This window comes from Mobula hypostoma, chromosome 16 (assembly GCF_963921235.1).
Source record: "Mobula hypostoma chromosome 16, sMobHyp1.1, whole genome shotgun sequence".
NCBI classification, from domain to species: domain Eukaryota; kingdom Metazoa; phylum Chordata; class Chondrichthyes; order Myliobatiformes; family Myliobatidae; genus Mobula; species Mobula hypostoma.
Genome location: NC_086112.1, coordinates 31,751,431 through 32,328,146, shown reverse-complemented (window position 1 = coordinate 32,328,146; position 576,716 = coordinate 31,751,431). Strand labels below are relative to the sequence as shown.

The 576,716-nt window shown below is 40.7% G+C and overlaps 2 protein-coding genes across 7 annotated transcripts; one reads left to right on the top strand and one right to left on the bottom strand.

Moving 5' to 3' along the window:
- Positions 1-143,206: 143,206 nt before the first annotated feature.
- On the bottom strand, positions 143,207-394,395 carry LOC134357319 (casein kinase I). Of its 4 annotated transcripts, XM_063068720.1 has the most exons (14): positions 394,236-394,395; positions 387,317-387,729; positions 335,495-335,535; positions 324,520-324,589; positions 233,257-233,405; positions 227,613-227,847; positions 198,711-198,796; positions 198,525-198,609; positions 194,468-194,616; positions 188,061-188,156; positions 166,765-166,860; positions 155,167-155,273; positions 152,010-152,033; positions 143,207-145,474 (listed from the first exon to the last, which is right to left on the bottom strand). In XM_063068720.1, exons 2-14 carry the CDS (start codon positions 387,471-387,473, stop codon positions 145,420-145,422), a joined length of 1,350 nt encoding a protein of 449 aa, XP_062924790.1. In that variant the 5' UTR covers positions 387,474-387,729; positions 394,236-394,395; the 3' UTR covers positions 143,207-145,419. The 4 variants fall into 4 exon arrangements, with proteins under 4 accessions (XP_062924790.1, XP_062924791.1, XP_062924792.1 ...); XM_063068721.1 differs by lacking the exon at positions 152,010-152,033; XM_063068722.1 differs by lacking the exon at positions 166,765-166,860 and having other exon boundaries at positions 143,208-145,474.
- A 67,836-nt stretch (positions 394,396-462,231) lies between these two features.
- cep120 (centrosomal protein 120) lies at positions 462,232-557,877 on the top strand. Of its 3 annotated transcripts, XR_010020593.1 has the most exons (22): positions 462,232-462,437; positions 466,661-466,817; positions 467,272-467,386; positions 467,713-467,854; positions 472,486-472,646; positions 477,390-477,587; positions 486,625-486,849; positions 493,844-494,090; positions 494,371-494,451; positions 498,182-498,353; positions 500,217-500,366; positions 502,799-502,981; positions 510,952-511,048; positions 512,720-512,881; positions 515,692-515,781; positions 516,315-516,407; positions 521,247-521,408; positions 525,112-525,234; positions 527,854-527,952; positions 544,507-544,652; positions 555,203-556,162; positions 556,248-557,877. XR_010020593.1 is itself a non-coding variant. In XM_063068718.1 (21 exons), the coding sequence occupies exons 1-21, from the start codon at positions 462,389-462,391 to the stop codon at positions 555,438-555,440; spliced, it is 3,087 nt and encodes a 1,028-aa protein (XP_062924788.1). In that variant the 5' UTR covers positions 462,232-462,388; the 3' UTR covers positions 555,441-557,877. The 3 variants fall into 3 exon arrangements, 2 of the variants coding, with proteins under 2 accessions (XP_062924788.1, XP_062924787.1); XM_063068718.1 differs by having other exon boundaries at positions 498,185-498,353; positions 555,203-557,877; XM_063068717.1 differs by having other exon boundaries at positions 555,203-557,877.
- Positions 557,878-576,716: the final 18,839 nt, after the last annotated feature.

The window sequence follows — 576,716 nt, the reverse complement described above, 5'->3', positions numbered from 1 at the left end:
TTGACAAAATTTAGCTGACAGCAGAAGAGCTTAAGATTAGTAAATAGAGGTGCTCAAAAGCCTGGAAGCTCAATGCTCTATTGGCAAGCTATAGGGCTCATGACAGATATACACCAGAAAAAGTTTTAAAAAATAAAAAGAACAAGATAAAGAAAATTCTATCAAAGTCAGAGTGAATGATGAGTTCTGCTAATGTTTTATCTGACGTTAGGAAAGTATAATTATGAACATAGGATGTACTTAATTCTTTAATTATTGCTAATGTTATTGCTAAGAGAATATATGTTGCTTTCTTTTTTAAGTTATATGACTCATGTCACCTAGTAACACTGTGACAGCTTTTGATAGCTCACCACTGTCAAAGAGATTCTCAATTTTTTTAATGTCTCCAATATTTAAAAGCACCAGTTTAAATGAAAATAAAAGAAATAATTTAAAATTAAAATATAGTTAGCCAAAAATGCCTTAAACCACTATTAATAAAAATATTAAAATAAAGTGAAATGAAGAATAATAATCAAAACGCTTAACTTGAAGTTAACTTTCCAATTAAATTCTGAACCTTATTCAAATCGGTTGTGCACAAAACTGCAGGTGAAGAACAATTGGAAACCCCCACTGCACAACAGCACCTTCCCTTCAGAGCACCAGCAGCCCTCAATATCAGTTGGCAAAAGAGCAGTTCTACCTTCAGAACTGCTGTCCACATCAGGGCTCAATCCAGCCCAATATTCAATAGGAACAGATTTTTCTTCTTGGTTGAAACAGCATTAAAAAAAGGAAAATCCACCTTGAAACTCTGACAAATCCACGCTTGAAATATCTCATTTAATGGAATGATCGAGGACTCCTTAAAGAACACCTGAAGGAAATCTCCTTAAGCAATATTCAATAGCTTAAGAAATAGTAGGGTGATCGTAAACTTCAAGCATGCAAAGGAACTGGTCAGAAGTATTATCACTGCAGGTTATTTCTCCTGTGAGTTTGTTGATTCATATTTTTCAAGGCTCAATAAAGTACAAATATGCAACATCATTTAGCAACACGTCCAAGATATTTTAAAATGTAGCTGGATTGAATATATTTAGATAACACACACTTTGGTTGGTATGTATATGCAGAGCAAGACTGAAAATGGGATAGTATAATTAAACACATATACGTGTTGGCAAGCGAACCCAGTGAGTCAAAAACACACGCACACTAGAAAGCATGTGTGAAAAGAGAGAGCAGTCTATGAGTAGGAGGTCCAGTTGATTCACCGTGCTATCAGACAGCCAAAAGCGCACCTGTCACATCCTGACAATCAATCTGATACAGTACATCGGTGATCAAGTTAAAACATACTAAATAATAATTTCCTCCCTTATTCACTTTAACAATGAGCTGTTTCTGATCTTCACACTACTCTTCCCCCACTTTGCTCCACCTGCCTCTCAATATTTTGTTTTCTCTCTTTTTGCCTCCATCTTTCACCTGCCACTGTCTCCCCAAATCTATCTGTACTCCCCTTCCCTACCTGACACAACCTGCTTGTCATCTTACACCCTTCCATAGTCCACTAACCACCCTGGGCTCCAGTCTCACCACACCCCTTCCCCACTTTATAGCGGCCATCTTAACTCTCCACTTACAGTTCTCTACACAAGATTTTGACCCAAAACATTCAAAAATTCATTTCCCCCCACAAATGCTGCTCAACCCACTGAATTCCTCCAGCAAATTGTTTGTTGCTGCAGACTATTTTGTCTCTTTTATTGAAGTGATTTGGTTTTGTTTTTCAAAGGAAAACTGAATAGTCTTTTGCTTATTTCTCAGCAGCTCCGCAGTAATAAGGCCATGGATCCTATCCCAGTTCTAACTTGGCCCAGTATATAAAATCATAAGAAATGGGAGCAAGCCCTGATCCATATTCAATAAAATTGTGGCTAAACTTGTGCCTCAAAATCTTATTTTCTGCCCTGCTGCCATAATTCCAATTCCTCTAATCGAAATGTATCAATCCCAGTTTTGAGGTATTGATCGTGTGGATGAGGCATTGCTCATGTGGATAGTCAGAGGCTTTTTCCCAGGGCTGAAATGGCTAACATGAGAGGGCACAGTTTTAAGGTGCGTGGAAGTAGGTACAGAGGAGATATGAGGGGTAAGTTTTTACGCAGAGAGTGGTGAGTGCGGGGAATGGGTTGCCAGCAACGGTGGTGGAGGTGGATACAATAGGGTCTTTTAAGAGACTTTTGGATAGGTACATGGAGCTTAGAAAAATAGAGAGCAATGGGTAACCTTAGGTAATTTCTAAGGTAAGGACGTATTCAGCACAACATTGTGGGCTGAAGGGCCTGTATTGTGCTGAAGGTTTTCTATGTTCTATGTTCTATGTTCTATGTTCTATGTTCTAAAATAAATGATTGAGCCTCCATGGGCTTTCAGCTAAAGAATTCCAAAGATTCATCACCCTTTTATTCAAGAAATGCTATCTTACTTCAGTCCTAAATTTTTTGGGCTTCATTTTGGGGCTGTAGTATTTTGTGCTAGACTCCTCAGCTTGGGGGAAAAAAAACATCCTCCCAGCATCTAACCTGTTGAGCCTTCCAAAAATTTTGTTAGGTTCATTAAGGTCATCTTTCACTCTTATGAACTTTCGAGAAATAGAGGCCTAGTGTAGTCAATCTCTTCTTAGGCAACAGATGAAAAGAGGTTCATACCTGATTGAAGGACTTCAGTAGAGATTTAGCAGATTAGATCCTGGGAGAATTGCATAGGGTTTTTTTTCTGTCTTCACTCTTAGGCAAGGAGACCAAAATGTACACAATACTCCTGGATTATCTGGAAGTTGTTTCCATGGTGTAACTGCTGGGAAATCTCAACAACATTGGCCTCCATTGCTGGCTTTGCGAAGTCCTCAACATTTAGCCATCATAAAAGCCAAATGCATGGGGTTTCATTCAGAACAATTAAAACTTCCTGGTAAACTTCAGGTCAATTTCTTCTACTTCTGAAGGTCTGCCTGTTAAATGATATTGAGGCACTTTAATTAATTCCATCCCTTTGGTGACACTGTGGTCATGGTCATTTTATGCCAGATCCTATTTAATTCCAATATGTTAGGAGTGTACTGACAGCAAAATAGCTTGGAAATTGAAGGATGCTTTTACCTGGATACTACTAAAGTAACAATTTTTACATCTGTAGCGATGGGCAGACAGTGCAGAGAGGTACGTGATAACATCATAATGAGATATATTCTGAGGCCAAGAGTCCATCTTATCATACAGGAGCCCCATTCAAGAATCTGATAACAGTGAGATAGGCGCTACCTTTGAGCTTTGTGGTACATGTTGTCAGGCTCTTCTATCTTCTGCCCAATGGGAGAAGATAGAATATCTGGGGTGGGTGAAGTCATTGATAAACTAGGCTGCTTCAAAGAGACAGCAAGAAGTATAGACGCAGTACATGGAGGGGAGGTCAGCTCCTGGGATGTGCTAAGCTGTGTCTACAACTCTCTGCAGTTTCTTGTGGTCACATGCAGAGCCACTGCCATACAAGCTGTGATGCATCCAAACAGAATACTTGCTATGGTGCATTGATGAAATTTGGCAAGAGCCAGTGGAGACATGCCACACACACAAAATGCTGGAGGGACTCAGCAGGCCAAGCATCAGCTAAGGAAAAAAAGTACGGTCAACATTTTGAGCCGACATCTTTCGAAGGGCCTCGGCCAGAAACGTCAACTGTACTTTTTTCCGTAGATACAGCCTGGCCTGCTGAGTTCCTCCAGCATTTTGTGTGTGTTGCTTGGATTACCAGTGTCTGCAGATTTTCTCTTGTTTGAGAACATGCCAAACTTTTTTAGCCTCCTGAAGAAGTAAAGATGTTGGTGTGCTGTCTTGGCCGTGACACCATCGTGATTGGTGCGCTTTTCACAGCTAGAAGCTTTAAGCCCTCAACCATGTCACTAAGTTCCCTATCTCCTTCCTGTTCTCTGGCTCATCATTATTTGAGATCATGGACTACAACAGCAGTATCATCTGCAAACTTGAAGGTGGAGTTAAAGCAGAATCCGACCACACAAGCACGAATGTACAGGGAGGATGCTACCTTGTGGAGCAACTGTGTTGAGAATAAGCATGGCAGAGCTTGTGCAGTCCATCCTTACTGATTGGCATCTGTTGGTCAGAAAGTCAAGGATCCAGTTAGAGTTGACTTCCAGGGTCTGGAGTTTGGTGAGGAGTTTACTTGGAATTATGGTATTAAAGGCAGAACTGTATTTAATAAATAACAGTCTGATGTAGGTGAGTTTGCTGTCCAGATGATCCAGGGATGAGTATAGAGCCAGGGAGAATGCATCTGCCGTAGGTTTGCTTTGATGGTAGGCAAAGTGCTGTGGGCCAATGTAGACTGGAAAGCTGGAGTTGTTACATACCATGACCAGCCACTCAAAGCATTTCATGGCAGTAGATGTTAGAGCTAGTGGGCAAAGGTTATTAAAAAATGTTACCTTGATTTTCTTGGGTACCAGTGTGATAGTGGTCTCCTTAAAGCAGAAGGGAACCACAACCTGAAGCAGGGAGAGGTTGAAAATGTCAGCAAGTACCCCTATCAGCTGATCCATACAGGATCTGACACAGCCAGGCACAACATCTAAGCCCAACGCTTTCCAAGGTTCACCTTCCAGAAATCTTACATCCGTGGTAGTGACGGTGGGTTCCAGTGCACTGAAGACTGTCAGGGTGGGTGGTGACATACTTGTTCCCTTTGGTTCAAAACGTGCATAGAATGTATTAAGCTCATCGGGTAGGAATGTGCTTTTGTTGGCATTGTTGCCTGACTTCATTTTGCAACTATAGAGCATGTAAGCCCTGCAACATCTGACAGCTGGACTAGGATTCCATTTTGGACTGGTACTGTCTCGTAGCATCTGGGATAGCATTATTGTGGTCATATCTTGATTACTTGTAAAGGTCAGGGTTGTGTGTTTTGAATGCTGCAGGCCTAGACCAGAAAAGAGTGAACCTTCCAGTTCATTCATCGTTTCTGGTTTGGAAACACCCAGGTCGTCCATTTTGAGACACAATCCTAAGCCTACTTGCTGGTAAAGGCCGTGATGGTAATGATATGCACACCTAGGTTATCAGCTAGGTCTTTGAACATGGACCAGTCTACCAACTGAGAACAGTTATGTAGAAGCTCATTTGTTTCCTCAGATCTGCACTATACATATTTCTGTACTGGATGCTCCCGTTTCAGCTTCTGGTTGTTTACAGGGAGTATGGCCTGGTGGTCTGAATCACCAAGGTGTGGACAGGGTATGGCTCAGTAGGCATCTGTGATGGTTGGATGGACAGTGAGGTTGGGCCCCTGGTGGGATAAAAGATGTATACTGTGATAACACTTTCTTGAAGCTGGCCTGGTTGAAGTCACCTGCAATAATGATAAGGGTCTCTGGGTATCTAGTTCTAGGTTGTTAACTGCTGGGCAGTTTGTTGAGGGCAAGTTTCACGTTCGTCTGAGGTGGAAGGTACTCTGCTGGCAGAATAGCTGAAGTTAACTCCTGTGACAGGTGGCATGGGCAACACCTCATTGTTAGAAATTCCAGCTGGATGAGCAAGAGCTTGACAAAACCATCATGCCCAAACACCACGAGAGTTGATTAAGAAGCAGACTCTTCCATCTTTAACTTCGCCCAAGGATGTCATACAGTCCATCTAGTGAATTGAGAGCCCTTGGGTTGAATAACATAGTCAGGTGAAGCAGGTTTAAGCCATGTTTCCGTCAGACATTGCACACAGCAGTCCCTCAGTTCTCTTTGGAAGGTCAGTTTTGTCCTTAGTTCATCAGATTTGTTCTCAGTGACCTGATGTAGCTAATAGTATGCTTGGGGGGGCGGGGTGCTCTTGAACCCATGCTGTTGCAGCCCAGTGCTCTTGCCTCACTTCCGAGGGAACTGCTGACTCCGAGAGTTGGGCCTAACATTGGCTTGGGCCTTGGGCTTATGCACTTCATTTGAAAACAAAATAAGGCAAACTATTTCATAAATGTTGGTGAATTGAAAAGCTGGGTGTTCAGAGTTACCTGGGTATTTTTATGCATGATTCATTGAAAGTTAGCAAGTACTATGAGCAAATTACGAAGGCAAATAAAATCCTGGCCCTTATTGCAGGAAGATTTGAATGCAGGAGCTGAGACATTGTACTAAAATTATATGGAATTTGCTGCAACCACACGTACAATACTGTGAATGGTCTGGTCTCTTGCTTAAGAAAAAAGATTTTTGGAATGGTAGAAGTACAGTGAAGTAAGCCAGTCTAATTCATAGCCTGGATTGTATGAGGAGAGATTAAGCAGACTAAGTCTGTACTCTTGAGTTGAAAACATAGCATCAAGGAAATGGTGAGCTGGAATTGCAGCACTGCACAGAAGTCTTTGGTACATATATATAACTAGAGTGCCTAAGACTTTTGAACAGTATTGTATTTGTCAACATGAAGCGGAGAACGAGCTTGTAAATCTGGCTGGAGCAAAGGATGTTCGGAATGATGAGGATGGAGCACCATAGGACAGGTATGGGACAGGAGGCAGAGAAGAAATGGCAGGGTTGGGGGTGACGCAGGTGCAGACGCACCCTACCCTGAGACACCAGGGAATGTCATTTGATTCCAAACCATTGGTTTATTGATCATTTCAGCATGTCTCTCTGGTGCTTTCCACTCCCTCCCCTCTCCCTTCCCTTTTCCTAACCATGATTCCCCTCTTCCTGTCCCCTTCCCACTCTCAGTCCACAATAGAGACCCACATCAGAATCGGGTTTATCATCACTCACGTACGTTCTGAAATTTGTTTTTTTTTGCAGCAGCAGCAGCACAGAGCAATACATAAAACTACTACAGTACTATGCAAAAGCCTTAGGCACCATAACTAGATATATGAGCCGAAGACTTTTACACGGTATTGTATTTTGAAGGTAGGTAGGTATGGCATATGCCCTGGGCGCCATTGAGCAGTTTCTATTGAAGTCAGACCACCCATCCTCGGATACTGAAAAAAGAATTTTCTTCAGATGTATGATCTGTCTTTGATTATCATGGGTGAAAAGTACTAGGATGGCCTTATTTCAGAGCATTGTGTAAGAAGACCACAAAACATTTCTTTACGAATGTAGCCTGGGGAAAAGTACACGCTCAGGACAACAAAGACTTTTTCGGGTTTTAATTCTTTTATCGGTTTTTGATGTTTAAGTGCCAGAAGAAGGTCGCGAAACAAAACAAACCAATTGACAACCAGTTCTTGCCATTACAATCTCAGTTTAACTTTCAATCCACACCCTTGTGTATGAACAGAATTGCGTATGCAGTATAAAAATACCAGAACTAATACGGTACAAATACGGTACAAATACGGTAGTGGCAATCCTGAAGGAACACAATACAAACAACATTCGAATCCCACCCACCCAGCATCTTAAACATAACAGCGAAAAATGTAAGCGAATACATCTCATCTAAAACGTACACACGTGCTGAACTTCCGAACAGAGACTAAACATTCATGCTACACGGTTACATGCACAATCACTCCTGATACCATAAAGTTAGACAAAAGGTACACTTTGGCACAACTTTTACAAGATATTGCCTGGTAGTTAAATTACAGGAAGACTGACCTACTTGGCTGGTGAGGAACTTTGCCCAAGCCACGCGATCCAGCATTGAGTCACTTACTCAAGAAAATCTAAAGCATCCACATGTAAAACATATCAAATTACCGATATTCTCGATCCGCCAACAAGCATAAATGAATTCACATGGATATCGTCAATTAATGCTCACCTTTCCTCACCAAGCCCAGCACACACTGGGAGAAACCAATTCCAATGCCTTACCACATCTTCCGCAGAAGGCAAAATGATCTGCCCACTATCCCGCGCGTGCGTAATGACATCACCGTCTCCCTTAAAGGTACAGACAACTATTCTAGCATTACCCAAATGGCTGCCTAAGTACACTTTTAACCATACTGAATAAGATCCAATGGTCACCCGGTTACATTCTCCCCTGCATTCAAGTAATCGTCCTCGATTACTCGCTCACTACAAGGGTTCTTTTAACTTCCTTAATGGCTTCTCTAAAGAGAACTGAACTGAGACTAGCCAGTCATGTTTCCGGTCCACCATCGGTTCTTGACCCAACAGAGCATCCACAGGCAAGCGGGGATCCACCCCAAACAACAGACAGTAAGGCGAATACCCGGTGGTTGCGTGAGGTGTCGCATTATATGCATGCACCAACTCGGGTAGATGTTCTGGCCATCTGCACTTCTTTTCTGGAGGCCACGTACGCAACAACTCATGCATCGTCCTGTTGAAACGCTCACACTGCGCGTTTCCAGTAGGATGATGAGGGTGTGATACAGCTTTCCTTTACCCCGTATAGCTTGCAAAGCTCGGCTATAGTCATAGTCATAGTCATACTTTATTGATCCGGAGGGAAACTGGGTTTCGTTACAGTTACACCAACCAAGAATAGAGTATAAATATAGCAAAATAAAACCATAAATAATTAAATAATAATATATAAATTATGCCAGGAGGTAAGTCCAGGACCAGCCTATTGGCTCAGGGTGTCTGATCCTTCAAGGGAGGAGTTGTAAAATTTGATGGCCGCAGGCAGGAATGACTTCCTATGACGCTCAGTGTTGCATCTCGGTGGAATGAGTCTCTGGCTGAATGTACTCCTGTGCCCAACCAGTACATCATGTAGTGGATGGGAGACATTGGCCAAGATGGCATGCAACTTGGACAGCATCCTCTTTTCAGACACCACCGTCAGAGAGTCCAGTTCCATCCCCACAACATCACTGGCCTTACGAATGAGTTTGTTGATTCTGTTGGCATCTGCTACCCTCAGCCTGCTGCCCCAGCACACAACAGCATACATGATAGCACTGGCCACCACAGACTCGTAGAACATCCTCAGCATCATCCGACAGATGTTAAAGGACCTCAGTCTCCTCAGGAAATAGAGATGGCTCTGACCCTTCTTGTAGACAGCCTCAGTGTTCTTTGACCAGTCCGGTTTATTGACAATTCGTATCCCCAGGTATTTGTAATCCTCCACCATGTCCACACTGACCCCCCTGGATGGAAACAGGGGTCACCGGTGCCTTAGCTCTCCTCAGGTCTACCACCAGCTCCTTACTCTTTTTCACATTAAGCTGCAGATAATTCTGCTCACACCATGTGACAAAGTTTCCTACCGTAGCCCTGTACTCAGCCTCATCTCCCCTGTTGATGCATCCAACTGTGGCTTCACTTTCGAAGTTACGGCCCTGGTCAGAATGCAACCTCTCAGGGACACCGTACTTCATGAACCATTCCTTCAAGAGCACCCTGGCTGTAGTATCCACCTTTTGATCCCGAGTCGGAAATGCTTGGGTAAATTTAGTGAAAACGTCCGTGACCACTAAGACATTCTCACGCCCATCACTTGCCGGCTCCAACACAGTGAAATCTACAGCTACAACTTCAAGCAGCCTAGTAGCCAGAAATGACTTTATGGGGGGGGGGTGGGGGCGGACCCTAGGCTGCGGCATCTTAGTTAGTACACAACGCGGACAATTTTTGACCCACCGTGCCACACCCTCGTGTATGCCCACCCAAAAACATCAGCTTCTCAACAACTGCAGAGTACGTTCTTTGCCTTGATGGCCCATAAAATCATGTAAATGCTCTAACACTTTGCTCCTCAAGCTGTTAGGTACCAGAAGCTGGTAACACTCCCCAAGCTTTTCATCCTCAACTACCCTATACAGTAACCCTTTACGCTCCCTGATACTGTCCCAGTGCCTTAACAGAGGCAAAAAAGGCTTTGGCAGAGTTTTACGCTCCTGGCCACTCAGCTTCCTCTTCTGATCCCATAAGTCTCTTAGGACACCTAACACAGGGTCTTGCTGCTGAAAAGTCCGCAAGTCCCCATTAGAATAACCTGGGAGGGTTGAAGTGTTCCCTTGCGTCGGACCACTTACATTGCTAGTACCAGCTTCCCAGGCTCGAATTTGCTTAACCCTACAGCTGTTAAGACCAGCAGTAACCAGTGTCGCGATTGATCGAACTACAAATCGCCACAGACCCCCCAGACTTCGCATCCTCTGAGACAGGCTCAGGCTCCCCTGCAAATGGCTGCCTAGAGGGTGCATCAGCCACGGTATCGCTCCTACCCCAACGATACGGGATATTGAAGTCAAACACTGCGTAGACAAGTTGCTTACACTGGCTGATAATGTTCATGCCTACAATACATGGGATAGGTGGTTTGGTGTTAACAGGATCCCTGACCACTAGAAAGCCACAGTTGGGTATCTTCATGCCCATTGCTTGAACTTCTAGCCCTAGATAGCCAAGGTAAGAGATATCAAGACCGTTTGCAGCTGCTAGCCTAAGCCAGCCAGCAGTGGACAACAAGCTCTCGTCCTCTCCATTCAAGTGTTCTCAAAAGAACTGTTCAGTCAGGGTGCTTACCTGACTACCTGAGTCCAACAGACAACGGACAGCGACACCTAATACTTCAAGCTCCACAACTGGGCATGTCCCTATAGCGCGTTGCAGCAACTGGTCACAGGATAGCTGTATATTATCTGTATCTATGAGGTTCTGCCGAATTGCCCGACTCCCAAGCTCTTGAGGACAGGAGGATGCAGACTCCACTTCCCTTGCACACTGCTTCTGTGGGCAATTCCTGGCCAAATGCCCTCCCACCTGACACTTGAAACATACTGGTTTCCCATCTTCTGAGAACCTAGGCTGTAAATTACATCTGCCACTAGTAGCACAGTGAGATCTTTCACTGCTTGAGTGAATTCACAAAGGGCCTTGCCCTGCTCTGCGACCACTTCAAGGACGTCATCTAGTGTGACAGACTCAGATTCCCAAGCTTTAACAATTGAGCACTGTGCCTGGCCACTGCTACACTTTGACTTCCCAGACCTTGTATTTCCCAGGGGCTTTTCTATGAGCCACAGACGAGCCTCCTCTCTCACTTCTATCATTGAGGACTCAGGGTGGCCCCATACAAATCTGTGGAGCTCCCTTCTGAGGATCCCTGATCCCCTCTATAAATTGATCTCTTAGCACCACCCTCTTATTGGTCATGGCATCAGGGGAGTGCTTCAGTATCAAGCTAAGAGCTTGGGCTAAGGCATGTGAAGACTCTCTTGCATCTTCACCCTCATGCTGTCTGCGACTGTGGAAGCCATGCCACAGCTGGGGTGCACTACGCTTGTCTCTGAAAGCTTCCCTGAGATAGGTGAACAAGTCATCAGCGTGGTCTTCCCCAGCATCACTGCGCATACATGCTTCCTCTAAGGCTGCACCCTGAGCAGGGACATAACAAAGTCGTACTGATCCTGGTCAGACTGATTTCTAGTATGAAGTGGACGTTGTACTTCTTCAATAAAGTCATCAACAGACCTCCCATCTTTCTCAACGTCCCCCGTAAATGGAACAATGTGTCTTTCCCCTGGGACATATGCATAGGACCTTCTGCTTAAATTATCTATGTTTGCCATGGCTTCATCATACCTACTACGCAATCCCCTCATTTGTTCGTTCAAATCAAGTTCAACTGGTATGTCCTCTGAGCGTGACATAGTAAAACCTTAAGTCTTTAAAGTTCACACAACAAGCCTGCAAAAGGAGCTGCTGCTGTCCTTTGCTGCAAATGCACTGGTTTCATGGCCCGCAGTTCTCTGGGTCCACGTCACCGCTCTGCGTCCTGACGTCAGTCGCTGACGTCCCGGCCCGTTCCCGAGGCCCCAGTGTGCTCTCCACGAGGCTCTACCACGCTCTCTCCTTCCTCCCAACGGGAACACGGTCCTGTCTTCACCACTGCTGTAGTAGGTACTGTATATTATACTGCATACGATTTTTACGATTTTTTGATTTTGCTAGGATTTTGGAACAAGGTGCTCATTCGCATTGACCGTATTCAAAAGAGGCTGCAGGATCCTAGCATGAACTTCCACGATGCTGCCCTGGATTTGAAAGCCCTCCGAGATCATTTTTATGATGAAAGAGAAGTGTTGGTCAGTGAGTCACTCGAAGAAGGAGTCGGTCTCTGTCAGGAATGGAATATTGAAGTTGAAAGACGTCAGAGACAAAAGAAATGAATGGCTGATGAGAACTCGAGAGACGCTGGGTTAACAGCTAAGGAGGAAATGGAAAGAGTCATGAAGGGAACACTCGACCGTCTTCACAGAGAAATGGATGAAAGGTTTGCTCGTTTGCACGACACTGATGCCAAGTTGTGTTCCTTCTTGATGTCGAGGGACTGTGTTACGGCACCGACAGTAATGTTCTAAAGAAGAAGTGCGAAAATTGGGCGAATTGTACAGCTCTGATGTTGATGGACAGCAGCTATATGAAGAAATTTTGGATTGCAGAATGTTGCTATCAAAGCGGGTCAACATGAAAATATCAAGACCTGAAGAGCTTCTTGAATTTATTGTTCAGTATGGAGATGAGCGCATCTTCCCCAATCTTCGCATTGCTATTCAGATAATGCTAACCTATCTCAGTTTCCATCACCAGCTGTGAGAGATCATTCAGCAAGTTAAAACTAATACTTTCGTATTTGAGAGCCTCCATGGGTCAAGGCAGACTCTGTGATCTTGCTCTGCTGAGTGTAGAAAGAGAAGAAACTGAAAAAACTGAGTTTGATCACATCATAGACCAATTTGCATCAGTGAAAGCAAGGAAGGTGCAGTTATAATTTTCATGTAGTGCCATATTTTGTTAATTAAAAGATTAATGAGCTTGATTTGTATTTTTGAGCTGATATTATAGTAAAGTTATCTAAAAGATGGGTGTCAGATGTTTGGACAGGGGCACAATTTCAGTGCTTGCCATAGGCGCTATTTTCCGTAGATATGCCCCTATTTGAATATGAACTGTAAATCAAAAAGTAAAATTCATTTAAAAATATATATTACAAAGCAACTTACAGTACTTTTAAGACCATGTATTACTTAAATCCTTTGCACGATTTTGTAATTATGCAACAATTTTAGGCCACGGTGTGTGAAAGAGTTTGCATGGAATAAATTTCAATTGATTTTCTGACTTTAGAACACATTTATGATTGCACTAAAAATAGCAAGTGGTAAACGTTCCCACTATGTTTGTGATATTAATAACACATGCAATCCAAGGGAAATCATTTCCCTCTAAGCAGCAAACATTTGAAAATATGAGAGGACTCCAGGGAGTACAAAATGGGAAACGAACTAGAAAATAAATCATTATTTGTTAGTCATTTTGAAGTAAGTACATTGATGTAACAAGACGAATTGCAATATCTGAATGAGTAATTGGCTGAGGCCAATAAAAAATGTTTCATTTAAAAAATACTTATCATGAGTGGAGCAAGAAACCATTCAGCTAAAGATAACTGAAATAAGATGAATTAGAAGAAAACTGTAAAAAACATGGAAATAAATATTAATAAATATATAATATTTAAATATAAGAAAATAAATAAGCTGTAAAATTAATTTTTACCGATTGATATTTGCAAGTGTTACAGGGACAAATCAAGATCTAGAATTTTTGTTCTATAAATTAATCCACGCACCTCTTGAGAGGTATATCCTGGACAGGTTTGTCTTCAATATGCGCTATCTACCATATTAGCAACTGAAAACAAGTTTACTACTCATACCTGGTGCAGAATGATTCTCACTGTACTCGAAGTCACCTAGAAGCCTCTCACATTTATTGACCTATTGGTGCAGTCTGCAAAAAAAAGAAATTATTTTCTCTAAAGCCCTTCTCATGGTAACTTATCACTTCCCCTAACCTACGTACATACCTCCAACTTGATTAGCATCTCTCCAGAACTGAGCCCTTCTCTTGACCTTTGACCTTATTGTTAGCTTCAGTACTTAGCCTTTATCCAAGTTCCATCTGCAGTCAACATTGCCAGCTTGAAGAGCTGCTGCAACACAACATCTTCATCAGATGATTAACGAACTAAGAAATAAATCATTGTTTGGAAGTCATTTGGAACCACATTTTGATGTAACAAGAAGAAGAACTGCAATATCTAAAAGATAATTGATTGAGGACAAGGAAAAGTACGAAGTGTTTTATATAAGAAATGCTTATTAAGAATGATGCAGAAAACATTCAGCTAAAGGTAAATAGAATATGAAGAACTGAGAAAATAACCAAAAGTATTTGGATAATACAGAAAGAAATATAAACAAATGTGTAAGTATTAGAAGTTGAATGATAACAAAGAAGGACTGTAAAGGAAATATGATGGTATTACATTTTAAGCTTTTAGTGTGCCAGGCTAGATTCCAAGCTAACTTCCCTCAAAGACTGAAAACCATTTTATTGTAAACTTTCCATGATTACAATGCTCTGCAAAAGTATTAGGCATATATACTGTATATAGCTAGGGTGCCTAAGACTTTTGCACAGTACTGTATATTATGTTTTCCCAAATAACTCTTAATACTATTGAGCTAATACAAACTAAGTACTCTTATTTCTGTTTCCCAAACGCCTTCCTATTTTAGCCAATATACTGTACAGTACTGTGCAAAATTCTTAGGCATCCTAGCTATATATATGTTCCAAAGACTTTTGCATGAATTTGTACCAACTACTGAAGTAAGTCTAACTGTCCCTAATTCAGTGGCTGCCACTTTTCTTTTGCTTAATGAATATCTGGCAATTTTTGGCATTGTTCTCATTTCTGTAACATTATGGGTTGGGCCTCTCCCTCCTTTACCCACCCTTCAATACATTTGCAATGTACACTCACCAATTACAGTGCACCAGCAAGTGAAGTTGAAGAAGTTGAGATTCATTTCTCTAGAAAGCAAAGTATTGAGATTTATTTGTTTATTAATTGATATAGTGTGAGTAAGGTCCTTCTGGCCCTCTGGGCCGTCCCACCCAGAAATCCCCTGATTTAACCCTAGCCTAATCACGGGACAATTTACAATGACCAATTAAACTACCAACTGGTACGTCTTTGGACTGTGGGAGGAAACTGGAGCATCTGGAGCAAACCCACGCGGTCATGGGGAGAACGTACAATCTCCTTACAGGCAGCAGTGGGAATTGAACCCAGGTCCCCTGTACAGTAAAATGTTGTGCTACCCACCACACCACCATGCAAGTTTGATGAATATAGAGGAGGGCCTAGAAATTTCCTTGCATGGTTCCAAAAACAGGACTCAACAGGCAGCTTTAACCTAAAGTATAGCAATACAGTGGTCATGTCTGGGCAGCTTGGCATTCATGGGGAAATTCCATCCCCGACATATCACCAGATTTCATTTATGGTGGATCCTTTTTCCTACATAAATTATCAATGGTGCAACATTTACAGTCCATCTAAATATTACTTTCAATCTTAAATATCTGAAGAACAACATTTCTTATTTACTCATAAAATAATCATTTTTTTTATCAAACCTGGTTCCTGGAAGATAAAAATACACCATTTAAAGGTCACTCAAATTGTATATTTATTCTACTTTGTATACTTGCAAACAGATACTATTTTTACTGAGATTGGTGACCTTCTGCAACTTCCAATGCTATCTCACACAAATGACTGGACTGCTTTGCCTGCACGTATCTTACAGTGAGCTGCTCACCGATTTGAAAAGTCACCCACATTTTACATGAGAGGGCTTTCTCCTGAGCCTAGAGCTGAAGTCAGAGGGGGCTGGAGGATGTACTGATACTGCAGGCTTCCCCGATATATGGGCATTCATACACTGCAATCTTGTAGCGTCAGTCCTCAAAGAGATTGCCTTGGTAATCTCAAGACAAGGCAGTCTTGCTGTAGTACTATGGCTCCGTGATATAAGGTACACACCTTCTGTCTTCAGTTTCATCGGAGCCTAATCAGCAGGGAGCAGCCGTGCTTTAAAGCAACATCATTCACCAGTAAAGAGATTAAAGATTAGCTTTATGTATCTCTTGTACATCAAAACATTGAAACATACAGTAAAATCCGTTGTTTGTGTTAACAGCCAGCACATTCCGAGGATGTGCCGGGGGCAGCTTGAGGGTGTCGCCATGCTTTTGGCACCAACGTAGCATGCCCACAACTTACTAATGCCAACCGACACGATGTTGGAATGTGAGAGGGAACTGCAGCACAGGAGGAAATCCACATTGTCAAAGGGAGAAAATACAAACTTTTTGCACAGAGCAGTGGGAATTGAACCCCTATCTTACAGCCAGCGCTCTAAGCATTACACTTGCCACTACACTCCCTTGTTGCCCTGCACTGTACCATACCATGACTAGAAAAATACTGCCGTGTCACTCTCCAATACAGACTGATTCCCCGAGTCACAATGGATAAATAAGATCGCACGCTTTGAAGATGACACAACTGGGCGAGAGACAGGGAAACCTGACATCCCCAGTCTGTGAAGGTTGTGATGCTTATGAGTCTCCTTAAAATTAGGATACGGAAGCCATGCAACAGTCATTTAAAGCACCAACGTACACAACAGTGGTTTCTTGGCTGATGTACCAACTTCTCGGCAAGGCTAGAATTAGACAGGAGATGGTTGCAAATAAATCCAGTGAGTAGGGGAAACTTCTTCATGAACGGATAATGTGGAAGGTAGAATCTGCTGCCACCCAAAGTAGCAATGATGAAAAGCAGATGCAAAGCAAAGCTAAATAAATGCATAAGGCAGAAAGGAATAGCAAGATATGAAGATGCACAAAGTGCCAAAGATATTGTGATACAGAAGTGAAACGATATATGCTGGAAATCTGTTTTTTTTTATTTTAGTTTTGCAACCATCTCTGAGTGGGTCTATTCATCATTTCACAAACCTAAGCTCTTGTAATTTTCCTTTATGTTGACTGTCAATCATTCAGGTTTCCTAATTATTGCTCTTCTATACTTTGAATATTTCTGTATTTATCTATTTATACCTTGCTATATGGTTGTTCAATGTTACATGTCAATTTCCGAAGTGATTCCAAATTGATTTGAACAAATCGTCATAGCTTAATCTTAATATGAGGGATTTTTGATTATTTATGCTTGCACCTGCTAATGTAGATTCTAAACTAGAATCAGAATCAGGTTTATTATGACTATCGGGTGTCATGAAATCTTGTTGTTTGCGGCAGCAGTATAGTGCAAGACTAATAGTATTATAACCCACAGAAAAATATACAGTAAGGTAATATTGATAGATGGTTCAGAAAACTGATGGTTCTCTCACAATGCAGACTCTCTGACAAAGAGGGTTGCTGGCTCACAGCACCAGAGACACAGGTTCAGTCCTCTCCTCAGTTGCTGCACTTTCTCCCCGTCACTGCAAGGATTTTATCTGTGTGCTCTTGCTTCCTCCCGCATCCAACGATGAGCAGGTGGAGAGGTTGGCCACTGTCTATTGTCCCTGGTGTGCAGCTGAATGGTGGAAACTGAGGACAGTTGAGGAAATATGGGGAGAATTGAGGACAGAATTAATGTTAGTTCAAATGGCCTCCAAGAGGACCACAACCTCGTAGTGTTTGGAGACTTGCATGTCTCAATGACCCAGAGAGCTATGTTGGTTGGAGTCGGGGCTTTAAGCCTTGGCTCTTGGTAGGGTCATCCATGTCAAACAGGTCAGTGAAGAGGCCACACTAAATGTGGTCCACCGGTCCTCCAGGTTAAGGGGTTCAGCTCAGGGCTAACAACCCTTACTGATAAAACAAAACTGTTACTGAAACAGCAAAGAACAACCCTTCTACATCTGAGTGCGATGGTATTCATGAGTCATGGGTAGTAACTAGTACAAATGGGTGGTTGATGATAGGAACTGATTCAATAGGCTGAAGAGCTGCATCTGAACTGGATGTTTCTATGACTAGAGTATCCTTCTATTCCCTTGTATGTGCAAGAGTGGTGTATAACATCCCAATCCAAAGGATTCAGCATGACTTTTGGTGAGGGTTCCTCATTTATTTAAAATAAACATTGGAATGTTGACTTAACTCAGTGGTGGCATTTTTGCTTCTGAGTTAGAAGACAGTGGATTCAATTAATTCACCACAGTCAAGCATATAAATAGACTTATGCCTTAACAAAAATAGTAAAACTCCAATAATCTGCTGACTGACTGTTTGGAAAGCCCAGAAGTATGGTATCTGGTTCATTCAGTGTCATTTCCTGCTTTCCCTTTAAATACTCTCAGGGCCCCAGTTCCAAGCTCCTATAAAGTCATCTAGGCCTGTTTCCACACTCCCTCCAAACACACCAGACCTTAGTTTTCTCGATCCTTATAAACTTGTTTGGGCCCTGTTCCTGCATTCCCTTCAGACACACTAGGGTTCCTGTTTCCCATGCACCCTCTAACTAGGCCAGTATCCTGTTTCTATATTTTTATAAATTGACTCTACCCATATTTCAGCATTCTTTATAAATGTATCAGGGTCTGATCCCACATCCCTTTGAAATTCATTGTTTTCCATTCTCACACTCCTTTTCAACTAACAAGGACACCGTTTCCTGCAATTGTTTCAAACTCTTCCAGATGACTGATATTTTATTATACTCTTGTGTAATAGCTAAAATCAAGAGAATTAGAAACGGTTTGGAGTAACATCCAATAGTCAGGAAAATCTGTCTGTCCGGCAGCACCAAATCACGAAGTACACTGCTCACCCAATTTTTATTGTATTGAGACAAGCCTTGCTCCATTGCGATAGGACTGCATTCCCAAATAGCCCTGTCTGCACTTTTAGATAAGGAAATGAAAGAGGCAACAAAATTCACTAGCTATCATTCCTTATTTTGCAAATACCATTATAAAGCCATTAACTGGTCATTTATTTCACTACTGCTGTTGGATATTACTATTTACAACATATTATATCTATAAAACAACAGAGACTGCATCAAAAGTAATTCATTGTCTGAGAAGAACATGTTAAAAATACATTCTTTACTTCAAAACCCTTTCATTGGCTACAAAACAATCCGGAACAAATACAGAAGTTGAAAGGCAATAAATAAATGCAAGCAGTTTCTTCCCAATAAACATAAAATGATTTGGCTAATTGTAAGTTGCAGAGTTCACATTATACATATCTCTTCACCCCAATAAATGATAAGTAAGATCATTTGGCTACCAGCCAATCAATGACTGAGGATTATTTTGAGCACTCTTTTGGCTCAGCGCACCTGTTACCACAGAACAGTTGTAAAAGTTATTTCTATTAGTCTCTTATGTCTAGTCACGCTATCAGTCCCAATAAGCTCTTTGCACACATTGTCCATAAGATCTGAGTTATCAGGTTCTGCGTGTTTTGTCACATTTGAAATGATAGAGATGGGTAATAAAATCAACACGAAACTTAATAAAGAATGAAACCATTGAGTAATGTAATTGCAATCTGAACTCTGAACTTTGGCTCAAACACAAGCAAATTGCTCTTGATAATCAGTGCAAAGTGAAAAGGTTTGGAAGTAGATCTGCTTAGTGCTTGATTATCTGCCCAATGCTTATCAGAACTATCAATAAACTGGGTAATGCAGTATGTGTGAGATGGATTTGACAATGTACCTGCTAGATACTGATATGGAGGAATAGGACAGCCAGCTGAGAATAATTGACCTAGAACTGTTAAGGATCCATATGTATCACAGGCTAGGATTGGCAGCTTGAAAGTGAAGCTCTCAAGATCAGTTCCCATGTGCTGAATTTCTTTAGCTGCCTGAGAAAGTAGACGTGTTGGCGAGCTTTCTTAGCCATAACATCAATATGATTGGACGATTGGTGATGATGCATGATACTGGATGGTACGGGCAGGGTAATAGGAAGGGGTCAGTGACAATGGGTGGTATGGCAGGTTGGGGGGTGGGGACATTGTCAGAGATAGTGGAGAGTATGGGAAGAGTGGGTGTAAATGTCCTACCAGGTGAAGCTATAGTGATTGTGTCTCTGGCACAGAGTGTGGCTCTGTGGCTCAGAAGGCAAGGAAGGAGAAGAGGAGTGCAGTATTGACAGGAGATTCTATAGTTAAAGGACCATACAGGAGATTCTGTGGAGATAAAAAAGAAACCTGGATAGTGTGTTGCCTCCCAGGTGTCAGGGTCAGGGCCGTCTCAGATCAGGTCCACAGCATTCTAAAGGGGGAGGGGGAGCAGCTATAAGTCACGGTACATATTGGTACTGACGTAATCTTAATAGGCATCCGTTAGTCTCATGAGACCATCGATTTGCGCCTTGGAACAGGCCTGGGCAAGGTTGTATGGAAGACCTGTAGTTGCCCTTGCTGCAAGTCTCCCCTCTCCACGCCACTGATGTTGTCCAAGGGAAGGGCACTAAGACCGATACAGCTTGGCTCCGGTGTCATCGCAGAGCAATGTGTAGTTAAGTGCCTTGCTCAAGGGAAAAAACATGCTGCCTCAGCTGAGGCTCGAACTAGCGACCATCAGATCACTAGACCGACGCCTTAACCACTTGGCCACATGCCAATGACATAGGTAGGGAAAGGAAAGGGGTCCTGAATGAAGAATATAGGGTGCTAGGTAGAAAGCTGAAAAGCAGGACCTCCAGGATCATAACCTCTGGATTGCTGCATGTGCCACGCACCAGTGAGGGTAAGAGTAGGATGATTTAGCAGATGAATGCATGGCTGAGGAACTGGTGCAGGAGGCAGTATTTCAGATTTCTGGACCATTGGCATCTCTTCCGGGGAAGGTATGACCTGCACAAAAAGGTCAGGTTACACCTGAATCCGTGAGGGACCAATATCCCTGTGGGTAGGCTTACTAGAGCTGTTGGGGAGGGTTTAAACTAATTTGGCAGGGTAATGAGAACTGAAGTGATAAGGCTAAGATTGGGATAGTTGGTATACACGTTGATGCAATGTGTTGTCAGACAGTGAGAAAGAACAGGCAGATAATAGGGAAAAATTGTAGTCAATGGGATGAATTGAAGTATAACATGGGGGCAAAATCAAAAAGGGTGATGAACATAGGGCTGAAGGTGTCATATCTGAATGCATGCAGTACTGTATAAGGAAAAGGTAGATGATCTTGTAGCACAGTTAGAGATTGGCAGGTATGATGTTGTGGGCGTAGATGAAAGAAGATTATAGATGGGAGCTTAACATCCTAGGATACATGCTGCATCAAAGGGACAGGCAAATAGGGAGATGGAGTGGGTGGCACTGTTGGTAAAAAATGAAATCAAGTCCTTAGAACGAGGTGACATAGGATCATAAAATGTAGAAAATTTGTGGGTAGAGTTAAGAAACTGCAAGGGTAAAAAGACCCTGACAGGAGTTATATAGAGGCATCTGAATAGTAAGCCAGGATCTGGAATACTAATTGCAACAGGAAATAGAGAAGGCATGTAAAAATGGCAATGTTACAATAGTCATGTGGGATGTCAATTGCAGGTAGATTGGGAAAATCATATTGGTGCTGGATTGTAAGAGGGGGATTCTGTAGAATGCCTAAGAGATGGCATTTTAAAGTAACTCGTGGCTGACTACAGTAGAGGAAAGGAAATTCTGGATTGGTTATTTTGTAATGAACTAGATTTGAATAGGGAGCTTAAGGTAAAGGAACCCTTAGGAGAAATTATCATAATATGATAGAAGTCACTCTGTAGTTTGAGAAGGAGAAGACGAAGTCAGATATATCAGTATTCCAGTGTACGGGAGATTACAGAGGTATGAGAGAGGAGCTGGCCAAAGTTGATTGGAAGGGAACACTAGCAAGGATGATGGCAGAACAGCAAGAGCTTAAGTTTCTGGAGGCAATTTCGAAGGTGCAGGATGGATACATCACAAAGATGATGAAGTATTCTAAAGGGCTGATAAGTCAACTGTGGCTTACAAGAGCAGTCAAAGACAGCATAAACACAAAAGAGAGGGCATGTAAGATAGCAAAGGTTAGTGAGAAGGTATAAGATTAGGAAGCTTTAAAAAACCAACAGAAGCAACTAAAAAAAGCTATAAGGAGAGAAAAGTTGAAATATGAAGGTGGGCTAGCTAATAATATAAAAGAGGATACCAAAAGTATTTTCAGATATATAGAGAGTAAATCAGAGACAAGAGTGCATATCAGACTGCTGAAAAATAATGCCAGAGGTAGTACTGAAGGATAAAGAAATGGTGGATGAAATTAAGAAGTATTTTGTATCAGTATTCATTGTGGAAGAACCTTGTAGTATACCAGAAATCTGAGTGTTGTGCCCAACAGTATCCAAAGCGGTATACTTAGTATTGAAGGGAATGGCCATAGCGGTACTCTACAATGGCTGCCTATTTCCTTTCCCTCTCCTTACAGTCATCCAGGTACCTGCCTCCTTTAGCTTAGGGATGACTACCTCCCTGCAGGTCTGATTTATCACCTTCTCATGAGCCTTCTCATGAGCCGAAGGACATCGAGCTGCAGCTCTGGTTCCTTAATATCGTCTCCAAGGAGCTGCAGCTCGATGCACTTCATGCAGATGGAGTTATCAAGGAGACATGAGATCCCCCTGAGTTGCCACATCTCACACAAAGAATATACCACTAACTCTGGACCCAGTCTCAGCACATAAGCCATGTACAAATAGAAAAAGGAAGGTAAAATGGGCAGGGTGGGGAACAGAGATAGTGAACAGTACGGGCAGGGGTGGGGAGGCAGTGACAGTGGATGGCACGAGCAGGCTGGGGGTGCATTCAATGCACAAGGAGATGAGAAGACTGTAGCAACCAGCTACCCTGTGACTTCGCATTTACTGGTTAAGGAACTCACAAAGTTGATAGAGACTTTCATTCCAAATCATTTGTATTAACATGATGCAAATGGAGTCAACAAAACTGCCAGCAACATAATTATAAGGGGCTGCAACATAATATTAATGTATCCCTTTCCCAAACTTTTCAATATCTTCAGCTGAACCCAAGCAAGCTTTGTTTCTCTAAACTCTATTCATATCTTCAGAGCTTAACCTCAGCATATTGAACTTGTAGCATTCAGACATGTGCAACCTTTAATACAGTATGTGCTGAGAAAGTTCAGGTTCTCTGACAGCTGATGAATTGTGGAACGCAAAGTGCAAAGTAGCTAGGCTTCTTAAAATACCAAATCCAATTTGAAGGAAAGAGGGTTAGGGGTGGGAGTGAAGGCAGCTTTGTGCTATTCAAATACTAGTTCAAACATGGGAATTATGTCGCTTTCAGAAAAATGTTGAAGTTGTGAACAATGCCTCAGTTTGACCAATAAAGGGAGAGAGAAAATAGCTCTTTCATGAATTAAACAATTGGCTGGCGCACAGATGATTCATATGTAAGCCTCCTCAAACAGAATCAAACCAAACCACTTAAGAGCAGCACGATTTCCATAGTGATAAGGAGCTTCGTAAGGAAAACTCAAAGCCAGTTCACCTGCAGGATGGCAAGATTTTTCACTTAATAGATCAGCTGTGGGGTTTGGGAGATAGCAAAACAGAGAAAAGGAAAGAAGGAAATTCATTAAAAAACATGCGTTGGCAAATATACAAAAAAATTAAAAGAAATCTGTTACAGAGTCTTGCCATCTCTGACAGGTGTATATTCCTTCTTGTTTTGATACAAAGCCAAAAATCACAATTGAATAAACAAGCCATTGCACAAAGAGGAAAGAAAAACAGCTGCTGTTCTTGGCTAAAGATATGAAGAAATTTGAACAACACAACTTACTCTCTCATATTTTACATTTGCATGACTTTGCTTGATATACCACATGCGTATGCGATTTTGGAAAGTATGTCACAGGCTGTATTTTTTGGTGTATTTTCATACAATGTATCTCTAAATCATTGGATTAAAAATACAAAAATCAAATTGAAAATAGTCGTCTTCAAGGCAAGTACATTGCTACCATGAAAGCACAGGAATCGCATTAAGCAGGACATGTGGTATCCATTTTCAATTTGCCAGTGCAGAAAGTGGAACATTAATCCTTCACTCCTTGTAATGTATAGAGATGTTTTTGATTAATAAAAATTCTTTGAATGCAAATTGCTTCCTCATTTAGAATGACAAAGTGAGCTTTCCTGTTATACATAGCAAGTTGATCTTTCTTAAGCCACAGTCACCCATAGTGAACAAACACTCACTCTCTCTCTCCCTCTCACTCTCTCTCTCTCTCTCTCTCTCTCTCTCTCTCTCTAAAACATATCAGATGCAATGAGGGCACCCGCTGAATTTCAAAGCTTCAAATATAATACCATTGACATGTAACAAGTTTGTCAGCAGTGGTGCATTTCTGTTGGGTATTCTTTAAAGAAGATAAAAATTATTTGAACGTATTCACCTTCATGTCACAGCCCAGGATTAGTAATCTAACTCCAGACCAAACATAACTGAAAATGCTTAGTCGATATGTTTTGTTTTAAGTTGTGCTTAGGTATTTAAAATCTACTCTTTTACTCCAAATTGGACAATATTCATCTTTTAAACAAAAAAATTACTTTAATTCTTCAAAATGATATCTTTACTTAAAGATTTCCAAATCTTAAGGCATGTTTGGAGTTGCATTTTCATACAAAAGAAATTAGAAAAGAGTTTGAAACATCTGATTTTAATCTTTGATCATGAGAAGTGTTAGCTGAACTTTATCATCAAATCCTGGTATTAATAAGTAGGATTTCCTATTGTCCTTTCCACAGAATGCTTTAACTGAAAAAAGATGTTCCAGACACTTAATATGATATACAATAACAAGCTTTTGTCATGTTAAACTGCCTGTTTACAACAATGAGACGAGGTCTTTGTTCCTCTCCAAATACAACAATGCCTTTCAACAAAACAATCAATGCCAGAATTGGCTTGTAAGTGGTAAATTGTTAGTAGAAAATGCACTTAATATACTTTCCCATAACCTTTTATTCTGATCTCTAAATTGAGTGTGCCCAAGGGAAGGTGTGGATAAGGGGCTGGTATTGTCTTATGATGAAGGGAGAAAATAATTGTGATTTCCAAACATAAAGTTCTCTTGTACAGTGTCATTCCTAGCAACAATCAGGAGAAGCTAATGGTATGAAAAGTATGTATTTTTTATACGTCAAAAAAGATCCACAGAGACATAGGAAGTAAATTAAATAAATGACACCTAGAGGATCCTGTGTTTAACTAGGAAAGAAAGGGAGAATAGAACAAAAATATGGAGGGTTATTGTGAGGTGCCAGCTAGGTGGGGGCTACCTTGGAGAAGACAAAGTGAATAAACTCTTCTTGGGCTTCCAGCCGGGTACAGGTATCAATTTCAACCAACACTTTGGTGATAAACTCTGCCATCTTCATCAGGGTAAGTACTAAATCCGTTTTTCAGAAGGCAAAGTGCTTGTCAGCTCAGTGGTTTCTCCTTTCCTTCTTTCTGCCTCTCATGTTGCGGATTAGTATTCCACTGTCAAAGTTCAAAGTTCAAAGTACACTTATGATCAAAGCATGTATAACCAGATATAACCTTGAGTTTCATCTTGCAGATGTCAAAAACATGTACAACAAAGACCAAAAAAAATCCAAAATGTGAAAAAAGAACAAATCGTGCAGAGAAATTTTTTAAAAAATAAATAATACACGGAACATTAACTACAGAGCCCCTAAAAGTGGGACCACAGGCTTCAGACTCAGTCAGCACCGAGGCAAGTGAATCTGGCTAAGGAGCCCAATGATTGCAGGCCAGTAACTGTTCCTGAATCCGGCAGTGTGAGACCCGACTCCTGGACCTTATGCCCAATGGTAGTAGCAAGAAGAGCAGGAGGCAGGTCAGATGCAGGTTGATGGGATGGACTGACATGGGGAATCTTATCTTACTTGGAGAGAAACACCAGTTTATTTTCCGCTTTCATCTGGTTCATCACTTTAATTTGCACTTTGTATTAAGGCTAAACATCAATTTCTTTTCTGCTCTCAGGCCTCAGTGACTGAACCTGACCTGACATCCATCCCTGCGATGGCTGCATGGCTGCCTTGATATTGGCCATACCTGCATTCTCTAGAGTCAAGTTCATGGAATCTTTCAAGCCATCACAGTGTTGATTTTCTATGAAGAAGTGCAATATATTTTAAGGATTACATATACATAACTGGCTGTCTATGTGAACATAATATTCTTCTGGCCACACAAAAGCTACACAAGAACAATAGGATGAAATTCATTCAAAGCTTCACAAAAATATGAACTCCAGTTTGCCCAGCAGTTGAGAGTTTGACTTTCATAATTCATGCTGTTGGTTTTGTTTTGTGAGTGGAACATGTCAATCTAAACCGGGATTTTACAGTAAATAATACTTTATTAGATTTGATCAAATGCATTTCTTGTCCTGAATGCTGAAGCCAGATCAAATCAAATTCTGAACCAGACAGTATTTGTTAAGACTACACTACTTCTGCATCACTGAACCCAAAGAATGCATTATACACTCAGTGGGAAATACTAATTTTGTTCAAACTCCAGAAGCAGCAAGTCAAAATAACGATTTCTGAACTGTTAAAATATTGAAGGAGGAAGAATGCCATGATTATTAATGGAGACAATATTGTCCTTTTGAATGTCATACTGCTCTGGCTGTGTAGAAGATGATTGGAAAAAACCATTACAGGAGGCTCACAGAACTCAACATACACCGTTCTATTTTAGTCTTGAAAACATGGTTCATAGTTTAGAAATTGTTTCTTTTGGATTGGAATACCTAAAGGAGACATAAGGCATGCAGGGGATGATTTCTGTGAAAAGCATTTCCACATTCCCTTGGGAGCTCCTTTTATCCATACGTGTGTAGACATGTGACATAATTGTTAACATAGCTGGCTACCAGATGAGGAGAATTTCTCTAAATTGCTAAGGCCTCTTGTTTTACAGACCAACTAAGTACTCATTTAACACGGAAGCTGCTAGTGACCTGTGAATCACAGTCCAGAGATCTTGTGTAATCATATTCAGATGGATAAGGAGGATAAGTACACAAGAAAAGCCTGTCCCTCTAATTAAATCAAACAGGCTGCAGTACCCCTAGACACTACAAATTAAGATCAGGAAACAAAAATAGACATGTTCAAACAAAGCAGAATATTTTGCAACTAGAGTAGAGTACTGCACACAAGAAAATTAAAGGGGAAATGTTAACACAAAAGTAGACAGCCATTACTCTCTGCTTTTCATTTCTGTTCACTATAGGTTTGTCCACATAAAATGGTACAATGTTATGACTGAACAACAAATGTGAATTGCTTTCAGAAATGGCACTGAAAAGATATTGAAGAATTAAAAGTCTTTGCAGGAACTACCCACTAGTGCATTCGGTTTTTGAACAGTCACTCTTCTTCTCCTCAATTTTTTTATTCGCATAAGCCCAACTTGAGTTAAGGTCAAACTGTCCTCAATATGCTGGGGTTGGAGATAATAGGTGGATATTGATCCAAAATACCTCAAGGGAGGAATTGCACAATATTAACCTCTGCATTCAAATCCTTCAGTTGTGACAGACTAAACACACACAAAAACAAATCTGTTGTTACCAAAGAGATGAGGGAAAGGGGATGTTGGAAGTGTTTTATTGGTCAAATGATTTGAACTCTTGTCCTGGCAATGATCTTCTTACAAGCCTTGTGTAGAAATTAACTTGGTAGCTAATATCCGAGATACTTCAAGGTACAAAAGGCTGTGCAGAAAGAAGAGAAGGCTCTTGCGTTCTATATAGTACCTAGACAAAATTTTGGCCCAAGATATTTGCTCCAAATCTATATTCTATTTCTAGCATTGCAACAACTGAAGAGTACCTATACACAGGGTGATGGAGAAAGTGAACAGCATACTTGCATCCATTGGCCAAAACACTGAATAACAAGATTCAGAACATCATGTAACAGGTGTACAAGATGTTGTTGAGACCAGACTTAGAGTATTGAGGGCTGTAGAGACTGAGCAGAAAAGATTCTTAAGGATGTTGCCATAAATGGTCAGCTTGAGCAAAATAGAGAGATTGGATAGGCTGGATCTATTTGGCCCGGGAGCATGGGCTAAGGGTTGACCTTATGTAGGTATATGAAGTTGTGGGGGACATAGATAAGGCGAATGGTCAGCCTTTATTCCAGGATTGGGAAACCTAAGGCCAAAGGGTATAGGTCTTTATATATATATATATATATATATATATATATATATGGAAAAGATTTATAAGGAGCATGTCCATGCCAACCAAGGTGCCTACCTGAGTTAGTTCCACCTGCACGTGGCTAGCCAATATCCCTCTAATACGCATCTATGGGAAGAGGTACAGTCTACGACGTCCCATCCCCATTCTGATATGTCCATCCATGGCCTCCTCTACTGTCAAGATGAAGCCACATTCAGGTTGGAGGACCAACACCTTATATTCCGTCTGGGTAGCCTCCAACCTGATGGCATGAACATCGACTTCTCTAACTTCTGTTAATGGCCCTCCTCCCCTTCTTATCCCATCTCTTATTTATTTATTTCTTTGTTTGTTTGTTAGTTTGTTTCTTTATTTCCCCTTTCTTTCTCTTTTTTCTCCCTCTGTCCCTCTCACTATATCTTCCTCTGGTGCTCCCCTCTCCCTTTCTTTCTCCCTAGGCCATGATCCTCTCCCTTCTCCAGCCTTGTATCCCTTTTGTCTATCAACTTTCCAGCTCTTAGCTCCATCCCTCCCCCTCCTGTCTTCTCCTATCATTTCAGATCTCTCCCTCCCCCTCCCACTTTCAAATCTCTGACTATCTCTTCTTTCAGTTAGTCCTGACAAAGGGTCTCGGCCCGAAACGTCAACTGTACCGCTTCCTATAGATGCTGCCTGGCCTGCTGCATTCCACCAGCATTTTGTGTGTGTTGCTTGAATATCCAGCATCTGCAGATTTCCTCATGTTTCCCTCTAATACGTCTATTTTCATAGAGAGGGTGGTAGGTATATGGAAAGAGCTGTTAAATGAAACAGAATTACAACATTTAAAAGACAGCCAGGTACACGCATAGGAAAGTTTTACCGGGATATCAGCCAAACACATGCAAATGGAACTAGCTCAGGTTGTCATCATAGTTAGCATGGAGAATTTGAGCAAAAAAGGCCTGCTTCTTTTCTGTAAGATTCTGGACATTTCCAGCATTTTCCCTTCTTATCACAGGGAGTGGAATACTGTTGAAGGATTTGAGACATGGACAATAATTTTAAAATGTAGACAATGTTGAAGCAGGAGATGGCCTAGCAAGTAAATGAAACTTGGACTGCATTAAGACACACACATAAAAGTTGCTGGTGAACGCAGCAGGCCAGGCAGCATCTCTAGGAAGAGGCGCAGTCGACGTTTCAGGCCGAGACCCTTCGTCAGGACTAACTGAAGTAAAGAGTGAGTAAGGGATTTGAAAGTTGGAGGGGGAGGGGGAGATCCAAAATGATAGGAGAAGACAGGAGGGGGAGGGATGGAGCCAAGAGCTGGACAGGTGATTGGCAAAAGGGATACGAGGGGATCATGGGACAGGAGGTCCGGGAAGAAAGACGGGGGGGGGGGACCCAGAGGATGGGCAAGGGGTATATTCAGAGGGACAGAGGGAGAAAAAGGAGAGTGAGAGAAAGAATGTGTGTATAAAAATAAGTAACAGATGGGGTACGAGGGGGAGGTGGGGCATTAGCGGAAGTTAGAGAAGTCGATCTTCATGCCATCAGGTTACTCACTCTTCCTTCAGTTAGTCCTGACGAAGGGTCTCGGCCTGAAACGTCGACTGCACCTCTTCCTAGAGATGCTGCCTGGCCTGCTGCGTTCACCAGCAACTTTGATGTGTGTTGCTTGAATTTCCAGCATCTGCAGAATTCCTGTTGTCTGCATTAAGACGCAGTTGGCTCAGTTTTTCATGAGAAGTTTACATTTGGTAGAAAATAGAAAGCAATTGAAAAGGGCACTAGCATAATCAAATATAGGAGGTAATATGAGTGTTTCAGCAACCATTGGTCTAAGGCAGGGTCAGCTGTGGCAATATTACAGAGTAGATATGTAATCAGCATCTCATATTAGGCTAAAATTAAACAGCAATTTTGCAAACTGAAGACACAAGAGAATGGAGGCACAAGTGTGCAAACCGACTTGCTCAAATATAAATTATTACGAAAGAAATGAGATAGCTGCGGAATGGAGTTTTGGATGAGGATCAAAGAAAATGACTTGACTTCCCATATTTAGTTATGGTATTAAAATATTTTGCACATTTCTTTAAGTTTTGACAACGCAGAAACACATTAATGTAAACTACAAAACAAATGTCAAATTGATTAAATTTTATATTCCTACATACACTCAGTGGCTACTTTATTAGGTACAGGAGTGGAACCTGGTGTTGTCTTCTGCTGCTGTAGTCCATCCACTTCAAGGTTTGACATGTTGTGCATTCATTGATGCTCTTCTGCACACCACTGTTGTGATAACCACATTAGTGTGGCTATCTGAGTTACTGTCACCTTCCTGTCAGCTTGTACGTCTGGCCATTCTCCTCTAACCTCTCTCACTAAAAGGCATTTTTCCCTTTCGAACTGCTATTCACTGGATTTTTCTTTTGTTTTTGTTTTTTGTACCATTCTCTGTAATCTCTAGAGACTGCTGTGTGAAAATCCCAGGAGATCAGCAGTTTCTGAGAGACTCAAACCATACCGTCTGGCACCAACAAATATTCCACAGTCAAAGTCACTTAGATCACATTTCTTCCTGATTCTGACATTTACTCTGAACAACAATTGAACCTCTTAAACATGTATGCATTCTTTTACGCATTGAGTTGCTGCCACACAATTACTGATTAGGTATTGGTATTAACAATCAGGTATACTGGAACACCTAATAAAGCAGACACTGAGGGTATATTACATATGCCAAATAATTTTCAAGTTTTCAGTGGCATTAAGTGTCTTTCCCATGCAACTGATTATTTTGGTAGTATTTCAAGACTAGGAGCATCGCCTCCGTTTATTTTCCCACAGCTGCAGCCTAACCTGCTGAATGCTTCCTGTATTTTCCAGTCTGTTTCCAGAATTTGCAGTTGTAGATTTTCAAATGTTATTGCATCTCCTTCATCTTTGGCATGCCACGGCAGTGTAGCAGTTAGTACAATGCTATTTCAGCTTGGGCGTTGGAGTACAAGGTTCAATTCAGGTGTTTTCTGTAGCCTGTTTGGACATTCTCCGTGTGACCCCATGGGTTTCCTGGGGATGCTCCAGTTTCCACCCACAATCCAAAGATGTACAGGTTAGTAGGGTAACTGGTCATTGTAAATTGTCCTGGGATTAGTCTGGTGTTAAATAAATAGGTCACTGGGTGGCACTGCTCATTGGACCAGAAGAGTTTGTTACATACCTCATGGATATCTTGTGACTGTCTTATGAGAATGATGTAATGGTCTTTTGGAGGTCACCTGATGTAATTTTCCCACCGATGTGAGGTCACATGATGACCTGTTCTCACCAGGTATATAAGTGTAGACCCCTGGTGACGCATTTATTTTTCCAGTTAGAACGTTAGCCAGAGACTCCGCTCCACTGCGTATTTGCTTTATGACGCAGTTTCGATTTAAAATGGAGTTTTACGTTCTATTGTAAGATACAAAAGTGCTGGACCAACAATTTAACCAACTTCTGCCAGGTTTGTTGATGTATCTTTTCATATGGAGAGTGAAGACAGGAACCTGAAGGTGTCGTTGGACGGTTGAAAGGATCGACCATTATTGAACTCATTCGAGAAAGAGTGATCTGCATGAGATAGCCTCTGCTAAAAGTAGCAGAAAAGGCTGTGCAGGATCTAGTATCTAGAAGGAAAGGTCAGTGCCTTTAAACCGTTTTACTTCTGTCGTCGTGAATCCTGCGGACAAGGCAGGATCCGGCTGGGATTGGCGTGACGTCGTGTCTTCGAGGAATTCTTTACTTCAGGAAAGTCTGTCCTAATTGACTGTACAAACCTTTTGGACTTTTGAATTTACCATTCTAAGAACTGTGCTTGAATTTACCGCTTGAAGAACTGTTTTCGCATTTACCACTTTAAGAACTAGTACTGAGTGGCAGTTTGTTAAGTGGCCGCATAGCAGTTTACTTCCAGTTAAGATTTTTGTTTGTTTTTTTTATATATTGAGCAGAGTTTAATAAATGTTTGATTGTTTTTATAAAACCTGACTCAATTCAGTTCTATATTCATTGTTGCCGGTCATGTGACAGGCTTGATCCACACTGTATTGCTAAGTAAATGAAATCGTCATCTTTTCTAAACCTTCTAACCTTCAAGATTTAAAGTACATTTATTATCAAAGAATATATAAATTATACAACTTTGAGATTTGCCTGCTCACAAACAAATCATCGTACGGCATTAAGTAGAGGTAACATATTTTCCCATGACGTTTTCTGCTGCTTGTTGTTGGGTGAGACCTTATGACTTCATCGTGGCTCAGGTGGAAACCCTCCAACTCTTATTTTCCTGGAATGATCTCCATGTAGGACCATGCTCCTTCAAATTCATCAGGTGTTCTGACTACTTTATTTGTTGTTTCTCAATATGATGTAGGATTGGCTAGATCCTTCTTACCTATCTGATCATGTGCAGCTATATGTACCAAATGTTCTCTTTGGATGACTAACATTTGTTCCTCACTAGTTTCGTTTTGCATTCTCATTTAGAAAAATGAGAGAGGATCTCATTGAAACCTATCAAAAATTGAAAGGACTAGATAAAGAGGATGTGGAGACAATGTTTCCCATAGTGGGAGAGTCTAGGACTAGAGGGCACCGCTTCAGAATACAAGGACACTCCTTTAGAACAGAGAAAAGAAGGAATTTCTTTAGCCTGAGGGTACAGATTTTGTGAAATTCATTGCTATAAATGGCTGTGGAGACCAAGTCATTGGGTGTAATTAAAAAGGAGATGATAGGTTCTTAGCAAGGGCATCAAAAGAGAAGACAGGAGAATGGGATTGAGTGGGATAATCAGTTATGATGGAATGGTGGTGCAGACTGGATGGCCTAATTCTGCTCTTATGTCTTATGACCTTATTACGATGGCAAGGTAAAGACAAAGTTTTGGAGGTAAGTTCTCTTGTATAAGTTTTCTTCAATTCTTCCAAAGGCAATCCACACAACCTCTCAGGCCATTAAATAGGATGCAAGTGCTTTGCCCTAATAAAGTAGTTTTAGAGTGTTCTAAATGCAGCTCCCATAAAGGACACCACATTTAGTTTGCAGCTGAAGAGTTAATATTGCCTTCTGGAAGTAATTCTCTATCTTCCAAGCAACTGTCAACATCCAAATGAGAGATTTAACTCTCATTAAACCAGATTTAACTTTGTATCATGCCTCATCCCAATGATGGTGCCTTTGATTGTGCAATTCTCTCTCAGGCATGCTTGCGCTCAAGTCTCTGGATCGAGAAGCAAGTTCAGAATCTTCTGACATTTAAGAAGGATTATTACCGACTGATTCATGAGAGATGATGACAAACCTAAAGTGTTTTATTGCACAGTATATTTACATTGAAAACTTCAGTAATTTCTGGATGTACACATTTTTCTCACAATTGCTTTTTTACAACAATGCTAAATAATGAAGATTGCTATTCTCATATTTGTGGGTTCAATAATTTTTGTTTACCATCTGAACCAATTCCCCACAGAGCCCTCGTCTGGCTTCCTCCCAGATTTCCACTTTAAAGCTTAAGCAAGAGCCTTTTGGTATCATTGCACTGCTCCTGGCCAAACTGGAAGGCCAAATCGGCCAGGTCTTATGATAAATATATGACTATTTTGTGTCGGTCTTCACAGTGGAGGACACGTCTAATATGCCAAAGGAGGATGTTATGGACGAAATGGGAGGTGAGGACCTCGATAAAATCACTGTCACTAAAGAGATAGTGATGAGTAAACTAGAGGGCCTGAAGGTAGGTAAGTCCCCTGGTTCTGATGGGATGCATCCCAGGGTGCTGAAGAAATTGGCGGAGGTTATAGTAGAAATGTTGGTAATCATTTATCAAAACTCTCTAGACTCTGGGCAGGTCCCGGTGGATTGGAAGACAGAAAATGTCAGGCCACTTTTTAAAAAAGGATGTAGGTAAAAGATGGGCCACTATAGGCCAGTTAGCTTAACATCTATAGTTGGGAAAATGCTTGAAGTTGTCATTAAGGAAGAAATAGCGAATCATTTAGAAAGGAGTGGTTCCATTAGACAGATGCAGCATGGATTCAGAAACAGCAAGTCCTGTTTGACTAACTTACTGGAGTTCTTTGAGGACATAATGAGTGCAGTGAATAGAGGGGAACAGGCGGATGTCGTATACTTGGATTTCCAGAAGGCGCTTGATAAGGTGCCGCACAAGAGATTTATAAATATGATACGGATGCATGGAGTCTGAGGAAGTGTATTGGCATGGATAGTGGATTGGTTAACCAATAAAAGGCAGAGAGTTGGTATAAATAGGTATTTCTCCAGTTGGCAGTCAGTGGTGAGTGGGGTGCAGCAGGGGTCGGTGCTGGGCCCGCAGCTGTTTACCATTTACATTGATGATTTGGAAGAGGGGACCAAGTGTAGCGTAGAAAAATTTGCTGATGACACTAAACTGTGTGGAAAAGCAAATTGTACAGAGGATGTGGAGAGTCTGCAGAGGGATATAGATAGGTTAAGTGAGTGGGCCAAGGCCTGGCAGATGGAGTACAACGTTGGTAAATGCGAGATCATCCACTTTGGAAGGAATAATAGAAGAGCAGATTATTATTTAAATAGTGAAAGGTTGCAGCATGCTGTTCTTCAGAGGGACTTGGGAGTGTTTGTCCGTGAATCGCAAAAGGTTGGCTTGCAGGTACAACAGGTTATTAAGAAGACAAACGGAATGTTGGCCTTCAATGCCTAAGGGATTGAATTCAAGAGCAGGGAGGTCACGCTGCAACTATACAGGGTATTGGTGAGGCTGCATCTGGAGTACTGTGTGAAGTTCTGGTCTCCATACTTGGGGAAGGATATACTGGCTTTGGAGGCAATGCAAAGGAGGTTCACCAGGTTGATTCCAGGGATGAAGGGGTCAACCTATGAGGAAAGATTGAGTTGCATGGGACTATACTCTCTGGAGTTCAGAATTATGAGAGGGGATCTTATAGAAACTTACAAGATTTTGAAAGGGATAGATAAGATAGAAGTAGGAAAGTTGTTTCCATTGGTAGGTGAAACTAGAACTAGGGGATGTTGCCTCAAGTTTCAGGGGAGAAAATTTAGGACAGAGATGAGGAGAAACTGTTTTTCCCAGAGAGTAGTGAATCTGTGGAATTCTCTGCCCAGGGAAGTAGTTGAGGCTTCCCTCACTAAATATATTTAAGAAACAGTTAGATAGGTTTTTACATAGTAAGGGAATTAAGGGTTACGGGGAAAAGGCAGGTAGATGGAGCTGAGTTTATGGACAGATCAGCAATGATCTTATTGAATGGTGGGGCAGGCTCGATGGGCTGGATGGCCTACTCCTGCTCCTATTTCTTATGTTCTTATGTTTATGTAAATGAATATACTTATGGGCATTTAAGAGGTAGACTTACATGTAATTGATAAGTTTGTGGCCTAAGGTAGAAGGAGTCAATTTTAGAAAACCTAGCACATTTATTTTTCAACATAGTCCCCTCCTACATTTACACACTTACTCCAGTGGTCATGGAGCATACGGATCCCTTCTTTGTAGAAGTGGTCTACAGCAGGGGCCATTGATAAGTTCGTGGCCTAAGGTAGAAGGAGATGAGTTATACCACTCTCGTTATATGCATGTGCAGTTCAACTCTTTGAGGGAAAATGCAGAAAGTTTGAAGTTAATAACTCATCTCCTTCTACCTTAGGCCACAAACTTGTCAATCACCCCTGCAGTGGACCACTTTCTGGAGGACCAAGACGCCGACTTCTACAAAGAAGGGATCCGTCTGCTCTATGACTGCTGGACTAAGTGTGTAAATGTAGGAAAAATAAATGTGCTAGGTTTTCTAAAATTGACTCCTTCTACCTTAGGCCACAAACTTATCGATCACCCCTCGTATTATTAGCTACCTTTCACTCCAGTGAATTAGTTTAACACATATCTGTAGCACCATGGTAGCACAGTGGTTAGCGCAATGCTGTTACAGTTCGGGGTGTTCAGGAGTTCAATCCCAGCATCCTCTTCAAGGTGTTTCTGTACGTCCTCTACGTGGTATCCATGGGTTTTCTCCAGTTCCCTTCCACAGTCCAAAGACGTAGGAGATAGTTTAATTGGTCACTGTTAATTATCCCGTGATTAGGTTAGGGCAAGGGTTCCCAACTTTTTTTATGCCACGGACTACTATCTTTAACCAAGGGGTCCACAAACCCTAGGTTGGGAACCCCTGAGTTAGAGTTAATGGAGTTTGTCAGGGATTGTGGGGGCAGCATGGGTCAAAGAGCCAGAAGGCCTACACTCTTCTATAAAATAGGAGAGATAGCAGAGGTTGTTAATGAGGACTTTGCTTCAGTATTCACTATGGATAAGGATCTTGGCAATTGTAGGGATGACTTACAGCAAACTGAAAATTTTGAGCGTGTAGATATTAAGATAGAGGATGTGCTGGAGCTTTTGGAAAGCATCAAGTTGGATAAGTCACCAGGACCAGATGAGATGTACCCCAGGCTACTGTGGGAGGCGAGGGAGGAGATTGCTGAGCTTCTGACAATGATCTTTGCATCATCAGTGGGGACGGGAGAGGTTCCGGAGGATTGGAGGGTTGTGGATGTTTTTCCATTATTCAAGAAAGGGTGTAGAGATAGCCCAGGAAATTATAGAGCAGTGAGTCTTACTCAGTGGTCAATAAGTTGATGGAGGAGATCCTGAGAGGCAGGTTTTATGAACATTTGGAGAGGCATAATATAATTAGGAATAGTCAGCATGGCTTTGTCAAAGGTAGGTCGTACCTTACAAGCCTGATTGAATTTTTTGAGGATGTGACCAAATACATTGATGAAGGTAGAGCAGTAGATGTTGTGTGTGTGGATTTCAGCAAGGCATTGGACAAGGTACCCCATACTAGGCTTATTGAAAAAGTGAGGAGGCATAGGATCAAAGGGGACATTGCTTTGTGGATCCAGAACTGGTTTGCCCACAGAAGGCAAAGAGTGGTTGTAGACGGGTCATATTCTGCATGCAGGTTGATCACCAGTGGTATGCCTCAGGGATCTGTTCCGGGACCCCTACGCTTTGTGATTTTATAAATGACCTGGATGAGGAAGTGGAGGGATGGGTTAGTAAATTTGTTGATGACACAAAGGTTGGAGGTGTTGTGGATAATGTGGAGGGCTGTCAAAGGTTACAGAGGGACATTGATAAGATGCAGAACTGGGCTGAGAAGTGGCAGATGGAGTTCAACTCAGATAAGTGTGAGGTGGTTCATTTTGGTAGGTCAAATACGATGACAGAATATAATATTAATGATGAGACTATTGGCAGTGTGGAGGATCAGAGGGATCTTGGGATCCAAGTCCATAGGACACACAAAGCTGCTGCGCAGGTTGACATGTGGTTAAGAAAGCATACAGTGCATTGGCCTTCATCAATCGTGGGCTTGAGTTTAGGAGCCAAGAGGTAATGTTGCAGCCATATAGAACCCTGGTCAGACCCCACTTGGAGTACTGTGCTTAGTTCTGGTCACCTCACTACAGGAAGGATGTGGAAACCATAAAAAGGGTGCAGACGAGATTTACAAGGATGTTGCCTAGATTGGGGAGCATGCCTTGTGAGAATAGGTTGAGTGAACTCGGCCTTTTTCCTTGGAGCGACGGAGGATGAGAGGTGACCTAATAGAGGTGTATAAGATGATGAGAGGCATTGATCGTGTAAATAGTCAGAGGCTTTTCTCCAGGGCTGAAATGGCTAGCATGAGAGAGAGCACAGTTTTAACGTGCTTGGAAGTAGGAACAGAGGAGATGTCAGGAGTAAGGTTTTTACATAGAGAGTGGTGAGTGCTTGGAACAGGCTGCTGGCGATGGTTGTGAAGGTGGAAACAATAGGGTCTTTTAAGAGACTCCTGGACAGGTACCTGGAGCTCAGAAAAATAGAGGGCTGGGGGTAAGGCTAAGTAATTTCTAAGGTAAGGACATGTTCAGCACAACTTTGTGGGCTGAAGGCCTGCATTGTGCTGTAGCTTTTCTATGTTCTATGTTCTGAAATAGCTGATGTTTAGGATTACAGTCAAATTACACTAGCATCTACACAATCGTCGCTCATGAATTAAGGATAGTTTGATTATCACCACAAAAGGAACTTAAATAAAAGACACAAAATCCTGCACTTAATAGAAATTACTATATACTGGCCTTACTCTGAGCGGGCTAAAGTAGAACCAGAGGTGATTTAAGCCTATGCAGCCAGTTGAAATCATGCAGTCAGACAGATAAAATAATCCGATGAGCTCTGACACCAGCACCAATAATTTTATGGCCTTCGAGTTTTGCCTACAATTCTAACCGGGGTCTGACTGAGAGAAGAAATGGAGTCCAAATGAAGGGCTGCAACCCAAAACATCAGCTGTCCATTTCCCTCCATAGATTCTTTCTAACCAGCTGAGTTCTCCCACTCCCGGGGTTCCTAACTTTTTTTATGTCATGGAGCCTTAACATTAACCGAGATGTCCATGGACCGCAGGTTGGGAATCCTTGCTCTAGTGCTTTCTGTGTTGTTTCACATTCCAGCATCTGCAGTCTCCAATGTCTCCAATATTTATCGCACGCTCACTAGGTAAAGGTTGTAAAAAAGGGGCCAGAAGCAGAGGATGCCAAAGATGCCAGGCATTTTAACTTCTCTTTACATTGTAAGGTTCCAACTCTGTATTTTACTATGGGTCAATGACATTAAGCATATAGGGCATGGACCCCATGGTTGGGAACCCATGCCTTACACCTTGGCAGCTGAAGTGGAAAATTACATTACTTGCTGAAGCTTAGTTTCTATTTTTATATCAGTCTGATATCAAGGAACAGACTTAATTAATGGATAAATTATTTTGGAGTGAGAAGCCACATCATCTTTGCCCCTACAAATGTTCTGCTGGTTTTTAAAACACATTTGTTATATATACACGCACAGACATCCCACCCTGCAAAAACTCATTTCAGGGAGGTAGCACCATCAATTTGCGGGAGACTCCCGGAACTTCCAGGAGAGGTGGGATGTCTGCAATAGAGTAGCTCCTTAGCAGCTAGCCAGCTAGTTTAAATAACGTTAGCTATGCTAATGAACGAATGACACCTGTTAAACTCACCTCAACATGTCTTTTACTGTCTTAACCCACCATGGGCAATAGAAAAGTCACTGTTACAAACAGTGCAGCGAGCATTATTTTTGACCCCTATTAGGTAGGGGTACACTTTAGTGTAGTCTGGGGTGATGCATGTTTTATATTTTATTTTTTTGGAACACTCTCCCACGGCACACATGCTCGCGCTCTCTCTGTCTCTCTCTCTCTCTCACTTTCGTGGTCGGTCTTGTGCGCGCTCTCTCACTGTCTCTTGCACTCTCTCTCTCTCTCTCGCTCTCTCTCACACTATCTCTCAAAAAAAATTGATTTCCCAGATATTGTATATAATTTGCGGGTGTACAGGGTTTCTTCTTTGTTATGTTAAATTTAAAATGGCTTCTTTGTTATGTTAATCTTTTAAACTGCTGCGTATGTGGATTAAAAGGGCTTCTTTGTTATGTTAAATGCTGAGAAAGTCTCCAGCTGGAAATTTGCTTGGGTTAATACAGATAGCAGAGGTACTATTAGCCAATGGGTGTCCATGTTACTCTTTCTTGGGGTGATATGCTGTCTCATATGGCTGGGAACCAGGGGGTTTTGGTGGGGAGTCGGAGGAGAGACCGTGAGGACGACGGACGTGCGGGAAAGCTCAGGTTGATCACTCCGGGTGGACCCGAGCTGCGAGTCGAAGGGGTCAGAGTGGTCCCAAAGAGGTCCCCGAGCCCCAACATGTGCACGAAGAACTTGAAGTTTGATAAGTCTGGCGCATTTTCCATTCCCTTTTTCTGTATTGAACTTATATTAATTTCATAGACTTAGTAATATTTATAAAGTGTCCTGGGTAAAACGTACTGTGTGTGCTGGCTGATGATTGATGTTTGAAACTGATTTTGGTGGCAGGGGTACAGCAACTAACACAACCGGGAGACCAGGCGGGCGGCGGATGGTGTTTCCCCTAGATATATACGAGACAATATAGCTGAGCGTTACATTGATGGGGCTCGTCCGGGATTTGGATTTTCGGTAAAAGCTGTAATAGTCACCACGTTAAGTAGTGCGAAGATGGATCGAGATAAGATTGTAAGCTGTTGTGAGTTAAAGGACGTACCGGTGAATCATGTGTGCATGTTAAGTGGGGTGGATTTCCGCATTTCGGGAGATGTACTAGTGCGAGACTTGAGTTTGATTAAAGGTATAGAGCAGTTAGAACTGGTAGCTAGAAGGTGTGGGAAAGAAGTGGAATCTAGCTGGATGTTGGTTCGGACGAGTGCTGACGTCATGACATTGGAACTGTCAGCGACAGTCAGCGTCCAGGGGAGGCAGGGCCGTGGGGTCTCCACACCCTCCCAGAGGAAGAAAGTGAGGAGATGCCAGAGGAGGAGCTAGATGAGACCCCAGGGGAGGTACCAGAAGCCAGTGGTGGAGAGTTAGAGTGGGAAGGCTTGGCCAGGCCCCGTCCCCCAGCTAGGGGTGAGACCTCCGAGTTAGCAGCCGCCATTACCTCACTGGCGAGACGGGTCAAGGGGCCCCGTCCGAAGCTCAGAATTTTCTCTGGAGCCATGCCCACCCCAGAAGGGCAGGACGACTACGAGGTATGGATTCAGAATACGTCCCAGTTGTTAGAGGCGTGGTCAGGTTCGGATGAGGAAAAGAGACAGCGATTGGTGGAAAGTTTGAGGGGACTGGCAGCAGCAGCATGTGTAGTCCGCGAGCTGAGGGCAAAACGGCCCTCGGTTTCCCTGGTGGAGTACAGGCGTCCCCCTCTTTTCGAACGTTCGCTTTACGAAACCTCACTGTTACGAAAGACCTACATTAGTACCCTGTTTTCACTTTCAGAAGGTGTTTTCACTGTTACGAAGAAAGGCAGCGTGCGATAAAAACTCAGCGCGCAAAAAAATCAGCACGTGATAAAAGGCAGCGCGCGCCCCGAGCAGCCGCTCTGCCCCGGATTCGGAACGGCATTGCTTAAACATGTTGCATTGAGCAGCCATTAGCAAGATGAGTTCTAAGGTGTCGGAAAAGCCTGAAAGAGTAAGGGTGTTACACTTAGCGTAAAATTAGACATAATTAAGCATTTCGATCGTGGTGAACGAAGCAAGGACAAAGTGAGTTTGGCTTGTGGAAGTGGATGAAGATGATTTTGAAGAGGTTTTGGCATCCCATGACCAAGAACTAATAGATGAAGAGCTGACGCAATTGGAAGAGGAAAGGATAACAATCGAAACCGAATGCAACCGAATGCAGAAAGTGAAGCAACTGCGTGAGATTTTCACTGCAACGATAAAGTACGACTTTAATTTTGAAAGGGTACGTAGGTTTAGGGGATATTTGCAGGATGGTTTGAGTGCTTACAAACGACTGTGTGGTAGAAAAATGCGCGAGGCTCAGCAGTCAAGCAAGCCTTCCACATCAGCCACAGCAGATGACGAACCTTGACCTTTGACATCGAGGCGGGCAGTCATAGGAGAAAATGAGCTGCCTGCCCTGATCGACGATGAGATGACACCCCCGTATCCCACCACCCCAACACCTGGACAGATACTGTACCGATTCGCGAAGAACGCGGTGGTAGCTGGGAGGCAAACAGCACATCTTTAAGAAAGAGGCCAAAATAAATGCTAATTAATTAGGTGCCGCCTAGCACGTAATTAATTAACATGTTTATTTCGGCTTTTTTCTTAAAGATGTGCTGTGTGATGACTACCGCTGCGTTCTTCGCGGAAATGTATCGGGTCGGTGGCCCGGAGGGTGTGGGCCACTGCACCACACCAACCTGTGACGACTCAGTCTAACACACCATCATCAGTGTGCTCTGCGCTGTCCCGATTCCGGTAAGTGATACACTGTACATACATTATTTCTACTTTATATAGGCTATGTATTTTTACGTGTTATTTGGTAGATTTGGCAGCCTCATAGTTTAAAGGTTACTGGAGAGCGCGTTTATGCCAACAGCACTTGCGTGAGATTTTCTGCCGGGAGCGCTTGCGTGAGATTTTCGCTACGGAGATCTGTGCAGGCAATCATTGCAGAGAAGTATTTCTACTTTATATAGGCTGTGTATTTGTCATATCATTCCTGCTTTTACTATATGTTACTGTTATTTTAGGTTTTATGTGTTATTTGGCATGAGTTGGTAGGTTATTTTTGGGTCTGCGAACACTCACAAAATTTTCCCGTATTAATAAATGGTAATTGCTTCTTCACTTTACGACATTTCAGCTTACGAACCATTTCATAGGAACGCTCTACTTTCGGATGGTAGAGGAAACCTGTATCTGGAAGTTTTGGAGGGAGCGCTTGGAATGTCAGGAGATCCCTGGGAACTTTTAGCGGAGTTTCACCACGTGGGGCAGGGAAGAGGGGAAAAGCTCTTAGAATACATTTTTCGGCTGGAAAGAGTACTTACTGGGTTGCGGCGCTGAGGGGTAGTGAAGGTGGGCGAAAGGGCGAGATTGAGGATAAGTCAGATATTTATTGGTTCCTTGGAGGAGGACAAGGAGGCTTGGAGTATGTGGCAGTCCTGTAAAAGGCCGCCCCCCCCCCCATCATTCAGGCAGCTGATTAGAGACGTGGGGGAGGAGGAGAGCACTTTAGGCCGGAAAAGGGGCTCAGGCCACCGGGGGATGGTCCTCAGCGGTTCAGGAGGTGGTAGCTGGGTTGAAAACCGAGCATCCCAAGGGGTCCTGGGGGAAGGGACCCCCCCCCGCTTGAGGGGATGGACAGGGAGACTACCCCCTTTGGGGGACAGCCCGCACCGTGGGTTGGGAGTGGGGGGCGTCCCGGGAGGAGAGGTGCAGTGGGTAGCAGGTGCTATAACTGTGGGAAAGAGGGGCATTTCTGGCGGGAATGTGAGTGGCCGGGGGTGTGCAATTGGAAGAGGGTTTGGAAAAACGGGTCACTTTCAGAGGGATTGTGAGAGACAAGATGCCCCACGGAGGGAAAGCCCCTGGGCCACTAGGAAGGGAGAGGTGTCGGGAAACTTGGGAGAGACTCAGTGAGGGAACAGACTGGAGTCTCAGGAGGAACACGTTCCCAGAAATCAGCCATGGAACCCCCGAAAGCACAAGCCCTTATTCTGGATGGACTGGTGGGACCCCATTCCAGCGTGTCCCTACGGATAGAGGGAATCTTTGCAAGAGCCATCCTTGACACCGGGTCGCAGGTTACCTTATTGTACCAGTCGTTCTACAACAAATATCTGAAGCATTTGCCAGTAACCCCGTTTAATGCAGTGGAGATTTGGGGCATAAGTGATGGTGATTACCCGTACGATGGGGACCTGTCAGTGAGATTGGAATTCTCGGAGGGCGATGTGGGAGTGTCAGAAGCCCTTGAGACATTGGTGTTGGTTTGTCCGGACCCGATGGAAACAGGTGGCACTGCCCTGCTGGTGGGGACTAACTCCCCTCTTGTGCAACGGCTGCTGGGAGCCTGTAAGGAGAAGGCGGGGGAAAACTTTCTGGAGATCCTCTCGGTACATCCAGTTTCGAGCAGCGTTCGAAGAAGTGGGTGACCCTAGGGGCTGGATCCTGAGTGCAAACGAGGGACGGTGTGATGTACTCAGGCAAGGCCTAAGGTGATACAGCCAGGAGAGGTGGTACTACTGATGGGGACCCCCAGATTCCCCGGAGTACTGGCGGGCGAGGCCCTGCTAGTAGACGCCCCAGAAGACCTTGGAGGGGAGTCCCGGCTCCCAGCTGGGGCGCTGATGAAACCGAATTGCAAAGGCTCTCAGTTGTACAGACACGCCGGATGGGGGTGATTGTAAGGAACACAACGGAGAGGGAGATCACCTTTAAGCGCGGGATGCCCCTCGCGCACTTGTTCCCGGTGACGGTGATGTCTAGCACTCCCGTGAGACCCACTGGAGGAAAACTACTGGAGAACCGAGGGCGGCTGACCAAGGAGGCCTTTAATTTTGAAAACTCCCCTGTACCGCTGGAGTATAAGAACAGGCTGGTGGAGAAGATGCTGAAGTTAGGGGATGTCTTTTCCCAGGGCGAGTTTGATGTGGGATGTTCCAAGAGCACTCGTCACACTATCCAGGTGACAAATGACACCCCATTTAGAGAAAGGTCGCGGTGGCTGGCCCCAGCAGATGTGGAAGATGTGCGGCAGCACTTGCGGCAGTTGAAAGACGCAGGGATTATTGTGGAGTCCCGAAGCCCCTATGCGTCCCCCATAGTGGTGGCAAGGAAGAAAAATGGGAAGGTACGCATGTGCGTGGACTATAGGACCCTGAACCGCCGCACTGTTCCCGACCAATATACGGTCCCGAGGGTGGAAGATGCATTGGCCTGTTTAAGTGGTGTGCAGTGGTTTAGTGTATTGGATTTGCAGAGTGGGTATTACCAGATTCAGATGAGTGAGGCCAATAAAGAGAAGACGGCCTTTATCTGCCCCCTGGGATTTTTTCAGTTCGAACGAATGCCCCAAGGCATATCGGGGGCCCCAGCCACCTTCCAGAGGACAGTGGGGGACATGAACCTGCTGGAGGTATTGGTGTGCCTGGATGACCTGATAGTGTTTGGATCTACGTTGGAGGAACATGAGGAGCGGCTGCTGAAGGTGCTGAGTCGGCTGAAGGAGGAAGGGTTGAAACTTTCCCTGGATAAATGCCAGTTCTGTAAGACGTCTGTCGGCTATGTCGGACACATAATCTCGTGCAATGGAGTGGCCACTGATCCGGCTAAGATAGCTGCGGTGACCACCTGGCCGAGACCTCAGGAGGTGAGTGCCTTACGCTCGTTTTTGGGGTTCTGTGGGTATTATCTGCGATTCGTGAAAGGATACGCGAAAATGAGTCACCCATTGAACCATCTGTTGTGTGGCTATCCACCTGTGGGGAAGAAAAGGAAGAGAGACCGAGGGCCGGAGGTAGGAGCATACTTGAACCCGGGGGAGCCTTTTGGATTGAGGTGGGATGCTGAATGTGAGGAGGCTTTCCAATCTCTAAAAAGGGCGCTGACACAGGCCCCGGTGTTGGCTTTTGCCAATCCCCAGAAGCCGTATGTGCTACACATTGATGCCAGTCAGGAGGGTCTGGGGGCTGTCCTCTACCAGAAACAGGGCAACGGATTGAGGCCGGTGGTGTTTGTCAGTCAAAGTTTGTCGCCATCTGAGAGAAACTATCCCACTCACAAGTTGGAGTTCCTGGCGTTGAAATAGGGTGGTGGTGGACAAGTTGAGTGACTATCTATACAGGGCCAAGTTTGAGGTGAGAACTGACAACAACCCTCTCACTTATATCCTGACCTCGGCGAAGCTGGACGCTACTGGGCACCGGTGGTTAGCAGCCTTGTCTGTCTATGAGTTCAGCCTGAAGTACTGGCCGGGGAGTCGGAACATCGATGCAGATGTTTTATCTCGTCGGGCGCATGACGGGTCAGGCACGGCTGAGGAGTGGGAGAGTGCCCTGCCCCGGGAGTGAATGCCATGTGTCAATTTGTGAGTGACGTGGAAGCAGGAGCCCCGATGGGGCCGGATCAGGCAGTGGATCAATTGGGGGCTGATGATGACGTGCTACCCACTGTTTACTGTAATTTGACTGCTCTGAGGAACAGGCAGCTGCCAGAGTTGAGCCCCCAGGAAATGGGGGCGGCTCAGCATGATGACCCGAGCATTGGCACTATCTGGTATGCAGTTAGACAGGGTGATATGGGCCAGGTGGAGAAGGCAGAGCATGCCTCTGTGCCCCTACTACTGAAAGAGTGGCCTTGGTTGAAGCTGAAGAACCACGTCCTGTACCGGGTCACGTCGCCTCCGGATCACCCCCGGCACTGGCAGCTGGTCATGCCTGAGAAGCATCGGAAGACCGTGCTCCAGGCACTACATGATGATTCCAGGCACTTGGGGGTGGAAAAGACCTACGGATTACTCAAGGACCGGTTTTACTGGCCCGGGATGAGGGGGGAGGTGGAAGAATACTGTAAGACCTGTAGCCGTTGCGTCAGGAGGAAGACCCTGTCTGCGCAGGCGGCCCCGTTATCCCACTTGCAGAGTGTGGGACCCCTGGACCTGGTGTGTATGGATTTCCTGTCTATTGAGCCAGACACCAGCAACACATCAAGTGTCTTAGTCATCATGGATCAGAACACTAGATTTGCGCAAGCATTTCCCACTAAGGACCAGAAAGCGACTACAGTGGCGAAGGTGTTATGGGAGAAGTACTTTGTTCATTATGGCCTCCCCCAGCGGATCCACAGTGATCAGGGACGGGACTTCAAGAGCAGGCTTATACATGAATTGCTGGATATGCTTGGGGTTGAGAAATCCAGAACCACCCCCATCACCCACAGGGTGATCCTCAGCCCGAGAGGTTTAACCGGACCCTGCTGGACATGCTCGGCACCTTGGAGATTGGACAGAAGAGTAAGTGGAGTCAGCACATCGCCCATTTGGTTCAATTGTTACAATTGTACTCGCAATGACGCTACGGGGTACTCGCCTTACTATCTGATGTTCGGATGGGAAGCGAGGTTACCCATTGATCTGTGTTTTGGGACTGAAGTGGGTGAAATACCTTCGAAGCCATGTCTGAAGTACATGTGCGATATGAGGAGAGAGTTGAAAAGGGCGTACGAGTTGGCTGAGGCAGCAGCCACCAAGCAGAATCAGAGGAATAAGAAGGGTATGATCAGAGAGTAAAGTTCGCCCAACTATTGCCAGGAGACCGAGTCCTTATCCGGAATTTAGGACTACCTGGTAAGCACAAGTTGGCGGATCGCTGGGCGGCCACCCCCACGTGGTGGAGAGCCAGGTGCCGAACCTACCTGTTAACTGGGTGAGATCAGAGGATGGGAAGGGATCTGTCAAGGTACTCCATCGGAACCACCTGTTGCCTCTGGGTCGAGAGGTGCAGGTAGACCAAGAGCCCGAATGGGAGTTTACACCTAGTACGAAGACTCTGCGAGGGCGCGGGGCGAGGGAAGAGCCTGCCGTGAAAGAGACGGGGCCGGTCCCCACCCCGAAAAGGGATACGTCATCGGAAGACGATGATTCAGACGTGTGGCACCTGTTTCCGTTCGCTAATTCCCCGGTGCCAGAAGAAGAGGCTCCTGGCCCTTCCCCCACTGAGTTAGGGGAGAGGAGGGAGGGTGTTGAGGAGCCTCCTGAAATACAGCCGGGATTGGAGGAGGAGAGGGTGGAGCCAGAACCTGAGGCAGAGGGCTCACAGGTGCCGAGGGGTCCCCGTGAGGGTGAGGGTGAGGGTCCAACAGGTAGGCCCTGGGTGTCACCTGTGGTGTCTGAACCAGAAGAGTCAGCAGAGGAAGTACAGAGATCTCAGAGAAGTAGGCACCCCCCAGGGAGGTTGATCTATACAGCGCCGGGAGAACATGGTGTGATTTCTACTGCCCTGGGAAGTTATGTCACTGCTCTCTGCACCTGGGTTGGGTTTTGTGTTTTGCAAGGAGCAATGGTGAACTCTGCTAATGTCATGAGGGCATGACTTTTATTTGGTTGGAGGAGAGTGTACGAGGTTTCTTCTTTGTGTAACGTTCCGTTATATTGGCTCGTGTATGTCTAGGGGAAATCCCGCCCAGCACCTGCTTCAACACTCCCCTCAGGGTCAGTCGCCGCCCGAATCAATCACAAACATCAATCATCAGCCAGCACACGCAGTAAATTTTAACAAATACACTTTATAGATATTACTAATTCTATGACATTAATATGCATTTGATAGAGAGAGGAAAGTAATGGAAAAAAAAGCGCCAACACTTATCAAAGTCCAAGTTCTTTGCGCGCTACATTGGAGCTCAATTCGACTTCAGACGACCACCCGAATTCCGTCGACTCACGGCTCGGGACCACCCTGAGTGATCGACCGGAGCCTCTCCGCACGTCCACCATCCTCCTCGTCTCTCCTCTGACTCCCCGCCAAAACTCAGTCCACAGTCATATCATACAGCATGGGATCCGAAAACAAAACGATACATAACCACCCATTGGCTAATAGAACCTTGTTATCTCATTTTAAAGTAAAACAAACTGTTAGCGCAAACTCTCTGCAGCGTTAAAACACAACAAAGCCGCATTCCCCAGATTAACATAACAAAATCGCCATTTTAAATGTAACAAAAGAAAGACCCCGTACATTTGTTATGTTAAATTTAAAATGGCTTCTTTGTTATGTTAATCTTTTAAACTGCTGGGTATGTGGATTAAAATGGCTTCTATGTTATGTTAAATGCTGAGATAGTCTCCGGCTAGAAATTTGCTTGGGTTAATACAGATAGCAGAGGTACTACTAGACAATGGGTGTCCATGTTACTCTTTCTTGGGGTGATATGCTGTCTCATATGGCTGGGAACCAGAGGGTTTTTGGCGGGGAGTCGGAGGAGAGACCGTGAGGACGACGGACGTGCGGGAAAACTCAGGTTGATCACTCCGGGTGATCCCGAGCCGTGAGTCGACGGGGTCAGAGAGGTCCCGAAGAAATTCCTGAGTTCCAACGTGGGCACAAAGAACTTGAACTTCGATAAGTCTGGCGCCTTTTCCATTCCCTTTTTCTGCATTGAACTTATATTAATTTCATAGACATAGTAATATCTATAAAGTGTACTTGGTAAAATGTACTGTGTGTGCTGGCTGATGATTGATGTTTGGGATTGATTTGGGTGGCAGGGGTACAGCAACCGACACAACCGGGAGCATCCAGGCGGGCACCAGACAGGACTTCCCCTAGATATATACGAGCCAATATAGCTGGGCGATACACGGGCATCAGGGAGCCACTATGAATATGCGGGAGACTCCCCGAACTTCTGGGAGAGGTGGGATGTCTGTATATGAATTCATGTACCTCTGTGTACATGTGATCACTTTATCAATCATATTAAAAGTTTGGAGAGAATTTCAGATAAATTTACTCTGGATGCACACTATTCATAGTGTGGAGTAATCATAGCAGAGGTTCTGCATTAATAACTTCCCGCATTAAAACATTATCTACATGATCAATTCATTTTTATTTCTTGTTTTTATTCAGAATTTGCAATGAGACCTGAACCTGACACAATCTCTATTTAAATTATCCCAAAGAAACATACCCTTGGCACTTGATATTTACAGCGTGTTCAGTATATTTCTTTCTTTTCTTTTTAAATCTTTTTATTGAGTAAGTATACAAAAAAGGTAAGCCATATAAACATTAATACAATGTTAAAGTATAATAAAATTCCAAAAGATAACAATACCAAAAAGAAAATACTACAAACAATGTAATTTAAGCATAAGAAACCAAGATAACATAATAGTATACTAGATTTTATATATATCAATGGAAAAAAAAAGAAAAAAAAACCCCAAAAAAAAAACCCACCGTGCAACTAACTAAAAGCAAAGCAAAGCAATGGGCTAACTTGAAACCAAACAGAGTTAAACTTAAAATCACGTCCTCAATCCCGACCTCCATTAAAACAGTGAAGAAAAAACAAGAAGGGTAAATATTACATTAAATGAAAATATCGAATAAAAGGTCCCCAAATCTGTTCAAATTTAAATGAAGAATCATAAAGGTTACTTCTAATTTTCTCCAGATTCAAACATAAAATCGTCTGAGAAAACCAAAAAAAGGTAGTTGGAGCATTAAGCTCTTTCCAATGTTGTAAAATACATCTTTTCGCCATTAAAGTAAGAAACAGTATATTTAGATCAGACCTTGGGATTTAAGAGTAGAGTGTAAAATTGAGGTGATTATATCAGCAATTCTGGGAGCATTTCTGAGGAGAGATACTTGACTGACTTTGGCATATGAGCAGGTTACATCCACTGCAATATCATTACCAGCCCGGTGTGATTTTGAGAATCCCTGAAGAGTTCTCAGGTTTTCCTCTCCTCTCCTCTCTTCCTGGCCTACAAAAATTTAAAAGTATGTACTATAGGATTCTTCAGTACTTGGCAGAGATGTAGTTAAGTTCATATGAAGTTTACTACCTACTCAGTCCAGCCCAACCAGACAACAGTAAGCTCTAGAAATCATCTCCAATTGCACTGATGATGTGGTTATACATTGTTGCTTCTAGATCTGTGGAGCTTTTACCCAACTTTCTCATAACAGAAGGGCAGAAAGCTTACATTACTACTTAAAATGGAGTTACCTGCATTCAAAAGACTGCAGTCTCATGGGATCATGGGTTTGTTCAGAACCACTATAATTAATCTTATATAGGCTTTTTCTGAAAGGCAATTTCATGTTTATAGATTACAATGAGACCCTTGAGTAGAAGTAGCTCCTTCAGTCAAAAAGCAATCTTTCTTGGCAAAGAAGCAGATGGCAGATTTCCTTGAAAACATAATTGAGTATCGGAATTTTAAACAGTGGCATATTTTGTTTAAAGTTATTGTTGGAGACAAACATCCTTTTTAAAATGTTATCTCAAATTTCGAAGGAGACTTACTTGGTTACTGCACTTCTTGTTGTGGGACTGGCCATTAGAGAAAAATTTCAACTCCAAGTTCCAGTTTTGCTCTGTTAGTTGATCTAAGTGAGTTAACAGCAATCCAGTTACATTGGACCAATTCTTCCCCACCCCCCACAATTAGTGAGGAGGTAGGAAATAATTTGGACTTCCATTCTGATAGATAAACACATGTGAAAAAATGTCATGCAGATTCAAGATCAGTTTCAGCTGATGGACACTATTTAAGGAAATGGTCAATACTTGCTGCCTATACTTGCATTTAGAGAGCAACTACTTGGCTGCATTTGTGTAAAAACAAAGTGGACTTTCAGCTAAGGGAAAAACAAATTAAACTTCCCATGAACCATGTATTGAACACTTATCTGCAGAAAGCATTCTATGATAGACTAAGTGTGGTTTATTGCTGTTATAATCTTTAAAGATGTCAAATGTATGACAATACATGGAAGAAGCTATGAAGTCATTAGAAATGTGGTAATGTATGGAATTGTCTTCTCTGCTCACTAAAAGGTAGCATTTTGTATAACTGTGCTCTAGACAGAAAGGGTATTAGTAGTTATTGGGAGACGTAAGATATAGAAAGGTCATCAGTAGTTCAGATTACTTCATGAAATGAGGCCTCTCCCCTTCTCCCATTTGCTGATTCCACAGAATAAGTGACATAAGATGCCTCTCTGTTCAAAACTTTAGCTAGACTGCATATGTTATTAATTTCCTCATCTTCAGCAGCTATTCACACAGAGTTCATGTCGTCTGAACAGTTCTTGTGCGAAACATTGAATGGATAGCATCAGTCATAAAATACAAAATCAAATTTAACCAATGCATACCATATTGTATATATCAACATTGTCCAACTTTAGTTAATCAATCAAACCCTTCAACATTATAACTTGTAATTGTAGACTTAACGTGGGAATAAAATACAGCTGGAAACCCTATTTTGCCAGGTATCAACAGTGGATCAAATTAGTAAGGCTACATACTAATATCTTTGAAAATAGATTGTTCCCAGCACTATTCTGTATGTTAGAGTTAAGCCAGGACTTAACAACATAAGACTTCTTTCAAAAGAGAGATGTGAATTGCACTGACACATAACAACAAAAAGTATCTGCAACTTAATTCAAGTATTTAAACCCATAAAAATTATATTTGCATATTTTATATTACAAGCTAAGGGCATTTGTCAAGAGGATGATAACAAGTGATAAATCCACAGTATAAGTATCACCATCTGTGACAAGCATTTTCTTTAACTACGCAAACAAAAATCTTTAACTTTTCAAATTAAAAGCTGTCAGAGTTGAAAATTATATTGGATGCACGTCCAATGTAAACTGCCAGTAAAATAAGTAGGCACAAATGTATACAATACAAGTCTTTCATGTACTTCAAAATATATCCTTACTTGGTAAAACAAAATCTACATTTGTTCATATTGTGAATTATTCTACTGGCCTTGTCTGCTGACAACATCTTAAAATATAATCAAAATAACAGAAACAAAATTGAATAATGCTCTCTTTTTCTGTTAGGGAGCATTCTGGAGTTATGTGATATTGGCAGAAATTTATTCAAGCAAGAACCATTCTTCAGTTCTTATGTAAATTACAAGTCATAAATTGAAGTTAACCTGAACCTCAGACAAAAAGATTACATATGTATGTCAAACTTTAAGACAACGGAGTTGTGTTAATTGGCTTGCATCAAACTAGGCAACATAGCTAAGTTACTTGCAGCATCGTGACTACATTCAAGCTGGTAGACCAGAGGGATGTTGTCATTTGGCATATCAAACATGGTCATGGGTATAGGCAATCAATAGTTTTCATGTGCTCAGGATATTTGTGAACTCAGAGACAGCCCTGACAACATTAGTTTTGGGTGTCTGGCTCTCTGTCTTCAGAGGTTTTGAGAATATCTGTATCAACAGGGATTTTTGAACATTCAGAGGTGCCTGCCACTGTATATATATGTAATTCAAAGGGAGCATTGTCGACTCAAAGTATTGAAGTGAACAATGTTATTGTAGCTATTGAGATTGTATTGAATCACCTACTGTTAATTTTGATTTTTAGGGTATAAAAATGTGATGTATTTTTGAATTTGGAATCCTCTTCCGAGAGTGTCTCCATAAGAATGCCTGCTTATTGTGATGAATAAAGATTTCTATATTAACAGCTCCAGTCTCTCTCTGGTAACTTTGACCATAGTCACAACAATATTCAATAACTTTTTATTACGGTACTTAGTGGACCTTAGTATAAAAAGAATAAGGGCCCATTATGTTCAAGGTTTTCCTCAGAATCTTGGCTGAAAGAAAGCTAGTCATTGCCTTCTACAACCTTTCCAAGATGATTCTTCAGCAGAACTGGGAACTCTGAAGGCCATCCTCTAGACCAGGGGTTCCCAACCTCAGATCCACACACTCCTTGCTTAATGGTATTGGTCCATGGCATAATAAAGGTTGGGAATCCCTGTTCTAGACCCAAAAACTACCTTACCACAACTTATAAATTAGCTGAAGCAACCAACAAGTATCAGTGTATGGTATCAACTCCAGACGTGTTGAAATGTCAGCTAAATAAATTGATAAGCCGTCAGATAAACATCAAAAAATACAAGACTGATGCTTGAAACAGGAGCAGTTTTAAGGAAGAACTGATCATTTGCAGTATTGACAGAAACTGGCAGGGTATATAATGATCGAATCTTTCCTCTCATTAGCACCTCCCCATTCCGCCCCCCCTTGTTCTGGACTGGCATGTATTAGGATTTTAGCTGAGCCACTTAAATGTAAACCTAGAAAAAACTCTGCAGAAGGTTGTCAGAATGTGAAACACTCTGTCTCAGGAGAGAGCAGATGTAGAGTGGTTTCAAGGCAAATGGAAAGCAGGGCTATTAAGGGATAAAGGGAAAAGACAGTAAATTGGAATTTTAAAAGATAGTACTAACAAAAATAGCTCAGCAGGATTAATGGCATATTCATGTTTGAACATTACTTAACACCTTAAGGTTCAATGTCCTTGCAATACACTTCATCTATTTTTAAATATACACTCTATCAGATAAGTAGGATTAGCAGTTCTAAGCAGTCACATATTGATTGGGATATGGATTAAGTGGTTGAAAAAAAACAAAAGGAATTCCTAAAATATATAAAAAGCTTTCTTTGAAGGACTGTATTAGAAAGGCTTAAAAGGGCAATTCTAACTCTGGCTGTAAGCCATAGCCTTAAGTATGTGATCAGTAGTGATGTTAAAATGCTGTCAAAGAAATTAATCTTGTACTCTGTGGCAGTAATTTCACCCTTCACAATTTCAGTGTTGAGAGGTAGTAGATCTGGAAGATCTCTGGTATCCAGTTGCCATGATGTCATCCAGCAGGTAGACAATTCATTAAAGAATTCCCACAGACTGCAAAAAAAAGTGTAAATAATCAGTTTTAATTAATGAACTGCTGGATGAAGTCAATAGGTCAAACAGCATCTGTTGAGGCAAAGGGACAGTGAAGCTTCAGGTCAAGAGTGTTGTGTGTGTTTATGTACAGGGAAGATAACCAGTACTAAGAAGTGTGAGGGAGAGTTGAGACAGACACTGGTAGGTAACAGTGGAATTAACTGAGTGAGGGATAATGGGCAGATGGAATTAGATGTGGAAGAATAATAGGTCCTGGTGATGAGAGGAGATGAAATGGAAAAGGTAAACGAAAGGAGAAACTACAGTGACATACACAGAATGCTGGAAGAACTCAGCAGGTCAGGCAACATCTATGGAAAAGAGTAAACAGTCAATATTTCAAGCCAAGTCCCTTTTTCAGGATTGAGAAGGAAAAGGGAAGATGCCAGAATAAAAAGGTGGGACGAGGGGAAAGCACATGGTCAAAGAGTCAGAGGGCAGCAGAGATTGCACAGGAGGAGCGGTGAGAAAGGGTTTAACTGAACTCCCTCAAAGAGATGATTTAAACCTCTTCAGGGGAGGCATCCCTCGAAGAGACTTTTCAGAGGAGTAGTAAATCTCAAACGTGAGAAACTAGAGTGGACTGGCAGGAGTGGAAAATGGACATGGACCATGGGTCAACTGAAAATTTTCCAGTTTCTATCCCCTGTTGGGAATGTCTTAGGACCATCAGCTTCTTTTTGGAACAAAACCCACCCAATTCTCCTCTAATAACACACATCACAAATCAGAATTGTACATACTTATGTGCACTCACATGGGACCCAGATACACCTGCCCTTTTGTTGGCTACTTGGAATAGTCCTTCTTTCAAACATTACACTATATTTTTCTCCATTACATCACTGACTGCATCGGTGCTACTTTCTGCACCTCATGCAGTGTTCATCAATTTTACCACCTTTGCTACCAACTTCCACCCTGACCTCAACTTTACCTGGACGCTCCATGACAATTAGTTTCCTATTCTGTATCACTCTTTCCCAGCAGAAGCTCTAACTACCTACAGCTACTATAAACCCATGGATTCCCAGAGCTACATCAACTCGATCTTCTCCCTCCTGTAGCTTCTCCAATGATGATATCCCTTTCTCTCACTTCCCCTGTCTCTGCGGCGTTTGTTCTCAGGATGACACTTCCTTTTACTAGACCTCTGCTTCATGAAATGTGGCTTCCCTTCTTACATAGTTGGTGGAGCGCTCAGATACATTTCCTCCATTTCCTGTACATTTTGCTCATACCTCCTCCCTCTGGACACAATAGAGACATGGCTCCCTTGGTACTTTCAATCCACTAGCCTCTCATCCGGCATACTATACCCTTCATAATTTCTGCCAGTTCCAATAGGATCTCACCCCAAGTAACATCTTCCTGTCTCCTACCTCATCCCTAACTCATTTGCATTCCACATGACTCCAAGGTCCACTCATCTCTTTCCACCAACAATTCCACCCCACCAGTCCACCTTCTTGTCTCTGTTCACCTTTTCCATTCCACTCCTCTTCTTTACCAAGCCATTACTCTCTCCAACTGATTCCACCTGCATACCCATCCAACCTTGCAATATATTCACTCTTACATTATCTTTCTTATCCTCATCCTTTCACACCTCTTACCTGGTTCCACCTGCCCATTATCCGTCCCTTATTTGTTTTCACCTATCACCTACCAGCTTGTCTCAGCACTTCTCCTTTTCCTTCATCTGTTTAGCTACATCTGCCATCAATACCATCCTTTCCCACCTCCAATTCCACCTAGCAGCTACTAGCCTCTGCTCACTTCTATATGATGGCTATCTTCCCTCTACACCCTTAGTCCTGTGCAGGGTCTTGCCCCGAAACATCGACCACGTCTTTCCCTCAACAGAGGCTGCTTGACTTTCTAGGACTTTTTGCGTCAGATTCCAGGATCTACAGTTTCTTGTCGCTAAGTAATTTTAAATTTATACATTGTAGAACATAAAATAAAGATTGGAAAATCTATGTAAGAACATTGTAAAAGCTGACAAATCAAAAGCAAAGTATTTTATAACATATGTTGGACTAATTATCTGAAGAAATACATGCATTAACATTAGCATTTATCAGGAGAGATAAATTTCCTCACCAACCCAAAGTACAAGCATCAGGCCAAGTACAGCTTGCACAATTTTTTATTTAGTATGCGATCAGAAACTCAGTCATACTCCATGCAACTGTGTGGCATATTTTCAAGCTGTTTTTCAACAATTTTATTTATAACTCCTTGAAGTTCTCAAGATTGTGCTGAAAAATGCTGCAAAACTGTGGATTTGTAAACAACAAGGTCCACAGTTAACCTTCTATATCAGAATGCAAAAGTCGCAGTTGGTTCCATGTGCTTTGATGGTTATTATGGATTGTTTACAGTTGCTACCACTGAAAAATCTAGATCACTCAAATGGATTAGGTAAATGAGTTAAGAGTGCTACAATGCCCGGAATCAGTGAAAAGGTTGACAGGAAAAGCCAATATTTCACCTAAATTGCCTTTTTATCGCTGGTGAGATCTCTCTGCAATGGAAAGGGAGAAGGTTGCCTAAGTTTTCTGTGCTTTGGATGTGGACTTGGACTGTGGATTATATTTCAAAGGTTCAATTTAATGTCAGAGAAATGTATACAATATACATCTTGAAATGCTTTTCCTTCGCAAAACATCCATGAAAACAGAGAAGAGCCCCAAGAATGAACGACAGTTAAACGCGAGAACCCCAATGTATCCCTACCAGCTCCCCCTCCCATGTGGAAGTGGCGGCAAGCAGCAATCGCCCCTACCCCCAGCGGCAAAACAAAAAGTGCACCCGCTACCGAGCACAAGTGTGAGCTAAGCGATAGCAAAGACACAGACCTTGCAGTTACCCCAAAGACTGTCGCAATTCATCTGGCATTTGGCAACCCACAGGTTCTCTCTCTCCCTAATAAGGGAGAGGGAGGTGTCCCCCCATTTTCACAGCGAGCGGGAGACTTAACAACAACCCGTTGGGTTACAATGTTAAAAAGTCCATTTCGTCACTTTTTACGAGCTCTGTGCCTGAAGATCACAAAGATCTCGGGTCTTCGGGCCCACAGTGAAAGATTTTCTGGCCTCCCCAACGACACACAAGTCTCCTACCGTGACACCAACCCTCAATCCACCCATCTCCGGAGCCCCAAGATCTTAGGCTTCCACCAGCCTCCAGGTCCAACATATTATTCTCCGTAACTTCCGCCACCTCCAACGGGATCCCACCACTAAGCACATCTTTCCCTCCCCCCCCCTGCATTCCGCAGGGATCGCTCCCTACGCAACTCCCTTGTCCATTCGTCCCCCCCATCCCTCCCCACTGATCTCCCTCCTGGCACTTATCCGTGTAAGCGGAACAAGTGCTACACATGCCCTTACACTTCCTCCCTTACCACCATTCAGGGCCCCAAACAGTCCTTCCAGGTGAGGCAACACTTCACCTGTGAGTCGGCTGGGGTGATATACTGCGTCCGGTGCTCCCGATGTGGCCTTTTATATATTGGTGAGACCCGACGCAGACTGGGATACCGCTTTGCTGAACATCTACGCTCTGTCCGCCAGAGAAAGCAGGATCTCCCAGTGGCCACACATTTTAATTCCACATCCCATTCCCATTCTGACATGTCTGTCCACGGCCTCCTCTACTCTAAAGATGAAGCCACACTCAGGTTGGAGGAACAACACCTTATATTCCGTCTGGGTAGCCTCCAACCTGATGGCATGAACATCGACTTCTCTAACTTCCGCTAAGGCCCCACCTCCCCCTCGTACCCCATCTGTTACTTATTTTTATGCACACATTCTTTCTCTCACTCTCCTTTTTCTCTCTCTGTCCCTCTGAATATACCTCTTGCCCATGACCCCCCCCTTTGTCTTTCTTCCCGGACCTCCTGTCCCATGATCCTCTCGTATCCCCCTTTTGCCTATCACCTGTCCAGCTCTCGGCTCTATCCCTCCCCCTCCTGTCTTCTCCTATCATTTTGGATCTCCCCTTCCCCCTCCAACTTTCAAATCCCTTACTCACTCTTCCTTCAGTTAGTCCTGACGAAGGGTCTCAGCTTGAAACGTCGACTGCACCTCTTCCTACAGATGCTGCCTGGCCTGCTGCGTTCACCAGCAACTTTGATGTGTGTTGCTTGAATTTCCAGCATCTGCCAGAATTCCTGTTGTTTAAAATACTTGATAGTTTTCTTAAATAATAAAGCTTCCTATATGCTATGAAAATTCTTTTATCTGATGTCTTCCTACCACCTAAACCACTTACATGTACAAAAATATGACACACCATCCCTTCCAACATCTTTGCCACTGGATGCTGCCAAAAACCAACATCAAGGAAATGGAGGAAGGGACGTGAGATTCAAGCTTGGCTGTTATTATAACATGGAAAAGGATGGTCTTCAGCAGACAGCACTGAATAGTGGTTCAATCACATCTAAGGTCTGGCACAGGCAAGTGATTTTAATTGCAGATGTACAAATACCAACATGAGTGCAAGTTTGCTGTTGTGAAGAGGGAAGCATTATGGTGACCTTTTTTGTTTGTTACCCCAATCTAATGCCGGAAATTTTAAAAGGAACCTCAATGAACAGGGAGTTGTCAATAAATGCCACATCTCCCTGAAAGATAGATCGATTGGTGATACATTTACATGCCTGGCCTGGAAGATCCACTTTGATCCAGCAAAGGCAAATGTGGAGAAAATACTTCAAGAAAGTTGGTTTTATCTTTAAAGAAGGCAATGAATGTATCCACGCCACTGCTTTACTATGTTCAAATTGACTTAGTGGTTGTGCACCTACATAAAAGATCATCACCTTAGAATAAGAATTCAAATTTAGGAGAGCCTTTTCTATCTACATGTTAAGAAATAAAATATACGTGAGTTCAATATTGCATTGCTATATTCATATTTTTTCTTTACAATGTTCTCCATGTATTGTAATATGTACAACCAGTAGTCTAGATGGAAACACAGAGCTGAATTTTAACTTTCCAACACATTAGATATGGGAGTTGAAGGGAAGGAAAAGAAGACAAAGATCCAGAATTTTTGATCATACTTTTGTCAGGACCATTTACTGCAGCCATCGTATGGGTTCTCCAAAGGTTAGATGCTGTTAGTGTAACAATAATGGGAATGACACCATCTCAGCACCATCTAAAGGCACATTGCTGGTCTGGCATTTGATAGTTTAGTAAGTTATCCACATAATGCAAGGTAAACAGATATTTAGCTGCAGCTGGAGTTCACAGTTCAGAATTTCTGAGCTGGATGCCACATTGGAGGTGTTGAGACTCTTTTGTAACATCATATTTTCTGTTGATGGAAGGAACTAAACTGCTAGTGACACGAAGGTGCTGTAGCTGTTATTATGGAAAAAAGTATCTGTAGCATGATTTCCCCATCCCTTTTTTCAATTGCTTTATTGACTTTGATTAGGAAAGGTATGCATAATTGCATATTAACCTATGTCACAATGAGTACGTTGTTCTAACCACTTCACTTCACATTCATTTTGTTTGCTGCCCATGTCCTCACTTACAATAACGTCCATTCATTCATCACCCTGCACATTAGTCCTCGTTTAAGCAGAGCCTCTACGTTAAAATTCTTACCTTTCCTTTTCGCTTTAATCTCCTCCAGCTCTGCATTCTGACATGATATCTACACTACTCCAGTTTTTGCCAGGTAATCTTTCACACCCTCAGAGTAAACTGTCAAAGCTCATCACTCTGTAATTCCCTCTCTAAACTCTCTTTTCTCTTTCCTCTCCTTTTTGAACTATCAAAATTTCAGGCATGTTTAGGCTGCAAATACCCCCTACATTTCCTTTCTTTGTTTATTCACCACTTTATCCTCTCTGCAGGGTCATTCAACACATCTGTAAGGCAAACATCCACCTACATTGTTTGTACTTCAAACATAACACTAACAACGTGATACAATCGGACCTTCAGCACAAATGCTTATTTGATCCTTTGAACCTGGCAAAGAAAAATGAACCAGAGAGCATTTTAGGACACAAGAGTTACAGCGGAAAAGAAGTCTAAAAAATCATTGCTGCTGAGAAAACACCTTGCATTTATTAAAACACCTTTTAAGATTTAGGACATCCCAAAGCACTTTACAAGTGGTGAAATGCTTTTGACTTGGATCAACCAGCTAGATATAGCTTCTTGACAATAAAACGTGTGAATAGCAAAGGATTGACAAAGGTGCTCATGGAAGTGATTAGTGTAAAGTAATTTCTTGAGCCCTATAATCAAGTGCACAACTGGCTGTGCCACAGCCATGTATCTCGATTGACTGCGGTCGGATCTTGATCTCAAGGGTTCTGGTTTCCTTTCACATCCTGGCAGGGTAAATGTCGGAGAATAAATGGGTGGTAGGAAAACAGGATGGAATTCATTGGCTTTTGAGAGAAAATAGGTTACAAGGGAGTAAGTGGGAGAATTGTGTTGATGGGATTGCACCAAGAACCAGCATAGCTGGGCTCTTAATGTGCTATCTGGCTTTCTTCTATATTACATGAAACTAAAACAAAGTATAAATAATAACGTTAAATTGAAATATGAAATATTGACAAGTAGATATGGTCCCAGGTGCCCTTTGCCTACTTGAAATTACATCAGCTCTACCTTTTAATGCACCCACAACCTATCCTACAAATTGAACAATGATCTATTGAGGTCATTGACCTCAATAACTATAACTTTGAGGTAACAAAGAAATATAATTATATTCCCACTAAAGGATCAGTACTAAGAAGTGCAATAATAAAATAGCACAGCTCCACTCTCTCAAACAAGATTAAGAATAAAAATTAACCATCAAAGAAATCTGATAATAATGGTGAAATAAGATAGTTCCATTCTTTTACCTCTCTTTTTCTTTCTAAACGACGTTGGAATTCAGAATATTACTCATGGATGTATTACTTTTCTTATGTTTTTCAGCAAATAATTAAATGTAGTAGGAAATTGCTGAATGGGAGAAACTTGCAGAAAATTTACTCAGTAATGTCAAAACCTAAAATTCCAAGTATCCAAAACAACTGCCAGTCATGGATTATTAATAAAGATAGGTATGCAGAACCTGAGAATTTACTCAAATGCACTGAGGTAATATTTCACCCATTGCAAATAAACTCATATTAACTGAGCAATATGATTCCAGTCAATATAAGCAACTAAACTTGTCTTCCAATGTCCATTTACCTCGACCCAGCATTCCTCTCATGAATGATGTGAGATTGCAGCACAAGCTTTCCACAGGGACCTGGGAAACAGTCATTTCCTCTCGACTCAGGAATATTCCAACCTCTAGTTGACGTTTAGAGCACATCTCGTAGTTTGTTATGCCACTGACGCTTGCTGTTCCACAAGAGCAGAAACGTCATGAACTTGTCCGTTGGTTCACTGGAGCAGGAAGATTCATCCTGGGTATTCATTGATGTTACAGGCTGCACCAAAGTAGCTGGTAGTTTTCCTTCCCAGTTGACCCTGGAAGTAGGTCTGGAGGATCTCATCAGGATGGTGAACAGTTCCCAATTAGAAGGCACTTCTTCAATGGAAAGTCATCTTCACTTACACTAAACCATCATATTCATCCCAGAGATACTTTATGGGCAATGCATACTAGACTCATTTCCTTTTCAAAGTGATGACATCCCTAATGCAGCTTCTCTTGACAAACATCAGGAATCACGATATCATCAACAGGCTTCACCTGTAGTTGAAAAATTGCTGTTGTTGTGCACTTTGTCTTCCAGCGACAGGCTGTCAAGCTCCCAGCCTTGTAGCAAAGTGCTGAAAGCAGCAGGATATTCAACTTAACATTCCTTAGTGGCATTACACAAAGAGCTTAACAATGATGTTTCTTCATTCAGTATTAACAAATTCCACAATCTATTAGGAAGTTTTAGACCACAAGACCAAGGAGTGGAATTAGGCCATTTGTCCCACCAAGTCTTCTCCACCAATCCCTCTCAACCCCATTCTCCTCCTCGCAATCTTTGGCGCCCTTTAAAAATCAAGTACCTTTCAACCTCTGCTTTAAATATACCCTATGACTTGGCCTTCACAGCCAACTGTGGCAAATTCCACGGATTCATCACCATCCGGCAAAAGAAATTCCTCCTCATCTCTGTTCTAAAGGCTGTGCCCTCTGGTCCTAGACTACCCCACTATCAGAAGCATCCTCTCCACATCCACTCTATCTAGGCCTTTCAATATTTGATAAGTTTCAATGAGATCCTCTTTCTAAGTTCCAGCAAATACAGACCTAGGACCATCAAATGCTTTTCATATAGTGACCCTTCCATTCTCAACATCAGTTTTGTAAGCCTCCGCTAAACCTTCATCTTCACCCTTTCTTAGGTAAGTGGCCCAAACACAGTACCAAGCGGCTATATAATACCATTTCAAAACTTATTAAAAAAAAGCACAGATGAATTTTTAGGCCTCAGCGTCATTTAGGATGGTTGAACTTACAAGGATCAAGGATCAATTTTGTTTGCTATATACAAATACATGAATTTACTGTGGTGTATTGATCAGGGTGGGACATGCACCAAAAATAACACCATTTAACAATTATAAAGAATTATTTTTTAAAAATATATCATATAAAAAAGCTAATAAAGATTAAGGTTAATGGACAGATATGAAATAAAATGTGCATAACAAACAATCACTAGGATATATTTACAATGTAAACAGCATTATAAAAAGTGGTTTAAAATTTCTACAAAGTACAGAGTAGTGACAGGGGTAATAGAGGAGATGGAGGGGAGCTCTAGGTAGAATGGCTGATCACTTTAATTGCTTGTGGGCATGAAGTTTTTGTTTTAATAGCCCTATAACACTTTCCAGAAGGAAGTTTTTGGAAAAGGAAGTTTGCTGGGTGGATAGCATCCGCAACATTTTTTTTCTGACCACCTCTTTTCTCCTGCGTGCATACAAATCCTGCAATGATGGTAGACTGCAGCCAATGGCCTTTTCTTTTTGCCGACCAGACAGAAAGATAAAGGGAATAATGAAAACACAAAGGGATTTAAATCTGAGAATATGAAATTGAAAGGGAGACTTTGTGGAACTGGTGTCAATTCAGGTTAGAGGCCTTCATCAACAGGTAAATGGGATTTGGTGAGAATAAAAAATATCAAGGTTTTGTAAGGGTTTACAGTTTATGGAACAGTCCAGCTGTCAAGTTACCTGCCTTAATGTCAACTGCATCTGGACAATTCTGTTGCCTTAGCTTTAATACCTTACCTGAATAAATTATTCTGTTTATCACACTTTGAAAGAGAAAAAAAAAGTAACATTTACTTGAAATTTATTTCTAAATTATTTAAATTTATTCCTTCTATTCTACACAACTTTTTATATCCCTTCGTGAGTTCACTCGTAAAAGGTCTGTCCCAGACTGAAATAATTAAATTCCTCTGATCTCCCATGCTTCAATCCTTTTACATTTTGGACCAATCTTCTCTATCGGTGCATGTGTATCCTTCTTGAAAGCTGATGATCACAATATGCTTTACAAGTGTTTTAGAAACCTTCAGCACATACTGATATTTACTTGCTCTGGTTTGAATATATAATCCTAATTTTCTTTTCAATTGTTTCTACTGTGTTCATAACTTATTTATCTACCTTATTATGCGATTGCCTCTGCAAACTATTAAGGTGAAGAAAAAGTCAACCTCCATCTTGGTTTGTTCAGAGTAGTAGGCATACCGTGCTTCGAACTGAATAACTCACAACAAGGACAACTAGTGTCAAGCCTGGCAGTATCATTGTCTGATACTTTTCTCAATCTCTCATCAGAAGTTTCCACTTGAGAGGAACCAGAGTCTATATTTCAAGTCAAACACTTTCTGTTTTTATTTCAAATTTCTACCATCAGTAGTTTTTTTAAATATTGTCATCTTTTTTATTTTGATTTTAATTTGATTTACATAGCTAATGGAAAATTATTCAACCTATAGCACAGCACTCTGGAACCAAGGTCACTCTAAACTTTGTAGTCAAACTGTAACGTACACAAGGTGCTTGCATTGGCACGTGTTTTGAGACCGAGTACACTTTGCATCTCGCTCCACTTAAAACACCGGTCTTTGATCTTTTTTTTTCTTTATTACCTATCAGATCCAGCGCAGAGAAACTCAATCGTTCCAGCACTGAAAATCTTCTGTCAATCATCGTTAAATCAAAGGAAGTCTCAGAATTGTTGCCTTCTCAAGAAGGCAGCTCACCACCACCTCCTCAAGATCAATTACTTGTGGGCAATTAAATGCTGGCTCAGCCTGCATAGCTCTTATCCTATGGATGATTGTGTACAAAAATAGCTCATTAAACTTTGTGTGACAGCTAAAAGATCATCAGTGACATAACTTTATTACTGACCATAAAATCTGTTTCAATATCTCCAAAGGGGAAATATTCAGTCACAGATTATTTTGCAGATCATTACTGAGATCATTGCTGCATTTAATGGAAATCAACACTACAATTTCAATTTAGTTTTACAGTTTAGACTCTCTAATTCGGGAATCTTGAAGTTAAGTTGGACTCCATTTTAAAATTCCATTTTTGAATAGTGCTCCTACTCTGCATTGGCTAGAGAAGCAACACTGAACAGCTCCAGTTGTGTTTCCACTGAGCAATGAATCAATGAAATGTCTAGGCATCCCTTTTCATAATAGATGGGAGTCAAAAAAAAGTTGCAGATGCTTTGCTGCACGCTTGAGTGCTCGGTGCGGGGTGCTGATGCTTTTTTTACTGGTGAGGGAGGGAGGGGTCTTTGCTTTTCTGCTGCTTATGTGTGGGAGGGGGAGGGGGAGTTGGGGGGCTTTGGAATTCTAACATTTAACAGTCATTCATTCTTTGGGACACTCCTCTGTTTTTGTGGATGTTCGTGAAGAAAAAGAATTTCAGGATGTATATTGTATACATTTCTCTGAAATCAAATGTACCCATTGAAACCTACTGAAAACAGAAATAAAAGCATAAATTGCTAGAAATACACACCAGGTCAGGCAACGTCTATGCAGGGAAAACCAATTCTTTCATCAAAGTACTTTGATAGCTCTGCTTTTCTCCACACATACTGCTTGTTCTGCTGAGCTTTTCCCACATTTTCTGTTATTTTCTCTTTTCAGAGCTCCGCTTCGTGCTTTGCCAACAACCCTTGTGCATTTTGCCTTCTAATCTTTTCGATGAGAGACTGAGTGCCACTTTGATGGTTGCCAGGTAACACTGTATGGAAACAACAACAATAGGGTACAGAAGTTTTTTTAAACACAAAATAATCTGCAGATGCTGGGGTCAAGGGTTCCGGCCCGAAACGTCGACCGATCTTTTCCACGGATGCTGCCCGACCTGCTGAGTTCCTCCCGCATGTTGTGAGAAGTTTTTTTTGAGTGTTTTCCTTCTCCCCACTTGCATCAGTCTAATGCCAGACAGAAGGAATAAAGTCTTCTGAACTTCTGTGACATTAGCCTGAGGAATATTAGTCTGCTGTTTTGCTCCATCTCACAGCTTCCTTGATCATAAGGGTTCTTGGCTTGGGAAGCAGGAAACAGATGTGTACTGGGCCGTTTAATACAGTTAATTGACAAAGACTTATTAGGTTGAAGAGTCTGACTGTATTCTGTATGAGTCTATGACTTCTGGGATCAAGCAAACATTTGAGTAAATGTACAACACATACAAAATGCTGGAAGAACTCAGCAAGTCAGGTAGCATCTGCAGAGGGGAAGAAACAGTTGACGTTTCGAGCCAAGGTGCCTCATCAGGACTGGAAAAGAAAGGTAAGAAGATGGAGGGCAGTAAAGGAGTACAAGCAGATGGGTGATAGGTGATACCAGGTGAGGGGGGAGGTGGGTGGATGGGAAAGGGGGACTGAAGTAAAAGCTGGGAGGAGATAGGTGGAAGAGGTAAAGGGCTGTGGACAATGAATGAAAGGGAGAGAGGAGGGGAACCAGAGGGAGGTGATGGATAAGAGGGAGAAATTACTGGATGTTAGAGAAATCGATGTCATGATATCAAGCTGGAGGCTACCCAGACAGAATATGGGATGTTGCTGCTCCAGCCTGAGTTTGGCCTCATTATGGTAGTAGAGGCGGCCATGGATAGGCATGTCAGAATGGGAAGTCGAATTGAAATGGGTAGGCACTGGGAGATCCTGTCTTTTGCACCAGATAGAGCAGTGCCTTTCTCCCATGCTCTACTGTCCTCTCCTCTTAGATTCCACTTATCACCTCCCACCTTCTTACTTCATCTTCCCTCCCCTATCCCCCTCAGCTGGCCTCACCCAACACCTGCTAGCTTCCACTCCACTCACCTTTTTTTATTTAGTGACACAGCATGGAGTAGGCCTTCCAGCCCTTCAAGCAATGCCACCTCAACAACCCCCGACAACCACAATTAACCATAACCTAACCATGGGACAATTTACGATGACCAATTAACCTACCCGGTAGGTCTTTGGACTATGGGAGGAAATCAGAGCATCGGGGGAAATTCATGCATTCCATGGTGAGGACGTACAGACAGCAGCTAAACCGAACTCTGATGCCCCAAGCTGCAAAGCATTGTGATAACTGCTACTCCATTGTGACAGTTCTGTCCCCTTCCCTTCCAGTTTTGACAGTTTATTCTTCTCCATAGATGCTGCCAGACCTGCTGAGCTCCTCTAGCATTTTGTGTGCGATGGTTAAGATTTCTAGCATCTATAGAATCTCTTGTTTTTGAGTAAAATAAACTTCTCTCTTAGTTGTAAATATTTCAGATATCTTAGCAAATTTTTATGCAGACATTCAACAACAGAAATGGAAGAGGTGTCTGTCCAATCATCATCACTTACAATCTACACCTTAATGAGTACAGTATTTGCTTCCCCATTCCATTGCCTCTGAAGCTAACTCCCACTCAAAAAAAACAGACTTTGAACTTTTCACTCAAAGATCCCCTCTTGAGGAAGCATTGAGAATTTTAGGGATTGAAGTGACATTTCACAACTTTCAGATGATGTGATACTTCACTGCCAGCTAATACTAATACTGAAAATGACTACAACAAATTATAGTGGGGTAGTATATACTAACAGATAAATAGAGGTAGTGCATTTTGGTTGGAAGAACACAGAGGTCAAAATGAATAAGGGAATTCAAACACACCAATCATTAGAAGTTAGATCATAGGTTCAGAATCAGAATCAAGTTTATTATCACTGGCATGTGGCGTGAAATATGATAACTTAGCAGCAGTTCAATGCAATACATAATATAGAAGAAGAAGAAAAAAAATAATAAATAAGTAAATCAATTACAGTATACATATATTGAATAGTTTTAAAATTGTGCAAATAACAGAAATACTGTATATTAAAAAAGTGAGGCAGTGTCCAAGCATTCAATGAAGTATAGTTACTGTTTTGCCTTCTTTATAACTGCAACAATATGTTGGGACCAGGTTAGATCCTCAGAGATCTTGACACCCAGGAACTTGAAACTGCTCACTTTCCCCACTTCTAATCCCTCTATGAGGATTGGTATGTGTTCCTTTGTCTTACCCTTCCTGAAGTCCATAATCAGCTCTTTCATCTTACTGACATTGAGTGCCAGGTTGTTGCTGCAGCACCACTCCACTAGTTGGCATATCTCACTCCTGTACACCCTCTCGTCACCACCTGAGATTCTACCAACAATGGTGTATCATCAGCAAATTTATAGATGGTATTTGAGCTATGCTTAGCCACACAGTCATGTGTATATAGGGAGTAGAGCAGTGGGCTAAGCACACACCCCTGAGGGTGCACCAGTGCTGATCGCCAGCAAGGAGGGTATGTTATCACCAATTCGCAGAGATTGTGGTCTTCCAGTTAGGAAGTCAAGGTCATTAAAAAAAATCAAATCAAGCACAAGAGTTTATTTCTAAAGAGATGTACATGAAAACAGGAAAATTATGGCAAACCTATTTTGAAGCACTGGTATCACATAACATCGGGTGTGATACTGAAAATGGGTCTTTGCACTGAAACGTTAACTGTTTCTTTTCCCACAAATGTGGCCTGATCGGTTGAGTATTTCCAGCACTTTACGGTTTTATGTGTATAATTATTCCTCTATATCCTTCCATTATATAAAAGGGAGAAGTATAGGTACTGAAAAACTTGCAGAGAGGATCCAGAAACACAAGGGTATACATAGCAGGAATGGATGGAAACACTCTGCCCTCATTTTGCTTCTCTTTATCTTGAGAGAAGAAGCCTGAAGGGTTCTTCAAAGTGGCCAGAAGCTTTCTTGATTGGATGCAGAATATTTCCACTTTTAGAGACGAGCACAACAAGAGGCGATCAATGTACAACAGTCACCAAGAAATCCAAACAGGAACTTAGGATAATCATCTTTACCCACAACGTGATGAGAATGTGAAGCCTGCTACCACTGGTAGTGATTCAGGCAAATAGAATTGACATTTTTAAGAAGAACTTGACAAAATACATCAGGGAGAAAGGGATGGAGTTTTATGCTGGTAGACGTAACTGAGAAAGACTGCAGGCAGCTCGACTGGAGCACTAACACCAATATAGATTGGTCCAAATTGTGAGTTTCTAAGGCATTTACACTGAAATAAAATACCATACATCATGAGTAAGAACTACAACAACCTGAAGGGGACCCAATTGTCAAGCTCCATAACGAATACTTCTATTAAAAAAAAAGACAAGACTGTCATCAGAATCTATCTGCATATATCCAAACACGAAACATTTCACAATAATGTGAAGGGACCATTATCTTCTCAAAGGTTATTTCCCGGCTGATTTCTTGGTGCTACCATGAATCAGCACATACTTGGTGCATCCCAGCGTTGGGTTAAATTGGTTCAAGATCTACAGCAGGGGTTGCCAACCAGGGATCCATTGATCCCTCGGTTAACAGTAGGGTTCCATGGCATAAAAAAGGTTGGGAACCCCGGGTCTGCAGCAAAACACACTCAATGATATTTAGAAGTGGAACCCAGTATGGTCTTCTGCTGCTGTAGCCTTTCGATTTCAATGTTCAGCATGTTGCGTATTCAATCATGCTCTTCCACGCACCACTATTGTAACATCTGGTTATTTGAGTTACTGTCCCCTTCCTGTCAGCTTGAACCAGTCTGGACATTTTCCTCTAACCTCTCTCATTAACAAGGTGGTTTTGTCCACAGAACTGCAGTTCACTGGATTTTTTTTTTTTGCTTTTTGCCCTATTCTCTGTAAACGCTAGAGACTGTTGTTTGTGAACATCGCAGGAGATCAGCAGTTTCGGAGAAACTCAAACCACCCCATCTGGCACCAACAATTATTCCACAGTCAATCACTTAGATCACATTTCTTCCCAATTCTAATGTTTGGTCTGAACAATAATTGAACTTCTTGACCGTGTCTGCATGGTTTTATGCACCGAGTTGCTGCTATATTATTGGTTGATTAGATATTCGCATTAATGAGCTGGGGTGTAGGTGTACCTAATAAAATGACTACTGAGTGCACTTGGCAGCTGTTGGAAGACTTGAGACTTAACTGAGGTTTCTGGTCAACCAACTGCTCATGTTGACTTTGGTTGGCAGGCTGACATATAAGAAATCACTCGGACAAATGAATCCAAACCTGGGACCACTACAACACAAAAGGGAGATCTACAGGAATATGGATACACCATCACTTCATCCAAATCCTGCAGCAATCCACTCAGGAGCACTGCTGGGCTACTTTCTCCAGAATGACTGTAATTTCACAACCATGAACAATTTCTCATAAGCAATTATGAATGGTCTTTGCCAGCAATGGCCAGATCCTAAAGATGAATAGATAGTTTATTTTTTAATATCTGTTTGGAATAAAGCATCTCCGGGAAAATGAGCTGAATACATGTACAACTCAACAAGCTACTTGATCATAGAACTGACGAAGGGTCTCGGCCTGAAACGTCGACTGCACCTCTTCCTGGAGATGCTGCCTGGCCTGCTGCGTTCACCAGCAACTTTTATGTGTGTTGCCTGAATTTCCAGCATCTGCAGAATTCCTGTTGTTTGATCATAGAACTACCAGGATTGTTTCAATAGACACATCAACTGCATGTGGTGGGGAAATACTGTTCTATCTAAGGGCTCTCCATGGCAAAATTCAACCATGCCCATGCACAGGTTTCTGGATGTCAGCGATCAGTGGAGTGAGCAGTCAGGTCTCATTCAGTGTAAGAGTGGGTGGGAATCAGCACCTACAGGATTAGGATGGAGCATAGGAAAGGTGTCATGATTGGCAGATGGAATTTTTAGAACAAAGGATTTTGAATCTAACATAATGATAGATGTGTCTCTGGCCACGTAAAAACAGGAAGTCCTATACCTGGTGCATGCTGAACTGAATGGAAAAAGTTGCCTGAAACAGAGACATGAATTTAAATAATATATACAGGTTTATTTCCTTCCTTTGCTCATTCGGGAGAATGGTTTCCATGATGTGAATATACTACGGCAATCAGAGTGGCCACAGGCAGCCATTCTGCAATTTAAGGATGTATATTGTATACATTTCTCTGACATTAAATTTTTATTAACTGAATTGTTTTTTTCTTCAAATTTTCTATCATCATTGACACTTGAAACAGCAGCTTTCCAGAATTTTGCCCAACTTTTATACTGTACTTGAACTTTGATAACCAATTTGACATAATAAGTTTCAATCAAAATTAATTCTAGATCCTCACAATCCGAGCGCTTTCAATTGATGGCAACTTGATAGAACTTTGGAGTTCTGTTTCCTTACTTATCTGTTCCACTCAGGCCAAATGTTGGGGTGTACCAGATGAGATTATCTGGATCTGCAGCCTAACTGTTTCACTAGTCTAGTCCATTTGTTTCTGAATTTTCTTCCCACTTGTTCTTTTTCAATAATGAATCAGTGATTAATTATCAATATTGATCACTGGCAGTTCTTCAAGTTCCTGTCACCCACATCTCACTGTGACCTTCCTGTACAGTATTGAGAGCTATAGAGCAATATTCTATTTATTTGGACATCATGCTAATAGATTTCCTGGAATCTGGCATGTATTCATTATTACAACATTTTAAAAAAATGGTATTTCATTCCTTCCGCAGATGTGAACAAGAATACAAGCCCGGGTGTTTGTGTACAATCTAATTATCTCATAGAATGCTGTTTTGTTTGATATTTACCTGCAGGGTTTTGTTTTATGAGTTGTGAATAGATAATTCACTTTTAACTGCATGAAATAAACCTAGGAAAGAATGAATATATAACGGGCAGGTCAAGCTGTGATTTGAAAGTTAATCTTTGACAAGGAAAACCAGATGAAACAGCATCTTTACCCGACTGGTCAGGTCAAACCTTGCAGTTAAAAATGAAAATTTACCCCATCTTAGAAAAGTGAGAAGGTAGCGCATAACATATACATGCAGGCCACAGATTAACCATTGCACCAGTTTACTCAGAAGTAGGAATGTGAAATCAATGATAAACACAGAGTAGATTAATTCACGAAGAAAATCCCCAAAGGTAAGATCTTTATTAAAAAAACAACGGAGTAGAACAATTTGGAATATTAAAGACTACAGGCAGCAATCAAAACACCAGTTGCTTAATAATGCTACAAGCTTATTCACCACTTAATCCAGGAAAAGCTGGACTCACACACAAATAGCTGGGAAAGAAAGAAAGAAAGAAAGAAAGACACATCTTAATTCATTTGAAAATACAAGGACCAAATTTTCTGTTCAACCCCAAGCCATTCCATTCATTTGTAGATTAAATAATCAGGCAATTAGTTAGTAGTTGTTAATTAAGTCACTCTTACAACATCATTAAAATCTTGCCTACATATATCAAGCACTATACAGGATACATAATACCTCTGTATCCTAAGAAAGCAACTAATTTCTAAATGCTTGCAATCTCCACCTGAGCAATGTATCAAGATAAAATCACATAAGGTTTCTCATGGCTTGCAGTACTTGGGACTTATTTGTTCCATTCATTTATTACTAATATTGCCAATTGCAAACAGGGGTGCAATGTACTTTCCCTCCAATTTCAAGTAGTACAAAAAACAATATTCCATTTTTCCATTAAAGGCAATAAACTGTCAATACTAAAATCTGAAATAAACAGAAAATACTGGAAACACTCAGTGATGAGAAATGTTGACATTTTTCTCTATCCTCATGTTTCTCTCTCTGCAGATGCTGCCTGACCTGCTGATTATTCCCAACCTTAACTTTAATTGCACTGATGCACTGCCTAGCTTTACTGAAGTTTTACTGAAGTTATCTACATCTTTGTTTTAGAGAATATCCAGACCAGAAAATAAAAGGGTCTCAACTGGGTTATAGGCTGAGTGCAGGTAGATGGGACTAGGTGAGAGCAAGCGTTCGGCATGGACTAGAAGGGCCGAGGTGGCCTGTTTCCGTGCTGTAATTGTTATATGGTTATATGGTTAATTGAAAGTTTATATACTATGTTTCAGGAATCAATCTTTGTCACCAATTATTGGTTGATTCATGGCAATTAGCTAAACTCCATGTCTCACAGCTTCCATTTCTCCTTTAGACAATTCAAAAAGCTTAACAAATTGTGTTATGCCTTAGCCTTTGGTTAAGTATATTTTTACAGCTTATTATTTAATTTTCATGATTAAAATTGACCAAAGATTATCACATAAACCGGGTACAAAACTAATTAACATCTTTATCACAATAATCAGTATTAAACACTACAAATAAATAGATGAGTCTACCTGAACGATATTGTCCATTTCAAAAAGTCTTTCTTCCAGAACATTTTGTAATATTACAGCTCGGAAACAACAAACTAAAATCTACATTAAGACAGAAAATCTCCCAGCTTTCAAAATAGAACAAGTTTTTCAATATCTTACTTCAAACTATTCCTAATTAAATGTTTGATGAACTTCATTTGAGAAAGCGAAAGCATAATGCTTCAGGAAGTGTTTCTGGTGTTGCAGAGTTCACAGTTTTAAATAAGTATTAGCTTTTTCTCCCGCAAAATAAGAATTTGTCTTCATAGGCATTGAGGGATTTAGTCCAGCATGTGGATTGGATTACCGATGAAGTAATTGATCTAATATGCTTTATCCTAACGCAGAATTTGTCTAATTTTTCTGCTTCTATTAGCTAATGGAATGCCCAGCAGCCATGTATTCATTAACAGTCAAAAGTGCTAAAGTAGATTTTATCTGGCTGCAGTCTGAGACAAACTATTAACTACCTTGCCTAAGTCTACTGGTAATACGTCAACAAATTTTAATGCTAGACTAATAGTTTTGGGAAATTTCGAAGGCATCTAGAGAAAAAAATGGACAGGATAAAATGGACAGGATAAAGTTCAGAGCTGAATGCAAAGTGCACCTTGCACCTCAGCTCAGCACGGAGTTTAAACTCTAACTCAGTGCCCCATTTGATAGTGGCATTGAAAGTTAAATGTACTAACATCGGTTTCTTCATGCACCACCCCCCCCCCACCATGGTTCTGAATGCAGGGTTACATTGTGCTGGTGTGGAAGTCAGGAACAGGCTGACCCATGCACTGCTGGTGATCTACTGTTCCATAAGGAACAATCAGCTATCTAGCAGCAGGATGCAGCCCATTAATAATGGCTTGGCTGTACATGAGTCCAGTTACTGGTGCTTCAAATTAAGGCACACCCATAGCAATTTTAAAAACAGCTATAAGAACCAGTGTTTGATGCAGGAACACAAGGGCACACCAAGTCATCTCTGAGAAAGGTAGGGTTAAAAAGGGAAATTAATATCTGACAAATTGGTTTAAATTTTTTGAGGAGATAATCAAGTAGAGTCAATGAGGGATGTGTATTTGAAGCAATCTACATCAATTTTAAGTTTCTACATTTGTAGAATAGTCAAAAAAATTAAACACCATGAGATACAAGGGAGGATGGCAAACTGGATCCAAAGTTAGCTCAAGAAGTAAAGGGTAAAGGTTTAGATTTGAGGTTAGATTAGATTATGAGGACATGCAGTCCTCTTTTATTGTCATTTAGTAATGCATGCATTAAGAAATGATACAATGTTCCTCCAGTGTGATATCACAGAAACACAAGACAGACCAAGACTGAAAAACTGACAAAAACCACATAATTACAACAATGCAAGCAATACTGTAATTTGATGAAGAACAGACCATGAGCACGGTAAAAAAAAAGTCTCAATGTCTCTCAAAAGTCCCATCATCTCACTCAGACGGTAGAAGGAAGAAAACTCTCCCTGCCATGAGCTTCCAGCACTGCAAACTTGCCGATGCAGCATCCTGGAAGCACCCGAACACAGTCCGACTCCGAGTCCGTCTGAAAACTTCAAGCCTCCAACCAGCCCTCCGACACCAAGCACCATCTCTGCCGAGCGCTTCGACCCCAGCCCCGGCCGCCAGCAACAGGCAAAGCCGAGGATTTGGGGCCTTCCCCTCCAGAGATTCTCGATCGCACAGTAGCAGCGGCAGCAAACCGGGCATTTCAGAAGTTTCCCCAGATGTTCCTTTGTGCTTCTTACGTCTGCCTCCATCAAATCAGAATTGTGCATGGCATCCTACTTACAAATACGATATCATTCACTGGAGAGGCCGCGTGCACTGCGTCGCGCCGCCATCTTCTCCTCCCTGCTTCATGGTCTTTTTGTAAATTTAAAGCTTCTCTTGATCAGAATTCAAGAACTTGTTCTTAAACCTTAATGAAGAGTATCATAAATATCACAGGGCAGCAAAGTGTGCAGCTAGCAGAGCCTCTACCCCACAGCTCCAGCAGTCTGGGGTTGATCCTGACCTCCAGTGCTGTCTGTGTGGAGTTAGTATGTTCTCGTGTGACTGCATGGATCACTTCTGCGTATTCCAGTTACCTTCCACATACCAGAGGTCCTGTATGTGGGCTGATAGGTTATTTGGCTATTGTAAATTATCCTTTGTGTGTAGGAAATTGAGTGTGTGTGTGTGCGTGCGAGCACGCATGATGATGCTGAAGGGAATGGTGGAGGAGAAAGTCGGATAGGGTAATGTTTAGAATAACAATGGGAGTTTACTGGCTTAATGGACTGAAAGACTGGTTTCTTGCTTATGTCCATGATGCAAGAACTGACTAAGCAGTTGATTAGTGGGGAGAACTACTTTGGATCACAGGAAGGTGCAGACGATTTGTTCAATTGGACAGAAAATTGACAAATGAAATTTAATATGGTGAATTGTGAGAAAATGAAATTGGGGATAATACTGAATGGTGTGGAGAAACTGAGAGATCTTGATGTGCACATTTCCAAATCCTTTAAAGTAACAAGGCAAGTCAATAAGGTGATTAAAACAGCATAGGCTTCATTTTCCAGCTGAGGCATAGAGTATAATATCAGGGAGGTTATCCTGGATCAAGATTCAACACTATATAGCCACAGTTTAAGTACTGCACACAGCTCCCATAACTAATTTATGGGGAAAATATGAATGCACTGGAAAAGGGTTCAGAGAGATTTTCATGGAGTGAACTTTGGGTAACGATTTAGAGAGGGTAACAATCAGAAGGGAGCTGAGGAAAAGCAGCTGGCTGGCATCTGATAAGATGGTAGAGTTTTAAAAAAAAACAGCATCCTCATATTTTAAACGGTCCAAAGAGTCATGACCAACATGGAAAGAGACCTGGAGGATGGAGATTAGGCTGGAGAGTGGTCATTTTGAACAGCAGAGACAATAATAAACCAAAGTCCTCTTTCTCTAGGATCCCATTCAATTAAACCTCTTTAATCAGACTTTCCCTTCGTTGCACTGGAACATGTTTGCATCCAAGTTATTTATTAATAGTCCTGTGTAACATCATGAAACGTTTTGCTACTTTAAAGGGCTCATGTAAATATGCTGTCATTGTTGGTAAAGGGAGGGGATCCCAATCTTAATTGATGGCATGGTATTGACACTAACAATCTGCTTCAACTCTGCAGTGCAGGTGCTGTTGCTTTCTAGGGATTACGATTCTGAGAACCCTTTAATTATTCTGTATATCAGATTACTCTCAAATATGCTTCAAAAATAAAAAAAAGAAAACAAGTGACATCCATAATAGTTTGTCAACATTTTTATAAACTAATTGTTGACAATGTACATACATAAGTGCTTGCAAGGGAATATGAAGAGAGAAAATTCCATAGCAATCAACTTGTCTGAAGCTGTACAACACAACTCAAGTTACAAATTACAATCGCACTATCTCAAATGAATGATGACTTTTCCAGTTCTGTAACCTGTGTTCATGAAAGGAATTAGTGAGATGCATTGTGATCGTGCTGGTTCTCAAACACGTGTTTCCTGTGCCCACAAAATGTAGCTTCATCATGTTTGCGTTTTTACCCCTACAGCTGCCAATTAAATTCCCATTTGTCATCTGAGGTGTTTGCCTTGCAGATAGTGGGCAAGAGCTGCACTAGGCATCACATTGTGAAGGGAAGTGGCGTATGCAATGCAATGTGAAGGGGTAAGCAGACTGAGAATAACATTGACTTGATTCAACAATGCCAAATTGGGGATAACTTTCAACACACCAAGGCTGCAGTACCAGGAAGGTACCCCACCAGGACTCTTCAAAGCGTTTAATTATTTGCATGTTGCCTTCAGATCAATTACAGAGTGCTAGCTTCCATACTGTTCAGAGCTTGTTCAGACTTAATTGCAATTTTTGAAGAAAGGATTGTGTAACTTCTTTGCTAGTGTATAGCCAAATCCAGTTGCTCCCAGATGTTGGTGGTTTATTTAGTGTTCCCTTAGAGTGCAGCATGAAAGGGAGAACGCGGAAAGGAGATGCAGACAGCACAGAAGTTGACAGAACAGACAGAAAGAGGAGACTTTCATCAGACATGCCTTTTTACCAAAGATACACAGGGAGCTGTTTTATCATGTGTCCCTCACTGAGCAGCAAGACTCCACTTCAGAAGGAAGTTCCTTACAGAAATATGCTACCTGCTGTAGCCATGACAGCAGAGGCAAAGAGAGTTCAGAGTCACCTCATCTGCAGTTGCTGAGATCACAATGGTCAGAGATGTCTTTGCTTGACTTCTCTCTCTTTCCAGCCTGGAGCAAGGGATATATGCAACATTTCACAATTTACAGCGTACTATTGCCTTAAGGAGATCACAGATACTCCCTGTGTTCCAAAGAGCAAGATTCATCTCCTTTTCCCCTGGTACAAAGAAGCAGACAGTGCAGGTACAGAGATTCACAAGGATGGAAGACTCGCTCAAAAAATGCTGGTGAATGCAGCAGGCCAGGCAGCACCTCTAGGAAGAGGTACAGTTGACGTTTCGGGCCGAGACCCTTCGTCAGGACTAACTGAAAGAAGAGATAGTAAGAGATTTGAAAGTGGGAGCGGGAGGTGGAGATCCGAAATGATAGGAGAAGACGGGAAGGGGAGGGATGGATCTTAGCTCGGTTAACCAGTTTCCATACACCACTGCAGTATTGCATGAGCACTACCCCTAGGCCTGTTATACGGGGGGCGTTGATGGTGGACCCAAATGCAAGACACAGACACTGAAGTATTAGGAACAGGACAAGGCTTATCAAGAATGCAAGGGGAGTCAGGAAGAAACAACACTGGACAGGAACACAGGCCCTGGACGAGACAAGGACACTGAGCCTGGGCTAGGACTAAGACTAGGAAAGCGGGACCAGGACAAGGAACTTGGAGCTAGGAGCCTGGGCTAGGACTCCAAACCAGAGACTGGACAGGGACCAGGAACCTGGGTCTTGACTCAGGCTCAGACCCCAGATCTAGGCGAGGACAAGAAGTGGCTACAGGACTGGACGTGGAACTCCTGCACAGGACGAGAACACAAAGCCTTGACTTGGACAGGACGAGGTTCTTGGACTAGGCTTAGACAAAATGAGGTTCTAGGACTTGGCTTGGACTAGACGAGGTACTTGGATGTGACTTGGACTAGACAAGGTTCTTGGACATGGCTTGGACTAGATGAGGTTCTTGGACATGACTTGGACTAGACAAGGTTCTTGGATGTGGCTTGGATTAGACGAGGTTCTTGGACTGGACGAGAGACTCTTGGACTGGACGAGAGATTCCTGGACAGGTCGAGGGAGCTCCAGCACAGGCCGGAGGAACTCCAGCAGAGGCCAAGGGAACTCCAGCACAGGACGAGGAATCTCCAGCACAGGACGAGGAATCTCCAGCACAGAACGAAGAATCTCCAGCACAGGACGAGGAATCTCCAGCACAGGACGAGGAATCTCCAGCACTGGGCTGGGCGAAGTACTCCTAGGCTGGACGAGGTACTCCTGAGCAGGCCTAGGACCCTCCTAGGACGCAGGGCCGGGACGCTTTCTAGGATGCAGGGCCGGGACCCTTTCTTGGACGCAGGGCCGGGACCCTTTCTTGGACGCAGGGCCGGGATGACTGCCGAGGATACTTGCCGATGGAAACTGCCAAGGTAACTGTTGGGGATTTGGATGGGGAGAGGAAGGGAACAGTCCAGCAAAAAAAGCTGAATCCTGAAGCTATTTATGTAGCCAGCCTGAAACTAGAATCAGGTGCCTCGATTAAGGAGTCCAACAGAACCGGGGAAAACAGGGAAAACCCGGAATACGGATCGATGGACCAGACCGTGAACCAGGATGCAGACTTTCGGGACCAGACCACGACAAGGCCAAAGGAAGAGGCATCTGCTGAGACCTTGGTTGCTTTGTTCAGATCAAAGAATACCAAAGTTAGTGGAGAGATAAAGTCTGCTTTAAGTGATGAGAATGACTTCTCCTGTGGTGTGTCTCAGGTTCAAATGCTTCTCTGACAGAGGAGGTCACATATTGACTTTGTTTTCTCTGCCAAATCAGGAATGAACTTTCCCAATTGGTTTACCATGCCAAGGAAACTATAGATCTCTGATATATTCGTAGGTTGTCCCTTGTTCTGAACTCCTGCTTGTTTGTCTGAATATGGTTGCACTCCCTCTACGGACAGTTGGCGGCCTAAGAACTTTACCTCCAACTTTGCAAACTCGCATTTCTTTTTGATCAGAGTGATTCCAGCCTGTTTCAGTTTCTCCAAGGCAGTTTCCACTCTTTTGTCATGTTCCTCACTTGAGCCTCCAAAGATGAGTACATCATTCATGTGGCAGGCTATTCCTTCCAGTCCCTCCAAAAGTTGGTTCATCCTCATCTGAAAGAGCTCAGGGGCTGATGAGATGCCAAAAGCAAATCTCTTGAAGGCGTGATGTCCATATGGTGTGATAAAATTTGTGAGCTTCTGTAATTCAGGAGCTAAATGAATCTGTCAGAACCCTGAGCTTGCATCTAGTTTGGTGAAGAACTTTCCTTTACCCACTATACCCAATGTGTAGTCAACAGAGGGCAGAATAAACTTCTCCCACCTCACCGCATTATTCAATTTTGTTAGATCCTCGCTATGCCATCTAGCTTGGGAACAGGAACAATGCCTGCATGCCAGTCAGTAGGTCCATTTGCTCTAGTTATGATGACAAGCACCTTCATTCTCTCAAGTTCAGCTTTGACTTTGTTCATCAATGGCATTGGTATATGCCTCACTGTGGTCAGAGATTAGGGCATCTCTCCTGGCCTCAATTGGATAAGGTTCTCTTCTTTCCGTACCCCCAAGCCTGTGAACAACTCCCAGTACTTCTTCTGCCACAGAACATTTTTTTCTTTTTTTTTTAGCAAATTTAACCTTGCAATGAAGTTCAGCTTCTCGATGACATGTCATCCTAGTAGTGGTGAGAAAAAATTCTGAACAACATAGACGTTCTTTTTTTAACAGTTTCTCATTTTTATAGATAGAAGTAGTAAACATTCTTTTCACACACAGCTTATGTCTCGCTGGCCAAATAAGCACTTTCTTTGCTGACTTCAGTTTGCAACTAAACCATAGTACACCAGCCTTGTCTCTTTGAATCTAGGGCCCCAAGGAAGCTCTCTCTTCATCTGAATCATCATCTACTTCGACCGCTTGAAGAACTGTTCTTGAGTGACACTGGCTTTTATAATGGCCAACTCTGTTGTATTGATGGCATTTCACCTCTTTTGCTGGACAGAGGTTTTTGACATGGAATGGAGATTTGTCACATCTCCTGAAGTTGGTCATTTTCCTTGCTCTGTTTCGCTTGTCTGTTTTGTTTGAGCTGAGCGCTACAGTTACCTCTTTCTGCAGTCTTTCTGACTGCACCTTGTTTGTACCCTTACTTTTGTACAGCTTCTAGCTTTACCTCAGCATAATTTTCGTGCCTGAGTTCTGCCTGTTGCTGATGAATATTCTCATTCTGACCAACCAAAGTAATAGCCTTCTCTAGTGTGAGATTTCCCTGCAACTGAAGTCTCACAGACAATTTAGTGTCCAGTAACCTGACTCCTGACACTAGCCCTGTCTCTAATGAGCTCATCTCTCAGATTTCCATGTGCACAGTTGTCTGACAGGACATAGACTGCTATGATGAAGTCATTTACACTTTCATCTGGCTCCTGTTTTCTGGAGTTGAACTTTGCCCTCTCATATCATATTTTGCTTTCATGTGAAATATTCTTTGAATTTGTCCTGAACTATTTTGTACTCCTTTTTCTGAGCATCTGTCAGTTCTAATCTACCCATGCAGTATATCAGTGTACTTACTTGATGCTCTTCTGGAGATTGCTTGCAACCCTAAATCTCTCAAAGCATCTGAACCATCTCTCAAAAGTCCCCTGGTTTAGAGAAATCAAATTTCTCAGAGGGTTTTACCAAGTAAATAGATGCAGGTATTTGCTCCATTTTCTTGTTTGTTAGTTTGTATATTTATTATTTTATTTATTTAGACTACAAAAGTCTTCTTTTCTCTCCCTGAGAGTTTGACTGAATTCTCGGGCTCTATCTGTGTCTCTGCACTTCCCCAGAGTAGTGGCCTACAGATTATTACAATGTATCCACTTTGGGTGTGGCTTGCAGGCATTGCCTAGCTATTCTGGCCCTTTCTCAGCTCATGCCTCATGGTGCATAAATTGAGCAAACTAGCAAAACCAGTTTAGGATGATATGTCTCTGGCTATTAATTTTATAGATATATGTAAACAAGAACAGTCTTAAGGTAACTTTTTTCTTGTTGGAGATCTCACTTGATCTGTAGCACCAATTCAATGATGAAAAACCACTTCTGCCACTATGTTGTGTTTGCTACTGAGGGATGGTTCAGAGCACACCAGGACGACAGCATGCACTTTATTTGATACTTCAATTGAACTTTATTTGATAACTCTGCTTGTACAGTATGAGAACTCCTCCCATGTGGGACTGTCCAATTGAGCGTCATAAGAATTAACTAATACTACAGACAGCATTCAGGTCTGGGTTGACAAGTGGCAATTTTCATACCATAAAAGTAACAGACAATGACCATGTCCAAAAAGAGAACATCTAACTTCTGACTGTGGACATTCAAAGGCATCACCATCCCCATGTGCTGAGCCTGCAATATCCTCACAATTGTAACCAGAAATTCAAATGGAGCAACCACTTTTGGTTCAAATTACAAGGAAGGGCCTGGTATCCAGTCGTGTGATTCACCTCTTATAATACCCCAAAGCCTTTCCACCAACTTCATGGCACGTCAGGAATGTCATGAAATAGGTTTGCAAAGAGAGCTTTGGCACATTAGCCTTCATACATCAAAGTATGAAGTACAAGAGGTGGAATGACATGTTGAAGTAAGATATTAGTGAGGGCTAACTTGAAGAACTGTGTGCAGTTCTGACCACCTACCCACAGTAAAAAATTTCAATAAGATTAAAAGAATGCAGAGAAAATTTACAAGGATGTTGCCGGGACTTGAGGACCTGAGTTATAGGGAGAGCTTGAATAGGTTAGAACTTCATTCCCTGGAGCATAGGAGAACGGGGGTTGATTTGATAGAAGTATACAAAATTATGAGGGGTATAGCTACGGCTTTTTCCACTGAGCTTGGGTGAGCCTAGAGCTGAAGATCATTGGTTAAGTGTGAAAGGTGAAATATTTAAGGGGAACATGAGGAGGAACATCTTCACTCAGAGAGTAGTGAGAACAAGGAACAAGCTGCCAGCAGAAGTGGTGGATGTGGGTTTGATTTCAACACTTAAGAGAATTTTGGATATGTACATGGATGGGAGAGGTATAGAGGGTTATGGTCCAGGTGCAAGTTGATGGGACTAGGCATGGACGAGATGGGCATAGGGCCTATTTCTGTGCTGTAGTGTTCTATGACTCTATTCTCTACCTGCCTGGATGAGTGCCACACCAAGAAATTGAACCATCCAGGACAAAAGAGCTCCATAGATAGACATCCCAAAACCCACCATAAATGGCCATTCCTTCCACCTTGGATACACAGCAGCTTCATTGCATACCGTCCACAAACTGCACTGCTGTTCCTCACATAGCCTACACTGACAACATTTCCCAAACCCACAACCATCACTGAAAAGTAGAATAAGAGGAGCATGGGGACTCCACCATCCAAACTCACGCACAGTTAACCTGCCTGATTGACACCCCATTCACTGGCTTAAACATTTATTTCCGCCACCATCTACAAGCTTGGTTTCATTCTCTTGTTCTGGAACTCTGACTCCACCGATGAGAATCTGACTGAGAGCATCCTGGCCCGAAAATAAATCATTGAACCTCCCATCAGCATGGTGTGAATATACAGGTATTCACCAGGATGATTGCACTGGCTCTCAAATGGGCAACTCAGATAACTGCTGTCCTGATTAGCAGTGCCCAGCTCCAGAAGATTAATTAAATGTAGAGAAATAAGAGGAGGAAGGAAGGAATTGAGGTATCAAGCTCCTATTGGCTGACCGTTCAAGAGTCAATCGATGTGACTACATTTTCAATGAATACAATCCTTACCCACAGTAGTTTATACTCCTTAGCTGCTTGCCCATTATGACAAACTGTAATACACCAGAAGGATGCAGACTTTTGCATCTTTCTGGAGATAGAAAAGTCAAGTCAAGTTTGTTGTCATTTCGACCATAAGCTGCTGGTACAGTACACAGTAAAAACAAAACAACGTTACTCCAGGACCCCGGTGCTACATGAAACAACACAAAACTACACTAGACTATGTGAGACAGCACAAGGCTACATTAGATTACGTAAAACAACATAAAAATGCACTAGACTACAGACCTGCACAGGACTACATAAAGTGCACAAAACAATGCAGGGCAGTACAATAATTAATAAACTAGACAATAGGCACAGTAGAGGAGAAATTACAACATAATAATAAATGATGTAGATGTCAGTCTAGAATCTGGGTATTGAGGAGTCTGATGGCTTGGAGGAGGAAACTGTTGCACAGTCTGGTCGTGAGAGCCTGAATGCTTCGGTACCTTTTGCCAGATGGCAAGAGGGAGAAAAGTTTGTGTGAGGGGTGTGTGGGGTCCTTCACAATACTGTTAGCTTTGCGGGTGCAGCATGTGGTGAAAATGGCTGTAATAAATGGAGGAGAAGATGGCGGCACGACGCAGTGCATGTGGCCTTTCCGGTGAATGATATCGTATTTGTAAGTAGGATGCCGCGCACAATTCTGATTTGATGGAGACAGATGTGAGAAGCACGGAGGAACATCTAGAGAAACTTCTGAAATGCCCACTTCGCTGCCACTATGTAATCGGGAATCTCCGGAGGGGAAGGCCCCAAATCCTCAGCTTTGCCTTTTGCTGGTGGCCGGGGCTGGGGTCGAAGCACTCGGCAGAGATGGTGCTCAGTGTCGGAGGGCTGGTTGGAGGCTCGAAGTTTTCGGATGGACTCAGAGTTGGACTGTGGTCGGGTGCTTCCAGAATTCTGCATCAGCAAGCTTGCAGCGCTGGAAGCTCATGGCAGGGAGAGTTTTCTTCCTTCTACCATCTGCGCGAGATGATGGGACTTTCGAGAGACTTTGAGACTTTTTTTTAACCGTGACCATGGTCTGATCTTCATCAAATTACGGCATTGCTTGCACTGCTGTAATTATATGTTATAATTATGTTGTTTTTGTCAGTTTTTCAGTCTTGGTCTGTCTTGTGTTTCTGTAATATCATATGGAGGAATGTTGTATCATTTCTTAATGCGTGCATTACTAAATGACAATAAAAGAGGACTGCGTGTCCTCATAATCTAATCTAATAGCGGGAAGAGAGACCCCAATGATCTTCTCAGCTGACATCACTATCTGCTGCAGGGTCTTGTGATCCGAGATGGTGCAATTTCTGAACCAGGCAGTGATGCAGCTGCTCAGGATGCTCTCGATACATCCTCTGTAGAATGTGGTGAGGATGGCGGGGGGGGCAGCGGTGGGAGATGGACTTTTCTCAGCCTTCACAGAAAGTAGAGACACTGCTGGGCTTTCTTGGCTATGGAGCTGGTGTTGAGGGACCAGGTGAGATTCTCCACCAGGTGAACACCAAAAGAAATGTCAGAAGGGCAATGTCATGATAATGGTTGAGGATTTCAACATGAAAGTGGATTGGGGAAAACCAGGCCAGTACTGGACCTCAAGAGAGAGAATGTGTACAATGTCTAAGGGATGGCTTTTTAGAACAGCTTGTTGTTGAGCCCACTAGGGGGTTGGCTGAGCTGGATTGGGTGTTGTGCAACGATCCGGAGGTGATAAGAGAGCTTAAGGTTAAGGAACCCCTAGGAACAGTGATCACAATATGATCGAGTTCACATTGAAATTTGAAAGGGAAAAAATAAAATCCAATGTGTTGGATTTCAGTGGATTAAAGGAAATTACAATGGCATGAGAGGGGAACTGGCCGATGCTGACTGGAAAGGGACACTTGCAGGAAAAGATAGCAGAGTAGCAATGACTGGAGTTTCTGCGAAAAATGAGGGAAGTGCAAGACAGATATACTCCAAATAAAAAAAAATTTTCAAAGGGAAAAAGGACACTGCCGTGGCTGACAAGTGAAGTCAGAACCAAAGTAAAGGCAAAAGAGAGGGCATACAAGGAAGCCAGAGCTAGTGGGAAGATAAAGGATTGGGGAGCTTTTAAAAGCTTGCAGAAGGAAACTAAGAAGGTCATTCGGAAGGACAGGATGAATGATGACAGGAAGCTGACAACTAATATCAAAGAAGATACTAAAAGCTTTTTTAAGTATATAAAGGGTAAAAGAGAGTTGAGGGTAGATATAGGACCAATAGAAAATAACGCTGGAGATATTGTAATGAGAGATGCAGAGATGGCAGTGGAACTGAATGCATATTTTGCATCAGTCTTCACAGTGGAAGACATCTGCAGTATACTGGACATTCAAGAGTGTCAGGGAAGTGAAGAAGGTGCAGTGATAATTACAACTGAGAAGGTGCTCAGGAAACTTAATGGTCTGAGGGTGGATAAATCTCCTGGACCTGATGGAATGCACTTTCGGGTTCTGAAGGAAGTAGCTGGTGAAACTGTGGAGGCATTAACAATGATCTTTCAAGAGTCCATAGATTCTGGCATTGTACCAGATGACTGGAAAATTGCAAATGTTACTCCGCCATTCAAGAAGGGTGGGAGACAGCAGAAAGGAAACTACAGACCTGTTAGCCTGACATCAGTGGTTGGGAAGTTGTTGGAATTGATTGTTAGGAATGAAATTACAGAACACCTGAAGGCACATGACAAGATAGGCCAAAGCCAGCATGGGCTCCTGAAAGGAAAATCCTGTCTACTGCAATTCTTTGGAGGAATTACAAGCAGGGGAGACAAAGGAGATGCAGTAGACGTGGCGTACTTGGATTTTCAGAAGGCCTTTGACAGGTGCTGCACATGAGGCTGCTTGTCAAGATAAGAGCCCATGGAATTACAGGGGAGTTACTAGCATGGGTGGAGCATTGGCTGATTGGCAGAAAACAGAGAGCGGGAATAAAGAGATCCTATTCTGGCTGGCTGCCAGTTACCAGTGGCGTTCCACAGGGGTCGGTGTTGGGTCAGTTTTCCGATGTACATCAATGATTTGGACTATGAGATTAATGGATTTGTGGATAAATTTGCTAACGATACAAAGATAGGTGGAGGAGCTGGTGGTGTTGAGGAAACAGAGAGCCTGCAGAGAGACTTAGATAGTTTAGGGGAATGGGCAAAGAAGTGGAAAATGAAATACAATGTTTGAAAGTGTATGGTCAAGCATTTTGGTGGAAGAAATAAACGGGCAGACTATTATCTAGATGGGGAGAGAATTCAAAATGCAGAGATGCAAAGGGACTTGGGAGTCCTTGTGCAGGATACCCGAAAGGTTAATCTCCAGGTTGAGTCGGTGGTGAAGAAGGTGAATGCAATGTTGGCATTCATTTCTACAGGTATAGAATATAAGAGCAGGGATGTGATGTTGAGGCTCTATAAGGTACTTGCGAGACCACACTTGGAGTATTGTGTGCAGCTTTGAGCTACTTATTTTAAAAAGGATGTACTGATATTGGAGAGGGTTCAGAAAAGATTCACAAGAATGATGCCAGGAATGAAAGGGTTACTGTATGAGGAACATTTGGCTGGTCTTGGGCTGTATTCCCTGGAGTTCAGGAGAATGGTGGGGGGGGGGGCGGGGGCAGGATCTCATAGAAACATCCCAAATGTTGAAAGGCCTGAACAGATTAGATATGGTAAAGTTATGATGTGGAGAAATTGCTTTACTCAGAGGGTGGTAAATCTGTGGAATTTGTTGCCACGAGCGGCTGTGGAGGCCAAGTCATTGGGTGCATTTATGGCAGAGGTAGATAGCTTCTTGATTAACCAGGGCATCAAAGGGTATGGGGAGAAGGCAGGGGAGTGGGGATGACTGGAAGAATTGGATCAACCCATGATTGAATGGTGGAGCAGACTCGATGGGCCAAATGGCAGCCTTCTGCTCCTATATCTTATGGTCTTATTCGCTTTTTTCCCCTCACTTCATCAACCATGGCATCCACTATTGAGTCAGAAAATCTGTTCTCCCTCTTGCCCTGCTCTTTCTGGCGGCTCTACTGCTTGTTCCAGCAACAATGCACTGTCTCTTTAAAATACAAATAAACTTGAACAGGTGTGAGACGCGAGCAAGTTTGCTCCTGGTGGTGATGCATGAGGCAATTTGTAGCCCAGTCAATATTGACTGAATGCAAAATTCATGATAAGAGTGAAACTCTGATAATCCACTGCCCAACCAGTTGTAAATCTCAATGGTTCAGCATCCAGTTTACCAACAGATGATTGCCACACACCCTGTCCACTGACCAGGGCCATGGCTCCTGCGGTCTGCTCCGCTCAGCAGCATCCTATCACTGCTGTCCTTAAACTCACCTGGTTCTGTCTGTCAGCAATGTTCCCCTGAAAAATGCCTCCGATTTCCTGGTCTCTCTTCAACTTTAGCAAATTCACTGAAATGATACTGTGTACTGTCTTTTTAAAAAGTGAATTAAAAGTGCCTTTTAAAATTATATCCCACAACCAGGTAAGTCTGCAGGTCCAGCTCAAGCAAAGTTCCAAGCAGGCGAGTTGAACAGGGTAACAAGGCAGCAACATAAATTGTGTGCGAGGCTAATGAAATGACGAGAGTTAATCACAATTGGAACTCCAGAACCTATTTTCCAAAGCTACACAGTTTAGCCTTTTATTGCTGATTCTCTCGTGATTCACACCTTAAAGAGGAGGAACAACAGTGGAGTGTGGGTTAGCACAAGAGCAATTTATTCACATTCGAAACAACTGAAAGGACCTGTCTTGATCTTGTACCATTTCAATTCTGCAACCTGCAGCGACGTGATACAGCAGTAATATGAAGTGAAACTACAAATAAAATACAAATCATATAATTAAAAGTATTTAAATATTAAAGTGGTGCATAGCTGAGCAACTTTAATAGTCCACAGGTGTGTTGCATTCCTTCGCTGCAGAGAGTAAACAGTAATTGGCTTAACTATTTGTACCTATTCCGTAAGTTACTTTGCCACATAAAGATTTGCATCAGTCATTGTCAGTATTATGACAAGATGCTGTACTTCAAATTTATTTATGGTTGTTATTTGGGTTTGTTTGTTTTTTCATGTGAATTAGAAATGTTCAGTTATATTTGTTTGTTGATTGCTAATTAAAGAACTCCAGATGGGGATATACATGAAAAGCAATGAAACATAAATACGGACCTGTTACTAGCCATGACCTGGGAATGTAGAGCTTCACCACAATTAATTTGGTAGTTTGGATTCAGAATTCAGTCAACGAAAGACAGAGAATGGCAATAGAAGGGTGTTATTCTGGCTGGAGGTCTGTGATCAATGCTAGGATCTATGATTTTTGATGCATATATATGACTTGGATAAAATTGTAGATGGATGGATTAGTGAGTTTGCAAGACACAAAGACTGGTGGAGCTTGACAAGCTTCTTCACTGTCCAGAAGGATATAGCAGAATATAGATCAGTTACAGTCATGGGCAGAGAAATGGCAGATGGAGTTGAATTCAGGCAAATATGAGGTGTTTTACTTTGGAGGCAAAATTAGATTAGATTAGATTATGAGGACACACAGTCCTCTTTTGTCATTTAGTAATGCATGCATTAAGAAATGATACAATATTCCTCCGGTGTGATATCACAGAAACACAGGACAGACCAAGACTGAAAAACTAACAAAAAACACATAATTATAACATATAGTTACAACAGTGCAACAATACCATAATTTCATGAAGAACAGGCCATGGAACAGTAAAAAAGATCAAAGTCTCTCGAATGTCCCACATCTCACGCAGACGGGAGAAGGAAGAAAACTCTCCCTGCCATGCCCGACCACAGACCGACCCTGAGTCGTCCGAAAACTTCGAGCTCTGATCAACCCTCCGACACCGAGCACCGAGCACCATCTCTATCCAAACGCTTCAACCTCAGCCTTGGTCACCAGCAGCAGGCAAAACCGGGGATTTAGGGGCCTTCCCTCCAGAAGATTCTCGATCGCACAGTAACAGTGGCTGTTAACCGGCATTTCAGAAATTTCTCCAGATGTTCCTCTGTGCTTTCACGTCTGTCTCCATCAAATCAGAATTGTCCACGGCCCCTATTTAACAGGTATGATATCATTTCACCGGAGAGCTGCGCGCGCTGCGTCGCGCTACCATCTTCTCCTCCCGCCGAACGTAAAATGTAAGGGGAAAGTACATGGTTAAATGCAGGACTCTTAACAACATTGATGTACAGAGGAATCTTAGGGCCCAAGTCCACAGCTCCCTGAGAACACACAATTACATGGTGAAGGCAGTATAGGGCATGCTTGCCTTCATTGATTGGGACATTGAATAGTAAGAAAGTCATCCTGCAGCTTCATATAACTGTACTTGGAGCAGTGCATGCAATTCTAGTCATCGTATCACAGAAATGATGTGGAAGCTTTGGTCAAGGTACAGAAGAGGTTTACGAGGATGCTGTCTAGGTTCAAGGATATGAGCTATAAGAAGTTGGACAGACTTGAATCGTTTACTCTGATGTGTTGGAGGCTGAAGGGGGACTTGGTGGAAGCTTATAAAATTATGAGAGGCATAGATAAGATTGACCAACAGTATCTTTTTCTTTGGGTAGAAATTGAAATACTAACATTTAAGGTAAGAGGGAGAAAATGTTTAAGAGAAATGCATGGGGCAAGTTTTTTTTTAAAGATCTTTTGGAATTGGCTGCTTGGGGTAATGGTGGAAAGAGCTACAGCATTTAAGAGGTTTTAAGACACATGAATATGCTGGAAATTGAGTGTTATGGATCATTGCAGAATATGTCAAAGGAGATTGAATTTAATTTGGAATCCAGATTCATTAGATTAGATTAGATTCAACTTTATTGTCATTGTGCTGAGTACAGATACAAAGTCAATGAAATGCAGTTAGCATCTGACCAGAAATGCAAAGAATAGTGTTATTTACAAAATAACTGCGAATAAAAAGTAAGTGCTACAGCACACAAATATAAAAGTACTGAGACAGTACAATATGGGTGCAATACTGCTTAGTGCTGTGATGTGAGGTTCAGCAGGGTCACAGCCTCAGGGAAGAAGCTGGGCTGAAGGGTTTATCCCAGTGTTGTAATGTTGTGTTCTATATTCCGAGCTCACCTTAGTTCAGAAAGCATGGGATGCATGGAAACTTGGCAGTATGGATTTAGAATAGACTTGCACACACAGAAGTCAAATGGTGGTAGTAGATGGAGCATACTCTACCAGGAGGATGGTGACCAGTGGGGTTCTGCAGAGGTTTGTTGTAAGAACCCTAGCACACCGTAATATTTTTAATAACTGATTTGATTGAGGAAGTGAGGGGTGATTATTAAGTCTGCAAATGCCATGAAGGTTGAGGATAGTGTAGATGGTCCAAAGTCAATTTTATTATCACTGACATGTGCTGTGAAATTTGTTGTTTTATGGCAGCAGTACAGTACAAGATGTAAAAAATTGCTATCAGTTACAAAAAGTAAATAGAACAAAGAGGAATAATGAGGTGGTGTTCATAAATCTGTGGCAGAGGGAAGAAGCTGTTTCTAAAATGCTAAGTGTGGGTCTTCAAGCTCCTATGCTTCCTCCGAGATGGTGGTGATGAGAGGAGGGCAGGTCTCAGATGGTGAGAGCCTTTAATGATGGATGCCACCTTTGAAAGATGACCTCAACGTGGGGAAGTGTTTTGTCCTGATGGAGCCTACATCCCTCTGCAGATTTGTTCAATCCTGTACATCGCAGCCTTCATACCAGCCAGTGATGCAACCAGTCAGAATGCTCTCCACCTTAAATCTGTAGAAATTTGCTAGCCTCTGGTGACATGCCAGATTTCCTCAAACTCTTAATGTAGTATAGTCACTGACATGCCTTCTTCATGATTGTCTCAATATGTTGGGCCATCAAACCACTCCTGTACACCACCTCATTGCCATCTGAGATTCTGCCCTGAACAGTGGTGTCATCAGTGAATTTACATATTTATAGATGAGACACCGACAGGATGCAGACTTGAACAGAGAAGGCAAAGTACGAGATTTGTGGCAGTAGTGCGGAACAAGGGGATCTTGGGGTTCAAGTCCATAGATTTCTCAATGCTGCCATGCTAGTTGATAAGATAGTTAAGAAGAAATATGGTACGCTGGCCTTTAGTCAGGAGAGTGAGTTCAAGAACTGTGACATAATGTTGCAGCTCTATAAAAGCTCTGCTTACAGCATACTTGCAGTATTATGTTCAGTTCTGGTTGCCCCATTATAGGAAGGATGTAGCAGCTTTAGAGAGGGTGCAGAAGAGACTTACCAGGATGCTCTTCAGATTAGAGAGCATGAGGAAAGGTTGTGAGAGGCCTAGATAGGGGTGGACAGCCGGTGCTTTTACCCCAGGGTAGCAATGGCCAATTCGAGAGGACATCCACTTAAGAAGAATGGAGGAAAGTTAGGAGTGATGTCAGAGGTAGGTTTATTTCTACACAGAGTGGTGAGTGCCTGGAGTGAACTGTCAGGGGCGGTAGTAGAGTCTGATATACTAGGGACATTTAAATGACTCTTTGACAGGCACACTGATGTAGGAAGAAGGGAGGGTTATGGCTGAGTAGGACGAAAAAGTTAGATTGATTGTGGAGTCGCTTTATGTAGGTCAGCACAACTGTAGGCTTATACAGATGGGCTGAAGGGCCTGTGCTGCATTCTACAGTTTGATGTTCATTTTTAATGCTTTGTAAACAGAATGACTGCCATTTCTAAAAAAAAAGGAATGAAATGCAAGCTTGTGATTAAAAGTTTATACCATTACATGGATGTCATCCACTTTGGAACAGAATTCCGAATTTCTGGATGACTGCATTGCCAATAACAAACGTGAATGCTGATGGGTTATTCTTTGTCAGCTGTGTTTATCCAGCTGTAGTATTGTTCAAGTTTTCCTGTGTCACGGTAACTTCGCAAGAAGTTATTATTCTTAGTACTCCTGCCTTTCACAAAATTGTGAACCAGGGGGGATTTCATTTCACTAAGCAAGCAGGCAACAGAATGAATTGCCAAATTACAACTACCAGGGTTCCACCAACCACTGCACAAGCCCTCAAGTGATTTTATCTCAACCAACTCAGACTCCACTGGTTGCACGCATTAAATCAGGATCATTAATGCCATCATGACTACGAGTGTGAAACTGTCATTATCTATACTGGAAAAACTATCAGGAGTGCTAAAACAATAAAGTCTTATAATCCTTCCAAATATATTATATCAGATATTTCTCCTTCACCCAACCAAGCTTTCCTTATCTTTCTTTTCCTTCTTCAGGCAAGTTTACCTAACCTAATTGCAATGTAAATTTGTTAACAGATTCAAAGATTCAAGATACATTTAATACCCAAAATTACGTATGCGGTATACAATGCTGAGATTCCCCACAAACAGCCATGAAACAATGAAAACCATGGAACCCATTCAAGAATAAACATCAAAGCATCCACACCAATGTGCAAAAAACAACAAATTGTGCAAATTAAACCAAATAAAATAGCGATAAACACTGAATATAAAACAAAAACTCTAAAGAGTCTGGGCATATTCAGTTTAGCTCAGTGTTTGTTATCTGTAGTCCACCCTGATTCAAAATCACCCAAATTAGCAACAAAAAAAGGAGGGGGAGGGGGACCATCACACGCAGCCATCTTCCTCCGACAGCAGCAAGCAAGAGGCTGGTAGATGACGCTGAACGCCCACTCACTCAATCATTTCAATTTTCCTTAGCGTTTTAATCTGCAAGATTGGTGGGAAATAGAGGCAATCATGAGTTTGCACCCAGTCTTCAGCCTTCTTAGCCTTGAGGCCACAAGCTTCACTCAGAACACCCTCAGAGACAGCAAAGTGCCAGATTGCCCAATTGGCCCAAAGAACACACCACCAAAATGTAGATCATAGGCTCCAACAGTAGCGGAACCACACTTGAATGAAAAAGACACAAAAGAAGTAGTTTCTGTCAAAGCACATAATCTCAATAGGTGCAAGTTCAACTGGACGATATTCGTTGAGGCAGCTCACACTGCTCTTTTTGGATTGACTCTGGCCAGTGTCTTCCTCACCTCAGGTTCAGCTAGACAGAGTGTCTGCTCCCTTGGGGGGGGGGCGCGGGAGGAGGTGCTTTCCTCGCCAGCACTTTGTTCTGTGCATCAAACCAGATGTAAGGACATTCAGCCTGTGGGGGAGTGAGGAATCCTGGTCGCTTACGCACGGGGTAGACTTGTAGTCTGTAATCCTCTGAATTCCATGCCACATGTGGCTCGTGTTTCTGGTATCGCAGAAGTGGCTGTATATTCTCTGAGGATGCTCACGTTTCACCTTGTTTCCCTGAGTGCTGTCAGGTACCCCGATCTAAAGGCAGCATCACAAGGCCTCAGCCATGCACAGACCTCTACAGTAGGCCATGGTTTCCGATTTGCCGTCACCTGGATGCATTTCGTGATGGTAACATCCTCAGTACACTTCCCTATGTAGTTGGTCACAGAATCCACACATTCCTCAAAGGTCATCACGGGTAGCAGTCCCCCCGAACGTATTCCAGTTTGTTTTTCAAAGCGCTCCTGCAATGCTGAAATTGCTCCCCACCCCCAGGCCAGGTCCTCACCACCTGTAGAACTGGTTTGGCCCATGATTGATCAGTGGTTTGTATGCTACAATTAGCATAACAGACAAGTGATCTGAGAGCCCAATGTGGGGCCAGGGAACTGATTTGTATGCACCTGTTGTGTTAGTATTAACCAGCTCTCGTGTATTTTCATCTCTGGTAGCAAAACCAACATGCAGCTGGGATTTAGGCAGGCCCTGTTCTAAGTTTCGCATGGGTAAAATCAGCAGTGACAATGAAGATACCATCAGGCTGTTTGGTTTGAAAGTTACTGATGGTGCTTATAGAGCTCACGCAGTGCCTCATCAGCATTGAGTGGGTAGGGTATATACAGCTACTAACACAAATGTAGCGAACTCCCTTAGCATATAAAAGTGTTTTGGCTCATCTGGTTCCACAGCTGATATGTTGGTAGTTGTTGTTCAGAGACTTCAAGTTGGCCAGGTTGAAATCCCCCACAATTACAGGGAAGGCATCTGGGTGCACCGTTTCGTACCTGCTGATCATAGTGCTCAACTCCTCTGGTGCACGCCTGACATTAGTCTGGGTGGAAAGACTGAGCTATCCTGTCATATGGAGAATGGTGAAGCCAGCTGCAATGCATCTGAAATAGTGGCGATGAGCCATGTTTCTGTGAAGCAAAGTATATAGCAGTCCCTGATGTTACCTTGGCACAGCAAATTTTGGTCTGAGATCTTCAATTTTATTTTCCACAGACTGTACATTCACCAGCAGGATAGATGGAAGAAGGGCTAGGGGTCTAAGGCCTTTGCTTTTCAACTGTACTTGTAGTCCAGTGCACCTTTCTCAATTCTGTTTTCTTTAAGGGGAACTGCACTTGTGACCCGAGTCTGCATTCCAGGATCCACCAATTTTGATTATTGATAGATTTTTTTAAAAATGTCTAAAAACGACATTACTTACTGAAGTACCCTAGGCGATTGACTTTGGATTTTAGCTGTATTAATCCTAAATGGGAATATTTGATAATTCCCATTAAAGCAACACGTAAAGAATCACTACTTATTGGGGTCATCTTGAGGCGATCAAATCAGCCAATCATGTGGCAGCAACTCAATGTATAAAAGCATGCAGATCTGTTCAAGAGGTTCAGTTGTTGTCCAGACAAAACATCAGTAAGAGGAAGAAAAGTGATCTAAGTGACTTTGACCATGGAATGACCACTGGTGGTGGTTTGAGTATCTTGGATGTTGCTGATCTCCTGAGACTTTCATGCAATACAGCATCCAGAGTTTACAGAGAATTGTGTAAAAAACAAAGCAAAAATAAAAATCCAGTGAGCAGCAGTTCTGTGGGTGATAATGCCTTGTTAATGAGAGAGGTCAGAGGAGAATGGTCAGACTAGTTCAATCTGAGAGAAAGGTGGCAGTAACTCAGATAACCACACACTACAACAGTGGCATGCAGAAGAGCATCTCTGAATACACAAGACATCGAAACTTGAAGTGAATAGACAACAGCAGCAGAAGACCACACTGGATTCCACTCCTAAACCTAATAAAGTGGCCACTGAGTGTATTTTCTTTAAATCAGTAGCTAATTATGATCAAAGTGTTATTGCCATAACCACCACCACCACCACTGCCCACAGACCAAAAAAAGCTAAGGGTTGAAAGGTTATTTGAGCTCACGGCTACATTCCTTCACATGTGCACTTGCCAAGGCATGAAACGACACAAAACAAACAGCCTTGAAAGGTAAACAGCAAATGATTATTTTATGCTCTCTCAGAGCACTGAGTCCAGTTGACTACCTTTGCCACAACACTTACTCAGAGCAGATCGTGTTTCAAGGGCAGTATCATCTTGATTGGCATGACCCTGCTTTAAAACAAGTGGTTAGCTTAGCCAGTGAAGGAATGGGGGAAAAATATATGCCTGTTTTCTCAGGGGAGATCTGCACATCTTTCCTGCTACATCATTACAAATATGTGAATTAGGAAATGAATTAATCCACTTGCCCCACCAATCCTGCTTCACCATTCAACAAAAATCAGAATCAGGATCAGGTCTATTGCCATTGATACACATCATGAAATCTGTTGTTTTACAGCAGCAGTACATTGTAATACATAAAAATTTAATATGAGCTACAATAAGAAACATTAATAAATAACTAATGCAAAAAGTGAGCAAAATAGTAAGATAACATTCATGGATCTTTTAGAAATTTGATGGTGGTGGGGAAGAAGCTATTGCTAAAACGTAGGTGTACATCTTCCAGCTCCTGTACTTCCTCTCTGATGATAGTATTGAGAAGAGGGTGTGTCCTGGACGGTGAGGGTCCACATTCTTGAGTCACCGCCTTCTGAAGATGTCCTTGATAGTGGGCAGGCTAGTGCCATGATGGAGATGGTTGTGTCTACAACCCTTGACGGCAGGGGTTCTGACCTTTTTTACACCATGGACCAATACCATTAGAGCAAATGATCCACGGACCCCAGGTTGGGACCCCTACTTTTCAATATTGTGCATTGGGTGCTCCATACCAGGTGATGATGCAACTAGTCAGAATGCTCTCCACAGTACATTGTAGAAATTTGTTTGAGTCTTCTGTAATGTTCCAAATTTTCTCAAACTCCCAAAGTAGTATAGCCACTGGCCTGCCTTCCTCATGATTGTATCAATAATGGTGGACTCAGGACAGATTCTCTGAGATGTTGATCCCTAGGACTTTAAAGCTGGTCACCCTTTCTACTGCTGACCCCTCGATAAGGGCTGTTGTGTGTTTTCCTGACTTTCACTTCCTGAAGTCCACAATCAATTCATAGTCATAGTCATAGTCATACTTTATTGATCCCAGGGGAAATTGGTTTTCATTACAGTTGCACCATAAATAATTAAATAGTAATAAAACCATAAATAATTAAATAGTAATATGTAAATTATGCCAGGAAATAAGTCCAGGACCAGCCTATTGGCTCAGTGTGTCTGACCCTCCAAGGGAGGAGATGTAAAATTTGATGGCCACAGGCAGGAATGACCTCCTATGACGCTCTGTGTTGCATTTCGGTGGAATGAGTCTCTGGCTGAATGTACTCCTGTGCCCAACCAGTACATTATGTAGTGGATGAGAAACATTGTCCAAGATGGCATGCAACTTGGACAGCATCCTCTTTTCAGACACCACCGTCAGAGAGTCCAGTTCCATCCCCACAACATCACTGGCCTTACGAATGAGTTTGTTGATTCTGTTGGTGTCTGCTACCCTCAGCCTGCTGCCCCAGCACACAACAGCAAACATGATCGCACTGGCCACCACAGACTCGTAGAACATCCTCAGCATCGTCCAGCAGATGTTAAAGGACCTCGGTCTCCTCAGGAAATAGAGACGGCTCTGACCCTTCTTATAGACAGCCTCAGTGTTCTTTGACCAGTCCAGTTTATTGTCAATTCGTATCCCCAGGTATCTTTAATCCTCCACCATGTCCACACTGACCCCCTGGATGGAAACAGGGGTCGCCGTGGTCTTACTAACACTGAGAGCAAGGTTGCTGGTCGTGGTGAACTGACTGTATCCTCCACATTCCTTCTTAACCTTAGTAACCTTCAAGCTCAACAAGAATCTCCTTTGCCTTGTATTAAAATATTCTGGCATAGCTCTTACTCTGTTTCCAATGCCATTTGAAGAAGAGTTCCTAACACTCAAAGCTTGGGGAAAATAATTCATATCTACCTTAAATGGGCAGCTTATTGTTTTAAATTGGGTGACCTTAAGTTCCAGATTTTCCACACAATCCTCTCCACATCCACCCTGTCTAGACAACTCAGTATCTCATGTTTCAAACATTTATAGTTAGTCCCGTGCAGCTGTTTCCCAATTCTAAATATTTTAAATAACTTTTGCTCCTCTTGGATATGTTTTAGTTTCAGTATTTATCTTGCATCAAGCTGTTCTGGGCTGTAATTCCCATCAGCAATGCTTACAATCATCTATTGAAACGGGAATATATAGTGGACTTACAAGCATGTGTTGTGAAATAAGACTTAGAAGCAGAATTAGGTCATTCAGTTCATCATGTTTGCTCTTCCATTCAATCATGGCTGATTTATTTTCCATCTGAACACCATTCTATTAGACCACAAGATATAGAAGAACTAGGCCATTTAGCCCATCGAGTCTGCTCCACCATTTCATCATGGCTGATGCAATTTTCCTCTCAGTCCCAATCTCCTGCCTTCTCCCCTTATCCCTTCATGCCCTGACCGATCAAGAATCTCTCAACCTCCGTCTTAAATATACCTAAAGACTTGTCTTCCACAGCTGCCTGTGGCAAAGAATTCCACAGATTCACCACTCTGGCTAAAGAAATTCCTCCTCATCTCCATTCTAAAGGGGACAATTTCAATTCTCTGTTCCAATTCTCCTACCTTCTCCCTGTAGCTTTTAACACCCTTGCTACTCTGCAACTATACTTACAAGTGACCTCATGGAAAATGCATCAGGTCACAATTGGTGCAGGATCTAAGACTTATTGATTTCAATGTTGCTTGGAAGCCAAAGATTTTGGAGATGAAGACAAAGGAAAATATATTATCATCAATTTACTTGATTAATATCTTTTTCAGTTTTTGTTGACTTTATTTTTAAATTGATGAACTTTTATTATGCATTTTACTTCGATTTTAATGTTATTGATTTTCAGATAGAATTCAAAACTATTAAGGTAACTTTACAGCCAATGTAACATTGTCCTCACCTTTTTCAGCTATTAAAGTCTATCAAGAGAATTTCAAGTACAGGGCCCGCTTGCTATGATACCTGAGGCTTAGCTATCAGACAGACCATTAGAGTCCTGGCTGCACGCAGTCAAGGTAAGTGCAGGAGTCAGCAGACTGCTGATGGAAACCAGAAACTTCAAGACATTCCTCCTTCTTTTCCTTTCCTGTGCATGAGTAATAAACTTACTAAGTGCTAGGTGGCAACAAATTCACCACTTCTCTTCTGATAGGGTTATTAGGCAGACACGGAGATAAATTGTTGCAGAGGGTGTGGTGCTCAATAGAGGTTGCTTCACAGCCCATCCATCCATCAACCACCACCCAAAGTGACGTGCAGCATGCACCAGCTACAAAAATGCACTGCTACTGTTCATCCCGCCACTCCTGCAGCATCTCCTGAATCCATGACCTCTTCTTCCAAGGAGGACCGGGACACATTTCGAGTATTGTGTGCAGTTCTGGTTGCCTGCCTACAGGAAACATATCAATCAAGATTGAAGTAGTACAGAGAAAAGTTACAAGTATGTTGCTGAGAATTGAGGACCTGACCTAGCGGGAAAAGTTAAATAGATTAGGAATTTTTAACCCCAGAGTGTAAGATAATGAGGGGAGATTTGACAGAAGTATACTAAGTTATGAGGGATATAGAAATGGTAAATGCAAGCTGGCTTTTTCCACTGAGGCTAGGTGAGACTAGAACTAAAGGTCCTGGATTAAGGGTGGAAGATGAAATTTTTAAGGGGAACACGAGAAGGAACTTCTTCACTCTGAGAATGTGGAACGAGTTGCCAGCAGAAGTGGTGGATGTGGGTTCTATTTCACTGTTTAAAAGAAGATTGGATGAGTAAATGGATAGGAGGGGTATGGAGGGCTATGATCCAGGTGCAAATCAATGGGACTAGGCAGAATAATAGCTTGGCATGGACTAAATCAGGAGTTCCCAATCTGGGTCCACGGACTCCTAGTTAAAAGTAGGGGTCCTTGGCAATAAAAAAGTAGAGAACGCCTGGACGAGATGGATCAAAGGGTTGATGCTGTGCTCTTGAGTCGATGAGAAGGTACATGTGGACACCAACTCCTACATTTTCCCTTCCAGGTCGCATTCCATCTTGATTCGACATTGTAGCTGGAACTAAATCCAGTGGAATTAACTTCACTCAAAGGATTTTGGTAATTCAAGAAGGCATTTCACTGTCAATTTCTCGAGCACAATTAATGCCAACCTTGTCAATAATGCCCACATCCCAGAGAAATGAATAATTAAGAAAGCACCACCTTTATAGACGTGACGTCTAGAATAAAGCCCATGTAGAAACTAATCATGTTCAATCTTTGTCCAGGTGCAACCTTGTACTTTGCGTGTCCAGGCTGAAACCACAAAGTTTTCATCAAGCAACAATCCAGGAAGTCTTCTTTATATGAAACAGTAACAACCTGCATTTATATAGCGGCAATAACAAACACATTCTATTGAGCTTCACAACAGTTTTACCAAACAAATGTGTACGCTACTTACCGTGTTTTTAAAAGTTTAAAGCTCAGAGGGACTGAAGTATCTAAATGTAGTTTCAGATGGATTGCAAACTGCAGCGTAGCCAGTACCCCAGGGACTGACTACAATCAGTCTGGAGTGTAAAAATACCAAATTGTACATGATATGACATGAATGTCAATAATTAGGCATATTATCTACATAGAGAATCTTGAAGCTTGAATAGTAATTTACTCATGTTGCTCAACATTTTGTAAGGATGTGATTCAGGCCTGCGAAAGGTGGATTGTCCCCTGAGGACTGCGTTTTAATTAATATTTAAATTTATGATAATAGCACATCAACTTACCTACAGCATCAAACAGATGCTGCCATTGCAATATTACTTCCATTACCTAATTTTCTTGTCAACAGCATCCGACATAGTACATTTTGTTTAAAAAGAATTGGCTGTGGGAGTCAAATTTTGATTTTCTCCGCCCAATATTTCATATACTGGATTAAGCAAGCATTCAGTGCATAAAACTATTTCTCCAGTGAAATATGACTTATGAAACCACACACATGGCATCTGAAATCATTAAATTTGCAGGCTCTAACGGCAAATTAGATGAAAGAAAATTTCCACACCATCAGGAAAAAAAACTGACAATTGCTGTACAAAAGGCAACAATTTATCGGTAAATTATACAAATACCATGGGGAAAATGTCTCTATTCCTCAACAATAGAGCCAAATTGCGTGCTTGGCTTAATGACTATTAACTTCTCAACAAATTTGAATGAGCAAAATATTAAATTAAACATTTTAGGTGGGTACGCAGTATTTTTAAATTCATGTTTCATTTCTAGCTTAAAACCACATGATTAGAGCATACTTTGGTTTGATAAATGGCAAATGTATCACATAGGATGCTGTTATGGGAATAGCCTATATACAAGATACATTTGAAATGATCAGAAAAATCATTATTATAAAAGTACCAAATCATGCTCCGTTCATTCTATTTAAATGCTTCACAACAATCCTGTTTGACAAAATGGGGTAGCACGGTAGTGTAGTGGTTAGCACAAAGCTCTACAATGCAGGCACCCTGGGTTCAATACCCACCGCTGCCTGTAAGGACTTTATGCTCCCATGTCTAGTGGATTTCCTCCATGTGTTACCGTTTCCTCCCACAGTCCAAAGATGTACCAGTCGGTAGGTTAATTGTTCATTATAAAGTGTTCTGTGATTAGGCTAGCATCAAATCAGGGGGGGCGGGGGGGTTGCTCAGCGGCAGGACCTGTTTTGCACTGGATCGCTAAAAAAAATTAAGTTTCTTCTTCCAACAAATTATCACAGTAAAAGATATCAAATGTCACAACACAATATGACCTTTCTAGACAAAAAAAATTAAATAAAAGAGAATTAGTCATGGAAAAAAAAGAATAATTAGTTATTCAAAATGCAATGAGTAACTTAAGAGATCTTTGGATTTTGAGGTTAATAAAATTATTTTGACTATTGGCGTCAATTGAAATAAGGAAGAAACTGAAGCCGTGGACAATCTGTTACAAATCATCATACTTTGGGGCAGCCTCTCTTATTACGAAAAGTGATAGCAGGAGCATATTCAAACTTTGCATGGCCAATAGGTAGTCCTTCCCACTTGCATGAACAAACATCAGCCAACACTGCATATGATTTCTATACATGTGATACTTGGCGGTCAAGGCTATCCTCCGGAGGCACATATTTTTCCCCCTCAAAATGGCACACTATGCCTGAAATTCTCCTCAGATGTCAGGAATTTAATGATAAATTTGTTGAGGTTTCTGAGAAGCACTAAATGTGTATGCTGTGTGCTCCTGCTTACAGACTGTGGGCTCTGTCTCCACACAAACTGCAGAAACACACTGCAGCCACAAATAAATTATTTCAGCCAAGTCTCTAGAAAGGTTTGATTTATGGTCCCGCACTCCAAAATATCTGAGTGTTTACTTAATTATTGAAGTGGTTTGAAATATCTTACACACTTCATTCATGAGGTTGACATTTTATGGTTGCGATTGGTTTCAGAGTTAATGATGGATTGACCATTGAATATTTTCTTTCAGACTTTGCATAGAAAATCTTTCGAATAAAAAAGGACATCTACTGTGTAAGTGCATTAGTACAAGTCTTAAATGGTGCAGAATGTTTTGCTATGGAGAAGCAGATTTCTAAATTCACTGCTTGTTCCCCTGAACACTCAGCACCATGCTATACCTTCCTATTCCCACTCATTTTCTCCACAGTTATCCTGATTCAATGACCTGAGTAAAAGAAATAATAAATTAAATAGCTATAAAACAGGAGTTTCTGCAGATCCAGAGTAACACACAAAATGCTGGAGGATCTCAGCAGGTCAGGCATCATCGATGGAAAGGAATAAAGAGTCGAGACAATGAGGTTCTGATGACAAGTAAAACAAGGTGTGAAGAGTGGAGCCGATTGCTGCAATTCAACACAGGAGTGTCTCAGGAAAGTACCTTGCTCCATCCATTCTCAGAATCATCATTTCCACATCAGTAAGTGGACTCTTTGCTGATAATCCAGCAATTCAACTCAATTCGCAAATCCTCGCATAACAAAGCAGGTCCTGAATAACATTCACCCTTGGTCTCAGTGCATACTAGATTTGGATAGCAAATTCAGAACCGTATCAAAGAGGATAAAGTCTAACCATCTCCCACACTCGTCAATGGCATCAGAATCTCTACATCCTCAAAAGCAAAATTTCTGGTGATTAGTGCTAGTCAGATGTTAATAGACCACACAGCATTATCACTAATAGAGCAGAGGAGCAACCTTGAAGTGAATACTACTACTAACCTGTCAACTCTTCAAAGATTCCTCAGTATTTAAATTGGCTCATCGTAAGTTTAACTGGATATTTCTCACTTATCACATGCATCGGCTTTGTTAATAAACTGTTGCAATGAAGGTTTCAATATTAACCCACTCCATCACTGCACCATTATGGAAGTAATACATACCAGCCTGCAGGATGAGTTGCAGCAATTCACCAAAACTAATTTGACACTTTCTCCCTCTCTTATATGTTCTAAAATTAAGCAGACCAAGAACAACAGAAAATATGGCCTTTCCTGGATTTCTTACTTCAAAGCAAACATCAGGAAATAGATTCCAGTACATAAGTACTGAAACTGCACAGAAAACACACAAAAAAAACCCTGACTTCACAGACAACTAGAATCTGTAGATAGAGAGAATTAGTGCTTAAGGTTTATGAGAGGCTTTTCTGAAATCACAAGTTCCAAACCTATCCATAACATTTCTTGAAAACATCTTATGGGGATATTCATGCCCACAGTGTTTCCAGATAGATTGAATGCACACTGCAATTTGAGGGCAGCTAATTGTCCACTAGTGGCAGGCAGTTTACAAGAACCCTGGTGGTGACTTGCTCTGTGCTTGATTCTGCAGTCACATTTGTCTTCTTTGAAAATTATTGCATCTCTGCTGTCCATCTTTTGGGAAGAGAATAATATGCCAGGAGACAAAGAGGTCATGGATTTATGACTGAAGCTCCTCACTAGCAAACATTAGCACTTCAGCAGGGAGACCTTCAGCCTCTGGATCTTTGTTTTGAATTGGTAAATGGTCTTTTCAGTCGGCGTGGCAACGAGGTTGGAGAGGATACACTGCCGCAGGACGTTGAAAAGAACAGAGCAGCAATTGAAGTCTTCTTCAAAGTGTTCACTCCAGTTTTCATTGTCAGCAAGCTTTCCATCTGCAGCACAGAGGGATGGCAGAGAACACAGTAGATTGTTAAGAGACATTGAAAGGTTTAGGACAGTGAAAGGGTGAAGTTTTTATTGATTTTATTTAGAAGTATAGCACAGTAACAGGGCGTTCTGGTTCAACGAGCCCACTCCACCCAATTAGACCCATGTGATCAATTAACCCACTCACCCATACATCTTTAGGATGTGGGAAGAAACCGGAGCACCAGGAGGAAACCTACATGGTCACAGGGAGACCGTACAAATTCCTTAAAGAGAGCGGCAGAATTGAACCCAGGTCACTGATGATGTAGTAACATTGCACTTATCACTACACTACCATGCCATTTGGAAAAGGGGTACACAGTGGCAAGAATGCCCTGAAGCATCTTATAACCAAGGAGATACTTCTGAAGGGGAAGCATTTCAAATAAATCCACCATTAATCACAAATTATAAGATGATGCTGGCGAACCACGGCGACTTCTGAGGGTTATGTACAATACTTCTAAATGTACCTCTTCTGAATTGCTCTCACTGCAATCTGAGCATGTAATTTCCCTGTAGGCATTGTACTTGTAAACCAACTTAATGATCTACAGATTTCACGATCTTCTAAAGAACTTGGCGGACCAAGCACCTTTAAGCAGACGAAGGTTCGTCGCCATGACTGGAAGCAAGGCAAGACATGGGGTGAACTCCACACCAGGCCAAAACGCAGAGGGAGGAGGGCCCCTCTACCCAGCATCTTGTCTCAAATGTGTAAGTGCTGAAGAACAAACTTGAGGACCTGGATGGGGGAATTCAAGCCAGGCTGAAACTCAGATGGATGAGGCCTCCTCCACCCAGCATCTTGTGGCAAATGTACAGTCGCTGGAGAATAAAACTGGAGACCTGAGGGCAATATTGCTGTATCTGAGGGAAATGAGAGATTGTTTTGTTCTATGTCTGAGTGAGACGTGGCTCTGTTCCAGCAAGCTAGACACAGTTCTGCAGAAATAGGTACTATGTGGCATACGGTCAAGCTGCAATGCTGGATGCAATTATATATAGATAGCAGTCAGGTCACCCTGAGTTCTTAGTAAACACCCTGGAGATCTAGAGGATGTCAAGGACCAAGCAGTAGTTTGTGGGGTATCTGGAATTGATAAGAATGTAAGGAGCATAAAAACAGAACGAATGAAAAATTAGTATACATAGAACATAGTATAGTATAACACTGTTCAGACTCTTTGGTCCATGATGTTGAGTCAACATTTTCACCTACTCCAGAATTAACCTAACCCTTCCCTCCCACATAGCTTTCCATTTCCTTTTCAGCCATGTGCCTCCCTAAGACTCTTTTAGATGTCCCTAACTAATTGGCCTCTCCCAGCACCACCACTGGCAGTGCATTCACCAGACAAACATTTTGTGTAAAAATGAAACATACTTCTCACATACCCCCTGTATTTTCCTTCAATTTACATTAAAACTATGCCCTCTCACATTAGCCATTTCTACTCTGGGGAAAATAAAAGCACTGGCTGTCCACTCTATCAATGCCTCTTATGCCTCTTCTCTTAAACACCTCTAACAAGTCACCTCTCATTAATGGGTGGTTGATGGTAAATGCAGACTGAAGGGCTTGTTGTCAACCTATATTGCTCTGTGATTCAAATTCAGGGATGTTTCCCCCAGTAATTAGAAGATCTTTTTTTAAAAAAAACATGACACCAATTAGGAGGTAAATTTTGACCAGGGCAAGAGGAAAACAGTCACTCTTTCTTTTGTCCTACCACAACTGGATATTTCGTACCTATGACAGAGGGAAGACAGGAATGTAACAAGAATGTCTCTTGATGGGTCAATTTGATTCGCAACCTTCTGACTCAGAGGTGAGAGCAGTAAACTGGGTGTTGAGCCCAGAATCAGCGAGGATTTATTTAATTACAGAACTGACTTGCAGTGCTCATACCCTGCTTCTTTTTCTCATACACCGAGCGCTAACTGACTCAAAATTGCTATCAAAATTACAGGAAGCAGTGTCCCCTAATAATTGGCCAATATTTACCGCCAGTGATAAGCAATTGGACCCGCATTGTAAATACAAACTTACCACCTATGGAACTGCTCTTGTTGGTTTGCAATTCTAACCTGACCCAATCCTCAATGGTGAAGCTTTGTGTGGCAGAACCTTACACATGTGTGGGGGGCGAGGGGGGGGGTGTTAAAACGAGCCCTGATCATCAAAGAACTATGCTCTCTAATTCAGCCAGCTGTCTCAGCCTGCAAAAAAAAATGAATGCTTCTCAATGTTTCTGACTTTCAAAAGTACACAGCAAAAAAATGTAAAAAGCTAGAATTATTAATAAATCCAAAAATGCAAAAAAATTAATTTATTCACGTATAAATGTGTTATTGGCAGATATTTACATTGTTCACTCATAAGCATTTCTCTCCATGCAAAATAATGGTGACAATATTCCACTGCTAGATATAATCTGACACTGGGTTTATGAAAATTTCCCGTGTGTACGTGACAGGGATCCAACTCAACTTCATGTTTTAACCATGGACTCCGATGTCAAAGTGCAATCCAGCGGCCAGCAGTTCCCGGAGAATTCAGCACTAAATATCGCATATTACATTGCACAAAACAACAGATTTTGATTCATTGCCATGAGATCTGCTAACTTCTTAAAAACCTGGAAAGCTCATCCAGTTAAATGAATGTTTTGTTATTTTTTGAATGCAACAAAAAAAAACTGAATTGAACATTTTAGATTTCCTGGAAGAGTGAAATTATCACATAAAAGTGCCTGATATTTTCTATGAAGAGATTTCTATGTAGAATCTAATACTAACTTCATTAGTTTAAAATTATCGTTGTAACTTTACAGATGACTGACAATCAGAACTGAGAACTTAAGTTAATTGGATATGGACCATTTGTGTTTGCTGGAGAGCACCTAAATTTAGCTTGACACAGCCAAATGTTCTGCATGTGCACACCAGCAGTTTCTGTATTTGCTGCAAATTGACTGGTGACAGAGCGGTGATGAAGCAATTGTAACAATGCTAGTTTATGTAGGGTGGAAATGTGATTGTTTTTTTATTCTTTCAGGTTGAAAGACACCCATTTCCTTGCCGTGCAGGGAAAGCATTCTTGATTTTTGGCCATGTTATTTGAGTTCATGATTGTCTTCACAATACTTCAACTTGTAACCAAATTAAACAATGCTATGCTATATTCAGAAAAAAATACCCAAGATGATTTTGTTTTGCACATCACCATCATTTTGGTGGGGTGGGGGGGGTGGATCTTCACAGTTGATGTTTAATCAATTCCATACTAAGACAATAAGCATTTGTAACAGAGTGGTCTGGCTTTCAAAATTGCTCTTGTGATGAGAAAATTCTTCACAACAATTTGCTTTCAGAAGATGTGAATTTCTGCAATTTACAATCCAGTTTAATCTTACCTACCAGGAGAAATGCAAACTAAAACTAAACTAAAACAACAAATGTTGGCGATATCACAATGCCAAATTAAAAGAATATTATATCTGAAAAATCACAGACAAGTGTAAAGTGGTTCACTTTAGAAGGTCAAATTTGAAAGTAGAATACAGCGTTACTGGGAGGATTCTTAGCCATGTGGAGAAACAGACATCTTAGGATCCACGTGTATAGATCCCTCAGAGTTGCCACACAGGTTGACAGGGTTGTGAAGAAGGCAAATGGTATGTTGGCCTTCACTAGTCAGGGGATTGAGTTCAAAAGCCATGAGGTAATATCACAGGTCATTAGATCCCTGGTTAGACCACACTTGGAATATTGTGCTCAGTTCTGGTCACCTCGTTATAGGAAGGAACGTGGAGCCTTTAGAGTAGGGATTCCCAACTTTTTGTTTTATGCCATGGAGCCTTACCATTAACCGAAGGGTCCGTGGATCCCAGGTTGGGAACCCTTGCTTTAGAGAGAATGCAGAGAAGTTACACCAGAATGCTGCCTGGATTAGTGAGCATGCCGTGTGAAGAAAAGTTGAGTAGGCAACGCTCTTCTCTTTGGGGCTAAGGAAGATAAGCAGTGACTAGAGGTGTACAAGATGATAAGAGCCATAGTTGAGTGGACTGCTAGACACTTCTTCCCAGGGTAGAAATAGCTAATATGAGGGGATACAATTTAATGTGATTGGAGGAAAGTGTAGGGGGATGTCAGAGATAAGTCTGGCATATTGATGTCAATAAAATTGAGAGAGTACAGAGGAGATTTACTAAAATGTTGCCTGGGTTTCATCTCCTAAGTTACAGAGAAAGGTTGAACAAGTTAGGTCTTTATTCTTTGGAGCGTAGAAGGTTGAGGGGGGACTTGTTTAAAATTATGGGGGGGATTGCTGGAGTTGACATGGAGAGACTTTTTCCATTGAGAATGGGGGAGACTCAAACAAGAGGACATGAGTTGAGAGGTAAAGGGCAAAAGTTTAGGGGTAACATGAGGGGGAACTTCTTTGCTCAGAGAGTGGTAGCTGTGTGGAATGAGCTTCCAGCAGAAGTAGTTGAGGCAGGTTCAATGTTGTCATCTAAAGTTAAATTGGATAGATATATGGACAGGAAAGGAATGGAGGGTTATGGGCTGAGTGCGGGTCAGTGGGACTAGGTGAGAGTACGAGTTCGGCACGGACTAGAAGGGCTGAGATGGCCTGTTTCTATGCTGTAATTGTTATATGGTTATGGTTATAAGGTTATAAGTGTTTCTAGACAGAAAGTGTAGATGTCTGAAGTGCCCTGCCAGGGGTGGTGGTAGAGGCAGATACATTAGGGACATTTTAGAAACTCGAAAACAGGCACATAGATAGGAAAATGGGCATGGGGGGGCTCTGTAGGAGGGAAGGGTTAGATTGAAAGTAGGTCTTAGATCTTAAAAGTAGGTTTATGGTAGGCACAACATTGTGGGCCAAAGGGTTTGTGCTATACTGTGCTGTGTTTTATGAAAAATCTAATGGTAAGTTTTATATAAATATCCTTACTACAACAAATGGATAATTTCATCAATGACCTGTTGAACTGGAAATATTCAGCAGGTCAGAGAGTAGCTCAGAAGAAACTAATTGTTTCAGGACTAAAATTTTTCTTCAGAACACTTAAAAATACTGGGGAAGCCGAGAATCACTCTGAGTTACAAAACAACATTAACATCCTTTCATTTTTCCATAAGCCAACTTGAGCAGCTGGTTAGATCCAGTTATTTTTATCATAGAAACACAAAGTATATCCACTCACTTGCCTGTCACCTCCCTCTGGGGGCCATTCTCCTTCCCTTTCTCGCTTGGTCCACACTCTTCTCCAATCAGACACCTTCTTCTTCAATCTAACATCTATCCCACCTATCACCTCCCAGCTTCTTATTTCAGCTCCCCTCCCCTTTCACCTGGATTCACCTATCACCTTCTTGCATGTAGTCCTTCCCCTCTCTCCACCCTGGCTTCTTGCCCCTTCCTTTCCGGTCCTGATGAAGAGTCTTGGCCGAAACACCAACTGTTTCCATTTCCATAGATGCTGCAAGTCCTGCTGAGTTCCTCCCGTGTTTTGTATGTGTTACCTTTTAATACTTGTGTTTGCAGAATTTCAGCCTCTGACGTATTCTTTTGTTTCATTTCTGTGGTATAGCTGTCAGTTGCAACTAAAATGGGTTGAAAATTACCTTAGGAAAACAGCCACGTCAGTTTTGTTGGTGCTGTATGTTAATGTGAAAGCTCTTTTTTGAAAAAAAGTTTTTTTAAAATCTGCAGCATAAATAGTATTGCCACTTTAAGGAATACAACCTCACTCTACATTATTCCCATAAGGTACATTAAATACCCTTCTATTGACACTTAAACATATAATATATTTTTGTGGCTGATTATATTTTGCATTGTCATGAATACACATAAATTAAATGGTTTGGCAATTACTGATAACAAAGGAATTAGATTTGCTAATGAAATTCAAAGAGGTCATGACACCACCTGAGGAGAGAACAATAACAATCAGCACGGCTGTAAAGGCACTGAACCTTAACAGCCGCTAAATAATCTGACAGATGCAACGGAAGACACGTTTATCAGAAATCACTCTTATAGAATGCATCAAATTATGATTTCAAATTAGAAGATATGAGTTATTGCGAAATATCAAGCAATGCTGCAGTTGCATAACCAAATGATAAAGGACCAGTGCCTACATTTCACTGAACTGTTTAAACAGATCAGCAATCTAATAGCATTTGGTAGACAGCAGCTCCAGGCCATGATGGTGTCACATTGATTAAAGGTCATGATCTTTTACTATTATGAGATCAAAGTCATTCTGGAAATAAATGTAGTTACAAAATTAGAACAAATTGTTCCAACGTTATTCAGAGGTGAGTGATAACATTCAACTTGTGTACGCCAGTAATGACTCAGTGAAACGTTATTAAAAATTGACCGCCACCTTTTAAAACATTACGTGAATGCTAATAGCGATGGAGACCTATTATTTAGTTGTTTTTTCAAAATATTCCCTTTTTAATGTCTGCACTATCATTAGTTTATTAAAATTCTGTGCTATTTTTTTCTATTATGGAAGAATTTTTAACTGTGCAAAATTTGACATTTTGTTCTGAATATTCTTGAAATTCTCAGTTGAATAACATTTCCTGTCTTAGTACAAAATAACGCTATAATTCTCAAGTTATAATTCTTTCCTCATGTATTACAGTAGCTGCTGTCAGCTCAAGCAAGCTCATTTTCAGCCAGAGATTGCTCATCTTCTGATCAATACTGAGGCTAATTGGGGTGATAGGTGGCCATATTCAGCAGTTATAAGCAGATTTTGCACGCTATCAATCTCTTGCATTAACAGAGCCATAATGAAGTCAATAAAAGCAGGTGGAAATGGCCTCAACCACATACTACATTCAAGATACTTAATGTGATGTTAGCCAAAAGACAGTCGACAGCACCCCCCAGAGGTATTTTTTTAAAATCATTTAATCTTGCCTCAAATGACTAAAACATTTATGGTTTTGCAACAGGATTAACAAGGTTTTGTGTGCCATAAGATGTTACAGTATTTTGTTGGAGCCCTGTCAGCCCTGGGTGACAGCCAGCACACAGCCCTCGTCATCTGAAGGTTCAGTAAATATTCAATGCTGAGGGATTTTCAATGCGTACTGGAAAATAAGTAATTTTGAGAGCAGAAGTTTGGAATTGGCAGGATTGCACGACTGGAAGCTGACCTAGACTCAATGAGCCGAATAATACTTTTGTGCCATAACAGCTCTATGATTCCACTCCAAAACTACACAGCCTTTCACATAACATTTACACTTAGATTCTTTAATTGATGATGCACTGATAAATGCAGTACTTAAAAAAAACAAGAATTATGCACATGAAGGTGCCTCAATACAGAAACCACAATAGTCCAGAATTTTCTGAACCACATATATACTAAAGCATGTTTACAGATGGAACATGTAACAAAGTTTGTAAGATCTAATTTTCCTCATTCTTCAGCTTGACAAATTTAGAGTCAAAGTTACCTGGGAATTCAAGCTGATGAACTACAGCTTGGGCCTAAGGGCTAAAGAAATACTGGGAGGGAAATTGAGCCAGTGGTCCATCCCCTCAACCAAAGAGGCTTCAGAATAATGAAAAAGTATGATTAAATCAATTTTCATCATGCACAGAGAAACAACAGAGGAAAGTTAGTTTAGTTAGAATACAAAAGAGAGAAGATGAAGGAAATGAGCAAAATAATTTTTTGTTTGAAAATTAAAAAAATTACTTCTTAAACATAGAACAGCACAATTTATTTCCTTTCTGGGTTGGATAAGTTGAATAGTTTTGCAGGAATATAAATCACAAAGTATTCTTATATTATTAATAAATTGTAAAGCTCTTTTGTATGCAAATTGTTGTTTTACTTTAACGTTAATAATGATATGCACATTAAACTCATGCTTATTTCATCAGTAGGTTCTGCACCATTACAGTAAATACACAGAGCCTGACAAATAATGAGGTGGAACTCAAACTGTTCAGATTAAGGTCATGGGCAAGGGGAAACACATTATTTGTTTTGTATTAAACATACAATATTGAGATTTTACCACTAGGTTTTGTTTGAAGTGAGGATCATTAGCTTTCAATTACAGAAATATTGTAAATGTACAACAGCAGCTGAGGTATAATGATATCCATCACTCCAGAGAACTCCAGGCACTCAGAGTAGAATAACGGACAGTAGCCTCATAAATAGTACTTCTCTCCTGTATATATCTCCTCTGTATTGAACTGAATGTAACACAGATTACCACAGAGATCTATGTACTTCTTACTTTCTGCAAGCCCACTCTGTATAGTCACACAAACCTTCAGAGACTTACACCGCTAGTAAAAACCGTGCGAATGACTTAAACTTTGATGAAGTTCAGCCAGACAGATCCTCTTGAAAGTGCTTGCAAGTAAAAAGAAATAATTCTCGCAGATTTGCAGATGAACCAAATTTCTTGATCCCAAATTATTTCTATTAAAACAAATAATGGATCATAGGAGCATAGTGATAAGCATAATGCTATTACAAGCGACCTGGATTCAACTTTTCTGCTATCTGTAAGGACTTCATATGTCCTCCCCATGACTACATAGGTTTCTTCGAGGTGGCCTGGTTTCCTCCCACATTCTAAAAATGTATGGGTCGGTAGGATAATTTGTCTTTTGGGTATAACTGTGGTGTGTTTGATCTAGAGAGGCCTATTACCATGCTGTATAAAATATATATAGATTACTTACACTGTGGGGTCATTGGTCGAATATATCTCGATCTTAGGTGAGAACTTTCTTCGAGAGATTCATCTTCCCATGCATCCAATTATCACAAGAAACTAAAGCAGCATTGGAACCCAAGCAGGTGGAGACTCATGAGAGTTGGTGGTAATATCCTCTTCTTCATCTAAAGCCATTATAAATGGAATCTGAACTGTAATAAAGATAGTTAAGAGAACAAGATGTAAAATAAATTACAGACCAAATTTACTAAGCAGTATTTTGTGAAATGAACACATAGAAACATGATCCAGCCTCAGGTCAGTCTAGAAAGCTTAGGTTTAGCTCATGCCTGCTAGGTAAACTAAACATACAGTCTCTTTTTCTTTGGAAGAGTCCAGCAAATAGGGTGCAGAAAAGCTTTATAAATAAAGTACCACCGTGATCCAAACTATGCAGATTGTTCACTTATTTATCAGCCGGACTGATCTTCAATTCAAAGTACACTCCAATAGGCAACTGGTCTGACATACAGAAATTCAGAGACCCCACACAAGAACAGAGGTACTTTCAGCATGCACTGTATCTAAGCTTTGTTGCACAGTAATTCTGGGCACCACAAATAATCAGGGGACTCTGGCTTCTACTGCAGAGAGAAACAACAATAACTACACAAAAAAAAATGCTTTTGAGAATGCTTAAATACAACAACAGGCATGTAAACTAAACTGTTATTATTTTTCAATACGGGAATTAATTATATATTTTTGAATTTTTTAAAAAATCGTTAATTATTAATCACATATTTTCATTATTTGCCTCTGTGAGATAACCGGTTGCAACTGAAGTCACAATTAGTACTTTCCAAAGCAGAGTAGCCTGGGGCTTATTGATTATGTATTTATTTAATGCTGTTCCTATGTGGGAATAAATGTCTAAATATAGTTATCCATTCTATGACGAGTGGCTATGGTAATTAATTTTAATTGTAGACCAGAGGCAGCTCTGTGTTGTGGTTACAATTCAATACATTGAGCTCTAGTGCTGGGACTGGGCACTCCTGTTGCCCCTGCTACATGATTTCACCACGGGCCCAAACTTCATCATATCAACCACATTATGTACACTTGCCAGTGTTGAACGATGACCGATCCAACAGACTGCGGAAACGGCAGAGTGGAACATCAACCTTATTTTAATTTTGAATCTAGTTCGAATAAAGACCAACTTTTAACCACAACATTATACTTACAGGTTGATACTTAACGCACCAATTTTTGTTTATTAACATAATGTGCAATTATTATGTAATGTTGCTGTACTTGCTGTGTTATTCTCTTTTAAGGATGGATTTGATCTTGAAAGGTTCTTAATGGTCCTCAAGAAAATTACATTTATCATGCAAAATCACATTTATCTTACATTTTATCATTTACATTTATCTTGATAAATGTAATTTTGCTGGAGAGATTTTTAGCAATCTCTTCAGCAGTAAATGCTGTAATAGCGCCATCTACAGGCAAAAGCATTGAACAGTATGAAAGGAATTGTGGCAGGGTAGCCAGAGTGGTGGGGTGGGCGGGTGGGAGAGTCAAAAATAAATCGATGCAAATATCAATTCTTTGCAATATCACTTCAAAGGTCCCTATCCCCATGGCCCATTGGTCACCATTTCTTAAAGCATTTTCAAAGCATATTGTATGTAACTATGGCAACTTTAAGCTTCAAGATTGTTTAAATGTAATTTCCAGTACACAAATGTAAAGGAGAATGAAATAATTGTTACTCTGGATCGGATGCAGGACAAAAAAAAGCACAATAGATAAACAACACAATAATAATAATAATAATAATAATAATAAGACACGAAACCACCACGGTGGGCTTCACAGCTCTACAGGTGAGAAGACAGCTGAAACGTCTCAACCCAAGCAAGGCTGCAGGACTGGATGGTGTCAGTACCAGGGTGCTCAAAGCCTGTGCCCCCCAGCTATGTGGAGTACTTCGCCATGTATTCAACCTGAGCCTGAGACTCCGGAGGGTTCCTGTACTGTGGAAGACATCCTGCCTCATCCCTGTGCCGAAGACGCCGCGCCCCAGCGGCCTCAATGACTACAGACCAGTGGCATTGACCTCCCACATCATGAAGACCCTGGAGAGACTTGTCCCCTCGAGTTCGCCTACCAGCCCCGACTAGGAGTTGAGGATGCCATCGTCTTCCTGCTGAACCGTGTCTATGCCCACCTGGACAAGCCAGCAAGCGCTGTGAGGGTCATGTTTTTTTACTTCTCCAGTGCGTTCAACACCATCCGCCCTGCTCTGCTGGGGGAGAAGCTGACAGCGATGCAGGTGGATGCTTCCCTGGTATCATGGATTCTTGATTACCTGACTGGCAGACCACAGTACATGTGCTTGCAACACTGTGTGTCCGACAGAGTGATCAGCAGCACTGGGGCTCCACAGGGGACTGTCTTGTCTCCCTTTCTCTTCACCATTTACACCTCGGACTTCAACTACTGCACAGAGTCTTGTCATCTCCAGAAGTTTTCAGATGACTCTGCCATAGTTGGATGCATCAGCAAGGGAGATGAGGCTGAGTACAGGGCTACGGTAGGAAACTTTGTCACATAGTGTGAGCAGAATTATCTGCAGCTTAATGTGAAAAAGACTAAGGAGCTGGTGGTAGACCTGAGGAGAGCTAAGGAACTGGTGACCCCTGTTTCCATCCAGGGGGTCAGTGTGGACATGGTGGAGGATTACAAATACCTGGGGATACGAATTGACAATAAACTGGACTGGTCAAAGAACACTGAAGCTGTCTACAAGAAGGGTCAGAGCCGTCTCTATTTCCTGAGGAGACTGAGGTCCTTTAACATCTGCCGGACGATGCTGAGGATGTTCTACGAGTCTGTGGTAGCCAGTGCTATCATGTTTGCTGTTGTGTGCTGGGGCAGCAGGCTGAGGGTGGCAGACACCAACCGAATCAACAAACTCATTCATAAAGCCAGTGATGTTGTGGGGATGGAACTGGACTCTCTGACGGTGTGTCTGAAAAGAGGATGCTGTCTAAGTTGCATGCCATCTTGGACAATGTCTCCCATCCACTACATACTGTACTGGGCACAGGAGTACATTCAGTCAGAGACTCATTCCACCGAGATGCAGCACAGAGTGTCATAGGAAGTCACTCCTGCTTGTGGCCATCAAACTTTACAACTCCTCCCTTGGAGGGTCAGACACTCTGAGCCAATAGGCTGGTCCTGGACATTTCATAATTTACTGGCATAATTTACATATTACTATTTAACCATTTATTACTATTTTCTATTACTATTCTATTACTATTTATTATTTCTATGACTATTACTATTTACTATTTACTAATAGCAATATTACTATTACTATTTCTATGACTATTTATTATTTATGGTGCAACTGTAACGAAAACCAATTTCCCCCGGGATCAATAAAGTATGACTATGACTATGACTATGCAGACTTTCTCATGTTTATAAAGTTGTGGTGGATGGGGGTGTGACACACTCATCAGATATACAAAATAGTATATGGGGAGGGGTTAAGATTAAGAAGAGTCTTGTCATTATTCTGAGGTTCCTCCGTTACCGTCGTGCAGAGAGGTTCCTGGTAGATTGTGCTGGGGCCAAATTAGCACATGAGATCAAACAAAATCGAGCACAAACTTGTTCCACACAGTCTGAATTTGCACCATCCTTTGTGTTAGTCTTAAAATTGTTGCATAAGAAGCTTCCCTGTCCAGAAAACTGGATATGCCCTCCAGAAAGAAATGACTCAAGTTTCCTCCAGTTGCAACTATTCAAGGAGGTTCTAAGAATTTTTTTTGAGAACTACAGACGTTAAATATGATTTTTAATCCACAAGTAGCAGACTACTGTTTCCCATCATATTCAGCAAATGGTTTTGTATGGGTTTTCTTGAAGTTATTTTGAATTATTGAGGAACTTGTTACTCACAGATGGTGAACTCAATAGACTGAATTAACAATTTTCTAGATAAAAAAAACCTTAAACTAATCTCCAGCTGTATTAATAAACTATGCCAGCTTAATTATATCAAGGAATATCTTTTGGTGCAAAACATCTTTTGAGAACTTATCTTCTGGAATGCTTGCTGTTTGCAATCATATTAGACATTACAGCCTCAAAATTAGATTGATTACTGTACATGTTTTTTAATCTACAAATATCACCTAAAAGTAATTTAAAATGCATGACATCATGCTAGCAATCACCCTCAGCCATGAAGTTGCATTTATGAAATTGGCCTGGCCTCTTTCTTGTGATGAAGTCAAGCCAGTACAGGCCAGCTCAGGATATCAGTAGAAAAATGGCCGAGAAGTTTAAATGGGTAAAAGTCAGTATCAAATGGTGCAGCAAGAAGTGCTGTTGTTCACATCTCCAACAATCAGAACCTCCTCTGTCTTTCTGTGTAGAGTGTAAAGGCTGATTTATGCTTGTGCGTACGGGCTACTCCATAGCCTACGCCGTAGGCCTGATTTATACTTTTGCGTAGCCCTACGCCGTAGTGAGCATGCATAGTTGTGTCTGCGTCACTCTGCAGTTGGCGGTGGGGTTTCTATGCCAATATGTTGAGTTTCTTCATGAGAGACATGGAGGAGGAAATGCATTTCAAATATTTTCGGATGTCGGCAGGTAGATTTGACGATTTGGTTCATCGTCTCCAACCATTTATTTCACATCAGTGTACAGACATGGTGGAGAAAAGCAACCGGAAATGCGTAGGAGGAAATGCAATGCTACCAAGCGGACCAATCACAGTTGTTACGGTCTGCGTCTCTGCGACGCATGAGTTACATTTTTGGGGAGGTGCGTGTCACCCTACGGCATAGGGTAGGCGGTACCTACGGCGTACATTTGACACAGAAGTATAAATCAGCCTTAAATGTCTTCCCACAACTAAAAATATAATTGTTCTCACAATACCAGTTTCCAACCTTACTGCCTTTAGGGTGGAAATGACAACCATTGTTGAACCACCTCATAATGAAGGAACAGATCAAACAACTTCGTGGCTTGTAAACACAAAATAATCTGCAGATGCAGTCCTGACGAAGGGTTCCGGCCCAAAACGTCGACCGATCTTTTCCACGGTTGCTGCCCGACCTGCTGAGTTCCTCCAGCATGTTGTGAGTGTAACTTTGCAGCTTTACTTATTATTTTAGAGAGCACTCTCTATTGCCACTGGGGGCTTGACTGGGTGACTTCAGAACTCAATTCTGACTGCATTGTGCTCAGAAACTATTAAAAAGCAAAAAGAAAATCAGAGTCAGGTTTGTTATCTGTGGCACATTGTCATGAAATTTGTTTTGTGGCACCAATACAGTGAAGTAAAAAATAAAATAAAGATTAGTGCATTGGAGGAATAGGGAGCTTGTGCTCAGGGGACTTTCAGAAATCTGATGGCAGAGGGGAAGAAGCTGTTCCTAAAATGTTGAGTGTAGGGCTTCAGGCTCCTGTACCTCCTCCCTGATGGTGTCAATGAGAAGTGGGTATGTCCTGGATGGTGAGAGTCCTTCATAATGGGTGCCACCTTCTTGAAGCATTGCCCTCTGAAGATGCCCACATTTGTGGGTAGTCTTTCTTTCAATCCTGTGCTTTGGAGCCCTCATACCAGTCAGAATACTCTCCATGGTACATCTGTAGAAATTTGCTAGAGTCTTTGGTGATGTACCAAATCTCCTCAAACACCTGATGAGGTCTAGCCACAGTACATAAACCACTGGTCACTCAGAAGGTAAAAGCATGCCACCACCTGTGGAAGCTTCACATCTGACCTGGACCTCTCTGTTGAACAATACATTTGTGGGCTCAGGTTTTCCAAGGGTGCCAGCTCGGAGCTGTCTGAAATGTTGCAGCAAATCCTCTGACCATGCTTGCGGTTGGACCATTATCTCCATGCAGAGCATCCACCCTCCCCTTCCCCCACTTGCTCCAGCAAAGGCAACATGCCCCCCCACTCCCCCCAGCATGCAAGTAATAATAAAGCCCCCAAAGAGCCCTGGATCTAGAATCCATCAAAAAAACCTACTGTGCATCCGAACACTTCAGTATCTCCAATTAAATCCTACTAAAGTGGCATTTTGACAAAAATACATATTCAAGGATTTGATATCTGCAAATGGGAATTAGTGCCAGGATTATAATATACTAGTGATAGACCAGCATCTAAATGAACCCTCACAACATTGCCTATTGAGGGGCAAAGCAGGCTAATGATTATTGTAACCTGTCAGGCAGGAAACCGATAGAATAGGAACAGTCAAATTAACCCCAGTCTTCCAGCCACAAGGGCGGCATGGTTTGAAGCTGACAGACAAGTGGACGAGGTATTCAAAGGGAGATTAGCTTTATTTGCCACATGTACACCAAAACGTTGAAATATATGGTGAAATGCATCACGTGTGTCAAAATTGAATTGAATTGACTTTATTTCTTACATCCTTCATATACATGAGGAGTAAAAATCTTTATGTCATATCTCCGTCTAAATGTGCAGTGTGCAATTTATAGTAATTTGTAATAAATAGTCACAGTCAAAACATACGCTGGAGTAGCCCGTAAGTGTCACCATGCTTCTGGCCAACATAACGTGCTCACAACTTACTAACGCTTACGAGTCGTACATTGTTGGAATGTGGGAGGAAACCTCATTAAAAGAGAATGCACAAACTCCTTGCAGACAGCAGGGTGAATTGAACCTGATCACTGATCGCTAGCACTGTAATAGCATTATGCTAACTGCTACGGTTCTGTGCTGCACCCAATTTAAGGCCATCTATCTTAATTTATAGATTTCTCCAACTATATTTATAATAGAAATACGTATTCAAACTTAAACCTCCATTAAAACATCAGTTGCACTAATGCTGGTTTTTGACATTGGGCCCATGGAGGTGGTGATAACTCAACATTCCTTGTCACTTTTTCATCAAGATGATCTTTAAAACCCAGACTTTTGCATTTCTGCTGCTTATTGTTCTCTACTGTAGTATAAGACATTGTTATAGGTAGAATGGATTTAGCCTTTCTTAAAGAAATGTATTATCACTAAAGGGAGGTCTACAGAAGTCTGTCTCACATTACACCTAGAAAGCAGGCAAGCTTCCAAGCCCTGATGCAATCACATAGGAAGATTGCCAATCAAATTGAAATGACACTCATAATTAAATTGCACCAAGTCTTAAATCTTAGCCAGCAAGTTTCTCCCTCACCCTGGCCTTTTCCAAATGAAGCTCGCTCCAGGTTAAAATTATGCTTCAAATTGGAATTTCATCAGCTATTGATATATTCCAAGCCAAGCTTCTGGGATTACAGTTGCCAAAGGAATTATAAATAATTTAACACTTATTTCTGATGCCATGATTAGTAACTCACATATTAGTTTGTTAGGAACATTCGTAACATGAACATGAAATAACTTCTGTTTTCCACCCATAAGGGCAGTAAAGTTCGAAGCTGAGAAAGCATTTAAAGAATGATAGGGTCAATCAGTGGATCTGCAGAGAAACATTAATTAGGGGCAACAAGCTGTTAACTCGAGTCCTATTATGCAAAACAAAAGGAGCATCTGAAGTCTAAACAATAAGTTTAATCTTACCGAGTGATCTAATAATTACTTTTGAGTTGTGAATTGCCAGAAAGCCAACATTTTATTACTTGCCTGTTGTCAATTAAGATGCAATGGGAAAGGTGAAGTGGAAACTATTTACCCATAAAACCAGGAGGAAAAGCAGTTCTGAAAGTCACAAGTCATGCTATATATTCTTTCTCATACATTTTCCAATGCCTGAGAACTGAAGCATAGAGTCCCAGAGGGAAAACAAAAAAGAAAAATCCTGCCAGCTTGTCAGTGAATCAGTGCAAGTATCAGAGCAATACATATATTAGTTGTGGAAAAATGAAATAACGCACATCACAAATGGTACAGATCCACAAGGTTAATGTTTTCCTTCCTGGTGGTGCATCTTTCTGTTAGAATGTAAGCATGCACCTGCATTCCACTCAAGCATCATTCTACTTAAGTGGAAAAACAGTTATAAAGTCTGCATTACATATATATTTTCACGTCCACTAAGTAAGAGAAGATGAAACATTTAATTCTTCTGGTCTGAGCGTTACCCACTAAATAATAAAATTAGTATTTCTCATGTTAATAATATTCATTAATCAAAAGGAAGCTATCCTAAAAAAAGATAATCTTCGAGCCACGATTCAAGTTGTTTTCATCAAGTCGTCTGGGTGATGCAAGTTACAAGGAGGATTAATTTTTCTGCAGGTTTGCCATGATCAAAAACCCGTAACTTCCTTGATGAATTTTTCAGTTTTCAATGATGAAGGTTGCAGCCTTTCTCGAGTACATACCAAGACATTAATATATTAGACAAAACATTTAGTGAAAGATGTATAGTTGTGTAAAATTCTTCAACTCATTTTTCTTCAGGGAAAAGTAGTAATTGCACGGGAAGTGGTAGTTTGAAAGGAGAAGACACCTAATGCAAAGTACAGCTTACTTTTAACATTTTCTTTCCTAATCTTTTTATAGAACTTTTCTTGAAAAAGGAAAATTTTATTCCCAACAATTGTGAGCAACAAACTCCCAATTTCCTTTTAATTTCCTACTGGTAATCTCCAGGAAACATAACACAGAACATAGAAACATAGAACAGAGCACAATACAGGCCCTTCGGCCCACAATGCTGTGTTGAACATGTACTTACTTTAGAAATCACCTAGGGTTACCCACAACCCTCTATTTTTCTAAGCTCCATGTACCCATCCAAGAGTCTCTTAAAAGACCCTATTGTATCCGCCTCCATCACCATCACTGGCAGCCCATACCACACACTCACCACTCACTGCGCAAAAAACTTATCCTTAACATCTCATCTGTGCCAACTTCCAAGCACCTTAAAGGCTGTGCCCTCTCATGTTAGCCATTTCAACCCTGGGAAAATGCCTCTGACTATCCACACGATCCATGCCTCAAACATACAGTGAAATGCACCTTTGTGTTTTGCATCGAGAATGTGCCGGGGGGCAGCCTGTAAGTGTTGGCACACTTCTGGGGTGCCCACAAGTTACCAACCCTAACTTGTACAACTTTGGAATGTGGGAGGAAACCCACATGGTCACGGGGAACACAAGCTCCTTACAGGCAGGGATGGAAATTGAACCCCAATCAGTGATTGCTGGCATTGTAAAGGGATTGGGCTAACATTGTAAAGGGAGTGAGAGAGTAGAGGCTACACTACAGCGCCCCCCTACTCTCACACTCTCCCCTTCCTTGCAGTGCAGTGGATGACCTTCACTCTGTTCTTCCATTGGGAGAATGAAAAGAAAGAACACATTGTATTAGGGACACATGAAATCCCCCAAGCAGAATTTTGTGTTCCATTTCTAGAACATAAAATAGTACAGAACAAGACAACCCTTTTGTACCACAATGTTCTTAACTAATGCTTAACTAAATTAATTCATTCTGCTTACACAATGACAATATTCCTCCATTTTCTACATATTCATGTGCTTATCTAAGCGCTTCCTAAACAATTCTATCATATTTACCTCATCACTATCGCTGGCAGTACATTCCAGACACCCATCATTTTGTCCGTGTTTAAAAAAAACTTGCTTTGCATATCCCCTTTGAACTTACTCCCCCTCAGCTTAAATGCTTGCCTTCTAATATCAGACATTTAAACTATGGGGGAAAAGATAAGCGTTATCTATTCTGTGCTTCTCAGTCTTATAAAGCTCCATCAAGTTTTTCCCTCAGTCTCCTCTGCTCCAGCGAAAACGACACAAGTTTGTCTAACCCGTAGCACATGCCCTCTAATGCTGGTAAACCTCTTCTGCACCCTCTCCGAAGCCTTACATCCTTCTTACAATGGGGTGACCACAACTGAACACAATACGACAGTTATGACTGAGTTAGAGCTTTATAAAGCTGCAACGTAACCTCCTCAGTCTTGAATTCAGTGCTTCAACCAGTAAAGGCAGGCATGCCATACGACTTCATTACTATCCTATCAACTGTGCAGGCACTTTCAGGAGGCTATAGACTTGGACCCACAAGGTCCCTGTCTACATCAACATTATTAAGGATGTTGCCATTAGTGTTGTAAGTTACCTTTCTGCCAAACTCTATCAATCAAACCATTCTGAAATTTTCTGCAACCTTATTGAATTCCCTGGGTCAATGGTAAGACTCAGGAAATTAACTGAAAGTGAAAGAGCCTTTCAATGAAGATAAACACACGATAAATCCATAACACTAGGTCCTTGTGAAATACGTCATGTGAAAGGCAGTAGAAAAATGCCATCTACTGCTAAACATGCAGTTTACATGATTGTCAGTAAATAGCAAAACAAATGTATTTCACAGGAACTGATAGTAATCCATCATGCACTTGAAAATCTCTTGTAATCTTCTGATTTATCCTAGCAAAAAATTACAAGCTTAGTTCTCCTAACACTTCTCTGAAAAGTCACATTCTGCTATTGTACGACAAGTATTTTGCGCCCATCAGAAACCATTCTTGTAAACTACTTTCATTGCTTGGATGCAGAATGGTGAAACTCTGCCAAGAGCCTTAAACTGAAATCTTCGTCAAAAACAAGAGTTTAGTCAAGGAGATACAAAACCACTGTTTGTGCTCCCACAGCTGAAAAAATCCTTCAAAAATCATTGTACTCTGGCATGGTGCCAGAGGACTGGAAAATTGCAAGTGTTCCTCCACCCTTCAAGAAAGGAGGAAGACAGCAGAAAGGAAATTATAGACCAGTTAGCCTGACTTCAGTGGCTGGGAAGATGTTACAGTCAATTGTTAAGGATGGAGTACTTGGTGACACAGGACAAGGTAGTACAAAGTCAGCATGATCTCCTTCAGGGAAAATCCTGCCTGATAAACCTGTTGGAATTCTTTGAGGAGATTGCAAGTAGGATAGATAAAGGGGGTGTAGTGGATGTTGTATATTTGGACTTAGAGAAGGCCTTTGACACGAGGCTGCTTACCAAGTTAACAGCCCATGGTATTACAGGAAAATTACTAACATGGTTAGAGCATTGGTTAATTGGTAGGAGGCAGCGAGTGGGAATAAAAGGATTCTTTTCTGGTTGGCTGCCAGTGACTAGTGATGTTCCGCAGGGGTCGGTGTTGGGACCACTTCTTTTTGTGCTGTATATAAATGACATAGATGATGGAATAGATGGCTTTGTTGCCAAGTTTGCAGATGATACGAAGGTTGTTGGAGGGGCAGGTAGTGTTGAGGAAACAGGTAGGATGCAGAAGGACTTGGATTAGGAGAATGGGTAAGAAAGTGGCAAATGAAATACAACGTTGGAAAATGCATGGTCATGCACGCTGGTAGTAGAAATAATTGTATGGACTATTATCTAAACGGGGAGAAAATCCAGGAATCTGAGATGTAGAGGGACTTGGGAGTCCTTGTGCAGAACATCCTGAAGGTTAACTTGCAGGATGAATCAGTGCTGAGGAAGGCAAATGCCATGTTAGCATTCATTTCAAGAGGTCTAGAATGCAAGAGCAGGGAGGCACTGGTGAGGCCTCACTTTGAGTATTGTGAACAGTTTTGGCCCCTCATCTTAGTAAAGATGTGCTATCATTGGAGAGGGTCCAGAGGAGGCTATCATATGAGGAGTGTTTGATGGCTCTGGGGCTGTACTCGCTGGAATTCAGAAGGATTGGTGGGGGGGGGGGATCTCATTGAAACCTTTTAAATGTTGAAAGGCCTAGACAGAGTAGATGTGGAAAGGAGGGAGACTCTCCTGTGGTGGGAGAGTCTAGGACAAGAGGGCACAGCCTCAGGATAGAGGGGCACCCTTTCAAAACAGAGTGTGGAGAAATTTCTTTAGCCAAAGGGTGGTGAATTTGTGGAATTTGTTGCCACATGCAGCTGTGGAGGCCTGGTTGTTGAGTATATTTAAGGCAGAGATTGATAGGCTGTTGATTGGACATGGCACCAAAGGTTATGGGGAGAAGGGCAGGAACTGGGGTTGAAGAGGAGATGGAAAAAAAGGATCAGCCGTGACTGAATGGTAGACCAGACTTGATGAGCCAGATGGCCTAATTCTGCTCCTATGTCTCATGGCTGAAGAACATCAGGGGCACAAAAGAAAAATCAAAATGCTAGAGAAACTCAGTGGGCCAAACACCTGTAGAGATACAGGAATTGTTGAATTATCATGGGTGCAAATGAGTTCTTCCAGCAGAGTGTTTCTCGCTCAACAATGATAGGATCTGTGCTCTTTTGAAGATATCAAGTTGCTGGACCTCCACCTGTCCACAGGGATTTCACTGTTGGAACCATCATCTAGTTGCTGGGGTGCTCCACAGAGTCATAAAAACATGCAGCATTAAAGCAGGCCTTCAGCCCACCACAGCCATGCCAACCATCTATACCTGTCCCACTTGGCTGCATTTATTCTATATCGCTCTATCATTAGCTCATTCTAATACCTGTCCAGATGCCTCTTCAATGCTGTTACTCTTCCTGCCTCCACCACCTCCTCTGGCAGCTCATTCTAGATACAACTACAGCATGTTGTGAAAATTGTTCCCCTCAAAATCCATTTTAATATCCTTCATCTTAACTTAAACCTATGTTTCGACATCCCTACCATGAGAAAGAACATGGCTATCTACCCTGGCTATGCTTTTCATCATTTTAAAACCTTTAATGTTCAGCTCTCATTCTCCTTTGCTCAAGGGAAACCTGAACCAGCCTATTGAGTCTCTCTTTAAACTCAAACCCTCCAGTCCAAAAAGGGTGGACAGATAAGGATATCCTCTCGCAGATCATTGCCAGACGTGCATCCAGACTGGGTTAGGAACGTTAAAGAAATTCCAAAGCTGTGAAGTGGATCCAGAAATCCAATACTCAGTTATATTTCACCTTCATTACTCCTGGCATTGCCAGAGATCAAGGGTGGCACAGTGGCACAGCGGTTAACATTAACACTGTAACAAGGCCAACAGCCCTGGTTCAGTTCCACCACTGTCTGTAAGGAGTTCTCCCCATCACCTCTGGGTACTCGTTTCCTCCTACGTTCCAAAGCTCTATGGGTTAGTAGGTTAACTGGTCACATGAGTGTAATTGGACAGCATGGGCTCATTGGATTGGAGGGCCGTGGTGCATGCCACATCTATAAACAAAAACAAAAGCATAATGTCTATCTACAATGTGTTCTTAAGGCTGTGAAACTAGGAATTAGGAAAACATTTAAGGCTATTGGAACAAGTAGAAAAATAATTGAAAAGGCTAGTCTTTATCTCATGAGGGCTTGAATACAATGGGATGGGATTTCTGTTCACCTGTATAGAGCTCTGGTTGAATTGTGTCTTGAGTACTGCATTTATTTCAGTCACAATCACTAGTGGGGAGTACAACTCATCAGTGAGATACTAAATCATAAGAGGTTGAACTCTGAGAAGAGCTTACATGGACCAACCATGCAATCCCTTGAGTACATTAATTCAGGTGCAAATAATTGGAGTAGTTAAGATTAAGGTTTCATTTGGTGGTGAAAAGATTTAGTTCCTTTTCCAGAATAATTAGGAGAATGGTGGAGGGGGATTGAAGGGGCAATACCATAAAAGGCGTGAGGTCCTTAAAGTTAATATTTGTCCATTCATGAGCGACTGCAGGATGAATTTGACCACAGAAAAGGTGCTGAAAATTTGGAACTCTTGCCCAGATAGTGAACCAGAGATAATAACTTTGTTAGGTAAAAGCAAAAAGAATTAGGAACCACGATGAGTGAAGGTAGTGGAAACACAAACGAGACACGACTGATGTACAGGCTCTTGGGATCACAGTCTACACCAATGTCACTCGAGAAATTCAAACATTTATTCTCACCAATTTACAAGTTCTCAGCCTCTCAATAATGCTATGGACTATCAGAATGGAAGAATCTGAGAGCACAGTGGTAACAACTCTACTGAAAGTGCATGATGTTTAACAGGTAAGTGTTTAAGCTGTGCTTGGGGTCTTCAGGTGTGATCAGCTCTCAGGACCAGAAAGAAAGGTGGGATGCTCCCTGCTACTAAGCAGTCAGACAGTCTCAGCAAGAAACAATCTGTTGGATGGACAGCAACTGTGAGGGGAAAGGAACTGTTGACATTTCAGATTGAAACCTTGCATCAGCGCTCCCACAGGCAGTCTCAGGCCTAGTGAGTAGTTGTATGTCAAGACTAATTAGAGTGGGCTTGCTAGTTGGGCAGATAGAGGCTCCAAGTAAGTTGCTAGTAAGATTTTATTTTCTCTGTTTGTATTGCGCTAGTGTGCTGAGAATGGCTCCTGATTTAGTGGTTTGTTCCTTGTGTGAGATGTGGGAACTTTGGGAGAACTCCAGTCTCCCTGATAACTACAACTGCACAAATTTCTCTGAGCTGCTGCTCCTTAGAGACCATGTTAAAGAACTGGAGCTGCAAGTGGACGACCCTTGGTTCATACAGGAAAAATGGGGAGGTTACAGAGGGGAGCTACAGGGAGGTAGTCACTCCTAAGTTGCAGGAGGCAGGTACCTGGGTGACTGTCAGGAGAGGGAAAGGGAGCAGGCAGCCAGTGCAGAGTAACCCTGGGGACGTTCCCCTCGATAATAAGTATACCGCTTTGGATACTGTTGGGGGGGGGGGGGGAGAGACAACCTGCTAGGGAGAAGACATAGCAATATGATCTCTGGCACTGAGTCTGTCTCTGTGGCTCAAAAGGGAAGAGGGGAGAACAGGAGTGCAGTAATGACAGGAGATTTCATAATCAGAGGAGCAGATGGGAGATTCTGTGGATGTGAAAGAGACACCCAGAAGGTATGCTTTCCCCCAGGTGCCAGGGCTGTCTCAGATCGGGTCCTCAGCATTCTAAAGGGGAGGGTGAACTGCTGAAAGTTGTGGTACATATTGGTATCAATGACATAGCTAGGAAAAGGGAGGAGGTCATGAAGAGAGAATATAGTAAGTTAGGCGGGACCCCCAGGGTGGTAATCTCTGGATTGCTGCATGTGCCTCTAGCAAGTGAGAGTAAGAATAGGATGATTTGGTAGATGAATGTGTGGCTGACAAGCGGTGCAGGGGGCAGGGTTTTAGATTTCCGGGTCATTGGCATCACTTCTGGGGAGGTATGACCTGTACAAAAAGGGTTTGTTACAGAAAAGGTTACACCTGAACCTGAGAGGGAGCCTTGCAGGCAGGTTTGCTAGAGCTGTTGGGGAGGGTTTTAAATAATTTGGCAGGGGGTCGGGAACCAGAATGATAGGGTTGAGGATGGGGCAGTTGGTATACAACTAGATGCAGTGTGTAGTGAGACTGTGAGGAAGGACAGGTAGATGGTAAGGCAGAATTTCAATCAATGGGATGATTTAAAGTGTAATAGCAGGCAGCATGGTAGCATAGTGGTTAGCACAATGATTTACGGTACCAATGACCTGGGTTCAATTCCCGCCACTGCCTTTAAGGAGTTTGTACATTCTCCCTGTGATGGCATGGGTTTCCTCTGGGTACGCCAGTTTCCTCCCACAGTCCAACAAGGTACCAGTTGGTAGGTTAATTGGTCTTTGTAAATTGTCCCATGATGAGGCTAGGATTAAATTGGGGGTTACTGGGCTGCCAGGTTCATGGGTTAGTGTAAGTTACCCCTAGGGTACGTGAGTGGTGGGAAAATCAGAGCAGAGATGATGGGCATAAGGAAGAAAGGGCTATTGATAAATAGTAAGGAGTATGATTGATGTGATGGCTCCAAGAATCAGCCTTGACTCAATAGGTCAAATGTCCTATGCTTTATCAAGAAAAATGAGAGATTCAAGAGAATTGGACTTAAAACTTGGAGGGGGATTGGGAACATTTAAGGGAGAGGGGAAAAGGAGTGTATGTACCGGGGAGAAGAGTGTGCTGAGGGCAGGAGGGAGCACATGGAGAGGAAAAAGTGGTAGATCATGAGTCAGGGAGAATGCAGAGTTTGGGAGAAAGCATAGTGGAGATGACGAACTCTGTTCAACACTGGTGCTGGAAGCCATGATGAATTCCCACAAAAACACCCAGAGGCTGGAAGACATCTACTTTTGTGGTAACAGAGGCTGAAAGACCCAGCATGAAGTTTGGACTGCCCAGTGTTGAACAGGAGCAGAATGGAAAGAATTAGCTACTGATCTAAGCACAGTGCAAATTTCCCTATGATTCTTACGTTCATGGTTTCTGGGCCAGGCAATAGCGCTGACACCTTGTTTCACATGCTCTTAAACCTCCTTAGTCCACAGGAGAATCTACCAGTTCACAACCTGTGAGAAATCTCTCTCCTCTGTGAAGTTAGTACCAGGGTTACCCTTTTCCTCCACCACAGTTGCAGCCAATCTCTGACAAGTGGTGCGGTACCAGGAGACACTGCCTCTGATTGAGCATCATCATCATGCCTTGAACTGATGGATTTGTGTCTGAGAAATGACAGGACGGACTTGGCCTGGCTCAGCTCGGTCCTGTTAGGGAACACGCATGGTACCAAAATGAGAGAAGGTGACTCTGATTACAGCAATGCATCTTGTAGGTCAAGAGGTTAGAGGCTGAGGGGCAGTTGGACGTGATAAGGAGCAATCAGCCATAATTACTCTGTCTCTTGTGATTTCTGCATCTCCTGTGCCCATGACTTCTGCCATGACAATTCTAATGATGGACAGGATCGTTTCTTCTGAGGTACTGAGCAGTTGGAGCCACCCACCTGTACAGGGAATGTTATGATTGTGTATATACCCTCCTACAAGAGAGTGGGATTGTATTGGTGAATTATTGTGCAATTAACCTCGGAATGAGATTGCCTCACAGAATAGCTGGTAGCTTGTAGAAGCTCTGAGAGGTAAGCGATAACATCGGAATTCTGTTTACATGTGAAACAGTATTGGGACAATCAGGTAATAGAAAAAATTCTTGATAGAAATCATATTTAAATAAGTTGAGATGTATTAAATACCAATGTGTGTGATTAGTGGTGCAGATCAATGTGTGGGAGATGAAGATGCATTCACTGTTTGAAAGATCACGTTTGAACATCATCTTGCATTGGATCAAGTCTTTGTGATATAATTCCAGCTCTGACTTTAGCCAACAGGTGGTGAATCTGTGGAATTCATTGTACATTTGAACGTGAAAGCCATGTCATGGGGTATATTTAATGCAGAAATTGACAGGTTGTTGATTAGTAAGGATGTCAAAATTTATGGCAAGCAGGTGAGAGTATGGGGTTAAAAGGGAATATAGATTGGCCATGGTCTAATGTTGAAGTAAACCTAACCCAATTCTGCTCCTACAGACTTCACTGTACTTTATGATGGCTCATACTTCCTACCACCCCAGTTACGATTCTACAGCACTGTCTGTAAGGCAGGGACTTGCTCCCCACCAAAGTCTGCCATCTTTTGCTGCTGTATTCCCCCAGCTGTGGGAAAGTGTTCACTACATGCTTTTCCTTTGAGGTTCAGGCCTAGATCTGATTACTACTGCCTTGCTGCAGCTGCCTTTGGTATGACTTTTCATGACGATTAAAGTCAATGAAATCTTGAGCACAAACTACCCGTGTAATTCTTTCGTGTAATGCTTGCAACACTGTGTCAGATAGAGTGATCAGCAGCACTGGGGCTCCACAGAGGACTGTCTTGTCTCCCCTTCTCTTCACCATTTACACCTCGGACTTCAACTACTGCACAGAGTCTTGCCATCTTCAGAAGTTTTCTGATGACTCTGCCATAGTTGGATGCATCAGCAAGGGAGATGAGGCTGAGTACAGGGCTACGGTAGGAAACTTTGTCACATGGTGTGAGCAGAATTATCTGCAGCTTAATGTGAAAAAGACTAAGGAGCTGGTGGTGGACCTGAGGAGGGCTAAGGCACTGGTGTCCCCTGTTTCCATCCAGGGGGTCAGTGTGGACATGGTGGAGGATTACAAATACCTGGGGATACGAATTGACAATAAACTGGACTGGTCAAAGAACACTGAAGCTGTCTACAAGAAGGGTCAGAGCCGTCTCTATTTCCTGAGGAGACTGAGGTCCTTTATCGTCTGTCGGACGATGCTGAGGATATTCTACGAGTCTGTGGTGGCCAGTGCTATCATGTTTGCTGTTGTGTGCTGGGGCAGCAGGCTGAGGGTAGCAGACACCAACAGAATCAACAAACTCATTCGTAAGGCCAGTGATGTTGTGGGGATGGAAATGGACTCTCTGACGGTGGTGTCTGAAAAGAGGATGCTGTCCAAGTTGCATGCCATCTTGGACAATGTCTCCCATCCACTACATAATGTACTGGGTGGGCACAGGAGTACATTCAGCCAGAGACTCATTCCACTGAGATACAGCACAGAGCATCATAGGAAGTCATTCCTGCCTGTGGCCATCAAACTTTACAACTCCTCCCTTGGAAGGTCAGACACCCTGAGCCAATAGGCTGGTCCTGGACTTATTTCCTGGCATAATTTACATATTATTATTTAATTATTTATGGTTTTATATTGCTATATTTATACTCTGTTCTTGGTGCAACTGTAACGAAATCAAATTTCCCTCAGGATCAATAAAGTAGGACTATGACTATGAACCTTCAGGCCAAACACACTCTGCAAGTTTCACACAAGTCGAGTGAGGGACTATCAGACACAAAGTATAGTCTGAGGGTGTCAGCCCTGGATCTGATATGAGCATGCTCACATCTGAGTAACTAGTTTATCTTTAAATTCCAGTCGAAAGTCTTGAATGTAAAAATCCGGTCTGGCATTCATTATCAATAAATATACACAGAATACAAAATGCTGGAGGAACTCAGCAGGTCAGGCATATCTATGGAAAAGAGTAAACAGTTGACACGTCAGACTGAGACCCTTCATGATTCTGCCTGATCTGTGGAGTTCCTCCAGCATTTTGTATGTGTTGCTCTGGATTTCCAACATCTATAGAAGCTCATGTCAATTAATAGATGAGATAGACATATTTAAAAAAAAAAATAAGATGGTGCCTGAGAAACACTCAGGTTGGAGGAGCAACACCTTATATTCTGTCTGGGTAGCCTCTAATCTGATGGCATGAACATCTATTTCTTCAATTTCCGGTAATGGCCTCCCTTCACCATTCTCCATCCCATTTTCCCTCTCTCACCTTATGTCCTTGCCTGCCCATCGCCTCCCTCTGGTGCTCCTCCCCCCTTTTCTTTCTTCCATGGGCTTCTGTCCTCTATGAGATTGCCCACTCTCCAGCACCATCTTTCACCAACCAACTTCCCAGTTCTGAACTTCACTCCTCTCCCTCCCAGTTTCACCTAACACCTTGTGTGTCTCCTTCCCCTCCCCTCCTTTTAAACTCTACTTGTCTTTTTTCCTCTCTCCAGTTCTGCTGAAGGATCTCGGCCTATAACGTCAACTGTACTTTGTTCCATAGATGTTGCTTGGCCTGCTGAATTCCTCTAGCCTTTTGTGTGTGTTCCAACCACAAGCCCTGTGTGTTTTAATGCACATTAGCTTCTGATAAAGCATTGCCTTGATTTTAAAATTCAAAGTCCACTTTGACATCATCTGTCCCCACCTATAATTTCCTCTAGCTTTAACGCACTCACTCAGATACCAGAAATCGAAGCTCCTTTAATTCTGGCTGCTGATTATCACTTATAGTAAGGTCCAGAACTTGCTCATTAAAACTGTCTCCTTCCTTTTCCACCATGAAGATCAATTTTTTAATCACTTGGTCAGAATCTCTTTTTGCTGCTTGACGTCAGATTTTATTTGATGTTGCCTCTGAAATATGTTTGCACTGATTACTAGGTTCAAGTTTCTAAGTAAACAGGTGGCTGTCATTATGAATGAGTGATGAATGCTATTAACAAGGTTAATATGAGTAAAGAGGTGAGTTGAGGGGACTGAGTGAATGCAAATTAAAATTATTAGTTGCAAGTGAGAGAATTGAGTGAATATTAGTTAGGGCAATAATGTTAGTGAATACTAATAAGAGTTGGAAACTGGGAGCTGCACAGCAACACAACAAGTCCTCTTGCCTTAACACCGTCTTTCACATCTACCCCGAGAATTCTCCAAATCCCAGGGATGGCGTACGGGACAATGACATTCAGTTCCTACATATTATTAATATTATGTGACTATAGCTATGGTGAATAGAACCATTAGGTTCCCAGATACAGAATGCCTATTGACTGATTAAAAATATCTTGGAAAAACTCTTGATGTTTTGTTATGTGTTGCTTGAATTCTATCACTTTGTTCAGCCACGTATTTTTAGGTAGCATGTTCCAAATAAGCCATTTCAAACAGATTGACACCACATTACGAATTGATGCTTGGTATGATTAGAAATATTTTAAACTACAATTTATCATTCATCTTCAAATATCCCGTGCTATTATACACATTTTAAAATTCAAATTACTGGATAATTTTTAAAGCAAAAATCAACTTTGAATCGAAAGGTTACATTCTCTAACGATTCCAATGAAGTGTCAGCTATTACAATAATATAGTAAGTAAATGTCACAGCTACAGCTGCTTACAAAAAGTTTTGCCTTGCAAAAGCGTATAGCTGGTTTGAAGTATAAAAATACAAGTTACAGGTTTAATTATTTAGATAAGAAACATGATGAGTCATGCAACTTAATACTTACAGAGTGCTTTCCCTACAGTGACAATAAAGAGAAAGTTACAAACTTGCTATGCGACCACGTTCACAGGCACAGTTGAAGGTGATTGCAAGTAGTAAGCAAGCCAGACTGTGCAAAGAACAGAACAGATTCGAAGTGCTCCAGTACACACACACTTTTGGGACTTGATAAACACTCCATCTCAGTTAACATAATTTCATCTTCCACATTTGGAAGATGTAAATATGTAATTTTAAAGCTAAAACCAATGTGCAAATCCAATGCAGTTAAATGCTCATTCATTGCATTTGTTCACCGATTATCATTTAATGATGTACACATATTGATTGATGATAGCATGATATATTAAAGGTGTGCTATCAACAAGAAGAGAGCCAGTGTAACTTAAATAGTACAATAGTATTTGTTGTGGTAGTCCTCACAGAACACAAAGGGGAAACGAATACTTGAAAAAACAAACTCCATTACATTCTAATTACTGTACAAAAAACTATGACATTTTATGAAACCATGACTGTTGACTCTCTACATTGGGCTGTTTACAAATTTCTTGCTTAAAACAGTACTTCTTTGTAGCTGAAGGAAACAGAACTAAGAGTTTTATTTTGTCAAATTAGGTGCTTGAGTCATCAAGGAACAGTTGCAACACAATGCATCTTGCTAAACATCTCCAGCACTGAAACAAATTGTAATGTATATTCGTTGTGACAAAGTATTCATACAGAAGAAAATAGAAAACATTATTACTGATTAGATCTGTTTCACATTTATTTCCAAAATAGTGCTGGTGACTCAATTTGTGGCTAAGTATGTACACCAGGTCTAAGTAGTTCTACTATTTCACTGGAACATGTCATTTCTTCAAACATACCACTACTGATGTGCAGCTGAACTCAATTTGACGACCATTAATATTTAACCCTTGATACCCTTATAAAGGTTGTGATTGATTTTTGTACTGATTGCTTCGAGCACAGTCTTTATTGGGAGAGTTTAAGATTTACAATTTTTTGGTAAAGAAGTGCATCTCAATTCCGTGCCCAAAAAGTCTAGTTAGTTTTATGATTATTTGTTCTGGCTCTAAATAGCTTCTTTCTTTTTATTCCTTTTAATTTCTTTGTCATTTCAAGCACCATGATTAAATCACACCTCAAGGTTGTCATAGCTTGGGGGGTAGTGGGGATAAGCTCCTATTATCCATTAATTGCTCCCAATGGTGTGAATCTCAAGTAGCCTCTGACAACCAAGTCCAACTCCTGGCCTTCACGGGCAGCTTAGCTACTAAGTTCGGCTGAGCCATTTCTATTGACAAGAGAATGGGCAAACGAGGGTTACTGCTCTTAAAACCAGTCGCTTTGGGCAGATGTGGCTCGTCAGCTGCGGTTGCCAGCTCATCGAGAAAACTGATCTCAAACCTCCGCTGCCTTGTGGCTACACCCACTCATTGGAAAGGCTATGGGAGGAAACCCTGAGGAAACTATCCGGAGCTGGAGTCCCAAAGGAGCCCAACATCGAATTCAATGCTGACCGGCAACTCCTGTATCGCCACTGGTACAGAACTGTAGCAGTCTCTGCTGTTCCTTTGGATTCATCAGCTGCGTGGAGAGGGGAAACCCGTTGCTTGGGCAAAAGCTTGTTCTCCATATCATACTGCCCTGGCTTGCATATCATGTAGACAGCTGGGACACATCATCCATGGACCACCCCAACTAATGGAGGGCCTCAAGATGGTTTCAAGCCAGACACATTAAACCTGTCTTCATAATTAAACCACACAAGTCCTGCATTGTACCTCCTCCAACACCATAACATCTGCCCTGAAAATTAATGCCCTATTACTCAAGATATCATCCAGATATTTTCAATTAGATCTCAGTTCCTCAGTTACAAATTCCAATGCCACTGAAACACTTTTTGTACATCAGTACAATCTTTCAACAATTTGAGAAGACTGACACACAATGCCCAGTCTCCTGCTTTTCAAAAATAAACTTCCATTTATTTGACGCCAATCAAAATCTTCAAAAATGTGCCTCACGATGTAGTGATAGTTGAAAACTTGAACATTGAACACCCCCACCCCCACTCTTTCATTCAGATTTTGCCGAAAAATCTGTGCAAGGCCAGTACCCAGAAAGTATACAGCAAGCAGAAAGCACAAAATTATTAAGAACTGGAAGATGGTACTCACAAAGTAGGGTAGGGTCAACCAAAAGGCAGATAGGATCGGTAACTGAAGTAGGTTTTAGGCCCCTTCCCTCCCTCCTATGGTCCACTCATCCTCTCCCATTGGAGACCTTCCTCTCCAGTCCTTTACCTTTCCTATCCACCTGGCTTCACCTATTCTATCTATCCTCCTTCACCTGCCCCACCTTTGTTTTTTATTCTGACATCTTTCCCCTTCCTTTCCAGTCCTGAAGAAGGTTTTCAGCCCGAAACATCAACTGCTTATTCATTTCCATAGATGTTGCCTGACCTGCTGAGTTCCTCCAGTAGTTTGTGTGTGTCGATCTAATATATTAACTATTTTCCTTGGATAAACAGCCCAGAGCTCTGGTATCCAGTTGTAGTAATTTTATGTATTGCACTGTACTGCTGCCACAAAAATAAAACAGATTTCATGTCATATGTGAGTTAAGATAAACCTGATTCTGATACGGGTCTCTATTGCAGACTGAGAGTGGGAAGGGGGCTGGGAGTGAGGTATCATGTTTGGGAAAAGGTGTAGGGAGAGGGGAGTGCGGGGGAGAGCGAGGGAAGAGCGAGGGGAATGCGGGGAGAGAGGGGAGAGGGGAGAAGGGAGGTAGGAGGGAGAGGGGGAGAAGGAAGCACCAGAGAGACATTCTGTAAAGATCAACAAAATAGTTCTTTGGAATCAAATGACCTTGCAAGTCCCCCCCCCCCCCACCGCCCATCCTCTGCCATCGGTCCCACATCTCTCCCACGGTGCTCCACCCTCGATATTCCCAACATCCTTTGTTCCCACCAGATTAACAAACTCACTTTCCGATCTTTGTCAACAAGTACAGCACTGTGCAAAATGATGATTTATTATGTGTACACACGAGAGCCATGCAAAATATAGAAGTCCAAAGATCAGGAGCAGGCGTATGTCATATTGCCCCTTGAGCTTGTTTTACCCTTCAATCATATGATGGCTGATCCAAATGTAACCTCAGCTCCACAATCCTGCCTCTCCCAGTATAATCATTTATGTCCTTGCTCATCAAGAAGTTAACTCTGCCTTAACAATATTCATAGGCTCAACTTCTGCCTTCCTTTGAGGAAGACAGATTCAACCACTCCGGAAGAAAAGGTTTTGCTTCAGGTGCCTTGAAAAGTAACCACTTAATTTTAACCAGTGACCCTTTCTAGTTTTCTCACCAACATTCTCTCCACATTGATGTTGTGAAAAAGAACATTTCCATTTCATTAGGTATAACATCAATGAAATGGTTCATTTTTCCGAAGTTATTCCACCACCTCTGGTGGAAATCTAAAGGTTAACTTTCGGACTTAAACTTGTTTAAAGGTTGATACATTTCTTCGCAGGTAAGATTTTTCATTAAACTTTTCTTCAGTATTTTTAACGGTAGTTATTAAACAAGAATCATTCATATTTTTGTCACCTCTCTTTAATCAGTTTGTATACCACCATTACTGAGGAAACATTAACGGAAGATTGGCAATCCTGAAGTGTATTTTGCCAGACCTTTATGGTAAAATGGGATATTTGGCAGATAGTAGAAGAGAAGAATCAGTATAATATTAAGAACAGAATGGTAGGGAAAAATATTTTGTGTACAGATGCTTTAGTTATTTCTGATGCTTGTTTTAAAACAAGACTGCTGTGTTTCACGTTCGCATCATTGTTATAGTTTGAGCAAATTTTAAAAAGGTTTCAATGGCTAGAATGAGCCACTATAAACAGTGGTTGTGAGTGAAATTCAACCTCCAGTATGTCACACTCACAGAAAATAGGAGCAACCCCACAATAGAGCTATAATCATTCAAAATAATTATGTCATTATTAGAAGTCAAATTATGCTTTTTGTTACAGAGCTGCAGAGAACACAGCTGTTATTATGAATACGCATAAAGTGAGTCCTTTATTTCCAAAGTGAAAATGTACTGAAATTTTTAACTAACTCAAAATATAACACAATCCTTGTGCCAACTCACATGTAAACAGAGAAAATCAACTGTGTGAACTTCACACTTAAGAGAGACACTTTCATTCTTCTCACTACATGTGCTAAAGAAGCATTATACAAGCATGGGAGTTTAAATTTTCTGCTGCATTCTCCTTCACTGGATATGCAGGGCTCAATGCCACTGATGCCTGCTGCCTTGCAGAAATCCACTCAAATAATCCTCTATCGTGGCAGAAACAGCAGTCCAACAGAATCCTCACCAGACCTCACCTAGCCTTGGATTGTAATTAAAAGCGGGATCCATTTCTCCTCCATTGCAGCACAAGCAAGACAAAATAACCAGAAATCATCCTAACCCTCATCCATTAGTACGGTCTACAATAAACAACATTTTTAAACTCTGATCTATAAAATTTGAACTTTTCATGAATAATACGAGTTTCTCTCAACACCAGATATGTATTTTGTAACATTCAGTCTGCAATTCATTCACATGGAATAGTGATTATTTTTCTAAATACTTCCCAGTTATTTTCTTTGCACCTTGAAAATAATTCAACAATTTCATAATACAATCTACATTTCATTTCCATCTCATGTCTATTTACTGCTTTACTTCTGACATTAGCAAAGAGAATGAGATACACTAGTCATTGCTATGTGAGTCTGGTCTTACAATATCTAAGTTATTTTCAAAGTTATTGCAAGCTTCAAAAGGACCCAACTCATAAATCTTTCATTTCTACAAGACGAATCACTGAATACTGATCAAAAATAGAATTAATGTACTTTCTATGTTGTTGAAATGAGAAGCAAAGAAAATAAGACTGACTGAAGATAAGCTAATATGAAACATTTGATCAAAACCATTTTTAGAAAACTATTTATTGGGATTATCTCATCAGTAATAAATGAAAAAAATTATTTCTGCAATATGACAGTTTCATCCATTTTAAAACTGAGATTTTCCATAACATGGCTGAGTTTCAGATTGGCATTCAAGTTGACCTTTTACAAGGTCCTTCGACAGTCAGAAAATAGGAACAGGAATAGGTGAGGCCGACTCCTGTGAACCTCAGGCCCTTCTCTGATATTCAATAATGATCACTGTTGAGCTGCAGCAGATCCAGTCTCCCAGAGCTCCAAATTCCCCATGTACAAAACTTTACCTCTTTAGTATCCCAATAAACTAGCCTCCACAAACCTCTGGGCTAGAGAATTCCAGAGATTCTCTATTCTGTGTGTGGAAGTTCCTACATACTTCAGTTTTCAACATCACTCCTTCATTTTGAAACCATATTGTCTCATTCAAGGTTCTCTTACTAGTGGAACTATCTCAACATCCACCCTGACATGCCCTCTTAGGATTTACATATTTCCAAAAGATTAACTTCATTCTTCTGGACTTCAAATAACATGGATCTAATATCTTTAGCCACTGGAGAATGGACAAACTTCGCATCCCAGGAATTACCTGAGTAAATCTCTTTTGTACTATTTCTAAGGTCAGTACATCCTTTAAATAAGGGGATCAAAGTGGTTCATTATATCATCTCTCAGTAATAAAGATGCACCTCCTCAGTATCCTTACTATGCATTGTGTATTTGTAGTTATCATAATATTTATAATCGAACAATTGTAAACTCAATAGATTCAACATGAACCATTAATTTAACACAAGCCTTACTGTTCTGAAATTTGGTGAACAAATTTTATGAACACCTACAAATTTTCACTCTCTAATCAGGGAACTAACACCACCAATGCAACCCTACCTGCTGTACTCAACACCAGGTAAATAATATCATATGGAAGATTATCTGAGTCCCATGGACCAGTAAGTAGTGAGAATGTCTGACAAAAAGTTAGAATATTTCAATGCAATTTTTTTTAAATGCCTTTTAAAAATAAAAAATTCATTTTATCAGACTCTTTAAAAAATACATTCTTCCTTGGACTTCTGTTTTCATCTTATAACATTTTCTTTGTAGGTCTCCATACATTTTGATTTAAAATCTCTAGCTTAAAGGCATCAATTAACACTCCTGAAATGTATTGTAGTATGTAATTTATGCTTTACTATGCTTGATAAATGTTAAATTCCACATACTGGTCAGACAAATGAAAATAATCAATATCTGGAATGAGTGGATTGTTTTAAACGGGAGGATGGACAGGTTAGGCATGTGATTATGGTCTAAAAATGCACTGCCAGGAGTAGAAGCAGAGGGAGATTTATTTTTAGCATTCAAAAGGGAGCTATCTATGCAAGTGTCTGGAGAAAGAATTCATAGAGCTACACAGAGAGGGCAGCAATGAAATGGAGCCTGTAAAGACTGGATGGGCTGAATGCCCCCCTCTATGCTATAACTATTCTGTCATTCTATGATAAGGACTCTGGACATTTAACATTTAAATCATCCTCAGTGACAGGTGAGGAGCCAGAGGATTTGAGGATAGCCAATGTTGTTCTGCTGTTTAAGAAAGGCTCTAGAAATAAACCAGGAAATCATCGGCTGGTGAATCCAACATCAGTAGTGGGAAAGTAATTTATTGGAAGGTGTTCTAAGGGACTGGACATATGAGTATTTAGATAGGCAGGAACTGATTAAGGCTAGTCAGCTTAGCTTCATGCATGGTAAGTTGTGTCTAACCAATGTCTAACCAATCTTGTAGAGTTTTTTGTGGAAGTTACCAGGAAAGTGGATGAAGGCAGTGGTTGTTGTCTATGTGGACTTTAGCAAAGCTTCTGACAAGATCTCACATGGGAGGCTGGTCAAGAAGATTCAGTCACTTGGCATTCAAAATGAGGTAAATTGGATTACATATTGGCTCTGTGGGAGAAACCAGACAATGGTAGTAGATGGTTGCCTCTGACTGCAGACCGGTGATGAGTGGAGTGCTACAGGGTCTAGGTCTGTTGAGGTTTGTCATCTATATCAATGATCTTGATGATAATATGGTTTAACTGGATCAGCAAATTTGTGGATGACACCAAGATTTGGTGGGGGGGGGGGGTAGTGGACAGCAAAGAAGGTCATCATGGCTTGAAGTGGGATCTGGACCAGCTGGAAAAATGGACTGAAAATGACAGATAGAATTTAACGCAGACAAATGCGAGGTGTTGCACTTTGGTAGGGCCAACCAGTGTAGGTCTTACACAGTGAATGGTAAGGTACTGAGAAATGCGGTAGAACAAAGGGATCATGGAACACAGGTCCATAATTTATTGAAAGCGGTGTCACAGGTTGATAGGGTAGTAAAGAGAGTTTTTGGCACATTGGCCTTCATAAATCATAGTATTGAGTACAGGAGATGGAATGTTACGTTGAAGTTGAATAAGATGTTGGTGAAGCCTAACTTGGAGTATTCTGTACAATTTTGATCAACAAAGGTTGAAAGAGTGCAGAGAAAATTTACAAGGATGTCCCCGGGTCTGGAAGAACCAGGTTACATGGAAAGATTGAATAGATTAGGCCTTTATTCATTGGAATGTAGAAGATTGAAAGGAGATTTGATAGAGGCGTACAAAATTATGAGGGGTGTACATAGCATAAATGCAAGCAGGCTTTTTCCACTGAGGTTGGGTGGGACTGCAACCCGAGGTCATGGGTTAGTGGTGAAAAGCAATGTTCCCTCTAACTGGTAATGACCAGTGTATGCAAAAATATTGTGCTCTACAATTTTCTGTCCAGTGACAACAACAAAATGTGCGCATTGAATTTTGTACATAGAGGTATTCATTTTAACATCTAGCAAAGCACTGTCAATAAGAACTTTGATTTCCTCTGGATTTGATCGTTTTCACTCTCGTTCACCTGCACACTCGTTCACCTAGCAGGCCTGTAGTGGGTAATGAAGGATTTTCTTGCTGGAGCCTTTGCACACTGTCCATATATGGTTTACTTGCTAAATGATGCTTTAAAAAGTCAAGTTTCCAAATATCACTCCACTTCCTCCCACTTGCAAATTCTCCAGCAACTTTTGCACCCCGATAACACATTCAGGTAACACCAGTTTCTGTATTGTACATAAATATTTCTCATAGCTGCACGTTCCTGACCTCATGAGCTTTCGGTGCAACAGTTGCTCCTGTTTCATTAAACCATTCCACTTTAAGTAAAATTCTTTTGCATTTCACGCTCTTTGCTTCACTGGAAATCAACACAGTGAATCAATAATTTCCTCAATAAAAACAGTATAAATAAGCCATTTCTAAAATCTGCAGACAAATCATTGCAAACTCCACACTGTCAACACCATCCACATCAGAAACTGGAAAAGGAAATGTGATTGTGTACAATTGTGAAATATACTTAACGTGCCAATGAGGTAGAGGGCGACAACCTTTTGTACGCAGTTTAAATTCTTTTGTGCGCTAGCAGCAAAAGGTATGTGCATGTGCACACAAACACACCTTTGGGGGAACGATGGTGAAAGGTGAGGAGTTCAAGCTTTTTCACTCTAAGGTTCGTGAGAGTGTAGAATGAGCTGCCAGTGCAAGTGGTGCATGTGAGCTCAGTTTCAACTTGGAGAAGTTCAGATAGGTACATGAATGGTAGGAGTATGGAGGGCTATGGTCCCGGTGCAGGTTGATGGGAGTCAGCAGTTCAAATGACTCGGCATGGATTAGACGTGCTGAAGAGCCTGTTTCTGTGCTGTACTCTTCTATGACTATTGCCTTAGCAATTTATTGTGTCAGCATGTTATGCTGACATGATAAATTGCTAAAGCAATTTGGAACTGAGCTTTACAAAAAAAATTGGGTCATGTTGGTGGGGGCAGTACTTGCTACAACTGGAAGTGTACATAAATTGCAAAATTTAATTGACTGACTTTACCTCCTATGGGCAGTTATATTCACATGGGATGACAAAGGCAAAAGAGTCACTTTTACAAGTGCATTTCCTTCAAAGGGCATGTTCAATTATCTGTGTAGCTTCTAAAGACAGCAATGTCATCAAGTCTGCAATGCTGTTTTGACACAGCCAGCAGTAAAGCAAAGCAAAAACTGGACTTAACATAACGTCTTCAGCGTCCTAAGAAAAATGACCAATAGCCTGGATTTGCTCATTAGCAATGAAATAAATTGATACCACAAAGGATAACAGCTCTGAAATTTACATTTGTTTTCTTACATACAAGCTGAAGTCTTCAACAAAGACTTAATTTTCTTGGTCTCAAATGGGCTCATTTTAAATTTACTTTTAAACAAGGCCAATAGTTCTAAATTCTTCCATTAGGGGGATCATGCTGTCTACAACCATCATGTAAGGACCTATCTTTTAATTATACCATGTTTTATTCTTCTAAACTCCAAGAGATTCAGGACCAACCTTTCCTCAGAAGACAACTCACCCCTACCAGATACAACCTCGAACATTGAGTGCATGAGCACCCTTGATTAAATCAGACTAATACTGTACATGTGAATTATAACACTAAGACCTCAGCATTGATCCCAAGGCACACACTCATTGTACCTTGCCAACCTGGGAAAAATTTTTATGTCTGTTTTCTGTTACCTACCTTTCTTCGACCTATGTCAATACTTTACTTGCAGCACCATAAACTTTTATATTCCCTAACATGGTTTAATGTGGCACCTTATCAAATACCTTCCTTTCAAAAGGATTCTGCTTTTCACTTTTACTAAACATTCACCATAATACACCACCATAATTCAAATAATTCTAAACACGAGAGCCAACATGCATTTTTGAGCTTCTCGCACACATGCTCAAATCGAAGAGTTAAATATTGAGATAAATAACAGTGAGAGACTAATTAAAAAAAAAACTACTTTTATTTTTATCTGTTACATATTGGGAAATAGGGATGTATTACATCACTTGTACAGTCAGGCGGAGTTCACTTTATTAGTATTGACAGAAAAGCAATGACTGCATAAAATTATTGGCCTAAACTGAACACAGCTGCATTTTCCAATCATGACCAGACTGCGTTATCAGAAGGAAACTACTTCCCAGCATAAAATGCAGCACTTGAAATCTGGCCAATAAGCCTGTGTTGATGTACTGGTCTTCATTTCAGCAAACCGGAAATGGTTGGTTTTGTTTTGTAAAGATTACAGTCCATAATTACATTAATATACAACACACTTTCCTTGCTATTTGTGACAACATCATGTTGTGCACACTGTACAGGCAAAAAAAACCTACCAATGAAAGTAAATTGAAAGAGATGCTCAAATTTATGGAGGTACAGAAATAATACTGTACTTATTTACACATATTAAGTAATTCAAGGAAAAAAGATTTGGTCAAATACTGCAGACAGAAAAGTGGTTCCCTGTCCATTATGACTTGCAGTTTCATGTTAAAATATTTTAACTTTTCTTCCAGTCTTCCTACTCAAATGCAAAGAAGTTTGCATACGATGTATTACTTGAATTTAATACATCGCATCAGACATAATCCAGAACTCGACGTTGTCAAGAATATCCAGCGCAAGATTTGAACTAAAAACCTGTATAAAACAGCTGATAAACACTGCACAACATTGGAAGTCCCAGTGATGTATTTAAACGTCTGTGGAAGCGAACTGTTGAGCAGAGCACGGAAAACAGAATGAGATGTTTTGTAGAACAGCTGATCTGTTCCTAATGCAGGCACTTTAAGGATTTCTACAGAAAGTACCTGACCTACCTCCAGCACAAAGTCTTTGAACAGCTGTATTTACGATAAGAAAGGAATGCTTCACATACAACTGCACAGTTTGGGTACCACAGCTATTAAATGCAATAGGCAATATTATCTGACCCATTTGTTTCACATTCTTTAGCTTTTCCTCAAAGAACTATTTTATGGATTCGACGTAGTGCATTCCAGTTACCTGGCAATCCAAAATGTTAGGCAGGCCTTGCCTAAAATCCATTTAGGCCAAAGCATTTGGTGTGTTAATTAGTTCATCACTCTCACTATCCATCATCACAGGTTTTGTCCGCGTTCTACCCCACAGCATACTTCAAGGCATGATCACAACATTCTTTTACCTCCTTCATTCGATGAGCTCTCAGAACATTCAGCTTCTATCAGTCCAAACAATACATCAGGAAGCACAGTTTACATTTTACAAACATATCATAATATCATACAATAAAGCACATGCTGCCCTTTCTACTGCATTTCTTCTCCGTTTGGAGGTAAATAAAGCAGGTATTGTTTGTACACACGAATGTCCAGAGCCATCTCATGTTGTATATACTGCAATAGTGCAACAGCCACGAATCAACACCTGCTGAATCAACCCAATGTTTTCCACAGTACCTTTGGACAGTGGCTTCTTAAAAAAAAAAGACGTGCACACAGCATAAAATGTAATACTGAAATTTCTGTGCAGAGGTCTTCAACAAAGATAAATAAAAGGTAATTGCAGAATTCAGAATTTTCTTTGATTTTGTTTTTGCCCTAGTTTCTTCAGTTGTTAAGATAATAATAATCATGTCTTGGGTCTTCAGCGTGGCAGACCAAATACCTGGCTACACAATTACTACAGATAAATTCAAAGGAGCTCCGAAGGGACAAAATTAATTCTCAATCTGTAAACATTCTGAGGTTTTTGCCATGAAGCACTTCACAATTTTCTTGCATTTCGTGTGCTGGGACAAATCAGCCCAGTGTTTCTTTAAACAAACTGCAGCCTGATTTGGTTGAAGTCACATGAATTTTGTTTTTCATACATTACCTGACAAAAGGTCCCTCCTTCAACCTCAAATATGAACACACGAATATACGATGCCACAGAGTTTCAAGATGATTAAATAAAACAGAATACCCACATAAGACAACCACCCAAATTACTGGGCAAAAACATAAGGAAAGGTCCTTCGATAAAGTCTGTTGTCACTGCAGAGATGATTGTTTTTTTTTTCCATTTATGAAGAGACAGCAGATGAACAAGTAAGTAATTCTCCATGATCAGACGGCTTCCAGAGTCATTTGTGTCGTTGAATAGTTTTCCTTTTTCTCCGCTTAAAGAAACAGCAGCACCTGTGCACGTTTGAGAGGAAAACAAAATCACTTCTGGAAACAAAATCAGCTGTAATTATACCTCAGTCAAAACCCATGTAACAGATGGTATATTTAGCCATTCATAGATTCATGTGTATGACTTAAATTTTATTTTGTAATAAAGTATATTTCAGAGTCAGAACAGGAAGCAACTGGAATATATTCATGGATTTGAGCAAAAGAAAAAAGAGCACAAAGTCTAGCGGGTCACAGAGAGAAGCAAAACCAACCCTATGACAAGAGATAGAATGGGAAAGATCAGGAGGTGCAAACATGACAAGGATGAGAGAGACGAAGACAATGACGGCAAAACATTCAGCCTAAAAACGGAGAAATGTGGGAAGTAATAGAAGATAGGGAGCAGACTAAAGGGCAGAAACAAGAGAAGAATGGCAGCCTTAGTAAGTAATGGTCACCAACAGACCAGGGACAAAGGAAAAAAGCAGCGTGACACCTTCTTTAAAAGAAAACCACGTCAAAAGGGGAGAAGTCAGATAAACTAAAGCTCAATGCTTGGACTGCAACTGTTTCTAACTGGCATCAGACCTTACTTAAAATATTTAAATCAGCATTTGCAGATAACACAAGAAGCAGCATGGGTGGCAGTTAACTAATTATATACATATAAAATTACACAGGTAATAACATATTAACAATTATCTTGCCAACAAATGCAAGTTTATCAAAACTTAACTATATTTTGATCCACAAAATTACAAAAGTACAATATACACCACATCTGATAATGATAAACCCAATAAAGACTCATAGACTCTGTGCCCTTTTCCCAAGAGCTGTGTAGTTTCTTCCACTACACCAGCACTACCTGATGAGTGAAGTGAGCTCAGACTGGGCTTCTCACCTTCCACTTTTCCAATGGATTGTAGCAACAACAGCTAATATCATCCTATAACCATTATATATAGGAGCAGAATTAGGCTATGCCCATTAAGTCTGCTCCACCATTTCATCATGGCAATCCAATTGTCCTCTCAGCCCCAGTCTCCTGCCTTCTCCCCACATCCCTTCATGCCCGGACCAATCAAAAATCTATCAACCTCTACCTTAAGTATACATGAATACTTGGCCTCCACAGCTGCCTATGGCAAAGAATTCCACAGATTCACCACTCTCTGGCGAAAGAACATCTTCCTCATCCGTTCTGAAAGTATGCCCCTTTATTCTGAGGCTATATCCTCTGGTATTAGACTCTGCCACCATAGGAAACATCCTCTCTACATCCACTTTATCAATGCCTTTCACCATTCGACAAGTTTCAATGATGTCACCCTTCATTCTTCTGAATTCTAGTGAATACAGGCCTAGAGGCATCAAATGCTCTTCATATGACAAGATATTCAATCCTGGAATCATTTTCGCGAACCTCCTTTGATCTTGCTCAAGTTTCAGCATAACCATTCTAAGATAAGGGGCCCAAAACTGCTCATGAAGCCTCAGCAGTGCCTTTATATTCCAGACCTCTTGAAATGAATGCTGACATCGTATTTGTCTTCCTTACCACAGATTCAACCTGCAAATTAACCTTTAGGGAATCCTGCAGAAGGACCCCCAAATCCCTTGGCACCTCATTTTTTTTTGTATTTTTTTCTCCTTTTAGAAAATAGTCCAGCCTTCCACTTCTACAAAAGTGCATGACCATACACTTAACAGCACTGTATTCCATCTGCCACTTTTTTTCCATTCTCCTAGTCTTTCTAAATCCTTCTTAGCCTCTCTATTTCCTCAAAACTACTGAGGTCAGACTAACTGGCCTATAGTTTTCTTTCTTCTGCCTCTCTCCCTTCTTTTAGAGTGGAGTGACGTTTGCAATTTTCCAGTCTTCTAGAACCATTCCAGAATCTATGACTCCAAGATATAAACTGTCTTGTACCAGCTAAACATACCACTGAGACTAGATCCCAACAGGCTACTGCTGAAGACTGCATTTGCCCCAATAGAACAAAAAAGAAGATAGATCCCCCTTTCCAACATACCTTCGACTCAAACAACTCACCAACATCATTCCAAGATACACTCCCTTATCTGCATTTCTTGTACTCTTGTAATATGTTCCTTAACTTCTCCACACCTTCTCGTGGCTATTGCAAGGGCATCTACCCAAGCAACTTGTTGCAATTAACATAGAACACAGAAAAGTACAGCACAGTACAGGCCCTTCAGCCCACAATGTAATGCCAATCTTTTAAATAAATCTAACTGCCACAATAGCATAGTGTTTAGTGTGATGCTATCACAGCTCAGGGCATCGGAGTTTGAAGTTCAATTCCAACATCCTCTGTAAGGAGTCTCTGTATGTTGACAATAAACTGGACTGGTCAAAGAACACTGAGGCTGTCTACAAGAAGGGTCAGAGCCGTCTCTATTTCCTGAGGAGACTGAGGTCCTTTAACATCTGCCAGACGATGCTGAAGATGTTCTACGAGTCTGTGGTGGCCAGTGCTATCATGTTTGCTGTTGTGTGCTGGGGCAGCAGGCTGAGGGTAGCAGACACCAACAGAATCAACAAACTCATTCGTAAGGCCAGTGATGTTGTGGGGATGGAAATGGACTCTCTGACGGTGGTGTCTGAAAAGAGGATGCTGTCCAAGTTGCATGCCATCTTGGACAATGTCTCCCACCCACTACATAATGTACTGGATGGGCACAGGAGTACATTCAGCCAGAGACTCATTCCACCGAGATGCAACACAGAGCGTCATAGGAAGTCATTCCTGCCTGTGGCCATCAAACTTTACAGCTCCTCCCTTGGAGAGTTAGATACCCTGAGCTAATAGACTGGTCCTGGACTTACTTCATAATTTACTGGCATAATTTACATATTACTATTTAACTTTTTATGGTTCTATTACTATTTATTATTTATGGTGCAACTGTAACGAAAACCAATTTCCTCCGGGATCAATAATGTATGACTATGACTATGACTATGTTCTCCCCGTAAAATGCGTGGGTTTTCCCATTGTACTCCAGTTCCTTCCTGCAGACCAAAGGTGTACCAGGCAGATTGACTGGTCATTGAAAATTGTCCCACGAATATGTTAGTGTTTTAATCGGGGTTGTCAGGGGTTGCTGCGGTGGTACAGCACGAGAGGGCAGAAGGGCTTATTCAACGAGTCTTTAAATAAACAAACAAACAGACAAACCTTCCCTCTAACATTGCCCTCCATTTTTCTTTCACCCATGTGCCTAGATAACGTCTCGTGAATGTCCTTAATGCACCCGCATCTATTACCAACTCTGGCAGTGGGTCTCGCGTACCTACCACTCTGTGTTAAAAATCGTAGCTCTAACATAACCCTATACTTTACTCCATTCACTTTAAAATGCCTTCTTGTATTAACTACTTCTGTCCTAGGAAAACGTCGCTGGCTGTCCACTCGACCTACGCCTCTCACCTCTCATCCTCCTTTGCTCCAAAGAGTAAAGTCCTAGCTTGCTCAACCACTCCTCATAAAGAATCCTGACAGCATCCAGGTAAACCTCCTCTGCACCCTCTCTAAATCTTCAACATCCTTTCTATAATGAGGCAACCAGAAATGAACGCATACTCCAAGTGTGGTCCAATCAGCTTTACAGAGCTGCACCCTTACCTCATGGCTCTTGAACTCAGTCCCCTGACTAATGAAGACATTCAACATTATACAACTTCTTAACTACCCTATTAACCTGCACAAATTTGAGGGATCTATGGATGTTGACTCGAGGATCCCTCTGTTACTCCCACAATTCACATATTACCACAAGAGGTTTGCTTTTCAGCTTCCTAACTAGCTCCATATATTCTCATTCAGGACCTCATCCCTTTTGCTGTCTATGCTATTGGCACTTATAGGTAGCACAACATCTGGCTGCTCATCCCCTGCTTTAAGAATGCTGTAGACCCAATCTGAAATGTCCCTGACCCTGGCACCTGTGAGGCGGCATACCATCCAGGAGTCTCTGTCAAGTCCACAGAGTCTCCTGTCTGTTACCTTAATTATTGAATCCCCCATCATTGCCACTCTCCTCTTCTCCCTTCCCATTTGAGCCACAGAGCCAGACTCATGAGACCTGGCCGCTGCAGCTTTCGCCTGGGAGGTTGTCCCCCTCCCAACAGTATCCAAAGTGGTATACTGGTTTTGAGAACAGCCACTGAAGTATTCTTGCACTTCCATTTCCCTCTCGTGACAGTCGTCCAGCTGCCTGCCTGCCTCCTGCAAATAACATATGACTACCTCCCTGTGGTTCCTAATTATCACTTCTTCGTTCTCCCGAAAGAGGCAAATGTCAGCCAGCTGCAGTTCCAGTTTCCTAACATGGTCTGTAAGGGACTGCACACAGATGCAGCAATCAGGGAGACCAAAAGTCTCCTACAGCTCCCACATCTTGCATGAGAAGCACAATTTACTGTCCTGGGATCCATTCTTACTAATAGACTAAGAAAGGGAAACCTGAGAGACAGGCAAACCTACACTGCATCTCTTCTCACTGAAGCCTCTTGAGTCAAAGCCTTGTTTCCCACAGTCCTACTCACACTACAGCCACTCCGCTTAAACCCAACTTCTTTTTATTGGCCCTTACTAAGTACCTACCAATCCAAATGATATCAGGCTCCACAAAAAAATCCCAACAAGCCCCACTCATTTTTAAAACCAGGTGCTAAACTCCACAAGCAATGGCTTCCACCATTTTCAAGCTCAGCAGAAAATCCTGACAGGCCCCGGTTGCTTTTTAAAATCTAGTGCTGCTGGGAAATGAGAGGCCCAAAACATCAACTGTTTACTCATTTCCATAGATTTTGCCTGGCCTGCTGAGTTCCTCCAGCGTTTTGTGTTGCTTTGGATTTCCAGCAGAATTTCTCATGTAAATGACAGACCAGTTTATTCTAATTGAGAGCTAAACTTGGCTCAATTGGTTGAACTTCTATGTTTTAGCAATTCTATTTTCTCATCTCATACAAGAAGATTCTTTTACATGCTTTCCTCACCTACCAAATAATTCATCCTACAATTTTTTAGAATCTTCCTTCCAAAGGTTGTCATTTTGGTAGATGCATATTCGTATAAACCTACTGAAATGATACACCATTTCAGAAGGAAGGTTCTGTAATATTTCTATCTTGGTTCAAACAAAATCATTTGAAGTAGGTTAAGTTTACAAGAAATTTATGGCTATCTTGTTATCAACTAACTTACAGGTACAAGTGAAAAGGCTGAAGTTGCATATTACTGTATTTTCATTACACTTCTGTATGTACTAAATAGCCACATTCAGACTGAAAGGGTATTTATAAACTAGCTGCTAAACCGACTGCAAGTACCAACCAGAACCAAAAATCCAACCTGTTCTTTGGAAAAAAAACATGCAATGCAGTTACACATCCACTCTTCCTGATAGAAAAAAAACAAAAGTGTTTTTTGGAGGCAGGAGGCAGGCAGCTGGACGACGGTCAGAAGAGGGAAATGGAAATGCAAGAATACTTCTGTGGTTGTTCTCAAGAGCTAAAATCTAGAAAGCAGACAGAGAAAAACAGTATGGAGAATGCAATCAAAAGTCTCCCCCATCAGGATGGGGTTTAAGGACAGCCTTCAAGGAGGACGTTGAAATAAGTTTATGCTGAGAAATTGCAAGTGGGGAGGAATGGAAATAAAAGGTGAGGGCAGTGGTGATGGGTTGCAAAGCCCAAGTTATAAAGAAACAGAAGTAAGCGTATGGATATCACAGAACTTGGTATTTTCAGATATTTGATAATAGATAATAGAGATCTATGAATTCTATGACTTCATTATAACTATCAATTAATTGAACTGACCTATTAACCAAACTGTTGCATTTTTAAAGTGCAAAATCAAACAATACGAAGTTTAGAAAAACAGACACGAAGGATTAAATTTAATGGAAGATGCCATGCTTTCCCCATTCTTTGATGTGTAAAGGAAACAGAATATTAATCGCTATTCATTAAAAATAAGCTCACAATAGACAACATTGAAGAATGCAGGGAAGCAAAACTAGTAAGTGCTAGGAAAGCAGTGTAGACATTTTCAGTTCAAGATCTCCCAACTCTTCACACTTCTGTTAAAGTTTTTCAAGTTTTTAGCCAAAGTAATTAGTATCTTCTTAGTGCATTAAAAAGTTGGGGATTCAAGGTCAGTACAATGAAAAACAAAAGTTAACAGAAAGCACAACATCACAACTATTCTTGAGACTATATTAAAGGCAAAATCGAAACTAAAGGCAGAAGTTTGTAAAGCAAGCAGAATAGTTCAACTACAAGCAGTCACAGGCCATCATGCTCCAAATTTGCAGCGTTCAACACTATGCCACAAATAAAAAAAGTCTTAAGTATTAATGTGCTCAGAAGTTATTCGGACAACAGTGCATAGATTTCTTTTGTGTACAAGCACTATAACTGCCATGCAACTTAGTGTTTTAAATGTGACTACGGAGCAGACTGAGCAACTCTTGTTAAGCTGAATCCATTCCTGTCTGGCTGCAGACTTAAACCACTCACCACATGTTCAACACTTTCTGGCAGCTATACAAAAAGGGAAGAAACAAACAAAAATAAAAAAACAAAAAGAATCAAAACCAGACCCCACACGTGTAAAAATTGCTCTCAAAAAAGCAAACCTTTTAGCTTTCTTCTGCAAGCTTTAGAACTACAGAAGCAACACATAACAGACATGGGCCAAGAAATTTTCCTGTGCAATACTGCAAAAATAATGGTGTGATTGATAAATGTATTAACATGGATTAAGACAATTTTTTATGAATACTTCCAGATGTCAGTGGCATCAATGTATGCTTGTTTTTGGGAAAGATTGTCATAACTGTAAACTGTTTTTCTATTGTTAGTAGTGCAACAGCCAAAGACTGCCAACAGCAAAATTTTCAGTCATATTCCCTACGCGCTCATGGAAGAGCCAGATCTCAGAAATCCCAAATCAGTCAGAAAATTTAGTCAGAAACTAAGAGCTGATCTCACTAAATGGACATTCATTGCAGTTATGTTTCACATAACTATTTACTCTTCATACTGTTTACACTGAAGACTGATACTTCCCTGTATTCAATTTTAAAAAATCACACACAATGCAGGCATCCAGAGGCTATTTTCCAGTCCCAACACTCCACATTATGAGTAACATGAGATTGCGAAAGATAGTCCCAGGAACCACTGGCAGACTGATGCCATACTGCTAGCCCAGTGACCACTGCCTCGTCTGCCTCTGCGCACCATCCACAGCCTCATCCAGCCAAGCTTTAAAGGAGTCACACTTTTATCTATGCCACTTGTCTAGCTAGATCCACTTCCAAGTGATATTCTTCACTCACATCTGTGAGCTCATGAAATATCACCTTTAAGCTCACAGAAGCCGGTTTCACCTACTTCTTCATTAGCCCCTGACAGCGAGCAGACTGCAGTGGCTACCACTAGAGGCTGCAGCGGTGTAGCACGACACACATCTTTACAGCAATCTCCCAACAAATTTTTTAGAAGCTCCCTGCTATGACCTGCAACACACATCAAAGTTGCTGGTGAACGCAGCAGGCCAGGCAGCATCTCTAGGAAGAGGTACAGTCGACGTTTCAGGCCGAGACCCTTCGTCAGGTCTCGGCCTGAAACGTCGACTGTACCTCTTCCTAGAGATGCTGCCTGGCCTGCTGCGTTCACCAGCAACTTTGATGTGTGTTGCTTAAATTTCCAGCATCTGCAGAATTCCTGTTGTCTGCTATGACCTGGATGGTCTTTGTGGCTCCCTGAAGAGAAATATTCTTCCTACAGGTGATGTGATTCACTAGCCTCTTGTGGCTCTGTCAGTAACCAGGGAGCATTCCCTTCGACCCCACTTTGGGCTCATGGATCAATGGGTTAGGCACCCATCTTCAATGATCAGAAAGGCTTTGCAGGTATCGTGTGCTTGTGTCTTCAAGGGCTTCTGATGGGATATTGTATGAGGACTGGAAGCTGGGAGAGCTTTTCAGTAACCCCAACCATTTCTGAAATTGAGTGGAGGACAGATGGCAACAATATTTACATGCAGAACACCGTTATTAAAATAGCATTGCTGAAGATTTTAAAATGGATTTCAGGAATTATGCAATTATGTGAGGACATTGGCTAAACTGCACAGATAAATTTCTAGGCCACAGAAGCAATTTGCTTTTAAAAAGAACCAAAATTACAGTTAAGCAAAAATGAATCTTAGCACCCACTTTAATAGGTTTTTAAAGGTTTTACAACTTGTTAAACAAAGGAAAATCTGACATGTTTGTAATCATAAAGTACTGGAATTATTTTGTAACTATCAAATTTACTTTCACTGACAGATTAAATCATAGATTCAAACTATTTAAATTCAAATCCATGCACAATTATACTTGTTGAATCAGCATCTGCTTTCATGCTTTGTTCCATAAGTTGGAAAATGCTTAAAAAATTGTATACAAACCTGGACAAACTCACTTACAAGACATTTTTATGCAATAGCTTTTCAGAGATTAATCAACATTAACCAACTAATTAAACATACTGTAGTTTTGAGCAGCAGGTATTGTCATGTACAGTTCTTCTAGACTAACCTTTTGTTTCCTCATTTTCCTCATTATCAGTTCGACTACATGCCATCATCCTTTCATAGATTCATAGAAAATCACAGCACAGAAAAAGGCCCTTTGGCCCATCTAGTCCATGCTGAACCATTTAAACTGCCTGGTCCCATCGACCTGCACCTGGACCACAGCCCTGCATACCCCTCCCATCCATGTACCAATCCAGACTTCTCTTAAACACTGAAACCAAACTCACATCCCACTTGTGCTGGCAGCTCATTCCACACTCTCACCACTCTCTGAGTGAAGAGGTTTCCCCTGATGTCCCCTTAAACCTTTCACCCTAAACCCCTGACCTCTAGTTGTAGTCTCACCCAACCTCAGCAGAAAAAGCCTGTTTGCATTTATCTTGTATATACCTCTCAATTTTGTATACGACGATTAAATTTCCCCTCAATCGTTTACATTTTAGGGAATAAATCTTTCTTTCTAATTTAGCTTCTCCAGTCCCAGCAACATCCTTGTAATTTTTCTCCGTACTCTTTCAATCTTATTTACATCTTTCCTGTAGGTAGGTGAACAAAACTAAACACAACACTCTAAATTAGGCCTCACCAACATCTTACACATCCTAACTGCTACACTCAATACTTTGGTCTATGAAGGCCAATGAGCTAAAACCTTTTTCATTTTCCTTTTGCGCTCACAATAGCCCTTCTGGTTTTCTCTCTCCCTCATCTTTCCTGCCTCTGTACTGGCTTAAAAGCTGTACTTCTCTAATTTATTTCCATCCCAATGAAAGGTCATGAATCTGAAAAGTGATGTGTTTCTCCCCACTAAGCTTGCTGAAAGTTCCAGATATTTATGGATTTATTCCAGAATTACAGTATATTAGTTTGCCATAATACAACTGCCCAGAAGTTGTTTGAAAAATAGTCTTTGTCTTCGTTTTAAGCTTTATAACCATGGATTGTTTCAATGGGGAATTAGAGGACTCATTACAGAGCTTTAGGTCTATCTTTTATATCTTCCAATTTATGCTAACACTGCTTTATGCTTATCTTGTAATTATGACAACATACACTCACTCAGAATGAAATAAAACATGTACATACTTGGTTTCATCCATAACTTCTACTTCAGCTGGGGCTGTGATAGGTGCATTGGAGTGTCCTGCTGTAGGATCATCTGTATTCAGTTCCCCATTTGTTGAACTAACCACCTGAAAAGCAATCAAAGCCAGAAGGAATGATCAAATCTGCAGCTAATAACCATATTTCTAAAATTTATAATTATATAACAATGGTCCTAATTTTAAGCAACCATCTTAATTAATGTTTAATATTCACTTTACATCTAATAGCTTTAAAACACAACCACTAGCTCTTAATTTACTATCAATTCCTGTTACCTTTTTTTTGTGTGCCATACTCTGCCAGAGCCTCAGCAACCACTTTTTCAAGTGATTGTCTTGGAGGAAAGATTCTGTGAGTGGCCCCCACGTCCTTCTCACAACGGTGTCTTTTTTTTTACGAGGCCGAGTTGCAAGCTCGACACTCAACCCGTCACGGATAGAAAGCGTGCCCGGGAGCAGCTCGACTGGGTTCGAACTCGGGAACCTTCACTCCGGAGTCCGGCGCTGATGTCACTGTGCCACCAGCTGGCCCCCTGTTACCATACTATTTCCTTTTATTAATTTGTTCCGTTGATAAGGCAAACAACAGGTTATGTCCTTTAACAATAAAATACTAATTAACCATTAATCATCCGCCAATATGTTTTTCTTTTCGATAACCCCGACGAACATGAACAGCATGTGCTTCTTGTCTGGTCTTGCAACATGGACTGGCCCACCTGCATTACGTCTAGGAAAAATATCTGAATGGCTACAAACCCTTTAACTGAGTAATTGCTTAATATTCCAAAATTATGAGCGGAAGCAGCTGGAACAAAACAGAAACAGGGTTTGAAATTTATCAACTTCCACCCCGTAAATTGACAATCTAGAGTTTTAATTTGCTTTTCCACTTATTTCAGGATCCTGAACATATACTATTGAACCACTATTGAAACTGAAACAATGTTTTGGATGTGTTATTAATAAAAGCTGCATTACTGGGATTGGAATTGATTTATTACTGTCACAGGTACTGAGATTCAGTGAAAAGCTGGTCTTGCGTACTGTGTTCATGTAGATCAAATCATTACCCGGTGCACTGAAGCAGAAAAGGGTAAACCAAAAACAGAATGTAGAATAAAGTGCAGCAGTTAGAGAGAAAGTGCAGTGCAGGTAAACAATAAGGTGCAAGGTCATAACAAGGTAGATTGCAATGACGTGTGTCCATTTTATCCATCTAGAGGACCATTTTGTAATAATAGCTCCTTTAGATCTAAATATTTCTGAGGGTATTCCAACCTACATGCAACTGTCCAGGAAAGACAGCAAGTACAGTAGACAAGAAATCTTGTTGCAGTGTATGATAAAGCTATGCATTACACAATAGAGTAAGCTGTAAAGTGATTAGTGTAGGAAGAATCAGACAGCACAGCAGTGTAGTAGTTAGCAAAATACTTTACAGTACAGACGACCTGGGTTCAATTCTTGCTGCTGCCTGTAACAAGTCTGTGCATTTCGTTTTATCCGGGTGCTCCAGTTTTCTCCCACAGTCCAAAGACGGACCAGTTGGTAGGTTAATTGGTCACTGTAAGTTGCCCCATAGTTAGGGTCAGGTTACATCGGGGGATTGTTGGGCTGCGTGGCTCGAAGAGCCTGAAGGGCCTATTCCACGCTGTATCTCAATAAATTATTAAATAAATCTAACAACTCTTCTGTGTTCATACATAGAAACTGCAGGCCACATGTAATGACACCAAACAGAATGCATCATGAATAGGCATTTCAGAAAAAAAACAGGGACCGTGGACAGTGCGCCAGATTTGTTCCATCTTTGGAATATTCCTACACATGTCAAAAGGCCCCATTCTACTTTGCAAGCAAATCCTGGAATCTTTATTTACCACTCTGGTCATCTGTATGGTAACTCCTGAAAGCTAGTGCTTGCTGGGCCTGAGTCCAGCTCCAAATAGGACAGCATCCCATTAGCTTCACAGTTGTGAGGTGACTACAGCCTTCAACCACTGCCACTGAAACAGAAAGATATCCCAAAGCTGCCTCATTATCTAGTTGGATCTAGTTGTAGAAGAACCAAGATGCATGATATTTACAGACACAATACACTGCAAGGTGAATGCTAGAAAATTGCTCCCACCTAACCCCGGCAAGCCCAAATAAAATTCACAGTGCCACTTTAGCACCTGTCTTCAAGAACACTGAGAGTAAGAGAAATATACTGTATCCCAAAGTCCCCAAACACAATTATTTACTTAGCAAGTAAGAAAATCCTGAACATTTCCTCACTAATAAATGAATGAATCTGCTTTTGTGGGTAATGGTGCAAATTCTACTCTCTTTCCTTGTCCCTTCTCAAACCTCTTTAGGATGTTACTTTTAAAAAAAGTCACTAAACATTAGCTTATATGCTGAAATATATTCCAATTATTTCAAATTCATTAATAAATCGATCATGAGCAACCCTTTAAACTGCACTAAGCAGCATTAGGATATTGTATTGATAGGTTTTAATCATTTTATTCTTGAAATTATAGCAGAATTAAAGTGAAAAGTAAACTTATGAATGTTCTAAGCATATTCATTTGTTATATTTTTACAGCTGATTATATGAAGTTCATATTTTAAGGCTGCTAGTGAAAATTCAAATTTATGCAAATGAAAAAGCCTATAAAACTCAATGGTATCTGTCAAAATTTATTTTAAAATATCAAAATCTACAAACCACAGTATTTGTTGAGATCATTATCAGATGAGTCAATGTAAAATCAAGTTCCTTCTAAATCTGGTGTATATACTGATTTTATTTTATTAATGAGATTAAACTAATGTAGAAAGCACCTTCAGGAAAATCATATCAGTCAATCAAGTCAGTTCAGCTGAGTTGTGGAGGTGCTTTCACATCAAATAAAGCTTAGATTATGCTTCGGTTCCCCAAGACCAGTGAGCTGCTGGAAGAAATACAGTGCAGATTTTTCTGTGTTTTACTGCAAATGTGAAACCATAGAACCATAGAAACTACAGCACAGAAACAGGCCCTTTGGCCCTTCTTGGCTGTGCCGAACCATTTTCTGCCTAGTGCCACTGACCTGCACACGGACCATATCCCTCCATACACCTCCCATCCATGTATCTGTCCAATTTATTCTTAAATGTTAAAAAAGAACCCGCATTTACCACCTCATCTGGCAGCTCATTCCACACTCCCACCACTCTCTGTGTGAAGAAGCCCCCCTTAATGTTCCCTTTAAACTTTTCCCTCCTCACCCTTAACCCATGTCCTCTGGTTTTTTTCTCCCCTTGCCTCAGTGGAAAAAGCCTGCTTGCATTCACTCTGTCTATACCCATCATAATTTTATATACCTCTATCAAATCTCCCCTCATTCTTCTACGCTCCGGGGAATAAAGTCCTAACCTATTCAACCTTTCTCTGTATCTGAGTTTCTCAAGTCCCGGCAACATCCTTGTAAACCTTCTCTGCACTCTTTCAACCTTATTTATATCCTTCCTGTAATTTGGTGACCAAAACTGAACACAATACTCCAGATTCGGCCTCACCAATGCCTTATACAACCTCATCATAACATTCCAGCTCTTATACTCAATACTTCGATTAATAAAGGCCAATGTACCAAAAGCTCTCTTTATGACCCTATCTACCTGTGACGACACTTTTAGGGAATTTTGTATCTGTATTCCCAGATCCCTTTGTTCCACTGCACTCCTCAGTGCCTTACCATTAACCCTGTATGTTCTATGTTGGTTTGTCCTTCCAACGTGCAATACCTCACACTTGTCAGTATTAAACTCCATCTGCCATTTTTCAGCCCATTTTTCCAGCTGGTCCAAGTCCCTCTGCAGGCTCTGAAAACCTTCCTCACTGTCTACTACACCTCCAATCTTTGTATCATCAGCAAACTTGCTGATCCAATTTACCACATTATCATCCAGATCATTGATATAGATGACAAATAACAATGGACCCAGCACTGATCCCTGTGGCACACCACTAGTCACAGGCCTCCACTCAGAGAAGCAATTCTCTACCACCACTCTCTGGCTTCTTCCATCGAGCCAATGTCTAATCCAATTTACCACCTCTCCATGTATACCTAGCGACTGAATTTTCCTAGCTAACCTCCCATGCGGGACCTTGTCAAAAGCCTTACTGAAGTCCATGTAGACAATATCCACTGCCTTCCCTTCATCCACTTTCCTGGTAACCTCCTCGAAAAACTCCAACAGATTGGTCAAACATGACCTACCACGCACAAAGCCATGTTGACTCTCCCTAATAAACCCCTGTCTATCCAAATGCTTGTAGATTCTGTCTCTTAGTACTCCCTCCAATAACTTACCTACTACTGACGTTAAACTCACCGGCCTATAATTTCCAGGATTACTTTTCGATCCTTTTTTAAACAACGGAACAACATGAGCCACTCTCCAATCCTCCGGCACTTCACCCATAGACAGCGACATTTTAAATATTTCTGCTAGGGCCCCCGCAATTTCAACACTAGTCTCCTTCAAGGTCCGAGGGAACACTCTGTCAGGTCCCGGGGATTTATCCACTTTAATTTTCCTCAAGACAGCAAGCACCTCCTCCTTTTCAATCTGTACAGTTGCCATGGTCTCACTACTTGATTCCCTCAATTCCATAGATTTCATGCCAGCTTCCTTAGTAAATACCAAAAACATGCACCAAAAATGTAGTTCATAAAGATCAATCCTTAGCTGGTACTTATAACGGGAATAAAAGTACTCTGGAGCCAAAGGAAGACTTAATGAAAACAGCAATGCTGGAAGTAATTTTTGTATCTTTGCAGCTCATAGGTCAATGTTATGTGGGTTGAAATCAGAGAAAGTAAAGGAGAAGAAATACAAAATAAAAAATATGGTAATTAGCAGACAAGTGCTATCACTTTTTTATAGTAACATAAATAAGCAGATCAGTCAAATGAATTTGGGAATAAAAATTGCTGGTGGCTTATAGCTAATTACTTGTATTACTGGCTTCATAGAAGGAGCCAGCTATAGTGTAGGTAGTTATCACATAAAAAATCCGAGTTGTCTGGGAAGATAACATTGATCCACACTTTAATCAAACAGTTAAGAAGAGATGTACCTTGTCAGTTTCCAAAGCAACTCTCTTAAGTGGCCTTCCACTGTGAATTGGCAACAGTGTTCTTAATGTCAGTGGTACATTGTGGAGACATTACATGTAAAAACCTTCCTTTTGAATACTGGTGGTGTTTTAAATTAACTAGCTGCTCCCCCTATTCCACAGCTCCAGAGCTAACTAACTTCTCAGTCTTAAAAAACAGTTTGAAAATGCATGGGAGAACTTGCGCAAAGCTGAATTTCTGCAAGTCATGTCTTCTGGAACCCAGAAAGCTTTGTTTTGCATATATCCAGGAAGATACCAGCTGACGCTGAATGGAAATTCATGTTTTGATGAATTAAGAAGTCGTGTGTTCACGTCACTTTCCCAAGACATATGCAGACTGCAACTTGGCAGGAAGCCAAGTGCAGTGCTGTTCTGCTACAGCTGTATGTCACTGCAGGTACTGGTCTTCAGTTGAGATTTTAGATCAAAACCCAGCCTGCCACAGCGGGACTTTTTCCAGAAGGAATGGGAGAAGTGTTTCAATGTATTCTCATTTCGACCACGATGGCATTTTTATTCTTACTATTCTGACACCTTTATATTCATTTCCTTCAATTCACAGAAAATTAGCATAAAAGGAAAGTTTGGGAAAAAAAACAATTTTAATGTTTTGCAATAACCATGAGCAGAATGGATCCCATCTGAAAAGCAATGAATTGTGAACACATCGCTCTAACATTTAACCATTCAACTGAAAATGCTGATCACTGGGCAGCTGACTCACCAAGAGATGTTTTTTGCACTCCTTATAACTCACCAGGGCCCCATTCCTTTCACATCCCCAAAACTCAGGAAAACCCTGATCCCTTTGCTCATAACTCCACGACTGAACATGGCCACAAGCGTTGCACTCCCCTTTAAAACTTGCAAGTCATGGGAGAATTTATTATAATTGGGCAGTGCAGTGGCTCACCTAGTAAATCTGCTGCCTCACAGAACGACAGACCCAAATTGAATGCTGACCTCCAGCACATCCTCTCTACAACTCTCCTCTGGGCACTCCAGTTTCCACCCAGATTTGAAAGATGTGTGAATAGGCTGGCTACCTGGACACTGTAAATTACCCTTACAATGTAGAATTAGGCGAATAGATGGCAATATGGCAAGAATAAAATGGGATTAAGGGCCTGCTTGCACATTGTATAACACTTGACTGTTCCAAGAACTAAAAAAGCTAATTGAAGTGGTTGGGGCATTAACAGCAAATAACATCCAATAGTCCAAAAGATCTGCCAGTCAGATGCCACCAAATTCCTGTGCATGCCAGATAATCACCATGTCCAGATCACGAATAACAATGGCAGTGTCATGCCCTTGAGACATAGTGATTCAATCTAACCACAAGTTTGGCAAATTTCAACACTTTCTGGGTCGCTCTGCATTCTTAAATTTGAACAGAAAACAGGAAAGCCATAATCCAAAGTGAAGGATTCCATAATTGAGGGGTTAAACCAAGGCAGGATAAACAAATGATTTAAAGAAGATGATTAAATTCTACTGACTTCAAAGTAATAAACTGCTTCCAATAACAACACACGTGCTGAGAGGCACAAAATGAGCATACCACTGTCTATCACTTTGATAGATCTGTTGGGGAAATTGGAGTGAGGGCTTTACAGTTCAACCAGCAACAGGGCTCACAAATCACATAAATTCAAAGGTACAATCAATACCCGACTGATTCTTAATTCCATGGAGAGGAAGAGGAAAGGGGGATTATATAATCTCCTCAGTGATGTCAATAAGATTTATTGCCTTTTAAGGTTAAAAATAAAATGAACACCTGGCAAACTTCAAAAGCTGCAAAGAAAACTGATGCTTCAATTGATTAAGAGGATTCTAAGAGCTCCAAATCTCAGACACCGTCTCTTACTTACCCCCTGAACAGGACCCCACTGAGTAACACCAGGCCATTGTCTCCCACACCATCACCAACCTTATTGAATCTGGGGATCTCCCACCCACCACCACCAATCTCATAGTTCCCACACTCCACACCTCCCGTTTCTACCTCTTACCCAAGATCCACAAACCCGCTTGTCCAGGTAGACCCATTGTTTCAGCTTGTTCCTGGCCCCACTGAACTCACATCTGCATACATTGGCTCTGTTTTACCCCCACCCCCCAGTTCAGTCCCTTCCGACCTACATCTCTGACACTTCACATGCTCTGGATCTTTTCAATGATTTCAGGTTCCCTGGCCCCCATCATCTCATTTTCACTACAGATGTCCAGTCTCTATACACCTCTATTCTCCACCAAGAAGGTCTCAAAGCTCTTCATTTCTTTCTGGACCACAGACTCAACCAGTTCACCTCCACCATCAATCTCCACCTTGCAGAACTTGTCCTCACTCCAAATAATTTCTCCTTTGGCTCCTCCCACTTCCTTCAAACAAAAGGTGTAGCCATGGACACTCGCATGGGTCCCAGACACGACTGTCTGTTTGTCTATGTTCTAAACCTGCACTACTGACCGCTCCGCACTTTTCCTATGCTGCATCAACAACTGCATTGGTGCTGCTTCCTGCACCCATGCTGAAATTGTCAATTTCATGCACCTTACCTCCAACTTCCACCTTGTCCTCAAATTTACCTGGTCCATTTCCGACACCTCCCTCTCTTTTCTCAATCTCTCTGTCTCTATGTCTGGCAACACCTTATCTACTGATGTCTATTAAAAACCCACAGACTCTCACAGCTATCTGGACTATATCTCCTCCCACCCTTTTACTTGTAAAAGTACCATCCCCTTCTCTAAACTCCCCCATCTCCGCCGCACCTGCTCTCAGGTTGAGGCTTTTCATTCCAGAACAAAGGAGATGCCTTCCTTCTTCAAGGAAAGGGGCTTCCTTTCCTCCACCATCAATGCTGCTCTCAACTGTATCTTTTCCATTTCATGCATGTCCCATCTTTCCGCCACCAGGGATAAGGTTCATCTTGTCCTCACCGACCACCCCACTAGCCTCCGCATCTAGCACATATTTCTCCAAAACTTCTGCATCTCCAATGGGATCCCACCACCAAGCACATCTTTCCCTCCCCTCCACTCCACTTTCTGCAGGGATTGCTCCTACTTAACTCTCTTGTCCATTCATCCTTCCCCACTGATCTCCCTTCTTGGCACGTATCCTTGCAAGCGGAACAAGTGCTACACCTGCCTCTACACCTTCTCCCTCACTACCATTCAGGGCCCCAAACAGTGTTTCCAGGTGAGGTGACAGAGACTCACTTCTGAGAGTCTGTGGGGTCATATACTATGTCCAGTGCTCCCGGTGTAGCCTCCTGTATATTGGTGAGACCCAATGTAGATTAGGAGACCACTTCGCTGAGCACCGATGCTCAGTCTGCCAGAAAAAGCAGCCACCTATTTGAATTCCACTTCCCATTCCAGTATGTCTATCCATGGCCTCCACCACTGCTGTGATGAAGCCACACTTAGTATGGAGGTACGACGCCTTTTATTCCGTCTGGGTAGCCTCCAACTTGATAGGATGAACATCGATTTCTTGAACTTCCAGTAATACCACCCCCCCAACCTCCTTCACCATTCCCCATCTCCTTTTCCCTCTCTCACCTTATTTCCTTGCTCACCCATCGCCTCCCTCTAGTGATCCTCTCCCCTTTTCTTTCTTCCATGGCTTTCTGTCCTCCTCTATCAGACTCCCCCTTCTTCAGCCCTGTATCTCCTTCACCAATCAACTTCACAATTCTTTACTTCATCCCTTCCCCTTCAGGCTTCACCAATCACCCTGTGTTTCTCTCTCCCCTCCCCCTATCTTTTAAATTTACTCCTCAGATTTCTTTTTCCAGTCCTGCCTGAAACGTCGACTGTACTCTTTTCCATCGATGCTGCCAGGCCTGCTGAGTTCCTCTAGCACTTTGTCTGTGTTGCTCGGATTTCCAGCATGTGCAGATTTTCTTGTGTTTGCTTCTATTGATAGGATTTTAATATCTTTGTGCTAGTGAATTTACCCAAACACTCATCTATATTTTTGTGTACAATGTAAAGTGTAGACAGTAATTGATAAAATATCCTGGTACTGCCAAAGATAATGATATACCATAACTACAGGAACAGACTAGCGGCAGGTAAACACTTTCATACTGTTACTGTTGGTTCTGCACACCACACAAAACAAAAACATACATTGAATACAAAGGACATGCATATATCCACTAACATCCCAGAGATGCCCATGCAATCATCCAATACAAAGTTAAGAGAAAACATCCAGTAACATCTCATGCAGTTGATAGAAAATTCAGTGGGCTAGAACAGGAAATGTTACACTAGAAAAAAAAATTCTACTTCTATTTGCTGCTGATGCATTTAGAAAAGTGTGACAATGCTTCTTACACAGATTACTTCATATTGAGTATGGGCATACTTTAAATGCACTCCTCTCAAACACATACACACACCAACACAGCCAAACTTGTTGCATTGAAAAGAAGTTTGTAAAGCCCTCCTCGCTATTGAGCACATCTGCATGGAGCACTGTCGCAGAAAGCAGCATCCATCATCAAAGGCCCCCCCCACCCCCCATCAGCCAGGCCATGCTCTCTTCTCGTTGCTTCCATCAGGAAGGTGGTACAGGAGCCTCAGGGCCCACACCACAAGTTTCAAGAACAGTTATTACCCCTCAACCACCAGGTTCTTGACCCAGAGGGAATGACTTCACTCACTCCATCATTGAACTGTTCCCACAATGGACTCACTTTCAAGGAATCTTCATCTTATTTTCTTGATATTTATTGTTTGTTTTTTTTTATTTGTGTATCTGTTTACTTGTCTATTTATTTTCTTTCTTTTTGTATTTGTATAGTTTGTTGTCGTTTGCACATAGGTGTTTGTCCATCCTGTCCATCAAAGATCTACAGTGTATGCCCATAAAAAAAAAGAAAATTGGAGTTGTATATGGTGACGTATATGTTCTTTGATTAATAAATTTACTTTGAACTTTGATATTTCCCTCAACTTCACATTGGTTCTTTTGTCAATTATACTATTTCCCTGCCCCTGAATGATAGTCATAATTGTTTTCCCTCCTGCCTCCCTGAACAGTCTAGGTAATTTTGATAACTAAAACCCCAGATTACCTTGCCTCAACCTCACTTCTGGCGAACAGTGCACCGTCTGAAATGAACTAACGGGGAACTACTTGGACTCCTTCCCTGCCACATACGCTCATGTGCAGGACAGTTGTGTTAATAACTTCACAATTTTATATCAGAGATTTTATTCGAAATGTGGTCATCAAGATTTATAATCTCTGAGGGATGCCATGGTCTAGTGTAGCAGTTAGCTTGATGCCATTACAGTTTGGGACATTGGAGTTTAATTCCAATGCTGTCTGTAAGGAGTTGTACATTCTCTCAGTGACTGCATGGGTTTCCTCTGGGTGCTCCGGTGTCCTCCCACAGTCCAAAGATGAACCAGTGAGAAGGTTAATGGTCACTAAGCACTGTCCTGTGATTAGACTAGGGTTAAATCAGTGGGTTGCTGCACTGTGTAGGCTGTGCTGTATCCCTAAATAAATAATAGGATGATGTTGTTCTTTATTTCTATCTCTGAAATCATATTTTTCTCTATGAAAGCATTGACTGAAATCCTGTTCTGCTGTTGCAGTGTTGCATGCTGGCCTCCATTAAGTCTTATGGACCGGCACCTCATAATATTAAACTCAAACAGGGATCCATGCACTGATATGGCATGCCATTTCCCTTCATATCTTTAATTTTGACAACTAAAGTTCCGCTTTACAGAACACAAAATGAAATGACATCTATCAATGGATACTACCTTTAATCCAAACAATGATATCAACTTTCATTCAAAATATCATGATGTTCAATTCAATAAATCTGATTCTGATTATTGGAATAATCACACAGATCCAGTTAAAACAAAATTATATGCTTGATATGTGCGAGTAAAAATCATAGTAAGTTTAATGCTGTCCAGACTAGACAGATATTGTGATTTTAATTGTCAGTAAATTCCACAGCAAGGCTTAATCTGTGATTCAGGTACTCATTTATCACAGTTTTTAACATGGATGATCATTCTGAATTTTCAAAGGGGTCCACAGATCAAGATGAAGAACAATGGCCTCAAAAAGTTAGTAAGAGCTCTGTTTAGTAATTGACCCAAACTGCGTGCTTAGACTTCTAATTGTGTCATGTGTATGGGAAGAGGCAGGTAGGGAGAGGGTAACGGTATTGGGAGACCGCTGGTTATGGTTAGTACAAGCTCTTTGTATGTTAATACATCACCATTTGGATATGCACATTTGGAATGAATTTCGGTAGAGGTGTAATAGCCGGTCTAGGAATATAACCGTACTGTGCCCAAAGAACCACACAAGCATGCAGGGAGAAGAGGGAAACATGCAGAAGAAACAGAAAATACCTGTACAGAACCACCATGTCGGTCAGCTGCCAGGTGAGCTCTCAAGTGATGGGGGTTGGCCTGCTGTGTGTCCCAAGCACCCCTGTGCTCTGCTGACTGCCATTTTTTTTATTTTATAAAGCATGCATGGAAAAGGAAGAAAAGAAAACCCAACAACTTATTAAAACCACATGCTGTGGGAAGATTAAAACAAACTTAAAAGCACCTCAAAAATTGCACAAAAAACCCACAAACTAGAAAACAGACAAAATGATTATATGAATCGCATAAAACCAATGTTCATGCATACAGGACTGACAGTTTATATATTTTTGCTGTAATATTCAACTCACAAAGTTCTGATTTTAATGCTCACTGAATTACTGCTCACAGCTGCAAACCCTTCAAGACTGAGACAAAGCAGACGAAGACTAGAGGTTATTTGGTTATGATAACTTCCCATTCCCTCTGATATCATAAACCCAAGACCTGGCCTGCTGCGTTCACCAATTTTTATGTGTGTTGCTAGAAATTCCAGCATCTGCAGATTTCCTCATGTTTTCATTTTCAATATTTGGACAATTTAAACAACACCACATGATTCAATAACGCATATTCAATCTCTGAGATACTAGAGAAACAAAATTAATATCTTGCTATCTCATCAGCAATTGACACTCAATCTACATCTAAACAAAAGGTCAGGTAATTTACTTGTTCTTGCGAAGGAGCCTCAAACAGAATTCAGTGGAAGCTTATCAATGTGGTTGTTTTGCCTCCATATCACTAAAAGTCAGAAAAATAACTAACTGATATGTTAGCAGGAAATGCCATCCGTTTATTTCTGCACTATGGCAATTGAAAGCACCTTTTATCAAAGTGAAATGTAACAATATTCCTTGGATCCATTCACATCCTGCTAGCATGACTTGCACTTTCCCTGTCATACGTGCATCAAATGATATCAGTTCTCATAACATTAGTATCATCTGAAAGACTGGTCTACCTCGACCAGAATGCTTGTGATTGTCTGCTGGGACCAACTGGATTCTGAAGGTGCATCTCTGGACTGAGATCGTTGCTCTCAGATATCTCCACTTACTTGCCCTTGAAAAGGATCCCATTCTTGTCTGTTAGGCCACTGTCTTCACACCATTGTTAATTTCATCAATTCTGGAGTGCCCCAATCCACTGTTATCAAACTCTTAATTCCTTTGCCTTGCCTTGCATTCTTTCTACCTTCTACCCAAAATCCACAAACTTGAGTATCTGGGTAGGCTCATTGTCTTTGCCTGCTCCTAGCCCACTGAACCCATGTCTGAATAGCTCGATTCCATTCTATCCTCCTGGCTCAATCCCTTCCCACCTACATCGGTGATACTTCACATGCTCTTGATCTCAACAACCTTCAACTCCCTGGTCCTCACCACCTCAATTTCACTGTGGATGCCCAGAACCTATACACTATCAAGAAGGCCTTAAGCTCTCCACTTCTTTCTCAACAACCGGCCCAAACAGTTCCCCTCCATCACCATCCTCCTCCATCTGGTAGAACTGGTCCTCACCCTCAACAATTTCCCCTTCGGCTCTCTCACATTCTCCAAGTTCAAGGAGTAGCCAAGGGGGCACCAGATACACCCGCCATTTTGGTGGGTACGTGAAACAGTCCATTTTCAAAGCCTTTCCTGGTAATGCTTCCTAATTCCTCCTTCTTTACACTGATAATTGCATTGGTGCTGCTTCATGCACCTATGCTGCGTTCATCAATTTCATCAACTTCGCCACCAACTTCCTCCTTGCCCTTAAATTAACTTGGTCCATTTCTGACACCTGGCTCCCCTTTTCCGATCTGTCACCATCTTTAGAAACAAACTGTCTATCAACATCTTTTACAAACTTACCAATTCCCGTAGCTAACTACACCTCTTCCCACCTGGTCTTCTGTAAAAATGCTATTCCTTTTTCTCAGTACCTTCATCCCCACCGCATCTGTTCCCAGAAAGAGGTTTCCTTTCCAGGACTTCAGAGATGTTCTCCTCCTTCAGAGAACAGGGTTCCCCTTCCACCATTGATGCTGTCCTCACCATCATCTCCTCCATTTTCCAGACATCACGTTCACCACATTTTTCCAGCCGCCTTAACAGGGATGAAGTCCCTCGTGTCCACACCTACCATCCCATGAGCCTCAGCATCCAACATATCATTCTCCACAACTTCCACCATCTTCCAGCAGGATCCTAGCACCAAACATATCTTTACCTTCCTCCACACTCTGCTTTCCATAGGGATGCTCCCTCTGTGATTCCCGTGTCTATTTGTCCTACCCCTCCTGGCAAATATCTCTTCAAGTGACAGAAATGCTACAGCTGCCCATTCACCTCCTTCCTCATCTCCATTTAAGGCCCTAAACAGTACACCTGCAAATCTTCTGGGGTCACCTATTGTATCCGGTGCTACCGATGCGGCCTCCTTTACATTAGGGAGACACAACATAAACTGTCCAATTCCCGGGTTGCCAACAATTTTAATTCCTGTCTCCACTCCAGTTCCGACATATCGTGGCAAAAGAGGCAGCCATGGACTGATGAGGGCACTCTCAAGGTGGAGGAGCAACATCTCATATTCCATCTGGGTAACCTCCAATGATGGCCGAACATTGATTTCTCCTTCCTTTTCTTTCCCCTTCTTTTCCTTTCCTCCTTCCCTCTTCTTCCATTTCCCACTTCGGCTTCTTACCTCTTCTCCTCACTTGCATATCACCACCCTGATGCCCCTCCTCCTTCTCTTTCTTTCATGGTCTACTCCCCTTTCCTGTCAGATTCCTTCTTCTCTAACTCTTTAACTTCCCCAACCACCTGGATTCTTTCTTTCTTTTTAAATCTTTTTATTGAATAAGTATACAAAAAGGTAAGCCATATAGGCACTAATACACTGTTAGAATATAATAAAATTACAGAAGATATTAATACAAAAAAAATACTACAAACAATGTAATTTAAACATAACGTACCAAGGTAACATAATAGTATACTAATTTATATATATATATCAATAGAGAAAAGGAAAAAAAACCCCCCCAAAAAAACCCACCGTGCAACTAACTAAAAGCAAAGCAATGGGCTAACTTGAAACCAAACAGAGTTAAAAAACTTAACATCACGTCCTCAATCCTGACCTCCATTAAAAACAGTAAAAAAAAACAAGAAGGGTATATATTACATTAAATGAAAATATTGAATAAAAGATCTCCAGGTCTGTTCAAATTTAAATGAGGAGTCATAAAGATTGCTTCTAATTTTCTCCAAATTCAAGCATAATATCATCTGAGAAAACCAAAAAAAGGTAGTTGGAGCATTAAGCTCTTTCCAATGTTGTAAGATACATCTTTTCGCCATTAAAGTAAGAAATGCAATCATTCTACGGGCTGAAGGGGAAAGATTACTGGAAATTTTAGGTAGTCCAAAGATAGCAGTAATAGGGTGAGGAGAGATATCTATATTCAATACCTTGGAGATAATATTAAAAATGTCTCTCCAAAAAGTTTCCAGAGTAGGGCAAGACCAAAACATATGAGTTAAAGAGGCTATCTGCCCCGGACATCTATCACAAAAAGGATTAATATGAGAATAAAAGCATGCTAATTTATCTTTGAACATATGTTCTCTATGAACAACTTTAAATTGAATTAGGGAATGTTTAGTACAGATAGAGGAAGTATTGACTAATTGTAAAATCTGCCCCCAGTCATCCAATTCCTGTTCCCAATCTACCCTAATCTTATCAAATGGAGCTTTCCTAAGTTTCATAATAATATTATAAATCATAGCCGATGCACCGTTCTGACATGGATTAAGATTAATTATAGTATCTAAAATGTATGTAGGAGGAAGCATTGGAAAGGAAGAAAGTATAGTACTTAGGACATTTCTAACTTGTAGATATCTAAAAAAATGTATTCTTGATAAGTTATATTTATTAGATAATTGTTCAAAAGACATAAGGGAACCATCTAAAAATAAATCCAAAAACCGTGAAATACCCTTAGTCTTCCAAGTTTGAAAAGCACGATCCGTAAAAGAGGGAGGAAAAAATGTTACCTAAAATAGGAATCGCTAACCCAAATTGATTAAGATCAAAAAATTTTCTGAATTGAAACCAAATACGTAAGGTATATTTAACTATCGGGTTAGACACCTGTTTAAGGCGTTTCAAATCAAAAGGAAGAGAGGAACCTAAAATAGAGCCAAGTGTATAACCCTGAACAGATTGTAATTCCAATGCTACCCATTTAGGAATGGATAGTATATCCTGGTCAAGTAACCAGAATTCCATATGTCGAATATTAATTGCCCAATAATAAAATCTAAAGTTAGGTAATGCTAAGCCTCCATCTCTCTTAGCTTTCTGTAAATGTATTTTACCCAGTCTCGGGTTTTTATTTTACCAAATAAATGAAGAAATTTTAGAATCGACTTTGTCAAAAAAAGATTTTGGAACAAAGATTGGTAATGCCTGAAATATATATAAAAATTTTGGCAAAAAAAAACATCTTAACTGCATTAATATGACCAATCAAAGTTAAATATAAAGGAAACCATTTAGATGAAAGTTGAATAATATGGTCTATTAATGGTAAAAAGTTAATCTTAAATAAATTTTTGTATTTACAAGTAATTTTAATCCCAAGATATGAAAAATAATTATTAATCAATTTAAATGGAAAGTTATGATATAAGGGAAGTTGTTTATTAATCGGGAAAAGTTCACTCTTACTAAGATTTAATTTATAAGCTGAAAAAAGACCAAATTGTGCTAATAGCTCTAAAACAGCCGGGATGGATTTTTGGGGATTAGAAATATATAAAAGTAAGTCATCAGCATAGAGTGATATTTTATGGGACTTTAAGCCCCGAGTTATCCCAGTAATATTTGGAGATTCTCGAATGGCAATTGCAAGAGGTTCTAATGCAATATCAAATAATAAAGGACTAAGAGGACAACCTTGTCGAGTACCTCGAAAAAGAGGGAAAAAAGGTGAACTTAAAGAGTTAGTACGGACCGAGGCCACAGGAGAATGACATAACAGTTTAATCCAGGATATAAATTTCAAGCTAAAATTAAACATTTCAAGCACCTTAAATAAATAAGGCCATTCTACTCTATCAAAAGCTTTCTCAGCATCTAAAGAGATAACACACTCAGGAACATTTTGTGAGGGAGTATAAACAATATTTAACAGTGTATGAATATTATAAAAAGAGTAACGACCTTTAATAAAACCCGTTTGGTCTTCCAAAATAATAGAAGGAAGTACTTTTTCTAATCTACTTGCTAATAACGTAGAAAAAACTTTAGAATCAACATTTAATAAAGATATTGGTCTATAAGATGCACATTGAGCAGGATCTTTATCCTTCTTTAATATTAGAGAGATTGACGCTCTATTGAAAGATTCAGGAAGTTTACCAAGTTTTAATGAAGCCTCAAAAATCCTACAGAACCAAGGGATTAATGAAGGAGCGAAACATTTATAAAATTCTACGGTAAACCCTCAGGGCCAGGAGCTTTCCCCAAATTCATAGAGAAAATAACATTCTTAATCTCATCCGTGGTAATGGGAGTATCTAACATAGAAGACATATCCTGTGAAATCTCAGGGAAGTCTAGATTATCTAAAAAATCATTCATATATTTAGAATCTCGAGGAGATTCTGATTGATATAAGGAAGAATAAAAATCACAGAAGGTTTGATTAATCCCCACATGATCAAGTATCAGTCGGTCATTTTGGTTATAAATCTGATTAATTTGAGATTTAGCATAATTAGACTTCAGTTGATTCGCCAACAGTTTGCCAATTTTGTCACTGTGTACATAAAATTCACTTCGTTTTCTTTAATTGGTTTACAATCGAGGACGAAAGTAATAAACTGTGTTCCATTTGAAGTTCAGTTCTTTGTTTATATAACTCCTCAGAAGGAGCTATAACATATTTCTTATCAACTTCCTTAATCTTGTCCACAATTACCAACTCCTCCTGCTTCAGCTTCTTCCTCAAAGCAGCAGAATACGAGATAATCTGACCACGAATATAAGCTTTAAAAGTATCCCAAAGAATGTTCACAGAAATATCCTCTGTATAGTTAATTGTAAAAAAAAGATCAATCTGTTCATTCATAAAGTTAACAAAGTCCGAGTCCTGAAGCAACAGCGAATTAAAACGCCATTGTCTATTATTTTGTGTATTGGCCAGAATTTTAATAGAAAGCTTAAGTGGAGCATGATCCGAAATGGTTATAGAGTCATAATCACATTTAATCACTGAAGAAATAAGACGAGTATCAATAAAGAAATAATCAATTCTTGAATAGGAATGGTGAACATGTGAAAAAAAAGAAAAATCTTTTTCCTGAGGATGCAAAAAACGCTAAATGTCCGTCGACTCAGAATCAGAAATGAATGAATTAATCAAAGTTGCAGATTTATTAGGTAAGGTCCGTAGAGGAGCCGAGCGGTCCAAAGCTGGAGACAAACAGGTATTAAGATCTCCGTCCCAGATCAATGAAAACTCATTCAAATTCGGGAACTGATTAAATAATGATTTATAAAATTCCGGGCAGTCCATATTAGGAGCATAGACATTAACCAAAACTACCTTTTTATTAAATAGTAGACCACTAACCAATAGAAATCTACCATTCGGATCAGAAATAATATCATGTTGTATAAAAGTAACTGAAGAGTCTATAAAAATAGAGACGCCTTGAATCTTGGCATTGGAGTTCAAATGAAACTGTTGCCCCTTCCAGAATTTAAAAAAACGTAGTCTGTCCCCCCTCCGCACATGGGTCTCTTGTAAAAATAAAATTTGTGCTTTAAGTCTCCGGAACACTTTAAAAACTTTTTTCCTTTTAATAGGATGATTAAGATCATTAGTATTCCAGGAGACAAAATTAATAATAGACTCCATAAACCCTAAAGTCAACCCGCAACAAGGAGGATTGACGATAGGCTCGACCCACGAGCCCGGAAAGGGAACAGAACATACAAGAGATACCGGGAAGAAGAACGCAACCAATACTTCAATAATGTACATAGCCCAAGAAGAAGGAAACTAAAACGTGAAGCCCCTCCCACCACCCCCCACCCCATGACCCCAGGCTAAATCTAACGCAGACCAGCCCGAAAGAAGCAAGCACTAAAACTACCCACATGACTTCCGGTATACGCTCCCTAAAAAAAGTGTAAATATAAAAAAGATCAGCTAATTATAAAACAGTAAAAGAATAAAAAAAATAACTCAATTAAAATAAACACATAATATAACAGAATAAAAGCCAGAAAATATTAAAAAAACCGCAATAAACCCCAGACCCATGAGTAAACAAAACAAAAAAAAAGAGATTATTAACATAAACTAGTTATAAAAACCTACAAAACAAAATAGATTTAAAAAAAACTACAAAATTTAAGGCCACAAAGGAAATACGTAAAATGACGGTGAGGAAATAACCACCCAGAATCCCCTGGGAAAAAGAAAGAAATGACGCAGTTAAAAAGAAAGTTTAGCAACCATATTAAATAATCAAAAATAAACTTTTCTGCCCATATAGGGCAAAAAAAAATTAAGACCGACAAATTCACAACCTCCGATCAACGGAGATAGTTAAAAAATTACGATTAAGATGTTGAAGGTGAAAATTGATCCAGATAACTCTGGGCATCCGATGGAGAATCAAAAAAACGGAGGGCTCCATCCAATGTACGAATCCTTAAACGTGCAGGGTAAAGCAGCGCTGGTTTTAAATCCATCTTGTAGAGTTCCGACATCACAGATCTGTAACGAACCCGTTGATCCCGGATTGGTTTACTGAAATCCTCCACGAATCGGAACTTAAGATCCAGAAAATCAATGTAACCTTTAGATCGAACGAAACGAAACAGTTTCTCCTTGTCTTGAAAGTAATGAAAATCTAAAATGACATGTCTAGGTTTATCTGACCTAGGCGAGTATGATGGAACTCTGTGAACACGATCCAATAACGGTGGTTGGTCAGGAAATACAGTAGGAAATGCATCTTTTAAAAGTTGAGAAAAATACTTCATAGGGTTATCGGATTCAACAGCTTCATGCACCCCAATCATTCGAAGATTCTGCCGTCGCATTCTGGATTCTAAGTCAGAGTTTTTAAAGGTCAGAAAGTCGAGTTTCTTCTTCATTACATTAATTGTTTCTTCGATTTTCTCCATCTTGAGCTCACTTTGTTGCGTGGATTTTTGAAGATCAGATATAGCCGACCGATGTTCCGTAATAGATATTTGTATCTTCTCGATTGAATCGGCAATTTTCTGGAAACTAGTTGAAACTTCCTCACGAATTAGCTCCGATATAGCTTTCAAAGTCACCGGTGGTTCAGTCGGAGGGAAATCGGTACCTTTCGGTCTAACCGGAGGTTTGCCGTCCTTCCCGTTTTTTTCCATTCTTAGACATAGCAGACCTTAAACGCATCCAATTATCGAAGAGCCCAATTTGTTTCAAAGTATTGTAAAAGTTGATGCCTTAATGGTTAATTAAAATATAGCTGATCATAAGAAGAAAAACTCAGAGGTAATGGAGTGAGTCAAGAACGCGACTTCACTCCATGAGCGCTACCGGAAGTCTCCCACCTGGCTTCAACTATCACATCCTAGCTTGTCTTCCTTCCCTTCCCCACCCCCAGCCTTTTTATTATAGAATCTTGCCCCTTCCTCTCCAGTCCCGATGAAGGGCCTCGGCCCAAAATATTGACTGTTTATTAATTTCCATAGATGCGGCCTAACCTGCTGAGTTCTTCCAGCATTGTGTGATTTCCAGCACCTGCAGAATCTCTCATGTTAGTCATCCTCAGGTGTCTCTTTATTCATCTTCTATTACTGAGACTACTTTGCCATAACACTATTTCCCAACTATTAATCATACCCTTGAACCACAATTAATGTCCCAACTCCATAATTGTCCTGCCAACTCCCAACCTGCCCATCAAAGACCTGCTCACTATCCATCATCCCACAAACAATATGATGCCAACCTCTGGTCAGCAGATGACAACACACCAAAAAAAACCCACCCCGAAAAGGTTATTTTATGTCTGAAACTGTCCACCGTTCATAACCAAGCCTACCCCAATCATTCTGGATAATGCACTGTGGTCCACGTGGTCTACAACACCAGAAAGTGATTCAGCAGAACCTGAACCTTTCTGGTAGTAGGTGGAAGGAAAGCAGTACACACTTGATTGGCATTCTGGATTGGAAAGCATGAACAACTGACTGCTACATGCAAAGTCCTAGATACATTGTTGGACATTCTTGACATGAACAAACAAAACAGTCAAGTTACATAACGTTTTTATGTGATGTGGCAGAAGCAGCTGAGTTCCACAAAATAATGTCTGTTTGAGCTGGGAACTCAATTGTCAAAAGGTGGGAAATTCATTTATAGTTATATGAACACAGAACATTAATACAAAATATGAAAATGTTTGATGACCTAGAACTTTATTAATGTAAATGTTTGGTACTAGGTAGAACATTATTCAGGCACAAAAAGTCCAATAAGGCAAAACAGGAAATAATCAGCAGCAGACTACAAAAATCAAAATGATAGCTTTTCCTTCTAATAAGGTAACTCATCCATTTTAGGGAGGTAATATTAAGTAGATGTTTCATGCCATGACATGACCAGGGATGACCAAGTCTACACATATACAGTGCACTCATGAGCATTCAGCCCAGTTCTAGCCACCACAGTAGATGATAGATGAGGGTTGCCCTTGAGAGAGTGAAGAGGAGATTCATCAAGTCGTTGTTTTGATTGGTGGACTTCAGTTCCGGAGGTAGACTGGATGGGTTGGGCTTGCTTTCCCCAGAGCAGAGGAGGAGGAGGAGGAGAGGTGATTTGAGAGAGGTATATAAAATTATAAAAGAGACATAGACAAATATTCAAAATCTTTTTCACTTGGTGATGGTATCAAAAACAAGACAGAATAGGTTTAATGTGAGAGCAAGGAATTTTAAAATGGATAAAGAGCTGTGACTAATGCAGGCAAATGGAATTACTGCAGATGGCCAAAAAGGTTGGCATGGACAGGGTGGACATATGGGTTCATTTCTTTGCCATCGAACTCCAAGTCAAATTATGGATGCGAACGGAATCAAAATAAGCAGCAGAGAATCAAAAATGACAGGAGCTTTGAAATTTACCCACTATTGCTAGCATCAAAAGCACCAAGTAACAGCTCTTTTCATGTTTCTTGCAAAATATGGTCCCGTTGACCACAATGGGAGCAAGTTCTAGGAACAGAACAGAAACCGCAGTTCCTCTTATACTGCGCACTTGCTGATGGGAGTTTATTTCAAGGACAGAGAAGGAATAGCAAATGTAGAATTTAAACTACACCTATTAACTGAGCTCTGTAAAGATGGAAACTTTTATTGCAACATAGGAGGCACCTGAGACTGCCATTAAGAAACCAAGTATTTAGACTGGTGCCATGATGTTGTGCACCTGTGAACAAGGAGTGGCTGAGAATTAAATCTTGCCACGCAGAATTGGAACAGTAAAAGACCAAAACCATATATCTTTTGCAAAATTTATCAAGTGCAAGAAAGAAGAATACGCTGAAAGAGACAAGGTAGTTAAGTGCCCAGCAAAGTCATTACAAGTTTCAGTGTCAAATTGACTGAAGCAGACAATAGAGAGAAAAAGACAATGGCTATGAGACACTAATCTGAAGTTCCTTCCAAAGAGATTTGTTTTTATATATCATCATATTGAAAGACTTTTGAAATCCAGATGAACACAGCTTTTCCATATTATTCCTGTGAGATTACCTCAAGAAAGAGGGATTGATTTTATCTATACTAGAATGGATTTTATTTCTGATTAAATCACATGACATGATCTTGGACCTTCAGCAGTTAAAATAAGAGAACAAACAAAGAGTTATGTTTGCAGTTTTGCGCATTATTTTAAGAAAGTACAGATGAAACTTAATGCCAAGGAGATAACAGTAAATTGCAAATAACAAACTCTGACAAGAGATAGAATGGATCTTGAATTCACCAGATTTTTATTCTTCGTACAAGAAATGATTGAACAAAAAGTAATTGGAATGTTATAGTTTCAATGCAGTCATGTTAGGAACTGATCAGCATCTGTGTCAAAAAGTACAATAGGCACTGACAGTGGGAAATGCAAAGGTTTCAATAAAAACTAGCATCAGAAAAGGCTGAATTGTTTGCTTCACACCTTTTTCTGCATCGTGACATCCATTCAACCAGCATCAAGAGCACACAAGAGTACACAATAGCAAAAAATTGGACAGATGTGACCAGAAATGTTCCACAAAACATCAGTGCAGCAAAAAAAAAAGGGGGGGAGCCACAAATGTTGGTGCTTACTCTGGTAATGGTGCAACTGGCCAGCAATGAGAAAAAAGCTAAGTGACCCAATGTGTAAATGAAACATGATGAAAGAAATGTGAGCGTCAGCAGCCAAGTGGGTCAGAAATGAGGCGTTTCTGGAAAGGCGTCCAAAACAGATGCTGAACTACTTTAGCAAGGATGTGTGTTAATGGCTCTTGAACAACAGATGTTTCAAAGTGATGAATGGATGTGTGGTTCAGACAGCACAAATACCACCATTAATTGTAACAATCAGGACAGAAGATAGGCCTTTATTGGTTACATTCCAATAATGCTTGACACCACTGCTGAATTAATATAAAAGGCTCAAGGGAAAATGGCTGTTAACCAAAAAAGATTCCAAGCAAAAATAATGAATGCAAATTCAAAGGATCTTTATCCAGAGGAGCTGAGAAGCAAAAACTTCTCAAAAAGAACTGTGTAGCCCCGAATTAACATCAAGCAGTAAGCGCAGGCAGCATGGCAGTGTAGTGGTTAGCCCAACACTTTATAGTAGATGTGGCCCGGGTTCAGTTCCCGCCACTGCCTGTAACGAGTTTTGTATGTTTCGTCTGCGTGCTCCGGTTTCCTCTCTCAGACCAAAGATGTACCGGATGGTAGGTTAATTAGTCATCGTAAATTGGTCATCGTAGGTTAATTAGTCATCCTGTGATTTGGCTAGGATTAAACTGGGGATTGCTGGGTGGCGTGGCTCAGAGGACCCAAAGGGCTTATTCTGCACTGTATCGCAATCAATCAATAAACAAAGTGTTTTGTAATATAAAAGTACATACAGTGGCAAGAAAAAGTTTGTGAACCTTTTGTGATTATCTGCTTTTCTACAGTGTTCATAAAATGTGGTCTAATCTTCACCTAAGTCACAATAATAGATAAACACAGTCTGCCTAAACTAATAACACACATACAATTGTACTACTTCTCATCAATACTGAGTACACCATTTTTAAAAAATCATAGTCTAGGTTCAAAAAAGTATGTCAGCCTCTGGGGGTAATGCCTTCTACAAAAGTGATTTGTAGTCAGGTGTTCCAACCAATAAAGAGATCAGAGGTGTGGGTTGTATAAATACCCTACCCTACAAAAAAGACACACAAGGTCAAGGTTACTAACAGAGCCAGCTCTTCTCAAGAAAGATCTGTTTATGTGCACCAAGCCTCGATCAAAACAACTTTCCGAGGACCTTAGAAGAAGAGTTGTAGAGATGCATGAAACTGGAAAAGTCATTTCTAAAGACCTAAGTGTTCATCAGACCACAGGAAGAGAAATTGTTGACAAGATCACACCAAGGATCACAATCTGCAATGCTAAAGGACATGAAAAAGAACCCAAGGGTAACAGCAAAAGACCTGCAAAAATCTCTAGATCTTGCTGAAGTGTCTGTTCATGTGTCCACTACAGGAAAAACACTGAACAAGAATGGTGTTCATAGAAGGATACCACAGAGGAATCCACTGGTCTCCAAAACAAAACATTGCTGCATGTCTCAAATTTGTAAAAGATGACCTAGATGCTCCACAACACTTCTGGGACGATGTCCTGTTATCAGATGAGACACAAATTGAACCCTTTGGCACTACTATGTTTGGACGAAAAAGGGCGCTACATACCAACACCAAAACCTCATCCCAAATGTGAAGCATGGTGAAAGAAGCATCATGGTTTGGGACTGCTTTGCTGCCTCAGGGCATCATTGTCTAAAATTTCCTCCTCGCCATTATGCAAGTCTGATCAGCAGCTACAGGAAATGTTTGGTGGAGGTTATTGCTGCTAAGTGAAGTTCTACCAGTTATTAAATACAAGTTTACACTTTTTCCAGCTGGGCTGTGAATGATTAAACAATGTATTCAATAAAGATATGAAAAGTACAACTGTTTGTGTGTTATTAGTTTAGGCAGATTGTATTTGTTTATTATTGTGACTTAGATGAAGATCAGACCACATTTTATGAGTAACTAATACAGAAAACCAGGTAACTGCAAAGGGTTCACAAACTTTTTCTTGCAACCGTAATTCCTTAAAAATTTTTTTCAACTTTAACTGAATTTCATAATTGGCATTGATTGCAGCTTTCTTTAATCTGTTCACTAAATTGGAGGCAAAATTAAATATTTTTCACAGAATCATAAGCTTAATTGCATAGTCAATGCATAGAGTTTGTGCATATCAATTCATAAAGTTCAGTTACTGTAAATTTCTACAAGTTTACAATAACGCTGCAAATTGTTAAGTATTTAGAACTCAAAATTCTACAGTCCCTCTGAAAAACAAAATTTAACATGTTCTTTTCAAGCAAAATGTTGCAAAAGCATTGTTTCTGCTCTAGCAAACTGGAAAATATAAAACTGCTGTGTTGCACTATTTTTACTGATCAGAATCTCAATATTACAGAACAATGGGAATCATCTTTTCACTTAATTGTCCTTGAAGCTGCATTTCTTCTTTTCACAGAGGTTCACAACTCCATCCAGACATAAAGGCCCTTCAGCCAAACTGATCCTTGCCAACTAAGATGCACATTTTTGATATTCCCATTTGCCTGCATTTAGCCCATATCCCTCTAAACCTTTTACATAAACCTTTCCAAATGTCTTCTGAACATTTTAATTACACCTACCTCTGCCATTTCTTCCTGCAGCTTGCTCCACATCGCCACCACTCTCAGATCCCCTTGATCGGTGGCATCTCGGTGGAATGAGACTCATTCCACCGAGATGCAACGCAGAGCGTCATAGGAAGTCATTCCTGCCTGTGGCCATCAAACTATACAACTCCTCCCTTGGAGGGTCAGACACCCTGAGTCAATAGGCTGGTCCTGGACTTATTTCCTGGCATAATTTACATATTACTATTTAATTATTTATGGTGCAACTGTAACGAAAACCAATTTCCTCCGGGATCAATAAAGTATGACTATGACTACGACTATATCTTCCCTCTTACCTTAAATCTATGTCCTATGAAGTACCCCATCTATGCCTCTGCTTTATTCTATAAACCTTGATAAAGTCAGCCTCATCTTTCTTTATTTCAGGGAAAACTGGAGGGAATCCAAGCCCTCCAGTACTGGCAGCATTTCTGACAATCTGCACCCTCTCTAGCCTAATCACAACCATCCAAAAATGTGACAAGCAGAACTGCACACAATACTCCAAATGCAACTTAACCAATACCTCTACAACTCTAACATGATGTCACAACTCCTGTCCTAAATGCCTCAACCAATGAATGCAATCATACCACTTATCATCATCACTCTGTCTACCAGTGTCACCACTGTCAAGGGAATGATACATTTCACCCCAAGGTCTTGCTGCTGAATAAGGATTCCCAGAGCCCTGCCATTCACTGTCCATGTCCTGCCTGGCCTGATTTAACTTCTCAAAATGCACCTTATTGACGAATTACTATTAATTTTGGTTAGTCAAAGTTTTTGGCATGGCATTCAATTTCCTTGAAACATGTCCTAACTAAATTTTTCCCCTCTACTCTTTCGGCAATACAGGTGTCCCCTGACTTTTCGAACGTTCGCTTTACTAAACCTCACTGTTACAGAAGACCTACATTAGTACCATTTTCGCTAACAGAAGGCGTTTTCACTGTTACGAAAAAAATCAGCGCGCGCCCAGAGCAGCCGCTCTCCCCCGGATTCGGAACATTATTGCTCTAACATGTGCCTGTGAGCAGCCGTTTGCAAGAGGAGTTCTGAGGTATTGGAAAGCCTGAAAGAGCTTGTAAGGGTGTTACACTTAGCATAAAACTAGACATAATTAAGCATTTCGATCGTGGTGAACGAAGTAAGGACAACGTGAGTTTGGCTTGTGGAAGTTGACGAAGATAATGTTGAAGAGGTTTTGGCATCCCATGACCAAGAACTGATAGATGAAGAGCTGATGCAATTGGAAGAGGAAAGGATAACAATCGAAACCAAATTCATTAGCGAAATGAACGTGAAGCAACTGCGTGAGATTTTCGCTGCAATGATAAAGTACAACTTTAATTTTGAAAGGGTACGTCGGTTTAGGGGATATTTGCAGGATGGTTTGAGTCCTTACAAAGAACTGTGTGATAGAAAAATGCGCGAGGCTCAGCAGTCAAGCAAGCCTTCCACATCAGCCACAGCAGACGACGAACCTCAACCTTCGACATCAAGGCGGGCAGTCACAGGAGAAGATGAGCTGCCCGCTCTAATGGAAACAGACGACGATGAGATGACACCCCAGTGACCCACCACCCGAACCCCTGAGCCATGGATAGATACCGATTCAAGGAGAATGCATTGTAGCCGGGACGCTCCCAGCACATCTTTAAGAAAAAAGCCTAAATAAACAAGCTAATTAATTAGGTGCTGCCCGACACGTAAATGTCGGCCCAGATCAGAGGCGATGCAATCGGCACTGATCTGGGCCGACAATTACTTGTCGGGCGGCACATAATTAATTAGCATGTTTATTTCGGCTTTTTTCTTAAAGATGTGCTGTGTGCCTCCCGTCTACCGCTACATGCTTTGCGGCAATGTATCGGTCGGCGGCCTGGAGGGTGGGGGCCACTGCACCACCCCAGCCTGCGACGACTCAGTCTAACACACCATCATCAGTGTGCTCTGCGCTGTCTTCCCAATTCCGGTAAGTAATACTACACTGTACATACATTATTTCTACTTTATATAGGCTGTGTATTTTTACGTGTTATTTGATATGATTTGGCAGCTTCATAGCTTAAAGGTTACTGGAGAGAGTGTTTTTGCCGAGAGCGCTTGCGTGAGATTTTCGCTTCAGAGAACAGTGCCGACAATGATTGTGGAAAAGTATTTCTACTTTATATAGGCTGTGTATTTATCATATCATTCCTGCTTTTACTATATGTTACTGTTATTTTAGGTTTTATGTGTTATTTGGCATGACTTGGTAGGTTATTTTTGGGTCTGCAAACGCTCACAAAATTTTCCCACATAAATAAATGGTAATTGCTTCTTCGCTTTACGACATTTCAGCTTACAAACAGTTTCATAGGAACACTCTACCTTCGGATGGCGGGGGAAACCTGTACTTATAAGTTTGTGCTACCAGCAGAAGTAGCTTTTCCCTGCTAACCCCTTATGGGGGGGGGGGAAGAGAAGAGAATCTCTGATTTTGATTATACTAAATGCTAGCACTTCCCCTTTCTTAAAAAAGAGCATGTGAGTTAGTCTTGCACCTTATGGCCCTGCTTAAGGAAATTTATGCTTGGATGAGCATCAGCGTTCACACTTCCTACTCAGGACATACAGATATTGAATCCCAGTTCAAGTAATCGCAGGAATGGAAAGAAACTATAATGTACTACTGGTTGGAGTTTCTGATGCCACAATTTCCACATCTGAGAAAGTTAACGGCCCCTCTTAGGGCAGCGAATAAATTGGCTCTCAGCTGTTAAAGGGTTAAGCAAAAATCAGTTTCAGTTCGGTCTGGAAAATTACTCCAAAGTTAAAATCTTTGAGGAAGACTCCTAAACTCCCCTATACCAGAAAGTAAGTAACTCAAGAATCAAAGCATTTTTACACAGATGTATTGGAAGATTTATATACCCAATCTGACTTGTCTAAATACTAAAATTGTTCTCACAATAAATCTTAAAATATGCCAGTACTGATACAGTGAATTCCAGTTAATTGGGCCATTGGTTAATCGGGGCAGTTCTTAAGGAACAAAATCTAATTGAGAAAATAGTCCTGATTCCCTTTGTTTATTTTGGGCATTTTGCTGCTTAACTGCGATAGTAGACTGTTGCCGAATTGTTTGTAATTAATGTCAGTTGCATGCACTCGTGTGGCCGTGCTTAAAGCGAATAGTTTTCAAATAATGTAGGTTGCGTTTATGTTCAAAAAGCAGTGATTTTTGTTACTGATAGTCGTCGAGAAATAAGCAGCAAGACAATTCAAAATTGTTTTTTTCACTGCGGTTTCAAGTACTCAGACTAGGGAGATGCCAGGAACATATTTGCAGCATCGAACCAAAAGCATTGTTCGAAGGCAGACCATTATATGTACCAAGTGTCTGAGCTGATTTTATTCCATTACAGTTAATCAAAACAAGGTAGCATATACTGAATGAATTCCTGTCGATTACTATTAAGAACTCATAGTTTTATAGTACTGTAGTAGTATTGGTAGTGTTCTAGTTTGTTCTATGTTTCATTTGAACACATAATTAATCACCCAGTCAAATGGTAGTTTGTCTTTTTTATAGCTTTTTAACTATTTCCATGAAACTTTGGCTAATCGGGGCAGTTGCTTAATTACGCCAATATATGCTGGTCCCAATGTGTCCAAATTAACTGGAATCCACCTTATTATAACCTCTCACTTTGAATCCCAGCCATACAAAAGAATGGAAAACAAGAATTCGGTAATATCAGTGACTATCTTCCCAATTAAAATAAGACATCTTTACTTATTGTCTTCTATCCTTGAACCAACTTAGTAAGATTTTTATGGCATATTTTATCAAATACCTCTAAAATCCATAGAACAATTATTTTTTTATTTTCTTAAATGTCTATTAAATATTGCAGAACTGACTTGCCTTCTAAACCAGAATTACATGTTCCATCTTCATTAATTTATTATTCTGCTCAGGTTTATACTTTTAAAGGAAATGTGACATTAATTCAGACCAGGTTATGGTGAGAAGGTGGGGGAGTGGGACTAAATGGGAGAATGGATCAGCTCATGATAAAATAGCGGAGCAGACTCGATGGGCCGAATGGCTGACTTCTGCTCCTTTGTCTTATGGTCACATTCATTCTAAAACTTGATAGGTAATCATAAAAGTTATAGCCAAGGTTCCATGATTGCTGCTTTGCTTACTACAGAACTATGCTGTAAAGATTAGGAAAATACTAGTAATGACATTTATTAGAAGTAGCCACGATGGCTTTGGCAAGTCCAACAAATAGTGTTCATTATTTTCATGCAAAATAAATGAATGACATCTTTACACTAAACTGAAAGATAACTGAAGTCTCTATTACAGGATTGTAACCAATTTCTAATTGATCTTTCAAGCATTTTTTGGGACAGCATAAGTGATGTACACAGTAATAAATGAGCTGGCATTTTCATTCTATATTGCAACTGGCACTGCTTACTGGATAGTAGTTGTTTCGAGTAATGACAGTATCTGCTTGTACAAGCAGAGCTATTTCATTGCTGGAAGTAATTTATTGTTGAAAGAACTTGCAGACATTTTATGACAATGCCCTGTTCTTTAATTTGAACAAAATAGGAACTAAAGTGAAAATCTTGAAAAGTTAGATATTCAGTTCTGTTACTGCAATTATTCTTGGTCCTTATTTTGGTGTCACATTTCAAGTTTTCCCCCATATAGCTCCAAACGACAGGGAAAACATTTTCCCAATTATGAGCTTTATAACCTTGCTTAGAGCCTTACAAGCTAGCAGTTAATTTCCTCCATTTGCAGATACTCCAAAAGCAATTAATTCTAAAAAAAAAACTAAAACTCATGCAATGAGTCTGTGAAAAAAATAAATGAGTGGGTGACTTAGGAAAGTAACTATCAAGCTTTTTTTATTTGCCTTAAAAAATTAAGATATTTGTTCACTGAAATGTAAAACGGCAAATTTGTTACAACTGCAAAATCACTTGGAAAAAAATGAAAATTTCAATGTTGCGGTGATGGATTTTTGGCTTCGCTGAATACAAGGACAAATGAACAATATTTTACAGCGTAGCCAACTTATTAACAAGTCACATTTGGGATAGAGAAAAAAAAACACAAATTAAATACTATGTGCTGGTTTACCTATATTGACCTGACCTGTCTCAGGAGTCTGAGTTGTATTCTCAATGTACATGAAGTGATTCAAACAGCACTTGGAAATAATGCAGATGGACAAATCTTTGTATATCATACTGGTAGATTCTTTACATTTGTTGCAATGAACCATCAGTCTGTCAGCTGGATAGGCAACACCGCTGAAAATACAGCTTAGAATTGTTCATCTGCCTTGAATTGAATGCTGTACAATCTTACAAATACACCCTGTGAATGACTTCACTAAGATAAAGACAGTTCCTGATTTTCCGATTGCAGAAGGGCTTTCTTCTACATAATTGGTAAGAGATTCAATTAGGTAGCATTTTGATTTTCAACTATATACATATGAAAATCATTTACTTCAGGAGCAGAATTTCATTACAATGATTTCCACGTTAAATCATGCCATGCTGTAATTTCAGTTCTACATTTCTGGCAGCAAATTGTCCTTCTATTTGTGAAGTTCTCCCATGTCAGAAACCCACCCAGTGCCACCAATAAATGGAAAAAGCTTCTTTGCCAGGGAAACTCTATCAGGAGATTCACGCGGCACCTGTCATTGAGCAGTCCCAGCATATCAATCAACAGGTATCAAACCCCTCTCATTCTGAAAGGTCCTGGTCCACAACTTGTCTCATCCTCCTCGCCCCAATCTGCAATGTCTTCAATCTTCCTTCTATGGCTCTTCTCAATTTCCACACCAAGTTTAATAACCTGACCCCAGTGCTGAGCCTTTCTCCCTTATGACAGCCCTGACATTAATTCCAGACCGGTTTCTATTCCCAAATTTACTTCTGATTTTCCTTCGTGTGCTTTGTGATTATGCAGGACTCCTGCTGGAATATAATTTATCTGCACAAGTTTCAGATCATGTGACATGTGTATTGAGAGAGAGTTCAATTTAACAAATTTTTCTTTTTGGTTTCAAACAGTTCGCTGCTTTTCTGACATAAATGGAGGGTGGAGCTTAATCATGATGGCACTAAACGGCGATTTCTTTGTTTGCATCTTTGGAAACAGCTCCATCTCCATCTTTGATATCTTTTTTTTTCCTTTCAAAGTTCTTTTGAAGACCCTGACCTGTAGTTACACTCTGACTTCAGTTCGTTGCGGGAATGGGACCCGCTCTCAGGGCCTCATGACCGGCTGCTTTTCAATATCCCAAGGACGTGGCCTGGAAGGCTAGCACACCTTCAGGGTTCCGGTTTTTCATGGCTCTGGAGACGGACTGATTCAAGGTCGGTGCCGCTGCCTGATGCGCCACGGGAGAACACAGGAGATCGGAAGCAGCGGCTGGCTGCTGGCTACGTGCCCAGAGACCCAAGTTCTTTGGGCAAAGGGCTCAGAAAAAGCGATGTAAAACACCATAAATCAGTGAGTTATTTGTTATATCTCCCCTCTCGCTGTGAAACGGGGATACCTCTTTTACTCTTATTAGGGACAGAGAGAGAGCCTGTGGTATGTCAAATACCAGGTGAACGAGTAGTCCTTAGGATACTGCAAGCCTGTGTCTTTATTGATGCTTTGCTGCGCTCGCTTACGTGCTCGGTGGAGGGCACTGATGCTCTTTTGCTGGTGGGGGAGGGGGTTGTTGCCTTGCTGCTGTTTCTGCGTGGGGGGTGCTGGGTAGAGGGTTTGGGATTCTAACATTTAACTGCAATTCACTCTTTGGGACACTCCTCTGTTTTCATGGACGTTTGTGAAGAATAAGAATTTCATGTAAACATGTTTCCGACACTAAATGTACCTATTCAAACCTACAAGCTCCTAACATCCAAATCTTGAGCAGTCAATGTAAACACTACCATGATTTTGTTACTCAGGCCAATAGCAGGAAGATACTTCCCTAACCATTACATATTCATCCAACTTACTTGTGTTTTTGGTATTGGTAACTCCAGAGAATTACAATAAAGTAAAACTAAAGCTTATGCCAGACCAACAAAAACATAACTTTATTTTCTGGAAGCAGTTTAAATAAATTCTATTACACCTAGAAATATAGTAACCCACATCAGAATGGCATGGTAAACCCACCTGATTTTTGGCTTGTGTCCTATCCCTGTGTTGATGACTGTCTCTGTTCACTGTTGTGAGAGCGTTATCTGTATGAATTGAGCCAACTGGAGTGGGCTGTAATTAAGAAGAAATGACATTATGTTCTGAAATAAAGGTAGCTGAACTGTATTGAAATATTTAATTAAGCACTGTTCTTCCACTAGCAATACACTATACAGCTATTTGCTCATAAACAGAAATCAACTTCACCCAATAACAACAGCATTAAAACAGTGAAATGTGCCAAGTCCCCTACATCAGTAATTAATTAATAATTTTGGAGGCAAATTAGAGCATGAAGAATAAACAATGTACCTTTCTTTCCTGCAGAACAGTTCTTTCATCGGAGCCTGAAGGTGCTCCACTCCACAGTACAATATCAAAATAGTTCAATGTCACACGTGCCTTCTGCAGGCTAACATACAACACCCTAAGACATTGGAGAAGAATTAGGCCATTCAGCCCTTATAGGGTCTGCTCCGCCATTCCATCAGAGCCGATTTATCATCTCTTTCAGCCCCATTCTCCTGCCATCTCCACTTTAAAAGGGAGCCTTTGCTGTTGGCTGCCAGCAACTGATTGTGCTCCGCAGGGATTGGTGCTGGGACCGCTTCTTTTCACGCTATGTCAATGATCTAGTAACTGAACTGATGTCTTTGTGTCCAAGTTTGTGGACAATAGAAAGATAGATGGAGGGGCAGGTAGTGTTGAGGAAGCAATGAGTCTGCAGAAGGACATGCACAGATTTGGGAAAACAACAAGGAAGCAGCAAAGGGAACATAGTATTGGGAAGTGTATAGTCATGCACTTTGGGAAAAGGAATAAAAGGACGGACTACTTTCTAACAGGGAGAAAATTCAAAAATCAGAATGCAGGATTCCCTAAAGGTTATCTTGTAGGTTGAGTTGATGGTAAGGAAGACACATGCAATGTTCGCATTCATTTCAAGAGGACTATAATACTAGAACAAGGTTGTAATGCTGAGGATTTATATGGCATTGATCAGATTTCACTTGGAGTATTATGAGAAGTTTTGGGCCCTTTATCTAAAAGATGTGCTGGCATTGGACAAAGCCCAGAGGAACCTCACATGAATGATTTCAGGAATGGAAGAGTTAACATACAAGGAGCTTATGATGCTTCTGTGCCTGTATTTGATCGAGATTAGAAGAATGGGGGATGGGGGGATCTCATTGTAAGCTATCAGATATTGAAAGGTCTAGATAAAGTGAATGTGGACAGGATTTTCCTATAGTAGGTGAGTTCAAAAAACAGAGGGTACAGTCTCAGAATAGAGGAGCGCCCATTTAGAACAGAAATGAGGAGGAATTTATTTAGCCAGAAAGTTGTGAATCTGTGGAATGCATTGCCACAGATGGCTGAGGAGGCCAAGTTGGTGAGCATATTTAAAATTAAGGTTGATAGATTCTTGATTAGTCAGGGAATCAAAGGTTACAGGGAGAAGGAAAGAGGATGGGGGGGCAGTGACAGGGATAATAAATTAGTCATAATGGAATGGTAGAGCAGATTCATTGGGCCAAATAGCTTCATTCTGCTCCTGTGTCTATGGTCTAAATATTGCCAATGACTTGACTTCCACAGCCGTATGTGGCAATGATTTCCACAGATTCACCACCCTTTGGCTAAAGAAATTCCTCATCATCTCTGTTCTAAAGGGATGTCCTTCTATTCTGAAGCTCTGCCCTCTGGTCCTTGATTCCCCAAATATAAGAAACGTCCTCTCCACATCCATTCTACCTTGGCCTTTCAAAATTTGATAGGTTTCAATGAGATCCTCCCACCAACCCCCCCCCCCGCCCCACTTTCTTCTAAACTCCAGCAAGTACAAGCCCAGAGCAAGGGCTCCTCATACATTAACCCTTTCATCCCCAGGATAATTCTTGTGAACTTAAACTGAGGCCAATATTAAACTGAGCCTGCTCTCTCAGGCTGTGAAGAAACAACACTGGACCTAGTTAAAGGCAGCCAGGAAGTAATCGCAGTGTGCTGACATCCTGCATGGTACAAAATGACTATCAAGCTTCTGTGCCATGCAACGGTAGCTCTAATTTAAAAGCATACCATTGGCTGTGAAGTGGTATTTAGATATTGTGGAAGACACTGCTTAAAGGCATTCCTTCCTTACAAGACTGAAGGAAATAGAAATAAATAGAAGGGTTCAACCTTGCAGCATATTAACACATACTCAACATTTACTTCTTTAAATGTGGTATTCAACTGAACCTCAACCATCTGTTGGATGGTCTCAAGCTTGGCTGCGAAAGGAGGAGGGTTGGGCATAGGACGAGCAACCTCAACCCATAAAAACCCAGAGCTACAGAAACACCAACAGGAGTTCCAAAGTCCTCATCCCCAAGAGAAGGATCTTTGAAGATGGGACCCAAGGTCTTATTCAGCACCATAAATTCTGTCATTTGTCCCGCCCCTAGTATCAGCTTAGATGTGTCCCCTGCTAAGTGCGAAGAATTTTAAAAATTCTTCATTAGCAAAGTTGAGGACATTAGAATGAACATTACCCCCCCCCCCACCTATGACCTAGCTATCTCACTGGTTTGTTCATCTAAACTGGACTGCTTCCAACCCATCACGCTTCCCTTCCTTGCAAAGATTGTGTCCACCATAAAACTTGCAACCTGCCCCCTTGACATTGTCCCCACTGCCCTCCTGAAGGATGTCTTTGACATAGCCGGTCCCAGCATCCTATTATCAACAGCTCCCTGGCCAATAGTACTGTTCCAACCTGCTTCAAGCGTGCCGTGGTCCAGCCCCTCCTGAAAAAACCCAACTTACACCCTACCTTACCTAGTAACTACAGACCTATTTCTAAACTTCCACTCCTGTCAAAGGTTCTTGAAAAGGTTATTCTCAGTCAATTGCTGCCCTACTTTTTACACCAAAACAACATCTTGGAAAGATTTCAGTCAGGTTTTAAGGTTTTCTGCCCTGCTGAAAGTGTACAATGATCTGCTCCTCTCTACCGACTCAGGTGACTCTGCTATTCTAATTCTTCTTGACCTCAGTGCAGCGTTCAATACTGTGGATCATACCATTTTAATAGACCATCTCCATTACAGGGTTGGTGTTGATGGCACTGCCTTGAATTGGTTTATATCCTACCTCAAAAATAGAAGCTTCTCCGTCAACATAGGCAAATTTTCTTCTCCCCTTAGCTAGTCTCTCCTGCAGGGTCCCACAAGGTTCCATTCTAGGTCCCATTCTTTTCTCTGTATACATGCTTCCCCTTGGCCAATCATTCAAAAACTACAACATTTCTTTCCACTGTTATGCTGATGACACACAGCTTTATCTCCCCCCTAAAACCAAATCTAGTCAGCCTCATGAACTGCCTTGAGGACATAAAGTGTTGGATGGCACAAAACTTCTCACAGCTGAATGAAGGCAAGTCTGAAGCTGTCCTATTTGGCCCCCCGACTCCATCAAAGTGATTACCAACAGTCTTGGTAACCTGTCCACCCTTGTCAAATCTCATGTTAAATCCCTTGGTGTGATATTTGATTCCACCTTTAAGTTTGACAAGTTAATGCAGTAGTAAAAGCCAGTATTTTCCAGCTTCGTACTATTGCCAAAATCAAGCAGCTTCTCTCTTTCAAAGACCTCGAGGAAGTCATCCACGCCCTTATATCCGCCCGCTTGGACTACTCCAATTCCCTGCATACTGGGAATAGTCAGTTGTCCCTGTCCCACCTGCAACTGGACCTAAATGCCGCAGCTAGGCTCCTGACAGGTGCCCGGAAGATGGACCATATTGCTCCTATCCTGGCCTCCCTCCACTGGCTGCCAGTATGGTTCAGAATTGATTTTAAGATTCTCCTGTTTGTTTATAAAGCCCTAAATGGGTTGCCCCCCGCCCTTATACCACAGACCTTCTAACCTCTTATTCTACTTCCAGTTCCCTCAGGTCGGCTGACTTGGGGCTCCTGGCTGTCCTGCGATCGAAACTTAAGCTCAGGGGTGATCGCGCTTTTGCTATTGTAGCCCCTAGACCGTGGAGCAGCATTCTCCTCCCTATCAGATCTGCCTCCTCCATCGACTCTTTTAAATCCAGGCTCAAATCTTACTTTTATTCACTAGTGTTTGAATCCTCCTGCTGTGGCTGATTTTTGGCTTGTGCCTAGGCCCTTGTGTTGTTTCTTTTACGCCTATAAGCTTGTTGGTTATGTCTGTGTTTCTCGTATTTGTAATTTTAGCCGTTCTGCTCTGATCTGTACAGCACTTTGGTCAACGTGGGTTGTTTTTAAATGCACTATATAAATAAATTTGACTTGACTTGACTTGAAAGATTGGCGTAGGATAGTGGACTCTGATAAGCTGCTGTCGGTGGCCCATGCCCCACTGGGAGTAACGGGCTTGAAGTAAATGCAACCAACTATTTCTGATGGACAGTTAAGAATCCAGAGGAATTTCCTTTTTATTTATTTGCTCCAAAGATGTTGATATTGCAGCAAAGGCTGTCATTTATAGTTCATCACTTATTGCCCTCAACAAGATAGTTAAGAATCAACCAGACTAAAGGATCTGCAATATTATAGGACAGACTGGGTAACAATGGTAAATTTCCTTCCCCACAGGATGATAGTAAACTAAATGCGTTTTTAAGAAAACTGACAGTTGAATGGTTATTATTACTGAAACTAGCTTTATTTCCCGATTTATTTACTTACATTAACATAAATTCCCCAACTGCCAATAGCTGAACCAGCATCACTTGAAAAACAAGGAGACAAACTGACACCTTCTATGCAATCAATATTGGGACTTCAGGGACTACCAGACAAGGAACAGATAGTTCTTCAATGACTTTACTCCATCCAAGTGACCATCTAAACAATTAGCTGAACTTTCAATGCACTAATGTTTAAAGAAACCTTCTCAATGCAAATTAGCTGCCAGAATTCTTCAGAAGTAATAAGTACTGTACTTCAAGATATGTGAATCACGTTAAGACATTCCCCAGAGACCAAATAAAAGCGTTATGTAAATGGAAGTCTTCCTTTAATGGTTGCAAGTATTCCAGAGGCTATTTGAAAGTGTAAAAATAAATAATTTATAAGATTAATCTTACTCTACACTGAAAAAAAAATCAAGGATATTTCAGGGTCAGCTTCACTGTTAGGAAGGATTACAAGGAAGAAATTTTAAAATTGGTAGAACATAACAAAAGAGTGTGTGACTGTGCTGGAGTTCATTTTTAAGCAACTAAACCTCAATTTTGTTTACAATTTTTTGATGACTTATTCAGTTTTGAGTTTTCTATCCTGAAGCTTTGGCAAAGACAAAAGCTATTTCCCTGTGGGTGGCAAATAATTCACTGAAATAGCACAGTTAGCGAATATTTGAAATTAATTGAAGATCTATTTTGTTCTTCAGGTGAAAAGTAAATCTCAAAGGACCATGGTAGTTTTATCAAGAATCACTGGAAGGAAAGATCTGAGAGCACAATGAGGGAAATAGTTGGCAGAGAAGGAATTATGGTACCTGGAAGGTGTCAAGTCTTAGATTGAGAATTTCACAGATGGTGGAAGCAAAAAGGAAGTACCACATTTCTCAAAAAGTTGGGTGTATTTAAGGCAGACATTGATAGGTTCTTGATTGGACGTGGCGTCTAAGGTTACGGGGAAAAGGCCGGGAACTGGGGTTGACGAGGACATCAAACATAATGAATTATTTAGTAGAGGGGAAAAAAAATGAGAAGGAATAACATCTCAAGGAGAAAGTGCAAAACATCTAGGGAATAGAGCAATTAAAAATTTTAAATGAAAATTTGAGCTTCTCATAACAAGACATGGTGATACATGACAAGGATTAGGAGCAAAAATTATTGCAGAAAAGATCATTTACATTACACCGATCACAGGCAAACTATGGGTATTCCTAAATTTGTATTCAGATTAATATTTTGAGCAGAAAGTAGAATAAACACCATTAACTATTTACATAAAATTTCAGCAGGTCAACAGGTTCAACAAATAGCACAAATTAAGCACACAAGATCAGCCTTTTTGCACATTGAGATTATTACCAGAGGCCATGATCTTCAATATAGCCCTGAACTCCTACTACTGCCCCTGGCAAAACAGCTTGGCTAATCATTTGTTCCAACACTGGACACAGAAAAAAGGATTTTCCCCTTTTTCCAGATGTCTTTCAAATATTCCCAAGTTGCACCTTATCCTAACAGCTAGTAAGACAGCTCATTTGTATTTTTGGACAGAAGTGAAGAAATATTATATGTTGATTTTAATCTATCCATTGATATTTAGGGTCTTGTAGCATTCTGATTTCATAAAAACTATATTCATTAAACAAAAAGAAATGTGATAAAGTGATGTGATTTTTAATCTTACAAGTTGTTTGCCGATCCAGTCATATTCATAATCGAACATGTAACCTTTCTTATCAAATAAGTCCGTGAAGAGCTTCCTTAGGTAATCATAGTCTGGTTTCTCGAAGAAGTCCAGCCTTCTTACATAGCGCAAATACGTAGCCATCTCTTCTACAAACATAAAATTTTAATTTCAACATTTAAACAGTAATGCTGGAATTAATAAACAGTGTACTTCGAAAATTCTGTGAATGGAGAAAAACTGCTATAGTTTTAATGAATTCAATTTATTCTATTGCTATTTTCACCAGGAAATTTTTGTCTGAAGATTAGTCCTTCACTGGTCAAACATTATATTATTTGTACCAAAATATTGCCACAGAAATTATTTTAAAATTAAATTCACAAGTGGCTATGTAGATGTTAAGAAAATGTTTCAATAGCACTTACCATGAAATAACAGAATTGTATAGAAAATTATAAATTATTTTAAGGCCAGTGCAGATATAAGAGGAAATAGCACCTATGAAAACAACTAGCCAGTACAGAGATTGTTACAGTACAAGTGAAACAAAATCTGTTGGCAGTGAACCAACACAAAAAAAAATCAGTACTAATTTCAAGCCCTCTGCAAACAGTCACTACTTTAAAGCTGAATTAAAAATCTGCATTAAACTGAGTCAACATTAATGTTGAGTCTGTGTACACAAATCCATGAGAGAGCAAATAATATGAAACTCAAATTCTGAACTAATTGTTTCTTTCTTTTTCTGTGAGTGTTTGAACCAGACCTCCAAGAGGACCACAACCTTGCCATGGGGATTGGAGGTTTGATGCCTCAAAGGTCCACAGAGCAATGTTGGCTGGAGTCAGGGCCTTATGCTTTAACTCTTGGTAGGTTCACCTACGGTCAGAGGGTAGAGGCCAGATTTAGAGTGGTCCATCGGGTTCTAGGTTTGGGGGTTCAGCTCAGAGCTAACAACCCTGACAGATCCAAAAAAAATTTGTTACGCAAACAATAGGAATTCTGCAGATGCTGGAAATTCAAACAACACACATCAAAGTTGCTGGTGAACTCAGCAGGCCAAGTAGCATCTGTAGGAAGAGGTGCAGTCGACGTTTCAGGCCGAGACCCTTCGTCAGGACTAACTGAAGGAAGAGTGAGTAAGGGATTTGAAAGTTGGAGGGGAAGGGGGAGATCGAAAATGATAGGAGAAGACAGGAGGGGGAGGGATAGAGCAAAGAGCTGGACAGGTGATAGGCAAAAGGGGATACGAGAGGATCATGGGACAGGAGGTCCGGGAAGAAAGACAGGGGGGGGACCCAGAGGATGGGCAAGAGGTATATTCAGAGGGACAGAGGGAGAAAAAGGAGAGTGAGAGAAAGAATGTGTGTATATAAATAAGTAACAGATGGGGTACGAGGGGGAGGTGGGGCCTAGCGGAAGTTAGAGAAGTCAAAGTTCATGCCATCAGGTTGGAGGCTACCCAGACGGAATATAAGGTGTTGTTCCTCCAACCTGAGTGTGGCTTCATCTTTACAGTAGAGGAGGCCGTGGATAGACATGTCAGAATGGGAATGGGATGTGGAATTAAAATGTGTGGCCACTGGGAGATCCTGCTTTCTCTGGCGGACAGAGCGTAGATGTTCAGCAAAGCGGTCTCCCAGTCTGCGTCAGGTCTCGCCAATATATAAAAGGCCACATCGGGAGCACCGGACGCAGTATATCACCCCAGTCGACTCACAGGTGAAGTATTGCCTCACCTGGAAGGACTGTTTGGGGCCCTGAATGGTGGTAAGGGAGGAAGTGTAAGGGCATGTGTAGCACTTCCTCCAAACTAAAGGTGTAGCTATGGGCACCCTTATGGGTCCTAGCTATGTCTGCCTTTTTGTTGGGTTTGTGGAACAATCTATGTTCCGTGCCTATTCTGGTATCTGTCCCCCACTTTTCCTTCGCTACATCGACGACGGCATTGGCGCTGCTTCCTGCACGCATGCAGAACTCGTTGACTTTATTAACTTTGCCTCCAACTTTCACCCTGCCCTCAAGTTTACCTGGTCCATTTCCGAAACCTCCCTCCCCTTTCTAGATCTTTCTGTCTCTGTCTCTGAAGACAGCTTATCCACTGATGTCTACTATAAGCCTACTGACTCTCACAGCTATCTGGACTATTCCTCTTCTCATCCTGTCTCTTTCAAAAACGCCATCCCATTCTCGCAATTCCTCCGTCCCCGCTGCATTTGCTCTCAGGATGAGGCTTTTCATTCTAGGACGAGGGAGATGTCTTCCTTTTTTAAAGAAAGGGGCTTCCCTTCCTCCACTATCAACTCTGCTCTTAAACGCATCTCCCCCATTTCACGTACATCTGCTCTCACTCCATCCTCCCGCCACCCCACTAGGAATAGGGTTCCCCTGGTCCTCACCTACCACCCCACCAGCCTCCGGGTCCAACATATTATTCTCCGTAACTTCCGCCACCTCCAACGGGATCCCACACTAAGCACATCTTTCCCTCCTCCCCTCTCTCTGCATTCCGCAGGGATCGCTCCCTACGCAACTCCCTTGTCCATTCGTCCCCCCCATCCCTCCCCACTGATCTCCCTCCTGGCACTTATCCGTGTAAGCGGAACAAGTGCTACACATGCCCTTACACTTCCTCCCTTACCACCATTCAGGGCCCCAAACAGTCCTTCCAGGTGAGGCAACACTTCACCTGTGAGTCGACAGGGGTGATAATACTGCGTCCGGTGCTCCCGATGTGGCCTTTTATATATTGGCGAGACCCGACGCAGACTGGGAGACCGCTTTGCTGAACATCTACGCTCTGTCCGCCAGAGAAAGCAGGATCTCCCAGTGGCCACACATTTTAATTCCACATCCCATTCCCATTCTGACATGTCTATCCACGGCCTCCTCTACTGTAAAGATGAAGCCACACTCAGGTTGGAGGAACAACACCTTATATTCCGTCTGGGTAGCCTCCAACCTGATGGCATGAACATCGACTTCTCTAACTTCCGCTAGGCCCCACCTCCCCCTCGTACCCCATCTGTTACTTATTTTTATGCACACATTCTTTCTCTCACTCTCCTTTTTCTCCGTCTGTCCCACTGAATATACCTCTTGCCCATCCTCTGGGTCCCCCCCCCCCCCCGTCTTTCTTCCCGGACCTCCTGTCCCATGATCCTCTCGTATCCCCTTTTGCCTATCACCTGTCCAGCTCTCGGTTCTATCCCGCCCCCTCCTGTCTTCTGCTATCATTTTCGATCTCCCCCTCCCCCTCCAACTTTCAAATCCCTTACTCACTCTTCCTTCAGTTAGTCCTGACGAAGGGTCTCAGCCTGAAACGTCGACTGCACCTCTTCCTACAGATGCTGCTTGGCCTGCTGAGTTCACCAGCAACTTTGATGTGTGTTGCTTGTTACGCAAACAACATTTTTAGAATCCATCTATATCTGTGTTCGACTCAGGACCCTGAACCACACCTGAGGCACAATAAAGATGGTCAAGGACAGACAGAGATGGAGGACCTTCACGGTTACCCTAATGTCAGTGGTGCAATGGGCAGTAAGTTTGACCCAGAGCATTACAGTCTTCTGGTGCTTCAACTTTGCAACCCTGACAGCTTGTCTTTAGTTATTTTTTGGTGGAACACATCTTGCTGTGGTAGTGATACTTGATTGACTGAAAATTTGAACAGTGCTTAAACCTATAGAAGAAACACCATTGCACATTGCTTTCAGATGCTATCAGCATCGTCAGATCCACATACCCAAGATTAAAGGATCACCAGAAAAACAGCAGAACTAAAATTCATCGCAACACCTGAAAAAAAAATCAAGCCTAAAACACACTAATATTTGCTCCATACGAATAGTATGATTAAAATATTATGTATTCATCTTCCCATCTCTTAAAGAACAGGAATGGAATCCCATCATATCAGCAGCATTTGATTAAACAACTTGCAAACTACTACACATTGCAGTGAAAAAAAAATGTTGCAGAAGTAAATCAATCAACTTAAGGGTCTGAAATGGGAGCAAGATGTTTGGAGACTTCAAAGCTCTCTAATTACCTGGAAAATTTTCGCATAACACTTCGACAGGTGTCGCCCGCTTGGTGTCCCCAATCTTCTGATATCTTTCTTTTAATGTGTCCGCCTGTAAAGAGACAGTAAATTCACCAACTGTGTTTCCAAGGCAATTTTTAGCTGCAGTTAGCAATTTTTAGTATAAAAAGAGAAGGGGGAGGAAAAACTTGCCTTAAGGCCTTGCCAAGGAAGACTGCCACGAAGGAAATACATGAACATGTGACCTAATGCTTCTAAGTCGTCTCTTCTGCTTTGTTCTGGAAATTAATTTAAAACTATTTAAAAAATTATTTTTGTTTCAAATTTGCTATAATATCCTTGTTTCAGATACAAAATATAAAACAGTTGGCTTTTAATGAAAGTTCAGTGAAGCCCTAAGAATAAAACTAAAATGTAGAACAGATCTCACTATACTGGTAGAATAAAGTATTATTTTGAAATTAATCTACCACTCAGATTCATTACATTCTGATGCAGAAATTTAATCCCATCACTTAAAAAAGGTTGGGGTCATTAAACTCAGACCCTTGTGGATAAAGCTGATAGACTTCTAAAATGTGTCTTCCCTTTCAATTCCAACATTCAGGTGTTTACTCCATGCCAGGAGAACCCGAGCTTCTGCATGAAAAAGAGGGTAATTTTATGTCATCTCACTGGACACGAACAGGGCTTGTTTGGCCAGTTGTCAAGTTTACACCTTGCCAAATTTTACTTCCCATTTTCAAGTAGATGTTGGTGATGCCACTTTTTAAAAATTTTTCTTCAACCTAGTCAATCAGTTTGAAATCCAATATACTTACATACATTTTGTAGCCTTTAATAATTAATTCCAGCTTTTATACCAAGCTACTCTAGTGTTCAGCTGGCAAAGATATGGCCCACAAAACACTTTTCTATCATTCCTGAGGTCTGTTTTACTTGATTGCTTCAAAGATTCGATGTTTGCCAGAGATTTTCATCTTGCAAAAACAATGACTGCAGATCGTCATTTTGCACATGTTTCCCGTGACTTTACACATCACCAAAATAGTAGTTTTGAGGGGGGAAAATGTAATTGCTCAACTCAGGCCATGAAGAAGACTAACATATTTTAAAATACTAATTTTCACTGTTGACGTCCAGTCTTTATACACTTCTGTCCCCATCAAGACTTCTTTCTAGACAACAGGCTTACCAGTTTCCATCCACTACCACCCTCCTCTATCTGGTGGAAATAGTCCTCACCCTCAACTTTGCTTTTGGCTCATCCCATTTCTCCAAACCCAACCACATTTCTTTTCACATCCACATGTTCAATTGTCCAGGAGATCCATCTTGACTTGTCCCTAGAAACTCATATCTTCCTACCCTGAATCTACTACTTTCTCTTTGAATTGTTTATTCACATCAATAAACCTAGCACTTCAAAAATCCTACCAATTTTCAGTTTCTAGCTATGGCTAACCCATTTTCACCAATGACAGACTTCAAATGTGTTTCTTCCATTTCTCATTCTTCCATCCCTTTTCAGCTTCCAACAGGAACAAGGATAAGTTTCCTTCAACGTAACCTTTCTCATTCAGATTACGTGCTGCAACTTTGGACATTTCCAAAGTGAAGTCACTACTCTCCTCTTTCCCTTCAACTTTCTCCACTCCAAAAGGATTGTTCCATCCAGGACACGATGATCTATTCTCCCATCTCCACCATTATCCCCTTCTCATCACAATTTCCCATGCAACCAATCATAAGAGTCATCCATTTTAATTTCTACCACCCAGGACCACCAACACTATTTTTGGATGCTTCAGCTTCTAATTTAGCATCCTGCATTACTTATTCAAAAAGCTGACACTTCCACATTTGATGAACCAAATGCAAGCTGGTTGAATGGTTTGCAGCTCAAAAAACATTCTGAACCTCCAAGTGCTATTTCACATTTATTTTCCATCCAATACCCATTTTAATACTGGTGTCAACATACATCAAAGTTGCTGGTGAACGCAGCAGGCCAGGCAGCATCTATAGGAAGAAGCGCAGTCGACGTTTCAGGCCGAGACCCTTCGTCAGGGTCCTGACGAAGGGTCTCGGCCTGAAACGTCGACTGCGCTTCTTCCTATAGATGCTGCCTGGCCTGCTGCGTTCACCAGTCCTGACGAAGGGTCTCGGCCTGAAACGTCGACTGCGCTTCTTCCTATAGATGCTGCCTGGCCTGCTGTGTTCACCAGCAACTTTGATGTATGTTGCTTGAATTTCCAGCATCTGAAGAATTCCTGTTGTTTGCGGTTAATACTGGTGTCTTTGAGATCCTAAAATGTTGCAACAAAACCCAAGACAAGCTGTTAGAAGAGAACCTTTCTTCATGTATTACAGCCTCAGTAATGAAATGGGTTTCAGATAATACACCATTCCAGTCTTATACATCACATTCACTGCTCCTCAGTCCTCCAGTATTTCAGATTCCATTTAATTGCTATTTACTCTTTCTCCACACAGACTTTTTCAGTTGTCACACTTTTGAATCCTTACCAGTGACTACTTTACCTTTGAACTCTCCCTTTGTTCTCTCCTCCCTGCTCCGCATTTAGATTCATTTCAATTGATGATGAAAGGTCACTAACACAAAACGCTGATCCTATTTCTTTTCTCATTTGAAAAATAAACTCCTGATTATTTCCTGGCATTTTCTGTTTTCAATTATCGGATTTCCTATCAACAGTTCATCATCTTCCAAGTCAAAAAATTACTCCATATTTCAAGTCCTCAACAGCTTTTCCCTTATTTGCAAACTGTGGCTCCTGTTTGTTCGATCCTCAGCCAGGGGAAACATCTCCTTTCATCCACCTTTTAAGCCCACTAAGGCATCAAGTACCTCCTTTCTACCGTTGTAGACTTGCACCAGAATTTCCTCTTCCCAGTTACTAACTCAGTTTTCATTGTGAATACTAATGGAAAAGAAATCATTTAAGACATCTCCGATCCCTTGTTGTTCCATGCACAGATGACCCTTGTTGTACTTAACAAGAGTGGACGTCGTCATCAGATTTCAATGGATAACCAGAGAAGAGAAGACTTAACAGGTACTAACCTTTTCCCTGGTTCTTCCCTTGTCCTTAGTATAGTTATAAAACACCACTGGATTTGCCTTCACCCGAGTCTACCAATGATATTGCATGCTTCCTAATTTCCTTTTTGGCTTCACCTTACATGTGTTATACTCTTAACAGGCTCCCCTATCCATAGCAAACAACAGGAATTCTGCAGATGCTGGAAATTCAAGCAACACACATCAAAGTTGCTGGTGAACGCAGCAGGCCAGGCAGCATCTGTAGGAAGAGGTGCAGTCGACGTTTCAGGCCGAGACCCTTCGTCAGGACTAACGTTCCCCTATCTATAGTCCTTTATTCAGCTTACCCATCCCTCAATATCCTTTACCATCCTTGGACCTGCTACCTTTGGCTTTCACTTTTACAGGAACACAATGACCCTGAATTCCCACTATTGCTGGTCGTTCGGATCATTCTCACTTTGCCAGGTCCTGTCTTGTATGAGCTTTCCCCCTTTACACCCGATTTATACTCATCTTTCGCCATAACCACTTGGAAATGCATCGAATTATGGTGACCATCTCTAAAATGCTTCTCCACTGACATTCTTTCCACTTGACTTCCTAACTGGAAGACCACAACCTGTGCAGATTGGAAATAACATCTCCACCTCACTGACAATCAACGCTGGTGCACCACAGCCCACTGCTCTACTCTTTCCGCACCTATGACGGTGTGGCTAGGTATAGCTCAAATGTCATCTATAAATTTGCTGATGATACAACCATTGTTGGCAGAATCTCAGGTGGCGATGAGAGGGTGTACGGGAGCGAAATATACCAGATGATGGAATGGTGTCGTAGCAAAATAACCTTGTACCCGACATCAGCAAGACCGAGGAGCTGATTGGGGACTTCAGAAAGGGTAGAATGAGGGAGCACAAACCAATCCTCATAGAGGGATCAGAAGTAGAGAGAGTGAGCAGTTTCAGGTTCCTGGGTGTTAATATCTCTGAGAACCTAACCTGGTTGCAACATATCCATACAGCTATAAAGGCGGCAAGACAGCGGCTATATTTCATTAGGAGTTTGAGCAGATCTGGTTTGTTGCCTAAAACACTCAAAAACTTCTACAGATGTACCACAGACAGTATTCTGACTGGCTGCATCACCAGCAGGAATGGGGGGAGCTACTGCAGAGAGCTGTAAGATTAGTCAGCTCCATCTTGGGTACTAGCCTCCACAGTATCAAAGACATCTTCAAGGAGCAGTGCCTCAGGAAGGCGGCATCCATCATTGAGGACCGCCACCACCAGGGACATGCCCCCTTCTCCTTGTTACCATCAGGAAGGAGGTACAGAAGCCTGAAGACACACACTCAGTGATTCAGGATCAGCTTCTTGCCCTCTGCCATTTGATTCCTAAATGGACATTGAACACATGAATACTACCTCTTATTTAAAAGAAAATTATTTCTGTTTTTGCACTACATATTTTAACTCAACTATTTAATATACATATATACACCCACTGTAATAGTTTTATTTTCTATATTTATCTTGTATTGCATTGTACTGCTGCAAAGTTAACAAATTTCATGACATATGCTGGTGATATTAAATCTAATTCTAATTAGCTATATTCACAAGAAAAGGTCCAGTAATGTTCTTTCCCAATCTGTCCAGCTATATGCAGTGTCAAAAAGATATTCTGGACATATCTCAAAAACTCCACCATCTCAGGTAATTCCAGTTCATATTTTGGAAGTTGAAAGTCTCAGTATCATACATAAAAGTTGCTGGTGAACGCAGCAGGCCATGCTGCCTGGCCTGCTGCGTTCACCAGCAACTTTTATGTGTGTTGCTTGAATTTCCAGCATCTGCAGAATTCCTGTTGTTTGAGTCTCAGTATCATAATTAGTTCATGGCAATCCAGCATTTATAGGCTTTCCTATTAATATCCTCTAGTTGTGTTGTGTATCCAAAGTATCATTTTAATAAATATTGTGATAGTATGTAACTTTACTTTTAAGCATGAACATTCATACACCCTGACAAATTTCTACCCCCTACTTTCTACTTTCCGCAGGGTTTGTTCCCTATGCAACTCCCTTGTCCTTTTGTCCCTTCCCACTGATCTCCCTCATGGCACTCATCCTTACAAGCGGAACAACTGCTACATCCGCACTTCCTCCATCACTACCATTCAGGGCCCCAAATAGCCTTTCCAGGTGAGGCAACACTTCACCTGTGAGTCTGCCAGGGTCATCTACTGTATCCAGTGTTGCCAGTGTGGCCTCCTGTATATCAGTGAGACCCGACATAGAATGATAGACAGCTTCGCTAAACACCTACGCTCCATCCACCAGAAAAAGCAGGATCTTTCAATGGCCACTTATTTTAATTCCACTTCCCATTCTGAAATGTTAGTCTATGGCCTCCTCTACTGCCGCCATGGGGCCACACTCAGGCTGGAGGAGGAGCACCTTATATTCCATCTGGGTAGCTTCCAACCTGATGTTATGAATGTTGATTTCTCGAATTTCCAGTAATGCCCCCCACTTCCCATTTCCCTCCTATCTCCTTACCTGCCCATCACCTCTCTCCGGTGCTCCTCCCCTTCCCTTTATTCTATGGCCTTCTGTCCTCTCCTATCAGATTCAGCCTTCTCCAACCCTTTATCTCTTTCACCAACTGATTTCCCAGCTTTTTACTTCACCCCTCCCCCACTCCCAGTCTCACCTATCACCTACTAACTTGTATTTCTTTCTCTCCTCCCCACCTTCTTACTCTGACTTCTCATTTTTATTTCTCCAGTCCTGATGGAGAGTCTCGGCCCAAAATATCAACTGTATGCTCTTTTCCATAGATGCTGCCTGGCCTGCTGAGTCCCTCCAGCATTTTGTGTGTGTGTTGCTCTCGCTTCTAATTTAATCACAACCTTCACGTTTTTTATGGGCTCCATCTTCCATAGAAGCAGTCACAATAATGCTAGAGCCCTTCACACTGTAACTCTCCTTCAGCCACACATTCATCGGACCAAGCATTCCATTCCTAAACCCACAGGTTCATGACAATCCAGAGTTTACAACCTTTTTCATTGATATCCTGCAGTCCTGCTGTCTACCAAAATATATCCACTTTAATAAATATTGTGACAATAAATCGATTTATTTTGAAGCATGAACATTCAGTCATACACTCCAACAACCCATTTATAGAGTAATTGCAATGATAATTTGAAAACACTTATATTTTGAAGGTCATGCATCTAAATTAACAGTCATTAATGGTAATATAATTTGGTTTTTTGGCTTTAGTCTCTCATATAAATCTCAACTTCATTGGAAAGTTGCCAGTTTTGCTTATAATTAAGTTGTGGCATCATGGGTAATTAACCTGGCTATAAAAAGTAACAGCTGCGTTATAACATAATCTGCATAAAGTAAGCACTCATTTTATAGTGTTGGCTGTCTCCTTTCCTCGTGGATGACACTGCTTTACAGCTTACAATTTCCATTTGTCAACAAGGTAATTGTCCTCGAATTTACCTTGAACATAGATCCGGACAAAGACATTCCAGTTCTTTAATTTATTAGTTCACGGGATGTGGACATTGCTGGTATGGGCAGTAATTTGCTTTCCATCATCAATAGCCTTTAAACCCCTAAGTAATTAAGAATCAAGAACAATGGGTCTACAATCACATGAAGACGACCAGATGGCATATTTCCTTCCCTGAAGGACATCAGTGAACCAGATGGGTTTTTACAACCAATCCAGTAATTTAATCATTACCATTACTGAGCTTAGCTTTAGATTTATTTAATTGAATTTAAATTTCCCAGCTGCCACTGTAGATTTCAAACTCTTGCCTTCAGATCAATGACCTGGTAACTGGTCCAATAATGTCATAACTACTATGATCAGATGTCAGTTCTAGAGGAATTCAACAATCCTGGATTTTTTGACCGAGTATCAAAAAGCTGGCTGAGCAACTAGCAACATTGACTTGTCAGACAGCAAACCAAGGAAGAAAAAAACACTTAATCTTTTCTATTAGCATTTTAAATCTTTAGAGTGTAAAGTAAGAAGTGGACCAGGCACACAAGCTTAAGTCAGAAATTGAAATACTTAAAGATATTTAAAATATAGAAAGAAATTTTTAAAATCCATGCCTGGCATAAAATTTCCCGAGAGAAACAACAAGCTACAAAATGAACATTTTATTCCAACCTAGCAAACAGAAGTAACTCTCACACCAGTTTCACAGAAAAGACCAATTATATTTTTTATCATTGTTCAGACAGAGGAGAGAGTTTCCAAGAGTGAAAAAGTAAATGTAAAAGGGGAAAAAAGGAAATGTTAGAGTGTAATGAGCAGAACCAAGCAAGAGTTTTGAAATGGATTATAAGAGCAAAGAAAGTGGTGACACTGAGATTTCCATAAATATACTGCTCCTATCACATGTGGAACCAGAGACTATTTCAGTACATATCTGGTGTTAAGATCACAAGGAACATGTTACCCAAAAGAAGAATAAGGTGCAATTATAGATAAGTTTGAAATGATCTCATGAGAATTCTCAAGAATGGGAGCTGGGTTCTTGTATACGTGAAATCTTGCTCAATAATAACTGGATAAGTTTGGGGGGCTAAGGGAATTAGTGAGAAGGTGAGAACAGAACTCTGGAGACTAGGAGCAATCCCACTAGGAGCTCTCAGCCATGTTACCCAATTAAAATTTCAGGCACAAGAAGCAGAGCTTCACCGACACTTTGCAAAATGCAAAGATAATCAATGATTATTAAACAGCTACTAATGACTTTAAATTGTTATCAAACACAAACTGTATATTTTCCTCCCCTTCTTTTCCATTATCTTTTATCTCAATCCGTTATCTCAATTATGTACTTTCTTGTATTCTTACCACAGCTCAGAATGAAAACCATTCAGTTCGTCAGGTCCGTGCTGATTCCTGGGAGAATGTCCCCATCAATCCCACTGTCCTGCTCGTTATTCTCCTATATTCATGCAACTTATTATCTTGCACATGGCCAACACTCCCCTTTGTTTCTTTTTGCCATCCATCACACTAACCTACAGCATCAGTAACCAATTAAACAACACTCTACACCATGAACTACATCGAGAAAACTTGCATTTCCAACCTTTGACCTTCATATATTAAAAACTAAGGCAGAAAGTCAATGAAAGGATTGCAAAAATTTTCAAACATTCATGAAAAGTTTGTTGCAGAAGTAATAAGATATTTGTTTCTCAGCTTACTATACTGTTACAGTTTTGGTCTCCCTATCTAAGAAAGGATGCTAATGCATTGGAAACACATTACTGCACTAATACCAGGAAAGAGTAGCTGTCTTATGAAAAAAGGATGGACTGATTCATCTTGTAATTGAAGTCACGGGACCTGGTTGAAGCATGGGTGTGAAAATGCTGGAGATATTCAGGCGGTCAGAACTGAAAGGCTCGCAAACTAGACTGTTTTTACATAAATGCTGCCTGCCTGAATGATCCTAGCACTTTGTTATTTTTATGCCAGATATCCAGCATCTACAGTTTTATTGATTCTTCAAAGTTCCTGAGGGATTTTAACATAATGGAGATAGAAACTACGTTTCCTCTTGTGGGAAAAATGGAAGGGTGGACCAAGATTACCCATCTATAAAACATTTTTTTTCTTTGAGGGTCATGAGCTTTTGAAACTTCCTTCTGCAAAGGACAGTAGAAGCTGCAATGCTGAATATAAAGACAACAAAATCAGAAGTTACAATCACAGCTGTCACCTGGCTCATACCGAAAAAAAGTACAGGTGTTAAATGATCAAAGTAAGTAGTGTCTCTACCATTCATTTTCTTTTAAAGTCTTTTATGGAATGTAAACCGACTTTCACATACTTCATGTTGCACATTAGACATCTATACCATCTCCACAAAATCCTCTAAATTCACTGGAAGGATAGGTGAAGCAATTCACCGTCCTCTCCAACTCCAGTACCCACAGCAGTGAGGTCACATGACAAATGCCAAACTCCAGAAGCACACATTATTCCATACTCCATATTATTGGACAAACAAAGGACAGCATTCAAAATCTCTTTGGGAAAAAAAAGGCAATTTAACCACTGAATTCTGGGAATCACTGGACACGACTACTCAAACTGGAGAAGTGGTATTTGGTATGATATTAAGAAACTTGAAGGCTAACAGCACACAGAAGCACTGCATAAAATGGACGAAGGAGTGCATCAACATACCAACAACCCACCCCATGAGACATAGACACAGAATTAGGCCAATCAGCCCATCAAGTCTGCTCTGCCATTCCATCATGGCTGATCCCTGATCCCGCTCAACCCCATACACCTGCCTTCTCACCATATCCTTTGATGTCCTGATCGATCAGGAAAATATCAACTTCCACCTTAAGTATACCCACGGACTTAGCCTCCACCCCAGTCTGTGGCAAAGCACTCCACAGACTCACTACCTTCTGGCTAAAGAAATTCCTCGTTACCTCTGCTCAATTTTGAGACTGTGCCCTCTAGTTCTGGATACCCCCCACCCCAGAAAACCATCTCTCCACATCCACCCCAGCCCACCAATATGCACCATTTGCTCCAGAATGGTGTCAGTCACCATGGAATCCACAGCACTAGATGTCTTCAATCACTCACTGCCACCTGATTTAAAAGGGCAATAATCATACCAGTGCCCAAGAGCAGGGTGACCATCACCCAGTGGCACTCACATCTACTGTAATCAAATGCCTTGAGAGCTTGGCCATGACTAGAATCAATTCCTGCCTAAGCAAGGACCTGTAATTTGCCTATCACCACAATAGATCTACCGTATATGCAATCTCACTGGCATTCAGCTTTGGATCACCTGGGCAATAGTAATACACGTCAGGCTGCTGTTTATTGACTCCAGATAGGCATTCAACACAATCAAACCCGCAGTTCTAATCAACAAACTCCAAAACCTGGGCCATTGTACCTCCCTCTGCAAGTAGATCTTTGACTTCCTCACTGGGAGACCACAGCCTGTGCAGATTGGAAATAACATCTCCTCCTCACTGACAATCAACTCGAGCTTAGCCCACTGCACTACTCTATACACCCACAATTGTATGGCTAGGCACAGCTTAAAGGCCATCTTTAAATTTGCCAGCAATACAACTCTTGCTGACAGGCTTTCAGATGGTGACAACGAGGCATACTGGAACTAGATAGATCAGCTGATTGAGTGGTGTCACAGAAACGACCTTGCACCCAGTGTCAATAAGACCGAGGAACTAATGATGGACTTCAGGAAGGGTGAGTCGAGGGAACACACACCAGTCCTCTCGGAGAGATCAGAAGTGGAAAGGATGAGCTGCTTCAAGTTTCTGGGTGTCAACATCTCTGAAGAACTATCCTGGGTCCAACATATTGATGCAATTACAAAGACAATGGCTATATTTCATTAGGAGTTTGAAGAGAATTGGTATGTCACCAAAAACACTCACAAGTTCCTACAGATGTACCATGGAGGGCATTCACCATCTGGTATGGAGGGGCCATTGCAAAGGATCAGAAAAAGCCAGCCCCATCACAAACACTAGCCTCCCAGCATCCAGGACACTTCAAAAGGAAATGCCTCAAAAAAGCTGCATCCATCATTCAGGACCACCCCCCATCCCCGCATTACCTAGACATGCCCTCTTCTCATTGCTACCATTGAAGTGGTGGTAAACGAGCCTGAAGACACACACACACTTTAGGAACAGCCTCTTTTCCCTCCGCCATCAGATTTCTGAATGGACAATGAATCATGAACACATCAGTATTTTTCTTTTGCTCTCCTTTTACACTACCTATTTAATATAAATTTTATACACAGTTACTGTAATTTATAGTTTTTATGTACAGCAGCGTACTGCTGCCGCAAAACAACAAATTTCATGGCATAAGCCAGTGATATTAAACGATTGTGATTCATCTTCATTCTGAGGGACTGAACAATGATAATTATACAACACAATTTTTAAAAATTGAACAATAATTGATCCAGTTTCATAACATTCATCAACTGGTTGGTAATCCATCACAGATCCCACCTGATCCACACTTCATTTACATCAAGGGAATTAAAACCTTACTGGTTCTACAAAAAGCATGAAAGAGGAAGCATAAATCTATCCCTCTGGATGTCTTTACATCAGTTAGCTGCCTAGTTTATAGCCTCATTTGCTTCATTCCATGTTTGGAAAGTATGTAATCCTGATACTTGACAATTTTTCACAATCGGTTTGAAAGAGACCAGGGTTTAGCAGGTATTAGTACAGACAATGCTAAACTGTTAAGACTGTATTCTCACTCCCTCGAGTTCAGGCAGATGCAGCAAATGATACAGATCCATTCAAGTAGCACAGAATCAGCCTAAGCCTGCAGCTCATTCAGTAGGGCAAGGTTAAGTGAGGACTTCAGAGAAAGCAGAGCTGTTTAAAGCAGTACATTATGAACTTCAGCTGGAATGCAGGGACACATTATCAAGCACTTAGCACACTATCCATCATCAAACATCAATAGTTTGCACATGTAATCAGATGCCAGGAACCCACCAGAAAGGGACAAGCTAATTAAAATAAATGCTTCATTTTGGTTAAAAGAGGAAGTAACACAACATAACTGCCCAGGCACACGTTCGAAAAAGATTCAATATACTTCTCCATGACAACTGTCTTAACTCAGACTCACCAACTACATATCTCCCTGCAAGATGTTTCTTTGACAAGGCTGACTTTTCTTTTAAGTTTGTTGCATCACTTTGAGCACAAAATTAAAACACAAATACTATCACATGTGAAATATTGAAAGTATGAACATAAAGCAATGGTGCATTTGGGATGTGGCTGACAGTAGTTAAATATCAGCAACTTGGGGGTTTTGAGATTTTAAAAAAATCAGTCATAGTTCAACTGCTCATTTGCTTCTGCCACGTATATTTCATTTAAAAATGTGATACATGAGAATTATTGCTTGTATACATCTCTGCTACATACCACGTCATCAGAGATCGCATAGGGGAGCAGACTCTGTGTGGCTGAAGTTGAGGTGAGGAAGACCCTGGCCAGAGTCGACCCATGCAAAGCTGCAGGGCCCAACAATATACCAGGTTGGGTTCTGAAAGACTGCGCACCCCACTGGTGGTGGTGCTACGGATATATTTAACATCTCCCTGGAACAATCCATTGCCCCTCGATTTTCAAGGTGGCAACCATCATTCCAGTACCAAAGAAGGTGAGAGTAACCTGCCTAAACGATTACTCTCTCTTTAAATCTTTTTATTGAATAAGTATACAAAAAGGTAAACCATATAAACATTAATACAATGTTAAAATATAATAGAATTCCAGAAGGTATCAATACCAAAAAAAATACTACAAACAATGTAATTTAAACATAAAAAACCAAGATAACATAATAGTATACTAAATTTTATATATATATCAATGGAAAAAAAAGAAAAAAAAAACCCCAAAAAAAACCCACCGTGCAACTAACTAAAAGCAAAGCAAAGCAATGGGCTAACTTGAAACCAAACAGAGTTAAACTTAAAATCACGTCCTCAATCCCGACCTCCTTTAAAAACAGTGAAAAAAAACAAGAAGGGTATGTATTACATTAAATGAAAGTATCGAATAAAAGGTCCCCAAATCTGTTCAAATTTAAATGAAGAATCATAAAGGTTGCTTCTAATTTTCTCCAGATTCAAACATAAAATCGTCTGAGAGAACCAAAAAAAGGTAGTTGGAGCATTAAGCTCTTTCCAATGTTGTAAAATACACCTTTTCGCCATTAAAGTAAGAAATGCGATCATTCTACGGGCTGAAGGGGAAAGATTACTAGAAATTTTAGGAAGTCCAAAGATAGCAGTAATAGGGTGAGGAGAGATATCTATATTTAATACCTTAGAAATAATATTAAAAATATCTCTCCAAAAAGTTTCCAAAGTAGGACAAGACCAAAACATATGAGTTAAAGAGGCTATCTGCCCCGAACATCTATCACAAAAAGGATTAATATGCGAGTAAAAACGCGCTAACTTATCTTTGGACATATGTGCTCTATGAACCACTTTAAACTGAATTAGGGAATGTTTAGCACAAATAGAGGAAGTATTAACTAATTGTAAAATCTGCCCCCAATCATCCACAGAAATGGTGAGCCCCAATTCCTGTTCCCAATCTACCCTAATCTTATCAAATGGAGCTTTCCTAAGTTTCATAATAATATTATAAATCATAGCCGATGCACCTTTCTGACATGGATTGAGGTTAATTATCGAATCTAAAATATATGTAGGAGGAAGCATTGGAAAGGAAGAAAGTATAGTACTTAGGAAATTTCTAACTTGTAAATATCTAAAAAAATGTATTCTTGATAAATTATATTTATTAGATAATTGTTCAAAAGACATAAGGGAACCATCTAAAAATAAATCCAAAAACCGTAAAATACCCTTAGTCTTCCAGGTTTGAAAAGCGCGATCCGTAAAAGAGGGAGGAAAAAATATGTTACCTAAAATAGGAATCGCTAACCCGAATTGATTAAGATCAAAAAATTTTCTGAATTGAAACCAAATGTGCAAAGCATATTTAACCATCGGGTTAGAGACCTGCTTAAGGCGTTTCGAATCAAAAGGGAGAGAGGAGCCTAAAATAGAGCCAAGTGTATAACCCTGAACAGATTGTAGTTCCAATGCTACCCATTTAGGAATAGATAGTATATCCTGATCAAGTAACCAAAATCTCATATGTCGAATATTAATAGCCCAATAATAGAATCTAAAGTTAGGTAATGCTAAACCTCCATCTCTCTTAGCTTTCTGTAAATGTATTTTACCCAGTCTCGGATTCTTATTCTGCCAAATAAATGAAGAAATTTTAGAGTCAACTTTATCAAAGAAAGATTTTGGAACAAAAATTGGTAATGCCTGAAACACATAAAAATTTTGGCAAAAAAAACATCTTAACTGCATTAATACGACCAATCAAAGTTAAATATAAGGGAAACCATTTAGATGAAAGTTGAGTAATATGGTCTATTAATGGTAAAAAGTTAATCTTAAATAAATCTTTATATTTACAAGTAATTTTAATCCCAAGATAAGAAAAATAATTATCAATCAATTTAAATGGAAATTTATAATATAAGGGAAGATGTTTATTAATCGGAAAGAGTTCACTCTTACTAAGATTTAATTTATAACCTGAAAAAAAACCAAATTGTGCTAACAACTCTAAAACAGCAGGAATGGATTTCTCAGGATTAGAAATATATAACAGTAAATCATCAGCATAGAGTGATAATAACGATTACTGTCCCATGGCATTAATATCAACCATTATGAAATGCTTTGAGCAGCTGGTCATGGAACACATTAAAGCCTTCTCCCGGCTACAATGGACTGTTTTCAGTTCGCTTATTGCTCAAATTGATCCGCTGACCTCTGCCCTCTACTCTGTACCGTCCCACCTGGGAAATGGGGTCTCCTATGTCTTGACTGCTGTTTGAAGACTTCAGTTCAGCATTGGAGACCATCATACCTAAGAAACTGGTCGGGAAACTGCTCTCGCTAGGTCTCAACACCTCCCTCTGCAGCTGGATACTGCACTTAACAGTAAGGCCCCAGTTAGTCCATGTAGGTAGCAACATCTCTCGTCCCATTATGCTGATCACTGACTGTTTGCTCAGCCCGCTGTTGTTCACACTGCTGACGCATGACAATGTCACAGGATCCAGCTCAAACCGTGTCGTCAACTTTGCAGATGAATGACACAACAGTGATTGGCCTCATCAAGAACAATGACAAGACAGAGTTTAGAGAGGAGGTGGAACAGCTGGTGGATTGGTGTGAGAAGAACGTGGGGAAGACACTGTGGACTTCAGGAAGGTGCAAACAAACTATCCCCCTCTGCAAATAAACAGCTCCTCCGTAGAGTGAATTAAGTGCACCAAATTCCTGGGGAGTTCATATCACAGATGACCTCACCTGTTCCCTTAGTTATCACCTCCTAAACAAAGCACCGCAGTGCCTCCACTTCATATGAAGACGGAGGCAAGCAAGGCTCCCACCATCCATCTTAACTGTGTTTTACAGGAGCACCATTGATAGCATCCTGACCAGTTGCAACTCCATCTGGTATAGGAGCAGCCGAGCATTGGACCTGAAGTCCCTACAAAGGATTGCAAGAACAGCTGAGAGGATCATAGGCGTCTCCCTGCCATCCATCAGCGACATTTATCAGGAGCACTGCATACGCAGGGCCCTTAGTATTATTCCCACACATCCATCCAACATCCTCTTCGACTTTCTACCTTCAGGCAGGAAAATACGATGCATAAAAACAAGAACAGTCAGGATGAGAAACAGTTTCTTCCCCCAGGCCAATAGGTTTCTGGACTCCTGGCTGCATTGTATTTGAAGTGTGACTGGCTAATCTGTTCTGTACCTTACAATATTTAATATTAAAGTACTCTAGTTCGTTATTTATACATGATTCATCTATAGATTTTATCCTTACCTACGTAAGATATCATGTTTTGTGAGTTTTACACTCTGGTTTGAAGAAATGTAGTCTCATTTCTATATACGTTATATACATATATGTAGTTAAATGGCAATAAACTTCATTTGACTTGAGATCTACGATATGGACATATAGCAGATTTTTAAGATTACAATCTGCATTCAGTTTAGTGAATAAATATTACCATTTTACTTTCTCTTGGGTTCCTACTAGATACCTTCCACTAAGGTCATGACTCATTGGGATAAATCTTCCACCAAGATCTACTGAGGTGTGCAGTAGAACTATGGGATCCAGGAATACAAGGTCCATAATTCACTGAAAGTGACATCACAGGTAGGTACAGTCGTAAAGAAAGCTTTTGGCACATTAGCCTTCATAAATTAAAGTATGAGTACGAGAGATGGACTATTATGTTGAAGTTGTACAAGACACTGGTGAGGGCTAATTTGGAGTATTGTGTGCAGTAATGATCACCTACCTACAGGAAAGATGTAAATAAGGTTGAAAGAGTACAGAGAAAATGTACAAGAACGTTGCCCAGACTGGAGGGCCAGAGTTGTACAGGAAACATTGAACAGGTTAGCTCTTTATGTCTTGGAACGTAGAAAATTGGAATGCAGTAGATCCTCCAAAATGGCACAACAAAGCCTTCAGAAATCAACACGAAATTCAGTGACTTCAGATGACCAAACAGCACAAAATGTACAACACAGCGGGAGGGCTTTGCATTCATCAGGCAACCCCCCTTTCAAAAAACTAACCAACCTACCGACCTTACAACAATCCATGTTATGGTTTCATAATTAACACATCTCAGTTAAACCTCCTCTCACCGTCCACTTTTCTAAAGAAAGCAATTCTGGCTGATCCAGCCTTTCCTCACAACTGCCAAGTGTCCAGTCCTGGCAATCAGTAAATCTCCTCAGCGCCTTCTCAAGAGAAATGACATCTTATCTGTTACACGGTGACCCGAACTGTGCAAAATCTACAAGATGCTGCCTCACCAGTACTGTGGACACATCTACCCTCCCGTTTCTTCTATTCTACAGCTTGGCAAGAAAATAAAAGAGCCAGGTATACATTCTTAGCAACATTATTAGTTCATTTTGGTACTTAAGAACATTAAATGAACTAGCCTCAGGATGTTTCCTTCATAAATCCATGTAGATTGATTAACCTGACTCTTTCTATATGAAGGCAATGGATTCCAATAATTGTCCACTACACATGTTAATCTAACTGGTCTGCAATTACTTAATTTATCCGCTTCTCCTTTTTAAATAGCTGTATGGCATAAGCAATCTACCGGCAAACCTATAACCACAGAGCGAAACTTCATTCATCTGTTTCTTTATACACTTTATTGCTTTTGATGTTGGCCACATTCCCTCAGCCAGTACCAGTATCTGAGTCACTCAATCTCTCCCAGCCTCCATGCTAACACAAATGCCCCTCCCCTTTGCTCTCTCCTTTAAAACTCCTTTCTCTTCCTGGCTCAGATAAAAAGTCAACAGCCTGAACCTAAAAAGCAGACAGCAGCATTTGTGGAAACAGAAACAAAATTAATGCCTCAGGTCAAAGTCTATTTTGCTTTAAAAATAGTTCTGAAGATGATTTAATTAAGTCAAAAGTTTTAATTCTTTATAGAGGATGTGTATATGTATTTAATGTATGAGCAAGCAAATGGGGTGTGTGTGTGTGCGCGCGCGCGCACACACGCACTCATTCTTTCTTAAATATTTAAATTCTGTATTCTTATTTTTAATTTTTTCCACAGGTCCTGCATAATATTTAATGGTAGTAAATGTAAAATACTTTTGTATTCACTCAACTTAAGATCTGAGAGATGGCTAGGTGCACACTTTCTATTGCCGCAAGGTAGGGGAGGCCCTCTGTTGCTCTGCTGCAAGTTGAGGCCCCTTGCAGAAAACTGTGCTCTGAAACGCGATGGAAGTAAAAGGGTGGCCTGAGGAAATATGACCTGAAATCTTAGGATAGCAGCAAATCCACTCCATTATTTTTCATCAGGATTTACAGGTCATTCAAACTCAATAAAATCAAGGAACTGTAAAGACGTGTAAAGCACAGCACTGTACTCATAGATGCCAAGTGTGAAAGGAGGAAAAAAAATAAAAATTAAAATACTGACACGCTTTTGTCAAAGTTATATAAATAATTAATTATTGATTGAGAGTGGTGCAAAGTACTAGCAGTACCGTCATCCAAGAGCTATGAGAACTCAGTACCTGAAATTATTTTATGGCAATCCTAATGATTGCTGTCATCCTTCTATATTCAGAAAAAATGCTATTATTCATTCAATTATTTTATCAATTCTTTTCATACACTGATAAGCTATCTACTTCTTTTCATAGTACTGAATTTTATTGTTATCATTCTATAAGGAACTATTCATGGCCAACTGAAAGATATGGCAATTAGATGATAATGAACAAAGGACAACACATTCACTTGACAACGAACAATACCATCTGCTATGTAACAAATGAGTTCTCTTTTTAATGCACTGACTTCATGACTCTGCCACTCACCACATTAAGTCTCCTATAAAATATTCCTGCATGGATACATTTCTACTCCTGCTAAAGGCAGTCATAAAGGCACTCAACCAATGCAACTCCCACACCATCAATGGATATGATTCAAGCAAAAATAAGTCCAAAATCTTAAAATAATTATTCTTCTCTCAAATAACTAGCCATCGTGTAGCTAAGGACAAGGCACTTCCACATTCAAGTGCTGCATTAATGCAGTTATGGCCTGTATCATGAGTATTCGTCTTTTCTTGCCACGAGCCATTCAAGAATTCATCATGAACTCCACTTGACATACTTTCCTCCTCTTCAGAAGCACATTTGGGTTGAATACGACTTGTTCTACCTCCAGTTCAGTCATTTCTAAGTTGGCTCAAGAGGCAAGAAGCATATGTGACGTTGAACTTCTTTTGCCACTTCCACAAGGTTTCTGCATTCTGTCAGGACTTGGGCTCAAGGTTCACCCCTATGTTTCTTCTCCAACTGAGTGGTTATTTTTTTGTATTCATCTTTCAGGACTTGAGCATTGCGAGTAAGCCATCATACATTGCCTATCACTGTTGGCCTTGAACTGAGGAGATTTCTAAGCCATTTGGGGGGGGGGTGCATGTTTAAGAGTCAACCATATGAGTTGGGTCCAGTCATATGTAGACCAATTGAGGACAGTTTTCTATTAATTTTGGCAGTCTTCATTACTAAGGTTGGTTACACTGGACAACAAAGATTTTGCCTCTGAATACTTCTGGGTGTACCTTATGGATTTTGGGCTGCTGATCATGAAAATCACCATGAAATGTCCCAAATAGGCACCCTCTCTTTTGGAATTGCCTATATTTTTTATTTCAATTCATAATTAAGTCAATTAAAACATTACCCACAACAGAAGCTGAGAAGTTTTCTATCTTGTCCAGACATGCCTGAGCATGCTTTGGGTTACCAGTTTGACCCACAACAATGGTGTCTTTTTATTGATTCTTCAGTGTTAAAGCTGAAAGCTTTTCTACTACAAAAAGGCAATGTCCACTCCTCAATAACAATCGGCTATGAAAGAAAACTGCTGAAACTTGGAAGTCTTGTTGAAGTACACACAGTACAACAACCACAACTGTAACATCTCTGGTGATCCAGGAATGCAGCTCAGACCCAACAAAGATATTTTTACCTCCTCTTCATATAAAATTAGGGCTTAGGAAAAATTTTGTGAAAGAACAAAGCAGGTGGAGGATTTTGATATTTGAATCAGCTATTTCCCCAGAATAACTTAAACCAGGACTAAGAAAGGTGTTTTTGTTGCTCCACAAATCAAACAGGTCATCAATGACAAGCAATTTGAAGAATTTCTAATGGGACCCTAGAAAATTGCATGGAAGGTATTCAGGAAGTTGTTGAAAATTTTCTTGGCAACTACAGAGCACCAAACTACGTGCATCTGGTTAACAACATGCTTCAACCATACAAAAACATGATGCAACATTCACTAAAGATTCATTTTCTGCATTCCCATTTAGTCTTCTTCCCTGCAAACATTGCTGTTGTCAGAGATGAGCATGGTGCAAGGTTTCACCAGGACATTGCAGTCATGGAAAAACAGTGTCAGGGCAACTGGAATCCATTAATACTGGCTGATTATTGTTGAATACTTAAGCAAGAAACCTCAGACACTGTGTAAGCAAAAATCATCAAAAAAACATTTTTAGCTTATTTGAACTATCGCAAAGCATCAGCACAGTTATGTAATTAAATGCATTATATTCAACAAAAGTTAATTTCTCATTTCTCCAAATTCCTATGCGATACAAGTAGCTTGAAATTACATTTGTGTTCAGCTTCAAGCATTCTTACATAAATACAAAAAATTTCTGAGGAAGCAACACTTGAGGAAAAAAAATTGCTGTTCGGTGTCATTATGAGGTAGAGATATCCAAAGTCAATGAGAGTTGCTGCTGTTTTTTCAAGAGAGCTGTGAGAGTATCATAGGAACTCAAATTATTTGCCCTGACATCAAGATGAATGCCACATTCACAAGTTTTGACTTACTATCTTCTGAAAATTGATTGGGTTACATTTCATCAATGTTTGATAATGTTATGTCATGTACCACAAAATCTGACTGAAAATCACCAAGCTCAAATGTATAGTATTTGAATTTTTTTAGTCAGACAGCACAGAAACTCATCCTTCAGCCAAGCGTGTCCCCACAAAACTATCAACTACCCACTTACAAACATTTCACTTTTATTCTCCCACATTCCCATCAACTCCCCCAAGATTGAACCACTTACCCACACTAGGACCAATTTACATTGACAAATTTAGCCGGTCAACCGGAAAGTCTTTGAGAATGAAGTCACACAGAGAGATAGTATGCAAACTATACACAAATAAGACTGCGAGGTCAGGACTGAACCCATGGCACTGGAACTGTACTAGCTGTGCCACATGGACTGATTGTCTGTTATTCACATCTGGATAAAAAAGTACAAATAAAAGCAACAGGAGAGGAATGCCATTGGTCCCAGTTGTAATCCCTTATTTCCCCATCACTCTACAACTAATCCCCTCCAACTGCCCACCAAAACCACTGTAATCCTTTTACCAGTTAACCTACACTGCAGAGTAATTAACAGTGAACAATAAGCCTATCAGCATGTCTTTGAGAAACCTCATACACTCGGCAGAAACTCGCACAATCATGGGCTGAACATGGAAATTCTGAAGAGGCCTCAGCTGAGGTCAGGATTGAAACTGAGACATCAGCTCTAACCAACCATTGAACCAGCAGCCTACCAAAAGCATAAAATACCAGGTTTCAGGCCAAGGCTCCCTACAAGCAGTTTGTTCAGACCCTATTATTTGAGTAAAAGTAAATCTTCATCTCTCCAGTAATACTTCCACTAAATACTGTAAATCCATTCTCTGGTTTTTGATCCCTTGGCAATAAAAACGGAGTCTTTCCATTTACCTCCTACTTTTATACATCTCAATTATATCTCCCCTCGGCTCCCACTGTTCCAAAGAAACTCAAGGTTTTTCAATCCTTGTTAAAGTCTTTCACTGCAGATAACACCTTCCTGTTTTACCTCACTTTCATGGTCATTTTTTGTGCTGCTGTGCCATGCTGCTTTGGAGAGTTTACCTCATACAATTAGCCTGGCAATGATGCAGCAGGTTAGAACTCTGCAGGCATCTCCTGATGGAAAATACAAACGTTCATATCAGCTCATGATTCTCTCTGCTGAATGCCATGATACTTTCAAAATCTTTACTCAACTTCATGATTCTTTTTTCAATCAATTCAGGGGGAGCTTAGAGTGATGCAAAGTACACGTTTATGGTACCAAAGGAGGGTGCACTCCAATTTCCTGGCAACCTTCCCTTTATTTGATCACAAAATTCCTGACTTACATCTCCTCATCTTCGCTGGTGATCACTAACCATTGCTTAGAATTCTGCATACCTACGAAATTACCCAAACACTATGACACTTTTATTTGCGGGAGCTTGCAGCATGCAAAATGGTTGCTGTGCTGAGTCAAAGGAACAACGCATGCCCTTTGTCCAACTTATTCATGCTGACCAAAGTACCTTCCTGAACTAATCGAACTCATCCCACTAACCCTGGGGTTCAGGGACCCTTTGGTTAATGGTAGGGGTAGAAGGTTCGCAACCTGGGGTTCAGGGACCCTTCGGTTAATGGTAGGGGTAGAGGGTTCACAACCTGGGGTTCAGGGACTCTTCGGTTAATGGTAGGGGTCTATGGCATCAAAAAGGTTCGGAACATCTGCTGTAACCCTTCTCTCTTCATGAACTTGTCCAAACATTTTTTTTTTGAAGTGTTGTAATTGTACCCACATCTACTGTATCCTCGGGGAGCTTGTTTCATATATTCACCACCCTCTGTGTGAAAGATTTGTCCCCCAGTCCAAACGGTGTTTCCAATTTCTCTGCACTTGAATTCTGTCTGCTCTGTTTAATTTATTTCTTTTTTGACAAGACCATCTCCCAATTTCTCTTTTCTATATCAATGCACACTGGGAGTTGAACCAGCAATTCGGCTTGCAGCACAGCTTATGCCCAAGAACAATTATCCAACTTTGATGAGTTACGTGCTCCGAGCAAACTCAAGTTAAGGGGTTTTGACAGCATCTGATCACTGAGCTTTAACCCTAGATGCTAATTTACTTGACTTTTGCTGGGTTGTTCCCATCTCACTCAGCAAGGTACCACAACCAGAGAGGCTAAACTTGTGGCAGGTAGTTATAAAGCTTCAGTACAACAGGATGTGATTTTGCATTAACTGAGAGAATCACAAACATCATCACAACTGCATGCAAATCAAAGACTCTCACCAGCAAGATTACCAGATAAGTGCTGCCATTTATAAACAAGTAACTGTTCATCTGGACTCACAGAAACTTGTCAATCACCATAAAAGTTCTGTAACGAGAACAGTCATCATCATCTCAATACAAAACAATCTCTCCCAAAAGCAAATCCTGCCAAAAGACCAGAAGACCGTAAGAAATAGGAGCACAATTAGGCCGTTTGGCCTTCAGGTCTGCTCTGCCACTTCATCGTTGCTGATCTAACTTTTCTCTCAGCCCCAATCTCCTCCCTTCTCCCCGTATCCCTTCAAGCCCCAACCAATCAAGAATCAATCAACCTCTGCCTTAAATATACATCAAGACTTGGTCTCCACAGCTACCTGTGGCAAAGAATTCCACAGATTAACCACCCTCTAGGTAAAGAAATCCCTCCTCATCTCCATTCTAAAAGGACATCCCTCTATTCTGAGACTGTGTGCTCTGGTCTTAGACCCTCTCAGCACAGGAAACGTCTTCTCCATATCCACTCTACCAAGGCCTTTCCCCATTCAATAGGTTTTAATGAGGTCACCCCTCATTCTTTTGAATTCAAGTGAAGACAGGTCCAGAATCACCAGATGCTCTTCATATGACAAACCAATCAATCCCAGAATCATTTTTATGAACCTCCTTTGAACGCTCTCCAGTTTCATCAAATCCTTTCTAATATAAGGGGCCAAAACCTGCTCACAATACTCCAAATGAGGCTTCATCAGTGCTTTATAAAGTTTCAACATTACATCCTTGCTTTCATATTCTAGTCCTCTCGAAATGAATGCTAACATTGCATTTGCCTTCCTCATCGCAGACTCAACCTGCAAATTAACCTTAAGGGAATTCTGCACAAGGATTCCCAAGTCCCTTTGTGTCTCAGTTTTTTGAATTTTCTCTCCATTTAGAAAATAGTCAAACCTTTCAATTCTTCTACCAAAGTGCATGACCATACACTTCCTGGCACTGTATTCCATCTGCCACTTCTGTGCCCATTCTCCTAATCCAAGTCCTTCTGTAGCCTCTCCACTTCCTCAAAACTACCTGCCCTTCCACCTATCTTCATATCTGCAAACTTTGCAACAAAGCCATTAATTCCATCATCCAAATAATTGACATATAACGTATAAAGAATCGGTCCCAACACAGACCCCTGTGGAACACCACTAGTCACCAGCAGCCAGTCAGAAAAGGCTCGCTTCATTCTCAATCTTTTCCTCCTGCCAACCAGCCACTGCTTTATCCATGCTAGAATCTTTTTTGTAATACCATGGGCTCATAGCTTGTTAAGCAGCCTCATGTGGCACCTTGTCAAAGGCCTTTTGAAAAACCATTACATAACATCCTCCTTTGTCTAATCTGCTTGTTATTTCTTCAAAGAATTCGAATAGATTTATCAGGCAAGATTTTCCCTTCAGGAAACCATGCTGACTATGGCCTATTCTATCATGTGCCACCAAATACCCTGAGACCTCATCCTTAATAATCGATTCCAATATCTTCCCAACCACTGAGGTCAGACTAACTGGCCTATAGTTTCCTTTCTTCTGCCACTCTCCCTTCTTGAAGAGTGGAGTGATATTTGCAATTTTCCAGTCTACTAGAACCATTCCAAAATCTAGTGATTTTTGAAAGATCATTACTAATGCCTCCACAATCTCTTCAGCTACCTCTTTCAGAAGGTATACACTATCTGGTCTTGGTGACTTATCTACCTTCAGCCCTGACGAAGGGTCTTGGCCCGAAATGTCGACTGTACCTCTTCCTGGAGATGCTGCCTGGCCTGCTGCATTCACCAGCAACTTTTACATGTGTTGCTTGAAATTCCAGCACCTGCAGATTTCCTCGTGTGTTTGTGGCTATCTTCAGCCCTTTCTGTTTCCCAAGAACCTTCTCTCTAGAAATGGTAACTTCAAACACTTCAAGACCCCTGACAACTGGAACTTTTCCACCATACTGCTTTGTGTCTTCCACTGTGAAGACCAACACAAAATACTTATTCAGTTTGTCCGCTGTTTCATTGTTCCCCCACAACCTCTCCAGCATAGTTTTCCAGTGATCTAATATCCACTCTCGTCTCTCATTTACACTTCACGTATCTGAAGAAACTTTTGGTATCTTCTTTAATGTTATTGACTAGCTTAATTTTGTATTCCAACATTACCTTCTTAATGATTTTTTCTTTTAGTTGCCTTCTGCTGTTGATTTTTTTTTAAAAAAGCTTCCCAATCCTCTAACCTCCCACTAATCTTTGCCCTATAATATGCCCACTCTTTGGCTTTTATGTTGGCGTTGAAGTCCTTGTTAGCCATGGTTGTGTCATCTTTCCTTTAGAATACTTCTTCCTCTTTGGGATGTATATATCCTGTGCCTTATGAATTGCTTCCAGAAATTCCAGCCATAGTTGCTCTGCCATCATCCCTGCCGGTGGTCTTTTCCAATCAATTCTGGTCAACTCCTCTTTCAAGTCTCTGTAATTCCCTTTACTCCATTGTAATACTGATCCACCTGACTTTAGCTTCTTCTCAAATTTCAGGGTGAATTCGATCATATTATGATCACTTGCCCTTTAGGGTTCTTTTACCTTCAACTCTCTAATCAATTCTGGTTAATTGCAGAACACACAATCCAGAATAGCTGATTCCCTCAATGGCTCAACCACAAGTTGCTCGAAGAAGCCATCTCGTCGGCACTGTAGAAATCTTTGGCTGACCTCTTCTAAGCTTAGTTATGCCAGTCAGTGTTATGAGTCAGTCATACAGTTTGGTAACAGGCCGTTTGGTCTAGCTGGCCCATGCCAACCAAGAAGCCCACCAAGCTTCAAAAGACTCTTTCCAAGGTCATCCTCCCACTTTGTCCTGATTACTGAAAAGATTCTGAGGAGTGATAACCATGCAGCTGAAGTGCAGAGTACCCAAAAAGTAACAATCCCATCTAAGTATCTGAAGGATGCAGTTTTTTTTAAAAAACTATCGTGTATCGCAGGTGATGAGACATTAAGGAAATTGTCACCTGCACATTCTCAACATATCAATTCTTCCAGTACTCAGGAATTGATGCAATTGTCCAGCAGCCAATCAGTTGAAAAGCTCATTGTGATCCAAGGCAACCAAACTGCTATTTGCAACTTGAGTGCATCAAAGCCCTGGCCAGGCCTTAATAGTTATTGTTACTCCCACCTCTTAAAAGAATTACTCAGAAGCCCATAAGACAATATGAATGTCCAAATCATGCTATTACTGAAATCTCCCTCAAGGAAATATCTCATCTCTCATTTTATCCCAAGACCTAAGTATTTCTAATGCACTAAATGGATGGTACACTTAGCTGTTAAATTCAACCAGGTATCATGAAACAAAATTATTTCATTGGTGTAATTTATCATTTAAACTGTTATTAGGGTAGATTGCATACTTTTTCCTTCATTATAATGCTACCTGGGTGTTTCCTGGTGGCAGCAGTTTGCATGGTTTTCTACTACCTCATCATTGCTGCGTGTACCAACAGAGACAAAGTCAGAGCCTAAGTGTACATTTCACATGACACCCATAGTAAGGGAGCAGTGGGCAGCTTTGTAGGTGAAGAGTAAACGGTTGTGCTGGGGAAAGATAGGACAAAACTTATGGCTATAGTTCAGTTGTTCCCTTAATTAACAACGTCACTCAAGTTCCACACAAGTGAACCCCATTCCACTGAGACACCGCTCAATTTCCTGCAGATGATGATTCCCAAGCTGTGATTGTAGTCATTAGCCACTATGAGGTCCAGGAACAATGACAGAAATGCAGGGAACTAATGATTGACATCCCACTTAAACACCTTAGTTTGTCTCAGCTTGATCTCTCACACACCCATCAACCACCCCTACCCCTTTAGAATAGTGTTGGGTTGTGGGATGAAACCAAAGTACCCAATGGAAACTCTCAGTCATGGTAACAGAAGTGCAAACTTCCCACAGACAGTGCCCGAGGTCAGGATCAGTCCTTGTCCCTGGAACAACAAGGCTGCAGAATTAACTGCTGTGCCACTGTGCCACACCACAATGTCACCAAGACCTCACCATGTCACATTCATGTCACATTTAGCTGCTGCACCAGCAGAAGTTCAAAAGTACTTCTTTGGCTATGAAACCCCTCGAGACATTTCAAGGTGTTTCATAATCAATGAATTATTTTCATTGGCTCTGAGAGAGCTTAAAATGTCTCAAGTCATGATAAAAATCCTACTTCATAGCAAAATTTAAGACAGAATTACATTTACACAGATTTATGAACCAAATCCAAATTTTAAAGTAATTGATAATTACATTCCATTATTCCATCTGCAATTATTATCAATATTAAACTGAGGCCTTTCAAACATAAATTGCATTTATCAAAAATAACAATCATTTACCTTGCAATCACAAAGATGCACATTCCAATAATGCAATTGAATTATTAATTTGAAATAACTGGGATATTGCTAACTTTTGGTTAAATGCCAAGATCCATCCCTAATCTTAAGACATTTTAGGCTAGATGTTCAAATCTTTGCACTGTTAATTCTAGAATGGCCAAGTGTTTGAATGCAAATCTGGCTTAAAAAAAACTAATTTGGATTCCCATCCAAATAGAAATATCCTCCTCTCTTAGATGTCAGTTCTAACTGTGCAATTGTAAAGAAATAGCACACCTGGAATTCACAAACAGAACCATAAAACATCATTACAGGGGTTCAGCTTCTGATTCAAGGGCTGAGAGATCTGCTTGCTGGAAGTGAAACTAATGCAAGTGAAGCATTGCAGAGAGATTTAGGCCAGTTAGAAGAGTGGGCTGAAAGATGGCAGATGGAGTTTAATGTTGAAAAATGTGAGGTGCTACATTTTGGTAGGACTAATCAAAATAGGACATACATGGTAAATGGTAGGGCATTGAAGAATGCTGTAGAACAGAGGGATCTAGGAATAATGGTGCATAGTTCCCTGAAGGAGAAATCTCATGTGGATAGGGTGGTGAAGAAAGTTTTTCGTATGCTGGCCTTTATTAATCAGAGCATTGAGTATAGGAGTTGGGATGTAATGTTGAAATTATATAAGGCATTGGTCAGGCCAAATTTGTAGTGTTGTGTACAGTTCTGGTCAACGAATTATAGGAAAGATGGCAATAAAACTGAGAGAGTACAGAAGAGATTTACTAAAATGTTGCCTGGGTTTCATCTCCTAAGTTACAGAGAAAGGTTGAACAAGTTAGGTCTTTATTCTTAGGAGCGTAGAAGGTTGAGGGGGGACTTGATAGACGTGTTTAAAATTATGAGGGGGATTGATAAAGTTATGTGGATAGACTTTTTCCATTGAGAATGGGGGAGATTCAAACACCAGGACATGAGTTGAGAGTTAAAGGGCAAAAGTTTAGGGGTAACATGAGGGGGAACTTCTTTACTCAGAGTGGTAGCTGCGTGGAACGAGCTTCCAGCAGAAGTAGTTGAGGCAGGTTCGATGTTGTCCTTTAAAGTTAAATTGGATAGATATATGGACAAGAAAGGAATGGAGGGTTATGGGCCGAGTGCAGGTCGGTGGGACGAGATGAGAGTAAGAGTTCGGCACAGACGAGAAGGACCCAGATGGCCTGTTTCCGTGCTGTAATTGTTATATAGTTATATGGTTACAAGCGACTTATTAAACAATCATACACATGGTTAGTAAGCTATGAAAGATACTTGTTTGAGCACTTCATAAATGATGGCCGAACAGAATGATTATCTTTTAAAGGTATAATAAGAATTGCAGCTGCAAGCTGATAAACAGTTGACTGATAAAATAATTTCTTGTAGTTAAAATTAATTGCTCAGACAACACATCTATTTCCTTAACACTCTAAAATGGAACTCTGAATGAGAATCAGGTTTAATATCGCCAGCATATGTCGTGAAATTTGTTAACTTGGCGGCAGCTGTACAATGAAATATATCATCAATATCGAAAAAATAGATAAGCAAATCAATTACAGTAAGTATATATAAAGAAATAAAATAGTTAAATTAAAATCAGTGCAAAAATAGAAATAAAATACATGTGTTCGGTGTTAATTTAGGAATCGGATGTCAGAGGGGAAGAAGACGGAAACCCCCCATTGTAACAATTATATCTGTATTACTACAAAATTATTTAGTGAGAACCAGATCACATTCATCATGTGCATTTTTATTTTAGTTTGTAGTAAATGGTCAGTGAAGTTCTAATTTAGTCCACAGATAGTACAAGAAATATATAAAAATATTACATCTGGAATGTTCACAGTTCAATCTATAGGTGAACATGATCTAAGTTGTGTCTACATTTTGTTCTATGCTCCACTTCCAACATCTTACCAAAACATGCATTTGAACCGTACATCTTAACAAAGTTTAAATCAAGAAAGATGAGTAATAATTCCTCTTCCAATTTAATTTTAAAGTAACATACACAATTTGAATCACAACACGAATAGTGTTATATGAATAATAACTATCATTGATGCTCAGCCATAAACAAAAGCCTGTGGATCAATAAAAGGCACTTACCTTTTCCTAGATGTGTATTTATGCTCATGTATCTTGCCGTCCCAGTAAGGCTTTTATGTTCTCTGTAAGGGATGTGCTTTTTTGTCTCTGGGTCTATGTACTCTTTTGCAAGCCCAAAATCTATTATGTGAATTACATTCTGGTTTTTGCTCCCCGGTCGCCCCACCAAGAAGTTCTCTGGCTTTACATCTCTGTATATCAAGTTCTTTGAGTGGACATACTCCATTCGGGAAATCTTTTGGGGCAAGAAGTGGAAAAAATATTGTTAGTATTGTTTATAGAACATAATAAGTAAAACAAAAAAAAAACAACAGTACCAAGAACAAATTCCTTGCCAAAGACAAGAAGCACAACAGAAGTGAAAATCTTCATTAAACAATTCTAAACAGGGAATTGCAAGAACAGAAATTGTAAAGATTTCTAGGTGAAATTGTCCAGTGGTATAATGCATTGTTCATGCTTTGTTTAAGTTGTGCAAACTCCTTAATCATAAAATTATTCTATCAAAGCACTATGCAAAAATAAGAAAGAAGAGATGCCTATTTTACATTTGAGTGCCAAAAAAAATCTCTGACGATGCTCTAATGAAAGATAATCTAATTGTTAAACTCATCTTCCACTTTATAGTTACTGTACTGCTCAGCTCTTGTTTTTAAGTCAATGAGATTACTGGACTTAAATTACTGGGATTTGTCAATTCACCTGCTAATGATCTCCAAACTAATGTTAAAGAAAAGGCTTTTTAAAAAATAAAATACACAATGAAGAAAAATTTAATAGCATTGAAAACTGTGGTAAGCTGTATTTTCTCACATCTCTATTTCCAGCTTCTGGCTCCAGTCTTGAGGCCACCTCTTCTTATTCCATTCACACTATTATTTGTTTTCCCTTGGTTTTCTTCAGGCCTTCTCTTGTTATCATGTTTCATTTTATTTTGCTCCTTTTTTCAGTATTCCAGCCACTCAATTCCTTACACCTTCTCCATGAATGGTTTTGGATCCTTCCAATACAGGGACTATGACAAAGGTTCACCAGACTGTGGTCTGAGGTAAGTGAGGTTGCCCAATGAGGAATGAAAGAGCAGATCGAGCCTGTACTCTCAAGTGTAGAGCAAGTGGAAGTAACGCAGTTGAAATGATCAAAATTTTTAAAATTCCTAGGAGGTCAGAAGCAAGGATGCTTCCCTTGGCTTCTCTCCCCTTCTCTTTTTGACCTGCCCTCCGACTATCCCAGGGCTTTCCCCCTATGTGCCACCAGTGAGAAACAACGTGAAGGGGGAAGGAAGGAAAGAAGGGGTGAGGGAGGGAGGAAAGAAGGGGGGAGGGAGGAAAGAAGGGGGAGGGAGGAAAGAAGGGGGAGGGAGGAAAGAAGGGGGAGGGAGAAAAGAAGGGGGAGGGAGAAAAGAAGGGGGGAGGGAGAAATGAAGGGGGGAGGGAGGAAAGAAGGGGTGAGGGAGGGAGGAAAGAAGGGGGGAGGGAGGAAAAGAAGGGGGAGGGAGAAAAGAAGGGGGAGGGAGAAATGAAGGGGGAGGGAGGAAAGAAGGGGGGAGGGAGGAAAGAAGGGGGGAGGGAGGAAAGAAGGGGGGAGGAAAGAAGGGGGGAGGAAAGAAGGGGGGAGGGAGGGAGGAAAGAAGGGGGAGGGAGGGAGGAAAGAAGGGGGGAGGGAGAAATGAAGGGGGGAGGGAGAAATGAAGGGGGGAGGGAGGGAGGAAAGAAGGGGGGAGGGAGAAATGAAGGGGGGAGGAAGGAAAGAAGGGGGGAGGAAGGAAAGAAGGGGGGAGGGAGGAAAGAAGGGGGGAGGGAGGAAAGAAGGGGGGAGGGAGGAAAGAGGGGGGAGGGAGAAACGAGGGGGGAGGGAGAAAAGAAGGGGGGAGGGAGAAAAGAAGGGGGGAGGGAGGAAAGAAGGGGGGAGGGAGGAAAGAAGGGGGGAGGGAGGAAAGAAGGGGGGAGGGAGGAAAGAAGGGGGGAGGGAGGAAAGAAGGGGGGAGGGAGGAAAGAAGGAGGGAGGGAGGAAAGAAGGGGGGAGGGAGGGAGGAAAGAAGGGGGGAGGGAGGGAGGAAAGAAGGGGGGAGGGAGGGAGGAAAGAAGGGGGAGGGAGGAAAGAAGGGGGAGGGAGAAAAGAAGGGGGGAGGGAGAAAAGAAGGGGGGAGGGAGAAAAGAAGGGGGGAGGGAGAAAAGAAGGGGGGAGGGAGAAAAGAAGGGGGGAGGGAGAAAAGAAGGGGGAGGGAGAAAAGAAGGGGGAGGGAGAAAAGAAGGGGGGAGGGAGAAAAGAAGGGGGGAGGGAGAAAAGAAGGGGGGAGGGAGAAAAGAAGGGGGGAGGGAGAAAAGAAGGGGGAGGGAGAAAAGAAGGGGGGAGGGAGAAAAGAAAGGGGAGGGAGGAAGGAAAGAAGGGGGGATTGGATGCAATGGCATTTGAATGGTGAGAGATAGAGGAAGGATGGACAGAGGTTTGGGAATTAGAAGAAACACTGAGCTAGGGAAAAATTGAGGATAAAGCACTGAAAGAAACAAGATTCAGAGAACATCATGCTTGAGGAGTTTAAAAGCTAAGATGGCTGACGAGATGTTAGGTGAAGGAGGTGTGAACAAAGAGGAAGATAATTGGGCAACGTGCCTGTTCCCAAGCACTCTTACAGATATGCATACCAAAATGGTCTCCAGTCATCTTAAAAATCCTTACCACTGACACTCATTCTGCCACACTCACACAGTAACAGCAGTGATGTAGCACATGGCTATTCCCCAACAGTGGCTGAAAACCGTTCTGCTATCCCAGACCAGGACTCAGACACCTTGACACTGATGTTGCCTCCCTGAGTGAGATGCAAGAGGCAGGTGACGGCCAAATCTGTGAACATACCAGTGCAAACCAGGAGAGGAATGCCCTGTCCTTGCAATGGGGTGTTCCGTGACAGGAAGTTAGTCTGGCATCTCAGTCACTTCCTCTATTGAATAAGTGAATATTTTGTGAATGTTGAGCTCACTACTTTGCAGAATCAGCCCACCATGCCTGGAAATTATGATTATGGTCAAGGAGGACTTGTACGGGGACTATGAGAAAACTGCTGTGTCCCACAGGGAAACAAACGGACCCAGATCAGAAAGGACGGAAGTCTCTGGTATCACATGAATGGCAACAAAGGAATGGGGGGGGGGGGGGGAGGAACTTCAACAACACTATCGAGAAACAGTTTAATCAACATTGCCTCCAATCCAGAAAGTAAGGTTATTCCAGACTCAGTCACCCAGCTCCAGCACACAGATTCCAAACACTGAGCCAGTGCACAAAGGCACACCAAAATCTGTGTCTTAAGCTAAATATACACAAATCAAAGGTGTTTTTTTAACCAGCATGCATATCTTGTCAATTCATGTCAATTAAGGGAGACACTGGAAGAACATGGTGCCATTTCCCCATCTTGAGAGTCATCTCTCAGCAAAGGCATTGATAAAGGAATTTGGCATCTTCAAAATGGAAGCACAAACTTCATCTCTCAGAAGTGAAAAAGGAAATAAATATCAAGACCTCAAATCCACCACGAACCAAAATACCTATCAGAGAGCAGCATCAGAACATCAAGCACCTCAAGGTACTGGAGAGATACTACTGATGCTATCCTCGCTAAATCAGCAAATCCGCTCACAAAATAAACAAACCACATTAGCATATTCTCCCAAGCCAGAATCAAGACCCTAATTACATTCAGCCAGTGCCCAAGAACAGTCAACATCACTCACAGTTGCAACAGTGAACTAGCAAAAGAACTCATCAGGGCAAAATATTACTAGAGTGTGTAGAGGAAGCAATTCAAGTAGGTCCTCAAATCTTCAGTAGAATCCCTGGGGCATGATCACACTGAAAGGAAAAGAGCTTCCAGGAAAGCATTGAGAACCTTGAATCCATTCACTGGAAGCATAATTCAAAACTCATGGATGGTCGAGAAAAGTGCGCCAAGGTTTAAAAAAAAATCAGCAACAATTTTATTGAATAACAGAGATGATGTGAGGAATCATCAGTGAACAATATTATTTACAGAGAGGACTACTGAAGCACAAGATTCCTTGTTTTAAGGAGTCGAAGCTCAGCATTTGCGTGTGAGCAGTTTTGGGCCTCTTATCTAAGGAAGGAGGTGTTGAAATTGGAGAGGGTCCAGTTAAGGTTTACAAGAATGATCCTGGGAACGATAAGGTTAACATACGAGACCTTTTGATAGTTTTAGGCCTGTACTCACTGGAGTTTAGAAGAACGAAGCAGGATCACATTGGAAAACTATCCAAATTGAAAGGCCCAAATAGAGTGGATGTGCAAAGGATGTTTCCTATATAGCCGGGGAGTCTACAACCAGAGGGCACAGCCTCAGAATACAAAGACATCCCTTTACAACAGAGATGAGGACGACTTTCCTTTGTCAGCAAGTGTGAACCTGTGGAATACATTGCCACAGGTGACTGTGAAGGCCAAATTCTTGAGAATATTTAGCACATATGTTGATAGCTTTGTGATTAGTCAGGGTGTCAAAAGTTACAGGAGAATGGAGTTGAAAGGGATATAAATAAGCTATGATGGAATAGTGGAGCAGACTCGATTGGTTGAATGCATCATTCTGCTCCTATATGTCTTATGGTCTAAGAGGATTAGTGTTTGGGTGAGCATCATTGGAGAAGAAAAAGGGCAGAGAACTGAATTTCCTTTCCTTAAGCAAAAAGAACAGGTCAAACTGGCTACTTTCAAATTTTTTTCTGCACATCTCAGGGTTTTAAAGCTTCTTCTTCTCAGTCACACACAACCAGCCGGATGCATTCTTGTCCCTCTCTTTACAACTTCCTAAAACAAGGTTGAGTGAATTAATTTGAAACCCTGTCTACTCGATACCTTAATATCACTTTAACCAGCACAGAGCTTTCACTCCTGGTGACCCTGTTTAAAAAAAGAGCAATCATGGAAAAAGAAAACCAAGAGCAGGTTAAACTGATCCGAATCTCCAAGTATAAACTCAAACTAGATACAAAGAGGTATAAAACCACAGAGGTGGCAGTAACCGCATCAATAGAAAGCTAAGTGATAGTTAATATTATAAATAATATTAAAAAAGATTATCTATACTATCACCCATGATTCTGTGATTTTACAGAAGACTAGGTAAGATCTGTGTATGATTCACTGTATTGTTGCAATTAGCACCAGTAACGGGCTTGCCCTGCTGGTTTTATTGACTGTGCATTTGTAGCAAGATGACTGATTGATACTTTGTTCCGCGATTCACAGAAATATTCAGATTGAGTTAATAATGAGGTTAACAATAAATTATCAACTTTACATTATTCTTTCCAGATGAGTGTACCCATTTCAAGCAAACCTCTTGATTTGCATCAAAAGCCAAATGTGAATTTGTGGGGGAAAAAAATTATTCTAGAGAACAGGCGTAGAAAAAGATAAAGATCTTTTAGCTTTATTGTCACAGACAGGAAAATAATCTCATCCCAGTGCTTTAAATAATTAAAAATGTGATACTTCTGAGTTATACTGCACTTCAACACAGCAGGATACAGAAGATTTAGAAGCAAATTTACAATTTACTAAGCATAAAGGTCGGTTGATTAATTAACAAGTTACTTTTGAGTAAAATGAGAGCCTGAATACTTACAAGCTGTATAGCTATCATAAGCACGGTCTTAAGGGAAAATGTTCTGTCACAGAGATCAAATAAATCTTCCAAGCTAGGTCCCAGTAATTCAAGCACCATGGCATTGTATTTTCCACATGGACCAAAGTAGTAAACCTGAGGAATTCCATCTGTAAAGGAAGGTGAAAAAAGAGAGGTTGAACATCACTGTATTGAAAAGCTGCAGTCTTCACACTAAACTCTAAAACCAGGGTCCAGGTCACGGCATAACCACGTTATTAAACTGTAATGGAAAATTCTTATTGATTGCATTAATTCATTACCCTGACATAAAAGCAACTGTTTCATGAGTCCAAAGCACAAGTTACAAGAAAACTTTCACATATGTTCAAAGGTAGATATAACATTCAAAGAAACCCTGGCCCTCTAATCGCTACCATGAGCTACTCTTTTGGAATTCAGGTTGCAATCCAGCCTGGGCTAAGAAAATTAAAGCCTTTAAAACTTAAAGTGCCTGTCAAAAATCATTGGAACATACACCATAGAAACAGGCCACTCAGCCAAACTCACCCATGCCAAACAGTGGAAACCTTCTGTATTAACCCCATTGGTCCAAAAATTAGATCTAGGGAAAGGGGGTAGAAATTCAGAGGGGCTCTGAGGGGGACCTTCACCCAGAGAGTGGCGAGTACCAGGTACTGCCTGGGAGAGCGCTCGCCGGGGGGGGGGGGGGGGGGTCACTGACCGTATTTAAAAAGTGACGAGTGCTTTACTCACCCAGGCATAGAGGGTTATGGACCAAGAGATGGACAATGAAAATAGGGTGACAATTTTAACCATTTCACTTTGGGTGAAAATTCACAAAACAGCCTGTAATTCAGCATAATGAAATTAGATCATTCCCAAAAAGAACAATACTAAAAAAAAAATGTACATTTCCTCTTTCGTACCTTGCTTGGCTGATTTACAATACTGTGATGAGCAAAAAGGGATCGTCATTCAATATGTAAACACGCACTTGACAACGATGCCCTTAACAGAAACAGCGAAGAAGTAATAAGTGCCTACCTTGGGTCCCTTGAGCGTAATATTAACCTGCATAAGTTGCTGGAATGACTTATTATTTTCATTACCCCAGTCCAATTAAATATTAGACTTACATAGTAAAAATGATTTGATAGGATTTTATTTCAAAGGAGAAATAAATGTGCCACCATCTCACAATTATCCTGATACAGGTTGAGTATTCCTTATCCAAAATCAGAAAACTTCCAAATTTTTTTTTGAGCGCTGACATGACGTAACAAATTCCAGAAGTTGCTGGGAAGGTTTCCAGGCGATTCACAGGTCTCTGCGCACCATGCACAGTTTTGAAAACTGATCTCACAGGCGGTATGTAATGAACAGAAATTGATGAAAAATAGGAAAATATTCATAAAGCAAAAAATGAAGAGCTGGACCAGTCAGCATCAGTGTGAACATATGCCGCTTAACAGAATGCTGATCATGAAAAAAAAAGCAAGAATCTATCAGGATGAACTGAAAACTGAACATATTTGTGAATATTCAGCAGGCTGGTTGCAGAAATTTAAGGAAAGGCACGGTATTACATTTTTAAAGCGTCTGCTGGTCACGAAAATCTAGCACCAGAACAAGTCTTCAATTCTGATTGTTTTTATATCTTCCATAATGGCATTAAATTTTTTTTAAAGCATCACTGATGAAAATCTAACACCAGAACAAGTTTAAAATGATGAACGTTTTTATATCTTACACAGAAACTAAGTAAAATATAAAGTGTATTATAATCTTTTAATCAAAACATGGCATCACAGGTGGAGACTGAAAGCCTGCTGTTGTCTGTTGTTCAACAGCTGATTCAGATATTCTCCAGATGCTGTTGTGCGGCTTTTGTTACCCTGCACACATTATATTTTCATATTATTGGTACATCATTATTTTTACTGTTAAGTAACGTATATGTGATGAACAACTGTAAGAATGCTTAGTGGTAGCTTATAAACTCAAGCATCAGAAATGATGGCGATCCCAAGCTACCTTGTTACATATTCCAAAATCTGAAAAAATCCTAAATCCAAAGCACTTCCGGCCCCAGGCATTTCAGATAAGGAGTACTCAGCTTGTGCAATCTACAGGTTGTAAATTGCTAAATTGTACAGATTTATGCAAGCTGCATGACAACAATCATTGTTCATCAGAATAAAATCAACTGAGAGTCCTTTACCCGAACTCTAGCAAGGAGGATGAAAAAGCATGAATCAAAAAACAATTCCAGACATTATAATGATGGTTTATGACAACAAGGACAAGAATAGGAAATGCAGAGGCATAAAATGATTTCATTTTAAAACCAGCTATAAAGAACCCATTTCAAAGAAGTGTCCATTACAATGAAGAAAAAGCATAAACCACTCATATCTAAAACAATGAACAAGGTCCTAACTTGCTATCGAAATAATGTCAAAACTATTTGCATGACCTCCCCACGTCCCCTCTAGTTAGTCTTGTGCAAAAGCCACAGAAACCTCAGGCAAGGACAAACATGCAATCAAACATAGAAATCAAGAAGTTTGCCTGTGCAGAAGTGAAACTCTGACAATTCAGAGCTGTGAAAAGTAGAATACCAACGTCTGCTTTCCTCTACAAGTGACCACCGGGTAGGGAGAAGTACTTGCATTTGCACATAAACACATCATAGAGAGCCAAGACAAGTTATTTTGTCTAAATGCTGCTTTTAACTTGACAAAATGTCAACTCAGGTCTTACTTGCCTCATTCAATCTGTTCATCCAATATTCCCTTCCTTCCCATTATTTCACTTTCTCAACCTGACATCTTATTCATTATTTTAAACTTGTACTTCCGACACTGTGCCATTCTTTTCACAAGGTTTAAATACTAACCAGTAGATACTGGTTCTGTGCTCACTTGAGCAATACACAATTTCCTCCTTGCCCTATGGTCATGGGGATTAAAGGAGAAAGAGCATGTTCATCTAATGGTCACTAGCTGGTTAATGGAACTTCTACGGTGTCATCTAAATATGGCGATGGCTGGCCAGACGCAGGAAGATCAAAACTGATTTCAAGTTGTTAACATTCTGGAAAAATCTAGTACCTTTAGACTGATTTTTTTTAATAATATAACTGCATCAAAGGATAAATAACTTTAAAAAACTCACTTACACACAAGGCAATAGCCAGCTGTAACCACCACATCCCTGACCAAGAGAAAATGGCAGCAAGGAGGGCTCCTGAAAGCAGCAGAGAGCCAGTGACAAAGGTGTGCTGCAGACATTACCGCAATTACTCTGTGCTTCAATGTGAGTATGGAGTGGATGGTTTCGTGACTGGGGTTGGTGTGGAAGGAAGGACAAAGCCAAGAAGATACAAGGTGATTTTACAACATGGTAAAATCACTGGTGTCAAAATCTATCATCAACAGTGTTTTTAGGTAGATGATTCATTTACACTTAAATGACTCTGGCCACCAGTCTTCCATTTGACAAAGTATTGTGGATTGAGTTCACAACAATGCATTTCCTAAAAGCTGTGAATATCGGGATACTAGCCAGACTCTGCGGATGGAAGTGTGAAGTTTACAGGTAGTTTCAAAGACAGTATTATCTATATTTTGAACGACGCCCTTCACGTCTGTGTGGAATGGCTGAACTATCCTGAGGAGCCTCGGGGGACAACAATCCTCGCGAGGATTCTGAACAGGCCGTCTCTGCTCACAAGGTCGAAGGCCTTTGTAAGGTCAATGAAAGCGACGTAGAGTAGTTGTCTTTGCTCTCTGCATTTCTCTTGCAGCTGTCGAAGGGAGAAGATCATGTCGATTGTGGAGCATTCCGACCTGAAACCGCACTGAGACTCGGGATATACCTTTTCGGCTATTTTCTGCAGTCTGTTCAGGACCACGCAGGCGAAGACCTTCCCAACGATGCTCAGCAAGGAGTTTCCCTTGTAGCTGTCCCCTTTGTTCTTATATATGGTGACAATGTTGCAGTCTCTCATGTCTTGCGGCACTGCTCCCTCTGTCCAGCACTGGCACAGTAGTTCATGCAACTGCTGGGCTCTTCTTCGGAGGCCTTCAACATCCACAGTGGTGTGAAGCAGGGCTGTGTGCTTGCCCCCACCCTGTTTGGCATCTTCTTCGCAGTCATGCTGAAGCACGCCTTTGGAACATCAACCGATGGTGTCTACCTCACACCAGATCAGACGGGAGGCTGTTCAGTCTGTCCCGGCTGAGGGCAAAAACCAAGGTTCGTGAAGTACTCATCAGGGACATGTTGTTTGCAGATGATGTGGCACTGGCAACACACTCTGAAGAGCAACTGCAACGCCTCATGGGCAGCTTCTCAAGAGGCTACCAGGACTTCAGCTTGACCATCAGCCTGAAGAAGACCAACGTGTTGGGCCAAGTCGTTGAGCACCCCCTGCCATTACCATCAACAACTAAGAGCTGGAGGTAGTTCACAAGTTTACATAACTTGGCTCCACCATCACGGACAGCCTCCTGCTGGACCCCGAGATCAACAGACGGATCGGACGAGCAGCCTCAACATTCGCCAGGCTGACAAAGAGAGTCTGGGAGAACAGAAAGCTGACGACATACACCAAAGTTTCAGTCTATAGGGCCTGCGTCTTCAGCACACTGCTTTACGGCAGCGATACCTGGAGCCTCTACTACAGACAAGAGCGGCATCTCAATGCCTTCCACCTTCACAGCCTGAGGCGCATCCTGGACATCACGTGGATTGACTGAGTCATCAACAATGAGGTCCTGGCCTGCGCCCAGATACCCAGCCTCTTCACCCTGCTCCAACAACGCCGTCTCTGCTGGCTGGGCCACGTACACTGCATGTCAGACGGGAGGATCCCGAAAGACCTGCTGTACGGGGAACTGGCCTCCGGTAAGAGAGCACAAGGGCGGCCCCATCTTCGTTTCAAAGACATTTGCAAGAGAGACATGAAGTCACTGAAAATGAACGTCGAGAGGTGGGAGGACATCGCAAGCGATCGCTCTCACTGGAGGCTGGAACTACGCAGAGGTCTAAAAAGAGGAGAAGAGAAGCTGAGGCTTGCTGCTGAAGAAAAGCGCACTCGTCAGAAAAACAGCACCAAGACAACACTGGAGGACAGCGCCTTCAAGTGCAGTTGCTGCAGCTGAGACTGTCACTCCCGTGTGGGCCTCTACAGCCACAACAGATGCTGCTCTAACACAGACTGAAGCAAGACTTTCCAGGCGCAGATCCATGGTCTCGCGAGACTAGCGGATGCCACTACCACGATATTATCTATACTCTAGAATATTAATTGTCCTCTATGTTAGTACGTAAAATGCCAAATAAATGTATTGTGGATTTAACTTGCATTCCTAAAGGCTGTGGATACCAACCCAGACATGATGGCGTCAGAAGGAAAGGATGAAGTCAGAAGCTGTGAGGTTTTGTATGTAGCTTCAAAAGGAAGCATTGTCTATAACTTTTTAAGTAGTGATTGCCTTTGTGTTTAGCATATAAATATCGAGCTCACACTGGGCTAGCAGACCTTTCTACCAAAAGCGTCTCCATCCGTATGATGCCTGCTGTACCTTGTTGTGACAAATAAAGAAGCTGCTTTGTATCTACCAGTGACTCTGCCTCTCCAGTGATTTCATCCACGCTACAACAGTTTATGGCTGGACTGTTCCTTCACTGCCACCGTTTCCAAACCAAATTTGCAATCCATCAGTTTGGCTAATTTACTTCCTTGTTAATAAAATATGTTTAAAACAGGAAATTCAAATTGAAGAATTCAACAAATGATATCTATTAATAATTGCACATCCATAATAATCAACAATGAGATATTCTTCAGAATACCAGACTGAGCTCAACTGAATATCTGATATGTAAAGTGTTGGCCAGCATTCCAAATCGACCATTCGGGTAAAAGTCTGTCAGGAATCATGAAACTTTTATTACAAAATAAAAATGTAACTCACAAGGACATTTCTTCGGTACTTTTAATGCTGGCATACAGCCAACTACAAACTTTTTTAAATAGGTTCCTGCTGAAGTGCACTTTTATTTCTAACAGAGTCACATCCCCCCGGTCTACCTGGTTCATGACTGCCACTTAATAGAGATAAAAAGACTGAACTCCAAATCTTAAGATCTGAAATAGAAACTCAAAATGGTTAAAGCATAAAAGTCTTTGAGGAAAGATTTATTCATGAAACATGAATACATCTGTCATCTGGCACTAATGAAATTATTGTTGATTTTCAGTATGTTTTACATTATTTTGTTCTTTAAAAGCAACATACGCTGAACGCTGCAGGAACTCAGCAGGTCAAGCAGCATCTATGGAAATGAGTAAGCAGTCAACTTTGGCTGAGAGCCTTCTTTCAGGTCTGGAAAGGAAGGGGTAAGATGCCAGAATAAAAAGGATGGGGTGAGGGGAAAGAGATAGCTAGAAGGTGATAGGTGCAGCCAGGTAGATGGGAAAGGTCAAGGGCTGGACAGGAAGAAATTTGATAGGTGAAGAAAGTGGACCATAGGAGAAGGGGAAGGAGGATAGAAACCGGGGGGGGGGGGGGTGATGAGAGCCAGATGAGAAGTGGTAAGAGGCTAGAGTGGGGAACAGAAGACAGAAAGGGAAAGGAAAGACTTTTTTTTATATAAATCAGAAGGAGAAATCAATATTCATGTCATCAGGTTGAAGGCTACCCAGATGGAAAGATGTTGCTCCTCCACCCCAAGAGTGGCCTCATCTTGGCACAAGAAGAGGCGGTAGGCCAACATGTCAGAACGGGAACGTCAATCAGAATTAAAATGTTTGGACACTGGGAAGTTCCACTTCTGGCAGATACAGTGGAGGTGCTCAACGTAATGGCTCCCCAATTAACGGCGGGCCTCACTAATACAGAAACATATAAAGCCTCATCGGGAGCGCCAGACATAATGGACGAACCCAGCAGATTCGCAGGTGAAGTGTTGCCTCACTTGGTCGGACTGTTAGGGGTCCTGAATGAAGGTGAGGGAGGAGGTGAATGGGCAGGTGTAGCATTTAGGCCGCTTGCCGTGATAGGTGCAGGGACAGAAGTAAGTGGGGAGGGACGAATGAACAAGGGAACTACACAGCGGGAGAGATCCCTGTTGAAAGCAGGTGGGGAGGTAGAGATATGTTTGGTGGCAGTAGCTGCAGAGGATGATGTGCTGGATGCAGAGGTTCATGGGGAGGTAGGCAAGGACAAGAGGAACTCTATCACTGTTAAGGGGTGAATGGGCATGTTCAGGAAATGGAGGAGATGCAAGTGAGGGCAGCATCAACTGTGACAGGGACAAATGTCTGTCATTTTGGAGAACAGATTTTATATTATTCAAATTAAAAGATTCTACAGTTTTCTTCAATCAATAGTCACACCTTGAAATAAACAACATTCCATCAGGGAACAATGTCAAGTACTACCAAAAAGAGTACGCGGTTCACAAAAATGACAGAGTACAGAACAAAATTAATGTTCAAACTGTATTTAATCCTTCGGTAAAGGACTCTGTGCAGCACTGTTTGTGGACAATGTTTCAGAGAAGATCTGATAGGTCGTATGGGGGGTATAAAATGAGTGACAAAAGAAGGTAACATTTTGAACAAAGACATTTCTGACAGATGTTCAAAATCATTAATTGTTTCAAACGGAGTAATGTTGGGTGCTAATGCTTTTGTGATCCAAAGGCTCTTTGAATGTCAAGAATGAGACAGAAATCTTGTTGTTAATGGTGTTTTATTAAGTGCTACATTAGCAAAAAAAAAATGAACAAGAAAGACACGCCGAGAGAATAAAAAGCAAAGGAAAAAGCAGTCACGGTGTTTCATACTCACACAAGAGAAAACAAAATTCCAGTGATAACAATTAGCCTACAAAGTAAGCAGATTCAAGTGGTGTGACAGCTGCTACAGAAATCTAATATAAATTTAATTTATAATCTAAATCTATAGTTGATTCTACAGAAGCAACTATACTGTAATTGCTGGAAAACTCACTGAGCAATTACATGCATTTAAATGATTATGTAAGAATACAAACAAGCACAGTAAAGTTAAATTACAAGAAAATAGAAGGAAAATAACAATTCTACATCTCAATCCAGCACTAAGTAAAGCAAACCCGTCGTTGGTGGAAGAGGAGTTGGTAATCAGAGGACATAGGATATGGTAATGAACAGCGAGGAAAGATAAAAGCAATACGAACTTTACACAGCAAGTGATCACAATCTTGACTACACAGTCAAAGCAGGTGGCAAGTTTAGGCAGCACAACAGTGCAGCTAGCAGAGCTGATGCCTCATCGGTCCAGTGACCAGGGTTCAATTCTGAAGTGCTAAGTGCATGGAGTGTGCACAGTCTCCCTCTGACCTCCTGGATGCTTCCATTTCCTCCAAGGTATGCAGATTGATGGGTGAACTAGCCTTGCTGCTGGTATATTTGGTGGCAGGAGAATCAGGGAGTAGACTGGATTCCGGAGAATTGGTATTCAATAGGAGGCTGATAGTCAGCACACACTTAAAGGTCTGAAGGGCCTGTTTCCATGCGGAATACTCTGTGACTCAAGAACTTCCAAAAAGAAATCAGTAAATATTGGAGGGAAAAGTACTGGATAAACAACAGAAAACGGATTTGACAGTTCTCCATAAAAGCACGAACATAGACAAGTCACTTTCTATCTGTGATTTGGAGATATGAATGAATTGGAAACCTTGACATTAATAGTTTTAATAGAATTTAAAAGTGCTGTACTGTTACTTTACTTCATTTTTATCCCTTTCTCTATTCACTTCTTTGGCCTAATAGAGAATGCTGATGGCTGGCTTTAAAGGATAATATCTGCTGTGATCACCAATACGTCTTAGATCTCAGTTCCAGACAAAACATTGAAGAATTTAAGTGGAGCAAAGAAGGTCAAAGCGACCTCCTTAAACCCAGAACTGGCTTGATTGGCTGAAACTAACCAATTAAAAGCAAGGAGGCCTGCAATTAAACAATTTTCACTTTATGCATCAGAACACAAATGGGTGATTAACAAATTTAATGGCCCAAAAGGAAACATAAGCATGGACAGGTACATTTTCTACAACTCATTAGGAAGTGAAAACCCTTCCAAAGCTTTCTGCTTTGCTCTTAAGTATGTGCTGTGGAAATACATCAGTCAGCACATCACTTGAACCAGCTTTAACCATATTTTAGCTCTAATGGAGAGTGCATGCTAAGTCATTAGAACTCTATTTTTTTTCCATTTGATTAAGCAAAGACTAGTGCTCAAAAACACTTGCAAATGTATCAGCATTCCTCCATTTCTAAGAGGAAATGCTCCACTTGCTTAAGCTCAAAGTTAATTTATTATGAATGTATACATTATACTACCTTGAGATTTGCTTCCTTACAGGCAGCCACAAAACAAGAAACTCAAAAGTACCCACTAAAAAAAATCCAATATAGACTCAATGTGCAAAGAAAGAGGATAAAAAACAAATTGTGCAAACAATAAAAACAAGCAATCAGCATTCAGAACAAAAGTGAGTTCATAGACACGAAGCCCGGAGCAGGCCCCCAGCCTCAGTTCATCACACAGTGGAGCAAAACATCGTGGAGCTTGCAGACAAGAAGCCTGGAGCAGCAAACAGAACCAGCATGGCCTTCGTCTCCAGTCCTGACACTCTGCCTTTTCATCCTATCTGGCCTGGCGTTTAAACCATCCAAACATCAGGTTGTTCCATGCTCAAAGACCCAGGCCCTGACATATTGATACGTTCTGGGCCTGAATCCCACTGCCATGTTTCAATCAATCCGTATCCAACCTTTCCCAATCAGCCCGGTGCTTAGATCAATCAAACATTGCTATCAGTTCAGGTGAACAGGCTCCAAAACTCGTCCGATCCAACTTTCCTTCACTTCACACACCCCAACTCCATCTCGGCCTTGCCCTGACCATTTCTCCCTGAACATGCTTCGACCTGTCTCCAAATCCACCTTGCACCCGCACTCCTCGATCTTCGAGTCGGCCTCAGTGAGAGACCTTGCAAGCTCTGTGAGCCCTGTACGCTAACTCCATCCAAGTAATTGCAGAACCTTCAGAGTTACGAACCAAGGGTGCAACCAAATGATGCATCCAAGCCAAGATCAACTGGAATCAGACCAATTCTTCGCTACCAAAGGCATGACCACCAGGAGAATTTCCTGTTTCTGCAAAATAAACTCAATTACAATCAATGTGAAAAGGAAAATACATATTTCCCTGCTTGGTGGATAGTCATTTCAACAATCACAACATACAGTACTGTGCTCGACAATAAGAAACTTCTACAACTTATCATATTCTGCACAGAGCAAGATACTAGCATCCATCGTTATTACTTCCCCAAGGTCATCGAACAGCAATCAATGTTTGGGCCAAGTCCTGCTCTTTGATTATAGGCTCCCTGCCAATTAGAAAACTAACAAGAGATAGTAAGCTATCCTCCAAATGCAGTAAGTGGGGTTTCATGATGTTTATGGTTAATAAAAAATATTTTTACTGTTTTTCTTTTAAATAAATTTTCTGCATTCACATTTGAACAGGAATTTCAGATTTGATGCAGGGATTTCAGAATGGGAAATGCAATTTAGCTTAGAAATAACTATACATTCTTGGCGAGTTGGATCCAAGTCAGAAAATTTTAGCATTGACAGGAATAGTTCATAAATGATTCATTCTTCTGGATCAGATATCATCACATTGAGCTTCCAGGATTGTTCACTACATTTTCCTGTGGAACAATCTTGGTAAAAGTGCTGCGAGCAGATAGGTTTCAGGAAAAGGCTGGACTTGGCGCCAGAACGTATGGCAATACTTATGTGCTGCCCACAACACATCCCTAGGTGAGGTTGTTTACACAAATGACACATTTCACTGTGTTTCGATGTACGTGCGAAAAATAAGTCTGAATCTGAAATCAGTTTATTCAGTTGTGCACTAAAAATAAATGCAGTTTGTGAAAAAGTATGTTCATAAACACAGAAAAAGACAAATTAACATAATTAGCTAATTATATAAAAACGCAAACATGAGGAAATCTGCAGATGCTGGAAATTCAAGCAACACACACAAAAAATGCTGGCGAATGCAGCATCTATAGGAAGAGGTACAGTCGACGTTTTCAGGCCGAGACCCTTTGTCAGGTAGTCCATTTTTTGTGCGTGTAGTTAATTATACATCTGCCTCAATTAATTTCAAGATTCATTTAAGTAGTAAGTACCCAAGACATCTTTAAGAAGCATGCCTGAGGAAGGCAGCATCTATCATTAAGGACCCCCACCACACAAGGCATGCCCTCTTTTCATTGTTACCATCGGGGAGGAGGTACAAAAGCCTGAGAGTGCACACTCAACAATTCAGGAACAGTTTCTTTCCCTCTGCCGTATGATTCCTAAATGGACACTGAACCCATGAATACTACCTCACTACTTTTTTTTAGTTGTTGTTTTTTGCATTTACTTATTTCAACTTATCTATTTAGAAGAGAATAAAGTTGATACTTATTTTTTTACATACACGTACACACACACTCACACACTGCAATTCAGTTCTTAAAATTTTTTTTTAATCATGTATTACATTGTACTGCTGCCATATAGTTGGTAAATTTCATGAAATATACCGGTGATATTAAACCTGATGCTGATTCTGATAAGGACAGTTTAACATAAAGTTCTAAATATAAAACTGATTTCATTTCCTTTGCTCAAGAACTAAAAGCGTTGTTAAATTTACCCTGCTACACCTACATAACATGAATGTTAACAATGCTGACATTCCATGGGCAAGCATCTGTGCAAACAACATTATTTTGGTCTTAAATTATAGGACTGTATAGAACTCCTGTCTATTTAGAAACCACAAGGGTTATGTAAAGCAAGATACTGAGGCACAGTATGGAAGCACCTTGTATACAGTAAAGGGAAACATCAAATTTTGGCTGTTCCATACAACCACATTTAGCAAATAGTGCAAACCTATCAAAGTAGTTGGATACAGTACTAACATGTAAAAAATTACTGATAAATCTAGGCAGAAATAGGCACTCCCGTCACTACCAAATTAGAACAGACCATGCATGCTTTATAGCATTACTTCTGAAGTGTGGTCTTTGGTGGTTCAGAGAACCTATCTACAGGCAGTTTCACAAATCAAAGTTCAAAGTAATTTTTACCAAAGTACATATATGTCACCACATACTACCCTGAGATTCATTTTCTTGCAGACAGTCACAGTAAATACTAAGAAACACAACAGAAGCAATGAAAAGCTGCACACAAAGGAGGTCAAGCAACCACTGTACAAGTTGTGAAACTACAAAAAAGAGAGAAAAAAATTAACAAAGTAGTCATAATAAATAATGAGAACCTGAACTGCAGAGTCCTTGAAAGTAATTCCATAGGTTGTGGAATCAATTCAGTATTGGAGTGAGTGGAGTTAACCCCTCTGGTTCAGAACCTGTTGGTTGAGCGGTAATAATTGTTCCTGAACCAGGTGGTGTGGGCCCTAATGCTCCTATGACTCTTTCCTGATGACAGCAGCGAGAAGAGACGGTGGGTCTCCTTGATGGTGGATGCTTCTTTCCTGCAATAGCGCTCTTTGTGGATGTGCTCAATGATGAGGAAGGCTTTAGCCAAGATGGACTACGTTGTGTCCACTGCTTTTCATCAGCTTTTCTGTCCAAGGGAATTGGTACTTCCAGCCCAGGCTTGATGCAGTCAGTCAATCTACTCTCCACCACACATCCACAGAAGTTTGTCAAAGTTTTAAATGACATGCCAAATCTTTGAAAATTTTAGAAGGAAGTAGAAGCACTGCCAAGCCTTCTTTGTAATGGCACTATGTGCTGGACCCAGAACAGATCTTCTGAAATGATAACGCCAAAGAGTTTAAAGTTACTGACCCTCTCCATCTCTAATTTCCTGATGAGACCTGGCTCATGGACCTCCGCTTTCCTCCTCCTGTAACCAATAATCAGTTCTTTGGTTTTGCTGACATTGATTAATAGGTTATTGTTGTGACACCATTCAGCTAGATTTTCAATCTCCCTCCTAGATGCTGATTCATCACTGCCTTTCATTCGACCAAAGACAGTGATGTCGTCAACTTAAATACGGCATTGCAGCTGTACTTAGCCTCACAATCATAAGTATAAAGCGAGTAGAGCAGGGGGCCAAGCATACAGCCTTGTGGTGCACGTATGCTGATGGCAATTGTGGAGATGTTGTTCCTAAAGCAAACTGACTAGGGCCTGCAAGTGAGGAAATCAAGGATCCAGTTGCATAAAGAGGTATTGAGGCCTCGGTTTTGGAGCTTATTGATTAGATTTGTCGGGATGATAGTGTTGAATGCAGAGCTGTAGTCAGTGAGAGCATTGTGATATATGCACCTTCGCTGCCCGGATGTTCCAGGGTTGAGTGAAGAGCCAATCTTCAAGCAGCATTTTAGATTTTATTTCCATGTCAGGGCAATACAGAAATACAGAAAGTGTCTTTCCCTTTGTAACCTCTACTGCTGAAGATATCTTGCGTCTTGCACACAGAAGAACATCAAAGACCTGGCTCTGGGTTTCATTAGAAGACTGATAAGTCAAAATCAGCCTATGGCCAAGTTTAGCATCCCTGGTTTAAAATAAGAGTTACGTTGGTGATTTTTGTTTGATTGAACAATACGCTACCAATTATTAAGACACCAACCAGAAATGTTAACTCTCCACGCCTCCCCATAGATGTGCGTGATCTGCTACTTCCAGCATAGTTTTTTTTAAATTTCACACCTGAACCAATAATGTACAGACACTTCATTCCGCTTCTCCCTCCAAACAAGTCAAGCTCTGAAGCTGGCTTCAAGATAGGGATAATAAAAACAAATTCACTCACTCAGAGAGCAGTGATCGCTGGAATGTTCTGCCACGGCTATGCAGACTTGGCGACGGAGAACATTTGAGGCAGAAATCAATATATATTTGTCCATTAAGGTGATTTCTACTTAGCTGTGGCCTTTGCACTATATGTTGTTTATCTGCACTGCTCTTTCTCTGTAGCTGAAACACTACATTCTGCATTTTATTTTCTTTTTATCACTTTTTTATGTAATTATGGTTTTATCTCCCTGGATGGCACACATACAAAAGCTTTCACTGACAACAACAAATTACTACCATCAAAGTATGTGCGATTAGTTCAGGCAAGTGGTAACGAAGTCAACAAGAGAATAGCTATTTGTATATTTAATGGCAGAACAGGTAAGAAGGACTTATAGTATAGTTCTGCTTTTATCTCTGATGTTCCATTGTCGCAATGAAATCCTTCAAAGGCAATTGATAGATTATAAAGTTAGAGTCACAGAGTAAGACAGCAGGGAAAAGGGCCCTTCAGTCCATCTGGTAAATACTGACCAAGATTCCCATCTAAGCTAATCCCATTTGTCCATGTTTCAACAGATTTCAATAGGTACATTTAATGTCAGAGAAATGTGTACAAAATACATCCTGAAATTCTTTTTCTTCACAAACTAAAACAGAAGAATGCCCCCAAAGAATGAATGACAGTTAAACGTTAGAACCCCAGCTCCCCCTCCCACGCACAAGCAGCAGCAAAGCAACGACCTCCCTCACCAGCTAAAAAGCATCAGCACCCTCCACTGAGCACTCAAGCTTGCAGCAAAGCATCAATAAAGACACAGACTTGCAGTACCCCAAAAACTACTCGTTCACCCGGTAATTCGACATACCACAGGCTCTCCCTCTCTCCCCTGAATAAGGGAAAAAGAGGTGCTCCATTTCACAGCGAGAGGGAAGACATAACAAACAACTTGCTGATTTATGATGTTAAAAGTCTGTTGCGTCGCTTTTTCCAAGCTCTGCGCCCAGAGAGTCGGCCACAGAAAGACGCAGCTCTCTGGACACACAACCCCCAGCAGCCAACCCTCTGTTCCCGATGTTCCATGTTCTCCCCCAACGCTTCATTCAGGGGCACCGGCCCAGAATCAGCACGTCTCCACAGCCACAAAAATTCACAACCCTGAAGGCATGTTCGCCTTCCAGGCCGCGCCCTTGGCCCATACATCTCTAAACTTTTCCTATCCATGAACCATCCAAGTAACTTTTAATGCTAAAGCACTTCCTTCAGCCACCTGCTCCGGCAGATCATTTTAAATACCAAACGCCTTCCAGGCTTTCATTAAATCTCTCCCCTCTTACCCTAAACCTGGGAGGATTAAAAAAAAGACTATGCACATTCATCCTTTCTAAGTCCCTCATAATTCTTTACGGCACCATAAGATCACTCATTCTTCTATAGTTCTATGAAAAACTTCCCACCCTACTCAAATAAACCTGTCACTTGAAATCTGGCAACAAACTTGTAAATCAGCTATGCAATCTTTCCAGCTTCAAGGACCGTAGGAATCTTAAGGTCAAAATAAGGTTCCCAGCAAAATTGAGCTGATTTACATTAAAAAAAATACTAAATAAATTCACTTGAATCTTCTAACACTTACAATGAAATTCAAGGAAGGTCTCAAACTTACCTTGCACTTCAAAATTGTTTACCTGCGCTACACTTTGTGAAGCTACATTTCCCCCCTTCCTGTCCCAGAACCAAGAGGTGTCAGATGAACAGTCCATGAGTAGGGTGGGTGTGATCCTTTGTGATGTTACTAGCCCTTTGCCGGCACCTTTCTGTATATACTGTATGTCACTGACTCAGAGGACCCGTCCTGTCCTGGACCCATCATATACAATGCCTATAAAAAGTATTCAACCCTCCCCCCTTGGAAGTTTTCATGTTTTATTGTTTTACAACATTGATTCACAGTGGATTTAATTTGGCTTTTTTTGACACTGATCAACGGAAAAAGACTTTCGTGTCAAAGTGAAAACAGATCTCCACAAAGGGATCTAAATTAATCACAAATATAAAACGCAAAATAATTGATTGCATTACTATTCACCCCCTTTAATATGACACACCAAATCATCACTAGTGCAGCCAATTGGTTCCAGAAGTCACATAATTAGTTAATGGAGATCACCGTGTGCAGTCAAGGTGTTTCAATTTATTGTAGTAAAAATACACCTGTATCTGGAAGGTCCAACCGCTGCTGAGTCAGTATCCTGGCAAAAACTACATCATGAAGACAAAAGAACACTCCAAGCAACTCCACGAAAAGGTTACTGAAAAGTACAAGTCAGGAGATGCACACAAGAATATTTCCAAGTCACTGAGCATCCCTTTGAGTACAGTTAGTCAACTTTCAAGGAATGGAAAGAATATGGCACAACTGTAAATCTGCCTAGAGCAGACTGTCCCCAAAAACTGAGTGACTGTGCAAGAAGGAAACTAGTGAGGAAGGCCACCAAGAGACCCATGACAACTCTGGAGGAGTTATAAGCTGAAATGGGAGAGACTGCACATACAACTCTTGCCCAGATGCATCACCAGTCGCAGCTTTATGGGAGAATGGCAAAGAGAAAGCCACTGTTGAAAAAAAACTCTCATGAAATCTCTCCCAGAGTTTGCCAGACAACGTGTGGGAGATTCTGATGTCAGCTAGAAGGTTCTATGGTCTAATGAGACCAAAATTGAGCTTTTTGGCCAACAGACTAAACGCTACATTTGGCACCACATATCATCAAAAGACACACCATCCCTACCATGAAGCATGGTGGTGGCTGCATCATGCTGTGGGGATACTTCATTGTAGCAGGCCCTGGAAGGCTTGTGAAGGTAGAGGGTAAAATGAAGGGAAATCCTGGAGGAAAATCTGATGCACTCTACAAAACAACTGCGACTTAGAAGAACAATGACAAGCATAAAGCCAAAGCTACACAGGAATAGCTTAAACACAGCAAAATTAATGTCCTGGAGTGGCCAAGTCAGAGTCCAGACCTCAATCCAATTGAGAATTTGTTGCTGGACTTGAAAAGGGCTGTGACACACGATCCTCATGCAATCTGACAGAGCTTGAGCAATTTTGTAAAGAAGAATGGGGAAAAATTGCAGTGTTCAGATGTGCAAAGCTGTTAGAGACCGATCCACACAGACTCAAGGCTGTAATTGTGGCCAAAGGTGCATCTACTAAATACTGACTTGAAGGGAGTGAGTAATTATGCAATCAATGATTTCGTGTTTAATAATTGTAATAAATTTTGACCAATTTGCAGAAATTTGTTTTCACTTTGACCCAAAAGAGTCTTTTCTGTCGATCAGTGTAAAACAAAAGCCAAAGTAAATCCACAGTGACTCAATGTCCTAAAACAATAAAACATGAAAATTTCCAAAGGGGGTGATTACCTTTCATAGGCACTGTAAATATAATTGTAAAGAAAACATCATAGCATCTCTACTTCCTCGTGGAGCCTGTGGAGATTTGGCATCACATCAAAGGCCTTGGCAAACTTCCTTAGATGTGTGGTGGCAAGTGTACCAACTGGCTGCATTGCAGTCTGGTATGGGAACACCAATGCCTTTGAGCAGAAAATCCTACAAATTTAGTGGATTCAACCCAGAACATCATGGGTAAAGTCCGCTGAAACACTGAGCACATTTACATGAAACGTTGCCATAGAAAAGCAGCATGCAAAGATCATCACCACCCAGGCCATGCTCATTTCTTGTTGCTACCATCAGGTAGAAGATACAGGTGCCTCAGGACTCAAACCACCAGGTTCAAGAACAGCTACTACCCCTCAACCATCAGGCTCTTGAACAAAAGAGGATAACTACACTCCTCTATTGAGATGTTCCCACAGCTAATGGTTTCACTTTCAGGACTCTCCACCTTGTTATTTCATGCTCTCATTATTTATTGCTATTTATTTATATTTGCATTTACACATTTGCTGTTCATTGATGCTGCTTACAGTTACTATAAATTTGCTAAGTATGCCACAGGAAAAAGAATCTCAGGGTTGTTTGTGGTGACGTGTATGTACTCTGATAACAAATTTTACTTTGAACTTTAATATGTCCCTAATGGCAGGTAGGCTGGTGCCAGCGACGCATTGGGCAGTTTTGACTTTTTGTTGTAGAGCTTTCCCATTCACCATAGTGCAGTTTCTGTACACCTGTTGGATGACATGAGTATAGATGTGCATAGTCCAGCTCTCTTCAGCCTCCTCAGAAAGTAGAGGCATCGCTAAGCTTTCCTTATTGTGTTCTGGGGTTATGAGAGGTTGTGTTCTGGGATTATGAGAGGTTGTGTTAGATGTGTACTCCCAGAAGTTTGAAACTGCTCACAGTTTCCACTGCTGTGCCAATGATATAGAGTGGTGTAAGTGCTGGGAGTTCTCCTGAATTAGATAACCATCTTGTTGACACTGAGGAAGAGGTTATTTGCCTGGCATCAGGCCTCGAGCTCTTCCACCTCCTCTCAATCAGCCATATCATCATTGTTGATGATGAGTCCACCATTGTCGTGTCATTGGCGAACTTGACAATGTGATTATTCAGGTGTTTGGCCATGCAGTGAAGTGTGAGCTGTGTACAGCAATGGGTTACCCAGGTAGAGGATGATGGGGAGGGAGGAGCAGTTGGGCATCCTGACCATCTCAGGTCTGTTGATTAGGAAGTTCAACACCCAGTTGTACAGTGGTGTATTTAGACCGAGGAGTAGGCGTTTGTCGGAACATTCAAATTTACAGCACATTAAATGCCCTTCGGCCCACAATGCTGTGCTGACCATGTAACCTACACTGGAGACTGCCTAGAATTTCCGTAGCACATAGCCCTCTATTTTTCTAAGCTCCATGTACCTATCTAAGAGGTTCTTTAAAAACTCTATTGTATCCACTTCCACCAGCAGAGCATTCCACGCACCCACCACTCTGTGTGAAAAAACCTCCCCCTGACATCCCCTCAGTACCTATGTCTAAGCACCCTAAAACCATGCCCCCTCGTGTTAGCCATTTCAGCCCTAGGAAAAAGCCTCTGGCTATCCACACGATCAATGTTCAACAAGGTCTGTGGGACAACAGTGTTGAGTGCTGAACTGAAATTCCAGAAACAGCATTCTGACATGAGTGTCCTTGTTTTCCAGCTGTGGCAGGGCCAGGTGCATGACAGATGCTATGGCATCTGTCGTTGAATGGTTCTGTTGGTTAGCATATTAGTGAGTGCCCAGAGTGGAAGGAATGGAGTTTTTGATCTGGGCCATAACCAGCCATTTAGAGCACTGCACAATGATTGGTGTCAGTGCCACCTGGACGGTAGTCATTTGCTTCTGAAGGTGTAGAGTTCTTTGGTACAGGGATGATGGCGGCTGATTTGAAGCAGGTGGGGACTGCAGCCTCGATGAGCGAAGTGTTGAAGATCTCTTTGAAGATATCAGTGAGCTGGTGTGCACACTCCCCGAGTACTCGGCCAGGGATGTTGTCAGGCCCGGCTGCCTTACAGGGGTTGACTCTTTGTGGAGTCCTCCTCGTTTCTGCTGCTGTTACAGCCAATGGCTGCTCACCTGGGAGGGGGTTAGCTTTTGAGGCTGGCGCTGTGTTGCATGCTTTGGAGCATGCATAAACGTTGTTTAGAGCAAGGGAGAGCTGTCTCCGCCAGCTGATTCTGCTTCTCCTGTAGGCAGACTCACTAGCACCTGTGGTTCATCAGCATTGGAGCCGTGTTTAGACATGGTCATGTGTGTACAGGGAACACAGCGAGGACTATCCACGTGACCTACAGGTGATTCTGTGTTGATGGTAAGCAAGGAGGAGGAGATGTTGTTGCCAATCTAAGATTTGTATTCATTTCTGCTTAGCACATAAATAAATTAGCTTATCTTATATTTATTTCCTTTTATGACAATGGACTTAATGCTACAAGAAAAACCTCAGAAAATTTTCACTCACCAACTTAGTTAACCAAACATCACAGACACATCTAACCCGATCAGTGGGAGCATGGAGGTGCTATCTCAAGGAAGCAACATCCATCACAGATCCCCATCAATCTTCTCACAGCTACCAGTGGGCGGGAGGTACAGAGGTCTGAAGTCCCAATACCACTCCAGTCAATTATAGTTACTTCCCTTTATCTATTCAGTTCTTAAACTAACCAGCACAGCCCTAATCACTATAATATAACAATAACCACTTTAATCATTTTGCACTAAAATGTTTTTTTTGTTCCAGTTGCATCCTTTTAAAAATTTGTGCTTAATTTAATTTAGATTTATCTTTCTCTTGTGAGTGCTGCTTATGTAATACACTGTGTTTCTGATGTTGCTGCAAATTTTTCATTGCACCTGTGCATACATGTACTCATGCATAAGGCAATAAACTTTAATTTGATTTTGAAAAAGACATTAGACTTGCACTTTTTCTTTCTCCAACCTCCTTTAATTTATTCCCTAGATATACTGCTTCATTTGAATACAGCTCCTTTCAACGTCATACAGTTATAAAGCTTGTCCTTCGGCCCACCTGCTATAAAGCACTCACTTATACGAATGCTATAATACCACCATTTTATTCTCCCGACTATTCCCATTCTAGGTTCTGCCACCCATCTACACGTGAAATGATCATTTCCAGTGGCCAATAAACTTATGAAACCCAATGTCTTTGAGAAGTGTGAGGAAATCAGAGTGCTGAGTGCTGGATGGTCACAGGAAGGCGGCAGCAGTGAAGATCCAGACTGAACCCGGCTGTGAGGAGCAGCTCCACTTTCTGTGCCAGGCCACTTCATGGGATTCTCCAAGTGTTCTCATGTATAATGAAGCAACACCATGAGAGACTGATTAATGTTTACATGAATGTTTGCCTACAGCTGCTCCAGTGCCATCATAGGCCTAAACATTTCATTACTGAGACACAAATTGCGTCATTTTCTATTATAAACATAGATTTCTGGAATTCAAAATTCCATTGTGAGCAATAGACAACATGCCTGAGCTTAACATGGATACTGAATTATTTGTGCACTGTCATTGGCCTTGATTTTCCATGTAAACACTTTCAGACATAAACATGAGGAAATCTGCAGATGCTGGAAATTCAAGCAACACACATTAAAAAATGCTGGTGAACGCAGCAGGCCAGGCAGCATCTATAGGAAGAGATACAGTCGGCCCGAAACGTCGACTGTACTTTCAGACATAATCAAGTTGATGTAACATACACCCTATTAAAATTATTACTGAGGTGCAAAGTGCCTCTTTAATGGTGTCTGCATGTAGATAGTTTGCAAGTACTTCTCTGGAGGTCCTGTATTTGGTGCTGTTAGGTTAAGAACTCTGTAAACTGTTGGAATAAGAGCAGGTGATTTACTGGGAGTTGTAAAAAATGGTTTCTCACCATGTGTAATGTAGTCAGAAACTATAGTCACTAGGTGTCACTGTAGAGTAGACCAATTCCCAGCCCATTACCAAATGGCCTTACTGATATAATTACAAAGAACATTCACACAACACATACACTTTTTTTTAAATTTACAGGTCACAAACTGCTCAATCTAATACACATTCCCTCCGTAATGATGGATGATAGTGTTGCCAACTCACTTTCCCTTCGCTCTCTGACCTGCCTACTCACTCAACACTCATTTGATTGATATAATCAAATTAAAAACATTTCCCACAACCATCTCCACCTGCACAGCCCTCTACCTTAATATGCCCTCCCTTCAGACAAGTCACATCAAATGCTGTAAAACTGAGCACAATTACCAAACTGACAGGCCCAGGCTTCCTTGAACTGTAGCACCAAGGTTCAAGAAAATACAGTAATCCATAATGGACAGATTCTCATGATGAGGTGGAGGGATTGAGAGGCGAAGGAGGATGGGGGAACCCAGGGGAATGGAATAGAATAATGTAATTAATTCAGCACCTTTAATAGCTCAATGTTCCAAGGAATTTTTCAGCTAATACTTCTGAAGTGCTGCCTTTTGTAATGGGAGAAATGTGGCAGAAGAAAAGTTTCCACAAACAGTAATGTGATAATGTTGGTGAAATGCTGCCAGAAATAACTCCCCGTGTCCTTCAAAATAACGTTGGGGATCTGTTACAATAAAGTAAGAGCAAATGTGGCCTCTGCTTAATCCTACTTATCAGAAAGGCAGCACATCCAAAAGACAGCTCCTCCGACAGTAAAGCACTGCCTCAGACTTGCACTGGATCATCAGCCTAGATTTATGAGCTCGTGCCTATGAAGCTGGACCGAAAGTGCAAACCTTCTGACTCAGCCACAAGAGTACTTCAAAATGAGGTACAGCTGACATCGTATGGGTGATTCAGCATATAAACGAAGCAATCAACCTCCAGGGATTGCCTACAAAAAAGAAATTCCTTACGCATAAATATTTGAGGGAAGAGGGAAAATATCCCTTGCTGTACATAATGGGGAATCATTTTCCTGTTGACAGCTACCCAGAAACATGCCGACACAAGAAGACGACAAAATAATTGTTTTATTGAGCATCCAGGCTTTCTCCAAATGAATTAGGTGCGCTCACTACAGTAATCACTGCAGTGAATTAAAAATACATGTTTATTAATTCAGACGGTTGATTTTTATTTTCGGTCAAATGGAATGAATGCAAGCCAATCAAGTTTCATTCCTCAATTTTCTTTTACTTCTGCATTCTTTCTATAGTACTACACCCTCCACCACACCACATCAACTCCTTGGTCCTACTGACTTCAAGCTATGAAAATGTATCTCAAAATTGAATCTTTTCTTACTCAGCACATAAAATGTGCTCATTCGTAAGGCCAGTGATGTTGTGGGTATGGAACTGGACTCTCACAGTGGTGTCTGAAAAGAGGATGCTGTCTAAGTTGCATGCCATCTTGGTCAATGTCTCCCAACCACTACATAATGTACTGGGTGGGCACAGGAGTACATTCAGCCAGAGACTCATTCCTCCAAGATGCAGCACAGAGCGTCATAGGAAGTCATTCCTGCCTGTGGCCATCAAACTTTACAACTCCTCCCTTGGAGGGTCAGACACCCTGAGCCGATAGGCTGGTCCTGGACTTATTTCATAATTTACTGGCATAATTTACATATTACTATTTAACTATTTATGGTTCTATTACTATTATTTATGGTGCAATTGTAACGAAAACCAATTTCCCCCGGGATCAATAAAGTATGACTAGGACTATGAAATGCAAGTAAATTTGCGCATCAAAATCACTGAAAGCTCAATTCCTACCTACATCCCTTGCAAAATGACAATACTAGACAGTATTTCATTGCTGTTGTAGTTGAGTTTCGTCAAGTCATCATCGAATCATGGGTTTCCCGTAGTTGTCCATAGGGTTTTCGTGGAAGTAGATTGCTAGGTCTTTCTTCCGGGCAGATACTGCTGCTGCCCAGGTTGGGACCTGGCTGGATTCAAACTCAGGACCATACGCCTCGAAGTCCAGTGCTGATGCCTCTGCAGCACTGGCCAGTCCATTACTCAGTATCAAATTAAAATTGCAAGTCGCATTTAGATTTTCATTTCATGTAATGATTTGCGAGCATGTTCCAAAACTGAAGGACAGAAAGATACAGCAGCGAATCTGATCAGAATTTATTTACCAGATTTAAGTTTTAGAAGAGTGTGGAACATGCCATAAGTACAAAAAAAAGTTAACAAGCATGCTTAAATTTCAAACCAAACTCAGAGTACTGTATGTAATTCATATTGAAAGGAATGCAGTGGGGGTGTTAATGGCATGCATATAAAAGTTCTGTAAATGAGCTTTGAACTTACAATATGCCAAGGTTAACTGAAGGAGCTACTTCCATCAGAACTGAACAATACGAAGAAACATGAGAATAAAAGAGTTAAAGAGGAACCAGGAGACCAGAAACAAAAATGCATTCTGTCAAATTTATTGCAGCATTGTAGGGTAATGGAATGGGTGACACATGACACATTGTTCATAATAGATACTGTTCCACATAATTTACAGACACAGTCATCAAGTTGTGTTCACTTTAAGAGATGGTGTCTGATGAAATAATGTCACTGTAAGGCGACGACTTTTGGTTTTGTTGGTAATGGAAGTAAAGGGCAGCAGCTTTTGTTACGCACATAAAATGACTATCACATGTTTTATTCACAAAATCCTATAGTATCAAGGCAAGTGTATGCAAACCTAAAGAACTGTACTGCACAGTTTGCAAATACAAAGGACATATTTTCTTGAACACACCATCAACTGCTGGAGTATTGAGAGCAAATCTGTGATCATTTGAACTTGCAACAAAAGCACACATTTCCATGTTCAAATGGGATTCCAAACCAACATATTGTAACCTCAATTCCACATCCCTGCCGAAACACAATATTTCTTCATCTCTGATCAGAGATTTACTATCTCTGCCTTAAACATATTTAGAAACTGTTCTTTTGGCAAGAAGATTCAGAAATTTGAAACCTCATCTCCATCGTAAATTGATGACCACTGATTATGAACAGTGAACCCCTAATTCTGGAGTCACCTAGAGGAAACATCTACTCTACAAATGCTCTGTCACAACTCCTCAGGATATCATATGTTTCAAATTGTCCAATCTCAAGCTTCTAATTTCTAATTGATACAAGCTTAAAATAACCATAAGGCAACCAGGTATTAGAATAACAGATCTTCTCTGAATTACTTCCAACCTCCTTTCTAAATAAAGAGACCAATACTGTACATACTATGACAAAATGTAATCTCACTACTATCCAAGATAACTGAAGTATAACCTTGTAGCTCTGGAGGTGAGGTGCAACAATGCAGCAAGAAAGATCGAGCAAAGTGTTCCATTACTGAAGCAGCCAACATGTGACAACAGCCTTCACTGAGAATGGCTCTGTTGTTAACCTGCTGGTTAATATTTCAGCCTGCATCCAATTATGGAGTAATGATAAGAAGAGGATGCATTTCTACAGGCTGCTGAACTTCAGGAAGGTTTCTATAGTTGTTCCTTTCTAATGGATTCAAAAGCTTTATTCAGGTCACAAAAGGCCAAGGTTGTTTCCATTCCCTGCATTTTTCTTGGAGTTGCCGTGCAATGAAGATTATACTCCCTGTACCCCTGGACAAACCAAATCCACACTGAGATTTGAGCAGCAGCCCTTCAGCCGCAGAGATGAGGCAGTTAAAAAAAAACACTTGAAATGACTTTCCCTGTGCAGGTAGCAAGGAGACTCCTCTATAGTTATCATAATCTAATGTCTGCATTCTTGAAGATAGTCACAATTGCAGTGTCTTTGTGGTCTCCTCTGTCCAGATGTGGAAGATGATAATGTTGATTCGTGACCGAAGCACTTCAAAGCCCAGATCAAGGATTTTGGTGGGGATACCAACTGCTCCCAAAGCCATGCCATATTTAAGTTGGATTATGATATCCTTTATCAAGAACAGTCAGGATAGGCTGCAGTATGATGGAGGCAAGATCATTTACTAGGTTATGGTTAAGGAGGTTTTCAGTCCTCTGGTGACCATTGAATGGCTTTCTGCCCCCAATGAGTTCATCCCCAGTTCAGATATCACTAACGTGGGGCTTTGGGCGTGGCTGCTGCAGATGGCCTTTTAGTGCTGAGAATCCTGTACACGTTAACCCACCAGTTGCTAAGCCTCCTGACCCACCAGTTTTGTTTTAGATCCCAGATTTTCTGCTGCCCTCTACCATCAGATGCCAACACAACTGCTTCCTCAAGGGAGGTGGAGCCTTCAACCCAGAAGCACCCTACATTTGGGCTAAATTCCCTCCTTACTTTACCAAATCAGCCACAGCTCTTTTCGTTTGAGAAATCAAGAGTGTTTTCCCAGGTGCACATCAGCCACTTCAAAGGAGCCCATAACCCATGAACATTTAGTCACTCATTTAGACTATGAGTCATCAGGTTGTCTAAAGGGCATTATCTAGAGAAGAGCTGCTCTTGTTGGATACATAAGGGCTTTGACTTTGATCTTCTTATGGGAACAACATTGTTGGTACTGATATGTTGTGGTACATTGATCAAGATAACAGAGCAGAATAAGTGGTAGTCTGCCCAGGAGCTCTTAGCACCCATCAGAGTGGGAGTAATGTGAACATGTTTCCTCGCTTGTCCAATGAGGTAATGTTCAGATAAGTAAAACACAAAATGCTGGAAGAGTTCAGGAGGCCAGGCAGCACCTTTGGAGTAAAGAGAACAGTTGCCATTTCGAACCATGACCCTTCAGTGAGTCAAAGGGGCACAAAGCATTTACTAATTCCTCAGGAAACACTAAGTCACTTGACTCACTCATTCTCAATGGAGAAGCTCACTCTCTGGATACACTCTCCTTTCCAGAATAAGTTGCAGCCAGTGCCTTGCACGTGAAGCCAGCCATTCATTGCCTGATATAACTTGCACAATGCAGCATCATCAATGTTAATGAGTCTGATTCCCCAGGTTAAAATAACAGAGGGGTATTCACCCCCATGTGCCAAACTTCACATTGTGAAATGAAAGTTACTCGTAAGCAGAATTTCATCTCACACGTGCTGCCCAGTGTGCTCCCACATTCATTCAGAAAGCACACCAGTAATCAGGGGCATGGGCACCTCATCCATTACCTCTCTCCTGGCTTCTCACTCCTCTCATGTCCACACCCTGGCTCTGCTCTGGTCACCAATTCCATGGATCTGTTCCCAGTCCCTGGTTCTGGTGACACATCTAACCCATATCCCCATTCCCAAATGCAGCTGCACTCCAAACGGTGCCCCTTGTCCAGATGCACGAGTCCCCAATAACCAGTTCAACCCACACAACTGACCGTACCCAATCCACATGAACCCTGGCTCCAACCACCCAGCTAATCAAAGGTGCTCACCACCGCCAGCCACACATCTAACCACACTCAACAAAGGAGCATTCTATCAGCTTTCACAATTATTTGCTGTAGTTGCATACCAGCCTTTGGCAAACCATGAGTCTCTACTTTCTGCGAAGGCTGAGAAAAGTCCATCTCCCACACCGCCCCCCCCTCCATCCTCACTACATTCTACAGAGGTTGTATTGAGATCAGCCTGAGCAGCTGCATCACTGCCTAGTTCGGAAATTGCACCATCTCAGATCGCAAGACCCTGCAGCGGATAGTGAGATCAGCTGAGAAGATCATCGGGGTCTCTCTTCCTGCCATTACAGACATTTACACCACACGCTGCATCAGTAAAGCAAACAGCATTATGAAGGACCCCGCGCACCCCTCATGTAAACTCTTCTCCCTCCTGCCATCTGGCAAAAAGCACCAAAGCATTCGGGCTCTTAGGACCAGACTATGTCACAGTTTCTTCCCCCAAGCCATCAGACTCCTCGATACCCACAGCTTGGACTGACACCAACCTACTGCCCTCTACTGTGCCTATTGTCTTGTTTATTATTTATTGTAATGCCTGCACTGTTTTGTGTGCTTTATGCAGTCCTGGGTAGGTCTGTAGTCTAGTGTAGTTTTGTGTTGATTTACATAGTTCACTGTAGTTTTTGTATTGTCCATGTAGCACCATGGTCCTGAGAAATGCTGTCTCGTTTTTACTGTGTACTGTACCAGCAGTTATGGTCGAAATGACAATAAAAAGTGACTAGACAACACCCAACTCTCTCTGCATCTGTGTTCCTCAATAATGCATGCTTATTGCCAAAAAGTTTCACATTTTTGCCACTTGTCAAATCTTTGTTCACTCACAACATAAATCCCTTCTGAAGCCTCCCATGTTCTTACTACTGACCTTCCCACCTTTGTGACATCAGCAAATTTAGCAACAATCGATTCCGTACATTCAACAATATTTATGTAAAGTGTAATACACTGAGGACCCATAACCAATCCCTGTGGCACACTCCTCATAACAACTTGCCAAAAAGGACTGTTTATGGTTACTCTCTTTATTGTTGATCAAGTTCATCATTTTCAACAGCTTTAGTCCTGTGTTCTCAGAGTGCAAAACGATTTCTCTAGATGGGATTAAAAATTATTCTTTGAAGAAATGTGCATCAACTTATTAACTCATCACATTTCACCACAATATGACTAAAAACTATACAGCAATAAAATACCAAAAACGTACAAAGTGAATAGAATAAAATGCACAACTAATCTGCAATTTTTGCTGAACGAGCTGATTTCATTTAAGATGGCAGCAGAGATACAATTTGCTTCTACAATAATGAAGCCAGACACTGCAAGGATCAGCACTTTCAAGAAATAACAATGGAGGAACAATAATCCCACAGAAAAACTATTTATATGTCATGTCAGTTTGCACTGAGTGGCAGCAGCTTCAACTAGATGGAACGATTTTGAGCTACATTCAAACGCTTGAAATTTAAACCAGTGCTCTTCTTGGGAAGTGCAGCAATTCAGAGGTGCCAGGGGAGGTGGTGAACTAAGGAGGTAAACTCCTTCACATGGAAGCCCCAGAAGATCCCTCAACATACAAATTACAATTTATCCTTGAATCCATCCATGGCACAATAACAAGGAGTTACAGTATTCCTCTGGTACTGGTGAGTTAAATTAGCTGCCATGGTGATTTATCAAATACCAACCTAGGAATTATTATGGTTTCCAAGGCTACTTTAGTCATTTTCATCCAGTGCAGACTTCAACCATATGCAAAGTTCAAGGCCTCAAAAGCAACTGGATCAACAGTTTCACATTTTCGGGAACAAAAAATTTATCCTCAGGGCCAAGACCGTGATCGACCATAATAGGTAGGGTCCAACCATACCAAAACCTTGGGCTGGCAGGAGGAGAAGACTGACCAAAAACAGTGCCTTTGCCAGATGGGTGAGCAACTTCCCTTGAATGGAGAGTGAAGTGAAAGGCGGAGAATAATGACAGCCAGTCATGTGGATGGTGGTGGAAAGAGATAGAGGTGAGAATGAGAGGGGACCATATTGTGGTAAAATGTACTGAGATTTGCAGAAATCTCATTTAAGAGTCAGACCACATAATCCAACCTAGAGCTCACATGACCTGATCGCTCCAGGAATGACAAGCAAAGTTACTCCGAAAGCTGCAAGGTCTTAAATTTGCTCTCCTCATATGTTCCACCACATTGCCTATGTGCCCTCCAAAGGTAATTGTGTAAAGGCAGCAAGTGCTCTTCTCCTCAACAAACAACCTGTCAGCTTTGAAGAGGATTTTAAATGACATAGAATTGAGCATTTACGGTTTGTGTGGGGGAGGGGAATACCATTTTCCCTACAGGCATAAAGCTGAAGGAAATATTGTTACTTGTTGAATTTCTCAGCAAATGGCTGCAGTAATAATTGACTACAGTATTATTAAGCCATGCAAGAATAGGAAAAAAATGGAAAACTTTCGAAAATTCTTGCTTCAAGTTCAAACCAACAGATTCTACCAATAAATACATAAGTTTCAAAATCATTGTGAACTACAAATTCAAACCATTCACACCAGTTTCAACAACCTGCTTTGAGGAGAGCTAACAGTGCAGCTCTGCATAGTAGCATAGTCTTTTCATGACAATAAACTACAGGTCAAAGTAACTAATGTTCAGTACACTTGTTGAGTATTGTCAGGTTCCTGTTGCCAAGTCAAGTCAGCGAGACATGCAAACAGAGGACGCAAGATAAAACCCTTCCAGATACCTTCCACTGGAACAAATTTTGAAAATTTTAAATGATATCAAGAACAAGGACAAAATACAATGTTGCCAGAAAATGAAATAGTAGGTCCTGAAAATAGACAAGTCATCTACATCCAAGGATTGAAAAAAAAGATAATGTTTCAGACCTTTCAAAATATTTATGACTTTTCAAAATTCCTCACAAAGAATGATTAACACTTGATTCAGGACAAATTGATGGAGATTTTAAAAAAGACACTGAAGTCAACTAAAAATAATTAAAAACAATATGGTGAACATGGGCAGATTGTGGAGCATGAAACAAGATGGGGCTTGCATTTCCAATTACCTTTTTAGGCATTTCTACCTCCCACTGCATCTAGATCTTTGACTTCCTCAATGGGAAGCCACAATGAGTGCAGATCAGTACAAAGCAACACACACAAAATGCTGGAGGATCTCAGTAAGCCAGGCAGCATCTATGGAAAGGAGTAAACAGTCGACGTTTCAGGCCGAGACCCTTCATCAGGACCCTACCTGGCCTGCAGAGTTCCTCCAGCATTTTGTGTGTTGATTTCCAGCATTTGCAGATTTTCTCTTGTTACAGATCAGGACAATATCTCATCGCTGTGACAATCAACATAGCTGCACCTCAAGGGTGCATGCTCATTAGCCCACTGTTCTAATTTCTTTACACTCAAAAATGTGAAGCTAAGCACAGCTCAAATACCATCAAATAAAAACTATACACAAAGATGGACAAACAACCAATGTGATAAGTCATACTGTCTAATTACAAAACAAGTAACATTAATTAAATAAATAATATCCAGAACAATAAATAATATTAAGACTAAGTTTAAGTTAAATAAATGGAATTTTCCTGACTCTTCTAGAATTTAAGTGGGTATATTCCACAAGTGAAACATAACTCCCTTGAGTTCTAGAAGAGGCTAGAAAGCTCCATTTAAGTCAAACAACGTCTTTTCTATCCTCATTCACTACAATGGACCCATATCTCAATTTAGTCAACAAACGTCACATTCTCCAGTTAACCAACCATCTGAACATTATGAAATTCACAACATTTGAGGAAATTATCTCAGCACACAATTTAAAAAAAAATCATTGTCAGAGTCGGACAAAGAAGGTCGACTGTGGAATCCTGTTTTTCTCCAACATATCCCACATCCTGAATTTTATGGCTGTCAATGAGGTTGAAGATACAGAGAGACAATAAAATTCAGTCTGGAGAAAATGAGAAAGAGAACAGGAACAAGGTTATGATCCAAATACAATTTACGGGGTAATAGTCATAAGTTTAAAATCAATCAGGGTGAAGTCTCAACTTCGAGCAATACTATGTCTTTTCAAAAGCAAATGAAACAGGTGAGCTGAAATTCATGACAATAGAACTTTTACTTCACATGATAGGCAGAAGCATCAGAACTGAATGACGGTTCACTTTCACTCCTTACATTTATACGTAATCCAGAGTTATTCAGCGCCATCATCATTGTAAACAACCTGTGCACTCCACAGTTACCACAGCTAATGCACATTTTTATCAATAAACATACATACAGAGATGACTGTGAACTTCAGGAAGGTGCAGGTTGACCACTCTCCATTGCACATCAGGCTCTGCCATGGAGAGAGTGAAGAGCACAAAGTTCCTTGGTATGCACATCATCGGACTATTCAGCCTGGACCCAAAACAACACCTCACTGGTCAAGAAGGTGCAGCAGCGTCTACACTTTCTGCAGAGATTAAGTTGTGCTCCCTGCCCCCATTCTAACAACTTTCCACAGCAGCACTATCCAGAGTGTCCTGCCTGTGTATCAGTGTGTAGCACTGAATTTCCAAGGCATTGGACCGCAAGACCCTGCAAGAGAAGAGTAAAAACTGAGATGATGACTGACATTCACCAGGAGTGTTAGAAAAGAAAGGCCTGAAGCATTGTTGAGGAACCTTACCACCAATCTCACGATCTTTGACCCACTACCATCAGGAAGGAGGAAGCATCGGGACTAGGACTACCAGACTGGGTAACAGCTTCTTCCCTCAGACTGTGAGACTAATGAACACCCTGCCACCACCACGGACTCATCACTAGGACAGCAAGCTGCTAACTCTACTGTTTACTGTCTACCTGTGCTGCACATTACATGCACTTTGAATTATATTTTATTAACTTATTTGTAGTAATATTCTGTTTACTGCACCATGTGCAATATATATTTTGGGGGAGCACTGGGGTCTGGAGAAAACTATTTCATTTGGTTGTACACATGTACAATCAGATAACAATAACTGCACCCACAGTAGGGGAGTCTTTAAGGTCTGAGAACAAAGGTTTAAAAGGGATTTGAGTTGTTAACAAGAGGATAATAGGTATACAGAGCCAGCCAGTGGTGTCGTGGTATCCACACCGGACTTCAAGGCAAGTGGTCCCAGGTTCAAATCCAGCTGGCTCCTTGCACACTATCCATCCCTGCTGGGTTGAGCATCGAGCTGGCAACTTGGCCTCGTAAAAGAAACAGACAAATGCTAAAGAAACAGCAAGGTTGCACCACAAGGAATTGAAAAGTACAAACAATAGGTATACAGAGAAAACTACCACAAGAGGTTGTAGAGGCAAGCACAATTACAATGTTTAAAAAAGCATTTGGACAGGTACATAAAGAGGAAAGTGTCGGAGAGCTATGGGCCAATGCAAATAGCATTAACTTAGATAGTCATCTTGGATGACCAAAGGAACTGTTTCCATGCTGAATAAAACTCCACGTATCTGCAAACTACTATAATACAATTTTTGTACTGATTGTGACAAAATATAAAATTGCTAAATGTATTTCGGTTCACCTCATCAGCTTACAGATACTTTACAGCACAACTTACTAATCAGAATCAGATTTATTATCACTAACAAAGCAAAACTCTGCAAGTTCAAATCGATCAATAGATCAATAGTGTGAAAGAGAAAGAGCAACGATATGTTCATGGACTGTTCAGCAAACCATCCGAAGAAGTGAAGAAGCTGTTCCTAAAGCATTGAGTGTACGACTGCATGCTCCTGTGCCCCTTTCTGATGGTAGCTCTCCGAAGAGGGCAGGAGATGGTGAGGCTCCTTAACGATGGATGTAATCTTCAGGAGGCACTGCTTTTTGAAGAATCCTCAAATGGTATAGAGACTTGTGCTCATGTTTGAGCTGGCTAAGTCTACACACCTCTGCAGATTTTTTCAATCTCATGCAATGAAATCCCCATACCAAGCAGTGATGCAACCAGTCAGAATGCTCTCCACAGCCCATCTGTAGAAACTGGCTCGAGTCTTTGGTGGTATACCAAATCATGAAGCAAGTGCCGCCACCTCTGCTTTTACCTAATGCCGCTGTCCAGTCCATGCGGAGGATGGTGAAGCCGTCGGAATAGAGTGCTATATCAGTGGAATGCTAAGCATGAGACATATCTGTGAAACACCGTACATAACAGTCCCTGATGTCCCTCTGGTACTACAGTCTTACTCTGAGATCTTCAGTCTGATTTTCCAGGGACTTAGTTTGGATAGGGAGGCAGATGCCTGAGGGCCAGTGCTCCAGTTTTCTTTGAAACCTTCCCTGGCAGCCACATTTCCTGAGACAATGGAGACATTCCCTGAGTCTCCAGCTGCAACACTCGCTCCCTAGGAACTTGAAACCGTGATGCTTACTGCAACTTGAAACCGTGATGCTTACTGCAACGTCTGTGGTTGCAGATTTGAGCTGTAATCGTGCTAAACAGTTCTCGAGTGCAAAACTAAACATTTTTCAGAGCAAATTCTCCATCTCAAGGATTATCAAATACGGTAAGTATGTTGAAAATACAACAACTTGCAGTTCTGTGGTGGCTTTTCATAAGCTCACAGCACACCAGTGTAGCCAGTGAATTACTCCTCCAAGAACAGTCACTATAGAAGCACAGGAAATGCAGCAGTAAATTTCATACAGTAAGATCTAAAAATGTGACAAAAACCAGCCAATCTATTTTCATGACAACTGGTAGTTAAGTATTGGCCAGGACATTGCAGTAGTCCCTCTGTTCTTCTTTATCATTGTGCCACACAGATTTGACATATGCATAGATAAGACATGATCTAGTAGAAACGTAGAAAACCTACAGCACAATATAGGCCCCTTGGCCCACAATGCTGTGCTGAACATGTACTTTGAAATTACCTCAGGTTACTCATAACCCTCTATTTTTCTAAGCTCCGAATACCTATCTAGGAGTTTCTTAAAAGACCCTATCGTATCCACCTCCACCACTGTCACTAGCAGCCCATTCCACACACTCACCATTCTCTGTGTAAAAAGCATATCCCTGACATCCTCTCTGTACCTACTTCCAAGTACCTTAAAACGGAGCCCTCTTGTGTTAGCCATTTCAGCCTTGGGAAAAAGCTTCTGACTATCCACAAGATCAATGCCTCTCATCATCTTGTAAACCTCCATCAGGTCATCTCTTACCCTCCGTCGCACCAAGGAGGAAAGGCCAAGTTCATTCAACCTATTCTCGTAAGGCATGCTCCCCAATCCAGGTAACATCCTTGTAAATCTCCTCTGCACCCTTTCTATGGCTTCCACATCCTTCCTGTAGTGAGGTGAGCAAAACTGAGCACAGTACTCCAATTGGAGTCTGACCAGGGTCCTATATAGCTTTAACATTACCTCTCGGCTCCTAAACTCAATGCCACAGTTGATGAAGGCCAATGCACCTGTATGCTTTCTTAACCACAGAGTCAACCAGGACAGCAGCTTTGAGTGTCCGATGGACTCAGACCCCAAGATCCCTCTGATCCTCCACACTGCCAAGAGTCTTACCATTAATACTATATTCTGCCATCATATTTGACCTACCAAATGAACCACCTCACACTTATCTGTGTTGAACTCCATCTGCCACTTCTCAGCCCAGTTTTGCATCCTATCGATGTCCCGCTGTAACCTCTGACCGCCCACCGCACTATTCGTAACACCCCCAACCTTTGTGTGATCAGCAAATTTACTAACCCATCCCTCCATATTCTCATCCAAGTCATTTATAAAAATCACAAAGAAGGGGTCCCAGAACAGATTCCTGAGGCACACCACTGGTCACCAGCTTCCATGCAGAATATGACCCGCCTACAACCACTCTTTGCATTCTGTGAGCGAGCTAATTCTGGATCCACAAAGCAAGGTTCCCTTGGTCCCATGCCTCCTTACTTTCTCAATAAGCCTCGCATTGGGTACCTTATCAAATGCCTTGCTGAAATCCATATATACTACATCTACAGCTCTACCTTCATCAATGCATTTCGTCACATCCTCAAAAAAATCAATCAGGCTCGTAAGGCATGATCTGCCTTTCACAAAGCCATGCTGACTATTCCTAATCATATTATGCCTCTCCAAATGTTCATAAATTCTGCCTCTCAGGATCTTCTCCATCAACTTACCAACCACTGAAGTAAGACTCACTGGTCTATAATTTCCAGGGCTATCTCTACTCCCTTTCTTGAATAAGGGAACAACATCTGCAACCCTCCAATCCTCCAGAACCTCTACCATCCCCATTGATGATGCAAAGAACATTGCCAGAGGCTCAGCAATCTCTTCCCTTGCCTCCCACAGTAGCCTGGGGTACATCTCGTCCGATCCCGGAGACTTATCGAACTTGATGCTTTCCAAAAGCTCCAGCACGTTCTCTTTCTTAATGTCTATATGCTCAAGCTTTTCAATCTGCTGTAAGTCATCCCTACAATCACCAAGATCCTTTTCCCTAGTGAATACTGAAGCAAAGTATTCATTAAGTATCTCTGCTATCTCATCTAGTTCCATACACACTTTTCCACTGTCACAGTTGATCGGTCCCATTCTCTCACGCCTTATCCTCTTGCTCTTCATCCACCCAACATCTAAAATCCCACCCACAATGCATTCTCCCTGCAGTGCATGAAATAGTCAGTCCAGATTTCTGGCTTCGACCTCAGGAGTCAATGGAGATGTCAAGCTACGAAGTGGGATGTAGGTACAACAGAGAAATGGTTAGATATTTTTAACCATTTCTTTGCATAACCATGTCAAAATAACTGTCATCAGCAAAGATTGGGGGCGTAGTGGACAGTGAGGAAGGATATCAGAGGCCACAACAGGACCTGGACCAGATGAAAAATGGCAGATGGAAGTTAATACAGACAAGTGTGAAGTGGAAGGACAAACTAGGGTAGGCCTTGCACAGGGCAGAGGAGCACGGCAGAACAGAAGGATCTGGGAATACAGGTCCATAATTCCTTGAAAGTGACTGCACAGGAAGATAGAGTCATAGAGAGCTTTTAGCACAATGGACTCCATAGATCAATGTATTGAGTACAGGAGTTGGGATGTTATGTTGAAGTTGTGTGAGATGTTGGTGAGTCTAATTTGGAGTATTGTGTGCCATTCTGGCTACCTATCTACAGGAAAGATAGAAAACTGAAAGAGTACAGAGAAAGCTTACAAGGACGTTGTCAGGCCTTGACAACCTGAGTTATATGGAAAGATTGAATAAGTTAGGACTTTGTTCCCTGGAGCATAGGAGAATGAGGGGATTTGATAGAGGTATACAAAATTATGAGGGGTTAAGTTAGATCAATGCAAGCAGGCTTTTTCCACTGAGATTGGTTTAACTAGAACTAAAGGTCATGGGTTGAGGGCGATAGGTAAAATGTTTAGGGGAATATGAGGCGGAATCTCATCAATCAGAGGGTGGTGAGAGTGCGGAACAACTTGCTAGTGGAAGTGATGGATGCAGTTCAATTACTAACTTTATTAATTGTTAAGTACAGGGATGGGTGGGGTTGGAGGGCTACAATCCAGGTGCTAGTTGATGGAACTAGGCAAAATAACAGTTTGAAAGCAACTGGATGGGCTGAAGGGCCTGTTTCTGTGCTGTAGTGCACTCTGACTGAATTATGTGGGGGTGGGGAGGAGGGCTCGTTTAGTCGTAACCTTCGAAATTATGAAATTCTTAAAAGGAACACAATTTCTTATTGTCCCCCCACACAGTATAAGCGAAAAATAATCTTAACTTCATAACTCAGGTTCATTATAACTCTCAACAATCTGATGAACTGACAACTGAATGTCCGATTGCACACAATACTTCAATATCAAACACCTTTGCTTCGCTTCAACACTGCCTCCTTACTTAAAGGATCAACTTTGATTTTCTTATGCTTTTCTCTATTTAAAAAGCACACAATAACTAGCAAAGATCGCAACTCAAGCTTACAGAACCTGAGGCTGCAGGTAGCAGAAACATGGATTCATCTGTCAGTCAAATGACCAGCCTTCAGAGGAATGCATTAAAAACAACTATCAAGAAATAAAACTCAAATACGAGAAAATCTGCAGATGCTGGAAATTCAAGCAATACACACAAAATGCTGGTAGAACACAGAAGGCCAGGCATCATCTATAGGAAGAGGTACAGTTGACGTTTCGGGCTGAGACCCTTTGTTTTCAGTATTATATGATTGCAATCACATCCCTGCCCCACTCCCCATGAGTTGATCTCAATAACAACTATTTCCAGGTCGTATTATACTGCATGGAAAATTCAACCTGGCACTTCCTGTTATGATTTCCATGTTATAGAGCAAGAGATTATTTCACTTCCTATACAATACTCCTTTTGGGTCACGACAGGAAAACCTGGAACTTGAAGCAAGGATAAATAACTAAATTATTCAGGGATTAGAGGAGGGATGAAACCAATTCCAATTAATGGAATTTGGTCCTTTCTGTACCAGGTGCCGATGGGAACTTCCAGTTCAAATCAACAATTAAGCACCAAGACTGATTTCATTCTTAAATTGAGCTGTGTCTAAAATTCTTCTCGGCGATATAACCTCACACTCCCTTATTAATGCATTTTTGTTGATTATTATCTGTCTCTGCAAAATATTGTTTTAACTTTCACCAGTTCTAATCACACTGACATATAAACCTGACAAAGTATCCAAGTTGTCAAATTAAATATACATTAACCATTTCCAAACAGTATATAAACAAAATCCTGCACACAAAAGCACTCCATAGTTAGGCTTTTGGCCTGCACTAATATAGATAAAATTTCTAGAAATACAATCAAGCATTAAATTCATTCTACGATAAAATTCTGATAAATATATGTCTTTACACTAAGGGCTGGTGATTTTCTAAAAGTTCACTTTCTATAAATAACACCAATAATTTTCAACCGAGTTGAATCTACGCGAGGTTTCGGTCTGTCAAATCAGCAGACATCTCTATGAAAGAACACCTTATCTAATTAAGAATGGGGTTTAACATGCATTACATACAAAGAAATATTTCATCCTAAAACTAAAAAAATATTTTTTAAGAAGAATGCTATAAATAAATCAGCAAACATTTCACTATCAGTTGAAAGATCTTCCATATGTTCTTGTTCTAACAATGAATAATTTGTAAATCACAAACATAACACACTGGCTCTGTGTCATTGAAACACTACAAAAAGATCAAATTTAATTCCCACTTAAACTCCTCCACCACTCTGTCCAACACAATAGGAAAGGGTGTTTTAAAATCAGGGAACTGCCTTCTCCAGCAGTACCATGAAATCTATTAAAGGGGCTTCCCCAAATTCCTGTGGGCAGGATCTTATCCACGCCCCAAGGACAATAAAGCAAATAGGGACAAAAAGTGAAAAAGATTACAAACAATGTGGACTGGAGACACAGTTTGGCACAAGATGCAGTTCTGAAATGAAAAATATAAAGGACATATTTAAATATGCAAAGACGGAAAAGCATATTTAGACGTAAAATTATGAAAGAAGAAGGATGTTATCACACAAATCCATAGTAGTCCCTCTACAAGTGACCAGGATAAAATTAAGGAAATGAACTAAAAATTCATTGTAATTTTCAACCCATGGGGATGGAACATGAAAATAGAAAAAATGTTGAATGGACCAAATTTTATCTGGCTGCAGTTTCAGCTCCACCTATGAAGGATAAAAAAAGCAATAGAAAAAAATACAACAAATTTAGATGGCCAGAAAGAGAGAAGTATCTTACCAACAGAAGAGAGAGTAAGTATTGCGTTCTGATCTAAGTAAGGATCATTCTATGCCAGAAGGAAAGGAATGAAATTTCACCAGACCAGAGATTATACCCAAAAGCTCCAACTAATGTCACTAAGGAAGGAAAGTGGAGCATGAGACCTCTGCCTGACACCACAAAAAGGTTAGGCATGCTAAGACTAACGGCACATAGATATGCCCAGAACAATTCCTTAGTCATTGCAATTTCACCCTGAAACATTTGCTAACATCATCCAAGATTCTAGATTGTTTAATATCATTTCTTTTACGCAAGTGTACAGGAGAACGAAATAATTGTTACTCCAGATCCAATGCAGCACCAAAAAAACACAATAATAATTTAAAAAAATATATTGTAAATATATAAAATAACTTATAAACAGATAGACTATATGTCCATAAAGTGATGCTAGGCTGTATATAAGGTAAGTGACATAAAATAATAGTGGTGGAATTAGTGGGTGGAGGTGTTACTGATTGGAGTCTAGTGGTCCTGGCATGGATGTTGCATAGCATATTCCCTGATGGGTGTGGGACAAACAGTCCACGAGCAGGGTAGCTGGAAAAGGGATGTTAATGCCCTTTTCCAGCACCTTTCTGTAGACGTCCTCGATCGCAGGTAGGCTGGTGCCACTGACGCGTTGGGCAGTTTTGACTACCTGTTGGAGGGCTTTCTGCCCGCCGGAGTGCAGTTTCAGTACCAAGCAGTGGTGCAGCTTGTCAGGATGCTCTCCACTGCACACCTGTAGAATGGCGCAACTATGGACGCGCAAAGTCCAGCTCTTTTCAGCAAGTAGAGGTGTTGATGAGCTTTCTTGACCGCGGCGGAACATGAGAGGTGGTGTGTGATGTGTACTCCCAGGCATTTGAAACTACTCACAGTTTCCATGTACTGCCGAAGTAAAGGGGAGACGTGGGTGCTGCATGATCTCCTGAGGTCCATAACACATCTCCTTTGTCTAGCTGACAAAAAGGAAAAGGTTATTTGCCTGGCTCCAAACCTCAAGCTCTTCCACCTCCTCTCTATAAGCACTTGACTATGTGACTGCTCAGGCGTTTGGCCCTGCAGACCTGCATGAGCGGAGTGTACAGCAATGGGCTCAGCACAGAGCCCTGGGGGCACTCATGTTGAGGATGATGGAGAGGCAGGAGCAGTCGTACATCTTACCATCCGAGGTCTGTTCGTAGGAAGTCCAACAACCAGTTTCACAGTGCTCTCCTCAAACTGAGACAGTTGTTCAGCAAGGTCTGAGACAACAGCGGTAAATGCCGAACTGAAATCCAGAAACAGCATTAGTGTCTGCAATGTGAGGGTTAATTTACTTGCTGGTTAATAGCCACTTCCGTCATGCCAGTCGTTGATAGGTCTATTCAAGGGATGCAGCAGCTGTTTCCTGTTGGATGCCTTGAGCACCTTAGCACCAGTTTCCAGTTTCAGGGAGATCAGAACAGCAAGTGCAAGAGACTTACTCTCTTCCCTTTGTCTCCAGGGGCTCATCTTCACACTGATGTTTCAACCAGTACTGAAGAACTACTGCAAAAGTGCTGCAGATATAGGAGGCCCACGCGCACACTTCGTACCTGTTCACTGAATGTTTCATTTGGTAGTTGCGTAACTTGGGAGACTGAAAGCGCCTGTTGAGTTTGAAGTGTTACTGGATGTTCAGTGACTGAGTGTAGTTAAAGTGAGTTGCTTGACTAAGATGTTTGGTCGAGTGTTTTACTGGTTGTCTGTAAATAAATGGTTACTGTGCCTACTCATAATCAGTGTCCTTTCTCCCACCTTCCGAACCCATAAGCGTAACAGCATCCTTGTTTACTAGGTGCGTCAGGGTCAGGGACATGACAGATGCTACGGCATCTGTTGTAGAGCAGTTGTCGGAAAGTATATTGGTGAGTGTCCAATGTGCCAGGAATGGAGTTGATGATATGTGCCATTATCAGCCATTTAAAGCACTTCGTGATGATGGGCATCAGTGCCAATGAGCGGTAGTTGTTTAATATAATTGCTTTTGTGTGTGATTTCACATGAAAAGCATGGATCAATGGATCCACCATCAAGGCTATATTTCATTTACTGCATCAAATATAGTTGGTGCCAACAAAGATGAGCAATGACTGGACTCTCCCCCTTCAAGATCTTTTCAAGTTAATCAAGATGACCCACAGTCTGTCAACACATCACACGCAACCTTCAGCGCTGCTATTGCCCCTCTATATCTATCACATTACACTCCCCTTCCTGCTCCTTGCATTGGATAAAAATGGCACCAACATGGTACCAACTGCATTTCACTGGCCTTCCCCAAAATCTTTTCAACTTGCACTAATCACTAAAACACAAGATAGAATTTTAAATATTTGTTGTCTCAAATTCTCTAAAGTAATGAAGGTTCCCCCATTATTCCAAATTCACATACTAAACTTTTAAACTTTACATAGTTTACAAAGCACTGTGCATCAACAGACCACTGTTTTGTAGACCTTTAAGCCACATCCAAGTTACAGCATTCAGTTTCCTGCTCATAGGAAACTCCCCAACAAACACATAGGTAACTGATGTGAACTGTTACTGACAGCTTTTGTGAGCAACTACCATTGTAGTTTTTCAAAGCTCTAAATTAAATTCTGAATGTTCAAGTTCTGTGCCCTCATCAATTCAATTCTTGCCGTATTTTCAACCCTGTACACCTGTTTCTGCCACCATTTGCTGTGTGTAGTTCATTGAAGCACAAATCAGTCATTGCTCAGAACAACAAAGGAAATTTGAAGGACTACATGTGTTTTTTCAGAAAATACTTGGCAGCGACTGAAAAAAAACATTGTCATTGGTAGCCGTAGCATTTCCAAACAACCTCTGAAAACTACACTGCAGTATCTCTAGCACTGAAGTAGGCCCTCTTGAAACCTGCTGTGTTGAACATCTTCCATTGTAACTGCCTTCCCCTTCCTCGAACAAAAGCAAGTAAGAAGGTTGTTAAAAATCACCCTGGTTCCACGGATACAGAGACACACATGCGTTTGTCCTCAATGCAACTTATAACAGAAGGTAAACCAATCTCAGGACTTTTCCACCACTCAGTAAAATTATGGCTGGCCCAACCTAGCATTGCTGCCACTCACTTATTCACAATTATCTTGGACCCCCCCACCTTTCAATCCAATAATCTTTTTTCTGGGAATATATTCAATGATAGCATTCTACAGCTAGAACGTCCCAAGGATTGTATTGACCACATTTCCACTTCACTCTAATTTCGAGGTTCAATTCTATCCGCAGATTTTCTCTTGTTTGAATCCTATTTGTTAGTTTTCTGAACACATTACTTTGCTGTCCTCGACAAACAGCTTTCTAACCTGTGGTGTATTGCATAACTTCTTTTGTTTTAAATATTGTGGAAATATCTTCATTTTGTTCTTTTTAATTAAATCTATATCACTGCTGGTTTATAATATACTACAAAGGTAACCCAACACTGCCAACTACACAGCAAAATTTCATTGACAATATTCCAAAAAGAGTGTTCTGGAATGAAAAGCCTCATCCTAAGAGCAGGTGTGGCGGAGATGAAGGGACTGAGAAGGGATGGCATTTTTACAAGTAACGGGATGGGAAGAGGTATAGTCCAGTTAGCCGTGAGAATCAGTAGATTTATGGAAGAGGGAAGAAATTCCTCATCTTAGCCTCAAATAGGTACCCCCTTATTCAGAGAAAATGTGCTCTAGCAACACACACAAAATGCTGGAAGAACTCAGCAGGTCAGGAGGCATCTACGGAGGGGACTGAACAGTTGAGACTCAGACTGAGACCTTTCATTGGGATTTGATGCTCTCTTGTCCCAGCATCTCCTAACAGGGAACACATCCTCTCAGCATTTACCCTGTTGTTATTATACTTATTTCAGTAAAATCATTTCTCTTTGCCCCAAAATCCAATAACAACCAGGCCCAGCTAGTTCAAGCTTTCCTCAGATGACAACCCCTCAAATTCCAGCATCATCCTGATAAAACTTTCTCTGAATTCTCTCCATTAACACACCTTACTTTAAAAAAAAGGGTGTCTAAATTGTAGAGATCAGGCTTTAACTGTGACTGAAACAGTTACAGCATGCCTTCTCTATGACTATACTCCATTTTCCTGCTCCGTAATTCTTTCTTCAAGTGAAAATAAATTTCTCACAATTGATCCCTTTGCCAACTTTTTACATACTCACTAAGCTATCAATCCCTCTCTAAACTGCTTGCATGCTCTTTACAATTTTGCTTTAATCATACTGCTGCATCATCCACAAACTTGGCTGCAATGTAGCTACTTCCTTCCTCTACATCATTAGTACATATCTTCTGGCATACCTCAAGAATGGACGCTTAGCACACTGCTCTGCTCTCTTTACACCCACAAATGTGTAGCTAGACACAGCTGAAACTCCATCCATAAATTTTCTAATGGCACAACTATTGTTGGCAGAATTTCAGACTGTGACGAGGAGGCATACTGGAGCAAGATAAGTCAATTGGTTGAGTGGTGTCACAGCAACAACCTTGCACTAAATGTCAGTAAGATCAAGGAACTGATTGTGGACTTCAGGAAGGGCAAGTCGAAGGAAAATACACCAGTCCTCATTCGAGGGATCAGAAGTGGAAAGGGTGAGCAGTTTCATGTTCCTGGATGTGAAAATTTCTGAGGATTTATCCTGCGCCCAGCATACTGATGCAATTACAAATAAGGCACGACAGTGGCTACATTTCCTTAGGGGTTTGAGGAGAACTGGTATACTACCAAAGACACAAACAATAGGTAGAACAGTAGATGGAGTGTATATGGATTTCAGCAAGGCATTTGATGAGGTACCCCATGCAAGGCTTATTGAGAAAGTAAGGAGGCATGGGATCCAAGGGTACCTTGCTTTGTGGATCTAGAACTGCCCTGCCCACAGAAGGCAAAGAGTGGTTGTGGACAGGTCGTATTCTGCATGGAAGTCGGTGACCAGTAGTGTGCCTAGGGATCTGATCTGGGACCCCTACTCTTGTGATTTTTATAAATGACCTGCATGAGGAAGTGGAGGGATGGGTCAAATATCTTCTAAACATTCACATATTTTATATCAACGGATTCCCCTCTATCCACTCAAGGTGACACTTACTTAAAGAAAGCTAATAAGTTGGCCATTAATAATTTCCCCTACATGAAGCCACATCCGCTGCTTGATTAAATTATGATTTTCCAAATATCCTACTATTATTTCCTTAATAAGTGATTCCTACAATTTTCCAAACCTAAATGTTAGGCTCATCTGCTCCTAAATATCTGGGCTTTTTTGCTCCCTTGTTGAAATAGGATTGCTGGGATTAAAATTACTTGTAAATACAAAGATTTATTTAAGACTAACTTTTTACCATTAATAGACCATATTACTCAACTTTCATCTAAATGGTTTCCCTTATATTTAACTTTGATTGGTCGTATTAATGCAGTTAAGATGTTTTTTTTGCCAAAATTTTTATATGTGTTTCAGGCATTACCAATTTTCGTTCCAAAATCTTTCTTTGATAAAGTTGACTCTAAAATTTCTTCATTTATTTGGCAGAATAAGAATCCGAGACTGGGTAAAATACATTTACAGAAAGCTAAGAGAGATGGAGGTTTAGCATTACCTAACTTTAGATTTTATTATTGGGCTATTAATATTCGACATATGAAATTTTGGTTACTTGACCAGGACATACTATCTATTCCTAAATGGGTAGCATTGGAATTACAATCTGTTCAGGGTTATACACTTGGTTCTATTTTAGGCTCCTCTCTCCCTTTTGATTCGAAACGTCTTAAGCAGGTCTCTAACCCGATAGTTAAATATGCTTTGCGCATTTGGTTTCAATTCAGAAAATTTTTTGATCTTAATCAATTCGGGTTAGCGATTCCTATTTTAGGTAACATATTTTTTCCTCCCTCTTTTACGGATCGCGCTTTTCAAACTTGGAAGACTAAGGGTATTTTACGGTTTTTGGATTTATTTTTAGATGGTTCCCTTATGTCTTTTGAACAATTATCTAATAAATATAACTTATCAAGAATACATTTTTTTAGATATTTACAAGTTAGAAATTTCCTAAGTACTATACTTTCTTCCTTTCCAATGCTTCCTCCTACATATATTTTAGATTCGATAATTAACCTCAATCCATGTCAGAAAGGTGCATCGGCTATGATTTATAATATTATTATGAAACTTAGGAAAGCTCCATTTGATAAGATTAGGGTAGATTGGGAACAGGAATTGGGGCTTACCATTTCTGTGGATGATTGGGAGCAGATTTTACAATTAGTTAATACTTCCTCTATTTGTGCTAAACATTCCCTAATTCAATTTAAAGTGGTTCATAGAGCACATATGTCCAAAGATAAGTTAGCGCGTTTTTACTCGCATATTAATCCTTTCTGTGATAGATGTTCGGGGCAGATAGCCTCTTTAACTCATATGTTTTGGTCTTGCCCTACTTTGGAAACTTTTTGGAGAGATATTTTCAATATTATTTCTAAGGTATTAAATATAGATATCTCTCCTCACCCTATTACTGCTATCTTTGGACTACCTAAAATTTCTAGTAATCTTTCCCCTTCAGCCCGTAGAATGATTGCATTTCTTACTTTAATGGCGAAAAGATGTATTTTACAACATTGGAAAGAGCTTAATGCCCCAACTACCTTTTTTTTGGTTTTCTCAGACGATTTTATGTTTGAATTTGGAGAAAATTAGAAGTAACCTTTATGATTCTTCATTTAAATTTGAACAGATTTGGGGACCTTTTATTCGATATTTTCATTTAATGTAATATTTACCCTTCTTGTTTTTTTTTTCACTGTTTTTAATGGAGGTCGGGATTGAGGACGTGATTTTAAGTTTAACTCTGTTTGGTTTCAAGTTAGCCCATTGCTTTGCCTTGCTTTTAGTTAGTTGCACGGTGGGTTTTTTTTTGGGGGGGTTTTTTTCTTTTTTTTTCCATTGATATATATAAAATTTAGTATACTATTACGTTATCTTGGTTTCTTATGTTTAAATTACATTGTTTGTAGTATTTTTTTTGGTATTGATATCTTTTGGAATTTTATTATACTTTAACATTGTATTAATGTTTATATGGCTTACCTTTTTTGTATACTTACTCAATAAAAAGATTTAAAAAGAAAAAAAAAAGAAAAAGAAAGAAATAGGATTGCTACATATGGGTATTTTTCCAGAATGTAAGGATTTTTTTACAAGATGACATCTATTGCATTCTCTATCTCAGTAACTATGATCCTAGCTCATATTGTACAAGTCCAAGCCATCCAGGCTGAGGGACTTTAACCCTATCAGTTGGCCCAGTATTATTTCTCAAATGATGGCGATAAGATTTCATCCTTGCATAGTATTACGTTCATTTACCTTCCACCATAAAAACAAATGATGCACAACACGTGCTAAACTTCTCTGCCATTTTCTATTACTCAGTCAGTTCCGTCCTGGGCACTGGTCTCCTCACCATCGAGGACATCTTCAATAGGTGATGCCTCACTAAGGAGGTACCCATCTTTAAGGACCCCAACCCCCAACCCATCACTCAGGACATGCCCTCTTCTCATTGCTACCATCAAGGTGGTGGTACAGGAGCCTGAAGGCACACGCTCAACGTTTCAGTAGCAGTCTCTTCCCCTCTCTGTCAGATTTCTGAATGAACCAAAAACCCATGAACACTACCTCATTTTTTGCACTACTTATCATTTTCCACTTCTTATTGTAACATATAATTTATGTTTTACACCATACTGCTGCTGCAAAATAAATTTCGCAAAACAAGTCAGTGACAATAAACCTGATTCACATTCTGATTCCATCACTAAGGGTCGATGTTCACCTTGACAACTCTCTTACTGTCAGCTTTTATATTTCATGCCAGAATGTCCTCAAAGCTTAATTTCTTTGATAATTTTTAAGTCCCCCTTTGCTGGATTTTGAGTGCACCTAGTCTTCAGATCTGCAACCTTTTTGCCATTTCGTTTATTTTCTCCTTCAAATTAATATCTTCCTTAATTTCTTGGTTAATCTTTGTTAGTACATTCCCCATTCCCACCCCCAGCCCACACATCAATATCCAGCCTTTTCTCCTTATAGGGGTATTTTTCTTAGTGAGAATAGTGAATGTTCTCCTTCAATATCTCCCATTGCTTGTCTTTGTTGTTAAGCTCAGTATAGTAGAAGGTGACCTGCATGTATTTTGATAGTAAATTTACTTTGAACTTGGAACTAAGAGCACAGTCTTTTCTAACCATCATTTCTTTGTTAAATTTAACTAAGAGGAATTACAAAGTTGTTTCAGATCTGAGTTTTTCCACTCTCAAGATGAATGCTGAACTCAGTCATTCTGCAAACACTTCTTTTTATCCTGAGATCATTTATGAAAACTTTATCATTACATATAACCAGATCCAAAATTCCCTGGTTGATTCCCAACATATTGATCTCCTCAACTTTCACAAATGCACTCCACAAATTCCTTCTTGTAGATACCATTTTCAGTTTGACTAACTCAATCCACAGTAAAATTAAAGTCACCCATGACAGGCGTGCTAACCTTTTGATTCCCATTATTTCATGATCTATATTCTTTCCTATATTGCAGGCCCTGTTTGAGAGCAGATACCACTCCTGTTACCAGTCTTCATTAATTTGCCTTTTGCCTCTATCTAAATGGACTCTAAATCTTCTAATGGCAGCTCACGTCCCAGAATCACAGATGCTGGGAGCTTTGATGATGTTTTTTTGAAATAGCTAAGGCAAGCAACTGCAGTACATCTTGTAGGCTGTTCGCACCGTGCACCAGAAGTGGGGCAAATTAATATTTTTTGAAAAAGAAAGAGGTACATTTTACTGCATACTACAACAAGTGCTGGGCATGCCAGGAGCAGCACAGGATATACCTATAAACGAGAAGGTTCCAACTGAGAGGACCTCCCACACAGAACGACAAGCTCGGTAAAAAGCAAAGATAGTGAAACCCCTTTTTACTGGGTGTCTCTAGAGATGCGGCTCGTTAGCTCCCCACTAACAGCCTCTGGATTTAGCGGTGAGAAAACCACCTTTCTCAAACTCCGTACTTCTAAGGTCAATATGACTTGGGTTCCATCAAAACCAGGAAGTTAGGACGTCTCGACCACCTGAGTCCCAGTCTCTGTGAGTACTGTGTAAGTATTGCTCCCATGCAATTTGCCGTCTGCCAGAAGTAACAGATCGTACACTGCATACAATTATAAATCAAAGTATATTTACAAATGTCAGCTTTATCGAACAATTAGTAGGAAAAAGGAAAAAAAAGGGCCCATTACCGTTAAACCAGACCAAATGTGCACGCAAGTTGGAGTTCATGTTGAAATTGTCTTAAACTCAAGCGCTGAACCCTGGTCTGCGTGACAGCACACAGCACCTTCCAAAAAAGCTGCTCAAAATCCACCTCGAACAAATGAGTTCCCGCACAGTAGTATTGGTTCTTCCTCTTTGAAACCATTCATTTCCACCAAGCACCTTCTGCAACAGGGATGGCATCCTCAACCATCTTCCCCGTCTTCTCCCAGCTCCCGCCAAAAAGACCTCGAGCTCACACACTTTGAAAGGGAGAACACAACTACAGCTGTGAAAATCCCTGCTGCACCTGATAACCCTGTGATCTCCATCTCAGAGGCCGATGTTAGGCTGTCTTGAAAGAGAGTGAACCCTCGCAAGGCAGAAAGTCCCAATGGAGCACCTGTTAAGGCTCTGAAAACCTGTGCCAACCAACTAGCGGAAATATTCAAGGACATTTTCAACCTCTCACTGCTATGGGTGGAAGTTCCCACTTGCTTCAAAAAGGCAACAATTATACCAGTACCTAAGAAGAATAATATGGGCTGCCTTAATGACTATAGCCTGGTAGCACTCAAATCAACAGTGATGAAATGCTTTGAGACATCAGTCAGCAAGGACCTGGACCCATTGCAATTTGCCAATCCCCACAATAGGTCAACGGCAGACGCAGTCTCAATGGCTCTCCACACGGCTTGAGACCACCTGGACAACACAAACACCTACATCAGGATGCTGTTCATCGACCATAGCTCAGCATTTAATACCATCATTCCCACAATCCTGATTGAGAAGTTGCAGAACCTGGGCTGCTGTACCTCCCGCCGTAATTGGATCCTCAACTTCCTAACAGAAAGACCACAACCTGTGTGGATTAGTGATAACATATCCTCCTCACTGACAATCAACACTGGTGGACCTCAGGGGTGTGTGCTTAGCCCACTGCTCTACTCTCTATATACACATGACTATGTGGCTAGGCATAGCTCAAATACCAACTATAGATTTGCTGACGATACAACTATTGTTGGTAGAATCTCAGGTGGTGACGAGGGGGCATACAGGAGTGAGATATGCCAACAAGTGGAATGGTGCCACAGCAACAACCTGGCACTCAACGTCAGTAAGGTGAAAGAGCTGATTCTGCACTTCCAGAAGGGTAAGCTGAAGGAAAACATACCAATCCACAGAGGGATCAGAAGTGGACAGAGTGAGCAGTTTCAAGTTCCTGGGTGTCAAGATCTCTGAGGATCTAACCTGGTCCCAACATATCAATGTAGTTATAAAGAAGGCAAGACAGCGGTTATACTTTATTAGGAGTTTGAAGAGATTTGGCATGTGAACAAATACACTCAAAAACTTCTATAGATGTATTGTGGAGAGCATTCTGACAGGCTGCATCACTGTCTGGTATGGAGGGGCTACTGCACAGGAACGAAAGAAGCTGCAGAAGGTTGTAAATCTAGTCAGCTCCATCTTGGGCACTAGCCTACAAAGTACCCAGGATATCTTCAGGGAGTGGTGTATCAGGAAGTCAGCATCCATTATTAAGGACCGCCAGCACCCAGGACATGCCCTTTTCTCACTGTTACCATCAGGCAGGAGGTACAGAAGCCTGAAGGCACACACTCAGCGATTCAGGAACAGCTTCTTCTCCTCCGCCATCCGATTCCTAAATGGACATTGAATCATTGGACAGTGCCTCACTTTTTTTAATATACAATATTTCTGTTTTTGCACTTTTTAAAAAAATCTATTCAATATATGTAATTGATTTACTTGTTCATTTATTATTATTATATTTTTTTTTCTCTCTGCTAGACGATGTATTGCATTGAACTACTGCTGCTAAGTTAACAAATTTCATGTCACATCCCGGTGATAATAAACCTGATTCTGATCCTCACCAGGGTCCCTCACAAAAACCTAGCATTCTCTGGAACCTTCTCCCAATTCCACCATTCTGATTGGCTGACACAACATTCCTAAGTTAAACAACAAAGCCCCTTGTCTTCAGCTCAAACCCAAGCATGCTGAAAGTAGAGCAGACTGCTCTTACAGAATTGCTAAAATGAAACACCTACAGCACAGCAGTAAAAATCTTAACCAGGGTGTTACAATAGTATGTTGTAGACAAAGCGAAGTGATGGCATAAGCAATAAATCGGATCAGAATTCTGCAGTCCTGTATGAATGGTTCATTGGATACTCCAACAACTGCCCTATCATAAGCAAACTTGGGGCCCAGCACAGCAGTGGTAAAGACAATGCTGAAACATGTGTGACTAGGTTCAGCCTGAAGTAACAAGTTTGACAGGATCCACAGGTTATCAAGAAATGGCTGAGATAACAGAGATACATCAAAAGATAGGGCGAAGCAACAGCCTCAACTACTGATAAGCTAAAATTTAATTTTTCAGGTGCCCATAACATGCCTTTCTGCACTGCTAGAGGCCAGGCTGGTCTCCTGTCTGGACTGCACTGGTAGGGTGGGAAGCATACCAGCTCTCGGGTTACAGACTGGGAGTATACATTTCTGCTGTTGATGGCCGACAGTGCTTCACAGCTGCCCAGGTTTAAGTTGCCAAAGCTGTTCTCAGTTCATTCCAATCAGCACAATTTTAATGTCACTTGAAACGATGGAGAGAGCTCTGTGTGAAAACAGTTCTTCATCTCCACATGGGATGTGCAGTAGGCACTTTTACTCATTACTGATGCATCTCCCACAAGCACACAGCTAAGTGGAAGATCAATTAGATTTATTTCTCGCACTGGCTCACTCAATACCTGCCACAGACCCAATATGGCAACTATATTGCTCAGGACTCAGCCGGCTTGGTCAGTGATGGTGCTCCAAATCACTCTTGGCAATAGACGTTGAAATTCCCAGCCAAAGAACATTCAGTGCCTCTGCTATGCTGTGCCAAGCAGCACTAATTAATCAGCTGAGGGAGAATGGTACAAAGTAATCAGAACTTAGCCCATGTTTTTGACCTGGTGCCTTGAGGCTTCACACGGTCTAGAGTCAAGATTGACAGTCCCCAGAGTTACTCCCACCCATCTGTATACCAACATTTTACCATGTCCTGTAATGGATCAAATGCACCCCTCATTTGGAATGAAGTCATCAAACACATGCCGGCTTTTTGTCCATACTCACTAAAATTCAAATGAATGAAGGGAGATCTCATTGAAACCTATTAAGTGCTGAAAGGCTTCGATAGAGTAGATTTGGAGAAGTTGTTTTCTATGAGGTGCGGGGGTGGGGGGGGATCCAAGGCCAAAGGACTTTCTTTAGCCAGAAAGTGATGAATCTGTGGAATTCATTGCCACAGGCAACTTTGGAGGGCAAGTCATTGGGTATATTTGAGGCAGAGGTTAATAGATTCTTGATTAGTCAGGACATGAAGGGTTACGGGGAGAAGGCAGGAGATTGGGGCTGAAAGGGAAAATAGATCAGCCATGATGAAATGGCAGAACAGACTCGATGGACCAAATGGCCTAATTCTGCTTCCATATCTTATGGTATTCACAACCACAACACTCAACTAATCTGTCCAACAGTTCTCCCACTTTACACTCCATTCCCCAATTTTGCAAGATTACCTCATCCAAGAATGTCAATGTCACATGCAAATTCAGTGTTGGGTGGCGTGCCCCATTCAGTTATTTCCACCCTGCAGTCATAGTACAACTGAGAGCCTTGCTAGCCCAGTTCAGAATCATTTAAGCATCAACCAGATTGGCGAGTGCAGAATAGCATACAGGCCAAATTGGGTAAGGATGACAGATTTCCTTTCCTGGTGTGTATAAGTGAACCTGATTGGATTTTATGAACATCTAGTAATGTGTGAATATTAATTAGTTCTTTTAAATATCTGAACTCAAATCTCTGGATTGTTCATGACTGAGCCGCCAACACCTCTACTGTTACTAATGAGTTTCTCTTTTTTTCCCCATGTGGGCAGATCAGTCCACATTCGTGTTTGAGGAGCTCTCAAGTATTTCTGTTACCAACTTCACAACAATGCAAACTGTCACTAGAACCATGATTGTTCCTTGCAGGCTGACACACTAACAGTAATGCATGCAATTATTTTATGGATTTGTTCCATCAAATTCTCTCTGACCTATCCCTCGGGCATGCCAATATATTTACTTGCTGTAAGAAGCTCCACAGGTTGGACAAGTTGGCAATCATTGCCATTATTCTCATTTCCTGCAGAAAACGAGTACTTCACGCAATTCATTCAAGCAAGTTTTATCACCCCAGTTCAACCAGTGATGAATTCATGTCAAAATGTGAGCACATCATCAGATCTCTGACCTCAACATTTAGAAGAAAAGGTTATTCGTGCACGCATTATTAACCATTCATTCTTTGCTACAGATCACTGGAAAATTTCCATATAAAATGTTTAAAACATGAAAATGGGTTTCTGTGAACAAGAATTTTAGACGACTGCAAGTATGGCCATACTACTCATTCTTTGCATACATATTAACCTCTAAATTCTTCCCTAACATAGGAAAGCATTAAGCCCTACATTTTAACCAAATATGGCTAAAGCTTTTTTCTTAAGTGAAAAGCTAGGAATACTGGTAATTCAAAGGTAAGTACAAGATTGTGCATGGTTACAAAAAGTTAAAAGATAATGCTCATATGTTTATCTAATAGCTTGAAGGTTTAAATAGCTCAAATAAAATTGTTTCAGCCTCACCAAGCTCCAGTTCAAGCAAAGTTCAAAGTAAATTTATTATCAAAGTACATATATGTTATGATATACAACCCTGAGATTCACTTTCTTGTGGACATACTCAATAAATCCACAATTGAATACTAACATAATAAAATCAATGAAAGACCACATCAACATGGCGTTCAACCACTGTGCATAAGACAACAAACGGTGCAAGTATAAAAAGAAATTATAATAATAAATGAATAAGCAATAAATATTGAGAACATGAGATGAACAGTCCTTGAAAGTGAGTCCATGGGTTGTGGGAGCATTTCAGGGATGGGGGAAGTGAAGTTAAGTGAGGTTTTCCCCCTTTGGTTTAAGAGCATGCTGGTTGAGGGGTAACAACTGCTCCTGAACCTGCCGGTGTGGATCCTGAGCCTCCTGTACCTCCTTCCTGATGGCAGAAGTGAGAGAAGTGCATGGCCTAGGTGGTGAGGGCCCCTGAGGATGATGCATGATATTTTCCCGCAACAATGCTCTGTGTAAACGTGCTCAACGGTAAGGAAGGTTTTACCTGTGATGGACTGGGCTGTATCCACTATTTTTTGTTGGATTTTCCGTTCAAAGGAATTGGTGTTTCCATACCAGGCTGTGACTCAGCCAGAGAATTTACTCTCCACTACACATCTATATAAGTTTGTCAGAAACACAAAATATTCTGCAGATGCTGGGATCAAAACAACACTCACGACACGCTGGAGGAACTCAGCGGGTCCGGCAGCATCTGTGGAAACGAACAGTCAACGTTTTGGGCTGGAACCCTTCGTCAGGACTGCAGAGGGAAGGGGCAGAGGCCCTATAAAGAAGGTGGGGGGAGGGTGGGAAGGAGAAGACTGGTAGGTTCCAGGTGAAAGACCAGTAAGGGGAAAGGTAAAGGGGTGGGGGAGGGGAAGCAGGGAGGGGATAGGCAGGAAAGGTGAAGAAGGAATAGGGGAAAACACGATGGGTCGTAGAAGGAGGCAGAACCATGAGGGATGTGATAGGCAGCTGGGGGAGGGGGCAGAGTGAAACAGGGAGGGGGAGGGAATTACCAGAAGTTGGTGAATTCAGTGTTCATACCAAGGGGCTGGAGACTACCTAGACGGTATATGAGATGTTGCTCCTCCAACCTGAGTTTAGCCTCATCATGGCAGTAGAGGAGGCCATGTATGGACATATCTGAATGGGAATGGGAAGCAGAGTTGAAATGGGTGGCAACCGGGAGATCCTGTCTGTTGGGGCGGACAGAGCGCAGGTGCTCGACGAAGCGGTCCCCCAATCTGCGTCGGGTTCCCGGGAGCACCGGATGCAATAGATGACCCCAACAGACTCACAAGTGAAGTGTTGCCTCACCTGGAAGGACTGTTTGGGGCCCTGAATGGTGGCAAGAGAGGAGGTGTAGGGAGAGGCGTAGCACTTACGCTTACAGGGATAAGTGCCGGGTGGGAGATCCATGGGGAGGGACGTGCGGGCCAGGGAGTCGCAAGGGAACGATCCCTGCGGAAAGCAGAGAGGGAAAGATGTGCTTGGTGGTGGGGTCCTGTTGAAGGTGGCAGAAGTTGCGGAGGATAATGTGCTGGATCCAGAGGCTGATGGGGTCGTAGGTGCGGACAAGAGGAACTCTGTCCTTATTGTGGTAGCAGGAGGATGGGAGTGTGGGAAATGGAGGAGATGCGGGTGAGGGCATCATTGATGACGGCAGAAGGGAAACCACGATCCTTAAAGAAAGAGGACATTGTAACTGAGTTACGGAGAAAGGTTGAATAGGTTAGGACTTTATTCCCTGGAGCGTAGAAGAATGAGGGGAGATTTGACAGAGGTATATAAAATTATGATGGGTATAGATAGAGTGAATGCAAGCAGGCTTTTTCCACTGAGGCTGGGAGAGAAAAAAACGAGAGGACATGGGTTCAGAGTGAAGGGGGAAAAGTTTAAAAGGAACATTAGAGGGGGCTTCTTCACACAGAGAGTGGTGGGAGGGTGGAATGAGCTGGCAGATGAAGTGGTAAATGCGGGCTCATTTTTAACATTTAAGAAAAACTTGGACAGGTGAATGGATGAGAGGTGTATGGAGGGATATGGTCCAGGTGCAGGTCAGTGGGACGAGGCAGAAAAATGGTTCAGCACAGCCAAGAAGGGCCAAAAGGCCTGTTTCTGTGCTGTAATGTTCTATGGTTCTATGAATCTTCGCAAGCTCTGAAGGAAATACGGGCACTGCCACGCTTTTTTAGGAAGTCCATTCCATGCTAGGTCCAGGACAGGTTCTCCAAAATGATAACCAGTACATGGCTCAGTTCCTGAGAATGAATTTTGGAAAAGTATAAAAGATGCACTGACCTCGAAAAGAATGCAATGCCTCAAATTAAAGATCTCTGGACTTCACTCACAACAGGAGTAAAAAAAATCCTATATTTCTGTAATCTACAGATTATAAAGTGATCTGATATTTTTTACATTTTGAAAGGTTTATTTGTTATTCTGGAGAGTAACTGTTTCTACTGGTGAAAGAGTCTAGGACAAGCGGTATAATTTAAAAATCAGAATTATACCATTTCAAAAAGTGATATATAGTTAAACTGGATATTATTTTTTAATCTACATTCTTCACACAGGAGGTTAGAAACACAGATTACTTGAAATAGAGAGTGGTTGCGGGAGTTTAGAGTAATTTAGCAAATTGGAAACATTTGTCAAGCAGCTTTGGGGAATACGTGTTAGCACAAAAGATTAAGCACATACAAGAGCAGAGCAGAGTGCATCAGGTTGTTTGTGCTTGAAATGTTACTGTGAGGCGAAGACTTCATGAGACAGAAGATTAGAAAGCAAAGCACAGGATGTGAGAGACGTAAAAGAACACGAGCATGTGGAAGTATGTGAGCAAAGCAAACCCATAAAGAACGGGAGAATAACGTAGAGCAAAGAACACCATGTGTCAGAGATCAAAAACAACCAGAATTCTGGGGCCAAGCAAATCACACAACAGAAAGAGCATGCATGAAAGAACATGAGGAACTGAAAGAATGAACAAGAATACACGTGAAAATAAATGAAGAGAATATACACAGCAGAACTGGGTGTAACATCATTTAACAGAGACTATCCTGTATAGTGTGACGAGAATACACATAGATTAAGATGTTAGCTGTCCTGTGCTGGCACCAGTGGGATCAGCAGTTGGTCTGCTGCCTGTCTTCAGGAGAAAGAGAGATAAGGAAAACAATGGAGCAGCATTTGGAGATGTTAATGAAGGGACGGGAGAGAGTAACGGAAGGAGAGCTGTCAAGAGCGGCTCCCCCTTTGAACCCTGAACTGTTTGAAGTGATGGACAGGTGATACCCCAGCAGGGGGATAAAAAGGGACAGGTTCGCTAAGGCAAGACACACACGACACCCGAGGTAACGAGACCCTGGAAGCGGTGCGTCTCTCACAAGTCGGTGGGAAGTTTTGGAAGGCCGGTTGCGGGACCAGGCCATAGACGCACAGGGTGGAAAGGCACGATTGGCGGGAACCTGGTGTGTGTCCACCCTTGCCTGGGTGCCGGGTTCACCGCAGAGAAACGATCGTATCTGGAAACGGAGGGGATCACGGTCGGTGACCTCAGATGACATCACAAAGGACTCGCCCGAAAGCTGACTGCGAAGGTTTGTGTGGAAGCCGTTTTGAATATTCATTCGTTTTGCTCTCTCTCTCCTTCCCCCCACTGTCCATCGCCACGGCAGCGATTACTGCGAACTGAACTGAACTAAATTGAACTGAACTTTGCGTCACTTTGAAACTGGTCATTTACCCCTAGACAACGATAGAGCTTGATTGATCCTGTTATCTTAATTCTGTGTACATGTATGTTTATCATTGCTGAACTGTTGCATTTATTATCCTTTTGATTAGAGTACTGTGTTGCTTGTTTCTTTAATAAAACTTTCTTAGTTCGAGTAATTCAGACTCCAACTGAGTGATCCATTTCTGCTGGTTTGGCAACCCAGTTACGGGGTACGTAACAATAGTTATAATTGCCAATGTTTGTTGGTATGATATAAAACAGCACTGCCACTCACCATGAATAATGCCACTAGAGATTTGCTAAAATATGTATATTAAGTAAACAAGGGTTAGGATAGACCATGATATTCATAGATATAACTGTCATTTTTAATAGACTAAAAATAAAATCTCCTTTGATCTGGCATAAACCATTCTTACATTTATACCAGTGCAGCCTACCGAAAACACACAGTTCTACCCATTTTAGCAACAATTCTGAGCAAAAATAGTTTGACCATCTATTTAAACCAAGTTAAAATTGGGATTGCATTTTATCAAATAGAACAGCTACGAGTTTCGGCACATTAGAAAATCTAATGAAATAAAATGCTTCTCTATTATCAAAGAAGAAGAGATTGTTCTCCTTTCAAAAGGAGTCAATTTCATGAAAATAATAATGACAGGACATTCCAGCATTTCCACTGATGGTGAAACAGGACTGGTTCACTCTTCAGCATTGCCTCTAATACTCATTTACAAATACAATTATAAAAAACTGCAAATCTCAGCAAGATCACAAAATGTACCATACATTGCTCTACACACTACAAAAACCAACGTGCTTGCATTGTCAATATTCTCCACCACACTACGGCTGTCGGAATATTTTAAAAAATAAGTGGTGCAATTTAGACAATCTGGCAGTAATTTCTGGAAATGCGAAAAGCTGTGCTTATAACCAGCAGGTAAGGCAGTAGTGGGCACGTGGTTAAGGCATTCGACCAGCAATCTGAAGGTTGTGAGTTCAAGCCCCAGCCAAGGGAACATGTTGTGTCCTTGAGCGAGGCACTTAATCATACAGTGCTCTGCAACGGCTCTGGTGCCAAGCTGTATGGGTCCCAATGCCCTTCCCTTGGACAACATCGGTGTCGTGGAGAGGGAAGACGTGCAGGATGGGCAACTGCCGGTCTTCCATACAACCTTGCCCAGGCCTGTGCCCTGGACTTTCCAGGTGCAGATCCATGGTCTCGCAAGATGAACGGATGCCAATAATAAGGCAGTAGTGGGATGGAGCACTACAGTTAATGTTTCAGGTTAATGTTTTTAGTCATCCAATCATCTCTGATGATACACTGCAGCATCACCTGAAAGAAGTTAGCCTTCTACCAATCAAAAGAGGAACCTGCCTCCAAGAATGCTAACTGCAGGACAGCGGCTGAAGAATGAATTGGATTTTCACTGCTGGAGTAAGCTCAGGGACACAAAGCAATGCTTTCACCCCTTTACCAGCAGACAATTATCAGGCCATCTGCAAAATAAAGCATTTTCTGTTTAAAGTTTATGATATGCGTTTTCACTTTAATTTCAGATCCATGTTTTAATCATAACTTTGCTCTATGAAATGATTAAAACATATTAAAATTGTATTGTTTACAGTTTGATAGCCATGGGTGAAAATTTACAGTTGTGATTCACTGCTCAACCTACAAGATGCAGTGTTCATGGAACCATGTATTTGTTATGTCAACCTAATCCATTCTCAGCTGCAAGATTATACACATGCTTACATAACTACACCAATTGGCAAGTGGAACAGATATCATTATCCTGTTTGGCGACTGACATCAAAAGAAATACAGGCCTCTTCATAAACAATGTAATTTTCAAGCACTCATTTCAAATAACTGTACAATAAATGTTAACCAAAAGCATTTGCATTGGACATCAGGACTAAATTGGATTAACCAGTACTTCTCAAAAATGCTCAGATCTACCTACCTACCTAATTATAAAGTAAGCTTCAAGGTAGCTGGATCTCAACGATACAAACCAAGCAAGTGAGGTTCAAGAACAGAATAGTTCTGCTATACTTAGGAACAGACATGGCATGAGATCTATTAAGTACAAATTGCAAACCAATTCTAAATTTATCCTTATGGTGCAATTTCATTAACTAAACCAATTTCAGGTACCGTCAAGAAAAGGAACTGAGCAGGCCAACCTTTAGTTACCAACAATGGTTCAATTAACTGACACACTGGATTACCCAGGTAACTGAGTGGTTGCTAGCTTGAGGATTTTGTTCTTCCACAGCATGATAAATTGACATCAAGAAAACATTGCACCAAACATATTGTGGGCAGAACTTAATTTAAACAGCTGCAGGCAGCACAACCAATGTTTGAGCAGTTAAATTCGGGGATTACCAACATGTGGAATTGAAGGACTACAAGGAACTCAGAGGCTCATGGTGGCGTAGGAAGTTACAAAGCAACTTCTTGACCTCTCCCTTGCGACTTGTAGCAGATCCAGGTATCACTTTCAACACTGGGAAGAGTGGCCAATGACCAAGACCAAGCTCACTGTAGTGGTTTGTTACACAAGACAATTTACCAAAATGAATATAATAAACAGTGTAGAGAGTGCCAAGCACAAGAGAAAACGAGATACCAACCTGGCTAAGTACAGTCATAACGATAAGCGGTATTGCAAAACTAAATTCATTGGAATAAGACATATTAGTGGATCAAATTAAAGCTCTAAACTCCTACCATATCCATCTACAAATAAATAGATAAAATTAAGCAATTTACAGGAGGTGGCTCCATGAACATTTGCATTCTCAATGAGAGAACACAGCAGACAAGGTTCAAATATTTTGCAATTCTTGTCAGTCAGAAGTATTAAATGGGTAATCCTCCTAATATTGATAGGCTATGATAATCACAGCGCCACTAACTGTAATGCCCTGGGAGAGGTTTCACTAATATAATGGTCTTTCTGTAGAAGCAGCGTTTGAGATAACGGGTACTTTGGAGTGCGAGCCATCCAATCTGGGGAGTCAGGTTTTTTTTTTGTGCCTGACACCTGTGTGAGCTGGGGTCCTTTGTTCAGTGGGAGATGACGAGAGAAGACGCTGGAGAGAACTGGTCAAAGAATTCAACCTGGTGGGGGAACCATGATTCAACGGAGCAAGGTGCAGAGGTCTACTGAGGATTGGTGAATATGACTTTTGGAAGAGCTGAGGTCTAATCTGTGCACATTTGACTGTTTAATTATAATGGGCCCCTTTTGTTTTTCTTCTTTCTTTACTAACCCTTCAGATAAGTTAATATTCATAAATATAATTCCTTTAATCGTATGCAGTGTGCTGTCTGTTATTTCTTGGCACTGAGTTGTAACAGGGTAGCAATTTACACAGCATGCACACAAACTGGGGTTTGGGATGGGACAGCAGTTCCAATCTCACGGATTTGGCAGGACTGGAGTTTGTATTCCCTAGACTTATGCAGCCCAAGGAAACCGGGGGGTTTCACGATGCTTACAGCACATCACAGAGGGACCCTCAATGAAGTCTCTACAACAAGTTAAAAGGTTTTAACAAATGGCATAACAAAAACGTGATGTCCAGTGAGAAAAAGAGAAACAGCTGTAAAAGACATACGGTTTAGATTGAATATACTGCTTCGAATTGCAACCCTCCAGGTGCGGCAACATTTCACCTGCCAATTTGCTGGGGTTGTCCATTGTGCCCGGTGCTCCCGATGCACCATCATCTACATTGGTGAGAACTGTCGTAAACTGGGGTTTGCTTCATTGAGCAACTCCGTATCATTTGCCACAAGTGGGAGTTCCCAGTGACCAAACATTTTAATTCCCGTTCCAGCATGTCGATCCATGGCCTCCTCTTGTGCCAAGACAAGGCCACCCTCAGGGTGGAGAACCAACACTTTGTATTCTGTCTGGCTTGAACATAGATTTCTCCTTCCGGTTAACAAATCCACCCCACTCCCACCCTGACCTTTTACCTCTTCTCACTTGCTTATTACGTCCCCCGGGTCCCCTCCTCCTTCCCCTTCTCCTATAGACAACTCTCCAGTTCTATCAGATTCCTTCTTCTCCAGCCCTTGATCTTTCCCACCCACCTGGCTTCACCTATTGCGTTCCAGCTGGCCTCTTTGCCCTCCCCCTCCCCACCTTTTTATTCTGGCACCTTTCCCCTTTCTTCTCAGTCCTGAAGAAAGGTCTCGGCCTGAAACATCGACTGTTTACTCTTTTCCACAGATGCTGCCTGACCCACTGAGTTCCTCCAGTGTTTTATGTGTGTTGCCCTCTACCACAGCTGCAATTCCCCCTTCTCCTTCAACTGACCAAAATTTTTTTTTTAAAAAAAGGACTGCTTGCAAAAATAAAACCACGCAGCTTCAAGGCTTCAACTTCATATTCTGAGATCCATTAATTTGAATACTAACATAACCCATTAGCCATAGCAGACTTGAACAAAATCACAAGTGGAAAAACTTTAATAAATGTCAGTCTTACCATCCGTAAACCAGTCGAGATGTAGATTATGAGTGTAAAGTTTAATAAATGTCAGTCTCACGATCCGTAAAGCAGGAGATGTAGAATATGAATATAAAGTGATGAGATGATTAAGTGTCCATATGACATAATATTTGCATTAGGATACTTGTTTTGCAGAGAAAAAAATGGACTCCATAATATTTCTAACAAATTATTTCAGAAACCTTTCAAATTGATGCTTATTGTACAGAAATTATACAGTTTCATCAAAAGGGATAACAGAGGGAAAATAGTTGAAAGCTGAGGTAAAAAGTTCAAAGGTGAAAGCAAATTTATGATCAAAGATGATGCACGTCACCAGATACAAACCGAAGATTCATTTTAGAGTCATAGAGTCAGAGTCACAGAACATGACAGCACAGAAAGAAGCCCTTCGGCTCAGCAAGTCCTTGCTAAACCATTAATCTGCCTGGTCCTATCGACCTGCACCCAGACCATAGCCCTCCATACCCCTCTCACCCACGAGCCTATTCAAAATTTCTCTTAAATGTGAACTAAGCCCTGATTCCACCAACTGCGCTGCAACTCATTCCACTCTCACCACTGTCGGAAAGAAGCTGCTCCCCCTCCTGGTCCCCTTAAATCTCACGTCAGTCTCAGAGACTGAAATCACAGGCTCATTGGGAGTTGTGGGAGTTCCTGAAGGTGCCGCCACCTTTCGACAGTCAAAGCAGGCATAAAAGGCATTGAGTAGATCTGGGAGTGAAACCTTGTTGTCACCTATGCCGCCTGGCTTCACTTCGTAGGAGGTGATAGCATCCAAGCCCTGCCCCAGCTGTCGAGCATTCTTCAGTGATTCAACTTTGGTGCAGAAATGCCACTTCACATGTGGAATTGCTTTCCGGAGGTCGTACCTGCACCTCTTGTATTTTACAAAGTGCACTAGTATATCAGAGCTATGCACTCAACTTTGCACCAGCATTCAATAGTCTCCAACGTATCACGGACATTAACAACAATACAAACACATGTACACTTAACAGCCCAGTGATAGTAAATTACACTCACGAGTGCTGGAGGGACTCAGCAGATCAGGCAGCATCTATGGAAAAGAGTAAACAGTCGACATTTCCGGCTGAGACCCTTCGATCCAGCATTCTCTCTGTGTTGCTTTGGAGAAGGGTCTCGGCCCAAAACATCAGCTGTTTACTCTTTTCCATAAATGCTCCCCGGCCTACTAAATTCATCCAGCACCAAGTGTGCTGATTTGACTTTCCAGCAGCTGCAAATTTTCTTGTTTTTATAGTTAGTTACACTACCAGCTGGCAGCAAAATTACTTTACTACTAAATTTCTCCACCTTAGATAACCTCCCAGCACCAAAGAAATGTGTTTCCACTGTGGTACTGTAGGTTCCATGGTAGCTGGTCCTCAGACCCTGCCACAGTAGGACTGGTAATGCTTGACAATCCTTCCCCAGTGCTCTGAGGTGCCTACTGTCCATTGTCCATGTCAACAAAACAACATGGCTTTGGTTAGCCACCTGATTGTGAACTGTCCTGCCACATTGGCTCCAAACCACACATATGCACAAAGGTTTCTGCATACAATCACAGTGTATTGTACAACACCATAGCAATTCAGTTGCATTAATATTACATCCATGTATTTTCCCCCTTCCAGTGAATAAAATAATCCTCACCACCATCCTTGGCAAAACTCTCAGAAATATAAATTTAATCAACCAACAATGTTTCTTTGGTTGGCCAAAAGTACAATCCTAAAGACTTTACCATACAAAGTTCCAAATAAAATTGCTTTTAAGAAGAAATTAACCATTCACTATTTCCAGCTCAGTGGCAAGAGTTACAGTTGCTTACGAAGAAATATCTATGCTCTCTCATTACTAGTCTCCTAATGTCATTATTGGACAACTCCAAGCATGAAAGTTCTTCAGTTATAATGAAAAAACATCACTGGAACACACTTTGTAATAGAAAGCAAGTGACACCAAAAGATAGATCGTTACTGGCAAATCTGTGTTTCATGTGCAAATGCTTTCTTCTCGTCTGCAGGATGTAGCAAATTCACCAAGAGGTAGAGTCAGCAAAGACTGAAGAAGCAAGACACCTCACACCTTCAGAAATTTTCTGGTATCTGAAAACATTCTCACTGTTCATGCTCAAGCCTTGATTGCAATTCCCAAGTCCATCTGTTGTTCTGAACAACAATCAAGCCCTAATCCAAATTTGTTCAGCCCAAGAAAAGAGAGCAAATTATACCTACCCCACCATCAAACAACACAGCACAGATTGCAGACTTGGTATTTTGCAAAATTGCTGAGTATTATGCAATCTGGTTTATGCTACCCATCTCCTTGAACTGAACAATGGTGTCACTTTGTTCCTGAAATTTTGTACTTAAAATCTTCAAAGTGCACAGGAGCATAATGTTTAGTTTGTTCAGCGAATAAAACAGAACAAAATTAGAAATTAGTACCAAACAATTAACTTCTGGTAACTTGCATCTTGCAAACAATTCAAAATCTTTTAAAAGTACACGGTCAAAACACTGATTTTTGTGCTTCTAAAAGAGAAAATTCCACAGTTGAAGAACCTGTTTTTTTCCCCTCACACTTAAAATTAACTGCAGATGGTTACTCTTGTATTGCAGTACTTCAAAAGCCTCTGTGGAATACCACATTATGATGCAACATGATCTACTTGTGTTTAAAATGAGTCTAAAGGGGGAAAAAAGTTGTCATGACCACTGATCTGTATATAAACAGGAAATGCTAAAGTGCCAAATGTCTCATATGATTAGATATGGCAGAGATTATGATAAATATAATGACAAATAGACTGTAAAATGCTTTGGAATAGCTTGTGGTTGTAAAGATTGATGAGAGGAGAATAAACTAATTCAGAAGGACAAAGGGAAGAATTGAAGGACATGAAGGCCAAGATTAAAGGGGAGCAAGATCAATTGGAATTGTGATTTTAGAAATGGATTTTTCCCATGCCCATCGCACTATCTCAAGCCAAACAGACCATTCACCCATCTCAACTTCATAACATAGTTAAGCTATGAGGGCTCTGATGCATCCTGCCCAGGACAATCAGAACGTGTCGTGACCAATATGCACAATGATCATTAGCTATTCCTTTCACATCGGCTTTATCTGCCGCTTCCTCAGCTGAGCCGTCTCAGTAGGGTCCCCGTGGCTGGGTCTGGTGTCCACAGTCCACCAAGTACCAGTATTAACTCTGCCGCTGGCAGAATAGAAGTAGTTTTGTCTAAGAGTTCAGTGGTGCTGTATTCGCAGAGCTTTGTTTGACTGAAATCCCTGACTCAAAACTTTGAAACACTAGAAATTTACCACTGGCACTATTATTGGGAGCCAGAGAGCCATGCATCCCTATCCACAGGCATTTTTCCATTGTTAATAATGAATACTGGAGGTCACTGTTCAAGGCTGAGATTCACAAGGTGCACTTGGAAAATGACCAGTACCCGACAACATTATCACCTTCCTAATCATAAAAAAAACATTAAATGAATTACTGCTCAAGTAAATGATTTCACGTTTTACAACTTATTTTCGATTCATGGAGATTCTTCAAAGTAATACTCCTTTAACTGCCCACACAAATGACGTCACAAAACGTGCCTTTGTTTAATCCCGCAGATTATTTCGTGCAGTTGCAGCTGATAATACAAACATGAAGTTGTTCATTCTCCAATGTCAATAGGCACAGTGCCTAGAGTCATACAGAGTTGTCTCTTGAACCAAGTATCAAGAAGGCAGTTGGCACATTGCACAATTTCTCACTGGACAATGCATCACTAACTTCAGGAAAGGAGAAAATTAAAGAGGGATTTGCATAGTGTTAGAAAGCAATGCAGTGGTTTCTAAAGAACATAAATAATGATAAACACAGAAGGCCAACATGTTCAGAGATCTTTTTTTTAAAGCAATCAGATTGGGAAAGAAGATTGGAGGCAAAGGATAATGCAGATTTGAATCATGCTTCATTAATCTTCAATTTGAAACAAGGAGAGCAGATCCAGGAATAGCAACTGAGCTAGGGTAGTCTATTGTGAACATTACGTCATAATCCAATTCTGGAGCACATGCTCAGCACATCAATGCACTGAATTGGGTCAGATTCAGTGGAGCGGGGGTGGGGGGGAGCCTTCATTCAGGCAAATAACAAGTTCTAGCTGATATAATATTTATCAGTTTCAGCTGATAATATATTTACCAGTTTGACTACATATAGAAGATCTCAGTCAAAAGAGTTAATGGCTGAAGAATCAGGTAACATCAAGAAGAAAAAAAACACAGAATGATCTGCTTGGAAACAAATACCAGGATCTTAGCAGGAGTAGACCACCAGATACTTCAAGCTCACTCCACCAATTCAATATGATCATGGTTGATCTAAGTTGGCCTCAATTCCTCTTCCATACCAGTTCTCAATTTCTCTATCTTTCATAGATTCACCCATCTCCACTTTAAATATATCTAATGATCTGGCCTCCAGCACCATCAATGGCAGAGAATTCCAGGGCTCTGCCGGCCTCAGAGAAGAAGCTTCTAAGCATCGATCAGCTGGCTCCTTATTGTAGCTCCCCACTAATGAAAATATCAACACCTATTCTGTTGAGTTCCCCAAGGGTCATGAATGTCTGAATAAGGTCATCCGTCATTCTTTTAAATCCAAGAAAAAATAGATTAAGTGTGTCTGGCCACCTCTAATGGGTAACCCTTTCATCCCATGAATTAGACTGGTGAATCTCACTGAATTGTTTTACAATAAGGGGATTAAGGCTATCACAGTGTTCCAGGTGTGCCTTCACTAACAGTGGTTAACTATAATAAAACCTCCTTGTCCCTGAACTCCAATTCCTTTACAAGCACAGCTATCTATTACAGCACCAACGACTCGCGTTCAATTTGATTGCTGGCTGTAAGGAATTTGTACGTTCTCCCGATGGCCGCGTGGGTTTCCTCCACGTGCTCTGGTTTTGTTCCACATTCCAAAGATGTACAGGTTAGTAGGCAATTGGTCACATGGGGGCAAATGGCAGCAAGGACTCACTGGGCTGGAAGGGCCTGTCACCACACTGATAAATAAAATAAAAACCAACATCTTGGTTAACTTTTAAACTACTTGCTGCATCTGCTTGATAATTTAGTGTGATTCACATACTATAACTCTCTGAACTTTATTCACTTAGATCAACCATGATCATATTGAATTGGTGGAGTGAGCTTGAAGTATCTGGTGGTCTACTCCTGCTAATATCCTGGTATTTGTTTCCAAGCAGATCATTCTGTGTTTTTTTTCTTCTTGATGTTACCTGATTCTTCAGCCATTAACTCTTTTGACTGAGATCTTCTATATGTAGTCAAACTGGTAATTTAGTGTGATTCACATACTATAACTCTCTGAACTTTATCCCCCGAAATATAATGAATTTTGAAATATTTCAACAAGTTCATCACCTCTGCAGTCACCTTGGGCACAGGTCATTTGGAACCACTGATTAGCCCACCTCTATTTCATTTATTTATTGAGATAAAGAGTGGCGTAGGCCTTTCACCCCTTCAAGCTACACTTCTCAGCAATCACCCCATTTAATCCTAGAATAATCATGGGACAATTTACAATGAACAATTAACCTACCAAACTGGCAGGTCTTTGGACTGTGGGAGGAAACCGGAGCACCCGGAGGAAACATGCAGTCACAGGGACAACGTACAAACTCCTTACAGGCAGCAGCGGGGAATGAACTTGGGTCGTCCACACTGTACAGCGTTGTGCTAACCACTATGCTACCACGCCGCCTAATTTTAACTGTTTCTCTCATACTTTAATTCGTGATTGGGAATTTTATTAAGTACCTCTATGTTATCTGAAATTTGACCGTCTATTATTTTAGCGATATTTACAGTGACCCCCACCCTTGGGTGAAGACTGATGCAAAAAAAACAATGATGGGACATATCTGCCATTTATTTACTTCTGCGAGTAACTCACCAGCTTTATTCTTTTGTAATCTCTCACTTACCTCAGTTGCCTTCTTCCTGTTTACATATACAAAGAACCCCAATGGTTGTGTTGCTGTTACATGAAAGACTTCCCTCAAAAGCAATTTTCTTGCTTCCCTTCCACCCGCCCCCCGCCCCCACCGGAAGTCGTTCACTGCTAGATCCAAAATACTTCCTAATCCTTTGGCCTACCATCAGCCCTCAGCACTGTGTATGGCTAATGTTTCAGTTTATCATTACCCTTGACCTCCTTTATTTTCTACAGACTGTACCCCTTTCTCATGGAGTTCCCCTTTCTAATTGAGAAAATTCCTGCTGAGCAGTGTCTTGCAGTTTTGAGGGTGAAAGCATCTAATTCTATCATATTGTAGTCACTACTTTCCAAGGAGACCTTTAACCACAAGATCTCTGATTAATCCTTTCTCATTACACGTTACCAAAACTAAAACAGCCTGACCCCAGATAACTTCTGTAGCATGGAACAATCCCTGAAGCACTCGAACTAATTTTTCTTTCATAACACCATTGCCAGTTTGGTTCATCAAATCAATATTTAGTCAAAATCTCCTGTGACAATTACAGTTCCCTTCAAACATACCCTAGATATTTCCTCATTTATGTTCCACTCTATCCAGAGGTCACATTTCAAGAGAACAAAAGTGAGTAACACAAGTATTTTAATTTTGATACAAGCTAACTAATATTCCATTCGCATACACATTATGAAATTGACCAATTTAAGGAAACTTATTTTTGAGAGCCATATTCCTCATTGTTTCAGCAAATTTCACATTACACAAACGTGTGGATAAATATCACCAAGTTACTCAAAGAAAATAGTATGCAAAATCAACATTTGAAGTAGTCATGCTAAATCATTTAAAATTACAGCAATACACATCCTAGGACTGGAAAACAGCAAGACTTTTACAATGATCTGTTCCCAGGTTGATTTAGCAATTATGAAACACTTGGATAAAATTCAGCAATCAACAACGCATACAAAAATGCAAACAATCACTTAAATCAAAAATAAAAGTAACCCAATGTCATTGTCTTTCAAAATGTTACTTAAGATCACACGGTTACTCATTTTACACACTTAAAGTGACAAATTGTATGGCTACTTCACGTGAATTGTCATTTTCTTGTTCCTGCAAAAGTTAATCAAAACATAAAATAATCTTTAATCAAAAAATGGTCTTCACTTATGCTAGATTTTTAACAATATTTTTTTCCCCTCTATTTGTAGGAAACTTGAGTAAAGTGACAAAATGACCTAATTTTTTATATTTACAGGTGTCCCCGCTTTTAAACGTTCGCTTTACGAAACCTCACTGTTACGAAAGACCTACATTAGTACCCTGTTTTCGCTTTCAGAAGGTGTTTTCACTGTTACGAAGAAAGGCAGCGCGCGCCCCGAGCAGCCGCTCTGCCCCGGATTCGGAACGGCATTGCTTAAACACATTGCATTGAGCAGCCATTAGCAAGATGAGTTCGAAGGTGTCGGAAAAGCCTGAAAGAGTGAGGGCGTTACACTTAGCATAAAACTAGACATAATTAAGCGTTTCGCTCGTGGTGAACGAAGCAAGGACAAAGTGAGTTTGGCTTGTGGAAGCTGATGAAGATGATGTTGAAGAGGTTTTAGCATCTCATGACCAAGAACTGATAGATGAAAAGCTGATGCAATTGGAAGAGGAAAAGATAACAATCGAAACCGAATGCAGTAGCGAACTGAACGTGAAGCAACTGTGTGAGATTTTCACTGCAATGATAAAGTACGACTTTAATTTTGAAAGGGTCCTTAGGTTTAGGGGATATTTGCAGGATGGTTTGAGTCCTTACAAACAACTGTATGATAGAAAAATGCGCGAGGCTCAGCAGTCAAGCAAGCCTTCCACATCAGCCACAGCAGACGACGAACCTCGACCTTCAACATCGAGGCGGTCAGTCATAGGAGAAGATGAGCTGCCTGCCCTGATCGACGATGAGATGACACCCCTGTGTCCCACCACCCCAACACCCGGGCCCCGGACAGGTACTGTACCGATTCACGGAGAATGCAACAGCAGCCGGGAGGCACACAGCACATCTTTAAGAAAAAAGCCGAAATAAACATGCTAATTAATTAGGTGCCGCTGACACTTAATTGTCGGCCCAGATCACTGCCGATTTCCAATTGCCTCGCCTCTGATCTGGGCCAACAATTACCTGTCGGTGGCACCTAATTAATTAGCATGTTTATTTCGGCTTTTTTCTTAAAGATGTGCTGTGTGCCTCCCGGCTGCCGCTGCGTTCTTCACGGCAATGTATCGGGTCGGCGGCCCAGAGGGTGGGGGCCACTGCACCACCCAACCTGTGACGACTCAGTCTAACACATCATCATCAGTGTGCTCTGCGCTGAACCAATTCCGGTAAGTGATACTACACTGTACATACATTATTTCTACTTCATATAGGCTGTGTATTTTTACGTGTTATTTGGTAGATTTGGCAGCTTCATAGCTTAAAGGTTACTGGAGAGCGTGTTTATGCCAACAGCGCTTCAGTGAGATTTTCTGCCGAGAGCACTTGCATGAGATTTTCGCTATGGAGATCTGTGCAGGCAATCGTTGTAGAGAAGTATTTCTACTTTATATAGGCTGTGTATTTATCATATCATTCCTGCTTTTACTATATGTTACTGCTATTTTAGGTTTTATGTGTTATTTGGCATGATTTGGTAGGTTATTTTTGGGTCTGCGAATGCTCACAAATTTTTCCCATATAAATAAATGGTAATTGCTTCTTCACTTTACAACATTTCAGTTTACGAACCGTTTCATGGGAACGCTCTACCTTCGGATGGCAGGGGAAATCTGTATATAAAAGTAATTTATATTGTTTTTTGTATTTATAAATATATAAATAAGAGAATTCAGGGATAGATGGAAAACCCTAAAGTTCTGGAAGGTACAGTTCTGTTAAATTTTAAAGTAAAACTACTTATTTTGAATCTGTTTCTTAGCCAAAATTATGCAGATTAACAGAAAGGACAGGAAAAACCAAAAAAGCAGAAGGGGATATTCCAAGACCATAGGGGATATTTATGGTAACTGGGAGAGATTGCAATCAGTTTACTGAACGAGAGGACCAGGAAGTATTTGTGGATGTCAGGGACAAAGATTTGAAGGCTATGAGCAGATAAGGTTCATAGGAATGGTGATGCAAGTGCAAATCATACACCAGCAAGAAGTATGTAAAGGGTGTCATACACTTCCCAGTCTGTTCGAGTAGCACCTGCCACTTTATTCTCTTGGGGTTCCCAAACACTGCAAAGCTGATCAAGTGTCAAATCATGCACTCAGGTCCAAGGTAACATGTCTGATTTGAATTAAATGATAACCTTACTGCACAAGAATAGGATGGGGGTCATTTGCCACATCGTTAAAATGTTCGATGGAGTCACACATTGGAATCCTACCTTCCATATCTTTTCCTGTCCAGACAGTATAAGCGGTTACTGCAGCTGATTATTTATTACTTTATCTGCACACTCCATAGACTACATTCGTCTCCGGTAGGTTAAGCACTATCAAAGTACAATCATTTCTTCTGTTTACACTCCACTCGAGATTACCTCACTTCTGTGAATTCCGGGGCAAGTTCGACACCAAAATAAATTACAAAGAAATTCCATCAACGCATCAGTTCTGTGGATGCAACAAACAATCTTAATTTTCCACTGTTCTATTTGGCCTCCCATGGTGCAGCCTCTGCACAATTTCAAAATAACCATGACCCTCTGCTATTCTGTAATACTGCCTGTTCTGCTGGGGTCCATATACCCCTGCTGAACTAATGTTCTACAGCAGTTATTGAAGGATAGGAAGACAAGGGGGGCAACTGTGTGTTGTACAGCACTGCTTCAGGCTGAAGACTAAATACGGGCATGAAGGAGCACTGAAGGAAGGAGAAAGATGCTGTAATGAACTGCACTACCCATCAATCTATAATAGTAGCAAGCAGTTGAGATAAATATTGGCACAAGTCACTGGTGTGTCAATGTGTTAATAAGGAGATAATTTGGCTCATTCTTTCTGGTGGCTTGTTCCAATAAAGTCTTCAACATTCTACAAAGAGGACAAAAATGTCATGAATTGCAAGAATGGCATCAAAGCAATGAAGAAAGAACAGTACATACAGAAATGTGAAATACCAAGTTTTTCCGCTGACTGCAACAAGAAATGTTTGCTGCTCATAAGCATTTGCTTTTTTAATTTGCAAATTGCTTGCAGTACATTTTCTATATTTCTTATTTAAATTCTGAGGAAAATTAACAAAATGAGACATAGGAGGACATGTGAAAAAAATTAAATTTTTAATAATTATTTCTAACCAGAAGCAAAAATCTGAACACAATGAAAACTCACCAAAAGTAGCTGCTGGAAATGTGAAATTAAAAACAACACTGGGGATACTCAGCAGGTCAGGCAGCATATTTGGAGTAAGGAGCAAAATTAATGTTTCAGATAAATGGCCTTTCTTCAGAATCTGACCATGCTTCATAATAGCAGTGTTTTGTTTCACAGCTTCAGAAGATTAACTACAATGTTGAAGTAGTGAATATTTTATCTACAAGTTATTTAAATTTTAAAACTTTCAAACCCAAACCATGCTGCAATTAAATCACAACGTGTCAATCATTACATATAGCCAAGACATGACAATAATCTTGCAGATATTTAATGAAGTCAATACTAGATTTAAAAAAGCTCTTGTATATATTAAGCCAGTAAAATAACTTCATTATACACCATAAAACCCAGAAACTACTAATAAAGTGAGGGACAAAGTCAAACTAAAAGTAAACGATCTAGTGAAATCCAACAGCCTCTGGAACAAACAAGAGAATAGAAGTGATACAACAGATAAGGAAAAGCCACAAAAATGGCTTTGAGTGAAGAACTTTACTCCTTATCAACTGAACTCAAATTTACAATATGAAAACTGAGAGTGGAAAGGAATAAAGTGCACACTTTAAAAAAAAAAGACTATGTTGTGAATGAAAATAAATGAATGGCAAACATGCCGAATGATGAATAAACTCATCTCCGGCTTCAAGCCGGGTACAGGTATCGATTATAACCCAGCTTGAAGCCCAAGAAGAGTGTATTCGTCATAAACGCTGGGAAAGCACTAGATCCTTTTATCACATTGAATGATAACTGTCACTTAATGTCCTCATCTATTAGAGCATAGTAGTTTGCTAAGAATGGCTCCAAGGTCAGTGTTTTGTAAGGAGTGGAGGTTGTCCACTCCTTACAGGTCAAAAGCTTTAAGTTCCTCAGGGTCAATATCACAAATGACCTGACTTGGTCCAACCAGGCAGAGTTCACTGCCAAGAAGGCCCACCAGCGCCTTTACTTCCCGAAAAAACTAAAGAAATTTGGCCTGTCCCCTAAAACCCTCACTAATTTTTATAGATGCACTGTAGAAAGCACTCTTCTAGGGTGCATCACAACCTGGTATGGAAGTTGTCCTGTCCAAGACCGGAAGAAGCTGCAGAAGATCGTGAACATGGCACAGCACATCACACAAACCAATCTTACGTCCTTGGACTCACTTTACACCGCACACTGTCGGAGCAGTGCTGCCAGGATAATCAAGGACACAACCCACCCAGCCAACACACTTTTCGTCCCTCTTCCCTCTGGGAGAAGGCTCAGGAGCTTGAAGACTCATACAGCCAGATTTGGGAACAGCTTCTTTCCAACTGTGATAAGACTACTGAACGGATCCTGACCCAGATCTGGGCCGACCCCTCCAAATATCCAGACCTGCATCTCAGTGTTTTTGCAGTACCTTACTTCCCATTTTTCTATTTTTCTATTTACGATTTATAATATAAAGTTTTAATATTTACTATTGATTTGTAATCCAGGGAGCGGGAAGCGCAGAATCAAATATCGCTGTGATGATTGTACGTTCTAGTATCAATTGTTTGGCGACAATAAAGTATAAAGTCATCGGATTTCAATGGACAACCGAAGAAGAAGGGAGGTGGGAAGTCTGAGAGACCTCCAGTCTCCCAGATAAACACATCTGCACCAGGTGCACCGAGTTTCAGCTCCTGAGAGAACGTATCAGGGACCTGGAGCTGCAGCTCAATGACCTTCAGCTCATACGGGAGAATGAGGAGGCGATAGACAGGAGCTATAGGGAGGTAGTCACCCCTAGGTTGTAGGAGACAGGTTACTGTGTGACTGTCAGGAGGAGGGGAGGGAATGCACAGCCAGTGCAGAGCACACCTGTGGCCATTCCCCTCAAGAATAAGTATATAACTTTAGATACTATTGAGGGGGATGGCCTACCGAGGGGGATGGCCTACCAAGGGGGAGCCACTGTGACCAGGTCTCTGGCACAAAAGAACAGGTGGTGAAGAGGAATGTAGTATTGATAGGAGATGCCTGAGAGGAATAGAGACAAGGTCCTGTGGGGTCAATAGAGACATCCAGATTGCATGTTGCCTCCCTGGTGCCAGGATCAGAGATGTCTTGGATCAGATCCTTGGCATTCTCAAGGGCATGGGTGAACAGCCAGATGTCTCAATACGTATTGGTACTAATGACATGGGTAGACAAAGTGAGAAGGGCCTGAAGACAGAATATAGGGAGCAAGGTAAAAAGCTGAGAAACAGGACCTCCAGGGTAGTAATCTCTGGATTGCTGGCTCTGCCACATGCCAGTGAGGATAAGATTAGAATGATTTAGCAGGTGAGTACATGGTTGAGGAACTGGCGCAGGGGCAGGTGTACAGATTCATGGATCATTGAGATCTCTTCTGGGGAAGGTATAACCTGTACAAAAGGGACAGGTCACATCTGAACCCGAGGGGGTCCAATATCCTTGCAGGCAAGTTGGCCAGAGTTGTTCGGGTGGGTTTAAACGAATTTGGCAGGGGGATGGGAACCAGAGTGCTGAAGATGAGGTAGTTGGTTTACTAACAGAGGCAATGTGTAGTGAGACTCCTAGCAAGGAGGGGCTTATGATAGGGCAAAATTGCAGTCAACAGGATGAGCTGCAATGTAAAAGGTGGACAAAATCAAGAAGGGTGAACACAGGACTGAAGGTGTTATATTTGAATGCACACAGTATATAGAATAAGGTCGACAAACTTGTAGCACAGTTACAGATTGACATGCGTGATGCTGTAAGCACTACTGAATCATGGCCGAAAGAATATAGCTGGGGGCTTAATGTCCAAGGATACACACTGCATCAAAAGGACAGGCAAGAAGGCAGCGGGTTGTGTTACTCTGTTGGTAAAAAATGAAATCAAATCATTAGAAAGAGGTGACATAGGGTCGGAAAGTGTTGAATCATTGCGGATAGAGCTAAGGAACTACAAGGGTAAAAAGACCCTGATGGAATTGTAAACAGACCCCAAAACAGCAGATAGGATGTGGTCTTCAAATGGCAACGGGAGATAGAAAATGCATGCCAAAACAGCAATGTTACGATAGTCATGGGGGATTTCGATGTGCAAGTAGATTGGGAAAAACAGATTGGTGCCCGATTCCAGAAGGGGGATTTTCTGGAATGCCCATGAGGTGGCTTTTTAGAGCAGCTCATGGTTGAGCCCACTAAGGGGTCAACTATTCTGGATTGTGCAATGATCCAGGATTGATGAGAGAGATTATAGTAAAAGAACCCTGAGGAGAAAATGATCATAGTATGATTGAATTCACCTCGAATTTTGAGAAGCTAAAGTCAGATGTATCAGTATTACAGTGGAGTAAAGGGAATTACAGAGGCATGAGAAAGGAGCTGGCCAGAACTGATTGGAAAAGAACTCTGGCAGGGTTGATGGAAGAGCAGCAATGGCTGGAATTTCTGGAAACAATTCGAAAGGTAGAGGATATTCACATCTCAAAGACGAAGTATTCTAAAGGCAAGATGACACAACCGTGGCTAACAAGAGAAGTCAAAGCCAAATAATAGAGCATGGAAGTTAGGGGATTGAGAAGGTTTTAAAAACCAATAGATGGCAACTTAAAAAAGGTCATTAAGAATACAAAAGCTAGCTAGTCAATAATATTAAAGAGGATACCAAAAGTTTCTTCCAAGTAAAAGCAAGGTAAGAGTGGATATCGGACTGCTGTTAAACAATGTTGGGGAGATAGTAATGAAGTCAACGAAATGGACGAACTGAATAGTATTTTGCATCGGTCTTTACTGTCTCTACCACAGGATGGTAGAAGTTCCAGGTGTCAGGGATCATGAAGTGTGTGAAGTTACCTTTACTAGAGAGAAGATTCTTGGAAAACTGAAAGACCCGAAGGTAGACAAGTCACCTGGACCAGAAGATGTACATGACAGGGTTCTGAAGGAGGTGGCTGAAAAGATTGTGCAGGCTTTAGTAATGACCTTTCAAGAATCACTAGGTTCTGGAATGGTTCTGGAAGTCTGGAAAATTGCAAATGTCACTCCACTCTTCAAGAAGGAAGAGAGGCAGAAGAAAGTAAGCTATAGGCCAGTTAGTCTGACCTCAGTGGTTGGGAAGATGTTGGAGTTGATTATTAAGGATTTGGTTTCACCGTACTTGGAGGCACATGATAAAATACAGCATAGTCAGCATTGTTTCGCCGGGGAAAATCTTGCCTGACATATCAGTTGAAACACTTTGAAAAAATAACAATCAGGATAAACAAAGGAGAATCAGCTGATGTTGTGTATTTGGATTTTCAAAAGGCCTTTGGCAAGGTGGCTCATGAGGCTACTTAACAAGCTACGAGCCCATGACATTACAGTAAAGATTCTAGCGTAGATAAAGCAGTGGATGATTGGCGGGAGAGAGAGTGGGAATAAAGGGAGTCTCTTCCGGCTGGCTGCCAATGACTAATGGTGTTCCACAGGTGTCTGTGTTGGGACCGATTCTTTTTATGTTATAAGTTAATGATTTGGGTGATGGAATTGATGGCTAATGTTGCAAAGTTTGCAGACCGTATGAAGACAGGTGGAAGGGCAAGTAGTTTTGCGGAAGAAGAGGCGCTACAGAAGGGCAGATAGATTAGGTGAATGGGCAAAGAAGTGGCCGGTGGAATTACAGTGTTGGGAAGTGTAAGGTCATGCATTTTGGGTGAAGAAATGAATGGGTTGACCATTTTCTCAATGGACAGAAAATACAAAAAACTGAGCTGCAAAGGGACTTGGAAGTCCTTGTGCAGGATCTCCTCAAAGCTAATTTGCAGGTTGAGTCTGGTGAGGAAGGCAAATGCGATGTTAACATTCATTTCAAGCGGACTACTATACAAAGGCAAGGATGTTATATTGAGTCTTTATAAAGCAATGGTGAGGCCTCACTTGGAGTACTGTGAGCAGTTTTGAGCCCCTTATCTTAGAAAGGAAGTACTGAATCCGGACAGGATTCAAAAGAGGTTCACAAAAATGATTCCAGGTTTGAACGGCTTGTCCTATGAAGATCATTTGATGGCTCTGGGCCTGTATTAACCGGAATTCAGCGGAATGAGGGGTGACCTCATTGAAACCTATCAAATGGTGAAAGGCCTTGAGAGAGTGAATTTGGAGAGGATGTTTCCTATGGAAGGGGAGGCTAAGACTAGAAGAAACAGACTCAGAATAGAAGGGTGTCTTTTTAGAATGGGAGTGAGGAGGAATTTCCTTAGTCAGAGACTGGTGAATCTCTGGGCAGAGCTTGATAGATTCTTGATTGGTCAGGGCATGAAGGTATACAGGAAGAAGGCAGGAGACTGGGGCTGAGGGGAAAACTGGATCAGCCATGATGAAATGGCGGAGCAGACTCAATGGGCCAGAAAGACTAATTCAGTTCCTACATCTTATGGTCTTTTGGATCACTGTCAATGGAGTAGTTATATCTCAGATTTCTGAAGAAAATCCATTTTGAGTCAGGGACAGAATTCATCAAAATTAACAAATAACAGATTTTTAAAAATGAAGGAAAAGCATTAGAAGAATGTCAGATCCCCTTGAGCAAATGGCTTCCATCTCATAATTCTGGTTGGTGAGAACACTACTGTTACTTTAGACATAACTTTTGCAAAATCATGCCAATGTATCAGCAGGAAAACTACACATAGGACTCTGCTATTTTTGTTAAGATATCATGTGTGTTGGGAGCTGGTGGGACAGTTGGAAGTGAAACCAGGGAGTTTTGGCCAGTGAGTCCAATGTCTGTGGTAGGAAATTTCAGGCCTACAATTAACTTACCGTCTATAAAATTTTCTATGAATCAGAATGTCAGCACGCATTTGAAAAGGATAGGTCCTGCCAACACACTTGAATTCATTAGATGAAAACAGTGTACGTAAAATAGTGGGTAATGGAATGTCTAAGGGTGGTACTCATAAGAAATTCCAGAAATCCTATCAGCCAATTTCAGTTAAATTGAATAAATGTCAAACAGAGTCCCTTCCTACAGATGTGTTATTCACCCCAGATGGTTCTGCACAAGCCAATTTCGAGAAAGAAAATAGAGGAAATAAAAGTCACGAACTATCTGACGATAATTCACAAGCCAGAATGGGTAGGAATTTTTTTTAATACACCCTATCTTCGTTATATGCAAGGGATACATTCCTCGAAGTTGACGCATAATGTGAAATCACATAACGTGAACAATTATTTAAATAGAGAAAATAGGGATGCGTTCCTGAGGGTTTCCTAAATATGTTTCATCTGTAACTTACTCACATTTTTATACCAATACGACACAAAATACTACAAAACATTTGTATTATATTTAATCAATTTAAGGTAATATTCAATGTAATAAATCATAGAAAATTAACATCCGAGGGTGTACAGTACTCACCAACAGTAGCAGGTGTGTTCGCTCCGGGAGATAAGTGGTTGTTGTGGTGTCGGGCAGTTTTACATAGATAAGGTGGATGGTTGTGGTCATCAGGATAGTATCAAACACATTTCAGCATAAATTTGCTTGTAGGGAAGAAGGGTTGACGGCAGGGAACGATTGAAATGCTGACTCCGTTCTAAACATACCGTTGGTAAACTCCCGGGATTTTCAAAATCGTCTGTTGCTTGCAGCATCTGAGAGATAGTTCACGGTTAAAAAAAAATACATACGCCTTGAATGTGGATCACACCTTGGTCGAGTGGTTGAGTCAGCGATGTTGTGTTAGGCAGCAGTAAACGCACTGTTATGTTAAGATGAATGCTGCCCAAATGTTTAGGATGGGCTGGCGCATTGTCAAGCAACAAAAGAACTTTAAAGGTAAGATTCTGTTCCCGGCTGTAGCATCCCAAAGCTGTGTTACCTTCAGCTGATGCCACGCTGTTTATAATTTCCAACTTTTTTCAAGTGTTAAAGCGGTTCTCTGCCGCTCGGCTGACGGCCCAGGGCATGACATCGGACGCTTAAGAGGCACAGTTAAATATTTCAAGCACAAAATCACTGCACCGTAGGTAAAACCAACAGAAGTTTAAGATTGTGCATCCACACTTTGCCAAAACCAATGCGAGAGTGGCGGGAGAGAGATTGTGAGGCGCGCTCACCTGACTTGTATTGGCAGGAAAGCGGTGCTTCTCGTCCCATCAGTGAGACTGTGAGGCATGCGCACATGACTTGTATTGGCGGGAAGGCAGTGCTCCTCGCATAACTGTGAATTTTGGATGCATATAACAAGACATTGGTAGAAATAGGTTCCTCGCATAACTGTGAATCCGCATAGTCTGAAGATGCATATAACGAGGATAGGGTGTATCTAGATGAAATGTTACCTGGACTGAACACCAAGGAGAAAGGATTTTGATTTGAAGTGCGTTCTACTAAAGGCGGAATGTCTGTGCATTAACGTTCTCCTTGTGCTTCACACCCAAAAGCCACAAACTGAAATCTACATATACAAACCAGCACTTGAATTCCAAGCTTTAAATTATCAGATGAAATCTGAGAAACTCAATAGTTCAATAGTTTCATTTAACATCAGAAAAATGTATATAATACACATCCTGAAATTCTTGTTCTTCGCAGACATCCATGAAAACAGCAGAGTGCCACAAAAGAATAAGCAACAGTAAAAACACCAGAACACCAAAGCCCCCACTCCCCCTCCTACGCACCAGCAGCAAAACAACAACCCCACTTCCCCACTTACTTCAGCAAATAAAAGCATTAGTACCCTCCATCCACCAGGCAAGCAATAGCAAAGTCCCCAAGACCATGATCTGCAGTATAACCAAAACTAATCGTTCCCCCAACAATTCAACATGCCACAGGCTCTCTCCCTTCCCCTCCCCCAAATAAAGGAACTGTATTTCTAATAGTTTAAAAATGGGCAACACAACCAAAGGATACAAAGGCTGACTCAGAAGATTGCAGAAAAGATTTACAGATATGATACCAGAAATGTAAGTGTATACATATCCGGAAATGAAGAGAAGACTGGGAATCTTTTCTCAGGGAATCTGAGGTAGTGGCCAAGTATATTTCTTTAAAGTTATTCACGTTTTTCGTGCAGGTGAGTCAATAAAATGTGAATTATGGCCTAACAAGAGGACATCGATTGAAGATAGTCACCAAAATAATCTAACCAGGAATTCAAAAAAAATTGTCTTATGCAAATAATGGTGATAAAGTAAAGGAAATGGTTGATGTCAACAGTTGTTAATGCAGTTAACGAGAAGCTAAGTACAGGAAGTAGAGTGGAACAAGGGTGGTTAGGTCACTCGGCCTGCTTCTCTGCCATGCATCTCAAGACCAATAAGACACCAGCAAAATGCAGGTAGAGTAGAGCAAGCTGTAGAAAAGTAACAAAACACTACAAAGTATGCTCCTTCAGAGGAGTAACAACATTTTAAACACGCAGTAACACAAAAAAAATCTAATATCACCCAAGACTCTGAGTGTCACGTCCTGTAAATTGATGATGCATAGACGTTGTCGGCAAGAACGAGCCTGTAGACGAACATAGTCCAGCTCGCCTTCCACCAAGCGAACAATGGAGGGCAGCACCAATGGGAGGGAGCCAGCCACCACCACCCCCAATACACAGCACTGACGCCACGCCACACTGTCTCTATAACGTCCTCGCCTGGGCAGCTGCAACAGGCAACCCTGCGGCATAAAGCTGAATCCACGCTACAACCGAGGCCAAGCAGGCCCCCCCACCCGTTGTAGATCTCGCCAATAAACCAGTGAACTGGTCTTGCAGTATTCTATATTACCAATGCCCAACAGAGTCCTGCAATCACAACAAAAACGTTCAAGACAAGCACTTGCTCTTAGATTGCACACCACCTTCACAGACCAACTCCAACGCCTTTCTGCACCAAGTCCTTCATCTCCCACACTATCGAGCAACTCACTAATGTGGTAGATATGCAGCACTTGAAATTCTTAATATCCAGCAGGGCGTTCTGATTCTAAGAAATGCTTAAAAAAAAAGACACTAAAACCTTTGGTTGTTAGAAGAGGCTGCTGCGTCCAAGCGTGCAGCCATCTTTCCAGAAGGTCTAGGACCATTCTAGAAATTTTCTTCTGAAGCCACTTTTAAAGCTTTGACATCTTTCCATGTGCAAAAATGGACCGAAAAAAGTGCTTCAAAAAAGGGGTGGAACTTTTTGTTTAAAACAGCCACCTGTTTTAGAACTGAACTTATAAACCCAAGATTTATTTACTTTTAAAAATGTTTTGCTCAACTGTCCTATGTTTTTCAAGCACTGAAATGTCCTTAGATATCACAATTTTCTCTTGCATCCTTAGTAAAATTGTAGAATTTGGCTTCCTTACTGCTTCTTATATTTCCCAGCTTTATGTCAAATTTTGAAATTCTGCTTTACACCAGCCTATTAAAGCACATAAAAAAAACAGCTCCGAAATTCCGAGAAACAGAGGGGAAACTAACATACACTTCCCTGCTCTCTAAGAAACACTCATTTCTTATAGACTTGTGACTTTCTATTCCTCAGTTATCTCCTCCGCTCCGCCAGACTGTTTTAATCCTATCACAACAGGGGCGAAGTATCACAGAGGTCAAGTTGAAAAGTACAAAGCTGAAGAAGCAGGAAAACTGAAATATTACAGGAGATACTCAGGAGTAAGGTAGCTCCTGTTGAGAGGGTGGGGGGGGGGAGTTAACATCCCAGTGATCTTGCAACCAAACATATTTTTACCTCCTCCTCTCCCTGCCCCCCCCCCCGCTCTGCTTTCCACAGGTATTACCCCCCTCTGTAATTCACTTTTCCATTTACCACAGTAATCTCTCTCCTGGCACCCATCCTGCAAGCGGGCAAAGTGCTACACCTGTCCATTCACCTGCTCCCTCACCTCCTTTCAGGGCTCCGAAGAGACCTTCCAGGTGAGGCAACACTGTTGAGAATGGCAAGAACAAATCATCTGTTCTTACCAGGTGATGATAATGCCCTATCGTCTCTGACTTCTGGTATGGCTGCAGCAAACAAGTGGATGAATAATAATTTCCTGACATCAAATGAAGATAAAACTGAAATAAATTTATTTGCTCACAAAGCCAAAAGAGATTAACTTCTTGATAAAGTTGAAAACTTTGCATCCCTTGTAAAATCAGAAGTAACAAGCCTGGGTGTTATCCTTGATTCAGATGTGCATTTTAAATCCCACATAAAGTGACCAGAGCAGCATTTCTACATGTAAGAAATATTGCAAAGATACTTCCGTTTCTGTCACGTAATGATACTGAAAAACTAATTCACACCTTTATATCGAATAGACTCCATTACTCAATGCACTTTCTAACTGGCCTTCCAAAGCAATCTATTGACAAACTTCAACTCATTCAGAACACGGCTGCTGGATGTTTTAAATAAAACCTGGATGAGGGAGCATATCAATCCTGTCCTAACTACACTGCACTGGCTAGCTGTATCTTTTAGAATTGATTTTAAAGTTCTTCTGCTCATCATTAAAGCTCTCAATGGTCTGAGACCTGAGCACATCACAGAATCACTTTCATTTTTTAATTCTGCTCAAGCTCTCAGGCCTTCTTCCAATGGTCTCTTAAAGATCAATCTCCCTCAGAAAATAATTGAGAGATCAGCTTTATTGAACTCCACACTTAAACTGTGGAACTCAATACCTAAAACTATAAGAGGTGCACTCAGTTGAAACTTCTAAACACCTGCTCAAAAACAATTTATTTAGCATTGCTTCAAACTAACATCTTTTTTGTCTTTTATTTACATGTTTGCACATTATTCTATGATAAAGCACACTGAGCTATATCAGTTGTATGAAAAGTGTTTTATAAATTAGTTATTATTAAAAGTAGCAGATTTTTGTAAAAGTTATTTTGGTACAATTTCAGAGCCACTAATCTGTAATCGCTTCCCAGCCTAATCTACACGTGACTCCCAATACAAGCAGTTTGGGCAATTCTTCACTGCACTGTCAACTTGGAAGCAATTAGGAATAGGCAACAAATGCTTGCTTTGCCAGCAATATCCACCTCTGAGTTAATAATCTTCTGAGCAGGAAGAACCTGCTTTGTTTTATCAAACACCTCAGATTGTCTTTCACACAACATTGAGTAATTCCCTAACTTGCTATACTCATGAAAGACAAACTTTCATTCCTTTTTATAATCTTCATGTTTTAAGTTCTCAAAGTGACTATTGTAATTCACCTGAACATTACAAGATTGCTGTCAGAAGCTAATCTACTACCAACTGCATAATAACATCAGTAATGTATTACTCATATGCAGGGAACAGTTCGGTCTTCATTGATTTATAGAAAGACAACAAATTTATCTTCCTTTTTAAACTAAGGGATTAAAAACCGTCAATGAGAGAAGATCATGAAAGAACAGCATATACTTATGCCAAGAACTTAACCCTAGAGATGATTAATAAAGATATTCTTTTCAATGCAGGCAATTTTTATTTCTAATACCAATCTGAGTCCAGAACAGAGAAAAAGTGAAGCTTCCTTCGTCGTGCCTAATTTATACATAACCCAGTCTTGGTAAGTGGCTATGCAGTAAGCTTAAGTGAAATATTGTTGTGGTGTGTTCCTAAAAGCTGTTCTTTTATTGCACATATATTGGACCTTGAGTAACCAAAGCACAAACATTAAACTTCTTTCACAAGTAGACTAGAAATATCTTGCTAAACTACATACATTCCTGGCACATCCAGCAAAGTAGAAACATCGAAAGGTAACCAATCTTTGACCAAGACCTGCATTGGAATCTCCATTGAGGCAATTACTCAGGGAAGCAGTTCTGAATGTCCTTAATCAAATTTGCAGAATAGTTGAGCTCTCATTCCAGCTAGGATCCTCTGAGGGGCTCCCAACCTAGGGTCCACGGACCCGTTGCTTAATGGTATTGGTCCATAGCATCAAAAAGGTTGGGAACCCCCGCACCGGACTGCGTTTGCCCATCTGGCATTTATGTAGCTTCAGCAAATGAGAAATGAAAACAAGTGCCAATCATTGCCCAAAGCAAAAAAAAAGTGAGAACAAATGGAATGATCTCATCACAGAAAAAACTTTACAAAAACAAGATAATAATTGTAGAGCCAAAACCATGCAGAATTTAGCATCAGAACTGCAAAAAGGCATCTGACATGTTTCTCAAGAACCATCCAAGATACTGCGACTCGCACGATTCCCTCTGAGAATGCCCTTGCAGTACCATACTCTTGATAAATCCATACCTAAATACATCCATCAAACATAAAAAATCACCAGGGAGGATAACAAAAAAATGTTATCTTCCCTGATCATGTGGCTAATATAGAGCCAAAGAGGCTGCAGTCTGACATAGCAGGGGGAAAAAAAGTAATCAGATTAAATTCTCCAAACTGTTCCTTATGTTACCCATAAAGCAAACGCTTAGGGCACACAGAAAAGTTCAGCTAGCAGAGAGAATAGTCGAATTTAAATTGTATCACGCATGCACTGAAATAGTATTACTTGAGTTGCCAGAATTTATTTCTCATACAGATTTTTTTTTGATGTATTTCAACTCTTTATACAACTTCCATGTCCAATGCCTTGTGGGAGCCAGAGGTAAGATGTCCAGATCACCCTGTTCAATAGGGTAAATGTTAATGTTCTACAATGGAGTAACTTTTCCCACCCAGTCAGCCAATGTATCACTCAAATGACAAGTGGATTAATATTATTTCGTCATACAAACTTAGAAAAATATTTTCTACCAACAAAGAGTGAGCTTTTCCACCCCCACATCAGCTTCTCCCCAAATGAGATCACCAGCTATTGTTAACGACAAACACATGGGACTTCAGTTTGTGAACTTGGATTCAAAATTTTCAATCACATTCTTGGTGTGTAGTCAATGATCCATTAATAACCAAGATAATCATGCAAATATAAAACTAAATACTCAATATTTTACTTGAACTTTTTGTCTATTTGTCCAAATCCAAGAAAATACAAAGCAATTGTGGAAATACCTAATCTGGGCATCACTAAGCATGTTATTTATGGGTAATTTAGGTAGCTTCCAACTGATGGCATGAACATCCATTTCAAACACATGGAAATCGGCAGATGCTGGAAATCCAAGTAACACACATAAAATGCTGGAGGAACTCAGCAGGCCAGGCAGCATCTATGAAAAAGAGAGTAAACAGTCAATGTTCCAGGCCGAGAACCTTCATCAGCACTGGGGGGAAAGAAAAGATGAGAAATCAGAGTAAGAAGGTGCGGGGCAGAGAAGGAAGAACTACAAGGTGGTAGGTGAAAAGTGAAATTGGAAACGAGGGAAAGGGTGAAGTAAGGAGCTGGGAAGTCGATCGGTGAAAGAGATAAAGGACTGGAGAAGGGGGAATCTGATAGCAGAAGGTAGAAGACCATGGGGAAAAAAGGGAAGAAGGAACACCAGAGGGCAGGTAATGAGATTGGGGGGGGGGGGGGAGGGTGGGAAGAGAACGGAAATGGGGAATAGTGAAGGGGGGGGCAAATACCAGAAATTCAAGAATATTGATTTAATGAACACTGATTTCTCCTTCTGGTAAAAAAAAATCCCCCCTCTCCTCTTTCCCACTCTGGCCTCTTCTCACCTGCCTATCTCCTCCCCCTGGATCCCCTCATTCTTCTGCTATGGTCCACTCTCCCACACCTTTTCATTCTTGTGTCTTCTCCCTTCCTTTCCAGTCCTTAAGAAGGGTCTCAGCCCAAAATGTCAACTGTTTATTCAATTCCATATATGCTGCCTGACCTGCTGAGTTCGTCCAGCATTTTATGTGTTGCTCTGGATTTCCAGCATCTGGTTAATTTCTCGTGTTTGTTATTGGGTAGATGCATTTGATTACAATATCAATAATTCTTTCCATATTTCAATGATGGTGGTAAAAAGGTTAATCATCTGAAAATTAGACATATCTTAGTATTTGGACATCCTTAGATAAATTTCTACACTAGATATCAAATCACAGATCTACTGGAACATAATGGTAATGAAAGGAGACCTCAAGCAATATAGAAAATTGCTGACACATTCAAACACTTCTGAATGGTACATGAACCAAACCAAATTAGCTGTGCATTAGCTTTTCTGAACAAGGACACCAAAACAGGTTCCATAGGGTGAAAGTCAACTGTCCATTTCTCACCAATGATGCTCCCTGACCTACTGAGTTCCTCCAGCATTCTGCTTGTGTTTCACAGATGCCGCGTGACCAGCTGAGATCTTCCAGTATTTTGTGCTTTTGTGCTAGATTCGAGCTTCTGCAGTTTCACTTGTTGACCATTAGCATTCACCCTTTCTTTCCCTCTCCAAAGGTGTTGCCTGACCTCCTGAGATTTTGATTTTTCCCCCCGATATCTAGCATCTGCATTAGCTAGCTAATGGATGACTACTCAGTACATCCAGTAATTTCTGTAGTCAAGAGTGGTCTCCAAGCTAGATGGTGATGAAGAAATGGTTGATGTACCAGTTCCTGGATTACAGATTGTTAATATTCTGTTGCATTTGATGATCACAGAACATGAGAAAAGCCACATTTTGGAATGTACAATTTAACCCATCTGGCACAGCTGTATTTCACAAAATGAAGATGTGGACTTGACTGCAAAAAGCAAGACAGTGGTTAAATGAGCCATGTTGTGTAATGAAGTAGACTACAACGTAATCTTCCAACAACTGAATCGACAAACTGAGGAAGATCCAAGTCCCTGCTCAGTCCACCTGGTAACCTTGGCGATATAGACAGTAACATTTCATCAGCAAATGAAGGGTGGCTATTGATCATCATTATGAGGTCGAATGTCCAAGCTGTACCTGCTGTCATGAAGCACCATGGAATTCAGATTCATTGTGGAGGTCTCCAATGCACATTTCCACCTGCCTTGAAAACACTATCCGTCATTTGTCCCACTGTGAAACTGAACATCAACCTAAGACAAGCTGCGAAAATATACAGACTAAAGCACCACACACAGTTTGGATTTACAAAATGGCAAGTCGTATTTCTGTTAACCTTTTCAGAAGCAATAATTAATCCATGAGGTGCAAGTAATTTAAAACAGACCAAAATACTGACAGAGTAAAAAGTCAGAATCTCTTCCCCAAGGTATGAGAGTCTAAAACTCGAGGCCACAGATTTAAGAAGAGAATGGAAAGATTTAAAAGGGTCCTGAGGGACAGGTTTTTCACTGAGAGTGGTGGGTATATTAATCAAGCTGCCAGAAGAGGTGGTGGAGACAAGGACAATGACAATGCTTAAAACAATAGGAAAATTTTAGAGGAATACGGGTCAGATAGAGGTAAAAGAGACTGGTTTAGGTAGACACCTGATGGATGAGTTGGGCTGAAGGGCCTTTTGCTGTGCTCTTTCATTCAATACCTCTATATAACCATCAGTGAATAGATTGAATACACAACCAACAGGATGAAAGCGTCCAGTTAGTAGTTTAATTGGGCATTGCAAATTGTCCTGTGATTATGCTAGGGTTAAATAGTTGGGTTATTGGGCTGGAAGGGCTTAGTCCATTCCGTATCTCTGAATAAAATAATAATATACCGTCTAACATAAACATGCACCTCAGACTTTATGTCAATCGGTCAGTCTTTAAGCTATGCTTCTCAGGGACTTTTGCTATTATTTTGTGACTCTACGTGCTGGATCGTAACTATGTGTGCTGAGTCTGACTACAAAGGTACTGTGTTTTCTACCTTAGCCCCAGAAGAATGATGTTTTGTTTAGCCGTCTACATGTGGATGATTGAATGACAATAAACTTGAACTTGAATTTACAGATGAGTTATCTAATAGGAACAAGCTATTACTACTTTTATTTTAATAACATTGCAGAAGGGAATCCCATTACTTCGTATTCGATTCTGAAGTATTTTACTTTTTCCCCCATCGGGTATATAATTTGTGGTGCTCTTAGAAGTGTTTCTCAAAGCCTCTTTTTCTTTTGGCCACAAAACAGAAACTTGGTTTAAATTAGACAACTCAAATATACAGTTTCACTGCAGCTTTTGTTTATTTTAAATTACTGAATATTATTCCAGGAGTCAGTGGTGGTAAGAGTGAGCAGCTTCAAGTACCTGGACGTCAACATCTCCAAGGATCTATATTGGGCCCAACAGTTTGATGCAATCATGAAAGAGGCAGGCCAACAACTGCAGATTTTTACAGATGAACAGGACCATAAGACATGAGCAGGATTATACCATTCAGTCCATCCGGTCTTCTCTGCCATTCCATCATGGCTGATCTCGGGTCCCACTCAACCCCATACACCTGCCTTCTTGCCACATCCTTTGATGCTCTGACCAATCAGGAAACAGTCAACTTCCACCTTAAATATACCCCCGGTCTTGGCCTCCACCACAGTCTGTGGCAGAGCATTCTACAGATTCACTACCCTGGCAGAAAAAAATTCGTCCTTACCTCAATTCTAAAAGGTCACCCCTCAATTTGAGGCTGTGCCCTTCAGTTCTGGATACCACACCACGTACGGTGGAGAGCATTTTGACTGGTTGCATCACCACCTGTTACGGAGGCTCTAATGCACAGGATCACAAGGAGTTACTGACTAAGCCAGCTGAACTACTCTCCCCAGCAAAGGACATGATCAAGAGATGATGCCCCAAGAAGGCAGCATCCATCATTGAGGACAAACTTCTATAGATGTGTAGTGGAGAGTATATTGACTGACTGCATCACAGCCTGGTATAGAAACACAAATGCCCTCGCATGGAAAATCCCACGAAGAGGTAATAGATATGGCCCAGTCCATCACAGGTAAAATCCTCCCAACCATTGAGCACATCTACATGGAGGGTGGTTGCAGGAAAGCAGCATCCATCATCAGGTATCCCCACCACCGAGCTCATGCTCTTTTCTCTCTGCTGCGATTAAGGTGGTGGTACAGGACTTGCACCACCAGGTTCAGGAACAGTTACTAGCCCTCAACCATTAGGCTCTTGAACCAAGGGGGATAAATTCACTCATCCCATTACTGAAATGCTCCCACAACCTATGGTCTCATTTTCAAGGACACTTCATTCCATGTTCTCAATATTTATTGCTTATTTATCTCGTTTCTTCTTTTAATATTTCTACAGTTTGTTGCCTTCTGCACTCTGGTTGAACACCCTCATTGGGCAGTCTTTCATTGATTCTGTTATAGCTACTATTCTAAAGATTTGCTGAGTATGCCCACAAGAAAACAAATCTCAGGGTTGTATATGGTGACACCCATGCAGTTTGATAATAACATTTACTTTGAACTTTAAGGAGCCTCACCATTCAGGACATGGTCACTTATCATTACCACTGTTAGGGAGAAGGTATAGGAGCCTGTAAATCCACATTGAATAGCCATGAACACTACCTCATTATTCCCTTTTTATTCACTGTTTACTTATTTTGAAATTTACAGTAATTTTTGGTCTTTGCACTGTACTGTGCTGCAGCAAAACAACAAATTTCAGGTCATGTATTGCGATAATGATCCTGAGGAATATAATGTAGGTGATTTCAACTGCAGTAACTTCAACTGCTGCATTGCAACTGAAAGCAAAATTGCAGTTTTCTCTGTCAGCGGTTAACACTGACAGAAGATTAGACCAAATTGCCCTTTGTCAGTATTTGCAAACTATTGAATAAACCTGGGCACAGAACTGAAGATCATCTGAAAAGATAAAGTTTGCTTGCTTTCACATAATTAGTAATCCCGCTACTCTCCATTTCCCACAGTAAGGCAATTGAAACAAAGTAAATTTGAGTTAACCTTGAATAGTTAATGCATCGTATATTTCTAGAAATAATCTTACAAAATATTGGTTTATTACTGTAATTTCAATGCATTCACCTCTGCACCAGCCAGTAATGTTACTGGTAATTTCCTTTATTCAATACATTGTCTGCACCGACCAACTGCTGATATGTCTTAAAAGACATGTTATGACAAGATCTAAACTTCATATTAATTGAATTTCAAAGGTATTTGAAGTGCATAAACAAAATCCTGAGCCCTTCTCCTCACCCATTCTTAACCATGTTTCATCCATCTCAGCGGGTCTTCCCTGCTGCTGTTGGACTACAGACATTATGATTATTAATTTTCAATTTTTTTAAACTACAAATTTCCATTTCAGTTGCTTCATTGTATACTTTATGTGCTTTAAATGTCCTCTCAAGGAATCATACTGCCTTAAGTGAAATGAAAATCAAAATAATCCCGGTCAAATTGCTGCAAATCGTGAGGTGGTGCCGACAAAATGCTTCCTTGTCCAAGAGAAGCAGCCGGTGAAGGCTGAGAAAGGTAACCTACTCATTAGTGAGAAGTAAATTGCTGACCGTTATCGGAGAATTCAAACACCCAAAAGAGAAACAAACTGCAGCTTTAAGTGTATGCCTCGTAGGAGCAAAGCGGAGGGCAAAGGTAAAGAAAGTAAAAGGAAACAGAATATCCTGAAAAAGAAACGCTGAAGTTGCACACAAAGAGGTAAGGAGATCACTATTTGACATCCAGATGTAAAAGTAGAAAGTGCACCCACTAGTATTTTGTGTTGCCCTGCTGCATTCCCATGTTAAGCTTCATCCTTCAAACACTATTAATTCAAATCCATTTGTGCTACACATTTCTGCAATTTCTTCATTTAAATAATTCTGCCCATTTGTTCTTCTCTCCAAATTGAAGAACTTCACATTTTGTCACTGTTTTTCATTTGCCAACATTTTGTCCATTCAATCAGTAGCTCTGGACAGTGTTTGAAACATGCCTCTATTATCTCAGAATTCGGTTACCATACATTTATTTCCCTTCTTCTCCCAGGACAGTAGCCTACAATATAAGCAGCTGTGCCTCCAGTACCAACTCGTGTTGCCCCTTTGGTCACAGGTCACCTTCTGACAATGAATTGCCCCCATCCCAGCCCCATGCATTGATTCCTGCCTGTTAGTTGATCATTTATCCTCATCTCCAACACAGTTAGCTCGTATTGTGTGAACTAACATATTGTGAGAAATCTTGTTGAACACCAATTGATAAAAGATGCATCTACTGATTCCTTTCCATCCACTCTTAACAAAGCTTCCCGAGGAAAAAAAAGCTCAGTTGTTGCTGCTTTTGTAACTGTTTTAAACAATCACTGGGAAAGAAAGTTGCAACAGCAGGGATTCAAGATTTAATCAGAGTATATTTTTCTTAATGCTAAGTGACAATGACATTATACAGAGGTTCTCTTGAAAGAATACTTCCTCCCTATTTCAAGGATTAGTAACTGTCAGAACCGTTTGGCCCCCTAATTAGCTCAATTCCACTAACAAATTTCAACACTACTGAAATACAAGCAGAAAACACCGTTGCTCGGTCGCCTCCATTTCTCAAATCACTTTTTTGAATGAGGGGTATATTTAGTTTGTAACATGGCTCCAAGCTAAATGATTTGAGCCGCACTAAGTAAGTTGTGTAACTTTCATTGATGTAAAATGCAACATTGAGCAATTTCTCTTTAAGCACAATTCAAATAACCACCCTATTAAATCAAACACCAGTCACCATCATTTTTACCAATATCATCAAGATCACTTATCAAGTAACAATACTGAATGAATATTTATATGTAAATAGAACATTAATTTACCTCCAGATCCCAGCTGTTTGTAGAATCTATATTCCAAGTGAAGTTGTGGTGCCCTGGACTTCATTGGTTCCTAAGTGCAAAAAGGATGGGCTTATTTAAACACACAAGGAACATTACAGTGAACTTTGGTAATATTAGTACTGAAATCTTGCTTTGACACATAAATGAATCTGAGACGTTTTCACACAACAAAATGCAATGAGCGAAAAAATAATGTTGGGATGCTTTACTATGTTAAAGATCACTGTTTCGATGAGGTTAAACAGCAGTGTTTAAAGTAAAAACATCTGTACATGGAATTTAACACTTCCCAGTTTGCAAGTCCCAGGCACCAGATTACAGTAAAGATGCCCCACAAGAGGCTGCAGCACAACGAAAATATAGCACGAGTAGTTTCTTAACACACTGCAAGATACTATTTTTAAGTAACCAGGCAGCAAAGTAGATTACATACAATAGCACAGGATGCATAAAATCTACGTTCAACAACAGAGCCTCTCACATTTAAGAGGAAACAAATCAACTGCTATTTCATTTTGCTTTTGATGCTGGAGTGTACTTCAAATGGTCAACGAAATAGCACAAGTACAGGCCATTCAGCCCATCATTTCTGTACCAACTATGATGTCAATTTAAACTGCGCACATGCGAGCAAGCAATCTGCATATCTTAATTCCCTGCCCGCGTGTGTCTAAAGGCTTCTTAAACATTGCTATCATATCTGCGTCCATCACTTCCCCTGGCAACACATTTACAGCAACTACCACTGTGTAAAATAAAAAGCTGGCTCCTAACATCTCTTAAAATTTTACCCTCTCACCTTAAAGTTATGCCTCTAGTGTTTGATATTTCCACCCTGGGTTAAAAACTAAACAACCCTATGCCTTACATAATTTAATACACTTCTATCAGGCTGACTCTCTGCCTCCAATGATCCAGAGAAAACAGTACAAGGTTGTCAAGCCTCACCTTATAACTAACACTTTCTAATCCAAGCAACATCCTGGGAAAAAGTCTCCTGCATCTTCTCTAAGCCTCCATATCCTTCCCATAATGTAGTAACCAAAGCTGTGCACAATATAAAGAGCTTGACTGAAACGAAGTTTTATACAGCTACGACCATATTCCAAGTTTATAACCCACATTCGAGCCAAGAAAGGCAAACACACCATACACCCACTTTATACCCCGTTTACTTCCAGTCAAGATGGCACCAGCGGACAATTCCTCTGGCAACATCTTCCAGAAAGCCAATCTCTTCAATTATTTCACTTTCTCTACATCTTCTGCTTGTCATTTTGTCTTGATTGTGTTTCCCAGAATGAAAGGGTTATTATAAGAGGAACATTTGATGACTCTAGGCCTTTACCCGCTGGAATTTAGACGAATGGGGGGGGGTGGGCGGGGGATCTTATTGAAACATTTTGAATATTGAAAGGCCTGGACAGAGTAGATACGAAAAGGATGTTTCCAACATGAGAGAGCCCAGAACAAGAGGGCACATCCTCAGGATAGAGGGGCGTTCATTTAAAACAGAGTTGCAAAGAAATTTATTTCACCACAGGGTGGTAAATATGCGGAATTTGTTACCATAGGCAACTGTGAAGGCCAGGTCGTTGGGTGTATTTACACTGAAGATTGATAGCTTTTTGAATGGCCACGACATCAAAGGTTATGGGGAGAAGGCCGGGGAGTGGGGCTAAGGAGGAGCAGGGGGAGGATCAGAATCAGGTTCATTATCACCGGCATGTGTAGTGAAACCTGTTAACTTAGCAGCAGCAGTTCAATACAATACATAATATAGAAGAAAATAATAATAATAATAAGTAAATCAATATACAGTATACGTATATTGAATAGATTACAATTGTGCAAAACACAGAAATAATTGTATATTAAAAGAGTGTGGTAGCATTCATGGGTTCAATGTCCATTTAGGAAATGGATGGCAGAGGGGAAGAAGCTGTTCCTGAATTGCTATGATTAAATGGCAGAGCAGACTCAATGGGCTGAATGGCCTAGTTCTGCTACTATGTCCTAAGATCTTATGGTTTCGGAAACTGTAAGAGCCTTTGACATGCAGTTTGTAATTTGATCAAATGCTCCAGCACTCTGTCCCCAGAGAGGACCAAGAAAACGAGCTGCCTCGTGGAGAAAACGACAGACTGGGTGTGGGGTCATGATCGACTCTATTTCGAAGCGTCAAGGAAGACTGAAGCGGAGGCAAATACAGAGGGGTCAGTGGTTGCTCTCCACGGAGGCCACAGGATCGACGATGGTCAGAGGCATTTGGACCCGGCGTGGCGGTCGCTCTTTACGGAAGGACTGAGTTCGTGTGCCTGCTCTCCTTCTCAATGCTGTCGGGAGGATGTTTTCAAAATGAGATTTATGTAGTATTTGGACTGTAGTTGATATCGGTCTTTTTCAGTTTTCTGTGTTTCCTTTCTTGGTGCTGATCGGCAGGTGGGCGATATGTTACTTTTCGTGCAAGGAAGAGGTTGGGGATTTGGGGTCTGATGTTCCTGTTCATGTTTTCTCTGTGTCAGCGATCTGTTAGTTTCTGTGTGGGAGAGAGGGGGTTGGGGGTTTAATGTAATTGTTTTTTTGTGAGGGAAGGGGTTGGAGGTTTGTGGTTTTTGTGCGAGGGAGGTGGTTGGTGTTTGGAGTTTGACGTTCTAGCTGCCATTTTCCATGTGGGCGATCTGTTCGCTTTTTTTTGTGAGGGAAGGGGTTGGAGGTTTGTGGTTTTTGATGTTTTAGCTGTTGCTTTCCAGGCGGGTGATCTGTTAGCTTTTGTACAAGGGAGGAGGTGGAGCTTCGGGTTTGCAAGTTTTGATCCTTTTCCATGTGGGGGGGGGAGGAATTGACATCTTTTCTTTCAACAACACCCATGATTTTTCTGTACTTCTTGGCTATCTGGAGAAGACAGATATCACAGTTGTATTGAACGTGTATGTTTTGACAATAAAATGAACCTTTGAAACTTTGAACCTGTATGTTGCTACTCTCAGGGAGCTGCAGACTTGCACCCCACAATCCTGCTGCACTTCAGTCCAGAGTCCTGTCATGTATTATATACTTTCCTTAACTTGATCTCCTAAAGTGCGACACATCACAACTGTGTGTCCTGACGAAGGGTGTCGGCCCGAAGCGTCGACTATACCTCTTCCTATAGATGATGCCTGGCCTGCTGTGTTCACCAGCATTTTTCGTGTGTGTGTCCAGATTAAACTTCATTTTGCCATTTCTCTGCGCCACATTTCCAACAGCTTTGCAACTCGCTGAATCCTTTGACAACTTCCTCACTGCCCACAATTCTGCCAATTCTTATGTCATCGTCAAATGATTCAATCAACCCACCTACTGTTGCATCAAAATAGTCATGTACAATCGGAGGCCACTTTATTAGGTACTGCCTGTATCTAATAAAGTGGCCACTGAGTGTACATTAATGGTTTTCTGCAGCTGCAGCCCATCCACTTCAAGGTTTGACATGTTCAGCATTCAGAGATGCTCCTCTGCACATCACTGTTGCAACACGTGGTTATCTGAGTTACCGTCACCTTCTCGGCAGCTTGAACCAGTCTGGCCAATCTCCTCTGGCCCCTCTCATTAACAAGGCACTTTCACCACAGAATTGTCACTCGCTGGATGTTTTTTTTGTTTTTCCACACCATTCTCTGTAAACTCCAGAGACTGTTGTGCGTGAAAATCGTAAGAGATCTGCAGTTTCCAAGATACTCAAGCCATCCCATTTGGCACCAACTACCATTCCACAGTCAAAGTCACGAGATCACAATTCTTCCCCATTCTTAAGCTTGATCTGAACAACAGACAAATGTCTGGACTATGTCGACTTGCTTTTACGCATTAAGTTGCTGTTACATGATTAGCAGATTAGATACCTGCATTAACGAGCAGATCTACAGGTGTACCCAATTAAGTTGCTACTGAGCATACCTCACAAACAACAGAGAACCAAGCAGTGATCCTTGCAGAACACCCCAGATCACAGCTCTCCAAGTCAGAATAATATTGCCTGGTTAGAGTTGAACAGGACCTGAAATGTTACCTTGATTCAGATTTTTGAGGTTATTTTTGAAATATCCATCAGTAAATCTAATCAGACCTGGATGTTGTACCATTATCAATTCAATGCATTGAATATTTCTTTACAAGGTTTGCTCAGACATTAAAGGCAATTGCTTTTAGCTTACTTCACAATAGTACTACAGAAGGTTTTACTTAGCCTTGCATCACGTAATGAAGACTTAAATTAGCAAGTCACCAATGAAAGCCATAGTGATTGCATCTGTATTGGTTAAATTGCACTGGCTGTTGCATAGTGCTTAAATTATAAGAATAGCAGTAAAAAGTCGACAACATTGATCCACAGCTCAAATCCCATCATGGCATCTGAGGCATTTAGGAAATCAAAATTTTAAAAATTGGTATTTAAGAAAAAGCTGTTCTCAGTAGCAGCTATGGAACTGTTTCTGTCCTTCAGGAGAGGAAATTTGCTGACTTTACAAACTTGTAACATGACTCCAGACCTGCCAATGTGCCTCTACAGCCTCAAGTTCAGGAGCTTCGGATGGAGAAGTGAAACACCAAAGCATTGCGAACAAAATACAATGTTTCAAGCTGAAAGAGAAAGCAAACTGATTCAGCTTCTCTCCACAGTTCAGCTGTTTGCACAATGAGCACAGCCGACAGCGCACCGCTATTACAGCTGGGGTGCTCTTCAGCTCAGAGTTCAGTCCAGCGCCATTCTGTACGGAGTCCCTATGTCCTCCTTGTGGAACGTGTGGCTTTTCACCAGGTGCTCCAGTTTCCTCCCACAGTCCAAAGACGTACCGGTGGGTTAATTGGCCATTGTAAATTGTCCTGTGATTTGGTTAGGGTTAACTGGGGTTCTGGGGTTGCTGGTGCAGCATGGCTTGAAGGGCCAGAAGGGCCTCCTCCACTCTGATTCACGAAATAAAATTTAAGGGTGCCTCAAACAACGCCATCAAACTAGCTATCTGATAAATGCATTAGCTTTCTCCGGGCCAAAACTCCAACTTGCACTTAATTATCTATTTCCATTCAACCACATGTAATGTCTTGTGAAGGACTTTTTGGCCCAAGTTGTTACTTCAGTGCAAGTCTTCCTTAATACTGCAGTGAGAGAAAAATTCTGAAAAAACACACAACTTGGGTTAAATTATGACCCTACTGTAAACCATTTGGGAGGTGGCTTACAATCATTACCATTCACCTCTCTATTTGCTTCAAATACTCAATAAGAGAAAGTATTTAAACATTAGTGAACATCAACAAATAGTTAAACTGTACTTTCAGTTTCGGGGAGTAGATTTAGGATGGAAATGAGGAGGAACCGCTTTTCCCAGAGAATAGCGAATCTGTCGAATTCTCTGCCCAATGAAGCAGTGGAGGCTACCTCAGTAAATATATTTAAGACAAGGCTGGAGAAATATTTGCACAGTAGGCAAATTTAGGGTTTTGGGGAAAAAGCGGTAAGTGAAGATGAGTCTATGGCCAGATTAGCCATGATCTTATTGAATGGCGGAGCAGGCTCAACGGGCAAGATGGCCTACTCCTGCTCCTATTTCTTATGTTCATTAAATTCAGATTTTATGGCAATGACCATTATGCTCCTCTTATGCTGAGTTGGGTTGTGTTATTTAATCACAAAATATATTTCATTTGGCCACTTTGCACAAAGGAATTTACTCCAAACAATGATCTGAATTTCAACAATTCATTCAAACTGAATGTAAATTTTAGCAATACAGAAACTTGCTGGGTAAATGAACTGTCTGGAGTAACGAAGGGCAGCACCAAACCATTGTCTGCCATATCCTCATGATCTGCTGACTGAAGCTGACCCACAGACCCATGTATTCATGAGGTCAGCCATGTACTGCTGGGAATGTTGGTAAATATAGTGCTTGCCTGCAGGGTCATTTTCTGTGCTGCCTGAAGAATGATATGGATTTGATTTTGAGGTATTGCGCTGGAAAATAGTAAATTACTGACAGTTGTTATGCAGCTGGGTTGGGGGTTGGGGCCTGGGGACACAAATCCAGAAGTCAGCAACATAGATAGCCCTGTAGTCAGAGCTAAAGTCCAGAGCGGGGGGCCAGACATGTTGAGAAGGTGACACTCGGGTACAAGTTCTCACATCCATGGAGGGATTGGCTGCTATATGGCATTACAGTCTTAGCGTTACTGTCTTCATAGGAGGTGTTCTTGCTATCCACAGGAAGTGCTTGCCCCTATCCCACACAATTAATAAGAATGCAGTCTATTTACATGATTCGTCTGAGCAAATGAATTACAGTCAATACTGGATTTGGCTCAAAACAACTAAAATATTGGAATTTTGAAACTACCTTCTTCGTTCCAGTTAGAATAAATTAATGAAGTGTTGGCTCAATGGATACTTTATTCAGCTGTGGGGCTATACTAACGAACTAGAAATCCAAGTGAAAATAATAATAACATTTGAAAACTAAGTTTTCAATTAAGACAGTAAAATCATCTTAAAACTACCAGCTGAAAATAAAAATATCAGATTCATGAGTGTTACAAAGAACTGTAAACTTTGGCTACCTAGCACACCACTTAAGTCATGCCAAAATACAATAGAATTTAAGATTAAAAGTTGATTTGAACATAACAAATTCAAGATTAATTTAAGTTCAATTCTCATTCAACCATACAGATGAATAGAGCCAAACAAAACAGCGTCCCTCCGGGGCCAAGTTGCAAAACACAGTACCAACAAGCACATAGTTAGGATAGCAGAAAAACACGGTTACAAAAAAATATACATAGCCCAAGTCCACGAGCGGCAAAATAATTGACCCAGGCATAGAAGCACATGGTTCCAAAATCAAGCCATAGGTCAAGTACTGTACGCAATATAACTTCCTTCCCACCATTCATAGAAGTTGAAATCTGGGGCATGGTAAAATATTCCTCATGCACCTGGAAGAAGGCAGCTTCAACAGCACACACCACCTGGCCCAGTTGACTGCCATCACATCCACCAGCTTCAACATTCATCCATTCCACCGTTGTATCCCCAGTGCATCCATCATAAGCAGCACGACTGCAACGTACGAAGGCTTCTTCAACAGTCACTCCCAGCTCTTCCACCTACCCTCTCAATCACTATTTTGTGGCCAACTGAACCCTCAAATGATACTTAATTGCATCCACTCAGAAATGTCCATTTACCCTGGAACTCGACATGTTGTATCAGAGGGATAGGAAGGTAGACAGAGGGGGGTGGTGTGGCTCTGCTGGTAAAGAATGGCATCAAATCAGTAGAAAAATGTGATATATATAGGAAGATGATGAATCCGTGTGGAAGAAGGACACTACTGTGGCTGACAAGTGAAGTCAGAGTCAAAGTAAAAGCAAAAGAGAGGACATGCAAGGAAGCCAGAGCTAGTGGGAAGATAGAGGATTGGAAAGCTTTTAAAAGCTTGTAGAAGGTCATTAGGAAGGAAAAGATGAATTATGAAAGGAAGCTGGCAACTAATATCAAAGAAGATACTAAAAGCTTTTTTAAGTATATAAAGGGTAAAAGAGATTTGAGGGTAGATATAGGACCAATAGAAAATGACGCTGGAGATATTGTAATGAGAGGCACAGAGATGGCAGAGGAACTGAATGCATATTTTGCATCAGTTTTCACAGTGGAAGACATCTACAGTATACCGGACATTCAAGAGTGTCAGGGAAGTGAAGTAGGTGCAGTGAAAATTACGACTGAGAAGGTGCTCAGGAAGCTTAATGGTCTGAGGGTGGATAAATCTCTTGGACCTGATGGAATGCACCCTCGGGTTCTGAAGGAAGTAGCTGGAGAGATTGTGGAGGCATTAACAATGATCTTTCAAGAATTGATAGATTCTGGCATTGTACCAGATGACTGGAAAATTGCAAATGTTACTCCACTATTTAAGAAGGGTGAGAGACAGCAGAAAGGAAACTAGACCTGTTAGCCTGACATCAGTGGTTGGGAAGGTGTTGGAACTGATTATTAGGGATGAAATTACAGAGTACCTGGAGGCACATGATAAGATTGGCCAAAGCCAGCATGGTTTCCTGAAAGGAAAATCCTGCCTGACTAACCGACTGCAATTTTTTGAGGAAATTATAAGCAGGGTGAGCAAAGGAGATGCAATCGATGTGGTGTACTTGGATTTTCAGAGAGCCTTCGACAGGGTAACACATATGAGGCTGCTTAGCAAGATAAGAGCCCATGGAATTACAGGGAAGTTACTAGCATGGGTGGAGCATTGGCTGATTGGCAGAAAACAGAGGGCGGGAATAAAGGGATCCTATTCTGGTTGGCTGCCGGTTACCACTGGAGTCCCACAGGGGTCGATGTTGGGAACGCTGCTTTTTACGATGTATGTCAATTATTTGGACAATGGATTAATGGATTTGTGGCTAAATTTGCCAATGATACAAAGATAGTTGGAGGAACGGGTAGTGTTGAGGAAACCACCAGCAGAGAGACTTAGATAGTTTAGGGGAATGGGCAAAGAAGTGGCAAATGAAATACAATGTTGGAAAGTGAATGGTCAGACACTTTGGTGGAAGAAATAAACAGGCAGACTATTATTTAGATGGGGGAGAGAATTCAAAATGCAGAGATGCAAAGGGACTTGGGAGTTCTTGTGCAAGATGCACTAAATGTTAATCTCCAGGTTGAGTCAGTGGTAAGAATGCAAATGCAGTGTTGGCATTCATTTCAACAGGTATGGAATATAAGAGCATGGATGTGATGTTGAGGCTCTATAAGGCACTTGTGAGACCACACGGAGTACAGTGTGAGGCTCTATGCTCATTTTATAAAGGATATACTGACAGTGGAAAGGGTTTAGAGAAGGTTCACGAGAATGATTCCAGGAATGAAAGGGTTACTATATGAGGAATGTCTGGCTGCTCTTGGGCTGTATTCCCTGGAGTTTAGAAGAATGGGGGGGGGGGGGGAAATCGCAAAGAAGCATTCCGAATGTTAAAAGGCCTGACAGATTAGATATGGCAAAGTTACTTCCCATGGTAAGGTAGTCTAGGACAAGAGGGCACGACTTCAGGATTGAAGGACGTCCATTTAGAACAGAGATGCGGAGAAATTACTTTAGTCAGAGGGTGGTAAATCCGTGGAATTTGTTGCCACGAGCGGCTGTGGAGGCCAAGTCATTGGGTGCATTTAAGGCAGAGATAGATAGGTTCTTGATTAGCCAGGGCATCAAAGGGTATGGGGAGAAGGCAGGGGAGTGGGATGACTGGAAGAATTGGACCAGCCAAGAGTTCAGCCCTTTCAGTGCACTCAACATGTGTTTCCCTCTCTGATTTCCAAAAAGAGCTTCCACAAAGATACCAATGTACACAAAAAGTATCATGAGTACCCGGCAACCCAATTGTTCACTTAACCTTCGACCTCTGTAGCCTAGGTTTGTAAAGCAGAGTTCCAAGTTTAAACTCCCAAGAAATGAATGACGGGCCATACTGCTCCCAGTGATTACTAGCACGACCCAGTATAGGTAGTAATCTTCCTCTTCCACATGGATGGAATGCTAGCATGGTTTAACAGAGGTGCTAGTTTTTAAAATAGTCACATTTGGAGTGGAGCAGGACACTTGGAGCTTATCCCAATTACGATGGCTGTACCTAATCATCATAAGCTACACAACCAAATTATATTCACGATTGCAACAGTTTAATCACGTGCAAAGAAAAGCTTCTCATATTTTGATCTGCAAATATCAAAATGTAACAAAATAATCTCAATACATTACACTAAATACAGGACCCATAAAAACTCAGAATTTCTGCCACTGCTCATTAAATTCAGCCTTCTTTTCTAGTCCCAACCTTCATTCCAACCATGGCTGTGCTCATTCCTGAGCATTTTCAATTGATAATTGCAATCCCATCAGAAAGAACATATTAAGTGTTCAACAGTTTATTCACCTTAAACATAAGAAACAGATGTAGGGGTAGGTCATTAAATTAACCATTAATTTTGCTATAAAATGCTTCCACCCAAAGAGGCAACAAGTTATATTTTTGTTTTAAAATGACAAGTAGTAACATTAACACAGCAACTTCTTACATAGTAAAACATCCCCACATACTTCAAATAAAAAATTGGCATTAAGTTATACAAATATGTTGGTTTAGGAAACTAAAACCTTGCTCAAAGAGGTAGAAGGTGGAGAGGAAACTGCCGTATACAGAAGGAGGAGAAATTGTGGATGAAAATATTAGTTTGAGCACAGTGGTGATGAAAATTGCGGTTCCTGAAAACGCTGGAAAAATCTCAGGACATTGTATGTTAGCAGAGATTACCAAAGTCAGTGAGGAGAACCTGCAAAGCATTTGAGAACAAGGGTAAAATTGTAAAGACTGTGAGCCAATGTCAATCAACAAGCACAGAGATAATGAATATCGCGGAATAAGTTGTGGAAAAATTATTAAAAATTTCAAAGCAAACCATTTAGTTTTGAAACAAGCAAACCAACCATTTGAGTTAAATAAAAGAGGTTTTCTGAAATATGCTGCAGCAACTCAAGGCAAATCCATTTATTTGGTCACAGTGATTTGCCACATCACAGTTTCAAATCTGCCAGCTTAGACCTCTCCTGGCTCACATTTGCTAGGATGCTGCATCTTAAAAATAAGTAGGAATTCAAGCAAAATTTACATACTCAAAATATAACTGAGATGCAAGAATCGAATGTCTTTCATCCAAACCCCAGAGTTTTGTCAGAATATTGAGGTTTGAGGGCAGAGGGAAAAATTGTTCACGCTAAAACTTGATTTTTAGATCGTGATTTTTAAACAAAAGATCAGAAAGCGTAATACACAATATTAAAATAAAAACAAGCAGGAAATTAATCTGGGCCCAGTGCCTGCAGCAGCAGAGTAATAATTATTATCAACTTACCAATTTAATTGCCACATATTCATTTGTGTACAAGTTTTTACCTTGAAGAAAACAAAGGAACAAGAATTAGACACATTTAACATTTTGGTTGGAATATGACATTTCAATATCGTGAATAAAATTTGTAAGTAACTCAAGGCCCTATACATTCATTAATGACACTTCCAAAATACCTTCCCCATTTTGAAAAGATAGCAAGAATTAGTGTGCATCGTCAGAAAACCCATCACACTAGACCGGAACTCCCAAACTGGGGTCCATTATATATTGGAGGCTGACCTGTTAGATATTATTATGAGTATGAACCCTTCAACGAAGTGTTCCATTGGAAGAATTTCTAATTTATTATTACAATGGGATAAGCATCCTTTATTTAAGATTAAACAAGATTGGGAATAGGAACTCAATTTGACTTTTATGACGGAGGATTGGACGCGGATTCTGAAGCTGGTTAACTCTTCTTCAATCTGTGCTAGTCATTCACTGATTCAATTTTAAATTGTACATTGTTACCATCTGATGAAGGAGAGACTGTCTAAAATATTTCCTAATGTTGATAGTTACTGTGATAGATGTAAAACTGAGACCGCTACACCGACACACATGTTTTGGTCTTGTTCTATACTGAAACAGTTCTGGAAGTCAGTTTTTTCGACAATTTCTAAAGCACTTAAAATTAATTTACAACCTAACAAATTAACTGTGCTTTTTGGAATAATTCCTCTAAATATCCGTGGTATCTCTGTGTCTGACCAATATGTTATTGCATTTGTTACACTGATAGCCAGGAGGGCCATTTTGTTGAAGTGGAAGGACACATCAGCTCCCACTTTGTCACAATGGTTCTCTCAAGTGATGCTACGTCTTAGTTTGGAGAAAATTAGAAGTCAAGCCTTTGAAGCTTTATTGATTTTGAGAAAAGATGGGGTTCATTTGCTCGTTATTATCATTTGAGTTGATTGATAGATTTTCTTCACGATCTAATTGTAAATTTCTGGTATTTTTTTTTCTTTATTATCACAAAAGTTTTTCAAAGTAATGTTCTTTTCCCTTGAGACATTGTAAGTGTTGTTTACTTCAATGTACTATTATTTGAATAATAATAATAATAAAAAGATTTGAAAAGAAAGACAATCTGGGGTCCATGGTCCCTTCAGTTAATGTTAGGGGTCTATGGCATAAAAATGGTTGGGAGCATCTGCACGAGACCAAATGCATTCTGAAAATCCACTTATCAAGGCCAGTTACACAGAAGTGATGATGAGAATATGATTCTAGAATCCCTTCCCTCTGTTTGCACAAAACAACTATCAAATATCACCAAAAAGCACAAGGGATAATTTAACAGAATTTAGAAGTAGAATCAGGTTTAATATCACTAGCATACGTTGTGAAATTCATTAACTATGAAATACATATTAAATACAGAGAAAAAATGAGTTACATTAAGTATATATGTCTATTAAATAGTTAAGTTTAAAGAAGTAGTGAAAAAAATAACAGAAATATAAAAAGTAGTGGGGTAGTGTTCATGGGTTCAATGTCCATTCAGAAATCAGATGGTAGAGGGGAAGAAGCTGTTCTTGAATCGCTGAGTGTGTGTCTTCAGGCTCCTGTGTCTCCTTTCCGATGGTGCTAATGAGAAGAGGACATGCCCTGGCTGGTGGGAGTCCTGAATGATGGACGCCACCTTCCAAAGGCACCGGTCCTTGAAGATGTCTTGGATAAGACAGAGGCTAGTACCCACAATGGAGCTGACTAATTTTACAAGTTTCAGCAACTTACTTCAATCCTGTACAGTAGCATCCCACCTGCCCCCCCCCTTCCCCATACCAGACAGTGACGCAGCACGCTCTCCAAAGCACATCTGCAGAAGCTTGAGTGTTTTAGTTGGCAAATGAAATAACAAAATATTAGTAGTAAATAATAGTAGTGATGGGTTTCAGTGGAAGGATTAATGCAATTATTTGCACTTTGCTATAACATACTGCAACATTTTGGAAGTTGGAGACGTTAGGTAAAAAGATGCATTATTTCAATTCAAAATATAGTTGGGACAGAAAAGCAACTAGCAGTCAGATGATAAGAATGTTACAACGAATTTGTAGCTGTTGGAAAATAAATTTAAAGCCAAACATCACTGTTGGCAGTCTCATGGTTAACTTCTCAGTTATGTGCTTGAAAAGGAGCAGGTAGATTACATAAATGAAGCCACAATTAGTCAGGAAGATAAGAATAAAAAGAAAAACTGGAAGCACTCTACAGGAATGGTAGCATCCAAAAAGCAATGGAACTAAAGTACAGGATTCTTGATCAGGAATGATCAGTATGGCTTTGCGCATAGGAGGTCATGCCTGATGATTTCTTTTTTTAAATGGAGTTTTTCCAAAGAGGTAACTAATTAGATAATGTAAGGGCAGTGGATGTTGTAAAACTGAACTTCAGTAAGGCATTTAATAAGGTTCTACATGGCAGGCTGATCTCAAAGACCAAGTCACATGGGATTCAGGAGAGCTAGCAAGGTGCATTTAGAATAGACTTGATACGAGGCAGAGGATGATGGTTGAAGATCAATTCTCCGACTGGAGACTTGTGACGAGTGGGGTGCCACAGGGGTCAGTGTTGGGACCTCTGCTATTCACTACTTATGTAATTAGCAGGTTTGCTGATGATACTGTACTGAGGAGTCTTATTGGTAGTGAAACAGGTTACAATAAATTGCAAATGATCCTGATCAGCCAAGGAAAGGCTGATGGATATGTGTGAGGTGATGCATTTTGGACAGTCAAACCAGACTAGTACTTATAGAGGGTATGGCAGGGCACTGATAAGTGCTGTGAAATAGATTCTGGGAGAACAGTACATAGTTCACTCTAAATGGCCATACTGCAGACAGGTCTTTTGCTTGCTGGCCTTCATCAGCCAGGGCATCGAGTTATGCTGCACTTCTACAAGTCACTAGTGAGGCCACACTTGCAGTATTGTTATAGGAAAGACACTGTCAAAGTGGGAAGATTGTAGAAGAGACTTAAAAGGATGCTGCCTGGACGAGAGGTCTCGAGTACAGGGAGAGGTTGGCAACCCTGCATCTTTATTCCCTGGAGAGAAGGAGAATGAGGGGGTGATGTCACGTCAACATCTTGGAGAATATGCCCCGGGTCAAACACATTGACACAATCATGAAGAAGGCACATCAGCAGCTCTATTTAGTTACAAGCTTGAGGAGACTGTCATCCAAGACATATAAATTTCTACAGATAGGGAAGTCCAAAAGTAAAGGGCACAGGTTCAAAATAAGCAGAGAGAGATTTAAAGAGGTAACGTTTTATTTTCTCCTCGCGGTTCCTGGAATGAGCTGCCAGAGGAAACGTTAAAAGCAGGTACAGTTGCAACATTTCAGAGGTATTTGAAGAGTTTTGGGCCAAATATGCACAACTGGGACAAGCAGGAAGGATGCTAAAGTCAGGCTGGAGCAGCTGGGCTAAAGGGCTTGTCTCCATGTTGTATGACTCAACAATTCAAATAAAGAAAAACGATCTAGTGCTTTCTTCCCGGCATATATACAAAATAAACTCTTCTCGGCCCACCAGCTGCTACAGGTATCGATTGTAAACAACGCTATGATGACACACTAAGAAGATAGCAGAGTTTGTCATCGAAACGTCAGTTATAATTGATACCTGTACACAGCTGGAAGCCCAAGAAGAGTTTATTCACAATTCAAATAAAACCTTCTTAAATACTTAGATTATGAAGAGTGAAGAAGGGGTGTGAGGCAGGAAAATTAGTGCTATTAGTTCGCACCGAATGGAGGAAAAGAGAAAACAAGTTATCAATTTAGCAAGGGAAATAGAGCATGAAAAGATGAGTTACTTATAAACAGAAATACAAATAAAGAGCGGGCAACACAAAACATGGGAATACGCAAATCACCAAGGAAATAAAAGACGAGGACACAATAATTATCTTTTTAATCCTTTCATTGGAAGTGGGTGCCAGAGGCAAGACTAGCAATAGTTACCCTTGTTTCATTAAACTCCAACCAAGGGCTTTGACAGGCCACTTCACAGAGTAACAAAGTGTTCAGTAATATTGCTGTGGGTCTCATAGGTTGGAAACGGGTAAAAGTGAAAGTATGTTAGGGAATCAAAGAGGCTTTAATACCAATCCAGTACTTCCATGGTTTCTGCTACTGATACCATGTTTTCTTTTCCATCCAACTCCAGAGTAATTTAATTTAACCAAATTTAAATTATCCAGCTGCCAGGCTGGCATTTCAATTTGTATCCCCGGATCATTAATCTAGGACACTGTCTGCTAATCCGCTCACATAACCACAAGCAGCACACACAAAATGCCAGAGGAACTCAGCAGGCCAGGCTGCATCTATGGAACAGAGTAAACTGTCGACATTCCAGGCCAAGACCCTTTGACGCCACTTTTATCCTTTCATTTTGCAGGAGTGTTAACAAGCTGTAAATTAGACAAGAATGGAACATATGTACTGAGATGTAATATACCAAGAAGATGCTTTAAAAAAAGTAATTTGGTAAGGAGGCAGAATACATTGTTTAAATAAAAGGAACACATTTAAGAGTGAAAAAAGTGTACAAAAGAGGACTTTCGAATCAGTTATGGTGCATTCGAAGTGGCACAAAAATAAGCCTGATGCAGCATTTTATAATGCCTCTAACTTTTGGATAGACAGTCTGCAATCAGATTAGAAAGCGAGTGAAGCTAATAATACCTTTTGTCGAGGGACACAAATTATAATCTCAATCAATACAATTCATCGAGAGATGAAAATGGAATTTTTAAAAATATCCATCTTTAATCAGTGCATTAGCTGATTTTATATGGCTGAAGTACTGATGGATTCGATTAAGAGTTGTGACGCAGATCAGCTGATGAGTTTTAATGTGCGACCTGTCTACATGACCTGAGCACAAGATTAAGATTCAACCAAAGACAAAAAAGCACTAGCATATCAAACTGGATTAGCTGAGGTTTTTTTTGAGAGAGGAAAGGAGTGATCTGACTGCGAAGAAATAAAGCTGGATGTATGACATTGTGGGTAAAGATGCTTCTTCTGGACTGAAAGAGTCAGGAGGGAGACAGGTAGTACAATGAGGTAAGGGGCCACGGGTTTGGCGAGCGCTGACAAAAGATTGATGCATCCAGGTGAGGAGCGTTTGATTAGCAGATGGAGTCAACTGGGGCAAGGTAAAGTGAAGATAGTAACAGATAGCTGAGGTGTGGTATGTGTGGACAACAAAGAACAGGAGATTATGGAATCTGATATGAGCTGAAAGTTAAGAGTGGAAACAAATGAGAGAGCGATGGTGGGCAGACGTCAAAGAATCATATGCAAGTTCCAGGGGATGCTGAGATGAAAGCTAAAGACCAAGGGATTTCTATCCATGTTCAGTCAGCGGGGAGGCAAGGTGAGACGAGAAGTTCAGGTAATGGACAAGATACACATGTTAAGGAATAAAGTGCTACATGCAAAGGCTAGTGGAGTGAAAAAGTATCTCCAAGAAATAAAAGAAACCAGTATATAAAGAATTGAAAACAATACAAAAGAAATTGTTAAATGAGTTAGTAAACGTGAAGCATATGCTCTAAGAGAAAATAAAAAACGACTGTTTATAGGATAATTCAAACAATGTAAAACCTACTAAAATGAAAAAAAACTACAAAAATGTTAAAAATCGAAGAAACAAAAAGCAAAGCGTGTAAATACTTAAGATTAAGGATTAGCGGGCAAAATAAAGAGAAAAGATAAATTATATGACAAGTATGTAACTAAAAGGAGGAGACTGGGTTCCACATGGAAAAATCTAAATTTCTAAGAAATACTCATGAAGGTGACTAACTAGTTAGCACTTACAAAATATGGCAAATCCTGCAGTATACTGTGAATGAGCCAATCAGTGCTATATTAGAGGACAAAAAGGAAATGTCAGTTATTGGTTAGGCTATAGAAAGACCAAAGTCCCAAGCCCAACAAATTATATCCAAGAACAAACAGATAAATGGAGCAGGAAAATTTGATTAGGCTCCAAGAATTACATTTTACACTACAATAGATATGTGCTAGAGGAATGACGAGTAGAGAATGTCATATGCATTTTTACAAATACAGGCAGTGTACATCTGGATACAAGTCTAATTATCTTAGCATCTGAGTTAAGGAAATTGCTGGTGTCCTTTGTTTCAAATGAAATTACCACGATCTTCATGAAATGCACTTGGAAAAGAATCATGCCTCACGTCTTACAATGGACGCAATGCACATTAAAATATTCTGTGGAAGCTCTTAGCATATGAAATATTCTGTGGAAGCTCTTGGGCTATAAAATTCAGAAGGAGGATTGTAAACTGGGATGAATTATAGCCAACTATAACCAGCATGTGAAGGCAGACTCCAGCGGATTGAGCGGACAAGACCAATGGAAGGTCCAACAGTCAAGAAGGCGGTCTCTGCATGCGTCGTGGAACGTGTAGAGCAGGACAAGACACAGAAGACATCCTGGTCATCCACTGTGCCTAGTCCCATCTCCAGCCATCTTGACTCTGTCTTGCCACTGGATCCAGATGGGAATTGGGATTAGAGAGTGAGGTTGACGCTGCGCAACTCTCCCTCACTTAAATCCAAATCATGCGCTAATCTCGACACCCCATCATAATGGTGTCAAGGTCCTCATTGACGTTGACGATGGATAAACACACATGGGTTAGAGCAATATCAAAATTTCCATTTAACATTACAAGTGGAGGAACACTGACTTTCGTTAAAGAACAAATGAAAATGCAAAGTTTAAGAACATCAATGTGAAAGAAACGGTTCAAACGGTAACACAGTCTGTCTGAGTTCGCTCACTGTGGAACAATAAAGGAATTCTGAGGTACGTAAGTGAGGAATAAAGAAAACCAGGATGCAGTAAAAAAAAACTCTAATGGTCTTCTATATTTTGTCACAGTAAGTATGGAATATAAAAGAGGCAATGATGGGCCCATGCGAAAATCTTAATAGGAGTAACTCAGAATTAAATGCAAATATGTCTCAGAGTTCTCTGGGAAGCAATGAGTTCTAATTTACAAAAAATGTACTTGGGTTTTGAAAAGGGTTGGAAACAGGTGTGAAGATCAGAAGAAATACAAATGCTAAAGTAGTACAAATTATGGCTTAATCCACAAGAAAACAATGAAAGAATGAGATAAGCTGAAAAGCAGCACACCACTTAAAGTAATTATATAATCAATAAAGAGATCATGGATACCCAGTTTTTATGCAAGTCATTCATAACAAAAAATAACAAACTTTTTGACAGAGTTATGAAGTTTCCTAATACAAGGACTAAATTGAGTTCAAGTATTTATTTTAATGCCATCACCTGGAGTTAAGTAATTTTGAGATTCAAGTATTATTTTCGTGGAACTTGTCAAGTTTGAACAGATGTAGATGATTCCAACAAAATTAATCAGGAAGTAATGCACACTGGTTATCCACCGTGTCAGATCACTATTTACTATCAGTGACACAACTATTCAGGCCAACAAGTTCAAAAGTATGAATAAAAGCAAGTAAAATTACTCCAGAACTGGAAAATAAACTTCTGGTCCTAATTCATCATCTCACAGCTCCAGTAACTCCTCATCTATTTCACCTCCAAACAGACTGGTTCAGAATGCCCTCTTCCTATTTGGAAAGACTATATTGTGCATCTACTTCTCAATTCTCCACTCAGTTAACAACATCTCCACTTTTACACTTTCCTTTCCTTTTCAGATTTTCTTTTTCAGATAATACAGCAAAGGAACTATTTTTGGTTCACATGATGTTGTTAACTTTTCCATTCATATCATTTCTCAGTTAGTGACTGCGATGATGACATACTTGTTAAGTGAATACACAAAATTTACTATTGCCCAAGTAAACAAATAATTATCACCATTGAACATTTCTCCAACTATCATCCTGCTAAAAAAAATGGCTTGTTCCTTGTTTTTTAGTTCTTCTTTAGTGATTTACATCCAGAGTCAATTTCTGTTACAGACTTAGTAAAGTGCCATGCTTGTCACAACATGTCCAAAGTAAATTTATTAAAGTATATATATGTCACCAAATACAACCCCGAAATTCATTTTCCTGTGGGCACATTCAATAAATCCACAGAATAATAACTATAACAATATCAACGAGGCACCGCCCTAACTTGGGCATTCAACCAGTGTGCAAAAGGCACAAAATGTACAAATACAAAAGGAAATAAATAATTAGTAAATAAGCAATAAATATCTAAAACAGCGGTCCCCAACCACCGGGCCGCGGACCGGTACCAGGCCGCAAAGCATTTGCTACCGGGCCACAAGGAAACGATATGATTTGGCGATAGGAGTCAGCTGCACCTTTCCTCATTCCCTGTCACGCCCACTATTGAGCTTGAACACACGCGAGGTCATTAACAGCACGTCATGCATGTCAGCGCGGGAAGAAGATCAACTCCTCGAGCTTGCAAATGACGGCGGGCTGAAAAGTAACATCTCTGCCGGCATTCTGGATCAAAGTCAAGGCTAAATATCCTGAGACAGCCACGAAAGCACTGAAAACGTTGCTTCCATTTCCAACATATCTCTGCAATGAATGCAACGAAAACTAAATTGCGGATTAGACTGGACATAAGGAACCCCCTTCGAGTATCGCTGTCTCCCATCACCCCTCGATAGGACCATCCTGTTGCAGGAAAACAAGCCCAGGGCTCCCACTGATTCAGCGATATTGGTGTGTTGCAATGATTTTATATGTTCATACGGGGAAAATATGTGCCGTGTGTTTAATATCCAAATATTACTTAAAGTGTTATGATGCTATTGACTGATAAGTGACTTATATAACCATATAACAATTACAGCACGGAAACAGGCCATCTCTGCCCTTCTAGTCCGTGCCGAAAGCTACTCTCACCTCGTCCCACCGACCTGCACTCAGCCCATAACCCTCCATTCCTTTCCTGTCCATATACCTATCCAATTTTTCTTTAAATAATATCGAACCTGCCTCTACCACTTCTACTGGAAGTTCTTTCAACACTTACTTCAAGCTCCCCGTCCTCTCCTGATGATCGACTTATCACTATGTTCATGCGAGGAAAATATGTGCTGTGTGTTTAATATTAAAATCGTTAGATAAACCCTTTTAGAAACGAAATTGAGTGCATTAGCCCCTTATTACCAATATTCCAGTCGTGATTAACACCCCAACCCCCCTCCCCAAACAGAATCGCCAAAAACGATTTGCAGAGAATACTATCAGCAGGTACACTCATACCCAGGTCACGCATGCGCACTGGTGCCCGCGCAAGGCTTCATGGTCATTGTAGTCTTTCTCGGGGTAAACATAACGTATTTTTTGACTGCTACTCTTGTCCACTGGCAACCCTACCCCCCTCCCCCCGGGTCGGCCGGTCCGCAGCGCAAAAGAGGTTGGGGACCCCAGATCTGGAACACGAGATAAAGAGTCCTTGAAAGTGAGTCCATGGGTTGTGGGAATACTTCAACGATGGGGTAAGTGAAGTTGAGTGAAGATATTCCCTTAGGTTCAAGGACCTGATGGTTGAGGGGTAATAACTATCCCTGAACCTGGTGGTATGAGTCCTGAGGTTCCCGTACCTTCTTCCTGATGGTGGCAGCGAGAAGGGAGCATGTCCTGGGTGGTGGAGGTCCCTGATGATGGATGCTACTTGCCTGCAAGAGCATTTCATGTAGTTGTGTTCAATGGTGGGGAGGGCTTTACCCGTGATGGACTTGGCCATATCCACTACTTTTTGTAGGATTTTCCATTCAAGGGCATTGGCGTTTCCATACCAGGCTGTAATGCAGCCAGTCAATGTACTCTCCACCACACACCTATGGAAGTCAAGCTGAATTTTCACAATCTCCCAAGGAAGTAGAGGCACTGCTGTGCTTTCTTCGTAATTGCATTTATGTGCTTGGCCCAGGACAGGTTCTCCAAAATGATAACACCAAGAAATTTAAAGTGGCGACCCTCTCCATCTCTGTTCCTCCAATGAGGACTGGCTCTGGTTTCCCTCTCCTGAAGTCAATATTCTACTGTAAGAATGTGAACTTTCCTTTTATTAATGGACTCCATTTTTGTGCAGCCACATAAAGTAACAATGGGTGACTACTTGAGCAAAGAAATTACTGAGTTGTTTCTCCAACAAACCATATTTCCAGTTCTAAGTAAATTGACAATGTAGGAACGAGCCGGCCAGTCTACTGAGATTATGCAGTTTCCCCACAGTCTATTCTGTCCACAATGGTCCCATGCCCCTCTCCCCAATAGCACTCTGTTCTACCATTTACCTCTACATTGGGGACAAATGGCATATTAACCTAATCTCTTGGAGATGAGGGGAAACTGGAGCACCCAAAGGGCACCTATGCAGTTACAGGGAGGATGTGCAGACTCTCAAATACCACCCAAGGTCAGAATTGATCTCAGGTTGTTGCAGGTGCAAGCCAGCAACCCTACCAGCTGTCCCTTTGGTGTTGCCCATTAGTCCCAGTGACCACACTGCAGCAAAGCAGTTAATTCTACGCACATAATTGATATGTAACTATTACTCAGCAACCGTATGCTTCTGTGGAAATTGCCCAACAGCAGGTCCAACCCGTCACAAACACCCAACTTGTGTACAGCCTTTACATAAGAGCAAGCATTTGGGAGACTGATGGTATCAATTTGCCTGCTGCCGTGAAGCTGTGGACATCTTCTGTCAGGTGGGAACTCATGACGCTATCCGAATGGCTTAAATACACATGGCCTAGTTCGTCAAAGTTTGACCTAAATACACAGCCAGGCACTGCACCTTCAACTTATCCGAGTTACAAGCAGTTCTCAGAAATGGAACTCTATCGTAACCCGGGGAGAATATGCAGTTTGTTTCTGCCCCTCATGGAATAAATGCTGCTACATTCTGTGTAAATTGACTATGTTTGGTGTGCAGCAGTCTATTTGTTTCAAATCATCCACAGTTCTTCAGCTCTTTGGTTGGCACGGTGCTGTTAATAAACACTCCATTCTCGTTCTTTAACTAAACTTCGTTGCGCTGTCTCATATCTGCCTCTCCCGGACCCAGCTACATTAGCTGCAGCTCCAACAGTTTGAGCAGAGGGGAGAGGGAGACTGACAGATGAAAAGGCAGCAGTTGACTCAAATGGTCTTTTGCAACATCAAATTGCTCAGCTCTTGCTCTCAGATGGTAATTAGCCATCTGATTTATTCCACCCCCATTCATTCCACCAATAAACCGCTCAATGGAAAGTGCTCACATTGAGAGCTTGTTCAAAGAGAAAGATAACGGCCAGAGGACAGGCAGCGAGGCCAAGCTGCAAAAAAAACGTGTTATTTGCTCATCCATCAACAATGTCACATCTACAGTAACAAACATACTGTCTTGAGCAGATGTGTGTTTATATAGAACCTTCAGCGTTCAAAATAGAGGGCAACAGGCCTGATGGTGCTGTTGTATGTAAACCTAAATAATTAAATATGTTTTGTTTTAACCCAGAAATACAGAAAACAAAGGTTATTGATACATATATCAATCTTTATTCTGTGCAACATGAAATAAAAAAGGTATACCAGGCCTGAGTATTATTCTTTCCAGTACATATTCGTATTCAAAGGAATTTGGTAAGCAATTTGGTAAGTACCTTCAGGAATCACTAAAGTCTGTCAGCAGATAGCTAAAGCGTCTCTCTGCAGCTGACAGTCACTACAAAGCAACCTAGCCAATGACAACAAAGACGAACTGCAGACTAGTGCCCTTCCTTAGATAGGCAGACTTAACGTACAGAGTTGCTATAATAAAGCAGCCACCAAAGCCACAACTTCACTTCAGCAGATCAAACACAGGCTCAGACAACACCAGCATATGTCACACGATTTTTAAGCTTCTTTCTTAACAGACACCAGCGAAATTTAAACTTTATTGCTTTAGAAAATTGTACGATTGCCAACTTCCCAAACATATACACAAAAATTTTGGGTTTTCACCATATGCAAATCCCACTTTCTTTCATAATTCAGAATACTTGATCATTGATGTGGGATAAGAAAACAAACACTGGTGTGAATTATGTGCAGTACATACAATGGCAAACCCTCACAATCTGGAGCTAGGACATCAAATGGAGCCATATTGAGCCTGGAAAGTTACCTCAGCCTTGGATTTCAGATCTCATCCCCACCACCGCCATTTGAACTATTTCCCAAACCGTGGGATGAACATTTCAAATCCCATTGCTGCAACCTTAGGCTTGCAGCTACTCTGCATCATCCAAGAGCTGCTATTTCACTGCTTTCTTTTTTCCAAACTTTCAATCTGGGAATTGTGTTTTTTTTTCACATTTTGTACTATTGGCAAAGTGAGAAATGTTCCAGCACGTGGACAGTGAACAGCATTTAAAGATCGCATGGATGAACTACAACAATTGTTCATCCCAGTTTGGCAAAAGAATAAATCAAGGAAGGTAGTGCACCCGTGGCTGACAAGAGAAATTAGGGATAGCATCAATTCCAAAGAAGAAACATACAAATTAGCCAGAAAAAGTGGCTCACCTGAGGACTGGGAGAAATTCAGAGTTCAGCAGAGGAGGACAAAGGGCTTAATTAGGAAGGAGAAAAAAGATTATGAGAGAAAGCTGGCAGGGAACATAAAAACTGACTGTAAAAGCTTTTATAGATATGTGAAAAGAAAAAGATAGGTTAAGACAAATGTAGGTCCCCTACAGACAGAAACAGGTGAATTGATTATGGGGAGCAAGGACATGGCAGACCAATTGAATAATTACTTTGGTTCTGTCTTCACTAAGGAGGACATAAATAATCTTCCACAAATAGTAGGGGACAGAGGGTCCAGTGAGATGGAGGAACTGAGGGAAATACATGTTAGTAGGGAAGTGGTGTTAGGTAAATTGAAGGGATTAAAGGCAGATAAATCCCCAGGGCTAGATGGTCTGCATCCCAGAGTGCTTAAGGAAGGAGCCCAAGAAATAGTGGATGCATAAGTGATAATTTTTCAAAACTCTTTAGATTCTGGACTAGTTCCTGAGGATTGGAGGGTGGCTAATATAACGCCACTTTTTAAAAAAGGAGGGAGAGAGAAACCGGGGAATTATAAACTGGTTAGCCTAACGTCGGTGGTGGGGAAAATGCTAGAGTCAGTTATCAAAGATGTGATAACAGCACATTTGGAAAGCGGTGAAATGATCGGACAAAGTCAGCATGGATTTGTGAAAGGAAGATCATGTCTGACGAATCTCATTGAATTTTTTGAGGATGTAACTAGTAGAGTGGATAGGGGGAGAACCAGTGGATGTGGTATATTTGGATTTTCAAAAAGCTTTTGACAAGGTCCCACACAGGAGATTATTGTGCAAATAATAATAAACGGTACTGGGGGTAAGGTATTAATGTGGATAGAGAATTGGTTGGCAGACAGGAAGCAAAGAGTGGGAATAAACTGGACCTTTTCAGAATGGCGGGCAGTGACTAGAGGGGTACCGCAAGGCTCGGTGCTGGGACCCCAGTTGTTTACAATATATATATTAACGACTTAGATGAGGGAATTAAATGCAGCATCTCCAAGTTTGCGGATGACACGAAGCTGGGCGGCAGTGTTAGCTGTGAGGAGGATGCAGGGTGACTTGGATAGGTTAGGTGAGTGGGCAAATTCATGGCAGATGCAACTTAATGTGGATAAATGTGAGGTTATCCACTTTGGTGGCAAAAACAGGAAAACAGATTATTATCTGAATGGTGGCCGATTAGGAAAAGGGGAGGTGCAACGAGACCTGGGTGTCATTACACAACAGTCATTGAAAGTGGACATGCAGGTACAGCAGGCGGTGAAAAAGGCGAATGGTATGCTGGCATTTATAGCAAGAGGATTCGAGTACAGGAGCAGGGAGGTACCACTGCAGTTGTACAAGGCCTTGGTGAGACCACACCTGGAGTATTGTGTGCAGTTTTGGTCCCCCAATCTGAGGAAAGACATCCTTGCCATAGAGGGAGTACAAAGAAGGTTCACCAGATTGATTCCTGGGATGGCAGGACTTTCATATGATGAAAGACTGGATTGACTAGGCTTATACTCGTTGGAATTTAGAAGATTGAGGGGGGATCTTATTGAAACGTATAAAATCCTAAAGGGATTGGACAGGCTAGATGCAGGAAGATTGATCCCGATGTTGGGGAAGTCCAGAACGAGGGGACACAGTTTGAGGATAAAGGGAAGCCTTTTAGGACCGAGATTAGGAAAAACTTCTTCACCCAGAGAGTGGTGAATCTGTGGAATTCTCTGCCACAGTAAACAGTTGAGGCCAGTTCGTTGGCTATATCTAAGAGGGAGTTAGATATGGCCCTTGTGGCTAAAGGGATCGGGGGTATGGAGGGAAGGCTGGTACAGGGTTTTGAGTTGGATGATCAACCATGATCATACTGAATGGCGATGCAGGCTCGAAGGGCCGAATGGCCTACTCCTGCACCTATTTTCTATGTTTGCTGAAAGATGAACAGGACTTTTCAAGAGAGGTAGCTACTGAAATGTGAAGAAGTCTCCAAAAAGGGTGAGTGAAAGGATAGCAACTGATACACAGGAGCAACATAAACACCAAGTTTTACGGCACTGTCCGAGATCCAATATTCACTCCCTTATCCAGCAGCATGCTAACTGCACAGCTCATTAACACGTTAAAATGAGCAAACAGGAATGGGATAGTATTCACAAAGCACCAGTTGCGATTTCCATCTTTAAAAAAAAATATAAATTTCCAGAGCAACGAGAAATGGGATTGGCAGGATTGCTCCACCAGGAATCCCTGTAATGTCGAGATGGCCAGAACACTGAAATATCTTTTCTAAGACGCATGATTGGTCCTCCTTTCTTCTTCGACCTGACTCTTCAAGTTTTTTTAAATATATTTATATACATCCCAGAATGAAGCTGATCTTTTATGGCAAAAGTTAGTTTTAATATTTCAGTTCGACATGATGAACTGACACCGCAGAAACATCAAAATACATGCACAGACAAGAATACAACACAGTACATGTCTGTACATGCCCACACTTACAGCTCTCCCTTTGGAACAATCCCATATTCCTTACAGATTTAATACTTATAGGGAAAAGCAAAAGGCACAGTTATATAAAAAAAACGCACACACAAGCAGAAGTTTATTTTAAGTTTCAACAATTTATTTCAAACATTGTTATTTTGCTCAAGTTTCCCTCATCAAACTAAAGGCAAACACAAGAACAAGTACAGTGGTTTGTGGAGTTAGTAGACTAGTGAACTGGGTTGTGAGTACAAGAGCAAACGAGAAAAGAACAGGCTTGGAGAGTCTAGGAATTTCATATTTATCCCCAGGAGTCTGCAGCAAACAAAGCTAAAGAGAAAAAAAAAGTCAAGGAACATGAAATGCAATGTTTTTTGTAACTACCTATGTTATTTTTTTATATCTAAAGTCTGTGGAGAAAGGTCTGTTTTGCACTGAGCATTCATTATTTAACTAAATTAATCTTAGCCAGGTTTTGAAGACACTATTTCTAGAATGAGTATGCTGGGCAACCAATGCCAAGAAAGCTAGAAGTTATACGATTAAATTGTCAAATATACATAAAACAAAAATAGCAACATAGAGACGAAAGAGAAAACAAGACAGAAATAGATTTTAATTAGCACTGAATCCCAAAGAGAGACCTGTTTTCTACAGTTTGCTATGGGCTCGATGTTCACTGCTTTCTACTACCATCCTGCACACTCAGTTTCTCCTCCACTTTGGAAGTGTTCACTCAACACCAAGCTTATTGAAACAATCCTACTCATTCACATACAACTGAATAGTTCTTGCTGTAAAACACATGGTACTTGGAGCAACCAAAACTATTCTTACAAAACTTTTGCAACTTTCATTAAGAACTGAACCAGCAGCTCCAGTTACTGGTCACCACTTCTCACTCCCATCAACTATCTCCCAATTCCTTTCACTGACACGAACTGCAAAGCAGTTTGGAACATACCGAGTTCACAAAGGCTACCACATCAAAATACTTTATCATTTCTTCAAACAACACCAAGGGGATTAACTGCATCCACAAAAAGGAAACTTCAACATTCAGGCCCAACAACCTACCATACGAATACGGTGCTAAAAAAAACAGCCTACGTCATCCTCCTCATGGTTCCCAGCCTGAAAGAGATGAAGGCTGAAGGTGTGTTTAGAGCACTGTGGAACAGTCATTTAATTGAACAAAGAAAGCGAGAGAGAGTCAATATGTAAGGAATTTGTTGGGTTCTGGAGGTGAAGAAATGGACAAGTGGTGGCAAAGGTGCCAGAAGAAGAGATGGTTTTACAAAGTGTTGGATCTGGAGACGATTTGGTCCAAGTCTTGCGAACACTTGTACAAATGAGATGGTTTAACATATTGACAATTTAAACACAAGTGAAAATGAAATGCAATCACCTGATAAACAATTTAATTGTGGAAAGTCTTTCATTATATTTGAAGTTGTGTCATCCTCACTCCTCTTCAATATTTGTTTATGGAAGTTCATTAAGTCCAACAAGTATTTAAAATTCTCCAAAAGTCATGTGCATGAATTATCCTTTTGAGCACAGCTCATGAAATGTATCATTCAACTAGCCTTTTTCTTAAGACCTTTCACAAGTCACCATCAACTGAAAATCTTGAACAACTTTTAAAAATTTTACAGAATACCTTATTATGCAGGGCGCTTAAAAATGCACCTTAAGATTATAATAGATCACTGAATAATCAGCAGATGATAACCAGTGTAGAAAGTGTGCGATTAGCCACAAGCAGTGACATTCACAGCTGACCTTGAAGGAAACTGCCAACAAAGAGCTAATGGTCATGTCTGAAGGATACTCCTTTATCTACTTTGGTGGCCATCAGCCGTCAAAGTTCCAGATGTCCAAAAGTGGCATCGTCAAATAGTCCAAATAGATACCAAAGAATTTTTCAACAGAGCGCAAACTGGGTACAACAATTTATAATTTTTAAACTTACATTATAAATGTTTGCAGGTATAACTTAATATTCTGGAATGAGGCAAAATTAAAACCTTTTTTAAAGTAATGTGAAGCATTTTTAATATTTTAAAATCAATTCAACATCAAAAAATAATCTGAATACCACAATTCTGGTGACCATCATGGGTGCTTTGAGCCAAATACACCTGGCCATCTCCAATAAATACACTAGTGCTCTTCTTATACCAATGTCCATTCCAAAAGTTCATGATCGTATTTCCAGCTTCAGCAAAGTGACTAAGTATGCACAGCATTGTTTGGTAGCAGTGCGGGATTTTCAGATGATTAAACTCAAACAGATCTGAGGGAACACAGATGGGACTTATTAACCTGATTTATGTCCAAGGAATCTAGGTATGTTGTTTCAGTAACTAACACTGCTGATTAGGAAATATTTATCAGAATTATTAACATGGACTTCCATTAGGTAATCTATTAAATTCAATACAACCAAAATGAATGAGCACATAGGGAACCACAAATAAATTGACGGTAAAGTCGAGAAATGATCAGAATGCAAGAAGATTCGAAGTTCATTTTTTATAGAATACAACTCTGAGATTCAACCTCCCGCAGACAGCCATGCAATAAAGAAACACCATGGAACACGCGCAGAGAAAACATCAAATATTCAGCACGTGAAAAAAAGAACAAATTGCTGAAATGGCAAAAAGCAAGTGAACAACACACAGAATATCAAAATCAAACCAGAAGTCCAGGATTATTCAGTTTAGTTCATATCAGCCTCATGCCGCACAGCCAGTCTTCGCAGCCGCAGAGGTGCCTCAGTCTGCAATGATTGCCCCGAGAATCTAGAAATACATGCAGAATGAACCTCAAAGTTCCCCAAAATGAGTCCACACCCAAGAACCTCGCAGATTGATCCTTGCGACATGGAGCACAAGACATCTGCACTTTCCTCCAACAGCAGTGACAAAGGGGAAGACGGGTCAAACGCAAGCAGACAGTGCTGGACACCCGCCCATACTCCGCTCTCATCTTGATCAATTTCATTCGACCCCTCAGTCAGGGAGAAGAAATGGATTCCATCGTGAGTTTCCAGGACACCAACCTCACCAAACTTCCTCGGAGACAGCCAAAAGCCAGATTGCTCAATCGGCCCTAAAATACAACTTCAAAATGTAAACCACAGGTTCCAATCGCACGCAACTTAGTAGTAGAATCATATTTGAAAGAAGTAGTAAAAGTAGTTTTGTGAACTGTTTGCTGGACGTCGCCGCTGGTCGTGTTGTTTGCTAGTGCCATCTTGATGCTGATGCAGTTGGCTCTTTTTGCTCAAAACTGATCTGTCAGATTTTATTTATTTAGAGACACAGTGTAGCATAGGCCCTTCTGTCCCTCCAAGACGCACTGCTTAACAACACTCAATTTAACCCTAGCCGAAATTTACAATAACAAATTAACCTACTAACTGGTATGTCTTTAGGACTGAAAGAGGAATCCAGAGCACCCGAACTCTTTGCTTTCCATGGGGAGGACATACAGACTCCTTACAGATAATAAGACCATTTGGCCATTAGATATAGGAGCAGAATTAGACCATTTGACCCAACATCAACCGATTCTCCTTTGTCTATCCTGCTTGTTATTTGTTCAAAGAATTCCAACAGATTTTCAGACAAGATTTTCCTTTGAGGGAACCATGGTGACTATGCCCTATTTTATAATATGCTTCCAAATGCCCTGAGACCTCATCCTTAATAATCAACTCCAATATTTTCCCAACCACTGAGGTCAGACTAACTGGCCTATAGTTTCCTTTCTTCTGCCTCTCTTCCTTCTTGAAGAGTGGAGTGACACTTGCAATTTTCCAGTCTTCCAGAACCATTCCAAAATCTAGTGATTCTTGAAAGATCATTACTAATCCCTCCATAATCTCTTCAGCCACCTCCTTCAGGACTCTGGGGTATACATCATCTGGTCCTGGTGACTTATCTACCTTTAGACCTTTCAGTTTCCTAACAATCTTCTCTCTAGATATGGTAACTTCAGACATTTCATGACCCCTGACACTAGGAACTTCCACAATACTGCTAGAGTCACCCACAGTGAAAACTAATGCAAAATACTTATTCAGTTCATCCACCATTTCCTTGTCCTCCATTACTACCTCTCCAGTGGTCCAATATTCACTCTCACCTTTCTTTTACACTTTACATACCTGAAGAAACTTTCGATATCCTCTTCAATATTATTAGTTAACTTATTATGTATTCTATCTTTATCTTCTTAATGACTTTTTGGTTGACATCTGGTTTTTAAAAGCTTCCCAATCCTCTAACTTCCCACAATTTTTTCCCTCTATTATTTGACCTCTCTTTGGCTTTTACATTGGCTTTGACTTCTCTTGTTACCTTACCCTTAGTATACTTCTTCCTCTTTGGGATGAAAATGTCCTGTGCCTTCTGAATTGCTTCCAGAAATTCCAGCCATTGCTGCTCTGCCATCATTCCTGCTAGTGATCTTTCCAATCAATTCTGGCCAACACCTCTCTCAGAGGAATGATGGCGGAATTGAACTCTGAACTCCGATGCTTCAAGCTGTAGTAACGCTATGCTAACCACGACACTACCGTGGACTTTCAGCAAACTTAGTTCACTTGTCTTTCACCAAACAAGTCTACAAGTCTGTTGATAATAACAGGTTAGGGGGGACTGTAGGTAGTGTCAAAAAGAGCAGAAAGTAACTGGTTAAACTCTGCACCTGGGATTGTCTGGCACATGCAGGCTAATACAGGGGTCCATTCACACTGGATCACAGAAAAACAGATGTATGCATATTCAATAGAAACGCTGAAACAGTTAGAAAGCCAAGTATTAAAATTATTTAAAATAAATTTCAAAGGCTAATGGAACATTAACTCTTATCTCAGGGACGCTGAAACACAAGAGAGTAGAAAATATGCCAGAAATACAAGGTCAAACAAGAGAAAATTTGCAGATGCTGGAAATCCAACCAACACACACAAAATGCTGGAAGAACTCAGTAAGCCAAGCAGCATCTATGAGAAAGAGTAAACAGTCGATGTTTTGGGCTGAGAGGAGGAAAATATAGCACTCAGTCATTTTGTGTCCCCTCTCAAGAGGACATCTTCAAGAGGCCGTACCTCAAAGCAGTGGCATCCATCGCTAAGCATCCTCAATATCCAGGCCAAATTTCTTCTCACCACTACCACAAACACTACCTCATTATTACTTTTGCACAATTCATTTATTTTCGTAATTTTTAAGAATCTCTGTCTATACTGCTGCCGTAAAACAATAGATTTCTTGTCATACAAGTCAGCAATAATAAACTGTTTCTGGTATACTGAGCTCAGAGCTCAGAGCAGACAAAGCACAGATCTGCTGCCATGCTGTCAGGGCTGAATGGATTACCCTTACAGGAATGGGTACAAAGACGTGGCTTGTACTGCCCTGAGCATGGAAGATCATGAAGGGATCTAATCAAATGAATCAAGATGTTCAATGGATTTAATGCTATAACAACTCCTCTGTTAGCAGACCCTGAAGGAAGAGGTGAACATGTCTTCAAGTTTAAGTGATAATATCAGGAACCATTCCATGCAAACAGATGCAGAGATCTGAAATACCCTTCTCCATGCTTACAGCAGAATGCTACAGAACCTATTCGGGGTCAGGCCATTTGAGATTTGGTTATGTATACTAAGTTAGGATTAATATGAGATCTAGTCAAAAAGGATCTAGTGGTTTCCCAGCGTATATGATGAATAAATTCTTCTCAGGCTTCCAGCCAGGTACAAATATTGATTATAATCGACCTTTCAATGAAAACTCTGTCATCATCTCGTCCTGTAAGTCTCGTCCAGTGGCTTTTATGCCCCCATAGTCCGTCCCTCCTGATTGGTTAGCCCTCATCCAATCAGGTCTGCTACCTTGTTTACAATCGAATTCCAGTTCTTACTTAGAGCGAGACCTCTGTCTCTGTTAAAATTCTTTTCCTCTAGTTTTATTTCAATGGCTTCCTTTACTAGGCAGTCCCAAAAGCCAATGGCACAGTACAGTAGTTTTGTGCCAAAATCAATCCTACGGCCACTGCGAATGCAGTGTTCTGCTACCGCTGATTTCTCCAGGTAACCCAAACGGATACACCCCCTGTGCTCCTTGATGCGGGTTTCCACCATGCATCCTGTTTGGGCAGTATTCTGTTTTCACAGGGAATCCTGTTAAATGCCAGCTGACCCAAGTCCCAGGTCATCTTTGACCTACATAAGCTGTGACTTGAGCTTCCTTCTGGATAGTATTAATCCTATATTTCTTCAAGATCCTGGTGATCCTTCCAGAAACCGGAAATATATCCTTGTTGTGAGGTTTCCTGATTTTTCTGTCAGTTCTTTTAAGGGTCCGATTGATTTCCTTCACCTTGTAGCCATTCTGTAATAGTCTTATTTCCTCGGGAAGACCCTCCTGGTCTGAAATAGTTTTCACACAGTTAATCAAAGTAGAAAGAACTGCTCTATGTTGGGAGGTGTGACGGTGGCTGCTATTGTTGAGGTACAAGTCCGTGTGAGTGGGTTTCCTATAGATGCCATGTCAGAGGCTATCGTCCAGTTTCCGACATATTCGAATGTCCAGGAATGGGAGGCAACCATTCTTCTCCATCTCCATCATAAACTGAAAGCTTGAATGTACACTGTTCAGATGGTCATAGAATTGTTGGAGTGCCTGCAGTCCATGAAGCCACACTACGAAGGTGTCATCGACATATCTGAGGCAGTATTTGGGGTGTCAGGGCAATGAACTCAGAACCTACTCCTCAAAGTCCACCATGTAGAAATTAGCAATAGCCAATGACAAGGGCAATCCCACGGCCACTCTGTCAGTTTATTCATAGTAGTTCCCCTTATAGAGGAAGTACAGTGAAGTAAGGGTGTAGTTCAAAAAGGTCAATGTTACCCTTATCAAACCTTGACCAAGGACCAAGCAGTCCGTAATGGAAGCTACGATCCTGAAGAAATACCAGACTCCCTGCAAGATGGCAGAGTTTGTCATCGAAACGGTTATAATTGATATGTGCACCCTGCCTGAAGGCCGAGAAGAGTTTATGAGATCTAGTGTTTAAGAGTAATCTAGGAAGTAGAGATCACAACGTTGGAAAATTCCAGATGCTTTGAAGGTGAACACTCTGGATCCAAAACTATTGCTCTCAACATAAATAATGGAAATAACTAAAGTTATGAGGTACTATTGCCTATTGTGGACTTGGTAGATAAACAAAGGGATAGGTCAGTGGATAACCTAAGGTAGATAATTAAACAGATAATTCAACTCAGAGCAGATACTTATGTCAATTAGGAAGGCATTTCACTAGTTATATTAATGATCCATGTTTAATAAAGGAGGTCAAGGAAAATATTCAACTGCAAATGAGATCTCACAGTGTGGAAAGGGAAAATGGCAGACCATGGGACTGAGACATGTTTCGTGAACCAGCAGTGGCAGATAGAAGAGCAAATAAAGTGGGAGAAAATTAATTATGATAAAAAAGCAAGGACTCTGGTTACATTTATTTGAGGAAGTAACTAAAATGTGTGATGAAGGAACACTTAAGGAGATTATTAACACAGATTTCCAGTAAACTCTACACAAGAGAAGGCCAACATGAATGAGTGCACATGAAGCAGAGAATATATCATTATTGACAGTGAACTGATCAAGATGCAAGATAGTGGTTAAGAATAATAGGAACATAATTCAAGTAACAGGATACAACTAATCCCTTTTGTCTCAATATTGATGTCTCAGATTTTCACTTTATTGAAGATTAGCTTGATAAAAGTGAGTAATGCACAAAATTTATTAATAATACCAAGTTAGGTGGGACTGTAAGTGGTACAGGAAGTGATACCAAAACAACCATTAACAGTTTCTATGAATATATAAGAGAGGGCAGCTGGGGTAAATGTGGGACCGCTGGACACTGGAGGATTAATAAAAGGAAACCAGGAAATTGACAACTAAATTAAATCAATTGAGTCAGAATTCAAGTGGAAGCCATTGCAAATATCCAAATGATAACCTACGAGCTATCTTCAAACAGCATGGAAAAAAGTGCCATCACAAACAAGATATTGAAAAATCAAATGACGTCACAGCAAATCGATATATCAAGTCCCAATGATGCACCAAATGGTTTTAAGTGCTCGAAGCAGAATTAGGCCATTCAGTCCATCAAAACAGCTTCACCATTCCATCATAGCTGATTTATTATCCCTCTCAACCCTATTCACCTGCCTGCTCCCCATAACCTTTGAAGCCCTGACTAATCGAGAACTTTAAATATACCTAATGACTTGGCCTCCACAGACATCCATGGCAGTGAATTGCACAGAATCACAGCCCTCTAGTTAAAGAAATTCCTCATCTCTGTTCTAAATGGACATTCCTCTATTCTAAGGCTGTTCCCTCTAGTCCTAGACTCATTCACGATAGGAAACATCCTCCCCACATCCACTCTATCTCGGCCTTTCAATTATTCAATAGGTTTCAATGAGATTCCCCCCCATTCGTCTAAATTCTAGTGAGTACAGGCTCACAGCCATCAAAAGCTCCTCATATGATAAGCCTTTCATTTGCAGAATCATTTTCCTGAACCTCCTTTGAATTCTCTCCAATGCCAGCACATCTTTTCTTAGATAAATTAGAATCATTGGCATATGTTGTGAAACTTGTTAACTTTATGGTAGCAATACAATGAAATACATAAATATATAGAAAAAACTGAGTTACATTAAGTATACATTAAATAGTTGTTATAAGTAGTGCAAAATAACAGAAATAAAAAAAATGTAGTGAGATAATGCTAATGGGTTCAATGTCCATTTGGAAAATGGTTGGCAGAGAGGAAGAAGCTGTTCCTGAATCGCCGAGTGTGCGCCTTCAGGCTTCTGTACCTCCTTCCTATCGGTAACAGTATGAAGTCAGCATGTCCTGGGTGGTGGGGATCCTTAATGATGGATGCCACCTTCCTAAGGCACCGCTTCTTGATGCCTCCCCCCGCCCCAACCCCCACGCAATACCAGACAGTAACGCAGCCAGTCAGAATTCTCCCCATGGGACATTTGTAGAAGTTTGAGTGTAAAATCCAAATCTCCTCAAACTCCTAATGAGATGTAGCCACCGTCTTGCCTTCGTTATGGTGGCATCAGTATGTTGCATCCAGATTAGGTCATCAGAGATAATGACACACAGGAACTTGAAATTGCTCACTCTCGTCACTTTTGATCCCTCTACGAGGATTGGTTTGTGTCCCCTTGTCCTATCCTTCCTGAAGTCCACAATCAATTCTTTCTTCTTACTGACGTTGAGTGCAGATTTGTTGCTGTGACACCACTCCACTAACTGGTATATTGCATTCCTATATGCTTGCTCATCACCATCTGATATTCTGCCGACAAAGAATATCATCAGCAAATTTATAGATGCTGTTTGAGCTACGCCTAACCACACAGTCAATGGGTATAGAGCAGAGCAGTGGGCTAAGCACACATTCCTGTACAGCGCCAGTGTTAACTGTCACCGAAGTGGAGTTGTTATTTCCGACCCGTGCAGATTGTGGTCTTCCGGGTCGGAAGTCAAAAATCCAGTTGCAGAGGGAGGTACAGAGGCCTGGGTTCTGAGCTCTTTGACCAGGACTGTAGGAATGGTGGTGTTAAATGCTGAGATATGGGCAACAAACAGCATCCTGACAGAGGTATTGGCATTGTCCAGGTGATCCAAGGCTGCATGAAGAGCCACTGAGATCACTTATTGTGACAAGAGGCAAATTGCAACGGGTCTGGGTACTTCCTGAGACAGGTGTTGATTCTAGCCATGACCAACCTCTCCAAGCATTTCATCACCGTAGATGTGAGTGCTACCGTACGATAGTCACTGAGGCAGCTCACACTGCTCTACTTGGGCACTGGTATAATTGAGGCCCTTCTGAAGCAAGTGGGACCTTCCGACTGCAGCATTTGAAAATGTCACTGGGTACTCTATCAGGCCCTGCTGCCTTGTGAGGGTTCACCCTCTTGAAAGACAGCCTGGCGTCAGCCTCCAAGACAGAGATCACAGGGTCACTGGATGCCGCAGGGATCCTCATAGCTGTGGTTTTATTCTCCCTTTCAAAGCAAGCATAAAAGGCGCTGAGCTCATCAGTAGTAAAGCCTTGCTGCCATTTATGACGTTGGGTTTTGCTTTGTAGGAAGTAATGTCCTGGAAACCATGCCAGAGTTGACATGCATCCGATATTGCCTGCAACCTCTCCCGGAATTGCTTCTTGGCTCTTGAAATGGCCCTCTGCAAGTCATAACTGGTTTTCTTATACAGACCTCGATCGCCAGACTTAAATGCTACAGATCTAGCCCTCAGGAAACTACAAACCTCCTTGTTCATCTACGGCTTTTGGTTTAAGTTTTTATAGGCACACACTCATCCACGCAGTTTTTAAATGAAGTTGGTGACAACTGTGACATACTCATCCAGGCTCGAATATGACTCCTTGAACACAGTCCAATCCACGGATTCAAAGCAGTCCTGGAAGTGTTCCTGTGCCTTCCTTATCCATACCTTCTTGGTTCTCACAACTTGTGCTGCAGTCTTCAGTCTCTGCCTATATGCAGGGAGAAGTACAGCCGGGTGATCAGACTTAATCAAAGTGTGGGCGTGGAATAGGGCTCAAATAGGGCGTGGAGGGAGGAGAATATGATGGCGGCACGACGCAGCTCGCAGCGGCCACTCCGGTCAGAGGCTTGAAGTTTTCCGACAGACTCAGAGTCCGCTGCGGTCGGGTGCTTCCAATGGTGCTGCATTGGCAAGTTGGCGGTGCTTGGAGGTTCATGGCAGGGAGAGTTCCTCCCTTCTGCTGCTTGCGTGAGATGAAGAGTCTATTGGGACTTTGGGACTTTTTTTTTACCGTGCCAATGGTCTGCTCTTTATCAAATTATGGTATTGCTTTGCACTGTTGTAACTATGCGTTATAATTATGTGGTTTTGTCAGTTCTAGTCTTGGTTTGTCCTGTGTTTTCTTGTGATATCATTCTGGAGGAACGTTGTATCATTTTTTAATACATGCATTTCTAAATGACAATAAACGAGGACTGAGTGTCCTCATAATCTAATCTAAAACTACTCATAATACTCCAAGTGCAGTCTGACCAATGCCTTATAAAGCCTCAAAAGTATATCCTTGATTTTATATTCGAGTCCTCTCAAAATGAAAGCTAACATTGCATCTGCCTTCACTCAACCTGCAAGTTAACCTTTAGGGACTCCTGCAGTTCCCAAGTCCCTCTGCATCTCAGATTTTTAAAAATTCCTTCCCGTTTAGAAAATTCTATGCCTTTATTTCTTCTATCAAAGTACAGGACCATATATTTCCCTACACTATATTCCATCTGCCATTTCTTTTCCCATTCTCTCAATCTTTCTGAATCCTTCTACAGATTCCTTGCCGCTACCTGTTCCACCACCCATCTTCATATCCTCTGCAAACTTAGCCACAAAGCCATCAATTCCATCATCCAAACCATTGGCATAGAATGTGAAAAGCAGTCCCAACAACAACCCCTGTGGAACATCACTAGTTACTGAAAGCCATGGGTAATAACATGGGCTGGTATTACAGGAAAGGCATCATGATATCAAGGTGTCAAAGAACCCAAGGTTTCATGAGTTGGGAACGTGTAGATTTTGTGAACTGGATTTCCAAAAGACATTTGGCAAGGAGTCACAAGAGCTCCCAGTAAGGACATGAGGATGCTTTGAAAACTGATATTCATATAGTCTGCATAAGAGTCCTTTTAAGTCTAAAAGGCTGTAACTACTGGGAGTGCCCAAGTTATTGACCCTTAACTATTCGCTATTTATCTCAATGACCCAGAGCACAAAGAAAGGTATACAAGTTTGCAAATGACCCTAAAAGAGGTGGAAAGGCAGGCTGTGATGAAAGTTTTTAAATATATGACAGGGTATAGATAAATTGATCATGGCTGAAAATTTGGCAAATAATATGAGATCATGCACTGCAGTAGCAGGATTATAAATATAATTACCCAAATGAACAAATATTGTCAATGAATGAAGCAGAGTGATCTAAATCACAAAAAGCAGTTGGGCAAGTACAGCAAGTAGTCAGGAAGGCAAACTGCATATTATCCTTTATTGAAAGGGGACAGGAATTTAGAAAGAGGGAAATACAAATGAGTTGCTTTATTGATGAGCACATATCTGTTGTACTGTGCACAGTTCTGGACTTGAAGAAAAAATATATTAATTATGAAGGCAGTCGAAAAGAGAATCGATAGGCTAACCTCTGAGGTGAGATGGTCCTCCACTCATGAACAGCTTAAGGTGAATCTATTTTTGTTTGCAGAATAGAGAATGAAGGGTGGACTTAATGAAATATTTAAAATCCTAAACAAACACAATAGGGTAGATGTCAAGGCAGTTCCAGTGAGAGAGTTTTGAACAAGAGGACTTAATGATGAGTTAAGAGAACAGTGATTTAAGACTGAGCTGCATTGAAACTTCTTCTCACCCAAGGCTATAAGCCTCTGAAATCCTCTATCCTAGAGTGCTATAGAGACTGTATCTTTGAGGTATTTAATGATACAAGGTAGATAATTTTTTTTGAAAGATCAGGGAATTAAGAGTGATAAAGCAGTTGAGGCCCAATCAATGAATGGTGGGACAGACCCAAGGAGCCGAGTTGGCAGCTCCTGTTCTTATTTCTTACATTCTTATGCACAGAACGTAGCTGAGCCTTGATCATGTGAAAAATCCACATAAAGGACTAGCAGACTTCTGGTATAAAATAATATTCAGATCACTGAACCAAGAAGGATAGGGGAATCCAATTTACAGATAGGCAATGTTTCACTGAACTTGAGAGCCTGAGTGGTAAGCTCCCGATTCTATAATGTTTTGGGACTGTTCTGAATGAACCAAGGAGCAAGCATTCTTACTAACCCAGAACTACTGTGTAACTTTACCTTGCGTGAAATTCTTACATTTCGCATTTGCCAGAAAACTATAAACTCTGAATTCCAGTGGAAAATACCAGCTCCAAAATTTATTTTGATATACCATATAATTTTAATAGCATTGGGAAAATAGGATAGCAGATACAGGTGCTTTTTTTCTCTACAACTACTGCAAGCCAAAACGTGTTTAAATATTTCATTAAAAAGATCAATTTAAACTTCTGCAGGAAACGGCAGCAAAAGCAAGATATGCAAGAGGTTTCCAGCACCAGTAAATGTGATCACTACAGGAAATTTCTAAAAATAAAGTGCATTTCAGACAAGGTTCAGCCTTCAGATTTAAAAGAAACCTCTGCAAAATGGAAACCACCCTGTGGCACTGTTCAAGATTTACATTTACAGTACTCTGAAAATTAGATTCTTAATTTTTTTTTTAAAAATCAAGAACTAGATGACTGGCTCTTCCCCAGACAATATACAGTCTGTTCTATCACAGATAAAACCTAACTCAGAATCACTGAAGAAAATGTGCACATCTATTTTTAAGAACCATGTAATAGCTCTGCAGCTTTACAGTACACTTTATAACAGTACCACAGATAACACTGGAACATCTCCAAAGATAGTTATCTTCGTAAGCCTCAAATCATTCACCAAACAGCTACTAATCAGATTTTTATGAAACTATTAATCAATATTCTTGTTTGTTTTGTTGGGAATCTTGCATCATTGGAGAAAAATTCTTCCTATTGGACATGCTGCAGAACTTTACATTCATTTTAATTTACACATAACCATTACCTACACTTTATATACTGTAAACAGCCTTTTACAGTAATCTTATCCCTTTAGATTTTGCTCAGTTTTCGACTTCAACTTTTTTTTTTAAATATAGAAAATGACAAGATGCATAGGGAATTAGAACAGAACGGATATTTGCTCCCAAACTGGTGAGTTGACTCTGAAATTTTGGCACGATACCAGAGAAAAGCTCTCCCAACTCAAAGCAAATTTGTCCCAAATTTTCCCAAAAGTTGTAAATAAAACAGAACACGGTGGAAATGCTTCTTAGCTCAATTTGCAAGAGAAAATTCCATGCAGCTTGGGTAAAATGTTAGGGAAGTGGAAGCAGCATCTACTAAATCATTGCTACTATTTGTGCATTACAGCACTTCCTGCCTTTATTTCAGATTTCCAACAGTCGTGACTTCACTTACTTCTTCTGGGGACCAAGCAGCATTGTATTTAATGTAAATTCAGGAAGTTGGCAAAAATAATGCCACAGGATCAAGAGGTCTTAATTCTCCCAATCTAGCGCTCAGATTTATTTTGTCTCAGACTCCCAAGGCAATTATTCCCTAGTTTTATTCTCCTCCCCATCCCAGTCTCAAATTCAGTAGAAATGCGTGAACTACCAATCCTTCCATTCAACAACTTCTGACTGGGGGGGGGGGTGGGGAGAAGAGCCAGGACCTCCCCATCTTTAAAACAGTATACAGTAAATATCCAAGCAAGACACAAGACTGTTTTCCACCTACTCAATGTAATTATGTAATTTTAATCAACATTTCAATTAGGTTTGCAATTAAACAAATCACATAATCATGAACCAATTAATATAGAAAATATTTCATTTGCACAGTGAACATTCAGGATACAGATTTCCCCCGCCATCCGAAGGTAGAGCATTCCTATGAAACGGTTCGTAAGCCGGAATGTCATAAAGCAAAGAAGCAATTACCATTTATTTATATGGGAAAATTTTGTGAGCGTTCGCAGACCCAAAAATAACCTACCAAATCATGCCAAATAACACATAAAACCTAAAATAACAGTAACATATAGTAAAAGCAGGAATGATATGATAAATATACAGCTTATATAAAGTAGAAATACTTTTCCACAATCATTGCCTGAACTGTTCTCCGTAGCAAAAATCTCATGCAAGCGCCGTTGGCAAAAACACGGCGCAAGTGCTCTCCAGTAACCTTTAAGCTATGAAGCTGCCAAATCATACCAAGTAACACGTAAAAATACACAGCTGATATAAAGTAGAAATAATGTATGTACAGTGCAGTATCACTTACCGGAATTGGGAAAGCACAGAGCACACTGATGATGGTGTGTTAGGCTGAGTCAGAGTTTGGGTGGTGCAGTGGCCCCCACCCTCCGGGCAGCGAACCGATACTGATCCGCGAAGCATGCAGCGGTAGCCGGGAGGCACACAGCACTTCTTCAAGAAAAAAGCCGAAATAAACATGCTAATTAATTAGGTGCCGCCCGACACATAATTATCAGCCAAGATCTGTGCCGATTGCATTGCCTCTGATCTGGGCCGACAATTACGTGTCGTGCAGCACCTAATTAATTAGCATGTTTATTTCAGCTTTTTTCTTAAAGATGTGTTGTGTGTGTCCCGGCTACTGCTGCATTCTCCGCGAATCGGTATCTGTCCGCAGCCTGGGTGCTGGGGTGGTGGGACACTAGGGTGTCACCTTGTCGTCTGTTTCCATTAGAGCAGGCAGCTCATCTTCTCCTATGACTGCCCGCCTCGATATCGAAGGTCAAGGTTCGTCATCTGCTGTGGCTGATGTGGAAGGCTTGCTTGACTGCTGAGCCTCGCGCATTTTTCTATCATACAGTTCTTTGTAAGCACTCAAACCATCCTGCAAATACCCACTAAACCTACGTACCCTTTCAGAATTAGTCGTACTTTATCATTACTCATTCGGTTTCGATTGTTATCCTTTCCTCTTCCAATTGCATCAGCCCTTCATCTATCAGTTCTTGGTCATGGAATGCCAAAACTGCTTCAACATCATCTTCGTCAGCTTCCACAAGCCAAACTCACTTAGTCCTTACTTCATTAACCATGATCAAAACGCTTAATTATGTCTAGTTTTACGCTAAGTGTAACACCCTTACGAGCTCTTTCAGGCTTTCCCAATACCATAGAACTCATCTTGCAAACGGCTGCTCACAGGCACGTGTTTAAGCAATGCCGGCGAGAATGCAGTTCCTAATCCGGGAGAGAGCAGCTGCTCAGGGCGCGCGCTGCCTTTTATCGCGCGCTTTTTTTGTAACAGTGAAAACACCTTCTGTTAGCGAAAACAGGGTAATAATGTAGGTCTTTCGTAACAGTGAGGTTTAGTAAAGCGAACGTTCGAAAAGCAGGGGACACCTGTAAATACTGTATTCTTCTACCCAATAGAGGATTGTCAGCAACTATTTGAGGTTTAAAATACCATTTTTACTTTCTAACTCAACAGCTCTCTGAAACAAACATTTAGTGAATAACTTTAAACATTTATTAAAAGTGTTATCTATGCCTTGTCACACTTTGCATTAGATCCCATCAGTTACTGATGAGAATTTAACTCCAACTTGTACTGAGCATTTTGGAGTTTTTTTTAAATCCATAAAAGGGACATGGGCACCACAGACACTTGTATTCACATCCAAAACTGCCCTCAAGAAAGTGACAATGAGCTGCCTTCTTGAACCACTGCCGTCCTTCAGATGCGAGTACACCCAGAATACTGTTAGGGAGTCAGCTCCTGGGGAAGGAATTCAAATTGCTGCTGGCAGGTACAGAACCGGTGCCAAACCCTGCAACGTGGCATACGTACAGCGTGGAAACAACCTGTACATTATGGCAAATATCTGAAGCCTCAACAGTGGTCAAGTTACAAAAATCAATGTGAGCTTTCATATTATAATACACTTAAACGATGAAGGAATCTCATCACTCCTTATTATCCCAGCAAGCCATAGACCATGGTTCACTCCTTGGCCGTTCACTTAAAAGCCCTTTCCTGCACTTCCACTCAACTAATGCAAAATATATTTTTTGACTGTATCCAAATTATTGAGAATTCTGAAACAGCTCCCAATCAATTTGTTGCTAAGAGTCACAGAAACATACAGCAGAGAAACAGATCCTTTGGCCCATCCAATCCATGCCAAACTTTTAAACTGCCTACTCCCATGGACCTGCACTGGGATAATAGCCCTCCATGTCCCTACCATCCATGTAGCAATCCAAACCTCAAACATTGAAATCGAGCTCACATGCACCACTTGTGCTGGCAGCTCGTTCCACACTCTCATGACCCTGAGTGAAAAAGTTTCCCCTCATGTTCCCCTTAAACGTTTCACCTTTCACCCTTAACCCAAGGCCTCTAGCTGTAGTCTCACCCAACCTCACAGGAAAAAGCCTGCTTGCATTTACCCTACCTATACCCCTCAATGTTGTATACCTCTATCAAATCTCCCCTCATTCCCCTACATTCCAAGGAACTACCAACTAATTTGCTGATAGTCATAGAAAAACATAGCACAGAAACAGACCCTAATTTTAGTACAGGTTTCCCCCGCCATCTGAAGGTAGAGCGTTTCTATGAAACGGTTTGTAAGCCAAAATGTCGTAAAGCGAAAAAGCAATTACCATTTATTTATATGGGAAAATTTTGTGAGTGTTCGCAGACCCAAAAATCATGCCAAATAACACACAAAACCTAAAATAACAGCAACATATAGTAAAAGCAGGAATGATATGATAAATACACAGCCTATATAAAGTAGAAATACATTTCCACAATCATTACTGAACTGTTCTCTGGAGCGAAAATCTCACGCAAGCACCATTGGCAGAAAATCTCACGCAAGCGCTCTCCAGTAACCTTTAAGCTATGAAGCTGCCAAATCATACCAAATAACACATAAAAATACACAGCCGATATAAAGTAGAAATAATGTATGTACAGTGTAGTATCACTTACGGGAATCGGGACAGCGCCGAGCACACTGATGATGGTGTGTTCGACTGAGTCGTCAGAGTTTGGGTGGTGCAGTGGCCCCCACCCTCCAGGCCGCTGAGCAATACATTGCCGCGAAGAACGCAGTGGTCCAGCGGTAGCCGGGAGGTACACAGCACATCTTTAAGAAAAAAGCCGAAACAAACATGCTAATTAATTAGGTGCTGCCCGTAATTGTCGGCCCAGATCAGTGCCCATTTCCAATTGTGTCCTCTCTGATCTGGGCCGACAATTACGTGTCAGCAGCACCTAACTAATTAGCATGTTTATTTCGGCGTTTTTTCTTAAAGATGTGCTGTGTGCCTCCCGGCTACCGCTGCATTCTCCACGAATCGGTATCTGTCCGTGGCCTGGGGGTTGCGGTGGTGGGACACCGGGGTGTCATCTCGTCGTCTGTTTCCATTACAGCAGGCAGCTCATCTTCTTCTATCTCTGCCCGCCTCGATGTCGAAGGTCGAGGTTCGTCGTCTGCTATGGCTGGTGTGGAAGGCTTGTTTGGCTGATATGGAAGGCTTGACTGCTGAGCCTCATGCATTTTTCTACCACACAGTTCTTTAATAAGGACTCAAACCATACTGCAAATATCCCCTAAACCTATGTACCCTTTCAAAATTAAAGTCGTACTTTATCATTGCAGCGAAAATCTCACGTAGTTGCTTCACTTTCGCTACTGCATTCAGTTTCGATTGTTATCCTTTCCTCTTTCAATTGCATCAGCTCTTCATCTGTCAGTTCTTGGTCATGGGATACCAAAACCTCTTCAACATCATCTTCGTCAACTTCCATAAGCCAAACTCACGTTGTCCTTACTTCATTCACCACGATCAAAACACTTAATTATGTCTAGTTTTACCATAAGTGTAACACCCTTACGAGCTCTTTCAGGCTTTTCCGATACCATAGAACTCATCCTGCAAACGGCTGCTCACAGCACGTGTTAAAGCAATGCCGGCGAGAATCCGGGGTAGAGTGGCTGCTCGGGGCGCGCTGCCTTTTATCGCGCGCTGATTTTTTTTTTCGTAACAATGAAAACACCTTCTGAAAGCGAAAATAGGGTACTAATGTAGGTCTTTCGTAACAGTGAGGTTTCTAAAGCGAACGTTTGAAAAGCGGGGGACACCTGTACTTGTTTCCATTCATCAACAAAAAATCCAAACCACTTGGGAAAATTTAATTTGTCCAGTCACATTCAAATATTTTCTTGCTTCCAATAAATTATCTTCAATGTCATTTATCTTTATTAGATTTATAGTTCAGTGTCTGGCTTAGAAGTTCTAGACATGCAAGTATGTTTTGTAGTCTGGGAGACTTGCCCAGCTTGTTCAGGATGTGCTCAAGATTCCAGTTTTAGTGTCCAGTTTTTGTTGGACAACAACTTCCATGGTCCAGTGTATTTGGATGTGTCGTAGCGATCTGTACTAATTAAGTAATTCAAACCAAGAACTAATTAAATCTAAAATTAACTGATCTCTCTACTAACCTATGCTTAATTAACCTACCAGTGCACATTTTGCATTCTTGGCCAACAACGCTAAGCTCTTAGCTTTTCTAATATACAGAAACAATCAAGTTACCGATTATTCTCAGGAAGAGAATCCTCACGTAACCCATGGGGTGTCCTCTAGTTTGAAAAAAAACAATTCTCCTGCTCAGAGAAAGATGATCAAGGTAATATACGTGGACAAGCACTGGTCAGGTCTCAAGCATGCCAGACAAGAGAATTATAACCTGTACTTATTTTGCTACGTGGAAGTTCAGGAACAAAATTTTGACTCTGCAGTCTCCCAAGACAAGTAGAAGTCTCAAGCTGTCAGCTCCTAAGCAGTGAAAGCTCTTCAGTGCAAGTCTGCCTCAAGTCGAGGCAAGTGGCATGTACCTCCAACAGCAGAGATGGCAAGGGCTGGAACTTCCTAAGATATATGAGCAAGAGCAGCTTTTAAAAAAAAAAATGACTTCATTGCTATCCTGAAGGAATGGCCAGTACTCACTGCCAGTTCCCTAAAAGCAGACCTCACAGGAGCAAGCTTTCAGAGTCTGGTTAAGACCTGCTCCGACAGTTGTGGACGGTGCTTTCCCGAACCAAATTCATGAGAGTAAATCACAAGTGTAACACCAATCTTGTATTACAAGCATACTAACGTCACTCAAAATTTCCCTGCAGCATCTAGGCACAAGACCATTAGACGACAGACTACAATTTTCAGAAGCATAATACATGTGAGCACAACATCCAATCACACAGAGCTAATCCCAAATTATATACTGCAACATGTAGAAAAAATAGCAACTTACTTCCTGAATTTATTTTTTCTCATTTCTCAAAAGACATGAAGTTTTGCAGTGTCCAAGTTTCCATCAGACTCTTAAAAGTAGCAATATCCACCTCGTCCTCCACAAAATTATAAAAGAAAATTACCAAATACAGTGTATTCCAGTTAATTAAGTGGCTGCCCCAATTATCCAAAATTTTGTGGAAATAGTTAAAAAGGTGCAAAAAGGACAAGCCACCATTTAACTGAGTAACAACGTGTATTTAAATGAAATGCAGAACAAATTAGAACACTACCAGTACTACTGCTGGTTGTCATATCAAACAATGGCAGCAAAACTGAGGGAGATTTTTTGAAGTGGAAAAGCTGAGGTACTGGGGCGGTTCCACTCTCTCGAACTCAGAAGTCTGGGTCCAGTGGGACGAGATGATGTCACTACAGGGATCTTCCCAGGTTGCAGTAGATGACCATGACATCTTCTGTGGCTTGTCATGCACTTCGCCCTCAATGTAGTGTTGCAGAACCGCCTTCCTGGCCGTTGAATCTCACTGTCAATCTCATCCGTTTAGTCCACAGAAGCTGACTTTACATCCTAAGAAAGGCTTGCCCTTTCTCATAGGGGCACGAGATCCACCAGCTACCCTTTTTCCAGTTGAGACCTAAACAGGGTAACATTCAAGATGATTCTCGCTACCTTCAAATTCTTTGTAGTTCCTAACTTGAAGTACACCCTATCCTCTTTATATGCAGGGGATACGTTCCTCGAAGTCGATGCATCATATGAAAATGCATAACGTGAATAATTATTTAGATGGAGAAAATAGGGATGCGTTCTGGAGGCTTCCTAAATATGTTTTTAAATATGTTTTATCTGTAAATTCACATTTTCATACCAATACGACACAAAAGCAGTACCACAAGGCAACATTCGTACTATATTTCATCAATTTAAGGTAAGATTCAACGTAATAAATCACAGAAAGTTGACGTACATACAGTACAGTATTCACCAACAGTGGCAGGTGTGTTCGCTCCAGGAGATGAGTGGTTGTTGTGGTGTCGGGCAGCTTTACATGGATGAGGTGGATGGTTGTGTGTCGACAGCATCAAGGACAGCAAGGAGTGAAGGAAGACTCACAGAACCCTCAGTACTGCCGACAGCAGGAGATGACACCGGTTTAATGAAAGTGGTGAGGGTTGTTTGCTTGGCAGCATTTTGCTTTTCAGCACAAATTTGCTTGTAGGCAAGGCAGCTTGACTGCAGGGAACGACTGAAATGCTGACTCCATTCTAAACTTGGGTCCACGTCCATCACAATTTGTGCCAAGTGTTCCAGAACCTTAAAAAATTCTACCAGTTGCTTCACCGTAAAATCCTTCACCTGCAACTTGACACTTTCTTCTTCGTCGTCATCACCTTCAGTCTGAGTTAAACGCAGAGGTCATCCACTCTTAATTCTTCATCATGAGAATCCAGGAGTTCTACCACGTCAGCAGTCTCGAGAGCTGAGAATCCTTCCCCACCAATTATATGGCTCAGGGCCACACAATCCTGGTCAGCTGCAGTGAAGGCAGGAAACCCCCTGAGGGTGCGCACACACCCCGCCCAAATTGATTTCCACACTCCATTGAGACTGGAAGACCTGACCTCTTTCCAGGATTCATCAATGTTGTTGATGGCATATCTGATATTGAAGGACTTCCACCATTCCCTCACCATTGGTAAACTCCCGGGATTTTCAAAATCCTCTGTTGCTTGCAGCATCTGAGAGATAGTTTGCCGTAAAAAATATGCCTTGAATGAAGATATCACACCTTGGTCGAGTGGTTGAATCAGCGATGTTGTGTTAGGCAGCAGGAAACGCACTGTTATGTTAGGATGAATGCTGTCCAAATGTTTAGGATGGGCTGGCACATTGTCAAGCAACAAAAGAACTTTAAAGGCCAGATTCTGTTCCTGGCAGTAGCGTTCAGCCTCAACAGCAAAATCAATAGCAAACCAATCTTCAAAGGTTTGACCGGTGACCCATGCTTTCTTGTTAGCTGCCCAGTGGACAGGAAGCATATTCTTACTCAAACCCTTGAGTGCATGGGTGTTCAGTGAATGGTAATCTAAGAGAGGCTTCATCTTACAGTCTCCTTCGGCATTGGAACACATTAGGAAAGTCAATCTATCCTTTGCTGCCTTGAAACCTGACGCTGTTTTTCATCCTGTGTTTCGGCATATGCTTCCAAAAAAGCCCGGTCTCGTCTGCATTAAACACCTGCTTTGGTGTGATGCCTAACTCAACTATCAAAGCCCGCAACTGCACAGGGTAGCTTTCAGCAGCTTCATGGCCAGCACTGGCTTGCTCACCACACACAGCTAAGTTGTGAAGCCTGTGACAATTAACAAACTTAGAAAACCATCCCCTACTTGCATTAAAGCTAATGATATCACTTGACACTTCCTCACTAGCCTCTGAACAAAGGCAACCATAAATTTCCAAAGCTTTCACATGAAGATGTTCAGAACTAAGTGTTTTTTTTCCTTTGTTTCGTGCTCCATGTACAAACTCAACACTTTCTCCCTTTTTGTCATAATCGGGTTACACCCTTGGGTAACAATCTTTGAAGACACTTGTGATGAATCAATCACTGCACTTTTTATTTTCTCAGCATTTTGCTTTATGTTTCTGACCGTGGACTCACCCAGGCCGACATAGCGTCCCAGAGCTGTGTTACCTTCACCTGATGCCACCCTGTTTATAACTTCCAACTCCCGCCCCCGCCCCCCAAGTGTTAAAGCGGCTCTCTGCCGCGTGGCTGATGGCCCAGGATTTGACATCGGACACTTAGGAGGCATAGTTAAATACTTCAAGCACAAAATCAGTGTACCGTAGGTAAAAACTTTCTGCTTCCTCAACACTACCTGCCCCTCCACCTATTGTCTGCAAACTTGGCCACAATGTCAGCAATTCTGTCATCCAAGTCATTGGCACGCAATATAAAAAGAAGCAGCACTAATATCCACCCTTGCTGAACACAACAAGTCACCGGTAGCCAATTAGAAAACTTATTCCCACTCCTTGCCTCCTGCCAATCACTCAATGCTCCATCCATACTGGTGTCTTTCCCGTAATACCATAGCTCTTAACTTGTTAAGCAGCCTCGCTTGTGGCACCGTGTCAAAGGCCTTTTGAAAATCCAAGTACACAATATCCATCGATTCTTCCTTGTCTATCCTGCTTGTTATTTCTGCAAAGAATTCCAACAGATTTTCCTTTAAAGAAACTATGCTGACAATACCCCCATAACTTCATTCTTAACAATCGACTCCAACATCTTCCCAACCATTGGAGTCAGGCTAACTACTCCCGTGTAGGAACTTCAAATTTGAAGAAACTACCTTGTTTTGATCAAGTCCCCAGCGTCTTATCAAATATATTGATGTGATGGAGATCAACTCACTTTATAGACATGGTATGGGAAAACTTGCTGTTGAAATCACAAGGTCTGTGACACAGTATGTTGACATTGTTGACCTTTATTGCTGATGCAACGCCAGATAACCCTAGAAATTAGGTACAGAAATCTTGGAAGGGAAAGAGAAGCAAGCAACAGTAAAGGCAAAAATTGGTAACAATGACAGATTCAAGATATTAAAAACTGAAATATACACAGCAGGTCACATAGCATCCGAGGAGAGAGGAGCCAAGTTAACATTCCAAATCAGTGATCCTTCCAAGAAAGTAAGTATGTTTCAAATGAAAGTGAATTATTCACTATTTCAAATACTGAATTAACGTTATTGATCTGTTCCTCTCCTCTCTCCTAACAGATGTTACCTGACCTGAGTACTCCCAACATCTTGTGTTTCCACTTCTGTTTTCAATTCCTGCAGTTTTCAGGGACGGGGGGGGGAAGGGGGGGCATGTATATTCAAGGAAAAGGAAAACTATGAACAAAATATTAGTCAGAAATAAAAAGGGGAAACAGATAAAGCTTTTTTTTTAAAAAAAAAGACGGTAATCGCACCTGCAAGGAGGGTTTAAAAAAAAGGGATGCACAGGTAGTTAGTTGATTATTAAGCAGTTATGGTTAGGCTAACCCATTGCCAGCAATTCCACTGCTGATTCAGAGTGGATTTAAGTCCCATAAAGGTCTCAACTGACATTACAGTGAAAAACTGAATCACTGCTTGGTGAAATCTGCTACCTGTTCAACAAGATGTGCAATAGAGAGCCCACATTTTTCTTCAGGGAGATTCCACAACGCTAGTCTGAAAAAAAACAGCAGAGCTCTATCCACAGTATTCTATCCCATATTTAACCCTGAACCAATAGGTGGCCTCACAGCCCCCAGAAATGTTGGTTTAATCCAGACCTCCATTCCAGTCTGTGTGAAATTTGCATTCTTCCCCATGATTGCAAGTGTTTCCTCCAGTTATGCCAGCATCCTCATCCTACAACATCCAAAGACAGGTCTGTTGGCAGGTTAACTTGCTCCAAAAAACTAACCCCAATGACAGCTTCTTGCAGGGTCGGGGAGGGAGAAAATCGATGAGAAGGTGGGGAGAATTAAATGGGATTAGAGCAGGATTTGTCCTGAGGAAGTGTCTCAATGTGAAGCATCAACTATGTATTAATTGCCATAGATACTGCCTGACCTAATGAGTTCCTTCAGCATTTTATGCGTGTGTCGCTTAAGATTTGTAAAAATTTATATTTGTTCAGCGATACACTTGATGGGCCAAAGAGCCTCTTTCTGTGCTGTATCGCTCTTTGAGAGGGCTTTAAAATAAGGTAGGTCATCACCATCATCATACTGTTGATTTGAAAACTAACAGCATAACTGAGGAACTGCCTTTCCAATGTGATAATGCTGACTATATTTTTAAAGTCTGAAAGGCATTATATTTCAAAGGAAGGTACCACAATAGAAAAATACTGACATTTCTATTTTGCTCTAAGAATACAAAACAATTAGTGCAGCTCAATCACTGGAAAAAAAAAGTGGCCATTTTTAAAATTCAACCCAATTGGCAAGAAACATTTCAGTGATATCCTACATTTGTACAAGGTTGTAACTTAGAATTTTATTTCCTACAGTGTAACAAGCGTATGCATTTCTTCATGGTCAGGACTATATTTCTCTTACCTGTGAGATCAGTTCACAATTTGCCAGTATGCAAGCCATAAGAAGCTGTCAGTTATCAGCAAATACAACTTGAGCACCCCGTACCCGAAAATCCAAAATTCAAAATCATCCAAACTGTTTTTGGGCACTGACATGACAGTGCAAATGGAAACTTCCACAAGACGCCGGGAAGGTTCCAAGATGATGCGCAGATCGCTGCGCAACACAGACAATTCTGAGAAGTGACCTCACATACCCTGAGTGGGGCCCTGTTAGCACCAGTTTGTTTAACCAGATCTTCGTGCATTACTCACGGTGATTACCATGAGTTTTGTGCGTATTCTGTGCTCTGTGCTGCAAAGAGGTTGTTGAAAATGTCAAAAAGGCCTGCAGTTACGCCAATGGGCAACAGTGAAAAGAAAAAGAGGAAGGATTTATGTTGATCAGGAAAGTAAAGTTGTTGGAAAAACTTGATAGCGGTGTAAGTGTGAAGCATTTGACAGAGGAGTATGGTGTTGGAGCAACCACTATCTATAACCTGAAGAAACACAAGGACAAATGACTAAAGTTCTATGCTGGAAGCAATGAACAACAGTTATGAAAAATAGAGAAACACTACATAACCTGAAAAATGAAGATCTCGGTTATGCATTGAAAGGGTGAATTCATCAGCGGAGTGAACATGTGTGTTTAACAGTAACAAAAATCTATCAGGATGAACTGAAAGCAATTGTGAATATTCAGCAGTCTGATTGCAGCAGTTTAAGAAAAGGCATGGCATCAAATTTATTTTTTTTTTTTGAAAAAAGGTTTGTAGTGATAAAGTGCTGACCACAATGCAGCAGAGAAATTGAAGGGTTCGAGCAGCGTGCCTTCATTAACCAAACAAGAAATCATGTCAGTTTATAAAATCAAAGGAAGATTCCTCCAAGAAAAACCCTTGTTAATTGGACAGATGACACTGGAAGAAACACAATGCACAATCCAGCGCTATCTTCTTTTGTAAGCAAAAGCCATCACTATTTTTGGCAACTGAAAAACATTATTTTGCATGAAATCTGAATTTAATCTCCAAATAAAATCCCATCTTTGAGTGTAACATGACCAGTGTCATTATTACGTTAAAAACTAAGTGTTGACTTTTTCGCTGTTTTCATTACATTATCTGTAAATAAATTCAATCTTGTTTTTATACCTTACATAAAATCTTAAAAAACAAATACATGTACTGTAATCTTTTAATCAAATATAGCATTGTAGATGGAGACTGAAAGCCTGCTGTTGTTTGCTGATTCAGGTATTGTCTTCTGATTCTGCTGTGCTGCTTTTGTTACCCTGCACACATTATATTTTCATTATATTAATTGTTGTTCCTCTCCGCGCCTTGTGACGCATCAGGCAATAACCTTGCCATTTCGTTAGCATTTGTCTTTTTTTTTACAAGGATGAGTTGCTAGCTCGATACTCAACCGAGCAGAGATGGAAAACACAGGAGCCAGCCAGATTCAAATCTGGAACCATTCACCTCAAAGTCTGGCGCTAATGCCACTATACCACCGGTTGGTGCAAAATTTAATAGTTTGTAATAATTTTTAGTTAAGTACACAAGTGTGATGAACAAGTGCAAGACAAAGACTGCTTACTGACAGCACACAAATTCAAAGTTGACAATGTTAAATAGCCAATGATTGTCCATCTGAACAGCAGAGGTAGTTATAGCTTAACTTTCTGATGGTTCAATGTACACATTATTGTTTCATACACAAAATTATTAAATATTACATAAAACTATATATGTAAGGTAAGTGGGTTTGGGGTTTAGAGTTGGGTCCCAGCCACAAGATTGTATTGTATCATTATACAGATACAAATATTCCAAAATCCAAAAAAATCTGAAATCCGTAACATTTCCGACCGCAAGCATTTTTGGATAAGGGGTACTGACCTGTATCACATTTCAAAATCATTTGCTTTTTGTTTGAAAATGGTCTATTCACATGGAATTACACAAACATTGTAAAAATGGCAGAAGGACACAAATGTATTTAAATACTCTCAATTTATAACTTTGGAATGTTTCATGCAAAAAAAAACCCAAAAAACAAAAACTACTGCACGTTTCCATGAGATTTTCAACCAAGCAGTACTAGCAGTCTTGCATTCCCAGGGAAGGTTGTGGTAATGTTCGAAATTGGGCACAATAATAAACCAATCATTCAATATTTCAAGTTAGAGTAGAGAATTGGGTTGGGAGTTGGACAAGAAAGTAAACTCAAATGGATCATACATAAATAAAGTGGGGACTGCATTCAGTGCTACATTCTCTCTTCTCCCGCTCCCAAGAGTCAGAAGATACAAAGCTTGGAAGCATGGACAGCTTTGGTTCTGCTCTCATAAGACAAGGCATTGAAGTTGCATCAGCGAACTTTGTAATACACAATGTTTTTCAAGACAGAAATGTGTCAAAGCTGGACTATTTGTCGTGAAGTGTTGTAAGCCTAGCTGTTGTCGCCTAATGAAAATAGTTCAATACCTTTTGACTTTTCAGGTAAACCAGTCATTGTCAGTTTAATTCTCATGTATAATAATGTAATGTGCATTTGTTTAAATTCATTCTTGCATAGTTAGCAAAAAAATCGAACAGCCAGGCTTAAATCAGTAAACAGGTTAGGAACGTCACAAGTTAGCTGAGAGCTTGACCTTCATTGTTGAAAACAACAAAGTATTGTATTCCCCAGCTGTCTTGACCCAACATTTGATGAAACCCACCAGCACGTTTTGGATACACCCACACTCAACTGTTACAACACTCCTGAATGGTCTCATTCTCTGCAAACTTTAGATCACGCTAAGCTCTAATACCCAATGCCACTTTGCATTCAAGCCTCTCGTCATCACCACAGTGTTCGCTCATCGTGGAAACTCATTGTCCAGTTGTGGCTTGAAGTTTAAATTGTTATCCATGAGCTCACCATCGCCAAAGCCTTACCCTGTCCATTTCTGCAACCCTACAAACGTCATTATTTATACTCCATATATTCTGGCTGCATGGACAACACACTACCATTTGTGACCACAGCTTCAACCACCCTTCCCCAAAGATCAATTTGATAATTGAACCTCATTGCTTCACCAACCTCTTAAGTGACTTTAAGAAACTCTTTCAAATCTACAATGCTAACCAAGTTAATGATCACTCTCCTATTATCTTCTCTGGATTAATATAAGGTTTTGCCTGACTCTGCTCCAAGGAAACTTGAATCGTTTCAGTACATTGAAAACATACTGCACAAATATTAAACATGAGAAAATCTGCAGAAGCTGGAAGTCCAGAGCAATATAAATACAAAGCTGTTCCTGCTGAGATAACTGGGTGATTGGTATTTAAAATTATTCTGGAACATGAACTGCTTCATTTTAGTCACAGTTTCATAAAAGTAGGAGTCAAATGCATTTTGTTTTCAGCGCTAGTGCTTGGGTATATTGCTTCTGTTGTCTGTGCAGAGATTACCAAGTTATTATCTCATTCTGACTTGCACTTCATTCTATCAATTCAGTTTCTCCTGTATTCCCTTCTCCAATCTTCATGATTTCCCATTCCACCCTCTCAAAAAAAAAGTATGTTAAGAAGTAAGAGCCTGATTTAAATGCATTAGCCGATGTTATTGTGTGTGAAATAGACCAGATTTCCTACCCAAAAGATTAGCTTTCACATAGTATACAACTACAGTCGGTGGCCACATAATTCGGTACCTTCTGTACCTAATAAAGTGGTCATCAAGATCACATCTGTGGTTGTCTACTGTAGCCCATCCACTTAAAGGTTCAACGTGCTGCAAGTTCAGAGATGCTGTTCTGCACACCACTGCTCAAATGCACAGTCATTTGAATTACAGTTGCCTTCCAGTTTGGCCATTTTCCTGACCTTTTCTGTCAACAAAATGTTTTTGCCCACAGAACTGCTGCTCACTCGATGTCCCCCCCCCCCCCCTTTCACGCCATTCTCTGTAAACTCTGGAGACTATTGAGTGTGAAAGCCTCAAGAGATCATCAGTGTCTGAGATAATCAAACTGCTCTGTCTGGCACCAGCAATCTCTCCGCAGTGAATCCCCATTCCAATGTTTAGTTTAAACAACAACAAAACCTCGTGACCATGTCTGCATGCTTTTATGTAGTAACTTGCTGCCACATGATTGGCTGATTAGATGTTCGCATTATCAAGGTGTTCCTAATAAAGTGGCCACCGAGTGTAAGTGTTACAAATAAAATGGAGAAAGCCTTTCAAAGTTTACTTAGGAGATCTCATCTTCCCAACATAGTTTTTCCAATAACCTAACCACAATATTACTTTGTGGATTATTTGAAAGTGATGAGGAAGTTGTGCATAAAGGTAATTCAAACTTAAAAATTCTACTACCTGAAGTACTTTTTAAATGAAGTCATGGTCAGCAGGTCCAGAAGATTAAGATCCATGGATCCACAGCAATTTGGTAGCTTGGAAACACAAATGGCTTGCCCATTAAAACAGAATCTAGTGGAAGAAGGGCGTTTTTCTGGCTAGAGAACTATGATTTGGTGCCACAGGAATTAGTGCTACAGCCCCTAATAATCCTATGTATGGCAAATGGAACTTAACCTGGAGAGGTGTGAGGTATTGCATTTCAGGAGAATGTTCAGGAAAATATACTTTTAAGAACAGAACTCCAAACAGCTTTGAAGTGCAGAGGGAGCTTGGAGTCCAAGTCCATAGCTCCCTGAAAGTGCCAACACAAGCAGATGGAACACTTCAAGTGAAATATGGCATGGTTGCCTTCATTGGTATGGGAACTGAGTATAATAGCCAAGAAGTGACATTGCAGCTTTGGTTAGGCCACAAAGTAGAGTGTACAGTTCCGATCACCCTATTGCTAGCTGGACATGGAGGCTTTGGGGAGGTTTAAAAGGATACTGACAGGATTTGAGGGTGTTAGCCATACTGGACAATTGTGCTGTTTCCTGTCAAGCATGAGAGCCACGAGGAGACCGAAAAAAATGGACAATTAAAAATCTCCACCACCACACCCTGCCACCAAGAGTAGAAATATCAAATACTAGAGAGCATAGACATAAGGCAAGAGAGGGAACGCTTCAAGATATGCAGGGTAGTCTATATACAAGACACTGGTAAATGTCTGCAAAGTGTTGCCAATGGTGGTGATGGAAGTAGCTACACTCATGACATTTAAAAGAAGCTTTGATATAGACACACGAATATGCAGAGAACGGAGGCAGAAGGGATTCTTTGAGTCTTGTTCAGCACAAATTCATGGGTCGAATGGTATGCTCCTGTGCTGCACTCTTCTACCCACAAGATACAATTTGTATTTATATTGTACATTCAGACATTGAGCTTTCAGTATTTTCTGTTATTTGCAAATTATGTCAACCTTGTCAGTGTCCGGCCCAGTTCATTTTAATTCGAAGTCCAAGACTTGCATGGCTAGCAGTAGTGAAAACTGAGGAAGTTACTGACGTGATGAACGAAGCCCTAAAACCACCAAATAGAGGACCTTCATTGCTGCCTTAAATGCCAGCAGCGTACAGGAAGTAAAAATGGAACTACCTCTCTCCTGAGTGAAGTCTATGGTAATTCTTCTCAATAATTATTCATTATTTTCCAATACATAAAAGCAGGAGATATTTGTAGCTCGCTGCACATTCCAGTGACCTTTTAAGAGAACCATTAAAAAATGAAACATGAGAATTAAGAACATTTTCACTGAGCTTCTAATGTTCCTCTATTAATACTGTAACTACATTTCTAAAAAGTACTTGATTGGCATAATGCCCCTCAGAATGCCCCGGGTTGTGAAACAACTACACAAACGGAAGGTCTCTCTTTCTTTCTTGGCTGTCCTTGAAAATAGTCCTTTAACAGCTGAAAATCAAAAGTTAACTGACAACAACCAAGAGATTTAACACAATTACCCAGAGGCTTATTTTAGAAACTCAAAACTAATCTATAGCACAAGTGCTTTCCACCAAACCCTTCAGGGAAGGGATTGACAAGATCCACGCAACTACCAGGAGAGCAGTAGAAAAGTGCAGCATGTCTTTTGGTCTCCTGAAATGGTTAGTGACACAGGACAAACAGATGCAGAGGGTTTTTTTTCGCAGCATTATACTTGTGAAAACTTGTTAACAGGGAAGGGATTTGGAAATAAAACAGAAACAGTCCCAAAGGTAATCTCATAAAATGTTGTTCCTCACTGCCTCTAGTAACTTCCAAATGCTCATCTTCTTTGAAACTTGATATTAGAAGAGCAACTCTTAATAGAGAGTGAAGTTAGGGAGCCACCTGGCAGGAGCCTAATTCAGGACTGTGGTTTTGCAAGCTCCTTCTAGCCCATGCTGACAATGCCTTCCTGTTCTGCTCATTCGGGAGATAAAGCTGATTAGGGACATCCCCCGATAGACGGCACCTTCATCCTGATCTTTAGGCTCTGCCTGAAGAATCAGATAACCTTGTGGCTCTTCCTCTACCATCTTCATTTGTAGAATAAATCTCTGCATCTGTTTGCCCTGCACGGCAAGCTATTTAAGGAGACCAAAAGACATTTTCCACGGCATTCCTAGTACTTAACGTGAATCTTGTTGCATCAGTGCTCGGTTATGATTGGAGAGCACACAGATAATGAGGAAGAAAAGTAGAGGGTCCCAGAACTGCCACTTGTCATACCATAGCTGTGTACATACATCTATTGATGCTTCATTAACAAAGAGTTCATGGATTGGGCATCTTTGTGAATAAGAAAGCAGCCCCCGTTAGTTTGGAAGGCTGAGTAATCTGTAATTAGTTCAGAAGATGCATGTGCAGGTGTCTCAATATCAGCATGATCTCCCAGGAAGTGCAACAGAATAGCCTGAAACTACTGGTTCGACTGAGATTCTTCCACAATGACTGCAACACGGAGCTTTGAGTTCTAGTTCATTTTGGCAAGTCAAGAAATAGGCACAATAATAAAGCATTAAAAAAAAGGTTTAGGTATAACACCTAAGAATTACCTTGTTGAATTTTGCTATTTCACTTGGAAATTATCAATAGTGCAAAATAAAATAAATTATGCACTATTACTATCTATAAAAGTAAATTGTAGGTGATCCAAGTTCAAGACATACTGCCAAAGTGTCCACTCACAAGAATGAGATTCAAATTTGCTAAACCGCAAAGCAGAAGTTTAATCATTTAAATTTGCTTTGTAACCCAAATATAGCACAGAATATAAAGAAAAAAAAGTTCACAGTAAGCTTCCAAACCTTAAGAATACTTTTGCCAAATGTGCTCTGGCATGAGATTTACAACTACCCAAAGCAAATACCATTGTGACTCTCGAGGCTAGAATTGTGGGCCCAAATCTACAATCAACTGGACTCTGATTGCCTACACAAGTTTTACACTAGGTTTCCTTCCACCAACCAGTCTTCACACTGGCATTTCAAGTTTGTTTGAATAGCCAATCTATCAGTTCATACCGTCCAAAACCAAGTTGTTATCTCATAAGAGAAAAACCGTTTTTATACATTTAAGCCGTCTAAAAGTTCCTCAGATCTGGTACAGCAAAAGCTCCAGACTCCCTTTCAGTCATTCCAAAAGCACGACTCCTTTCTAAAGCACTTTGTTGCAACAAATAGTGTTCCACCAATACTATTTCCTTGTAACTCTGAATATTTTGCCTCGATTATCAAAAGTCCTAAGCCATTTAGCCCCAGATTCATTGTGCCATTCACTAAGACCATGGGTGATCCAAATTTACTTCAAGTCCACTTTCCTGCCTTACCCCATAACTCTTGCTAATTGAAGGGTGTTTGACTGTATCCAAGTATTCAGCCTCTACAGTTTTCAAGAACAGAGAATTCCAAAGATTCACAGCCCTCAGAACAATTCTGCAATCTTACTTGAATGGCCCCTTATCCTGAAACTATGGCCCCTGTTCCCCAGTTCTCCCATTCTCCCTTGGTGGGAGAATATCCTCTCAGCATTTACCATATAAAATCCCTAAAAATTTTATTATGTTTTGATAAGATTAACTTTTTTTTTCCAACTCCAGAGAGCCCAGGCATAACCTGTTCAACTTTTCTTCTTCAACCTTTCATTCAAGATTATCTTTCCACAGCGAGGACCACCCTTATGACACAATGCCTCAATAATATATCTTTCCTTAAATAAGGGTCCCAAATCTGTACACTATTCTAGGTAATAGCCTTGCTATTATCTTGTACAGTTGTAGCAAACCCTTTTGAAACAAAAGTCAGCATTCCACAATTTCTCCTATTACCTGCTGTAACTTGGTGCAGTTTCTCCACTTAAGTAACATTCTGCGTTACAATCATTTTTTGCTCCAAAGTGAACATTACATTCCACACATTAATACCGAGGGTAGAAAGTTGGTATATGAACAATTAATCTTGTCATATACCACTAGCATCTTCCCTCCCAATCCCCACCCTTCTTTGTAATATAAGTAAAAATCCATAAATGCCACTTTACACTCATTTCATTCCAGTAAACCCTACAGTTCTGCATGACTAACAGCATCCCATTGGTCACAAGCTACCAAGCTGGAAGTGCCTCTCCAAACCCTCTTGATGCTTCCTGCTAGCTAGTCCATTGGGAGTATTATCCCCAACACTGTGATTACTCATCTTGCAAGCTTCTTTTTTCTTGTCACTTTGAATGCCTTTTGAAAATGCAAACAATGGACAATAGGTGGAGTAGGCCATTCAGCCCTTCAAGCCAGCACCGCCATTCACTGTGATCATGGCTGATCATCCACAATCAGTACCCTGTTCCTGCCTCCTCCCCATATCCCTTGACTCCGCTACCTTTAAGAGCTCTATCTAACTCTTCCTTGAAAGAATCCAGAGAATTGGCCTCCACTGCCTTCTGAGGCAGAGCATTCCACAGATCCACAACCCCCTGTGTGAAAAAGTTTTTCCTCAACTCCGTTCTAAATGGTCTACCCGTTATTCTTAAACTGTGGCCTCTGGTTCTGGACTCCTCCAACATCGGGAACATGCTTCCTGCCTCTAGCGTGTCCAATCCCTTAATAATCTTATATGTTTCAATCAGATCCCTTCTCATTCTTCTAAATTCCAGTGTATACAAGCCCAGTCGCTCCTCCTCACATTTCACACTGTCACCAAGCTTTGTGTCATCTGCAAATTTGCTAATGTTACTTCTAATCCCTTCATCAAAATCATTAATGTATATTGTAAATAGCTGCGGTCCCAGCACCGAGCCTTGCGGTACCCCACTAGTCATTGCCTACCATTCTGAAAAGGACCCATTAATCCCTACTCTTTGGTTCCTGTCTGCCAACCAATTTTCTATTCATGTCAGTACCTTACCCCCAATACCACGTGCTCTAATCTTGCCCACTAACCTCCTATGTGGGACCTGATCAAAGGCTTCCTGAAAGTCCAGGTACACCACACTCACTGGCTTTCCCATGTCCATTTTCATTGTTACATCCTCAAAAAATTCCAAAAGATTAGCCAAGCATGATTTCCCCTTCGTAAATCCATGCTGACTCGGACCTATCCTGCTACTGCTATCCAAATATGCCGCTATTTCATCTTTTATAATTGACTCCAGCATCTTCCCCACCACTGATGTCAGACCAACTGGTCTATAATTGCTTGTTTTCTCTCTCCTTCCTTTCTTAAAAAGTGAGATAACATTAGCTACCCTCCAATCTGCAGGAACTGATCCTGAATCTATAGAACATTGGAAAATGATTACCAATGCGTCCACGATTTCTAGAGCCACCTCCTTAAGTACGCTGGGATGCAGACCATCAGGTCCCGGGGACTTATCAGCCTTCAGTCCCATCAGTTCACCCAACAGAATTTTCTGCCTAATGCGAATTTCCTTCAGTTCCTCCGTTACCCAAACATATCACACCTGTGGCTCCCCTCAATCCACTCCAGCTGATCTTCCCTCAAAAGATCTCTGCTCAATTTGTCTTCCCTTCTTAAAACCACGCTGAATCTGCTTACACAGACTATAACTTTCCATATGTTTTGCTGTTACATCAAATATTTTTTCTACTGATAGAAAATGGGTTAATTTTTTGAATCAAGAGCACCACATTGGCAGTTTTCCAAACCTTCATACCTCTGCAGCAATTCAGAGGTTTTGGAAGATTACAGCTGAAGTAACAATTACCTCTTCTAGGATTCTATCATGCAAACCCTCATATCCAAGAAACTTGGATCCCATTAGTTTGCCTCAGAGTGATTCTCTGATTCTGGTGATGGTATTTAATTCCTCCCCTATTATTTATTCGTGGGATTTTGGTGGCACCTGCTACCATAAAAAATGATGCCAAATATTTAAGTCTGCCATTACCTTTTACCTATAATTATTTCCCCTGCCTCAATCTCCAAAAGGTCCACGTTCACTTTGATCTGTCACTTCGTTTACATTTCCTGATTAACAGAAATTCATTGACAGACTTCATACTTCTTGCGAGTTAAAATTCACTGTTTATATTCTCCTTCTTTACAACTTGATGGGACGCAATTTACCAACTTAATATTGAATAAAATGTCCCCCTGAGATTACAATTATCTGACAGAGGAGTTAACAAATCCTGATGTTCCAAGCGCTAGGATTTATCCACTAACAAAGACAAAAAAAAACACTCAGTACAGCTTTTTCTGAACATCAAACTGACTCAGGATGAAGCAAATAAGTTACAAAAGGAGCTGAAGTGCTTGAACTTAATAAGATTGCCAAACACTTTCAGCCTGGTGAACTCAAGAGACACTGTTAAAATTAGCTCCACAGAGGCACCATTTCAGAAAATCACGCCCATGTATCACACGTTGAATTCCCACCCCAGAAGCACTGAGTTCAACATTGAGATTGACACTCCAAACTCACACAGACAGAATGTTACACTGATAATCCAGTGTCCTCTCTTAGCCGGATGGAAACTAACAAGAACAGATGAGTTCAGTCAAATGGCCTCAGTGATGTTTATCAATCAAAAGATAACGAAACTCAGGAAGAACTATTCTATGCATTTGATTTCACAAGATGAATTTCCAAATGTACTCAAATTTTCTTTTGATGACCTCTTCCCCAAACTCCAACTTCAGAGGTGTTTTTGAATAGTTTCACCTTTTAACCTACACCGCTGAACTCACATTTGCAGAGAAACCTTTCCCGAATGTTGAAAACATTCGGTCTCTGTTGGGTGTTGATTTACACTGGGCTGAAGTTATTAAAGCAGGAGAAACAAAAGATAAAATATCATCAAATAGACAGAATCCCAAACCTGCCCAATACAAGAAATTTCCCAGTTTTGTTCATATTCTTATCCCCTCTCCAAAGCTTAATGAAGTAAATTTGGTGTCTTGGAAGACAGAAATGAAACATTTTGGTAATTGCGGAAAAATTCACACAATTTTCAGCGATATGAGTAATGTAGCTTCTTACCTAATCTAAGTTCTCCAAAATTGCCACATCCTATCTTCTTTCCAACCCTGAAGTTGGGTCCAACCATTAAAACACCAGAATTATGGGCACTTCTTCCACCACTCCTTGTCATTCTAGACCGTTCATCAATTTTATCTTTATCTTTAGTTTTCTCCATAATGAACTCCGACTTATGGTGATTTTCTGAATGTACTCGGTTATGCAATTTCAGATTGTATAGTTCCACAGCGGAAGCATCATCCGCAACCAAATCAGTGAAGCAGCTCAGCCTGTTCAATCGCTGGCAGAGAATTCAAAACTCATTTTCATCCCATTCGCAAAATCTTCCTTGGTATCGACAACAGTAATGAACAAGCTCCAACATTTGTACAAGATGGCTGCCCCAATTAACCGTTCACAGAGTTGCTGCAGCCCTGTAAAATTTAAAAAAAATCATTTACTGTTGTCACTTTGCAATCTGATTTAATGACACACAAGCATGAACATCTACACTATTAGCTTCTTAAAGCACAAAATGCAAACAATCTCAAATTGTCAAATATCAGTTTTATACGGCATTCAAGATACATTGAGAGTACATGGCATCCTATACACCAGGAAGAGTAGCTATTACAACTCATGACATCCCGGAGTTCAGAATTCAATTTCGGCGCCATCTGCAAGGAGTTTGTATGTTCTTCTGGTGAACCGCGTGGGTGTCCTCCCACAATCTAAAGATGTATCGGTTAGTAGGTTAATTGGTCATTGTAAATTGCCCCGTGATTAGGCTCACGTTAAATAGGTGGGTTGCTGGGCGGCGCGGCACGTTGGACCAGAAGGGCCTGTTCCACATTGTATCTTTAAATAGAAAAAATATATTTTTAAAAATTCTCAATGGAGTAACGATGTTCTCTCCATAGCAAGTCGACACACATCATCAAAAAAAAACAAGCCTGAAAATTATTTACATACATATTCTATTAACTGCAAATGCAATCTTTTTTTTATTAAATATCCTATTCTTTGCAGACAACCATTGTATTAGGTCAACTTTATAGGACAAAATCAATTTCACTCTCGGAATGCCATAATCTGAGTAATAGAGCAGTTGAGATATTGCTTTACATTCATTTTTACGTATACCCGAATCATTTGCTTGGCAAATGTATTGTGCACACTGGCACCAAGACAGACCGGCCAGACAGATTCCGGGTTCAGCTCCAAGCTCAGGAAAGCAAGGTCAGGCTATAGCTGCATTGGCTCTACAGCAGTTAGCATTGTTTCCAAAAAGGGACTGGGGAAGGATTCTTGTTCTTGAAGGGTATACACTCAGAAATAAAGATCAGTGAAGCACCAGAACTTTTGGGGGAAAGAAAACTGAAGTCAAAGATATAATTTATGGTAATTTTCAATCACAATATTTCAACATATTTAACGGTTGGCAGAAATCAGAGAATCCAACTGTGTACTTGCAATACCTTCAGATGACAGAAAACTATACAATAATGACATTAAACCTTCTCCATTTGTGTTTATTTGCCCATTTTTACTCTTCAAATTGAAGAAACCAGCTCTAAAAATAAGAATCTTTTTTTTTTAAAAAGAGTGAGTGAAGAAATGTACCTATAGACATGAAGGACAAATATTTGGAATCATTTCTACAGTGCTCCAGCTAATTGAAACTGGTAAAATGCTTTCAAAATTAAAAACTAATTATAACTCAAACAAAACAATTGGAAAAATAAATGCACCTTTTAGAATAATTAACTAAAATGAAAAAACTGCACAATTTTGTTATTTAAATGAAAAATGCTTTTATAAGACAACGCCATGCATCAGAACCCTCCAAATCCTCAAAATAGTTTAAAAAGGATTGCAGGATACAAGTTGCTGCTCCAAACAAACTGATTGTAGTCAAAGTCCGTCAGAAAGTCAAGTTAAAAAAAAACAATAAAAAAGATCCCTCACTCAGAAGAGATACATTTCCTTCAGAAGAACCTACTGATTTATACACTACAAGACTTGATCTTACCAAATTTTCAAATATATGACTTGGTTCCCAAAACTCAGCAGCTTCTGAAACACATTCTCATGTTGTTCAAATAAATTGAAGAATAAGAACTAAAAGTTTACAAACCACTGAAGAAACAGATTTGACAGGACCAAAGTAATTGAATCAAAATTGAAATTTCTTGCTGCAATTCTACCAGCGAGTACTGAGACATGGGTTGAGTTGAAACACAAGAATTACTGGCAAAAATAAAGCTCAGTTCAAAAGCTATGCATGGTTACCCTGATCTGCTGTCAGGAAATTTGCATTTTCTTTCCTTGTTCCACCACCCCCCCCATCTGAACAGCGGCTGTTCCTCCTGAAAGGAAAAATCTCCAATTCAAAATGAACACCTTCTGCAGTATAGTCCAATGCCAAGATAACTTCCAATGCTGAATTTCACAATAGCTTAAGAATTCTTCCATTACAAGGCAACTTTGTACTTTGCTTAATTTTTCGGTAACACGCATATGAACAAGGTGATCAACTCATAGCTGTTACTAGAGTTTACTTCCTAAACGTTGATCTGACATTTCAATGATATGCAAACTTCTTGTTAAAAAAAGTAAAATTAACTGCAACTACTTGTGATCCACTTTAAAACACACAACTAGGCAAGTAACTCAGCAGTGAAAAATTTAATCCAAACTTCAAATAACTTCCAACCCAAAAAAAACATGAATCAGAAGGGGGGGGGCAAGGCTATAAAGACCAGTCACGATGGATTGCCTTGCTCTTTAGATCTTTAATTGCATGTGCAACTGCAGCTCCATGTTCACTTCCTCTTCACTGGTGTCCAATTACCTGCCACAAACAGTTTCCCACTGTTGTATTATCTGCCAAAAACGGACTCTTTCACATACAAACACAATCCATACAGCACAAAGCCAAATGCATCAGCACAACCACAGTGCATTCAATACTGCAACCACTGCCTCTTGTTCCTCCATCACTACTATAATCAATTAGATTACTTGGAATATATAGGCACATCAGATTCAGTTTGTATTTTGAAATAGGGAGGTTTTTCATTATTTTCATGTTTTATCATTTTAATTTTAGCCAATGCCTTTTTGGAAAATAACTGACGAAATAAGAGTAATGGGAAAAGTGTAGAATTAATTTCTCATACAGGTTTAAGTAATAAAAATCCTACTACGAAAGAGCAGATGGCAGTGAGATTGCATTTGTGTCGAAAACTCAACGCACAACTGAAGAATGGAGAAAGAAAAATAGATAATATAATCATTACCACTTTACAGAATCAATGGCCTGTTCAGAGAGGAAATCTCCCGCTGCAAGATGAAGTAAATGCCTCAACATGAAAATGAGTTGACAATGATTCAATCTATCTCACTGCCCCAGGCCAGGCAAATGAGTTAGGATCTGGGAAATTCACAGAAACACCGAGGGCAGGCCTCTGCAATGTTCCCCTTGAATCAAGCATCCCACCAACACAGAGCATGCAAATTCACTTAGAAATATAGACCACAAAAGCACTGGCAGAATCATTTCTTAGTGCGATTCAGTTTCTTCAGGAGAGAAAAAGAGAAAACTAAATCCAAGGAGATAATTTTAGCCAAAATATACTTGACCGTGTAATTAACTGCAGGAGCAAAAGAAAGAGACAGGACACAAAAAAACCTTGAAAATATCCACTTACCAAGTCCAGAACTTTAGCAAAATCAGTATTTTTTTAAGCTTTAATTTAAAATGTCTTTACTCTTTTACACAATATACTGTAAGTCCCTCTAGCTTGACATTAGATGCATCAGTATCTAGAAGTTAAAAGGCCATAAATTCATTATATTTACAAGTCGAAGAATATATTAGCAAGCCAATTAACCCAGTGTCAGCTTTGTTACATGTTTATGTGGCAAAAACAAAATAGAGTATCCAAAACCCCATGACACAAGGTCCAAAGTCAAATTTCTGCCTACAGTGTCTTGATCTAGGTCCCTTTCTTCGAGACAAACATTTAAACTCACAAGACAACAGTTTAATTATTTTTTTCTGCAGTCTCTTTTGAATTAACTGTGTAAAACACATATGGATTCAACAAACATCACTCCACCGAACTCAACAGATGACCACTGATCTCAAAAATGGCACAAGGCAGGTGGAAGAGAAAATGGGAAAAGGGATACAATAGTCATCCTTCACAGGGCAGAAGTTTTATAGCAACTAATTCAAACATAAGACTCATTTAATCCCGATACAGGCTCTATAAACTTTAAGATTTAAACATAAAGTAATCAAGTTAACAAATTACAGAAGCATGAATGCTCTTACAAAATAAATTTACACAGATGGAATGGTGGCAAAAGTCATTAAATCATGAACAAAAAATATATCTGCTCCACTATCGGAAAAATATTATCTATAATTCTCCACAACCTTTCTATCGATACAATGTCAGACTTCAATGTTCTTCACAACACAACTTCTGCAGCTTTCTCAAATCCAAAGATTCATTATCCTCCGCAGAAAGGAACTGTGCTTTGATCTCACGCCAAAAATGACGTGCACAATTTCCTGACGCAATGTTCCCTAATTATACACTTTCCAGAGGGATCAGAATCTTAACATATACCCTGTGTAACCCTCACAGTACCGAAAATGTTTCCATGATATATAAGCAACACACACAAAATACTGGAGGAACTCAGCAGGCCAGGAAGCATCTATGGAAAAGAGAAAACAATCATTGCTTCAGCCCGAAACATCAACTGTATTCTTTTCCACAGATGCTGCCTGGCCTGCTGAGTTCTTCCAGCATTTTCTGTGTGTTGCTTGGATTTCCAGCATCAGCAGATTTTCTCTTGCCCATATGTAAACTCATTCTTGTCAACATTCCACTCAAACCTTTCTTCTCCAGACAGCTTCTCTTTTTGACACTGTACTACAAGTACCAACTTAAAGCAAGGTTTCTCTAGCCTGTACTCCAGCTTGCAGGCAAGAATAAAGGCAATTACTTCCCGTGCTTGTGTTAATTTTCTATATTGTGTACAGGTCTCCCCACATCTCCTCTCAATATTAACTTTACTATTTTCTTTGGTTAAAACAGCTTGTTCACACCATGCATCGAATAACTTAACATTTTCTTCCCATTAGACCTGCCCCTTCTTGTTCACTCATCTCTCCGTTACCATGGCAGATTATTTCCATTCCCTATACCATTTAGTTCCCCATTTTGATTCGCGTCGTCGGAAAACCGAGAAACGCGCCTGGGCTTCTCGTCCATTTGTTGCCTGCAGTGGAATATTTTGGACTACTTCGATGTTTTATTGGATTTATTGGATTAAATGAAGTACAAATACTCAACGATGCTGACTTTACTTCTACGAATTCTTGTAGCATGTATGTTTGGGGGGAAAAAAATTACAGACGAATGAAGAACTGCCGTCTGCTGCCTTGGTCCACAACGCACGCAGGTCACCAAGATAGCCTGCGCCTGGACCTGGATCTGGACCTGACTCACCAGCCGTGTACGTATCACACTGCCGAGGACAGTAAACCCCACCATTCTGGCAGAATGGTAAAGGATTGCAAAAATAATCCGGTGTGTCGCCCTTGATCTATATCCCTGCTTCAAATTAACTGCACAGCATACGAGCAAGCAACTGATAGACAGGAGACGTCGCAAAACGATCATTTCTCTCAAACAGTAAAAATAAGACCACGGTCACCGAGCCAACAACTTCTGTGGGTTAAAAGAAAAGGCCTTGGTTAGCCACAATCAAATGCGCGGCAGGCCTCTTGTCCTTCGCAACTCAGTTCACTTGTTGAATGGGATAAATCACAATTCGCAGCGGGCCAAGCATCTTCTGTTTGTATTGTCCTGCACTTCCACAACTCGGATGGCTCGCTTTGCGAATCAGCTCCAACAAACTTAATCCAGGCCAATAAAAAAAAGGCTCATATAAATAAGAGAAACCAAAAAATAAAAATTCCAACATTCCTACACTGAAGGTCCCTATTAATGAGAGCGCACAGAAATTATGGGGGGGGGGGGGCTAGTTCCAGGCCTCACTGAGAAAGGGCTGTTTAAACAACACTGCTATTACCAGCCTAAGATTAAATAAGACTGCAGTGTAATAAACCCGTTCGCCAAATGCAATGTCGTTTCCTAAATTGTATTTACAAACATTGTGAAATCATAGGTTCGGACGATTCTGTTTGGAAACTGCTACTTTAACGTCATCGTACAGTAAACTGAGTCATCTGCAGGCTTACTGAACAGTGCTCTTTATTGCCGGGTAGTTTTCTCACCGGGAGTTCTGCAATAATAAAACGCGAGCTAGCTACGTAAATTCACAGGTTTTGGGCTCAACCCAAAGCAGTGACAAGCTCGGAGACAGGAAGGAGACCAAGGCTAGGGCCAGTAGGTTCTCTTAACATGAAGCAAGAAAATTAGCGCTAGCCACAAAGCATTCTGAAGCACAAGATCAACCTATTCTCTGCTGTTTTATAGTTTTGAATGCCGTAAATAATCCGACACAAACACATGAAGCTAACTCTAATGGGAAGGGTGGAGTGTCCCATCGGTTCCATTCCCAATGCGGCCTTAAATAATAATTATTTACCACACAAAAACTGTAAATTAAACAATATTACAATTCCCTTTTTACCTTCCATAAAAGATTCAAGTTGTCAGCGGAAAATAAAATTGATAACCCTCACTGTACCCCCCCCACCTCCATCAAACCCCCAAACTGGAGTTAAAATTGGCGATTTCCATCGTGCAGGAGAAACTACAAGCAAAACTACACACGGCCAAGACTTCGAAAAGGATATAATGTGCTTACGCACACCCCCCGGTAAACACAAATAAGAAAAAAAACACATACTTCCAGGTTGGTATAGAACTAAAGAGAAACGCACACAGACCTGGTTATTTTGCGGGTGCTTGGATATAAAGTGCGAGGGTTTAAGAGAGTCCTAATCGCCTACGGTCCAAACAGGAGGCTGTAATGCAGCTCCAAATGGGAACTGTGCTCTGCTGGCTCTGACCAGAGGCCGCGCAGCCGCCAACACCAGATTCCCGGTTGCTTTTTTTTTGTTACAAAATGTTCCGAGTCACAGAGCGCGAGAGCGGAAATCCCCGGGAAAATACTCTGATTGACAGCCGGCTGGCCAATCAGCAAAAAGCAAGCGCAAACTGCAACGCCGGCAACGCGCGCACACACACACACACACACACACACACACACACACACACACACACACACACACACACACACACACACACACACACACACACACACACACACCCACCCACACACCCCCCCCCCCCCCCCGGAAAGATACTGAGAGAAGATAAACACAAAATAAGTCAACACAATTATTGATAATTAATAACTATTTGCATTGTTTTTAATATTCGCTAATAGTATTGAATGAAATAAAACGTGAAATGCACTACTCCAAAAAAATAAGTCGGTCTCCGCTTGTAGCTATGAACCACAGAGCACGGAAGTTCTTCCTCTTCTACTAAAGTAACAGGGTGTTTAAATCAATTTATATTGCGATCCAAAAAATGTGAATTTCAAAACTCAATTCAGAAACATACTGTAAGAATTCGTGATTGCAGCTGTATTTACATGAAAAAAAATGCCTGCAGTTCAAATTGCCATAGGTAAGGTCATGCACAAAGTTATACGTTATGGCTCCATCAATCAAGGTGAAAGTTTGGAAGAGTAAATCTCAATTGTAAAATTTTCGAGATGCATTACAGTGTTCTGAGGTGAAGATGTATTTGCACTACAGTATATAATGGGCGACTCGTTGCACATGCCTTCAACCAAACAGGCATTTAGCCCAACAAAAACATTTCCCCAGATGAGCTTCTCAGTGGAATCCCACCACCCTCAAATACTCTTTATCCTCAAACACCTGCTATTAATTTTTCTTTCAAAAATGATTAATGAATTTTCTCCAGATCAGAGAATCTCTGGATCTACATTTCCTCCCACAGCTTCTGCCAACACATCATTACAGATTTTGATATTTCATATTTCAAATATCCCACATTTTCTTCTTCCATACTTCCTTACAGCAGAGAAAGATTATTTTATTTTGGGTCTCAGAGCAATATCATTTCCCCCTTTATTTCCCTGTAACATATTCTCTTGCATGCATGCCCATCATCAATCCCTATTCCTTACCCCACACATCACCCCAGCTCCATTTACTCACCAGCTATGTACAACAAAGACAAATTATTGCAACCAATAAACCGAATAGCTAGTTTTTTTTTGGATGTGAGAGCTGGAGAATGTGCACGCACAATGTCAGAGATGAGAGTTAAACCCAGGTGGCCTGAGCAGCCGCAGTAACTGCAGAGCACCGTGCACTAAACCCAGGAGATAACAGATTACAAGATTACAAGATCTATCCTGGGACCAACATATTAATGCATTTATAAAGAAGGGCATGCCAGTGGCTATATTTTATGAGGAGTTTGAGGAGATTTTGGATGCTTCCAAAGACTCTAGCAAATTTGCACAGATGTACCAAGGAGAGCATTCTGACTGGTTGCATCGTTGCCTGATTTGCAGGTGCCAATGTACCTAGTTGGAAAAACCTGCACAAGGTTGTAGGCTCAGCCAGCTCCAGCGTCCCCGCCATCGAAGATATCTCCAGAAGGCAGTATCCATCACAAAGCACCCTCTTCTCAGTGCTACCATCAGGAAGAAGGTGCAGGAGCCTGAAGATACACACTCAATGTTTTCGGAATAGCTTCCACTCCTCTGCTGTCAGATTTATGAACAGTTCATGAACCCTTGAACCTCACAATCTTGCTCTCATTTTGCACTATTTGTTAATTTTTTTTACATATTCTTATAATTTATAGTGTTTTTATGTATTGCACTATACTGCTAGAACAAAACAACATTTTTCACAGCATATATTAGTGATAATAAACCTGAATCTGATTCTGTTTCGTCCAAAATATCTCCCAATGGCCACAATGTGTGGAATATTGCAAAAAGAAGTCACACTGCATTGATTTCATTATTTCCACAGCACTCATACCAAGGAATGGCCAAAGCTTTTGATAATACAGCAAACACAATCCAACCTACAGCCTGCAAAAGCTTCTCCTTTGCCTACCCCTCATATTTCGAAATAAATCAATCCTGAACAAATAAAATAAAATGTCTGCTGGCTGCACGTGACTTGGTGAAATATATTTGTTTCTGTTCAGCTGCCAGTAGTAATGAATTCTACCTCAGAGTGCATGTAACTGATACTAAAATAGTGATCCCACGCAGAATAGATCATGTGGTATTTTTTAAGATATCAAAGGGGGTTCTGTTCCTCAGTGTAGCTATAACATTTCATGATCTTAGAACCTAATTGGGATAGGACTTGAATTACAGATACAGTGTACTGACAATGGTGCAAAAAAATCTGTACTTATATGTACAAAATTCACAATTAAACAGCCTCAGTTTCCATTAAAGTGACAATTCAGCAAGACAATTTGATAGGAAATTTATAAATGTGATAGGCCATTGATCTGAAGTGTTATGCTCTTTTGCCTTATAGATGCCCTCAAACCTGTTAAATTTCCTCTTAATTATTAATGAAAACCAACTCATGAATATTGTGGCATTAATGTATGGTTGGATAAATAAGGGCAGGGAAGGCTTGTGAGTACGTATACCATGATCCACCAATAATATGGAGTTCTACATTAGATAATTGGCATTCTCAAACTTGCTTTGTCCATACAGGATCTTAATGGTTAGCGCATGCATGCAACACCACTCAATATGGTCAAATGTCACTTCCTGGCCCTATCCCCAAATGACTGCAAATAAGGGTCCTTGCTCTTACAAGAGTCCTTGTTACAAGTGACTGTGTGCACCAGTGGTGGTTGTCTCTCAGGGTCCGAGGAAGACTAAACATTGTGCATGTGGCTTCAGAAGCCGAGGACCGAAGCACACATGCCGTTGCAGGTTGGACATGGAATGGCAGTTGTTACAACAGGTTCATACACAGCTTTGTGGCGTCAGTCTCGTGCTGCTGCAAGGCGCTGATTTCGGTCATCCTCAAAGTCAGATGCAGCTCTTCTGGTCAGGGCGCGCCACGCAGCCCTGTTGGCGGCGGACTCCTCAAGCTGTCGAGGCTGGAGGTCTGCCCATTTGATGTACGATTTCAGGTTGTCTTCGAATCTTTTTTTGGGGCGGCCCTGATTGCGACTGCCATGCTCAAGCTCACCGTAGAGCAGCTGCCTGGCGATTCTTGTTTCACCCATGCGGATTACATGGCCAGTCCAGCGTAGCTGGGCCTGGAGGATCCTTGCCTCAATGCTTGTGCTGTTGGCTCTGTCAAGGACTTCCTGGTTGGTGATTCGATCCTGCCATCGAATCCTCATGATTGACCGCAGAGGGTGCATATGAAACTGTTCCAGTTGTTTGATGTGCCTGCGGTACAGGGTCCAGGTTTCGCAGCCGTACAGGAGAGAGGTGAGGACCACAGTCTTGTACACCTTGAGCTTGGTTGAAAGCTGAATGTCCTTGTGCTCCAGAACTTTGGCACGGAGTTTCCCGAGTGCCTGGCTGGCTTTCTGGATCCTTGCTATGATCTCTTTGTCACTGGAGATGGTGCTTCCTAGATACTTGAAGCTCTCCACATTCTTCAGGACAGTGCCGTCAACGGTGATGCATGGCTGAGGAGGGTGACTGTTTGGTGCAGGTTGTAGGAGAACTTCCATCTTACTGAGGCTGATTGTCAGGCCAGACAGCTTTGAGGCTGCGGGGAACTTGTTGACAATCGTCTGCAGGTGGTTCTCCTGGTGGGCCATGAGGGTACAGTCATCAGCAAACAGGGCTTCAGTGATGAGCCTCCTCAACGTTTTGGTCTTTGCAGCAAGGCGTCTCAAGTCAAACATCGATCCGTCTAGGCGATATCTTATGTAAATACCCAGGTCTAGGTCCTTAACAGCATGCTTCAGCATTTGGGTGAAGAAGAGGTTGAAGAGCACTGGTGTTAGAACGCACCCTTGCTTCACGCCATTTGAAATGTTGAAAGTCTCAGATGGGGAACCATCTGAGAACACTTCCCCTGTCATGCACCTTCTATTTGACAAGACTGTTTTCTTTTGCTTCAGTATAGACAAAATGCACACAGGAAACATCTTTTTTAAAATAAAGATCTATGAACACCAGTAACAAAACTTCTGAACTGTCTCAGCTCTGACAGAATTAGGTTTCGTCATTCTGCCATACTGTTATGTTCTGTTTGTATTAGCAGCTCTACATGCTAGTTCATGTATGAGATTAGGTTAACAGATAGAATGTGGTTACTGAACTGAAGCGTCCACAATTTCAGAAATACTTCAATACTCAGCCTTGGTTTGCATGCCATTTTGGAACAACTTTCAGTTCATTGTTGCCAACAGTTCAACAAAATCATGTAATAACTAATTGATCTCCAAAGGCAATGAAAAGAGGGAGTCATGATCATGTATGAGCTTCCATTGGAAAAGAGTTAGAAGTTGATGAAAAATAGAAAAAAGGGCCAAAGGTGTAAGTACTGACAGGAATTTTTGCAGTCGTATGAGGATAGTGACTTGAAATTCTCTGATGCTTGGAGAGCAGATGAGGTTTACGGAGAGTATTCTGTAAATTTGCGTCTACCAGCTAGAAGGACAAAGGGTCATGTGATGTCTGGTCACATAACAATAGACAGAACATAGAATAGTACAGCACAAGATGTTGGGCCAACCAGTATAATCCTGCTCCACGATCAACCTAACCCTTCCCTCCTGCATAGCCCATAGCCCTCCATTTTTCTTACACCCAAGTATCTATCTAAGAGCCTTTTGAATGTCACTGCAATTTTTGAAATCCTGTAGTACTTTGTATGTAATGCTTCAGCCCAGTATTATTAAGAATCTTCATGTCTGGTTTGATCCCAGCAGCTGCTTCAGAAGTTCTAAAAGCAGGAAGTCACTGTGAAAGGGCAAGTGAATCCAGCCACGAAGGAGGCCGATGTCTCCATCTTTCCCCACATGTTTCTGGTCTCCATCATTTGCATCCTGAGTTCCATACCACAGATTCCATTGCATCTCAACCGGCATTTGTCATCTTTTCACAGAATCTTTTTCCATTCACCCTCGAGCACCCAGTTTTCAACTCCTGTGAAGCAACTATTTGAACATTTCCTAACTCCCCACCTGCTAGCCCCAATGCTAAGAATGTTTATAGAGCTCCAAAATTGAATCTGTAGTGTATTCGCTAATTAACGGGTTCCTTTCAGAATGGCAGGCGGTGACCAGTGGGGTACCGCAGGGTTCAGTGCTGGGACCGCAGCAGTTTACAATATATATTAATGATTTAAATGAGGGAATTAAAAGTAACATTAGCAAATTTGCCAATGACACAAAGCTGGGTGGCAGTGTGAAATGTGAGGAGGATGTTATGAGAATGCCGGGTGACTTGGACAGGCTGGGTGAGTGGGCAGATGCAGTTTAATGTGGATAAATGTGAGGTTATCCACTTTGGTGGTAAGATCGGGAAGGCAGATTATTATCTAAATGGAGTCAAGTTAGGAAAAGGGGAAGCACAACGAGATCTATGTGTTCTTGTACATCAGTCACTGAAAGCAAGCATGCAAGTACAGCAGGCAGTGAAGAAAGCTAATGACATGCTGGCCTTCATAACAAGGGGAATTGAGTATAAGAGCAAAGAGGTCCTTCTGCAGCTGTACAGGGTCCTGGTGAAACCACACCTGGAGTACTGTGTGCAGTTTTGGTCTCCAAATTTGAGGAAGGACATTCTTGCTATTGAGGGAGTGCAGCGTAGGTTCACAAGGTTAATTCCCGGGATGGCGGGACTGTCACACGTCGAAAGATTGGAGCGACTGGGCTCGTATACTCTGGAATTTAGAAGGCTGAGAGGGGATCTTATTGAAACATATAAGATTATTAAGGGATTGGACACACTGGAGGCAGAAAGCATGTTCCCGCTGATGGGTGAGTCCAGAACCAGAGGCCACAGTGTAAGAATTAGGGGTAGGCCATTTAGAACGAAGTTGAGGAAAAACTTTTTCACCCAGGGAGTGGTGGATATATGGAATGCTCTGTCCCAGAAGGCTGTGGAGGCCAAGTCTCTGGATGCTTCCAAAAAAGAGATGGATAGAGCTCTTAAAGATAGCTGAAACAAAGGTTATGGGGATAAGGCAGGAACTGGATACTGATTGTGGATGATCAGCCATGATCACAGTGAATGGCAGTGCTGGCTCGAAGGGCCGAATGGCCTACTCCTGCACCTATTGTCTATTGTCTATTCTCAAATTATACAGTGAATCATGTTGAATATGATTGAAGAGCAGTTGCACAGATGGGGTGAATTTCCTTCAGAGAGAGAAACAGAAATTGATGTTGATACTCAGCAGGTCAGGCAATGTTTGTGGAAAGTTAAACTCAAGACATTCTGCACTTGCTGGGAATCCTGAACAACACACACAAAACGCCGGATGAACTCATCAAGTCAAGCAGCATTTATAGAGGGGAATAGATAGTCAAAGTTTCCAGCTGAGACCCTTCATCAGGACCATAGAGATTTGTGGAGAGCTCAACAGTTTTAATGTATCAGGTGAACTGTTTCAGGAGTATATGACAAAGCTGACAGGTGATGAGATCAATTAATGTTTCCACTAATCTATAACAATTAATGTTTCCTGTGAGTCCTATGAAAGTGGTTGAAAGGCTTTTATTGACTCTAATCTTCTTCAGAAAGAAATTGCTCTCAGGGGGTCTATCACGACAGATATTCAGGGCAAACTCCACACAAGCAGCACCAGAGATCAGGTCAACAGAGCTATGAAACAGCAGCATGAATAGCTGTGCCATTGTGCTAGCTTTGTAACACTCATTCCTGGTATACTGTTACCTGTGCTGTTCCTTGCCTAACCTCAAGTTATATTTCAAATCAGATGCTGATGGCTGTGGAAGTGAAGTTGAGCAATGATTGGCTTGATCAACACTGTTAATTTTCCAGCACTCATCTGTCAGGGCCAGGACTGATTTGGGGTTTCTGAAATTAAAATGGGTCAAGGTTCAATATAAGTACATCATTTTGGATACTGTTTTGGAGGTGACTGGGTTACTGGCACTGAGCACCGGTCCACGGTACAGAAGAGGAAGAGGGAGAAGAGGAGAGCGGTAGTGATAGAGGACTCAATTGCCAGAGGAACAGATAGGAAATTCTGTGGACACGAACAGGACACCTGAATGGTATGTTATCTCCCAGGTGCCAGGATCAGGGATGTCTCGGATCGCATCCACAGCATTTTGGAGAGGAAGGGAGAGCAGCCAGATGTCTTGGTATATATTGGTACCAATGACATTGGAAGAAAAAGCAAAGCGGTCCTGAAAAGAGAATTTATAAAGCTAGGTAGAAAGCTGAGAAGCAGGATCTCCAGGGTAGTAATTTCTGGATTGCTGCCTGTGCCATGCACCAGTGATGGTAGAGACAGGATGATTTGGCAGATTTATGCGTAGCCGAGAAGCTGATGGTTCTTGGATCATCGGGATTTCCTCTGGGGCAGGTATGACCCATCCAAAAGTGATGGGTCGCACCTGAACCCGAGGGGGGGCCAATATTCTCATGGGCAGGTTTGTTAGAGCTGTTGGGGAAGATTGAAACTAATTTGGTATGGGATGGGAACTGGAGTGAAGGGACCCAGGATAAGATGGATGGTGAAAAAGCAAAGATGGCATTCCATAAGGTTTGGTGTTAGGATTGCTTCTTTTAATGCTGTACTCGTGGAGGGGCAAATAGTGTTGAAGAAACAAGTAGGCTGCAGAAGGACTTAGACAGATTAGGAGAATGGGCAAAAAAGTGGCAAATTAAATACAATGTTGGAAAATGCATGGTCATGCACTTTGGTAGAAGAAATAAATGTGCATAATATTTTCTAAATGGTTTGAAATCAGAGATGCAAAGGGATGTGGGAGTCCTTGTGCAGAACACCCTAAGGGTTAACTTGCAGGTAGAGTCAGTGATGTGGAAGGCAAATGCAATGTTTGCATTCATTTCAAGAGGTCTAGAGTACAAAAGCAGGGATGTGATGCTGAAGCTTTATAAGGCACAGGTGAGGCCTCACCTTGAGTATTGTGAACAGTTCTGGGCTCTCCATCTAAGAAAAGAGGTGCTACCATTGGAGAGGGTCCAGAGGAGGTTCACAAGGATGATTCCAGAAAAGAAAGGATTATCATATGTGGAATGTTTGATAGCTCTGGGCTGTACTCGCTGGAATTTAGAAGGATGTCATGGAAACCTTTCGAATGTTGAAAGGCCTAGACAGAGTAGATGTAGAAAGGATGCTTCCCATGGTGGGGGAATCTAGGACAAGAGGGCACAGCCTCAGGATAGAGGGGCATCCATTTAAAACAGAGATTCGGAGAAATTTCTTTAGCCAGACGGTGGTGAATTTGTGGAATTTATTACCACACGCAGCTGTGAAGGCCAGGTGATAGGGTGTATTTAAGGCAGCGCTTGAAATGCTCTTGATTGGGCATGGCATCAGAAATTATGAGGAGAAGGCCGGGGAATGGGGCTGAGTGGGAAGAAAAGCATCAGCCATTTTTGACTGGTGGAGCAGACTCAATGGGCCAATTGGCCTAATTCTTTTTCTATGTCTTATGGTCTAAGTTGTGGTTCAGGAAGCTGTCGGCTCAAGTAGCAAGTACAAGGCTTAATGAGAGGGCAATTCTTCCGCAGATGATACTCTCATTTTTGAGTCAGAAAGTTGTGGATTCACATCTCACTCCAGATTCCTAAGCACATAAGATGAGTCTGGCACCTCACTGCTGGCCGAAAGGTGCCCTACAGTGCCAGAAGTCTCATCTTTCAAACGAGACTTTAAAACAAGACAGGAAATGTAGATGACAAAAGCAATCATTCCTTGAATAACAAGGTGACGAAAAATGATGAGGTTGCAATCACATTGAATAAATGACCTGATTTGATGAGACAAGTGGACTCCACTTGTTCCAAATTTGTATACCCAGAGACAATATCTCCACCCCAGCTCAATTCCCCATTTCCAACTCCCTTGAGAAACTTCATTCATTTTACCTATCCTCTCTGCTCACCAATTTGAGCCCTGTTAATTTTAGGCCCATGGGATTTCTGACCCCCTTACTTGACATCAGCCCTCCCCACTGCTCCACCAAACCTGAACCAGAGATTGACTATACCTCACTTCAGCAATAGTAGCCTGTGTTACGCTATGTGGAGTTTTATTCTGGTTCATAATACTCTGAATGAAGAAATTTTCTCTTCTCATTTTGAAATGGCTCATCCTTATTCACAAACTTTGATTCCCAGTCTGGATTTCTCAGTCAGGGGAAACATCATCCCTGCATTTCGCCTGAGAAACCCTTTGAGAACTTTATAATTGCGAAAGTATGATGCATTAATATTGGTGGCAAGCTTCATTCCATAATCCCTCTTTGTAGCCTATGCTATCTGTTTTGTCACCACTTGATGTGCTTTGAATCTTTCACATTTGCCAGGATCTGTGCTTTTTATGCATCATCTCTTACATTTCATTGTCTCTTGCCTCTTTAGTTGCCAAAGCCTACCCTGGAACTCTGGTTTAAATACCAGGAATAATTCAGAAATACTGAAGATTGGAGAGTGAATGGATTTACAGATAGATATAAAGATACCAGAATTTCTATCAAGGTAACATTAAAGGCAGAATGAGTTCTGTATCGTAGAAGTTTGGATATTGGAACTTGTGAAGGACAACAGATGAAAACTGCTAGGGAGCATGAGACTGAAAAATGAAAAAGGTAGGGACAGGCATTTCAACAGTGATGTAAGGGCAGAAACAGCAAATCACGGAGGTGGATATAAGACCACAAGATATAGGATCAGAATTAGGCCATTTGGTCCATTGAGTCTGCTCCACCATTTCATCATCTTCCCTTTCAGCCCCAATCTCCTGCCTTCTCCCTATATTCCTTCATGCCTGGACCAATGAAGAATCTATCAACCTCTGCCTTAAATATACATAAAGTCCTGGCCTCCACAGCTGCCTGTGGTAAAGAATTCCATACATTCACTACTCACTGGCTAAAGAAATTCCTCATATCCATTCTAAAAGGACTCCCTTCAACTCTGAGGCTGTATCCTCTGGTCTTAGACTCTCCCACCATAGGATACATCCTCTCCATATCCACTCTATCAAGGCCTTTCACCATTCGATATGTTTCCATTCGGTCACCTGTCATTCTTCTGAATGAGCAATCTTGGATGATTAAGATTTGTGCATTAAGATTTAGCTTAGAGTCAAACTTCACATTGGCACTAGCCACCTTCATAAATAGATTGGAAGCTGCCAATCACTGCTGAGTGCGAGATTGTGAGATTTTGGTGGAAGCTGAACTAGATGTCTTGCGGATATACAATGAAGGACTTTCTTGCTCATTCACGTTTTATTTACCATTTGGACATCATTTTGGTCAGGCAGTCAATGGAGATGGCAGTGGGATATAGTGTTGCAGTGCATTATCAAACTGTATTTCAAAGTTAAAAAGAATGCAAACGAGTATTTAAATAGTGCTTTTTTCTCAGTCTCAGGATGCCCTGAAGCACATTACATCTACTGAAATTATACTTAACAAGTATAGTCATTGCTCTAATGGAACAAATTTACCAGCTAGATTTGTGTAAAAAAAAGTGTATATGATGTCAGGGTTAGCTTTGAAACAGAAACAAGGTCAAAAATGAATTCCAGGGGTATGCTAATTACAGAGCTCACAGAATGTGAGTTCTGGGACTCAGCACCTTTCTTTGCAACTGGATCCTTGACTTGCTGACCAACAGACGACAATCAGCAATGATAGGCAGCAACACCTCTGCTACAATTATCCTCAGTTCTGGTGCCCCACAAAGTGCGTCTTCAGCCCTTCTCTTCTCCCTGTGCATGACCAGATTCTGCATTCTGCTCTAACTCCATCCAAAAGTTTGGTAATAGATGATACCACCGTAATCTCAATGATCTCAACGGGCCATATCTCAATTAACGATGAGCTGCATTATAGGAAGAGATAGAAGGCCTCGTGATATGCTGTCATTACAACAATCTTTCCCTCAGTGTCAGCAAAACAAAAGAGCGGTCATTGGCTTCAGAAGAGGGGCGGAGCACATGTTCCTGTTTACGTCAACAATGCTGAGGTCAAGAGGGTGCAGAATTTCAATTTCCAAGGAATGAACATCACCGATAGCTTGAACTGGTCCGGCCACATTCATGCCACATCCAAGAGAACTCACCAGCAACTCAACTTTTGCAAAAAGCTAAATAATCTTGGCATGGCCCATTTAATCCTCACCAATTTTTATTGATACACTATATTAAAACATTCTTTGCTATGGTGACTGTTCTGCCTGTGACTGCATGATACAGTAGAGATTTGTAGACATATTTCAGCACATCACAAAAACCAACCTGCCCTCTATAAACTTAGCCTACACTTCTTGATGCCTCTATGAATCAGCCATTATAATCAGACCCCACCCACTGCAGTATTTCTCTTTTCTTTCCCCTCCCATCAGGAAGAAGATACAAAAGCCTGAAAACAAATACCACCAGGCTCAAGGACAGCTTCTATCCTGCTGATATAAGATTATTGAAGGGTTCCCTAGTATGTTAACATGGGCTCTTGATCTCACAATCCATCTCATTATCACCTTCCACCTTATTGTCCACCAGCACTGCATTTTTCTCTAACTCTAACATTTTATTCCACACTGTTCTTGCTTTACCATCCACTATCTTAATGCACTGTTCTAATGAACTAATTTGCATGAATGTTATGCAAGACAAGTTGTTTTCACTATTGCTCAGTTTATGTGACAAGAATAAACTAATTTACCAATTTAAGATTAGAGAAGAAAGTAATTAAAGAGGAAATGCTGCACTGTTGGAGATGGCAACATTGAATGAAACATTAAACCGAGGCCTCTTTGAGTGTCTCTGGTGGAAGAAAAACCTTCCATTCCACAATTTGTAGGACTTCTTCCAAATTCTGTCTGTTATTTAATCATCAACCAATGTAACTTTTTTCACTATTGGTGTTGAATACAGTGGTAGAGAAATTGGCGATTATCTTCCCCCAACATGACACAACTGCTGCATTTCAGAAGTTCACCCATGACTAGAAGCACTTTTAGTTCCTTTACTTGTCCTCATAGAAACAATTCTTGTCATAACTTGCCCTAGTACCGAACCCAGTCTAAGAGAAATCCAATGTGTGACCTACAGTATATTGCTAATTCATCTACTAATGGAAATAATCTTAACAACTGAAAAGTGTGTACAATTTTAAACTCTTTTTGTTAAATTCACAGTTCAGTCACTATATTACAATGAAAGAAAAAAATCTTAAATGTTTCTTTCTTTCAGAACAGTGCACTTTTATTGATATATCTGTGACACTTCACCATACCCTTTTCATGGTTCCAGATTTATTTCCAAGCATTACAAACCATTTTCCAGCTGTGGCAGAGAGAATAAAAACAGGCACAAACTGGAGATCAATTGCTTGCTTCTGCTAATTAGCACCCATGTACAATATATGAACTTTCAAAAAGGCATTTGTTTTCTGGTCCTTGTCAGAGATGTTTGCACCTGAACCCCAAGGTCACTTTGACTTTCCTTGCCACAACTGCATGGACTAACCAAAAATTAACCAACTTCAGTCTGTTATTGCTGGAAGATAAATTGAACTGGATCAAATGACAGAGAAAAAAATAAATAAGAAAATTATTTTAAATGCTAAAAATCTGAAAAGTAGAATTGCTGGAAATACTCGGCAGATCTATTAGCATTTCACTGTTGTTTGTTGAATCGAGCTGCATGGAAATTGACTGTAATTTTTTCCCTATATTACAACAGCATTGGATAAAGTAGATTTCTTTTGTATAATTTACATCAATTGTGAGATTAGAAGCAACAGAAATGTGGTTTCTTAGAAGAATGCTGAAAATGTCATATAGAGATGGGGTAACTAATGAGACAGTACTCCAATGTGCCCATACAAAAAGATCTTTAATGAGAATATTAAATGAGAGGAAACTTAAATTCCTGGGCCATATCATCAGAAAGGGAGAAATAGAATGCCTTACATTATAAGGCTGTATGCCTGGGAACCACGGAAGAGGAAGGCAAAGAAGAAAATATATGGACACTGTGAAAGAACGAACAGATCTAAGTGTGTGAGATATCATTGACGATGCGAGGGACCGTTCGACGTGGAGAGCCATGATCGCCCAAGCATGTAATGTGCAAGGCACATGAAGAAGAAGAAGAAGTGAGATTAAACATATCTGGCAGCAAAATTATGCCATGGCAAATATTCTGTAGATATATTTATATTAAATACTATAAGATGTTTTTATTACATGAATACAGATGCAGATTCAAACTTCTGCTTAACTTGACAAATGCTAAACTGGAATTTGATACTTAGCAGTAGGAATAATGTTTTAGCCAGTCATATTTTATATGGGCACTGTCACTGAATCAAAGAGCACAGAGAAGCAGCAAACAAGCTTACGACAAATAGCTAAAGTTCTGACTTGTCCAGAACTCTGAGTTAATGAGAAGACTGAAGGAAGTATCATTCTTCAAACTGATTCATTATGAAAAGGAAAATTATTGGTTCTAGTATAGCTCCAGTGCATTCCCTACACACATAGACTCAGACATCAATAGGCATTGCTATTATGAAGTTCAATTAACTTCAAGATAATGGAATCATTATAATGTTCAACATTGCTTACTAAATAATTTATGTAGAATTATATAAATTATTTAGATTTATATAAACTATTTAGAATTGATGTATCACAATTATATCGTTCTACATTAAATTCTTAGGTATCTCTTTATATAGCTGCGGTAAAAGACATTTCTCTGATCAAGGGATGCTAAGTACAACAGTAATTTTAATTGCATTAAATTTTATATAAAAACATTTAACTGCTGAAGAATGCTCTTTGTATTCCAGGTGTTGATTAACATGAATTACAACCCATGTTATGGCATATTGGGTAACGGAAATTTGCCCTTATAGAAATCACAAATTGCTATCAAAAATTCAGAGATTATGGAATAAAAATTCCTTCTTACAACATTTATATGATAAAAGTAAGGAAATAGATAACAACAATTCCTCACCGATAATCAACACAGGTGTACCTCAATGATGTGTACTTAGCCCACTGCTTTTCTCTCTACATTCATGACTGTGTGGCTAGACACAACTCAACCACCATCTATAAATTTTCCAATGACACCAATTTTATTAGCAGGATCTCAGCTGGCAAACAGGAGGTACACAGGAGCAAGTTAAGTGGGTCGCCTTGTGTTTAATTTCATCAAGACCAAAGAATTGATTGTGGACTTCAGGAAGTGGAAGTTGGGAGAGCACACACTAGTCCTCATTGAGGGGTCAGTGGTGGAAAAAGTGAAGAGCTTCAAGTTCTTGGGCATCAGCATCTCAGTGGATCTATACGGGGCCCAACACATTGATGCAATCATGAACAACGCACACCAACGGCTATACTCCATTGGGAGTTTGAGGAGATTTGGTATGTCGCCAAAGACTCTCTCAAATGTCTCTAGATGGCTGGTAGAGAGCAGTCTGACAACTTGCATAACCGCCTGGTCTAAAAGGTCCACCGTGCAGGATCGAAAGAGGCTGCAAAGGGTTGTAGACTTTGTCAGCTCAATCAAGGGCACAACCCTCCCCACCAGCAAGGACATTTTCAAAAGGCAGCGCCTCAAGAAGGCAGCAATCATCATTAAGAACCTTCCCCATCCAGGGCATGCCCTCTTTATTTAATGACCCTCAGGGAGGAGGTACAGCAGCCTGAAGACCCAAGTCCAACATTTTAGAAACAGCCTTTGCCATCAGATTTCTGAATGAACCGATAAACACTACTCACTATTCCTCCTTTGCACTATTTATTCAACTTTTGTAACATAATAATTTTCATGCCTTTTTCTGTACTGCAAAACAGCATATTTCATGACATATGTCAGCAATAATAAACCTGATTCTGAACAAACTATTTTTTCAGCACACTTTTCTTGACGAGTGGGAATGTGACATGGACTTGCTTTATAGAAAGTCGCAATACAGACCATCTTCTCAGAATGTAACCAGCCCCTCCATAATTGGTGGGGGGCGGGATTGTCACCTATATTCTGAATAAAACTACTTGCAGAACATTGAACAGCAGAAAAAATATAAATGTAGAATACACAAATTGGTATCATAATATACATAAAGTTGGTAGGCAATACAGTTACCCACATGCAGTATGAAAATTAAACAGTATAAATAAATCAGTACAAAATAAAATCTCACATTCATACTATGTCCATTAGTGTTTTTTGTGCTGTATCTTACAGGAGACAGGAGTAGCATTTTATCTTAAATTAACCACTTTATGTACTCAAGTAGATGAAAGGATCTGGGCCTCAACATTTAAAATACATTATTCTCTGTTGTTGATTTCAGTCAAACTTTACAAGTTAAACTATTTCATGATAAATATACAGTAATTACTATTACAATAACATGGTTATATGTTTCGTTCAATCAGCATTTTTGCACATTTCACATTGTTGCAATCATCTTAGTTTCCCAGTAGTTCAATAAACAGCATAATAAAATATAAAACGTAATAATTTGTCATTTTATTATTCATGCATTGTATTTAGTGCTGCTCTCAAGGCCTGCATTTATTGCCCACCTTCGGATGCCCTTGAGAAGGCAGATTGCTGAACAGCTTCCTTGAACTCCGCAGTCCTCGTGGTGAAGGGACTCCCACAAGCTATTTGCAAGATTTTAATGTGCCGACGATGAAGGAAAGGTGAAATATTTCCAATGCAAAATAATGACTTGATGGGAAACTTGCAGATGATGGCATTCCCTGTTGCTCTTCTCCTTCCTGTGATTACAGTCTTAGGAGGGACTGCTGACAAACCCTCAGCAAGTAACTGCAGTGCACACACAACAGCTGGCGATGAAGGCAGTGAGCAGTTTCAGGGTGACAATCAACATGTCTTTCAGATTGCACTCATCCAGGTAAGTGGAGATCATAATAAGGTGTTCAGAATATACAGTCTACATATCTACGGATCAGATTTTGTAGTAGTAATATTTATGTGTTCCAGTTGAGTGTCTAGTTGTTAATGAGTAAAATGACAGCATTGTCATTGAACAGAAGGGAGAATGGTTCGATCCACATTTGTTCGTAATGTGAATGTGCTCGCACTGGTTTGACACAAATCTCACTTGCCTGTTATCAGCACAAACCTGAATGCTGCCTGGGCTTTCTGCTCAGGCTTCATTAATCAAGGACTTGCCGTCTATCATCAGCAAACATTCCCACTTATAATGCAAGGAAAGTCAAGAGTGAAGCTGCTTGATGTGGTTGTGCCCAACACAACATCCTGAAGAACTCCTGCTGCGATGTCCTGTGGCTGGCACGCTAGGTCATAGTTTTTTTTTGACATTTTATGAGATAAGGCTTAAAGCTTCACTCCCTTCGACTTCTATTTTGTCAAAGCTCCTTGAGGCCAAACTACGCCAAAAGTTGCCTTGATGTCAGGAACTCTCATCTTGTCTCCAAAATTCAGTTCTTTTGTTCATAGTTATGCCAAGTCTGAAGGAAGATCTGGAACCAGATGACCCTTATGGAACACAAACCGAACAGTAGTGAGCAGTTTCTTTGAGTGTAGATTTTTGACACTAGTCATTCCCTCACTGATGATTAAGAGTAAACTGGCGGTATGGTGATTATGTGGGCAGATAGTTCTAACGTAGCAAAATAATTCAGCTATTTGTGCAACACATACATTCCTAGCCTCTGCAGTCTTTTTTGTGTCTTTAGCTACATATGCAGATGGCTCTGGATGTCATCTTCACACTGTAGCCATAGTGTGGAGTCCACCATCTTTATTTTATCCAGTAAGCTAAAGCATTTCCACATTATATGATGAAATCAATTTGAGTAAAAACTAGTGTTAATAATACTATGGCTCTCAGAAGTCTTCTATGTATTCAGGAAATTTGACTGAGGATGTTTATATCTGTTTTTGTTTGGTCTCTTGCATTCACATGCTCGACTCTGACATTAACCTGTAACGAGAGAGCTATGGACGGCGGTGAACCGATGAGCAGAGTAAGGTCTAGAATTAACTCCGACTCAAATAGGCCAAAAACATCTCTCTTGCCTTAACCATACAGTAATCATGGTGGCCGTAGACTGATTCTCCAAGGCCTGCCGCTTTGTACCCCTTCTCAAGCTACAGATACCACCAAGTTCATGTTACAGCACATCTTCAGGATTCACGGTTTCTCCTAGGACGTAGTCTCTGATTGCGGTCCCCAGTTTGCCTCTCGGTTTTGTAAGGCCTTTTGTGAGCTCACTGGGACCTCCACTAGTCTGTCATCTGCATTCCATCCGCAGAACAATGGGCAAATGGAGAGGGTTAACCAGGACCTAGAGAGAACACTCAGATGTCTAGCCTTGGCGGAGCTCTACCACCTGGAGTGACAACCTGATCTGTTTGGAGCTTGCGCACTACACGCTTCAGTGTTCTTCTATCAGGATCTCCTCTTTTGAATGCTAATTTGTGTACCATCCTCCACTGTTCCTGGAACAAGTGGAGATGGGGGTTCCATCAGCAAACTAACTCGCTCAGAGCTGGATGTGTTCTTTAGTGGACTGGAAGAAAATGACTATATTGTCTAGGTAGACAAATACAAAGTGGTGAGATGCACTGGAGCATGTCATTGAAGGCTTGAAATACAGCTGGAACATTTTCCAACTGTAAAGGCAGGACCTGGTATTTGTAGTGGCCCAAAGATGTGTTGAATGCTGTTTTCCATCCACCTCCCTCACCAATGTGGATTAGGTTGTAGGTGCTATGCGGGTCCAATTTGGTAAATATTCTAGCTTGCTGGAGGATCTCAAAGGCCGTTTTCATGAGTGGGAGAGGGTACCGATTAATTACAGTGATCTACAGACCCCCTATAGTCCAGGCAGGACCTTAGTCCACCTTCCTTCTTGGTGACAGAGGAAAACTTGGCCCCAGCAGGAGATGTAGGCAGTTGAATAAGCCTGGATACTGGAATTTCTTGGATGTAGTCCTCATGGCTTTTCACTCTGGGGCTGACAGAGAGTAGCGCCATCCCCAAGGAGCACAAGCACCTCTCCCTCCTTCTTCTACCTCTTTCAGCTTGAGAGAGCCTAGTCCAGCCTATTTGTATAGGCTCCTCAGAAGCTGGAGTTGGCAGAGGTCAAGAAGTCTTAGCCCAGGGATTATGAAAAGACAGTAGATAGTCAGGGGGAAAGAGTCCCTTCAGAATAACCCACTTCATCGATCCCTTCTCTTTTCCATTAGTCAGTTATTGAGTCAAATCGCAAAGTCCATAAGACTTTAGATCCTCCATCGGTTCTCAGGCTGCAAGAGCATCCTTTAGCTCATCACTCAGTCCCTTGTGGAACAGAGCAGTTGGTGCTTCTAATTTTCCAACCACTCTCTGTGGCCAAGGTGCAAAAATCTATGGAATAAATGGCCACAGACTGAATTCCTCCCCCCCCCCACCCCCAGGTGCAAGTTGAGAAGCTTGATCACAAACCCATATCTTCTGGTGGGGTGACAGAGCACCCTCCTCAAAGTCTCTGAAAAGTAGTCTGCTCTGGCACAGACTGGTGATCTCCCAGAGTGCAATGGCCCAGGCAAGGAGTTCCTCCAGTAAGAAGCAAGATGATATGGCTACCTTAGTGCATTCTATTGGAAACTTTCATGGCTATAACTCAAAGGAACATTGCACTAGGAATCCTCGGCATACTTCAGTGTTACTGTCATACCGCTTAGGAGATGACAGGTGCAGAAATTCCTCACAAGTGTTGTCAGAGTCCCCAGCTTGAACATGCCTGGGACTGGCAGCGCTCTGGCCAAACTTGGATCCTGCCGGCTGGAGTTAGAGAGTTTTAAGGGAGTGGTGAGGATCTCCTGAAGCACACTGTTCTGTCTGCCTACTGTTGCTCCCTGGTAGGCCAATGCAGTTCACAGACCTTCATACTCTGCTGGTTTCCTGATGGCTCAATCATTCTGTAATGAGAGAGCTATGGATGGTAGTGAACCCAAGAGCAGAATAAGGTCAAAAATTAACTCAGACTCAGAATAAACAAAATGACACCAACAAAATCCAAAGGCAGAAACACAAACAATAGCACTAGAAATGGAACTCCTACAATTGAGCACTGAGTGCTCAGCATGATGCCTTTAAGTGCAAACTTTCCATGAAGGACTGTGTCTGGCAATACTTGGTAGTCTGAGTCTTAAAGGGGCAGTGGCAATTAACCATACTTCTGGGAAATGAACTGCTGAAACTTGGATGCCTGCCTCTGTATATCATGGATCTTCCTACTTCTACTACTACAACCATTCCGTTAATTTTCCACCACCATTCATAACTGGGATTATAAATATTTAACCTGAGCTTTTACTTGCCTGTACCTATAGCATCATAAATTTGACACATTGGCATATCATTTCTGGGAATGTCTAATACGGCTCCTGCACCTCAACTTTCCTCTTTGAACCATGCTCGAATGCTTAGTTTGGCAGTCATGAAAGAGTGGTGGATGTGTTTGGCCAAGTGTTGCAGACCGTGCCGAAACACAATTCTGCCATTTCTGTTGGCTTACAGCAAGCTAGAACGGTCCAGTTTTGAACTACTGGATACATTTTTTAATCTATACTCAGTTAGTACTGCCACACAACAAGATGAAAAGTTTCCTTGCTGTGAAAGCAAACTGCAAGCAACGTACCCTGTTTACTTCATCGTCAGCCACATATGAGAACACTGAGAAGCCTATCTGAAGGCAGATCCATGGAAAGGTAAAGGGAATCTCTGATCCCCCAGCTGGGTACAAGATGAGGTTGAGACTCACTTAAATAACATTGCAAAAGGTTTCCAGTCACTGGTTAAGAGCTGCTGGAATCTCCAAGGGATCTATAGTTTGCAGGCCCAACGAGCATAGAAAGAAAGTGCAGCTAACTTCAAACTGTATGTTACTTGCTGATGCTTGTCTGTTTCTGTGCACCTTACATATAAAGGAGCCAAAAAAAAAGCAAAATATCTGTAAGTGTTGCCAGAAAGTGTTGCAATAAATAAGCCACTGGGTTTTTGATAAAATATGGTAGGATGGAACATAAAATCTTATTATTCAATAGTATCTAGCTTGACCCATTTTCAGTATCAATATGGTTCAACTATGTTGCATTTTGGATTATTTAGAGGACAAATAATTGCTGTGGATCTGGAGTATTAGACAGGTTAAACCATGTAAGGAATGCATATTTCCTTCTCTAAATGACTAGTGAACCAGATGATAATTGGAAGTTTCATAGTCATCATTATGAATACTAACGACTCTTTAGTTCCAGATTATATTTGCATAGGAGTTTCTCTGGGGAATTTTTGGCATTCCGTGCCCCAAAGGCTTGTAGAGGCTGGATTATCTGTAGTACTGAATGAGGAAGTAGATATATTTTGAAAAAATGATAAGAATTGAGGGCCATGGGGAACTGGTTCAGAGTGGAGATGAAGCCCGTTGCAGACGAGCCATGATCATATTGAATAGTGGGGAAAACAAGGGGTCAGGTGGCCTTCTTCTGCTCCTATTTTCTTATGTTACTCTGCTAATAAATGTAATTTCCCAGTTTTTATGGTGGGATCGAAACTCATGTGTTGAATTCTGGATTACAAGCACTCAGTGTTCTGACTTCTGCTTCCCAAGATGCTCCTTCACCTGCAGTATTCTGGTTCTGAATTTAGTGGCCCATTTAAATTTTCCTCTGGCTACAATTTTACTGCAAAACAGATCTGAAGTCAATGCAAAAAATCATGGGAATATTCTGCACATTTATATTTTTGTAATAAATCAGCTGAGTTTACGCTTCCACTCTAACCTGCAGATCTGATAAAGGATGATGATTTAAACTGGTGAGAATAAAAGGAATGTGGTAGAACAAAAGCAAAAATAACCAGACAGATTAAGGAGGATTTATTGGTGGAATAAAGTGCTCCATAGAAAAGCGATGGGTGGCTGACTGGGATCATACTGTATTAAGTTGCTCTGACAATGAGCAATGTTCCATTTTCCCAGAGTTGTCAGTTGTTTGCACATTGAGCCATGCTGTTTCATCCAGTTGTGTAGGGTGCAATCTTCCATTGGGAGGACATCTCCCAGTGCAAATCTTGGCAGGAGAATTTTTGCATTAAATTAGACAGAGAACATGTGAGACATTAAAAGCTATGTCAGTTATAGAACTGTAACATTCTGGATATCCTAATAGCAGTGAAGTAGATTGATGTGAACATTTTTGTTATCAGGATATTCCATTGGAAGTCCTTCTCTTCTACCACTCCAGATACACCTTCCTCCAAAATTAATGCACTTAATTTAGTAAATAAGTTTGAGGCCATTATTAATGTCAGACTGCAAACTGGATTATGCTATTTCTGCTTTACAGAGATTAAGCAAAAGCAAATAGGCCCAAGATAGTAGGAAGTGGTGATTATGCTATGTCAGAAGTCGACCATCCCTCATTTTGTCACACCTCATGACATGATTGGCTGCAACTTGTATTTAGGTATTGTTTTGAACAATTCTCTGGAGTTGATCGTTACTGCCACACGTTTGTTCACTTAGATCTGTAGTGTCAACATTATACCAGTAAAGTGAAACCTTATTTTCTAACTTGCCACAAAACAATCATCATGACTCAACAATTAATCCAACAATTTCAGATAACCAGGTTTTCCAGTTTTACCAGATGTGATTTATGTTAACTCTTTTTTTACTTTCCCCAGATGCTGTCTGACCTGCTGAGTGCTTCTAACAGCCTTTTCTCTCTCCAGATTTCCTGCATCTGCACTAACTTTTCTATATTTTGCATTGCAGCAATATTTTTTTCCTTTTATTTTTTTCTCTCTTTCCTGCTGTTTTCATTCATCTTACTCTCCTTACAATTCATCCAGTCCTGAACCACCCTGCCTAACATTCTCTACTTTTGTCGTTTAGCCTTGATCTTCAGCCTGATCACAGACATCTTTATTGTTCTCTCCACACCTCGTTCTTAACTAAGAACATATTTGATTTCTAACTTCTATCAGTGCTGATCAAAGGTCATCAGCCTGAGACATCAAACAGTTTCTCTCCCCATAGGTAGAGTCTGCTCTGACTGTAGTTTGTTGCATTTATCTGCAGTTTTTTGTGTTTAAAAATTGGTTACTGACCCTGTCAAAGAGAAAAGCAATTGCCAAATGCAAACCATAAAAGACAGCCAAATAAGCACCTGCTAAAGCTGTTAGATCCTGATACTTTTGTGATTCAAAGGTTCTTTGGAAGTCAAGAATGAGGCATAAAACTTTTGCAGGATAATAACCTACAGCGCTGTGTTATGAATGAAGACTGCTATCAAAGCTTTCACTGAAGCACAGATTGGCCTTGATGCCTTTGTAATGGGATTGACTGTCTCAGAAAAAAATTGACATTGAGTTACAGAGAAGCTATTGGAACCAAATACCGGGTAGCTTATAAATAGACCAGAAGAGCATGAGAGGGGAATTTGAAGGCCAATGTTACTGTTGCATTTTGTGTGGGGGAGGGGGGTTTGGGTGGGTGAGGCTGATGATCGCATTGCCGCTTTTTTTGTGGAGGATGGCTTTGCTGTTTCTCTCTGAACTGACTTCCATGGTTTTTCTTGGTTTCGTGGCTATCTGGAGAAGAAAAGTCTCCAAGTTGTATACTTTGATAATAAATGAAATGAATGAATAATTGAAGGTAGAAATGTTATGAGATGGAATCGCAGAGCAAGGCCCAGATAATTAAAACCATTCTGGACTGAATTAGCACCACACCTCAGTACCTTATTTGGCTTGATTTGATATTTATGGAAGTGGAGATAGATGATTTTGATGACAGAGAGAATCTCAGGTTAGATGCTCAGCCAAGGTTAAGTGAAAATCTATGCCTATGTGTAGGATGGTTCAGCATCAACCAATGACCAAGAACAGGGTTAGAATTTTCAAATGGTGAGTGTAACCTGTGAGAGAGGCTGAAGAGAGGACCTTTATTTTTGTTGTAGTTCAAATGGAGAAAATATTTGTTGCATTTAAAGATTTTGCCTTAAATGCAGTGAAGGATTGAGAGGGTGGGTGCCGTCAGAATGCACATGAAATCTAATGCTCTGGTTTCAAAGCCACTATCAAGGTGCAGGAATGCAAATCAGAAATGGGATGAGAATAAGGATTGATCCATCGGGGAATAACAAGAGGATTCCATGTGTTAGTCCAATAGAACACTGTCAAAGAACACTGAGGCTGTCTACAAGAAGGGTCAGAGCCGTCTCTATTTCCTGAGGAGACTGAGGTCCTTTAACATCTGCCAGACGATGCTGAGGATGTTCTACGAGTCTGTGGTGGCCAGTGCTATCATGTTTGCTGTTGTGTGCTGGGGCAGCAGGTTGAGGGTAGCAGACACCAACAGAATCAACAAACTCATTCGTAAGGCCAGTGATGCTGTGGGGATGAAACTGGACTCTCTGACGGTGGTGTCTGAAAAGAGGATGCTGTCCAAGTTGCATGCCATCTTGGACAATGTCTCCCATCCACTACATAATGTACTGGTTGGGCACAGGAGTACATTCAGCCAGAGACTCATTCCACCGAGATGCAACACAGAGCGTCATAGGAAGTCATTCCTGCCTGTGGCCATCAAACTTTACAACTCCTCCCTTGGAGGGTCAGACACCCTGAGCCAGTAGGCTGGTCCTGGACTTATTTCCTGGCATAATTTACATATTACTATTTAACTATTTATGGTTTTATTACTATTTATTATTTATGATGCAACTGTAACGAAAACCAATTTCCCCCGGGATCAATAAAGTATGACTATGACTATGACTGTGACTATGACTAGCAATTAATATGTGGGAGAGTGGAAAAAAAAGAAATGAAACATAGGAAGATATAATTACACAGTTGCCTGACACCTATTCCATAACTCTGATAGTTACTCTCACCTTCCCTCCATGCTTCCTCCTTAGAGAGGGTGGGAGGCCAGAGGTTTGCCATCATCCCTCTTGCTGGTCTTTCCCTCTTGAAAAAGAAAACAGAAAGGTCCAAATTCTGTTTGCATGGTTTACATCAATTTGCAGTTCCTTACATGCAGCCATAATGGCTGTGATGACATGTGCATGGATAGGCAGTTGAACATTATGACCTCACAGAATGACTTTACTCTCACATTACTTTTCAGTTGGCTAAAAGCATCTTTGAATAAGAACAGAGTAACACAAGTATAGGCATAACATGTTTAAAGCACTGTGCGATCTTGATGGCAAGGTATTAATGGATAGCATTCATAGAATTGTAAAGATTTACTGCTCAATTTGTCCCATATTGAGCATTCTGACTGAAGATGGCTAAACCCATGTCCATTGCCCTTTTAAAAAGTAGTATTTGCAGTATTTATGCCAATCATTTACAAGTTTATTGAGCCTATAATTATTACTGATGATGATAAGTTATAATTTTAATAGCAATATTTTTGAAAATAACTATGAGCTTTAGTTAAGAAGTTCAAAATTATGCTTCTAAGATGAATACACGTGGTGGGCTAGATCTCCAAATTCCAAAGGCTTTCTCCAACACCATTTTGTACAACTTTTCACAGCATGACCGTGATTATTCACGCGCTCCTTAGCGTGACCAAGTATACAAGTTAAATTTCAACAGGTTATGATTGTCCTTAAGGCCTCAGGTCCTTGACAAGCACTTGACTCACATTTTCTAATTTAAAAGATCAATGTTCTTTCTCCTTCATAGAATCATACAGCAAAGAGCCAAGCCTTTCATCCTAATTGTTCGATGCTAACCACGATCCCTATCTAAGCTAGTTCCATTTGTCCACGTATGGCCCACATCCCTCCAACCGCTTCCTAATCTTGCACCTGTCCAAGTTCCTTTTAAGTGCTCATGCACCTTCCTCAACCACTTCCTTTTGCAGCTCATTCAGTATATTGACCACTCTCTGGGTGAAAAAGTTGCCCATATTAAATCTCTTCCATCTCGCCCTAAACCTATGTGTGTCCTCTAATTGACTCCCTAACCCTCAGGAATAAAAGCTACCCGTTCAGTGTATCTGTACCCCTCATGATTTTATACATGCCTAGATAATCACCAAACATTCTCCTTCTCACCATGGATTGAAGTCCCAACCTGTTCATTTTCTTCAAATCAATTCCTTAGGTACTGGCAACATCCTCATAAGTCTCCTCTGCATCAATCTTGCAGCAGGGTGACCAGAACTGAATAAAATGTTCCAAGTGTAGCCTCAAGCAACATTGCATATAAGAACGACATAACATCCCAACTTCTATATACAGCCCTCTGACTGATGAAGGCCAGTGTGACAACAACTTTCCTTTCCAACCTGTCTACATGCAACACCACTTTGGGGAGCCATATACTTGTACTCCTTGGTTCCTCTGTTCTATAGCACTCCCTGGAGACCTACAGTTCACTGTGAAATTCCTACTCTGATTTGTCTTTGAAAAATACAACACTGATCTTAATTAAACCATTTGCCATTCCTCATCCCACTTACCCAGTTGATCTAGATCCCTCTGTAAATCTTGATAATCATTTCACTGTCCATAACACCACCTATTTCAATGTTATCTGCAAACATTTTCACCATACATTGTACATTCTTATCCAAATCATTGATATTGATGACAAATAGCAATGGACTTAGCACACTCTTCCCAGGGAAACACAACTGATCACAGACCTCCAGACTGTAAAACAACCTTTCACCTTCCTGACCTGCTGAGTTCTTCCAACATTTGTGTGTGAACCTTTCACCTTCACCCTCTGCTTCTTATCATCTTGCTAATTATGCTAACTAGCCTTCCCTGGATCCCATGTGATCTAACTTTCCATAGCAACCTACCAAGCAAAACCTAACCAAAGGTCTCACTGAAGTCCATTTGGATTACAGGCAACTCACACAGAATGCTGGAGCTCAGCAGGCTAGGCAGCATCTGTGGAAAAGAGTAAATAGTGAGTGTTTCAGGCCAACCCCCTTCATCAGGACTGATGCAGTGAGATTGCATCCAATGTAGACCTATTGTGGTGATTGGCAAATTGTAGTGGGTCCAGGTCCTTGCTTAGGCGGGAGTTGATTCTGGCCATGATGATCAAGCTCTCAAAGCACTTCATCGCAGTAGATTTGAGTGCAACTGAGTGTCAGTTGCTGAGGCAGCTCACACTGCTCTTCTTGGGCACTGGTATGATTGTCACCCTTATGAAGCAGGTGGTAACCTCTGCCTGCAGTAGTGAGAGATTACTGATGTCCTTGAATACTCCTGCCAGCTGGTTGGCACAGGTTTTCAGTGCCCTACCAGGTACACCATCAGGGCCTGATGCTTTCTGAGAGTTCACATGTTCTGATGGCAGCCTCTGAGACAGAGATCACAGGATCACCAGGTGCTACAGGAATTCTTACAGGTGTGGTTTTATTCTCCCTTTTAAAGCATGCATGAGAGGTATTGAGTTCATCTGGGAATGAAGCACCACAGCCATTCACGATGTTAGGTAATGACCTGCAAACCCTACCAGAGCTGATTTACATCCAATTCTGTCTCTAACTTCAACTGGAATTGTTCACTTGCTTCTAAAGTAGCCTTCAATAAGTTGTACCTGGACTTCTTGTATAGTTCCAGATCACCGGTCTTGAACGTCACAGATCTTGACCTCAGCAGACTACAAATGCCCTGGTTCATCCACAGGCTTAGTTCGGGTATGTCCGATATGTTATCGAAGGCACACACTCATTCACACAGGTCTTGATGAACTAGATGAACTCTGTGGCTTATTCATTCAGATTCGAGGAGGGATCACAGAATATTGTCCAGTCCACCTCTTCAAAGCAGTTCCACAAGCGCACCTCCACCTCCGTCTTTCGTTCTCACAACTGATGCTACAGTCTTTAGTCTCTGCATATATGCCTGGAGTTCAGCCAGGTGATCTCAATAATAAACACATGATCAGACTTCCCAAAGTGCAGGTGTGGGATGGCATGGTAAGCACTCTTGATGACAGTATAACAGTGGTCAAGGGTGTTGGCAACTATGGTCCTACAGGCAATATGTTGGTGGTAGTTATTCGACATCTTCTTCTGGTTGAAATTCCCGCAATGATAGGGAAGGCTGTACATTTACCAGCTGAATAGTTAGGTGTGGGGATCCAAGGTACTCTGCGTTTTAATCATACCTGTACACCAGTGCCCCCTCTTCATTTCCTTTTTCTGAAAGGGGAACTGCACTTGCCACCCAAGTCTGCTGTCCAGGTCTGCTGATTTTGAGGATTGTTAGATTATAAAAACACCTCACAACAATGTTGCTTACTGAAGTACCAATGGCTGCAACTGTGGATTTCTGCTGTAGTAGTCATAAACAGGAATCTTGGGCTTTAATACAAAAGCATAAAAATGGGCATGTCTTCCAGGATGATAATGAGATAACACCTGGCATATAGATTAGGTTTTTTTTTAGGATAGATTATCTTGGAGGCAGTTCAGAGAATCTTCTCTGATAAAGGGGGCTGTCTAAAAGTTGTCAAGGAACAGCTGAGTAAATTTGACCTACTTTCATTAAAGTTTAGAAAGATAAGAGGTGATTTTATTGATATAGCTAAAGTTCTGAGATGATTTAACAAGGTAAACGCTGAGGGAATGTTTCTTCCTTTGGAGGAATTGAGGACCGGGGGAGTGTTTTAGAATTAGCAGTGTCCTATTTAAGACAGAGATGAGGAGGAATTCCTTCTCTCAGATGGTCAGAGGCCTTTGGAGTTCTCTAACTCAGAGGGTTATGGAGGCCCAGTGACTGAATATATTAAGGCAGAGAATAACAGATTTTCATTGATTGTAGAATTAAGGGTTATCATGAAACGGCAGGAAAATCAAGTTGTACCCAAGAAGAGGTCAGCTGTAAGATGACTGGAGAAGGCTTGGGGAGCCAAATGCTCCTGCTCCCGTTTATTCTGTTCTTATGCTCAATACCACCTCAACACGGAGGTCTTTTCTGATCTTCTCAGATGAAGTTCACCAGCTGTTTATGTAGCCTGGGGAAAAGTACACGCTCAGGACAACAAAGACTTTTTTGGGTTTTAATTCCTTTATCTGTTTTAGATGTTTAAGTGCCAGAAGAGGGTCACGAAACAAAACAAACGAATTTACAACCAGTTCTTGCCGTTACAATCTCTGTTTAACTTCCAATTCACACCCTTGTGTATGGACAGAATTGTGTATGCAGTTTAAAAAATACCGGTACAAATACGGTAGTGGCAATCCTGAGGGAACACAGTACAAACAACATTAGAATCCCACCCACCCTGCATCTTATACATAACAGCGAAAAATTGAAGCGAATACATCTCATCTAAGACGTACACACGTGCTGAACTTCCAAACAGAGACTAAACATTCACGTTACATGGTTACATGCACAATCAGTCCCGATACAATAAAGTTAGACAAAAGGTATACTTTGGCACAACTTTTATAAAGGTATTGCCTAGTAGTTAAATTACAGGAAGACTGACCTACTTGGATGGTGAGGAACTTGGTATAAGCCACGCTACCCAGCGTTGATTTCTTCACTCGTGGAAATCTAAAGCATCCACATGTAAAACATGGCAAATTACTGATATTCTCGATCTGCCAACAAGCATAAACGAATTCACATAGATATTGTCAATTAATGCTCACCTTTCCTCACCATGCCCAACCTCCGGAGGAACCCAATTCCAATGCCTTACCACATCTTCCGCAGAAAGCAAAATGGTCTCCCTGGTATCCCGTGCGTGCGTAATGACATCACCGTCTCCCTTAAAGGCACAGGCAACTATTCTAGCATTACCCGGATGGATGCCTAAGTACACTTTTAACGATGCTGAATAAGATCTGACGGTCACCCGGTTACACTTAATTAACTTGATTCTCAAAATTGGCTCCGTTTTCATTTGTCCAACGGAAATCCACTTAGTGGGCAAAAACAAGCAGTCATTATTACAGGAATATGAAGATTAATTGCTTCATTGCAATTACTATTTGAAGCATCTGAACAATTTCTGAGCACCAGAACAGGCCTGCGTTCTGAGTCCGCTGCTGTTCACACTGCTGATGCACGACTGTACTGCTGAATCCAGCTCCAACCAGACCATTAAGTTCACTGATGCAACAACAGTGGTCGGCCTCATCAGCGACCATGATGAGTCAGCAGACTGAGAAGAGACGGAGCAGCTTTTGGACAGCTGCAAACACAACTTGAGTTTCACTATGGACAAGACGAAAGAGATGATTGTGAACTTCAAAGAATTTGCAGCTGACCACTCCCTACAGCATATCAACAGCTCCTTCGTGGAGGGAATCAAGAGCACCAACTTTATTGAAGTGCACAAAATGGATGTTCTCAGCTGGTCCCTCAACACCACCTCTTCAGTGAAGAAAACCATGACAGAGCTTCCACCTCCTGAGGAGATTGAGGTGAGTGAGGGTGTCCACCTGCATTCTAACCCCATTCTACTGGAGCACCATCAAATGTCTTGACCAGCAGCATCACCATCTGGAATGGGAATTGCAAGGCATCTGACCGAAAGAATCTGCAACAGGTTGTAAGGACTGCTTATAAAATCATTGCGGTCTCTTTTCCCCACATCCAGGACATATACCAGAAGCACTTCATTCGCAGAACCCTCAGGATTGTCAAGTGCCCCTCTCATTTGTCGTATAACGTCTTTGACCTCCGCCCATCAGGGAGAAGGTACCACAGTATAAGAACAAGGATTGTTAGGCTAGGTAACAGCTTCCTCCCTCAGGCTGTGAGCCTTATGAACAACCTGCTACCACCCAGTACACATTATTTATGACAGTGCCAGTAGCAGTGTACTGTTGTATATTTAACTATATATCATAGATACACTTTATGTCAATTTGTATGTCCACAGAATACTTTTTATCTGTTAATATTACTGTGTTAAATCAATTTTATGTGCTATATGTGATATTTGTATGTACTGTGTTTTACACCTTGGTCCCTGAGGAACATTGCTTCGTTTCATTCTATAAGTGTGTAAACTTGAACGTGATCTTCAAGCTAACATGTTTGTTTACTTTTCCAGTTTTGACATTGGGCCTGAGAAAACTGTTTCACTTCTCTCAAAATCTGTTGAGCATTCCCAGAATTTTCTATACTTATTTCAGATTTCCAGCATCTGCAGTTGTTGTTTTGATTTCCAGATCATAAGATAGTAAAAGATTGGAGCAGAATTAGGTCATTCAGCCCATCAAGCATACGCTGCCATTTTATCATGGCTGATCCATTTTCTCTCCCAACCACATTCTTCTGCCTTCTCCCCGTAACCTTTCATGCCATGACTAATCAAAAATCTACCAACCTCTGCCTTAATGACCTAGTCTCCACAGCTACATGTGGCAACAAATTCCACAGATCCACCACTCTCTGCCTGAAGAAATTCCTCCTTATTTCCTATCTACATGGATATTCCTTTATTCTGAGTCTGTGCCCTCTGGTCCTAGACTCCCCCAATATAGGAAACATCCTCTGTGTTTCCACTCTGTATAGGCCTTCCAACATTTGATTGGTATAAATGAGATCTCCTCCCTGCCTTCTTCTAAACTTTAGTGAGTACAGGCCCAGAGCCATCAAACACTTCTCATACAATAACCCTTTCATTTCTGGACTCATTCTCGTGAACCTCCTCTGAACCCTCTCCGATGTCAGCACATCCTTTTTTTTTTGATATGGGGCCATAAGCTTTTCACAAGACTCCAAGTGAGGTCTCACCAATGCTTTATACAGCCTCAACATCCTTGTTCTCATATTCGAGCCCTCTCAAAATGAATGCTAACATTATATTTGCATTTCTTACGGCCGACTGAACCCGCAAGCTAACCTTTGGGGAATCCTGCACGAGGACTCCCAAGTAACTTTGCACCTCAGAATTTTGAATTTTCTGACTCTTTAGAAAATAGTCTATGCCTTTATTCTTTCTGTCAAACTGCGTGACAAACACAATTCCTTGTGGTATATTCCACCTGCCACTTCTTTGCCCACTCTCCCAATCTGTCTAAGTCCTTCTGTAGGCAGCCTGTTTTCTGAATGCCACCTGTCCCTCCATCTATTTTCCTATCATCCACAAACTTGGCCACAAAGCTGTCAATTCTGTCATCCAAATCATTAACATATAATGTAAAAAGAAGCAGTCCCTAAACCATCCCCTGAGGAACACCACTCGTCACCAGCAGCCAACCAGAAAAGGCTCCCTTAATTCCCACTCTTTGTCTCCTGTCAATCAGCCAATCCTTTATCCATGCTAGAATCTCTCCTGTTATATCATGGGCTCTTATCTTGCTAAGCGGTGCATGTGCAGCACATTGTCAAAGGCCTTCTGAAATCCAAGTACAGAACATCCTGTTTGTTATTTCCTCAAAGAGATTTCCCCAAGACATTTGCTAGGCAACATTTCCCCCGAGAAGTGAATTTGGCCTATTTTATCATGTGCCGCCAAGTACCCTGAGACCTCATCCTTAACAATCGACCCCAAATTTTTCCCAACCACTGAGGTCAAGCTAACTGGCCTATAACTTACTTTCTTCTGCCTCCCTTGCTTCTGGAAAAGTGGAGTACTTTTTCAGTGCTCCGGAACCATGCCAGGATCTAGTGATTCTTGAAATATCATTACCAATGCATCCACAATTTTTTTGGAACCTCTTTCAGAACCCTGGGGTGTAGTCCATCTGGTCCAGGTGACTTATCTACCTTCAGATCTTTCAGCTTCCCAAGCACCTTCTCCCTAGTAGTAGCAATTGCATTCACTTCTCCCCCTTGACATTCTTGAACTTCCAGCATTCTGCGAGTGTCTTCCACAGTGAAGAACAAATTGTGCCCAGAACATGTATGCCAGTGAAAATTGCTACAAGATGGTATATAATGGTCCTGCAACATTTATCAGCATGACTATAATCTTCATGGCTGGTTGCAGCAAGCAATTATGTTCACCTTCATCTCTTCATGACCTTTAGTGCTGGGTGAATTAGCCCACTCATTGGGGATTTTTTTGAGTTCCCCTAATTGTTCCGAATATCTGATGAAAGGCTTGTCTGGAGTTTCTTCTAACCTTCCATCAACAGTGGAATTCCCTATCTGACCAGGAAAAAGCCACAAGGAAATTCCCAGTGACTATATCATTTGATGTGTGAATTAGTGTCCTGGATGCCTAGAAGAGCATTAACCATTAACTTTGGGAGGGATGTCCTTTCAGATGAGATATCCAGTAGAGAAATATGAGAGATATAATTGTTCACACAGACATTATGATAGTTCACATGGTTGAAGGCAACCCTTGTCCATACTCCTGTTCACGATTTTCTGTTCTGTATCTGTTTTCCTTCCAGTAGAAATGAATACTGTTGAAGGACTTTTTAAAATGGACGTGACGTGTTACCTAAGATGCTTGAGCTATAAAGGTAAGCCTCCATTGGCTCTCTCAGGTGGGCAATTAAGATTCTTTGGCACTATTTTGAAAAAGAGCTCTCGAACTCTGTTTTAATCTGCTTATGCTGCATCCTGTTGGAAAGTCTACCCAATTTATTCCACCACTTCCAATTACGTGATACCATCCAATATATGCAACTAAAAACACACAATAATCAATGTGTTACTCAGATTATCAAAGATGCATTGTTATATGGCACTCACTTCTGGGTTTCAGCAGAGTGAAGTTCTGATATTTGCACCAACATTCCTCTACTTCCCCAACTATTGTGTAAATAATTCACACCAGTTATTCAGGTTTTTGCAGAAGCACAGTGCACATACATACATTCTTTTATTCTTTTCATATTTTATTTATAGGAAATCTGTTTTAACTTGAACATGGCATGCAGAGGCAGAGAAAATAAGAACTTTGGTTGATGCAAAATTCCAATTAGCTTATATTTATATCCGGAGACTCATCTTTTCTCTTCTAAACTTTGGTTTGGGATGGAAGTACGTATATGATTTTTACCGTGTCTACTGCTGGAAAATGTGTGGAGAACAGTCCAACGCTGGTCCTGTATTTTCCCTGATAGCACTCCTGATGTTTTTGTTACAGCCAACACCCAAACTCCCAGGTTTTTGGCAGCATTATAGCTGTTTGCAATTCGGCAGATCCTCATGAGGATTTCAGAATCTTGGCCTGCTGACGTCATTTGATTGCCTGTGTGGTACAAAGACCCAGATAGTACTTCTCTCCACTTTGTTCCTCGGGCTTCTTCCCCACTGACTGCAATGATGGGGATGGTGGGAGGATGTTGCTGTCCTTAACCACATATTTTATTGCAAATATTCCTGTAAGAGTCCGCGGTGATCTTACAGCACCCTGTGATTCTGCCTGTGATTTCTTCGAGCAAGATTACCTACTTCATGTAGGAGTTAAAGTTCTTATTTGCCCCTGCAGGTTAAAACAGATTTTCCTTTGAGTAAGATACATAGGATTTCCATCTTGTTTTTTAAATTGAAGGCTGGTGTAAGATTGTTGAAATAGTTTTGGTAAAAAAGGATCTCGTGCTTTCCCACCCACATCAAGGAGCACAGGAGGTGTATCCGTTTGGGTTATGCGGAGAAATCGGCAGTAGCAGAACACTGCATTCACAATGGTTATAGAATTGACTTCGACGGTACAAAACTACTGGGTCACGCCAATGGGATTTGGAACTGCCTGGTAAAGGAAGTCAGTGAAATAAAACTAGAGGAAAAAAATTTTTAACAAAGATGAAGGTCTCACTCTATGTAAGAACTAGAATTGGATTGTAAACAAGGTGGGAGAACAGAAACCTGATTGGATGAGGACTAGCCAATCAGGAGGGATGGACGACGGGGATATAAATACCTGTACCACTGAACTGGACATGCCCAGGCATCATTCCTGATGAAGATGGCAGAGTTTGTCACTGAAACGTCAGTTAAAATTGATACCTTTACCTAGCTGGAAGCCTCAGAAGAGTTTACTTGTTATGGTATTTTGTTGTTTTTTTTAAAAGGGAGCATAAATTTGTAATGTAAGCATTCCTTACTGTTTTAGAGGTGACTTCATGTCAGGCCCTGTCTACTTTATTCCACTTCTGTGTGATCCAGGCTATGATGGATGGATTGTGGCTGAGACCTGAGGGAAGTCTGGTTAAGAGAGACACAACAAGTAGCCCCTCATACAACACAAATCAATGGTGCCACTGAAGAATTGGGCATCCTGTTTACTTTGGAATCAGAGACCAAAATTGGAAATCGGATGAAATGTACTAGAGTTTCATATTGCTTCAGACACTATGATTTTGATGCTCTGAGAACAAACAGAAATAAAGTCTGGTTAGGCTTGTGAGAACGTTGCTTTCATCTGTTGATTGTGGATACTTCAAAGTGATTATATTTTTACTAAATGTCATTCACAATTCACGAAGTGCCACATGACTCTGATCTCTATTTTTAAAATAAACACATAGCTGTTTCGCAAACACACAGCTGAGTCTGGTTGGGGTAGAAGTTATTTGGATTTAAATATATGCACATCTGTTAAATGTACAAGTTTGTTTTCTATCCATTGAATTCTTTGTCTTGGTAGTAGAAAATATGCTGATGTAGTTAATGCCAAAACACAACACCTTAAATTATTCATATCAGCAGATTGGTGTCTTTTATCTCTCTCTGAAGTGTTAGTGTGCTTACTTAATATAAAAAAGGGAAATTAAAAATTGTTTGCGTTTTAAAAATATATTGTAGCTTCTCTCATTGCTGTTGTACTGATTATTCAAAAAACCACCCAAGTTTAATCCTCGGTGTGTACAGATTTAACCAAGGGCACCATTGAATATACTAGGTCTAACAGCAACACCGAGCCATACAAAATTCAGCAGTAATCCCTGTTGGAATGGAGCCTACTGACTCCCATCTGATCAGATTTGTGTGGAATGCTCAGAACCTCAAATAACCTGTTGTTACTCTAGTGTGATGTAAGTTTACACCAATGGAAAGAAAAATCCCTGATGTCTTCATGGTGGGTTAGCATTCACACAACCCTAAACTCAACTGGGGTGAGTCCACTACAGTTGATAAGTAAAACTGCCGGCAAAATCTTCATTCTGGTAATATCAGTGGGTATGAAAAGATTTATCTTCTGACAGCTTATAATGGGTTTCAGGAACAAAATCTGCATAGCAACATAACTTCAGCCAATGTCAACCAAGAATATGAATTGGCAGTTGTCCATTGCTTCAGCACTGACCGTGCTTCCCTACAATGCGAATTTCCTCTTGTAGGAGGTAGGGTAAAGTCCCTGAAGTAAATTATGGAAGTGGCAAAAGCCGATAAACTAAGTGTGTGCCTTGTACCTCCATATCAGAATGTTGCGTGACTGGGAACTTGAAGGCAATGTTTGCTTCCTTCTGCTTGCTTTGTACTTTTAGGTGGTAGAACTTGCAGGTTTGGAAGGTTTTTCTAAATAACAATGAACACCTGCGATGCATTTTGCAGATGATACTCACTGCAGCCAATGCAAGCTGGTGGTAAAAGGAATGTATTTTTAGTGTAGCTGATGAGATGCCAGTCAAGCAGACCGCTTTATCCTGGAGGTCCTTGGACTTTGTGAGAGTTATTAACACTGGATATCTATTAAAACAGAGGGCATTTCATTGCACTCAAGAATATGATCTTGGAGTGGAAGAAGATGAGTCATTCTCTGAAGGATACCCAACCTTTAATCTGCTCCTTGGCCACAGTATTTACATGGTTATTTCAATGACTGTTTCATCAACAGACATTCCCATACGTTGACAACAGGGTGACAGTAATTTGATTGAAAACTAAGAAAGATGGCAGACTCTCTTGCTGAATACAGACTTTGCCTGTGACTTTTGTGACATATGTGCTACTTGCCACATCAGCACCTATCAGACAATCTAAAGCTGTGTCAGGAATAGACGTACAAGGGAGCTGAGTCTTATGGTGTGGTATTTTGTTGGTGAAATTCAAAAATTCCCAAGTGATATGGACAGGTATGAATACAGTAAGGAGAAATTTGGTAACTTGGCTTATTATTTTCACATGTACTAAAGTGCAATGAAGAACTTTGTTTTGCTTGCCACCATAACATCATTTCATTACAACAGGGCACTGAGGTAGACTAAGGGAAATAATGACAGAAAGCAGAATGAAGTATAACAGTAACAGGATTTTCAATTCGAGGGCATCGATGTTTCCATACCAGGCTGTGATGCAGTCAGTCAATATACTCTCTGTTACACATCTATCGAAGTTTGTCAAAGTTTTAGCTGTCATGCCAGATCTTTGCAAACTCCTGAGGAAGTAGAGATGCTGCAATGCCTTCTTCATAATTGCACTTACATGTTAGGCCCAGGAGAGGTCCACTGAAATAATAACAGTGAGGAATTTAAAGCTTCTGCTCCTCCGATGAGGAATGGCTCATGGCCCCCTGGTTTCCTTCTCGTGAAGTCAGTAATCAGCTCCTTAGTCTTGCTGACCTTGAGTAAGAGGTTGTTGTTATGGCACCACTCAGTCAGATTTTCAATCGCCCTCTTATATGCTGATTCGGCACTTTTGATTCAGCCTATGACAGTGATATTGTCAGCAAACTTGAATATGGCATTTGAACTGTTCTTAGGCACACAGTCATAAGTGTAAAGCGAGGAGAGCAGGGGGCTAAGCACTCAGCCTTCTGGTGCACCCGGAACCACTGCAATTTGCCTATCGCCACAATAGCTCTAAAGCAGATGCAATCTCAGTGGCTCTCCACTCGACCTTGGAACACCTAGACAACAGCAATGCCTATATCAGGCTGCTGTATACTGATTATCAGTCTCACTGGTTGCATCACCTTTCGGTGTGAAGGGGTCACTGCACAGGATTGGAAAAAACTGAAGCAAGTTGTAAACTTCGCCAGTTCCATTGGGAGCACGAGCCTATCCTTCATCAAGGGAACCTTCAGAAGGCAATGCCTCAGGAAGGCAGCATCCATCATTAAGGACCTCCACCAATCAGGACATGCCCTCATCTTGTTGCTACCATCAGGGAGGAGGTACAGGAGCCTGAATACACACACTGAACATTTCTGGAACAGCTTCTTCCCCTCCACCACCAAATTTCTGAATGGAAAATGAACTCATGAACACTACCTGACTATTTTTTGTTCACTTTTTGCACTGTTTACTTTATTTAATTTATATATATATTTCTTAACGTAATTTCAAATCTAAAATAAATTATATACAGAAACCTACTGCTGTCGCAAAACAGCAAATTTCACTGTATGTGCCAGTAATATTAAACCTGATTCCAAGCATGCACATCACTCCTCTTCCCGAAGTAAATAACCTGCTCTTTTGTTCTGCTGATGTTGAAGGAATGTGGCTGTCAAGATACCATGTCACTAGTTTCTCTATCTCCTTCTTGTACACAGACTCATCGTTTGTCAAAATTCGGCCCGCATCGGGTATGTCATCTGCAAGCTGGCAGATGGAGTTAGAAGAGCGACTGGCCCCATAGAGTATTGGAGGTATAGTAGGCAGATGAAGACAGAGCCTTCTGTGGCACTGGTGTTGAGGATAATTGTGGCAGAGGTGTTGCTGCCAATTGTTACTATTAACAGTCATTTGGCCAGCAAGTCAAGGAACCTGTTCTAAAGGAAGGTGTTCATCTCAGGTCTAAAAGTTTGGAAATTATTTTGTTTGGAAGTGTAATACTGAAGGCAGAACTGTGGTCAATATACAACCATCTAATGTAAGTAACTTTACATCCAGATGTTCTGGAGGTGAGTATAGGGCCAGAGAGATGGAAACCACCATGGACCTGTTTCAGTGGTAGGTGAATTACAGTGGGTCAAAATTGTCTAGGATCCTGAAGCTGATGTGTGCCATGTGCCCTTTGAAGTTTTGTGATAATTGATCTCATAGCCACTGTGTGGTAATTAGTAAGGCACATTACATTATTTTTCTTAGGTATCAGGATGATAGTAGCGTATTTAAACAAATAAAATTGAGGCATTGATTAACTCGTAGCCAGTGTAGGTCAACAACCAATTTTTGATTATCTCAAATTCAGGAAGAATGCAAAGAAAACCACCTAAGAATATACTGGAATAGTTGAGTCTGAAGGTGCTTAAGGAATGGATTAATTTTTCAGCACCTGATGAACTGAGGTGTGGCAGAATATTACAAAGTTACAGAAATGGGAATAGATGGTCTCAGCAAATGGAATAGATCTGAGATCAAACTCAACCTGGTGGAGAATATGTAACAAAATTCGAAATTAAATGACTCAGATTCTGACAGTTGCTGAGGACAGGGAATGCGTTGGTGGCAGGCAAATGAAGTTTAAGAGACAAAAACTCCAATCCTCCCAATGTCTATTTGGAGGAAATTGACCCTGTAAAGGAAATCAGATCAAAAACTGCTGACTTTGTTTTACAACTGATACATGTTTGGCTAATTATGAGAATTGAGTCATAAATCTCAATGTCAATTGTTCAAATGCAACCATGTTAATTTGGTTTTAGCAATTGAGCTTTCTGATCTTCCCAGAATGCAAAGGTGAAATCAAGGCAAAAACAATGGCAGCTGCAGGGGCAGAAGACAAGACAGGGAAATATGTTTAGTGAACGCTGCAGCCGCTTTCGTGAAAGGCTTCATAGAGAAGACTTGCACTGAGATGTGGCTTTGGCATGCTGGAAGATAAATTGACAACTTGGAAAAACTGAGCTGCACCTTAGAATTCTGATGCATCAGAACAGCATGGCCTCTAGTACTGAAATATTCATCTGCATTGTATGTTCATGCACTGGAGTAAAAATCAAAGCAAAGACATTTTGACCGAGAGGCAGGAGAGTTCATTTCTCTTCTGATGAACTCAGTTCCTCTGGTCTCCCCTTGCAATTAAAGGCATTCAGTAACCACCAAGGGGAGAAGGGTATATGCAATATATTCAAATTACTCAGAATCACAAACAAAGTAATCTGTGAAGTTTACAAAGTTAATGATATTTCTTTGCTTCTGTGTGGCATGTTATATTGTACTATCTGTGCTTCTATTCACTAGTTTTTACATTCTTAAGAAATGTTTACTTTAAAGAAATGTATTTCTGAACATACATTCCTCTGGTGTTTGTTTGATACATATGCAGTGTTTCTTTTCTTCTCTGCATGGTAACAGACAAGTTCCATCCACATCTCAGTCCACTATGATGCGTATTCATTTTTCCTGTGTGAAGAGATAGTATTTTGTTCAGTATAAACCTTCAGGAGGAATTCCTCCACAAGGAGAGAGTCATCTCTGTTGAGACCAACATATATTATTGTAGCAGGACCAACTCACTGAGAATACAAGTAATTGCCTGAAAATTGGATCCATTAGCACTCATTTTCAATGGACAAATAATGCATTCAATTATTTTTCCCTGGAACTGATCATCCCGGGAATCATTTCCTTGTGAAATAATACCCATTCATAAATTAGACTAGATGTATCATGAGCAATTCATGCTGGTACTAACTGCACAATTGTAATTTGTATCAATTTCAGGGTGCAATCTGCAGTGAATATTCACAGTACCATACCTGGATGACAAACGTGTTCCATCTCCAGATATCCATAAGGTGATTTTGTTCTAATGTTGGAAAATAAACATAAATCACTTGATATAGTAATCATCACTCCATAACGTTGTAATGAATTACATCAAAGGCACATAAAAATAATTTAAAATAACTAATACTAATATGGGAGGGAGAGGAAACTATTTCTGCTGTTCTTACGTATATTGGACTTGTGAATTAAATATTTTGGGAGATTGTTCGTATGCAGGGGATGTCAATAAATTGAGTGTTCGTAACCCAGGGATAGCTTGTATCACAACAAAAAAATTCATGATATTTTGTTGCATTTCTATTTGTTTACAAAGTTACTGCTGGAGTCAGGAGACAGCTTCAGGACTTGCTGCAAATGGCTGAAACATCTCACAAATTTCACCAAATATGCAATAACTTCATTTCCTTCTCATTCTGCAGATATATTCATTAAATGGGTGTTGTGCTGGTCACACTGATGGTAGCAACGGAAGGCATTTTTTATGTCAGTCACAGGCCATTCAGGGTGGATGGGGATCACGGGGCAGAAGACAACGACAAGCTCATTAGCGATTGTCTATTTCCACATGGTCTTTGGAGAATCACATTCTACTTAAAACTTTTTAAGGCTGTTATCACTGATGTGAGATTCTCTGTGGGAAAACCTCTAGCCATATACTGTTGCCCAGAATGCTCTTCTTATTGGTGTCAAGACAAAAAATGACTGTTAACTACTCTTCCCAATGGCTCTGCCAAATATTACTTGGGCTGTTAACAATTTCTCACCTACTTTGATTTCAGGGGGTGATGGGGAAGAGCGGGGGCATTTCATTCAGTATGATTTGCCAGCAAGGATAACTTTTCATGCTTGCATCCTTCAGCAATGAAATACCTGTACCTTCAAGTATAAGATCAGGACAAGGAATGCTCGCTGATGACTTCACAAGGCTTGTGTTTCCTCAGTTAATGAGGCCGTCCACAACTGAATACAGATGGATGACAATATCCAGGTCAGGCCAGGGTGGTAGGTAATATTTATGCCCCATAATTGCCAAGCGACGATGACATCCAAGAAGAGAAAAATTCAGTAATCACCCACTGACACTCGATGGCATTATTGTCAATGTATCCCCCGTATCAATGTCCTGGGGGATACCACTGACTAAAAACTAAAATAGAGTAGCCAGATATACAACATTGCTGCAAGTGTAGGTTTGAGGTTAGGAATCCTACTGTAAGAAACTTACCTCCTAATTCTCCAACACAGTAAGTGTGCGGACTTTCTCGTTATGTGCAATATGCTCTGCAACCTAGCCAAACAAAGAGAGAAGGTAGCATTAGAGCAACCAGCACAAAATGTTGGAGGAACTCAGCATCTATGGAAATGAATAAACAGTTGGCATTTCAGGCTGAGACGCTCCATCAGGACTGGAATGGAAGGGGGAAGATACTGGAATAAAAAGGTGGGGGGGGGAGGGGAAGGACGACAAGCTGGAAGGTGATAGGTGAAGCCAAGTGGATGGGGGAGGAGGGATAAAGTAAGAAGCTGAGAGATGATGGGTGGGAAAGGCAAAGGGCTGGAGAAGAGGGAATCTGACAGGAGAGGAGGGTGGACCATGTGACAAAGGGAAGAAGGAGGGGCACCAGGGGAGGTGAGAAGAGGTAAGAGGCCAGAGTGGAAAATTGAAGGAGGGCAGGGGGAAGGAAAATATAATGGAAATAGAAATCGATGTGGCATTAGAGGAAGAGCAACATGGAGAAACATGTAGATTCAGAATCTAAGGGATAAGAGGAGAAAGCTGAAAACAGCAGAAAAAAAGAGTACAAGGAGGATGAGAAAGGCTACAGGATGAAGTTTCAGGAGGACGATGCCAGCTACATCTTCTAGTGAAATGGAGGATGGGGGAGTCACTGGACACCTAGGCTACTATAGACTCCCAGATGGAAAGACACTTCTCCCATCAGCTTGCTAAATCATCAACACCACAGTCAGACAAAGTGAACTTCTCTGCACCTGAGTTTTTACACCAACAAATTTCACCAGTTATCAATAGAAAACACGCAGATCTTGTGATAGTTTCTACGATCTTGCTGTTAAAGACCGTCTGTACTATGTAGAATGATTCCACGAAAATAACCCTCACTGACTTGAATCCAGCGATTGATATTTCCTGATGTGTAACACCTTACTTATGAACAAAATGTACTTTTCATGGACTGTTCCACTCTGCAAGTCTAAATATTAGTCAAGACCTTGAACCCTGTTGATTGCTACTAGCATTAGTGATGGCTATTTACCTTTACTGTTAAAGCAGTTAAGATCAATGCACATAACAGGAAAAAAATATATAAGATTGGCATTTAAAGGAAATTAGGTATGCAAAGTTGTTCAACAAAGATAAATCCATCCTGAGATTCTATCTGGGCTTTATTTTAAGCCATTGCACAAATTGACTATGTCAATGTGCACAACAGTGCACAACCCGTGTAGTATCAGCATTCGATGGATCACTTTTCAATCAGCTTACAACAAATAGATCTGATCAATGCAACACAAATAAAATGGCAGGTGCTGGAATCTGAAACATGCTGGAAGAATTCAGCAAGTCAATAAATATCTGTGACTGTTGCATCCCCGTGTTAATGACTAATCTGTTCACCAGAAAGCCACCACATGGATATCTATGCTGCTTGTAGGTACAGGACACTTAGAAACCAGCTTGAGCAGGTATTGGGTTGCATCAATCTTTGGAATCTGGACTAAAGTAGCCATCACTCAGATTTTGTTAAATACATATCTAAGAAGCAGGCAAGATACTTTCTTCATATTTGTGTTTACTGGCAGGAAATGTTTGGGTGAAGCACATTGAACATTCTTCTATATCATACTACAGGAACCATTCAAAATGAATTGACAGATACCATAAATCGCCATAATATTCTTTATACATGAGGCAGATTAACAATATCGGCAAAAATTAATAGAACTTCCATATACCCTGGGATGTAGATGAGACCAATGGAATTAAAAGTAAGAAGCCCAGGTAATGTTAACATAATTATTTCGTATAGGCTGAAGACAATTGTGTTGAGTATGACAAATGGTTCTTGAGAACATTGAGATTAGCAAAGCCTTGAGTTGAATAATGTAACAGTCTGTTCCTTACATTGTTTCTGTTCCTTGTTTCATGGGAATAGCATACCACAACAATCTTGAAACTTAGCTAGGTTAAACAGTAGTGCTCTAGGATTTGTCCAGGGAACTATATCACTTCTTGGGGAGAACATGCATGGCCACAATGGAGCTAAAATGCAGTTCATTTCAGTTGTTTACTTACTTATGCAAATGTTACAGGAGGTCAGTTACCCCTTCCCAGCAGAACAGTTCCATTCTCCAGTCCTTATTTTCTCTTGTAGAACTGAAAAGTATTATTTCACACTTGCCCTTTGATATTTTTTGTCTGTGTCTTAGTTAAGGGGAAACTTACAATAACAAATTAATTTACCAAGATTTGGGATGCAGGAGGAAACTAGAGCAACAGGCAAAAACCTACATGGTTGTGGAGAGACCATGCAAACTCCATAAGGACATAACCCACTACCTGGAGCTATGGGACAGCAGCACAGCGCCTCCTCTATCGAATGTACTTGGTGCTGCCGCAACTTCAGAGCACATCCTTGCTTTCAAGAACAATGTGGGCAAATGCCAAGTATAGAATGCTTACTTTGTCATTCATCTTTGGACATAATTAGTGCTTGTTAAGGAGTGCTCTCAAATCTGGCACAACTTTTATTAATAAATGAACAGTTTCAACTAGGAAAATTACTTCAGTTCCTATTCCCACCAGTAAACTATAAATAACAACTTAACCTTGGTTGTCAAAATTTCTAGCAGGTTCATAAATAAAAATAAATAGGATGCAATAACATCACTGTAACCCTAGCATTTTGAGGTGATGCCTCAGAGAAGGTGGCATCCATCATTAAGGACCTTGGTCACCCAAGGCGTGCCCCTTTCTCATTGCTACCACCAAGGAGGAGGTACAGGAGCCTGACAATACACACACCATTTCAAGAATAGCTTCTTCCCCTCCATGATCAGATTTCTGAATGGACAATGAACCCATGAACTATTATTTTGCTTTTCATTTTGCAGTATGTACTTAATTTAATTTTTATTAATTTTTTGATTGAAATTTATAGTATTTTTATTATTAGGTATGGCAATGTACTGCGCCGCAAAACAAATTACACGACATATGCCAGTGGTAGAGTCATAGAGTCATGGAAGAGTATAGCATAGAAACAGGCCCTTTGACTCATCTATTCCATTTCAAAACAATTTAAACTGCCTACTCCAACAACCTACACCGAGACCATAGGCCTCCATATCCCTACGATCCGTGTACCTATCCAAACTTCTCTTAAACATTGAAATCAAGCTCGCATGGACCACTTGTGCTGGCAGCTCATTCCACACTCTCACAGCCCTCTAATTGAAGAAGTTTCCCCTCGTGTTCCCCTTAAAATTGTCACCATTCACCCTTAAGCCATGACCTCTGTAGTCCCACCCAACTTCAGTGGAAAAAACCTGCTTGCATTTACCCTATCTATAACCCTCATAATTTTGTATACCTCTAGCAAATCTCCTTTCAATCTTTTACATTCTAAAGAATACAGACCTAACTTATTCAATCTTTCCTTATAACTCAGGTCCTCTAGACTCAGCAATCATCCTTGTAAATTTTCTCTGCACTCTTTCAACCTTGTTTACATCTTTCCTGTAGGTAGGTGACCAAAACTGCACACAATATTCCAAATTAGGCCTCAACAATGTCTTATACAATTTCAACGTAACATCCCAACTCCTGAACTCAATACATTGACTTAAGAAGGCCAATGTGCCAAATGCTTACTTTACGACCCTATCTACCTGTGACGCCACTTTCAATGAATTATGTACTTCTATTCCCAGATCCCTTTGTTCTACCATACTCCTCAGTGTTGTACCATTCACTGTGTAAGTCCTAACTTAGTTGGTCCTACCAAAATGAAAAACCTCGCACTTGTCTGCATTAAATTCCATCAGCCATTTTTCCAGGTGACGTAGATCCCTTGTCAAGCCATGATAGCCTTCCTCGCTGTCCACTACACCCCCAATCTTGGTGTCATCTGCAAATTTGCTAATTCAGTTAACCACATTATCATCCAAATCATTGATACAGGTGACAAACAACAAAGGTTCCATCACTGATCCCTGCAGCATACACCTGTCACAGGCCTCCAGTCAGAGAGGCAACCCTCTACTACCACTCTCTGGCTTCTCCCACAAAGCCAATGTCTGATCTAATTTACTACCTCATCTTGAATGCTGAGTGACTGAACCTTCTTGACCAGCCTCCCATGTGGGATCTTGTCAAATGCCTTACTAAAGTCCATGTAGACAACATCCACTACCTTTCCTTCATCTACTTTTCTGGTAACTTCCTCAAAAAACTCTGTAAGATTTGTCAGACATGACCTACCACGCACAAAGGCATGCTGACTATCCTTAATCAGTCTACATCTAATCAAATTTTTATATATCTGGTCCCTTAGAATACTTTTCAATAACTTTCCTACATATTAAACTTAATTCTGATTCTGATTCTGATTAGCAGTCTACTAGGTTAAGCCTGACAGATTCACCACAAAAAAAGGAAGGATTTCTTAAAGGAAAACCCACCTCCAGTCTTTGGGATATACTAAAATCTCGGAGCATTTGTGTTTAGTAAATTGACAAGACATTCCAAGACCTGGAAATGACTTTATTCTGATTTGTCTGATTTACTTGACCTTTCCCAGCATTTTCAGCTTATTATGGTGCAGTTTTGATACTTCTTTCCGGACGAAAGTGAGAGGTGGATGAATTTTTGAGATTTCAGAATGAGAATCATCACAGCCATGAAGTCCCTCCCCTTCATCTAAAAGGGACTGATCTTAATCAGCACAGATCAGGTTGAACTGGTGAAGAATTACTTAAGGTCACAGATGCACAAACTATGTTTTTCTCAATACTGTGTAAAGGAAATCGCCGGAAGCCAATGAAAGCAAAACATTGTTTTTAGTGAAATTTAGAGGATTGTGTTATCAGGAAAAATGGGATGAACTCCAAGATGCGTTCTTTTTGCTGCAGTTTTTCTTTATCATCATATCTTGGGGTTTTTCATACAACTCCCAACTACTTTAATTTTCATTCTCAAAACATCTATTCTCCATTTTGAGGTGCTGCTAAGAATGACAGATTTTCCAACTGGATGTTCTACCTTTCCAAAGGGAGCTGTCTCTAAATAGTGTTATTTGTGTTAGCTGCCTGCCTGATGTGGACTAACTACGGAACCTGATTGGGTTAGTGAAGTGGATACTATGGTGAATTTAAATCAGGTAAGGAAATTCAACCCTTTTTTTCAGTATCAAGAAATGATCACTTCAACAGAGAAAATAAATGTGCAGTCTGATGATATGGTATTGCAGCACTTCATAATTTATCTTCAATGTTCTTGAAGTTGTTCAAGAAATTTAAACAAGTGTGGCCTAGATAGTTAGAAAACACGGCTGCAAAAATTAACACCAACACATATAGTGAAAAATTACACAATACAAATAAGTTGCCTGACATTTGTCACGTTAAGTTGAGAATGTAATCTTAAAATATAACTTGAGAACGTAATGTTCATGGCTTAAAATACATATTTTTTTCAAATCTGCTTTACATCTGCATGTATAATTATTTATTTAATTATTCGAATATTTTAAATTTCTTTAGGACACAGTTGTTTCTCAATTTAGATATGTCCATCAAAGACATGTCATCAGAGTAACAAAATTATGAACAAATGTTTCAAATGTAAGAAATATACTTATGAAGTAACAGCAACCTACTTCCAATTCAGTCTCTGTGGCTTGTCACTTGCACTCTTTTCTCTTGCAATGGCCAAAGGATAGACCCATGAATTGGCATACATACACTAACAGATGCAGTACATTTGCTGAAGGTGTCTATCAAGGTGAAGCATCACATGAAATGCGATGAGCTTGAGTCACACTGGTAATGGAGTTTCATTAAAAGATGGAAGGCAAATGAAAGTGAGGCTTATTATGAAGTAAATTTATTCATGGTTGAGGGAGAGGGGGGATGGGTAACGTGAACAATAAGATATAGGAGTCGATGCAACACAAATTATCTTACCTCAAAATTATAATGGCCCATCAGCCCTAATCAGTTCTTAATGAATCATCGCAATAGACACATTTCTCCTCTCTACATTTCCCATGTACCCCTGAAACTTACTTTTCTCACGCATGTCTCACTCCTCCCTGACAATCAACACACGTGCATCTCAAGACTGCTCCAGTCTTTCTACAGTGATGACTAAGTGCTGGGCACAGCTCAAATGCAATCTACTATATAATTTGCTGATTTTCCTTCTACAAAAAGTACCATGGAGAATATTCTGACAGGTTCCATCACCATCTGGGATGAGGGGGGTCTACTACACAAGATCAAAATAAGTTGTCAGGAACTTATAAAATTAGTCAGCTCTATAATGAGTATACTGGCTTGGATAGAGGAATGCTGACAGGCAGGAGGCAGTGAGTGGGACTAAAAGGGATCTTTTCTGGTTGGCTGCCAGTGACTAGTAGTGTTCCTCAGGGGTCAGTACTGGGACCGCTAGTTTTCACATTGTTTGGTAATGATTTAGATAGATGGTGTTGTGGCAAAGTTTGCGGATGATACAAAGATAGGTGAAGGGGTAGGTAGTGCTGAGGAAGCAATGTGATTGTAGCAGGACTTAGATAAATTGGAAGAATGGGCAAGAAAGTGGCAGGTGGAAGACAGTGTTGGGAAATGTAAAACAATGTATTTTGGTAAAAGGAACAATGGTGCGGACTGTTATCTAAATGAGGTGAAGGTTCAAACATTGGAGGTGCAGAGGACTTAAGAGCACTCGTACAAGACTCCCAGAAGGTTAATTTACAGGGTGAGTCTGTGGTAAAGAAGGCAAAGGCAATGTTGGCATTTATTTCAAGGGAAATAGAATATAAAAGCAAGGAGATAATGTTGACCCTTTATAAGACACTAGTCAGGCCATACTTAGAGTATGGTCAACAGTTTTGGGCACCATATCTCAGAAAAGATGTGTTGTCATTGGAGGGGTTCACGAGGATGATTCTGGGAATGAATAGGGTTAACATATGAGAAGCACTTGGCAGCATTGGGCCTGTACTCACTGAAATTTAGAGGAACGTGGGGTTTTGTCATTAAAACTTACCGAATGTTGAAAGGACTAGATTGGGTGGATGTGGAGAGGATGTTTCCTAAGGTAGGGGTATCCAGAACCAGAGGCCACAGCCTCAAAATTGAGGAGCAAGAACAGAGGTAAGGAGGAATTTTTTTAGCCAGATGTTGAGTGGGATCTGGGATCAGCCATGGTGAAATGACGGAGTGGATTCGATGGGCTGAATGGCCTAATTCTGTTCCTTTTTCTGATGGGTACCAACCTCTGTAGTATCCAAGACATCTTGAAGGAGTGGTGCCGTAGGAAGGTGGCATTTGTCATTAAGGATCCTCACCACCCAGGGCGTGCCCTCTTCACACTGTTACCGTCGGGAAGCAGGCACAGAAGCCTGAAGACATACACTCAGCGATTCAGGAACAGCTTCTTCCCCTCTGCCACTCAATTTCTAATGAACGTTCAGCCCATGAACACTACCTCACTACGTTTTTATTTCTGTTATTTTGCACTATTTATTTTAACTGAGTTATTTAATAGACATACGTATATATACCTAATGTAACTCAGTTCTTTTCTCTACATTTATTTACCAAGTATTTCATTGCACGACATATGTTGGTAACACTAAATCTGATGACACAGCTGTTATTGGTAGAATCATAGATGGTGAAAAGGAGGCGTACAGGAGGGAGATAGACAAGTTGATTGAATTGTGGTGCAACAACTAACCTTGAACTGAACTTGAGTTAGACCAAGGGAACGGTTGTGGACTTCAGGAAGAGAAAATTAAGAGAACACATATCAGCCCTCATTGAGGGATCAGCAGTGAAAAGAGTGAGCAGCTTCAAGTTCCTGAGCATCGACATCTCAAAGGATGTATTTTGGGCCCAGCATATTGATGCAATCATGAAGATAGCACACTAGCAACTATACTTCATTTGGTTCTTGTAAAAATTCTGTGTAACTTTATGTTTTTCACGTGAATTCTGCTTATGCGATGCTATTAACCTGTAATGCATCTGCGCATATATATACTTATTTGTATAACAACAAAATAAACTCATCTTTAATGAGTAAACCAAGGCTCCTGGAGTGTGAAAACTGTAGCACTAACAGCAGCACTGATTTGACATACTGTTCATAACAAAGTGTTGTCATTTAAACTCTTCCAATATGGAGTCCCGGAGAATGGCCTAACATTCATGGCGGGCAATTTCCTACCAAAGATTCATTGTTTTAGCTCTGAGTTTCTTCCTACGTTTGATAAAAAGCCATTTCTCACAAACTTCTTATTCTCTCTTCAAGGAGGAGGATATTAAAGAATATGGTCATTCTGAATCCATTTTCTCAGTTCATCCGCTCATGTATTCCATTTCAAAATCTTCCATCATCGATCTTTGGCCATTTAAAGAATGGAATTAAGATTATGCCATGACACATCAAAAACATACCAACTCTTGCAAATTAATGCTGAAACCAGAAGTATTCTGGCTTAATTAAACTGCTGAACTTATTTCTGCATGTCCTAGGTAATACACGTTTCCCTATTCATATCATATGCCCTCTTTTGCAAATCCCACTGCATCCTTTGGCTAATATTATGACCAATATGTCAGTCCTGACAGAAACAAGTCAAACAGATCTCTGTCCTACATTATCTAAGTCACTTCCTAAACAATGAAATTAAACTAATATGACAAAGTTGCACATTTTAAAAGGTTTAGATTGATTTTCATTGCTCAATATTTCATTCTTAAAACACCGTTGGTTCTTTTCAATGAAATGGTTATAATACTGCAAATTATTTTTAAATCCTTTCTTTATTTTGATGAGTTGTTGTGTGAAATAATTTGTACATATTTTTCCCTGAAAATAAATGGAAAGAACCAAATTTAAATTGAATTACTAAACTGTATTTATTCAATGCCTGCAGAACTTTGCTTATAGAAAATACAAGGTAACAGTTATCATTAGTAGGTATTAGTTGTAGGTATTGTAGGTATTAGTTTCTTATTAGATATCTTCTTTCTTTGGCAGTACCTTGGGATAAATGATAACTTATGGGCTTTGAGGAAGTAATAAGGCCAAAATGGGAACTTTAGGCAGGAAAGATAGCGGCTGAAAAAGCAGGTAGGTGGATTCACTACTCTTGCCTCTCAAGCAGGGCTTCAGCATACATCTGATGCACGGCTCCTTGTACCATTCCAAATGCTCTTTCTCCCTTTTACATGGTTGTGGGCCAAATATTCCCAGAATTCAGTGGGATCCTTGCATCTCACTGTGACAAAATTCATGAGGGAGTATTTTGCTGGGCATGCAAATACCATGTCTCATCCAATGTAGCCAATGGAGATTAATCTAGAACTCAAAGCTAGAAATGTTTGTCTAAGAGAGGACACCGACACTGGTTAGCTTGTTCTTCAAGTGAACCTGAAGGACTTTCTGGAGAAAGTGTGAATGTTTTTTTTCCCAGTGTCATGAAATACCAGCCATAAGTATGAATATGACTGAAGGTGGTGGAGTTTGTCAATGAAAATTGGGTTAAAATCAATACCTGTACCCAGCTGGAAGCTCAAGAAGAGTTCATTCGTTCTGGGAAAGCACTTGATCATTTTCCAGCCGTAAGTAGTTGAGGTGTCAGAGCGTAGGAGGGTAAGGACCACTGCTGCTCATCTGCCCATTTTTTTTCTGCCGAACCTGAGGCCTTTATCTTAAGATAGCCTTTTCTCAATTGACCAAAGATTCTGTCAGCATATTGAAGGTGGTGAATTTTAACATCAATGTTTGCTTTCACCAGGGGGTTGGCTCCTATGATAAAGGAAGTTGTCCCATGTTATTCAGGACGTTACAAACTCTCAAACAGTGTGCTACATCAGGTACACGTTGGAGGAGGAATTTTGTCTTAAAGAAGTTGATTTTTAGGACCATCATTTCAGATGCTTGTGGAAGTATTGATTATGATTTGCAGATTGGCCTCCGAATATGCAATTATCTATCTATTGCAGTTTGACTACTAAGGTTGGATGACCTTGGTTCTGGAGTATCGTCTCTGTAGACTGAACAGTTTCTCATTAGTTCTGAAAAATTAGTTCCCTTCCACGGAAAGTTATTAGTATGCATTGCTTTATTCTGGTTCATTAGTGACCATAATACACAAAGGTATTTTGAAATATGAATTAAATACTTTGATGAATTGCTTCAAGCATTTTTTCAGCAACCGTGATCTAGTTCTGAGAATTCCTTCATCCTTCCTCATTAGAATTACTGACTGTATTTACTATCAGTGACCCTTTGTTTCCTGTAGATGTGACATCAGTTTCCTTCAAAGCACATTGACTATATTTTCTTTCACATCATTCACTTCTTGAATGCAAAATGTCAAAGAAGTGCTGTTTTCCGCATTCTGTGTTAACAAACCAGAATAGAATTACCAGTTGCAGTTCATGCAATAGGATCTTAAGTACCATTAACCTCATTGGCACTTTGTTGCATATTTTGTACATAAAGTGTTCAGTTTTACATTTGCAGCACAAAATAAAATTCAACAATTCCAGACAAATATAATTGAAGAAAGTCGTCTTTTAAATGCCATCATCTACAGATTTTAAATGTCATATTTCCAGCATTCTACCTTTCTAGTTCGACCAAATCCATGTTTGTTAGGCAGACTTACCTATGACCATTTGGATGAAGGGCTAAGCTCATGGGAGATATATTATGAGCATTGGTGGGTTCCTGCTGTCACAACCTTATGTAGAATAAGCAAATTTTATTTTGTAATGTGTCAAGAAACGCTGCAATTTCAGCAGAAAATCCATTGAGGATGACATCTAGGCCTCCCATTGAAAAACAAAGGTTTTTTGTTTGAGTACTTATTCTGCTTTCCATATTTCTGTTTAAATGTTCTTCCACATAGAAGTTCTTGAAAGCACCTATAAGTGTGATGACTACAGAAATATCTGGAAAGGTCTAGGTAAGGGAGCGGGGAAATCCAATTAAAGCTAGTTTACCCCCTGAATTTGATTAATTCTGGGACGTTTTTGGAAAACTCCGTTATCCATTATGTGGACTTAAGAAATTTAAGGAGGTGCAGGCCAAAAGTTCACTCAATAGATCAGAGCTGATCTGACCTCAACCTTAATCCTCCATGCCTGTTCCTCATCGATGCTCCTATAGACCATAAACTTACCAAAACCTTAAATATATCTGATGATTCAATTTCATAGCTGTCTGGGATAGAGGATTGTAAGGACTCCTTGCATGAACTGCTTGTTTCAGGTCCTTCCAAAGCTCTATGAGCCTGAATGTTTGAATCCGCAGTGAGAAAAACTGTCCTGAATTGTCTATTCCAAAGGATTAAGGCCAGGACTTTGACTCGGCCATTCCAAAAAAAAAAAATTTCTTCTTTTTAAACCATTCTGTTGTTGATTTACTCTTGTCTTTCAGATCATTGTCTTGTTGCATTATTCAACTTCTATTGAGGTGTTGGACTGCTACCCTGACCTTCTCCCATAAAATATCTTGATACAATTTTGAATCAATGATTGCAAGCTGTCCAGGGCCTGAGGCAGCAAAGCAACTCCAAACCATAATGCTCCTTCCACCATGCTTTACAGTTGGGATGAGGTTTTGATGTTAGTGTGCAGTGCCCTTTTTCCTCAAAACATAGTAATGCTCATTTCCGCCAAAAAGTTCAACTTTTGTCTCAACTGTCCACAGAACATTGTCCCAGAAGAATTGTGTAACATTCTGGTGGTGTTTTACAAACTGGTGACATGCAAAAATGTTTTTTTTTTCAGGAGAGTAGTGGTTTCCTCTGTGGTGTTCTTCCATGAACATCATTCTTGTTCAGTGTTTTTCAAATAGTGGCCACATGAACAGAGACTTTATCAAGTTCTAGAGATTTCTGCGGGTCTTTTGCTGTTACCCTTGAGTTCTTTTTCACCTCCTTCGGCATTGCACGTTATGCTCTTGGTGTGATTTTTGCAGGACGCCCACCCCCAGGGAGAGTAGCAACAGTACTGAATTTTCTCCATTTGTAGACAATTTCTTTAACTGTGGACTGATGAACACTCAGGTCTTTAGAAATGCTTTCGTAGCCTTTTCCAGCTTTATGCATCTCCACAATTTTTCTTCTAAGGTCCTCTGAAAGTTGTTTTGGTTGAGGTGCACAGAAACAGATCTTTCTTGAGAAGGGCAGGCTCTGTCCTTTGTGTATCTTTTTTATAGGGCAGGGTTGGGGAGTGACACCAGTGTAGGTTTGGAACATAGACTATTCCACGTAGCCCACAAAAAGGCAGGCATAGCTGGGACCCATGCAAGTGGTCATGGCTACATCTTTTGTTTGAAGGAAGTGGGAGCAGCCAAAGGAGAAATTATTGAAGTGTGGAGAAGTACTGTCAGATGGAGGAGAGCGGTGGTGGAGGGGAACTGGTTGGGTGTGGTGTCCAGACAGAAATGGAGAGCTTTGAGGCTTTCCTGGCGGGGGATGAAGGTGAATAGGGACTGGACATCCATGGTGAAAACAAGAGTTCAGGAAAATCAAAGGCATTGAAATGATCAAGAGTGTGTGAAGTGTCACAGATGTAGGTAGAAAGGACTGAACCAGGGGGAATAAAACTGAACAGAGGTATGCAGATATGAGCTCAGTGGGGTAGGAACAAGCAGACACAATGTGTCTACCTGGACAGGCAGGTTTGTAGATCTTGGGTAAGAGGGAGAAACAGAAGGTGTGGGTGAGAGAACTATGAGGTTTGAGGCAGTGGATGGGAGTTCCCCAGAATTAATAAGGTCAGTGATGGTGTGGGAGACAGTGTCCTAGTGCTCCTTGGTGGGGTCTTGCTCGAGGGGTAAGTAAGAGGAGCTGTCCAACAGTTGTCACTGGGCCTCAGCAAGGTAGAGGTCAGTCTATCAGATTACTGCAGAACCATCCCCCCACCATCTGCAAATTTGATGCTGAGGTTAGGATTAGTGCACAGGGAGAGGAGAGAAAAGCATTTGGAAGGAGTGAGGTTGGAATTGGAGAGGTAAAGTTGAGAAGGTTGATGTCCCATCAGCAGTTGGAGATGAAAAGATCCAGAGTGGGGTGTCCAAGAAAAGAAGGGTTGAAGACAGGAGAAGGGGTCATCGGTGCCGGGTGGAGGATATTTGCCAAAGAAGTAGGCACGGAGACGGCGGAAGATGAGCTCAGCATTATGGGGCGTGGGACTCACTGAGGTGTGGGCACAGAGGACAAAACTGAGGCCCTTACTGAGGACAGAACTATATATTAGTTCCTAATAGTTATTGACAAAGCAATTCATCCAATGCATGCTGCCTTGTTCTTCATAGTTCCTAACCTGTTGAAGTAGTGAAATTGTTTCATTTTCACTCCTGGCCGTTTCTGGCATCTCCGAGCCTGAATGCTTGAAACCGCAGTGAGAAAATCTGTTCTGAGTTGCCTTACTACTTATTTCTCACCAACTATCAGTGACAAAATTCGCTGCTTTTGGAACTGAAACATACGGGACAGCATGGTAGCGCAGTGGAAAGCACAATGCTTCACAGTACAGGCAACTCAGGTTCAATTCCCGCCACTGCCTCTCAGGAGCCTGTACATTCTCCCTGCAATTGCGATCGTGTGTATTTCCTCTGGGTGCTCTGGTGTCCTCTCACAGTCCAAAGATGCACCCCTTGGGAGGTTAATTGATCATTGTAACTTGTCCCATGATTAGGCCAGGATTAAATCAAGGGATTGCTGAGTGGCTTAGCTCGAAGTTTCAGAAGGGCCTGTTCAATGCTCTATCTCAATAAATAAATGCATAAAATACACAAATGATGCTGTTCACTCTCATCACAGTAGAGTGTCCACTGGCCACATAGACTCATGCCACTGAAGTTATTTAGAAACTGTTCAGCAACAGTCTCCTGGCTCAATTAAGCAGCAAACAGGATCCTTGGTTATGCTCTCAATATGTTTTTCTTCTTTAAGAGCTGTCCCAAATAAACGACTGCCTCAATTAACCGATGGCCTAATTAACCAGAATCCTCTGTACTAAAGGGAATAAGGAGTCCACATTGATTTCCTGTAAATTATTTGCTTCAGGCAAAAGCTGCCAGCCTTGTGTTCAAAGAAATACTGAAAACTTATAAAGGTTTGATAAAAGAGCTTTGCATCATTACATGTGTGAAAAATTGTTGTGCTATGAAACTGAAAGCTCTCTATAAAGTCTTAATATTTACTTATATTTAACTGCTAATAACATTAAACGACAATTATGTACCAGGAATTGATACACAGGTTCCAAAGTAAATATCTTACAAGAAAATCATCCAAGCTAAATAATCCCTACCCCTTTTATATTTATTATATACTCAGGGACTAATTGATTAGGTACATCTGTACACCTGCTCTTAATGCAAATATCTAATCAGCCAAACATGTGGCAGCAACTCAATGTATAAACATTTGCATATATGGTCAAGAGGTTCAGTTATTGTTCAGACCAAACTTCAGAATGGAAAGGAAATGTGATTTAACTGACTTTGATCATGAAATAATTGTTGGTGTCTGAAGGGGTGGTTGAGTATCTCAGAAATTCTTGTGATTCCATGCTCAAGTCATTAGAATTTACAGAAAATGTGTACAAAACAAAAATCAACCACTGAGTGCCAGTTCTGTGAGTGAAAAATGGCTTTTTAATGAGAGAGGTTGGAGGAGAATGGCCAGACTGCTTTAAGCTGTCAGGGAAGCGACAATTACTCAAATAACTACATGTCACAAGAGTGGTGTTGCAGGAAAGCATCTTTGAACACACAACATGTCAAACCTTGAAATCAATGGGCTACAGCAGTGGAAGTCTATGATCATACACTCAGTAGCCATTTTATTTTGTACAGAAGTAACCTAATAAGATGGCCACTGAGTGCATCTTTTAATTGTACGACAATGCAGTCAGCATTTGACAAATTATACATGCAATATTAATTGTGTTAAGACATAACATTAATTATGAATTTGCTCAGAAACTGTGAATTGAAAAGGCTTTATTGGGTTAAATTTACATATAGCTGAGCTCTAATTTGCAAAACACCTCATGAAATGTTTTTTATGCATTTCAAATAACAGAATATTTTCTGTAACGTCCTGCTATTTTGTAATATATCAGGTGAATATTACTTACCAACTAATTAAAGTATTGGAAATATTTTGGCATAGTTTTATAGTTGTAGTCATGAAATTATAGTGCATATAGTTTCCACTATTTTATGGTATCAACAAAGCAATTACAGATGAAAGTAGAGATCTTCATTTATTTTCATTTTTCCCTCAAACCCAGATTGAAATAAACATTCAAGAACTTAAATATAAAGGGAGCCACTAGCATGCTCCCATGTCCATGTAATGCTGTTGCAAGTAAGATTTTCATTACACTTGCGCATACATATACTCGTGCTTATGACACTAAACTCAACTTTGACTTTCACTTTGATCAATTTTCAATTTAAATTGATAAAATAAACAGTTTCTTCCCCTGTTGTTTTAGTATAGCTTATTATATCATTTTTCCTACCTATGAGTATCTTGCAATTCTATTACATGGGAATTCTCTCTCTTTTGTCCGTTGTCACTGGAAATTGCAACTGAGTTACATATTTCTCATAAATAGATCCATATCTTTCTTGCTAAAATAACATTTCTTATTGGAAAAAGTCTTGCTGGCCCAGTTTCTGAAGAAACCAAGTTACTCCAGAACTACCAACTTCCAGCTGCCAAAACTTCAGCAAATCTCTGATGCCTGTGCATGTGCGTAAATAAGGAAGTCCAGTATTCGTTCACTGATAGATACCACTACATAATCTGTCATAATATGTCACAACTCTCTGTCGCTCAATACTGCATTGTATCTAATCTTGTGATTACCATGAAAATTACCATTCTGATCGCCTATCAATTGATGCCAGTGTAGGATCTGAGCCCACATTAAATTCAATATGCATTCCAGATCTAAATATTTAGAACCAGTGGGGAAAGTAAAGCTATGCCTGGCTTTTTGTTGGCTGTGTAGAAGAGTCCATGTTCCAAGCCTACCCTGGTAATGCTCCCCGACTCTTCCTGCACTGCTGTGATGACTACATTGGTGTTTCTTCATGCACCTATGCTGAGCTTGTTAGTTTCACCAACTTTGCCTCCAACTTCCACCCTGCCCTTAAGTTCACTTTGTCCATTTCTGACACTTCTCTCCCCTTTCTAGATCTCGCTGTCTCCTCTGAAGACAAGCTGTCTCCTGACATCTTTTATAAACTTATTGATTCCCACAGCTATCTTGACTACCCTGTCTCTTGCAAAAAATGCTATTCCCCTTTTTCTGTTCCTTTGTCTCCACCGTATCTGTTCCCAAGATGGAGCTTCCCATTCTAGAACATCAGAGATGTCCTTTTACTTCAAAGAACATGGTTTCTCTTCCTCCACCATTGACGCTTCCCTCCTCGCATCTCCAATATTTCCCAGACATTCACACTCACCCCATCTTCTCACTGCCTTAACAGAGATAGAGTTCCTCTTCTCCTCACTTACCAGTCCATGAGCCTCCATGTCCAACACACCATTCTCTGCAATCTCTAACATCTTCACCACCAAACACATTTTTACCTCCCTCAACTCTGCTTTCTGTGGGGATCCCCTTGTCCATTCGTCCATCCCCACATATCTATCTCCGGGCACATATCCCTGCCAGCGACAGAAATGCTACACATGGCCATTCACATTCTCTCTTTCCTCTACTCAGAGCTCCAAACAGGTGAAGAAACTCTTCACCTATGAATCTGTTGGGGGAGTCTATTTTATTGGGTGCTCCCGATGCAGCCTCCTCTGAGACCCAAAGTAAATTGTGGGACTGCTTTTTTGGAAAAGTTATATCAAAAGTGAAATTTCCCAGTGGACAACCATTTTAATTCCTATGCCCATTCCCATTCCAACATGTCAGTCCATGGCATTCTCTTTTGCCACGATGAGGCCACTCTCAGGTTGGAGGAGCAGTACCTCATATCCCATCTAGATAGCCTCCAACATGATTGCATGAATATTGATTTCTCCTTTAAGTAATATTTTCCCCTCTCCTTCTCTCTTTTTTTAATTTCCCACTCTGGCTTCTTACTTGTTCTCCTCACCTGCTTATCACTTCTCCCTGGTGACTCTCCTTCTTCCCTTTCTCCCATGGTCCTCTCTGCCAGATTCCGTCTTCTCCATCACTTTACCATTCCCACCCAATTGGCTTCACCCATCACCTTCCATCTAGAACACCTTTACCTCCCCTACCCTTTTTATTCTGCCACCTACCCCCTTCCTCTCAATTCCTGATGAAGGGTCATGGCCTGAAACGTAGACTGTTTGTTCATTTCCATAGATGCTGCCTGACCTGGTGAGTTCCTCCAGCATTTTGTGTCTGTTGCTCGGGAATGTAAGGATCTTTTATTTTATTTTAGTTAAATGTTTTAATTAGTGTTTTTGCTTTTGATTAACCTTAATTTTTGATTTCTTTAAAGTTTTAAAAAATTACTCACTTCAATTTTATTACTTCTTAATGTCTTTGAATATCAGTGACTTTTAAAATAGATGAAGTTGCCTCAAAGTTTTGAATGGAGACAAAGCAACTCGGTAGCTTTGGCTCCTGCAAAAGCCTATTCCAGGCTACATTTTCAGTGCTGTTCCACCAGAGACGTGGTTGTCACTGAGGCCTTGCAGTGTGCTTCAAAGACTCAGAGGGTCAATGCAATTGGCTGTCAGCATCCAAACCAGTTGATTATGGATATGCAGGAACCATGGCCGCTGACTCCTGGCAACATGTGGGGCCCAGCAAAATTCAGCATATTTCCTTTTGGAGCTTGGTGCCAAATTGCATCTGTAAATATTTCTGTGAAGTGCCTGTGGCTATTTTTCTGAATTAGAGGTATTATGTAAATGCATGTTGTTAAAATTAGGCGAGATGATGGAAAGAATTTCAAATCAGTGTGTTCTTGACAAATACTGCTATTTCAATGGTGCAATTTCTCTGCAGCTCTTCAACCACTAATGCTATTTCCTGGTAAATTTCTGCTGGAATGGAATAGCATCTGCTCTGCCATGTGCTGCATTTCCTTTCCTTTTGGGCAAATAGTTGTACAATTCCTCATTGGACTTCCAAAGTACAAAAAAAAACATCGATATGCTACAAAGTTACATCAGTACAGTACTCTGCAGAAACACTAATATATCTTCCTCATGGATACCCTCCCCGGTTTTCACATTGATTTTTAGAGAGGAGATATCTACCTGGTTTGGATCTAGAACAGAAGTTGAAAAAATAGATTACAAATGACAGATTAGTCCCGTTGACCTAATTTACAAGGGGCTTCCATTAGTTCTAAAAGAAACTATTGTGCTTTTTGAAGGGGGTATGAGGGAACAATAATCCAATTAATTATATTTATTTCCAGACAGGAACATTTAGGTTAGTCTCATATTCATAACATTTAAAACAGCATCGTTGCAGCTTTTTGTTACTTTACATGCGGACAGGATATTTAATGTCACAAGGAAATATGCAAAGATAAAATCCAGTAGGTTATAGCCCAAGTTACCTCAATGATCTTAGGAGGGTATTCTCCTCCAGCCTGATTACTTCTTGTGAATTTATTCTTGTTTTAATTTTGATTTTCCAAGCACTGAAGGAAAAAAATAAGCAGTAATATTCAAAGTGCCATACTGTATTGACATGCTTACCTAATTGAAAGTATATTGTGTGTGTGTGTTGCTGACAAAGCTTAAGGCTGAGTGGACTCCCTCTGGTAGGTGGAACATTAGCAGCTTCTGTCATGTTATTGGTGTCTTTTTGTGAGTTGAACGATGTAAACATCAGAATCAGAGTCATGTTATTATCACTGACGTATGTCAAGAAAGTTGTTCTCCTCTGCCAGTAGTACAGTGCAAGACCATTCAGAAATCTGTTGGCGGAGGGGAAGAAGCTGTTCCCAAAACGTTGAACGTGAATCACCTGTACCTATGATGCTCCTGTACCTCCTCCATGATTGGTAGTAGTGAGAAAGGGGCATGGCCCAGATCGTGAGGATGGATGCTACCTTTTTGATGGTTCTGTCTTTTCAAGATATCATCGACGGCGTGGAGGGTTGTGCCTGTGATGGAGCTGTCTGAGTCTGCAACTCTCTACAGTCTCTTTCTATCCTGTGTACCTGGAGCCACCATACCAGGCGGTGATGCAACCAGACAGAATACTCTCCACCATATAGCTGAAGAAATTTGCCAATGAGGAAAAGCTGCTGGCATGCCTTCTTTATGCTTGGCCCAGGTATTTACTTTTGAGATGTTGATCCCAGGAACTGCTCACCCTTTCCACCACTGACCCCTCAATGAAGAATAGTCTGTGTTTGCTAAATTCCACAATCAATTCTTTGGTCTTGTTGACATTGAGTGTGAGGTTGTTATTACGACATACTCAATCAGTCGATCTATCTCACTCCACTGGGATCCATCTCTATACATGCATTTGCTTCTCCTTAAAAATAAACAACCAACAGCTCAGCAAAATTATAATCATGAACAAATCCAACCTGTCAGATCCGATTGCAAAGGAACTGTTTTGTGTTATTTGCTAATTTAGGAAAATGGGGAGAATGCAAACACAACGCTATCTCAGCATGTGAAGCATAATCTCCTGCTTCTGTCCTGTCTATGTATTCACACCAGTTTATGACTCACACTCACTTATTCACACTCTCATTCTTTGTACCTGCATAGAGCACTGAACAGTTATCACACATTAATAACAGATTCCTCCTACATTGACATCAAATTTGTTTTAGCTGTTCTCTGTTAAATTAATTTATGTTGCAATATTATGAACAATAAAATAGTACAGGTAATTGAAACTGTTGCAGGAAGAAACTCCCAAAGAAGATAAAGCATATGTTTCCTAAATTAACTAGCTTTTTACCTCAATAAGCATCAAAGTTGTGTAAATCCATGAACATTGGCTACCCAATAAGTATGTTCCTGAAGTAAAAGTCTTCAAGTTCTCGCCACACCTCAATGGGTTAGGCAGAACCTGTGGAGAGAGAAACTGAGTTAATGTTTCAAGTTGATAATCTGCCGAGGCTGAAGTTAAAGAGAACGAATGCAGTTATTCGACCCAAATCATGCATCAGACTTCCATTGCATTGGCTCAAATATAACATTTTAACATAATGATTGCCACAAATAAATAAGTAAAAGAGCAAATAACAGAAAGGAAGACTTACTGAGACTGAATTGGGCATTGGACAGATTTTCATTTACAGCACGATGCACGGTTTTGGACTCGATATTAAAATAAGGATTACACTACCTGTTGGACATTGGAGCCTGGATTTAATATGATGTTTGCAACAAGGGGATAGCCCAATGATGGAAGAGAGAGACTGGGTTACTTGCTCCTAAATTCAGGGAATGGGGAATAATCTCATTTGGATGTACAAGATTCTGAGAGCCCAGAATGGTAGATGCCAAAAGACTGCTTCCTCTCGCTGGGAAGTCTCAAACAACAAGGCATCTTCTCAAGATAGGGATTTAGCAATTTAACAACGAGTGGAGAAAATAATTCTTTGCAGAGAATAACAAGTCTTTGGATTTTTTTCAATTCAGAATGCAGTGATCTAGACTATTTAGATATTCAAAAACAGGGACAGGTGGATTCCTGAATATTTGGGGAATGGAAAAAGCTGGGGATCAGGAGGCAAAATAAACTTTAAGTATAGGATTATCTGCAATGTGAATGAATGGTGGAGCAGGCTTACTATACCCTATTCACACATTCATTTCTTATGTTAACAGCCGCATTCATTTTTATTGCATTCAATGATGATATTTCCTAGACTTGAAACATTAACTGTGTTCTGTGATGGTATCGGGTTTGCTGATTGCAAAATTCTAAACTCATATGAAGACCTTAAGCTCTATCTGATATAAATAGCCACAAGTATTCTTACTAAAGGGAGATTATATCGTAACTACCTGACTACTTCCTTGTTTATTCTCCGTGGTGAGCTTAGTTGCCAAAACCTACTATTTGAGTAGTGGGTCCTCTCTCCCTACAAAGAAGATACTTCCAGCTAACAAAATAATTTAAAACACAGTTTAATTATTTTCAGTAATATATATTTAAATCTAAATAACACACTTAAATCATATTTAAAACTCACAGAGGATTTCTATCTTAAACATTTCCAAATTCTTAGTCATTTCTAAACCACAATACATTTCCAAAACAAAATATTTCTTAAATACAAAAAGAATACAGGATTTCCAATACACAGGTACAATTCCTATAAGGAAAAATGACATGCCATGATGCAGACGATCAAGTTCGTCCATCACAGAAACCAAAGCTGGAGGAATGGATTCTCGTTCACTCCATGTTTCTTGATGTTCTTTTCCCATTCCTAACACGTCAGAACTACTCCCTTCACCTTTTTTTCTCCTGCTTCGGTGACTTCACACACATCGAATATCACTTCAGATAACCTTTTAACAGAAATGGTCAAAAATGTCTTTCAGACATTGACCTCAACTAAGACTGTAAATGCTGTGAAGCTAACTTCCTTGAGCACAAAAACATCCCAATTATAAACGTATCAGTTATTTGATATGCTAAATGATATTATTCATCTGGTTTGCAAGTTTCCTCAAACCACGCAACTTCACAGTCAGCTTTTCTGTTCGAAACAAGCAAAATGAAAGAACCCATTGTCATATAGTACACCTTGCGAAGTAAGACGGGATATTGTGAGCTAGCATTTGCTTTTCTACAGACCAACCAGTTTCAAACCATTTACTCATAGCCTTCAGTTACCTAGTGGCCTATAGGATCTGTTCTCTCTCGTTTTGTGGCCCCTTGTGGCTTGTTATTTTTGCAGTCTATTATAAAAGTCATTAAAGTTATCACTCATCACTGAATCATCTTCACTGCTCTGCACTTGGGTCAAGCCTCGTCAATACTTCCTGACGGGATGGATGAAGTGATGATTGACCCAGCAGAGTCAGCAAACCCATGCCAGTTATCTGCCTCCCTCACAGCCCTGGATTCTGGTGTCCGATGATTCGATGGGTCCCCAACCCAATGCTGGAAATTCTTGTCCCAGTGTGTCTTACACTTGGAACTTCAGCCATCTCTGTACTCTGCGGACTGAGTCAGAATTGCCTTTGTCATCTCTCTCCTAAATAATAATAAGTGGTGAGAACATGAGATAATAAGATAAAGACTCCTTAAAGTGAGATCACAGACAAGAGAAAATCTGCAAATGCTGGAAATCTAAGCAAAATGTTGGAGGAACTCAGCGGACCAGACAGCATCTATGGAAAAGAATACAGTCTATGTTTCGGGCCAAGACCCCTCATCAGGACTGGAGAAAAAGAGGATGAGAAGTCACAGCAAGAAGTTGGGGGTGGGGTGGGGAAGAAGGTGATAGGTGAAACTGGGATTGGGGGGAAGGGGGAAGTAAAGAGAAGTTGATTGGTGAAAGAGATACTGGGCTGGAAAAGGGGGAATCTAATAGGAGAGGTCAAAAATCCATGGAAGAAAGATAAAGGGGAGGAGCACCAGAGGGAGACGATGGGCAGGTAAAGAGTTAAGGTGATGGAGGAAATGGGAATGGGGAATGGTGAAGGAGAGGGGGGCATTACTGGAAGTCAGAGAAGTCAATGTTCATGGCATCAGGTTGGAGGCTACCCAGACAGAATATAAGGTGTTGTTCCTCCAACCTAAGTGTGGCGTATCGCGCCATGGACTGACGTGTCAGAATAGGAATAGGAAATGGATTTAAAATGGGTGACCACTGGGAGATCCTGCTTTTTCTGGCGGACAGAGTGTAGGTGCTCGGAGAAGCGGTCTCCCAATCTACGTCATTTCTCACCAATATACAGGAAGCCACACTGGGTGCACCAGATACAGTAGATGACTCCAACAGACTCATAGTTAAAATGTCACCTTACCTGGAGAGACTGATTGGGGCCTTGAATGACTGTGAAGGAGGAGGTGTAGGGGCAGGTGTGTGTCCAGTGCTCCCGGTGTGGCTTCCTGTATATCGATGAGACCCGACATAGATTGGGAAACCACTTCACCGAGCACCTATGCCTAATCATCTCCCTGTGGTCACCCATTTTAATTCCACTTCCCCTTCCCATTCCAACATGTCAGCCCACGTACTCGTGATAAGGCCACACTCACTTTATATTCCATCTGGGTGGCCTCCAACCTGATGACATGAACATCGATTTCTCAAACTTCCGGTAAAGTGTTCTATAAATAAAGTTTATTGTTATTATTATTATTATTATTATTATTATTATTATTATTATTATCTTCTCCCAATGAGGACCAGACAGGAAGGTGCACCCCTGTGCCCCCTTCTCAAGCAAATTCAGCTCTACACAGCACCATTATGGAGAAGCTCCTCGCCATTAAATGGGCCATGGAAGAATGGAGATGGTGGCTGGAAGGAAAACCTGAGCCCTTTCCGATCTGCACTGACCACCAGAACCTCATATCCGTACAACAGACCAGCCAACTGAACCCATGTCAGCCTTGCTGGGCCCTCTTTTTTGAGCAATTCAACTTCACCGTCTCCTACCAACTTAGCTCCAAGAACTCTAAGGTGGGTGTCCTGTCACAACAGTCTTGTCTTGCACACTGCTCATACCCATCAGATCATTACACAGGGCATTGAGGCAGAACAAGGCAAAACAATAACAATGCAGAATAAAGTGTAACAGTTACAGAGAAAGTGCAGTGAAGATAAACGATAAAGTGCAAGTTCATAACGAGGTAGATTGTGAGATTAATTCATTGGACTAGGTTACCAATTAACACGGGGGAAGAAGCTGCCTTTGAGCTGCTGGGAGGCGCTTTCAGGCTTTTGAATCTTCCGCCTGATGGGAAAGGGGAGGAGAGAGAATGTCTGGGGTGGATGGGGTCTCTGCTTATGCTGGCTGCTTTCCTGAAGCAGCAAGAAGTATAGACAGAACAAACACAAGGAATTCTGCAGATGCTGGAAATTCAAGCAACACACATCAAAGTTGCTGGTGAACACAGCAGGCCAGGCAGCATCTCTAGGAAGAGGTACAGTCAACGTTTCGGGCCGAGACCCGGACAAAGGGTCTCGGCCTGAAACGTTGACTGTACCTCTTCCTAGAGATGCTGCCTGGCCTGCTGCGTTCACTAGCAACTTTTGATGTGTGTTCCATGGAAGGGAGGCTAGTTTCCGTGATGTATTGAACTGTATCCACAACTCTCTGTCCACAATAGCCATCCTAAGCTTCCGGTTGTATGTGATTTCAATTCCCCTTCTCATTCCTACACTGACATGTCCACCCTTAGCTTTCTCCACTGCTAGCGTGAGGCCCAACACAAATTAGAGAAACTGCACCTCAAGTTCCACCAGAATAGGTAGATAGATACTTTATTGGTCGCAAAGGAAATTACAGTGTCACAGTAGCATTACAAGTGCACAAGTATACAAATATTAGAAGAGAAGTAAGAAAGAATAAAAAATAAGTTACCACAAACAGTCTAACAGGAGGGGTCATCACTTCCCCGGCTATATGTTGACCCATTATAGAACCTAATGGTCAAGGGTAAGAATGACCTCATATAGCACACTTTGGACTAGCACAGTTGTCTTAGCCTATTACTAAAAGTACTCCCCTGTTCAGCCAAGGTGATATGCAGAGAGTGAGAAATGTTGTCCACAACTGCTACGATTTTCCGTTGGGTCCTTTGTTCTACCACGGCTTCCAGTATGTCCAGTTTGACTCCTATAACAGAGCCAGCCTTTCTAATCAGTTTATTGAGCCTGTCGGAATCAATTGTGTTGATACCATTGCCCCAGCACACACCGCATAGAAGATTGTTCTGGTGACAACAGACTGGTAGACCATGTGAAGGAGAGGTCTGCATACTCCAAAAGACCTCAGTCTCCTCAGGAAGTAGAGACAACTCTGGCCCTTCTTGTACACAGCCTCTGTGTTGGTGCTCCACTCAAGTAGGTCAACTGGGTGCACGCCCAGGTACTCGTAGGACCCTGTAGTCTATAACCCAATGGTGTGAACATTGAATTTTTCAGTTTCACATAACCCTCCCCTCTGGAATCTTTCACCCCACCCCCACCCCTCCTCTTCTTCTGATAGTACTCTGGTACTCCCATTTTTATCCACTTACCATCCAACCCCAAGGTACACCTCCCACCTCCAGCTTCCAATCACCCATTTTCATTTCCATCCCCTGTCCCCTGACGGTTCCATCCATTCATTACACACACATTTAATCCTCTGTTTCATCTACCATTTCCCTCTCCCCGAATGGTTCCCATTGTCATCTTCCTTACTTATCAGATTCGAACACTGGTAACCTTTGTGTTCCTGCTTAACTCCACCTTCACCTCCATTCCAATCAACACCTCCACCTGCTTTTCTTTTTGCCTACCTCCATTCATCATTCACATGCCTCTGTATCCTAATTCCAACCTGCCCCTCCTGTACCTGACTCAGTCTACCCATCACCCTTTACCCTTCCTCAATCCACCAATCACCTCTCGCTCCTGTCTCACTACCCCCCTTCTTTATTCTTGCGATCAATGTTCCCTCTAAGGTGCGTATGTCTGAGCATGCACACATCTTTTGCTACTAGCACACAAAAGTTTGTCACCCTCTACCTCGTAGGCATATTAAGTATATCCCACAATACAATACGATAAAGGAAAACATTTCCTTTTCCAGTTTCTGATGCGGTCAGTGTGACAACGTGAATTTTGTGATGATTTACCTGCAGATTTTAGAACTGGTTTATTTATACTACTTTTACTGAAGAAGTTATTGATTTACTATGTCGAATTCCAAAGAAGCAAAGGGTGTGTAGTGCAAAAGAACTGCAGTTCATTTAAAGCAGAATGGCTTAATGAAATAGTAGAAACTACTACACAGAAAGCTCATGAGGTCAGGAACATGCAGCTACAAGGAATATTTATGTACAATACACAAACTGGTGTTACCTGTGTGTATTGTCAGGATGTAAAAGTTGCTAGAGAATTTGCAAGTGTGAAGAAATGGAGTGATATTTGGAAACTTGACTTTTTAAAGTGTCATTTAGCAAGCAAATCACATACGGGTGGTGTGCAAAAGCTCCAGCAAGAAAATCCTTCATTACCTGCTACGTATGTTGTGTGAGAGTGCAGATGAATGAGAGCAAAAATGATCAAACCCAGAGGAGATCTAAGTTCTTATCCACAGTGTTTTATTAGCTGTTAAAAAATACCTCTCTATATAAAATTCAGAGCGCACTTTGCTGCCACTGGGCCAAGAATTGCACAGCACAAAGTTTTTGCGTACACTGGACATTGCAAATTAGAGGGAACATTGCATACAATCTCCTCTCTCCACTTTCAGACCTGATGCAGGGTTCTGAGCCAAAAGATTTACAATTTCTTCCACACCCCACCCCAGATGCTGCTCAACACGTTGAGTTCCACCAGCAGATTATTTGACACTCAGAATTTTGGATCGTGCCTGACCGGTGGATTTTCTGCACTATTGAATGCAATTTTTATCAATGCACCCAAATTGTAATCAAATGCTACGCAATTATGTAAGATTAATTGAGTGCGGGACGAGGTGCAGAATCCTCCCAGAGAAGCTACCGCCGACAATGCACCGGTGGCCCTGCTGGGGGCGCCTGTGGGAACGCCAACGCAACTTCCGTTTAGGCCGCGACTGTTGGGACCGGAAGTTGACTTCTTTGAACGCAGAGGCGGCAAAAGATGGTGCAGCAGCGGGCAGTTGAAGGCCGAGGGGGCAGGGCGGTGGGGGGTGCGGCGGAGGTAGGGCAGCCGGCATTGAGTGACGATTGACTTTTAGCTCGGTACGCGGAGCGTTTCGCCGCACGATGGGTGCCAGGTCGGAGCAGCTGTTGATCGTCGTGTCCGTCCTGGAAGGTAAAAGGGGCACCAAGAGCAGGCAGGGAGCCCAGCCGCAGTTCACACCTCCTTGCTGCTTCCGGGATCATGATCTGACAGCTCCCCACCAACACCTTACCCCTCGCTTTCTCCGCTCTCAATTGCTGGCCCTTCCCCCCTCCCCCCTTCACTGGATCTGCCCCCACCCCTTTTAAAATGTTGGCACCATCTCCTTTGCTCACTGTTGTCGTGTCGGGCTACCTATTTACTGTTTGCTTCTTGTTACTAGCTCTGCAAACATTTTCCCCTTGTTGCTGGATCTGTCTCCCCCCCCCCCACTTTTGTTTCCTTTTCATGAGACTTGGATCGCTTTGCCCCTCCATCCCTACTGTCTACTTTGTTTCGATTACCTCTCTTTACCTTGCCTTCATAGTTTTATACCTAATCCTATGGTCATAAATTCTTTTTGTCTCTTCTCCCCACCTTAGCTCTTGCCCCTGCACCTCCCTACCCCCAATTGAAGGTTTAGTTCTTCCGTCCAGTGCGGCATTTATACTTTTTTTAGAATACCCCTCCTGGGCAATGTGATTCACTATGAATTTTCCTCATTAACATTGTTTAGAAGCCTCCTGTGAAAGTTGCAAATACTATTTCATAAAAGTAATTGCATTCAAAGTATTATCAAAATTTCCCATGTAAACAATGCAGCATTCTATTCAAATGCAATGTTGGAAACAGATGAAGAAGTTAAATAAAAATTACATTAGTCTTTAGTAAATAAAGTGAATAATTTCTGATCTCTTCAAAGCTACCCAACTCTTGCAATTGACGGTATCATGCTGCTACATTTTACTGATTTCTAGACATTGAGGTCAATTTTTGTTAGCGGCCAAATTTGGCACTTTAATCCATGCATGCTCTGTTTTGAATGGCTAGTTTACTGCATAGTCCACTGGTCTATTATGAATTTCCCCACAGATTGCAATTATCTTTAGCAATTTGAGCTGTGATGCTGAAAGAAAGTAATAATGAGCACTTGTCTGTAGTTGTTAGATGATGCAGTTTGAAGTTTTTGAGCAGTATGCTCTATTTATAACAACTTCATACATTGCACTGATGTTTTTTGAATCAATCAGGTTTAATATCACTGGCATTTGTTGTGAAAATTTGTGTTTTGTGGTAGCAGTACATTGCAATACAAAATAATAAAAAAACTGTAAATTACAATAAGAAATATAGATAACACCATTACATTAAGTATTGCAAAAAGAAAGAGAAAAAAATAATGAGATAGTGTTCATGGTTCCGTTGTCCAGAAACCTGATGGAAGGAAGATGCTGTTGGTGAAATGTGGAGTGTGTGTCTTCTTGCTCTTATACCATCTCCTTGTTAGTAGCAATCAAAAGAGGCCACGTCCTGGGTGATGGGGTTCCTTACTGATGAATGCTGCCTTCTTGAGGCATCGGCTTTTGAAGATAACTTTAACGCTGGGGAGGCCTGTGCCCATGATGAAGCTGGCCGAGTTTGCAAATTTCTGCAGCTTTTTTCACTCCTGTGCTGTGGAAATTTGCAAGTTTCTTTGATGATGTACCAAGTCTCCTCAAACTCCTAATGAAATACAGCTGTTGTGCCTTCTTTGTATCAATGTGTAGGACCCAGACATGTTGACACCTGGGAACTTGAAACTACTCACCCTTTCCACTAATGATCCCTTGAAGAGGACTTGTATAGTTCTGGATCAACAGTCTTTTATGCCACACATCTAGTATTCAGCAGACAATGAATCTCCTAGATCATCCACAACTTTGACCATAAGACAAAGACCATAAGTCAAAGGAGCAGAAGTAGGCCATTCGGCCCATTGAGTCTGCTCCGCCATTTTATCATGAGCTGATCCATTTTACCCTATTTAGTCCCACTGCCCCGCCTTCTCACCATAACCTTTGATGCCCTGGCTGCTCAGATACCTATCAATCTCTGCCTTAAAGACACCCAATGACTTGCTGCTGCCCATGGCAACAAATTCCATAGATTCACCACCCTCTGACTAAAAAAATTTTTTCACATTTCTGTTCTGAAAGGGCGCCCTTCAATCCTGAAGTCATGCCCTCTCGTACTAGACTCCCCCATCATGGGAAACAACTTTGCCACATCCACTCTGTCCATGCTTTTTAACATTCGAAATGTTTCTATGAGGTCTCCCCTCATTCTTCTAAACTCCAAGGAATACAGTCCAAGAGCGAACAAACGTTCCTCATATGTTAACCCTCTCATTCCCGGAATCATTCTAGTGAATCTTCTCTGTACCCTCTCCAACGTCAGCACATCCTTTCTTAAATAAGGAGATCAAAACTGCCCACAGTACTCCAAGTGAGGTCTCACCAGCGCCTTACAGAGCCTCAACATCACATCCCTGCTCCTATACTCTATTCCTCTAGAAATGAATGCCAACATTGCATTCGCCTTCTTCACTACTGACTCAACCTGGAGGTTAACTTTAAGGGAATCCTGTACGAGGACTCCCAAGTCCCGTTGCATCTCAGAACTTTGAATTCTTTCCCCATTTAAATAATAGTCTGCCCGTTTATTTTTTCTGCCAAAGTGCATAACCATACACTTACCAACATTGTACTTCATTTGCCACTTCTCTGCGCATTCTTCCAATCTATCCAAGTCTCTCTGCAGACTCTCCGTTTCCTCAGCACTACCGGCCCCTCCACCTATCTTCGTATCGTCAGCAAACTTAGCCACAAAGCCATCTATTCCATAATCCAAATCGTTGATGTACAATGTAAAAAGAAGCGGCCCCAACACTGATCCCTGTGGAACACCACTGGTAACCGGCAGCCAACCAGATTAGGATCCCTTTATTCCCACTCTCTGTTTCCTGCCAATCAGCCAACGCTCTATCCACGTATGTAACTTTCCCATAATTCCATGGGCTCTTATCTTGTTAAGCAGCCTCATGTGTGGCACCTTGTCAAAGGCCTTCTGAAAATCCAAATATACAACATCCACTGCATCTCCCTTGTCTAGCCTAGGTTCAGATATGTCAGTAAGTTCTCGAAGGCACACACTCATCCACACAGGTCTTGATAAAGCTGGTGAATGCTGCAGTATCATGTAGATTTGAAGATGAGTCCCTGAATATAATCCAGTCCACAAACACAAAGCAGTCATCTCCCACCCCCCCCACCTCCCGTGACCGTACCTTCTTGGTCCGTATCTTTGGTGCTGAAGACTTTAGTCACTGCCTAAATGCTGAGAGTAGGAGTACAGCCAGGAGATCGTAATTTCCAAAGTGTGGGCATGGGATGGCTTGGTAAGTGTTCTTGATGGTCGACTAACAGTGGTCAAGTGTGTTGGCTCCTTTTGTTCCACAGCTGATATGTTCGTGGTTGTTCAGAGACTAATTCAAGCTGGCTTGGTTGAATTGAATTCCCCAGCAATGATGGGGAAGGTGTGCTGCTTCGTGACTGCTATTGCGGTGCTTACCTTTTGCAGTGCCTGCCTGACATTGCTCTGAGGTGGAATGTACACCACTACCAGAATGATAGAATGATGGTGGAAAACTCCCTCGGCACATAAAATGGATGACATTTGATTGCTAGATGTTTCAGTCGGGTGAGCAGCATTGAGACAGAACTGCCACGTCTCTGCACCATGATAAATTAATCATAAAGCATACTCCTCCTCCTCTACCTTCAAAAGACTTAGCTGTCCTGTCTTTACAGTGAACGGTAAAGCCATCGGGCCGGACTGTTCTGTCGGAAATGGTACAAGTGAGCCACATTTCCGTGCAGCAAGGTACACAACAGTATATGATAAGAGCCAGAAGAAAAGATTTTAAATGTTCATGTTTGTAATTGTGACCCAGCGCACTGTATGTACTTGAAATAATCTTTTCAAATAGTATGGCACAACTGGGTGTTGCTTTACTTTGGGCACCTTTTTCTTTTACTGCCTGGGTTTAACTCGCTGAAGAGATGTGGCCCCAAACTCACTATTTGTGAAACTTCATTGAGATGTCAACTTGACCAGTCTATTTCAGTTTATAAATAAGTTGTGTATGTAATTTTTTCACCAGTTGGTAACAGCAATTTTATTTGAATCTAATTTTTCTATAATGCTGCTGGTTTACAATGAGATTGAATCATAAACAGTCAAGCTACAAATTCGACATTTGCCTCCTGGTGTGTGGTATCAAGGAATTGTTGATCTAGGATTCTTATAACACTCTTCCTGTTGACTCTCTGTCTTAGGGCGATATTTTCCAAAACGTTATCGACATAAAGTAGTCGTAGAAGCCCGATTTGATGGAGAGTTGCTTGCCACAGATCCAGTTGACCATAAAAGTCAGCCTGACTTTGTAACAGAGCTTGCATGGGAACTTGACAGAAGATCGTTATATCAGCACAGGTACAGATAACGAGTAAAAGTGGAAGTTGTTTGCACATAATATTTGCTTTATGCAGCAAATAGAACCTATTGATTTAATACCTTGAAATCAGCTGCAAATTACCAAACTATTTAGTTATTTAGACAGCAACACAGACACAATGCTGGAGGAACTCATCAGACCAGGCAGCATCTATGGAAAAGAGTAAATAGTCAACATTTCGGGACGTGACCCTTCTTCAGGACTGATGCTGCCTGGCCTTCTGAGTTCCTCCACTATTTGGTGTTGTTGCATCGGATCTCCAGCATCTGCAGATTCTTCTTGTTTGTTGTTATTTAGACACTTCAGTTGGCCGGCTTTCTTTGCATTAATGAAAGCTTACACCTGCTAATTAGAGGTACTATCCCTAACTGATTTACTTCATTATCTTGCAATTAAGTGTACCTAATATACAGATGTGTGGCTCCTTCGCAGGTTACAGCGGACGCCAATCAAGTTATATTGTTATGCAATTGATTCTCTGACATTAGCAAAGGAATCTGTTGGCTACATAATTTTGGATCTGAGGTCTGTTCAAGAGGGTAAGCAGGTGTGTTGCTTTGTTTTATTTAAAGTGCCAAGGAAACATTTCAAAATATGCTTATTTTTACCAGATTACTAATCCACATGGTATTTTTACATGAACATTAATGGCTTTTTTTTTGCAAGTAAGTGTTTGACTTTTGTGGATAAAAGATATTCTAGCATCGGTTACATAATGCTACTAACTCAATGTAGCCAAAGGCCATTATTGAAGTACTGTACATACTTATCAAAATGCAGCAAGTAGTGCTTGTGTTGCTACCCATAAAATCTTAAAAGTTGTACAGTGTTCCCAGTACGAATTTCATAATCAATTTGATATTTTTGCTGCAGGCAGTTAAATGGTATCCCTTGCTTAGTAGCAAGTACACAAAAAGTAAACCGGAGATCAAGATTGGCATCGTATTGGAGACTGATACTAAGCCACAAGTGGAAGCTTTTAAAGCCAGAGAGGCACCACCAAGGGAGGGAAGAGGTAGGTGTATTTCTTCGTCATTAATGGTGTTCTTTGAATCAGTATCAAGATTAAGTTTAATTCTGAAATATCATGCTAAGAATATATCATCAGCAAAACTATTGGATAGCCAAAATCATATCTATTGGCTACAAGAAAAATTGTTGAAGATTGTTAAGATACATGGGTTATGAGCAAAGGAAATGTGGCTGGAGTTGCTCAGCACTTTAGTGCAAGGGTGTTAGGTACATCAAAAAGCAAGCTTACAAAAATGAGCAAAAATTGTGAAAAGAAAACTGCCAAAAAACAACAAAAAGATATCCACCAGAAAACAAATAGCATCTCCAGGTGTGAACTCCTGACATCCCTGATCTTATTCACCTACTGAGGGTAAAGAGCTGTTTTTGTTTAGGCACTAGGACATACCATCTTTAATTACTAACAAAGTTAACTTAAGACTACACATGAATTAGAATATGATGCACAATGTAGTTACAACAATATTACAAAATAAACATAAGTATCTACCTTAAATACAGTATACAAAACAACATATACACATTTACATATCCCCATTACCAAAGAAATGGACTATTCCACCATATATGGCGGGAAAGGCACCGTAGCGCCAACCCGAGCACATCAGCTCAGTTTCTGGACCCATTATGAGAATATACAGTGGAAGATATTGAAGTGAGAGCAAGTGATATTGAACTCAGAGCAACGACAGCAGAATGACAAGGCAACTTGTGTAAGTGTGTGTGTAAGGAGCGTGTTAACTATGTGCTGTCCATCACAAAGGCGCACCTGGAATTCAGTTGGTTAGGAAGTCCTGGGATTTACAGCCATCATAGTTAGTGACTAATGATATTCCCAAGTCAGAATGGTGTGGACCCTGGTGGGTAACAATGATGTGGTTATTTCCATACATCACATGCTCTTGTCCCCCTAGGTGATATAAGTCATTGTAGAGGTACAGTCAACAATGTATCAGCTGTTTTGCTTCATGATACAGCCTCATTCGTGTGGAAAATATACCTTTGTGTAGGTTGTAGGTAATTGAAGGTTTTTGTGGGCTCGTGGTGAGCAACTTAACCACAGGATATCCAGCTTCTGGCCTATTCTCATAGCCACAATGCTTATATGGCTGGTTTTATTGAGTTTCTGGTCCATGATGACTTTCAGGGTGTTGATAGTGCAGAACATAACAAAGTAATATTACTGAGTGTTAAAATTAGGTGCCTATCACCACATCCAGTGTTTGAGAAGCATTAAATTTACTTGGCCTGTCTTAGCTTTCATGTTAAGATAATTGAAGCAGAATTAAATTGTTCTCCATTCCAATAAGACAAAGCCATGTAAAGTCAACCAAAATTTATCACCTTTGTGAGGCGAGTGTGGGAGGCAAAGGTCCTCTGGTGTATGCTGTGATGGTGACTTGCTCCCATTTCCACAGTACGCATGTTCCTGTATTGCTGGGGAGCTGTCTGCTGAATCCACCAACCTGCACACTGACTAATGTGAGAATGTGCTTGGGATTGGGGAAGTGGCCTTGAAGAGACAACAAACAATCAGCAACTGGATGTAGGGAGGGATGTGAGAGAATGGAGCAAGACAGAGACAAAAGGGAAGGGTATTAGATTTTTAGATTATGAGGACACTCAGTCCTCGTTTATTGTCGTTTAGAAACGCGTGCATTAAAAAATGATACAATGTTCCTCCAGAATGATACCACAAAAAAAACAGGGCAAACCAAAGACTAACACTGACAAGACCACATAATTATAACATATAGTTACAACAGTGCAAAGCAATACCGTAATTTGATAAAGAGCAGACCATTGGCATGGTTAAAAAAAAGTCTTAAATTTCCGATAGTCCCGATAGCAGGCGGCAGAAGGGAGAAACTCTCCCTGCCATAGACCTCCAGGCGCCGACAACTGCCGATGCATTGGAAGCACCCGACCACAGCCAACTCTGAGTCCGTCCGAAAACTTCGAGTCTCCGACACCGAGCCCCATCTCTGCCGAGTGCTTTGACCCTGTCCCAGCCGTTGAAACAGGCAAAGCCGAGGACTCGGGGCTTTCTCCGGAGATTCTGGATCACACAGTAGCAGCGGCAGCAAAGAAGGCATTTCGGGAGTTTCTCCAGATGTTCCTCCATGCTGTTATGTCTGTCTCCATCAAGTCAGGATTGTGCACGGCACCCTACTTGACAGATTACAGATATCATTCACTGGAGTGGCCGCTGCGCGTTGCGTCGCCATCTTCTCCTCCTCATTATTAGACATAAGGGTTAAGAGTTGGTGAGAGGGAGGGAAGGAGGGGTTGAAATAAAAGTTACAGTTAAGTTGTGTGTGGTCAGAGTGTGTGGTATTAGCATTCATTACAAGAGGACTGGAATATAAAAGCAAGGATGTAATGCTGAGACTTTATAAAGCACTCAGAGGCCTCACTTGGAGTATTGTGAACAGTTTTGGGTCCCTTATCTGAGGAAGGATGTGCTGAAACTGGAGAGAAATGTGCCGGGACTGGAGAGGGTTCAAAGGAGGTTCACAAAAATGATTCCAGGTTTCAACAGCTTGTCATATGTAGAGCGTTTGATGGCTCTGTATTCACTGGAATTCAGAAGAATGAAGGGTGACCTTATTGAAACATATCAAATGGTGAAAGGCCATGATAGAGTGGATGTGGAGAGGAAGTTTCCACTGAGAGTCTAAGACCAGAGGACAGCTTCAGAAAAGAGGGGCGTCCTTTTAGAACAGAGATATGGCGGAATTTCTTAAATGGTGAATCTGTGGAACTTGTTGCCACAGGCAGTTGTGGAGGCCAAGTCTTTATGTTTATTTAAGGCAGGGGTTGATTTATTTTTGATTGGTTAGGACATTATGGGATACTCGGGGCGGGGGGTGAAAGGCAGGAGATTGGGGCTGTGATGAGAAAAATGGATCAGCCATGACGAAATGGCAGAGAAGGCTCAATGGGCCAAATGGCCTAATTCTACTACTATGTATTATGGTGTGCATGCACATGTCTTGGCTAAGTCTTTAAAGCAGAGGCTGATTCTAACATTTAGGATATATGCCTTCAGGTCAAGGCCTTGCTATGTCAAGATCGTGTGATAGATAGTAAACAATAGTGAGTGTTAAATACATTGTGCGCAGGTATCTGCAGCTTCTCAGAACTAGAATGGTGAACAATAATCCTCAATTCTGAGACTCCGTAAGAGGAGTCAGTGGTTTTTCTATAGCCACTGATTTCATAGAAGCTGTTGGTGTCATGGTTTCAAAGTATAAGCAAGAATGCAGAGGCTTCCGATCAGACAGAGGCTTTATTGTTACTCCTCATGAGGTCTGTATTGGTGGAATGGAATAAAATTAGTAAAGATTTCAATTGCACATGTTGGAAGGTTCCAGTCTAATAAGTGTGATGTCACTGCTTTCATTCCATAAGGCAGGGGTCCCCAATCTTTTTCGCACTGTGGACCGGTTTAATATTGACAATATTCTTGTGGACCGGCCGACCGGGGGTGGGGGGGTGGGGTTCAAGTAGGGTTAAACTCACCTCAACATGTCTTATACAGTTAGGGTTGCCAACTTTCTCACTCCCAAATAAGGGACAAAAGTAGCAGTCAAATCCTGGGACACTTTACCCCAGGAAGGACTACCATGACCATGAAGCCTTGCGCGGGCACCTGTGTGCACATGTGATGTGCGCATGCGCGTACGTGCTGATTTTTTTTTCCCCCACAAATCAGTTTTGCCTTCATCTTCCCAACTCTGCTGTACATACATTATTTCTACTTTATGTAGGCTGTGTATTTATCATATCATTCCTGCTTTTACTATATGTTAGTGTTATTTATTTTCGGTTTTATGTGTTATTTGGTATGATTTGTTAGGTTATTTTTTGGGTCTGGGAATGCTCAAGAATTTTTCTCATATAAATTAATGGTAATTGCTTCTTGCTTCATGCCATTTCGGCACGAAAGGTTTCATAGGAACGCTCTACCTTAGCAGGGGAAATACGGGACAAACCAATTTAGCCCAATATACGGGATGTCCCAGCAAATATAGGACAGTTGGTAACCCTATGTTCAAGTTCAACAGTGGGCGTGACAGGGAATGAGGAAAGGTGCAGCTGACTCATATCGTTTCCTTACAGCAGATAGCAGATGTTTTGCGGCCCGGTGGTTGGGGACCGCTGCCATAAGGAAACAAAATATTCAGTTCTGCTGCTTTCACTTGTCTGTTGTTTAGCTGGTATTTTTTCTCATCCTTTTTAATTTGTTAATTACAAGTGCTGCAGAGGGTAACAGTTTTTTTTGTCTACCATAATTCTGTGCTTGTTTAAAATTATTATTTAATGACTTTATGGAGAAAGTAGATTGATGTTAAAGATGTGTATCCTTAAACATTTTAAATTCAAAATGTGTTTGCTGTTTGGCATTAAATTCAATGGCTTATTTGGAATTTTTATTTTTAGAATTGATCTAACTTGCTGAACTTTTGGGTGAATCATTTTTCAATATGTAGTTTATTCATGTCTATAAAGTATTTATTACATGTTAAATTATTAACTTTAGGTTTAAAGTAACTATTGAAAAATTAAGAAAAATCAAAGTCCCTTCTCTGCTACTTTCATATTTCATAGTGATTGAAACGTTGCCGCCTTCCTTGCTGGATGTAAACCCCAAATCTCTAACAGCAATTCTGAATGAAGAAGAAAGCTATTATCAGATCGGTCCGGCAGAATACTGTACTGATTTCTTTGTGCTTTCTGTGACCATTGCATTTGCAACGCAACTAGAACAGGTTGGTGACAATATTAGAAGCAAAAATATGAAATATTAGTCAGGTTATTACCTTTGAATTTTGTGTTTCACTGTGATTTTTACACAATTTAGAGATATATTTAGCAGTAATGTGCCAGTGTTGCTTGATTAATGAAAAGGTTGCATTCCTGCAGAATTTTTTAGACATTGTTAAATGTGCTTTACCATCAGGAAAGACATGAAAACTTAAGAACTTGGGATAGTTAACGGGGATATCTTTGGAATAGTCTGTGTTACAACAGAGGTGGTATTGAATGTCTTAAGACGTTAGAAAATAGATAAATCTCTGGGGCCTCATCTCTCACTATGAATAGTTGAAGAAATTGTGGGAGCCCTGGCGACTTATTCTCATGGCTATGTTATCATATGTGATGGGCAAAGTAAGAGAATACTGAAGGTTGGCTAACGCAATGCATTTATTTGAGATGGGTTGCACAAAGAAAGCTGGAAATTTGAGGGCAGTAAGTCTAATATGTGTGGTAACTAAGATACTAGAGGGTATTTTATGGGATAAGATAGATATGAATTTGGAAAGATGGCGTTGATTTGGAGTAGTCAGCACAGCTCTGCAGGGGAATTACGTCTCACAAATTTGATTGAGTTTCTTTGTAGAAGTAACTGAGAAAGTTGATGAGGGCAGGGTAGTAGACGTAGTTTATATGGACTTCAGTAGGGGCTTAGCTAAGATTTCACATGTAGGCTATTTTGGTAAGTTAGAATGTGTGGGATCCATGGAGAACTAGCTAACTGGATACCCAATTGACCTGATGGTATAAAGCAAAGAGTGATGGTGAAGGCTGATTTTTGGACTGCAGGTTGTAACTAGTGGTGTTCACCAGGGATCTGTGGTAGTGCCACAGCTGTCTGTTATCTCTATCAATAATTTGAATGAGAATTACAGATATGATTAGTAAATTTGTAGATAATAAAATGGGTCTTGCAGGCAATGAAAATGGTTATTGGGATTTACAGAGAGATCTTGATCAGCTGGTTAACTGCACTAAAGAATGACAGAAAAAGCTTATTATGATTATGAGGACACACAGTCCCCTTTTATTGTCATTTAGTAATGCATGCATTAAGAAATGATAAAAATATTTTTCCAGAATGATATCACAAAAATACATGACAAACCGACTTGAAAACTAACAAAAACCACATAATTATAACATATAGTTACAACAGTGCAAAGCAATACAGTAATTTGATAAGAACAGACCATGGCACAGTAAAAATCTCGGAGTCTCTCGGAAGTCCCATCATCTCACACAGACGGTAATCCTCCAACGCCGCCAACTTGCCGAAGCAGCATCCCCGAAGCATCTGACCACAGTCTGACTCCGAGTCCGTCCCAAAAACTCCGGGCCTCCGACCACCTATTCGACAGCGAGCAGCATCTGTGCCGAGCGTTTCGACCCTGGCCCCGGCAACAGGCGATACGAAAAGCCGAGGATTTGGGGCCTTCGTCTCTCGAGGTTCTCGATTGCACAGTAGCAGCGGCAGCGAAGCAGGCATTTCAGAAGCTTCTCCAGATGTTCCTCTGCGCTTTCTCAAGGCTGTCCCCATCAAATCCAGATTGCGCATGGCACCCCTAGTTACACATATCGATATTCATTTGGAACGGCCGCATGCGCTGCATCGCGCTGCCATCTTCTCCTCCCTCCAATCTCAGATAAGTGTGAGGTTAGGACTTTTTGAGTGAGTGAGAAGACCCTGCGGAGTGTTGCACAACAGAAGGGTGAAAATGTACAAGTACATGGTTTTCTGAAAGTTGCATCATGGATAGATGGGATGAGGTAGAAGCCTTTTGGTACACTGGCCTTCATAAATCAGAGCACTAAGTAGAAGTTGGGACATAATGTTGCAGTTGTGAAAGATGTTGGTGAGGCCACATTTGGAATATTCTTTGGTTTTGGTCACCCTACCACAGGAAATGTGTCATTAAGTTGGAAAGTGTGTATAGAAGGCTTACGAAGATGTTGCCAGGACTTGACTGAGTTGTGGAGAGAGGTTGAGCAGGTTGCAACTTTTGTCATTGGAGGCTGAGATATACTATTTTTGAGGTGTATAAAATCATGAGGCACGTAGTTCAGGTGAGAGGGGAGAGATGTAATAGGAACTTGAGGGGGAACATTTTTACCCAGAGGTGGTTAATACATGGAATGAGCTGTCACTGGAACTGGATGAAGCAGGTATATTAACAACATTTAAAAAGCACTTGCACAGGGGCATGGATAGGAAATATTTAGAACAGGAGTTCATAACCTGGGACCCAATGGACCCCTTGCTTAATGGTATTGGTCCAAGGCATAAAATAGGTTGGGGAACCCTGGTTTAAGCAGTATGTGTCAAACACAAGCAAATAGATGTAGCTCAGATGGGAATCTCGATCAGCATGTGCTATTTTGCACACCACAGACCCGAGGAGATACCGTATTGCTTAGTAGAGTTCAAAAGAAGCAAGTGGAAGCAGAAGGCATATTTTGTGATCCACAGTCTCAAGGAGACACCAGATTGCTTGGAGGGAGAGAGAGTTTAAAAGAAGCGAGCAGGGACAGTCAGCATATTTGTGCGCCACGGTCCCAAAGACACATCAGATTGTGCATAATTAATCACTTGGCAAGGACCAATAAAAAAAAGTTTTGGTTTAAGTGGAGCGGCTATTGTGTGAGTGGGCCATTGTTGGAGTGGGGAGTTTGAGGCTTGTGATCTCAGGCCAAGCTTTGGTGAGGAGACGGCAGGCCTTAGGTGGACTTTTTTTCCATTATTTATTCTTTTTTGTATTTCTTGCATATTTAGAGCAGTGGGAATGCCACGAAGGAAACTGGAATGCTCCTCTTGTGTGTCCTTGATGACTACACCTGCAAAAAGTGTGTCCAGCTGCAGCTTCTAACAGACTGTGTTAAGGAGCTGGAACTGGATGAACTCCGGATCATTTGGATGGTTAAGGGGTTGATAGACAGGACACACAGGGAGATAGTTACCTGTGTCCCAAGGTACGGGACACAGATAACCGGGTGACCATCAGGAGAGGGAAATCGGATAGGCAGCCAGTGCAGAGTATCCCTATGGCCATTCCCCTCAACAACAGGTATGTCACTTTGGATACTGTTGGGGGGTTGTGGGGTAATGGCCTAGTAAAGGAAAGTCACAGCCGTCAGGTGTCTGGCAGAGTCTGGCTCTGTGGCTCAGAAGGGAAGTGGGGAGAAGAGACGAGCTATGGTGTTTTGTAGGGGATTTGTTGGTTCAGGGAACAGAAGGTCCTGTGGACGAAAATAAGATTCTCAGATCAGGGATATCTTGAATCGAGTTCACAGCATTCTTAAGTGGGAAGGCGAGCAGCAAGAGGCACATGGTCCATATCGGTACCAATGACAAGGGTAGGAGGGGTGCCGAAGTCCTGCAAAGTGATTTCAGGGAATTGGGTGCTAAGTTAAGTGACAATATCTTCAGGGTTCTGATCTCAGGATTACTACCCATTCCATGTGCTAGTGAGGCCAGAAATAGGAAGGTTATACAGTTTAACATATGGCTCAAAGAGTTGATGCAAGAGATTTTGACCCATTGGGCTCTCTTACAGGGAAGGTGGGACCTGTACGTGAGGGATGGTTTGCACCTGAAAGACTGAAAGAGGACTAATTGCAGGAAGGTTTGCTCGTGGTTCGTTGGGGTGGTTTAAGCTAGAGTTGCAGGGATGGGAATCCGAGCATCAGAACAGATAGTGAAGTGGTTGTGGAGAAAGATGCTAAGTCTACATGCAACATTAGGAATCTAAATGTTGAGCATGGTGGGACTAATGTTTTGAGCTGCAACTTTTTCAATGCAAGGAATATTATGGGAAAGGTGGATGAGCTTAGGGCATGGATCAGCATGTGGAATTATGACATTGTAGCTATTAGTGAGACTTGGTGTAGAAGGGGCAGGAAGGAAATGTTTAATTGCTTAAGGAAAATGAAGAATTTTTTGTGAGGGTTGCAGCTCATTGAAATTCTCAACCACAAACCTATGAAGGAAGAGCCATCAGACATATTCAAAGCAGGTTTAGATATTTGTACCACTTGGTAGTGAAATGGTATAGAGAGAGAGCAGGAAAGTGGTGTTGAGGCCAGGACATGATCAGTCATGATCTTATTGGTTTAAGGGGCTGATTGATCCATTGCATGCTTTTTATGACTTCGTCCTTGTGTTCAGAACTGTATCGGCATTTTGAAGTTACCTTGTACACAGAATTCATCCAGATGAATCCCCATTACAAGTAGTGTGTTGTGATCTTCAAAAGTCATCAAGGTCTGGGAAGAAGTACTCAGCAAAGTACATTATAGTCAGAGAGTGCCACTGTTGTAGTGAGAAAAACTTTGTAAATCAAGGACACGTTCTACAGAGTCAATCAGCATTAGAATAAGTATTCATGAATTGAACATCAATTCAATTTAAATGTTTGTTTAAATCTCGGTCTGTTTGTAACTTTGACACATTTGACAATTTTCTGATGCAGTCATAACTCTGGAATGCCTAACTTGCAATTGAGTTAAGAAAATATCTTCTGTAATGTGGGGAAAAACTAATGGCTTCTTCATTTATTTGATAAGTGAGCACGAGAGGTTGATAATGTATTGATATTTAATTTTTAAAGCACCAAACAAAATATTTTTCCATTCATAGACATTTATGCAAAAATCCTTTCATATAAATGAGTATTTTTTTCCCTTTGTGTTATTCTTAGTTAATTCCAAGCACAATTAAGCTGCCAGATGAAAGACCTGAATTTTTCTTTTACTATACTTTGCTGGGAAATGATGTCACCAATGATCCTTTCACTGATCTGATAAACCCAAATTTTGCACCTGAACGAGCTTCAGTGAAGATTCGTAGTCAAAGAGAAATTCTACGTTTATTCTTAGCTGCTCAACCAAGCCTGCAGGTAAAGTTTTTATTTTATACTTCAGTTCACAAGATATATTAATTACATTACGGGACTAATCATTGAGGCGTCTTGAGATCTTAACAATCTTGAGACCAAATTCAAATTCAATTTGGGATTTAAATTAATTTAATTCTATTAATCTGGAACTACAAATAAAGGCATTGGTAATGACAAAAAAAATCTACCAGATTGTCTTATTGATGCTGAAAAGTTTACCAATGTACTTTAGCTAAAGATGGAAGTCCATCTAGCTTGTTCTAAATGTGTCTTCAGTCCTATGTGATCAACTTGTCATTTGCCCTTTGAAGTAGCCTTAGAAGCCACATAGATGGATTTGGGATTGGGAAATAAATGATGAGTAAATGAAAATAAACTTCTGACTTGAATATTAGGAAATCTTGTCATTAGGATTATTTTTGTATCCAAAGTAATAACTTACCAAATACAGTGCCTATAAAAAGTATTCACCCACCCCCAGAAGTTTTCATGTTTTATTGTTTGATAACATTGAATTACAGTGTACTTAATTTGGCTTTTTGACGCTAATCAAAAGAAAAGAGTATTGTGTCACAGTGAAAACAAATTTCTACAAATTGTTCTAAATTGATTACAATTATTAAACAATAATTGATTGCATAATTACTCATTCCCTTCAAGTCAGTATTTAGTAGATGCACCTTTAGCAGTAATTATAGCTATTCTTCTTTACAAAACTGCTCAAGCTCTGTCAGATTGCATAGGGATGGTGAGTGAACAGCCCTTTTCAAGTCCAGCCACAAATTCTCAATTGGTTTGAGATCTGGATTCTGATTTGCCCACTCCAGAACATTAATTTTATTGCTTTTAAGCTGTTCCTGTATAGATTTGGCTTTAGTGCTTGGGGTCATTGTCTTGCTGGAACACAAATCTCCCAAGTTGCAGTTCTCTTGCAGGCTGCATTAGGTTTTCCTCCAGGATTTCCCGGTATTTTGCTGCATTCATTTTGCCCTCTATCTTCATGAGCCTACTGCAGTGAAGCATCCCCACAGCATGATGCAGCCACCACCATGCTTCAAGGTAGGGATGATGTGTTTTGGATGTGTGGTGTTTGGCAAATATAGTGTTTAGTGTGATGGCTAGAAACCTCAATTTTGGTTTCATCAGACTACAGAACATCCTTCCAGCTGACTTCATAGTCTCCCACTTGCATTCTGGCAAACTCTAGCCAAGATTTCATGTGAGTTTTTTTCAACAGTGGCTTTCTCTTTGCCACTCTCCCATAAAGCTGCGACTGGTGAAGCATCTGGGCAACAGTTGGATGCGCAGTCTCTCCAGTCTCTATCATCTCAGCCACTGAGCTTGTAACTCCTCCAGAGTTGTTATGGGTCTCTTGGTGACCTCCCTCACTGGTCCCTTTCTTGCATGGTCACTCAGTTTTTGAGGACAGCCTGATCTAGACAGATTTACAGCTGTGCTATATTCTTTCCATTTCCTGATGATTGACTTAACTGTACTACAAGGGATATTCAGTGACTTGGAAATTTACTTGTGTCCATCTCCTGACTTGTGCTTTTCAATAACCTTTTCATGGAGTTGCCTGGAGTGTTCTTTTGTGTTCATGGTATAGTTTTTGCCAGGATACTGACTCAGCAGCGGTTGGACCTTCCAGCTACAGGAGTATTTTTACTACAATCAATTGAAACACTTTGTCTGCACACAGGTGAACTCCATTTATCTAATTATGTGACTTCTGAAACCAATTGGCTGAACCAGGGATGATTTGGAGTGTCATATTAAAGGGAGTGAATACTTATGCAATCAATTATTTTGTGTTTTGTTTTTGTAATTAATTTAGATAACTTCGTAGAAATCTGCTTTCACTTTGACATGAAAGAGTCTTTTCTAGCCCGAATTAAGATAAATGGGGACCTCTCTGACTCCTTCATCTTAGAGAGAGGCACTAGACAGGGATGCCCAATTTCTCCTCTCCGTTTTGCGCTATATATTGAACCACTTGCCCAACTAATAAGACAGAGCGAAATCGTAAAAGGTATCAAGGTGGCAGGGATTGAACAGAAAGTGGCGTTATTCGCAGATGATGTTTTGGTCTATCTGAGTGAACCAGAAAAATCATTTATAGGATTGTTTACACTGTTGGATGACTTTGGGAAAATATCAGGTTATAAAATAAATGTAAAGAAAACGCAGGTTATGTCCCTAAATTATACACCATCCAAAAAATTGCAGGATACATACCATCTTAAGTGGGAAGCTAAATCATTAAAATATTTAGGAATAACCCTGCCGAAGGATCTTTCAACACTGTCACAGGTAAATTATGGGCCATTAATCTCAGAGATAAAAGCAGATATGCATAGATGGAATCTTATCCCCTTTTTAAGTTTAAATTCAAGGATAAATACTATAAAAATGAATATTCTTCCTCGGTTATTATATCTTTTCCGTACCTTACCAGTGGAGGTGGATGATAATCAATTCAGGGAATGGGACAAATGGATTTCCTGCTTCATTTGGCAAGGAAGGAAACCTAGAATTCGATATAACACCTTACAGTTAGGGAAGGAAAGAGGAGGTATGGTTCTTCCTTGCCTGAGAAATTATTTTTATGCCTCACAGATAACCCCTCTGTTATATTGGTGTAATAGGGAATATAAGGCTAGATGGAAGGAAATAGAATTTGGATTAGTTGACAGTTTTCCTCTTCAGGCCTCAATAGCTGACAAAGGATTGATGGCCCAGTTGGAAAAATTTAATAATGCTTGGATAAATCTTACATTAAAAGTATGGCAGAAGGTGGTTAATTCATGTGGAATTAATAACATGCTAAAACTGTTTAGATGGTGTGCATATGATACCGAATTCCTTCCCAACAGAGGAGATAAAAGATTTGAGCTATGGATAAAGAAAGGTCTTACAACCTACCTCTCATTTATAGATAAAAGAGTATTACAAAGTTTCCAAATCCTGCAGGACAAACATGGCCTAAAACATAATGACTTTTTTAGGTACCTTCAATTACGAAACTATGTTAACCAGAGTTGTAGATATACAGACCTATCAACAGTAGAATTAGAATTTTTCAAGATTCTGAATTCGGCTTGCAGTTCAATACCTAGTAAATCAGTTTCTTGCCTATATAATGCACTCTCCCATGCTAAAAATGTAAATACACTGTATATTAAAGAGAAGTGGGAGAAAGAAGCGGGGTTGGTACTTTCAGAGGAGGCTTGGGGGAAAATCTGCAGCTTTCAATGGTCCTCGACTAATTCTTTGACTTGGAGAGAACATTGTTGGAAAAACATTATAAGATACTTCAAGACCCCATATCAGGAAAAATATAAAGATACGAATGTGATGTGTTGGAGAAGGTGCGGCTCCAAGGAGGCAAATCATTTTCATATTTTCTGGGATTGCCCTAAATTAAGTCTATTTTGGGAAGGTATTCATAGAACATTAGTTAAGGTACTTAGGTCCCAGATACCTCTGAACTTTGAGACGCTCTATTTGGGGCATGTATTGTTCCTTGAACAGAAGGAAGATATAAAGTTGCTGCAGGCCCTCTTAGTGGCAAGTAAGAAATCAATCACTAGAAAATGGCTAAATCCAATACCACCTACATTAGAAGATTGGTACGAAATTATCTTGGAAATATTTAAAATGGAAAAGTTGACTTACTCCCTGAGAACTCAAAAAGAAACATTTTATCAAATCTGGAATAAATGGATTGAATATATAACCTCAATGCGAGCAGACTTTAGATGACTCTCCTAATGATTTATATTGCTCTTCTCATCAACACAGTAATATTGCTAACGTAAGCACCCCTAGTCTAAATGTTTGTTTTTTTTTGGAAAATAGAGAATTAACACAAGTAAAGGGAAAGATTTGGGAAAGGGATAAAAAAAATGAAAAAATTAAGTAAATAAGTACATAGGGATTGGATAATTATGTCTGCGGGCAGGAACAAGCACGAGTAAATTGGGCTATAAACACCTACAATGGTTGGTATATAGGCTTGTATGCAACATTTTGGACCAGTGGAAATGGTCCAGAAGGGTTGTATGGAAACTATTATTACCATTTTTCTTAACAACTAATTTCATTACTTAGCCTAATAGGTTAGATTTACCACAGTACATAATCATCTATTTAAATGTTTATTTTCCTTTTATATCATCTCAATGTGTACTTAAGAATGTATAAATAATTGTAGTTTTATACATATAAAAAAATGGAAAAGGTTATATGTGTGAAAAAAGTGCATGATATTTGTGAATTCGTTATCCAAATAAAAATAAAATTTAAAAAAAAGAGAGTCTTTTCTGGTGATTGATATCAAAAAAGCTAAATTAAACACACTGTGATTCAATGTTGTAAAACATGAGAGCCTCTGGGGGATTGATTACTTTTTTTTTATAAGCACTGTATATTTATTGTTTTGTGTTTTAAACCCTATTAGAATCTTCTCCAACTTTAGAGTTGCAATACCATCTCTGAATTTTGTTGCTTAGATGCTCTTCAGTGCATTCTGCCTTCTTTTCGTTGGAAGGTGAGCTCTGAGTATATAATGCCTTGCTCATGGGAATATTCTCATTAACTCTTTGTCTCCATGTCTGCCTTTTCATTAAAAAAAACTAAATACTTAAGTTTTCTGTTAGACTTTAAAAAAAATTTTCCTTGGAAAATTATTAATAACTTGTGCATTTTCAATTTGTCACTGAATTCAACAGCTTGTACGGAGGATAGGACTGATGCTCTATTCAACATTCGATGAGACTTATTCAGACTGGAAGTCTGTTACTAGTGGTGTTCTGCAGCTATCTGTGCTGGGACCTTGGTGGTTTGTCATGCACACAAATGACCTTGATGAAAGTATATAAGGGTGGGTTATTAATTTTGCAGACAATATGAAAATTGGTGGTGTTTACAGTGCAGAAGACTGGCAAAGGACACAATGGGATGTACAGTAGATCATTTGTATATATGGGCAGTGAAATAGCAGATGGAGTTTAACCCAGCCAAAAATTTGGGTGGCACCATGGAATATAAAATGAAGAGAGACAGTACACTGTAAATGACAAGACCCTTAACAGTATTGATGTGCAGAGGGATCTTGGGACACCAGTTCATAGGTCCCTGAAAGCGGTTGCACAGGTTGGTAGAATGGTAATTAAAAAACATGACCATGCTTGCCTTTGTTAGTTGAGGAACTGAATTTGAGTTGGGAAGTTGTGTGCAGCTTTAGTTTGCAACTGGAGTATTACGTTCAGATCTGGTCACCCCCATACTAAGAAAGATGTTGAAGGTTTGGAGAGGATACAGAAGAGGTTTATCAGGATGTCGTCTAGACAAGAGGGCATGAGCTTTCACAAGAGTTTGAACAAACTTGGGTTGTTTTCTCTGGAGTGACAGAGGGTGAGTGAGATCTGACAGAGGTTTATAAGATTATGGGAGGCATTGATAGAGTGGACAGCTGTTATCTTTTTACCATGGTTGAAGTGTCTAAATCTAGGGCATGCGTTTAGGGTGAGAGTCTGTGAGTTTGAAGATGTGTGAGAGTGGTGGGTGCATGGGATGTGCTGCCTGGGGTGGTGGTGGAGGCAAATTTGATAGAGGTGTTCAAGAGGCTCTTTGAGAGGCCAATGAATATGTAGCAAATAAACAAGTATGGAGGCTGAAATTTGGGTGTTTGATTACTAATTTAATTAATTTGCCACAGCATTGTAGCCTGTAGGTTCTGTTCCTGTTCTGTATTCTTCTGCATTAAGTGTCTGGTTTGCTTTTTGTGTTGTCCTTATTTGTATTTGAAAGTATGACCTTGGTTTTGCAGATAGGAATAAAACAGTGGATAATACCAGTTATCCTTTTATCCCTTTCTGAGCTTCTGTGGCTTGCACTTAAGACATCGCAATTGTTACTTTTTACTCTGGTTAAAGACACTTCTGAAAGCCCTTTTTGATTTGCTAGTTCAAATTTCAATACAAGTTTATTGTCATTCAACCAATCCATGTATACTACCAAATGAAACAGCGTTTCTCCAGACCAGGTGCATAACACTGTATATATAACTCTTACAATACATGTAAAGTAATATTATCACAAATAAATTAACAAATAATACAATATATTCCATAAGATTAACATTTAGCGTAAGATGCATTTATGACACAAGCTAAAAAGTAAACAGTATAATGCTTTTGGCACTTCATATGTGATGAGATTGGGTGGTGGCAGAAAATTCAGTGGTCTCTCAGCCTGGCTGGAAGAAACTGTATCCTATCGTAATACTACGGTACCTCCTGCTGGATGGTAGGGGATTAAAGACATTATGAGTTGGATGGGAGAGATCCTCAACAATGCTAAGAGCTGTGTGTATGCAGCACTCCTCAAAAATATCTTTGATGGGTAGAAGAGAGACCCTGATGATACCTCACAATTATTGAAGGGTCTTGGAGTCTGATGCCTTGCAATTCCACTACCAGATGGTGATACAGCTGGTCAGGACACTCTTAATATTGCTCTTGGAAAAATTGATTAGAATTGGTGTGTGGGAATGGGTGAGGGAAGCATTGCTTGCCTCTATCTCCTCAGGAAGTGGAGATGTTGCTGTGCTTGACTAAAGAGGTGGTGATGAGGGACCTGGTAAGATTGTGCTTTCTGTGTATTTCCAGAAGCTGAACTCTCTCTATGGAGGAGCTATTCATGTGCAGTATGGCGTGATCAGCTTGCACCTATCTAAAGTCCATAGTCATCTCTTTAGTCTTATCCATGTTGAGAATCAGGCTGCAGTGGGCTGAGCATGCAGCCCTGGGGTCACCAGTGCTCAGAGAAATGGAGCTAGAGATGTTGCTGCCAACATGGACTGACTTTTTTTTGTCAAGAAGTCCAGGATACAGTTACCGAGAGAGATGTTGAGACCAACTAGGACAGATTACCCACCAGCTTCTGAGGGTGATTATTTTAAATGCCAAGTTGAAGTTCATAAACAGCATCCTGGTGTATGAGACACCATTTTTTTGGTGGGACAGGATGGAGTGGAGGGCAGAGGCTATGGTATCACCAGTGGACTGATCTGAGTGATAAGCAAACTGTAAAAGATCAAGTGTAGCAGGAAAATGGGATTTAATGTAATCCACAACTAGCCACTCAAAGAACTTCATTATTGTTGAGGTCAGTAAGACCTCAACAATAATAATTTTGGGCACATGGCTAAGTGGTTAAGGCGTTCGTCTAGTTATCTCAAGGTCGCTAGTTCGAGCCTCAGCTGTGGCAGCGTGTTTGTGCCCTTGAGCAAGGCACTTAATCACACATTGCACTAGTCTGTGCGAGGAGCGGTGCCCCACACAGACTTCCAATCTGCTCCTTGTAAGGCATGAAGATGCCTGACGCAGGCCTTTCATGGTCTGAGTCGACGTACGTTCCTTCCCTCCCTCCATCAGTAAGACTGGAAGGTTACCATTTGCTCTCTTGGGCACTGGGATGATGATGGCTACCTTGAAGCCCGAGGGGACAGTGGACTGTTCCAGTGAGATGTTGAAGAAGTCTGTCAGAACCTCTGTTAACTTACTGAGCATCTGACCATGAATGCTATCAGGCCATGCAGCTTTACATGAGTTGACCGTGAGAGTTTTCCCTCACATCAGCTGTGGCTAGACAGTGTCCGCTTTTTTTTGGGGGGGGGGAGACATTCCATGCTGGCACATCATTCTGTGTATCAAACTGTGTGTAAAAGACATTTAACCTCTCAGGAAGAGAGGCGACACTGTCATTGATGCACAAGATGGACTTGTAGTTCGTTATGGTCTGAATGCTCTGCCATATGCACCTTGTGTCTCAGGTGTCACAGAAATTGCTATATATTTTCTGTGAATAATTTTGTTTTGACTTCCTGATGGCATGGGAAAACTCAACTCTTGTTGACCTAAGAGCTCTTTTTATTCTCCAAATTGAAGGCAACAGTCCTATAATGCTGAGGTTGCTCCTTCTGGCCAGGTCTTTATCTCCCTTTGAATTGCTTTGACTCGTTTATTCAGTGGTCTGTATGCAGGAATTAGCCTAATAGAAAAGTGGTCAGAGTATCCAAGGTGGGAGCAAGGAGCAGCCTTGTATGCATTACAGATGTTGGCATGTAGCAGGTCTAATGTGTTTCCACCCCTCAGAGCAAAGTCAACGCAATTATAGAACTTAGGCAGGACTGTTTTTACGTTAACATGGTTGAAGTTGCCAGCAACAATAAAGAAACTGTTGGGATGTGTGGCTTGGCGGTCACAGATTGCACTGTAGATCTCATGTAGTACTTCCCCAGCACTATCACATAGGGGAGGGATATATACAGCCACAGTCACGAATGGCAGTGAACTCCCTCGGTGAAGAGAACGGCCTGCACTTAACAGTTTGTATTGGTTGCCTCAAGCTTTAACTTGCCAGGAAATAGAAACACTACGCATACCCTTAGTTCAGTCAAATCATTTAATAATTTTAAATTTCTCCTTAAGCTCAAACTGCATCCCTCTTTTTTTTGACCTTATAAACTTATAGGTATCAAATTGAAAGCTTTATTTTCAGTTTGAACTCAAACTGTAGAAATTGGTCTAGGCTTTCAAACACAATCAGAAGTGACTGTAGTTTTATTTAAATGCAGCCCAGGAACACACATGCTGTTTCTCGTTTCTATTTATAAGAAGACCTGCTCATTCAACATGGGTTAGATACTGAACATGGAACCTACAACATCTATTTGCTATTAGCTATTTGCAGATTATTCATACCAAGCCATTGTTTAGGAATTTTGTCCCAAAATTATTTAGCAGGGAAAATGAAAGACATGAAAAAGTGGAATTCTGTATTCATGCACTATATCTTTATATCCAATTCTTACAAGTACTGTTAGTAGTAACAAATTACTGTTAGTAATAAATGAGCAGCATGTTTTTAGCAGATAAATTTCTTTTGTCAATATCTTAATATGTTTTGAATGCATAATGTATCTGAATGTTTAATCTAAATGTAACTTGATTATCTTTTTAAAAATTAGATACATTTGTGCTGTGGTGATAGGTCACTGGGCAGTACGGAGGTATCATTAGGAGGATTATTAAAAGAAGACCATGAAATAGATAAGCATCCTGCTGCAGTTGAAGGAGCATTTACTCTGGTGCCACCTGAGAAAACAAAACAGCAATTGCCTCCTCTGCCACTTGAATTATCTCCAACAGTGGGAGTGTCAGTTGCACTTAGAAAAGAAGGAATAATTTCTCAGGTAATTAATTTTTGCTTTATTTCCAATGTTATTTCCAGTCATTGTTGTGAAATTAAAAGGATGGTAAATAGTAAGTGTAAGTTTGTTTTGGCCATTTCTATGCCTTATAATTCTGAGGAAGAGTCGTGATTTGAGGTGCAAAATTTATGTTTGTTTTAACCCAACTAATGCTTTGATTTCAAGATGCTGACTATACACGTGGATGCACTGATCAGGGAGAACCCCAGACCATATACCATATTAGTTGGGGGCATTAGTATATACAGGTTTCCCCCGCTATCCGAAGGTAGAGCATTCCTATGAAACGGTTCGTAAGCCAGAATGTTGTAAAGTGAAGAAGCAATTACTATTTATTTACATGGGAAAAATTTGTGAGTGTTCGTAGACCCAAAAAATAACCTACCAAATCATGCCAAATAACACGTAAAACCTAAAATAACAGTAACATATAGTAAAAGCAGGAAGGATATGATAAATACACAGCCTATATAAAGTAGAAATACTTTTCTACAATCATTGCCGCATTGTTCTCCGTAGCGAAAATCTCACGCAAGCGCTCTCGGCAGAAACATGGCGTAAGTGCTCTTGGCAGAAACACTCTCCAGTAACCTTTAAGCTATGAAGCTGCCAAATCATACCAAATAACACATAAAAATACACAGTCTATATAAATTAGAAATAATGTATATACAGTGTAGTGTCACATACCAGAATTGGGAAGACAACACAGAGCACACTGATGATGGTGTGTTAGACTGAGTCGTTGGAAGTTGGGGTGGTGCAGTAGTCCCCACCCTCCCGGCCACCGACCAATACATTGCCGTGAAGCATGCAGGGGTACAGCGGTAGCCGGGACGCACCCACCACATCTTTCAGAAAAAAGCTGAAATAAATAAGCTAATTAATTAGGCGCCACCCGGCACGTAAATGTCGGCCCAGATCAGAGGCGATTGCCGATTGCGTCGCCTCTGATCTGGGCCGACATTTACCTGTCGGGCGGCACCTAATTAATTAGCTTGCTTATTTAGGCTTTTTTCTTAAAGAGGTGTTGGGTGTGTCCCGGCTACCACTGCATTCTCCGCGGCAATGTATCGGTCCGCGGCCCGGGGGTTGGGGTGGTGGGACATTGGGGTGTCATTTCATCGTTGTCTGTTTCCATCAGAGCACGCAGGTCATCTTTTTCTCCGTCTGCCTGCCTTGATGTCGAAGGTCGAGGTTTGTCGTCCACTGAGGCTGATGTGGAAGGCTTGAAAAACGACAGTATGCTTGACTGCTTAGCCTCGCGCATTTTCCTATCATACAGTTCTTTGTAAGCACTCAAACTATCTTGCAAATATGCCCTAAACCTCCGTACTCTTTCAAAGTTAAAGTCGTACTTTTCTGCAATCATTGTTGCTAATTGCAGTGAAAATCTCACGCAGTTCCTTCACGTTCAGTTCCTGGATGACTTCACTTTCGCTCCATTCGCTACTGCATTTGGTTTCGATTGTTATGCTTTCCTCTTCCAATTGCAGCAGCTCTTCATCTATCAGTTTTTGGTCATGGGATGCCAAAACCTCTTCAACATAATCTTCGCCAACTTCCACAAGCCAAACTCACTTTGTCCTTACTTTGTTCACCACGATTGAAACGCCTATGTCTAGTTTTACGCTAAGTGTAAAACCCTTACAAGCTCTTTCAGGCTTTTCTGATACCTTGGAACTTATCTTGCTAATGGCTGCTCACAGGCGCGTGTTTAAGCAATGCCGGCTAGAATGCATAGCTGCTTGCTAGGAGCTGGCTGCTCGGGGTGCGTGCTGCTTTTTTCACATGCTGCCTTTTATTGCATGCTGCCTTTTTTCGTAACAGTGAAAACACCTTCTGTTAGCGAAAACAGGGAACTAATGTAGATCTTTCGTAACAGCGAGGTTTCGTAAAGCGAACGTTCGAAAAGTGGGGGACACCTGTATTTTCAATTAATAATGATCACAATGTTAATCAGTGTGCAGTGCTGATTTAATGCTATTGTGTATTTTCAAATTCAGTACTCTTGCTTGCAAGCATGTGATCTTCTTTGTAGTTTTAGTATTGTAGTGAGTAGCCCAGTTGCATGCACCATGTACTTCAAAACAAAGTCATGAGTTGAAGGACTTTTTGATGTCTTAAGGATACTGGACAAAGCAACTAATCTCACGTGTGAAGTATTTCATAAGCAACAGGGACATGTTTCTTGCCTGATGCATAGCCCAAATGCATAATATATGCAATATTGCTACATGTAATATGATTAAAATAGACACTCTTGATGAAGGAACCATTTGTCCATTGGGTAAAATTCTTTGAAGGAACCTTTCGCTGCTTTGACTGGATATCAAGGTCTTCAGTTTACTACTTGTTATCCAACTATGCATAATAATGGCAGCATTTGCCATATGCCTGATAGTGAGGCTACGTCCACACTACGCCGGATAATTTTGAAAACGAAGCCTTTTCTCTTTGTTTTGACCCTCTGTCCACACTAAAACGACGTTTTCATCCCCCGAAAACGGAGATTTTCAGAAACTGTCCCCAGAGTGAATAAATCTGAAAACGCCTAATATCTGTTGCGGTGTGTACAGGGTAACTGGAGCTTTTTAAAACCGCTTTCATGACGTGCCGGAACAGATGGCGGCAGCGCGGCATTTCATTGTTTTATTATTATTATTACTATTTTATTATCGCCAAACAACTGATACTAGAGCGTACAATCATCACAGCGATATTTGATTCTGTGCTTCGCAGAATCTAATAATTTCAGAACAGATGGCAACGGGACTAAAGCCAGAAGAGTTAGAAATGTACTCACCAAATACTTTGACCCATAACTTACTGAATAAATAAGTATACTCACTTTGCCCTGTTTTCTGTCCTTGCTTGTATGAAGGTAAGGACAGAAAACACCCTCCGCCACCTCCAGTTTAAATTCCATGCGGAATATTTTGGAGGATCAAGAACCAAGGTGGTTTACCTATTTATGCAAGTACTTCTCTGACAATAGATGTGTAACAGCCTAATGTAACATTGTATGGAAATACAAGATAACACTGATGCAGACATGTTTTTATACATTTAACAAGGTGCTTTATTAATGCAATGGAGTTAGTCAGTTTTTCAATGTTTGTCGTCAGCCGGGTCATACTGTCCGTGAACTCCCTGTCGGTTGCCTCCATACGCTCCAGTATTTGTTTTTTTTTAGTTTTAAGTCCTCCTGCACGAGAGCCAAGAGCAATTCCTTTTAACTTTTCCTACTCTATAACTGGACAAATACGCACCAAGTATACAGTTTCCGCTTCGCTTGTTTTCTGTGTGTCCTGCGCATGCCCAGTAGGAGGAGATTCGCCCAAATATCCGTCTAATGTGGACAGAGATATTTTGAAAAATGCTTAGTGTGGACGCCAGTCGTTTTTACTCGAAACCAGCGTTTTCAAAATTATCCGGCGTAGTGTGGACGTAGCCTGAGATCCTGTAGTCTGGAGAGGGAGGAAACAACAAGTTAATCTCTTTCCAGCCAGGTGCTAATGAATCATCTAATTTGCAATGACACAAATGGATTCCTTGTCTTGCATTCCTGCTGGCACTAGGCATCACAAATTGAGGGCCAATATACAAAGATCTGATCATCTTTGTGTATTCAACTGGTGCCTGGCTAAGTGAGATTGGTCAAAGTCTTTCAGTGAAAAAGGCAAAACGTGGTCTTGTGGCGTGATTGAACAATTCATGGACCTGCTTTGGACTCCACCACAGTCAGTTTTGGCAGCTTTCTGAGCTGGGGGCTGGTAGACTGCCAAACAGTAATGAGCATTGGCATCATGACTCTGGGAAGACAAATACTGTCATCCGGAGAGGTGGCATGCATTCCATGTAGCTATTGCCAATCTTTCTTTTAATTTACTTTCGGGAGCTGGGTGTCACTTGGCAAGGCCGCTGTCTTGTTCCTCCTTGCCATGAGCAACCTTTAAAACTGCTGCAGCTATTCAGGTGAAGTTACTCCTGCCAGCCTGTCAGGGAGGAAGTTATAGAATTTTGACCTGGTGCCATTGTTGGATCATGTTTGGTATTGTGCTGTCAGAGTAGCCTACTTGAGTAACTATGTTGTGCAAAGTAGGTCCCACAATCACTTACACTGGTGGAGGAAGTGAATATTTGTCCTGGTTGAATGGATGCCAGTCAATTGGTATAGTGCATCATAGATTGTGTGTTGAACTTGACTCTTTTTTTGGCGCTGCATTCACTTAGGCTATGATAATTGGTGGTGGCCACAGTGATGGTGCAGAGCCTTACTTATGGAGTACCCCAGACAATTTGTTCCTGTTCCCTCTGATTACCTTGTATTGCAACGAGATTCTGTGGATGCTGGAAATCCAGAGCAACAGACATAAAATGTTGGAGGATTGGTGAAGATGGACTCTTATAGGAGAGGGGAGTGGACTCTGAGAGAAAGGGAAAGAGGAGGGGCACTAAGAGAAGATGCTAGGCAGTTGGAGAGAAGAGGTAAAAGAGGGGCCAGAGTAGGGAATTGAAGAACAGGGGAAACAGAAGAAAAATTACCAGAAATTGGAGAACCTCCAACCAAAGAGTATCCTATTCATGGCAGAAGAGGAGGTGAATGTGCAGGTGTAGCACTTCTGCTGTGCACAGGGATAAGTGCCAGGAGAGAGATTAGTGAGGACTGATAATGAACAAGGGAATTACGGAGGGAGTGATCCCTGTAGAAAGCAGAGAAAAGAAAATGGTCCTTTTTTATTGTGTCACTTTGCAACCTTTTCAATGGAAGTCTGCGTTCCTCAATTTCTATCTTCACCTCTATTTATAATTCAGAATCTCTTTAAGAGGTGCTGAGTGGTTTTAAATGGCACACATTGACCTTAATTTTTGGTGTACTAAGGTATGCAGTCACACATAACACGATGAGTCGTTGTTTTGTCTTCTATCCTGCAGTGGTGTTAATTAGTTCAAATTAACATGCTTCTACAGCATATCAGCAACAATAAGCACAAATTAATTGCGCATTGTAAATTCTGCAGCTCTTTTATAGATTTTGCAATGCAACTACAAAGGTTTGCAATTTAATTACATGAAGCATGTTAGTGCATCTGTCATCTGTATTAATAGACTATTTGCAGGTGCATCTGTTCCTGTCATCTTTACCATTTCAAGATCCTACTTCCACATTTATTAGAAATGATAACAGAAAATGTTCACACTGTAATTGCACTCTCCAGCCTGTGACTGTGCTGTAACATGATCACTTGAAAGAATATAATAGCAGTATGAATCATAAATATTAATTACTTCCATTATAATTGTGTAAATATAGAAATTCAGAATGTGAGAAAAGCATAGATGCATAAGGAAACTGCCAGACACATCTTGGTAAATTAAAACAGTACAGATGCTGGAAATCTAAAATAAGACAGATTGCTGGAAACACTGAACAGTGGCATCTGCGATAAGATTATGATTGATCTGTACAAAGAGTCCCCTACAAATCTCTATTCTATTTCTAATTATCTTAAGTCTTCTAAAATTCTGCATGTTATTGACTCCATCGGTTCACACTATAAGCAATAAAGTACTACATAAAATGGTTAGTGATTTTTTTTTTTCCCTGAACATGCCTCGTAAATTGTTTAGCTTTAACTGGAATTATCAGTTGACTTTTAAAAAAAATAATGTTAATTTTAAAAATGCTATTTTTTCAGTCATCAAGAATTACTTCAAAGTATAACAATTTTGCATTGAGTTATAATAATTCCAATAAGGTATTGGAATTAGTAATTAAAATTCCAAGTGATAGTTGATATTTGATGGTTGATACTAACAAGTTATCACTGAATCTAACTAAAACTAAATTCATAATATTTGGAAACCGTGTACTAAACTCGTATAGTAAACTTAGAATAAATGATGTTGAAATTGATAAAGTATCTGAAACAAAATTTTTAGGAGTGGTAATAGATAAGTTAAGCTGGAAACCACATATAAATTATGTCAAAGCAAAAATGTCAAAATCTATTTCAATACTGTATAAAGCGCAGGATTTGTTAAATCAGGAATCTTTGTATACATTATACTGTTCACTTATAGTCCCATACATGACTTACTGTGTAGAGGTATGGAGAAATACATACAAAACAAATACAAACTCAATTTTTCTACTCCAAAAGAAAGTCATACGGATTGTAAATAAGACAAGCTATTATGAGCCAACCAATCCACTGTTTATTCAACTAAACACTTCAAAATTCAGAGATTTCATAGATTTTAAAATAATACAAATTATGTATAAAGTAAAAAAATGGACAGCTACCACAAAGTATCCAAAGGTTGTTTAAAATGAGAGAAAGTAAACATGATTTGAGAGGAACATGTATATTTCAAAAACAAAGGATAAGAACAAATGTAAAAATTCACTGTATTTGAGTCAGAGGGGTGAATCTATGGAACAGTTATAGTGAGAATTTAAAAACATGCACCACACTTAAATGTAAAAAAAAATTTTTTTAAAAATAATTTAATGAACAAATATAAAATACATGATTTAAAATGAATGGGAGTAATGTAAATGATACTTGGAATTGGATTTTGTGTTAAAAGATTATGGAATTTTTTGTTTAGATGTGATTATTGACGCCAGATATGTTGTTGTATAAGTAAGAGGGGTAGGTGTAATAAGCTGTAGCTTCAGCCTATACCCTTTCGGTCTTTTTTAAAGAATATCTTTTTTTTTTCGTTGTAATTTTGTTTTATGAAATCATCGTTGAAAATGCTGCTTTTTGTTATGTTTGTACTGACCGAAATAAATGTCATTCATTCGTATTTCTTGTCCCTTTTAGCTAAATGTCAAATGGCCCTTCTAAGTGTTGAAGTTCAATTTTTCATTGTTAAAATTCTTGGGATTTTTCTGCATTAACTGTGCGTGTGCATGATGTGTAGAGATTACTTTCCTGTTATTGACTGAATAAAATTCTTAAAGCCATCTAGTCCAGTTAAAATGGAACCTGAACCCAAGTCTCCAGTTATGCAGAGAATTGTATCTCCTCAAACTGCTAAGACTTCCATTCCTGAGCAATACAAGTCTTCCTTTGCTGAGCAAGCGACAAAGACAGTTGAAGCCGGAAGCATGACTCCTGAGCGTAGTGATTCCCCTCCCAGCAGAGATCAGGCAACAGAAAATGAGGTGAATAGTCTGCAAGAAGAAGAGAACCAAAGGGCACGGAATGGTGAGTAAAAAAAACCAGCAAAGTCAAAATGCAGTATTTCTGTGGTTTTATAGGAACTGTTGCAGAGCTTACTTTCAGAAAGGTCAGAAGGTGGCTGTGCTGTAGCTTACTGTTGTAATGCTAGGCTGTTAACTTACTCTGATCCATTATTCCATTTGGAAATATCCAGTTAGTCCTATTATGTTGAAAATAGCTACTTATCAGGTATCCATATCTTTGCACTGATGACTAATATAATTTTTCTTTCATCCAATAATGCCTGATTTTGATGAGGATACAGTAAAGCAACTAATAGAACAGAATACTGGTTCAACATTTAATTCTAAACCGAAGTCACCTCGAGCTGCTAAACCTTCCCAAGGTAAGGCTGAGTTTCATACAGTCTTAGTTATTTAAATGAAATTTGTTTAAAGAGTCATGTTAACTTTGTAACAATGTAGTGTTCATATTTCATACAGATATGTGTGACAGAATAAGTTATATGAGAGAGCACATTTGTCTGTTTTCTAACATTTGTATCTTAGTTTAATTTTTCAGATCTTGTGCCTTACATGTAGGTACTTGCACAGTTTCAATATCTGAGCATCCACAATGTATTACTCTCAGTGAATAACCATTCACAGCCCTCTGAGGCTAGAAATTCCAACCATATATGGAATCATATGTATTTCACCTTGTTTCAGTTGTAAGACAACACATTATCTTGAGCAGCTATCTGGAGGTAGACAGCATTTTGACATTGACCCTATCACATTCTGCTAGATTTTCGGAAAGAGATTACCTTTCATTCTGAATTCTGTGGAATGATATATTAACGTGTCAGATCAATGACCTTTCAGAGACCTAATAACTGTTTGATCAGATGTTGACTTCTCTACTGACTATTTTGAGCATTTAAAGTTATTTTGGCTTTCTAGTATTTGCAATTATTTTGCTCTTGGCCAGGATCACGCGGCAGTCATTTGTACTTTTTAAATCAAAAAGGAGAAAAATGTGATCTACTTTTTAACTGCTTTCAGTTGTACTATATTTTACCATTTTCTTTGACCTGTTAGCCATGCAGATATTTTCAGAATTTTCATTGATTATTTTGTATTTGATTACAAATATTTTCGTTGGAGCATGTGGCTGTCCATATGTTTTCGCATCGTTGCAGTACTATTTTAAGTATGTGATATTTTATAACGCATTATTGAATTTGTGAAGCAAGAGTTGAAATGCTGCTTGAACGGCATATTTTGCAACTACATTGGTTTAAAAATTGCCTGTTTATTAGTGTCTTAAGTAATGCTTTAGTTTGAGAACTACTTTTGAGACTTTTAAAAACTTTTAAGATGCAGTAGGAATAATGTTAGAATTCTGTGAAAGGAAGTGGTAAAGATAGAAAATAATTCTGGGGAGACGTGGTGTGAATTTATCAAAGGATGATATATCTAAATAAAGTGATGTAATTGTGAGGATGTAGCGAGTAGAGTAGGTCAGGGCAGGACTGTTGATGTGTATTTGGAGTTATACAAGGCCTCAACTGTTAGACAAAAAAATTATTTAAAAAATTAAGTTGTTGGTAGGGTAATATGTTACTATCTTTTGTGGATTGTTTAATGGATGGAAGTCAGAAAGGAAGAATAAGTAAAGCACTTTCATGTTGGGGGCCTGTGGCGGTTGGCAGTGATAAACATCCATGCCTGGGGCCTATCGATTAGACCATAAGATATAGCAGCAGCATTAGGCCATTTGGTCCATTGAGTCTGCTCCACCATTTCATCATGGCTGATGCATTTTTTTTTCTCTTTGTCCCAATCTCTTGCTTTCTCCCTGTATCCCTTCATGCCCTGACCAATCAAGAATCTATCAACCTCTGCCTTAAGAATACATGAAGACTTGGCTTCCACAGCTGCCTGTAGCAAAGAATTCCTCAGGTTCATCACTCTCTGATGAAAGAAATTCCTCCTTATCTCCATTCTAAAAGGACACCACTCTATTCTGAGGCTGTGTTGTCTGGTCTTAGACTCCCACTGTAGGAAACGTCCTCTCCACATTCATTCTATTTGATAGATTTCAATGAGGTCACCCCTCATTCTTCTGAACGCTAGTGAATAAGGGCCCAAAGCCATCAAATGCTCTTCATATGACAAGCCATTCAATCCTGAAATCATTTTTATGAAACTCTTTTGAACCCTCTCCAGTTTCAGCACATCCTTTCTAAGATAAGAGGCCCAAACCTGCTCATAATGCTCCAATTGAAGCCTTACCAGTGCTTTATAATGTTTCAACAATACATGCTTGCTTTTATATTCTAGTCTTTTTGAAGTGAATGCTAATATTGCACTTGCCTTCCTCACCACAGACTCAACCTGCAAATTAACATTTAGGGAATCCTGTGCAATGACTCCTAAGTCCCTTCGTACCTCGGATTTTTGTATGTTCTCTCCATTTAGAAAGTAGCCCTTTCATTTCTTCTACCAAAGTGCATGACTGTACATTTCCCAGCACTGTATTTCATCTGCCATTTCTTTACCCATTCTCCTAATCTGTGTAAGTCTTTTTGTAGCCTTGACTTCCTCAAAACTTTCTGCCCCTCCACCTGTCTTCATATGGTTTGCAAGGTTTGTATAAAGCCATCAATTCCATCATCCAAATCATTGACACATAAAGTAAAAAAAGAATCGGTCGCAACACAGACCCCCTCTGGAATGTCACTCGTCACCAGCAGCCAGCCAGAAAAAGCTCCCTTTAATCTCACTCTTCGCCTCCTGCCAATCAGTCACTGCTTTATCCATGCTAGAATCTTCCTGTAATACCATGGGCTCGTAGCTTGTTAAGCAGCCTCATGTGTGGCACTTTGTCAAAGACCTTCTGAAAATCCAAGTACACAACATCAACCAATTCTCCTTTGTCTATTCTGCTTGTTATTTCTTCAAAGAATTCCGACAGATTTGTCAGGCAATATTTTCCCTTCAGGAAACCCTGCTGACTACGGCCATGTGCCTCCAAAAACCCTAAGACCTCATCCTTACGAATCAACTCCAATATCTTCCCAACTACTGAGGTCAGACTAACTGACCTATAGTTTCCTTTCTTCTACCTCTCTGCCTTCTTGAAGAGTGGAGTGATATTTGCAATTTTCCAGTCTTCTGGAACCATTCCAGAATGTAGTAATTGTTGAAATATCATTACTAATGCCTCCACAATCTCTTCAGCCACCTCGTTCAGAATTCTGGGATGCAAAATTCCTTCAGGGATTCAAGATTGTTTAATGTTATTTCTGGTATACAAGTGTAAAGAAGACAAAATAATTTCTACTCTGATCTGATGCAAGCAGCACCAAAAAAGATAAGCTAAAGATCATAGCAATAATAGAAAAGACAATAAATATGAATATGTAAGATGGCACAGATTGTATGTCCATGGATAGTATGTCCATAAAGTGATGCCTGGTACAGGAGTGTCTGTATATAAGGTGACTGACAGGAAATGATAAAATAGTGGTGGGTGGGTGTGTGGAAGGGTGGGTTCATAGGTAAAGCTATTGATCAGCCTTACTGCTTGGGGGGAAGTAACTGTTTTTGAGCCTGGTAGTCCTGGTGTGGATGGTACATAGTCTCCTCCCTGATGTGAGTGGGACAAACAGCCCATGACCAGGGTCGGTGAGTGGGATCCTTCATGATGTTACATGCTCTTTTTCAGCACCTTTCTGCGTATGTGTCCTTCATGGCAGGTTGGCTTGAGCCATTGATGTGTTGGGCAGTTTTGACTACCCGTTATAGTGTCTTCTTGTCTGCTGCAGTGCTGTTTCCTCTAGCTATCATCTCAAAATAAGGGGTTACCCATTCAGGACTGAAATGAGAGGAGTTTTTCCCCCTAAGTGGCAGATGAATATCTAAACTAAAACACAGTTCTGATTTTTCAAAGACACTGGAGGCATCAAAGCAGATTTGTAGGTATTAATGTAATCGAGAGGTGAAAGATTAGCCAGGATTTTATTGAATAGTGCAGGAAGCAAGAATAGTTAAGTATAACCTTGTTAATTGTCAAATATAAATGTGAGTATTGAATAATACTTTTATTGTACTTTTGACAACTATTGGCAGCAGGTCCTGCATTGGATTCACAATTTTGTCCTGCTCCTGTTTCAAATGAATCTGATTCTACGTCAGCACCAAAGATCTCCATTCCAGCATCAGCACATCACTTCTGCTTTGCTCTGGATATAAGAAGTATTGCACGGTTGGATGTCAGTTTTGCCATTAACTGTGTAGTAAGGTAAAAGAATTTAGTTTGAGTTAATTTTTCTCCAAAAGATACAGAAATATTTCCAGTTTTGACAGTGTAGGTAACTTAAATTGACAACTGATTTGCTTGTAATCTTATTTATTCATCCTTTTCTCTGATCACTTTGGGCATCAGTGTAGGTATATTAAAAATATTCGAGAGCTTACTTATTGGGTAAATTATGTGATGGCAAAAAGGAGCCTTGAGTAACAGATGAGAAAATCATATTTCACAGGATGCATACACTATACGGTATTTGCAATACAACTGTTACTGTGGCCACCTAGCGCTAGAAAGAACTGTCATTTGTAAGCTTCCTGAAACTGAATCCTTTCTGGCTTCGGGATAATGCATAGGTAGGGGAAGAACCATATATTAATAAACAATAAAAATTTGATTATTAAATATTTATAAAAAGGTACATAATGTTTAGCTATAATTAACCTGACCATCTTGGCTGTGGCTTGGTATTTTGCAAGGACAAGAGAAATAACTGCTAGATGTAAAAACAAACACACAAATGAAAGCAACAGACACAAAAGATGCTGGTGAACGCAGCAGGCCAGGCAGCATCTATAGGAAGAGGTACAGTCGATGTTTCATGCTGGGACCCTTCGTCAGAACTAAAACGAAATGTCTTTAAACACAAGAGGTTCTACAGATGCTGGAAATCCAGAGCAATGCACATAAAATCCAAAGAAGTCATAAGGGGGTTTCTTCCCGCCTTCCTTTCCAGTCCTGATGAAGGGTCTCAGCCAGAAATGCCAACTGTTTATTCCTTGCATAGATGCTGCCTGACTTAAGTTTAAAGTAATTTTATTATCCAAGTACATAACTGTCACCAGATATAACTCTGAGATTTGTTTTCTTGTGGTCATACATAGTCCAAGAAACACAATAGAATCAATGAAAAAACGCACCCAATGTGTAGTAAACTTTCTCATACACATTCCTCAATGATGATGCTGCTCTATTTCCACTTAGTAATGTAGAATGTTTGCAAATTATATTTATTTTGTGATTGAATGATAGCTTGTAAATGTTAGATTAAGTAGATGAAGCTCATGTATTATCATTTATAACAATTAATCATTAACAATTGTGTGTTTCTCTTGATGTTGAGCAGATATATAATTGGAATGGTTTACCATTGTATGAAACACACTATAAATTTTCAGATTATCTATACTCTAGAATCCTGTAAATGTTAAGTTTGACTTTTACTGTCTGCTCCAGTGTAAACCTTCCTACTTTCCTTTATCATTCTGTTTAGCTTGGATGCCTTTTTGTTTAATTGTACTTTTCTTCTTTGCAATGCCAAATTGCTACTCTAAACACTCTTCTCATCAACTAGAAGAGTACAAAAAGTTTAAATAGTTCATGGCTAAATTATTACTTAAACAATGTGGGTTGGGTATACTATCAGATTAAATTAGTGAACCACATCTAAAAATGGTTCATTTTTATTGACAATTCTCTGAATACATCTGCTTATGTTGTGTAAATATGACCTAGAAAAATGATTTACTGTTTTAATGCATAATTCCATTGGGTTCCTTGTGCCTGCTTTACCTCTTAATAAGGTCATGGCTAATGTTTTTCCAAACCAATGAGGATACAAACAAGACAGTTTTTTTTATGTTACAATTTTCAAGTTTGAGAAGGTTTTACATTGGAATAAAATGCTGTGGTAATTAAATTCTGCTGCAGATTTAACATTTAGATTTTGTTGGATGTCAAGGCATCTGAAAATGAGTTCAGTGCTTATTTTCTTTCAACGTTTTTTGAAATAATTTGTCAATCTATATTTGTTAATTATGATGAGACTCTCTTTGCTTTCAATTTGCTGATCAGATACACCTACCCATTTTTTGGTACTGCGGCACCAATCATCACAAATCCTCCAGTTGAAGTAAAGAAAAATATGGAAGTGATCTTTCCTCAGTCATTTTGTGCATTTGACTTTGCAGTATTACCTCATCAACTGCAAGATACATTTTTCAGGTACAGTTATCAATCATTTTCAGATATTTTATTCTATTACACTATTGTGCAAAAAGTCTTGGGCACATATATATAGTTAGGGTGCCTAAGACTTTTGTAGAGAACTGTGGTAATTTTGTGTATTGCACTGTACTGCTGCAACAAAGATAAATTTCATGATATGAGAAGTGATAAACATGATTCTGATATAACACTATTGTGGATTGAGAGTGGGAAGGAGAATTATGGTTGGGAAAAGGGAAAGGGAGTAGGAAACACCAGAGAGACACTCTGTAATGATAAATAAACCAATTGTTTGGAATCAAGTTACCTTGCTTTGTGTTTCAGGGCTGGGAGAATCTGCAATCCTGCCACACCCTGCCCCTGGCACTCCTCCTCTGCCTCCTGTCTCACACCCCTCCTGTGGCACTCCAGCCTTGCCATCCTCAACATCCTTTTTTCCCACCAGAGTTACAAACTTGCTGCTCCACACTGACAAATACAGTGCTATGCAAAGGTTTTGGAAACCCTAGCTATATAAAGGTGCTCCAAACTTCTGCACAGTACTGTACTTAAAAGTACATAAATAGTTATACTCCCTTACCTGTCATGAACTAAACATTTACTTTGTTTTCCTTAATACCATATTATTCTGCTGGGAAAATTTAGGTCAATGAACAGAAAACTGCAACGAATTCTGATGTTTAAATTTGGTTTGACATTTGAGAAATTGCTATTTTCACTGGATACACTGGATTAATGTTCAGAGATCTGAATTATTGATCAGAAGATCAAAATTGAAGCCTACTTTTAGCATCTGGGGAATTTACTTGCAAAAATGAATAAAAAGCTGATACAATTTACTTTGACTTTGAAACTACATTGATATTATGTATACTTACATGATTAAAGGAAGGAAATTTGCTATCCTGAACTGGCCTTGACCATATATTACTCCAGCCCCAGCAATGTAATTGACTATTAGCTCAAATAATGTCTTAGCCAACAATGTCCACCTCCCATGAATGAATTTAAATAAATGTGGAGTCCTATAATACTGAATTGTAGTAGGTGATGATGCTTTCTTTGAATGAGCGATTCAGTTTTGTTCTCTCTGTTCTGCAAACATTTCCAATTTAAGTATAATTAATCTACTCCTAAAAAGTTAGCGATTTTTGATATGTAGATTTCCTTTCTTCTGAAGTTATGTCATTTTTCGGGTATTCTCTGAACTGTGGTAATTTCATGTGTGCCACCTACCTCTGAGGTATTTAAGTGTCTGTTATTCATGTATGAATCTTGCAGTTGCTGCTGGGGTATTCACCTCTGGAGAATTTATTGAGGCTACTCATGCTGAATCCCCTCAGAGTACTGAGTTTATTCTTTTCTGGGTAACAAAGTTACTAATTTGCAATTAGAAAATGAGAATCCTGTTTCGAACTTGATTTAAAAAAAATCTACCATGCTAATATTATGTCAAGTTAGATCATTCAATGTTAATTTTAGAACCTAACATTTTGTTTCTTGTGCCTTGGATTTTGTTTTAAAATTTAATCAGTATATTCCAGTTAATTGACCCATTGGTTAATCGAGTCAGCTGCTTCTTTGGGACCACTCATAAAGAACAAAAACTAATCAAGAAAATAGCCATGATTCCCCTTGTTTATTTGGGACACTATACCACTTAAATGAGACAGGAGACTGTTGCCGAACAACTTCTAAGTCACATGCACTTGTGTGGCTGTTAGGCGGTATACTGTGCTTAGAGTGAACAGTTTTTAAATAGCATCTGTTGCATGTGTTTGTGTTCGAAAAGCAATGATTTCTATCACTGATAGTTGCCAAGAAATAAACCGTAAAACAATTCGGAACTGTTTTGCTCACTATGGTTTTAAACATTTAGAGATCCCAGAAACAACCAGGAGTGAAAATGAAACAATTTAGGAACTACAAAAAATATGAAGGTGTCTACAAACATTTTGAAGGCTACTATGTAAATGAAAGTTTGGAGGATGCAATCACCAAAAGCATTGTATGAAAGCAGTCCATTATCTGCACTGTTTGCCTATTCTGATTTTATTTAGTCAATCAAAAAACACGCCAGTGTACACTGGATGAATTCTTCTGTCATTAACTATTAGGAACTAATACACAGTTTTATAGTACTGTAGTAGTAATGTTTTAATTTGTTCTCTATTTCATTTTAATATATAATGTGTTACTCAGTTAAATAGAGGTTTTTCTTTTTTTAATACCTTTTTTTAGCTACTTCCAAGAAACTGGCCAATTGGGGCAGCTGCTTAATTAGGCCAAAATGTACTGGTCTTGATGTGTCCCAACAAACCAGAATCCACTGTAATATTAGTTTCTAATTTTGCAGTGTTATTCGAACTTGATTTTAAATAAGAACTTACCAATTGATATGCTATATTCTGAGATCTATTTTTCTGTAGGTTACCCTTGTTAATTGAAGTGTGGCACAAGGATAAAATGACTAAAGATCTGCTGTTGGGTGTAGCAAGACTGAAGCTGTCAAATGTTCTAACGGCAGATAAAACCCGCTTCTTGGGTCCATCAGGTGATCAGTGCTGGCGACAAACCTATAGTGAAAGGATTCCGGTTATATCAGCACAAGGGCAAGTATGATTTGCTGATTTAGTACTCTAAATCATGAACATGAACTATAGTTACATATTCACAATCCCATGTATATGTGTATTACATAGCAGGTTGAGATTTGTTTTCATCTTCCTATCCTTTCACAGATTGCAGCAACATGAGTTTTTATCACCAAGAATTTCTTTGTGTGTAATCTCTAGATTTGTTACGTGGTCTGAACTGCAACTTTAAGGCAATATTACCATGAATGAAACTGAGCCATTTACTTTTGCAAATATCTATCAAAAATATTTTCCTTGGTGTTTTATCATTTTAGTTTTTACAACTTTTAATTTCCTGCTTTTATTTTTGTCTTGGTGCATTAACATTTGGAATTTGTGAAACTTGCATGTCTTTGTGCAGTGCTATGTATATATTCTCTTTATCCATTGAATTTGATCAAATCTAATGTAACTCTTTATTCATTGATTTTCCAAGAAACAATTTCAATCAACTTCAAACAAACAACTTCAATCAATGTACAGTTTCGACAGTGTCACAATACACTTTTCATTAATTACTCAACTTCGTTGTTGGATCTAAAAAAAACAAATGTCTTTGGGTCAAAGATGAGTCAGAAAATCCTGAAGAAAACGGCAGATAAGAAACAAACAATTTCTTCTGCCTTACCATTGTTCCTCTGTGGTCCTTCAAATTGGCAAGTACTATGGTGCATTTTTGCAGACTCAGAAGTTGGGTGATCAATGTTCACAAGTCACCTGACCTGTAATTTAGTTGAAGAAGTTAGTTAAACTTAAAATTTTGCTTTTCAGCATGAGGACTTGACAGACTCTTGATTTTTGGCAGGGTTTGTACATTCAAATACAGATGATGGATTGTATATTACATTGACTTTGCTTCCTACAAGTTTTGCACTGCCATTCGGTCAGGGAGCAGCTTTTTGCTAAGGTTGTATGTCTTTTCAATATTAATAGTAGAAAGAAATGATCAGTTTTGTAAACAATATTGGAAAATGATCATCCAATAATCTCCATATCACTGTGTGATGGAATATCGAGTGAAGCTGCACTAGGGGGCAGTGCTCACACGCCTTTCCATCATACTGCTGTAGTAATTTCCAGATGACCTTAGTGCTTGTTGTTGCTTGTTCACTTGTTAGCTGAATGATTAAGTTTGTGCTATCCCTTCCATAATAATAATGTTACCATTTGATAAGGTATTTCGTAAGGTCCCTCATGATAGTTTGATAGGTAAAGATGCACGGGATTCAGGGTGAACTGCAAGATTAGATTGCCCATAGAAGACAGAAACATAGAAAACCTACAGCACAATACAGGCCCTTTGGCCCACAAAGCTGTGCCAAGTGTGACCTTACCGTAGAAATTACCTAGGGTCACCCATAGCCCTCTATTTTTCTGAGCTCCAAGTACCTGTTCAGGAGTCTCTTAAAAGACGCTATTGTATCCGCCCTCACCACCGTCGTTGGCAGCCCATTCCACGCACTCACCACTCTCTGTATAAAAAAAACTTACCCGTAACATCTCCTCTGTACCTACTTCCAAGCACCTTAAAACTGTGCCCTTTCGTGCTAGCCATTCCAGCCCTGGGAAAAAGCCTCTGACTATCCACACAATCAGTGCCTCTTATCATCTTAGACACCTCTATCAGGTCACCTCTCATCCTCAGTTGCTCCAAGGAAAAAGGGCTGAGTTCATTGAACATGTTCTCATAGGGCATGCTCCCCAATCCAGGCAACATCCTTGTAAATCTCCTCTACACTCTTTCTATGGTTTCCACGTCCTTCCTCTAGTGAGGCGACCAGAATTGAGCACAGTACTCCAAGTGGTGTCCGACCAGGGTCTTTTATAGCTGCAACATTACCTCCCGCCTCCTAAACTCAGTCTCACGATTGATGAAGGCCAATGCGCTGTATGCTTTCTTAATCACAGAGTCAACTTGTGCAGCAACTTTGAGTGTCCTATGGACTCAGACCCCAAGATCCCTCTGATCCACACTGCCCAGAGTCTTACCATTAATACTGTATTCTGCCATCATATTTAACCTATGAAAATGAACCACCTCACACTTATCTGAATTGAACTCCATCTGCCACTTCTCAGCCCAGTTTTGCATCCTATCAATGTTCCGCTGTAACCTTTGACAGCCCTCCACACTATCTACAACACACCCAACCTTTGTGTCATTAGCAAATTTACTAACCCATCCCTTCACTTCTTCATCCAGGTCATTTATAAAAATCACGAAGAGCAGGGGTCCCAGAACAGATCCTTGAGGCACACCACTGGTGACCGACCTCCATGCCAAATATGACCCATCTACAATCAACCTTTGCATTCTGTGGGCAAGCCAGTTCTGGATCCACAAAGCAAAGTCCCCTTGGATCCCATGCCTCCTTACTTTCTCAATAAGTCTTGCGTGGGGTACTTTGTCAAATGTCTTGCTCAAATCCATATATACAACATCTACTGCTCTACCTTCATCAATGCGTTTAGTCACATCCTCAAAAAATTCAATCAGGCTCGTAAGGCACGATCTGCCTTTGACAAAGCCATGCTGACTATTCCCAATCATATTATGCCTTTCCAAATGTCTGTAAATCCTGCCTCTGAAGTAAGATTTCCTGGGCTATCTCTACTCCCTTTCTTGAATAATGGAACAGCATCTGCAACCCTCCAATCCTCTGGAACCTCTCCCATCCCCATTGATGATCATCGCCAGAGGCTCAGCAATCTCCTCCCTCGCCTTCCACAGTAGCCTGGGGTACATCTTGTCCAGTCCCGGTGACTTATCTAACTTGATGCTTTCCAAAAGCTCCAGCACATCCTCTTTCTTAGTATCCACATGCTCAAGCTTTTCAGTCCACTGTTAGTCATCCCATCCTTGGGGTACATCTTGTCCACTATAAGAATAGGGATGGAAGACTGTTATTCTGGCTGGAGGTCAGTAACCAGTGATGTTTTGCAAGGATCAGTGCCGGGACCTCTATTGTTTGTGATATACTGTGAATCAGTTGATTTGGGTGGAAAATATAACTGGATGGATTAGCAAGTTTGCAGATGAAACCAAGACCAGTGGAGTTGTGGACAGTGACTATCAAAGGATACAGTGGAATATAGATGAGTGACATAATTGCCTGAGAAGTAGCATTTGGTATTTAATGCAAGTTTTGCATTAGACTTTTGGAGGTGAAGTGAAAGTGGACCGCTTAATAGCATTGAAGGAAAGGGGGATCTTGAGGTTCAGGTCTTGGGACAACATTGTTCTCATCACCCCATTATAGGAAGGATGTGGAAAAGCTGCAGAAAAGATTTACCAGGATGTTGCTTGGTTTGAGGGTCTGAGCTACAATGAACCGTTAGACAAACTGTGTTGTTCCTAGAGCGTCAGAGGCTCAGGAGAGAGCTAATATGTATTTTTAAAATTATGTGAGGCATGGATAGGGTGAATAGTCAGAATCTTTACTTCAGAATTGAAACATCACCAGTTTAAAGGGGAGTTTAAAGGTGGCAGAAGAAGCAAGTTTTTTTTATGCAGAGAGTACCTTGAAAAGGGTATCATAGGTAGTAGTGGAAGCAGGCAGTTTGATGGAGTTTAAGAGGCTTTCAGATAGACACATTAATATGAGGGGAAGAAAAGGATGTGGATGATGCATGGGAAGAGAACATTTAATGTAAATATAAATTTGGTATCAAGATGGGCACAACATTGTGGGTTAAGTGACATGTCCAGTGCTGTACTGTTCCATGTACCACATTTTAAATTTATAGTAGTTAACCAGTAAATCAACTTAGTAGGGAACAGAGAAATCAAGCACCTCAAATTAAGTAGCTCTTTTGAGTTTGGTGTGCCTCTTGGTTAGATCGCCTGTTCTTAATTACTGTTTTCTGAACGGTAAATATCATCTATTTCATTGTGAACTGACTGCTATGAGTGCAGAATGGGGATTGTTTGAGAGGTGGGGTAGTGAATATTGAAGATAGAGAGTTGATTTTGTGATTAAATATATGGAAGAGAAGTGACAAGAATTTTAGATAAATGGGTAACAATAGAAAATGACCTTAAGTAATAGATGACTGGAGGGACTCATTGGTCAGAATTGTTTTCTGCTTGTCATCTACATATTTAAATCAAAGGTTAATTTGGTTTTCTGTCAATTGTGTCTGCAGCAATGCTTGACAGGGTAACTTATCCTGTCCAGTTAGTGAGCTCAGCAGCTAATTAGTTTTTCTTCTTGATCTTAGATGATAGAACGGTTGATTGAGCATAGGAAACGTGCACTTTTAGGCACAGCAAATGAGCAAAGTCTTTGTAATGAAATTGGTGGACCTATGTACTTTGATAATTTCAAAGGTACATTTAATGTCAGAGAAATGTGTACAATACACATCCTGAAATGCTTTTTCTTCACAACCATCCACAAAAAACAGAGGAGTGCCCCCAAAGAATGAATGACAGTTAAATGTTAGAACCCCAAAGTCCCCCCAGCTCCCCCCTTCCGTGTGTAAGCAACAATCCCCCCTTTCCCCACCAGCAAAAAAAAAGCATCAGCACCCACCACAGAGTACTCAAGTGTGCAGCAAAGCAACAGCAAAGACAGACTTGCAGTGCCCCAAAGATTACTTGTTCACCCAGTATTCGACATACCACAGGCTCTCTCCCCCCCCCCCCAAAATAAGGGAAAAAAGAGGTGTCTCCATTTCACAGTGAGAGGAGAGACATAACAAACAACTCGCTGGTTTATGATGTTAGAAGTCCGTTGCATTGCTTTTTCCAAGCTCAGTGCCCAAAGATCACAGATCTCTTGGCACACAGCCATAGATCTTCCGACTCTCAGGACACACCGATCGTCTGCTGGGACACTGACCTTTGACCTGCTCATCTCCAGAGCCACGGGATCTCAGACCCACGAAGGCGAGCTAAGCTCTTAGGCTGCGTCCTTGGCATGTCAATTAACGGCCAGTTGTGAAACCCCGAGAGCAGGTCCCATTCCTGCAAAAACCGAAGTCAGCGTGTAACTCCAGGTCAGGGTCTTCAAAAGAACCCTGTAAGGGGAAAATAGAGATATTAAAGATGGAAATAGAGCTGTTTCCAAAGATGCATGCAAAAAAGTCACAGTTTAGTGCCACTATGACTAAGCTCCGCCCTCCAGACTGTTTTTTGTATCCTTGAAATTTAACATTATCTTGGACTTCAATATCTTGAACTGCAGTATTATGAAGTGGGTTTTGAGAATGGTTATTTATCCCTTACACCCCTAATCATAACCTTAGATCCATGAAAACTGGTTTGCTTTGTGTTCCTCGAGCCAAACGTGTAAGAAGTGATGCGGCCTTCTGCTCTTATGCACCAAAAATCTGGAATATCCACCAACTGACACTCCTAAAAACCTACTTTTTTAATTTGGCCTACTTATACGATCACTTAATACCTGTTGATGTTGATTATATAATGTGGTATATTGGATTACATTTTATTCTATGTAATATTTGTCTTATGATTTTTAATTTTGTCTCATAGTTTTATGACTATATTGATTTATTGTTACAATCTGTAAAACACTTTGAGTTTGCACCTTAATATATGAAAGGTGTTATACAGGTTTCCCCCGCCATCCGAAGGTAGAGCGTTCCTATGAAACAGTTCGTATGCCGAAATGTTGTAAAGCGAAGAAGCAATTACCATTTATTTATATGGGAAAATTTTGTGAGTGTTCGCAGACCCAAAAATAACCTACCAAATCATGCCAAATAACACATAAAACCTAAAATAACAGTAACATATAGGTAAAAGCAGGAATGATATGATAAATACACAGCCTATATAAAGTAGAAACACTTCTCTACAACGATTGCCTGCACAGATCTCCGTAGCGAAAATCTCACACAAGCACTCTCGGCAGAAAATCTCACGCAAGCGCTGTTGGCATAAACACGCTCTCCAGTAACCTTTAAACTATGAAGCTACCAAATCTACCAAATAAAACGTAAAAATACACAGCCTATATAAAGTAGAAATAATGTATGTACAGTGTACTATCACTTACTGAAATCGGGAAAACAGCTTGCCAAGCACACTGATGATGGTGTGTTAGACTGAGTCGTCACAGGTTGGGGTGGTGCAGTGGCCCCCACCCTCCAGGCCACTGACTGATACATTGCCGCAAAGAACGCAGCAGTAGCCGGGAGGCACACAGCACATCTTTAACAAAAAAGCCAAAATAAACATGCTAATTAATTAGGTGCTGCCTGGCACGTAACTGTCAGCGCAGATCAGTGCCGATTGCCGATTGCATCACCTCTGATCTGGGCCGACAGTTACGTGTCGGGGGCACCTAATTAACTAGCATGTTTATTTCGGCTTTTTTCTTAAAGATGTGCTGTGTGCCTCCCGGCTACCGCTGCATTCTGCGCGAATCGGTACAGTATCTGTCCGGGGCCCGGGGGTTGGGGTGGTGGGACATGGGGGTGTGATCTCATTCATTGCTTCACTTTCGCTACTGCATTCAGTTTCGATTATTATCCTTTCCTCTTCCAATTGCATCTGTTCTTCATCTATCAGTTCTTGGTCATGAGATGCCAAAACCTCTTCAACATCATCTTCGTCAGCTTCCATAAGCCAAACTCACTTTGTCCTTGCTTCGTTCACCACGATCGAAATGCTTTATTATGTCTAGTTTTACGCTAGGTGTAACACCCTTACGAGCTCTTTCAGGCTTTTCCAACACCTTAGAACTCATCTTGCTAACAGATGCTCAATGCAACGTGTTTAAGCAATGCCGTTCCGAATCCGGGGGAGAGCAGCTGCTCGGGGTGTGCGCTGCCTTTCTTCGTAACAGTGAAAACACCTTCTGAAAGCGAAAACAGGGTACTAATGTAGGTCTTTCATAACAGTGAGGTTTCGTAAAGCGAACGTTTGAAAAGTGGGGGACACCTGTATAAATAAAATTGTTAATATTATTTCTCAGGTATGCATTGGAAGCTTATCTAAATTTTGAAAATTACTTGTTTATATTGTGGTTCCTGTAAGTGGACAAGGTAGAGTGTAAAGGAATCGACTTGCAAAAGGATGCAAGTTTTCATTCTAGATATCCTTGAGATAAAGTTCACTCATGCTGGCCCACTTACTGAGTTTGTGCTTTGACAACCAACACTATTCTGAGTGTATTATCTACTTGTGGAGATCAAAGATCTCTGATTTGAAACCTATGAACAAACTTTAAATGCTGAAGAATTTTCCCTGGCTCTGGAAAAGCTATATCTTAAATAAAAGAAAAAAATGAAAACACTACAAACAGAAAATCTTCAATTGTATGATTCCATGTGATATGATAATACTGCTGTCAATGTGTCTAGAGCATCTGAGATTCTGAATATTTTAGCATAATTCATTAAATACCTTCATTTATTGGAATCAATGTGTGTATATTATAGATCATCTCCATCTCTTTATCTTGTGTGAGGGAAATAACTTGTAAAAATCTTCCATTTAGTTGTTGGGGAAGAGAGCAATAAAGGAGGTGAATAGGGGAGAGGGTAGGGTTGAGGATGTGGTGATGTGGCAGTTTTTTTTTAGCAGGGATAAGATGAGAATGAATGTCCAGATGAAGAATATTGACTGGAAAAGTCAACTGTATTTCCCTTTATAGATGCTGTTTCTCTTGCTGAATTCCTCCAGCATATCAACACTATTTTACTCAGAATGCTAGATAAGTTAGACCATAATCTTTTTTTTTATTAATATTCACTGGTTGAAAGGGATTTATTGCATCATGAAATGTGAGCTAATGTCATTAACGTAAACAATGAAATCAATGTTTAAAGGTTGGAAAAGTAAGGTGATTGTTGAGAGTATTTATTTTCTATTCACAGTCATCTTTATTGATGAGTGCATTTTTAAATTTGTATACTTAAGAACAAATGTTTATGTTGGAAGAATATTTGCTTAAACAGTTCCACAATTTTAACAGGCCAAGTAACCAAATTGCTGAACTTTATTACTCCATGACTTTGGAGGATTATGGTTTTGTGAAAACTCAGCATGTCACTATAAGTGATTCTTCTCAGGTAAGCACTGGTATCATTGCATGATTTTAGATGTGGCTTTTATAATTATGAAATGGATATATTCAATTTTAGCTACATTTCTTAAATGCTGTAATTTCACCAGCTTAGGAAATAAAGTTGTAAAGTACTCAGATTGTAATTAAAATATAATTAGACTTTGCAAATACTGTAAACATTACTGAGCAAGTTGGATTTGACTGCTGTTTATATGTCTGGCCTAAAGTATTTATATTCAGGAAGAACAGTACTCTTCCGCTCTGAATTCTTAGATTTTTTATACTTCGTATTTCTCACAGGAGACCATTTGACACATCAAATCTTATGCAGGTTATGTGCATTCTTGCCAGTTCCATTCTCCAAACAATTTCTGCATAACATATTTTTTCTTTTATGCCCAACTGCTTCCACCCACTTAATTATCTGCCATCCTCTACACTATGTAATGAATCTACCATCATGACTTTGGGGTGTGTCTGGAAAAAAAAACTAAAGAAACTGCTGGAGAACCATCTGGTTATTAGGAGATCACACAGATGGTGCTCAGGGTTACGGATGATTCCTGGTCACTGAGCAGGTTGGCAGCAACACCAACTGCTGCTCCACAATATTGTTGTCATTTTGTGCACTTTGTTCCAAATTATTTCCTAGACAAATAAGGTAAAGAAATTTGAATGGGAAATTAAGTTTTATGTACTCTAATGTGGTGCGAAGTAAATGAAGGAAAATGTGGTAGTACTTTATTAAAAGGACTATTGACCTATTTTCAGTGTGTTGCTGATTACTGTATTTATGCTCTGAATTTGAACTAAAGTCTAAAGTTGAGCAGTTCTAATCAGTCAGCTTCATCTGACCTTCTATGCAGTTTTGCATATTTTGTAATGAGGATTTTTTGTTTAATTAAAGAAGTAGGGGACTTCTCACCTCATTACTTCATTGTAGAATGAAATTATGAGTAGATATGTGACATATTCTCTGATTTTTCAAATGTATCTATGGCATGGCAATAAATAAAAATTGCTGTTCTATTGCTTAGGATCAGTAAGTGCACAATTTTATAAACAAGAGGTTGTTTCTTCTGTGTCAATTGCATTGCAAAGTTTTTGGAGGTGGTTTAGGGAGGTATACTGGTTTAGGTTGATACCAAGTGCCAAAGTTCAAAACAAAGTGATAGAATTTTAGCCTTGATCCCAACTGGCTCAAGTTATAAAAGGAAGGAAGTTATGCCTCATTTGATTAGCTACCATCTTACATTCTGCAGCCAGTTTTTAGCAATCCCAAAATGATAGTTTGTTCATCAGCTGAGCTCAGACTGATTCCCAGAATGAAACGTTAACTTAGGTTAGGTTGTATTAATTCGGCTTCTATTCTTGTGAGGTGTTGTAAAAACTAAGAAGAATTAATTAGGCCACATATAGAAAAACTATCATTCATTGAGGAGTTGTTAAGAAGAGGGCATTTAAAAATTAGAGCCAGTGTATTTGAGATGCAAATCTGGAAGGAAATTTTTTCACACAGAGTTGTGAAAGTTCGAAATTTTTCAAAATGCTGGAGCAATTGTTCCAAGTGCGAGATAATGCTACAATGGAATAGTGGAATCTCCAAGTACTTCAATAATTGACCTTGGCAGAAATGTGTACTTGTATAATTTGGTGAATATTTGTTTAACATTAGAGTGCAAACATTGGACCACAGCAACCAAGTGATCTTCCAGCTAAGCCAGTACATCTTTCAGAACCAGTCCCTCATCCTGAACCACGAGACTCAATGGAATATAAGGCAGCATTGGAGTTGGAAATGTGGAAAGAGCTACAAGAAAATTTGTTTGAGAACCAGGTAAATCCTCTCCTGCACTAAAGTAAACAGATGATTTATTATGATTATTATGGTGGTCTTGAGGCCCATAAACATGAATTAAACCTGGGGCTGGACTGTGTTTATTTGGATACTGTGGAAAGCAGGGGAGGTAGTTGCTATGGCCCTCGTGGAGATCGTCATTTACCATGGGTGAGGTACCAGAGGATTAATGTGATTTTTCAAGAAAGGCTGCGAGGAAATCTAGGGGGCGACAGACTGGAGAGCCTAACATCGTTGGTGGGAAAGTTACTGGAGGGAATTCTTAGAGGCAAACTTTATCTGCATTTGGAAAGGCAAGGACTGATTAGGGAATGGTCAGCTTTGCTCTGTATGTGGGAAATCATGTCTCCCAAATCGAATTGAGCTTTTTCTTTTAAAGAAGTTACCAAGAATTGACTAGGACAGTCTGGATGATGTTATCTAGGTAGACTTCAGCGAGGTTTTTGGCCAAGTCTTGCATCATAGACTAGTCCAGAAGATGAAATCACATAGGATTAAGGTTGAGCTAGCCAAATGTACAAATTTGGCTTCGTGAAAGGAGTCACGCAGAGGGTTGTTTTTCAGATTGGAGGCCCGTGATTAGTGGTGCGCCGCTGTGATTGGTGCTAGATTCCCAGTTGTTTTTCATTTACAGCAGCAATTTGGATGAGAGCATTTGGATGTGGTTGTCAAGGTTGCAGATAACATGAGTATTGATGGTATGATGCACAGTGAAGAAGGTTGACTAAGGTTACAACAGTATCTAGAGCAAATTTAAAAAAAAAGCCATGGATTGGCAGATGGAATTTTACTTCAACAACTATGAATTGTTTCATTTTGGTAAGTTAATGTGGAGCAAGTCTTACACAGTTAATGATAGGCTCCTGGGGAATGTGGTAGAACAGAGACATTGGGGTACAAATATAGTTCCCTGAAGGTGACAACACAGATTGACAAGGTCATGAAGAAAGCACATGGCATGTTTGTCTTTGCTGGATGGGTATTGAGTACAAGAGTTGGGAAGTCGTGTCATGTAATAGCTGTAGAAGATGAGACTACATGTGGAATATTGTCTGCAGTTCTAGTCCCTATACTTTCAAGTAGTGATTTGGCTAGATAGGGTGCTGAAAAGATTCACAGAGATGTTGCTGGGACTGGAGGGCTTGAGTTATAAGGAGAGATGAGGTAGCCTGGGAGTGCTTTCCATGGAGTGGAGGAGGCTGAGTGGTAACCTTAGACAGTTTATAAAATCATGAGGGGTATAGAAAAGATGAAAAGCCGCAGTCTTTTTCCCATGATAGGAGAGTCTAAAACTGAGGGGCATTGGTTTAAGGTGAGAGTGGAAAGATTTAAATGGGATCTAAGAAGCAGTTTTTCTCACAGAAGATGATGGGTTTATGGAATAAGCTACAGAGGAGGTGGTAGATACTGGTAGAGTTGCACAAATTATGACGTAGATGAGTTTGTAGATATGGAAGGCCTAATGCAGGTAGATGGGACTAGCTTAGGAGTACACCTTGGTTGGCAAGGGGAAGTTAGGCCACAGTGAGACCTGTTTCTATGTTGTGTAACTGGTTTGAAAGGCAAAATAGCTTTCTGTCACTAATTATAGCACTTAGAATACCGCCTACTTTATTTTACTGCATTAAAATATATTACAGCATGATTCAGCTCATGTTTTCTTTAATCGAGTTTGAATATTCCTTTTGCTTTTTAACAGTTTTATGGTTTTCTCCAAGACCAGCTGGATTAATTACTTGAAAGCAAGTCGTGAAGAAGGGGCTCAGCATGAACCATCGATTGTTTGTTCATTTCCATGGATGCTGCCTAACCTTCTGAGTTCCTTCAGCATTTTAGACCTTAAGACCATAAGATATAGCAGCAGAATTAGGCCATTTGGCCCATTGAGTCTGCTCCACCATTTCATCATGGCTGATCTAATTTTTTTTTTCTCTTTGTCCCAATCTCTTGCTTTCTCCCTATATCCCTTCATGCCCTGAACAATCAAGAATCTATCAATCTCTGCCTTAAATATGCATGAAGACTTGATCTCCACAGCCGCCTGTGGTAACGAATTCCACAGATTAACCACTCTGTGGCTAAAAATAAAATTCTCCTCGTCGCCATTCTACAAGGATGCCCTTCTTTTCTGAGGCTATGTCGTCTGGTCCTAGACTCTTCCCACCATAGGAAACATCCTCTCCACATCTACTCTATCAAGACCTTTCATCATTCGATAGGTTTCAATTGTCACCCCCTCCCCTACCCATTCTTCTGAATTCTAGTGAATACAGGCCCAGCCCCATTAAATACTCTTCATATGACAAGCTGTTCCATCCTGGAATAATTTTCTTGAACTTCCTTTGAACCCTTTCCAGTTTCAGCACATCCTTTCTAAGGTAAGGGGCTCAAACCTGCTCAGAGTGAGGCCTCACCAGTGCTTTATAAAGCCTCAACATTACATTCTCAAGGAAAAGAAAATCCGCAACAAAGGAAATCCAAGCAACACACTCAAAATGCATTTATGGAAAAGGGTACAGTTAATGTGTCGGGCCTGAGGAAGGGTCTCGGCCTTCAATGTTGACTGTACTATTTTTCATTGATGCTGCCTGGCTTAGTGAGTAACTCCAGCATTTTGTGTGTGTTGCTAACATTACATCCTTGCTTTTATATTCTAGTCGTATTTTGTGTGTGGTGCTCTGGATTTTCAGCATCAGCAGAATCTTTTGTGTTCTTTCTGAGTTTTTTTTTTATAGTCCGTCCCTTGCAATTTATTTTTGAGTGAATAAATGTTTCTTTTTTGGTTATAGTTGAAACAAAAAGAGCTGGCACATATGCAGGCCCTTGCTGAGGAGTGGAAGAAGCGAGACAGAGAAAGGGAAGCTCTTGTGAAGAAAAAGGTAAAGGGAGCAGAAGGAAAAGTTGTCTGATAGTAAAGCAGCTTGAATTTCTTTTCTATTTTGTTTCCTATACTGGTTTGCATTTTCATAGTTTTAAAAGCATGGTGACTTTTTTAACTGTCAATTACGAGAAATTGTTTTATAAGAGGTTGGGTTCCTAACTCAGTCCTGAATGGCTGTTGCAAAGGTTTGCTGGGGATAGGAATTGCAAGACTTTATATTTAATGTCCACTTATTTCCTTATTGTCAAGGACACTTATGAATGCATTAGTCAGACTTTTTGGGGATTTGTCTTTTTATTTTTCATCTCCAATGCATTGCTGTAGTACCTTGATAAAGACAGTAAGCATATGCATTGTTGGGGACAAACACGTTCTGTCAAGTAATTAAAAACTATTAACAATTAATTAAAATGACTTGTTAATTAAATCTAGTTCAATGAGTGTTTTGGTAAAGAGTCTTACCATGTGTTGTGGATTGTATTTACTATTGGAAAAGAATTCAACATTGGCATGTCTTTTTATTAATGTCAGGTGATTGAATATGCTGCGCTAGAGGAACAGCTACAAAAAACATTAGCTGATTTGGAGAAGAGAGAGCGCCACTTTGCTAATGGTGAAATGGAGGTAATTATGTTTTCAAATTAGAATTCAAAGAGGCAATTTCAGAAATTCAGAGAATAATGAGAAATTTATTTTCCTCTCAGTTTTGAATGTCTAACATTTGACTCAGAGCCCAGTTGTCTCCAGTTTGAGACTCTCAAGTTCAAGTTTATTGTCATATGTGTGCATACACAGGATATAAATGGCATGAAAATAAACCTTTTTGCTTTTGCCGTGCGGTACAGTTCAAACATGACAAATGTAAGTTAACATAAACTGAAATTATCATAAATTGTACATGCGTGAAAAAATAAACATAACACCAGTGCAAACAGAGAGAAAACAATGTAGTTTGTGATAGTGTTAGTGTTTTTCAGGTTAGTTCAAGAACTTAGTAACAGTGGGGAAGAAACTGTTATTTAACCTTGGTGTGTGGGTCTTCAGACCCTTGTAACTCCTATCTGATGGCAGCATCAAGGTATGGCTCAGAAGATGGGGATTCATGATTATGAATGCTACTTCCCTGAAATTTTACTTATTCAATGCCCTTGACAGTCCTTAGCCCTGGAGAGCTGTAGCCGTGATAGAACCAGCTGAGCCCACTGTTCTGTGTCCCTCTGACGTTCTTGCATTCCTGTGCATTCTAAGTTAGACAAAAGGTTTTTCACTATACCGCTGTAGATATTTGTCATATTCTTGATGAGATGCCAAATCTCCCTAAACTTCTATGGAAGTAGAGCCATTGGCACATTATCTTCATAACTGCATCTGTATTATGAGCCTAGGATGATGATGATGATCATCATCATCATCAGGTGCCATGCCCAGTTTGAGCTTTGACTGCCATGGCCCACATACTCCTGTTTCGGGTCAAGTGGATCAATTCATTGGTATTTATTTCCAGTTCTCTGGCTGCTGTCTCCATCATCATTTATCTTTGCCTTCCTCTTGCTTTCTTCCCTTCAATCTTTCCCATAATTACTGTGCATTCTAACTCCTTTTTCCTAATCACATGTCCAATGAAGTTGCGTTGCCTTTTCATGATCTCATACATTATTTCTCTTTTTGTGCTTGCTCTGTTCATGACATCCTCGTTAGATATTCGTTTCATCCATGATATTCTTTGCATCCTCCTCAGAAACCACAACTCTGCTGCTTCGATTCGTTTCCTCATGTTACTAGATATTGTCCAACAATCTGAGCCATATAACATAACTAGATAAATGTAACATTTCAGTACTCTGAGGCAGGTTGTCATGCCTAGGATACTGTAGGTTTTCTAGTTGTGGGGACACAGGGATGTAAAGTTGCTCAGCATTTTCACTGCAGACACTTCATTGAGGATTGGTGTGTGTTCACTTCCGCTTCCTAAAGTACACAATTCTCTGGTTTTGCTTATGATAAGCACTAGGCTTCTGTTATGACAACACTCAACCAGGTGAGCTCTCTCACTTCAGTGTGCTACCTTGTAACATTCCTTGATTCTGCCAACTGTGATGGCGTCATATAGATGGTGATGGAGCTATACTTTATCATGCGGCTATAGATATAAAGAAAATTAAGTGTTTCCGATCTGCAATCTTTGTAATCTAATGAGGTAGTGGATCCAATTGCAGAGGGAGGTAGAGAAGCCCATTTCCTGGAGCTGGATGATAAGTTTTGATGAGGATGATGGTACTGACAACAGAACTGAAGTCAATGAACAATAGCCTGATACGTGTTCTGGTTGTCCAGATGGTCCAGAGCAGAGTGGAGAGATAGCGAGGTAGTGCTTGTTGTAGACTTATTATGGCAGTAAGCAAAGTAGAGCAGATCCAGGTTTAGAGGAAGTGACCTCTCAATGTCTTTCCTATCAAGTGTTCTGAATTTTACATGGTTCAGTGAGGTTCTTTCATTCTTCTCAACCCCAATGAGCAAGAAGCAATTCTGCTTAAAACTTTCTTCAGAGGCCAGTTATCTCATTGCAAGAATAAATCTAAATCTGTATTGCCATGCCGGTAAGTATATATTCCCTTTGTTAGAAGTACAGGACTAAACTGTATACCAGTATAATTTTTAATAAAGCTTTTTACATGTACACCAAAAATTCTTCCCTTTGAAATTATGAATAACATACCATTTGACCTATTTTCTGAGTATGCATTTTTTTGTGTTGCATAAAAGGACATTGAACTAGTTTTTCATTTTTTTTCCTCAAAATAGAATGTAACTGTTTTCCTACATTATACTTGTTGATTTATTTAAGTTGGCTATAAACTTTCCTGTCTCCATTTGTACATCCCCATCACAGTTGCTTTCCTACCTGGATTTCCGGCCTGGTCTGTCTTGGTCAATAATATGTGGCATCCAGATTGTAATACCCTATAAAAGTGAATTAAATACTGTTATTCTGACAGTTCTGCCCTTTTGCCAATGCTTTGGTAATTGTGAAAAGTAGTATTTTAGCAACCTATGTTGCTATGTTCTTGTTCAGCCAAGGAGCTTGTTTTCATCCTGTATTGCTCTGTGACTTCTTAACGTTGAAAATTAATAACACTTGTCAGAAGTAAAGTATCCTTTTGTGTATGTCTACCGTCATTGGGTTAACACCTGTTTAAGTTGGCAGCTGTCTTTGCTCTCAGCACGGCCTTGTAAAAGTTATTGATAAAGCAGGGACATTGGCCAAGACAAGAGCCCTGGGTACAGCAGAAAATAATTGAAAAAGGGGATGGGTATTATAGCACTTAACCCCCATTCTTTTGGTTTAATTAACTGTCTGGAGAACTCAATTGTGTACCTAAATGATGTGGTTGACGTTCTGGAACAGATTTCCAAATTTAGAGAAGTTAATCTTGTTAACTAGCATAGATTTGGATGGATGAGGTGAACGTGTCCCTAAAATGGGATTAATTTGGGCATTTCACCCTCCTTCTAAAAATCAATTATATAAGTAGACAGTTTGGAGGAGCGGCCATTGGAACTCTGAGTTGGCGCTAGAGTCTGCAACAATGATGTCTTAATCAGTTTGAATCCATTCAGGGAAGGCTGTGCTGTTTGTGGCCAGAACTGAATTTACCACTGAATAACTTGGCCAACACCAGTTATTGATAGTATGTTTGTTTTGTATATTGTGTTTGTATATGTGAGAACATCATAATTACTGTTGCTTTGAGCCAATAAATCTCTCCATTTTTTGTCCTTAGTTGGCATTTGAGTATTTTGTGTTTGACTAGTTTTGTAATTTTCTTTCCCTCATGTCTTGACAATGATGTTACATTTGCATCCTTCCATTTTTCTGGTTCTGTTTGAATTGGCTCCTGTTTCAGTGGTGGTGAGATTTTGAGGATGGATTTGTTGCATTTGTTTCATGCTGTTGCATTTGCTGTCACAGTTCCTGAGTTATATTTTAATGGTCATTGTTGTCACTTAGCCAAATGTGGGCACCGACTTTGCATGCCAAGGCCCTTAAAATAGTAATGAGAACTGGTATCTAAAGGGTTAATTTAGGCCATGATTTATGCTGAAGGATTACTCCAAGCATGAAATTGTTGGTGATATTTGTTTGCATCCTGAAAAGACACATGGGGTTTTTGTCTGAGTAAAATATAAACCACTGCAAAAACTAGGTTGCCCAGTCTCTGTTTGCTCTTGCTGATGTAAAGGCAACGGATTTTAGTTCAATGTATTGTTCTAAAGCAATATTTAATTTAATTGATCATGCTAATACTGGAAATAAGCTGTTGGAAATTTTTCCTCCATCTATTCTGCTATCATTATTTGTTAAATCACTAAATATGGCTCTGTTAAAATTCATTGTGCTGTGAATTTTTTTTCTGAGAGATCACAAATCTGAATGCTGTATTCAAGTCCTCATGGAAAGTTTATCAGACATAATACAAAGCATGTTTTTTTCTTAGATATTATTGAATAGAACTAATTCTTGGATTATAACTTAAATATTCTTCGAAAATTCTTCCATTTCATATAATAATTGCAAGGTGTTAAAATTGCTGCGTTGTAGACTGCAATATTCGTATATTGTGATCTCTTAAAAATGTAACTGAAAAATCAAATCCTTATTTTGTTAACAAATCAATATCGTGGAATTATGAAGTCATTTTTGCCATTTTTCTCCCCCATAACGCTACTATATTTATCATAATTCATGAAAATAACATTAAAGTCTTCAATGTTGTAGCTTCAGCATTTCTTTTTGATAAATGACTTTTGAAGAACAATTTCCTGTATCTGTGCTATCAATTGCTCATGAACAATTTTTCGATACTTCAATAATAATACTGAAATTACATTTCTAAATTGGAACTCTGTTCTGGGAAGTGTAATTGTTTGAGAAGCCTCATGGTTAGCTACAAGGTTACCTCCTTGTGCATCATCATGTAAAAACAGTTAATCATCAAATTTGGCTAAGATGCTTGTTGCCACTGAAACTATGCCTGAATTATTGTTGCATAATTCTATCTTGCTTAAGCTGTTTTTTAATGAGTTTATTCCAATTATATCAGTTTTGCTTGAATCCTGTTAGTTCAACTTCACCCATTACACCTTTGCTTGCAAATCTAAGTTGTTCTCCTTTCTAGAAGTTGATTGCTCTTTTTAGAATGTCATCCTTGCTTTCAGATATTTCAGTTGTTCTCTCATCTCCATTGTTCAATTCTGACAGCTCCACAATCCTCCAAATCTGTGGTTTCCTCCAATTCTCATGACTGGCTCATTAGCTTCCATAAGCTGCTATGATTTCAATGAGGAAAAATGATTAACTATTTCTTAAATACATTATCCTTATAAATATTAGTGATCTTGTTCACCATTTTATGTTTATTGGAGAGATTTCAAAATAAAGTCTTCATTTTATTCTGTGCAAAGCTTCAAAGACTGCGAAAAGAATTACAAGATGATCATGATTGGAACTTAAGAGAAATGCAGGACAACACACGGCGTTCCATTGCAGATGCTGCCCATCAGGTGGAATTGGAAAGGTCAAAGTTGAATCAGTTGCAGGATGATAAGTTGCGTTTACAGCAACAGGTAAGGAAAAGTGTGCTAATCAAAGGTGAATTTTAAAGGCAAAACAAAGCCTAACTTGTTGGTAATGAACAAAATGATGGAGGAACAGAGTGGGTTGAGCAGCATCTGTGAAGGAAAATGTACAGATATCATTTCGAGTCAAGACCCTTCATCTAAATTGGTTGTGATTATTCTTTATGCTCATCATTCTGGTAAAAAAGTTTAATTTTATTGCAGTTATGGCTATGACTTGTATTAATTCTAGGATGTATTGTTCTGGCATATTTTCCTTTTTGTTTACATCTAATTTGTCGTATAGTTTACCCCATCGTAAAATTGTCCATCTGCTGATGAATTCTTTACTTGAGTCTTTTTACTACTACTTCCTGACCTTTTATTCTATTTCTACACTTGAGATTCTCCAAAACTGCTGCTCATCACTACTCCACAACTTTCTGAGATGATACGCTCCTCCACTTCTGGCCTCTTGTCATCATTGAATTTATTTTCATTAAAGTTTTGTCAGCTGTGAAGGCTCTAAGCCTTGTTTTTTTCCCTCTCTAAATGCCTTTGACTTATTCCTATTTCCTGTTTCTAACATTTCCTTTTTTATCAGATCTGACTAAGCTATTGGCCATTTATCCCAAACATTCCTTATGTGGCAAAATGTAAAATTTTCTTTGCAAAGTCTTGCACTGGTAAAACTATTACATAAATTAATGTTATATGTTCAAATGTGTCTGAAATGCTTTGTTTATTTAGTATGTGGCTTGATGTCAATATCTTGTTTTCAGATGTTAATTGATATTCCCCAAGATTTTCTCACCTTTGTTGCCTATTCAAGGAAAATAATCATGCTTAAAATACCAGAGTAGCATTCATCACTTCTTCAATGAGTGCGAATTTATAGAATCATTTAAAAGACCATCTAATCAAAATAATTGTATTTATCCTTGGTCTACCAAAAAAAAAATCACATTACAGGCAGGATTGTAACTACTCAGAAGAACAGGAAATTCCTTTCTACTCTTTGTTTCAAGCATACAATCTGAATTTACAGTTCAGTGTCTTAAATTGTCTTGTTTCACAGTGCTTGTGGAGTCATGAAGTCATACAGCATGGAATCAGCCTTGTTGCCTCACTGAATCTATGCAAAACCATCAAGCACCTATTAACACTAGTCATTTTCTGTTCATGAAGCTATGTTTAAGATCCCATGCCATTAGAAGAGCAAAGATGTTCTCAAGCTGAAAAGTGGGATGAATATGCTGTGTACATACATCTACTGATGCTTCTGGACGCATCTTCAGTGATATTCCTGGAATCATCGGGTTTTTCGGGTCTTTCAACATCATACAACCTCCTCCAGGTGACCCAGCCGGGGCTGATCAGACCCCAGCTTGTGTCCAGATGGCTAGCTACTTATGACTCCATGGCTCACCTCTTTTGAGCCATAGCTATCTTGAGGCCCTCTCTGCCGCATCAGTGGTACTGCGGCTGGCTCTCCTCTTCCTCTCTCCCTCGATGCCCAAAATGCTGAAGGCTCTAACTAAGGAACGGGCTGCGAATCCCCTACAACCAACCTCCACTGGGAGACACCTCGCTCTCCATCCAGCCTGCTGACAGTTGCTGACCAGTCCTGCGTACTTGGAGAGCTTCCTTTCAAAGGCCTCCTCCAAGCTATCTTCCCATGGGACTGTCAGCTCCAGCATCACCACTTGCTTAGCAGACTCAGACACTAGGACAATGTCTGGTTGCAGGGTGGTGGCTGCGATATGGTTGGGAAACTTCAGCTGCCGTTTGAGGTCCACCAACAGCTAATATAGAACTTTTTGTTTGAGACAATTTGTAGATTCTACCTGATGAAAAGAAGTAATATTCAGTTACATATTCAACAAAAATCTGTTATGTAATAGTGGGACCCCTTTGTCATTATCAGAAACACTCTTCCATGCAACAAGGAAAAGATCAAAGTTCAAAGTACATTTATTATCAAAGAATCTATATATCATACAACCTTGAGAATTGTTTGCTCATAGATGGCCTCAAAGCAAGAAACCCAAATAAATAAAGACCAACACTCGATACACAAGACGAAACAAGTACAAATCATGCAAACAAGTGAAGCGAACTACAAAATCCAAACCAAAAATTGAGTCCTCAGATCTGAACCCCAGAGTAGGCCCAAAGCCTTGTTTATCGGTTCATCATATTAGCGGGCACCGAGCACAACAGCCAGGCAGTCTTCATAGCCTCAGCGCCATCGAGAGAGAGGAGTGACCTTTACAGAGAATGAGCAAAATCGGCTCTCAATCTAGATCCCAGCAGCCTGTCTTTTCAGTCTATCTGGGCCAGCGTTTAATTTGACCAAACAACGGAACAACTAAAGGCCCCAGCGCCCCGGAGAGAGCAAACGTCGTGGAGAGCGAGCAAAATTGGCTCTTGCCTCCAATCTGGGCCGGCTTTTAAATTGTCTAAACAGCGTATCATTCCTCCAACTAGAACCTGGGCACCGCTGCTGCGAAAGGCTCCACACCACCCAGCGATTCGCTCAAATGAATCAATTCTAATAATAATTACTCTTTTAAAAAATTGTTGCTTAGAACAAAGCCTTGCACTATTGTTTATAAATTGGATCAAATGCCTTTTATTTTCTCATGTAGTTGCTGTTTCACAGGTTTTATTTGACAGCTTGTATAGTTTGAAATTAGATCTTGCACTGCTCTTAAGTTTTTGTTACTCAGATAGATTACACCTGAAACAAATAGAATTGGTCTAGCCTTAGCTATAATTTTATTACATTGGCTGTCAGTTTATGATGATATTTTGACATTGGATAATAAAATATCAAGATGTGCATTGAGTACTTATTTTTAACATTAAACCTCCTAATTGCTTTGAACTAAATCCAGACTTTTCAACCTTTATGGGTTTCAAGGCTGGCAAATGCATTTGTACAACCTTGCTATAAATGTCAGAGTTTGCTTTCCAACTGCATTGCTTTTAAAACATATTGGATAGCTTGCTAACCATAATGGTCTACTTTTTGGATTGTAATCAGATGCATTTCAGTTGTTCAATTGCCAGTAGCTTTCCAGAAACTTTGTTTTTTAAAATTTCTGCAAACTGCACTTATTTTAATTTTAGTGTTTTAATTATTGCCAAGATTTCAAAAGCACATTCTTTTTCTGGAATTCATTGTGTAGATTATAAGGTCAGAGGTATTGGGAATTACACAATTAATCAATAACTATCTTATGCTTTAGTTATTGCTTAACTTTTGGTCTAAAAAAAATCCCGGAAGAATAACATCTGAAAGTGAAGCTTGCAGTCTCCTAGTTGGACTTTTTAATGTTACTATCAGATATTGTCTTTATAAATGTTAAAGTGGTAATAATGTATAAACAACCAGAAAAGTGTTAACTGAATAGATGGATAAATAATGATCTGTTATACAAGGATTAGCCTGTTATGTGTCGCTGCTTTGTATCCCCGCCTGCTTTGTCAGCAGGATGTAAACAATGAAATTATTCACTCACTTTTAAATCGGAACTTGTTCAGTGTTCAGATTTCTTGCTGTTGTCTGCTTGTACTTTAGTTGAGTTACAAGTCCATTTATTTTGAATGTGAATTTTTTAGAGCATCTGTTTAGTGTCTGATGGATAAGCTGACTTCCTTTGGTTTCTTAAGTCACTTTTTTTCCACTTCCATGAACTCTACCCAGCTCCACGAAGCAGAACAGAAGTATAAATTGCTTGAGAAGGAGTTTCATCAGTACAAGGAACAGCAGAGCAGCAAGCCTGAAATTCGACTTCAATCGGAGATCAATCTATTGACTCTAGAAAAGGTAGAATGAAATTGGATATCAACAATATATTTTAAGATTTTTGTTCCCATAGGATATTATAACAAAAACAATGTTTAGCTTTTTAGAATGGTATTGGATTGAATCCCAATGTGCATTGTCCATTTTTCAGATTTGTGCCCTTGAATTCATTCTGTTAATGCTCCTAACTTTTAAGACCGTGCTGCTTCTTCCAACATGTTGGTGGACACCTTCCACAAATTGAAGCTAACTTTACATAGAACATAGAATAGTACAGCACATTACAGGCCCTTCGGCCCACAATGTTGTGCCGACTCTCAAACCCCACCTCCCATATAACCCCCCCCACCTTAAATTCCTCCATATACCTGTCTAGTAGTCTCTTAAACTTCACGAGTGTATCTGCCTCCACCACTGACTCAGGCAGTGCATTCCACACACCAACCACTCTCTGAGTAAAAAACCTTCCCCTAATATCCCCCTTGAACTTCCCACCCCTTACCTTAAAGCCATGTCCTCTCGTATTGAGCAGTGGTCTGGCTATCCCCTCTATCTATTCCTCTTATTATCTTGTACACCTCTAACTTTAGCCAATGATTTGGATGTAGCCAGTGAAAAGTAAGGTCCTGCACCGGATTGCCATGGCATCCTTCTGAAAACTTGTGTTTGAAGGCTTTTACATTATTTTACATTGTCTGATGTAATCAGAGATAGTTCTGAACAGTTTAAAAAAATGATAAAATATCTTTTTTAAACAGAAAATAATAAATTTAAGTGTGCTTATGTTTTGGAAATTAATAAAGCATTAAGAAGATTTGAAATAACAAAAATCCAAACCACATACTATTTTACTGAAAGTCAACTACTATTTCAAGTGCGAAACACCAGCAATGGCCAATGTGCAGCTTGAGGACCAGCCATGACATTTGTCCAGGACCACAGATAGATGCTACAGAAAGTGGCTATATTTGATAACAAGTCCAAGGTGGGGTGACGGGTCTCTGCAGATTTGCCAACTAGTTGTCATCACAATCCGGCCCAGTAGTTAACACTGAAATGTTTCATTTGACTGTTTTATTAAACAAAGCTTGTTCATTAATACCAAACTTAGTCAGCTAAACTTGATAAGTAAATAATTAAATTAACAGAAAGATTTGGTACTTGGATACATACACGCTGAGTTATGGAATTTTTATCTTGAAGTTTATAAACATTTGAATTTTCAATGGTATTCTGTGAATGAAAATAAGGATGGTTATTTTGGATTCCTCTTCAGATTAAAGATGGGGAATCTGCATGATGTTTTAAATAGTTATTTCATATCAATTGCTTCAAAACTAGAATTGTAAAATGATTTTCCTTTGAAATAATGACAGTATTTCAGATGTATTTACCTTTCTACGTTATAATAGATACACTCAATGTTGCTTGTCTGACACGCCTAGAATACAAGAAGTCCATTTGCATGTTCAAAGGGGAAGGAAGCATACCAATAGTTACTTGTAAACAACATGAATTATAGATGTCAAGTATGGTATATTCATTCCCCCAGTAGTTCCACATTTGAAAAGAAATGAATCATATCCCTTGAACCAAAAACGTACTGAAATTTCTATGGTACCAAAATACTACTTCATCTTTCCCCTCTTTAATTTCCACATCATTTCAGTATTTTGAAAATGGAAATATTATTTCCTGAACCTGCACTTTACTTAGCTTTCCCAATTCTTCAGGAGCCATGATTGATTCTTCTTCCACTGTTCCCTTGTTGTTCCCTTTCCTGAGCCTCGACTGCATGCTTTGCTCTTATCCTCTAGCTGCCTTAACTTATTTACCTTTCATGGAAGCTTCACGTGATGCATTTCCGGATAGAACCAAGAATTAATTCAGAAGGCGAACAATAATACAAGTTGCACTAATTCTTCTAGTCCTGATAGTAATGCAAAGTAATTTCATATACACATTAGTGAAATAAATCCATTTTGAGACAATATTGTTTTGGTTGACCATAGTGAGTCCAGAAATAAGACTTGCTTCTGGGACAGTGATCAGTTTTTTTTAATCAATAGTTACTGAATATCAAATCCGTTTGGAAATGCTGCCATCATCAAGGCTGTGACCAAAAGTGGGCATGGTATTTCACTTGGGATAAAAAGAATTTCAGTTCAGTTTAGGCCACCTGGGAAATAGGAGAGTGAATTGCAGGTTCAGGAAGAAACACCTGCGCTTTTCTTTAATTATACACTAAGCATTAAACACTATTGTGAAGTATCAGTCTTCAGAGAGTGCACATTGCCTCATATGGATCAATAGAAAACAGTGAAAGTGACTGACATTTTTCAGGACTGGATGGACCTATTCTGTGCTGTATCTCAATAAATAAGTAAATCTGGAATGTTAACATTTGGAGCTATAAGTGCAAATGAAACTGCTAATAGTCCTTTTGTTTTAATATGCTCAGCTGTCTGAAATTAAAAGAAATACATCCAAAGTGAAAGTTAAACAAAACAGCTTTTTGAATAAGAAACATGCCCTTTTTGCGGATTAGTGGATATTTGAAAGGGATATTAAATTGTCAATCATTTTTTGTGATAGTATTACAACACTTCAAAAAAAATTTTGTCCTCACCTTTTTATTAGGTGGAACTTGAAAGGAAATTGGATTCGGCCACAAAATCCAAACTGCATTATAAACAACAGTGGGGGCGAGCCTTGAAAGAATTGGCACGCTTGAAACAGGTAACATGCCTATCATTTCTTCCAGTGATAACAGAAATGATCACATAACATAGTTGACATTTGACTTCCGTATTTGAAATCAAAATGTTCTTAGATGTTTGTGTTCTGTTCATATCTTTGTATAAAAACTTGTCAATTCTTTTACCATAAATGCTCAAGTTAATTGACTTCCCCTTTCTTTTTGCCACGAAGTCAAATAAAACAGCTAAAATCTTTTTTTTTCCCCCCAGTTCAGTAACTGTAAATGATGCAGACAACACACGCAAACTCTGTCCTGATGAAGGGCCTCAGCCCGAAACGTCAACTGTACTCTTTTCCATAGATACTGCCTGACCTGCTGAGTTCCTCTGGCATTGTGTGTGTGTTGCTTGGATTTCCAGTATCTGCAGATTTTCTCTTGTTTGTGAAGGGATACAGACTCAGTTGACAGCTTAATGCCAACTTAAAACTTGTTTATTTAACCTTGCTTTGAACTAACATCTTTCTGTCTTTTATTTTCCTGTTTGCACTTTATCCTATTGTAAAGCACTTTGAACTACATAATTTGTATGAAAAGTGCTCTATAAATAAGCTATTATTATTAAGTGCAATCTTGTCAATGGCTTGTATAACTACAGTATAATGTTCCTACTCCTAAACTTGATTGTCTTGATTGATAAAGACCATTCTACTAAATGCCGTCTTCACCCCCCTGTGTAATTGTGCAGTCACTTTCAGTGAACTGTGCAGTTATATTTCCAGTTATAATTCCCAGTTATAATACTTGGCAGTGCCCTGCTACTTACTGCATAAGTCCTTCCTTGGTTTGACTGTCCAAAATACATTATCTCACACTCATCTAAGTTGAAAACCATTTGCCATTCCTCAGCCTATCACTATAACTGATCAAGATCTCTTTGTAATTCATTGCAACCTGCTTCTCTATCAACAGGACCCCTGATCATGCCATGTACATTCAGATCCAAATCATTTACATAAGTAATGAATAAGAGATCCCAAACACTGACTCCTCAGGAACCCAACTCGTCACGGACCTCCAGTTGGTGAATCATCAAGCCAATTCTGAATCAACCTGCTAGTTCCCCCTGATTCTCATGCAATTCAGACCTTCCATACCAGCTTGACATGTGGGTCTCATCAAAGGCCTTGCTAAAGTCCAAATAGACAACATCCACTCTGCTGCCTTCGTCTATTTCCTTAACTACCCCTTCATAAAACTCCAAACTATTCAAATGATGACAGATCTTGTTCCTCAAAATTCCCTCCAGTAACTTCGGTAAAACTAAAGTCAGGCTCACCAGCCTGTAGTTCCATGCCCTGTCCTTGCTACCCTCCTTGAACAATGGAACAATTTTAACCACCTTCCAGTGCCTAGAACTTTGTCAATGGTTAATGACAAAGCAAATACCTCTGCCAAGCCCTCTTATGATTTCTTCCCTGACTTCCCATGAGGTCTGGGGATGCATTTGGTCAGGCCTTGGATTTGCCCACCTAATGTGCTTCAAGGCTGCAAATACCTCTTTCTTCATAATATGCATATTATCCAAGACTTCACAACTTCTTACCCTCATTTCTTTGCTATGCATGATATTCTCCTTAGTAAACATTGAGGAGAAATGGACGTTAAAAATCTCAGCCATTTCCTGAGACTCCTCATAAAGACCCCTCATAAAGACAGTCCTGATGGTCTTTAAGAGGACCTAGTCTCTCTCTCATCATCCTTTAACTGTTAATATACTTGAAGAACTTCTTTGAATTGCCTTTAACTTTGCCTGACAGATCAATCTCATACCCTCTTTTTGGCCTCCTGATTTCCGTCTCAAAGTTTTTATATTTGGGAAGAAATTCATTTCGTACCCAGCTGCCTGAGCAAGATGTACACTTCCTTCCATCATTAAGGGCCCCCATCACCCAGGGCATGCTCTCTTCTCATTGCTACCATCACAGAGAAGGTACGGGAGCCTCAAGGCACACACTCAATGATTCAAGAACTTCTACCCCTCTGCCATCAGTTTTCTGAATGGACATCGAACCCATGAACAGTACCTTGCAGCTTTTTGTAATTATGTATTGCAAAGTACTGCTCCCATGTACAGCAAATTTCATGACATATGCCAGAGACATTAAACCTGATTCTGATTCTATTTCCTTATCAGAGCCTCTATCTCATCAGTCAGGGTTCCCTGAACTTCGTATGTCTACCCTTCACCCTAACGGGAGCATTCTGCTCCTGGTCTCTTGATATGACCCTTTTAAAAGCATCCAAATTGCCAACTTTCCATCGCCCAGTTAGCTCCAGCTAGATCCTGCCTCAAAGATGGCTGTGCTCCAAGTGAGGACATTAACAAATGGACCTGTTCTGCCTTTCTTTATAACTACTTTAAAACCAATAGAACTGTTGATGGCCACTTGGTACTTGACCTGCCTCATTTCTTAAGAAGAGCTCTAGTATTGTTATTTCCCAGGTAGGTTTCACTATATGTTGCATGAGGAAACTGTCTTGGATGCACCGCACAATGCCACCCCATCCAGGCATTTTACACTCTGGGTGACCCAGGCCATTGAAATCTCTCATTAGCAGTACCCTACTATTCTCAAAACTGCTGACTGTTGGGATGTCTATAATAAGGCCCTATGAGATGACAGTTTTTTTCTTATTTTTACGTTCTACCCAAATGGCCTTATTAAATGATCCTTCAAGAATACCCTGTAAGTACTGCTGATGTATCCTCCCTTATCAAAAGGACAACAGCTCCTCCATTAGAAAAATACTGCATTAAGTAAATAATGAAGATCTCGATCATGCATTGAAAGAATGGATTAGTCAGCGTTGGAATGAACATGTGCTTCTTAATGGCATGGTGATCATGAAACAAACAAAGATCTATTACGACAAATTGAAAATTGATGGTAGTAGTGAATCCTTAAAAATACAGAGTACCTTAACCTTTTAATCAAAAAAATGGCATTGCAAGTGGAGACATGTTATAGTTTCATTATGTTAATAGTATGTAATAAATTTTACTGTTAAGTACATATGTGTGATGAACAATTGTAAGACAAAAACTATTTGCCAGTAGCACATAAATTTAGAGTTGGAAATGGTGGTAATCCTGAGCTTTCTCATTGTATATTCCAAAATCCCAAAAAAATTGAAATCCAAAACACTTCCAGCCCCAAGTATTTCGGATAAAGGGTTCTTAACCTGTATCACTTAGCTCAAAAACTGGGGTTAAGCAGTAGCATGTGGAATTTAATCCATACAAGTGTGAGGCAATGTTCCTTCTAAGGTGTGCAAGTGTGTGCTTGCACACATCTTTTGCTACCAGCACACAAAGCAATTTAAACTGCATACAAAAGGTTGTCACCCTTTACCTTGTTGGCATGTTAAGTATATTTCACAAGTTGTACACAATCACCTTTTCTGGTTTCTGATGTGGACGGTGTTGACAAGATGGAGTGTGCAATGATTTGTCTGCAGATTTTAGAACTGGCTTATTTATACCGTTTTTATTGAAGAAATTATTGATTCACTATGCCGAATTCCAAAGAAGCAAAGGGTGTGAAGCGCCAAAGTACTGCTAGTTCATGTAAAACGGAATGGTTTAAGGAAACAGTAGAAACTGCTACGCTGAAAGCTCATGAGGTTAGAAATGTGCAGCTACGAGAAATATTTATGTACAATACAGAAACTGGTGTTGCCTGCATGTATTGCTGGGATGCAAAAGTTGCTGGAGAATTTGCAAGTGGATAGAAATGGAGTGATATTTGAAAACCTGACTTTTTAACGTGTTGTTTACCAAGCAAGTAACATCATTTTGGGCAGTGTGCAAAAGCTTCAGCAAGAAAATCCTTCATTACCGATTACAGGCCTGCTGTGTATGTTTTGTGAGAGTGCAGATGAACAAAATTGAAAATGATCAAACCCAGAAGAGATCAAAGTTCTTATTGGCAGTGTTTTGCTAGCTTTTAAAATGACTATCTCTATGTATAAAATTCACTGCACACATGTTATCACTAGGCAGAGGATTGCACAGTTCAAGTTTTTCCAACCCTTGTCGTTACAAACTAGAGGGAACATTGCTGTGAGGTGATGCACTTTGTGAAATTATAATGCTGAGGAATTTAAAGTGGCTGACCCCTCTCCACCTCTGATCCCCTGATGAGAATTGGCTCATGGAACTCTAGTTTTCTCAACACATACAAAATGCTGGCAGAACTCAGCAGGTCAGGCAGCATCTATGGGGAAAAGTACAGTTGACATTTCGGGCCTAAATGTCCTGCCGAAGAGTTTTGTCCTGAAATGTTAACTGTACTTTTTCCCTTAAATGCTGCCTGGCCAGCTGAGTTCCTCAAGCATTTTGTGTTGTTGCTCGGATTTTCTCTTGTTTCTCCAGTTTCCTCATCCTGTCGTCAATGTCAATTCTTTGATTTTGCTGACTTTGAGTGAGAGATTGTTGTGGCACCATTCAGCCAGATTTTCAATCTCTCTCCTATATGTTGATTCGTCATCATCTTTGAATTGTCCCCAAACAGAAGTGTCATTAGCAAATTGGAATATGACATTGGAACTGCACTTAGCATCACAGTCATAAGTATAAAGCAAGTAGAGTAGGATGCTAAGCACACAGCGTTGTGATACACCTGTGCTGATGGAGATTGTGAAGGAGAAGTTGCCAAGAGAAGCTTGAATCCTTGTTTCAAAAAAATCATGTTCAATTGACCACTGCAGCACCAAAACTATGTACAATATAGTTGTATAATATCTTTTGGATTAAGAATCAAAAACATGGCATTTACTGCCATATTTTTTAAGTGTAAAATTTCTTCAGCTACAGAAATCTCATTTGGTTTCAAGAGTTTCATAATTCTTGCTTTAACTTCCTTGAGGAAAGCAGTATTAAAACATTATTAGCCCTCTTCACCCTGACAGACTTTGCATTCTTGCTGAATTCTGGTGAGTCTAAAATATCAGTCAGTGACAAACTCCCAGATCTTTGTTTTCTGTCAAACATTACCATAAACTATTGCATACAGATGGAAATTTCCAAATTTCTCAATAAACTGTTCGTGACATTATCCAGCTGTAGTCTGATGGGAATAGACATGTAATTTTGATTTTATATGCCAGAAGATCAATGTGAAGACATGCTTGTTACGACCCTATGTTTAAGTTCAGACTATTGTTTTGTTCTGGTGAAATAGTTATTTATTTTCTTGTTTCTGCAATCTGTTTTCTTTACAAAAATTAGTTTTGTGAATAATGATTTTTGAAAGCAAGATGTATTTCTTTCTTTCTGAGAAATGCAATTTCTTATCAATTGGTACACATCTCCCTCCTGCTTTCTCAATTGTAAAATAATTAACCTGATTAATTTCTTAGTAATTTGGCCAACTCCGTTTAAATATCCAGAAAAAGCACTTTGAGGTTCAGTCTTGAAGTCATCCAGGACTTCCAACCCTCTTGTCAGCTCTGGGTTATTTTCAGAAAACTACACTTGAGTTTTTCAGCTTCTGCCAAGAGTTATTCCTAACGTCTTCAATCAGTGGGCAGTGTTTGACCATTGTTTAGTCTAACTGCATATTTACATCTCAAGATTTATGAGCGGCACTCCCATGTAAAGATGTTTATTTACGTGATAGAGAGTCCTCTTAGTGCCACCTGTAAGCGTGGGTTTTGTTTTTTTTTAGTTTTACAGTCCCTTGTTTTAAGTTATTGTTCAATTTTTTTTGGTGTCTAGCAACTGGATATTTCACTAGTTTATCTCAATATGCAGGTGTCTTTTACTATTAGGTATGTATGATTCTCTGCATTTAAAGAATTAAGTCTGTTTAAAAATTTTGACTTCAAGTTTCAAATATCTTGGATGTGTCTGCAGCAGTGGTGGTCTTGAAGTATTGCATATACAGTAGACTGCATGTTCAGTGGGTTTTTGTTTATAAGTATGAAAATAATTTGACTGGTACCACTATAAAATATTAAATCCTCAATATTCAAAACTATATACTGTATATGGATTTTAGTCTTGAGCTTGAAGCATAGAAATAAGAGCACCAGAACATTTTGACGCATCATCAGAAAGTACATTTTGATAGAATAGAAAGCTGCCCTCTTATTTCCAAGGACAGACATTTCTTAGTTTAAATATATTAATTCGAGTACTATTGACTCTTTAGGTTACAAGTCCACAAGTTATTTACCATGAAGGAAAGTGTACCGAGTTTTACTCCTAATGTATTTTGTATTTCTCACGTGCTGTTTTCTGTACTTTCAGGTCACAGAGCTCAGTTTATTTTCAGAGTTTATCACAGATTATGCTGTGCAGCCTTTAAGATGGGTTCAAGCTCTGAGAATTAATCCTCTCAGAAATCAGGGCAAGCTACAGGCATTAATGCTTAGCCAAATGTAATTAACAGAAATGAAAAGTTCATTCTCTTGGCATCAGAAGTTTGATAAACCTTGTATCATTGATAGTGGACAGTCCTTAACAACATGGGCCAAATATAACTAGGTCCTCAAAATAGTACTGCTAGGAACCTATAGCCTCTTTAAAAAGGTCAGAAATATTACAATGAAAATATCGAGTTAAAGATTGAGTGCATAGTTAGATTAGAATCAATGGCCTGACCCCACTAAGTTCAGTGATGGTCCAGGAAAAAGGAGTACATGAGGCAAGGCTTTAAAGATGCGGGTTGGGAGGGGGTTGGAGTTGTAGATCTTCGATTGTGCTGATATATACAAGATCACCAAGACAGTTTTGATTGTGTCAAGAAATCTGAAAGCCCACATAATATTCACCTTGTGCAGATACAAGGGAAAGTGTTCCCAAATAGCTGAAGCAAAGCATTGAGCAAGGTGGCAACTTTCCCAAACAAGTGCTTGCCAAGGGTGAAATGGAGCTTTATTAATGGATGTCCTGAAACACTTTCCATTTTGAGTGATGAGAAACCGTTGCAGGGTAGCCACGGACTGCTTTCTTGGAAGTGATGAAGATAATAACTGTAGGCTTAAGCCATGATCAGTCTATCACTCAGAGATCTGAGCGCCCTAAAAGAATTGGTGATTTAACAAAATGCTTGGGTAAAGGCTCTACTCTTTCAAGATTATATGCCATTTCTATCCCCCTTCACATTATGTTTTGCAAGAAATAAACTGGACAAAAAAGCCTTATTCATTGTCAACAACACCACTGCTCACTTGGTTGGCATCATGGCCACGATCAAGAACATTTGCCCAATTTTTTGTTGCATTCAAGGCATATTATCTGTACTCTGCCAGCACAAGTTGACCAGTACTAACAAATTGACTTTTCCGGAAGTTTAATGGAATTGCAATACCAAGATAGCCATGGATTACATTCGTGCCCATTGGGCTGATGTTGCCATACAATTTTGAAAGGTATATGGAGATGACTATGACCACTGTGTGTGAGGATATGTTTGATGAAGTAAATCATCAATTATGTACAAGAGTAATTACAGAATCGGGGTCAAAAGCTTGCAAATAAGTATCCAATAGAGGTTGAGCAACTGAGGTCATAAAGAATATGAAGCTCACCTCTTAGGGTTGCTATCTTCAAAATATTCTGCTGTGAAAAGGTTAACAAAGATATTTTTCAACATCAAGAAAGCAATTGATGACTATCCCAGCCTTAGTGTAGCTACGTAGTAGAAAACACTGTGCTTTGTTCTAAAGACTGAATTAAATGTAAAAGCGTTCCATAAAAAGCTTATAAGATTTATTCATCAAAGATCCAGCAACATGGGAAAAGCTCTCACCATGAGCATTGCAAATCTATTAAACTTGGATTTACCATTACTGTCACCATCCTTCTATTACTGAATAACTGCCTCCCACCTGCCCCTGCTATCACCTTAACAGTCAATGTCACTGTTGCCAAATAAATAGTATGAACTTGGAACAGAATAAACTAATTTGTCCTTCTTCATCTCATTGCTTAACAAGAATCATAAGGATTCTCTGAGGATAAATTTTTCATTATTTTTACCTTAACTGAGAGAGCCTTTTTTTTTTGAGAAAAGTATCCACTAGATGAGAGGAAACATCCTCTCCACATTTACTAATCAAGACATACCATGATCTTGTACCTTAGGAACTCAGTTTTCTTTTTACCTTAATGGATGATGTAATTATTAATAATCTGATATTTGAGACTTACCTGTAAAGAAAAATATTTTGATATTCAAATGACCTTTTATTCATTCTTCTAGTCATTCTGATATTTTATGAAATTAATCTATCTTAAAGCAGCTAAAAAGGCAGCCAGAATTCCCATTCAAAATAAGTCATTAAATGTCTTCTGACAAAATTATTAATGCACTTATATTTTATGGAAGTAGTTAATCCATCATGAAGCCATTGGAAATCAGAAAATCTTACTATAAAGGAACAAAGTTGGCTTGAGTTTTGTTTTACTGGCTATTTTTTATGTAATAAATAATAAAGTATTGGAATGTTGTCAGAATGGAAGATTATAATGATCAAAATGTCAATATTGTGAGTGAATAGATGTGGGGAAAGAGAATAAGAAATAATGAAGTGTAGGCAAATATGAGCTGCAAAACAAACAAAGTATAAATATAGGAAAACCAGTAAAAATGCAGTTGATGGCATCTGAAACAAAAACAAATGCTGGGTGAACTCAAGTGGTCAAGCAGCATGTGCGGGAAGAAAGCAGCTAATGTTTTCATTGAGTTTTTAACATACGTTGAATAAAGTACAAATAAATTAATTTTCCTCTGTTGCGGTTTCATCTCTACTTCAAATTACAAGTGATTTGTAGTTTGGATAGACACACATATACAGCAAACCTTGACAGCTTTCACACATGACATAGTAATTGACATTGAACAATCCAGCCAGTGACTATCACAGTAGAGGGAATCTAACCATCTTCATTTGATGATATTCAGGATTAATTACCACACCTTCAGCATTCTGGAATGAGTTGGGGTGAAAGCTGGTCCTAATGACTGGAAAACAACAACAAAAAAGCAAACAAGAGGACAAATAATATAGCAAAAATTAGTGGAAAGTTAGAAGATTGGGAAGGTTTTAAAAAGCGACAGTTGGCAACTAAAAACAGCCATCAGGAGAGAAAAGGTCAAAGATCAAGGCAAGCCAGTTAATAATATAAAAGAGGATACAAAAAGTTTTTCAGATCTATAAAGAGAGGCAAGAATGAATATCAGACGGCTGGAAAATGATGCTGGATTGGTAGTAATGGGGGATAAAAAGTATTTTGCATCAGTCTTCACTGTGGAAGACACAAACAGTATGCCAGAAATTCAAGAGTGATGGGCAGAAGTGAATGCGGTTGCTATTACTAAGGAGAAGCTGAAAGGTTTGGAGTGTTCTGGACCAGATGGGCTACACCCCTGGTTTCTGAAGGAGGTAGCTGAAGAAATTATGAAGGTATTGGTAATGATTTTTCAAAAATCCCTAGATTCTGGAATGGTTTTGGAGAACTGGAAAATTGCAAATATCACTCCACCCTTTAAGATGGGAGGGAGAGAGTGAAAAGGAAATTATAGGCTAGTTACCCTGTCTTCAGTGGTTGGGAAGATGGAGTCCATTATTAAGGATGAGACTTAAGGGTTCATGGAAGCTTGATAAAATAGGCCAAAGTCAGCATGGCTTCCTTAAGGGGAAATCTTGCCTGTCCAATCTGTTGGAATTCTTTGAAGAAATAATAGGCAGGATAGAAAAACGAGAGTTGGTGGATGTTGTTTACTTGGATTTTCAGAAGGCCTCTGACAAGGTGCTGCACATGAGGCTGCTTAAAAAGGAAAGAGCCCATGAAATTACAGATAAGAGATTGGCATAGATAGAAGATTGGCTAACTGCCAGGAGGTAAGGAGTGTGAATAAAGGGGGCCTTTTCTGGTTGGCTGCTGGTGCCTAATGGTGTTCTGCAGGGGTTAATATTGGGACCTCTCCTTTTCACATTATATGTCAATGATTAGGGTGACAGAACTGATGACTTTGTGGAGAAGTTTGCAGACAATTCAAAGATGGGTGGAGGGGCAGGTGATGTTGAGACAGAAGCGAGTCTGTAGAAAGACTTACTTTGGGATAATAGGCAAAGAAATGGCAGATGGAGTACAGTGTAGGGAAGTGTATGTGCATGCACTTTGGTAGAAGGAATCAAGGCATAGATTATTTTCTAAGCAGAGAGAGAATTCGAAAATCAGAAATGCAAAGTGAATTGGGAGTCCTCATGCAAGATTCCCTGACGATTATCTTGCAGATTGAGTTGGTGGTAAGACAAGCAGATGCAATGTGAGCATTCATTTCAAGAGACTAGAATAGTAAAGCAAGGATATAATGCTGAGCCTTTTAAGTCATTGGTCAGATTGTATTTGGAGTATTGTGAGCAGTTTTGGGCCCCTTATCTAAGAAAAGATGTGCTGACATTGAAGAGGGTCCAGAGGAGATTAACCAGAATTATTCTGGGAATGAAGGGGTTAACATATGAGAAGTGTTTGATGGCTCTGGGCCTGTACTCAATGGAATTTAGAAGAATGAGGGGGGACCTCATTGAAACCTATTGAATATTGAAAGACTTGTGTTGAGTGGATGTAAAAAGAATGTTTCCAGTAGTGTGAAGTCTTGGACCAGAGGGCATGGCCTCAGAATGGAGGATGTCCATTTAGAACAGAGACTAGGAGGAATTTCTTTAGCCAGAGGGTGGTGAATATTTGGAATTAATTACCCAGATGGCTGTGGGAGGCCAAGTCATTGCATATCTTTAAAGCAGAGGGTGATAGATTCTTGATTAGTCAAGACATCAAAAGGTTATGGGGGGAAAAAGGCAGGAGAATGTAGTTGAAAGGGAAAATGAATCAGCCATGATGGAATGCCAGAGCAGACTCGATGGGCTGAATGCCCTAATTCTGCTCCTGTATATTATTTAATTGCATAAATACTACCACTGCAAGTGTTTGATATTTTTGGACAGATACTTTTCTCCCAACTGTCCAGACCCTTGGTCGATATATTGGACACAGAAATTGAAATGCCCTCAACTTGCCTGAACAGTAAATGACAATTATAACAAGGTAATGAGCAGTTGAACAAGTAGAGTCCAAAATTGTTCTGCAAACCCCATTTCCAGAAAAGTTGGAATATTTTCCAAAATGCAATAAGAACAAAAATCTGTGATGTTAATTCACGTGAACCTTTATTTAACTGACAAAATTACAAAGAAAAGATTTTCAATAGTTTTACTGACCAACTTAATTGTATTTTGTAAACATACACAAATTTAGAGTTTGATGGCTGCAACACACTCAACAAAAGTTGGGACAGAGGCATGTTTACCATTGTGTTACATCACCTTTCCTTTTAATAACACTGTTTAATCATTTTGGAACTGAGGATACTAATTGTAGTAGATTTGCAATTGGAAATTTTGTCCATTCTTGCTTGATATAAGACTTCAGCTGCTCAACAGTCCGTGGTCTCCGTTGTCTGATTCTCCTCTTCATGATGCGCCATACATTTTCAATAGGAGATAGATCTGGACTGGCAGCAGGCCAGTCAAGCACACGCAGTCTGTGTCTACAAAGCCATGCTGTTGTAGCCCGTGCAGAATGAGGTCTGGCATTGTCCTGCTGGACGTCCCGGGAAGCGACGTTGCCTTGATGGCAACATATGTCTCTCTAAAATCCTAATATACGCCTCAGAGTCAATGGTACCTTCACATACATGCAACTCACCCATGCCGTGGACACTGATGCGCCCCCATACCATCACAGATGCTGGCTTTTGTACCTTTCGCTGATAATAATCTGGATGGTCGTTTTCATCTTTGGCACGGAGAACTCGATGCCCGTTTTTTCCAAAAACTAGCAGAAATGTGGACTCATCTGACCACAGCACACAGTTCCACAGTCTTTCGGTCCATCTGAGATGAGCTCGGGCCCAGAGAACTCGCTGGCGTTTCTGCATAGAGTTGATGTATGTCTTCCTCCTTGCGTAATACAGTTTCAAGTTGCATTTCTGGATGCAGGGACGGACTGTGTTGAGTGACAATGGTTTTCCGAAGTATTCCCGAGCCTGCTACCAATTAGCCTGCTTAATGTGGAGTCTTCCAAACCGGTGTTACATGAATATTCTGTGCACTTTTCAATCTTATTATAACTCTGTCCCAACTTTTGTGGAGTGTGTGCAGCCATCAAATTCTAAATTTGTGTATATTTACAAAATACAATTAAGTTGGTCAGTAAAACTATTGAAAATCTTTTCTTTGTACTTTTGTCAGTTAAATAAAGGTTCACGTGAATTAACATATCACAGAATTTTGCTTTTATTGCATTTTGGAAAATATCCCAACTTTTCTGGAAATGGGGTTTGTACATGAAACATAGCCAGTTTTCTTTTTCTCCAAAGCCCTGGAAATTATTTCTTTTCAGATTCAATTTAAATGCTGTGATTAAATCCATTAATATTCTGGTGTTGTCGAGATCCTAGCTAGTGTTTGCATTCCAAAATAAGAATTCTTCTTTCACTTTTTATTTTGCCAATCATCTTCATTTGCTCTCCATTGATACTGGAGTCCTTGAACAGTTTCTCCTTATCTACTCCATCTGATCCCTTAGTGTTTTCAAACGTTTTTTTCTGTCAGATATCCTCACAGTCTCCTATAATCCAGGGGGAACAACCCCAATTTCTCAAGGCTGTCTATGTCACTGAAGTACCTCATCCCTCAATAATTTGACAAATCTCGATGCACTCTTTCCAAATCTGTCAAAATTTTCCCAGATCATAGAACCCAGAAGTGGGCTAAATGCTGCAGCTGTGACCAAACTAGTGTTTCATTTTGTGTGTGTGTGTGTGTGTGTGTGTGTGTGTGTGTGTGTGTGTGTGTGTGTGTACACCTGTCCTGGAAGTTTATATCAAATATGCACATATACAAAAACATAGATATGAGGTACCTCTTTTAAAATGATACCTTTTTTATATTTCCTATTTTTCTTATTAAAATGTAACATTTCACATTTAACAGCTTTAAATTTCAACCACTATTGTTTCAACTGTACTGTTTATATCTCTGTTAAGCTTGTTGATACTTCCCTCAGTCCACTATGCTTCCAAGTTCAGTGTTATCTTCTATTCTGGAAATTAATTTGTGTATACCCAAGTTCAAACCATTAATCATATCTTTAAAAAAGAATGATTTTGTATAGACCCTGGGAAACCTCAGTGTGCACTTCCCTACAATCCAACTGAAAACCATCCATTTGCTGTTACTTTGCCAGTTTTCTATTGATTCTGCTATGGCCCCTAGTATTCCATTCCCCTCTGACTTAATGATAGGTTTGCCATAAAAATGTGGTATCTTCTCTGGTACCTTCTGGAAATTTAGGCTTGCAACAATAATTACATTTCCTTCATTTTTCACTGCTTCATTATGAACTCAGCCAGGTTAGTTAGGCATGATTTGTCTTTAACAGGTTTATGCTGGCATTCTATAATCAATCCACCTATATCCATATGACTGCTAATTCTAACCCTGATTTCTGTTTCTGGATCTTTCAGCACCAACATGGTTAGTAGTCTATCATTATTGGATTCATCCTCTTACTATTTTGCACAAGGTTGAAATATTTGCAAATATTGTAATTAAGGAGGGCTTGTTATGGGATTAACATAATAAATGAGGAAATAAAAGGTCTAGTATCTTTGGAAATAAATAATTGTTACATCTGAATAATCACAAACTATGAAAATCAGTAAGGGAGAAAATTGTGAAGACACTGGCCATATTTTTTTCAATCTTCCTCAGCTACAGCAGAGGTATTAGAGGATTGAAATAATGGAGTACTTATAGGCGAATCAGTTAACCTTTGGCAGTGGAGGACAAAGTAATGGATCAGTTCTAAGGGATAGTCCAAACCACCTACAAGGGGTGATTGATAAGTTTGTGGCCTAAGGCATATGGATCCCTTTTTGTAGAAGTCAGCATCTTGGACCTCCAGAAGTGGTCCATAGCAGGGGTGATTAATAAGTTCATGGCCTAAAGTAGAAGGATATGAGTTATTAACTTCAAACTTCATGCATAATCACCCAGAGTTGAACTGCACGTGCACGTAACGAGAGCTGATTAACTCATCTCCTTCTACCTTAGGCCACAAACTTATTAATCACCCCTGCTGTGGACCACTGCTGGAAGTCCAAGACGCTGACTTCTACAAAGAAGGGATCTGTATGCTCCACAACTGCTAGACTAAGTGCGTAAATGTAGGAGGGGACTATGCTGAAAATAAATGTACAGGTACTAGGTTTTCTAAAATTGACTCCTTTACCGTAGGCCTCGAACTTATCAATCACCCCTTGTGGTTTAATTGAGGACACTGTTTAGATTGAGCCATCAGACTTCTAAAAAAAAAAAGGGGATAACTTCACCTGACTCATCATTAAGACGTTTCCACAACCTATATACTCACTTTTAGGGACTCTTTATCTCATGTTCTTAATATTAATTGCTTATTTATTATTGTTCTTTTTGTATTTACAGTTTGTTGTCTTTTGGTTACTAGTTGAACATCCAAGTTGATGTAGTCTTTCATTGATTCTATTATGGTTATTATTCTATTATGAATTTATTGAGTATGCCCTTAAGAAAATGAATCTCACAGTTGTATATTGTGACATATATATATATTTTGATGATAATAAATATGCTTTGAACTTTGCTAAAGAAGAGCCATTTCTCATAGATGGGCCCTTTGAGTCTCACCATCCCAGCAATCCTGATTCGCCACTTCCTTATAACCTTTCTCAAGCCAATCAACACCATGTTAAATCTCTTGTCATACACTAATACGAGGAGCAATTTCTCCTCCCAGCAGACGTGATCCCATACTTTTTAGTTGGTATGTCTCTGGATTAAACTTTTCTAATGTTAAGGTTTTAAACAAAAATATTTTTTCCATTTGTTCTCAATCCTAATCATGAAATAATTTTAGAAGCATCACTGATTCTGTTTGGAACATTTAGCAGACTAATGTTTGAAGTATAAATGAGCAGCAAATATGTCAAATCACAAACAAGAGAAAATCAACAGATGCTGGAAATCCAAGCGACACACACTAAATTCTAGAGGAACTCAGCAGGCCAAGCAGCATCTCTGGACAAAAGTACAATCAATGTTTCAGTCCAAGACCATTCGGCAGGATTGGAGCAAAAGAGCTGAGTAGATTTTAAAGGTGGGGGGAGGGGAGAGAAACACAAGATGATAGGTGAAACCAGGAGGGGGAGTGTTAAAGTAAAGAGCTGGGAAGTTGAATGGTGGAAGAGATACAGGGCAGGAGAAGGGGGATTCCGATAAGAAATAACAGAAGACCATGGAGGAAAGAAAAGTGGGGAGGAGTACCAGAGGGAGGCAATGGGCAGGCAAGGAGATGAGATGAAAAAGGGAAAAGGGGATGGGGAATGTTGAGGGATATGGGGCATTACCGGACATTCAAGAAATCGATGTTCATGCCATCAGTTTGGAGGCTACCCAGACAGAATATGAGGTGTTGTTCATCCAACCTGAGTGTGGCGTCATCGTAACAGTAGAGGAGGCCATGGATTGACATATGAGAATGGGAAGTTGAATTAAAATGAGTGGCCACTAGGAGATCCTACTTCTGGCTGACGGAACGTAGGTGCTCGGCTAAGTGGTCTCCCAATCTACATCGGGTCTCACCGATGTATACAAGGCCACCCAGAAGCACTGTTGGTGGTGGGGGGAGGGGAGGGAAAGATGTGCATGGTGGTGGGATCCCGTTGGAGAAGGCGGGACATTCAAGAACATTCTGGATTAAATTTTTCTTCTGAATGTTGTTAGACTCATCCTTTACATTGAATCTCCAAGAATTTATTTTGCACTCAATGCTCCTGTAATTAACCAGCTAAAAAGTAAAGGATATTTTATATCTAAATAGTGCGTGTAATTCAGTCAATCTTTAACCAACTGAATTGAAAACAATTGATATAAGCAGTGCAAGAAATATCAATGGTATAATGGCTCAAAAAATTAATGCCTTTAATGAATTTAAACGGTGAATCAAATCGGAGTTTCTGTTTTTGGGAAGCTTTCAGAGGAGACAAGCTCCTTTAATATATGATTTTATATTTCCATAACACTTGTATTTTTTCACTGATAAAAGATTGTGCCTATTTACACACACAGTAATATGAAATCTGACTCAATGTATAATTGTGCATTGTTCAATTGAGATAACTGTTTGTGACTGAAGACTTTTTATTCTTTGGGGTATGGTTTGCTTCGGAATTATGGAAGGATAAATGTGCCCTATAATAAAATTCTAATTTCATTTTTTGATTTGTTACACTGTAAATATGCTCTTAGTGCTTCCTAAAATTCATAATAATATGTGTAATTTAAGTTTCAAATAATGCTAATTTCTTTTAACCATAAGAAAGCCGCAAAATAAGTTGTTTTCTGGTTTAATTATTCATCAACTATTTTTATCTGAACTCAAAGCAGTTACTCACTTGACAGTATTTTGTTTGTTTCAGCGTGAGCAAGAAAATGCCATGGCAAGACTCAAAAAGCAACAGCAAGAACTGGAACATATGAGGTTACGATATCTTGCAGCAGAGGAAAAAGAAGTGGTTAAAACTGACCGACAAGAATTGGAGGAAATTAGGAATGAATTGAACAGGTACTAGAGAAAAATGAAGTGCAGTGTCTAATTAGCATTGTCTTTGGTTTTGATCTTAATGGTATAACATTTAAAAAATTTGATCTATGCATGCTATAAAGAGAAATTATATAATACCAAGAAATTCAGTTGTTTTCTCCTAAAGATTTCCATTTGTCTTTTTACTTTGTTTTAAGTTTTCCTCTCTTGTTTATTTCTTTCTGCATATTAAAACTTGCTTTTTACTGTACTATTGAGCTCTGATCAGAGGTTGTTTACCTGAAGTGTTAGCTGTTTTCCCTCAGAGATGCTGCCTGAAGTGCTAAGTATATGCAGTATTTGTTGCTATTTACATCTTGGATTTCCATTATCTCTATCATTTTGCTTTTCTACTTATGAGTCTTTGCTGGTAGCATATGGGTACACTCGTTAAGAAAATAAACAACTGAAGACTGAGACAGATGCATGTCAAATTTTCATCTAGCACTTTGGCTTGAGTAAAATGCCTGTCATTAGGATAGAAGGTTGGGAGTGGATTAATCAACTCAAAACTTGGAAAGCTTTGCAGAAGAAAGAGAAAATTACCAGTTCTTAACCAATGAGGACTGCCCAACTTTTTGAATAATCATTATATCTTTAATTGCTTTTATATTTTTCGTTATAACTGAACCATTTGTTGCCCAACATAATTTTCCTTTTAGAACTTCGGGATATCTTTGGTTAATTGCTATGTGAGTATTTTCCAAGTCTCCTTGTATCCCCTTTAATACAGTCCCTTAATTGAACTGGTCTCTCTCCATCCCTCTCCATCCTTTTATTAAATAGTGTGGTTACATTTGGAACCCTTTAATTTGTAGCAACTATTTCATGGTTGCAACCTGTAGGATTCTGGTAAACAATTAACTAATTATCCACTATTTCCACAGCTATTTCCATTTGTACTCTAGGGCAGCAATGTGGCAGATGGGGCATTGTATTGCTTGCCTTTAGCCAGTAATTCTGTAGAGAACTGCTGGTTACGTGTCATTGTTCGTTAGTTTGTCTGTGCCTGTTACTTGAAGTATGGAATCTAGAAATCTGCAGGTCAGATGGCAGCATGCCCGATTCCTGGCTGGCTGCTGTACTTGAGTTTGGAGAGGCTGGATGTCCTTAGCATCCAGTGCCAGAACTCCAAGGCATAAGAAGTACACTTCCTTTCATTTGAATAAAAAGGGAAGTTGTTTCTCGTATGTTTTATTTACTTTAGTTTTAGATTTGTCCATTTTTAACTAATTATTGAGGTTTATTTAAAGTGTAAATGTCACTATCAGAGACATTTGAAAACTGTTGAGTGTAGGGTGGCACAGCTGGTAAAGCTACAACTTCGCAGCTCGAGATACCCAGGGCCACCTCTCCTCCAATGCTGTGGGTATGGAGTTCACACATTCTTCTTGTAACCACATGGGTTTCCTCCCACAACCTGAAGACATGTAGGTTGTTCGGTTAATTGTCCACTTTAGATTGCTCCTAATGTGGAGATGAGGGGAATTGATGTGGATAACTAATGGTGGCAAGAACAGGAAGGCAGATTACTATCTGAATGGTGTCAAGTTAGGAAAAGGGGAAGTACAACGAGATCTAGGTGTCCTTGTTCATCAGTCACTGAAAGTAAGCATGCAGGTATAGCAGGTAGTGAAGAAAGCTAATGGCATGTTGGCCTTCATAACAAGGGGAATTGAGTACAGGAGCAAAGAGGTCCTTCTGCAGTTGTACAGGGCTCTGGTGAGACCACACTTGGAATATTGTGTACAGTTTTGGTCTCCAAATTTGAGGAAGGACATTCTAGCTATTGAGGGAGTGCAGCGTAGGTTCACGAGGTTAATTCCCGGGATGGCGGGACTGTCATATGTTGAAAGATTGGAGCGACTGGAGTTGTATACATTGGAATTTAGAAGGATGAGAGGGGATCTGATTGAAACATATAAGATTATTAAGGGGCTGGACACGCTAGAGGCAGGAAACATGTTCCCAATGTTGGGGGAGTCCAGAACCAGAGGCCACAGTTTAAGAATAAGGGGTAGACAATTTAGAGCGGAGTTGAGGAAAAACTTTTTCACACAGAGGGTTGTGGTTCTGTGGAATGCTCTGCCTCAGAAGGCAGTGGAGGCCAATTCTCTGGATTCTTTCAAAAAAGAGTTAGAGCTCTTAAAGGTAGCGGAGTGAAGGGATATGAGGAGAGGGCAGGAAAAGGGTACTGATTGTGGATGATCAGCCATGATCACAATGAATGGTGGTGCTGGCTCGAAGGGCTGAATGGCCTACTCCTGCACCTATTGTCTATTGTGTATAACTCTGACTGTATGAACATAGAATATCATGGCACAGCTAAAGGCTCTTTGATTTTTTCATGTGTGCATCAACCATGGTGCCAGTCTAGGCTAATTCCATCTGTCTGCATATGGTCTGTATGCCTTTGTTTCCTGTTCATGTCTATGTCTGAATGCCTCTTTGCTATCATCTACTTGTACAATATCCCCTGATGCGTGATCTAAGCACCAACCAGTCTCTGCTGAAGTAAAAACTTGCCTTGCAAATCTCCTTTTAATTTTACCCCTCTCATCTTAAAACTATGCCCTCAAATATTTGACGTTTCCACATGAGGAAAAGAGTCTATACTAATCAGGGACAACATCACAGCTATACTCAGCGGGGACATAATGGAGGGCTCGTCCACTGAGTCTATATGGGCAGAACTCAAAAACAGGAAGGGTTCAATTGCTCTGGGATTGTTCTACGGACACCTCTATAGCCACGGGGACATTGAGGAATAGATGTGCAGGCACATTACAGAAAGGTGTGAAATCAATAAAGTTGTTGTCATGGGAGACTTCAACTTCCCTAATGTAAGCTGGGACCTTCTTAGTGCAAGAGGTTTAGATGGTGCAGAATTTGTTAGGTGAATCCAGCAGGGTTTCTTAAATCAATATGTAGATAGTTCAACAAGAGGAGGGATGTACTGGACCTCGTGTTAGGTAATAAATCTGGCTAGGTGACTGATCTTTCAGTGAGTGAGCAGTTAGGGAGATAGTGACCACAACTCAAGTTTTAAGATAGCTATAAAATAAGGATAAGGATTGACCTTTTGGGAGGGTACTAAATTAGAGTGGGGCAAATTACGAGAGCATTAGGCAGGAACTAGGGAAAGTTAACTGGGAACAGCTAATTTTGAACAAGTCTGCATCCAATATGTCGAAGGTATGTAAAGACTAAACTGCACAGAATACATAGCGGGTATGTTCCAGTCAGAAGGAAGGATAAAGATGGCAAGATAAGAGAATCTTGGACTTCAAGAGAGGAGATGAATTTAGTCAAGAAGAAAAAGGAAAAGTACATAAAGCTTAGGAAGCTAGAATCAAACAGAGCCCTTGAAGATTATAAAGAAGCCAGAAAAGAACTCAAGAAGGGAATTCGGAAAGCCAGGAGGGGCCATGAAATGTTCTTGGCAAGTTTGATTAAAGACAATCCCAAGGCATTCTGTACATACATTAAGAGCAAGAGGTTAGCTAGGAAGAGGGTAAGACACTCAAGAATAAAGGAGGAACATTTGCTTGGATGCAGGGGATATGGGTGAGGACCCACTGAGTACTTTACATCAGTATTTACCAAGATGGACATGGAGAATTGGAAGATCGGTGCTGGCCAAATGTGAAGTGTTGTACCTTGGTAGATCAAATGTAAAGAGACAGTCCACTGTTAAGGGCAAGGCACTTAACTGTTGAGCAGAGGGTTCTTGGGGTCCAAGTCATAACTCCCTGAAACCAGCTGCATAGGTTGATAGGGTGGCTAAAGAGGCATATAGCATGCTTGCCTTTATTAGTTGAAGCATTTGAGTTCAAAAGTCAGGGAGTTTTGTTGCAGCTTTTTTAAAACACTTTTTAGGCCACATCTGGAGTATTGCACACTGTTGCAGTCACCCCTTTATAGGAAGTATGTTGAGACTTTGGAGTGGAGCAGAACTGGTTTACCAGGATGTTTCTGGATTACAGAGCATGTGCTATAACAAGAGGTTGGACAAACTCGGAGCAGTGGAGGCAGAGGGGAAATTTGATATAGATTTATAAGGTTATGAAAGGCAAAGACAGTATCTTTTTTCTAGAATTGAAATGTCAATACCCAAGGGCATGCAATTAGAGTGAGAAGTGTTCATTTCAAAGAAGATGCGAGGGGCAAGTTTTTTTTCACTGAGTGTTGGGTGCCTGGAATTCGCTACTTGGGATGGTGGTAGAGGCAGCTACATGAGGGACTTTTTTTTGTGAGATATTTAGATAGGTACATGAATGTGAGGAAAATGGAAGGACATAGACATTGTGTAGGCAGAAGTTATTAGTTTAGTTGGCCATTTGATTTACTAATTTAATTCAGCACAAGATTGTGGGCGGAAGGGTCTGTCCCTGTCCTGTGCTGTGCTGTCTTCTCTATATGCCTTTCATAATTCCATTTACTCCTATCATAGCATCTATCTGCTTCAGATGTTCAAAAGAAAATAATCCAAGTTTTATCCAACCTTTCTTTAGAGATAATAGACCCTAATCCAGAAGACATCTTGCTGATCCTCTTCTGCACCCTTTCCAAAATGTCTACATCCATAAGACATGGGAGCAAATTAGGCTGTTCGGCCCATCAAGTCTGCTCTGCTATTCCATCCCATATCATCCTTCTCAAAATGATTCTGCTGCTTTCCCCCTGTAACTTATGCCACCCTTACTAATCAAGGATCTATCAACCTCCATTTTAAATATACCCAATGATTTGGTCTTCACAGAAGTCTGGAGCAATGAGTTCCACAGATTCACTACCCTCTGGCTGAAGGGATTCCTTCTTATCTCTGTTCTAAAGGGATGTCCTTCTATTTTGAGGCTGTGCCCTGTGGTCCTAGGTTCCCCCGCTATAGGAAACATCCTTTCCACATTTAGTCTAGCTTGACCTTTCAATATTCAATAGATTTCACTGAGATCCCCCCACATTCTCCTAAACTCCAGCGAGTGCAGACCCAGAGCCATCAAGTTTTTCATACTCTAATCCTTTTATTCCTCGGATCTTTCTCATGAACCTTCCTATAATGTGGTGACCAGAGCTGCAAACAATACTCCAAATGTGATCAAATCAAAGATCTATGCAACTGCAACATTTTGTACTCAATGCCATGACTGATGAAGGCAAACATATGCCTTCGTTACCACACTTTGCACTTGTGTCCCACTTTCAGGGAGCTATAAGCTTGCATCCTTAGATCCCTCTGTACACCACTATTCCAAAGGGTCCATCCATTTATTGTATACTTTCCTCTTTAATTTGATCTCTCAGAATGCATCACCTTACACTGGTTGAGATTAAGCTCCATCTGCCATTTCTACCCACATATCTGTATCTGTTAATAACCTTCATTGTCCATTACTTAGCAATTTTTGTGTTACCTGCATTGTTACTGATCAGACCATCTAAATTTTCAACCAAATCATTCATGTATACTCCTTGCAGAACAGCACTGGTTACAGATCTCCAATCAGAAAAACGCCCTCTTACTAAGCCTATTTTGGATCCAACTTACGAATTCACCATGGATTCCAAGCGACTTAATCTATTTGAGCAGCCTACCATGAGAGGCAGTGTCAAATGCTTTTCTAAAGTCCACGTAGACAACATCCACAATCCTACCTACCCTCAATAGTCATTTGTGTCACTTACTCAAAAACTGAAATGGGATTACGATAGGATTATTGTACATGGTCACATGGACTCTGTGTATTGAAGGGCTTTTTTCTGTACTATGTGACTGACCTTTGATACTCGAAAGCCATCAAAGAATGTCAGCATGTTTTGGGTGGGTGGCGGAGGGGAAAGCAAGTCCCAGTGCATATTTCCTGTGACCTAGCTGCCACTTGCATCACTCTGCTTTATGGGACTGCTTTCTGTCAGTGTGTCAGTTATTCATTTATTTCGCGATATAGTGTGGAGTAGGCCCTTCCAGTCTTTCGAGCCACGCTTCTCCAGCAACCCTGACAAACCTGCTTAACAGCAACCTAATCACGGGACAATTTACAATGACCAGTCAACCAACCTGGTACGTCTTTCGTCTTTGGGAAGAAGCCAGAGGACCCAGAGAAAACTCACACGTTCCACAGGGAGGACGTTCAAAGATTGCTTCAACAGCGAACACGAGGAATTCTTCAGATGTTGGAAATTCAAGCAACACACATCAAAGTTGCTGGTGAACGCAGCAGGCCAGGCAGCATCTCTAGGAAGAGGTACAGTCGACGTTTCAGGCCGAGACCCTTCGTCAGGACTAACTGAAGGAAGAGCTAGTAAGAGATTTGAAAGTGGGAGGGGGAGGGGGAGATCCAAAATGATAGGAGAAGACAGGAGGGTGAGGGATGGAGCCAAGTGCTGGACAGGTGATTGGCAAAGGGTATATGAGAGGATCATGGGACAGGAGGCCCAGGGAGAAGGAAAAGGAGGAGGGGGAAAAACCCAGAGGTTGGGCAAGGGGTATAGTCAGAGGGACAAAAAGGAGAGAGAAAGAAAGAATGTGTGTATATAAATTAATAACGGATGGGGTACGAGGGGGAGGTGGGGCATTAGTGGAAGTTAGAGAAGTCAATGTTCATGCCCTCAGGTTGGAGGTTACCCAGACGGAATATAAGGTGTTGTTCCTCCAACCTGAGTGTGGCTTCATCTTTACAGTGGAGGAGGCCGTGGATAGACATATCAGAATGGGAATGCGATGTGGAATTAATATTTATTTATGTACACACATTCTTTCTCTCTCTCTCCTTTTTCTCCCTCTGTTCCCCTCACTATACCCCTTGCCTATCCTCTGGGCTCCCCACCCCGCCTTTTCCTTCTCCCTGGCCCTCCTGTCCCATGATCCTCACATCCCTTTTGCCAATCACCCGTCCAGCGCTTGGCTCCATCCCTCCTCCCGTCTTCTCCTATCATTTTGGATCTCCCCCTCCCCCTTCCACTTTCAAATCTCTTACTAGCTCTTCCTTCAGTTAGTCCTGACGAAGGGTCTCGGCCTGAAACGTCAACTGTACCTCTTCCTAGAGATGCTGCCTGGCCTGCTGCGTTCGCCAGCAACTTTGGTGTGTGTTGCTTTAGCGGCGAAACTGCACTCTGAACTCCACAATGCCCCGAGCTACAATAGCGTCTGCTAACCACTGCGCTACATGGGCTGAAGCAAATTCGAGCTATTGGTGACCAGTTTGGGCAGCAGACCATGCTCAGCACAATTTGGCCAAGTATTCCATTGGTCCAACATTATGTAGCTCCTCGTGCCATCCCCACCCCCCACCCCAACTCCCCCAAGCTTTGTTTGCAAATGTGCCTTACATTGGCCACATTGCTGCAGGAAAAATTGAGCTCAAAGACTGGCACAAATCCCTATCATCTCACTGCCTCATACTGTATTTAAATAACACCCATTTACATGCTTCATTCTTTTTGGTGCTCCTTCCTCTTATGAGACCATAAGACATAGGAGCAGAATTAGGCCATCTGGCCTATCGAATCTGCTCGGCCATTCAACCATAGCTGGTCTGGTTTTTTCTTCTCCTCACCTCCAGCTCACAGCTTTCTCCCCATAACCTTTGATGCCATGTCCAATCAAGAATCTTATCAATTTCTGCCTTAAATACACCCAAGAGCTGCATGTGGCAACAAGTTCCACAAATTCACCACTCTTTGGCTAAAGAAGTTTCTCCAATTCTGTTTTGAAAGGGTGCCCCTCTATCCTGAGGCTGTACCTTCTTGTCCTAGACTCTTCCACCATGGGAAACATCCTTTCCACATCTACTCTGTGTAGGCCTTTCAACATTCGAAAGGTTTCAATGAGATCCCCCGTCTCATTCTTCTGAATTCCAGTGCGTATAGACCCAGAGCCATCAAACGTTCCTCATATGATAGCCCTTTCATTCCTGGAATCATGCTTGTGAACTTCCTCTAGATCCTCTCCAATACCAAAACACCTTTTTTCAGATGGGGGCCCAAAAGTGTTCACATACTCAAGGTGAGGCCTCACCAGTGCCTTATAAAGCCTCAGCATCACATCGTTGCTGTTGTATTCTAGACCTCATGAAATGAATGCTAACATTGCGTTTGCCTTCCTCACCATCAACCTTTAGGGTGTTCTGCACAAGGACTCCCAAAACCCTTTGCATCTCAGACTTTTGGATTTTCTCCCTGTTTAGAAAATAGTCCGTGCATTTATTTCTACCACCAAAGTGTATGACCATGCAATTTCCAGCATTGTATTTCATTTGCCACATTCTTGTCCATTCTCCTAAGTCCTTCTGCATCCTACCTGTTTCCTCCACTACCTGCCCCTCCACCAATCTTTGTATCATCTGCAAACTTGGCAACAAATCCATCAATTCCATCACCTGAATCATTTATATACAGCATAAAAAGAAGTGGTCCCAACACCGATCCCTGTGGAACACCACAGGTCACTGGCAGCCAACCAGAAAAGGATCCTCTTACTCTCACTCGCTGCCTCTTACCCATCAGCCAATGCTCTAACCATGTTAGTAACTTTCTTGTAATACCATGGGCTCTTAACTTGGTAAGCAGCCTCATGTGTGGCATCTTGTCAAAGGCCTTCTGAAAGTCTAAATATACAACATCCATTGCATCCCCTTTTTCTATCCTACTTGTAATCTCCTCAAAGAATTCCAACAGGTTCATCAGGCATGATTTTCCCTGAAGGAAACCATGCTGACTTTGTACTATCTTGTCCCGTGTCACCAAGTACTCCATTACCTCACTCTTAGCAATTGACTAACATCTTCCCAACCACTGAGGTCAGGCTAACTGGTCTATAATTTCCTTTCTGCTGCCTTCTGCCTTTCTTAAAGAGCGGAATGACAAATTTGTAATTTTCCATTCCTCTGGCACCATGCCAAAGTCCAATGACTTTTGAAAGATCATTTCTAATGCCACCACAATCTCCTATGCTACCTCTTTCAGAACCCTAGGGTGTAGTTCATCTAGTCCGGGTGACTTATGTACGTTTAGGTCTTTCAGCTTTTTGAGCACCTTCTCTCTTGTAATAGTAAGTGCACCCACTTCTCTTCCTTCACACACTACATCAGGCATACTGCTAGTGTCTTCCACAGTGAAGACTGATGCAAAATATTTACTTCATCAGCCATCTCCTTGTACCCCGTTATTATTTCTCCTGCCTCGTTTTCTAGCGGTCATATATCCATTCTCATTTCTCTTTTATTTTTAACATACTTGAAAAATCTTTTACTATCTACTTTGATATTATTCGCTAGCTTGCTTTCATATTTCATCTTTTCCATTCTAATGATTTTTTTAGTTGTTCTCCGTAGGTTTTTAAAAACTTCCCAATCCTTTATCTTCCCACTAATTTTTGCTTTGTTGTATGCCCTTTCTTTTGCTTTTACAACAGCTTTGATTTCCCTTGCCAGCTATGGTTGTACTATTTTACCATTTGAGTATTTCTTCATTTTTGGAATACACATGCCCTGCACCTTCCTCATTTTTTTCCAGAAATGCATGCCATTGCTGCTCTACAGCAGCTCCTTCCAATTTACTTTGTCCAACTCCTCTCTCATACCACTGTAATTTCCCTTACTCTACTGAAATACTGCTACATCAGAGTTTACCTTCTCCCTATCACATTTCAAGTTGAACTCAAATCATATTGTGATCACTGGTTCCTAAGGGTTCTTTTACCTTAAGCTCCCTAATCACCTCCAGTTCATTGCATAACACCCAATCCAGTATAGCTGATCACCTAGTAGGCTCAATGACAAACTGCTCTAAAAAGCTATCTCTTAGGCATTCAACAAACTCACTCTCTTGAGATCCATTACCAACCTGATTTTTTCAATCGACGTGCATGTTAAATCGCTCATAATTGCCGTAACATTGTCCTTTTGACTCACCTTTTCTATTACCTGTTGTAATCTGTGGTCCACCTCCCAGCCACTGTTGGGAGGCCTGTATATAACTGCCCTCAACATCTTCTTACTCTTGCAGTTTCTTAACTCAACCCACAAGGATTCAACATCTTCTGATCCTATGTTACATCTTTCTACTGATTTGATGCCATTCTTTACCAGTAGAGCCACGCTACTCCGTCTGCCTACCTTCCTATCCCTCCAATACAATATGTAACCTTGGACATCCAGCTCCCAACTCAATCATCCTTCAGCTATGATTCAGTGATGGCCACAATATCATACCTGGCAATCTGTAATAGTGCAACAAGATCGTCCACCTTATTTCTTATACTATGCGCATTTAGATACAACACCTTGAGTACCATATTTGCTATCCCTTCTGATTCTGCATCCCTAATGTTTTGATACTCAGCCTGTTGGCTGCAACTAAGTCCCATCACCTGCCTGCCCTTCCTGACAAACTGACTGCACGCTACCTTTATTTGATATTGAAGCGGTATCAACATAGCTACAGCAGAGAAAGTTGAGATAGCCAGAGCTACATTGAAATTGCTGTTTTAAGAAAACGTTCTCAACTGTTAATTGTTTATGTTGATTTATTAGGTTAAAACTGCAAGAAGATAAAAAACAAGCCTCTGTGCAGCGACCTCCTACTGGTGGGGAAGAGGCTGGAGATCATGTTCAACATCCAGATGAAGCCTTGGACAATTATCTCACACGGCTCATAGAAGAAAGAGACACTTTGCTAAGGACAGGGGTATATACGCACGAGGACCGGATTATCCGTGAACTTGATAGACAAATACGTGAAACTATGGTGAAGCGAGGTGGTCACACTTGAGGATAGTGGTATTTCATTGCAATCTTTGGACAGAGTACTCATATTATCCCTATTGACTCTGATGCTGTCAGCTAATTCTTTTCCTTTCGTATAAAATCAGCCTGTCTTATGAAGACTCAAATTAATCTTCTGATATCATTTTGGTTTATTTTTTGACTCTTATGAAACTTTGTTTTAGAAAGCATCACTTCACACTGAACTAGAAAGTGTTTTATATGTACAGTGATTTTCTACAGAAGTGTTTTTAATCAATCTGTAAATAGCTATATTTTGGAGAGCAAACTTTATTCGATTCATTTAAAAAGTGCTGGCTGATGGCTTAGTGGCATCAGTGCCGGACTTTGGAGCGAAGGCTCCCAAGTTTGAATCCAGCAGGCTCCCTTGCATGCTTTCCACCCATGCTAGGTTGAGTGTCGAGCTAGCAACTCGGCCTCGTAAAAATAAGAAAGCCTGCTTAAAAGAAACGCCGTCATGACGGCGTCCCGATGACTCCACTCAGAGTTAAGGGCTTTCTTCTTTCTTCCTTAAGAAGTAATAAATTTTAAGTATTTTTCTGTAAATGCAGATGGATCTCTAGATTGATAAGCCAAATAAATACAAAACAAACCTGTCAGTAAGAACAGTGTTCACATTTAAGACAGTGTTTGATCCAGAGAAAAGCATTTATTTTTGGAGCAGAATTGGGAGGTATGGTGATCGTTTCCACAGCAGGTTTGTTCCAGGTAAACAGCAATAAATTCTTAAGTAATAATTCAGATATACTTAACTTTTGCAACATTACAGATATTTTAATTCTTCCTTTCACAGAACAAGATGGATTAGCTTCAATTGTTATACTTTATGAAGGTAACTCCACTTGGAACACAAGATGCCTTGTTGACTATGGTTAACTGTCCTTTATCACGTGTTGTTTATCTACCATCTTTTACCCGGGAATACGTTTTCTAAAATGTGACTTCATTTCTTTAAGATACCATTATAATTTGATTTACTATAGTGGTGCGTAAAGAAAAGTCTTGATAATTTAAATGTACTTATTTGTGAAAATACTTCAAAGGTTGTTGTTAAACAAACTAGAAAATAGCACACTCATTCTCAAAGCCTAAAATAAATCAGCATTGGTACTTATCAGTATAGATTTTACATTATCCACTCAAACACAAGTGTTAAACATTTGATTATAGTTTGGTTTCATGGCAAATGAGTTTATCTTCTATTATAATTGTCACATGATAATTTGTTCTCAATATACAATAAGACTGACACCTTGCTGCAAGTTGGGGATGAAGTAACAAAGTGGGAGTAGTTAATAAGCCCAAGTATATGAGTTTGCCTAATCCTTAGAAATCGTATTCTAGTTTAGATTTTATGTGGCAAAGAATGAGAGATACTACTGAAATTATATCCTAATTTTATAACAATTAGAAATTATCTGACATCTGAAAATCAGGGAATTGTATACAATTGAAATTTCTCTCAGGACCACTTCCTTTCCTTCCTGTAAAAGTGCACACATTTTATAAAATTGTAACTAACGTTACCAGCAATAAACATTGATACTATGTAGTAGAATCAGGATATATCATGGTACTGTGAAGAACAAAACCTGCTGTTTAAATCTCAATTTAAGATACTTGTGAAGTTCCGTTATCAAGCAGCAGAGGGGGCTGCATCTTCAGAATAATCCTTGTCTTTGAGCATGGTGCATGTGAAATTCCACACCTTAATCCTGGTTTTGTTTGCCCTTTCCATGGAAGTTGATACTGTTGATTGTAAATGTGAACAGACTTAAAACTTGCTAACTTTCAATGTGATATTTTGTGCTTTAATTGTGTTGATGTTTGCTTTTGTTTTATAAACATGGTTAGTTTCAATAAATTAATTTGTTGCAAGATATTTTATTTTATTAAACTGTCAGTGTTTCCTTTGGAGATTCCCATAGAATATTTTAATCATTAAACACAACTGTTAGATGACATTATCCAGTGTGAATTTGATGAATTTAGGATGAATAAAATAACATTATGGTGTTATGAATATTTGAATATTGCAGTAATAATTTTCCCTGGTTGTATCTGGCAAACATTGATCTCCAGCATCCAAAGGTTGAATTATGAAGAAAGCGTGAAAGCAGCTGTGATCCTGCAATCTTAGAACCATGTAAATGTAGACAAGATGGTAAATATTGTGCAGGGTTAATCTGGAGCCTTCTTTCAAAAGGATTCATGATACCAGAAGAGGGCCATTTAAAACAGTGGAACATAGAACAGTTCTTGGGCCCATGATGTTGTGTGGACCTTTTAACATAAAGTGGTGCTAGAAAGTTTGTGAAACCTGTGGAATTTTCTATATACCTGCAGGAATATGACCTAAAATGTGACCAGATCTTCACGCAAGTCCTAAAATTAGATGGAGAACCCAATGAAATAAAAAAACCAAAAGCATTATACTTGTTCTTTTATTTGTTGAGAAAAATGATCCAATTTTACTTGTATTTGTTGGAAAAAAGTGAACCCCTGGGATAATGCCTTTAACAAAAACTGTTTGGAGCCAGGTGTTCTAATTAATGAGATGACATAGGAGGTGTGGGTTGTAGAGGTGCCCTGCCCTCTTAAAGAAAAACGCACAAAGGTTACTGACAGAGCCTGCTCTTCTCAAGGAAGATCGGTTTATGTATACCATGCCCCGATTAAAACATTTCAGAGGACCTTAGAAGAAGATTGTAGAGATGCATGAAGCTGGAAAAGGCTACAAGGGCATTCCTAAAGACCTGACTGTTCATCAGTCCGTAGTAAGAGAAATTGTCTAAAATGGAGGGAACTCAGTACTGCTGCTACTCTCCCTAGGAGTGGGCATCCTGCAAAGATCACACTAAGAGCACAATGTGAAAAGGGGTGAAAAAGAACCTAAGGGTAATAGCAAAGGACCTGCAGAGATCTCCAGAACTCGCTAAAGTCTCTGTTCATGTGTCCACTGTAAGAAAAACACTGAACAAAAATGGTGATCATGGAGGAAACGAATGCCCTCCAAAAACAAACATTGCTGCATGTCTCAAGTTTGCAAAAGATCACCTGGATGTTCTACAATGCTTCTGGGACAATGTTCTATGGACAGATGAGACAAAAGTTGAACTTCTTGGCAGAAATGCACATTGCTATGTTTGGAGGAAAAGGGGCAATGCACACCAACACCAAAGCCTCATCCCAACTGTAAAGCATGGTGGAAGGAGCATCATGGTTTGGAGTTGCTTTGCTGCCTCAGGGTCTGGACAGCTTGCAATCATTGATTCAAAATTGTATCAAGACATTTTACGGGAGAACGTCAGGGTAGCAGTCCGTCACCTGAAGCTTAATAGAAGTTGAATAATGCAACAAGACAATGATCTAAAAGGCAAGAGTAAATAATCAACAGAAAAGTTTGAAAAGAAGAAAATTTGTATTTTGGATTGACCAAGGCAAAGTCCTGACTAATCCTATAGAAATATTGTGGACGGACCTGAAACAAGCAGTTCATGCAAGGAAGCCCACCAACATCCTAGAGATGAAGCAGTTTCATAAGGAAGAATGGCCTAAAATTCCTCCAAGCCAGCATGTAGAACTTATCAACAGTTACCGGAAACATTTGTTTGAAGTTATTGCCGTACAAGGGGGACACACCAGTTACTGAAAGCAAGGGTTCACACTTTTTCCAGCAAATACATGTAATATTGGCAAGACACACAAAATGCTGGTGGAATGCAGCAGGCCAGGCAGTATCTATTGGAAGAGGTACAGTTGACGTTTCAGGCCGAGACCCTTCATCAGGACTAACTGAAAGAGATTTGAAAGTGAGAGGGGGAGGGGGGGATCCAAAATGATAGGAGAAGACTGGGGGGGGGGGCGCGGTGGATGAAGCTAAGAGCTGGACAGTTGATTGGCAAAAGGGATACAAGGCTGGAGAAGGGAGAGGATCATGGGATGGGATCATGACAAAGGGTATCAGCCCAAAACGTTGACTGTACCTCTTCCTATAGATGCTGCCTGGCCTGCTGCGTTCCACCAGCATTTTGTAGAGTTTTTTTCTTGCTTTCATGCAAATATCCACCGAGATTTTTTGTTTGCTCGGTCATTTTCATAACCATTTGCTGTGTGTTACATGCTAGTCAATAACCATATACTTCTAGCCATGTGATGAGTTGAGTGATTATGAGTAAAAAAACCTGTATTAATACATATAGTTATTTAAGATGCCCCAAAGGGTTTTACAGAAGTTAAATCTAACTTTTAACTATAATCCTTGTGGTAGACTGAATAGTACATGTTCCTGCAGGATAATGAGCCAGTGAGTTTGCAAGAGAGTGAGGTAGTAACTGCAGTGAATTTTTCTTTTTTGAATTTCTTGCACACTTCCATTTCGTTTAGAAGATATTATATACAGCAGAAAGTCTGGTTAATATGTGGTCCAGTCAAATCAATTAAATAATATCCGTCAACACACATAAAAGTTGCTGGTGAACGCAGCAGGCCAGGCAGCATCTCTAGGAAGAGGTGCAGTTGATGTTTCAGGCCGAGACCCTTCGTCAGGACTAACTGAAGGAAGAGTGAGTAAGGGATTTGAAAGTTGGAGGGGGAGCGGGAGATCCAAAATGATAGGAGAAGACAGGAGGGGGAGGGATGGAGCCAAGAGCTGGACAGGTGATAGGCAAAAGGGATACGAGAGGATCATGGGACAGGAGGTCCGGGAAGAAAGACGGGGGGGGAGGGACCCAGAGGATGGGCAAGGAGTATATTCAGAGGGACAGAGGGAGAAAAAGGAGAGTGAGAGAAAGAATGTGTGTATAAAAATAAGTAACAGCTGGGGTACGAGGGGGAGGTGGGGCATTAGTGGAAGTTAGAGAAGTGGATGTTCATGCCATCAGGTTGGAGGCTACTCAGACGGAATATGAGATGTTGTTCCTCCAACCTGAGTGTGGCTTCATCTTTACAGTAGAGGAGGCCGTGGATAGACATGTCAGAATGGGAATGGGATGTGGAATTAAAATGTGTGGCCACTGGGAGATCCTGCTTTCTCTGGCGGACAGAGCGTAGATGTTCAGCAAAGCAGTCTCCCAGTCTGCGTCGGGTCTCGCCAATATATAAAAGGCCACATCGGGAGCACCGGACGCAGTATATCACCCCAGTCCATTCCCATTCTGACATGTTTATCCACGGCCTCTACTGTAAAGATGAAGCCACACTCAGGTTGGAGGAACAACACCTTATATTCCGTCTGGGTAGCCTCCAACCTGATGGCATGAACATCGACTTCTCTAACTTCCGATAATGCCCCACCTCCCCCTCGTACCCCATCTGTTACTTATTTTTATGCACACATTCTTTCTCTCACTCTCCTTTTTCTCCCTCTGTCCCTCTGAATATACCCTTTGCCCATCCTCTGGGTCCCCCACCCCCCTTGTCTTTCTTCCCGGACCTCCTGTCCCATGATCCTCTCGTATCCCTTTTGCCTATCACCTGTCCAGCTCTTGGCTCCATCCCTCCCCCTCCTGTCTTCTCCTATCATTTTGGATCTCCCCCTTCCCCTCCAACTTCCAAATCCCTTACTCACTCTTCCTTCAGTTAGGCCTGACGAAGGGTCTCGGCCTGAAATGTCAACTGTACCTCTTCCTAGAGATGCTGCCTGACCTGCTGCGTTCACCAGCAACTTTTATGTGTGTTGCTTGAATTTCCAGCATCTGCAGAATTCCTGTTGTTTGCGTTTAAATAATATCCGTGTTTTGTTATGGACAAATAAATGTCCTGCTTATCTTCATATTTGCCCTTCATATGCAATATGATACCATTGGAGAAACTGAAGTCCATTAATGATTTAAGTAGGTTTAGAAGTTCCATTTCTCTATTTTGGGATTCAAACTTGCCCACCGGAAACACAAAGCAAGGACTTCAATGCAAAATCTTAACACAGGTACTCTTTACAGATTCTTATTGACCTGCTGAGCATTTTAAGCATTTTCTCTATTCATTGTTTAAATCATGAACAGCAGTGATTCAATCATCAGTCCTTTTGACACATATTGAGAACTATGTACAATTCTACAGATTTCTTACATGGACCAAGAAAGTTACAAGAGGTCCAGGTATGATCTCTGGAAAGCTATCACATGGGGAAGTGGCAAATCCAGACCAAACTTCAGTCAATGAAGGATGCTTGACAGTTGTGGCGGGGCTTGAATACTAAAACCTCCTATAAAGTGAAATCAAGCGACATAGGAGACAGTAGGGCTTCACTTCCAGCTTAGCTCAATGCTTTCAATGCTCTCTTTGTCAAAACATGGAGGAAAACCATCATGAATTCCCACATCCCCAGATGGTCCTATGATCTCAGTATCTAAAGACAATATGTGAGCAGCCTTCTGGAGGGTGAGCCCAGGAAAAGTAAACAGCCTGGATGGGGTACCCGGCCAAGTACTAAAGACCTGTGCAAATCAATTGGCTAGTGTGTTCACTGAGGTCTTTAACATGTCACTTGGGCAGTGTGTGGTACCCACCTGCTTCAAACAGGCTTCAATTAAAATGGTGCCCAAGAAGAGCATGGTGACCTGCCTTCATGACTATCACCCAGTTGCACTGACATCCATAGTGATGAAGTATTTTGAGTGGCTGGTGATGAAATATATCAACTCCTGCCTGAGAAGTAACTTGGATCCACTCCAGTTTGCCTTCTGGAGCAACAGGTCCACAGCAGATACCATCTTATTGGGTTCTTCAATCAACCATTGAACTTCTGGACAGCAGCGATGCATACATCAGGATGCTCTTTATTGATCGTAGCTCAGCATTCAATACCATCATTCCCTCAAAACTAATCAATAATCTCTAACACCTGGATTTCCTCACTTTCAGATCCCGTCAATTTGGATTGGTAACAACATCTCCTCCACAATCTCCATCACCACAGGTGCACCACAAGGCTTTGTGTTTATTCCCCGATCTACTCGTTTTCCACTTCTGATCGTATGACTAAGCACAGCTCCAATGCCATTTTCAAGTTTGCTGATGACACCATTGTCACAGGCCGAATCAACGGTGGAGATGAATCAGCATATAGGAAGGAGACTGAAAATCTAGCTGAGTGGAGCAACAAAAGCAACCTCTTTCTCAATGTCAGCAAGACCAACGAACTGATTATTGACTTCAGGAGGAGGAAACCAGAAGTCCATGAGCCAGTCCACATTGGAGGATCAGAGGTGGAGAGGGTCAGCAACTTTAAATTTCTGTGTTGTCATTTCTGAGGGCCTGTCCTGGGCCCAGCGCCTAAGTGCAATTATGAAGAAAGCACGGCAGCACCTCCACTTCCTTAGAAGTTTGAAAGATTTGGCATGACAGCTAAAACTTTGACAGACTTCTATAGATATATAGTGGAGATGTCTAATGGCTGCATCACAGACTGATATGGAAACACCGATACCTTTGAACAGAAAATCCTACAAGAAGTAGTGGATATGCCCCAGTCCATCACGGGTAAAGCCCTCTCAACCATGAGCACATCATATGAAACAATGTCACAGAAAAGCAGCATTCATCATCAGGGACCTCCACCACCCAAGACATGCTCTCTTCTTGCTGCTGCCATCAGTAAAAAGGTACAGGAGCCTGAGGATTCAAACCCCTAGGTTCAGGAATAGTTATTACCCCTCAACTATCAGGCACTTGAACCAAAGGGAATAATTTGCTCAACTTCACTTGCCCCATCATTGAAATATTCCCACAACCAATGGACTTTCTTTCAAGGACTCTTCATCTCACGCTCTCAATACTTATTGCCTCTTTTAGTATCAGTTTGTTGTCTTCGGCACTCTGGATGAACAAATTGGCTGGACGGTATTTCATTGATTCTGTTAGGGTTATTATTCTCTTGAGTATGGCCACAAGAAAATTCATCTCAGGGTTGTATATGGTGACATATATGTACTTTGATAATAACATTAAATTCGAACTTTGAGAGGAATGTGATTGCATTGGGGAAAATGCAGATGAGATTTGCAGATGTTGCTAGGGCAAGCAAATTATTCCATTGAGATAAGTTTCCATAAGTCAGTGGATCAGAGGAGGCTGAACACATACATGAACTGTATCGATTCTGAAGGGGCTTATGGAGAGTAAATAGGGACTGTAAACCTTAGCAGAAAATCAAACATTTCAAGTAGTTGATAGAAGGATTAAATGGGTTCTGGAATCTACTTCTAGGAAGGGTCAAACCAGAGGTCCATGAGCCAGTCCACATTGGAGGATCAGAGGTAGAGTGGGTCAATAACTTTAAATTTCTGTGATATCATTTCGGAGGACCTGTCCTGGGCCCAGCATGTAAGTGCAATTATTGAAGAAAGCACGGCAGACAAAAAGGTTCTTGTCTGATCCCGGTCAGGCCCCTCTTGGAGTACTGTGTTCAGTTCTGGTCACCTCACTACAGGAAGGATGTGGAAACCATAGAAAGGGTGCAGAGGAGATTTACAAGGATGTTGCCTGGATTGGGGAGCATGCCTTACAAGAATAGATTGAGTGAACTTGGCCTTTTCTCCTTGGAGTGACGGAAGATGAGAGGTGACCTAATAGAGGTGTATAAGATAATGAGGGGCATTGATGTTGTGGATAGTCGGAGGCTTTTTCCCAGGGCTGAAATGGCTAACACAAGAGGGCACAGTTTTAAGGTGCTTGGAAGTAGGTACAGAGGAGATGTAAGTTTTTTAGGTCGAGAGTGGTGAGAGCGTTGAATGGGCTGCCGGCGACGGTGGTGGAGGTGGATATGATAGGATCTTTTAAGAGACTCTTGGATAGGTACGTGGAGCTTAGAAAAATAGAGGGCTATGGGCAACCCCAAGTAATTTCTAAAGTAAGTACTGTACATGTTTGGCACAGCATCGTGGGCAGAGGGGCCTGTATTGTGCTGTAGGTTTTTTATGTTTTATGTTCTATGTTCTATGTAAGCAGAAAACCTTATCACATTTTGACAGTGCTTGGGTATGCACTTGGAGTTTGGAAGGTATGCTGGAGAATACATTCTCAACTGGCATAGACACAAAGGGCTGGAGGAACTAAGTTAACAATTCATGATTCTAGTTGCTAAGGCACGGTATCTTTTTTCTCTTAGGTCATGAGATGATGGTGGTCTTTTTAAAGCAGGTTGGAACTGCAGATTGAAGCAAGGAGAGACAAAATTATCTGTAAATACCCTTGTGAGCTGATCTGAAGACACAACCTGGGGCACAGTCCAGGCCAGATGTTTTTCGCAGGTATACTCTCCAAATCTTGCATTGGTGACTGTGGGTTCAGGTGCATTGGAAGCTGTTGGAGTGGGTGGTGACATACCCTTTCACTTCTGTTCAAATCGTTCATGTGATGTGTTTAACTCATTGGGAAGGAATGAACTGATCCTGCTAATACTGTTTGATGTTGTCTAGTAGCCTGGTACAGCATGAGAGCTGCTCCACAGCTGGTCCAGGACTCGACTGTAGACTCACTCATACTGTCTCTTAACATCTCTGATAGCTTCACAGATACCGTATCTCAATTTCTATGAAATCAAGACGTGACCTCCATGTAATGGCCACTGTCAGATTTCACTTAAAGCAGCTGGGAACTACAGACTGAAGCAAGGAGGAGTTAAAAATGACTGCAACTACCCCTGTCAGCTGATCTAAAGACACAGCCAGGGCACAATCCAGGTCAGATGCTTTTTCACCCTCCAAATCTTGTTCAAGACCTTTAATTCTCTCTACTAGTTCCCGCCAGTGGCCGCTCCTTAACTGCACAGGCTTCAGTTATGCTAATATCTGTTATGTGCTTCTTCATTAAAGGCCTGTTGAAACCCTATATACACAGTGTTATCTGAACTTTCATCATAACTCCAAGTAACGTCATCAAGGAACTAAAATTATTGATTTAAAAACTTGGATCAGCCACGATGAAATGGCAGAGCAGATTTGATGGGCCAAATGGCCTAATTCTGCTTCTATACCTTATGGAATAAATTAGATTATATGACCTGCTTAAGTATATGTTTACATTATATAATTTTGAGAAATATGCATTCAAAGTTGAATTTGAATTAGTGGAGAGAAGTTAAAGGTCTTGAGAATTATTTTGGAATTAAATAGTCATATATTAAAATTAATTGACCAATTATAAACTTTTTTCCATTACAATTGATGTCAGTGTTAAAACAATTGAAAAGCAAGGTTGCAGTGGTTATAATTTGTTCTGATCAACAAGAATAGGCAGTTCAGTCTCTTGGGTATGTTCTACGATTTAACGAAATCATGCTCTTTCTCTGAAAGTGCATTGAATTAGTGGTAACCTTATGACGGGTTAGGAAAAAAAAGTGCTATTGTCTTTGGTAAGTAACCAAATGAAAATATGCACAAATACCTTGTAGTTATTTTTCTTTAATTACTTGTAATCCTCAAGTGATTTGGCCACATTTGGAGGGAATTTATTTATTGTAATGACAGCTGGCTGAGTAGAATGTCTGATTAAGCCATTGTGTTGGACTGCGTCTGTGCAATTGAACTTCTTGTATTAAACATGTAGGAAAAAAGTGAAATAAATGGAGTGCAAAACCTCCCAAACAATGAAAGCAAGAGAAAATGAGAAATTTTAACTGGAATGCAGAAATCAGCACTAACAAAATAATGACCATGAGACCATAAAAATAGGAGCAGAATTAGGGCATTTGGCCAATTGAGTCTGCTCCACCATACCTTCACAGCTGATTTATTACCCTGCTTACCCCCATTCTCCTGCCTTCTCCCTGTAACCTTTGATGCCCTTACTAATCAAGATCCTATTAACCTCTGCTTTAAATATACCTAATAACTTGGAATATTGTAGCAATGCATTCGACAAATTCGCAACCCTTGGCTTAAGAAATTCCTGCTCATCCCTGTTCTAAAGGGACATCTTTGTATTCTGAGGTTGTGTCCTCTGATCTTAGACTCCCCCCTATAAGAAACATCCTTTCATTCTATCTAGGCCTTTCAATATTTGATAGATTCTTGTAAACTCAGGTGAGTCCAGGCCCTGAGCCACCAAATATTCCTCATACAATAGCAGTTTCATTTCCAGGATCATTATCATGAACCTCCTCTGGGCCCTTTCAAATGTTAGCTCATCCTTTTTTAGATAAGAGGCCCAAACCTGCTCACAATACTCTAGAAGCACCTGACCAGTATCTTGTAAAACCTCAGCATTGTATCAACATTTCAATGATTCTTGTTACAATATAAGCTCGATAACTTCGAGAAAGCAATAACATGGAATGAAAAATTTAACCTTTTTTATCACATTGTTGTCACTTAGTTCATTTTTATATTGATAATGAATAAAATCAGCGTTTTGCAGGATTAGAATTTGGATTGAGCCCTGCTGTAGTCAAAGATTTGCTAGCAATAGAACAGACATGCTAATGGTAATTTAAGTTCTACAACTCTTCGTTACTTGTGATTAATTTCCTGCCATTTCTATAATGCAAACTCAGGCTAAGATTGTTTAACAGTCCATAATCAGTAGTTCTCATTGAAGGTGGGATAGGCTGGGGTGATGTTGGATCCGTTTAGTGGTACAAACTCAGAAGCAAGCTGATTTATTTTATCTACATACACCATGCAATACCTGAGCAAGACAGTTGTCAATATACTGTGGATAACTGTCCTGATTCCGATGAACCTTAGAAGAATATACCTTGGAAATTATGTTATTTCATTGATTACAGATAGTTATGCTGTTTGACCAACAGGACACTTACCATTGTCACAGTTCATAAATTGCTCTTTCAAGTGGTTCAGTCTCAGAAATATTCCGAGTGTGCTTGATTGTCCTAAATTTAAAAAAAAAAGAAAATGCTGAAAACACCCAGCAGGTTAGTCAGTATCTGTGGAGATAGAAATGGAGATAGAGCTTCGAGTCTGAGACCATTCATCAGACTATTTTCTAAACGTTTGCTGTTATAAACCCCTTTTTGCAAGTGGGGTGAGGAGCAAACAGAAATTATAGAAATTCTAGTATGTTAGGCTGCTAATGTTACTTGCTGGGAATGTGATGGGCTGGGGTGGGGAGGTGATCTTGTACCTTAATTAACATGAATAATTTTGACATGTCAAGTTGATTTATGGCACAATGCTTGTTTTCTTCAAGTTCATTGGATTTGATGTTTTGTAGAGTTTTGCCACTTTTTAAAAAAAAACAAATGCCTTTCTGAATAACTCTTCTTAATATGTGTTGATTTTTCCATGTACTTTCTTTGGCATTGCACATTCTGCTATTTATATTACAAAATGAGGTTTAGGTCCATGACACAAGAACACCACAGAAATGCCAGGTTGTAACTTGGCTCACAGAGGTGCATTTTATGATATCTAAAGATACTTTAAATAATTACATTATGTGATTTGGAGTGAAATAACATAAAATGTTTAGTTAACTGAAAAATAAAACAATGGCTTCATCAATTGTATAAAATATATAACTAAATAATAGAAATAACCAATTGTTTCATTTTGACATCCCCAATGATACTGTGCATTCACTCTGTCTGTGATACATGGTATTATAAACAAATAGATATTAAGACCAATGCTCCACAGGGAATTGCTGTCTTCGAGTTCTATTTCTTTCTGTCACCCTGCCCTCAGGCATGCAGATGGGAAATTTCATTTACGAGTTTATTTATCATTTTTTTACCCAGTGAAATAGTTTCATGGTATAATAACTGTATATGGAATGAAGAATTGCTCTTGGATTTATATTAAATAGCCTTAATTTCCCTGAATGTCCATATCTGAACTATTTTCTTTAGAAATATTTTCACAGATGTTTGCTTACCAGATATGAAGGCTCTGTGAGTGGAGTGACTCTGAACCTTGGCGTTCAGGGTGAAAATAAAATGAAGGGACTGTTTATTATTCTGAAGACTGTTTTACAAGGATGGAATTTATTGGGTTGGTGATATTTTATTGGAAAATTTATTGCAAGTGGCAAATATGCTTTTGTTCTCACTTAACCTTATTTTTAAATTTTAACATTGAAAGGCAATTATGCTTCTTAGCAGATTTATAGGTATTTTATATGACAGACTAAATTAATGACTTTTGAATCAAGCAGCGCATTATCCCCCCCAGAATCTACAATCATCCATAGATATATTCACATTGTAATAACTGTTCTAAAGCATTAGAACTAAGGAGTTGTAAGGAGTTTTGGCTGATGTATTTAAAACCATGAACAGAGGAGGTACAGGAGCCCGAAGATGCACACTTAGTGATTTAGGAGAAGATTCTTCTATTCTGGCATCAGATTTCTGAACGGTCCATAAACTCATGAACACTACCTCAGTATCTTGCGCTCTTATTGCACTGTTCATTTATTTTTTGTATATTCTGATTGTAATTTATAGTACTTTGCTGCATTGAACTGTACTGCTGCCACAAAACAACAAATTTCATGAATGTCAGCACTAATAAACCTGATTCTGATTCTGACAGATAATGAAACTGCTCCATTGACAGAAAGATCAAGAGCAATGGAAAATAAAATGAAAGTGATTGGCAAAGTGAACAAAGTGATTTGAAGATGAAATGTTTTATGCAGCAAGTGGATAGGATCTGACAGGTTAGGAGCGAAGGAGGATTTATTCATGTAGTATTGAAACAAGAGCTAGAAAAGTATCTGAATAGAAAGGATTTGTAGGGTTATGGGCAGAGCTGCATACAAGCAGAGGCTCCAGAGAAGGAAAACAAAGAGTTTGTCGTGGGAGGCAGAGGAACAGCTATAGGATTTCTTTGAGTTGGTGGACTGGGCTGTGTTCAAGGACACATCGGTGGATCTGAATGAATAGACCACAGATGTCATGGACTTCATAAAAACAGCTGTAGACCAATTTGTCTCCACTAAGTCATTCAGAGCCTTCTCCTACCAGAAACCCTGGATGAACCATAAGATCCGTAATCTGCTGAGGGCCAGATCAAATTCATTCAGGTCTGCCGACCAAACAAGACACAAGGGGTCCAGGTACGGTCTCTGGCAAGCCATCTCATGGGTGAAGTGGCAATTCTGGATGAAACCTGAGTCAATAAAGGATGCTCGACAGTTGTGGCAGGGATTGAATGCTATCACCTCTAACAAAGTGAAATCAAGTGACATAGGCAACAACAGGGCTTTGCTTCCAGATGAGCTCAATGGCGTCTACGCATGCTTTGACTGTCAAAACATGGTAGAAACTTCATGAGCTCCCACAGCTCATGATGACCCTGTGATTTCAATCACTGTGACTGATATGAAAGCATCCTTGTGGGTGAGCCCACGAAGAGCATCCAACCCAGATGGAATACCTCGCCACATAATAAAGACCTGTACTAGTAGTGCTCTAACATTCTGAAATTCCCTGATGAAGGATGTTTGTCCTACCAATTACTAGTTTAACTGTACTTAAATCAGGCTTGAGTTTAAACCTCTATGCCAATTTAACAACCTGTTGGGCCATGTATAATTGTGCTAAAATTATATAATGCAGAAATAGACTCTGGCCCATGTTGGCTACCTATATTAATTATTGGTAGCTATTTATGCTTTGGCAATTCAAGTGTAATTCATAACAATAAGTCTCTGTCTCAGGGAACATCCTGGTGAATTTCATCTGCACTGTCTCCAGTGCCATCACATCTTTCCTCTGATGTGGTGACCAGACTGTACCAGGACTCCAACTGTGGCCTAACCAATGTTTTGCAAAGTTGTACCAACAAATTCCTTTCTCTTAAATTCTCTGCTTCTGCTATTGAAAGTTGGTGTCTTCCCCATCTGCTATCTTCCTGTGCTGCCACTTTCAGGGATCATTGGACTTGTACACCAAGTTCCCTGTGTTCCTCAAGCCTCCCTACGGACATCTATCATTTATTGTACATCCCTGCACTTAGACATCTCCCAATTAGTCCTCTGCTTCAATGTCACTTCCTAAAATAAATCTAAAGCCTATAGTGTATGTGGTTTTAAAAGTATTATCATTTCAATTACAAAGTTTCAAGTGTTTGTAATTGATTCTATTTATTTATTTATTTATTGAGGTACAGTGTGGAATAGCCCCTTTAGAGCCATGCCGCCCAGCATCCCACTGATTTAATCCGAGCCTAATCATGGGACAATTTACAATGACCAATTAACCTACCATCCGATGCATCTTTGGACACTGTGGGAGGAAACCCGGGCGGTCACAGGGAGAATGTACAAACTCCTTACAGGCAGTAATGGGAATTGAACTCAGGTCATCTGTACTGTAAAGCATTGTGCTAACCACTGCACTACCTGCCCAATGCCCTGCCCCAAGCCTATTATTAATGTAATACCATGGCTGATATTGCTTGCACTTTTACAGATAATTATTATGGCAATAGAGTTAGGAACAGATGTGTATCCAAATGTTGCCATGCAAGTTATACTGTTACCATCTTGGTGTAGTTCTCCACAACTTTCCAAACAACTTTGCTATGAAAATTTAAAATGTGCAAGTATCCTTGCAACATGTTAATGGCTGTCAATCAGGATTGCCTTTAGGACTAAAATTTAAATGAGAGCATTGATGCTTCATTCCTTACAAGTTGAGGTTTCAAGAAAATATTACTTTTACAAAAAATTCTGTGAAGTCATTGTTACTTTTTAAATGTTAACTGCTTCTGTGTTGTACAGCATTAGTCATACAGTTATAAGCAAGTGCTTGGCCTTTAATTGTGATTCAAGTCAGATGCCCAAAAATGCACAAGGAAATATCTTTCATATTCATGCAGCTCTTTGAATAATTTCATACAATTGTTTTACATTGGTAATCTTGCTGAGATACTAAAAACAAATAACCACACGTAATTTCAATCGTTCATTCCTATTCCTTACTTTTACTAAGGCGTGTAGGACAATAAAAATTAACAATTTGATGGCTAGTTATTAAAAATTCAAAGTTCAGAGTAAATGTATTATCAAAGTTTACATATGATATTATGTACAACCCCGAGACTCATTTTTGCAGGCATTCACAGTAAATGCAAGAAACATCACAGAATCATCCCAAAGATGAAGAAGTATTCAAAAGGGAGGATGCGGTAACTGTGGCTGACAAAGGAATTCAAAGACATCATGAAAATTGAAGAGTAAGGTGTATAATATAGCAAAAATTAGTGGGAACTTAGAGGATTGGGAAGCTTTTTAAAAAAAAAACAACGGAAGGCAACTAAGGCCATAAAGAGAGAAAAGATGAAATATGTAGGTTAGATAACCAGTAATATAAAAGAGCATGCAAAATGTTTTTCAGATATATAAAGAGTAAAAGAGAGACGAGAGTGGGTATTGGACTGTTAAAAAATGGCACCTCAGAAGTAGTAATGGGGAAACAAAGAAATGGCAGAAGAACTTAAGAAGTATTTTGTGTTAGTCTCCACTGTGGAAGACTCTTAGCAAAATGCCAGAAATGCAAGGGTGTCAGAGGGCAGAAGTGAATATCGTTGCTAATTCTACATTCTGCATTCTGTTTTCTTTTTGCTAACTGGATGTAATTATGTATAGCATGAACTGTATGGGTGACACACAAAACAAAAGTTTTTCACTGTATCTTAGTACTCATGACAATAATAAACCAATACCAATGTCAATGTAGAAATTGTATTGCACCATAAACTCAGGCTTGTTGATTCAGATGTAGTGAGTGCGCATTTTGTACTATGGGGCCATTTATAACCAGCAGTAATCAAACTGTCAACTGACTTTGTACCTTTGTTTTTTTGCATGGTTCATAGAACATAGAACATAAAACAGAAATCTACTGCACATTACAGGCCCTTTGGTTCACAATGTTGTGCCAACCATGTAACCTACTCTAGAAACTGCCTAGAATTTCCTAGTGCATAGCCCTGCATTTTTCTAAGCTCCATGTACCTATCTAAGAGGCTCTTCAAAGGCCGTATTGTATCTGCTTCCACAACCGCTGCCAGCGCATTCCATGCACCCATCACTCTCTGTGAGAAAAACTTACCCCTGACATTCCCTCAGTACCTATTTCCAAGCTCCTTAAAACCATGCCCCCTCGTGTTAGCCACTTCAGCCTTGGGAAAAAGCCTCAGGCTATCCACATGATCAATGCCTCTCATCATCTTATACACATCTATCAGGTCACCTCTCATCCTCTGTCGCTCCAAGGAGAAAAGGCCAAGTTCACTCAACCTGTTCTCATAAGGTACGCCCTCCATTCCAGGCAACATCCTTGTAAATCTCCTCTACACTCTCTCTATAGTATCCACATCCTCCCTGTAGTGAAGTGACCAGAAATGAACACAGTGGGGTCTGACCAAGGTCTTATTTAGCTGTAACATTACCTCATGGCTCTTGAACTCAATTCATGGTTGTCGAATGCCCACACACCATACGCCTGGACGCACACTTACCTGGATAAAAGTTCATCTGCTACTTCTCAGTCCAGTTCTGCATCCTATCAATGTCCCCCTGTCAACCCTCCAGACTATCCACAACACCCCCAGCCTTTGTGTGATCAGCAAACTTACTAACCCACACTTCTACTTCTTCGTCCACGTCATTTATAAAAATCACGAAGAGAAGGATCCCAGAACAGATCCCTGTGGAAAACCACTGGTCACCGACCTCCATGCAGAATATGAAGCATCCACCCTTTGCCTTCTGTGGGCAAACCAATTCTAGATCCCCAAAGCAAGGTCTCCTTGGATCCCATGCCTCCTTACTTTCTGAAGGAGCCTTGCATCGGGAAACTTATCAAATGCCTTACTGAAATCCATATACACTACATCCACTGCTCTACCTTCATCAATGTGTTTTGTTACTTCCTCAAAGAATTCAATCAGGCTCGTAAGGCACGACCTGCCCTTGACAAAGCCATGCTGACTATCCTTAACCAGATTCTGTCTCTCCAAATGCTCATAAATATTGCCTCTCAGAATCTTCTCCAACAACTTCCCCACCACCGAAGTCAGACTCACTGGCCTATAATTTCCTCGATTATCTCTACTCCCTTTCTTGAACAAGGGAACAACATTTGCAAACTTCCAATCCTCCAGCACTTCTCCCATCCCTATTGATGATGCAAAGGTCATCACAAGAGGCTCAGCAATCTCCTCCCTTGCCTCCCATAGTAGCTTGGGATATATCTCAGCCAAAGTGACTTAGCTAATTTAATGCTTTTCAAAAGCTCCAGCACATCCTCTTTCTTAATGTCTATATGCTCAAGCGTTTCAGTCCACTGTAAGTCATCCCCACAATTGCCAAGGTCTTTTTCCCGAGTGAATACCGAAGCAAAATATTCATTAAGTACATCCACTACCTCCTCTAACTCCGTGCACACGGTTCCAATCTTGCACCTGATTGGTCCTCTTGCTCTTCACATACTTGTAGAATGCCTTGGGGTTTTCCTTAATCCTTTTCATGTCCCCTCTGGTTCTCCTAACTCCATTCTTAAACTCCTTCCTAGCAACCTTGTAATTTTCTGGAGATCTAACAGTACCTAGTTTCTTGAACCTTCATAAGCTTTTCTTTTCCTCTTAACTAGATTTTCTACATCCTTTGTACACCATGGTTCTTTAACCCTATCATCATTTCCCTGCCTCAGTGGAACATACCTATGCAGAACTTCATGCAAATGTTCCCTGAACATTTGCCACATTTCTGCCATGCATTTCCCTGAGAATATCTGCACCCAAGTTCCTGCCTAATAACATCATATTTCCCCCTACCCCAATTAAATGTTTTGCCAAATTGTCTGCTCCTATCCCTCTCCAGTGAAGGAGATAGAGTTGTGGTCACTACCTCCAAAATGCTCTCCCGCCGAGAGATCTGACACCTGACTGGGTTCATTTCCCAATACCAGATCAAATACAACCTCTCCTCTAGTTGCCAATCAGGAAACCTTCCTGAACACATCTAACAAACTCCACCCCATCTAAACCCCTTGCTCTAAGAAGATGCCAATCAATATTAGGAAAGTTAAAATTTCCCATCACAACAATTTATTATTATTGTACTGTTCCAGAATCTGCCTCCCTATCTGCTCCTCGACGTACCTGTTACTACTGGGGGGGGGGGGGGGAGGGTCTATAAAAAAAAACACCCAGTTGAGTTATTGTTCCTTTTCTGTTTCTGACTTCCACTCATACTAACTCAGTAGACCATCCCTCCATGACTTTCTGCAGCCGTGACACTATCCTTAATTAGCTATGCCACGTCCCCATCTCTTTTGCCTCCCTCTCTGTTCTTTTTCAAACATCTAAAGCCCGGCACACTCAGCAGCCATTCCTGCTCCTGAGACATCCAAGTCTCTGTAATGGTCACAACATCACACTTCTGTGAACCTCAAACACACCTACACACACACATTCTTAATCAGAGGAGTCAACAGTTATTGGTTATTCACTGGGGACCCCCAAAGGATAGACAGTGTCTTTGTTTCTACTCTGATTTTGAAAGTTCTGAGACAACTGATGCGACTATTGTGCAAGACTCAGATTCTCTCATGAATGGGGCAGGAAGTGGCTGAAGTGTGGGTAGCGATTGTGAGATAAGGCATTCCTTCTGAATCGCCTCCATCTCCTGATGCATGTTTTTGAGGTTCCCCATGTCATAGTGAATGGTTCTTCTCAAGTCTCAGTGCAGATTCCTCTACAGAAACACAAAATGGCCAATACTTTCTTCCTCACAGAGATTCTAGTGAGCAAAAGAATATCTTCTTAGTTTGAGAGCACATCTTCCCCCGCCAGTCCTGCATCAGAAAAACTGCTTGTGTCAATAAACAGGTCATAGATTTTCTATACTATCTACTTCCACTTTCATTAATCTTAATTCAGCAACTGATGGATAATCGTTTAAATTTTTATGATTTCATGGGAGAAAATTCAATACGTGAAGCTTTGCTGCTGGTATTATTTGCAGACTTGTTGGTTTGATGGGAATGTTAAGGCGCTGTTCCAATATCTTCAATTTTCCTCTTCATAAGTATGGAGGTTTAGGTTAAATGCCAATATCTTATTTGGTAATGCTGTTATTAGTGATGACTTAAAGTAGAAATACAAAATTGCATAATTTAAAGTTCCACAAAAGTTTTACGATTATTACTTAGATCATTAACACCATATCAATTGTGAAATTTTATTTCAATTTTCTGTGCCATTCAGTCCTTTTTCTCGTTACATTTGTAATTTTCTCTGCAAAATATACATTTTGAAAAATCATTTCTGGAGATTGAGAATAAGTTTTGATGTCTTGAAAAATGCAAAGATTATTTTGTATTTGCACCAACTTATAATGACAAAAAATAACATCTCTCAATGAAAATAGATGCAGAAAAGAAGCGAGAAATATAAATATAAATTAAATCTTCAAAATTGAAGAAATTAGAACTTCAATGGCTATATTTATTTTAGGTTTACTGTCTAAACATTGTATTCTTGCTCATGTAGTGTCTATAAACATGTGCTATTCCATTTGAAATCATTTTCTGTTCACCACAAAGCTTTTACTGGTTTCCCTAAAACATTCTACATTGAACTAAACGACTCTGGGACAAATTGCTCTGGAAATAATTCAGCCATGAGACTGCCACAGGATCTGAGGTAATTAAATTGCAGATGTATCTTTAAGTTTTTGAAATGCTACAGATACTATATATTTAGGTCTTCAAGGAGAGAGAGTAACCCATGTGCGTAGATAAAAAAAAGTGTGCAGCAAGTGAATATGGCTTGTTATAATTGTTATGTCTTGTACTGAGTCAGATGTTTATAAGTTCAAGTCCTTGTCTATTGGATTTGAGGTTGATGCTGAGGGTGCGCTATATTCTTGGAAGATTTCTGTTACGATAAAACATTTTTTGAAGTTCTGTGTATCTTCCAGCTGGCTGTAAAGGATTCTATGGTGTCCCATGGCACCACAAACACAGAGTGAGTTCCCCTTGCGTCATTTGATATTTATCCCTTAACCAGCATCAGCAGAACAGATTATCCGGTCCTTTTGATTCATCACTTGTGCAAAGCTTCAACAGAACTAACAATAAATTTATTTATTTACGGTGCCATGGTTGTGTAGCAGTCAGTGCGATGTGGTTACAGCTCGGGGCTTTCTGGGGTTCAGAGTTCAGTTCTGGCACCGTCTTTAAGGAGTTTGTACACTCTGCCCGTGACTGCGTGGGTTTCCTCCAGGTGCCCTGGTTTCCTTCCACAGTCCAAAGACGTACAAATAGGTAGGTGAATTGGTCATT

What these genes read in the sequence shown, in the direction of transcription:
- LOC134357319 (XM_063068720.1), bottom strand. Translation starts at nt 387,473, where the DNA reads ATGGAGAAAACTAAAGATAAAGATAAAATTGATGAACGGTCTAGAATG. An exon ending in TTTTGGAGAACTTAGATTAG is followed by an intron (nt 335,536 to 387,316) that starts GTAAGAAGCTAC and finishes GTTTTCTTCAAG; the next exon opens with GTAAAAACTTGTACACAAAT. An exon ending in GGACACAAGCCAAAAATCAG is followed by an intron (nt 166,861 to 188,060) that starts GTGGGTTTACCA and finishes AAAAAATGGCAG; the next exon opens with TCAGCAGAGCACAGGGGTGC.
- cep120 (XM_063068717.1), top strand. Translation starts at nt 462,389, where the DNA reads ATGGGTGCCAGGTCGGAGCAGCTGTTGATCGTCGTGTCCGTCCTGGAA. An exon ending in AAGAAGGAATAATTTCTCAG is followed by an intron (nt 486,850 to 493,843) that starts GTAATTAATTTT and finishes AAATTCTTAAAG; the next exon opens with CCATCTAGTCCAGTTAAAAT. An exon ending in CTATAAGTGATTCTTCTCAG is followed by an intron (nt 511,049 to 512,719) that starts GTAAGCACTGGT and finishes GTTTAACATTAG; the next exon opens with AGTGCAAACATTGGACCACA.